Genomic DNA, 572,709 nt, shown 5'->3' with positions numbered 1-572,709 from the left:
GGGCGTAGTCTTCCTGGGCAATTTACAGTAGGCTGACAATGTTGAAGGAGGCTATTACATTAAGCACAAGAAACAATATAAAGCACCCTTAGTCCTGCTGTGGGTAATATTGCCACCTTGAGAAGGGTGGGCTTCCCTGCAATAAACGGAAACTAGAGCCTCCCTTAAATCCAGTTCTGGAAGGAGGAAGTGGTCTTATCAAGAGCCTTTGGAGCTTTGGAAGACTAGTTTAAATATTGAAGTCGTCAGGGGCTATAAAATTTATAAAATATATAGACTTCCTTTACAGACTTCAGTGACAATGTTGGAAAAGAGCATACCAAGACCTCTTTGGACAACTTCCAAATTCTTCTAGGTGTTTTAAGGTGTTACAGTGGGGTGGGCGGAGAAGACAATGGCACCTCACTCCAGTACTCTTGCCTGGAAAATCCCATGGACGGAGGAGCCTGGTAGGCTGTGGTCCATGGGGTCACACAGTCAGACAAGACTGAAGCGACTTAGCAGCAGCAGCAGCAGTGGGGTGGGGGGACTATGCAAGATGCAGAGTAAAACTCTGAGATCACCTTCTCTCACAGCAAACCAAAATCACAACTACCTTGATGCAGAACTATCATCAGTGAGTAAAGTATTATACTGGAAAATAAATAGATGATGTGGTAAAATAACTTTGGGAACTGTGGGCTCAGCAAGGTTAAAGAGATTTCTGTTTTGCAGAACATAGTGGAATTCTTAATATGAAAGTGTGCAATGCGAATTGTCCAAAAGGGAGATAGAATATTCATGTAAACAGGAATATAAGCCATGAAGGGATTGGTCCTTCAGAATCACCAACCTGACTCAGGTTTAGAGAAGAAGGGAGAGCCTTGGACTCTAACCCTGTGCTCAGGAGAGAAGAATGGGTCTATGGTTAGACCTGTGCTACAAATAGTACATAAATAAATGAAACTGTTGCCAATTCAATTCTATTTCCCATTGGTCTGCACAATCTCTTTTCTAAAGGACTTTCAAATTATAGTGGTTCCCAACACTTTGGCTTTCAGCTTGACTTCCAGCAGTGAATCACTTAACAAAAACATATACTTTATTGTTTTGGGTTCGAACTTATACACCGTTTTTGTGTTTCCTGTCTAGAGAATATCCTTTAGTATTTGTTGGAGAGCTGGTTTGGTGGTGCAGAATTCTCTCAGCTTTTGCTTGTCTGAAAAGCTTTTGATTTCTCCTTCATACTTGAATGAGATCCAGCAATCCCACTGCTGGGCATACACACTGAGGAAACCAGAAGGGAAAGAGACATGTGTACCCCAATGTTCATCGCAGCACTGTTTATAATAGCCAGGACATGGAAGCAACCTAGATGTCCATCAGCAGATGAATGGATAAGAAAGCCGTGGTACATATACACAGTGGAGTATTACTCAGCCATTAAAAAGAATTCATTTGAATCAGTTCTAATGAGGTGGATGAAACTGGAGCCTATTATACAGAGTGAAGTAAGCCAGAAGGAAAAACACCAATACAGTATACTAACGCATATATATGGAATTTAGAAAGATGATAACAATAACCCTGTGTACGAGACAGCAAAAGAGACACTGATGTATGGAACAGTCTTATGGACTCTGTGGGAGAGGGAGAGGATGGGAAGATTTGGGAGAATGGCATTGAAACATGTAAAATATCATGTTTGAAATGAGATGCCAGTCCAGGTTCGATGCACGGTACTGGATGCTTGGGGCTGGTGCACTGGGACGACCCAGAGGGATGGTATGGGGAGGGAGGAGGGAGGAGGGCTCAGGATGGGGAACACATGTATACCTGTGATGGATTCATTTTGATATTTGGCAAAACTAATACAATTATGTAAAGTTTAAAAATAAAATAAAATTAAAAAAAACCACTTTATAAAATTAAAAATCAAAAAAAAAAAAACATAAATGTATTTGGAAAAATAGACGTAAGAGGAATTTCTTTTAGTTCTTGAATCATTTGGTAAAATGAATAATCCTCTTTTTGACTTGTAAAGTAAATAACTCTCCTTAATTCATGTGGTTTGTATGTAAAATCATAAATCAGATTTTACAGGACTAACAATTACTCTGGTGCAATATTATAGAGAGGAAGAAAAACTGTCTATCACTATCAAATTTGCTCATTTACACATCCTACAAATTTGACCTATTCTTTAGGCTGGAGTCATCAATAAAGGTTGATGTTCTACTGTTATAAAACATAGTGTACTGAAGCTTCTGTAATTTAAAAAATAGATATCCCATGCTCCTAGATTGGAAGAATTAATACTGTTAAAATAGCCATACTACCCAAAGCAATCTACAGATTTAACGCAATCCCTATGAAATTATCCATGACATTTTTCACAGAATTAGAAAAAATAATCCTAAAATTTACATGCTATGCTATGCTATGCTAAGTCACTTCAGTCGTGTCCGACTCTGTGCGTCCCATAGACAGTAGCCCACCAGGCTCCCCCATCCCTGGGATTCTCCAGGCAAGAACACTGGAGTGGGTTGCCATTTCCTTCTCCAGTGCATGAAAGTGAAAAGTGAAAGTGAAGTTGCTCAGTCGTGTCCAACTCCTAGCGACCCCATGGACTGCAGCCTCCCAGGCTCCTCCGTCCATGGATTTTCCAGGCAAGAGTACTGGAGTGGGGTGCCATTGCCTTCTCCATAGAACCATTAAAAAAAAAAAAAAACAATTGCCAAAGCAATACTGAGAGAAAACAAACAAACAAAAAAAAAACAAAGTTGGAGGCATAACTGTCCCAGACTTTGGACAAAACTATGAAGGTACAGTAATCAATACAGCATGGTATTGGCAAAAAAAGCAGACATAGATGGATGGAACAGAATAACAGAATAGAGAGCCCAGAAATAAATCCACACACCTATCACCAATTAATCTTTGACGAAGGAGGCAACAATATATAATGGAAAAAAGACAATCTCTTCAGCAAGTGGTGTTGGGAAAGCTGGACAGCTGCATGTAAATCAAGGAAGTTAATGCAAAATGGCTTCAAGACTTAAATACAAGGCATGGCACCATAAAACTCCTAGGACAGATCATAGGCAAAACATTCTCTGACACGAATAATAAGTAATGTTTTCTTGGATCAGTCTCCCAAGGCGATAGAAATAAAATCAAAATGAACAAATGGAACCTAACCAAACTTACAAGTTTTGCACAGCAAAGGAAATCATAAACAAAATGAACAGACAACATATGGACTGGGAGAAAATATTTACAATGTGACCTACAGGGGCAAAATATATAGACAGTTCATAGAATACAATAACAACAACAACAGAAGGAAACAATCAAAAAACACTGCTATATTTAAAATGGATAACCGATGAGGACCTACCACATACCACATGGACCTCTGCTCAATGTTACATGGCAGCCTGGACGGGAGGGGAGTTTGGGGGAGAATGGACACATGTATATGTATGGCTGAGTCCCTTCATTGTCCACCTGAAACTATCACAGCATTGTTAATTGGCTATAACCCAATACCAAAAAAAAAAAAAAATGTTTTTAAAAATGGGTGGAAGACCTAAATAAACATTTCTCAAAATAGACCACACAGAGGGTCAATAAACATGAAAAAATGCAAAGCATCACTAATTATTAGATAAATGTCAATCAAAATTACCATGAGGTATCACCTCACACCAGTCAGAAGAGCCATTATCAAAAGGTCCACAAATAATAAGACCCAGATAACCACGATGGTGTGATCACTCACCTAGAGCCAGACATCTTGGAGTGCAAAGTCAAGTGGGTTTAGGAAGCATCAATACAAACAAAGCAGGTAGAGGTGATGGAATTCCAGCTGAGGTATTTCAAATCCTAAAAGATGATATTGTCAAAGTGCTGCACTCAATATGCCCGCAAGTTTGGAAAACTCAGCAGTGGCCACAGGACTAGAAAAGATCAGTTTTCTTCCAGTCCCAAAGAAGGGCAATGCCAAAGAATGTTCAAACTACCTCACAATTGCATTCATTTCATAGGCTAGCAAAGTAATGCTCAAAATTCTCCAAGCTAGGTTTCAATAGTACATGAACAGTAAACTTCCAGATGTTCAAGTTGGATTTAAAAAAGGCAGAGGAATCAGAGATCAAATTGCCAACATCTGCTGAATCACAGAAAAAGCTAGAGAATTCCAGAAGAACATCTATCTCTGCTTCATTGACTATGCTAAAGGCTTTCACTGTGTGGATCACAACAAATTGTGGAAAACTCTGAAAGAGATGGGGATACCAGATTACCTTACCTGCCTCCTGAGAAACCTGTATGCAGGTCAAGAAGCAACAGTTAGAAACAGACATGGAACAACAGACTGGTTCCAAATTGGGAAAGGAGTACGTCAAAGCTGTATATTGTCATCCTGCTTATTTATATGCAGAGTACATCATGTGAAATGCCAGGCTGGATGAAGCACAAGCTGGAATCAAGATCGCTGGAAGAAATATCAATAACTTCAGATATGCAGATGACACCATTCCTATGGCAGAAAGCGAAGAGGAACTGAAGAGTCTCTTGATGAGCATGAAAGAGGAGAATGAAAAAGCTGGCCTACACCTCAACATCTAAAAAACTCAGATCATGGCATTCAGTCCCATAACTTCATGGCAAATATATGGGGAAACAATGGAAAGTGTGAGAGACTTTATTTTCTTGAGCTCCAAAATCACTGCAGATGGTGACTCCAGCCATGAAATTAAAAGATGCTTGCTCCTTGGAAGACAAGTTATGATCAACATAGATTGTGTATTAAAAAGCAGAGACATTACTTTGCTAACAAAGGTCCATATAGTCCAAGCTATGGTTTTTTCAAGTAATCATGTTTGGATGTGAGAGTTGGACCATAAAGAAGGTTGAGCACTAAAGAATTGATGCTTCTGAACTGTGGTGTTGGAGAAGATTTCTTCAGAGTCCCTTGGACAGCAAGGAGATCAAACCAGTCAATCCTAAAGGGAATCAATCCTGAATATTGATTGGAAGGACTGATCCTGAAGCTGAATCTCCAATACTTTGGCCACCATGCAAAGAGCCAACTTATTAGAAAAGACCCTGATGCTGGGGAAAATTGAAGGCAAGAGGAGAGGGGGACAGCAGAGGACAAGATGGTTGGACGGCAACACTGAGTCAATGGACCTGAGTTTGAGCAAGCTCCAGGAGATGGTGAAGGACAGGGAAGCCTGGTGTGCTACAGTCCATGGGGTTGCAAAGAGTCGGAAATGACTGAGCCACTGAACAACCACAACAAATAATAAATGCTGGAGAAGATGTGGAGAACAGGAAAGCCTCCTACACTGTTCATGGAAATGTAAATTGGTACAGTTTCTGTGGATAACAGTACAGAAATTAGTTGAAAAACTTAAAAAAAAAAAAACTACCATATGACTCAGCAATCCCACTCCTGGGCATTATCTAGAGAAAACTCTATTCCAAAAAGATACATGGACCCCAATGTTCATAGCAGCAATATTTTACAATTGCCAAGAGAAGGAAACAACATACATTTCCACTGATAAATGGATGAAGATATGGTGTGTGTGTATGTATATGCATATACATATATGTACATATATATACACACATATACACATATACATACAATGAAATATTTTTCATCCATAAAAATTTTCAGCCATAACTGGTGTAATACCAATTGAAGCAAGATGGATGGACCTAAAGGTTAGCATATGAAGTGAAGTCAGAAATAGAAAGACAAATACCGTTTGATATCACTTACATGTGGAGTCTAAAATATAATGTCAATGAACTTATTTACAAAACAAAAAAATGACTCAAAGACATAGAAAACACACTTACAGTTACCAAAGGAGAAAGAAGGTAGGGGAGGGATAAATTAGGAGTTTGGCATTACCATATACACACTCAGTTCAGTTCAGTCGCTCAGTCATGTCCAACTCTTTGCAACCCCATGAATTGCAGCACGCCAGGCCTCCCTGTCCATCACCAACACCTGGAGTTCACCCAAACTCTTGTCCATCGAGTCAGTGATGCCATCCAGCCATCTCATCCTCTGTTGTCCCTTTGTCCTCCTGCCCCCAATCCCTCCCAGCATCAGGGTCTTTTCCAATGAGTCAACTCTTCACATGAGGTGGCCAAAGTGTTGGAGTTTCAGCTTTAGCATCAGTCCTTCCAAAGAACACCCAGGACTGATCTCCTTTAGAATGGACTGGTTGGATCTCCTTGCAGTCCAAAGGACTCTAAAGAGTCTTCTCCAACACCACAGTTCAAAAGCATCAATTCTGCGGCACTCAGCTTTCTTCACAGTCCAACTCTCACATCCATACATGACCACTGGATAAACCACAGCCTTGAATAGATGGACATTTGTTGGCAAAGTAATGTCTCTGCTTTTGAATATGTTATTTAGGTTGGTCATAACTTTCCTTCCAAGGAGCAAGCGTCTTTTAATTTCATGGCTGCAATCACCATCTGCAGTGATTTTGGAGCCTAAAAAAATAAAGTCTGACACTGTTTCCACTATTTCCCCATCTATTTCCCATGAAGTGATGGGACCAGATGCCATGATCTTCGTTTTCTGAATGTTGAGCTTTAAGCCAACTTTTTTACTCTCTTCTTTCACTTTCTTCAAGAGGCTTTTTAGTTGTTCTTCACTTTCTGCCATAAGGGTGGTGTCATCTGCATATCTGAGGTTATTGATATTTCTCCTAGTATATATAAAATAGACAAACAACAAGGTCTTACTGTATAGCATAGGGGACAATATTCAATATCTTGTAATAAATTGTAATGAAAAATAATATGGTGTTAGAAAGTGTTCTAGTTTCATTCTTTTACAAGTGGTTGACCAGTTTTCCCAGCACCACTTGTTAAAGAGATTGTCTTTAATCCATTGTATATTAATGTTCATCTCAGCACTGTTTATAATAGCCAGGACATGGAAGCAACCTAGATGTCCATCAGCAGAGGAATGGATCAGAAAGCTGTGGTACATATACACAATGGAGTATTACTCAGCCATTAAAAAGAATGCATTTGAATCAGTTCTAATGAGGTGGGTGAAACTGGAGCCTATTATACGGAGTGAAGTAAGCCAGAAAGGAAAACAGTATACTAACGCATATATATGGAATTTAGAAAGATGGTAACAATAACCCTGTATGTGAGACAGCAAAAGAGACACAGATGTATAGAACAGTCTTTTGAACTCTGTGGGAGAGGGAGAGGGTGGGATGACTTGGGAGAATGGCACTGAAACATGTATAATATCATATATGAAACAAATCGCCAGTCCAGGTTCGATGCATGATACTGGTTGCTTGGGGCTGGTGCACTGGGACGACCCAGAGGGATGGTACGGGGAGGGTGGAGGGAGGGGGGTTCGGGATAGGGAACACGTGTATACCTGTGGTGAATTCATGTTGATGCATGGCAAAACCAATACAATATTGTAAAGTAATTAACCTCCAATTAAAATAAATAAATTTATATTTAAAAAAAGAAAAAAAATAATATGAAAAATAAATAATTAAAGCCACCATCATTGCCAGTTGGCCAGTGTCTTCAAGCTTCATTTTATATAGTTCAAAGAAAGAATAATATTTGCAAAATAAATCACATGTCACCTGAAGATACTATTTTCTTTCTATTTTCCAGGCAAGAATACTGGAGTGGGTAGCCATTCCCTTCTCCAGGGCATCTTCCCGACTCAGAGATCAAACTCAGGTCTCCCACATTGAGGTGGGCTCCTTACCGTCTGAGCCACCAGGGAAACCCAGTTGTATTTATATAAAATAATGGCCTTAAACATAGTTTTTTTTTTTCTATTTTAACATGTATTCCCTAAAGAGGGACAGAGCTCCCCCTCTTTAAAATGGCCTTTACTTAATGTCTTATAACTGATAGGTAAAATGGAAACAAAAATTCAAAGGACATGGTGCTATTCACTGGCTACGGCCCTATCTCCATTTCATCAGACCTCAGCAATCTTTTGGGCTTCCTTGGTGGCTCAGTGATAAAGAATTAGCCTGCAGTGCAGGAAACATAGCAGATGTGGGTTCAATCCCTGGGTTGGGAAGATTACCTGCAAGAGGATGTGGCAACCCACTCCAGTATTCTTGCCTGGAGAATCCCATGAACAGAGGAGCCTGTCCAACTACAGTCCATAGATAACAGAGTCAGATACAGCTGAAGCCACTGAGCATGTATGCATACAGCAACCTTCTAATTCTTGTTGTTTAATAAAAGAGTTTGGTACAATGGTACACAGGGCTGGCATATCTGAAATTTTTGCTATTCTAAGCAAAAATATATATACATATATGAGCTTGGAGTTTAACAATTAGTTTAAGTAGTAACAAAGCAAAGCTGTTTTAGACAGAATTCTGAGAAAACATGGAAATCCTCTTATTGGAATTGTTTTCAGAAACTAATAAACAAAAACCCAGTTTGGGTTTTGCGTGTTGTTGAAAATATTTTTTAAATGTGCTTCCCACTTTCCTCACTGAAGAAATCAGGTTGAGAAACCACTGGAACATGTGAATAATGACTGGTTACCTAGCAGGGACTTGGGGCCATCAATCTATCAAAGCCTAGTATAAGGCTAAGAGAGTGAAAGAAAGGAATCACTTGTTTCTTGTTTCAGGGGTTACATACAGTACTTTATTTCATCAGATGTAGCTTACATAGTTTGTCTCATTGGATTCTCACTGCAACCCTATGAATTAGGAGAAATTAACAGACTTAGTAGAGCTAGACCCATTATGCAATCCCAGGAATATTTCATATTGGCTGAATGTACACTCATCCTAGAACATTCTCCACGAAGTTCTCTCTTTTTACAAAATCATAAATGTAAGTTTTTCTTCCAATCACTTATCTCCTTTCCTGCAAAGCAAAATGCAGTAGGGGAAAAAAAAACAAAAAAGAAAGAGAATGAATACCTGCTTAATTGAAGGCCTTTGTTACTTGAATTCTGTTTAAACAGATTTTACTGAAATTAAACTTTAAGGACCAAATGAAGCATAAACTCCAAATGAAATAACAAAATGCATACCTACAGTTGAAGAATGTATTACACAGAACTTTTTCTTTAATGATAAACATTTATTTAGACTCTAATATGTGCTGGGAACTATGCTAAGCACTTTGTATGTAGTATCTGTCAGGGTCTAAGTAGGAAACAGATGGCACACTCAAATGGGGTAATTAAGAGTTTAATGAAGAGACTATTTGCAAAAGGATGATCAAGGTTAAAGGATGATGAAGTGCTTTGGGGATAGCAGTAGCCACAAATCCTTTACCACCTTTGCTGAAGAGACACTGGGGAGAGGGCATTTTCTGGGATCCAAAAAATTACAGAACTATATCTGTAGCTCTAGGAGAGGACTCTCTGACAGGAGCTGTGACTTTAGGTGGAAGAACACAGCAACGGGCAACTCATGACAAATCATCAGAGAAGAAACTGGGGGAATAAATACCCATACTCTCCTCCTGAACTCTGACCTCCTGCGGGCTGAACCAACCCAGAAACTGGAAGGCAACACAGCCCATTGATGAAGTCACTGCAAGCCAGCCTTTCAGGACAGAAAGCTAGGAAGAACAGGAATTTGGAGGGGAAATGGAAGACCATTCAGCATAGTGTTTTGAATTTGTGCAACATTGGCACAAGGTGGGTCTATAATCCTCATTTAACAGATGAATAAATACTGAGGTTTAGTGAGATTAATTAGCCCAAGATCCCAGTGCCAGTAACTGGAGCCAAGACTCATACCACAGTCTGACTGAATCCAGACCTCTTAACCACCACCCGAACCGCACAACAGAATCACCCGTGGAGCACTGCAAAATTGCACAGCCCAAGGCCACATGAAGAAGATACTAAATCAAAATCTCCTGGGGAGCCCTGGAGTATTGCTTTTAAAGTTCCACAGATGACTCTTATGTACACCAGGGCTGAGAAAACACTAGCTTTTGTTATAAATTTCTTCAAAAGTGACTTTGAGTAAGTCCTTTAACCCCTTTGAGTCTGTTATATCACTGTAAACTATGGATAAAATACTAGCACTATAGATCTATTGTTATAGGTAAATAGGGGAATATATATAAAATATCTAACATAATTTCTGAAACATCAACAGTGCACAATAAAATGCCTATTCCCTTTTTTACCCCATGTCTTTCCCCTTGCCTTGAAGCCTGCCTTCAGAATAACTGGCCCCAAACCCAAAGATACTATGGTTTTACATTTAACATTTGCAAGTGCTAAATCTTTCAAAATCTTAATCTCTGGACCCCAAGAAAGTATAGTATAACCCTCAGCCAGAACTAACTAATCACAAATCACTGTCTTTATATTAAACCCAGAATAATGAAAATGCACAAAACACCTAATAAATAAACTAGAAATAAGTAAGAACATTAAAAACACCAGTGACTTTATAAATCATGTACAATTTTACAAAATAATATTGATGATTTTCTTTGCTCCATGGAAGTAACATCTTCAGCAATAAAACATGTCTTCAATCCCTCTTCCCTCCCTCAGTATCACCCTATGTGTATAACTGTAACTATCTCTTTTATGCTGGTGTTAACAAATCTATAAATTCAATCTTGAAATTCCTTCTGAGTCCCAGGATCATATATTCAAATGTCTACTAGACATATCTACTTAGATGTTACACAAACACCTCCTACATATGTCCACTGAACTGAAAAAAAAAATTGAAATCACAACCACAACTCCTCTACTCCCTTTCTTAGTTAATGGTAACAGAACCCACCCAAGCTAGAAATCTGATAGACATATCATCCATTCAAGTCATTACCCTGGTGGCTCAGCAGTAAAGAATCTGCCTGAAATACAGGAGACCTGGGTTTGATCCCTGAGTTGGGAAGAACCCCTGGAGGAGGGCAAGGCAACCCACTCCAGTACTCTTGCCTGGAGAATCCCATGAACTGAGGAGCCTTGCAGGCAACATGGGGACTCCAAGAGGCAGACAAGACTGAAGCAACTGAGCACACATGTACAATAATTCTATAATTTTATTTTTCCTCCTCTATTTAATGAATATTTAGATTTTCTCAATTTTTTGCTCACGTAATTTATACAACGGCACTCATTTCACATGCTAGCAAGGTAATGCTCAAAATCCTTCAAGCTAACCTCCAACAGTATGTGAACTGAGAACTTCTAGATGTACAAACTGGATTTTAAAAAGACATCCATTGAAAAAGACATCCATAGAAAAAGCAAGAGAGTTCAAAAAAAAACATCTACTTCTGCTTCATTGACTACACTAAAGCCTCTGACTGTGTGGATCACAACAAACTGTGGAAAATTATTAAAGAGATGGGAATACCAGACCACCTGACCTGCTTCCTGAGAAACCTGTATGCAGATCAAGAAGCAACAGTTAGAACAAGATATGGAACAACGGACTGGTTCCAAATTGGGAAAGGAGTATGTCAAAGCTATATATTGTCATCCTGCTTATTTAACTTACATGCAGAATACATCATGTGAAATGCTGGGCTGGATAAAGCACAAGCTGAAATCAAGATTGCCGGGAGAAATATCAATAACCTCAGATATGCAGATGATACAACTTTAATGGCCAAAAACAAAGAGGATCTAAAGAACATCTTGATGAGGGTGAAAGAGGAAGAGTGAAAAAGCTGGCTTAAAGCTCAACATTCTAAAAACTAAGATCATGGTATCTGGTCCACCACTTCATGGCTAATAGATGGGGAAAAAGTGGAAGCAGTGACAGATTTTTTTCTTGGGCTCCAAAATCACTGTAGATGGTGACTGCGGCTACAAAATTAAAAGATGCTTTCTCCTTGGAAGAAAAGCTATGGAAAACCTAGACAGTGTATTAAAAAGAGACATTACTTTGCCAACAAAGGTCTGTACAGTCAAAGCTATGGATTTTCCAGTAATCATGTACGGATGTGAGAGTTGGACCATAAATAAAGCTGAGTGCCAAAGAACTGATGCATTCAAACTGTGGTTCTGGAGAAGACTCTTGAGAGTCCCTTGGACAGCAGGGAGATCAAACCAGTCCATCCTAAAGGAGATCAACCCTGAATATTCATTGGAAGGACTGATGCTGAAGCTGAAGCTCCAATACTTTGGCCAACTAATGCAAAGAGCTGACTCATTGGAAAAGATCCTGATGCTGGGAAAGATTGAGTTCAGGAGGAGAAGGGGACAACAAAGGACAAGATGGTTGGATGGCATCACTGACTCAATGGACACAAGTTTGAGCAAACTGTGGGACATGGTGAAGGACAGGGGAGCCTGGCATGGGGTCACAAAGAGTCAGGCATGACTGAGCGATAGAACAACAAAAATAATACTGTACTAGATATTCTTTTAACATGTTTCTTTGCTTTTTTAAAAGTCATAAAATCAAGATCTTGTTTATTTAATTTAGTTTCTTGAATAAGCAAGATATTGACATGGCTCAAAATTCCTTCCCAGTCCATCCATCATCTACCCAAAACTACTTCACCCATATCCCAGATGACTACTCTTAGTACTTCTGTATCCTTCCAGAATTTTTTAATATATTTTAAAAGGAATGTGGATATTTATTATTACTTCTCCTTTTTATAGAAAAGATGGCATTCTTTTTAATGTTAAAATTAATATTTTAATCAAATAATATATTATTAAATGTTTATAGGCATCAAGCATGAGAAGCTGATTCTAGAGAATGGAAAATCTAGAGATGAGCAAAGAAAAATGAATAAAAGATAGATATGACTGAGTAGATTTCATTGGCTCTTGTTAAGTGAATTTAAATAGCTTCTATAATCCACATTGAAAGGCTTTACAGACCTTTTCAGGTGCAAACTAGTTAATGACCTTAACATTTGACAGGAAGATGTATGGATTTCTTTAATTAGATTAGTTGTCTGCAATTTATGATTGAAAAACTTACGAGTGGTGTAGGAGCACCTAAATCATTCTACATTAAGTTACATACTACTGCCATATGCACTGATTGGTAATATTTCTTAATTATGCTCATTAAAATGTTTTGTGGGAAAATGGTAGCCCAGGGAGATGGAGAACTAAAGACAACCTTTAATGCAGGAGTCACTTTGCTCATTAACTATGGAATATCCTATCTACAAAGGAAACAGCAAACTGCAATAACTTTTAGGGAAAGTCATTTGGTAAATGTTTCAAATGACTGGAAAATGATATGCCTAACTTTTACCCTAGTAAACTCATCCCTGAAGATATAAACCAAAATGAAAAAAAAAAGGTTAAAAATTATTATTTGATAAGGACATGATCTGGAAACAAATGTCTATGAATGAGGTAATACATTTTGATACATCTCTAGAATGAGTACTCTTCAGTCATTAAAAATACCATCTACAAAAATAAAGAACTCGTCAAACGATTTTAGCACATCGATAAAAGCAGATACTTGAGAGATTTGTGTTCTCACGGCTGATTCATGAAAGATGCTGGCAAATGCATGCATGCCAATGTTAACATTATGGGGAATTTTTATTTAAATCACTTATAGTCAGAGGTTACTCAAATTTTTATAAAAAAGCATGTATTATTTTACAATCATAATGGAGTTATTTCTAAGTACAAATCACACACTCCTAGGAGGAAGTATTTCACAATAGTCAAAAAAATAAAAGACTTCCACTTCTAGCTATCATGGACTAGTTTGTAGCACATCAATCTTTCATCTCAAAACAACTAGAAAACTTCCTTCTCTTCTGCATTTGGCAGTTTCAACCAACCACATGGTCCTTCATTGCCTTCTGTTCATTCTCTTGATTCTACTCAATTACTGCTCCTTCACTTTCTCCCTGGCTGTTTCCCTTTTCCAAGATTTGGATCATCTCTTTCTGTATTTTCTCTTTCTTGAAGAGTTTCCCCCAATCCCTTGGCTTACTTATAACTTCTATAATGATGAGTATCATGCTTATTTCTAAATCCAACTATTCCTCCAAGCTCTAAAATTATATATCTGCCTAATCTACTGGACAGCTCTACCTGGATTCTACAGAAACCTCAAACTAAACAAATTAAATTCACTGTATCTTCCATCAAACTAATGATTTCTTATTTCCATTGAGAGTACTATGTCACCTAGACTTAAAAGCTCAATGACTGTGGATTGTTCATGACTTTTCTCTCCCAACATCCAGTCAGTTGCCTCACCCTGTAAGTTTGCTATTTATGTCTAATTTTTTTTTTAAATTTTCTTCCTTGGCATTCTCAATGGCATTGCCATAGTTTAGGTTTCAAGCCTCTCTGGGCAGATTGTTTCAGACATCTAGTGAAACTGCCTCCAGAATCTTCTCCCTGGATCATCTAGAAAATGTCCACTTGTTTAATTGTACTATCAGATCATCAGATCAGATCAGTCACTCAGTCGTGTCCAACTCTTTACGACCCCATGAATCGCAGCATGCCAGGCCTCCCTGTCCATCACCAACTCCCGGAGTTCACTCAGACTCACGTCCATCGAGTCAGTGATGCCATCCAGCCATCTCATCCTCTGTCGTCCCCTTCTCCTCCTGCCCCCAATCCCTCCCAGCATCAGAGTCTTTTCCAATGAGTCAACTCTTCGCATGAGGTGGCCAAAGTACTATAACCTCATTCAAACTTTAATATCTCTCTACCAAGGACAAATTAAAACATAAACTACTTTACTTGGCTTTTAAGTTCCCTATAGGATAGCCTTGATTACCTTTTTTTTTCTTTTTTTAATTTAAATTTATTTATTTTAATTGGAGGCTAATTACTTTACAATATTCTATCGGTTTTGCCATACATCAACATGAATCCGCCACGGGTATACATGTGTTCCCCATCCTGAACCCCCCTCCCACCTCCCTCCCCATACCATCCCTGTGGGTCATCCCAATGCACCAGCCCCAAGCATCCTGTATCCTGCATCGAACCTGGACTGGTGATTCATTTCTTATATGATATTATACATATTTCAATACCATTCTCCCAAATCATCCCACCCTCTCCTTCTCCCACAGAGTCCAAAAGACTGTTCTATACATCTGTGTCTCTTTTGCTCTCTCACATACAGGGTTATCGTTACCATCTTTCTAGATTCCATATATATGCGTTAGTATACTGTATTGGTGTTTTTCTTTCTGGCTTACTTCACTCTGTATAATAGGCTCCAGTTTCATCCACCTCATTAGAACTGATTCAAATGTATTCTTTTTAACGGCTGAGTAATACTCCATTGTGTATATGTACCACTGCTTTCTTATCCATTCATCTGCTGATGGACATCTAGGTTGCTTCCTTGTCCTGCCTATTATAAACAGTGCTGCGATGAACATTGGGGTACACATGTCTCTTTCAATTCTGGTTTCCTCAGTGTGTATGCCCAGCAGTGGGATTGCTGGGTCATAAGGCAGTTCTATTTCCAGTTTTTTAAGGAATCTCCACACTGTTCTCCATAGTGGCTGTAATAGTGTGCATTCCCACCAACAGTGTAAGAGGGTTCCCTTTTCTCCACACCCTCTCCAGCATTTATTGCTTGTAGACTTTTGGATCGCAGCCATTCTGACTGGCGTGAAATGGTACCTCATTGTGGTTTTGATGTGCATTTCTCTGATAATGAGTGATGTTGAACATCTTTTCATGTGTTTGTTAGCCATCTGTATGTCTTCTTTGGAGAAATGTCTATTTAGTTCTTTGGCCCATTTTTTGATTGGGTCATTTATTTTTCCGGAATTGAGCTGCAGGAGTTGCTTGTATATTTTTGATACTAGTTGTTTGTCAGTTGCTTCATTTGCTATTATTTTCTCCCATTCTGAAGGCTGTCTTTTCACCTTGCTTATAGTTTTCTTTGTTGTGCAGAAGCTTTTAAGTTTAATCAGGTCCCATTTGTTTATTTTTGCTTTCTTTGATTACCTTTTTGTCTTATTTTCATTAATCCCCAATATGAACTATAAACTGTAATCAAAAATTCCTACTTACTATTTACCCCAATACCTTGTGCTTTCTTGTTTCTATGATTTTAATTACTGCATCCTCTCCTCCTAGGCTCTTCTTTCCATTTTACCAACTGAACTCTGGGGTCTATATCAAATAGAATATTTTCCTGATTACCCCTTACTGAAGAAGTCGGGCTTTCCTCCCTGACACCTCATTTATATTGCTCACATGGCATCTATCTTGCACTGCACTATTTTATATTTATACGTGGCGCTAGTGGTAAAGAATCCTCCTCCCAATGCAAGAGACATAGGAGATGCAGGTTTGATCCCTGGGTTGGGAAGATCCCTTGGATGAGGGCACAGCAACCCACTCCAGTATTCTTGCCTGGAGAATCCCATGGACAGAGGAGCCTGGTGGGCTATGGTCCATAGGGTCGTAAAGAGACACAAGTGAAGTGACTTAGCACATATGCATACCTGATATAGTCACAATAAGGTATAAGTTCTTTGAACTTATAATGACCTTACCAGTGTCTAGAATAGGGTAGGACTTTAAGACATATGTGTTAAATGGATGAGGTAATTTACTAAAAGCCAATAAGGTGGTTTTGATCTAGAAAATTCCCCTAGACAAGATACAACTTTTATGGGGAAATTTGTCTAGCCAAGTGAGCTACTTGTTCAATTTTTATCAGAGCACTAATTTAAAGCCAAATTAACTGACCTCCTAAAATTTTTAGGGAATTTGGCAATAATCCCATTTGATAATAGATTTGGAGGAGGTCTTTCTCAATATATGTATATTTTTGAGAGTTTTCCATAAAACACTATAATAATGCAATACTACTTTAAATGCTTACATGCTTCCAACTTCTATGGATATTTTATTAGTTTTCTCATAATTCACGTGGGGGCTAGCCTTGCTCAGGGCTATCTTGTTTTTAAGCAACACTCAGAGTAGGTTGATTCTTGCCAAAAAGACCTCTGTAGACTGGGGTGTATATACCAACTGTCGAAAACCATGGCAATCATTCTTGAGAGCTTTGTTCCTAGGCAGAACTAAACATTTCTAATGCCAGTTATCTGAGTACATTATTGTTACAAGTAACATTCTCATAGATTTCTGGGAAACCAGTACTAATTATTCTTCCAAAACGTTATTTACACATCAGATCAGATCAGATCAGTTGCTCAGTCGTGTCCGACTCTTTGAGACCCCATGAATTGCAGCACGCCAGGCCTCCCTGTCCATCACCAACTCCCGGAGTTCACTCAGACTCACGTCCATCGAGTCAGTGATGCCATCCAGCCATCTCATCCTCTGTCGTGCCCTTCTCCTCCTGCCCCCAATCCCTCCCAGCATCAGAGTCTTTTCCAATGAGTCAACTCTTCGCATGAGGTGGTCAAAGTACTGGAGTTTCAGCTTTAGCATCATTCCTTCCAAAGAAATCCCAGGGCTGATCTCCTTCAGAATGGACTGGATGGATCTCCTTGCAGTCCAAGGGACTCTCAAGAGTCTTCTCCAACACCACAGTTTAAAAGCATCAATTCTTCGGTGCTCAGCCTTCTTCACAGTCCAACTCTCACATCCATACATGACTACTGGAAAAACCATAGCCTTGACTAGACGAACCTTTGTTGGCAAAGTAATGTCTCTGCTTTTGAATATGCTATCTGGGTTGGTCATAACTTTCCTTCCAAGGAGTAAACGTCTTTTAATTGCATGGCTGCAGTCACCATCTGCAGTGATTCTGGAGCCCAGAAAAATAAAGTCTGACACTGTTTCCACTGTTTCCCCATCTATTTCTCATGAAGTGGTGGGACCAGATGCCATGATCTTTGTTTTCTGAATGTTGAGCTTTAAGCCAACTTTTTCACTCTCCTCTTTCACTTTCATCAAGAGGTTTTTGAGTTCCTCTTCACTTTCTGCCATAAGGGTGGTGTCATCTGCATATCTGAGGGTATTGATATTTCTCCCGGCAATCTTGATTCCAGCTTGTGTTTCTTCCAGTCCAGGGTTTCTCATGATGTACTCTGAATATAAGTTAAATAAACAGGGTGACAATATACAGCCTTGACGAACTCCTTTTCCTATTTGGAACCAGTCTGTTGTTCCATGTCCAGTTCTAACTGTTGCTTCCTGACCTGCATACAGATTTCTCAAGAGGCAGATCAGGTGGTCTGGTATTCCCATCTCGTTCAGAATTTTCCACAGTTTGTTGTGATCCACACAGTCAAAGGCTTTAGCATAGTCAATAAAGCAGAAATAGATGTTTTTCTGGAACTCTCTTGCTTTTTCTATCATCCAGCAGATGTTGGCAATTTGATCTCTGGTTCCTCTGCCTTTTCTAAAACCAGCTTGAACATCAGGAAGTTCATGGTTCACATATTGCTGAAGCCTGGCTTGGAGAATTTTGAGCATTACTTTACTAGCGTGTGAGATGAGTGCAATTGTGCAGCAGTTTGAGCATTCTTTGGCATTGCCTTTCTTTGGGATTGGAATGAAAACTGACCTTTTCCAGTCCTGTGGCCACTGCTGAGTTTTCCAAATTTGCTGGCATATTGAGTGCATCACTTTCACAGCATCATCTTTGAGGATTTGAAATAGCTCAACTGGAATTCCATCACCTCCTCTAGCTTTGTTCATAGTGGGCTTTCTAAGGCCCACTTGACTTCACATTCCAGGATGTCTGGCTCTAGGTGAGTGATCACACCATCGTGATTATCTGGGTTGTGAAGATCTTTTTTGTACAGTTCTTCTGTGTATTCTTGCAATCTCTTAATATCTTCTTCTTCTGTTAGGTTCATACCATTTCTGTCCTTTATCGAGCTCATCTTTGCATGAAATGTTCCTTTGGTATCTCTGATTTTCTTGAAGAGATCCCTAGTCTTTCCCATTCTGTTGTTTTCATAGAACCATTCAACTTCAGCTTCTTCAGCGTTACTGGTTGGGGCATAGACTTGGATTACTGTGATAGTGAATGGTTTGCCTTGGAAACGAACAGAGATCATTCTGTCTTTTGAGATTGCATCCAAGTACTGCATTTTGGACTCTTTTGTTGACCATGATGGCCACTCCATTTCTTCTGAGGGATTCCTGCCCGCAGTAGTAGATATAATGGTCATCCGAGTTAAATTCACCCATTCCAGTTCATTTCAGTTTGCTGATTCCTAGAATGTCGACATGCACTCTTGCCATCTCTTGTTTGACCACTTCTAATTTGCCTTGATTCATGGACCTGACATTCCAGGTTCCTATGCAATATTGCTCTTTACAGCATCGGACCTTGCTTCTATCACCTGTCACATCCACAGCTGGGTATTGTTTTTGCTTTGGCTCCAACCCTTCATTCTTTCTGGAGTTACTTCTCCACTGATCTCCAGTAGCATATTGGGCACCTACTGACCTGGGGAGTTCCTCTTTCAGTATCCTATCATTTTGCCTTTTCATACTGTTCATGGGGTTCTCAAGGCAAGAATACTGAAGTGGTTTGCCATTCCCTTCTCCAGTGGACCACATTCTGTCAAATCTCTCCACCATGACCCGCCCATCTTGGGTTGCCCCACGGGCATGGCTTAGTTTCATTGAGTTAGACAAGGCTGTGGTCCTAGTGTGATTATATTGACTAGTTTTCTGTGAGTATGGTTTCAGTGTGTTTGCCCTCTGATGCCCTCTTGCAACACCTACCGTCTTACTTGGGTTTCCTCTTACCTTGGGCGTGGGGTATCTCTTCACGGCTGCTCCAGCAAAGCGCAGCCATTTCTCCTTACCTTGGACGAGGGGTATCTCCTCACCACCGCCCTTCCTGACCTTCGATGTGGGGTAGCTCCTCTAGGCCCTCCTGTGCCCACGCAGCCATGGCTCCGGGTAACTCCTCTCGTCGCCACCCCTGGCCTCGGGCGTGGGGGCGTGGGGTAGCTCCTCCAGGCCGTTGCCCCTGACCTCGGACACTGGGTATCTCCTCTCGGCGCCTCCCCCCCCCGACCTCGGACTCCGGGTAGCTCCTCTCGGCCGTTCCTGCACTGTCGCAGTCTGGTACTCTCGGCCGCTGCCCCTGACCTGGGACATGGGGTAACTCCTCTTGGCCGCCGCTCTTCGGGCATGGGGTCCTTCCAGCTTCTGCCCCTGACCTCGGACGTGGGGTGGCTCCTCTCTGCCACGCTATGGCGTGCCATGTCGCAGCCACCTGCGCTATGGCGCACCCGTCGCAGCCGCCAACAACAAAAGTACAGAAGGTTAAAGTAACCTAGATGAATCTCAAATCATGAACTAGAAGTAGTATTGATGGTAGGAATTAGCAACACGTCAGAAGATCTGGTATTTAAATGTCAACCCCTGGCCCAGCACTATCCTTTACTTTCTCCTAAGGTAAAAATCAAGGGGTATTCCTCTGACCTGGAGGAAAATGAGATGAATGACTATTTCACAAATAATATTAGCACTAGATGACGAAAGTTTGGAAGTGAGAGTACCACTAAAATTAGAATACTACCAAATTGAAATTTATATGGAAGAAAAAAATCTTATCACTGCACTTAGAACCAGAATTTACTGTTTGTTTTATTTGTTTGGAAGCTTCCATAAGTAAGTGATACTAGACTTTAACATGAACTAGTATTGATAACTTTCAGATAAATCTTGCAACAACCGAAATGAAAAAGTTTCTATTTAAAAACTCATGGGGAGGGGGGATAATTTCCTAAACATAGTCAATGAACCACATATTGGTCTTATCTGCTCCAAAAACGCAACTATAATTATAGTAAACAGACTTTAAAAATAGATGAATACACAAGGACAAAGAGTAAAGAAACAGTGGACTAGAGATCTTAATAAAAATTTTGAAGATTTAAAGTAGATGGAGGTAAGGTAATTAATTTAGCAGAGTAGAGGATATTGGAATCTAATAACTATATAGGGAGATGATATTTCTTAGAGAAAAATCAGTTGACCCTGCAGAACAAAGAAAATGGCATGTCTTGGAGGCACCAGATAGCACAAAAGACAAGGATGATACACAGTACAGAAAACAGATTGATTCAGTCTCTCTACTGAGTAATTAGATGGATCTTTAAGTCCCAAGGCTTCCCTCCTAGCTCAGTTGGTAAAGAATCTGCCTGCAATTCAGGAGACCCCGGTTCGATTCCTGGGTTGGGAAGATCCGCTGGAGAAGGAATAGGCTATCCACTCCAGTATTCTTGGGCTTCCCTTGTGGCTCAGCTGGTAAAGATGCCTGCAGTGTGGGAGACCTGGGTTCGATCTCTGGGTTGGGAAGATCCCCTGGAGAAGGGAAAGGCTACCCACTCCAGTATTCTGGCCTGGAGAATTCCATGGACTGTATAGTCCATGGGGTAGCAAAGAGTTGGACACGACTGAGCAACTTTCACTTTTAGGTCCCAAACTTCTACCTTGAGCAACCAACTCACCATACTTCCTTCCAAAGGAAATAAGAAATTTACTCTTTAAAGGTATTAAACCTGAGAGACTTTGAATATGAGAATACCAGATATGATGGAAGATGGAGGTGAAGCATTAGACTAAAAACAGGGAAATGAAGTGAAATCCAACTTCCTACTGAATGGTGAAATCTGAGCACAGAAAATAGAAGGTGTCATTAATCCCCCATAAGGGCTGAGTAGCTCTCTAAGCAAAGATGCAATCAAGAAAGAATCTTATCATACCCAACAGCACTATCTCCTAATCAACTTCTCAATCTTTCATTGTTAATTGACCTCCACTTGCTCAATTAGGAACCTGGTAAGCTTTTCATTAGGCATCAATTTACACAGTTTTATTCTCTCAGTCATTATAAAAATGGTAAAGGCAGAATCATAAATTTCATGGGCTCTGGATTCAATTTAATCTATATTCTACTTCTGAATCTACCTTTCTCTAGTTGTATGACAGAGGGAAACTTAACCTGCCTAAGCATTAGTAGTTAGCAGTTTATTTCAAGATGATGTACTGATCTACAAATCAAATTTGCTGTGTACCTTGCTAATTTTTAGGCTTGCCCTTCAATTAGATACAAACTACAGTGGTTTTCTGGCCATAGTTCCCTTCTGAGAAGAATCACTCCCTTTGAATATCCCCAGATCATGTGATATTGTTCTCCTTTCACCATCACCACCACCTCAACCATGACTGATTGGATCAACTGGACTCCTGGCCCCAAATAAACCAATTCAGTGGCTTTCCTTAGACTAATTAGAGTTTTTCCTATGTCAGAAATTTGGACTGAGAGACACAAAAATGGTAGTTGGTAATGTGTACTGGTATGGACCTAACAGAAGCAGAAGATATTAAGAAGAGATGGCAAGAATACACAGAAGAACTGTACAACAAAGATCTTCACAACCCAGATAATCACGATGGTGTGATCACTCACCTAGAGCCAGACATCCTGGAATGTGAAGTCAAGTGGGCCTTAGAAAGCATCACTATGAACAAAACCTAGTGGAGGTGATGGAATTCCAGTTGAGCTGTTTCAAATCCTGAAAGATGATGCTGTGAAAGTGCTGCACTCAATATGCCAGCAAATTTGGAAAACTCAGCAGTGGCCACAGGAATGGAAAAGGTCAGTTTTCATTCCAATCCCAAAGAAAAGCAATGCCAAAGAATGCTCAAACTACCACACAATTGCACCCATCTCACATGCTAGTAAAGTAATGCTCAAAATTCTCCAAGTCAGGCTTCAGCAATACATGAACCATGAACTTCCTGATGTTCAAGCTGGTTTTAGAAAAGGCAGAGGAACCAGAGATCAAATTGCCAACATCCGCTGGATCATGGAAAAAGCAAGAGAGTTCCAGAAAAACATCTACTTCTGCTTTATTGACTATGCCAAGGCCTTTGACTGTGTGGATCACAATAAACTGTGGAAAATTCTGAACGAGATGGGAATACCAGACCACCTGATCTGCCTCTTGAGAAATCTGTATGCAGGTCAGGAAGCAACAGTTAGAACTGGACATGGAACAACAGACTGGTTCCAAATAGGAAAAGGAGTTCGTCAAGGCTGTATATTGTCACCCTGTTTATTTAACTTATATTCAGAGTACATCATGAAAAACCCTGGACTGGAAGAAACACAAGCTGGAATCAAGATTGCCGGGAGAAATATCAATACCCTCAGATATGCAGATGACACCACCCTTATGGCAGAAAGTGAAGAGGAACTCAAAAGCCTCTTGATGAAAGTGAAAGTGGAGAGTGAAAAAGTTGGCTTAAAGCTCAACATTCAGAAAACAAAGATCATGGCATCTGGTCCCACCACTTCATGAGAAATAGATGGGGAAACAGTGGAAACAGTGTCAGACTTTATTTTTGGGGGCTCCAAAATCACTGCAGATGGTGACTGCAGCCATGAAATTAAAAGACGCTTACTCCTTGGAAGGAAAGTTATGACCAACCTAGATAGCACGTTCAAAAGCAGAGACATTACTTTGCCAACAAAGGTTCGTCTAGTCTAGGCTATGGTTTTTCCTGTGGTCATGTATGGATGTGAGAGTTGGACTGTGAAGAAGGCTGAGCACCGAAGAATTGATGCTTTTAAACTGTGGTGTTGGAGAAGACTCTTGAGAGTCCCTTGGACTGCAAGGAGATCCAACCAGTCCATTCTGAAGGAGATCAACCCTGGGATTTCTTTGGAAGGAATGATGCTAAAGCTGAAACTCCAGTACTTTGCCCACCTCATGCAAAGAGTTGACTCATTGAAAAAGACTCCGATGCTGGGAGGGAGTGGGGGCAGGAGGAGAAGGGGACGACAGAGGATGAGATGGCTGGATGGCATCACTGACTCGATGGACGTGAGTCTGGGTGAACTCCGGGAGTTGTTGATGGACATGGAGGCCTGGTGTGCTGCGATTCATGGGGTCTCAAAGAGTCAGACACGACTGAGCGACTGAACTGAACTGAACTGAACTGGACTTGTGGGTTAGGCAGACAAAGGTCTGGCAGAGATACCGGGCAGTGCACAAGCTGGGGACTGGGAAGGAGAGGGAAGGGAGAAGCAGAAATGAAAGAGACAATTTAACCCTTGCTTCCATTATCTATTTGCCTCAATATTGCTATATAATAAATAACTAGAAAATATTGGCAGCATACAATAATAAACATCTATTTTGGCCCAAGAGTCTCTGTATTAGCTAGGCAGTTCTTTTGATTTGACCTGAGCTCTGTGGTATCACTCATACATCTGTGGCCAACTGTGCATTGGATAGGTATGTTTAGTTATATTAGCTGGAGTTTCTTACCTATTTAGAGCTTCAGCTGAGACAGTTGAGCTGACTTGATTCTATTTCATAATGTATATCAGTGTCCCATAAGCTAAGCTGGGCATGTTCTCATGGCAAATCCAGAGAAGACAGGAATTGTACGCACATTTTTCAAGCCCCTGCTTACATCAAGTATGCTCATATCCTATTGGCCAAAGTAAGACAAATGGCTGAGGTCCAGAGTCAGAGGAGAAGGGGACTTCAAAGTTACAGGGCACTGGATAAGGATATAGGAAGATATTAACTACAATTATAATGCAATCAGTCTTCCACAGTCCCTGAGAAAAAGAGAAGGGCTTTGGCTTATCACCTTCCCAACTCCTTTCCAGTCGTGACTGTGCTGTGCTTCCTAGGTCTGTGACATTGGTTATAGTTTTCTTACAACGTATCTTCCTGAAATGAACTTTCTTGACTGGATTTCTTTTCTTTGTGATCAAGAGATCCTTTATAGTAGAAAGAATTTAAGGGAAACCAAATATACGGCATGGTACTAAATGACAAGAAGTTGGACTGAAACAGAACCGTCTATCTACTTGGTCAACTAAATCAATTATTTGCATCATTAAGCACTGACAACAGTTGCTTTAAAATGCCTCTTTGTCTTTTAAATTTTGCTTTGCTTTTCTTTCCTCCTAATCTGCTGAATTTCAGAAGAATTCACTAATTTTATGGTAAATCACCAAGATGTAGCACATTTCACCAATTCCTGTGTAATTTTTAAAAATGTATGCTGCCCTACGCAGACAAACCCAATACTGCTGGTTATCTATTTCCAAGCTGCCTGTTTCAGCTTCAGGAGATATCTGGGAATATTTCACTCGCTTCAGAACTTCCATAAATATTCAATGAGACTGAGTGACCAGAATAGATCTGCACATTTCTTCTCTTTGCAGAACATGTAAAGAGTGGGGAGACACTGTGCTGATTTCCAGCTTTGATTCAGAAAAATTTTGGCTCTCAGAGCCCTGAGCATCTGTAGCTCCACACCCACCTGAGCTAATCTTGAATCGGCTGCTAAGACATGTCCAAGGCTTTGAACACTCACATAGACTCACTTAAAGCTCTTCACATGGAAAACTCTCACCATCAGCTCTTACTAATGTATCATTTAATAGAGACTGCTATAGGGCTTCTAAACACCCCCTACTGCTGTGAGTGATCTAAGTGTAATGAAGTGAACCTTCTAAGGCACCTAAATCCTGGGAAATTTCCCATGATTACCATTAATGAGACAATCTCAAGTAATTGATTTGAGTCATGCCCCTTCCCAAACCCAAGTTCTAAAGGGTATCATAATCCAACATGAAATTAGTCTGGCTGTAACATAGTATATTCCATCAAGTCTAGGATTTTCTTGCAAAAGAGTTCCAGATTTACTGATGACTTTAGCTCTACCACCTGAAACTCTTAAAGGATCACAGAGTGATGGAGATTCTTGCAATTTCTGCTTGGCAGGCATCCTGCTGATTTAGGATCAGTTACCCAGAGCCTCAGCAACATATTTCTATGGTGAAGAGGAAGCACAAACTGCGGAGTACTAGCCAGATTGTATGTTTCTTACAAACGATCTATTAACAATTATTTCAAGCCAATAAGAGAACACAATCCTTTCCTTTAGTTCACACACTATTTCAATAACTGATCAGGAAGAAAATAAATGAAATCTCTCTGCAGTAACAGTTACAAGACTTTGAAAGAAGTTTTAATAGTATTAATCAAGTCCATTTATCATATATGAAATCTTCTCTTTCCAAGATTAAAGAATGCAAGAGAGAAAAGGTGCAAAGATAGAGAAAATATTGGAATACTTATTATTATTATTTGCTTTTTTCTCATGAAGAGGAAAAATAATTCAAAGCAACCACTGTGAAAAGTCCTAGTATCCCAAAGGTCCCAGAGTTCTATAAAAATCTTTGTGGACAGCCTTTTTTCCCACAAATTTCATATGTTTTATTCATTTTTGCCTAATTAATGCAATAATTATCACATTAGTATTAAAGAATAATATCTAAGCATTTCATTTTCAGAAATAAAGAAGTAATTCTAGTACAATTTCATGAAATTATAAGAGATTAGATGAATGAGATGTAGATTTGTTAAACCCACCCAACATTGACACCTTGCAAGTCTTTTGATCAATTTCAGTGTACTTCCTTTGCAATAATAGTGGAAATGAATCCCAAATTCTTAGACATTCTAACTGACTTATAGCAAACATCTGTGTTAGGAGAACAACTAAAGCTAACCCTTCTGTTTAAAATAAGCAGTATTCCCAGGTGGCATAGTGGTAAAGAATCTACCTGCCAATGCAGGTCCCTGGATTGGTAATACCCCCTGGTAATATCCCCTGGAAAAGGAAATGGCTACCCACTCCAGTATTCTTGCCTGGAAAATCCCATGGATAGAGGAGCCTGGAAGGCTACAGTCCAGGGGGTCACAAAGAGTCAGACATGACTGCAAACACACACACACATACACACACACACACACTGAAGACAAATTGTGAATGATGTTGGCCCCACTTAAAAGTTTTTGTTGGCTGAAACAAAAGCTTTATTTTGAAATGTAAATTATTGTTATATCAGCAAATGGCACCAAGGATGCATCATAATTCCCCACATTAAAAAAAATCTTCAGTGGCTCCTAACCTACTTCAGGATGTAGTCCTTCTTACAACATATAAGGTCCTTCCAAATCTTGTTCCCTCACACTTTTATAGCCTCATATGCTGCCATTCCCCAAAACCTCACCAAAAATATTTCACTGCAAACACCTTGGAATTCTTTCCATCCTTCAGACATGCCAGGTACTTTCAGGTCTGTTCACCTTCATATCTGCTTCTTCCCCCATTATCCTCCTCTTCTCATCATTTAAGACCTAGCCTTGTGAAGCCATCCCAGCATCACCGGGTGGAGTCATTTTCTTGGCCTTGTTTGCCAACCTCTATAGAGATTCCAAGATATTCTAACACAGCATATGTCACAATCACTAGTGAGCATACCTGTGAGTTTATCATATGCATACACATGCACACATACACATATTTACACACATCCTTAGAACTAGAATCCATTTCATATACATTTTATACTTTCAAATATTCAGCAAAATGGCTGGCAAAAAGCAAAGAATCAGAAAAATGGTGGACTTTATGATGTTTGTGTGGGACATGGGTTTCAAATGGGTACACAGAATCTCATGCTTGGGCCTCCTGATAAGTGACTGATAACTTATGTTTGCCAGATGGTATGTCTATATTACAAATAGACAATGGACAAGACAAGAAAAAAATGGCTGACTGGTCCAGTTGCAAAAGAATAACTTTAGTCATGTACACAAACCACGTCAGTCCATGCCAAGGACAAACTTTTCCAATATGAGAATCTACTCAGATTCGAGCCAACTGTCATTATTCCCCACCCCAGGCTTCCTTGTTCTTGCAACACAAACCATGATTTTCATTAGTTTCCTTTTTTTAGATCTTTTTCTGAGCTTCTTAATCCATCGCCCATTTATAGAGTTATTTATGATGACTTGGCAGACACAAAGCTCTTTGCCATGACTCAATTGGCATTTGAAATTATTTTAATTTCAAAAGAGGCAGCAGCAACACAACCATTTTTAACCACTAACTACTTAGAAACTTTCCTACTTAGGCAAATCCATTCTCACAAGTAGAATGGAGTTTATGATGAATTGAGTCACCAACCCACACATCAAACCAAACAGACTTTCATTTCACCATATTGCGTTGATATTCAGAAAAGAATTCTCAGAGGGGCTTTGAAATATATACTACTACTGCTAAAGGGAAAAGAAACCTAAGTCAGTATTCAGCCCAAGGATGATAAAAAAAAAAAAATTTATAATGAACCTGTAGTTATGATGACTGGTTCTCTCTCGAAAGATAACCCTGTAACCACTGAACAGACCCTGAAGAGCAAAGGGTCCTGGGATTCCCAGAGTCTTGTTTAAAAGGTTCATTCATCCCCAGGGAAGCCAAAATACAACAGGAACTAACCATAAAACGCACTGGACTGTAAGATGATTGTTTATAGTGACTGTAACTGAAATAAAAACAACCCTCCCATTCCCGCCCCCACTCCATAAAGACTTAAGTTCATCAGTTGAATGTGTTTGGAAAATGCAGGTAAAACCATCTTTTAAAAAATTATTAGGTACAGATTCATATAAAATGCAAAAGTGCACACAGCTGCATACACACACACACACACACACACACACACACACACACACACACACATCACAGAAGGAAAAGGATTTCTCATTCCAGAAGCCTAAGTGCAGAATCCAAAAGCAAACATCATGATATGTTGAATTAAAAAGGATTGACTTCCTCCTTTCCCTATATGTGGAAATTCACAAAGAACATAACAGGAAATATAAACACTAGTTTAAAATGTTTGTAGAGGCCAGTGGGATTTAGAGAGGGACTGAAGGTGGGCTTTCAAACTTTATTGTATATTTCTGTAGTCTTTGATGATTTTTTATAAGTATCCATCCATATATTATTTGCACAATAAAAAATAAGAAAAATAATGAAGGGGAGAAAAACAATGTGGCCTAAGCTACTTATGGGGCTTCCCAGGTAGCTCAGTGGTAAAGAATCTGCCTGCAATACAGGAGACATGGGTTTGATCCCTGGGTCAGGAAGATTCCCTGGAGAATGCAGGCATGGCAACCCACTCCAGCATTCTTGCCTGGAGAATCTCATGGACAGAGGAGCCAGGCAGACTACAGTCCCTGGGGTTGCAAAGAGTCGCACACAACTTAATAACTAAACAGCAACAACAATATCTGCTCTCCTCACTCGCACTCACTAGAGACCTGGAAGTTCTAACCAATGCAATTAGGCAGTAATAAGAAGGATGAGCTATCTGATCCTTAGAGCTAGCTCAGTAACTATCAGTATAACCTACTGATATCTGTGGCACATATATCAGAGATAGATTGTCCCGATATTTCCACTTTTGTTCAAAATTTTCACACCTGTAACTCTGCTAGGACTCATTATTTGCTGTAAGAAATTTTCTTTATCCAGTCCATCAAATATCCACTAGCATGAATGGCTATGCAGCCACTCTCTTTAAATATATTCTAACACATATCTCTGCATGCACCTGCCTTCTCACCATCACCTTCAAACCCCTTATCAAAAAATCATCAGAGAGGACTTCCCCAGTGGCACAGTGGTTAAGGCTCCACACTACCAATGCGGGGTGGGTGGGGGGCGTGCAGGTTCAATCCTTGATCAGGGATGTAAAATCCCACTTGCTGTGTGGGACGGCCAAAATTTTTTAAAAAAGCATATTTTTTTTTATTTCCTCATGGGTGAGGAAACCCAGAATCTCATAAAAAACCAAGGCCATTGCTATAATGAACCAAACATCTGAGTTAGAATACAGTGAGTCAGCCAGTTAGAATGACTGAGTCTATATTTCAAAACCTATGTCTCACTGTTTTGTGTATTCTGTGGTTTTACATGTATGTGTTTTAATTCCTTTTTAAAACTGTTTTTGCTGCTTCTTTACAGATATGTTCTTTTTCTGCAGTGCATACAATGATTGATAGATCGATCTCACGTGCATACGTGCATACATAGATGTGAGAGAGAGAAACCTCTAAAAACCTTTTAACTTTGAGATCCTAGAAGTAATAAAAGTGTAAAACACAATTTTCATGCACAAATATTGGTCAAAGAAAGGATATGTCTTCAAAAGGCTTAGTTTGCTATTCCAGGAGTATTCAGATAGATGCATTTGATGTTACACAACCTACCATCTAGAGCAATGAAGCAGCAGGTTTCATATTTCTATCTTGGAAATTCTTATTTGCAACAACTCACACTGGGAAAACCATCCTGGGTTATAAAAACATAATTCCCTTCAAAGACTACCTGTTTCTTTCCCTGAATTACATTAAAAGAAACTTCCAATATAAGGGGAATTTCACAACATTCTTTGGGTAGGTGGTAAAGGATGATGGCAATACTACTGGGAAATATGCAGAGTGAAAGGGGATCTGGTGAGGCAGGTATGCTCTCATATATTTCAGCAAGGAGGCTTGAGAACTCTCTGAGATTTAATTTGGTCACTCCAACTGCAAATAACATTTATACACACACTTATGTGAATTGTTGGCATATTTACTGCACACTATATTCTTACATCTAGAGATGAGAAACGAGGGCTTCTCTGGTGGCTCAGTGGTAAAGAATCCTCCTGCCAATGCAGGAGATATGGGTTTTATCCCTGATCCAGGAAGATCCCACATGCTGCAGAACGACTAAGCCTCTGCACAACAACTATTGAGCCTGTGCTCTAGAGCCTGTGAGCCACAACTACTGAGCCCATGTGCTGCAACTACTGAAGCCTGAGTGCCCTAGAGCCCACGCTCTGCAGCAAGAGAGGCCCCCACAATGAGAAGCTCCCGTACCACAACTAGAGAGGAGAACGCACTTGCCTCAACTAGAGAAAAGCCTACGCAGCAATGAAGACCTAGCACAGCCAAGTAAGTAAAGAAATACAATTACAGAGATGAGTAAGGAGAGTAAATTACAACTGAAAACCAAGAAATAAAAGAATGAGTAATAAGATGAGGGAATCCGGTCAACAAATATTTACTGTTGGCTCATGGAAGGACTGGCAGTGGAAGGGAAAGTACAAAGGAGTTTGGGGATGAGCTCTGCTCTCAAGGAACTTCCATCTAGATCCAGACTAAAGATAAGTCTACATGAACCATGTAGATCAGTTAACTGCAGAAACTAATTTGGGCTCTTATAGAAATTCAGATTCCTGGGTCCAATTTGCAGAATCAACCTCTACTGGTATTGATCAGAAATCTGTATTTTTAACAACCTCTTCCAATAATTCTGATCACTGGCACATTTTCAGAACCACTGAAGGAGAGGCAACACAGAAAGGTACATAAAGAAGTGCTAGATAATTTTTTGATGGGGTAGAAGAGGGAGAATCAAAATGCTTTAAGAAATTGGGGAATAAAAGGATCTACAAGGCAGGAGTGATCAGGAAAGGCTTCCCAGAGAAGGTGAGACCAGAGCAGCACCATGAAAGATGGGTAAGATTTGAACTGGCAAAGAGGAAAAGGGATGGCATTTCAAGATGAATGATATAACAAAGATTGGATGTGAAAAGAACCAATTCAAAGTACAGGAACAGACCACTGGTTGCAGGGAAGCCACTGTTGAGAAATAAGAGTGAGGGAAGATTGGACCTAACTGAGGAGATTAGGATACTATAACTAGTACACCAAGGATGCTTACAGCAAAAATGGTTCCTCTGGGCATCATACTTGTGACTGTCTTTGCAACCAGACATTCCTTTGATTGCAGGAAAGACAATGAGATATGAGATAGGCAAGGAACCTGGGAGTAAATGGTAAATGCAGTGTCTTCTTTGGAGGCACAAGTTGTCCCAGACGCCACTCTAACTCTTCAAAACCATCAGGTGATGGTTCTGAACCAAATGTTTAAAACTTGTCAGTGGTTTCCCATTTTCCTTAGGGTAAAGTTCAAACTTTTGAATGTAGTTTTTTTAATATAAATTATTTATTTTAATTGGAGGCTAGTTTTAAAGGTGCTTTATGATCTCTTCCTTTTCTTATCTCTTCCATCATGTATGTCACCACTTCTCTCATTGCACTCTATGCCCGTTATATTAAACTGCTTTCTGTCTTTCTCCCCCAGCTACCTTTCATCTCCCTATCTCTTCTCTAGCCTACCATCTTCTTGGCAAATTATTACTTGCTTTCAAATTTCCTATTAAAATTGATCTCCTCCAGAAAGCCTTCCCTGAAACTTAGATTCTGTATTCTGTGTCCCTCTTATTTCCCAGAGCACTTTGTATTTCCCCCATTACAGTAGTCACCATAATCTATTATAAATGCCATCTATTTGTATGTTTCTTTTGCTACACAGGGTCCTGACATCAATTAGGTCACAATATTTCCTGTTCACTGTTGGCAGCTGTAGTACCTAGAAGAGTGGCAGGGATATTTTAGGTGCCCAGTAAACATCTCTTGAATGAATTAGTGGATTTTAAAATTAATTTATCAAATTAATTAATAGGTAAAAACAAATATTACTGAGACAAGGCAATTCACCTCCTACACAGCCCTTGGACTAGACCAAACAGACAAAATCAAACTTCCAGGCATTTTACAATTAGTAAAAGAAACCCATGCAAACATTCTGTGCATTGGCCCTTTTTCCAAAGCCTCAAGAGTGATTCAGAACTTTCATTTCCCCTGTTACAGTATCAGTGGTCAATGAAGAGATGGCTCAAACGAGAAAAAAATCTTCCATGAACATGTAGGCAATAAATGAAACCCAGTTCATGATTACCTGCTCTCCACCACATAACCCAACACACAACCTTGCTTCCTCAAATATTACCGATCGGTCAAGAGCTGTTGTCGCACCTACAGAAAAGACTCCAGCACCCATCCTTCTAATATAAGAGAAGCTAACACTCCTGCAAAACCCCATTATTTTATGCTCAGATGTTACAACACTCATCTGGTTCTGGTCATAAGGTTTCAATCTTTGGCTGATTTGAGCTCAGTTGCCTCTCATTTGGTAAACAGTATGACTGAGAAAAACCAGAAGTAATACTCCTTAGCAGTTTTAGTCTCCTGTTAAAGACTCAATGCCCTCTAACATCAAATAAGAAAATACTTGATATCACAGAGGTGCCCTGATTAAAGTTAAGGCCATACACAAATATTTCAATTCATTCCAGAGATCAATTTCAAAGTGAGTGGTCATTTGCTTCCACAAAAAAAGGTAAAAAAAAAAAAAAGAGAGAGAGAGAGACCTAAAAAAACTATTTTCATTGTTTTTTTGAACAGATTTACAGTGGGATACTCAGCTAGTGAGTGTCCCTAGGGCTTGGTAAACAGCGTTATATTTATGTTTGTCCTACGTAAATGTAAGTTCTTGGTAATCATACTGTTTGGGATGGTGGAAGGAGTATAGACTTTGAAGATGAGGCATTTCAGTCACTGCTCTTCCACTTTTGTGTGTGCAAGCCTGAGGTTCAAAAAGGTTAAATAAGATGGATCAGTGTCCTCCTATATAAAATGAGGATAATAGCAATGCCTACTTCATAGGGCTGCTGGGAGGATTCTATGAGACGAGGGGGAGATATTTTGTAAATGTGAGCCTATCTATGAGTTACACATTTTGTGACTGGCACCTTATAATAATTTTTATTTTATTCATTTGTTATTGCTTAATGATTTTGTCATCAGCCTGGTGGTATAGAGTACGTGGGCTTTGGCATCAGATAGCCCTGGAGTCAGATCCCATGTCTGCTACTAAATGTTTTACATTAGGCAAGTTATTCAACATCACTGAGTTTTCACTTTATGTACAAAATGGATTTAGTTGAAAAAAAATACCTACATTCTGAAGTTTGGGGGAAGAGTGAAAAAACATACAAAGTATCTACTGATCACAATGTGTGATACACTGAAAATCTTCAATAAACGGTGTGCCTGCTTAGTCACTCAGACGTGTCCGACTCTTGTGACCCTATGGACCTCAGCCAGCCAGGCTCCTCTGTCCATGGGGATTCTCCAGGCAAGAATACTGAAGTGGGTTGCCATGCCTCCTCCAGGGGACCTTCCCCACCCAGGGATCGAACCCGAATCTCCTGTGTCACCTGCATTGCAGGTGGATTCTTTACCTGCTGAACCATCTGGGAAGCCCACAATAAATGGTAGCCATTATTATATTTCTACATTATTATTTTTCTGTAATGAGATACACTATGCAATAAACAATAATGGTAGTTAGAAAAATTATAATGGCTACCGTTTATTGAAGTTTTTCAATGTATCAGGTACTGTGATCAATAGATACTTGACATGTTTTTTCACTCTTCCCTGAAACTTCCGGAGGTAGCTTTTTTATTTATTCCTTTATTTATTTTATTAAATCTATGTTGTGCTGAATTCCAAACACAGAGACCTCAGTGAGCAAAAAGGGGAAAAAAAAAAAAAAACTTTAGGGCTATTTCAACAGCTGGTTTGGGCCATCTGATTTTTATAAAAAGTCAATTTAGTAAAACCAGTATGAAAGAGAGCAAAACAAAGCTGTCCATTCAACTCAATGATATTTGAGCAGCACACACCAAAAAATAGTTGAAGAAATTATTACTATTTGGCTGATTGTGTTATCACAGTGTACACCTGGCCTAATGTTGACTCGCTCATTAACCTGAACTAATTATTTGATGCTATTCTATCTATAGCAAACAATTTGCATCATTTTAGGGCCGCGTGTTCTGATGAACAGAGAAGTTAGCAGGATATAGAGGAGAAAAACAACATAACCTCTGAATTCTCTTCAAATTGAGATTCTGTGAATCTCTAGAATCTCAGTTTGTGACCATGACCAAGCCACTTCATCTCTCTGGGTCTAGGATTCTCCATCTTTAAAATGAGGGAGTTGGCACTAAGATTCTGTGATTGTATTTTAAAATTATAGTCATTCTTCAATACCCACAAGGGCAGAAAAGCTGAGACTCTTGCAACTACTGCTTTTAGCAAAAGCAACTCCAAATAAAGTAATGAAAAAAGTTCTCTCCTTTACCTTTTTCATTGCTCTCCCTGTCTTCAGGACCCTAGTGATTTGTTATAACATCAGTGTAGAGCAATTACTAATAGGTTCACCAAAATTCAAAAAGGAATTAAAAACAAATCAGAAGCCTCAATAAATGACTTTTGTTCCAGAAAAAGAATTTAATTTAATAAAAATAAACTCTGTTTTCAAGGAGCCTATGCTGATACTGCAGATGAGAGAAGTTACCTGCAGAAACACTCTCGAATACCATACAATTCAACTTCTAATAATCCAGGCAGGAGAGAATCGGAGGCATGTTTCATAAGAATGGCTTGGTGGAGAAAAAAATATCTGTTGAAATTTCTACATTAAATATGAACTAAACACTTTGCAGGAGACAAGATGGGTACTAGATTTTTTTCAGTGCTTTTAGTGATACCCAGTGAAATATTTATTAACCAAGACTCTACAAATACAAATTTCGTATTTCCAGAATATTTCTTGCTACACTCTGCTCTAAAGAAAATACAGCCAGTTTTAGATTCTCTAATTAACCCTCAGACGGTGACAACAATTGATGATGGTGAATGTCTGGGCTCCAGAGCATTTACATGCCTTTCTAGGTTTCTTTAGCCAGGAAAGATAAGGCACAAATGATACTGCTATAGATAAGATTTATACCATTTACATAATATGTATATAATGTTTCTATTATAATATTTTCTAGATAATGTTTACTGAGCACTTTCTCTATGCCAGGCCCTGAGCTACGTGGGTTTTTTCATTTGTTTGTTTTTAATTTTTATTGGCATATAGTTGCTTTATTATTTGTTAGTTTCTGCTGTACAGCAAGGTGAATCGACTATATGTATACATATATCCCTCCTTTTTGGACTTCCTTCTCATTTAGGTCACCACAGAGCACTGAGTAGAGTTCCCTGTGCTGTAACAGTAGGTCCTCATGAGTTATCTATTTTATACATAGTAGTGTGTATATGTCAATCCCAAGAGTGAAGTCAGAGAAAAACAGGTATCACATATTAATGCATACATGTGGAATCGAGAAAACGGTACAGATTAACCTATTTGCAAAGCAAAGATGGAAGCACAGATGTAGACAACAAACATATAGACATCAGCAGGGGAAAGTGGGGGTGGTTTGAATTGGGAGATTGTACTAAGGGTTTATTAAGCATGATCTTATATAGAAGACTGGCAATTAGGGGCACTCATCAGAAACCAGCAAGAGAAACCCACAGGGCTTAGCCAGGAGAAACTGGGGTGGAGCCTTGAGGTGTAAGTGCTATGGCATAAAATATTACAGAATCTTAAAGAGGGCTATGACTACTCCTACAGCCTTAGACCTCTCCTGGCTGTTACTCAGACGGATTCCAGAGAATGCTACTATGACGCTTTAGGCTTAGCTCCTACAACTAACCCCACAGAGCCCCTGGACCCTCAGTCAGCCATGCAGACTTAAAAGTTTATACTTCCTGGACCTGCCCTGAGGCCTGGTTTGCCAGTATCTAACACCAGCCTGTCTTGCACTGAGCCCAAGAGGAAACTGTGAGGCTAAACGGGAGACTATTACAACAGTCCAGGTCAAAGAGGTTTAAGATAGGGCAGTGGCAGTGGAGTGGAATAGAAAAGAGTATATCTGAGCTATAATTTTGAGGATAGTAAAATTGGCGTGTCTTTGGGGTTTTGTGTTCACAGTGAATGCCTAATTGTTCCATCTGATTTGGCTGCTTTCTTTGTCAAACTGATGTATTTGTTTCAACACACCAACCAAAATAAATCCTGGTTTAGAGACTGGATTTCTTGCTTTTAAATCCTTTTGGTGATACGTGGATACAGCCTAAGACACCACAATTCTAAAAAAAAAGCGATGAAGAAGAGAGCATAAATATGAGCGATAATTCCATCCAAAAGTGCAGAAAGGCTATAGTGTGCCTTTACCTAAAATCTTGTTTCATAAAATATTAATAATCTCTAATGGAAATATTAACTATGATGCACACTGAGTGCCACTCAAATGGCAACTTGCCAAGAAGGGAAAGTTTTTAATACCAATACATTAAGCTCTCTGTAAAAAATTGTTTACTGCTAAAATTTGTGCACAAAAAATTAGAAATAGAACCAATGAAGCATATACCTCAGCATATCTTTTTAATGAGTCTCTTGCATGCATTAATTTAACTCCCATTGTTATACTTCCATCCTCGCTGGAATGGGTTTTACTGTGCCTTATTTGAGCTCCCAAAGCCAGACATTTAAAAGTAATCTGGATAACCAGAAGACGGCCTGGCCCATGCAGCCTACCAGTTATTTTGACACCTAAACTGTCTGTCCAAGGCAAGTGATATCCAGAAGATAAGTAGATGAGCCAAGCAATCTTTGAGGTATTTGAACATGGTGGTATCGAGAAGATTCGAATGCTTCTTTATTTTCCATCACCACTATTCTCAGATGTTTGCCCTTTGGGTCTGGCTTGATTCAATGTGCCTGTGGCCTGTTTGGAAATACTTACAGGTACTTGACACATCTCCAGGAGATTTCTGGCCAATGAATCAACAACAAATTCAAGATTTTTTCAGAGATAAATATCGTATACCTTGATAATTATGCATCAGACATTTATCAGGCAGTTATTAATTTAGAAGGCAACCCTTCTGTACTCCTTGACAGAACTCTTACCTGTTAGTTTAGTCAGGCAACTGTTTTAACACAATTTCTAACAAATTTCAGTTGTTTTGATGCCCATCCTGGAAAGAAGACCCCCTAGGTACAGGCTGCCACAATTATCATAACCAGTTGACATGGTTAGTCCTAAGGTCTGGCTTTCAGGGAGATTTCATTTCCAGATTTCATTAAACTAGCCGAAAGACACATCTTTTTCTGTTCTAATGTCCGCCTACAAGCCCGTAGTTATAGTAACCAGGAGCAAATGCTCAGCCTCAAAGGATTATCAGATTTGAAGTAGCGGACTAGATTTGGCAGCTTCTCTGCTGTCAAAGATGCTTAGGGACTTACACGCAAAATAGTCCGCTACTCTTTCTCTTCCTTACTTCGAAATGACAGTTGAAATGCCCACTTTCTGGGGAAAGCCAGTCTGTCTTCCATGGACCCCCAAAAGCAGGCAGCAAAGAGACAGAAGTAAAATGTCAGGTAAGAAGATGTACAGGGTTGATGGTTTCTATAGAAAAGAATATAAAGGGAAGACTCCTTGTAGAAGCCAGGCCTAGAGCTAAACTGTGGGGGATGAGTAGGATCTGACTTGGCAGAGAGGAACACATAGTGAAGTCAAGGTGTGAGCAGAGACCTGGAAGAGAGTAACAGTATCACATGACTAAGAGCCAGACCAGGTGAAGCAGATGATCCATATGGCTTTGAGCAACAAAAGGTGGTAGTAAAGATTTCTCCAGAAGGCCAAGATTCCAATTCCAGAACTTTACACAAGGATCTGACTTTCCATTTCCATTTGATTCAGTCCCGGGGATGTGAAATTTGATTGAGGCAGTACGGTAGGCTAAGTAATGGCCCCCAAAGCTTTCCAAGTCCTAATACCCAGTATGTAAGTGTGAGGATGTTATTCATATGTTAAAAGACACCTGAAATGAGGAAATTACTCTGAATGAGAGACTAGAGATCTCTTCAAGAAAATTCGAGATACCAAGGGAATATTTCATGCAAAGATGGGCTCAATAAAGGACAGAAATGGTATGGACCTATCAGAAGCAGAAGATATTAAGAAGAGGTGGCAAGAATACACAGAAGAACTGTACAAAAAAAGATCTTCATGACCAAGATAATCACGATGGTGTGATCACTCACACTCACCTACAGCCAGACATCCTGGAATGTGAAGTCAGGTGGGCCTTAGGAAGCATCTCTAGGAACAAAGCTAGTGAAGGTGATGGAATTCCAGTTGAGCTATTTCAAATCCTCAAAGATGATGCTGTGAAAGTGCTGCCCTTAATATGCCACCAAATTTGGAAAACTCAGCAGTGGCAACAGGAGTGGAAAAGGTCAGTTTTCATTCCAATCCCAAAGAAAGGCAATGCCAAAGAATGCTCAAACTACCACACAATTGCACCCATCTCACATGCTAGTAAAGTAATGCTCAAAATTCTCCTAGCCAGGCTTCAGCAATACGTGAACCATGAACTTCCAGATGTTCAAGCTGGTTTTAGAAAAGGCAGAGGAACCAGAGATCAAATTACCAACATCCATTGGATGATAGAAAATGCAAGAGAGTTCCAGAAAAACATCTATTTCTGCTTTATTGACTATGCCAAAGCCTTTGACTGTGTGGATCACAATAAACTCTGGGAAATTCTGAAGGAGATGGGAATACCAGACCACCTGACCTGCCCCATGAGAAACCTGTACACAGGTCAGGAAGCAACAGTTAGAACTGGACATGGAACAACAGACTGGTTCCAAATAGGAAAAGGAATACGTCAAGGCTGTATATTGTCACCCTGCTTATTTAACTTCTATGCAGAGTACGCCATGAGAAACACCAGGCTGGATGAAGCACAAGCTGGAATCAAGATTGCCAGGAGAAATATCAATAATCTCAGATATTCAGATGACACCATCCTTATGCCAGAAAGTGAAGAAGAACTTAAAGAGCCTCTTGATGAAAGTGAAAGAGGAGAGTGAAAAAGTTGGCTTAAAGCTCAACATTCAGAAAACGAAGATCATGGCATCTGGTCCCATCACTTCATGGCAAATAGATGAGGAAACAGTGGAAACAGTATCAAACTTTATTTTGGGGGGCTCCAAAATCACTGCCGATGGTGATTGCAGCCATGAAATTAAAAGACGCTTACTCTTTAGAAGGAAAGTTATGGCCAACCTGGACAGCATATTAAAAAGCAGAGACATTACTTTGTCAACAAAGGTCTGTCTAGTCAAGGCTATGGTTTTTCCACTAGTCATGTATGGATGTGAGAGTTGGACTATAAAGAAAGCTGAGCACCAAAGAATTGATGCTTTTGAACTGTGGTGTTGGAAAAGACTCTTGAGAGTCCCTTGGACTGCAAAGAGATCCAACCAGTCTATCCTAAAGGAGATCAGGCCTGGGTGTTCATTGGAGGGACTGATGTTGAAGCTGAAGCTCCAATATTTTGGCCACCTGATGCGAAGAGCTGACTCATTTGAAAAGACCCTGATGCTGGGAAAGATTGAGGGCAGGAGAAGGGGACGACAGAGGATGAGATGGTTGGATGGCATCACCGACTCAACGAACATGGGTTTGAGTGGACTCTGGGAGTTGGTGATGAACAGGGAGGCCTAGCGTGCTGCAGTTCATGGGGTCACAGAGTCGGACACGACTGAGTGACTGAACTGAACTGAACTGATTCTGAATTATCTGGATGGACTCAATGAAATCACAAGCATCCCCATAACTGAAAGATGGAGGTGGGAGACTCAGAGTCATAGTAGATGTGATGATGCCGGCAGAGGCTGCAGTAATGTGACTGCTGGCTTTGAAGACTAAAGGTGCTCCTGAGCCAAAAACTACAGGCAACCTCTGGAAACTGGCAAAGGCAAGGGAACTGGTGCTCCTGTAGAGCCTCTAGAGGGAATACAGCCTTGCTCACACTTGGATTTTAGCCCAATGAGACCCATTTTGAACTTATAACCTCCAGAACTCTAAGATAATAAATCTGTGCTGTTTAAAGCCATAAAGTTGGTGGTATTTGGTATAGCAACAATAGGAAACTAATGAAAGAGGTCTGATAAATAATATCCAAAAGGAAATAAATCAGGGCTTATGTGATCTGATATCCATCTCCTAGGCCACACGGGTGGGAAATGACAAGAATAGGCACCAAAGGTGACATCTGAGGACTGAACGATCAGTGTATTAGGAACCAAGACCCCATTAAGTGACTGAGAGTTAAAGTACAAATTTCAGTAGTACTGATAACAATTGGAATATCAAGTAAAGCACCTGCCAATTGTTCTACAGGTAATCCATGCCAGCATGTTATTTTAATCATCAAAACAAGACTATATAAAATCTGTTTTCATTATCCCTATTTTACCTAACTCTGTGTTGCAGATGAGAAAACTAAGTTCAAGGGAAGCGGTGGCTAGGACCAGGGAGAGAGTCAAGGGAGGAAAAGGAAAGTGTTAGGCGCTCAGTCATGTCTGACCCCATGGACTGTAGCCTGCCAGGATCCTCTGTTCATGGGATTTTCCAGGCAAGAAACTCCTCTAGGGGTTCTTCCTGACCTAGGAATAAAACCCAGGTCTCCTGCACTGTGGACAGATTCTTGACTGTGTAAGCCACCAGAAGGGGCCATGAAAGTAGACTGAAAACCAAGGTGAGGCTCCAGTAATAGCAAGAAACTGTAGTACTAAAGAGAAAACAAAGAGAAAAATCCAGGGGAGGGGCTTAAGAGGAAAGAAGGGCTGAGATTCCATAGACACTTGTATGCTCAGGACTCATGCCAAATGTGCTGGGTCCAAGGACTCAGGGCAGCATAAGTCAAACTAGGTCTTGCCTCTTTGTGGGTTGCAAGTTCAGTGGGGATGAATACAGCTGGTTGTAGGCAAAGGCTACTAATCTTGAGGCATTCCAGTCTATTGGGCTTGGAGGGGATGATCTCAAAACCAAACTCCGGCAAAAAAACTCAAGGTACACTGACACGTACTCCGACTTCCTTCAGCCTCATGTCTTGTCACATTTCCCAAAATGGATTCTGTGCTTCAGGCAAACCAATTCCTTTGCCTCCTTTAAGGATTTGCTGCCCCCACCCCACCCCAGCCCCCCCAGAAACAGGCAAAACATTATCTAGTGAGCAGAGGAGAAGTTCTGAAAGAAAATCTCTAGCAGGTAATGGATAATTGTTCTTATAGACCCCAAACCATTTCTACTGAGTTTTTGGTCCTCCCTAAGTTTTTTCTTCTTTTCATTCTCTTTAAGAACCAATCCTGGTCCTCAGGGTAAGGGGTATGTCAACTCATTTAAGAATTAAAACCAAAGACCCTCACCCCGCCAAAAAAAAAAAAAATCCCTCAAATTAAACCTTTTCCAAACCTGCCTCACCCACACGCAATCCTCTGAGTTCTAGCCTGAGGGCCATGATCTAATTCCAAGCTGATGGAGAGGGCTGCAGACACTGGTATCTCTGAACCCAAATGGATCTACCTTCCTGACTCCCTTCAGCATCAGCATCACCTCAGGGGCATTTCTGATGACCCATACAGTGGCTTCCTCCCTCACACTGGATGAAACTGGAGCCTATTATACAGAGTGAAGTAAGCCAGAAAGAAAAACACCAATACAGTATACTAACGCATATATATGGAATTCAGAAAGATGGTAACAATAACCCTGTATACGAGACAGCAAAAGAGACACTGATGTATAGAACAGTCTTTTGGACTCTTTGGTAGAGGGATAGGGTGGGATGATTTGGGAGAATGGCATTGAAACATGTATAATATCATATATGAAACGAGTCGCCAGTCCAGGTTCGATGCATGATACGGATTCTTGGGGCTGGTGCACTGGGACGACCTAGAGGGATGGTACGGGGAGGGAAGAGGGAGGAGGGTTCAGGATGGGGAACACGTGTATACCTGTGGCGGATTCATGTTGATATATGGCAAAACCAGTACAATATTGTAAAGTTAAAAAATAAAATTAAATTTAAAAAAAGAAAAAAATAATAAAAGTGTGCCCATAATAATTTGACAGTATAACAATTGTAGATCCATGGAATAACCAAACATGCATAGAAAGAGCTGCTTAGCTGCTAAGTTGTGTCCAACTCTTTTGCAAACCCATGGACTAGCCCACCAGGCTCCTCTGTCCATGGGATTTCTCAGGCAAGAATATTGGAGTGGGTTGCCATTTCCTTCTCCAGGGTATCTTCCCAACCCAAGAATCAAACTGGAGTCTCCTGCATTGGCAGGTGGATTCTTTACTGCTGGATTACCTGGGAAGCCCACATAGAATGCTGCTGCTGCTGCTGCTGCTGCTAAGTCGCTTCAGTCATGTCCGACTCTGTGCGACCCCATAGACGGCAGCCCACCAGGGTCCCCCATCCCTGGGATTCTCCAGGCAAGAACACTGGAGTGGGGTGCCATTTCCTTCTCCAATGCATGAAAGTGAAAAGTGAAGTCGCCCAGTCGTGTCCGACTCTTCGTGACCCCATGGACTGCAGCCCACCAGGCTCCTCCATCCATGGGATTTTCCAGGCAAGAGTACTGGAGTGGGTGCCATCGCCTTCTCCGCCACATAGAATAGTCAGCATTAATTCTAAGAAGACTTTCTTAACCCTTAAAAGCTGGGTCAACTGTCATTGGTGTTCAGTACACCCAGAAGGGCCTCAATTGAGATTATGTGTAGTTACAGAGCTATACTACAGGACTGGAGAAAACAAAATTCATGCAACTTTAAATAGTGTCTAATTACCAGACTACACTACCTGTAGTGTACTATGAAATAATAAACTTAGAAATTCTGTGTAATTATCTTATGAATAGCCTAATTATATTACACTGTATTCTCTGTGTATCTAAAAAGGATTCATTTGTTAAATTTAAATCAACATTTTAAATCCTGTTTTGGCATTTCCTCATCTTTTAAATACACAAGTTACCTCAAAACATAGGAGATGGGAGATGCTTATCTCTCTCTCAGCCTCTTAGAGACCCTAAATTATAATAGCAAGTCTACTTGCCTAACTGCCTCAACCCTGGTTGCCCTTTAAAGTCACTTGGAGACTCCTTGGGGTCAAATCCCAGAGCTACCACTGGTTAGCTGTGTAAGAAATCAACGCTGCATATTCATTGCAGGACTGATCCTGAAACTGAGGTTCCAATACTTTGGCCACCTGATGTGAAGAGCCAACTCATTGGAAAAGACTCTGATGCTGTGAAAGATTGAAGGCAGGGGGAGAAGGGGACAACAGAGGATAAGATGGTTGGATGGCATCACCAACCCAATGGACATGAGTTTGAGCAAACTCTGTGAGATGGTGAAGGACAGGGAAGCCTGGCATTCTGCAGTCCATAGGGTTGCAAAGAGTCAGACATGACTTAGCAACTGAAAACAACAAAACCATGGATAGGAGATACCTCCCTGTACCTCAGTTTTCTCATCTGCAAAGTTGGGCTACTAAAGGCTTGTGAAGATTATAAGTAAATATACATATGTACTTAGAACTGAAAAAAAAAAGTCACCTGGACAAGTTTTAAAACCACTGGTGACTGGGTCCCACATGCACCAATTGAAATAAAATTGCTGGGGAAAGGGACTGACATCTTACATATGAAATGTTTCCCAGGTGATATGACCCACAATGAGGGCCTGGATCCACTGGTATAGAACTAAGAACTTCTTTTAAGGATGGGCCAAATCTGCTCCATTCTTGGCTCTAACCTTTAAGCATTCAGCAAACATTTGCCCAAATGAGTAAACGGGCCTTCTCTCTATGCTTTCTTATTTCCTTGGGGGAGTCACCCCTCTGTCATTCACTGTCTCATCTTCCTCAAATCAGTGTTCCCCTAACTTGGTTGTGTTTCCAAATCAATTGGAAAGTTTGTTAAAAATCCTCATTCCCAGACTCCACTCCAGATCACTGAATCATAACCATTGAGGTAGAACCCAAGAGTTCATATTTCTTAAAACACTTCAAATGATTCTGACTTGCTGCTTCTTTTGGAAATCACTGCCATGCTGTATGTCAATATCACTCACAAAGGATACTTCCTCTCAGTAGAAAGCCTTTCTGAATTGATTCTACTCTGTTCCAATTCATTTTGTAACTATTTTTCTATAGGTGTTTGAATTTGTGTGAAGAAGGGGAAGAGAGAAAAGAATTTCCCCACATAAATTAAACCCTAACAATGGATGTGAAATGGGTTTTCTATTTCATTTGTATGAACTACCTGTCCAGCCCCATCACCCAGCCCAATATGAGCCCTTTGGAAATGTTAATGACAATTAGTCAGACCTGAAAAATCATAGATGGGAACATTCAAGCTTGTCCCCCAGCAGGGTCAGATCTTTTCCTTCTATCCAACTTGGGAAATTTGTGCCTTTATGCCTGACATTAAACTAGGCTCGCCAATTTTTTTTTTTTCTTAAATCTTTGGTCTATTTTTAAGCTACTCTTTCTTCTCTTTTGTGCTAAGATTAAATACCTCTGATAAATCTTAACTACCATTCAAACAGTGGCAATAGACTGCATACAATTTTCTTCTAACTCTCTACCAGAACTCCTTTGGTCTTCTCCATTATTTTCACAGGTTTGTTTGTTTCATCTCCTATCTAACTCCTTTACCCCTAAGGAAACAGGCTGTTTTTCGAGAAATATTCATTTGGTAGGCCCCCAGGGAGGCTGTCACATCACCAAGGCTAATGAGTACCCAATTTTTACACTTTTACATTTTTCCTAATTATCACAACAAACACATATTTAGGAAACCAAGAAAGGCCCAGACCTGTGATTAGATGGCTATTCAAGGAGTGGGATTTAGAGTCTCTTTTTAAGTAGAGTGTGGGACCAAGCTCCATCCCTTCCCCCATCCAATCAGTGCTACCTAAAATTATACCACTGTGGATTCATACTTCTGTCCTCATAGTATTTGTGGTTTTTTATCTTATGGGGAATAATTATGTGATCAATCATTTTCAACTTAGAGAATGAATTTGTCAACAATTGTGTTCTATAATCAAGAGGGTAAAATGAGATCAGGAGAATATGAGATATATAAAATTTAGGAGGACAGAGAACATGTGGGGTAAAGCAACATAAGTAGGAAGTTAAGTGTTCTAGAGACAAATCTACTACCTTCTTCATTTTGAGTAGGCCTGGACTCCAACAAAACTCCTAGGTTAACAGTAAAATCTAGTTCTGCCTTCAAATGCCAACCTGACCAGCCAAACCTCTAATCAGTTGTTGTACTGTCATCTTTCCCCACATTTTGGAGCACAGGAGTCCCACCCACTCCTGAGAACTCTTGTCTATAAGGACAGAAGGAATGTAAGCTAAATACTGAGGTTGCTTTTCTCTTCCTAAGTAAGCACTTCATCTCTGTTCCCCTTTCAAGGCCAGCAAGGCATGCAGTCACATAAGGTTCATGAAACAAAGAAAAGAGTAACAAAAGGGTATGCTGTCACTCCGCCTCCCACTCCTGTGTCCAAGACTTAAGAAATAATTAATTTGCCTCTCCTTCTCAAGAAAATATGTAGACTTCTTGTCATAGTCCATTAGAGACATCATTTTACAACTGCTTCAAAATATTGTACCAGGCTTCAAAGGAGCCCTTGACCAACAGGGAACTCTTCCCCTGCTGATAAGCTTTCCAGTTCCTACAGGTTAATCCATTCTACTGGCTGCACAGTCCTGTGTCTGCAACACTGCACACCCACACAGCTTTGTAGGCGAGCAGGGTAAGAAGGCTGTATTTCTTGGTACTAAGTATGTTATCCCAAATTTAAATCAAAAACTTCACAAATTTAGACCAATTCATGAGGACTCTTTAGAGAATTTATGAAAAGTCTTAAAATACAAAATCTGCCAAAGCTTAAAGGAGTCTTGGTGATCATCTACCCTACTGATTTTCAAACTTCAAACTCTATCAACTGATCAGTTGACATATATGCACATAAACATTTATGTCAGAGTAGTCTGAAAGACCTAGAGCCCACTAACTTAGCCCTCTTCTCATTCTCCTTTAGCAGCCCCTGAGACATCATCATATATAATTTTAAATTTTCTAGTAGCCACATTGAGATGTAAAAATAAAACAAAACAAAAGCAATTTTATTGTTTGGTTTTTGGTTTTTTTTGCATGATACTGGATGCTTGGGGCTGATGCACTGAGACGACCCAGAGGGATGGTATGGGGAGGGAGGTGGGAGGAGGGTTCAGGATGGGAAACACATGTATACCTGTGGCAGATTCATTTTGATATATGGCAAAACCAATACAATATTGTAAAGTTATGAATTATATAACATCACAACAAAGCTGTAAAAATGTTTTAATCTCTGCAATAAAGTGAAAAGTATTTACATAAAAAAATAAATAAAAATTAAATTAAATTAAAAATTTAAAAATTTAAAAAAACAAAAGCAGTTTTAAAAAAGAGGAAAGTAAATTTAATATTTTCCTCAATCCAATATGTCTAAAGTACTACCATTTAAACATTAAATCAATATAAATTAATGAAATATTTTGTATATCTTTTTGTACTGAATCTTCAAAATCTAGTACATACTTTACACTTATAGCACATCTCAGTTCTGACTTGGAGAAGGCAATGGCAACCCACTCCAGTACTCTTGCCTGGAAAATCCCATGGGCGGAGGAGCCTGGTAGGCTGCAGTCAGTCCATGGGGTCGCAAAGAGTCGGACACGATTGAGTGACTTCACTTTCACTTTTCACTTTCATGCACTGGAGAAGGAAATGGCAACCCACTCCAGTGTTCTTGCCTGGAGAATCCCAGGGACGGCGGAGCCTGGTGGGCTGCCGTCTATGGGGTCGCACAGAATCGGACACGACTGAAGTGACTTAGCAGCAGTAGCAGCAGTTCTGACTAGCCAACAAATGACTTTGGCCAATGTGGCTTGTGACTACCATTTTGGATAAGGCAGATTAATACTATATCTTTCCAAATTGCTGTACATATATTTATTTTTATATTTGTTGCTTCACATAATTGGAAACATACTATTCATATCTTCATAAATTATTCTCTTAACCATATAGACATACATCCACATAAGCATCTATAAATTACCCTAATAATTCTGTTGCTGTTGTTCAATCACTAAGTCATATCTGACTCTTTGTGACCCCATGAATTGCAGCACACCAGGCTTCCCTGTCCTTCACTATCTCCCGGAGTTTGCTCAAACGCATGTCCATTGAGTCAGTGATGCCATCCAACCATCTAATCTTCTGTCACCCCCGTATCCTCCTGCCTTCAATTTTTCCAGCATCAGGGTCTTTTCCAGTGAATCAGCTCTTCATATCAGGTAGCCAAAGTATTGAAGCTTCAACTTCAGCATCAGTCCTTCCATTGAATATTCATGGTTGATTTCCTTTAGGATTGATTGGTTTCATATCCTTGCTGTTCAATGGACTCTCATGAGTCTTTTCCAGCATCATAGTTTGAAAACATCCATTCTTCAGCACTCGGCCTTCTTTATGGTCCAACTCTCACATCCATACGTGACTACTGGAAAAACCATAGCTTTGACTAGACGGACCTTTGTCAGCAAAGTAATATCTCTGCTTTTTAATACACTAAGTTTGTCATAGCTCTTCTTCCAAGGAGCAAGCATCTTTTACTTTCATGGCTGTAGTCACTCTCCATAGTGACTTTGGAGCCCAAGAAATGAAGATCTGTCACTTTTCCCAATTTTTTGCCATCTATTTGCCATCAAATGATGGGACTAGATGCCATGATCTTAGTTTTTTGAATGTTGAGTTTTAAACTAGCTTTTTCATTGTCCTCTTTCACCCTCATTAAGAGGCTCTTTAGTTCCTCTTCACTTTCTGCCATTAGAGTGGTGTTATCTGAATATCTGAGGTTGTTGATATTTCTTCTGGTAGTCTTGATTCCAGCTTGTGATTCATCCATTCCCCTATTGTATGGTCTATTATTGATGAGACTGAATATCTTTTCCTATGATTACTGGCCTGAATTTCTTCTTTCCTTCTTTTGTTCATTTTTCCCTCTTTTTTTTTTTTCTAATGGAATTGATTTCTATCTCTTGTAACAGAAAGTGTTCTGCCTGACACAATTTGCAATCGTTATTTAACATATTAAGAATATTACCTTTTTGTCTCTCATAAATGTTGCAAATAGTTTCCCCAAGTTGTTTCTCTTTTGGCATTATTTTGTTGGCCTTTGATATAAAAAAACATGTATGAAACGAGAAGAGAGAGAGAATGTGTGTGTGTGTGCACGCACACGTGCTTCAATGATTCAAATAATTTCTTTCATTTTTCCCCAGCCTAGATTTCATGCACAGAAAATCTTTATCAATCTTCAAGATTATGTAAACATTCACTTACATTTTTTCTAATACCCTTATTTAAACATTTAATCCTCTTGGAATATTCTTTTTGTGAGCTGTTAATAGACACAAAATTTTTTCATATATTGCCATCTAATTGTCCCCAAATCCTTTACAGAATAATCTAGTCTTTTGCAACGCATTAACATATACTAGATCAGTATGTTATTAGATATTTATTAGTTTCTGGAATTTTTATTCACTTGTATTTGTATGCCTGGCTTTGCCTATGCCAGTTTCACTTTTTAATCACTTTATCTGGTAGGACAATTCTGTGCCACCACAATCAGGGGTCTTTTTTTATCAATTGTCTCAAACATACTATTTCCTTCATTTTTCAACATAAATTAGAATATAGATTTGTCAAATTTCCCAAAAATATTCAAAGTGTTTTATTTGAAATTCACCAGGAGTTATATGAAGATAATTGACATTTCCCCTTCATGGATCACAGCCTTGTCATGGTGAAGGGGCTTGTGTAACTCAATAAAGCTATGAGCCATGCTGTGCAGGGCCACCCATGACAGATGGGTCATGGTGAAGAGTTCTGACAAAATGTGTTCCACTGGAGGAGGAAATGTCAACCCCCTCTAGTTTTCTTACCACAAGAACACCATGAACAGCATGAAAAGGAAAAAATAGATGACACTGGAAGATGAGCCCCCTAGGCCAGAAAGTGTCCAATATGCTACTGGGGAAGAACAGAGGGCAGTTACTAATAGCTCCAGAAAGAATGAAGCGAGGGGGCCAAAATGGAAATGAAGCTCAGTCATGGATGTGTCTGGTTGTGAAAGTAAAGTCTGATGCTGTAAAAAACAATATTACATAGGAACCTGGAATATTAGGTCCATGAATCAAGGTAAATTGGATGTGGTCAAGCAGGAGATGGCAAGATCGAACACCAACATCTTAGGAATCAGTGAACTAAAATGGATGACAATGGGTGAATTTAATTCAGATGACCGTTATATCTACTAGTGTGGGCAAGAATCCCTTAGAAGAAATGGAGTAGCCATCATAGTCAACAAAAGAGCCTGAAATGCTGTACTTGAGTGGAATCTCAAAAACAACAAATGATCTCGGTTCGTTTCCAAGGCAAACTATTCAACATCACAATAATCCAAGTCTATGTCACAAACACTGATGCTGAAGAAGCTGAGATCCACTGATTCTACAAATAAGTACAAGACTTTCTACAACTAATGCCAAAAAAAGATGTCCTTTTCATCTTAGGGGACTGGAATGCAAAAGTAGGAAGTCAGGAGATACCCAGAATAACAGGCAAGTTTGGTCTTGGAATACAAAATAGACTTTTGTCAAGAGAACAATGCTGGTCATAGCAATCACTCTTTCCCAACAACATAAGAGATGACTCTACACATGGACATCACCAGATAGTCAATACCAAAATCAGCTTGATTATATTCTTTGCAGCAGGAGATGGAGAAGCTCTATACAGTCAGCAAAAACAAGACTATGGCTCAGATCAAGAGCTCCTTACTGCAAAATTCAGGCTTAACTTGAAGAAAGTAAGGGAAACCACTAGGCCATGCAGGTATGACCTAAATCATATCCCTTGTGATTATGCCAAATAAGTGACAAATAGATTCAAGGAATTAGATCTTGTAGACAGAGTATCTGAAAAACTATGGACAGAGGTTCATAACATTGTACAGAAGGCAGTGACCAAAACCATCCCCAAGGGGAAAAAAAGGCAAGAAGACAAAGAGATTGTATGAGGAGGCATTAAAAATAGCTGAGAAAAGAAGAGAAGAAAAAGGAAAGGGAGAATGAGAAAGATACACCCATCTGAATGCAGAGTTCCAGAGAATAGCAAGAAGAGAAAATAAAGCCTTCTTAACTGAACAATGCAAAGAAATAGAGGAAAACAATAGAATGGGAAAGACTAGAGTTCTCTTCAAGAAAACTGGAGATATCAAGGGAACATGTCATGCAAGGATTGACACAATAAAGGATAGAAATGGTAAGACCTAACAGAGGCAGAATAGATTAAGAAGAGGTGGCAAGAATACACAGAAGAACTATACAAAAAAAGTTCTTAATGGTCCATATAATCATGATGGTATGGTTGCTCACCTAGAGCCAGGCATCTTGGAGTTTAAAGTCAAATGGGCTTTAGGAAGCATTACTTACAAAGCTAGTGGAGGTGATAGAATTGCAGCTGAGCTATTTCAAATTCTAAAAGATGATGCTGTTAAAGTGCTGCACTCAATACGTCAGTAAATTTGGAAAACTCAGCAGTGGCTACAGGACTGGAAAAGGTCCGTTTTCATTCCAATTCCAAGGAAGGGCAATGCCAAAGAATGTTCAAACTACTGCACAATTGTACTCATTTCACATACTAGTAAGGTTATGCTCAAAATCCTTCAAGCTGGGCTTCAGCAGTACATGAACTGAGAACTTCCAGATGTACAAACTGGACTTAGAAAAGGCAGAAGAGCCAGAGATCAAATTGCCAACATTCGTTGGATCATTGAGAAAGCAAGGGAATTCCAGAAAAACATCTACTTCTGCTTCATTGACTACACTAAAGCCTTTAACTGTGTGGATCACAACAAATTATGGAAAATTCTTAAAGAGATGGCAATACCAGACAACTTCACCTGTCTCCTAGGAAACCTGTATGTGGGTCAAGAAGCAAAAGTTGGAACTGGACATGGAACAACTGACTGGTTCAACATTGGGAAAGGAGTACTTCAAGGCTGGTATATTGTCACCCTGCTTATTTAACTTATATGCAGAGTATATCACGCAAAATGCTGGGCTCTAGATGAATCCCAAGCTGGAATCAAGATTGTCTAGAGAAATATCAACAACCTCAGATATGCAGATTCAGATCAGATCAGATCAGTCCCTCAGTCGTGTCTGACTCTTTGCGACCCCATGAATCGCAGCACGCCAGGCCTCCCTGTCCATCACCAACGCCCGGAGTTCACTCAGACTCACGTCCATCGAATCAGTGATGCCATCCAGCCATCTCATCCTCTGTCATCCCCTTCTCTTGCCCCCAATCCCTCCCAGAATCAGTCTTTTCCAATGAGTCAACTCTTTGCATGAGGTGGCCAAAGTACTGGAGTTTCAGCTTTAGCATCATTCCTTCCAAAGAAATCCTAGGGCTGATCTCCTTCAGAAAGGACTGGTTGGATCTCCTTGCAGTCCAAGGGACTCTCAAGAGTCTTTTCCAACACCACAGTTCAAAAGCATCAATTCTTCAGCACTCAGCCTTCTTCACAGTCCAACTCTCACATCCATACATGACCACAGGAAAACCATAGCCTTGACTAGACGGACCTTTGTTGGCAAAGTAATGTCTCTGCTTTTGAATATGCTATCTAGGTTGGTCATAACTTTCCTTCCAAGGAGTAAACGTCTTTTAATTTCATGGCTGCCGTCACCATCTGCAGTGATTTTGGAGCCCAGAAAAATAAAGTCTGACGCTGTTTCCACTGTTTCCCCATTGATTTCCCATGAAGTGGTGGGACTGGATGCCATGATCTTCATTTTCTGAATGTTGAGCTTTAAGCCAACTTTTTCACTCTCCTCTTTCCCTTTCATCAAGAGGCTTTTTAGTTCCTCTTCACTTTCTGCCATAAGGGTGGTGTCATCTGCATATCTGAGGGTATTGATATTTCTCCCGGCAATCTTGATTCCAGCTTGTGCTTCTTCCAGTCCAGCGTTTCTCATGATGTACTCTGCATAGAAGTTAAATAAGCAGGGTGACAATATACAGCCTTGACGAACTCCTTTTCCTATTTGGAACCAGTCTGTTGTTCCATGTCCAGTTCTAACTGTTGCTTCCTGACCTGCATACAAATTTCTCAAGAGGCAGGTCAGGTGGTCTGGTATTCCCATCTCTTTCAGAATTTTCCACAGTTTGTTGTGATCCACACAGTCAAAGGCTTTGGCATAGTCAATAAAGCAGAAATAGATGTTTTTCCGGAACTCTCTTGCTTTTTTGATGATCCAGTGGATGTTGGCAATTTGACCTCTGGTTCCTCTGCCTTTTCTAAAACCAGCTTGAACATCAGGAAGTTCATGGTTCACATATTGCTGAAGCCTGGCTTGGAGAATTTTGAACATTACTTTACTAGCGTGTGAGATGAGTGAAATTGTGTGGTAGTTTGAGCATTCTTTCGCATTGCCTTTCTTTGGGATTGGAATGAAAACTGAGCTTTTCCAGTCCTGTGGCCACTGCTGAGTTTTCCAAACTTGCTGGCATATTGAGTGCAGCACTTTCACAGCATCATCTTTCAGGATTTGGAATAGCTCAACTGGAATTCCATCACCTCCACTAGCTTTGTTCGTAGTGATGCTTTCTAAGGCCCACTTGACTTTACATTCCAGGATGTCTGGCTCTAGGTCAGTGATCACACCATCGTGATTATCTGGGTCGTGAAGATCTTTTTTGTACAGTTCTTCTGTGTATTCTTGCAGTCTCTTAATATCTTCTGCTTCTGTTAGGTCCATACCTTTTCTGTCCTTTATCGAGCCCACCTTCGCATGAAATGTTCCCTTGGTATCTCTGATTTTCTTGAAGAGATCCTTAGTCTTTCCCATTCTGTTGTTTTCCTCTATTTCTTTGCATTGATCACTGAAGAAGGCTTTCTTATCTCTTCTTGCTATTCTTTGGAACTCTGCATTCAGATGTTTATATCTTTCCTTTTCTCCTTTGCTTTTCACTTCTCTTCTTTTCACAGCTATTTGTAAGGCCTCCCCGGACAGCCATTTTGCTTTTTTGCATTGACAGAAAGTAAAGAGGAACTAAAGAGCCTCTTGATGAAGATGAAAGAGGAAAATGAAAAAGCTGGCTTGAAACTCAGTATGAAAAAAACAAAGATCATGGCATCTAGTCCCATCACTTCATGGCAAACAGATGGAGAAAAGTAGAAGCAGTGACAGATTTTCTTTTCTTTAGCTCCAAAATCACTGTGGACAATGACTGTAGACATGAAATTAAAAGAAACTTGTTCTTTGGAAGGAAAGCTATGAAAAACCTAGACAGTATATTAAAAAGCAGAGAAATCAGTTTGCCAACAAGAGTTCGTATAGTCAAAACTATGATTTTTTCCCCAGTAGTCATGTGTACGGACGTGAGAGTTAGACCATAAAGAAGCCTGAGAGCCAAAGAATTGATGCTTTCCTATTATGGTGCTGGAGAAGACTGGAGAGTCCCTTGGACTTCAAGAGTTCAAACTAGTCAATCCTAAAGGAAATCAACCCTGAATATTCATTGGAAGGACTGATACTGAAGCTCCAATACTTTGGCCACCTAATGCATAGAGTTGACTCTAGGAAAGACCCTGATGCTGGGAAAGATTGAAGGCAAAAGGAGAAAAGGGCAGCAGAGGATGAGACTGTTAGATAGCATCACCAATTCAATGAACATGAATGTGAACAAACTCCAGGAGACAGTGGAGAACAGAGGAGCCTGGTGTGTTGCAGTCCATGGGGTCACAAAGAGTCAGACACACCTTAGCAACTGAACAATGAACAACTACAAATTGAGATTTTACAAATATTGAGTCTTTCCATTCAATTCCTCCCAAGGAATGTGAGCGTATCCCTTCATTTATTCTTTGTGACCTAGTATATATTAAATTGTAAATTATCTATGGCTAGTCTAAAATACTGTCTCTAGCAAAGTATATCTATATAAAACTGAGCTTATTAATAATGCTATTAAAATCTATTATTCTTTATTTTTTTTTTAACTTAACATCCAAGTTTCAAGTGAAAAGTTAAAGTTTCTTATTATAGGGCCTTCCCTGATGGTCTAGTGGTTAAGAGTCCACACTCCCAGTTCAGGGGACATGAGTTTGATCCCTGGTCAGGGAACTAAGACCCCCATGCCACACACTGTGGCCAAGAAAAAAAATTCTTATTATAATTGCATAGTTTTAATGTATTTCTATCTTTCTGAATTGATCAAGTATACTTTGTGCTTAAATACACCTATAGTTATTTAGAAATACCATATTATAGGTCTACTTTACTGATAAATTTTCTTATTTTTTAATGTAACATTTGTAAGTACAGAGAAATAAAAAGAAAACAAAACAATAAAAAGAAGCTCAGAATTTCCCCCACCTTAATAACTCATATGAATATTTCCAAAAAAAAAGTAATAAATGCTAAGTTTTGCAAATCAAATATTTTTAAAGGGCACAAAATGAAAATTGAAAGCTGCTCTCATCCAACTCTGCACCTGGTAACTACAATTTCTTGCGACTCCTTCAACAAAAAATCCTATATGCCCACATGTATATTTACACATACTTTATTAGATTATCACTAAGTCTTGCTTGCATTTTTAAATACTAATATATTTCACAACTCTTCTATATGTTCACTTCCAGAGCTCCTAGTTCTTTCAACAATACATAGAAATTTACTGTAGCAGTCAATAATAGCTTTTTTGTTATTATATGTGACCCAGATGCATAAGCACAAACACAGACATGCATACAAATGCTACAGTGAACATCTAGGCTAACATTTATAAGAACATTTCTTAAAATTTTGCTCAAAATCAATTTGTTGAATCAAAACCCATAAGGAGTTTGTTATAGATATTGTAAAGTATTTTCCATAAAGTTTGCATAAATGTACACTCCAATTGACAATGTATAAATTGTTCATTTTCCAACATCTTTACCAACACCAGGTTTTAACTAATATTTTAGATTTTGCTGATTTGGTAAAAGGAAATCTCATTGTTTGGATTTTGTTTATTTTTTGATATATATAATGTTGAGAATTATATATTTATTGGTCATTTTTATTTCTTTTCTTTGGTAAATTGCATGTTTATATCTTTTCATTTTTGTATTGAGTTGTTCAATTTCTTACCAATTCATGAATACTTTTTGGAAATTAGCCCTTTGTCTGTATTATATGATACAATTACATTTTCCCAGGTTTCAATCATTCTATTTTTACTTTAGTGCATTATTTCAGTCATATAGAAGTTTTGACTTTCATGTAACCAACAATATAAATCAATATAAACTTTTGTTTCATGTCTTCTGAGTTTTGCTTTTTATTTCAAGACACTCATTTTAACATGCATCTGTTTATCAATAGCATTTAAACATTACCTACTATCTCCTCACAAACTGATGAGTTTTTTAAAACCCATAATTTCTAACACTCTCTCTTCTGTTCTGTTTTGTCCCCGTTCCAATTTTATGGGGAGACTTGTTGGGTGGGTACTATCATTCAGTACTTTGGGTTTCAGCAGTGTTCTTTTTTCTATTTGTTGCTTTTGTTGAGTCATTTTGTTTATTTTATATTAGTTAAGGGGTTTTTAAAATTCTACTGCATCCAGTAAATATTTACTGATTGCTTACTTAATATCAAGCACTATAAGCTATAAAATTAGGATGAGAACGAAAATGTTGTCATGAATAAAACCAGTACTATCACTGTTCTCAGAGAAATGTATTTTAGAATACAGAAAAGGAGGTAGAGGAAAAGTAAGCAGAAAAGTAAAAATGGTTGCAAAAGGTAGTAAGTGCTAGGAAGAATATAAATAAGGTACTAGGATCAAGTTTAACAGAAGGTAGGTGGAAAACCAGAAAACGTAATTTTTATTCCCCAATTCGTTTTTGTCATGGCAGCTTGCTCTGATTTTATTGATGCAGTAACCTCTCAAATGTCATTAAGAAACTAGATTGTAATTTTCTCAAAGTTATTTCCTATTTCCTACATTAATTCTGTTTTAGTGGGGCCAAATGTGCTGATTGTTCAGCTTAATCACCCTCTATCAAACTGTGGATTCTATCCATATGTCTAGTGGTTTTTCATATTCTATTCATATTTATAAAGCAAGTCACAACTTGATCAATATCAAGAGCTGGTGTGGATTTTGCAATGATTGTATGAAGCGCTAATTACCCTAGGTAAATTCCCCTTATCTTGGAGCAGGGGACTCCAGAGGCCTACAGCCAACAGTAAATGCACTAACAGCTGCTCAGAGGACAGAATGTTGGTGGCATTTTTGAAAACCATTTATTTGTCTCCCCTGAGACTCCCTAACAACTGCTCCACCAGCTAAATCCTCTTTTGGCTTCTGCTGGTAGGACTTTACAGCTGTCTATAGTCTGCCAGTGTGGCAGTTGCCAATGGGGAGGAGGGAAGAATTTTCTGGAAAGATCTCCCCTGTTAGAGAAGAGACGAAGTATGCTCCATACACTAATTTGGGGCTGCAAAAGTATGGAGAGAAAATATACCAGATAGATGGGATCACATAGCAATGTCCACTCAAATTCCCTGGGCCCTGTTCAATACCAAGGGAAACCTGGAGGTCAGTGTGCTCAGAATCTGAAGTCAGACAACCTAGGTTCAGGACTTAGCTCTGCTTCTCTCTAGCTGTCTGATCTTGATCAAGTTACTTGATTTTTGAAATTCCTTTTTCTCATTTTAAAGAAATAATCATAATACGACTTGATTCATAAGCTTGGGTGGGTATATAGCATACCTGAAAAATATATGCAAGTACATTCCAATTCCCCAAGTCCTTTGATCCTCTTCCTTTGCTCAACGATCAATGTCATCATTCAAGTTGAATGCTTCACTGTATAGGGTGATTATCAGTAACGAAACACACCAACCCAGTCTTCACATATTGTTTAGTCTTGTTGGCCTTTTAAGGACTTCAAAAAGGTGATTTTGCCATGACAGTCTTTCTAGCTCAGGTTGAAAATGACATGTTTTCTCCTGAGTTACTACTTTCCTCAAAGGCATGTTATTTGGCCCTTTTCTCCCTTGAAAAGTCATTATAAATGTCAAATGTTCAGAGTTTCTATTTATTAAATCAGAATGTATGGCATTATCTTCACAGGAACTTTTACTGCATTCATTTTTTTTCTCTCAGATGAATCTAATTGTTGCTGTATTTAAAGTTATCTTGCTAGCCAGTACTCTCAGTTTATCATCTGGTTCAAGGAATAAAATATTTGATTTCTTCAACATTATTTTGAGTCAGTATTTAAAGTTTTAAATAGTCTTTTCATTTTCCTTATTTTAAAACCTTGTTGTGGGAATACAGAAAATGTAAACAAAACTCTTAAAAGAAAGAAGATAAAAGGAAGTAGAAAAGGAACTAGGAAGAGGAGAGTTCTTCCCTGCTCCTAATGTTTCCTTCCATATAGTAAGATTAGCATTATCAAAATAATTCTCAAAATAGAGCTTATTTTCAAGTAAAATGTCTCCCACCAAATTTTTACATAAGAATAACCTCCAAAATTAATTACAACAAAAAGAGAAAGAGTTAGGTAAAAGTTAAACATTTACTTAAAATGTTTAACTTTACATAAAAGAAAAAACACTTGGTGATTTTATGGGTATGTTATTTCACACATCCGAAGTGCAGATGACACCACCCTTATGGCAGAAAGTGAAGAGGAACTAAAGAGCCTCTTGATGAAAGTGAAAGAGGAGAGTGAAAAAGTTGGCTTAAAGCCCAACATTCAGAAAACTAAGATCATGTCATCTGGTCCCATCACTTCATGGCAAATAGATGGGGAAACGGTGGAAACAGTGGCTGACTTTATTTTTGGGGACTCCAAAATCACTGCAGATGGTGATTGCAGCCATGAAATTAAAAGACGCTTACTCCTTGGGAGGAAAGTTATAACCAACCTAGACAGCATATTAAAAAGGAGAGACATTACTTTGTCAACAAAGGTCTGTCTAGTCAAGGCTACAGTTTTTCCAGTGGTCATGTATGGATGTAATAGTTGGACTATAAAGAAAGCTGAGTGCCAAAGAATTGTTGCTTTTGAACTGTGGTGTTGGAGAAGACTCTTGAGAGTCCCTTGGACTGCAAGGAGATCCAACCAGTCCATCCTAAAGGAGATCAGTCTTGGGTGTTCATTGGAAGGAATTATGTTGAAGCTGAAACTCCAATACTTTGCCCACCTGATGCGAAGAACTGACTCATTTGAAAAGACCCTAATGCTGGGAAAGATTGAGGGCAGGAGGAGAAGGGGACGACAGAGAATGAGATGGTTGGATGGCATCACTGACTCAATGGACATGAGTTTGGGTGGACTCCGGGAGTTGCTGATGGACAGGGAGGCCTGGCGTGCTGTGGTTCATGGGGTCACAAAGAGTCGGACATGACTGAGCGACTGAACTGAACTGAAAGTGTAGATAAATTCCTATGTTATTTAAGTTACTACAGATCATTGACAAGGGCTATAAAAGGCTCTAACTCACTTTATAAACTGATAATAATCCCAACACTATGTGGTATTTTCATATACTCTTAACATATATGAGATGTCTGTGGCTTGAAAAGTTTAAAAAAACAAGAGCATGCCATGCTTAGCACTGTGATTGAAATAAAATAAACACTCATCGAATGACTGTCAAATGAAAGCACAAGACAAGAAAACTGATAGACCAAACTCATGTATCATTATAAATGTATAACTAGAGACTTCCCTGATGGTCCAGTGGTTAAGAATCTGCCTCCCAATGCAGGGAACTCAGGATAGATCCCTGGTCAGGGAAATAAGAGCCCACATGCCGCCAGGCAATAAAATCCACACACCAGCACAATAGAGAAGATCCTTCATGCCACAGGTAAGGTACAAGCAGTCAAAAACAAATAAATATTTAAAAAACATTAAATAAATAAAATAAATGCAAAACTACTAAGTACTATTTGAATTTAAAAGAATGCTAAAAAAGAGTTGCAATTATTACCAAGTTTGCCTTTCACCAATAATTCATCAACAATTTAAATCTACATACTTCATATCAATAATGTACCCTTTTACTGAAGTGTGATAAAAATGTATTTTATCCTATCTATAGATCAAAAAAGGCTTCCCTAGTGGGAAGGGCTCAGATGGTAAAGAATCTGCCTACAGTGCAGAGACCCAGTTTTGATCACTGGATCAGGAAAATCCCCTGGAGAAGGGAATGGCAACCCATTCCAGTATTCTTGCCTGGAAAAACCCATGGACAGAGAAGCTTGGCAGCTATAGTCCTTGGGGTCACAAAGAGTCGGACACGACTGAACAACTAACACTTTCACTAACACAGGTCAAAAAAATAGATAGAAATTCAACGTTCATTCCTTTAAATAAAAGCAACTCTTAGTAAATAAGGACTATGAATGTATTATCTTAACATGATAAAAAACAATATATTTGACTATAAAACTCTAGAGGTATTATGATAACAAAAAGGATGAAGGCAATACAAACAATATTACCACTACCACTTAGTGTTCTTTCCAGAAATTCTAGATATTGCAATAAGATAGAGAAAACTATTGGAAAATAAGAAATAAAAGCTTTAATTACTATAGAGATTACTGCTTACCTATAAAATCAACTGAAATTTTATTAGAACTAATAAAAAGATGGCAAGTTATAATGATTACTTAAAAATCTGCATTGTCCTTATATACAAACATAAAATGACCAGTTAGACACTATTAAGAAGATAATATATAAGAAACGAATTGCCAGTCCAGGTTCGATGCAGGATACAGGATGCTTGGGGCTGGTGCACTGGGATGACCCAGAGGGATGGTATGGGGAAGGAGGTGGTGGGTGGGGGGGGTTCAGGATGGGGAACACGTGTACACCCGTGGTGGATGCATGTTGGTGTATGGCAAAACCACTACAATATTGTAAAGTAATTAGCCTCCAATTAAAATAAATAAATTTAAATTTTAAAAAAAGAAGATATGATCAACAATAGCAATAAACTATAAAATTTGCAGAACAAATGTTTAAAATAAACTTTTAAAAACTGTTAAGGAACTTAAAAAGCTTTATTAAATGGAGACCCATACCATGTTCCTGAATCCTGAGTTGTGCATTGTGCATGAGTGCTCAGTTGTGTCCAACTCTGTGCAACCTTATGGACTGTAGCCTGCCGGCTCCTCTGTCCATGGGAGTATCCAGGTAAGAATAGTGGAGTGGGTTGCCATTTCCTTCTCCAAGGGATCTTCGCAACCCAGGGATTGAACGCCCATCTCCTGCATTGGCAGGCAGATACTATACCACTGGGAAGCCCATATTCCTGAATGGGAAGACTCAACAGTATATAGATGTTAATTCATTCTCAGATTAAGTTTATAAGCTGAAGAAAATTCCAATAGAAATTTTCAATAAAATTGTTTTTGGAACTTGTAACAGTATGATTATACTGTTTGTCTGAAAAAATTTAAGAGGAAAAATTAACCAATTTCTTTTTAAAAGAAGATCAGTGTTATCTACTTATTGATGAAATTTTGTGCACATCTTATGGGTTTATTGATCAATTAACACTCACAGCATTTTGGGGTATCTGTATATACTAGACACAGATTTTTCTATGCAGTAAGCATTGTTTATATATAAATTGTAAACTTATCCAACTAATTTGTTGAAATAATTCCAATGAAACTGTGAAGACTAAGGATACCCAAAATTTATAATTTCGAGTCCAAAGTAAAATAGATTTTCCTCTATTATATAGACAAGATTTCATCAATCTTATCTACAAGTGTTTATGTGGATATATTTCCTAAAACTGTATAAATGTTACATTTTTATTCTTTGGCAATATGATGTTACAAAGAAATTGCCTTTTTGTCTGTTACTGTTCAGTCTGTCATCTTCATATACGCTTAATCCTTACCAGTCTCTTACATTATTTCATTTTGCTCTGTTTTTTTTTTTTTCATTTTCCTTGGTATACCAACGTCTTAGTGTAGTGCAAATGAAATACCATATTTTATTGCTGTCAATTTACTGTGGCGTTTTGTATTTTGGTTGTGTATTAAAATATAATCATACTATGTTTCAAAAAAAAAAAAAGAGGATCAATGAGGTGTTTTATTAGATCCAAACCATTCATTTAATCTTCAGTGCAATACCACTCAGAGTAAAACAAGTAGAAATCCAGGACTTAGGTTAAAAAAGAAAATATGCTGGGATCCCCTGGTAGCTCAGTTGTAAAGACTCTGACTACCAGTGCAAGAGACATGGTTGGATCCCTGGTCCAGGAAGATCCCACATGCCTTGGAGCTACTAAGCCCATGCACCACAACTACTGAGCCTGTGCTCCAGAGCCCAGGAGCCTCAGCCACAAAGCCCACACACCCTAGAGCCCATTGCTCCATAGCAAGAGAAGCCACCACAGTGAGAAATCCGTAAACAGCAACTAGAGAGTAGCCCCTGCTTGTCACAACTAGAGGAAAGCCTGTGCAGCAACCAAGACCCAGCACAGCCCAAAATAACTAACTAAAATTAAAAAAAGTAAAAGGGAAGGGAGAGGAGGGAGAGGGTGGGATGAATGGAGAGAATAACATGGAAACATGTATTACCATGTGAAAAATAGATAGCCAATGGGAATTTGCTGTATGACTCAGGGAACTCAAACTGAGGCTCTGTAACAACCTAGAGGGGTGCATAGGGAGGGAGGTGGGAGGGAGGTTCAAGAGGGAGAGGGCATATATATATATCTATGGCTGATTCATGTGGATGTTTGGCAGAAACCAACACAATTCTATAAAGCAATTATCCTTCAATTAAAAAATAAACTTAAAAAAAGAAAATAAGCTCTTGCACATTATTTCAGTTGAAGAGGCGTTAGATCTGATACAGTTTTCCTTCCCTTCCTCTGTTTATCCCTGCTAAGTCATTTCAGTCGTGTCCGACTCTGTGCGACCCCATAGACAGAAGCCCATTAAGCTCCTCTGTCCCTGGGACTCTCCAGGCAAGAACACTGGAGTGGGTTGCCATTTTCTTCTCCAATGCATGCAAGTGAAAAGTGAAAGTGAAGTCGCTCAGTCGTGTCCGACTCTTCGCGACCCCATGGACTGCAGCCCACCAGGCTCCTCCGTCCATGGGATTTTCCAGGTAAGAGTACTGGAGTGGGGTGCCTGTTTATCCCTAGACTTGAATAAAAATCATTAATATTGGTCCCAATTTATAGATGAGAAAACTGAGGGTGAATGAAGTCATTTGCCTAAAGCTTATACAGCTATTAAAGGGCAAAATCCAGCTTTGAATTCAAGATCCCTGGCTCTGTTGTCTACACTCTTCATCCCTACATTATACTGCCTCCCAGGAAGAAGTTCTCTAGCAGAACGCGTGACCAGTCAGACCCCTCTGGCACACAACCTTGAGCATACTCATCAACAGGATTTGATCGTGTTAAATTCAATACTTCAGCCAAATGTAGAAAGTGTTTATTATGTACCAGAAACTCTGCCTGATATTGGCTTTTTAAAAAAGATGGTTAAAAAACAAATATGGTTAGCATGGGAACATATATATTACCATATATGCAAAACAGAGAGCCAGTGAGAATTTGCTGTGTGACACAGGGAGCTCCACCCAGTGCTGTGTGACAACCTAGCGGGGTGGGATGGGATGGAAGATGGAAGGGAGGTTCCAGAGGGAGGGGACATATATATACCTATGGCTGATTCATGGTGTTATTTGGCAAAAACCAGCACAATATTGTAAAGCAAATATCTTGTGATAAAAATTTTAAAAATATATATGGTTCCTTATCTCATGGAACTTAGTTTGCCAAGTGTCTAGGGAGGCATTAAACATATAAACAAACATACACATATAAAGATTTATTGTGATGAATACTTTGAAGGCAATAAATAGGGTGCTATGAGAAAGAAAATTGGGGGATGACACAAGAATTAAATTGGAATATCAAGGAAAGTCCCTCTGAGGGAAGAATGTATAAGCTAAACCCTGAGAATGAGTGAAGCTGAAGCAGGTGCTGAGGGAGAGTTACCTTCCATGTAATCAAATATATTAATCTATCCTGTTTCGAGTGTGCCTTTGCTATTTATTATTCCTTGACAACATTTCCTCACCTCAAGATGCTATAATGATTTGCCTGTATTTTTTTCTAGCAAAACAATATACAGCATTTATATGGTACTTACCATGTGCCAGACACTCTTCTAATTGCTTCACATGCATTAATTCATGTAATCCTCACAAATAACCCTACCAAGTAATACTTTTATTATACCCATATTATAGATGAGAGCCCCTTGGACTGCAAGGAGATCCAACCAGTCCATTCTGAAGGAGATCAGCCTTGGGATTTCTTTGGAAGAAATGATGCTAAAGCTGAAACTCCAGTACTTTGGCCACCTCATCCGAAGAGTTGACTCATTGGAAAAGACTCTGATGCTGGGAGGGATTGGGGGCAGGAGGAGAAGGGGATGACAGAGGATGAGATGGCTGGATGGCATCACTGACTCGATGGTCGTGAGTCTGAGTGAACTCCGGGAGTTGGTGATGGACAGGGAGGCCTGGCGTGCTGCGATTCATGGGGTCGCAAAGAGTCGGACATGACTGAGTGACTGATCTGATCTGATCTGATAGATGAGAAACCTAAGCCATGAAGAAATAAGGTGACTTGGACAAGGTCACAGAGATAGTATCTGATGGAGTCAGAGTCTGAACTCAAGCTATGCTGTCTTTAAAATGTTACTATTCAATGTTTACATTTAGATCTTTAATCCATCTGCAACTCCTTGGTGTGTGTTATGAAATTTTTTCCTAAGTCGTTAGTGAATTGTCCATTTGCTGAGTAAGAATTCTTACTGCAAGCTTTAAGCAATACCAAATTCTTACATAATCTTGAACTGCTTTCTTGGCTTATTATTCTCTTTGATCAATCTATCTCTGTACTGATACCACTCTGTCTTGAAATTACTATATCCTTTTTAAACAAAGCAAGATTTCAACTCAGATTTTTTTTGACTTCATCTAAAATATTCTCTTTTTCTTACATAGTCACTCACTTTTATGTTCACACAAAACAGCACTTCTATCCATGAGGGCTTGAAGCACAATTATTAGAATTCTGCTATTTACTACAAATTAAATGATGCTGCAGCATTAAACATATTTTAAATACCTACTCTGTTCTGGGTACTATACTAGGTGCTCGGAACACAAATGAATAAGATGCAGTCCCTGCCCTCAAAGGAGTTCATGTTCTAGAGAAGGAGACAGAGAAATAAGTCAGACGTGATGGTGCTACAGGCTAATAGGGATAAGTGCAGGGTGCATTTAAACCAGATGGAGAGAAAGTGTGCTATTAAGACTTGCACAGAATATAACCATCTGGTTCTCATTGCCTTACCCTGAAGGGGAAGAATGGGGCATGAAGAATCAATGTGGTTATTGCTGTATGTAATAACAATAGTCCTCCCTTGATACAGAAACCTCATGCCTGCTTTTACGACAAATTAAATAAATATGTGTATTAAAATTTATAAATAAGTTTAGGAGATTTTCACCAAAGATTATATGAGATAATATAACTATTACAAAGTATTTAACATGGTGCCTGTCACATGGTAGACACTAGTGCTTGTGTTAATTCCCTTCCCCCTTCATACTCACCTTCAGTGGCTTAAAGAAAGATGAAGATGAAACAAAATTTGAAGTCCTAAAAGAAAAAAAAAAAAGACTTGCACAGAGACAGTGTAGTTTGAGTTGTTTTAAATGGCACATGAGCATTAACAGGATGAAAAAGGTGAGAAAAGTTCATTCCAGGCAGCAGAAATAGCTCATGTGAAAGCCAGACATACTCAAAGAATTGTTAGTGATTTGGCCTGGCTAAAGCATGTAGTTTATTTTGGAAAAGCGCAAGATATACAGCTTGAGAAGTAAACAGAAGTCAGTTTAGGTAAGAGCTGTATACGTAAGAGTAAGATGCTTGAATTTTATTCCAAAAGTATGAAACTAAAGGGGTCTAAGTAAAGAAGTGGTATGATCGGCTTCTACTAGTCATACCAGTCCAATTAACTTATGGGGCTTCCCTGGTTGCTCAGACGGTAAAGCATCTGCCTGCAATGCAGGAGGCCCGAGTTCAATCCCTGGGTTGGGAAGATCCCCTGGAGAAGGAAATGGCAACCCACTCCAGTATTCTTGCCTAGAAAACTCCATGGACTTAGGAACCTGGTAGGCTACAATCCATGGGGTGGTCAAGAGTCAGACACAACTGAGTGACTTCACTTTCTTTCACTTTCCAAAAATAGTAACATTTGACACAAAAACATTGAAAATTAAAAATGAACAAAGACTAGAATTACCCAAGTCTGACTATAAAAGCTCACTAGCAGTGATCAGGCTCTGAGCTACACATCTCCCTGATCCTGGTACATATAAGCCATTGATCATTTCACCAATGGCCAGGATCTGAAATGGACCTCTGTTCATACAGCTTCTGTATAAAGAGAAGTAAAGGTCCTCTTCAGTACTTGGACACTGATGATGATTCATTGAAATGGTCTACAGCCTAGGTACAAAGATTAGGGAGAGAATGTGGTAGAGCTTAGCTGATAACTGCTGAATGACCCTCAACTCTTCCTGTGCAAAGGTCTGCTAAGTCACACAGAGACACAAATGAAATCACTGGAATTAAACACCAGGCTCCTAGGGATACTATTGAAGGGAGAGAAAGGATAACCTTCATAGACTCTTAAGACTTAGGTTCTGTACGAAGCATTTTTTCAAACAGTTTTCACTTAATTGTTACAGTCATAGCTTTAATAGGTTATATAACAATTAGGACTATCTTTATTTCAATGGACTAAAAAGCTAACTCAAACTTGTCTTTTTAAAAAAGAGAATTTGAGACTTCCTGGCGATCCAGTGATTAAGACTCCTCGCTTCCACTCTAGGGGGCCCAAGATCAAACTCTGGTGTGGAAACTAAGATTCTGCCTGCTCAAGGGTGAACCTTGCTAACTTCAGACAAAGCTTGGTGCAGGGACTCAAATGATGCCACCAGGACCTGATTTTCTGAGACTCTTGATTTCAGTCTAGTTTATTCTGAGACAATCTCTCCTTACCCATAAAGTGGCTGCAGCTGCTCCAGACTCCTAAAACCTCAGCTTCACATCCAGTGGAAAACAGTTTCTCTTCTAGGCTATGACTATCATTAATCTGATTATGTATCTATCCAAGAACCCATCCATGTGAATAGAGGTATAATTGGCTGAGACTATATGATTGGAAGTGAAAGTAGAGGGGAAGTGATTCCATCTATGGAAATTTAACTTTTTTTTTTTTTTTAATAGAAAATGGTGAACAGATGAGGAAATTAAGGCCCAGAGTGGTTAAGTGATTTTACCAAGGTTTCACAGCCAATGACTGGTAAAGGAATTAGAACCTAGTTTTGCTTAACAACAATGCCCATTTCCTTTTACCATACCACACTGTCTTAATAAATGCACCTTAATTAGACTTGTCAGAAAACCTCAAAACCAGCAAGGAATAGGTGACGGATATTAAGAGGTAATATCCAGTTGCAAACTCCCAGTTGCAAAATAAATGAGTTTAAAGGAATGAAATGTACAGTATGGAGAATACAGTCAATAACTATATAATACCTTTGTATGGTGACATGGTAACTAGACTTATAATGGTGATCAGTTTGAAACGTACAGAAGTAGCAAGTCACTATATTGTATAACAGGAACTAACATCGTGTTGTAGGTCAATTATATTTTACAAACAAAAAACCAAACTCACAGAAAAGGAGATCAGATTTGTGGTTACCAGAAGTGGGGGTTGGGGGGAGTAGAAATTGGATGAAGGTGGTCAAAAGATACAAACATATAGTTATGAGATAAATAAGTACTAGGGATATGATGTACAACATGATAAATATAATTAACACAGCTGTATGTTATATAGAAAAGTTCCTAAAAGCTAAGAGAAGAAATCCTAAGAATTCTCATCACAAGAAAAAAAAATATTTTTCTATTTCTTTAATTTTGTACCTGTATGAGATTTTTGGGTTGGTTTTTCTCCCTTGATTCTTGTCTTCTTGTAGCAAAGAATTGAAATGACAGCCCAAGACAGCTCAAGCTGGCAGGATTTATTAAGCAAGCAGCAAATGGTACACTCTTAAGACATGAGAGTGGACCAACACCCTGTGGGAGGGGTCCCATCCCATTTTAGGTTTCCCTTTTTATATCCTTTGCTCCCTCCCCTAAGTGGTCCCCAGAGCCTGATTGATTCTACCCCATGCAAAACGGGCTTGTACCCAAGACCAAGTAGACAAGGGAATGCAAATAGGGTCCATGCTCAAGGCAAATTAGGGAAGGGGACATGTTAAGTGTATTTTCCCACCAGAGGCCTTCACTCCAGCCCACGGTTTCCCTTTTCATGGGCTTTTTCTTTTCTTTGTTTGGCCTCCATGTGGTTCTCCTAGTTGCCACTTTCTCTAACTGCCATTTTTAACTCCTTTTTCCTATTCTAACTACCTAACAAGATGTTGGATGTTAACTAAATTTATTGTGATAATCATTTTGTGATATATATAAATCAAATCAGTATGCTATATACCTTAAACTTACACAGTGCTATATGTCAAATATATCTCAATAAAATTGGAAGAAGAAAAAAGAAACCTCAAACCTGAGCTATAAATGATATCATCTGTCACCCTAATGGAAAGGAGCACCAATCTAGATTGCCCAATCAGTGACAAATTCAGAAACCTTCTCTGTTTGCCTTTGGACTTTTCCTTTTTTAAGATCACTGTCAAAGCAGATGCACCTTCCTGTTAAAGGGAGTTCTTGGAGTCTGTACTGAATGAACAGGAAGGGAAAGAATCTTAGACTATTTATTGGATGACATTCAAGGATTTCAAACTAGATCTGTCCACGAGTATGTCCTTTACCATATATATATTAGTTGTGAATCTGAAAAAAACACACATATATGGATATTTTCTAAATCAATTCCATTAGCTTATAATGTATAGAGTACAATCCTTGAAGACAGAAACAAATTTGAATCAGTTATGGCAACACACTCCAGTACTCTTGCCTGGAAAATCCCATGGACAGAGGAGCCTGGTGGGCTGCCGTCCATGGGGTTGCAAAGAGTCGGACACAACTGAGCGACTTCACTTTCACTTTCACCATTTATTTGCTGTACAAAACTGAGCGAGCTTTGGCCTGTTTGTAAAGCTGGTTTACAACTCATAGAGCTGATGTGATATTTAGATGAGATAACATGCATAAGTGCCTGTAACATAGTAAGTACTCAAGAAATAGAAATGTAATGACTTGCTGTTTTACCAATGGTTTATACTCCAAGTTCAGAAACAAGATAACTCATGCAGGTTGATTTTCCACAGGCAATAATTCATACACTAACTTTCTCTTAGCTTGTGTCCACAGTAGTTGATACATAGGCAATACTCTGTCAATAAAAACTTACATGTCCTAAGAGGTGCTCCCCATTTTAAGAACCTTGTGGTAAGTCCCTTTGCAAAATGATAATTCCTCTTACAGAATAGTAATCAATCATTAATTTATATGATTTCTATGTTCATACGTTTCTATGTTTGGACAAGTTGTACTTTCTTTAAATCCTGTATAAAGGGTAATCCTGCATAACAAATTTACAGACACTTCTCTTTCAGAGATCTTTTGAACAGAAATGACTCCATTTTCTCAACCCTGTCATTTAAGGGAAATATTCTAAATGTATTCTTACCACCTCTTTAAACAAAAACACACTATATGAGGGGGTAAAGGCCATAGGTCTGATATTGGGTCAGTCACTAATGTACTAAAGCCACAGAGACAACCCAGAAAGGGCAAACAATTCAAGGAGGCAGAAACATTGGTAATTAGAACATCCCAACTTTATGGCATGAATAATACTTAAGGGACACTGAGATCTACACACACAACTCAGTAGTCTAGTTAAGGAAGAGAACAGCATTTACTCATGAGGTGGGAGACAAACAAGGTTCCCTAATACATTAGGATTATGATCACATAGCACAGAACCGAAATACATCTGAAAGTCATTTCTTTCCATTTCATTACAGTTTACAAAATCCATGCCTAATTTTAGACATTAGCACTCCAGGCTAGATGTATAATAGCCTCTATCTAATCCTATGAGCCATTACAACACAGTTTATAGTATCATCCACAAGAGCCTGGTGGAGCTACATTGTGGTTATGAAATACAGGGCTATAAAGCAGATGGGGGTCTGGGGAAGGCTGCCGACAGGCTAAGCTGAGAAAGCAGCACTGAAATATCACATTAATTGAAAGTCCATGACAGATAAGACACTAACTGATACAACTGAGACACTGTCATGACCTGTAAGAAGGAAGTCACTAAAAATAAGTTTAAGGGATTAAGGACCAAAAAAGGGATGGTGAAGTAATTTTTGTAACCCTTAGATCAAATAATAAAATATTACAAAGCAAATCTTGGAAAAAGAACAAAATATCTATAGTGCTAAAAGCTCTGGGATCCTTAACAGCTACATTTTTCTAACAAACATTTTTTTTTAATTGTGTCATTGTGTCTAGGGTTTTAAAATTCAGTAGTCCCTCCAAATAACTGAAGCATTAACAATAGAGGGAAACCAACCAGAAAAATATCAATTCAGTGACAACTAAAAAAAATAAATAAATAAAAAGTGATGAAATAAACTTGCTAATGTTGAAAATCACATTAATTGAAAGTCCATCTACTGTGATAAAAGCATTTACTTTTGCCTTGTGATAATGTGATTAAAAAAACATCTAGTTCTGTTTAATTGACTATGCTAAAGCCTTTGACTGTGTGGATCACAACAAACTGTGGAAAATTCTTCAAGAGATAGGAATACCAGAACACCTTACCTGTCTCTTGAGAAATCTATATGCAGGTCAAGAAGCAACAGTTAAAACCAGAAATGGAACAATGAACTGGTTCCAAATTGGGAAAGGAGTACGTCAAGGCTGTATATTGTCACCCTGCTTATTTAACTTATATGCAGAGTAATCATGCAAAATGCCAGGCTGGATGAAGCACAAGTTGGAATCAAGATTTCCAGGAGAAATATCAATAATCTCAGATACACAGATGACACTACCCCTACGGCAGAAAGCAAAGAGGAACTGAAGAGCCTCTTGATGAAAGTGAAAGAGGAGAGTGAAAAAACTGTCTTAAAACTCAACATTCAAAAAACTAAGATCATGGCATCTGGTCCCATTACTTTATGGCAAATAGATGAGAAACAATGGAAATAGTGACAGACTTTATTTTCTTGGGCTCCAAAATCACTGCAGATGGTGATTGCAGCCATGAAATTAAAAGACACTTGCTCCTTGGAAGAAAAGCTATGACCAACCTAGAGAGCATATTAAAAAGCAGAGACAGTACTTTGCTGACAAAGGTCCATCTAGTCAAAGCTATGGTTTTTCCAGTAGTCTTGCATGGATGTGAGAGTTGGACTTATAAAGAAAGCTGAGTGCCGAAGAATTGATGTTTTTGAACTGTGGTGTTGGAGAAGACTCTTGAGAGTCCCTTGGACTGCAAGGAGATACAACCAGCCAACCCTAAAGGAAATCAGTCCTGATTATTCATTGGAAGGATTGATGCTGGAGTTGAAACTCCAATACTTTGGCCACCTGATGGGAAGAACTGACACATTGGAAAAGACCCCGATGCTAGGAAAGATTGAAGGCAGAAGGAGAAGGGGATGACAAAGGACGAGTTGGTTGGATGGCATCACCAACTTGATGGACATGAGTTTGAACAGGCTCCAGGAGTTGGTGATGGACAGGAAAGCCTGGAGTGCTGCACTTCATGGGGTCACAAAGAGTCATACACGACTGAGCGACTGAACTGAACTGAATGCTGAAAAATCATCATTGATTTGGAATAAACTAACTTAGAATTCTAGAAAAGCTGGAGAGAAAGAAAGCCATATATTGATATTATACTAATATTTTTAAAATATTATAGATGCAATATTCCTCAACAAAATTCTAGCAAACAGAATCCAACACATTAAAAGGATTATACACCATGATCCAGCCAGGTTTATCCCTGGATACAAAGATTCTTCAATGTATGCAAATCAATCAGTGTAATATACCATAGTAACAAACTGAAAGATAAAAAGCATACAATAATCTTAATAGATCAGAAAAAGCTTTCAACAAAATTTAGCACTGATTTTTGATACTCTTCAAAAATGGGCATAAGGAGACAAAAGAGTTGTATACAGAAAACTATAAGACACTGATGAAAGAAACCGAAGATGACATAAACAGATGGAAAGATATTCCGTGTTCCTGGGTTGGAAGAATCAATATTGTGAAAATGACTATACTACCAAATGCAATCTACAGATTCAGTGCAATCCTTATCAAATTAACAATGACATTTTTCACAGAACTAGAATAATCTCACAATTTATATGGAAACACAAACCCTGAATACAGCAATCTTGAGAAAGAAGAATGGAAGCGGAAGAATCAACCTTCATGACTTCAGATTATACTACAAAGCTCCAGTCATCAAGACAGTATGGTACTGGCACAAAATATAGACATATAGTCCAATAGAACAAGATAGAAAGCCCAGAGATGAACCCACACACCTATGGGCACCTTATCTTTGACAAAGGAGGCAAGAATATAAAATGGAGAAAAAATAGTTTCCTCAATAGGTGGTGCTGGGAAAACTGGACAGCTATGTGTAAAAGAATGAAATTAGAACACTTCCTAATATCATACACAAAGATAAACTCAAAATGGATTAAAGACCTAAACGTAAGACCAGAAACAATAAAACTGTTACAGGAAAACATAGGCAGAACACTCTATGACTTAAATCACAGCAATATCCTCTATGATCCACCTCCTAGAATAATGGAAATAAAAACAAAAATAAACAAGTGGGACCTAATTAAATGTAAAAGCTTTTGTATAGCTAAGGAAACTATAAACACAGTGAAAAGACAACCCTCAGAATGGGAGAAAATAATAGCAAATGAAACAACTGACAAAGGATTAATTTCAAAAATATTCAAGCAGCTGATGCAACTCAATATCAGAAAAACAAAAAACCCAATCAAAAAGTGGGCAGAAGACCTAAACAGACATTTCTCCAAAGACACACAAATGGCTAATAAACACATGAAAAGATGCTCAATATTGCTCATTATTAGAGAAATGCAAATCGCCAGTCCAGGTTCAATGCACGATACTGGATGCTTGGGGCTGGTGCACTGGGACGACCCAGAGGGCTGGTATGGGGAGGGAGGAGGGAGGAGGGTTCAGGATGCGGAACACATGTATACCTGTGGAGGATTCATTCTGATATTTGGCAAAACCAATACAATATTGTAAAGTTTAAAAATAAAATAAAATTTAAAAATAATAATAAAAAACTACAATGAGATATCACTTGACACCAATCAGAATGGCCATGATCAAAAAAATCTTACAAACAATAAATGCTGGAGAGGGTGTACAGAAAAGGGAACCCTCCTGAACTGTTGGTGGGAATGTAAATTGATATAGTCACTATGGAGAACAGTATGGAGATTCCTTAAAAAACTATTAATGACCCAGCAATCCCACTACTAGACATACACCCTAGTTCAGTTCAGTCGCTCAGTCGTGTCCGACTCTTTGCGACCCCATGGATCACAACATGCCAGGCCTCCCTGTCCATCACCAACTCCCGGAGTTTACCCAAACTTATGTGCACCGAGTCGGTGATGCCATCCAACCATCTCATCCTCTGTCATCACCTTCTCCTCCCCCAATCCCTCCCAGTATCAGGGTCTTTTCCAATGAGTCAACTCTTCGCATGAGGTGGCCAAAGTACTGGAGTTTCACCTTCAGCATCACTCCTTCCAAGGAACACCCAGGACTGGTCTCCTTTAGGATGGACTGGTTGGACCTCCTTGCAGTCCAAGGGACTCTCAAGAGTCTTCTCCAACACCACAGTTCAAAAGCATCAATTCTTCAGTGCTCAGCTTTCTTCACAGTCCAACTGTCACATCCATACATGACCACTGGAAAAACCACAGCCTTGACTAGACAGGCCTTTGTTGGCAAAGTTATGTCTCTGCTTTTGAATATGCTATCTAGGTTGGGCATAACTTTCCTTCGAAGGAGTAAGCGTCTTTTAATTTCATGGCTGCAGTCACCATATGCAGTGATTTTGGAGCCCAAGAAAATAAAGTCTGACACTGTTTCCACTGTTTCCCCATCTATTCCCCATGAAGTGATGGGACCAGATGCCATGATCTTCGTTTTCTGAATGTTGAGCTTTAGGCCAACTTTTTCACTCTCCTCTTTCACTTTCATCAAGAGGCTTTTGAGTTCCTCTTCACTTTCTGCCTTAAGGGAGGTGTCATCTACATATCTGAGGTTATTGATATTTCTCCCGGCAAACTTGATTCCAGCTTGTGCTTCTTCCAGTCCAGCGTTTCTCATGATATACTCTGCATATAAGTTAAATAAGCAGGGTGACAATATACAGCCTTGATGTACTCCTTTTCCTCTTTGGAACCAGTCTGTTGTTCCATGTCCAGTTCTAACTGTTGCTTCCTGACCTGCATATAGGTTTCTCAAGAGGCAGGTCAGGTGGTCTGGTATTCCCATCTCTTAAAGAATTTTCCACAGTTTATTGTGATCCACACAGTCAAAGGCTGCTGCTGCTGCTAAGTTAATTCAGTTGTGCCCTACTCTATGGGACCCTAGAGACGGCAGCCCACCAGGCTCCCCCGTTCCTGGGATTCTCCAGGCAAGAACACTGGAGTGGGTTGCCATTGCCTTCTCCAATGCATGAAAGGGAAAAATGAAAGTGAAGTCGCTCAGTCATGTCCAATTCTTACCAACCCCATGGACTGCAGCCCACCAGGCTCCTCCGTCCATGGGATTTTCCAGACAAGAGTACTGGAGTGGGGTGCCATTGCCTTCTCCCAGTCAAAGGCTAGGAAACCATAATTGAAAAAGACACATGTACCCCAATGTCCATTGCAGCACATTTACAATAGCTAGCACATGGAAGCAGCCTCGATGTCCATTGACAGATGAATGGATAAAGAAGCTGTGGTGTGAAAGTGTGGAAGATGGCGGAGGAGTAGGACGGGGAGAACACTTTCTCCCCCACAAATTCATCAAAAGAACATTTAAACGCTGAGTAAATTCCACGAAACAACTTCTGAATGCCGGCAAAGGAAATCAGGCACCCAGAAAAGCAACTCAAGTCTTCGAAAGGAGAGAGAAGAAATACAGCTCCACCCACCAGAACACTGACACAAGCTTCCCTAACCAAGAAACCTTGACAAGCCCACACAGAGCAAGGAAACGCCACAATAAAGAGAACTCCACAAACTGCCAGAATACAGAAAGGACACCCCAAACTCAGCAATTTAAACAAGATGAAGAGACAGAGGAATACCCAGCAGACAAAGGAACAGGATAAATGCCCACCAAACCAAACAAAAGAGGAAGAGATAGGGAATCTACCTGATAAAGAATTCTGAATAATGATAGTGAAATTGATCCAAAATCTTGAAATCAAAATGGAATCACAGATAAATAGCTTGGAGACAAAGATTGAGAAGATGCAAGCAAGGTTTAACAAGGACCTAGAAGAAATAAAAGAGAGTCAATATATAATGAATAATGCAATAAATGAAATTAAAAACACTCTGGAGGCAACAAATAGTAGAATAACAGAGGCAGAAGATAGGATTAGTGAATTAGAAGATAGAATGGTAGAAATAAATGAATCAGAGAGGATAAAAGAAAAATGAATTAAAAGAAATGAGGACAGTCTCAGAGACCTCCAGGACAATATTAAATGCTACAACATTCGAATCATAGGGGTCCCAGAAGAAGAAGACAAAAAGAAAGACCATGAGAAAATACTTGAAGAGATAATAGTTGAAAACTTCCCTAAAATGGGGAAGGAAATAATCACCCAAGTAAAAGAAACCCAGAGAGTCCCAAACAGGATAAACCCAAGGTGAAACACCCCAAGACACATATTAATCAAATTAACAAAGATCAAACACAAAGAACAAATATTAAAAGCAGCAAGGGAAAAACAACAAATAACACACAAGGGAATTCCCATAAGGATAACAGCTGATCTTTCAATAGAAACTCTTCAAGCCAGGAGGGAATGGCAAGACATACTTAAAGTGATGAAAGAAAATAGCCTACAGCCCAGATTATTGTACCCACCAAGGATCTCACTCAAATATGAAGGAGAAATCAAAAGCTTCTCAGACAAGCAAAAGCTGAGAGAATTCAGCACCACCAAACCAGCTCTCCAACAAATACTAAAGGATATTCTCTAGACAGGAAACACAAAAAGGGTGTATAAATTTGAACCCAAAACAATAAAGTAAATGGCAACGGGATCATACTTATCAGTAATTACCTTAAACGTAAATGGGTTGAATGCCCCAACCAAAAGACAAAGACTGGCTGAATGGATACAAAAACAAGACCCCTACATATGTTGTCTACAAGAGACCCACCTCAAAACAGGGGACACATACAGACTGAAAGTGAAGGGCTGGAAAAAGGTTTTCCATGCAAATAGGGACCAAAAGAAAGCAGGAGTAGCAATACTCATATCAGATAAAATAGACTTTAAAACAAAGACTGTGAAAAGAGACAAAGATGGTCACTACATAATGATCAAAGGATCAATCCAAGAAGAAGATATAACAATTATAAATATATATGCACCCAACATGGGAGCACCGCAATATGTAAGACAAATGCTAATAAGTATGAAAGGAGAAATTAACAATAATACAATAATAGTGGGAGACTTTAATATCCCACTCACACCTATGGATAGATCAACTAAACAGAAAATTAATAAGGAAACACAAATGTTAAATGATACAATAGACCAGTTGGACCTAATTGATATCTATAGGATATTTCATCCCAAAACAATGAATTTCACCTTTTTCTCAAGCGCACATGGAACCTTCTCCAGGATAGATCACATCCTGGGCCATAAATCTAGCCTTGGTAAATTCAAAAAAATAGAAATCATTCCAAGCATCTTTTCTGACCACAATGCAGTAAGATTAGATCTCAATTACAGGAGAAAAACTATTAAACATTCCAACATATGGAGACTGAACAACACGCTGCTGAATAACCAACAAATCACAGAAGAAATCAAAAAAGAAATCAAAATTTGCATAGAAACTAATGAAAATGAAAACACAACAACCCAAAACCTGTGGGACACTGTAAAAGCAGTCCTAAGGGGAAAGTTCATAGCAATACAGGCATACCTCAAGAAACAAGAAAAAAGTCAAATAAATAACCTAACCTTACACCTAAAGCAACTAGAAAAGGAAGAAATGAAGAACCCCAGGGTTAGTAGAATGAAAGAAATCTTAAAAATTAGGGCAGAAATAAATGCAAAAGAAACAAAAGAGACCATAGCAAAAATCAACAAAGCTAAAAGCTGGTTCTTTGAGAGGATAAATAAAATTGACAAACCATTAGCCAGACTCATCAAGAAACAAAGGGAGAAAAATCAAATCAATAAAATTAGAAATGAAAATGGAGAGATCACAACAGACAACACAGAAATACAAAGGGTCATAAGAGACTACTATCAACAATTATATGCCAATAAAATGGACAACGAGGAAGAAATGGACAAATTCTTAGAAAAGTACAACTTTCCAAAACTCGACCAGGAAGAAATAGAAAATCTTAACAGACCCATCACAAGCAAGGAAATTGAAACTGTAATCAAAAATCTTCCAGCAAAAAAAAGCCCAGGTCCAGACGGCTTCACAGCTGAATTCTACCAAAAATTTAGAGAAGAGCTAACACCTATCCTGCTCAAACTCTTCCAGAAAATTGCAGAGGAAGGTAAACTTCCAAAGTCATTCTATGAGGCCACCATCACCCTAATACCAAAACCTGACAAAGATGCCACAAAAAAAAGAAAACTACAGGCCAATGTCACTGATGAACATAAATGCAAAAATCCTTAACAAAATTCTAGCAATCAGAATCCAACAACACATTAAAAAGATCATACACCATGACCAAGTGGGCTTTATCCCAGGGATGCAAGGATTCTTCAATATCCACAAATCAATCAATGTAATACACCACATTAACAAATTGAAAAATAAAAACCATATGATTATCTCAATAGATGCAGAGAAAGCCTTTGACAAAATTCAACATCCATTTATGATAAGAACTCTCCAGAAAGCAGGAATAGAAGGAACATACCTCAACATAATAAAAGCTATATATGACAAACCCATAGCAAACATTATCCTCAATGGTGAAAAATTGAAAGCATTTCCTCTAAAGTCAGGAACAAGACAAGGGTGCCCACTTTCACCATTACTATTCAACATAGTTTTGGAAGTTTTGACCACAGCAATCAGAGCAGAAAAAGAAATAAAAGGACTCCAAATTGGAAAAGAAGAAGTAAAACTCTCACTATTTGCAGATGACATGATCCTCTACATAGAAAACCCTAAAGACTCCACCAGAAAATTACTAGAACTAATCAATGATTATAGTAAAGTTGTAGGATATAAAATCAACACACAGAAATCCCTTGCATTCCTATACACTAATAATGAGAAAACTGAAAGAGAAATTAAGGAAACAATTCCATTCACCATTGCAACGGAAAGAATAAAATACTTAGGAATATATCTACCTAAAGAAACTAAAGACCTATACATAGAAAACTATAAAACACTGGTGAAAGAAATCAAAGAGGACACTAATAGATGGAGAAATATACCATGTTCATGGATTGGAAGAATCAATATAGTGAAAATGAGTATACTACCCAAAGCAATTTATACATTCAATGCAATCCCTATCAAGCTACCAACGGTATTCTTCACAGAGCTAGAACAAATAATTTCACAATTTGTATGGAAATACAAAAAACCTTGAATAACCAAAGCTATCTTGAGAAAGAAGAATGGAACTGGAGGAATCAACCTACCTGACTTCAGGCTCTATTACAAAACCACAGTTATCAAGACAGTATGGTACTGGCACAAAGACAGAAATATTGATCAATGGAACAAAATAGAAAGCCCAGAGATAAATCCACACACCTATGGACACCTTATCTTTGACAAAGGAGGCAAGAATATACAATGGATTAAAGACAATCTCTTTAACAAGTGGTGCTGGGAAAACTGGTCAACCATTTGTAAAAGAATGAAACTAGAACACTTTCTAACACCATACACAAAAATAAACTCAAAATTGATTAAAGATCTCAACATAAAGCCAGAAACTATAAAACTCCTAGAGGAGAACATAGGCAAAACACTCTCTGACATACATCACAGCAGGATCCTCTATGACCCACCTCCCAGAATATTGGAAATAAAAGCAAAAATAAACAAATGGGACCTAATTAAACTTAAAAGCTTCTGCACAACAAAGGAAACTATTAGCAAGGTGAAAAGGCAGCCTTCAGAATGGGAGAAAAAATAGCAAATGAAGCAACTGACAAACAACTAATCTCAAAAATATACAAGCAACTCCTACAGCTCAACTCCAGAAAAATAAATGACCCAATCAAAAAATGGGCCAAAGAACTAAACAGACATTTCTCCAAAGAAGACATACAGATGGCTAACAAACACATGAAAAGATGCTCAACATCACTCATTATCAGAGAAATTATCAAATCAAAACCACTATGAGGTACCATTTCACCCCAGTCAGAATGGCTGCGATCCAAAAGTCTACAAGCAATAAATGCTGGAAAGGGTGTGGAGAAAAGGGAACCCTCTTACACTGTTGGTGGGAATGCAAACTAGTACAGCCACTATGGAGAACAGTATGGAGATTCCTTAAAAAACTGGAAATAGAACTGCCTTATGATCCAGCAATCCCACTGCTGGGCATACACACTGAGGAAACCAGAAGGGAAAGAGACACGTGTACCCCAATGTTCATCACAGCACTGTTTATAATAGCCAGGACATGGAAGCAACCTATATGTCCATCAGCAGATGAATGGATAAGAAAGCTGTGGTACATATACACAATGGAGTATTACTCAGCCATTAAAAAGAATACATTTGAATCAGTTCTAATGAGATGGATGAAACTGGAGCCTATTATACAGAGTGAAGTAAGCCAGAAAGAAAAACACCAATACAGTATACTAACGCATATATATGGAATTTAGAAAGATGGTAACAATAACCCTGTGTACAAGACAGCAAAAGAGACACTGATGTATAGATCAGTCTTATGGACTCTGTGGGAGAGGGAGAGGGTGGGGAGATTTGGGAGAATGGCATTGAAACATGTATAATATCATGTATGAAACGATTCGCCAGTCCAGGTTCGATGCATGATACTGGATGCTTGGGGCTGGTGCACTGGGACGACCCAGAGGGAGGGTATGGGGAGGGAGGAGGGAGGAGGGTTCAGGATGGGGAACACAGGTATACCTGTGGCGGATTCTTTTCGATATTTGGCAAAACTAATACAATATTGTAAAGTTTAAAAATAAAATAAAATTAAAAAAAAAGAAGCTGTGGTGCATATATATACAATGAACTATTACTCAGCCATAAAAAGGAATGCATCTGAGCAGTTCTAACGAGGTAGATGAACCTAGAGCCTATTAGACAGAGTGAAATAAGTCAGAAAGAGAAAAACAAACATTTTATGTTAATGCATGTATCTAGAATCTGGAAAGATGATACTGGTGAACCTACTTATAGGACAGCAATGGAGACACAGACATACAGAAGAGACTTGTGGACACACAAGTGGGGAAGGAGAGGGTGGGATGAATGGAAAGAATAGCATGGAAACATATATATTACCATATATAAAATAGCCAGTGGGAATTTGCTCTAACCCATGCTCTGTGACAACCTAGAGAGGTGGGATGGAGTGGGAAGTAGGAGGAAAGTTCAAGAGGGAGGGGACCTATATTGATTCATGTTGATGTATGGCAGAAACCAACACTATTGTAAAGCAATTATCCTTCACTTAAAAATAAAAAAAAATAAAATAACATAAAAAATAAATAAAAAATAATAAAAAATAAAATATTAGTGACCTAATGCTCAAAATTCTTCAAGCCAAGCTTCAGCAATACATGAACCATGAACCTCCAGATGTTCAAGCTGTTTTAGAAAAGGCAGAGGAACCAGAGATCAAATTGCCAACATCTGCTGGATCATCGAAAAAGCAAGAGAGTTCCAGAAAAACATCTATTTCTGCTATATTGACTATGCCAAAGCCTTTGACTGTGTGGATCACAATAAACTGTGGAAAATTCTTTAAGAGATGGGAATACCAGACCACCTGACCTGCCTCTTGAGAAACCTATATGCAGGTCAGGAAGCAACAGTTAGAACTGGACATGGAACAACAGACTGGTTCCAAAGAGGAAAAGGAGTACATCAAGGCTGTATATTGTCACCCTGCTTATTTAACTTCTATGCAGAGTACATCATGAGAAACGCTGGACTGGAAGAAGCACAAGCTGGAATCAAGTTTGCCAGGAGAAATATCAATAACCTCAGATATGCAGATGACACCACCCTTATGGCAGAAAGTGAAGAGGAACTCAAAAGCCTCTTGATGAAAGTGAAAGAGGAGAGTGAAAAAGTTGGCTTAAAGCTCAACATTCAGAAAACGAAGATCATGGCATCTGGTCCCATCACTTCATGGGAAATAGATGGGGAAACAGTGGAAACAGTGTCAGACTTTATTTTCTTGGGCTCCAAAATCACTGCATATGGTGACTGCAGCCATGAAATTAAAAGACGCTTACTCCTTCGAAGGAAAGTTATGCCCAACCTAGATAGCATATTCAAAAGCAGAGACATTACTTTGCCAACAAAGGTCCATCTAGTCAAGGCTGTGGTTTTTCCAGTGGTCATGTATGGATGTGACAGTTGGACTGTGAAGAAAGCTGAGCACTGAAGAATTGATGCTTTTGAACTGTGGTGTTGGAGAAGACTCTTGAGAGTCCCTTGGACTGCAAGGAGATCCAACCAGTCCATTCTGAAGGAGATCAGCCCTGGGATTTCTTTGGAAGGAATGATGCTGAAGCTGAAACTCCAGTACTTTGGCCACCTCATGTGAAGAGTTGACTCATTGAAAAAGACTCTGATGCTGGGAGGGGTTGGGGGCAGGAGGAGAAGGGGATGACAGAGGATGAGATGGCTGGATGGCATCACTGACTCAATGGACGTGAGTCTGAGTGAACTCCGGGAGTTGGTGATGGACAAGGAGACCTAGCATGCTGCGATTCATGGGGTCGCAAAGAGTCAGACACGACTGAGCAGCTGAACTGAACAGAACTGAACTATAGAAGAAATAGAACAGAGTAGCATGTTGAATTGACTTATAAAAAGTATATACCATAGCAGCACTAACTGTAATCAAATAATTTGCATTCTAATTCCAAGTAATTCTTATATTTATTAAAGCAGACTTTGCAGGACTTCTGCTTGATGACATTGTAAACTTACTGTTTGTTCTTAAGAGTAACACAAGGACTTCCCTTGTAGTCCAGTGGCTAAGACTCTGCACTCCCAATGCAGGGGGCATGGGATGAATCCCTGGTCAGGGAACTAGATCCCACATGCTGCAACTAAAGATCCTGTATGCCACAAGGAAGACCCGAGAAGCCAAAACAGATAAGTACATATTAAATAAAAATGTAGTTTTCAATTCAAATTTCAAATCAAAATGTAGTTTTTAAATGTAGTTTTCAATTCACTTGAATGGCCTGGATAATTTTTCCTGACATATGAAGAAGCAGAACATGCAGATGATAGACAATACCATGAAAAACTGAGTGAAACAGATACACTAACATGTAAATAATGGGTAAGATTAGGTGATGAAATCACAGGTGACTTTTTTTCTTTGTGCTTCTCTTTATGTTTTTGAGTTTCTATAATGATCTTGCATTGCTGCTGTAACCAGAGGAAAGGGTTTTATTAGTTATTTCATATTGGCTTTGCCCTATCAGTCCAGTCTACACAAACTAGTAGTTTATTGTACCTGCAAAATCATGTCTCTCTCCGTTAAACAAATAAAACAAACAAACAAATGTTTTTAAAATCTTTAGTGCCATCTCAACACAGCTTATAGAATTAAATACAAATGCCTCAGCGTGGTGTGCAAATCCCTCCTCATATGAATCCAGATTCTCTTTCCAGTCTTACCTCCCACCACTCCCTACAGGAGCCCCGCATTACAGACAAACAGCCCCTGTGTGTTTCCATCTCAAGTGTCTGTTCTTAGCCCTTTTGCTTAGAGGAACTTCCGTGCATTTCTGCTTATTAAATCACACCTATTCTCCAAAGCCCATCTCACAACCTCCAAGAAACCTTTTCAGATGTTTCCAGTTACATGTGCTCTCTCTCTCCTTCAAATCACTATAGCATTTTGTTCATTTATCTGTTATAGCATTTCTCATATCCTGTCTTATTATAATTACTTGTATAATTATTCCCCCTCCCCTGCCAATACTGTAAGAACCCAAAGGAAAGGACTGGCTCTTACTCACTGTATTGCCCACAGGGCCAAGCAGAGTGCTTTTGTGAAATTAAGCAATATTGGTTGAATTAAATTAAATCCATTGCTGTTGCTACATATTATTAGGCTAAATTACAAGGAGCCTAAGCCAAATATCTTGGGCCAATAAGGCTAGGTAAGAACTGTAAAAAATAAGAAGCTAATCTAATATAAGCTCAGAGAGGTAAAATGATTTGTCACACCCCTGACTTTTAGTTATCCATAGGGCTCGGATAAAAAATTGCCACATACTTATCTGTTTTCAAGGTAAGCCTTTGAGCGTGAAAAACTGGGGGAAAATGCCAACAATATTCCAACCTAAGATTCTAGAACATAAGTTTTCACACACTTTGGGGAAGGAAGGGAGAAAGAGAGGGAAGGAAGAAGGAAGGGAGGGAGGAAAACAAAAAGCTCCTGTAGCCAATAAAATTAAATTTAGAAGAAAGGAAGAAGGGACAGTTGGTGCCTTAGCCTGTATTTGCTCTGAACTCCCAGTCCGGAGCACAAACCTGATCACATAAGTACTTAATTAACGTGTTGAACTAAGCTGAACTCCTACACTGACAAAAAAATAAAGCATATTAAGAGAAACAATTGTTCAAATACCCTTGTTGGAATGAGTGTTTACTATTCTTTGTATTTAGCATTTACTTAACATTTAGTTTCTGCCATTATTATTCATGTAGTTTCATCATTTTATAGATGGCTACCTGTTCATTTGTGTAAAACCAACCAAAACCCTTAAAACCCAAGGAATGAATCAGGCCTAAGGCTCCATCTCTCAATTAAATCTTCTCTGGGCAGGCTGTTCTCAAAGCCAGCAGTCTCGAAGCATGATTTCCTCCACGCATTTCTTCTTTAAGTAACAGGATTTTAATACTGACTCCGGAGTTGAAACAAATATCTGCAACCAAAGCCCAAAGGAGGACTCTCATTCCATACGCTTGCATATGTGTGTGAGGTTTTAAAGTGGGTTATAATTTTTAGTGAATTTTAGGATAATGAAAAGAAAAAGGTTAATTTTCTCTTTAATGAAAAGAGGAAAAATAATATTTTCTGTAGCAAGATATGAAATGACTCAATAGACCCAAAGTGACATGTAGAACCTGATCGGGTTACAAATCTCAGGAGATGAATTCACCTCTTTGAGCATAGGAAGCCAAATACTTCAGTCCAAAGTTCTTTCACATTTGTCTTCAGAGGTCAACATTTACAGTTCATCATAAAAAGTGCTCCCCATAAGTAACCAAGCTTGAAATCAGACAAATGGTATTACGGTTGATGTATCATATATGTAAAACAAATTAGCTTTCTTGAATTATCAGAGACAAAAAGTGATAGTTTTTGAAAATCAGACTCTGCTGGAAAATTGACCTTTAAGTCTACAAACATACCATTTAATTTACAAGAGAAGTAAACCCTTTTGAATTGCATTTACCCAGTTACTTTAATAAAGGTTAAACCTTTCAAAAACAATTGTAAATGTGGCATTTAGCATCTCATATTTTCCAATGCATTACATGAATCTTGAGATTGAAAAGAAACAACTAAGAAAATAACAATAAAGCAACATTGGGGTTCTCCCCAGAGTGAAACAAAATGTACAATCTCCAGATTAAAATCACAGATTTAAAATTTTACATGTCGAAGACTCACCAGCCTCACTGGGTTTCAGGAAATGTCATTAACATCTCCTTTGGGGAAAAGACGGCCGATATATTCATTAATTCATTCATAAAGCAAAGCTTATTACTAATACACACTGGTATTAGTTCCTGAAAGTTGATGATTATTAAAATGCAGAAGCACCATCGGGTAATGAAAAATACAGTAATTAAAATCCAGGAGGTGAAATCTTACACTAAAATTCAGAAAGGTGTTATTTTACTTATAGTTCTACACAAAAGAAGTCAAATGTGAACATTATTATTAAACCACTGTATTTTCAAGTATTCAGCTTTCCACTAATGCAACAAACATTTATCATGAATCTATTTCATGCATAGTACTCTCTTACAAAATGTATTACACTTTTATTGTCATTACATGGGATTTAAATTGTCTGCCTATAACAAAATCTGCTTAAGGATGCATCTCCTGACAGAAAATATGGACCTTTGAGACAGAAACACTTGAGTTCTAATCTTGGCTCTGTCATTTACTAGCTGTGTGACTTTAGACAAGTGACTTAACCTCTCTGAGCCTCAGTTGCCTTATTTCTAAAGTGAAGATAACAATTCATAGTCACCTAGGTTGCTGAGGCAATGATGGAGCTAAACAGTACAGTGCTCAACACTTTTAAATGCTAAATAAATATTAGGATTCTACTCTTCCTTCAAAACTTGTACAAAGTAAGTAATAAAGTCCAATCTGTGTGATTGAACTAAGTAAAATGAATTAAAACAGTTGAATTCAGTGGAAAAATAAAACCTGAGTATGTTATTTGGATTCTGTAATACATAAGTTTGTATCTCTATTCCCCCAGAAAACTTCTAAAATATACAGGAAATTTCAACGCCTGCCATTCCTTCAGAACCAGTGGCAAGATGCCATGACAACTGGATAATTTCCAAAAATTATGTTCTGGAATGCCTATTAGAAGCTCATTCAATGTCATTGCCCAAATTTGGTAAAACTTCATTTCTGGGAAAACATCAACACTAGCCAATTTATGTCTGCATATAAAGTTGTCCCAGGTCCATGTTGGAATAACTGTCTTATAGGGAAGATGAGTTATTTGAGAGCCAGATTCTTATTTTGGGTTGTGAGTGCTTGCTAAGTCATGTCAGTTGTGTCCAACTCTTTGCAACCCCATGGACTATCACGCTTCTCTGTCCATGGAATTCTCCAGGCAAGAATACTGGAGTAGGTTGCCATGCCCTTCTCCAAGGGATCTTTCTGACCCAGGGATCAAACTTGTGTCTCATGTCTCCTGCATTGGCAGGTGGGTTCTTTACCACTACCACCACCTAGGTTGTACATGGTCTCACCTAAAACACAGGGTAGGAAATCAGATGTGAAAAATACTTAATGGTCTCATTACCTCTGCCTTTGATCTCTAGACTTTTGACTACACAATCACCAGCAGAATCTGTGGATTCACAAATGCTTTGAGATAACACATACCATTTGTCTAAGGATTAACATATCCAACTTTTCACACTGTTAGATGCCCCCTAGACTGTGGACCTTGCCTACTGCCCCATGGCTTAGGTTAAGCCTTTCTGGACTTGGTCCCATTTCTGTATCGATTTATGGTATCTGCCAGACCCCACTATTTGGCTTTACTCAGCATTTACGTCTCTCCTGGCCAGTCCTAGTTCTAAATTCTGACTATTCTAGCCTGTGCTGTGCTTAGTCATTCATTCGTGTCTGGCTCTTTGCAACTCCATGGACTGTAGCCCACCAGGTTCCTCTGTCCATGGGGATTCTCCAGGCAAGAATACTCGAGTGGGTTGCCATGCCCTCCTCCAGGGGACCTTCCCAACCCAGGGATCAAACCCAGGTCTCCCACATTGCAGGCAGATTCTTTACCATCTGAGCCACCAGGGAAGCCCTATCCTAGCCTGGTTTCATCTATATTCATAGTCCTTAAATTACTATTACTCTAAAACAATACTGAGGGTTTTTAGAATACATTACACCCCACAAATATATTGTGGGGGTGGGGGTGGGTGGGTAGGCATATATTTGGTCACCAAAGAGAGCATATTAAAGAATGAAGTGGCAAATTTGGCCTAACAGAATAGAGAATTGGATGGCCCAATATATTACTGTCAAATTAATGCTAATTTTACAATGATTAACTAACATAAAGACAGCTTAGAAGAACAAACATTGCACAAAATTTTAAAGTAATACTAATACCTAACTCAAATTATATTCTCTACAAACTTATATAGATTTTAAAAATAATAGTCATTAAAATAGCTTAAGCTATCTCCTGCCTGATTAGCCCAATGCCACCCCAAATCTCTCCCATGTGAGAGTCAGTGAGAGAAGGATATATTGTTCATCAATAAACTCCCCACAAGACCAGCATAAATCAAGTAACTATAGACTGAACCCAGAGTAGTACCAGAATCCCCAGATAACCTGCCAGGCATCTTCCCTGAGAATTCTTTCCAGTGTCTTTCTTCAAATGAATAGTATGGACTCCTCCTCACCTTTCAGCTCTCAACAGTAGACACATCTTATCACATTTCTGCCACTCCTAAACTTGACCACTAATCACTCTCATGGTTATCAGTCATGCAGAATTCAACAGTCATGAAACGTAGGCCTGAGACAATGAAGCTGCCCTCAGACACGTTTGTCTGGCACAGTATAGTTCTAAATTGTTTTTGTGAATGCTCTTAGATATATGGGTGCCCTCTGGTTTGCACAGTTGCCACAACTTCCTGTTGAAGCCCCAGCCACATCCAACATTGCATGATCTATTAGTCCAGTATCTTATTTAACCAGGGCCTACTTTGTGGTTGGGGTCCTCTGCTTACAGGCTTTGTAATAGTATCATTCCTTCTATACATCTCAGGGCAATCATAGATCCTTCTAACTAAATCCCAGTAATTTCACTCCAAAGGGCTCCATTCTCCTATGGCCATTGATTTCCATTGCTAACTGCCTCTCTATAACTTAACACATAGTAAGCAGGAAAAAGGAATGAATGAAGCATATTTTCTAAGGAAACTAAAAAGTATATTAAGTATCCATACAGGCCAGAGTGAGTTGCATCCCAGATGTTATGCAATACCAGAAAGACTGGTATCTAAAAGCCAGGTTTAAGAGGGGAAGGTAAAGGTAGGAACCATAGAGGTTTGGGGCACTTGTTTCTCACAGCTACAGAAAGTGAGGTAAAGGGACTAAATCAAAAGTTTCGCTCATATTTGGTCCTCAGGGAAGATTCAGAGAAGGAATCTGCGCATAAGGAGAACTTTAATAAAAGGGGCACTGAGGTTTTGGTCTTGAATTATCTTCTTCATGTATGTGTATTATTTTCGGGCTTCCCTGGTGGTTCAGTGGTAAAGAACATGCCTGCCAGTACAGGAGATCTGGGTTTGGTCTCTGGGTCAGGAAGATCCCCTGGAGAAGGAAATAGCAACCCACTCCAGTATTCTTGCTTGTAGAATCCCATGGACAGAGGAACTGGTGGGCTACAGTCCATGGGATCGCAAAAAATTGCACACAACTGAGCAACTAAACAACAATAACAAATTATTTTCAGTTAATGAAAACCTTACATGGGACTTCCCTGGTGGTCCAGTGGTTAAGACTTCATGCTTCCACTGCAGGGGGCCCAAGTTCAATCCCTGGTCCGGGAACTAAGATTCCGCAATCTGCTCAGCACAGACAAAAACAACAATGACAAAAAAAGACCTCTGTACAAAACAATATCAGTGTATCTCCTTTCCTATTACATAATTGATTTAACATTTCAATGAAGACTCAATGCCTCCTAGAAGCCTCTCAGCACTTAGTTCAAACTTATCCAGCAGAGAAAGTTGCATTAGATATCTTCTTACCCCTCCAGAGCCACTATGCTTCTCCAGCCTTCTCTGCCATAGGAAGGCCTCCTTGCCCTCTGACTTTCATTTGAGGCTCAGCTAAAGAAGAACTCCAGTAGGAAATTGGAAGAGTAACAGGAGTAAGGGGGCAGCCTTAATTCCCCTGGCTCCCTCCCTCCAGGGCAATCTTGACCTGGTTATGTCCCTCAACAGAAGGTTACTGTTTCTCTAAGCACGGCTTCCTCTACTCCACACTCTCCTTGGGGTTCCAATATACACTTCTGCCCCCTCATCTTGCAGCAGCTCTACAGCTATTAAACCTTCATTTCTGACTAGCCCTTATGGTTCTATACACCTCATCCTTGTCTTTTTAGTGAGTCCCTTTGTAAATAAACCCTCCTCAAAATCCTAATATAGGTATGTTATCCCTTTTCTATGGGACCCAGACAAATACACGCATGCTCCAAAACTATTTATGAATTCATGAATGAATCCTTTGGGGACTAACATGCCTTCAGTATTCTCAAATGAATCCAGAAGTTCCTCAACATTTAACCACATCTCTCAGTGCTGGTTTATATCTGTCTTGAATGCCCCAATAGAACATAAACAGCTTGAAGACAAGGGATGGGTAAATTCAAGATCTGGTAACATATCTACATGTTGCTGCTGCTGCTGCTAAGTCGCTTCAGTTGTGTCCAACTCTGTGTGACCCCAGACACAGCAGCCCACCAGGCTCCCCCGTCCCTGGGATTCTCCAGGCAAGAACACTGGAGTGGGTTGCCATTTCCTTCTCCAATGCATGAAAGTGAAAAGTGAAAGTGAAGTCGCTCAGTCGTGTCCAACTCTTAGCGACCCCATGGACTGCAGCCCACCAGGCTCCTCAGTCCATGGGATTTTCCAGGCAAGAGTACTGGAGTGGGGTGCCATTGCCTTCTCCGATCTACATGCTAAGGTTGGGCAAATACTTCTGGTGCTGGAAATACATCTACACGTTATGGCTGTGCAGGTACTTCTGGTGCTGGTTATAGGAGGAAATCAATATGGCAGGCCAGAGCAGGATATCTAAAGGATGGGCAATAGGTAATGGGCAATAGTCTGGATAATCAGTTGGTATCAGAGAGTCCAGTACCAAATTGATAGCTGTCTTCTGATTTGGTTTTTCATTTCCTAATTCACTTATTCATTCATTATTTATTCAATTTCTCATCTATTGAATAAACTATACTTTGAAAGTTGAGATAAAGGACTTTCTTGGTGGTCCAGTGGTTAAGAATCTACCTTGCAATGCAGGGGGCAAGGGTTCAATCCCTAGTTGGGGAAATAAGATTCCACAGGCCATGGAGCAACTAAACCCATGTGCCACAAATAGAGAGTCCATTCACTGCAATGAAAGAGCCCACATGCTCCAGCAAAGACCCAATGCAGCCTGATAAATAAATACATATTTTAAAAAGAGAAAAGTTGTGATGAGTGAGACATAGTTCTTGTCCTCTGCTTTCCAACAGAAAAACCCAAGACAGGCTGATAATTAGATATTCCTTAAAGTTGGCTTTCTATTGACATGTTAGCAGCTAGCAGGACCAGAAACCCAACATGGAATTCAGGGAGTTATCACAAGGTGGTGGGAGGGGCAGTAGAGCTGACAAAATCAAGATCAGGGTCAGTCATGGGGGAATGAAGATGTTGGGCAGGCTACCAGATAAGGTCTCCAGCACAGGAAACAAGACACTAATCAGAGCCAAGACACAAAGTAAGGACTGGCTCTCACAATAAGACAGTTGGCCAATTATCAGGATGGAAGGGAAAGGTCAGGGCTAGTTTGGCAATGAAGACAGTCGAAGATGAGTATGAGAATGTTGCTCGGAAAATGCCGAAAGCTTCTGTCAGAGATGCATCCAAGTGTCAAAATGAACTGTTCCCCTGCTGCTGATGAAAGGGATGAAAAAAAAAAAAAAAAAAACAGAGAAGGAAAAAAGGATGCAAAAGCTTACCAATTAGCATCAGGTCCATGTGGATGGCTGACTAGTTGCCAAACTACCTCTCAGAGGGAGGTAAGAATAGATGAGATCGCTACAAAATGCCGTATTTCCTTAGAACACAGTCCTTTTTAAGAACAGAAATGCACCATCAACTCAATAAGGAGAAATCAAATAACATACATTCAGTCATAGCATGTGCGGAGTTAATGCTAGCTTCTAGCATTTATCACCACAAATGTCCTTGAAAACTAAATTTTTCTTCTGAAAATCAAATTGTTTTAAATCTACCATGGGGACTTACTATTTAAGTAAACCCTGAAGTTAAACCTTATGTAAAATTGAGACTCTCTTGTGTTATGCAAATAATTTTCCCCCTTGATTATGTTTGTATATTTGTGTATTAGGTCCCCTTAAAGTAGAAACCTTTCAAGATAAGGGTAATGTTGAACTGAGGCACCACTCATAGGGTTCAACATGACCCATACTGCTAGGTTCAGGATGTGACATTTGAAGGACAATGATTCAAGATTACTTCCATCGCTTCAAAGTCAAGCAAGATATATGGAATCTGTAAAAAAAAAAAGAGTAAAAATGAATGTATCTTCAAGACAGAAATAGAGTCATACATGTAGAAAACAAACTTACAGTTTCCAGAGGGTAAGGTGGAGAGGATAAATCGGGAGATTGGGATTGACATATACACATTACTATATATAAAGTAGATAATTAATAAGGACCTACTATATTTAAATTATATGCAGAGTACATCATGAGAAACGCTGGACTGGAAGAAGCACAAGCTGGAATCAAGATTGCCAGGAGAAATATCAATAACCTCAGATATGCAGATGACATCACCCTTATGGCAGAAAGTGAAGAGGAACTCAAAAGCCTCTTGATGAAAGTGAAAGTGGAGAGTGAAAAAGTTGGCTTAAAGCTCAACATTCAGAAAACGAAGATCATGGCATCCGGTCCCATCACTTCATGGGAAATAGATGGGAAACAGTGGAAACAGTGTCAGACTTTATTTTTGGGGGCTCCAAAATCACTGCAGATGGTGATTGCAGCCATGAAATTAAAAGACGCTTACTCCTTGGAAGGAAAGTTATGACCAACCTAGATAGCATGTTCAAAAGCAGAGACATTACTTTGCCAACAAAGGTTTGTCTAGTCAAGGCTATGGTTTTTCCTGTGGTCATGTATGGATGTGAGAGTTGGACTGTGAAGAAGGCTGAGTGCCGAAGAATTGATGCTTTTGAACTGTGGTGTTGGGGAAGACTCTTGAGAGTCCCTTGGACTGCAAGGAGATCCAACCAGTCCATTCTGAAGGAGATCAACCCTGGGATTTCTTTGGAAGGAATGATGCTAAAGCTGAAACTCCAATACTTTGGCCACCTCATGCGAAGAGTTGACACATTGGAAAAGACTCTGATGCTGGGAGGGATTGAGGGCAGGAGGAGAAGGGGATGACAGAGGATGAGATGGCTGGATGGCATCACTGACTCAATGGATGTGAGTCTCAGTGAACTCCGGGAGTTGGTGATGGACAGGGAGGCCTGGCGTGCCGCGATTCATGGGGTCACAAAGAGTCGGACACGACTGAGCGACTGATCTGATCTAATGTAGCACAGGGAACTTTACTCAATACTCTGTAATGGCCTGTATGGAAAAGAATCTTAAAATGAGTGGATATATGTATATGCATAACTGATTCACTTTGCTGTACACCTGAAACTAACACAACATTGTACATCTACAATATTCCAATAAAATTTCTTAAAACATTAAAAAGTCCTAGCAAAAGTGACACAACTTTGCAGCTAAATTCATAGATGTTCCAAAGCAAAACAAGGACTTTCAAACCCAAAGCAACACTGAGCAACAGAAAGACTGAGACCAGGGAGCATGGGGATTGGAGGAGATACCATCAGAGAAGTAGCTGTAATATCACATAGAGCATAAAGCAAAAATAAGTGACTCCAGGCGAGGCCAGGACTAGTGTTGAGAAGAGAAGTCACCTACATCAAGCTGGGTTAGTTATTGAATTGGAGCTAAGAAGTGGGTAACAAATTAGGAACGTACACAACAAAAGAGGTTTAGAGACAGGCAGAGCACCCTACTCAAGATTAATAAAAGACTGGAAAACTGGGGAAATGTAGGGTGACCAGCTGTTTCTTTTTGTGTGGCACTGAGGAGTTTTATGGAAGGTAGGACTTTTAGTGCCAAGAAAGGTAAAGCTGGATAGTTATTCACTCCAGGTGCATCTGGTCCTGGGTGGTAGTTATCAAACCAGGTGGAGTTAAAGATATGGACAGCACTTACCAGAGTCAACCCTAGAATCTCTAAATACTATTTATCACTACTCCTAATGCATTAGTTTTCACTTGCTGCAACAAAATACCACAACTCAGTGCCTTAAAACAGCACAAATTAACTTATAGCTCTGGAAGACAAAAGTCAGAAATGGGTATCACTTGATTGAAACCAAGGTGGCTGCAGGGCTATCCTCCCTTCCAAGATTCCAGGAAGAATCTGTTTCCTTGACTTTTCAGCTTCTAGAGCTTCATCCCTTACATCCCTTAGCTTGTGGCCCCATCTTCCAACTTCAAAGCCAGTGGTGCATCATCTTCAAGTCTCTATTTCTATCTTCATATTGCCTTCTGTCTACCCCTGGCTCCTCCTGCATCCCTCTCTTATAAAATCTTGGTGTTTACATTGGGCCTACCCAGATAATCTAGGATAATCTTCCCATCTTGAGATCCTTAATTTAATCAACTATGCCAAGCACCTACAAGATAACAGTCACAGGTTCCAGAGACTATGAACAAACTTGAGGGAGGTGGGGCAAAGAATCAGTTTGGGGGCTGAGATGGCAAGTTTGCCAGAGATATAGGATGGTAGTGAAAGCTGAGGGAGCATGGTTCAATTCTTCTTCACCGCTATCCAAACCTGCCCATACTCCCCAACACTGACAACTCTTAGGTATGAGAAAATAGAGAGAGAGACAGAAAAGGCAAGTGGGAAGATGCCCAGAACAGGAACACAGCAAACAACAGACCAAAAGAACAGATGGCAGGAACACTTCCCTCCTACTCTAAAGGCCTAATCACAAGGGCTTGGACTCCAGCAGTGGAAGTAAGAAATAGATTTAAGGGACTAGATCTGAGAGACAGAGTGTCTGATGAACTATGGACGGAGGTTCGTGACATTGTACAGGAGACAGGGAGCAAGACCATCCCCAAGAAAAAGAAATGCAAAATGGCTGTCTGAGGAGGCCTTACAAATACCTGTGAAAAGAAGAGAAGCCAAAAGCAAAGGAGAAAAGGAGAGATCTCCCCATTTGAATGCAGAGTTCCAAAGAATAGCAAGAAGAGATAAGAGAGCCTCCCTCAGTGATCACTGCAAAGAAATAGAGGAAAACAATAGAATGGGAAAGACTAGAGATCTCTTCAAGAAAATTAGAGACACCAAGGGAACATTTCATGCAAAGATGGGATCAATAAAAGACAGAAATGGTATGAACCTAAAAGAAGCAGAAGATATTTAAGAGGTGTCAAGAATACACAGAAGAACTACATAAAAAAGATCTTCATGAACCAGATAATCACGGTGGTGTGATCACTCAACCTAGAGTCAGACATCCTGGAATGTGAAGTCAAGTGGGCCTTAGGAAGCATCTCTAAGAACAAAGCTAGTGAAGGTGATGGAATTCCAGTTGAGTTATTTCAAATCCTAAAAGATGATGCTGTGAAAGTGCTGCACTCAATATGCCAGCAAATTTGGAAAACTCAGCAGTGGCCACAGGACTGGAAAGGATCAGTTTTCATTCCAATCCCAAAGAAAGGCAATGCTAAAGAATACTCAAACTACTGCACAATTGCACTCATCTCACATGCTAGTAAAGTAATGCTCAAAATTTTCCAAGCCAGGCTTCAACACACGTGAACTGTGAACTACCAGATGTTCAAGCTGGTTTTAGAAAAGGCAGAGGAACCAGAGATCAAATTGCCAACATCCGCTGGATCATTGAAAAAGCAAGAGAGTCCCAGAAATACATCTATTTCTTCTATATTGACTATGCCAAAGCCTTTGACTGTGTAGATCACAACAAACTGTGGAAAATTCTTCAAGAGATGGGAATACCAGACAACCTGACATGCTAATTGAGAAATCTGTACGCAAGTATGGAAGCAACAGTTAGACCTGGACATGGAACAACAGACTGGTTCCAAATAGGGAAAGGAGCACATCAAGGCTGTATATTGTCACCCTGCTTATTCAACTTCTATGCAGAGTACATCATGAGAAACACTGGGCTGGAAGAAGCACAAGCTGGAATCAAGATTGCCAGGAGAAATATCAATAACCTCAGATATGCAGATGACACCACCCCTATGGCAGAAAGCCTCTTGATGAAAGTGAAAGAGGAGAATGAAAAAGTTGGCTTAAAGCTCAACATTCAAAAAACTAAGATCATGGCATCTGGTCCCATCACTTCATGGCAAATAGATGAGAAAACAACTGAAACAGTGGCAGACTTTATTTTGGGGGGCTCCAAAATCACTGCAGATAGTGACTGCAGCCAAGAAATTAAAAGACGCTTGCTCCTTGGAAGGAAAGTTATGACCAACCTAGACAGCATATTAAAAAGCAAAGACACTACTTTGTCAACAAAGATGAACAAAGGTTCATCTAGTCAAGGCTATAGTTTTTCCACTAGTCATGTATAGATGAGAGAGTTGGACTATAAAGAAAGCTGAGTGACAAAGAATTGATGCTTTTGAACTATGGTGTTGGAGAAAATTCTTGAGAGTCCCTTGGACTGGAAGGAGATGCAACAAGTCAACCCTAAAGGAAATCAGTCCTGAATATTCATTGGAAAGACTGATGTTGAAGCTGAAACTCCAATACTTCGGCCACCTGATGCGAAGTATTGACTCATTTGAAAAGACCCTGATGCTGGCAAAGATTGAAGGCAGGAGGAGAAGGGGATGGCAGAGGATGAGATGGTTGGATGGCATCATTGACTCAATGGACATGAGTTTGAGTAAACTCCAGGAGTTGGTGATGGACAGGGAGGCCTGGGGTGCTGCAGTCCATGGCGTCAGAAAGAGTCGGACACAGTGGAGCAACTGAAGTGAACCGAACTGAACTCCAGCACTTAATCTGTTTATTCCTCACATTTGGAAGGCTAATAACATATTATTTAGCCTAAAGGTATAGCCAAGTATTAAAAAGCAGAGATATTTGTTTGCCAACAAAGGTCCATATAGTCAAATATATGGTTTGTCCAGTAGTCATGTATGGATATGAGAGTTGGACCATAAAGAAAGCTGAGCACTAAAGAACTTATGTTTTTGAACTGTGCTGTTGGAGAAGATTCTTGAGAATCCCCTGGACTGCAGGGAGATCAAACAGTCAATCCTAAAGGAAATCAACCCTGAATACTCACTGGAAAGACTGATATTGAAGCTCTAATATTTTGGCCACCTAATGCAAAGAGACAACTCATTGGGAAAGACCCTGATGCTGGGAAAGACTGAGGCAGGCGAAGGGGGTGACAGAGAATGAGATGGGTGGATGGCATGATCGACTCAATGGACAGGAGTTTGAGCAAACTCTGGGAGGAGGAAGGGAAGCCTGGTGTGCTGCAGTCCATGGGGTCACAAAGAGTTGCACAGGACTGAGCAACTGAACAACAACAAATAGGCAAGTATAGAAAACTGTCTTACGAAATATCAGTATTATACCAAATTCTCACTACCAAATTAGTCAACTTGCTTTTTGAGGGGCCATCAAACAGTATATATGCTCACAGCTCTTCCACAAAGCCAAAGAGGCTCTACTATGGAAAAAAAGGTAAGGGAGGATAAATGATGGCTCAAACGAGATCCACAGAGATATGAGGTACAGCTCCATGAAGTGAATGACAATCCAGTTGTGTTGAGGCTGAATCTGCACAAATTAGGAACATATCCCAAGGGACTGGTTTCTGTTAGCATCAAAAAAAATGGTTTTCACTGTTGTGTTCCAGTGAGGAACTAATTAACCTGGCAAACTTTTGTTGAGATCCTACTGTGTTCTAGGCATGGTAAGAAGCATTTTCTTTTTGGCCATGCAACATGTAGGATCTTAGTTCCCTGAGCAGGGATCAAACCCCACACCCTACAGTGTAAACATGGAGTCTTAACCACTGGACCACCAGAGAAGTCCCTATAATAAGCTTCCAATGTTAGCTCATTTAATCTTTCCAAAAGTTGCACAAGGCAAGTGTTAGTCCTATTTGGAAAATGAGGAGTAGATGGAGAAAGGTGAAATAGTTCACCTAAACTCACATGGTTAAGTGAGTTAAACTGAAGTTGTCTACTGAAAAGCCCTATGTGTTTGCTAGTACAGAAAGGAAATTAATCACAGTGCCTACTTCTGACACTACTAAGCTATCTCAGTTCAGTTCAGTTCATTCGCTCAGTCGTGTCCGACTCTTTGAGACCGCATGAATCGCAGCACGCCAGGCCTCGCTGTCCATCACCAAATCCGAGTTCACCCACTCATGTGCATTGAGTCGGTGATGCCATCCAGCCATCTCATCCTCTGTCATCCCCTTCTCTTCCTGCCCCCAATCCCTCCCAGCATCAGGGTCTTTTCCAATGAGTCAACTCTTCGCATGAGGTGGCCAAAGTATTGGAGTTTCAGCCTCAGCATCAGTCCTTCCAATGAACACCTAGGACTAATCTCCTTTAGGATGGACTGGTTGGATCTCCTTGCAGTCCAAGGGACTCTCAAGAGTCTTCTTCAACACCACAGTTCAAAAGCATCAATTCTTCGGAATTCAGCGTTCTTTTTGGTCCAACTTTCACATCCATACATCCATACCATCTCTTTGACTACATGGCCCTTTGTTGGCAAAGTAATGTCTCTGCTTTTTAATATGCTGTCTAGGTTGGTCATAACTTTCCTTCCAAGGAGTAAGCATCTTTTAATTTCAGTTCCCACCAATGTTACTGAAAAGGATGGAGTCTGCGTAAACATAAATTGCAATAAGGGCAAAATTTATTAGACTGCTTAAAGTGTAGGAGTTAAACTTCCTCATTCTCCCTTCAGTTCAGTCTCTCAGTTGTGTCCAATTCTTCACATCCCCATGGACTGCAGCACACCAGGTTTCCACGTCCATCACCAACTCCCAGAGCTTGCTCAAACTCATGTGCATCGAGTCGGTGATGCCATCTAACCATCTCATCCTCTGTGTCCCCTTCTACTCCTGCCTTGAAGCTTTCCCAACATCAGGGTCTTTTCCAATGAGTCGGTTCTTCACATCAGGTGGCCAAAGTATTGGAGTTTCAGCTTCAACATCAGTTCTTCCAATGAATATTCAGGTCTGGTTTCCTTTAGGATGGACTGGCTGGATCTCCTTGCAGTCCAAGGGACTCTCAAGAGTCTTCTCCAATACCACAGTTCAAAAGCATCAGTTCTTCAGAGCTCAGCTTTCTTTATAGTCCAACTCTCATATCCATACATGACTACCAGAAAAAACATAGCTTTGGCTAGATGGACCTTTGTGGCAATGTCTCTGCTTTTTATTATGCTGTCTAGGTTGGTCATAGTTTTTCTTCTAAGGAGCAAGCATCTTTTAATTTCATGGCTGCAATCACCATCTGCAGTGATTTTGGAGCCCAAGAAAATAAAGTCTGTCACTGTTTCCATTGTTTTCCCATCTATTTGCCATGAAGTGATGGGACCCAACTAGAGTCTTCACTCTAGACCCAACCTGGAAAAGAAACCCTTCTTACAGGTAGACAGCTGCATTACAGGCATAATGCTGATATCAAGACTAGGAAAGGATATATCTGGAAAAGTGTTGCTCATTGCCTTACACCTACTTTTAAAATTAATGCTTGTAAATATACTTATCAGAGTATGGACTGAAACAAGACCAAATACTTTGAGACATTAAGCTATCCTATCAATATCTGTAGCTCTTTGCTTCTTATTTCCTCAATGATTTCTTTATCCCCTTCTTTCCAAGTGAGAAACTTAACTGTCTTTATTCTAGCGGTGGGTAGAGTACTGAGGATTAAGAAGAAAAACTAGGATTCCCCATGGATTGGCAGGCCAGTCTGAATTTGATCCACATTGAATAATACCAAAGCTAATATATCCAGAATATTCCTTTCCACCTGTTATCATTCCCTCTATAGAGATCAACCAGGCTATGTTAGCTTGCAGAAAAGAACCCCCAAAGCCTCAGGAAAAATTCATGATTTGCCTGGAGAAGAAAAATTTGTAATGACACATTTTGTGGAGAAATATTAATAGGTAATGTCAAATAATTTGAAGGAGAAAGAAAGTCAAATTCAAGAAACAGAAATGGTCAAAGCAGTTGTCTCTCTGAACTCTTCACCCTACAGAAGGAAAAAAAAAAATAAAACCTTAGCCTGAATAAATGAGAACAAGTTAAAAATTGTTAAATGGTTGGGAAATCAAATGGATTCCTGTGATGGAATACAGAATGACTCGAATAAACAGCCAAGAACAGAATATTGTACAGGCTCCCTCTGTGGCTTCTCCCCAGACAAGGTGGGCCCTTGCCACTACTCCCTTTCATCTTGAATCAACCTTCTCATTCCAGCATTCCTTCTCTTGGGTTTCCAATGTCTACCAGCCCCCTGTGCCCTAGGCTGGAGCATTCAGTGGGGTTGAAACTGCCTCATGGGTCCAATCTCCTTGCTCCCAACACACTTGCCAATGGCAATGTTTTAGTGATTGGTACACAGAGAATATATTACCTACTAAGCTCTTCTCCTTCAGCCCAAAGGAATGCCACTAGTGGGGATATGGCAGACAATGAGATTGACTCAGAGTTGAGCTTCTAAGATGCAGTTTAAATAGTGATAACCACTAACTAACTCATTGAGAATCCCCCCCACACACATTTTAACATTAGATTGCTGACTAAAGGGATTTCCAAAGCTTCACCAAAGAAAAGAACAAAGGAAACATTTTAGCTAATAAAAGAGGTGAGAGTTTTCTCACACTGGCATCAGTTCGGGTATTAAGAGTATAAGACTTCAGACTTCAAGTCTTCTGGCAATGTCAGGCATTTGACTAGAGGGAAAGAGACTTGTACGTACCATCCCCAAAGCCCTAAGGCAGACTCGATTTAAGAAGACTTTGAAAAGAAAAAAAAAAAAAGAAATGACCAAAAAAACTCCCTGCAGGACATTCAAATCACCAGTCTGCCTTTATGAACTGAAGATCCCTATCCAATGGGGAGGAGAGGGTGGGATGGACTGGCAGATTGGGGTGACATATGTACACTACTACGTAGAAAATCCCTGGGTTGGGAAGATCCCCTGGAGAAGGAAATGGCAATCCACTCCAATATTCTTGCCTGCAGAATCCCATGGACAGAGGAGACTGACAGGTTACAGTCCATAGGGTCGCAAAGAGTCAAACATGACTGAAGCGACTTAGCATGCACTTATGTAGAAAATACATAACTAATGAGAGCCTATAGCTCAGGGAACTCTACTCAGTGTTCTGTGGTGACCTAAATGGGAAAGAAATTAAAAAAACAGGGGATATATATGTATATATATATAAACGTAGAGCTGATTCACTTTGCTGTACAGCAGAAACTAACACAACATTGTAAAGCAACTATACTCCAATTTTTTAAAAATGCCGAATACTTAAGAAAGGGATGGCATTGAGACACTCATGCTGCTGCTGCTGCTAAGTCGCTTCAGTCGTGTCCAACTCTGTGCGACCCCATAGACGGCGCCACCAGGCTTCCCGTCCCTGGGATTCTCCAGGCAAGAACACTGGAGTGGGTTGCCATTTCCTGCTCCAAGAGACACTCATAGACATTGCTAAAATATTATTTTAGACCTCAAATTAGACATCCCTAAGGGAAAAGGCCCAGCACCTAAACATCGTGATGAGGAAAGAGAGTCTCATTTACTTCCTGGGAAGAGTGCCCTGAGGTCCTTGGAATTCTGGACAAGGAGAGAGAGAGTTAGTTCTGGGAAGGGTAGATAAAGAAGGTAGAGAGGAAAAAAGAAAGAGTCACTGAAAGTGGAGGGGGCCTTCCAGAAAAGGGTCTTTGACTTCCCAGTCTTCCTGGATCTAGTCCAAGTGCCAGTGGAAGCAAGTAGTCTTGACAAACATCCCAAAGCCCTCTCTTTAGGCTTGAAGGCTCCCTCTACTAAACTATCAAGAAAAATGCTATTTCAGTCAAGACACCTGCTGCCTGTTTATAGGAAAAGTCAGTAATAAATCTTCAAACCAACCAAAAAAGGGCTTGTGCTATATATTAAACCAAGCTTCTGCCACGTCAAGTGTCAGTCGGAGAAAATGACAGCCACTGACCGAAGACTAGCAGTATGTAGCCGAGCAGGTATCTTATAAAACTTCCCTAAATCACCATCCCCACCCCAAATATCAGCTCCCAAATAAAAGATGTCCTGACTTTGCATAGAGAATGAAGAAAGTGGTACTTAATTTTCATAAACTTGGACAAAAAGGATCTGAACAAATCAACCAAATCTCAACAATATTCCCAGAATGAAGACCTAGCTGGCTTTCTGCTGACTTGTTCTTTAAGGATCTCAAGTTCTTTTAAAGCAAGATCTATCATTAACACAAGGTGGTATCTTGGTTTAGAAAACTGTCTCAGTTCAATGAGGAAAAAAACGTTTGGTAACAAAGGAAACATGACAATTGCTACCTTCATGTCCCATTATTGCAAGTCCCCATATTCTTAAATATGACCTGAAAAACTCAATACATTTGCCTCAATCCATTAAACCTATTTTTCTCTCCCTCCTTCCTCATAACTTGCCCCCTTTTGCTCTTTTCTCAAATCTTGCTTTTCTCAAATCTTCCTCCTCCTCCTCCTCTCTCTCTCTCTCCCCCACCGTCTCCCTTCTCTCTACCCCCACCCTCTCCTCTTTCTCTCTCCCTCCCTGCATCCACCCTGCTCACCGCATTCCCATCTGTCTCACTTACTTGAAGGAAGCTCAGATCTAGACTGACAGTATGACCTTGGGCAGTTTTTGCTTCACAGAGGTCTAGGCCTCAAAAAAGTGTGCTGCACTAGATTTGACATAAGTAGAAGAAATGAAATTGGAAAAAAAAAATAGAAAGGGAACACTGTTCTGACTAAGAGTAGAGTGGGATGACATCGAGGAATTGCAAAACCTAAAGAAAATATTTCCACTGTGCTAACAAAGGACAAATTCTACAAAGAAGGCTTTTTGAAAACCTGAATGTGTAAAATCAACGGCTAGCTAGAAGACAGTAGCACAAACTCTCTTTAATTTGGATTCAATAAAGTAGGGATGGAGAGTATTGAGGAAGTAGAAATATGATTTTTGCAGAGTAAATGTTTTAAAACTGTTTCTTCCATCGAAGACTTTCAAAGTCTTAGAGTCAAAGGGAGAGAGATATAGTCAGGGAAAGAGAGAGAGAGATCATAAATCTGTGATATTTTCAAACCAAGAGGAAAGAGTATACACTTTTGAGTCTTAGTCACCTCCTAGCCACGTGATTGGGGGTAAAGCCTCAGTATATCAATCAGGGCCCAATCAGGAAATCAAAACCCATTTTCAATATAGTCTTTGGAATAGAGGGTATTTAAGATAAGAAATGCATTATGCAGTGATTGAGGAGCTGAGAAGCCAAAAAGAGGAAAGGGAGATATTAGAAACAGCAGGAGGCCATGAGCAGTCTTAGGACTGGAGAGGCAAGGAGAACAGATGGTACTCCCAGAGTCCAGGGACCAAAGTTCCCCAGAAGATGCTGGAACCACAGTAGGGTCTACCTGATGGGAGCTGGAGCCACAGAGGAAAGGCAGCCACTTCTGAAGGCACTGCCCCAGGCTGGAGAGTGGAGAAGGGTGATAAATACCCTGGCCTCTTCCTTCTTCCTGCCCTTCAATCTTTTTCTAGCATCTCCCTTGCACTGAATGCACCCAGAAGCTAGTTATCACAGGAGCCTGAGAAATAGAGTCTGCAGGCGTTGGCAGGGTAAGGGAAAACCAAGGAATGGATCTGAGGGCATACAGGTCCAGAGCTGGCACACTCATTTCCCTTTCTCTGAAGTGTGCGTGCTCAGTCATTAAGTTGTATCTGACACTTTGCCATCCCATGGACTGCAGCACACAAGGCTTCCCTGTCCTTCTATAAAGTATGGGCAATAATACCAACCTCCCTGTGTTGTTGAAATAATTAGAGAGTTAATGTAATTAATTTCATTAGAGAGTATACATAAAGTGCTGGATGCAGCACCCAATACAAAGCAGCACTCCGTACATGTTCATTTCTTTTTTAGTTCCAAAGACTCAAGATATTCAATTTAAAATAAATGCCTGATTCTACCCAGAACTAAATGCTGTTTGTATATTAAGAGCTTTTTGTTTCTAAGATAAAACAAGGTGAAGTGACAATACTTTGTAATGGCCCATATGGGGAAGGAATCTTAAAAAATGGATATATGTATATGTACAACTGATTCACTTTGCTGTACATCCGAAACTAACACAACATTGTAAATCAACTCTAGTCCAATAAAAATGAAAAGAAAATAAATTTAAAAATTTGAAAACTAGGTGAAGCAGGAAAATGTTGCTTATATTTTCTTCTGTGCAAATGTTTAACATTCCCATTGAAAGGAATAAGAACTATTTCTCCCCATATGGTCATTTCAGGTTTTTCACTTTCAGACCAGACCTGTGTGCTACCTATTTTGCTGAATAAGCTATATTATTGCCTGATTTTTATGTCTTATATAGCCTAATAAATTGATTTCTCTTAAAATATCAGTCTGTGATAGCAATGCCCCAGATACAAAGGAGTTAATGAATTCTACTAGTGAATACTACAAGGGGGCTTTTGTGATGGAAGAAAGTCCCCCAACAAAAGGCTAACTGAAGATAAATATCCCTACTGTCAAACACCAGCTGGGTCCAAAGCCTCCTGTTTATGTTAGAGAAGCCTCTGTCTTATAAATGTGTCCTTCAGCCTAATAGACCAGGCATGAATATTTCAGCAAAGGAATTTTGGAAAACCTTTGCTAGCCTTTCCAGAAAATAAAAATGCAAAGATTGAGACAGAGGGAATATTTAAGCCTCATGCATTATTTGTCATGTGAGATGTTGATCATGAAAGGGAATTTGAGTCTCAATCGCTAATGCCGCCACTTAGGAAATTCTGTCCTAAGGGACTCAAAAATGGTGAGACTTTGAGCTGCCACTGACATTTAAGCTAGACATAGAGGAATGGGGACCACAGAAAGTATCAGTGAGGGAAATGCAATTTGCAGCAATAGAGAACCTTTTAAAACTATGTGTTCTTCCTCTCTGTGCCTCTCCTTCCAGCCTCCAGCTCTCCAGCTGAGGGATAAATTCCCCAAGTCAGGAAAGTTATACTAAGGACACAAAAGATCAACACTAATTGAAGGCATTTATTTTTAAAAGCTGAAGGTATTTTGTAAATAATAATCTCATGAATAATAATAAAGGTGGGGGGAATAGAGTTTCTACAAGGACTCCCAGATTTTTATAGAAAGAAGAAAAAAAAGACACTTACAGAATGTCAACATTGAATTGGAGATCATGGGGTTTTTAATTTAGCATTAACTAGCTAACTCATTGAATAACTTTGTGCAGGTCTCACCATTCCCCTTGGTTTCAGTTTTCAATCTGTGCTTAAGTAATGATGTTAGCCATGATTTCTCAAGTTTCTAATAATGCTAAGATTCTGCTGCTGCTGCTGCTGCTAAGTCACTTCAGTCGTGTCCGACTCTGTGCGACCCCATAGACAGCAGCCCGCCAGGCTCCCCCGTCCCTGGGATTCTCCAGGCAAGAACACTGGAGTGGGTTGCCATTTCCTTCTCCAATGCATGAAAGTGAAAAGTGAAAGTGAAGTCGCTCAGTCGTGTCCTTCGCGACCCCATGGACTGCAGCCCACCAGGCTCCTCAGTCCATGGGATTTTCCAGGCAAGAGTACTGGAGTGGGGTGCCATTGCCTTCTCCAGCTAGGACCTGTTGATAAAAGCTTTATTTTATAAATCTAATGTGTAATAAGGAAGTCAGCCTACAGGCGAAAGGAAGGGTAAGGGGAGAGGAGAAATCTGTTTGTACTCCTGCTGAGCTAGAATAAATAATGATCTTCTTTCTGTCAACAAAAGGCTTAAATCAGCAGCCTAGGTAGACAATGTCAGTAAGGACTTACAAAGATTTGTCCTTGGGGTTAGCCAAAAGTTGACTCTAGTAAATATAGTCATTATCCACATGGACTATTCAATTCCCAACCAGTTAGCCCAGTCATGCATCAGAATTGTCTTTGTGAAAACAGTAAAATAAGATACTAAATACAATGCGTACAATGAATCTAAGTGTTATAGTTACTTAGTATCCTTGGCATATTTGAACTCTGTCAGCACAAAACAGTAAGGTGTAACTAACTGATCTGGTCAGAGAAAATTCTGATGGAAGGGTAGGGAGTGACAACAACAGCAGGGAATAGTGGCTACATTCACAGATGGGCAGACAGGCGGTCAGGGCTTGATCACCTCTGCCACCTACTAGCAGTGTGAGTGAGGGTGTATGTGTGTGTGCCAAGATGAGTCAATCGTATCTGACTCTCTGTGACCGTATGGACTATAGCCCACGAGGCTCCTCTGTCCATGGGATTCTCTAGGCCAGAATACTGGAGTGTGTTGCCATGCCCTCCTCCAGGGCATCTTCCAGACCCAGGGATAGAACCTAACTCTTACTTCTCAGGCATTGGTAGGAGGATTCTTTACCACTAGCGCCACCTGGAAAACCCAGCGAGTGACAATGACAAGTAGCCTGGAGACCAACCATGTAAGATTTCAAAATCTACTAGTAGATGGTGATTTCTTTGTTGAGGTTGTACCTGCTACCCCTGCAGAAGTCTCTTATTGAAACAGTCCTGACTTCCCAGTATACCAGTTAGATAGATGATGTTCGATTCTTGCTTTGGAGTATGCTTTGCTTCTTTTAACCACCCATTAAAACTCCTCTGCTCTATATACCATTAACTCAGGTCCACACAAGATGAACGCTGGCTAATCTGATGAATCAATCAAGTGTGTTAGTGAGCATTTAAGGCCTAGTCGTAACCTGAAAATGTACTAAGACACAACACCTTGGTAGTTTAAAATGTGAGCTCTGGAGTAAAACAAATATGGTTTCTTATTGCACCTTTGCCACTTTTATAAGCTGTGCAAACTTGAACAAACCCTTTTACCCCTCTGTGCCTCAGTTTCCCCATCCTGAGAAACTGGATACTACTTACCCACAGGGTTTTGTGTTACAGGAGATATAGCATCAAATAACTACCTGGTACAGAGAAGGTACTCACTTTCTTGTCTCTATCCCTGTCTTCATCATCTCCACTTTTTTGCCAAAACAACTTACTTGTTCTAGCTCTCAGTGGTCTGCTGTTTTGTTTCCACCCATGCAATTAACCAGTTACCATGATAAAGGAACCAAAAGCCCGAACTGTTGGCACCAAATATGTCCTGGGAGGCTATTAACCAGACTGCAACATGGCTCCATCTCCTACTCCAGAGATTCTGCTGGCTTTTGATGCCTTCAGTTTATCCAGAGTAGGTGGTAATTCAACATTGCTTGGTTTGTGGAACACTTTCCCAAAGCCATGTAATATAGCTAATCAACATCTAAGGAACTGCAACAAGAAGGCACAGTAGAAGAAGAGTTCTGAGCTTAAAGTCATTCCAGGTCAAATTTTAGTGCTCGGGAAATATCTAGGCTGTCATCTTCAAAGTGCTAGCAAGCACATCTCCTGCTTGTTTCAAATACTGCAGGAAGATCTTTACCCTCTCAGAAGAGTTACTCCAGACACTTTCAAGCAAATTCCTCCAAATCTTTGGACACTAATACATCTAAAGATGAGGGAATGGAAAGGCTCAGACATTAAATTAGAAACACCTTTGTTCATTAGGTCATTACTAGGAGAGTTAGTTGAATCCTCCAGCGATTAATTCACGTAAAAGCAAATTGCAATTTTTCAACAGTAGCTGAGACTGTTGTGGCCATCACCTTTATTACTCCAGACAGTCAGGCCCTAACAATTGCCCTAAACCAGGGCATGGCCCTCAGGCCACCCCAGGGGGAGCCAATTCCAATGTGCAGCATGGTGGAAATGGACAAGGTTTTTGATGACTGCTTATTAAAGACATAACAGAATCAACCTAGGGCATAATGTTGACCTTTTGGTCTTTAGAGAATGACTTTGAAGATAAATCTGGTGCCTTGATACAATCCATGTGACATGATGCCTCTTCTGGGTGCCAAAGCTGTTAAGATACTAGAAGGTTAGGTGCCAAATACAGCCCTGTCAGGAACTCTCTTGATAATAAGGAAGGCCAGATGTATGGTAGGGCTAGCCCAATCTTACCCCACTAATACGAATAATATGGAGAAGACCACTATTCATTAGTGTAAGTCTAAATTCCACATTTATGAATCTATAAAGCTTTAGGATATTCAAACATATCCAATGACTCAGGAGTTTGTAAGCAAGGGATTCTTCCATGGGTTTTTAATACAGAAATAAATATTGTAAATGAATTACTAAGGACCAAATACTGGAGAAGGAAATGGCAACCCACTCCAGTATTCTTGCCTGGAAAATCCCACAGACAGAGAAGCCTGGTGGCTACAGCCCATGGGGACTAGACCAGCACCAAGGCTCAAATACACAGTGAAGCCAGTAATGGTCGTCCAATCCTGAAGCAGTTGAAACGGGCTTTATTGGAACAGTACGACTTGAGTTAGGTCACAGGGGAAGGGCAGGCCTTAGAAAAGTGAAGAGGAAAGGCGATGACTTTCCAAGTTTATCAAATAGTTCCTTTAAGTTGACTGAATAAAGGCTCAGGCAAGTTACGTCAGTGAGAGGTAACCAAACAGTGTAAGACTACTTGGGGAAGTAGGAAATATAGAAAATGGTCTCAGCAGCCCCACAGCCTGGTGTGAACCTAAAAGATCTTTCAGGATGTGCAGTTTTAGTAACTGAATAGCAAGTCAAAAAAAAAATTGTGAGTAACCAGAAAGTCATCTATTACGTTCAACTCTAATCATGACTTTACATCTTCAGCTATTTTCACTTTGTCTCTGTTTTCTGCTCTACTTGCATCTTTCTGTGTTCCTACTCTCCTAAAAATGACTTGATAGTCTCCCTGTCAACTATGTCCCTGTGTATTTATAGCTTCTGATTATTATCAATCCTGTTGATTAATCCTGATTATTAATCCTGTGTGTCTCTAGTTCCTTGCGCACTCTACCATCTACAGATACTCTGTGTTTTTCATACATGGGCCTCAACAGAGAATCTAAATGGGCTGGACTATCACTACTGAGTTTTAAGTACCACTTCTAGGAGAGCTCTTATGCTAGCCACCAGTAGGTCCCTGACCTCTCTGGATAAGTGAGTTTAGGTAAGGCCCAATCAGTAATGGCTGGGATGATAGGATGTTTTGGCATCAAACATGGTGGCGACCCATGGGGAAGGTCTCAGATGGAGCCATGTAAATGGTTTCTCACAGGGGAAAGTATATCTGATCCCACCTTTCATTGTCTGCCTACCAAGATGGAGATTGAAAGGTGGCAGTTTACACATGACTGAGAAATAACAAGCAGATGAGTGTATTGGTTTGTTTGAGTGACTCGGGGGCTTAAACAACAGATAGTTATTTTCTCACAGCTCTGGAGTCTGTAAGTCCAAGATCAAGGTGTCAGCCAGTTTGGTTTCTTCTGAACTCCTCTCCTTGGCTTACAGATAACTGCCTTCTCTCTGTGTCATCACACGGTCTTTCCTATGTGTGTGCACATCCCTGGTATTTCCCCCTATGTTGAAATTTCCTTCTCTTATAAGAACAGTCAGATTGGATAAGTACCCACCCTAATAGCCTCGTTTTAACTTAATTCCCTCTTTAAAGGCACTATCTGCAAAATATCTCTGTTCTGAGGTACTGGAGATGAGGGCTTCACCATATCAATATGGGGGAGGGGCACAGTTCAGCCCATTAACAGCATGACTAAAGACGAGGTGAAGGGTGGGGAAGAAAACACTATTTGTTAAGCACTTGCTATAGGAGGTACTATGCTAGGTGCTTCTGTAAAGGTTTTCTTGTTTAATTCTCAAAAGAACTCCCATGAGTGTAGCACTTATTATTTGAATTTTATAGAAGCAGAAACTGAAGACCAAATAGCTTAAGATTATACAGCAATTGAGCTGAAATTCAACCTCAGGTGTGAATTACTCCCAAGCCAGTATTCTTGCCACTCCACACTGCCACCTCTTAGATGCATTTGGAAATATAATAATTAACTATATATTAGCATTTATTGCATTATATATTACCAGATATTGAGATTCAGAGAAGGCTCTAAATGTCAGTGCAAGGAGTCTGATACAGAATCATTGAAGTATTTGAACTGCAAAGAGAAAATACTGGAAAGTGATGTTCTAGGGAACTAGGAAAAATTAAATTGTATGTAGTGCTTATTATGTGTCAGATATTGTACTAGTGCTTTACATTAATTAACTTATTCATTCCAAAAACCTTAGGAGAGATATTATTACTGTCTCTGTTTTACACAGGAAGAAATTGAGACAGAAAGGTTAAGTAACTTGCCCAATGGTCACACAATTTGTCAGTGGCAGACCTGGGATTTGAACACAAGCAGTCTGGCTCAGGGAGAAGGCAGTGGCACCCCACTCCAGTACTCTTGCCTGGAAAATCCCATGGATGGAGGAGCCTGGTAGGCTGCAGTCCATGGGGTCGCTGGGAGTTGGACACAACTGAGCGACTTCACTTTCCCTTTTCACTTTCATGCTTTGGAGAAGGAAATGGCAACCCACTCCAGTGTTCTTGCCTGGAGAATCCCAGGGACAGGGCAGCCTGGTGGGCTGCCGTCCCTAGGGTCGCACAGAGTCGGACACGACTGAAGTGACTTAGCATAGCATAGCATAGTCTGGCTCAGAAATTAATCTGATACATAATGAAGGATGAAATATAGGAAAGAGAGTCTTGACATAGGGAGACCAGTTTTGAGGTGATTGTAAAGTCTCAGTTCAAGACAATGAGAGGCTGGATAATTCTGCCTGTCAGAATTATCAAGGGGACATCTGCTGGGCAGGAGAAAGACCATGTCACTTGTCCACAGGTTCTCTCTAAAAGCTATCCCTAGTTCCCTGACCTATCCATCTATTGCTAAAATAGAAAGAAAAAAAAAAATGAGAGAGAGTCCAGCAGGTGTGTTTTTCTAAAGAAATAACTTAAACCCATATGACTTTTTCTTTCCAATCAAAAGGTAGTAATTTTCTAATCTCAAAGGAGAGGCAGTTGCCCCCACCAAACAAAAGTCTAACTACCATCCACTGTATTTACTGGTAATTTATACCAACAGTTTCCATAGCAACAAGGAACTAACAACTTGGTAGTTGGGAGTTAAAATGAAATTTCTAAGATTTAAGAAACTATATTCCAGAAATATGCAGTATCTCATACAGAATCATGTATTTTGTCTAGTATTTAAAAATAAAATCAAATGTACTTGAAAAGAGATATTGAATATGTTTTCTATGAACAACCCTTAGCCTAATCAAAGGGCATACATTTCACAAAATTAGGAGATTTCATTGAAAAAAGTTTAAAGACTAAGCTGTTCACTAACAATCTTCAAAACAGCTCAGTTTTTCATAGAAAAATGTACCCTTTTTTCCCCATATCATATTCATTATTTGAAAATGAACATGAAAGGGCAAGGCAACAAAGGTTTGGTGAGTACACCCTATCTAGGCCCTTCCACATACATGATCTCTTTTTAGTCTACAGATTGCTTTCAGAGCATACATTCAATCCAATCATTTTGTTTTCTGCCTCCAGGAAAGATATTTCCTAATGAATATATTTTACTTCAGTAGAAACTAGAGGTCAGGTGTAGCCAGTCCATTGGGTGACTGCATTTTGATTTGCATTCAAGGATGGATTCAGATTTGGCAGCAGTTGGGGCACTTAGGGTTCCAGTGACCTAATGGCCAAAATGGTCATTATGGCAAGGCAAAGTCACAGATGGCAAGAACATCAGAATAGCACCAAGGCAAACAGCTCTGTCAGGTCCTGGTGCCATGCTGACTCCCCGCTAAGATAGAATGGATAGAAAGCAATGAACTTATTATCATCTAAGGCCTCTGCTGGAAACTGGGAGTGGTGATTCAGAGATGGAATGACTATGCTACACAGCAACTGATTTCAAATGAGAATCTTCTTTGCCTGCAAATGTTGCATTTTTAAAATTAGTGATCCTATGTAGAAAGTCACACATAGGACACATTTTATCAAAATCGCCAATTCCAAATACTGGGAATCAGTACTTACCTGGATATTGAGGGAGGCCTGAAGACAATTGGTCTTCAGGCCTCTGATTATATATTTTCTTTATAAGAAAGCTATTAGCAGGCTAATTCACTGCAAATCACTATTACTTCAAGAGAAAAACTTGGCTTTTCCTTCACCAGCCCAAGTTCAGTAGGAATCACTGCCATCATCTTTAGTCCCTGTGAAGCCCCTTGAGCAAGATCATCCATCCAAAGCGACAAAGTGGCTCCTCTCACAACATCCTGAGTCCCGCAATGAAATTGTAACTGGTCCCTCAGCACTTCATTTAACTCTCCAGTCCTTCACAATACTTGTTTTCTCTTGCAAGGAAAATCATTGGTAGCAATAAATTTCAAAATGCTGCCATGTATTTAAGAAGCAATGTTTTGCCAAAATGAAATCAAATTCTTTGGAGTCAGGCAGTTTTGGATTTCATCCATTTTATTCAGTCCATGATCTTCAGTAATTTAATCTGACTTTCAGTTTCTTCACCTGCTGCTGCTGCTGCTGCTGCTAAGTTGCTTCAGTCGTGTCCGACTCTATGTGACCCCATGGACAGCAGCCCACCAGGCTCCCCCATCCCTGGGATTCTCCAGGCAAGAACACTGGAGTGGGTTGCCATTTCCTTCTCCAATGCATGAAAGTGAAAAGTGAAAGGGAAGTCGCTCAGTCATGTCTGACTCTTAGCGACCCCATGGACTGCAGCCTACCAGGCTCCTCCATCCATGGGATTTTCCAGGCAAGAGTACTGGAGTGGGGTGCCATTGCCTTCTCCGGTTTCTTCACCTATGAAATGGGAAAAAATCTATTACCATATAGGTTGTTGGACTACATAAAACAATGCACAATGTTAAGTATTCACCTAATGTTAGGTGTTAAATTCATAAATTTTGACTAAAGAAAATATTATATCTTCCTTTCTATTTTGCCCTTCATTATAACAAAACTAAAAAAACAATGAGAACCAATTACAGGTGTCCATATTTTTTCATGTTTCTCCAGCTCACAGCAAGGCAGTCCCTTTCTAGCACCTTGGAAAGTAAGTCAAAACTGATTTTCATTTGAATTTATATTTGTACATGAGTATAATGCATGGCTCTAGGCTTAACCATTCAGATGTATCAGGTTCAATCTAGGGCATTAATACAGAAATACTAGGTATAGCAAACATGGATTTTCCTGGTCAAAGGCTCAGGCATGCTTTAAAAGAAAGTATTCTCCTCTGAGCCACCATTCTGCCTGATGCAGAAAATGTAAGCCTGTTACATCCAGGTAAATTCAGTAATTTCTCAGCCAGTTCAAAGTGTACCTTCAGTTACAATCATGACTTGCCTCTCTGTTCACTCCTTCCTCAGGATCAGTGATCAGCTCTGGGAGGGGGTGAGGAGACAGCTAAAGGGAAGGCCACTGCATTGGCCTTACTTCCTTACTGCTCCAGGCTCATCGCATCTGTTCCTAGGTATATGCGCTGCATAATGTTCCCCTAAACTCTGTACCTGTTAACGATTGCTGCTTAACAAGCTACCTCAAAACTTAGTAGCTTTAAATGGCAGCCCTTTATTTAGCTCACAGCTCTGTGGGTAAGCAATCTGGGCTAGCCTCACCTGGACTCACCCATGCATCTACAGTCAACTGGCAGTCAAGGACCTCATACTCATGTCTGGAGATTGGCTGGCTGGCAGATGGGATGAGAGAATAACTGTACCACGTCTTTCATAATCCAACAACCTGATCACAGAGTGATCAGAAGTTCCAACAGAAGCCAAGAGAAGGCAAGCTGCAATATGTCCGCATTCCTTCAACTGTCTACTTGCTGTCACATTTTATGTTGTCCCACTGGTCAAGTCAAGTGACAAGGCCAAGCCTGGAGTCGATGTCAAGGGTGTTGTCAAAGAGTGTAGAAATAGGAAGTTATGACTAACTTAGAAGTCATTACTGCATCAGCACACCAGAAAAGGAAATTGCCTTTTTAAGGAATATTTAGTTCCCACTTAGCTCTCCTGTGCTGATAAGCCAGCGAGCATTATTACATATCCCAACCCATGGCAGAGACTGTTCAAATCATACACAGAATCCTTTCATCCTGGAGTAAAGCATCTTAGAAACACACTGTTCTCTTTCTCTCAGATAACTTCCCCCATTCAATTCAGGGAACCACAGGACCTTTTTATATCATCTTCTGTGTCCCTGGACAATTCAGAAAACAGGGGTTGCAGGTTGGCAGGTGGTCAGTGTAGTGGAAACTTATCTTTGACTTTTTCTTGCCAAGCCTGCCAAACAGTAGAGTTCTCATAGAAGACTGCTGCGTTGGATTGAAAAAATGTGGGATTGCTCAACCAGGCTTCCCAGCTTACTGGGACCTACCCAGGAGGTAAAGCTTAAATCCATCCTCCTTTGATTTCCTCAAGCTTTAAATGGGATTTCCATCATGTTTTATCATTCTTCAGATTTGACCCAACAGAAAGGTGGGCAGAATACAAGGACCTCCAAATACTTGTCTCATTCTCTTCCCACCTCTGCAAAATCCTCTGTCCATATCATTCCCTGCTTGAAAGATCTTTTTTTGTATGTCCACATGTCTTGTGCATGCAATGGGCATGAGGAGAGTATGAAAAGGCAGGAGAAACCCTGTTGAGGTTGATCTTGTGTTCGTCCTGACTTTTCTTTATACTTGTGTTCTTCCTGACTTTTCTTAATTATACTTACACCAGTAGCTTCTTTTTAGTTCAGGGGCTAAAAATTTACCACCATCCTTTTTGGAGCTTATCATAATAACTACCCCTATGAATTATAAATCTTTACATATGGGAGCTATTTATTCTGGATGCACAGAATCTGGTCAGAGACTTAGTTCCCCTCTGAACTCTGCCACAACCAAAGGCAGAGCCTCCACAGAGCTTGGATGAGTCTTATGATGGCCTTGTATAACTTGGTGAGTGTGGCGGGGGGTAGGGGGGAGGTGGGGGCTGATGGAAGTAAGCAGTGAGGAAAACACCTATGTAGAGGAGTCCAAATGCAATGATTTACTAGGGAGAAACATCTAGAGGCGTAATATCTGGAAGCATTAACGGATGGGTTTTCATTCTCTTTTTACCCCTCATTACCCCTCAACATTTCCCATTAAACTTAGACCTTAAGGCTGAGACATATTACCTCAGGCAAGTGCCCAATGCATAAAACAAACAGTCATATTTTTGGCGTTTACTTTGGAATTAGACCTCTGAAAACCTTGGCAGAGCCACTGTCTCAATAGATCAAGCTTTGAATTACAAAACCCAAGTTTTGTGAAAGAGCGAGAGAGAGGTTTTGAGTTTCAAAACTTTGAAGACTTCATGCAAAGACTTAGAGCACAAAGGTTATCTTACAAACAAGAGCACTGGAAAGATTTTATGATGAAATAAAAGCCTGTTTTCCACATCCAAGATGAAATTAAGTTGGATTAGCTGAGGAAGAGAAGAGGATTGAGACCAATTTCTGGGAAGAGAAGTGAAGCAAACCCCAGAAATATTGGGGGAGTATTAAGAGAAGAGACTTGGGTGATGGGAAGATATGCCAAAGTTATCTGCACTTTCAATAAGGCTACAAATGGCTGAGAGATGTGTAGCGGCCTTATAATTTTAACAAGGAAACAAGGAATTGCCAGTGAATTCCATGTCAATTGCGCAGTACGTAGGACTGGTAGAACTGTGAACATTAGGAAACACTACCGTATGGATAAAGACCAACAGCCCAAATATAACAGAAACTAAGTTCTCCTCAGATACCATAAGAAAGCAGAAAAGGATCACGGACAAAATACCCTGCCCTCCACTTTGGTAGTACTTAGATGCTAATCCATAGAATAAGAAGAAAGAAGAGGAAAACCTTGATTTCTACTAATTTTTTACTTCAAAAAAATTACTTCATGACAAATTTGACTAAGAGTACCTTAAATCATCAATGTTAAAATTTCTGAGACTGGGAGTTCCCTGGCCATCCAGTGGTTAGGGGGCCAAGCAGGAAGCCTGGGTTCGAGCCCTTGTCAGGGAACTAAGATCCACCCCCCACCACAAGCCATGTGGTACAGCCAAAAAAATTTTTTTCTGACACTGAACAGAATTGGGGAGAAGAATCACATCTTTACAACCTTGAATTAAACTATGAAACACATACCTATAGAGTGTATAGTTTTCTATTGTTGCTATATTAAATCACTACAAATTTCCGGACTTAACACAAATTTATCATCTTATAATTTTGGACATTAGAAGTTCTGAAATCAAGGTGTCAACAAGGTTGTTCCAGGAGAGAATATGCTTGCTTGGCTTTTCCAGTTTCAGTTCAGTTCAGTCACTCAGTTCTGTCCAACTCTTTGTGACTCCATGGACTGCAGCATGCCAGGTCTCCCTGTCCATCACCAACTCTTGAAGCCTACTCAAACTCATGCCCATCACATCGGTGATGCCATCCAACCATCTCATCCTCTGTAGTCCCCTTTTCCTCCCACCTTCAACCTTTCCCAACATCAGGGTCTTATCAAATGAGCCAGTGCTTTGCATCAGGTGGCCAAAGTATTGGAGTTTCAGCTTCAGCATCAGTCCTTCCAGTGAATATTCAGGACTGATTTCCTTTAGGATGGACTGGATGAATCTCCTTACAGTCCAAGGGACTCTCAAGAGTCTTCTCCAGCATCACAGTTCGAAAGCATCAATTCTTCGGCACTCAGCCTTCTTTATAGTCCAAATCTCACATCCATACATGACTACTGGAAAAACCATAGTTTTGATTAGATGGACATTTGTTGCAAAGTAACGTCTCTGCTTTGTAATATGCTGTCTAGGTTGGTCATAACTTTCCTTCCAAGGAGCAAGCGTCTTTTAATTTCATGGCTGCAGTCACCATCTGCAGTGATTTTGGAGCCCCAAAAAATAAAGTTTCTCACTGTTCCCATTGTTTCCCCATCTATTTGCCATGAAATGATGGGACCAGGTGCCATGATCTTAGTTTTCTGAATGTTGAGCTTTAAGCCAACTTTTTTACTCTCCTCTTTCACTTGCATCAAGAGGCTCTTTAATTCTTCTTCACTTTCTTCCATAAGGGTGGTATTATCTGCATATCTGCTGCCACTGATGCTAAGTCACTTCAGTCATATCTGACTATGTGCAGCCCCATAGATGGCAGCCCACCAGGCTCCTCCGTCCCTGGGATCAGAGGTTATTGGTATTTCTCCCAGCAATCTTGATTCCAGCTTGTGCTTCAGCCCAGCATTTCACATGATGTACTCTGCATATAAGTTAAATAAGCAGGGTGACAATATACAGCCTTGACGTACTCCTTTCCAATTTCAAAAGAACCAATTTTGGTCCTTAGTTCATAGGCCCTTCCTCCATCTTCCAGCATCAGAGCACTTTCAACTCTCCTCCTTCTCTCCTGCCCTTCCATCATCACATCTTTTTTTTGACTCAGACAATATGCCTCTCTCTTTGCCTTATTAGAATTCTTTTGTTTATATTGGGTCCACTCACATAATCCAGGATAATCTCAATTCAAGATCCTTAATTTAATCACATCTGTAAAGTCCCTTTTGCCATCTAGGATAACACTTAGAGATTTCAGGGAATAGGGTGTGGATAATCTTTAAAAGGGGCTTCCCAGGTACCACTAGTGGTAAAGAACCCACCCGCCAATGTGGGAGACCCAGATTCAATCCTTGGGTTGGGAAGATCCTCTGGAGAAGGGAATGGCAACCCACTCCAGTACTTTTGCCTGGAGAATCCCCCTAGACAGAGGAAGGCTACAGTCTATATGGTTGCAAACAGTCCAGCATGACTGAAGCACTTAGCACACACATGTCTTTAAAAGGCCATTATTCTGGCCTCACAGGATAATCTGAGCTATGACCCAACCCAGGAATTCTCACCCTTATATAGACCACCTGTAGAGCCCTAGTCTTCTCAACAAGGGTGATGGTCAAGTTTGGTCTTCAGCCATTATGTTCTGGTTTAGCCCTACAGTTGTTCACAGCCAGAATCTACAGTGATCAGTGGGTGCCTGTGCTTTAACATTGTTCAATATTTTGACTATCACCCCTGGTGACAATGACAAGTTGAGAAGTGCCACCCTTATGGTGTGAACAATCAGAGCAAATCCCTTGAGCAAAGCAGCCTACAGAGCTAAATGGGATGAGATTTATAGGATTAGCTGAGTGAAGGAAGTAAATAAAAATGATTATGTTTTCTATACACATGTCCTGGATACCACTCAAAATAGGCTAGTGTTTCCAGTGATCAAAAAGTATGTAGTACATATCTCTGTGCCCCCTTCTATGTAATTTCTAAAGAAGATATAAGGTGAAAAAATCCTCAGATGCCAAGGGGCACACTCATTCATTCAATCTTTCAACCATCTTTAGTAAGTGTTTGCTCAGTGTCAAGATTTATTCTAGGTGTTGGAGATATAGTGGAGAACAGCACCAGATAATTTTATACAGTGTTCTCAAACTTCAGTGTGCATCAGAAGTATTTAATAAAACATAGCCAGGGATGGAAGTAGGAGGGGGATTCCAGAGAGAGGGGACATAGATATACCTATGGTTGATTCATGTTGATGTTGGGCAGAAACCAACACAATACTGTAAAGAAATTATCCTTCAATTAAAAATAAATTTAAAAAATAAAACATAGCTTCCAGGGCTGTGCTAAAAAGAGAGATTCCTGAGCTGTCCCCCACCCACCCCAATGGAATCTTTTTAAGAGGGTTTGGGGCAACTCAAGAATTTGCATATTTTAAATTATTGACAGTTGGAAGTGGGAATATGCTGGTGAAAAGAGCTCACTTAGAGAAAAGAGCTCATCATAGTCGTAACGGCATAAAAGAATCTTCAAGGTTAATCACTTACCATCTGTTTTCATTTCTGCTGACCTATCCCAAGAGTTGGTTCATACAAAGATAGTAAGAGTCTATATAGATGCCTACCATCCCCACTTTGAATTGCCATGTGGTCATTTGCTTAATTTTGATCAACCCTGTAAATCTTGTATTGTTTTCTGCTTATTTATTTCAGTAACTCTTGAAGTGGTATAGATCAGAAAGTAATAAGTGACTAGTCTCTAGATTAGAAGATTTTCCTCATGGTTTTTCACTCAGAAGGCAGGCTGATCGTTTTGGCTTTCAACTATTATATAAAAGACAGACTGTGCATTATTGTGCTAGAGGTTTTATTTGTGTTGATGGCTAGGACACTCAAGGAGTTTGACATTTCTAGGTAAAACACGTTCCACTGACAGATTCTTCAAAGGGAAATTGGCCCCCACACAACCCTTGTTAAGTTGACAGTGAAATACATGATTTCACATTCCTAGCTACAGTTGCTTAGAGATGGACACCTAAACCAGGGAAGTTCAATCACAGACTTATAACTGACCTATGCATTGACTGGCATAAAGAGATCTGCCATAAAAGAGATGTATATGTATGGCTGAGTCCCTTTGCTGTCCACCTGAAACCATCACAACATTGTTCATCAGCTATACTCTAATATGGGCATCCCATTGCAGGGGGGTGAGGAGAATAGGGGGAAGACATAGTTTGGGATGGGCGTGTACACACTGCTGTCTTTAAAATGGATAACCAACAAGGTCCTACTGTATAGCACAGGGAACTCTGCTCGATGTTTCGTGGCAGCCTGGAGGGGAGGGGCATTTGGGGGAGAATGGATACATGTATATGCATGGCTGAGTCTCTTCACTGTTTGCCTGAAACTATCACAACATTGTTAATCTGCTATACCCCAATACAAAATTTAAAAGTTTTTTTTTTTTTTAAGGATTTTTTATGAAATTGCCTCTTCAGTCATGTATTAGAGCTCTTTACCAGGCCAAGAGTCTTCCAAACATATTTCATTGGGTGGGAAATTATGGATGGCTCATAGCAAATCCACCCTTTCTTGATAAATATTTTGAATATGTGAAGTTTGAGATACCTATTAGATTTAAAGATGGAGATTTCACAGTTAACAGTTAAAAATTTTGAATTTAGAGAAGTCAGGGTTGGAAATGCAAATTCGGAAGTCATTGGAGATATAGATTTGGGGGTCATTGGCATAAAGACAGTACTGAAAATCATGGGACTAGATAAAATCACTTAGAGAAAGCGAGTATAGAGAATAAAAGATGGGCCAGGACTGAGTCCTAGGGCATTTCTACATTTAGAAATAGGGCGGAGGAAAGGAGCCAGCAAAGCAGATTAAGAATGAACAGCCACTAGTTATGAAGGAAATATGATGTCCTAGAAACCAAAAAAAGAAGTAGTTTCAAGAATAAGGTAGTGGTCAATTATGTCAGATGTTTATAAGAGGTCTATTAAGATGAGGATTTAAAAAATGGCTACTGGATTTAGAAACAGAAAAGTTATTACAACATTAAAGTCAGAAGCTCAATAATGGTGGGCTGAAGACAGAACGGATCATGAGGAAGTAGAGACAACAATGAACAAACCTTTTAAAGAAAGTTTTGTAATGAAGGGGGATCAGAAAAATGGGGTGGTATCAAGAGGGAGACATGTGAAATCACAGGAAATACAGGAACATGTTTATATAGAAACAGGGACTATTCTATGATGAAAGGAGAATTAAGGACACAAAAGAGAGAAGAGATAGTGTCGGGTGAAAAGTCCTTGAGAAGTCAAGAGCAGATCGAACACAGAGCATAAGTGAATGGTTTGCCTTTTATAGAAACAAAGAATATACAACTTAGATAGATTTAATAGTAGAAAAGCAACAGAACTCCCATGTAACAATGTGTTTCTGATGGAGGTGGAGTGCTTCAGAAGTTTCAGCTGAAGAAAATGAATGAAATGACTGTTTCAAAGAGCAGAAAGGCAGGAACTTCCCTGGTGATCCAGTGGATAAGACTCTGTGCTTCCACTGCAGGGGGCATGGGTTCAATCCCTGGTCAGGTAACTGATTCCACATGCCACACAGCACAGCCAAAAATTTTTTTTTAATAATAAATTAAAAAATTGCTGGGACAAATAAAGCCAGAGCCATACAACAACAAACAAAAACAAAGAGCAGAAAGGCAAATGTGTGAAGACAGTATTAGTGCAATAGAATCCCCAGGCAGTTGTTAAGTTTCAAATTTGAGAACATGAATTTAAAATAAAACTCGTTAGCATGTGGATTAGTTTTCTATTGATGCTGGAACAAATTACGACAAACTTAATGGTTGAAAACAATGCAAATTCACCTCACAGTTCTGTAAGTCAGAAGTCTAGCACAGCTCTTTCTAGGGTAAAGGCAAGATATCAGCAGGCTGCCTTCTTTTCTGGACACTGTAGGAGAGAATCCATTTCCTTACCTTTTCCAGCATTCCTTGGGCCACCCACATTCCTTGGTTCATGGTCTCTTCAGTTCAGTTCAGTTCAGTCGCTCAGTCTTGTCCGACTCTTTGTGACCCCATGAATCACAGCACACCAGGCCTCCCTGTCCATCACCAACTCCCAGAGTTCACTCAAACTCATGTCCATCAAGTCAGTGATGCCATCCAGCCCTTCTCCTCCTGCCCCCAATCCCTCCCAGCATCAGGGTCTTTTCTAATGAGTCAACTCTTCACATCAGGTGGCCAAAGTACTGGAGTTTCACCTTCAGCATCAGTCCTTCCAATGAACACCCAGGACTGATCTCCTTTAGGATGGACTGGTTGGATCTCCTTGCAGTCCAAGGGACTCTCAAGAGTCTTCTCCAACACCACAGTTTAAAAGCATCAATTCTTCGGCACTCAGCTTTCTTCACAGTCCAACTCTCACATCCATACATGACCACTGGAAAAACCATAGCTTTGACAGATGGACCTTTGTTGGCAAAGTAATATCTCTGCTTTTCAATATGCTATCTAGGTTGGTCATAACTTTCCTTCCAAGGAGTAAGCATCTTTTAATTTCATGGCTGCAATCACCATCTGCAGTGATTTTGGAGCCCAAGAAAATAAAGTCTGACACTGTTTCCACTGTTTCCCCATCGATTTCCCATGAAGTGATGGGACCAGATGCCATGATCTTCGTTTTCTGAATGTTGAGCTTTAAGCCAACTTTTTCACTCTCCACTTTCACTTTCATCAAGAGGCTTTTGAGTTCCTCTTCACTTTCTGCCGTAAGGGTGGTGTCATCTGCATATCTGAGGTTATTGATATTTCTCCCAGCAATCTTGATTCCAGCTTATGCTTCTTCCAGCCCAGCGTTTCTCATGATGTACTCTGCATAGAATTTAAATAAACAGGGTGACAATATACAGCCTTGACATACTCCTTTTCCTATTTGGAACCAGTCTGTTGTTCCATGTCCAGTTCTAACTGTTGCTTCCTGACCTGCATACAAATTTCTCAAGAGGCAGGTCAGGTGGTCTGGTATTCCCATCTCTTTCAGAATTTTCCAGAGTTTATTGTGATCCACACAGTCAAAGGCTTTGTCATAGTCAATAAAGCAGAAATAGATATTTTTCTGGAACTCTCTTGCTTTTTCGATGATCCAGCAGATGTTGGCAATTTGATCTCTGGTTCCTCTGCCTTTTCTAAAACCAGCTTGAACATCTGGAAGTTCATGGTTCACGTATTGCTGAAGCCTGGCTTGGAGAATTTTGAGCATTACTTTACTAGCTTGTTCTAAGTCACTTTAGTCGTGTCCGACTCTGTGCGACCCCATAGATGGCAGCTCACCAGGCTCCCCTGTCCCTGGGATTCTCCAGGCAAGAACACTGGAGTGGGTTACCATTTCCTCCTCCAATGCATGAAAGGGAAAAGTGAAAGGGAAGTCGCTCAGTCGTGTCCAACTCTTCATGACCCAATGGACTGCAGCCTACCAGGCTCATCTGTCCATGGGATTTTCCAGGCAAGAGTACTGGAGTGGGGTGCCATCACCTTCTCCTACTAGAGTGTGAGAGGTGTGCAATTGTGTGGTAGTTTGAGAGTTCTTTGACATTGCCTTTCTTTGGATTGGAATGAAAACTGACCTTTTCCAGTCCTGTGGCCACTGCTGAGTTTTCCAAATTTGCTGGCATATTGAGTGCAGCACTTTCACAGCATCATCTTTCAGGATTTGAAATAGCTCAACTGGAATTCCATCACCTCCACTAGTTTTGTTCCTAAAGATGCTTCCTAAAGCCCACTTGACTTCACATTCCAGGATGTCTGGCTCTAGGTGAGTGATCACACCATCGTGCTTACCTTGGTCATGAAGCTCTTTTTGTACTCCATCTTATATAGAGCAGGAACCCCTTTTATGCTGTACCTCTCTACACTTCTTCCATGGTTGTATCTCTGCAACCACAGCTGAGAAACGTTCTCTGCTTTTAAGGACTCATGGAATTAGATTGAGCCCACCTGGATAATCCAGGTTCATTTCCCCACTCAGGATCTATAACTTTAATACCATCAGCAAAGCCCTTTTGCCATGTAATGTTCACAGGTTACTGAGATTAGGGACCATTAGATTATTGGGATTTAGGGCCATGCACAGAATGTGTACTTTTCCCAGTAGTGTCTGGCTGCTTGTGTGCAGTCTTGGAATAGGTAGACAGCAGGATATCAACTATTGAAAGTCCCTTGGACAACAAGGAGATCAAACCAGTAAATTCTAAAGGAAATCAATCCTGAATACTCATTGGAAGGACTGATGGTGAAGCTGAAGCTCCAATACTTTGGCCACCTGGTGGGAAGAGCTGATTCACTGGAAAAGACCCTGATGCTGGGAAAGATTGAAGGCAGGAGAAGGGGACGACAGAGGACGAGATGGTTGGGTGGAATCACCAATTCAATGGACAATACTTTGAGCAAACTCTGGGAGATAGTGAAGGACAGGGAAACCTGATGTGCTGCAGTCCATGGGATCACAAAGAGTCAGACACAACTTAGTGACCAAACAACAACGGGATATTAACAGCGTTTTGTGTTTTGCAAGCAAGGAACAGCTGAGTGATAAATGATCAAGAGTTGAAGAGGTGTGCAAGGAAATGACTCTAATGATAATTAAAATCAAGATTTTGCAGGTGGTTCAGTTTTTGTTAAGGGCAGGACATGACCCTGAGATTGGGTTGATCAGGCAAGATAAGAAAAAGATCATTGGTGATGAGAAGGTCAAGTAACTGAAGAGCCAGAGGATTGGATGAATCTTCCATGTGAATACTGAAGTCACCAAAAATGTTATTAGCATTAGAGAGGGAGAAGAAGAAAGTGGGCCAAGTACGATAATGTTTATTGGATGAAAAGAAGTGACTGGTTTGGAGAATAACAAGGAGGGTAGTAGTAGATTAGGATGGCATTATATGTAAAGAATCTGGGATGTCTAAAGGAAAAAGAAGAAATGATCCTAGAAACAAATGAGGACTTCCTACCATGCAAAGTGCAAAGTATGAGGTACTAGTCTACCACCGAAAACCTAGCATTTAGAATAGCTGGGATGAGACTCAAGAACCTAGATATTAGAATTGCAACACAGTCCAGCCTCAGTCTCAATATTCAGGCAAATCCTATTTGTTTAAGATGCAACCCCAGTCCTCACAGGGCAAATAGTCAACTATTTACTTCAACATTATATTTAGCATTCTTAAACTTGTGTAAGGTCATTAACCATGAGTCCATGAGGTTACCATCACCTCTACCTAGTACACCAATATCAGCAATAGAAACAAGGCACATCATTTGAATTTACTGTCAGTATCTGGGTATTTGGGCTTCCTTGGTGGCTCAGGCGGTAAAGAATCTGCCTGCAATACAGGAGACCCAAGTTTGATCCCTGATTGGGAAGATCCCATGGAGAAGGGAATGAATGGTAACCCACTCCACTATTCTTGCCTGGAGAATTCCATGGACAGAGAAGCCTGGCAGGGTACAGTCCATAGTGTCACAGAGTCAGATGCAACTTAGCAACCAAACAACAACAAATAGAACAGATAAACTTCTACTAGGTGACATTTCACCCTGACTCACCCATGAGGAGGTAGTATACTTTGGAGTGTCACATTCCTGGATACCAGGCCTTCTTCTGCCACAAATCAACCATGGCGGGGGGGGGGTTGATTTTTTTAAAGTCTTGCCAAATAAGTGAGCGTTCTTGATGAAACCTGAAGTAAAAACCTTTGTCTTTGTCTATATTGCTTTATTCATTGAAATTCTCATTAACCACTTGAAGTATAAATATATGTGTACTATTGTAATAACAAAATGTTACAATAGTGAAGATTGTGGAAACTACTCTTATTATATATGAAAGCAATTATGAAAGACTTCCAAATGGTTAGATCAACTGGTAAACAAATTGACAATTAATACAAATATTAAAAGAATGCCTTAGCCAGATAAATTTAGGAAGAGTACTGTATATTTTGGAGCCATCAATTTTTTATAAATATTTATAAAGACAAATAATGATATAATAATTATGAATCAGTATAAAACACTGAATAATGGATATTATATTTATTATAATTTTAATCTTTATAAAATTATTTGATACACTCGCTAAATGAAATACTTAAAAACCTCTATTTGATTTAGTTATTTAATTCCATTTAGTTTAAGAAAAAAGTCATAATTTAGGCATTATACATATCTATGAGAAGGAATTAAAAATATAATGTCAGTTTTGCCATATCAAAATTTCATGAGGAAAAAATCTCCAAAATCACATGCAAAGCTTCTATGATAAATCATTTTGATCCAGACAAAATAAAAAATACAGAGTAAGAATAAAGAAAGTATTGGAGAAAAATGTGTTACCCTACAACAATCTTGCTTTTTCATACACCTCAGTTTTAAATGATCATCCATTTAGGATCACCAGTGTGCAGGAGAATGACTCCAGGAGTAACACAGCATCAGACAGCACCAAGACATTATTCCTACACTACAATGTTCAACAATTTACTTGACTACCAAGTATACCCAAAAAATTATAAAAAATTAATTTGGGGGGAGAAATTTTACATTTATCCTTGTATATCACAAGTTCATTTTGGTGACACTTGGTTCTGGTTAAGTTTTATATTGATCTTTTACTATTGTTTACTTTTTTAAAACTGAGGTATAAATTCATGTGCCATACTATTCACCCTTTTAAAGTGTACAAATCAGTGCTTTATAGTGAATTCACAGACTTTTACAACCATCTAATTTCAGAACATTTTTATGACCCCCAAAAGAAAACCTGTTCCCCCTGGCATTTACTCTCCACTTCCCTATACCCTCAGCCCCTGGCAACCACTAATCCATTTCCTGTCTCTGTGGACTTGCCTATTCTGTACATTTTATATAAATGGAATTAATAAATATGCAGCATTTTGTGTCTGTCTCCTTTCACTTAGCATAATGTTTTTAAGGTTCATGTGTGTTATAGCATGTATCAGAATTTCATTCCTTTTTATTGCCAAGTAATATTCCATTTCAATAGATATACGATATTTTATTTCTGCATTTATCACTTGATGTACATTTGGGCTGGTCCCACCTTGGCTCAGGGAAGTTAAATGAATTGGGGGCTATTATAAATAATGCTGCTGTATGTAGTTAAGTGTTAGGTTTTGAGTGGACATACATTTTCATTTTTCTTGGATCTATACCTAAGAGTAGAATTGCTGGGTCATATGGTAACCCTTTGTTTAATATTTTGAGGAACTATCAAGCAGTTTTCCAAAGTAGATATCCACAAGAAATGTATGAGGGTTCCAATTTCCACTTCTCCTATCATGCCTTTTGGTATGGGTAGCTACTGAGACTAAATAGGATTTCATTATCTCTCCTGGAACATTCTACTTGGATTACTGGGCACCACTTTCTGGGTCAGGCCCAATAGGTTCATTGCCCACTAAGCTCAGTTCTTTTTCCAAGTTCTAGCTTACTACTGTTTACCTTCTGATGTCTTCTACCAAGACCCTCCCCATATGCTTCATGTTCCAACCTATATAATTATGACACATTTTAGATGGTTTCATTATTCAGGTAATAATTCCCTGTAATTACTTGAGAGTAATTCATCATCAGCATTATTTATTCTCAAGTAGCTCTTTAAAGTTCACAAGACACACAGTTTCATTTATTTCTTACAACATGATAATAAGTACCATTATTCTCATTTTAGCGATAAGGAAACTAAAGCTCAGAGAACTTGAATGACTTACCTAATGTCACAGAGAGCCAATGAGTGGTAAAACCAGAACCCAAACTTTAACGCCAAATCCTATCCCAGCCACTGACTACCTAATATAGTTTCTCTACCATAAAATCCTTTCTATAAATTATATTAAGAGGACATTTTCCCAAATTATTTTAGCAGGTTCCAAGTTCTCTAAAACCTTAAAAGATTTTTTCTAGCTTGTCTATGACATAGCATTGTTTGGCTTCCCAGGCTATCATCAACCTCATCAATTAATTGTTCTGAAAGAATCACTTTAGTCTATATGTGGCAACAGATAATGGGGCAAAAGCCTAAGAGCATTGATTTTTTTTTGGAATTTTATTTTAATTTTAATTTAAATGTATTTATTTTAATTGGAGGTTAATTACTTTACAATATTGTATTGGTTTTGCCATACATCAATAAAATCCAAATAATAATTGCTATAGATTTCTCCATAATATTCTAGTTCTTAATCAGTATTTTTGCTGCATTTACATCCTAATAGGTTCAAATTCAGCCTCCTCAAGTTTAGTATTTAAATCTTTATCAAATACTTTCATCTTTATCCTACTCTGGACCAAAATTTTTTAAAGATTTTTTTTTTAATGTGGACCATTTTAAAGTATTTATTAAATTTGTTACAATTTGTTTACTTTCTGGTCTTTTGGCCATGAGGCATGTGGGATCTTAAATCCCCAACCAGGGACTGAACCCATGCACTGGAAGGCAAAGTCCCAACCACTGGGCCACCAGGAAGTCCCTAAACCAAAATTTATTTGCCCATATGAGGAAATATCTTTCACTGTTACCCCCCTTATCTGTCATGTCTACAGTTTTGCTCATGTTATTCCCTCAAATTCTATTTCCCCCTCCCAACAGAATATCTACCTCCCTTTAATGCCTAACTCAAATCCCACCTTATCTATAGAGCTTTCCCCTACAATTTCAGACTTCAGTGACCTCTCTTTCCTTTGAATTCCAGTTATACCATGCTAGAAAATAAAGAAAACATCAATAGGATAGCAATCCATCAGTTAGAAAATGATGTATTCCTAAGGAGTCCAAGTTTCAGTCCTTATACTACTTCTGATACTCTTGATAACTTTAAATCATCAAGATAATCTCACTGTACCTCCTTATGATAAAACTGAAAGTAATATAATCATTTACAGTGAAAAATCTATTTGAAACCAAACTACCCAAAACCCTTAATTAAGTAGAATTCTTTTTTGCATAGAACGTTTAAGAAAATGAGGCAAAACAAACCAAAAAAGAAGCTCATTCCATTTTTAATTACCTTCCAGGGAGTGTCTTGGTCTTGGTAGATACTCAGCCTCATGCCCAACATCTGTTTCATCCATTCTTGGAGAGTGACCACTGTCTTGAGATGATAAGCCCGTCAATCTGTAAAAGTAAAGATGTTTACTAGATTCTACTTGCTAAGGCAAAAAAGTTGACCTGAACTAAAAAACCTCTGAGAACATGAGGCAAAACAAAATAAAATTTCATTTCACCAAGGCAATCAAGACAATTTAAAAGAAAGTGAAATGGTACAGATGAACCTATTTTCAGGATAGAAATAGAGACAGAGATGCAGACATAGAGAACTTACATGTGGACATGTGGGGAGGGATGGAAGGAGGGTGAAACTGGGAGAGCAGCATTGACATCCAAGTGTAAAAGAGATAGCTAGGGGAAGCTGCTGTATAACACAGGGAGCTCAGCTCAGCGCTCTGTGATGACCTAGAGGGGTGGGGTGGAGGGCAGGAAGGAGATCCAAGAGGGAGGGGTGTATGTATACATATGCTGATTCACTTTGTTGTATAGCAGAAACCAACACAGCATTGTTAAGCAATTATACTCCAATTTAAAACACAGAAAAAAAAAGTACAAGACAAGGACTGAGTCTTAATCTTCTTTGCCTACCTTGACATACAGCAGCGTCTCAGTGAAGTTTTTCAAATGGATTTGTTGTTGTTGGTTAGTCGCTCAGTCCTGTTTTGCAACCTCATGGACTGTAGCTCACCAGGCCTCTCTGTCCAGGCAAGAATACTGGTGTGGGTAGCCATTCCCTTCTCCAGGGGATCTTCCTGATCCAGGGATTGAACCCACATCTCCTGCATTGGCAGGTGGATTCTTTACCTCTGAGCCACCAGATTATTTCACTAAAAACCCCCTACCCAGAACTTTTCAGTAGATCAATTTGGACCCTTTATTTAAAATTTTCTCAAAGGCTGAACATGTCTGCTGTGAATATTCAATGTAACAGCTTCATTTATGTCTATATCAACTTTTTTTTGGTAGTTTCTTCCTCTTGTCCTCTCTTTCTCATTGGCAGCCTTTTGTTTTGTTTTCCAGAGGCCTATTGAGCATGGCACACTTTCAGTAATGTTCCATTTTTCTATTTGATTTTTACTCAACCATATGTGACCCCATTAAGCAGTTCTGACGATTCTGGTTTCTCTCTCTAACAGAAGATCTCTGTTATAAAGAGGAATAGAAACATACTCATAGATCCAAGGCTCTCCTAAGAATGGAGATCCTTTATGCTGGTATTTATTAGATGCAATATTGTAAAATGGAATAGTGTGCACCTTCTCCAAAATTTCACCAGGCAAAAGCCCCAGTTCAGAATGCCTTTACATTAATCAGCTTTCCCGGCAGCATAATGATGCTGGAAATTAGGAAAGCAATGGAGGATTCTTACCCGGATTTAATAGGCTCAGGCACTTTGCTAACACACTGCAGTGGATCAATTGAAGTTAATTATTATACAAGATTAAACCCCAAGTAACTACAGTACATCAAGCCAATGCAAAAAGCTCTGGCTGGGGAAGAAGGAAAAACAAACATGAATCCTAGAGCCGAGACTTTTCTACCCAGTGCTTAACTCACTGCATTTTGCATATAAACATAATAGATTAATACAAGATGAAATACAGCTTATTAAATCCTGAAAGTAAGATATAAACTTCACCTACTGTCTCTATGAGATACTTAACCTAGGAGCCTAAAGAAACAGCTGTAAATTTTCTTAACTTTTCTATTTATTTTTGGACAGTTGATTTGTCTTCTACTGCTTACTCAGATTTACATTTCCACCCACCAGGGACTCAACCTTTTATGACCATCGACCATTCCAAGAAAAATATCTTAAAAAGCCACAGAAGCAAATAAATGGGATTTCACATTTATTCACTGCCTGAGTGACTTCAAGGGAGCAGGGCTAAGCTCAGAACAGGTGAGGTGTTTAGTAGATAGTTCTTGTAAGTTGAAAGAGTTCTTTATGTTCTTTAGGGACCTAACTGAGAGAGACAAAGGAACATACTAGAGAGGAGAACACAATGACAAGGCACTTATATGCTAATTCATGGTCATTAAGTGGTAGCGATGTACCTCTGGGGCAGGGTATTTTTAAAATATCAACTGTTTCTTCTTGAGTTCCTTTTTCTCCTTGCCCTTTCCCTCACTGAGCAGCTGAACAGTTCGGTGCTCATTTGCTTTGGCAAACAGCAGACACAGCATAAAGCTGTGGGGAGCAAAAGACATCTCATCTCAGCATTTGGGTTTCAAAAGTCTAGCAAAGGACTCACAACATACACAAATAATTGTTGTGAGAAAGCAAAAATTAGCTCAACCATCCTCTACCTGACCAGGAAAAGACTTCCTAGGATGACAGAACCAAAAAAGGTAGATAGGAAGCAATTAGAGTATAGATGTCAAATGTTCTGAGAGGGGGCCAGAAATAAAAAAGTCACAAAGGTTTTTTTGTTTCCAAGAAATAGGGAATTCAGGCCCCATTTGGGAGACGATAAGATACACAGAGGCAAATGGCACTTACATGTGTCTAGGCAAAAGGGGACCTAGATAGCCTTACAGAGCTTTGCTGTTGTTTAGTGGCTCAGTCATGTCCAATTCTTTGCAACCCCATGGACTGTAGCCTGCCAGGGTCCTCTGTCCATGGGATTCTTCAGGCCAGAATACTGGAGTGAGTTGCCATTGCTTCTTCAGGGGATCTTCCTTACCCAGGGATTTAACCCACGTGTCCTGAACACCGCAGGCATTGGCAGCCAGATTCTTTACCATTGAGCCACCAGGGAGCATTACTACATGGCATTAAGGTGCAAGAAGAACTAAGTAATTTCTGTGAACACAACTGTGACATGGAAGTAGCAAGAGAAAAAAATAATTAACCCAACAGAGCCATGAAGTTAGGAGCAAGGATCATTTCTTCTGGTGCTGTCTATGGACATTTGATGTAGACTCAGATGGGGCCATGGGCATCCTGGCAGGTACCTACATGGGCATATGATATTGAAGACAAAATAGATCATCTCTCAATTTCTTGGCACTATTTGAGCTCTCCACCTACCCTTCGATAACTTAGACACAACTCAAAGGAAAGAAGTGTGAAGTGCTAAAACTAATTACAATTAATTTTCCAAATTCTGTTGGAATAAAGGTTTTGAATTTGAATTTATTAGAAAAGATAGTTTTATGTCTTGTACACATACGTTTATAGACTGAGATTCATGCCTGCATATCTGTAAGTATATGTATAACAAAGTTTGGGCCATAGGACTGTTCAAAATAGGAGTGGGCAAGTCATTTATTCCATAAACATTTACTCTTTGGTTACTATGGCTTTAATTAAGGGCTGGTAAGAAGAAAACATCCATCCAGTTGTGGATGTGGCTGGTGATGTAAGTAAAGTCTGATGCTGTAAAGAGGAATATTGCATAGGAACCTGGAATGTTAGATCCATTAATCAGGGCAAATTTGAAGTGGTCAAACAGGAGATGGCAAGAGTGAACATCAACATTTTAGGAATCAGCAAACTAAAATGGACTGGAATGGGTGAATTTAACTCAGATGAACATTATATCTACTACAGTGGGCAAGAATCCCTTACAAGAAATGGAGTAGCCATCACAGTCAATAGAAGAGTCTGAAATGCAGTATTTGGATGCAATCTCAAAAATGACAGAATGATCTCTGTTCATTTCCAAGGCAAAAGATTCAGCACCACAGTAATCCAAGTCTATGCCCCAAACAGCAATGCTGAAGAAGCTGAAGTTGAACGGTTCTATGAAGACCTACAAGACCTTCCAGAATTAACACCCAAAAAAGATGTCCTTTTCATTATAGGGAACTGGAATGCAAAAGTAGGAAGTCAAGAGATACCTGGAGTAATGGGCAAGTTTGGCCTTGGAGTACAAAGTGAAGCAGGTCAAAGACTAACAGAGTTTTGCCAGGAAAATCCACTGGTCATACCAAACACCCTCTGCCAACAACACAAGAGAAGACTACATACGGACATCACCAGATGGTCAATACCAATATCAGATTGATTATACTCTTTGTGGCTAAAGATGGAGAAGCTCTAGACAGTTAGCAAAAACAAGACAGGGAGCTGACTGTGGCTCAGATCAGGAACTTCTAATTGCCAAATTCAGACTTAAAATGAAGAAAGTAGGGGAAAACACTAGACCATTCAGGTATGACCTAAATCAAATCCCTTACAATTATACAGTGGAAGTGACAAATAGATTCAAGGAATTAGATCTGATAGAGTGCCTGAAGAACTATGGATGGAGGTTTGTGACACTGTATAGGAGGCAGTGATCAAGACCATCACCAAGAATAAGAATGCAAAAAAGCAAAATGGCTGTCTAAGGAGGCCTTACAAATAGCTGAGAAAAAAAAAAAAAAAAACTATGAAAGGCAAAGGAGAAAAGGAAAGATATACTCATTTGAATGCAAAGTTCCAAAGAATATCAAGGAGAGATAAGAAAGCCTTCCTCAGTGATCAGTGCCAAGAAATAGCGGAAAACAATAGAATGGGAAAGACTAGAGATCTCTTCAAGAAAATTAGAGACACCAAGGGAATATTTCATACAAAGATGGGCACAATAAAGGACAGAAATGGTATGGACCTAACAGAAGCAGAAGATATTAAGAAGAGGTGGCAAGAATACACACAAGAACTGTACAAAAAGATGTTCATGACCCAGATAACCACAATGGTGTGATCACTCACCTAGAGCCAGACATCCTGGAATGCGAAGTCAAGTGGGCCTTAGGAAGCATCACTACAAACAAAGCTAGTGGAGGTGATGGAATTCCAGTTGAGCTATTTCATATCCTATAAGATGATGCTTTTAAAGTGCTGCACTCAATATGCCAGCAAGTTTGGAAAACTCAGCAGTGGCCACAGAACTGGAAAAGGTCAGTTTTCATTCCAGTCCCAAAGAAAGGCAATGCCAAAGAACACTCAAACTACTGCACAATTGTACTCATCTCAAACGCTAGCAAACTAATGCTCAAAATTCTCCAAACTAGGCTTCAACAGTATGTGAACCATGAACTTCCAGATGTTCAAGCTGGTTTTAGAAAAGGCAGAGGAACCAGAGATCAAATTGCCAACATCTGTTGGATTATCAAAAAAGCAAAAGAGTTCCAGAAAAACATCGACTTCTGCTTTATTGACTATCCCAAGCCTTTGACTATGTGGATCACAACAAACTGTGGAAAATTCTAAAGAGATGGGAATCCCAGACAACCTGACCTGCCTCTTGAGAAATCTGTATGCAGGTCAAGAAGCAACAGTTAGAACTGGACATGGAACAATAGACTGGTTCCAAATAGGGAAAGAAGTATGTCAAAGCTGCATATTGTCACCTTGCTTATTTAACTTATATGCAGAGTACATCATGAGAAATGCTGGGCTGGATGAAGCACAAGTGGGAATCAAGATTGCCAGGAGAAGTATCAACAACCTCAGATATGCATATGACACCACCCTTATGGCAGAAAGCAAAGAGGCACTAAAGAGACTATTGATGGAAGAGGAGAGTGAAAAAGTTGGCTTAAAATTCAAAATTCAGAAAACTAAGATCATGGCATCTGGTCCCATCATTTCATGGCAAATATATGGGGAAACAGTAGAAACAGTGGCAGATTTTATTTTGGGGGGGCTTGAAAAATCACTGCAGATGGTGACTGCAGCTGTGAAATTAAAAGATGCTTGCTCCTTGGAAAAAAAGTTATGACCAACACTAAAAAGCAGAGACATTACTTTGCCAACAAAGGTCCATCTAGTCAAAGACTGCAAGGAGATCCAACAGTCCATCCTAAAGGAGATCAGTCCTGGGTGTTCATTGGAAGGACAGATGTTGAAGCTGAAACTCCAATACTTTGGCCACCTGAGGCAAAGAGCTGACTCATTTGAAAAGACCCTGATGCTGGGAAAGATTTAGGGCAGGAGGAGAAGGGGACGATAGAGGATGAGATGGTTGGATGGCATCACCAACTCGATGGACATGGGTTTGGGTGGACTCCAGGTGTTGGTGATGGACAGGGAGGCCTGGCATGCTGCGGTTCATGGTGTTGCAAAGAGCCGGATACAACTGAGCGACTGAACTGAACTGAACTGAGTCAAAGCCTATGGTTTTTCCAGTAGTCATGTATGGATGTGAGAGTTGGACTATAAAGAAAGGTGAGTGCCAAAGAATTGATGCTTTTGAATTGTGGTGTTGGAGAAGACTCTTGAGAGTCCCTTGGACTGAAAGGAGATCCAGCCAGTCCATTCTAAAGAAAATCAGTCCTGACTATTCATTGGAAGGACTGATGCTGAAGCTGAAACTCCAATACTTTAGCCACCTGATGCGAAGAGCTGACTCATTTGAGAAGACCCTGATGCTGGGAAAGATTGAGGGCAGGAGGAGAAGGGGACGACAGAGGATGAGATGGTTGGATGGCACCACCAACTCGATGGACATGAATTTGAGTAAGCTCTGGGAGTTGGTGATGGACAGCAAGTCCTGGCATGCTGCAGTCCATGGGGTTGCAAAGAGTCGGATATGACTGAGCGACTGAAATGAATTGACAAAGAACATAATAGCAGGGAGAGCTTATGGAAATTCACAGAGCCCCATTCAAAGGGTTGGAAGTTAAAGGGCAGGAAATTATAGACAAGCAGATAGGAAGGAAGCTCTGGCATAGGAAGAAAATAATCACCTAGTTACTTAACTTTGTGTTAAATACTGGTTCTCAAACTTTGGTGCAAATAAAGAGCAACTTCGATGGAACTTTTTCATTGCATGTACACCAAGGCCTCAGTACCAGGCTTTGATTCCATGAGAATAAAGCAAGGGTCGGCACAGCATACTTGTTCTACAAAGATCCAGATAGTAATTGTGTTAGGATTTCCTGGCCATATGGACTCTGTCACAACTACTCAATTCTTCCCTGTAGTGTGAAAATGGCCATAGACTATATATAAATTAAAGAGTGTATCCACTTTCTAATAAACTTTTATTTACAGAAACAGGTAGCAACTTAGATCTGATCCACAGGTCAGTTTGCTGATGAGCAAGGCCTGCACGCCTGTATTTTTTTTTTAAGTTCTACAAGTGATTCAAATGCAATGCAAAAAGATTCAGTATTACTGAATTAGAGCACCATTTCCCAGAAAGCTTCAGTTTGAATACAAATATGTTACTTATGAGAGGTTAGCATGTTAATACTTTATCAGTCTTTCCCAAAGTTTTATCTAATAATAAATTTTAAAAGCACAGGAAATTGGAGCAAAAGACACACGACTCTCATTTATGAATGGCTACAGAGAGGTTATTTAAAAACTCTAAATTAAATATTATGAGATAGAATCCTGTAGCATATTAAAAGAATAAACTATTATAACTAAGTGAGACTGATACCAGGAATAGAAGGACATTTTGTATTCTTTGATTTAATAACTTCATTTCTAGGAATGATACAGATATACACGAAGAGATTCAGGTAGAAAAAGTATTTATCATTGCAGCAATGTTGGTTATAGCAACAGATTGAAATCCATCTACAGGTCCTTTAATGGGAGACTGGTTGGTACAATATGCTCAAATATGCACAGAATGTCTCTGCAAGAATATACAAGAAACTAGCAACAGTGATTTCCACTAGGGAGAGGAAGTGGATGACTAAGAACCAGGGCTGGGAGGGAGACTTGCTGTATATAATTTGGGGCTTTAGGGTTTTATATAATGTGCAAATACATATTCAAATGACTATTATAAATTTTTAAAATTACATTTATCAATTGGTTTATTTAGAAAATGCTTATTGACCTCTTACCTGAAGGTAGGTAATAAACATGATATCTAGAAGAAACTATCCAGTAAACAATTTGGAAAATGGTAGCCCAAGTGCCTAGATTCTATCACCAAAATTTTTGATCCAGTTGTCCTAGGAGAGGGGAAAGAGGCAGATAGTACTTTTTTTTAATGTTCCGAGGTGATTCTAATGGGCTTCCCTAGTGGCTCAGACAGTAAAGTGTCTGCCTACAATGCAGGAGACCCGGGTTCAATCCCTGGGTCAGGAAGATCCCCTGGAGAAGGAAATGGCAACCCACTCCAGTACTCTTGCCTGGAAAAATCCCATGGATTGAGAAGCGTGATAGGCTACAGCCCATGGGGTTGCAAAGAGTCAGACATGACTGAGCCACTTCACTTTCTTCACTTTCCCATCCACCTGCCAATGCAAGAGACATGGGCTCTATTCCTGGGTCAGGAAGATCCCCTGGAGGAGGGAATGGCTACCCACTCCAGTATTCTTACCTGGGAAATCCCATAGACAGAAGAGCCTGATGGGTTACAGTGCATGGGACCGCATGGACATGACTGAGCAAATGAGTGTACACACATACAAGGTGATTCTAATACCTAGTCATGTCTGAGGACTACTTATCTTAAATAAGCATCGTTTGATGGTGAAAAAATCTACAGAGAGTCTTAATTGGATCAGAGAACACCAGGTCTCCAGAAGACATAACAAGTGCATGATGTCATTTTTCAGAATAAAGGAAGGGTCAAGGAGGAATTAAGTGGTTTTGAGGAATGTTCTTCCACTTTCCAGAGCAGTCTTATGAAGATAATTCATTTTGCTGATCTCAGGCATCCCTAGAGGGCAATAGCTGCATTGCTCCCATTTCATGCACTTTTTTTTCCTGGCCATGCCACACGGCTTGTAGGATCTTAGTTTCCTGACCAAGGACTGAATCCGGACCTTTGGCAGTGAGAGCGCAGAGTCCTAACCACTGGACCACCAGGGAATTCCTTCATGAACTTTTCTATCAATACTTGCACTGAAGGAAGGAAGACAGAACAGAAAGACCACATACACAAGCACACATACATACATCATAGTAAGGTTCCATTTCTTCTTTGACTTGCTAAGGGAATACTGGAATAAAAATCCTTACTCTATCATCCAACACCTTCCAATTCACTATTGCCAGAGAGACCCTTAACAACCTGAACTGCATGTGTACTGAATGAAGACATCCATAAGTATGTATTGAAAATTCACAATACAGCTAAGGAAATTCAGTAACATGAGAGAACAATCAATCTGAACAACTATAATGCATGACTGAAATTGGGACAGAACTAATTGTAAGGGAAAGAGGAAAAATTAAGATGAAAACAGCAAGAAGCCCTAAAGAGACACAGAAATGGGGAAACCAAAAAACATTTTTTCACCATTTAAAAATTCAGCAGTGAAAACGTCAAATAGAATGATCAATGCTAAAAACTAGAAGATAAAAGATATATTTGTAAACATAGAGGAAAATACATTGAAATGGGATTTATCAATGAAAAGATAAGGTATATTGAGAGCAGGTCCAGAAAACTAATCACTAAGCAATAGTTGTACAAGAAGAGAAAAAAAATAGGTGGAAATCAGTAATCAGAGAAACAATAAAATAAAACTTCTCTAAACTAGAAAAACTTTAGATTTCAGATTAAAAGTGATTCCAAATTTTAAGAACCGCTAATGAATAAAGAAGCACACCTAGAAAGCCTATTAAAACACCTAAGCAAAAAACAAAAAACAAAAAACCCTAGGCTACAAAAAAAGGAAAATTTTATAGATATCCAGATAGGATTTTTTAAAGGTTGTTTATAACATAGAATTGGGCTTCCCTGGTGGTTCAGATGGTAAAGAATCTTTCATAACAAAGACTGAGACTAGCACGAAATCTCTCTTCTTCAATCCTGAAAGAAATACATGTAGAAAAAAGGATTTAAAGTAATATTCATATGGGAGAGTAAGAAACACTTGTAAACATGAGTTCAGAAAGTACACCATTCATGTACTCTTTATAAGTAAATCATTCAAAGAAAGAATATTCCCAAATGAAAACTACAGCAAATCAAAAAACTCAAACTAAGGGAAGATGAAATGTATGCAAAAGAGTGGTGAGCAGTGCCTTTTAGAAGCCTATCTAAAAAGGTAACATTTGAACAAAGACTTAAAGCTGGCGTGGTGGTAAAAGATACTAAGAAGATATAGCCATCACAAATATTTATGCACCAAGCAATAAAACAGCAAAGTTTCCCAGAATTAGACAGAGAAAGCAGTATAACTACACATAGTGAAGAATGTTAATAGATGTCTTTTGGAAAATGACAAAGCAGAAAGGAAAAATGGAGAATGGGAGTTACTCAATCAAAATTTTCTGTCCCCTTCAAAGAAAGTATGTACTTTCTTCTTATGGCTATGGAATATTTATTAAAATCAGTGATGTCCTTCACACAAAGGAGCTTTAATATATTCATAAAGTTTTTTAAGACCCCATTACCTAACAATAGTACAAAAAATTAGAAATCAATAACAAAAATATAAGAATATCTTGGCCATCTGGAAAGTGATAAGTGCTTGGATAAAAGAAGAAATTAAAATGGAAATCATGACATACCCAAAATTTACCTCTGCAAAAAAGTACTTTTTAATTTGTATTAAAAGCTATGGGCAAACTAGGAATGGAAGGAAACTACCTCAACATAATAAAAGTCATATATAAAAAACTCATAGAAAACATTGTACTAAGTTGTGAAGGACAAAGTTTTTCCTCTAAGATCAGGATAAGGCAAGAATGCACACTTTCACCACCTCTATTCAACATGGTACTGGAAGTTCTAGACAGAGCAATTAAGCTATAAGAAATTACTAGGCTATTAGTCTAATTAGGTTATTTATTCTTATTAGAAAAAAATTAAAGGTATCCAAATTAGAAAGGAAAAATTAAAACTGCCTGTTTACAAATGATGTGATCCTAAATGTATAAAAACTTTACAGATTACACACAGACACAGAAGCTATTAGAACTATTAGATGAATTTAACAAAGTAGCTGCATACAAAATAGACACACAAAAATCAGTTGCTTATCTATACACTACAAGTAAACACTCTGAAAAGGAATTTTTTAAAAAAAATTCCACTTACAATAGCATCAAATAAAAATATTTAGAAATTAGCTTATCCAAGGAGGGAAAAGACTTGTATAATGAAAACTACAAAGCACTGTTGAAAGAAATTAGAAAGTGAAGTCACTCAGTTGTGTCCGACTCTTTGGGACCCCATGGACTGTAGCCTACCAGGCTCCTTCGTCCATGGGATTTTCCAGGCAAGAGTAATGAAGTGGGTTGCCATTTCCTCCTTCAGGGGATCTTCCCAACTCAGGGATTGAACCTGGGTCTCCCACATTGCAGGCAGATGATTTTACCATCTGAGCCAGCAGGGAAACCTGAAAAGAAATTAAAGAAGACATAAATAAATGGAAAGATAACCCATGTTCATGTATTAGAAGAATTAATATTGTGAAGATTTCAATACTACCCAAAGTGATCTACAGACTCAATGAAATCCCTATCAAAATCCCAATGATATTTTTTGCAAAAATAGAAAAATCCACCCTAAAGTTTACACAGCATCTCAAAATCCCTGAATAGTTAAAGCAATCTTGAACAAAGCTGGAAGATTTATATTTCATCATCGCAAAACCAACTACAAACCTATGGTAATCAAAACAATTTGTTGTTGTTCAGCTGCTCAGTCGTGTCCCCATGGAATGCAGCACGCCAGGCTTTCCTGTCCTTCACCATCTCCTGGAGCTTGCTCAAACTCATGTCCATTGAGTCAGTGATGCCATCCAAACATCTCATCCTCTGTCATCCCCTTCTCATCCTACCTTCACTCTTTCCCAGCATCAGGGTCTTTTCTAACGAGTCACCTCTTCACATCAGGTGGCCAAAGTATTGGAGTTTCAGCACATCCATACATGACTACTGGAAAAAGTATAGCTTTGACTATACAGACCTTTGTTGGCAAAGTAATGTCTCTGCTTTATAATATGCTGTCTAGGTTGGTCATAGCTTTTCTTCCAAGGAGCAAGCATCTTTTAATTTCATAGCAGCAGTCATCATCGGCAGTGATTTTGGAGCCGAAGAAAATAAAGTCTGTCACTGTATACATTGTTTCCCTATCTATTTGCCATCAAAACAATATGGTATTGGAATAAAGGGGCTTCCCTGGTGGCTCAGTTAGTAACGAATCCACTTGCAATACAGGAGACCTGGGTTCCATCCCTAGGTTGGGAAGATCCCCTGAAGGAGGGCATGGCAACCCACTCCAGTATTTCTGCCTGGAGAATCCCCATGGCTAGAGGAGCCTGGCAGGCTGCAGTCCATGGGGTCACAAAGAGTCGGACACAACTGAGCGACTAAGCACAGCACACAGCAAAATCAATAAGCACACGAAAAGATATGGCTTCTATCAAAAAGAAAAAAAAAAAGAACAGAAAATAACAAGTATTGGTGAGGATATGCAGAAACTGGAAATCTTCTGCACTACTGATAGGAACTTACAATAATATAGCCATTGTGGACAGAATTATGGTTGTTCCTCAAAAAATTAAAAATAGAATTACTATATGGTCCATCAAAACCACTTCTGGGTATACACCCCAAAATGACTGAAGGCAGGTTTTAAAGAACTATTTCTACAGCCACATTCATAGCAACGTCATTGACAATAGCCACAAAACTAGAAAGAAATGTCCATCAACAGACAAGTCAATAAGGAAAATAAAGTAAAAATATGCAATGAAATGTTATTTAGACTTAAAAAGGAAGGAAATTCCAACACGTGCTACAACACAAATGAATGTTGATGACATTATGCTGAAGTGAAGCAAGCCAAATATGAAGACAAAAATCCACTTTTATGAAATACATAGAGTAGTCAAATGCATACACCCAGAGAGTAGAAGAAGTTGCAGGAGGCTAGGCAAGATGAATGGAGAGTTATTGTTAAGTGGATATAGATTTTCAGTTTTGCAAGACAAAAAGAGTTCTAGAGATGGATTGTAGTGATGAGTGTACAATGGTACAGATGTACTTAATACCAATGAAGTGTACAGTTAAAAATGGTTAAAATGGTATTTTACCACAATAAAAAATTTTAAAGAACATTAAAAAACATAGGATATGTATAAAAGATGCAAAACTTTCCAATTTATTTTACAAAGGTTTTATAATGTAAATATAAAACATTATAAACATATAAAAAATAAAAAGCATTCACCATACAAATGTAAACACTCTAAATAAGACAACAAAAAATCCAGCAGTTTATGAAAGATGTTAGGAAATCTAACAATATAATTTGTATTAAAAAATTAAAGAGAAAATCCATACAATTGTGCCAACAAATAATAATTAATAGATATTGAATTCTGGAACCATTCCAGATAAAAACTCCAAAGAATAAAAGAATAGAGGTGATGTGGTATTTAAGAGCAAAAACTTTAGAGCCTTATTACCTGAGTTTGAATCTCAGATCCAGCAATGCCTAGCTGGAAGTTCTCTTTAAAGCTAAAATGATAATGATAGCTCCTTTATGAGTTAATATAATATAAGATATTTAGACCAGCACCTGCTCTTCAGAAAGGCACTATGGTATAGGAGCTACCTGGATTCAAATCCATTCTTACCACTGTGAGCTATGTGACTTGGGGGAAATTACTTAACCTCTCTGTACCTCTATTTTTCCTTTGTCTATAAAAAGTAGCATGTATGTGAAAGTTGGACCATCAAGAAGGCTGAGTGGTGAACTGATGCCTTCAAATTGTGGTGCTGGAGAAGACCCTTGAGAGTCCCTTGGACAGAAAGGAGATCAAACTAGTCAGTCCTAAAGGAAATCAACCCTGAATATTCATTGGAAAGACTGATGCTGAAGCTCCAATACTTTGGCCACTGGATGCAAAGAGCCAACTCCTTGGAAAAGACCCCAATGCTGGGAAAGATTGAGGGTAGGAGAAGGGGGCGACAGAAGATGAGATGGTTAGATGGCTTCACCCACTCAATGGACATGAGTTCAAGCAAACTCCGGGAGGACAGACAAGCCTGGTGTGCACTCCATGGGGTTGCAAAGAGTCAGACATGACTTAGGGACTAAACAACAATAAAAAGGGGAAATAATAAACACACATCAGTAAAATAGGGATAATACTAAACCTACTTCTAATTAGCCTTGTTCATAAGCTTATTGTAAAAATTAGATTAAAGTGAAAATCCACTGCCTGGTACATGCTAGGAATTATTATGACAACATGGTACCTTCTGGGGCTTCCTCTCCATGGCTCCAGTCTCTCTGGCAACCAGCTCACAAATTCCAACCACTTTAGCAGGCCCAAACTCTAATTCCTGCTTCTTCTGCCCAGAGAGACCACCAGTCTGAGCATGGATTCTGCCACCTTGGGAAATATACAGAGGGAAAACACCTAGGTAAATGCTGGGCTTGAATCAGATACTTCCTCTCTCTCTCAAGGATTGCCACCTTGCTTTGCTTGCTGTCAAATGCTTATAAATGGTTGTTTTAAGTATTTCTGTCCAGTTTTTGCAGTCATTCATGGCAGGAGAGTAGCCTGATACTACCTACTCTGTTATGATCAGAACTTGAAGTCATAGCAACAATTTTTTAGTTGATAACATACTGTGCTGTTGAGTTTGTGAGGGAAGTAAGTATTCTCCAATGTTGTGGGTAGAACTATAAATAAACTACAGTTTTTTTAAAACAATAATAACAACTTTTACTAAGTTCATTGTGTGTCCCAAAATTTCTAAGCTGTTCATACAATACAAATCTATCATTTAATCCTCACAACCAGCCACATGAGATAGGTACATCCTAATTACAGAAGAGGAAATGGAGGAAGGCAGAGGAGAGTAACTAACTTGTTCATGGTTATAAAGCTAGTAAATGGTGGAGTCAAGGTTTGAAACCTGACACTTTTATTCCACAGCTCCTGCTCTCAACCATCCTTTATATGGCCAACTGGAAATATTTATTAAAATTAAAATGTACATAGCTTTTGATCCAGCAATCTCACTTCTGAGAATTTATCCACCAGAAATAAAAGCACTACTAGTATAACAATATATATGTGTAAGTTTGTTTATTGCAGCATTTATAATACTTTTAAAAATTCTGGAGCCAATCTACATGTTCATTTGATAAGAAAATGGTTGAATAAATTATAGTACATTTGCACATACTATAGAATATTATATGACTATTCAATGAGATGAATATATATATATTGAGTGGAGGCTGTATAAGACATATTAAAGATGAAAAACAAATTACAGAATAATATGTATAGTGTGAGTCATAAATGACTCACCTAATTTATGTCTCCAGCATAGACCTTTCTGTTGAACTTCAGACTTCCCACTGAACACTCCCTTTCAAAGATTCAAAAGCACTGCAAATGCAATACCTCTACAATTGAACTGAGAGTTTTCTATCTCCAAACCCGATTGCTTCTAGTGTCCCCTTTACTAGTTAATGGCACCATCATACATCCAAATATATGAGTCAGAAGTCTAAGATTTACCTGACACCTCTTTCTCTCTCACACCACGCTAGACTCATATCCAACCGATTACCGTGTCCTATTGATTTTATAACCAAAATATATTTCCAAACTATCTATTTTCATTCCTCCATTACCATCACTCTCCTGGCAAATTACCAGCATCTCACTTAGATTGCTACAATATTCTCTAACCTGACTAGTTTCTCCAAATCAGTAAATTCTAGCCCACCTTAATTCATCCTCTACCCCACTTTGTGAAATCAAAAAGAGTTGCCAATTTGAAAAGCTTTGCCTTACAGAAAACAATGCAGTATTATCATAATCACGGCCTAAAGAATTCAATTGCTCTTTATTATTAAAAGTAACAATCACTTTAGTAATCTGGGAAACATTTTGATTTATAATTCCCCATCCCCTAATACAAGAGCAGAGGAAATGTAACGGGGAAATTCACTTTAAATTCTTCCTAAAGAGATATTCTTTAGTGGGTGGGGAGGTGTGGCTTGAAAGAGCTTTCTAGGGAGTACCTCTAGCAATCATGCCCCCATGTATTCTCTCTCCACTTTGGCTACCACTTCATAAGTATCACGGTAGAAAAAAAAATTCTTCTTCATTCTATTCAGCCTGTGTAAATTTATAACCTGAAAGACCTTAAGCACCCAAAGGTCTCCTTCAACTCACCTGGGCTTCAGACCTGTTTCCTACCTCTTAATTCTTGCAGGTTCTCCTGATTAGGGCTGCAATACTCCTGTTAGGCTCAGCTCCTGGCCATAGATCTTCATCCACTGGTTAGAATTCTGCTAAGAGTCGGACTCGACTAAGCGACTGAACTGAACTGAACCCAGACTCCCAAATGCATCAGACTGCTTGCTGAGACTGATACACAGCAAGTCCCTGTAGGCCTCCTGGACACAAAAGCCTTTCTGGGTCTCCCATCTCTTGATTACAGGAAATAGGCTTTATTCAGTCCCTCAGTTCCAACCGGAGGTTCAAACAGTTGCTAATTAGGGAAGGAGGAGTTGTGGAGACAAAAGGGGAAAGTCAAGAAATAATAGTGCAGCCTTGGGGCAGAGTCCTAGTTCCCACTCAGTTCAGTTCAGTCTCTCAGTCATGTCCGACTCTTTGCAATCCCTTGGACTGCAACACGCCAGACTTCCTGTCCATCACCAACTCCCAGAGTTTACTCAAACTCATGTCCATTGAGTCAGTGATGCCGTCCACCCCTCTCATCTTCTGTCATCCCCTTCTCCTGCCTTCAATCTTTCCCAGCCTCAGGGTCTTTTCAAATGAGTCAGGTGTCATTAGGTGGCCAAAGTATTGGAGTTTCAGCTTCAACAACAGTCCTTCCAATGTGTATTCAGGACTGATCTCCTTTAGGATGGACTGGCTGGATCTCCTTGCAGTCCAAGAGACTCTCAAGAGTCTTCTCCAACACCACAGTTTAAAAGCATCAATTCTTCAGTGCTCAGCTTTCTTTATAGTCCAAATTTCACATCCATACATGACTACTGGAAAAACCATAGCTTTGATTAGACGGACATTTGTTGCAAAGTAATGTCTCTGCTTTTTAATATGCTGTCTAGGTTGGTCATACCTTTTCTTCCAAGGAGCAAGCGTCTTTTAATTTCATGGCTGCAGTCACCATCTGCAGTGATTTTGGAGCCCCAAAAAATAAAGTTCCATTGTTTCCCCATCTATTTGCCATGAAGTGATGGGACCAGATGCCATGATCTTAGTTTTCTGAATGTTGAGTTTTAAGCCAACTTTTTCACTCTGCTCTTTCACTTTCATCAAGAGGCTTCTTAGTTCTTCTTCATTTTCTGCCATAAGGGTGGTGTCATCTGCATATCTGAGGGTATTGATATTTCTCCTGGCAATCTTGATTCCAGCTTGTGCTTTATCCAGCCCAGCGTTTCTCAGGATGTACTCCACATATGAGTTAAATAAGCAAGTTGACAATATACAACCTTGATGTACTCCTTTCCCTCTTTGGAACCAGTCTGTTGTTCCATGTCCAGTTCTAACTGTTGCTTCTTGACCTGCATACAGATTTCTCAAGAGGCATGTCAGGTTATCTGGTATTCCCATCTCTTTCAGAATTTTCCACAGTTTGTTGTGATCCACACAGTCAAAGGCTTTGGCATAGTCAATAAAGCAGAAGTAGATGTTTTTCTGGAGCTCTGTTGCTCTTTTGATGATCCAATGGATGTTGGCAATTTGATCTTTGGTTCCTCTGCCTTTTCTAAATCCAGCTTGAACATCTCGATGTTCACGGTTCACATACTGTAGAAGCCTGGCTTGGAGAATTTTGAACATTACTTTGCTAGTGTGTGAGATGAGTGCAATTGTGCAGTAGTTTGAACATTCTTTGGCATTGCCTTTCTTTGGGATTGGTTCCCCCTCAAGGAATATGGACTTCCCTGGTGGCTCAGACTGTAAAGCATCTGCCTGCAATGTGGGAGAACTGGGTTAGATCCCTGGGTTGGGAAGATCCCCTTGGAAAGGAAGGAAGGAAATGGCAACCCACTCCAGTACTCTTGCCTGGAAAATTCCATGGATGGAGGACGCTGGTAGGCTACAGTCCATGGGGTCACAAACAGTCAGACACGACTGAGCAACTTCACTTTACTGGTCAAGGAATATATGAAACAATGTCTTGAATGGTTTTGCAATTACTGAAACCTCCACCTGGTGGGAGAAGTAGACTGTATCCTGCCCACAAGTAGGTAGACACCAGACCACAAGGCTGATAATAGATAGTGACTCCTACTTACCTCACCACCAACCCGCAAGGAAAAAGTCCACAAACTGATCATGCCCTTTCAGAGTGAAAAGTGAAAGTGAAACTTGCTCAGTCAAGTCCAACTCTTGCTGACCCCGTGAGCTGTATATAGCCTGCCAGGCTCCTCTGTCCATGGAATTCTCCAGGCCAGAATACTGGAGTAGGTAGCCATTCCCTCCTCCAGGGGATCCTCCCAACCCGGGGATCGAACCCAGGTCTCCCGCATTGCAGGCAGATTCTTTACCATCTGAGCCACCAGGGAAGCCCTCTTTGAACCACTACTATAAAATTCCCCACTACCCATTCCTAGTCTGGACACACAGTTATGAGGGCCTTAGCCTGCTGTGGCCCCCTTTGCTTGTGTATGTCTGTGCTTAGTCGCTCAACCATGTCCAACTCTTTGCGACCCCATGGACTGTAGCCCACCAGGCTCCTCTGTCCGTGGGATTTTCCAGGTAAGAATACTGGAGTGGGTTGCCATTTCCTTGTCCAGGGGATCTTCCCAACCCAGGGATCGATGTGTTTCCTGCATTGGCAGGCGGATTCTTTACCACCGTGCCTTCTGGGAAGCCCAAGCAATCAAGCTATGCTTTTCTACTTTACACAAAACTATCTCCAAGATTTAATTCCATGCTGGGGTACAGAGACTGGATTTGGTGTCAAGACCTACCACCATGTGCTGCACCCTACCTTCCAAACACACTAATATAATGCCCTGGTTTTGACTGTTGCTTGAATCCTACTGAGATAGTTGTACCTCCAAACCAAGCCCAGCCTCTGAATCCTGGAAAGTTTCCTCAGTGACTGCCTTTTCCCAGTGGGTGGGTTTCATGGCCGGTCTCAGAACTAGACAATAGTTTCCAAATGGGCAACATTTCTCATGACTCTTTGAAATACTGGTAAGCTCTGGGGAAGTGGGCAGGAGACAAGATGGCAGCTACCACTTCTCAGGTGACTAGATCTAGCTCTATAAACCAGCCTCATTCAACCTCAAGGGAAACTGCTGATGAATTCATTAAAATATTAATGACAGTTCAATATGTATAATATTGTTTTTCATTTGTATGATTTTTCACTTCTTCCAAATGTTTTGACACTGTAATTCTTTATTGCACCTGCTATTTTACTGGAGCTCATAGGCATCTTAGAAGATCAGTAAAATAGTTATTAAAGTGAATTATAAACCTCTTAAGGGCAAGGAGTGCCTTTTATAATGTTCTTCCCTAATTTTATATAAAGTACTCAATATGTAACTATCAGTTTTACATTTTTTTTCCATTTTATAGATTCAGAAATGAAGGCTCAGAGATGTTAAGCAACACATTTAAGATCCTACAACCAGTTAGTTCCACTCCTCACTCCAGAACCAGTACCCATTCCATTATACCAATAGTTTCCAAACTGTATTCCATGGAAATCTTGAATAGTGCTGGGAGCATGAGGAGGAGACCAAGTAAAGAACACACAACTGCTCCAATCAGAGCATTTTCATATTCACCCATTTTACATAGTGAGGTTTTGTGTCAGATTTTACTTGAATCAGTTATTGTGTTACTATATTTTTTCTTAAGAATAAGCAATCATTTACTTTTGTTAAGTGACAATAAATAAATTAATGATTTTTTTTAATTCAGAAGGAAATAAAAACAAAAGAATAAGCATTTACCCATATTAACATATAATGTCCTTTATAGTGAAAAAACTAGATGGTTAGAACTGATGTGAAGGAGGGGAAAGGAAGTAGAAAATTACAATATTCAAATCAGAACTAGTAGTTATGAACTGAACCCATGCCCTCAGACCTTCAGGCAAGCACACCGCACAACCATGGGTTGCAGCATTCACATAGAATGTAGCAGCCCTGCCCTCAGGATAGAGACCCCATAGGCCTAGAAAATCACTCACAAAATATGTCTCTGTAGCCCTGACAGACACTCAGAATACACAATTTCGTTTAGACTATACACAGTTAATGAAAGCTATTGTTGAAGGTTTCAGGATGATTACTGCTACTATCTTGGAGTCCAACCACCTAGCATGTTTTGTTGCCTTAGTTACTATCAAGCATTTTAAGCTCAGAAGCAAAGAGAGAAAAGAAGTATGCTTATGAGTGGGGGCTGTGCAGGTGGAAAGTATTGACAGTGGTGTTAGTGTCACTCCAAAAACAACTGCAGAAGACACAAATATGCAACTCACAAAATAAGAATGGCCAGAAGCACATGAAAATGCTCGATCTCACCAGTAATCCATGGAAAATGCAAATAAAATCAATATGATTCTCTGATTGAAAAAATTAGCAAATATTTAAAAACAATAGATAATAGCCAGAATTGGTGAGATCCAGGGAAATGTACACTCTTGCACATTGCTGGTAGGAGCATAAATTAATAAAACTTTTCTGGAGATCAATTTAACTATAAATACCCACTCTGAACGTTTTGTGGCTTCCCTGGTGGCTCGGACAATAAAGAATCTGCCTGCAATGTGGGAGACCTGGGTTCAATCCCTGGGTCAGGAAGATGTCCTGGAGAAGGGAATGGCTACCCACTCCAGTATTCTTGCCTGGAGAATTCCATGGACAGAGGAGCCTGGTGGGCTACAGTTCATGGGGTTGCAGAGAGTTGGACATGACTGAGTGACTAACACTTTCACTTAACATTTTGCATGTCTTAGACCATATCTAAGAAGTTATCCTGTAGAAAGAATCACAAATAAGAATAAAGATACACGTTAATTGTGGGAATTTCCTGGCCCTCCAGGGGTTAGGACTCCATGCTTTTACTGACAAGAACGCAGCTTCAATCTCTGGTCAGGGAACTAAGATCCCACCAGCCTCGTGGTGTTAACTGGGCTTCACTGCAGCATAATTTGCCATAGCGAAATATTGGAAACAGCTTAAACACCCAATAATAAGGGATTGATTAAATCGTTATATAACTATATATGCAGCTATTAAAAAGCACATTATATGAGAAGACTTAATAGCATGGAAAAATGCTCAAATATGCTATTTTTTTTAAATATATTGAGCTAAAAAGTTGGTTGCAAAACAGTATGTAGAGTGATGTGAAATGCCGAGTGGAGCATTTAGGAGCCAGTGATCAAGTCACCACATGCCCCTTTTTCTGCCTTGAAAATCAGGGAAGAACATGTTGAAAGGGTCTTCTATCAGCCTCGTCTCTAGATAACTATGATGTACAGAGGCTCCCTACCCACATGTGTTGGATAAAAAAAAGATTTTATTGTATAAAGCCACTGAGATTTGGGGTCGCTTATTATCGCAACATAGCCTAACCCATTGTTGCTCATACTGTGTGTGTGGTGTGGAGGGGGAGAGAAAGAGGGGAAAGGCAGGGGAGGAGGGAGACTATACATGAAAATAATAATAAATGGCTGATTTTCATTTTCATATTTTTATGTCTCTTCCAATTTTTCAACACAATATAATCTGTCCCCTCATATTTGCAAGGAACTTACACCAGGACTTTCTCCTCCACCTCCCCCCATTGGATACCAAAATTCAAGAATGCTCATTTTATGTAAGTCCCTTATATAAACATCAGAGTATTGCATATAACCTATGCACATCTTCCTGTATGCTTTAAATCATCTTTAGATTACTTCTAACATCTAATATAATGTCAATACTAAGTAAATAGTTGTAAATAAATATAAATGTTATGAATAGTTGCTGACATTCAGAAAAATCAAGTTTTGCATTTTGGAACTTCCTAAAAATTTTTTCTGTAGAGTTTTGATTTAAGATTGGTTGAGTCTGCAGATCCAGAGCCCAAAGATACAGAGGACCGACTATATGTATAATTTTCATAAGAAATAAAACAATATTTTTTAATGTGTTTAAAATTACTTCTTAATTTTCCTATCTACTGTGTCCCTTCAAACACTTCTATACAATACTCTGGATCCCTTCAGAGAGAGGTTCCCTGTGTAGCCCTAGGGAAATCATGTACAGTCAGCCCTCCATATCCACAGACTCAACCAAGCACAGATGGAAAATATTTAAAGAAAAAAATTCCAGAAAATTTCAAAAAGCAAAACTGCAGTATGCTGTGCACTGGTAACTATTTACAAAGCATTGACATTGTATTTTAAACTATTTATATAGCATGTACATTGTATCAGGTATAATAGGTAATCTAGAGATGATTTCAAGTGTAAGGGAGGATGTACACACAATATATACAAATAAGGGATTTAAACATCCTCAGATTTTCTTATCTATGAGGAACTCGGGATGACTATAGCCTCTTTTGGTTTTCCTCTTATCTCAATGGTTTCTACTTCACAGTCTCCTTTGCAGACTCCTCTTCATCTCCCCAGTGTTTCAATGTTCTTGTTCTTTAGGATGTGGTACATGCTCATGTTCTTTAGGTAGGGCTCTCTTGTCTTCCCTCTCTACACTTTTTCCCTAACTGAGCTCATCCAGTCCTCTGGCTTTGAGTGTAATTTATACACAGCTGACCTCCAAATATGTATCTCTGGCCCAGACCTCTCCTCTGGCTTAGAGTCTCCTGTGTAATTACCTACTTGAGCATTCCACTTGGATATTTCACAAAAATCCCAGGGACAGGGGAGCCTGGTGGGCTGCCATCTCTGGGGTCGCATAGAGTCGGACACGACTGAAGTGACTTAGCAGCAGCAGCAAGCAGAGTTCTCAGAGCAATACTCCCACTTCTGCTAAAGCCTGCTCTTCACCTAGACTTTCTCATCTCAGCTAAAAAAGAGTACAAGGAAGAGGAAGAAGAGAAGGAGGTGGAGGAGGTAGTGGTGAAGAAGGTGGAGGATGAGGAGACTACCATCCACGCAGTCTCTGAAGTCAAAAGCCTAGGACATACCTTTGTTGCCCCTCCTGTTCTCTCCCTCCCTACATCTAAACCATCAGCTATGTCAGTTCTACCTATAAAATTTACCTGTCCACTTCTCTCCACCTACATTTTGCCATTTGGTCACTAAGTCATGTCTGACTCTTTGTGACCCCATGGACTGCAGTGTGCCAGGCTTCCCTGTCTTTCACTATGTCCTGAAATTTGCTCAGACTCATGTCCATTGAGTTGATGATTCCATCCAACCATCGCTTCCTCTGTCATCCCCTTCTCCTCCTGCTCTCAATCTTTCCCAGCATCAGGGTCTTTTCCAGTGAGTTGGCCACCTACATGCTGCTGCTGCTGCTAAGTCACTTCAGTTGTGTCTGAAGTGAGAGGGTTGTCATGGTCTCCTCCAGGCAATCTCCCAGACCCAGGGATCAAACCCACATCTCTTACGTCTCCTGCATTGGCTGGCAGGTTCTATACCACTAGCGCCACTTGGGAAGCCCTATACCATGCTGTACAAAGTAATTATTCCAGTCCCTGTCTTGCTCCCAAACTTTATTTCATGGAACTCTCCCCTCAATTGCTGTATTTTAGTCACACTGGTCCTCTTTCAGGTTCTCAAAGATGCCAAATTCTTTCAATCTTAGGTACTTTGCACAGGTTCTTCTCTCTGCCTAGAAAAACCTCTCTCTCCCACTTCATTTGACTGAATCCATCTCATCCTTCATGTCTCAGTAAACCTGTCAGCCCATCAAGTGGGCCTTTCCTGACCACCCTGAGGCAGAAAATACTGACTGTCCCCACAGCAACAACCTCCATCTACCTTCTTCTTTGCTAGTACAGTGGTTATTTTGTTCAAGGATACGACTATCATGTAGGCTTCCCATGTGGCGTAGTGGCAAAGAATCTGCTTGCCAATGCAGGAGACACAGGAGACGCAGTTTCAGTTCCTGGGTGGGGAAGATTCACTACAGTAGGAAATGGCAACCCATTCCAGTATTCTTGCCTGGGAAATCCCCTGGACAGAGGGAGCCTGCTGGGCTGCAGTCCATGCGGTCACAAAAAGTCAGGCAATGACTAAGCACTCCCATAATTATCATGTAGTCAGGGGAAGTTGGTCCCTTCCCACTTTCAAATGGTGGATAAGAATTGATCTTAATCATGATCATATCTTGCCCTTCTGTCAGGGATTGGTTTAGAGATGACCACATAACCCAGATCTGACCAATGTGACATAAAGGAAAGTCTGCTTTGGAAAGGTCCTTGATGAGAAAAAATAAAGCAAGAAACAGAGAGATGGAAAAACAAAACACCAATCTCCTTTAGTCATTGTGTATCTACATGTGATGCTTGTTACTGTGGAAGATATCTTATAAGCATCAGTGAAGCATTACCCATTTGCTAAGGACAGTAGAATAGAAAGGTGAAATGTGCCAGGGTCCCTAATAGTAATTACATTGTGTATCTGAACTGATTCTGAATCCCTCGACCTCCAGGCTTCTTAGTCAGTGGAATAACAAAGCCCATATTATTTGACATAATTCCAGTTTGGTTTTCTGTTACTAGAGGTCAAAATTTGGTCTTCACCTTTTATTCTCTATTGCAGCATCGTGTTGGTTCACCAGTTTCTGCTATATTATCTGGCACATAGTAGGTGCTCAAGAATTACTTGTTAAATGAATAACCAAATCTCACATCCTTGGGGAGAACCAACTAATTGGTTTAGATGGTGCTTGGTAGGGTAGAGGGTATATACAAGCACTAAGAAATAAATTATAATTGTCTTTTGAAAATGATTTCCCAAAGAATCCTGATGTGTAGTGTTTTAAATTTTATTTTCAAAGGGATGCAGATAGGGAAGATACTAAACTGGAGGGCTGAAAACTTTAGCTCTAAGAGCTCCTGTCCATCCTTCCTTCAATCTACATCTCATCCTCCCAAGAAAACAAAAGACAAAAGATAATCACTCCCAAATGTCTGCCACACTAAAGTGAGTTTATGTTCCTGCCTAGAACAGACCAGGCAGGCACATAACTTGGATTGTTTTATTTCTTTAGTATTTTATCAATTTTGTTATGAAAAGCATTTTTATTGCCTTTTCACTAACTCAAGTAAATCTAAGATGGTTAGCACAGTCCCATAGAGCATGTCATTTAGATGATGGCAGAGAGGTATTAAAGCTTATCCAACTCTGAAAGCCCTGTCCAAGGCAGGCCTATGTGGTATGAAGTCATATTGAGAGACTGTATCTTCCAACCAAAAAGAGTCATTTGGTAAGGTTCTTGAATTCCCACTATTATTACTGCTTCGCTGGACTAAACACTCTCCAGAAGTCCCCTATTTAAATATGAATATACTACCTAGAGAGGCTAATATGTTAATTTTTCAGCATTCATTTTTGAAGAGAGGGCAAAATCCTGAGGGAATGGAATGCTATGGAGAATAGTTAAGCTTTAGTGGATGTGAGGAAAGAAATAAAATTCTGGACATGAGAGAGAACATGGGAAATGGGAAACTAGAGAAAGAGAGATGTTAAAGGAGACATGGACAACACCAGGAGAAAGCTAGTGAAGACTCGAACCGCACAATTTGCCCCAGGATCCCAAAGGTCCATGGGACCTGACGGCTCACTTCTGATAGAAACCTAAAGGGAAAAAAATCTCCTTTGGCCTCTTATCTGTCTATTCATCTGTAAAATGGAGGCTGAAGAAAAACAGAATGACAGTAGGTGACAGCAGCTGTATAAACAGAAAGGCAGATAAGGAAAAGGACTAATGGAGGAAACAAACTAGAAAAATACACATTTCAGAGGTCTGATATCAATCAGTAGGGCTACTGTGGAAAACTAGCCTGGGTTAAGGTGTGATTGACCACTGTGACCAGGTTTCCTAGATTATACAGGTTGCCTGATGTTCCGGTTTAATTATTACTAGTGTCCCCTTCCACTCTCAAAATCGTCCTAGGTTGAACAGTAAATGATACGGTTGCCCCTCTGCAAGACTGCTGATGCTACCAAGAGATAGATTACCGGTGTGCTGAGTTACTAATTGCTTTCAGATCTCAAGGTCTGACATGGCCAGAGTCCCCTAATTTGTTGATTTCAGTTCCAAGGAGCTGTCAGTGTACCATGATGTAGAATTGTTGGGAAGTACATACCAAATGCAAGCAGCCCTGCCATTTTCAAAGAGAGCTTCCTAAGGGACAGGGTGGAGATGGGAATTTCAGAAAGCACAAGTCCAGTGGTGAGGATACAAAGGTGAAGTGGAAGTAAAATGAAGCAGGACCCTGTGGTCCTTGCCTACCCCACCCCATGTCTTCCACCTGACTTTTGTCTGTGGGGAAAAAAAAAAAAAAAAACACTTTAGCCAAAGAATAAGTTTAACCAGAGAAGTGAGAAAATGCAAAAGCAAACAAAGGAGACCAAATAATAATAGTTTAGTCACTAAGCAAAGTCAAGGATCTTTAGTTCCTTCTCAAGAGCTACAGATAATATTCTGAGCCATATCCTATGAGCTTCTTGCAGATACTGAAACACGCACCAGGTAGAAAAGAAGTTAACTACATGACAACCAAACTAGACTATAGCCATGACATAAGCTGCCACAGTTCCAAGAACTGGCCTCGAAGACGTGGGAACAAAATGACCCTGGAACTGAAGATGAACTGTACCTAAAACAATCAAGATGATGCTAATCAGACCACGGATGACTAATTTGAAGATGACTGTCAGAACTGACTGCTGTTTCTGCACGTAGCCCCCTCCCTCCCTCCATCTATAAAAGCTCTTGAGGAGGGGGGTGGAAATCAGCCTTTGAACAGGCATTTCCTCCCCCCACTCCCCCGGAGGGTTGCTCACATCCAAAATAAAGCAAACTTACCTTTCCACCAACCTTGCCTCTTTATTGGCTTTTGAGGGGTGAGCAGCCAGACCCAATTTTCAGTTAAAGGGTTAAAGAGGCACTCAAAACCCCTCAAATCAGAGGAAGCACTCCTTCACTGCCTAAGTATGGGGATGGACCTGATCTAAATAGTGGTCAAGGCTTCCACCCATAAAGGAAATAATACTTGCTCCAGACAGGATCACTCAGCCCTGGGCCAGGCTGACATTCATAGATGAGTCTCGCCATTCGCTTCAGCCTTCCACTTGTTAGAAACAGATCAGTACTTATGCAATGTCAAGTCCAGAACAGCAATTATAACAACTTCCCAACCCCAACAAAAATTAATAGCCATGCACAGAAAAAATACAATATGAAAAATTCTGCTCCATCTGATGTGGAAGAAAAGAATCATTTGATTATCAACATTGGATTTCAGTTCTCATCTCACAGCACCAGAGAGGAAATTGTTCCAAAATTGATAACTTGTGTTTTTCCTTCCCAAAGTTCGTGTTCTCATTCAAATTGCACTAAATCTTCAGAGACATTGCCTTCTGAGCCTAAAATCTATTTCCCCACCTAATTCTCATCTCTTGGTAAATACTTGTAATGTATCTAGGAAATCAAAGACATAATTTCTTTTTCAATATATGCAAAGACATTCGTCTCCTGTGGATGAGGCGATGAGTTAAACGCTACAGAGAAATCAGAGGAGAGCGGATGGGGGCTTGTGTGTGCTCCTTGCCCCTCTGGCACTAGTTTTATTACTCTGCAGCAGCACCGATGTGTGGAAAAAAAAATCCAAGTTTCTGGCCTCTTGCTGCTCCCCGGAAAAGTCAGCATTATCTCAATGTATACTGAGGAGCAGGTGAGGAGAGAAAAATAAAAAAGATAATCAAAGCTCTCCCGCAGCCCCCCTTGCCTCTAAACTCTTCAACAACAGCCCCAAACTTGGCTATTCTGTCTTCTGCTGTGTGCACAGAGAGCAGGTAATCAGCAAAGCTAATCAAAAATGCATTCATTAACGCACAGCAGCAGTGGGTGAGAGTGACTGCAGTTTTCATTTGGCAAGTGGTTTCTGGACTGGCACAATCCAATCTCCATAGCAAACCTTTTGCACCCCCCACCCTCCCCCTCACCCCTCCCACCGCCCCAGCCCTCTCTGCCATGCTCGACTTTGCTTCTCCATTAAAAGCAATCTGATTCATACGCTTGACAATGTTTTCCCCTCAATCACCACAATGCTGCTCTGTAAAAGCTATTTTCTGTCTAATAAGTCTTCTGAGTGTTTTCAAAAAGGTGTTTCTTCACTTTAAAAATACATTTTTTTCCCTTTGTTTTCAAAGCAGGAAGCCATTTCTTGCCAGGGTGAAACAAAACTCAAATGCTGAAAGATTCTGCAAATGTACAAACCTCCCCTGGTTTCTCTAACTTAGCAAAATGGACTCAATCAGATCCCCCCAAAAGAACCCAAAGAAGCTTAGAGGGAACTGTGCTAAAATATGCTGATGGGCTTGGAGCTAATAACAATAAGAGCTAACATTACTGAGCATTTATTACATTCCAGGCATCATTGTATGCACTTTAATTATCTCATTCAATCCTCACAATAGCCTTGTGGGGTATGGGGTGCTATTATCATCCCCTCATTGTCCTGATGAGGACAGTGAGACCCAAGGAAGTCAGATCACCCTAATACTAGTCATGGATGGAGGATTTTGAACTCAGAGAGCTCTATACATGCTTGAACCACTCCCAAAGGTTCTGATGGAAGAAGATTAGTAATCCACTATGCACATTACTATGAGAAATGCTGGCCTGGATGAAGCACAAGCTAGAATTAAGATTGCCAGGAGAAATATCAATACCCTCAGATATGCAGATGACACCAATCTTATGGCAGAAAGTGAAGAAGAACTAAAGAGTCTCTTGATGAAAGTGAAAGAGGAGAGTGAAAAAGTTGGCTTAAAGCTCAACATTCAGAAAACAAAAATCATGGCATCCGGTCCCATCTCTTCATGGCAAATAGATGGGGAAACAGTGGAAACAGTGGCTGACTTCATTTTTTGGGCTTCCAAAATCACTGTAGATGGTGACTGCAGCCATGAAATTAAAAGACGTTTACTCCTTGGAAGGAAAGTTATGACCAACCTAGACAGCATATTAAAAAGCAGAGACATTACTTTGCCAACAAAGGTCCATCTCGTCAAAGCTATAGTTTTTCCAGTAGTCATGTATGAATGTGAGAGTTGGACTATAAAGAAAGCTGAGTGCCGAAGAATTGATGCTTTCGAACTGTGATGCTGGAGAAGACTCTTGAGAGTCCCTTGGACTGCAAGGAGATCAAACCAGTCAATCCTAAAGGAAATCAATCCTGAATATTCATTGGAGGGACTAATGCTGAAGCTGAAGCTCCAATACTTTGGCCACCTGATGCAAAAGAACTGACTCATTTGAAAAAGCCCTGATGCTAGGAAAGATTGAGGGCAGAAGGAGAAGGAGACAACAGAAAATGAGATGGTTGAATAGCATCACTGACTAGATGGACATGAGTTTGAGCAAGCTTCGGGAGTTGGTGAAGGACAGGGAAGCCTGGTGTGTTGCAGTCCATGGGGTCGCAAAGAGTCGGACATGACTGAGCGACTGAACTGACTGATACCATTACCTCACCCCATCTCAGACTACAAAGTTAGCCCTGCCAGGGCACTTGATTGATCACCATGCCATAAATAACTATTTTTCAGGACATATAAACACTATTCCTTCCATCTTCTAACAAATCTCCTTAGCTAACCTGGAGAGGGAAAATTTTAAAAGCAAAGCAAAACTCTCTCCCAAGTCTTTGTCTACAATGCAGACTGAATGGTGATGGAGTTTACATAGCATCGAGGCAGCTAAATGTTCCCTGCCCTTTGAGAACATGCATACACACACATAGAGGCATAGAGTGTGACGCTGAGGTGGGGTGGAATAGAGGCTTACTAGATTCAATTTCACATCCAAGCCTTAGAGCTAGGTGACCGTGGGCAAGTCATCTAATTTCTTTGTATGTGTCCATTTCCTCTGCTGCAAAATTAAAATAATAATAGTACCTACTTCCTAAGGGACTATGAGAATTAAATGAGCTAACCTGGCTCATAGTAAGTACTTGGTAAATAATAAGCTCAGGTTACAACTCCTTTCCCATTGACATGAAGTTTATAGCTTATGCTTTACATCCAAGGTTTCAGTGAAGAGGTACACAGTGGTCATTTGAGTCAGGAAAGAGCAGTACTATCTACGTTTCATTAACAGTTTGACTTGGTCTCAGATAATCTGGCAAATTTTTGACCCTGCTTTAGAAGTATACTATGAAAAGATATCAGATTGGAATACTGGGGTTTTGAGAAAGCCAGCTATTTCCTGCTTTAAGCTTTGGCAACAGAGGTTTGAAAAATAAACAGCCCCAAAGTATGTATTTTTATCCAAAGGAGTCTGCCCTCTAAATTACAGAGGACTGTGGGTTTTTTAGTGCATGTAGGAAATCACAAAAATGACAAAATAGCCCTTTTTTTTTTTTTTGCTTGAAAAAACGATTTGCTTCAGGGTTCCTTTAAGTGGCAAGCACCTGTCCTGGATTTAAAATAGGATTCAATTTACCTAAATTCATTTTCCACAAAAAAATTTAGGTGCATGCCCACTGCAGAAAGCAAGATTTGCCCATATTGTAAGGTATAGCAGCCAATTGCTGATGTCCATTTCCACTTTGTCGGCATTTACCACCCAGCCTCTTATCATGCTGTGGCCAGCTACAGACATAGTCAGCCAATTTTCACGTTCTTAAGAAACAGGAAATGTTATACTGACTCAGACCTTCAATTCTTCTCAACTGTCATCTGTTCCTTAATGGTTAGACAAGGATTGCTTTCCACCAAGTATTTTGTGGAATGTACCAACCACTTATCTAACAGAATTCTGAAAAGAAGTTGAAAGACAGGTAAGTTTTGACCCTAAGGATGCAAGGATAGGTAAGTTTTGACCCTGTGGAGGCAAGAAGAGAAAGGTTATTTTCCTTTTCTCCCACCAGATCCACCCTTTGCTCTTCTCAGCTAAGCCCTGCACCTTAAGAAGCCTTGTCCTAAGCAAAACATATGTCCACCGTTCTAAAAGAGTTTGCCAAATCTAACCACCCAGACAAAAGGGCATTTGGTCTGCTCTTAAAAAGTCCATCCCAGAAATCCAATAGATTTCTCCCTTGTATTCCACCTGAGTCAATCATAACATTAAACAGAGGACCATTGGATCTTGCTTTTGGTTAATTCATGCATGCATTCATTCCTTTGACAAATACTGTGTGCTGTACTAAGTCGCTTCAGTTGAGTCTGACTCTGTGAGACCCTATGGACTGCTACCTGCCATGCTCCTCTGTCTATGGGATTCTCCAGGTGAGAATACTGAAGTGGGTTGCTATGCCCTCCTCCAGTGGATCTTACTAACCCAGGGATCGAGGATCTTCCCAACCTAGGGATCAAACCTGCATCTCTTACATCTCTTGCATTGGCAGGAGGGTTCTTTACCACTAGCGCCACCTGAGAAGCCCCTTGACAAATATTATTTAGCATCAATTACATTCCAGGCATTATTCTGTGTATTGGGATTATAGCAATAAACAAAACAGACCAAAAAAAAAAAAAATCCTTGTGCTCATAGACCTCATAATCCTAAACAAATGAAATCAGTAAAAATATCTAGAGTTAAAAGGTAGTGTTTCAGTGTATCCTAATATGAAAAACATAGTCGAAGCTATGGTTTTTCCAATAGTCAGTAAGGATGTGAGAGTTGGACCATAAATAAGGCTGAGCATCGAAGAATTGATGCTTCTGAATTGTGGTGCTGGAGAAGACTTTTGAGAGTCCCTTGGACTGCAAGGAGATCAAACCAGTCAATCCTAAAGGAAATCAACCCTGAGTATTCATTGAAAGGACTGATACTGAAGCTGAAGCTCCAATACTTTGGCCACCTGATGCAAAGAGCTGGCTCATTGGAAAAGACCCTGATGCTGGGAAAGATTGAGAGCAGGAGGAGAAGGGGATGACAGAGGATGAAATGGTTGGATGGCATCAGGGACTCAATGAACATGAGTTTGAACAAACTCTGGGAGTTAGTGAAGGACAGAGAAGCCAGGTGTGCTGCAGTCCATGGGGTCGCAAAAAGTTGGACATAATTGAGAGACTGAACAAAAACAACAAGGATATAAAGGAAGTTGGTTTCCTAAAGTTTAACTCTGGTTAGAAGGACAGTAAAATGTTTATAATTTTCAAAAATCAATGTTTGGAAATGTAAGCATTCCATTCTCTCAGGTACTTATTAATCACACTGTTCAATTCCAAAAAGAATTTGAAGTATTCTACAATGAAAGACATAGACTTTTATTGTTTTAATTTATTACCAATAAATCTAACAATATCAAAAGTCAAGTAATATACTAAGAAAGTGTAAGGCTCAGTATTCAAGACAACTCTGACTTTTTGCTTGGGCAATTTGTCTTCAGGGCTTCCCTGGTGGCTCAGTGGTAAACAATCTGCCCTCCAATGCAGGATATGCAGTTTCAATACCTGAGTCGGGAAGATCACCTGGAGGAGGGCATGAGTACCCACTCCAGTATTCTTGCCTGGGAAATCCCATGGACAGAGGAGCCTGGAGAGTTACAGTCCAGAGGGTCTCAAAGAGTCAGATATGATTTAGTGACTTAACAGCAACAATTTGTCTGCAATTATTGGAAGCAACCACAAGGTGGTGGTAATGATGCCTTAAAGTGAAGTGAAGTGGCCCAGTCGTGTCCGACTCTCTGCAACCCCATGGACTGTAGCCCACCAGGCTCCTCCATCCATGGGATTCTCCAGGCAAGAATACTGGAATGGGTTGCCAATTCCTTCTCCAGGGGATCTTCCCGACCCAGGGATCAAACCCAGGTCTCCCACATTGCAGGCAGACACTTTAACCTCTGAGCCACCAGGGAAGCCCAGACATGGTGCCTTAGTTTATAACCATATAAGAAGGGCAGGCTAATATTATAGGTATGATTTACCTGAAATGAAGGTAATGAAGATCCCTGGAGAAGGAACAGGCAGCCCACTCAAGTATTCTTGCCCAGGGAAATCCCATGGACAGAGGAGCCTGGCAGGCTATAGTCCATGGAGGTGCAAAGAGTTGGACATGACTGAGCAAGTAAACATACTTCTCCAACCACAAAGTTTTGTTTCTCAAAACTTCTGTGGCAGAATTCATAATTAAAGAACTTAGGACATTTTCATTAAATTCTTAAGAAGGCTGAGACCTTGAGTAAGCCCACAAAAGCTCTCATTTATTAATTCATTCAACATAACTTTATTGAGAAGCTTCTAGGTACTAAGCATTATGAAAAGCATTTAAAAATAAACTTTGTGTTCACAAAATACACAATAAAGGAAACATCCTAAAAAAAGGGGAAAGCAATGACAATTTTCACATTCTCACTTGTTCAGAATGAGAACTGTGCAATTACTTTCCATTTACCATCTCTTGCTTGACAGATGCTTCTCAGGGTCTCTTTCCTTTAAAGTTTGTATGAAATGTCTCTAATTTTGGTTTGCATTAAATATGGGAATAATAATAGTACTTATCTCAAAGAGTCACTCTCAGGATTCCCTAAGATAATATATTTAAATCATTTAGCAAAGTACCTCGCATGTGATAAGATATATATGTTTGCTATCATCGTTGTTGCTATCCTCATGATCATTATCTTCTTTATTGTCATCAACACCATCATCACCATAAGGATGAAATACCAAATTAATCTGCATATACCAAAATTTTGAGTAAAGGCAATTCAGAATTGGGAAGGAGTAACTGTTTTCCCTTTATTAGCAAAATATAACAATGTTCTAAACTCTTAACCAGAACTTTAAAGGGAAGGCGATGTTTCTTTGGTTTCACTTTGTTTTCTTTGAATTTAAAGCCGTTGCCCGACAAGGACTTTCCCAGTGTGCTGCCTCTGGATATAGAATGATCTTCCCCTAGGGAACTCAATTTGAGTTTAGATAGCAGGGTAGGTAAGATTGTAAGACCACTCTTTGGCTGGCCTCCTGCCAAGAAACAGTGAATTTAAGTGATTTTTCACTTCCTTTGTAACAGGGAACTTCTCTTGGGATTGGGACTCTGCACTGAGGGAGGCCAGGAGAAGCAGCTGAGGAACTGTCTGTGGCCTCCCTTGAGGAAGCCCTTCATTTCCTTTGGACCTGGAGGGCCCTTAGTGCTCAAGCTTTCTCCCTGAGACCCAGAGTCAAGAGCCCAGGGAACTGAGGAGAAAGGCTCTCCATACTGCCTGTTCCCCTCCAGAGCAGGCACTGCCCTCTGAGGAAGGCTTCATCAGCCTGAGAAGTGCAGATGCCCAGAGTCTTGCCAGCTGTGCTTGGCGTAACACTGTGCTGTCTCTGTCTTGAAATTCCTGATAATGCTTGAACAAGGGCCCAGAATTTTCATTTTGCCTTGGACCCCACAAGTTATCCAGCCAGTCTTCTCTGCCCTGAAGAGTTTCTAAATTAAACAATGGATGGCCTTTCTCCTTTGTTTCCCTCCTTCTGCTGCTGCTTAGCAGAGTCCACCTCACTCCCCATCCTTGAGTCAAACCAAGAGATGGCGGCTCAGTGGAAACTAGCTTTCTGCCCAACGCTGAACCCTGAAGATCACTACAAAGATATTTTTGTAACTGCTTCTTCCTCTCCTTTAACATTTCTCTAAACTTAAAAAAAGAGCAATAATAATAACAATAACATTCCTTGAACCACTGATGACTAGTAACAAGCACTGTAGGTGCTCACATATCAAAACACTGAAACGCAGAAAGTGTACTTTGGGCAGAGCTGCAATTAGAATCCAGGTTTTTAGACACCTGGTCCAATATTCACATTTCTAAAAAGGCATGTGTAAACCGTTTGTTTCTTTGTAAAAACTCGTATCTTATTTTTTTTTAAACATAGGAGTAGGGTTCTCAACAGTGGCACTATTGACTTCTGCAACTGGATAGTCTTTTGTTGTCAAGGGCTGTCCTGTGCATTCAAGGAGGTTTAGCAGCAACCTCGGCCTCTACCCACTAAGTGCCATAGCAACCACCACCCCTCCACCAGGTGTGACAATCAAAAACCTCTCCAGACACAGCCACTTGTCCCCAGGAGGGCAAAACCATATCCAGCTGATAATCACTGAACAAGAACAGTTCACTGTCTAAAGGAAACTTGCAGTGAATCCTTTAGCAAACTATAAAACTCTCTTCAAATGTCTATTTCCACATAAACTGGATTTTCTTAAACTTGGAGATACTTATTTTCAAAGGAGAAAAGCACTAATTTTGGTTGTGTGGGTCATCACCCAGAAAAATGTGGAATGGTTAATATGCTTTTCTTTTCCCTCAAAATATTATGATGTTCATGGAAATGACATCATAAAGATTCAACAGAATCTGCTCACAGCACACAAAACAGATTAAATTTTAGGAAACCTAGAAATTCCTTTTTAAAAATTAGCTACAATCAAGTATCCTAGAATTCAACTGTTTTCATTTATCTTTTCATTCCTCTAACTACTCTGAATTCATTTTTAAATCAGGAAATCCAGAATGTCCTGGATCCAAAAGAGTGGTAAAAAGACCTGATTCTTCAAGATGGCTAGAGTTAAAGCCCCAGTTGCCAGATTGTTGTTGCTGATTGGTTGACTCTTGACTCTTTTGCAACCCCATGGACAGTAACCCACCAGGCTCCTCTGTCCATGGGATTCTCCAGGCAAGAATACTGGAGTGCGTAGCCATTCCAACCCCAGGGGATCTTCCCAGCCCAGGGATGGCACCCACATCTCCTGCACTGGCAGGCAGGTTCTTTACCACTAGCACCACCAGGGAAACCCAGTTGACAGATTAGGAAACAGGAATTAAGAAGCAGAAGTTGGGACTTCCTTGGTAGCCCAGTGGTTGGGACTCTGCACTTCCACTGCCAGGTGCCTGAGTTCAAACCTTGGTTGGGGAACTAAAATCCCACAGGCTGTAGCATGTGCAAAAAGAAAAAAGAAAGAAAAAAAAGCAGAAGTGGCAAACAAGCAGATAGCAAGTCTTTCTCTGGCCCTTAGAGCAACCCCATAAGCCACACACTACCTCAGCTAGATGGATGAGAGTTTATCACCCAAGTTGGGATACTTTTGAGAGTGAAAGGGGAACTTAGGCTAGGACAATGGTCATAAAGTGAACTGTCCTGGGCAAACAGAATGCATGCACCCTAGACTTAGATCACTCATAGAAACACATCACTGCCAGATACCTGCTATATATGCTCCAAAATCTTAGTGGCTCAAAAGAACAAGCATTTATCATTTCTCACTCATCTGCACATTGTCTGTGGTTCAGCTGATCTAGTCTGAGCTCACCTGGGCAGCTCTGCTATAGACTAGAGTAGCTGAGATGGTTCTGCTCCTTATTACAGGTCTGTGAGTCAACTGGGGCAGTTCTGCTCCCCATGTCTTTCATTCTTCTTAGACTGCATACTAGCTGGTACATGTATTTCTCTTGGCACTGACAGAGGTGAAGACGGCAAGCAAAACTGCATGTGGTTTCTTAAGACACAACCTGAAAGACAGTCACTCCTACCCACATGCATGTGGTATGGCCAAATCCAAAGTCAAGGGGCAGAGAAAAAATTACTCACGGTGGGGCCTTGAGAAAGGTAGGGATGCAGGAAGGAGGGACTGATTGGAGCCCTCATTCAATCTAACACATGAGCTTTACGCATTCCAACCTCGTCACCACTACTTCCACACACATCTTAAAAATGAGGGAAAAAAGCTGTTTTGCCTTCATATGATATGGTATACTGCTGACTCAGTTCCTGACACAATTCTGTGAGTTTCAGAATCTGGAGTCACTTTCTAATTTTCATCAGTCAATTCAATTCAGTCACTCAATCCTGTCCAACTCTTTGCAACTCCATGGACTGCACCATGCCGGGCTTCTCTATCACCAACTCACAGAGCTTGCTCAAATTCATGTCCAGTGATGCCATCCAACCAACTCATCCTCTGTCATCCCCTTCTCCTCTCACCTTCAATCTTTCCCAGCATTAGGGTCTTTTCAAATGAGTCACTTCTTCGCATTACGTGGTCAAAATATTGGAGCTTCAGCTCCAATGAATATTCAGGGTGGATTTCCTTTAGGACTGACTGGTTTGATCTTCTTGCAGTCCAAGGGACTCTCAAGAGTCTTCTCCAACACCACAGTTCAAAAGAATCAATTCTTCGGCACTCAACTTTCTTTATGGTTCAACTCTCACATCCATACATGACTACTGGAAAAACCATAGCTTTGACTAGACGGACCTTTGTTAGCAAAGTAATGTCTCTGCTTTTTAATATGCTGTCTAAGTTGGTCATAACTTTTCTTCCAAGGAGCAAGGGTCTTTCAGTTTCATGGCTGCAGTCACCATCTGCAGTGATTTTGGAGCCCCCAGAACTAAAGTCTCTCACTGTTTCCATTGTTTCCCGATCTATTTGCCATGAAGTGATGGGACTGGATGCCATGATCTTAGTTTTTGAACGCTGAGTTTTAAGCCAACTTTTTCACTCTCCTCTTTCACTTTTATCAAGAGGCTCTTTAGTTTCTCTTTGTTTTCTGCCATAAGGGTGGTGTCATCTGCATATCTGAGGTTATTGATATTTCTCCCAGCAATCTTGATTCCAGCTTGTGCTTCCTCCAGCCCAGCGTTTCTCATGATGTACTCTGCATATAAGTTAAATAAGCAGGGTGACAATATACAGCCTTGATGTACTCCTTTTCTAATTTGGAACCAGTCCATTGTTCCATGTCTGGTTCTAACTGTTGCTTCTTGACCTACATACAGATTTCTCAGGAAGCAGGTAAGGTGGTCTGGTGGTCTAATTTTCGTAAGTACTCCAAAAGATGAAAACTTCCAGTTGAGTATAAAAGCATAACTCCTCAACCAATTGGCACCCAGAATTTCTCAATAAAAAAATCTCAAATCTGCTCAAATATGCAGCTCTTTTCCAACTACGACTGGGATGCAAAATCAGTTTTAGGTTGGGGGTTATTTCCACCGAACTTGGCTAGGCTATTTCACAGTGACGATTTCTAACCTTCCCAGAGGGTAAAAAAAAAACGTGTACATTAATAAAAATGTCAACAATATCATCTTTTGGACGTAACCTGGAATAATTCTCAATAAATTTACACTTCCCATCAGAGAGACATTGCCGCTTATAAGAATGTGACTTTGTGAGAAGCTGGAATCCTGAAGCCAAGTGATTTCCATCTGCAGTTTTCAAGCCCATTCAGAACCCACCAGGGGATAATTACTTGCTAAGATGTACCCATCCCAGTGGAATATATTCGTTATGATTCAATTCTCTCACAGCATGAAGGAGACTCTGGTCTGGTGGATAAAGCCCTAGAGGGCTAAGAAACTCCATTCCCCAACACTTGGCTGTGTGACCTTGGGCTGTTCACTAAACCTCTCTGATTCTTCAGTTTCACAGTCTGTGGAATATCACCCTAAACCTCTGCTTACTCTGAGAAGGACACAGAGACGAGTCAGTAGGTCACTATCTGAAAAGACCTGGAAGCCTATTTGCCTCTACCCTTAAGCAAAGAAATTATTTCTATAACAATTTCTTACCCTGGACACTCAATAGAACATGATTCTCTTAAGAGAAGAATTAAATAGCAGGCAGATGCATCATGAACTGAATTTAGGGAACTGAACTATCAAAATAACAGAAGGATCTCACCATTGAGCAGTCTATGTCTAATGGACCAAAGACAAGACCGTTTCAGCAAGTCATCAGGGCCCTGAAGACATTTCAAGTAAAATAATTACCACTCACAATTCTCAGAGAACTTTGGAAAATAGAGATTTTAGGGATTATTGTGGTTGTTTTCCAACCTCCATCTTTCCCTCCTCCTACTGTGTGTCAATCGTGTGGTATGGTGAGGGTTGGGGAGGAATGACTCTATTCCCTAATCTCAGCATTATGGATGGAGCATAATCCACCATGCCATGATGACTGGTTTATGTGGGTTAAGAATGACATTGCTAGGTCACAGGATTAGATCATGAATGGTCATGTGACTCATTTTGAACCAAGGATATAAAAAGCTGTGATGCAGATATGAAGACAAGAAATACTATAGACATTTTTGCCATCATGTGGGAAGCAGAAAGGAGAGAGGAAAAGAAATCAGGTCTTTGATAAAAATTTTGACCTACTGAGTCCAATCAAACCTCAAGCCAGGACTTCGCTGGTGGCACAGTGGATGGGAATCCACCTGCCAATGCAGGGGACAGAGGTTTGGTTCCTAGTCTGGGAAGGTTCCACATCCCATGGAGCAACTAAGCCTGTGTGCCACAACTAATGGGCCTGTATTCCACAACTACTGAAACCCTTGCACCTTAGACCCTTTGCCCCTCAACAAGAGAAGCCACTGCAGTAAGAAGCCCATGTATCAGACTGAAGAGTAACCCCCACTCACCACAACTAGAGAAGGCCTGTGCAAAGCAATGAAGACCCACTTCAGCCAAAAATTAAACAACAAAACAAAATTCAAGCCAGCCCTATGTCCCTTCCAGTTATGTGAGACAAGGCTCACGAAATGCAGCATTTGAGTGCAATCACAAAAACGACAGAATGATCTCGGTTTTTTCCAAGGCAAACCATTCAACATCACAGTAATCCAAGTCTATGCCCCAACCACTACTGCAGAAGAGTCTGAAGCTGACTGGCTCTATGGAAGACCTACAAGACCTTTTGGAAATAAAGCCAAAAACAGATGTCCTTTTCATCACAGGGGATTGGAATGCAAAAGTAGGAAGTCAAGAGATACCTGGAATAACAGACAAGTTTGGCCTTAGAGTACAAAATGAAGCAGGGCAAAAGCTAGGAGAGTTTTGCCAAGAGAATGCACTGGTCATATAAACACCCTCTTCCAGCAACACAAGAGACAACTCTACACATGAACATCACCAGATGATCAGTACAAAAGTCAGATTGATTATATTCTTTGCAGCTGAAGATGAAGAAGCTCTATACAGTCAGCAAAAACGAGACTGGGAGCTGACTGTGGTCAAATTATGAGCTCCTTATTGCAAGATTCAGGCTGAAACTGAATAAAGCAAGGAAAACCACTAGACCATTCAGGTATAAATGAAACCCCTTATGATTATACAGTGGAGGTGACAGATAAAAGGGATTAGATATGGTAGACTGCCTGAAGAACTATGGACAGAGGTTTGTAACATTGTACAGGAGGCAGTGCCAAAACCATCCCCCAAAGAAAAAGAAATGTAAGAAGGCAAAGCGGTTGCCTGAGGAGGCTATACAAATAGCTGAGAAAAGAAGAGAAGAAAAAGGCAAAGAAGAATGAGAAAAATATACCCAACTGAATGCAGAGTTCCGGAGAGTAGCAAGGAGAGATAAGAAAGCCTTCTTATGTGAACAATGTAAAAAATATACAAAAACAATAAAATGGGAGATATGAGTTCTCTTCAAGAAAATTGGAGATTTCAAGGGAACATTTCATGCAAGGATGGGCACAATAAATGACAGAAATGGTAAGGACCTAATAGAAGCAGAAGAGATTAAGAAGAAGTGGCAAGAATACACAGAAGAACTATACAAAAAAGGTCTTAATGACCCAGATAAACATGATGATGTGATCACTCACTTAGAGCCAGACATCCTGGAACGTGAAGTCAAGTTGGCTTTAGGAAGCATCACTATGAACAAAGCTAGTGGAGGTGATGGAATTCCACCTGAGCTATTTCAAATCCTAAAAGATGATGCTGTTAAAGTGCTACACTCAATATGTCAGCAAATTTGGAAACTCAGCAGTGGCCACAGGACTGGAAAAGGTCAGTTTTCATTCCAATCTCAAGAAGTGCAATGCCAAACAATATTCAAACTACCACACAATTGCGCTCATTTCACATGCTAGCAAGGTAATGCTCAAAATCCTTCAAGCTGGACTTCAGCAGTACATGAACGAGAACTTTCAGATGTTCAAGCTGGATTTAGAAAAGGCATGGGAACCAGAGATTGAATTGCCAACATCCACTGGGTCAGAAGAGAAAGCAAGAGAATTCCAGAAAAATAGCTACTTCTGCTTCATTGACTACGCTAAAGCCTTTGACTGTGTGGATCACAACAAATTGTGGAAAATTCTTAAAGAGATGGGAATACCAGACCACCTCACCTGCCTCCTGAGAAACCTGTGTGCAGGTCAGGAAGCAACAGAACCGGACATGGAACAACAGACTGGTTCAAAATTGAGAAAGGAGTATGACAAGGCTGTATATTGTCACCCTGCTTATGTAACTTCTATGCAGACTACATCATGTGAAATGCTGGGCTGTATAAATCCCAAGCTGGAATCAAAGTTGCCAGAGAAATATCAACAACCTCAGATACGTGGATGATACCACTGTAATGGTAGAAAGTGAAGAAGAACTAAAGAGCTTCTTGATGAGGGTGAAAGAGGAGAGTGAAAAAGCTGGCTTAAAACTCAACATTCAAAAAACTAAGACCATGGCACCTGGTCCCATCACTTCATGGTAAATAGAAGGGGAAAATTGGAAATAGCGACAGATCTTATTTTCTTGGGCTCCAAAATCATTGCGGATGGGGACTGCAGCCATGAAATTAAAAATCACTTGCTCCTTGGAAGGAAAAATATGACAAACCAAAAGAGCAAATTAAAAAGCAGAGATTATTTTGCCAACAAAGGTTCATCTAGTCAAAGCTATGGTTTTTCCAGTGGTCATGTATGGATGTGAGAGTTGAACTGTGAAGAAAGCTGAGTGCCGAAGAATTGATGCTTTTGAACTGTGGTGTTGGAGAAGACTCTTGAGAGTCCCTTGGACTACAAGGAGATCCAACCAGTCCATCCTAAAGGAAATCAGTCCTGACTATTCTTTGGACTGACGCTGAAGCTGAAACTCCAATACTTTGGCCAACTGCTGCAAAGAGCTGACTCATTTGAAAAGATCCTGATGCTGGGAAAGATTGAAGGCAGGGGGAGTAGGGGACAACAGAGGATGAGATGGTTGGATGGCATCACTGACTCAATGGACATGGATCTGAGTAAACTCCGGGAGTTGGTGATGGACAGGGAGGCCTGGCGTGCTGCAGTCCATGGGGTCGCAAAGAGTCGGACACGAATGAGTGACTGAACTGAATTGAAAGGAAATCAACCTTGAATATTCATTGGGAGGACTGATGCTGAAGCTCCAATACTTTGGCAACCTGATGGGAAGATCCCACTTATTGGAAAAGACCCTGATGCTGGGAAAGATTGAGGGCAGGAGGAGAAGGGGATGACAGAGGATGAGATGGTTGGATGGCATCAGGGACTCAATGAACATGAGTTTGAACAGACTCCGGGAGATCATGAAGGACAGGGAAGCCTGACATGCTGCTGTCCATGGGGTTGCAGAGTCAGACATGACTTAGCTACTGAACAAGGAACAACATAGAATCATAGGACCTTAGAAATCCTGTTGTTCTGTCTTCTCTTTTTAGAAGCATGGCATTGAATGTAGGACAAGGGAAGTATCAATACTTTGTTTCAGACATTTAAACACCTTCCTCTATACTTCCATGGGTAGCTGGTACTTACTGTTTTCACAGCACTTATCCTGTTAGATTGCCATTCCCAATGAATACATCTGCTCCTCTCTGAACCTGAAATTTACTGAAAGCAGAAACTGTCTTGCTTCCTTAAATTCCCGGTGCCTAGCAGAGCCTGTCATATAGCAGGTGGTCAAACGTTTGTTGAAGAAATCAAAGTTTCAAGTCAAACAGTGAGAAAATCATCTTTCTATTAGGCAAGGGATATAGCATCTTGGTTTCATTAACTTTATAAAGGGTAGAACAGTTTCCTTCTAAGGAATCAGAATGATTTTTGTCATTATTTTTCTTATTTGAAAAGTATCCAGTTAGTAAGTGTGAAGTTTAATGTGCAATATAGACTCCATCTCCAAATTCCACTGCTGACTTTTCTTTTTGCTTACCCAAGTGCCCCATCCCAATTTTGAAACAGAAATCGCAACAGTGAAGTATTATTTATTTTCACTTTTGCTTTTTGGGTTTTTTTTTGTTTGTTTGTTTGTTTTAGTTTAAATGTTCACCTGAAGCTTATTTTGGTTTTTCTAAATAGACATCCACATCTGTAAACAATCGGACTTTTGTTTCAGTCCCAGCCCCCAGTTCCTTATAACTTTTGTGTTCTCACATATTGGCTAAAACTGCCATTGTTCTTTGTTGTTGCTGAGTCACTAAGCTGTGTCTGACCCTTTTGGGACCCCATGGAATGTAGTAGCGGAGAAGGCAATGGCACCCCACTCCAGTACTCGTGCCTGGAAAACCCCATGGATGGAGGAGCCTGGTAGGCTGCAGTCCACGGGGTCGCTAAGAGTCGGACACGACTAAGCGACTTCACTTTCACTTTTCACTTTCATGCGTTGGAGAAGGAAATGGCAACCCGCTCCAGTGTTCTTGCCTGGAGAATGCCAGGGACGGGGGAGCCTGGTGGGCTGCCATCTATGGGGTCGCACAGAGTCGGACACGACTGAAGCGACTTAGCAGCAGCAGCAGCAGCAGGACTGTAGTAGCCTAGCAGACTCCTCTGTGTCTGGGATTTCCCAAGCAAGAATACTAGAGTGGGTTGCCATTTCCTTCTCCACTATTTTCACTTTTGTATTATAAATTTTAGAACTCCACATTTCATTTGCTGCCCCAACATCCCCAAAATCAGGCCATGAGCCCCTTGCCAGGTAACCAGGTGTGTCAGCGTGGTAAGGCTTGCTCTCCCTTGACTGTCACCTAATGTCCCTAAAATATCCCAGTGAAATAACCCTTTTGCTTATATATTTGTTGTTGTCCAGTCACTCAGTCGTGTCTGACTCTTTGCGACCCCACGGACTGCAGCATATTGGGCTGCTTGTGTATTCTGAACCCCAATAAATGTACTTTCCCCTGGGCCTCTGTTCTGGTCTCTATCTCATCTCCCCCACTTGCTTGGTTGAGCCCATTCCTTGGGTACCCCACAATGTGGTCCTCTGGTATGGCATATTGACAGTTTCTCTAGGACCTGTGAGGATAATAAATTTGTTTTCCTGTGCCTTTCCTATGTCCCCTCTTGTGACTGCACCTGACTAACCATGTCATGAAAGAATACAGAACAGCCTCTCAATAAGAACTGCAATGAATTATTTTCTTGCTGCTTAAACTGTATCATAGAGCTCATTTAAAAGTGCAGTCTTGGGTCCTGAGACTAGCAGGTCATCTTGAGTGGAGCTGGGATACCTCTTAAGCACAGAGGGAGAGCTGGTTTGGGGGCTTTGTTGGCAACTTTTGGTGGCTATGATGCTGCTAGTACAACCTCTAGCTCCTCATTGGAAAACCAGAGATGAAGTTCAAATAGGGTCTCACTGCTTTCTTGGATCAATTGCAAAAGAATCCGCACATATTAAGCAGGCTTTTCCACCAACAGCAATATGCCTCGTGCGCCACTGTGTCCCTGCTGGCTCAGATGGGACTAGTCCAATTCTGCCAACAGCTGCCACTGACGGTGCAAAGTTGAAAGAGTGGCAGCAGATGAAAGAGAGGGAAAAAGGTAGTGGAGAGGGGAGACTGAAAATGGAAGGGATGGGTGTCATTTACAGAGATGAATTCAATGGAGAATTTTCAAGTGCAGAGGCACTGAGATGCCTTTCTTCCTCTCATCTTTCCTTGCTGACCCATCCTATTACTCTTCCAGCCAAATGGCTAAAGATGGCCACAATTCTCTTCATCCACTGATGCTCAGTGTCAGCCAAGCAGGGCTGGGGACCTGGAGGCCTTCAGGAGTGAAGTGAGGTGTGCTGAAAGCTGCCCGCGACCCCGCCTCTGTCCAAAATATGTTGTCTATCCACCTGAAACCAACCTGAAACTCATCAGAGTTATTTCTTTGGCCAAAGCATTGAAGGCTCCTATTAAAATGCAACTATGTTATCTAAAAGGAGGAACATATAGTGCCTGGCACAGAGTAAAGGTTCTCTAAATGTGTCATTTTTAATATTAAATTGCCACTGCCTGCTATTAGAACCTTAGTACAGATGCATCTACCAGATTCTGTCCTGTCTCCTAGGGCTCTGGAGGAACTACAGCGGGAAGACTGATGTGGAACACTGGCAAAAATTGGGCAGCTGAGTCTGAGGTTTGGGGGATGGTAGAGAAAGAGCAGGCTGATTGCATGAGGTACTTTGGGGGAGAAAATGGCACTATCAGAAGATGAGAAAGAGGGAAGAGAGTTTGGAAATTAACATTTATTGATTTCTTTGAGTCAGGCACTGAATTAGATCCACTTAATCCACTATCTTATTCAATCTACAACCAGTCTATCAGGAAAGAAATATTTCTATTTCCATTTTGCAGATGAAAGTCTGAACTGGGGTTCAGATTAAGAAAGTCACTCAAGGTCACACAATGCCTCTATATGATGGAATATAGATTTGAACCTGAACCTGTCTCCTTAAGTCCATGTCCCTGAATCATGTTGTCTCTCGCTCCACATTTGTCAAGAGGTAGTCAACCTAGCCTCTGCTACCCTTTTGTCCTAATATCCCAACCACCTGCAAATTTAGGCTTCTATGAATCCTAGGTTTCTCCCTCACTCTTTGCATGGACCATCCAAATGGAGACAATAGATTTCCATGGGTGCTGGGGTAGGAAGATATTCTACATTATCAGAATGGGTAGACATTTGGGAAGAGCCTAGAACTATTTTTCTGATTGCTCAAGGGTTTAAAAACTTTCTGTTCTGGGCTCCAATATATGTCACATCAAACCCAAAGTTCTGGCATAATCAGTGTGTCAGTTGGGGCCCTGGGGCCCTGCCTTAGTATCCTCTACCCCATGCATACCACTTTGCTGCAGGCTGGCAGGAAGTTTCATTTTCCACGTACACCAGGAGAAGAGGATATGAAAAAAAAAAAAGAACAGCTGTTGTGGGGAGGGACAAAATCCAGCCCTTCCCCAGTAGCTGGGGTAGGTGTGAAAGACTCTGGAGATAAGGAGACTTCTTTTTTCTCACCATTGGAGAAAGGGGCTATGGAGAGGCGGCTACAGCCTAAGAGGTTTATTTGTCCAAGGGATGTTGTGGAGGGGACCACCCTCAATAGAGATCCAGACTGTATATTGTATATACAGGATCCAATCCCTGTTCTTTCTTCTCCTTAGACAAGAGGAGTGGGGGGAAATTGATGGCCTCTGGGGTCATCACTCAGGGGCCTAGGATACTATGCAGAAAGGCAAGACCGAGGGAGCAAGGCAGTTAGGGGCAGTTTCCTCCAACCTTAACTTCCAATCACTGTGTGTGTGTTAGTCACTCAGTCCTGTCCGACTCTGCGAACCCATAGACTGTAGCCAACCAGGCTCCTCCGGTCCATGGAGTGCTCCTAGCCACCATACCCCAACTCATTCCTGCACCTCTCTCCTCCTTCACTGTTGGGACTGAGAGTCCTTTTCATTAACCTTTTAGTCACCACCTCCACGCACAGACTTTTCTACGTCCTCCCAAGCAGTCAGCCCCGTGCTGCCCAGCACAGCCGTCTCCCCTCTCCCCCGTAGGCCCGGCTCTGCGCTTGGGTCCGGAGAGGTACTCGCCTCCCAGAGCTGTGGGGATTGGGGGTGGCTGGGGGGCTCTTCACTCCTTCTCGGATCTCCGCTGTAAAAACTGAGCGGCATGGCCCAGGCATGCGCAGCATCTTCGGGCGCATTGTGATGGGAACTGCTTCTCCGAGTCTCTACAGAGACTCCAGAGTAACCACTCACCGCCCCCCGCAAGACCCCTCTGCTTTAAGCCAGACGCACAAACGCACAAACAAAACAGCTTTTCTTTCTTCTTTTCTTTAAAAAACTGGCTGCAGCTTGAGAGGCTGGCCCACGTGAGGACTGGTGTATTTCTATCGATTCCATCTCCCATGTTGACAAACGCCAGCACCGAGGCTTTGCAGTCCGCGGCTGCAGTTTGCAGTGGAGCTAAGCGGTGTGCGGCTTTAATTCCACGTCAGATCAACTTTGATCAATATCCCCCTACCGGCCCAATTGGAAGAGCCCAATTCGCCACCGCTGAGCCTTTTCGCTCTTTCCTTCTTTTTATCCCTCTTTAGACCCACCATCTTCTAGGGGAGAAAAGTCTCAGATTTTAATTTCTCTCTCTCTCTCTCTCTTTCTCTCTTTTGTTTCTTTGGGGGATTTATTGGTTTGTTTTCTGGTGTTTTGTCTTTTTCATTTTTGTTTTCTGTTTTTATTCTCTCTCTCTCTGTCTGTCTTAGTGATAGGGAGGGAGATCGCTTTGGCGAACCGAGCTTGCAGCCAATGAACCCGCCTTCCAGATTGGTGTGAAGACAGAAGTGAGGTGGGGGGCGGGGAGGGGGTGTGAGAGAGCCTGGGAACGAGAGGGAGCGAGAGGGGGAGCGTGAGAGAGAGAGAGAAGAGAGGAGGTGGTGGAGGAGGAGGACTAGTGTGGGGTGGAAAGGAAGAGTGAGCGAGAGCAAGTTGAGGGGAGGGGGTAAAAGAGCCGGCGAATTCTTTTTCTTTTTCTATTATTATTTTGACGACTCCCGAGTTGCGCCCATGCTCTTGTCAGCTTCGTTCTAGGCGTAGCATGGCCAGGCAGAAGAAAATGGGGCAAAGCGTGCTCCGGGCGGTCTTCTTTTTAGTCCTGGGGCTTTTGGGTCATTCTCACGGAGGATTCCCCAACACCATCAGCATAGGTAAGCGCGAGCCAGCCTGCCGGTCGGCCCCGGCTCTCCGGCACCCGAGCCCGCTGCCCTGGCACGGCTACCGGGTCCCTGTCCTGCATGGCCTGGGAAGGGACTGGGGATGGGGATCGGGCAGGAATCTCACGGGTCTGAACCCCAGAGAGCTGGCTGATCTGGGGAGCATCGGGAAACGGAGAGGTGGTCTCCTGGGGCTGGGGGTGGGGGTAGGCTGCCGGGTTTTCTGAGCTGAGCGGAGCCGGGGACGCCTGCAAGAGGCTGGGAGGCTGCAACCCGGCGCAGAGTCGCGGCTTTTCGGCTCGCTGCCCCGGACTTTGCCATGGCGTGCGTGCCGCCGCTGCAAGTTGTCCCAGGGTGATGCCGCCTGTCTGGCTGCGCCAGGGCGCGTAACCCGGTCCAGGGCGCCCCGTCCCGCGTCTCCGAGTCCCGAGAGACCGGCCAGTGCTAGGGGAGGTGGAAACCCACTCTGCATCCCCGAGACCCGGGCAGCCACCGAGGTCGGTGGCGGAGGGGGTAGAGGCAGGGGTGAGACTAGGAGCTGAGCCAGCGAGCGGCGAAGTCACGCAGCCCACGAATTCATGAATTGCCGCTGTGTCTGTCTGGAGTCCGGCTCCCGGGCGCTGGGAGGGAGTTCTCTCGGCTTCTGCCTGTATTTACCAGTCAAGAAGTTCGAATTGTTGCCAATTACAGAACCCAGCCCCTGTATTGTCACGGGGTGGAGGGGGCTGTGGGGAACAGGATAGAGTAGCAGGGGGAAATGAAATTGTTTTTCTCTCCAACCTTTCCCTTTGCGCCAGTAAAGGATGAACCGGCTTGTGGAGATGGGAGGTATGAGGGAAGAGGGGACAGGAAGCTACCGCCTGAGAAAGAACCAAGTCCCACTCTTTATTCCATCGTCCGACCCCCAAAGCAGGCTCCTCGGCCCTCTTTCCCCATGCCGCCTTTTCCCCAGCGTCTCCTCTGACTCTCTGAAGGAAAACTAGGTTTCTCTTGGCCAAAATTTGAGTTCGCAAGAGTCATCAAAGACACACAGGTTGAAAATCAAAATCATCGTCGTGCACCCGGGTACCACTGAGAGGGTATCGTCCATCTGTAGTGCTCCCCAATTTCTAACTCCTCGGGGGGGAGGACACAAGCCAAATCTCAGTTCCCTTTGCTTCTAGGTGGACTTTTCATGAGAAATACGGTGCAGGAGCACAGTGCTTTCCGCTTTGCTGTGCAGTTATACAACACCAACCAGAACACCACCGAGAAGCCCTTCCATTTGAATTACCACGTAGATCACTTGGATTCTTCCAATAGTTTTTCTGTGACTAATGCTTGTAAGTAGATCTGCTTTTCCTCCTTGCGGGACCTGGGGACCTCATTCGCATTTCGCTTATGGGACTTGGGGTCTGCTCTCCGTGCTGGAGGGGGGCTGATTGCCCCAGTAGACATTCAAGAGGCTCGAGTCAATTCAGGTTTCACGCGACATAAATGAACGCCAGAGGATCCTGCTGAGGGAGGGACTTAAGGCTGTACACAAAACTCTGTCGTGAATAATGTTTGATGCAAAACTTTCATTTTCCTCCCTGCTAAACTGGCGCTCCCTCCCCTGCCACCCCCTCCCCTTTCTTTTCCTTTGGCTGGGGGAAAAAATAGCATAGCTGTTCATGGAAATTTTTTCTGATGGGATTAAAGAAAGAAGCCTCTTGATTGAGTCAATTCATTACTTGACTGTTAAAGCTAGCACCTGGCTGTAAGAAGGAGCTGAATTTGACAATCGCTATGTAGAAGCCAAATATGAGAAATTCTGCAAACAAGTGACCTTGAGGGACAGATTAGGCTGGGTTCCCTGGTTTCTTTCTGTCCTAGAATATCACCTTTCTTACCAAGAGAGCTCTGATAGGAACTGATAAGACTGCAAACTGATTAGGAGTGATGAACACCTGGCAAACTGACGGGAAGGGAGAAAGTGTTCAGAGGACTCTCTGGAAAAAGCTACCTCTGTTCTGTCTCCCCTAGTGGTGTTTGCTCCCTGCCCCCATGGTTAAGGACAACACAGTTCTTAACTTAGAGCAAAAGGTGGAAGGGGGAGGTTGCAGCAGGAAACTGGATATGAAAAGGGAGCAATTTCATCAGCCCCAAAGCAGCTTCTGAAACAGCTAGTTGTGCCCTGTGATTGTTCCCGTGGAAAGGGGACATTTTAAGAAGTAAAGCCACAGGAACCCAGATGACTAATAGCCTGTTGGACACAGGTTTTTCTGGAATGTTTTATGAGAAAGACTGATCATTCTTCATCTAAGCTTATTTCATGAAAAGTTTTCACACCAATGAAGGTGATGATGGCATAAATATGTTTTGCTGTTATGGCTGGTGTATTTGGGAATTTTTGACTTTTGATTTTCTTTCAGGGGAGAAATGATATTTATATTTGGTTGGGTAAAACTTTGTATATGACATTCTTCAAATGCTTCTGCCTCAAAGGATATGTGATTTCCAAAAACTGTTGACAGGGTCTCCAAGGCCATGGGTTCCTTGGATTTGAAGACTTAGGTCAAGGGGATGGAGGTAAAGTACTTTGCAAGAAATGGTGACAGTTATCAGCTTTAAGAAAATTTTCTCTGAAGGTACAGATCCTTATAAGAACATGTTCTGAGATACTCTGTATTTGACATTCTTTGGCTTTCTGACATTGACAAAAATAGGCGCTTATTAATTCCAGCTAAGTGTGAAAGTTACAAAATGTCTGTCTATACTTTGCATCTTATTTTGGTAATCCCAGCCTGTCTTCTATAGCACACTTACAACACACATCTGACTCTTAATCCTGCAGCACTGTGATCTTGTCTAGAGGCTGAATTTCAAACGCAGCTTCCTAAGTATCAATTAGAACAGATTCAAAACTAAATACATGAAACTACCCGGATTTATTACTATTAATAATGAATAACATTTATTTCAACTCACTTTAGTGCCTTTCCACTGATGAGGACTGAGATAAAGAGTGCTAGCTGACTCCTCAGGAATGACTGATTTCCAAGAATTTGGGTCTTGTTTTTTATGGGCAAATCAGATTGGCACTCGCCAGCCCAGGGCCATCAGAACCCTACTCAAGGAGCATTCAGGAAATAATCCTTGCCATGTGAAAAGCTCAGGTTTGAGAACAGGCAGTGAGTCATCCATATTGGGTGTCGAGTTGCCTTAATGCCTTATCTCTCAGAGCAATAAAGGAACAACCATGAAAGGAAAAGAAATTGATCAGAAGCCCCTACCCTAAGTCCACAGCACTTCAGTTTATAACCTTACAAGACTAGGTTATTGATGGGGGCTTGAAAGTGTGATATAAAGGGTGTGGCTCACTGGGCAACAGGAAAGACAAAACAGAAAGGTGACCTTGCCCTTCGTATGCCAAGTCCACACATATGCACACACTGACTCACACAGAAGACATTTCCAGAAACCAGTGATGTGTACCCAGCTGCCTGTTGCACACTCAGACTTTACAGCTCAGAAGACAGAGGAGGAAAACTCATCATCTCTGGTCCTCAAAACAGTCCTCTTTGAATGTCATAATCACTGAATGGGGGCCAAATCTCAAAGCTGTCTCCGACGGATAGTCTCTGAATGCAGAACACAATCATTTCACGGGGCCAGGGAAGTCCTGTAGGTGGATCTCATTTCTTGCCCTGGCCTTTTTCTCTTGGAATTGAAGATCACGTGACATAGATGTCCGCACACAATACTAGTTTGGCAATAGAGACTGGCAGGTGATCCTGGTTCCATTCTTACAATTGATTGCACTATGGAGCAGAGACAAAAAAAAAAAACAAAACCCTGGATCTTCTGGCCTGCCCTTCCCTGGAGATCTAGGGAGAATTTGAGAAAACCCCAGAAGAGTCCAAATCTGGTCACCCACCTCTCCTATCTGATTCAATATGGAATAGAATGGCAAAAATTAAAGACCTTTCCCTTCTTCCTATTCAGAATTCCTTGTTTCAGCTTCCCCTAACACTAGAATTGATTTATTTCCATGATCTTTCCTGTGCCCTCAATCTTAGGGCAGGCACACAATTTTGAGGACACAGGTATTATGCAGGTAAACAAATATGTCAAAAATAAACAAGTGGTAATGCCTCCTGTATATGTCCCTGCTCTCCCTTCGCATCCCCTCCTCCGATGTATTCAGAGAGTTTCCTTGCAATGAATCCCAGGCATCAGTTATTTAAAGACTCTTCTTCACCAGCAACCATTTTTTTTTTTTTTTTTGCACAACTTCCAAGAGGTTTGCTTAAGACAGACTCCAACTTCATTTCGCGTCTTAAGAGGGCAATAACAGCATGCTGGCTTTGAAAGGTGGTTCATTTGGGATCTCAGCTCAGAGGTGAATTGAAGTTTATCGAAGAGACTCATCTGATTTGGAGCACATGTTCTTATTTCACAGGGATTAACTGAGTTTGCTGCCTTCCTTTACAATTTGGCCAGGTAGCCCCAGAAAGAAGGATGGTGTGAATAGTATGATTCTAGGACACATGCCTTCAGGCACACACAGGTACCCCTACACACATAGTCAGTATTCATGCAAAGAGATGTACACACATGCTTTACATTGTATACACGTTTGCTCTTTAAAAACCAGATTTGATCATCATAAGGCTTTGGGGGAATGTGGCAGCACCCAGGGACCGCCAGGTCCCCTTGGGGTGGCTTGCTTGCCCTGGTTCCTCAGGAAATGCCTCCGATTCCCTTGAAGTCTCCTCCTGTGTCTTGCTGCTGTGCACTTGTAGTGTACTCCACACTACATCGCCCCAGCCTCTGCAGTGTCAGCTCATTAGCACACAGATCTCATATTCCCTCTCCGCACTGTCATTGCAAAAATTGCTGTTGTACACCTTTACAGCCAACAAATGTGTTCGTGGATTACGCACTGTTTGCAAGAGGCAAGGAAAAGGCAAATGTAACCTTAAAGGTTATTCACCACAAAATTGTGCTCTTAACGCACTTGGCTTAAATAAAAATCTGTTGATGGAGGCACAGTAGTGATGGTGGGACTGAGAGTGGGACTTAGGAGTGCAGGCTCTAATGGAGCCCCAGGAAAAATCCCTTTGGCTGGTGAAATGTACCTCATCAGCTGCAAATTTGTGTTCCATTAATTTTTTTCAAGCCATTTGAAATATACCTGCTAACTGAGAGCACACTCCTTTTTAACTGAGCGCATTTTGCTACCAAGTGTCCTTAGCTGAGACAGGTTTTTGTCTCTTGCCCACAGAGTCACAATCTAATTATCTCATTAAATTGCCAGGTTCTATTTAACTGTTTAAGTCCAGCTGGGAAAGAAATGTCTCTCATGATCCTATTCTCTGCTCTTGGGTGGGTCTTGTTTGGTTTGCATTTTACACATCATCTTTGGAAGCAGGGTGAAGACCCATCATATCCTGGCACCTGCCTTCAAACAGATCTTGGCACACTAACCAGTGTCAGTTGCTTCATCTCCACCTCCCACCCCCAATTCCCCCATCTTTGCACCTTAACAGCTCTCCCTCTGTCTGCTGGCTGGTCTTCCATAAGCTCACTGGAGCACGAAGAGGTCGCCGGTCAAAGATTTAAGTCACCTTCTCACAAGCTTTATTATGTTTTTTCTTTTTTCTTTAATCTGTTTTTCACGTGGTGAGGAGGGAGACAGGTGATGCTGTTCATTTGGGCCATAAAAACAGACGGCAATCAGCGGGCTGTAAAGCTGAGCATCCAGCAAAGTGTAGGACCGCCCCTAGAAGGCAACTTCTGGTTATCTACTAAGTGGAGCAGCGGCGACAGGAAGGGTCTGAGGGCAATGAAGAAACAAAACCTCTTTGTTCTCCATCTATGACCACTGCAAAAAGAGCCATGGTTTTTCTTCCTCTCAGCAATTTTAACTTTTTTTCCTTAAAATGAAACTAGTTTCTCACGTCCGCCACTTCTGCCTCTATCAGAGGTCTGTTTCCTTCATTCTGCCTTTTTCTCACTGCTCACCAAGACTCCATGAGAATAGTGAGGGCTGGCTGAGATTGTTATTGTATTTTTTCTAACTCCTGGTATTTCTAAAACATTTCATTATTATGGGTAGTCAGTGGTGATTGGCTGGTTTCAGTTTAACAGATGGAAAAATAAATGAAGCTTCTGAGGCACCATTATTAATCTTCCTTTGTGGATAAGAGATTTGTTATTTTTATATAATTGGCTAAAGGATTAAAAGACAGCATGCATTTTTAGAGAGGGCCAGCATTTAAGAAGGTAGAATTCATACCTTCACAGGGAGAAGGGGGGGGATACATATGCTAATTCTGATGATTCCACTTTGAACTTCTTAGACTGAGACCACAAACATATTTGAAAGACCTTTCAAAAAACTTTCCATCTGCTCTGAATGTCAGGAAAATTATTTGCATACTTTACCTGGCCCATTAAAAAAAAAGTCAAGTTTTGACTTTGTTCCTTTGGTGCTTTGACTTTGATGCTTTGGGTCCAATTAGATGACATGTCCACAGGAGGGTGTAAACCCAAGGTGGGGGCTCTGGGCACTTTCCAGCAGGAGTGTGGGAGTTGTGCAGACACAAAAGGAAGACCCTCCCAGCTTGGGAAATGTCTGAGAGCTGACAAATAGCCTCAGCCTGTCTGTGGGGTGAGCCTTGAGCCAGGGCAGCAGCCCCTGAAAGGGGTGGGTACTTGGCAGAAGTTCCACATGGACGGAATTTGTCCTCTTCTCACTTCTTCCTCTTCTCTTGCCGTTATTTTCTCCTCATGCTCCACCTGCCCAGCCAAGGCCCGTTCACTGGTATCCCACTGGCCCCTAAGTCAGAGATCTGACCCACCATACCAGGGATTGTTTCCTACTCTAGACTTTTCCAGTCCACATGCTCCTTCTCTAACCAGAAGATCTCTGTCCTTGGTCCATACTCCTACTTTGAGGGTGACAGCTTTCTATCTAATTTAAGAATCGAGCTGAGAGTGGCTGATACAGGGTTAATATACCTAACTGGGGAGTGTTTGCTCTAAAACCAGAGACAATGGGAAACCAGAATGCCTCAATTCCAAGGAAATCTACTCAAACAGGAGTGTTTCTGGACATGAGGTGCAGAGCAGCTGTTCAGTCTATCCAAACCAGAGATCAGCTGCCCCTGGTCAGGGAAGACCTCTACAGGCCAAAGTCGAATCCAAAACAGGGGATATGTGTGTATGTGTGGCTGATTCACTTAGCTGTACAGCAGAAACTAAAACAACATTATAAAACAACTATACTCCAATAAAAAATTATATATAAAAAATAGCTCCCTACATATGGTAGGTTTGGTGTAAGTTCACCCAAGGCATAGGGGAGGTGCACCTTCCCCATGTTGAACTTAAGTATCTTTGTGGTCATTTGGGAAGCAGCAAAAGGTCATAGGCACTCAGTTTCTGCCTAAAGAAGACTGTATGTGCGGTTTTTTGTATCTTAATCATGCCTCAGTAAAGTAGTTCTTAGAAAATGTCAACTTTTTAGATCTACTACCCAAAAAGAGGCTGCTGCAGAGTCTGAAGGTGCCTATGTGGGCCCTGGCAGGGGATGCACTGGCAGGGAAGGGAGGCCATAGGAGGGGAGAAAGGTGCTGAGGAAGCTGGTCTCAGACTGAAAGCGCTCTTTCCCTGGGGTGGCATGCATAATGTAGTGATTACGAGGCAGCATCTAACTCTAGAGGGACTTGGAAGCCTAGGTGAGCAGTGTCTCCTCCCCTCCCCCTCCATTTCTCCCTTCCTTTTTCTCAAGTGCACACTCTGGTTACCCTCAACACACACACACAATGGAAAGAAGCAGAATACTCTGTTCTGGATTTCAGGTTGAGCAATAGTCAGAGAAGTGCAGTAAGTCCCCTACATATGAATGAGCTCTGTTCTGAGAATACATTTGTAAGCCCAGTTTGTTCGTAAGTCCAACAAAGTTAGCCTAGGTACCCCACTCACACAACCAGCTATTCAGTACTATAGTGTAATAGGTTTATAATACTTTTCATACAAAGAATATGTACAAAACAAAAAATAAAGAAAACATTTTTAAACCTATAGTACAGTATCTTGAAAAGTACAGCAGTAGCAACTACATCACAGCTGCTTTTACACTTGCTTCCAGACATCCTGGGCTTGAAATAAGGATACTCTACTACTGTACTCTACACAGTACTGTAAAGTACACAAAAGCACAACCACTTGTGGAGTGTACACACGTGTGACAATGTACACCAGACACATGAACTAACTTATGTGATTGGCCATGCAAACATATGTTCACACCTTTGAACTTTCACAACGTGAAGGTTCATATGTAGATACTTTTCCATGTTTACTGCCCTCTGGACTTCCCTTCCCCTCAGTTGCTAACTGCCATTTACTTCTGTAGCACTTGTCATCAATGTGACCATCTGTACTTATTTAGAAGGGGTGTGGGGATAAGAAGGAGGAAAGGAGACACAGCTGGTCATGACCCTTAACTCTATAGGGTTAAGTCTAGAACAGCACTTCTCACCTTTCATGTGCATAGCAGACACCTGGGATCTTGTCAAAATGAAGATTCTGATTCAATAGATCTTCAGTGTCCAAGAATCTGCATTTCTAGCAAGCTCCCAGGTGATGCCAATACTGCTGGTACTCAAACCACATTTTGCAGGGAGACTGTGATCACCAAAGAAAAAGGCTCCCCCAGACAAGCTCTTACCCACATGACTTTCAAAGAAAACTTTATAAGAGACACATTTGGCTCATTCTGACTCACGGATGTCCCTATCATACTCTTAACCACCCTGTGTTCATTTCAGCCATGTCTGTAGGTGTCTGGTGAGAGCATCTACTTAAGAGTTGCTTTTCATAGGGCTTTGGAATGGAGACTGGAAGGCATGCTGAGGGGGGAGGTAGCTCATGAGCCAGGCTGACGGTAACTTGGCTTCTTGCCACACCCCAAAGTGTCCCTTTTAGAAACAACCTGCCCAAGAGAGCAAAGGTTGGCATGCAATTCCAACTGCCTCTCCACTTTGCTTCTTGGGGTCATGGCATGCCAGAAGCAGGCACGTAGCATCTGCTCCTCAGCTGTCTGACTTTCCTTCAACAGGGTTAGAAATATGAAGTACAACACAACCCAAGTTCTGTCTGCTTCCCTAAGAGCCTGAAAAATTGACTCCATTTTCAAGGCTGGTGCCAGGCACTCATTGTGAGCTAGAGGGGAGGGTGGGAAAGTGATGTCATTTTCTAAGACATGTGAGCTGATGAGTGCTCCAGGGAAGTCATTAAAAGCTTATCCAGTGTCATTTGAGGACTATCAAATAGCACCCTATCATCACCCAGTATTGCCCCCCAACAGTCTGCCATTAGTCTGAAATCCCAGCAATTCACTTATTTCTGTTACAGCACTGAAAACCTGTGCTAAAATGCAAGCATGCCATCTCTGGTAGGGAATGCATTAAATCCTTATCAGCCATTACTATTTCGACAGTAATTCTTTGATCAGATTACTACCTCTTACCTTGCAGGATCCTCAGAGGAGGTTTTCCAAGACAGGTAAGTGACCCCAGAACAAGGGACCTGCCCGAGAGAGTGGGGTGCCCAGTGCATGGTGGGCATTCAGGGGGCAGTGGGAGACTCTGAGAGATGAGCAGGAGTTACTCAAATACACTCCACCTAGTTTGCAACATGTGACCTTCTCCATAGATCAAAATCTGGTCCTTTATTAACTAAAATTTGAATTGTTTTTGACCCTCCAAATCACACCTTTCTGGTAGTACTGGTCTGCTGCTGCTTCCGTGCATGGTCATTTCTTGCAATACATGACCCCAATCTCTGGGATCCCCGTAATTACTGTGAGACATTTTCAGAAGGACAATCAGTTTGTGATGAGGGGTGGTGAGGATTTTTTGTTTAACGTGTAAAAAATGTTGCAATCAAAAATAGTCCCCTTTCAGTCGTCTATGATTGACTGATCTACCTTGTCAAGTACGCATTGCAATCAGGGCCCTCATCCTTGCTGCTGCCCAGAAAGGAATTGGCTACCAGTAACAGATGAGACCTGAAGAGATCAGGACCCAGTTCACAGAGGAATCATTGTGTGGATGTGGGTGTGGGTTTCTGTGTGGATGAACACTTTGGTAAATTTAAGGTAGAAAGGCCACTAACATCCACAGTTAGCCAGAACCTGTTATATATTCTCAAACATTCTTATATCTTATTGCTGTTTCCAAGACTACTTGTTGGCTAGTTTAAAACAGTATTTCTTGAATTGGCCCACTTGCAGCAGAATCACCAGAGATGCTTGTTAAACACATGAATTCCCAGGTCACACTTCAGACATATTGAATCACAAAATATAAAGATAGGCCTTCTTAACAAACTCTATGGGTAATTCTAATGCACACAAGATTTTGGAATCATTAGCCCTGTTAGTGTAAACAGAGATATGTGGATTCGTATTGAATACTTGTTGAGCATGCCCTAATCTCCAGGCATTGACCAGGTACTTTCTACACATGTTACTTTTGTAAGTGAGGTGCTGTTGGCCCATGCAAGCATTAGTGAGTTGGGCTCTGAGATTGGACAATCAAAACTTGAAAGAGCTAAGAGACTCACCTCAAGTCACAGTGTCTGAGGTAAACAAATCAAGCAAAAATGTTCTTTGAGATGGTAAGCAGGGACAAGAAAATGATCTGCCTTGACAGTGCTTCTTTCCTTCTTGGCTAATGATTGGTCTTTAGCCATGCTGTAAACTAGGTGGCTTGGCAATGCCAATCCATTTGTTAAAGTGATGCACTGCAACCAGTTTATATAGCATTCATTGTGCCATCCTTGCTATCAAAAAACTTAATACTAGTGTTGAAATAATAATCATAACTCCCATTCATTGAGCCCATGCCACATGGAAAACATTGCACTAAGCGTGGTACATGTCTTATCTCATGGACTCATCATAGCATTGCTAGAAAGGACCTACTCTCATCCCCAGTTTATAAAAGAGGACTCAGAGGTGGTTATATACATACATATGTGTATATATATATGTATATGCAACTAGCTCAAGGCCATGTGCATGCCCAGTTGCTCATTGTGTCCAGCTCCTTGCAACCCCATGTACTGTAGCCTGCCAGACTCCTCTGTCCATGGGATTATCCTGGCAGGAATACTGGAGTGGATTGCCATTTCCTCCTCTAGGGGATCTTTCCAATTCAGGGATCAAACCCTCATCTCTTGAGTCTCCTGGATTGGCTGGCACATTTTTTTTTTAACCACTGTGCCACCTGGGAAGCTCAAGGTCACACAGTTGGCTAATTAGTGGAGTCAGGCTTCTACCTGAGATCTTTCTGTCTCTAGAGGTGGGACTCGTGTCAACTGGGGTTGAGATCACAGATGATGATGGGCCAGGTGGATCACATAAACGTGGAACTTGGGCTTGGTATAGAGGGGTGGGTGGGGCCTGTGGCCATCTGGAGAGTTCATGTCACTTCCAGAATACATTCAAATCCAATATGAGACAAACAAAACATCTGTGACAGGACTTGGGGTGGGAAGAGGTGGAAGGTATGAGTTTCGGACCTCTGCACTACACTATCCACCTCCCTCTACCAACTGAGTTACTGGCTGAGGGAAGCTCTATTAACTGATAGTCATAATGAATGGGGGGAAAAAGAGACAAATCTCTTCTTAGTAAAAATCTCCTTGACTTTTTCTTCATTGTGTTTCATCAAGGTACCTCAATATGGCAGAACTTCCCTCCTTTGTCTTTTTGGCCGTACATCATACCATGCATACACTGTATATCCAGTAGCGGCTTTTCATGGTTGAGTGCCAGCTCAACTCTGACTAATCTTCTCCCAGGCAATGCTGAGGCCTGCAGCAAGGTCAGAACGCTGGCACAGTCATTAACAAGTGCTCAGCAGGCCAAAAGAGATACTTCCAGGCAGTGGCAACCCACTCCAGTACTCTTGCCTGGAAAATCCCAGGGACAGAGGAACCTGGTAGGCTGCAGTCCATGGGGTTGCGAAGAGTGGGACACGACTGAGCGACTTCACTTTCACTTTTCACTTTCATGCATTGGAGAAGGAAATGGCAACGCACTCCAGTGTTCTTGCCTGTAGAATCCCAGGGACGGGGGAGCCTGGTGGGCTGCCGTCTATGGGGTCGCAGAGTCGGCCACGACTGAAGCGACTTAGCGGCAGCAGTGCTATAGGGGAGACAGCTTAGACTCTGGTACATGCAAATTGTACAAATGGGAGGCTTCTGGGTCAAGAAAGGCTCTATCAACATTCACCTAGGGTAGGAGCTCCCCATACACCCCAAGACAGAAGCTCACCAACTTTAGACAGAAGTCCAAAATAGAGATATACAGTTAGTTGCTTGGAGTTGTAAACTGACCTAAAGCCAACTGGTCATTCACAATCCTTAGGTATATTTCACTGGATACCAGTAGCCAGTCATTGTTAGAGTGAGGGCTATAGGTCTTTTCCCCATAACCTCACTAGCAGGTATAAAAGTAAACCTCATCTAAAATTCTTTTTCTCATTAAATAATGTCAAGCAGGCACAGAAATGATTAGACAGCCTGTTCTGTCCTGTCGGCTCAGTCAAGTCCAACACCTTTTCCTTCTAGGTGCACCAACAACACCTCACACAAAGGTTCACTTGAGGCAGACAAAGCAATACCCTAGTGGCAGGATGAAGTAACCAAGAATCCTCATTGGTGGCTGCCCACACGACTATTTACAAAATTAAGCCTAGGGTACTATTCCAAGGGATAACACTATAGAGCTTGTTAGATGCTTACATCTTCTTTCTGCTACTTTGGGAATATCTCTACCATATTTCTAGCCAACCCACATGTGTTAAACACCACTGATTTCACCAATGAGAAATTTAATGCTAGTTAACAAAGCCCCTGGTGTTCATTAAAAATAAAGATACGTGAAGTGCTTGTGAAACCACTTCTTGGTTAGAATTATTATATGCTAGATAACCACTCCTGTAGTCTGTAATTCCCGATAAGGGTAACTGACCACCCCAAGGTTGTAGATTCAGACTAAATAACCCACATATACACTACACAATTTATGTTGAAGTCTTATAAAATAAATTACAGAAAATACAACATTTGAAATATCATGTTTCTTAGGGCCTTGGGAAGCAGTTAAAGTCGTGGGGGGTTGTGGGTAACAGTGGACTGCACAATGGAGCAAGGATTAGGAGGTCTGGGTTCCGGTCTCAACTCTGCCACCTACTGCCTGGATGACCTTGGACAAGCCACTTCCTTCTCTGGTTCTAGTTTTTATCATTTGTAAAATGGGAAGTTTCTTCTGGATGATCTCTGAGGAGGCTGCCATGTTTTACATCCCATCATTCTTGTCCAATTCCTACCAGCTCCATTTCTAGTAACAGTCTCACCTCATTGATTACTGAGGAAAGATCATCCAAAATGAAGCCCCCCAGATTCTACTACATCTAGAAATTTCTCTTCATATTCATCTATTCTCTGTCTTTATAAGACTATGATGAAAGTACTGAATCCTTGAAACCAATGGACAGTGTTTCCAGCCAGTTGTGCTTATCTTTGCTTGGGCCAAGTTACTTACCTTGATTGTGCCTGATTTCACAATAATAAAGTGGGGATAACAATAATCCTCACTTCATAGAGTTACTGAGAGTTTTAAATGAGATAATTCAGAAATCCACATAAGATACTTAGAAATGTGCTTGGCACATATTGGATATTATTATCATCAACATAATCATTAGTTTAAAACCCTTTGAGCTTTTTGTCCTAAAAAGAGAAACCTAGTTTTGAAAAGTTAAATCTCTTGTCATTTTAGGGATCAAATTTCCTTCCTAAGTAGCTGCCCTCTGAGGCTTTCTACAGTTCTCAGCTCTGCTCCAAACCCAAGATTATTTTTTTTCTGCCAAAAAACCCATCATGGCACCCCTTCAAATCACCAGCACCAAATCATAGCCCTCTACATCTCTCACCCATGCATCCAAATTTGCCCACCTAGTTTGTCTGTTGTGAGCTGCTCAGATATTCTGTGATCAAAAATTCAGAGGTCTATTTTTCTGCATAATTGAAGGACTATGGGTTTAAGAGAAGAATTAGTCTTTTTTCCCATGGGAAAGAAGAAACTATCTTCATCTCTAATTCCATCCACTTCCAATCACACAATCAATCATCCTTTCTGTTCTTTGGTGATATTCCATTATCCAAACAGCACACTAGTAGCCCCATGACTTCTAAAAGGCTCAGGAGGCATCCACAGGTCCTCAGATGGTTGATTTGGGAGAAAACACTTGGGCCAAGCACCCAGGGGACTGACTCTACAATAAGGCCCTGGAACTTCTCTTAGAAATGGGGTTGCCCATGGAGGGAAGAACAGCAAGGAAGTGCTCAGGGCCTTCTCAGAGGAAGTACTGTCATTTCCTTGGGCATTAGTGAGTGAGATTTCTCTGTGGTCCTGGAGTCAAGAGCCCAGGGAACTGAGGGCTGAGGCCCTCCATACCATCCATGCTTCTCTAAAGCAGACACTGTCCTGGCACATACACATGGCATACATCTTCCCCTAGACTGTCCTATTTCCTGGTGATACTTAGCATTTGACAATCATTTTAGTCTCTTGCCATCCAGATGATGACAACTCAATGGAAACCCACTTATGGTACATCTCTGAGTCAACCCTTTAACTAAATACCAAGCTCTTACCAGAGTTCAGTCCACCTTGTACAAGAGTTACTAAGAGTGTCCTTTGAGCTCCTGGTCTCTGTCAGTCCCAACTCTTACCATCCCCAATTCTTCCCTCTACTGCCTGTAGACGTATCTCTAGAATATGAGGACAGGTTGAGAACAATGAGGGAAGCTGAGCTCTCTCCTGGGTAAAGGGAACTGGAACTTCCCAGCTCTTTATACACTCACTCCTGACCCTTGGGTTTGGCACCTAACTCTGCAGCAAGGAGTTACCCTTGCCTAGTAGAAGGTTGTTTCTGCTACTTAGTTTGGGAGCAACCGAAGGCCCAGGGATGGCTCCTAAATTGGACTGCCTGCCTTTGAATCTTGGCTCTGTCTCTCAGTAGTTGTATGACTTTGGGCAAATGATTTAACCTCTCTAAGCTTCAGTTTCCTCATTTGTGAAATGAAGGTAATTATAATAGTAACTACCCAGGACCTACTTGGTAGTCCAGTGGTTAAAACTCTGCACTTCCAATGCAGGGGACATGGGTTCGATTCCTGGTTGGGGAACTAGGATCCCACATGCTAAGTGGCACAGCTAAATAAGTAAATAAGGGTTTGTGTGTGTGTTTTTTTTTTAATAGCTACCTTATAAAGTTGTTGTGAGGCTTAAATGAAATTATCTGTGTAAAATATTTATTGTGATGTCTGGCATATAGTAAGTGTTCAATAAGTAATAGTTATTATTAACACAGAGTACTGAGGTATTTGGTAAGTGAAAGAGAGGAATAGAATTAATCAGAACCAAACTATGCAACAGAATTTTCCCGTCTATGGCCATCCCTAAAGCCCTGCAAACTAATTTTTATACCCTCTGTGAATCTGTAGCTGGAACCAGGCCAGACAGGGTCATCTTTGAGTACTCACAGTGCTGCCACAGGCATAAAGGATTTGCTTTGGGGCAAAGTAAAGGAGAAAGGAAGAACTGACTAGATGCCCCCAAAAGCCAGGGAATACATGCCACTATGTTTCATCATGCCTTTGTTGACTGAAATTGTCTAGAAAGACATGATCTCTTCATTTTTTAAAAATCTGAACAAGATATGCTGGAGATAAAGCAACGTGGATATGCTAACCTTGGTACTTTCTGGCTTGGAGGGAAGCACAACCATTCTCCAAATATAAAATTCTATTTTCATGCAGTTGAAAGTGGGAGAGTGGAAAAGCAGAACCCAGAATCTTCACTTAGACAAGGAAAAATGTGGGCCAGTTGAGCTCTCCCAGCCATGATTTTTCTGAGTTCTTTTCATGAAGGATGGTGTATGGATGATAGTTTAGAGCATATCAGTTTGAGTGGATGGATTTTCTTCTTTTGAAGTTGCTTGCCTAAGTCAGGCCAAAAATAGCATAGGAAGAAAATAGGTAAAAGGTTAAAAGAGAAATTTTGCTAATGTGATTTTCCAGCATTTCAGTCTTCATTCTCTCCAGAGCAAAGGTTAACTAGCCCATTCCATAAACATGGACTCACTACCAAGGATCCTGCTGAGGACCACGAAGCAATGCAGACTTTTTCCTCCCCTCTTGTCTGTATTCTGGCCTGATCTACCAGCATGCTGTCTCCACAGGCCCAAACCTGGGTGGTAACCAAAGCATTTTTTCCCTTTATATCTCACACTGCCCTTGCTCCACCTGTATCACCTCCTCTTCTCATTTCCTATCCAAGCCCGCTGCTATGTTGCCTCATGGGATCACTGACTTTTTCCTCTCAGGTGAGGAAACTAAGAAACAGAGAGGCTAAATAACTTGACCAAGGTCACACAGCCAGTGATTGTAATGCAGGCCTTCTGACTCTTGGCCCCTCTCTGAGATGTCTTCCCAGCATAATCCTTCTTCTTTGAACTTTCACTGCTGCCTCATGATGTTACATACAAAAATAATGACCACCCTGTCTTTTTAAAATAGACAGCAGAGAGGAAGAGTCAAGTCCACAGTAAGTGAATCCGAAATGCAGTAAAGCGTGAGTTTCAGGGACCACGGTTAATGGTATCTTCCATTTAGTGCCTCCCATGTTAACGTGTCGTTTTCCCATCCTCTGATTTACAGTCAGGAATGAGCAAGACAAAGTCTTGAAATCCTGCTTTAGATCAGAGATGATTGGAGATAGATCAAGCAGTTCTAGTCCAACTGCTTCATTTGGTGGATGAAGAAAGTGAGGCCAAGAAAGGAGAAGAGATTTGCCAAAGGTGATGCGTCTCCCTGAAGGCAAAAGCAAGATGAGAATCTAGACTACCAGATTCCCAGAGCAGGGGCTTTCCCACCACGTTTTCTAACAGCAGAGTGTTGTACTGAAGCAACACCAGGCATTTGATATGTTACTGTTTACTGGTATCTTTTTTCCCTCTAATTGTTTCATGTATATAAGTCATTAGGTTTTTTAAATGTAGGACATTTTTATGATTAAAGAAATTAAAATATAAAATTCATTCATGCTTATTATAAAAAATTTGAAAACATAGATAAGAAAAATTGTCCAAGTGAAAAAAATCACCCCAACTTGGGTTTTACCATATTTGTACAGATTTGTATCCTGCCTTTTTACTTTATGTTATTCAGGGAACATCTTTCTGGACCTCTTAAATGTTCTTTGAAAATTTGATTTTTTAATGTCTATAAATTATTATATCACATAGTGTCATTTTATGACATATATATGCAATGATTTATATGAGCATCACCCAATTTTATGCATTTAGGTGGATCCCCCATTCACTGAGGTGTGTAATTATGCCTCAACTTCCTGTAATACCTACATCCTAGCACAGGTTTGAACATACAGTATTTAATAAATGCTGACTGATTCATTGCCTTGACATTTCTGGAATGACCATTATTCTTCCACTAGATAGGGCAACCAAAGTGACAACCTGACATTCCAATGTCTATGAGGTACATGTTATATAACTCAAAATAGGCAGTATAGCAATGGTGCTTAGGCTCAGAAGTCAGACTCTCTGGGCTCAAATCCTGGATCCATCACTTTGTATTTGAGGGTAAGAAGCTTAACCCCGCCAAGCTTCCATTTTTCTGTCTGATAAATGGGGGAAATGGTAGTGCCCGCTTCATCAGGTTGTGGTTAAAAATTAAATGATAAAATATGTGGAAAGTGCTTGGTATATAGTGAGCACTCAACAAACATTAGTTGCCATTATTAATATTATAGTTTATATCCCTTGTCACAGGAATAAAGCCCCAGACTAGGAGTGAGAATACGTGGCTTCTCATTCCCTCTCGGCTGTTTTCTGGCCCAGTGATCTTGCATGAATTCTTTTACTTGTCTAGGTCTCAGTTTGTTCATCTACAAAATGGGAATAATAATACCTGAGCTGGGTACCTTACAGGGATTCTATGAGAATCAAATGAGAGAATGAATGTGAAGGTGCTTTGAAAACGAGGAAGTCAAGTAGGATTGTTAGATCTGTAAAGTTAGATGTGATGTATGGTTGTTGTAGGTAGAATGAGAGATGCAGAAGATATAAGAGACCAGACTGAATATGCTGACCCTAGAAAGATGTTCCTAAACTCGAACCCCTGGTATGGGAAATAGTGATGGTTAGAGAGAAAAGAGACCTTACAGATCATCTAGCCCAACATTTTAATAAGAAAAGTGATTCAAAGAAGAGAGAGTTTGAGGTCACAGAGCCAGTTCCAGAAATGGGACTAGAACTTAGGTCTCCTTATTTCCTGGGCAGAATCCTAAAGCAGCCACTGTAGCCCTTTCTTTATTGACCTTTGTCTAAAAGGGATAAGGAAAAAATCCAGTTATTTGTAGAATTCGTGTAAGTAGGAACTGATTAATTGGGAGTTATTGTGAGGACAAATCCCATATAGCATTGTTTTTGTTTAGTCGCTAAGCCATGTCTGACTCTGTAACTCCATGAACTGTAGCCCATCAGGCTCCTCTGTCCATGGGATTCTCCAGGCAAGAATACTGGACTGGGCTGCCATTTCCTCCTCCAGGAGATGTTCCTTACCCAGGGATTGAACCAGAGTCTCCTGCATTGGCAGGTGGATTCTTTACCCCTGAGCCACCTTGCAGAGCCCTCAGAGATACTAGACAGCCACTAAGGATCTTTGGGGAGTTTAAATTAGCATTGTTGTTGTTTAACAAGTCGTGTCTGACTCTTTGCGATCCCATGGACTGTAGCCCACCAGGCTCCTCTGTCCGTGGGATTCTCCAGGCAAGAATACTGGAGTGGGTTGCCATGCCCTCCTCCAGGGGATCTTCCTGATCCAGGGATCGAACCTGGGTCTCTTGCATTCCAGGCAGATTCTTTACCAACTGAGCCACCAGGGCATAGCTCTACTCTATTTTTTTTTTTTTTTTTAGAAGTTTGAACTCAATTTTATTTTATTTTTAAACTTTACATAATTGTATTAGTTTTGCCAAATATCAAAATTAATCCGCCACAGGTATACATGTGTTCCCCATCCTGAACCCTCCTCCCTCCTCCCTCCCCATACCATCCCTCTGGGCCGTCCAGTGCACCAGCCCCAAGCATCCAGCATCGTGCATCGAACCTGGACTGGCAACTCGTTTCCTACATGATATTTTACATGTTTCAATGCCATTCTCCCAAATCTTCCCACCCTCTCCCTCTCCCACAGAGTCCATAAGACTGTTCTATACATCAGTGTCTCTTTTGCTGTCTCGTATACAGAGTTATTGTTACCATCTTTCTAAATTCCATATATATGCGTTAGTATACTGTATTTATGTTTTTCCTTCTGGCTTACTTCACTCTGTATAATAGGCTCCAGTTTCATCCACCTCATTAGAACTGATTCAAATGTATTCTTTTCAATGGCTGAGTAATACTCCATTGTGTATATGTACCACAGCTTTCTTATCCATTCATCTGCTGATGGGCATCTACGTTGCTTCCATGTCCTGGCTATTATAAACAGTGCTGCGATGAACATTGGGGTACACGTGTCTCTTTCCCTTCTGGTTTCCTCAGTGTGTATGCCTAGCAGTGGGATTGCTGGATCATAAGGCAGTTCTATTTCCAGTTTTTTAAGGAATCTCCACACTGTTCTCCATAGTGGCTGTACTAGGTTGCATTCCCACCAACAGTGTAAGAGGGTTCCCTTTTCTCCACACCCTCTCCAGCATTTATTATTTGTAGACTTTTGGATCGCAGCCATTCTGACTGGTGTGAAATGGTACCTCATAGTGGTTTTGATTTGCATTTCTCTGATAATGAGTGATGTTGAGCATCTTTTCATGTGTTTGTTAGCCATCTTCTACTCTATTTTTAGATGCCAACCTTATTGCAGATAAGGGAGAGGAAAGGGGCAAGAAGGTGATGGGCGGGGGGCATCTCAGCCAGGTAGGTGAGTGCACTCAAACTTGGCCAGGTTCCCCAGGGACTTCTGTTGTCCCCAGAATGACCGGAACAGCAGATGGCCTTTCTTTGTTAATATTTATCTTTGCAGTCAGTCCTCAGTTGTGTGTTTTTGGAAAACTTGGTAAAGCAGATGATATTGCCAGTTGCTTGAAAATACAATTGCCAATTGTTTGAATGAAGTAAATCGATTAGTGCCAGAGGACTATTTGTGTGAGGCTGCCACACACACAGACCATGTCAAGCAGGAGCTGCAGCGCTGATGGCAGCTGAGAGAGCGCCGCCTCCCTGAATTATGTCCCCCCAGGTCCTTGGTAAATATGTGTGTTGGATACTTTCATCTTTACACTATTTTAGTTGAGATGAGAGCACATAAACACTTCTATCTGACAACCTTTTCAAGTTCCACAACACAGAAGGTTATTTGAAAAACAAGAAAGGAGTTTTTCAATAGCAGGCTCCAAAGGTGACTAAAAATGCCATCCAACAAGGCAGCCCATTAAGACATGTAGTGTGAAATGTGTTAATACGATAAACCCAAATGAGGTCTCACTATTCTTAGCTGGAGAATTGTGGCCGCCTTTCCCAGCTGCCAGCATGGCCTGGACAGAGTCCATCAAGGTGCACCCCTTACCCCAGCCCTCAAGGGTCCCTTCAGCTGAAGGAGACCCTATCGCCAGAGGCAGCTGACCTTCTCATCCTCCACAGCTTTTGTGCAGAGGGCCTCCCTGCCTTGGCCAGGAAGCCCTGGGGGAAGGGAGGAGAAAATCGCTAAAAGTCCTTTTTCCTGCGGCAGAGACCACTAGCTGCTACACAGAAAATGTTCACCAGGTGAAGGCCAGCCAAAACCAGGTCTCTTCTGTCTGGAATAAGTGTCTAAAATCAACAAGATGGACTGGAAAGGTAAAACAACCTTGCTCATCAAGCCCTCTTAGGCTAGAACAAGGGGCTCCCCTCGGAAACTGGAAAGGAACAAATTTCAGGCGAGTCAAAGGAGGCCTACTTTACACAATGGAAAATCTACATAGGGAACCCCTTAGCCCAGAGTTAGTGGAAGCTGAAAATACAGTCAGAGAAGGTTCAATCCATTCCTGCTGTCTGGAGGACATCTTTAATCTCGGAGCTCAGAATCAGTCAGGACTACCAGATCCTCTGCCAGCCTTAGTGAATGAGTCCTGAAGATACGGCCTCAGAACTGTGCTTGTGCTTTCCAATTCAGCTTAAAAGAAAGGTGATACTTAGGATTGGTTGGCTCCGCATGAATTGCTTAGATCTCTGGTTTGTTTAGAGTTAGATTCTTCCACACATATAAGGGAGACAATGTGTTATGGAAGAAAAAACCTTGGCCCCGCCCTGTTACCACTAACTGGCTTTGTGATCCTCTCTCTCTGGGCCTCACCTTTTCCCATTTGTAAAATAAGAGTGTTAGGCGAGGTGGACCTCCCCCCTACCTCCCCCCCGCCCCGCAAAGGTCTCTTCCGGCTTCAGATACATTTAATTCAGATGACATAGAAGCGTTCCCTTGGGGAGTTTTGGAGGGGCTCAGCCCCTTGCCCTACCCTCCTCTGCTCAGGAGCTGGGGGGCTTCATGATGTTCTGAACATCCGCTAGACTCCACCAGCATGTCTTACTCAAGACTGGCATCTACAACTGAGGCCCATGCTCTGGGATTTATATCTCCCACTCCTCAACCCTCCAGCTGCCTTGTAAGAAGGTAGAAATGGTTCTATATGGGGGTTTGCTTTGGTTCAGTGCAGTAGGCAGGTTTGGGCTCCGAATATCAAAGGCAACATTGCACAAGCTTTAAAGCTCGGGCTGACTGGGGTTAAAATTCTGATTCTGCCACTTTCAGCTGTGTGACCTTCAGCGAGGTGCATAGGCACTCTGTACTTCTGTTGCCTCATCTGTGGACTGACAGTTACAATACTGCCTCCTTTCTAGAGTGCTTGCTGGGATTACATGAGAGAATTCACATCAAAGGCTCAGCACAAGGCCTGACACATAGCATGCTTCTCCATTCTGCATTAAATAGATGTCGAGCTAAAAATCAAAACTGGTAAATCAATCCATATTGAGCTAGTCATCAAGGCCGTAACGTTTAAGCACTGGCAAATTATTTAGCTTTTCAGAGGGAGCCCCCATGCTTTGGGCCCTATTTATTATTAAACAGGGGCATTCTATGGGCTTCCCTGGTGGCTCAGATGGTAGAGAATCCGCCTGCAATGTGGGAGACCTGGATTTGGTCCCTGGATTGGAAAGATCTCCCAGAGGAGGGCATGGCCACCCACTCCAGTATTCTTGCTTGGAGAATCCCAGTGGACAGAGGAGCCTGGCAGGCTACAGTCCATGGGGTCGCAAAGAGTTGGACACAACTGAGCAACTAAGCACAGGGGCATTCTGGAAACTTCACAGTCCAACAAGAGAGCTATTGCCGGTGGCATTTGGGTTACCCTCCAAATCACACTATTAGAATGGATGGTACTTTCACCTCCCTGTAGAGCCAGCCCAGCCCACAAAGATCCTGACAGAAAGGGAGGATCCACAGAAGGGAGGATCCTTGATGTGGCTCATTCAGTCACAGTGTGGAACAATCTGTCACCTTTCTGTTCAGGGTGCCAAGTGAAACTGTGAGGTGAGAACAAGGCCGCTAAAGTTGCCTCTATCTCTTCCCTCCTTGGGTTCTCACCGAGCGAGTGCCACGGAGGGAGAACAGAGAGAGGCTCTGCCTGGGTACGCACAGCTGGAAAATGGCAGGTTGAGACCAAACTCACCATAGAGACAGGAGGAGTTGCCCTTTTGAGATAAAATAACAAGATGAAGCTGAAGTGGGGCAGCATCAAAGATGATGAAATTACAAGAAAGGTTACAAAAGGACCATTCCTAAATTCCTCCATCCCTGACTTTTGCTATGCGGCTGTGTGTCTGGGGGATGAGGAGGAGATGGGCACAGAGACCATGGAGAATCAGCTTCTTTTCATACAGTTCCCCTCGACCACTGTCCAGAGGGTCAACTTTGACCTGAAGACCCCATAGCTCATCTCACACAGGCTACCTAAAGATAGTTTCTTTTCTTAGGCTCTTGTGAATGAGAAGTCCTCCATCTTTGTGGGAAAAGAACCCAAGTAATGAATTGGGATACATGTATGAATATAAATATGCCTTAATTGCTGAATGGACTGACTATGGAAGCAAAGAGATAAAGAGCATCCTTCAAGGTATACCAGGTGTGTGGGAGGGTGAGAGAAATGGTGACCTGTACTTTACCAGGAGGATGGCTTGTGGAAAACCCACTTCACAGTAAGATAGGAAGGTAGATATCATGACAATATCCCTTCCACAGTTAAAGACACTGAGGTTCAGAAAACTTAAAGCATTGTTCCCAGTCAGCGGTTGGGGCAAGACCCAAATCTGTCTCCTGATCTCCTGATCTTATGTTCTTTCCATCCACCATGCTGTCTTCATTAACTAACATTGCAAAGGTTCCATCTAAGCTATTTTTCCAGATAATTGAAGCACAGATTTTTCAGCAGTGCAAGTGCTATTTTTATTTTAACCGTTTTTGAAGAAAAACTCGACAATGCATCCCACACCTCCATGCCTTATTATGCAGAGGATACAGATTACTGTGCTTTTAATCCTCTATTTTCATTGCCTCCTATCTCTTCTGTCACTGTGAGGCTGACAACATTCAGTACTTTCCTGGGTTAGTGAAGATAACATATTAGAAATGGGGTGCTCCTGGAAACAGGCATGCCGCCATGTGACAGTTGACAGTGAAGGGACAATATATGGAATTACCAGCTCTACAGGTGCAGCTTCCTGGGGCTATTTAGCCTCACAGACAACACAGCCAGTGCCAGAGCTCCTGAGAAGGACCCAGAATTATCAATATAAAATGGAATTTCATCAATTCTATTGCACTGGGGTACCAAGGAGAAAGGATACAAGGCAAGATTCATCCCAGCTGGGAGGAGGACTTTTTTCACTAATACTGTTTAGAACTGCCTGTTCATGGTGATTATCAAAGGTACTTCCAGACAATGTAGTGCTGTCTTTAAATTCTTGGCACACAACACACCCTCTTACTGTGTGCAGACCACTTCTGCCACCCTCCCCTTGGTGTGCCACTGCTTTACTGGGTTGAAAAAGGCAGGGTGGGAGGTTTTCCATTTTAGAAAGATTTTCATCTCAAATGGCTCAAGAGTTGGTATGTGTAAAGGTGCAGATCTTCGCTGACCTGGAAAATGTATCCCATGTGAGATGCATGGCAAACGACTGTGCGTGTAGCCTGTCCCTTTCCTTTCCTTCCCCCGCCTGTAATCTCAAAGGGAAAAACATCCCTCAGAAGAAACCCACCACAGATTGTCATCCTATTGGACTGCTGCAATTACTTGGATCTTTTCAAGTTCCAATCAGAATGGGCTCTGCTCTGCCTTCTCCATCTCTGTCTCCTCTGACCCGGCAAAGTTTCCCATCTTTCATCCTGTCACTTAGTTAATGGTGTGTGTCCCTCCTGCATCCATTCCAGAGTCACTGGCTTCTTTTGCTAGTGGAGTCATCAGCGAGATGCTTGGCAGATGGCTCACTGGCTGCCGTTCTTGTCCCCTCACTGCAGCAATCTGTTGTTCTAAATCAAAATGTTAATGAAAAATAAAAGAACGCAGTGCCAATGTCTGTCTGATTTAAATTAATATAGAGTCATACCTTTTGAGGCAGATTTTACTGGCACAGGGTTCTCTGTACAGGCTACCCATGTTGAATTTTTTTTTCTTCTCTCTCTAATTAAAATTAAGCACTTTCATTTATCTGAGTCTCTCTTGGTACCCCCAACCTGTTCTCTTTAATAATAACAAAAGTCTAACAAATAGTCCATTTCAGCATTTCAGGGAATGGCATCTCACCTGGCAGAACATAATTTTGAGAGATATTATATGTGATGTCTAATTATAAACATGCTTTGATTAGATGCTGTTTTCAATACTGGAATGACATGTTTACTAAATGCTTCGAGTGCAGCTTTAAGTTAGGCATGTGGTGATTGAAATCTCTTTCAATCCATTTGTTTTAAAACTGCTGGCAAAATCATTGCTAATTTACTACTTTATTTACAAGGGCCCTTCACGTTCTCTGTACTCAGCATAGTATTCATTTCTGCTGCAGCAACACGACCATTCCTCTCTTTGGAGAAAATGTATGTTTCTGCAGGATCTGTGCAACCCAAATTTCAATTTCAGTTTAGAGAAAAAGAATCACAATGATGTTAAGACATCTGGTTGAGGGAAGAGCACCTCGGTATTTTAATTTGCCCCCAAATTCTAGAAACCCAAAGAACAGCAATCTCAAAGGACTGCAGAAGACCACACCTTCATTTGTTCTTCCTATGATTCCTTTGTTAGATGCTGCTAGGAAGAGTATTGGGAGCAGTAAGAGCTAACACAGTGCCTCCTTCATACCAGGCATCCTTCTTAGTGATGTCTGTTTATTCACTCTTTCAATCATCAAAAAAAACACTATGATTTAGGTCTGTTTCACAGGTAAGGAAGCTGAGGTGTAGAGAAGTAACTTGCTGAAGGCTATAGTGGTAAGTGACAGCTGGTGATAAACACAGTCAGCCGGGTCCCAGAGCCTTTGCTTCTAACCACAATACCATGCTTTACTGTGCTGGCAGAGCTGCAGATGCCAGTCTCCTTGGAAGTATTGTTTTCTTTCAGATCTGTTGGAGGTTTTCTTTGCTCCAGCTGCTGTGCAAGTTAGAATTAGGCTTTTACTTCCATGGGGCTTGCTCCTCACTAAATGCTATTTGCATTTAGTGCTATTTGCATGTGCCACTGCCATTAAGGCTAAGGTGAGTCAGGCCAAATCAAACCGAGGCTGCAGGCAGGCAGGCAGGAGGAAAGCCTGAGTTTTCAGGTGGGGTGCCAGTCATTAGATCCATCATCTCGGTGCTGTGCACTTGTCCGGCCAACAGTCCTGACAAGAAAATGCCAAATGTGTCTATGGCCCCCAAGCTCCCATCTGCACCAGCTGACCAGGTAGAGTCTCTGCTGACACACACCCTCTGGTCACCTGGCTTCTGTCTCTGCACTTCCGGCTACGTACAGGCAGAGCCAACACACAAACCAAAGGCCATTGAAACCTTTCTTCTGTTGCCCAAAAGCCATTTCAGCTGGTAACACAAACAATAAGAGTTGGTTCTAATTAAGTATATGCATTCCAGGCCTAGGGATTTACTGAGGTATCAAGTTGTTCAAAAGAAAAAGCCCCTAGTGGGAAAGGATTGAGTAGAGAGGCAGTTGTTTCCCTTGCTAAACCTCACTTCTGTAGTTGTATTTTCCTGGCCTTCCAGGGACTAAATGAAAATGTAAGTTTGGAAAAAGAGATTACTAAACATCAGGGTATGTTAAACAAAACTCTGGGCTGGGAGCCAGGAGTCCTGGGTTCCAGCTTCATCACTATGTCTAATCAACCATGACTCTCCAGGTCTTAGATCCTTTGTAAAATGAAAGAGTTAGAGTGAATAGGCTATGTATGGAGGCTTTTCTAACATTCAACACTGATTTTTACCCTGATTTTACCCTCCTCCCTTTTAATGACTGATTCTCCCTCGAGACAGAAGGGTACTCAGAGAATGATTTGACCAAATGAAACAGAGATTTGAACTCTTTGAGGGGTATTTCTGAGCATCCAACTCAGACCACTGGAGTCAAAAGGTAGATTCTGTGACTTCCCTGGGGGTCCAGTGGTTAAGACTCTGTGCTTCCAATGCAGGGAACGTTGAGTTCCATTCTGGTTGGGGAACTAAGATTCTACATGCCATGTGGCATAGCCAAAAGATTTTTTTAAAAAAGTAGATTCCCTTTTTAGCCTTATTTCTTTCAGTTGATATTGCTGGATAATTGCTCACCTCTCTGAGTCATCAAATCATAGGCTCATTACATTTCTAGGATGAAAAGGACCTAAAAGGTCAGCTTTTGCCATCTCCTTTCAGGGACAGGCTACCCTTTTGTCCAAATACAATCAGTCTAAGCATGGGAACAATGCCAGCTTTATACATAAGCAAAAGAGATGTTACTTCCCTGTCTGCATATCACAAGTGCTGGCATGGGTCATCGGACCCTCACCCCCAAATAGTTCTTGCTTCTGCTCAGTGATGCCAAAAGTCCCTTTAACAGAGGGTCTAGACTTTTATTCTACACTGAAAATCTATGACAGATACAAATCCCTTTAAAAGAGGTGACACTGTCTACATTCATATCATGATGCATGTGACTCACATAGATTCTATCATGAAAGCAGATTTCAACAGGAAAGAGAGGTCAAAGATAGAGAATTCTTGAAGACAGTGAAACAGACTTCAGCGATAGGGGTAAATCACATAGAACAGGAATGCAGAGAAGTGTGGAGAACCTAAAGTGGTGGCCTAATAGAATGCATAGAAACTTGGAGTCACATTTGGGCTTACATCTCAACTCTACCACTTACCTGCTATATCACCATGTGCAGGTTTGTTAATCTCCCCGAGTCTTAGTTTTCCAAGCTGTAGCATTGTAATAATATTGGGTCAGCCAAAAAGTTTGTTCTGGGCAACCCAATATTATCTACCTCACATAGCTACTGTTGAGAATTGACATAATCAGGCAAAGGCATAAGTGCAGCATCCTTGATTTAAAAATGCTTTCAGCCCTAAATCCACAGTATTATCGTAGATTGCTGTCCTCTGATGTGTCTGTCCTTGATTACACCTCTGCAGCTTTCAGGTATAAGTGTTGTTGCTGAACTCTGGTCTGTAGCCACTGGTAATACTGTCTTAGTCATTCATGGAGTGTACTGAATATCTGATCCAAGCACCGGCCAGAATCTCCACTGTTAAGCAACTGAAATGCTAACTTAACCCTGGTCAAGATTTACAACCACAAAGAGACAAGTTCTGTGCTAATATTAAATAATTTGAGGGGAGCCATAGACAACAGACTGGTTCAAAATTGGCAAAGAACGTCAAGGGTGTATATTGTCACCCTGCTTATTTAATTTATATGCAGAGTACATCATGTGACATGCTGGGCTGGATGAAACACAAGCTGGAATCAAGACTGCAGGGAGAAATATCAACAACCTCAGATATGCATATGACACCATCTTTATGGCAGAAAGCAAAGAGGAACTAAAGAACCTCTTGAAGGTGAAACAGGAGAGTGAAAAGGCTTGCTTAAAACTCAACATTCAAAAAACTAATATCACGGCAACCGGTCCCATCCCTTCATGTGATATAGATGGGGAAACAGTGGAAAGAATAAGAGACTTTATTTTGTTGGGCTCCAAAATCACTGCAGATGGTGACTGCAGCCATGAAATTAAAAGACGCTTGCTCCCTGGAAGAAAAGCTATGACAAACCTAGACAGTGCATTAAAAAGCAGAGACATCACTTTGCTGACAAAGGTCCATCTAGTCAAAGTTATGGTTTTTCCAGTAGTCACGTATGGACGTGACAGTTGGACCATAAAGAAGGCTCAGTGTGAAACAGTTGATGCTTTTGAACTGTGGTGTTGGAGAAGACTCTTGAGAGTTCTTGGACAGCAAGGAGATCAAACCAGTCCATCCTAAAGGAAATCAACCCTGAATATTCATCAGAAGGACTGATGCTGAAGCTGAAGCTCCAATACTTTGGCCCCCTGATGCGAAGAACTGACTCCTTGGAAAAAAAAACCCTGATGCTGGGAAAGATTGAAGACAGGAGGAGAAGGGAACAACAGAGGATGAAATGGTTGGATGGCATCACTGACTCACTGGACATGAGTTTGTGAAAGCTCCAGGAGATGGTGAAGGACAGGGAAGCCTGGTGTGCTGCAGTCCATGGGGTTGCAAAGTCAGACATGACCGAGTGATTGAACAACAATAGTCTTCAAGTTTTCCAACTTAGCCCAGTTAAAAGAAATTCAAAGTGGTTTCCTTAGTAATTAGCTCCAACCAGGAGTAACCACACTTAGTGGCTATCTTGGAAAATGTGCCCAATATATATTTCAACTTTACCATGAAAGAAGAAAGTCAACAAATGAAATGTTATGGTTTCAGTGTGAGTTTTACATGTAGGGGCAGGTGCATGCATGCTTAGTCGCTCAGTCATGTCCGACTCTTTGTAACCCCATGGACTGTAGCCCACCAGGCTCCTCTGTCCATGGGATTTTCCAGGAAGGAATACTGGAGTGGGTTCCTATTTCCTTCTCCAGGGGATCTTCCTGACTGAGGGATCAAACCTGCATCTCCTGCATTGACAGGCAGATTCTTTACCACTGAACCACCAGAAAAGGTCATAGGGGTAGGGACTGAGTCAAAACACTTATCAACGGTAATCTAACAGGAAGCTTGGGGGTTGGCCTGGGGTCATACTGCTGGATAATCTTGAAGTCTCCACTGCTTGATTTCTGGCCTATGCCCTTCTACATGACTAGCTTGAATGTTGTCAGGTTTGGGGTTGGGTCTTTCTGTCTTTTTTATTATTATTATTTGAGAAGTAGTGCTGGTGTAGAAGGGCTAATCACAATTTATTCTTTTCTATCATAGAACCATGATAAGATTGGGGCTCAGAGTTCCTTTTCTTCCTTTCATAGAGAGGCCAAAGCTATCTATACAAAACCACTCTTTCAAGCTGCTGTGTTTTTTTACCATCTCCCTCCTTTGGCTTCCTCACTTCTAATCTGTATTGCCTCCATTTTCTATCCCACTGTCTGCCTCTATTCTCACTCATCTCCCAACATTTCTCTTTTGAGTTCATCAGTGATCTCCTTCTTGCCAAATCCAAGGGCAGTTTTTTCAATTGTTCATCCTCAATATCTTTGCGATGATGCACTAAAGTTCTCTCTTTCTTTCACTTCTGCTGACATGGAAGTTTCTGGATTGTCCTCTGATTTTCTATCTGTTCTCTTCATGGCATTAGGCAAGTCACTTCTCCCTTCTGGGCTTTAATTTCTTCACCGGTAAAATGGCCTTTGATGTGTCAGTCCTTGATTAAACCCCTTTACACACAGGTTTAAACAGGATGATGTCTAAACTCCCTTCCATATCTAACATTCTGTGGCTCTGAGAGTCAATGAGATAAATCTGAGATCCTCTGACTTCAGCATGTTGTGTGCTTTTAATGTTGAAGATTTTATAGCTACTTCTGTCTACTTTAGGGTTCCATTAACTGATATAAGTGAACAGACTTCATAAACCCGGGCCTTGGCTGATTTATACATATTTAATCTGTGTCTGCTTGCCATCTTTATCCAAGAATATGTATGTTTGAAGTACCTGGATACTATAGTGTACATACCTTTCTTGAGAATAGATACAAGGTACGTTCTAGAACAATATCCTGTTGCTTATGCTTCATATTAGTCTTTGAAAAATGTGTGCATTTCAGAAATCATTCACCTTGTTCCATTTAATTTGGATATTTAGAAAATGAAGCAATAATTCTTTAAGCCAAGTGAAGGCATTATGACCAACCTTAAGAGCCTGAATTCACCAACGTCATCAACAAAGAGCTACAAATAATATGTGACAGTTTAATACAGAATTTATGTGTTATACACAAAGACTGTAGGGTGTAATGAACCCTGTGAGTGTCCACATAAAATCACTTGAAGACATTCAAGGGGACATAATATTACAATACAATGTCTACTGATATTTTTTCCTTCACACACATTTTAGGTGCTATACATGACACCTTCAAGTGAGTTGTCAGACAGCCCAAGGCAAAAGATGGGCAATCCATGCCTTCAAGACCATCTCCACAAATCCTCTGAATAGTTTCTCTTGTCCCAAATAAAAAGCAGTAACACAAGGCCTGAGCCCAATGGGAATACAGTAAACCTGCATTGGTAATGAAGGGTCCCAAAAAGGGCAACTTTAGGTGTACAAGGTAGAATATGCCTGTTCCTGCTAAGGAAGACAGTCAAGCATGGGGATAAGGGTCCTCAGGTTGCTCAAAAGCATCTGAGGTCCTGGTTTGTTTGTTTATCACCCAAAATATGTGAATTTGAAAGACCTTGCACACTTCTCTTGATCCATGGAACATAAACGTGTCAGCGTCTCAACGAGGCATGATATACTGTCACGGAAGAAATTCAGTGATATGCCCAAAGTCGTCAGAGCAGTGGCTGAGTTGACAGGACACCAAATCTCTGTCCAAAATTCAAAAGCCGTCAATTTACATGCATATTACAACACTGGCTGTCACTACCTGCCTTGCTCTGTTCCTCTTCTGTTCCCCTGCACTCCCTCTTCTCTCTCTCATAAACATACACCACAGACCACCATAGTGCTTCTCAATACCTGCTTAATGGGCTGATTTTTATGGTATCATATAGTTTTGTACAAGCATTATCAGGGGCCAGAACATTCAAATTAATAGGCTTGGGTGTTCAATTATAGGATATTACAGGATATAAGAATCTGGAAAACAATCTAGGTTTATGTATAACGTAATCTTTTTACTGTATACCTGAAACTAACACAACACTGTAAATCAACTATACCTCAATAAAAATATTGGGTTGACCAAAAAGTTCATTTGGGGCAGAAAAATGAACAAGATGGGGGCAGAAAAACCCGAACAAAGTTTTTGGCCAACACACTAAATGTTTAAAAATATTTTTTAAAATCAAATGACAAGCAAAAAATATAGACTTGAATATTTAAGTTACTAAAGAACTACTAAATATACTATGTAAGGTTGACCAACTTTTGAGTTACAAGAAAATAAAATTTACTCATGGCTACAAATACACAGCACAAAAAGTTATCTTTCACTGATGGTTCAGTTTTGTCCTGGAAGGACGTCAGGTCATTAAGTAAAAGGTACCATCTTTGGAATGGTTTTCGCAGGTAGCACAGTGTAAAGAATCCCCCTGCCAGTGCAGGAGATGTAAGAGATGTGGGTTCAATCCCTGGCTTGGGAAGATCCCCTGGAGTAGGAAATGGTAACCCACTCCAGTATTCTTGCCTGGGAAATCCCATGGACAGAGGAGCTTAGTGGGCTACAGTCCATGGGGTCGCAAAGAGTAGGACAGGACTGAGAGACTGAGCATGCAGGCACCATCTTTGAAATGACAGTACCCTGAAAGTCTGTTCTAAGTAAAAGAACTGATCCTGAGGTTTTCAGGGAAATGAACACCCTCGATTATTTTAAAAGTGAGTAAGCATTGCCAGAATTGTTATATAAAATGCAAACAGAAATCCTACCTTGAGATTACAAACCACCCTGTCTTTATTTTGAAGTAAGAAATCCCAATGTTCAGCTCTCAAAAGGAATCATGTGGTAACTCATTTCAAAACTCTGAATTTCTGCTTCTCTAGCAACATCTTCATCTTTGGGGCCTTGAAGGTATTACTTTTAGAGGTCATTTGTACTGTATTGCATTGTCACAACTTCAGGCTTAACGGAATTGGACAAAATGCCAATTTATGAAGAGTTCCAGGTGGTATGATGCCAGTGACAAAGAGTTTGCTGTTATGCGCCAAAAGTTATATTTAGATTTCTGGCACACATTAATTACTTATAACATTTAATAAAAATAAGAAATCATCCCACAGTCTTCCATCCGAAGCAACGCCACCATTTGTTTTATTAGTTTGGAGAGTTTTTGGAGCGTCAAGGAAAGAATGACTGGGTAGTAAGAATAGTCACTAACACTGACGTCTTATTCTGTACCATGTTGCTCGACACTTTTACACATATTAGGTTATTAAAAATCCATACAACAACAACAAAAAAAATCCATACAACAAACCTATGCAATTGTAAGCTCCGTTTTAAAAACAGGGAAATCAAAGCCTAGAAAAGTGGGAGTGTCTACAGGATCTTTTGCTCAGACAAATGACCTGGGTGCAGAAACCCATTTAGAATTGTATGAGTTGTTTCCTATGAAGGAGCATTAATATTTAGTGAGCATCTACCATGTGCTGGGAACTGGGCCAAGTGCTTTACATAAGTTGCCTATTTAACACTCCCATCAACCTTATGAGACTGATATTTTTAAAAACATCTTACAGATAAAAGGAGGAGAAGTCTCACAGAAGTTAAAATTTTTTCCCAAGGTCATGCTTCTAGCAAGAGCAGGGCTGGGATGTTCATTTGGATAGGTTCAATCCTGAAGGTGATGCTTTTTGTACTATGAAGTCAAAATCAAACCAGCAAAAGAGAGAAAATACCTTGACTTTAGTAATGAATTAATAGCCTACTTCCTTGGAACTAAAACCTTAGTCATGAAAGCCAATCCCAAAGTCATTCCCAAGAGTAATTCTATTTCTCCTGGTACACAGCACTTTGTATCCTATGGAACACAGGATTACAGCATTCCCATCACTTTTAGCTTTCAGAGCACTGAATGGGAACAGGTTGAAGCCATTCTCCAGAATTACTTCAGGCGAAATAAAGAAAAAAATAGGCACTAAAACTAAAATTATCTAAACTTATCCATATGCCACAGGACAGCTTCCTCTGAGATGATGAATTCACTCTTTCATGTCATTAGATCTACCCCTTAGTAACAAGAAACCAATCCCTACACTCTCAGTGCCCTCTCCAAAGAGAAACTCTCCATCAGCGTCTCTCAAAGAAATCTCTTGGAGCGATTGTTAAACATGCAGATTCCCCAAGTGCGACCCCTGAGAGCAGGACCTGAGATTGTGCGTGTTAACAAGTGCTGCGATCACTTGTGTATCCAGTAAAGTTTGAGAATCACGATGCAAAGTGATAAACTCTCCTCTCTCAGGCCTTACTAGTTCCAAATTTAGGATACTCAGACACAGATGAGCTGAATTTGTTTTCACTCTCTAGAAGATGAGGAAGGTTTCTTTGAGTTACTATTTACCAGCTACTTACTATAAGCTTAAGCATACCATCTTACGGAAAGCGAACTTTTTGGCCAACCCAATACTTTAGAAGCACTTATTGGCAAACAGAGGGTTAAAGTTAGTTTACTTCTTTTTATCCATTCATTACAATAGGACATAGAATCTGGAACATATCCGTGCAGAATATCTTAGCAGCCCTCCTTTAGCCTTTGAAGGGCCCCATGTAAAGTTCAATGTTTACTTAAGAACATTCTGTAACTCAGACTTTACCTAATTAAGGCTGATCTTAACTTCAGTTTAGCCCCAAGTCATGAAATTGAACTATATTTCTCTTCTTGCAATTCAGATCTGGTCTAAAGCGAGAATAAGAGACTCTGCAATGCTAAATAACAGTTGAGAGCATACAGTGCACCAGGCACTAGAACATATTAATAGTACTGGATTAAAAGTTCCATCATGATACAAATGAACTTACCTACAGAACAGAAACAGGCTCACAGACATAGGGAACAGATTTATAGTTGCCAAGGGGGTGGGGCAGGGATGGATTGGGAGTTTGGGCTTAGCAGATAAAAGCTATTATATATAGGATGGATCAAAACAAGGTCCTACTGCATAGCATAAGGAACTATATTCAATATCCTCACATAAACCATCACAAAAAAGGAAAAAAGCTTCCGTTATGAGATAATTTTGCCCAGTGTAACCTCCTCTTGAACATTCACAATGCCTATGAACCTATTAAATCCTCCAAGAAGGCCTTTAGGAAAGAAATCAATTTCTTTTTCCTGACTTAGAGTTACCAAAACCTATCTGGCCATATGCCCCCGTTTTGAGGAAAATCTCCTGATACACACTCGGAGAATGGGCTTCTATGCACCAGTGTTTCTCCAAGTGTTGTCACTGCTGTCAAAATGCAAATCACAGGCCCTACCTCAGACCTATAGAACCCACCTCTGTTGGAGGGGAGGGCAGGTGGTAGTAAGAAATCTGCATTCTAGGTGAATCGGAGATATAGTGCTCTAGACTATTCTAGAAGAATCAGTGGTTGCAGTTGAGGGACAGGTGACCATTGAGGGAAATCTTTATAGCTACATTAGAAAGGTTGACTGAAAGTTAAATAATGTGGTCAGAAGTTATAAACTATGCTCAGAACAAGCCCAACTAAATGTTGCCCCAAATTCCACTGCTACATCAGGGTATAATAGGAGAATGTAGGTAGGCAGACCTGTTCCACTTCCTGCAAAGCTGTCAGATGAGAGAAAAGTCACTTTACCTCCCTCTCAGTTTCCTCATTTGTAAAATAAGAGTGATTCTCCCAAACTTAGAGAGCCACTTAGAGAGAACTAAACCAGGCTACACACACACACACACACACATGCAGACTAAAAACTTTAAAAATGTTCGTTCCTTTCTCCCCTACTCTGCCTCCCCTCTTCCTCTGATGTCAGCTACACTAGTGTAGTGGGGTCAGGAAATTTGGCTGTTGGTTTTGGAGTAGCTACTTTCTTCCGAGGATAGTTTTCTTTAATAAGCCCCTATGCCAGGGAGACAAGCTCAAGTGCCAGGTATTGAAGTACCCACTCAGTTCAGTTAACTAGGAGTCAGCATGCATTGGGGAACACAGAGATGAAAAGACAAGTCCTGCCCTCAAGTGGCTCAGGGCAGAGTCATGAAAATACTTCGTGTGCCTACTGTGGCATAAAATGGGAACTCTTTGACTCGGGGCTAGAGAAAGGCATGCAGCTGGTCACAGATGCAAGCCAAACGAACACAAAATGTATAATGGCCAAGTTAAACCAGAGAACCCAAGGACACGCAGTGTCATCTTTATCTACCCAGAAGAGCCAAGCACTGACCTCACCCAGGGCTGCAGTTCCAAGGCTTGGCTCCAACAACCCACACAAACCCACTCACAGGCTGCTTTGCACTCTATGCCTGCCGCTGCAATTCGTATAGGACAAAGTCAGTAACAGAGAAGTGACCCCTGCCCTCTAGGAGGAAAAACACAGATGAAGGCAAACCTCTGGAGTGCACGAAAATAATTGAAAAGTTAGCACCGAGCAAACAGCTAAATACCACATTCACTCACATCATTCTCTTCTCAGATTCCTGTTCATTTTTCCCTAAGATAGAAAAGCTTAGATGAGACTGAAATAAAGTCAGCCTCAGATCCCCAGCCAGCCCTACCTCTGCCATCCATCAAGAGATTGGACACAGAGAGTTCAGCTTGGTGTTCTGTGACAACCTAGAGGGGTAGGATGTGGGAGGGAGGCGCAAAAGGAAGTGAATATATGTAACCTATAGCTGATTCACACTGTGGAACTAACACAACACTGTGAAGCAATTATCCTCCGATTAAAGTAGAAAAGAGTTGGAGATTCCTGCCGTGATTATTTTTTAAAACATTGATTTCACCAGAATTGCATGACAGGCCATGGTCAGGCTGATTGGAATATGGCTTTCCCAACATGGCTTCCTTCTTTTAGCAATTCTTTGTGCTTTTTTTTCTGTGAGAGAGAGAGGGGTGCTGTTTGGGGTGACGTTTTCAGCGATGCTTGCACGGAATATTTCCTTTCCTATCCATGCTCCTATCTGGGCCTTAAGCTTCTCTGGTCAGTAGGACAAACGACAGGCACTGTTGCAGGGGCCCTCTTCACCTGTATCTCTTCAGATAGCTGGTGGGGCTATCAAGACTGACAAGGTTGGCACTTCTCAGAGAGATGGTGTGGGGGGAGCGATGGCGAGTCAGGACTAGAGGAGGAAGGGCCTACTTGGCCAGTGGTCTCTTGCAACTTCCATTTAACCTTCTGCTCAGCCCGGCCCCCACCACTGAGAAGCCAGCATATCACAATTAAAGAAGGCTCTATGAATAGCACAGGTGTTGTTTCTAAATAGGAAATACGAGTGATGGGGGAAGGGATTATATTAAGCAAACTTTTTTTTCCCTTGATTTTCTTCCAGAAATGTGTGTGGAAAGAGACTACATGAAAGAGCCATATCTGAATAAATAGACTAAACTGTGTAAATCATCTCAAAGGAAAGCATAAGTGAGGTTTCAGTCACAGCTGGTCGGGTCTCAGCTGTTGAGCCTGAACCCACTGGACAGCTGCGCTCCATTCCTAACATCTAGCTTCTCAAATAGCCTTTCAGCACTGTCTGTCTGATGCTGCTAAAGGGCAAAAGGTACTGACAGGGACCATGGACATTTCTGCAATGCCTTTTTTCCCCCAGCAGAACAAATAGTGTTCAGATCTTGCCAAGCCAACAAAACCGCAGCACAGGTCAGCTGCAAACTCCCCCTCATCAGAGCCCTCCCTGCGCCAGCAAAGTCAAGGCCAGGCACTCGGGGCCCTCAGAAGGTCGCGAGAGAGGACAGTGAGTCTGCAGGATGAGTCAGGAGAATTAAGAAAGACCGGCCAGTCCCCAGAGCCAGGCCTCTCATAAGGCAGCCAAAGAAAAAGCTCTGAAAGAACCTGGAACACCCTGATAATGAAAGGGAGGGTGGAGGGGAGAAGCAACAGAAAGACAAAACTGCCTGTCCTCAAGCATCAGCAAAAGAAGGCAGTCGGCCAGCTTTATCTCTGACGTGGCCCCCAGTCCCACTTTCAATATCCTCTCCCTTCCCCAAGGGTCCCAGCCCCCATGCCAAGGCCAACCCACCAGGCGTTTCCCACCAGCCCCGGTCTCCCCTCCCCACACAGGCCCACCTTCCTCAGACGTTCCCCCCACCCCACCTCTCTTTTGTCACAGCAGTGTCTTGTGCCCACAGCACTTCTGCTTTGTCACTTCATGATAACTGCTCTGGGGTTCAACGCACTGAGGGCCATGCAGGAGTTTGTGTGGTCACCCCCCCAGGCTCACATATTGGCAGTTAAACAGCTGTCTCTTAGCAACAGGGAACCTTCACTCCAAAGAGCATGTGTAGGAAAGGGCTTCCAGTAAAGGTGGGGGAACCCCAGGCAGAGAGACCCTGGAGGGGCCCACCTTCAATTCCACGTGAAGGAATCATCACCTACCTCCTTGTCTAAGTACAAGCCAGCCCAACAGACAGCCACCTGGTCCCAAACCTCAACAAAATTAGGGCCAAGAACACCAGGATACCTCCATATGTGAGCCCCAAGATATAAGAACTTCATCTAAACTATTTCCTACAGATTGCAAACTGCTAATTTGTGCTATCGTTGCTTGCAGGGAAAGAAAGCAAATGCAGGAGTTAAGAGAACTGGCCCTATTAGCAAACTGTGAGGAAGAAAAGCATTTAAAGCAACTGACAGGATGATAAAAACTGCCCACTTAGAAGTTTTTGAAACTGTACACTGCGTCTTCTTTAATTTAGAAGGTCTAAATAAGAGAGTGTGGAACCAGGCAGGTCTGCCTACGGCAGCCACTTGTGTGTTGGCACCCAGCGTGAGGAGCAAGGGCTTTGCTGGGAGGAAGCAGGCGATGACTGGCAGTAGAGGCCTTTTCTAAGATGACTGAGCATGAGAGAAACACCTACATTTAGGGTACCCAGCTTATCAAAGGCTAGAGACTATTAAGAACTCCATTTGACTCGTGATGGGTGGGTCTGACTTCCTAGCATCCTGGGCTGAGTCACAGCTGAATTTTCAGAATAAAAGCCTCTAGTGAAGAATTCTGACTTCCAGGGTATCCAAGAAAGCATCCAGCGATGCTGATTCTAAATGAGCATTACTGTAAGGAGATTTTTCTGGACAAAGAATGTTGTGATCTCAGATTACTTGTTACAAGTGGACTTGCCTGACCAGTCCTAGCAAATGAACCAAGCTTGTGTTTGGTTTCCTTCTTTTTCAAAGGTCGCTTTTCCCATACTGCTGGGAACCACTTCTCCCTGGTGCTTAGGGCTCCCTATGACTCTACCCACTCCAGGCTTCTCATGATGAGAAGTTCACCACAGTCTCCAGTACTTTCTCTCCCTCCTGGCTCCCATCCCAAGGTCCTACCCTGAGTCTCTCCTCTGAGGACCCACTTGCCTACTTTCTGGGGGCTAATGAGCTACGATGTATTAAAGTGGTCATAGCTGATAACGAGTTGTACTCTTTTTAATTACAACAGGCTGGTTGACAAGGAACGAGTTTCCAATGATAACATTTCAGGCTTGTAGTAGGCTGGTGGAGATGGTACTTGGGGACAGGGGCACCATTGGATACACCTACTGCACACTGGAAATGACTTCTTACTTTGCCTAAGCGTAGGACAAAGCGGGTACCTTGGCTGGTTTAGGGGGTGGAAGTAAACAGCTTAATTCACTAATAACCTATTAATGATGCCAAGGATCAACTCACAGGCAGGTGTCCATCTATAATAGGTTATGTACTTTACACATGATTTTTGCTTTGTCTTTTGCACTTCTGCCTTTTTTTTTTTTTTTAAAGCTGAGTCTACCTGAGGCAAAGCAAGGATGCTAGATTGGTTTTGCATTTTCCTGGGTCATCTAAAATTTGTCCTCCTTACTAATGTTCTGAAATGAGTCTACTCCTCATCCCCATTGCTTACCTTCTTTTAAGGTTCTAGAAGTCAATCTCACTTTACCCAACAAATGCACTACTGAGAAGAGGTGTCTACAGGAAGGGCAATGCCAACAGGCACACCTCATTACATGCATCTGTGATGTAAAGAATTCCAAATGATCTGATCCATGCATTCACTGAAAAAGCACAAGACTGATTTTTGGCCAGATTGACCAGTAAGGCCCACCTGTTGTAAAATAGTAAATAACCCCCATGTGTGTGTGTGCTAAGTCAAGTCCAACTCTTTCTGATCCCATGGACTGTAGCCTGCCAGGCTCCTCTGTCCCTGGAATTCTCAAGGCAAGAATGCTGGAGTGGGTTGCCATTTCCTTCTCCATGGGGTCTTCCCAACCCAGGGATTGAACCTGTGTGTCTGTGCTCATGCATTTCAAGGAGATTCTTTACTGCTGAGCCAGTGGGAAATCCCAAATACCCCAAGAGTGGTTGGTAAATAGCCACTACCCCTTGCCTTGACTGCTTCAGACCCTACTCTGAGATTCCCCCAACTTCCACAAGATCCAACAACTACTAGGTAATACCTGGCTCAGCAATGGGTCTCCAGGTCCTTGCTCCAGGACTATAGCTGGAACCTATTCTGACCAGCTGTTTCCTGTGCCTTACCACGTGAATAGCATCTGCAATATCGAAGTTACTGTGGACCAGATACTAGGGTTGACCCTGAAGGTGGACCACAATCACTTTGCTTAAAGCTCTAGCAGTGACACTGAGGTTTGTCTCCGTCTTCTCTGCCACATGCATTCCCATGGAGCAGAATGTCCACGACCTTCAAAAGACGGACAATTTGAGCCATTTCCGAAATAGTACTTGGCAGGCAGCCTAGACTCGGCCGGGGACAGCGGACACAGACTGTAGGCATGATGGGCCAGCCCCCTGTCACATCACCTCAGGGGATCCTCGGCCCCATGGGACTCAACTAGAGAATCCTTTGCATTGGAAAAGCAGAAATTATCTAGTCCACCTGAGCGCCCCAGGAGCGGTCTGTATTCTTAGCCTCACGCTTCAAGTGCTGAGTTTAGAACAAAAGCTGTTCAAGGTCATAGGATGAGTCAGCTACTGAGTGGGGACTGAAACAAAAGGCAGAACAAACAACCCACAACAGGGTTAACTTGAACTACCTCAACCTATGAGAAAGGCCTGGCCAAAGCTTTCATATTCTTTATTTATAGATAGCTTGAGCAATCGCCTTGGAAGGGTGTTAATGCAACTGTAGGTAAGAAATAAGAATGATAAGGATAGGTCTGTCTTTAATCAGCTGTCCTGGAGACGCAGACTCGTGGTAGCCTTGTGATATAGGTGAATATACACGGAGCTTCTGCTTGCTGTCTTTATTTGTAACTCAAGAAAGATCTCATTCATTCTGCCAGAGATAAAAGCTCACTCTCCAAATGCACCTTGGCTACTGTTAGCCTTAAACTAATATAAATGATCAGCTTTCACTTAATTTTGATTGTTGTGCACTAACTAATGAGATTAGTGTGGTACATCATTACCACTGCAGGGAGCTGACTTGTGATAAAGGGAAGCAGAAAGAGCCCCAGGTCTGAATCCAGACAGTCTGAGTTCTAATGTTGACTCTGCTAGCTCCCTTGGTAACATTAAGAGGTGGGCACATGCTCTCATTTTATTTTTCTCATTTGTAAAATAGGGACAATACTACTACCTGCCTCCTGGGTTGGCATAGGAAGAAAATATTACAGATAAGAAAACCATGTGCACATTCCAAAACCCTTCCAACATGTAAGGAAATATGACTATCTTCAGAAATGCTCAGGGGTACGTGGAAACCAGCTTTATCAAATACCTATGTGCCCAGCACTTTCACATCCACTAATTTATCCTGACAACAGGATTCTCTGGTGACTCAGACAGTAGAGAATCTGCCTGCAATGCAAGAGACCGGGGTTCAATTCCTGGGTCAGGAAGATCCCCTGGAGGAGGGAATGGCCACCCACTCCAGTATTCTTGCCTGGGAAGTACCATGGACAGAGGAGCCTGATGGGCTATGGTCCATGAGGTTACAAAGAGTCAGACACGACTGAGTGACTAACACTTTCACAACATTGTCATCCTGACAACAGTCCTATGAAATAGATAATAGTTGTTGCATGTAAAATGATGAGGGATAAAAATGACAATAAAATACATTCCTTCCTTCCTTCCTTTAGTCGCTTCAGTTGTGTCTGACTCTATGCAACCCCATAGATGGAAGCCCACCAGGCTCCCCCATCCCTGGGATTCTCCAGGCAAGAACACTGGAGAGGGTTGCCATTTCCTTCTCCAATGCATGAAAGTGAAAAGTGAAAGGGAAGTCGCTCAGTCGTGTCCGACTCTTAGCAACCCCATGGACTGCAACCTACCAGGCTCTGCCGTCCATGGGATTTTCTAGGCAAGAGTACTGGAGTGGGGTGCCATTGCCTTCTCCATAAAATACATTAGTATGGTCAAATTCTAATTTTCTTTTAGAAGCAAGTAGCTTCGATCTTTAAAAGATTTCACACCTGCACAAAAGTTGAATCCAAAGAACAAATGACAATGATATAACAGGTCAGTTTAGTATCAACTGGCCTCTCTAAGATAAAATTGAAAGTGAATGTGTGGTACTTTCCATAATTTATATCACAGAAGTATAATATAGTTTGCAGAAACTGGGAACACATTTAGGGTAATGATTACCACCCTGGAAGGAATGTATAGGTGCTCAAAACGTAACCAGTGAGTCCAATTTTAACTACCTGTGTTAAAATAACATAGAATGTGGAAGTAGAAGTATTATTATCAACTTATATTGGGCTTACAGTAGCACCACGTGCCCTCCCAGGGAAGTATACAGATCTCCCTCCCTTGAGGGAAGCGCTATGGGAACCCAGGTGGTGATAAGACAGGGCAGGGGACAAACAAGAATTGATTTATAGAAACATGAACATACATGCACACAGGTGTGAGAATGTCCAGGACACTACATACCTGTAGTTCTTCCCTGACCAGTGACAGGCTACTGCTGTAGCTAAACCCTATTCCTTACAGCGAGCAAAGGAGGGATAAGACCCCTGAGAGTAGGGAGCAGAAAGATGGAGATCGTCAATATCTTTATCCTCATTTTAGGCAGACAGTGGGGCTCAGAAAGTTGTTTTCCCAGACATGCAGCTAATACTTGGGGAAACTGGGATCCAAACCAAAGTATATATGACCTTCCATACCCATGTCTTTTCTGAGAAAAGGCACCACTTCCCTGAATTACACACCCTCTCTCAGAAATGGTGCCAAAGTCTTGGATGACAGTGAGACACAGCTCCTGATCCTTTCTCACCTAAGCACCCCCCACAACACCTACCCCACTGGTGATATATATGACGAACTTCTGCCAGCATTCCTACAAGTAGTAAACATCACTGTTTCCCTGTTCAGAAGGAGTAGATAGAATGTGTGACCAAGAAACAGCACTGTTCTCCATTAACAAAGCCAATAACAAAGCCATGGGATCAAATTTACCCATGACTGTATCTTGTCTCCCTCTTCTTTGCTCGGCCCCCCAGGCACAGAGATGCTTAAAAGCCAAAACTCTATGTGTAGTATTCTATCCAAATAGAGCCTATAACATCCAGCACAGGATTTGACACATAGCAGACACTCCAGATACCCAATGGATGAATGTAAACCATGCTCTCACCAGGTGCAATGAGAAGAGTCTATCTTAAACATCTCAGTTTTATTTTAGAATCCTTGGGAAATTTTATCAGAGATGAATCACACAAAGAAAGATGAAACTAATGATTAGCTCTTACTTGGAAACCCCCCTCTTTCTTGATCATTAACCCCAAACACTTGTTCTAGTCTTAAATCTATCACCAATAGCCAGAGGAACTAGAAGAAACCATCTTTCCTCTTTAAGCCTCAGGTCGCTCATTTTTAAATGAACACTCCTGGGCTTGATCGGTGGTTCTCACTCATGACAACATACTAGAATCATCTGGGGGAACATTAGAATTACTGAGGCTAGATCCTCTCCCCAGGGTGTCTGATTTAATTGGTGTGAGGTGAGGCCTTAGCATTGGTATTTTTACAGAGCTCTCCAATGAATCTGATATGTTTCCAGGGTAGAGACCTACTGGGCTAGATGGCCACTAAAGCCTCTTCTTCCTGACTACAGCTGGGTCTCTCTTGATAGCAGGGCTGCCCTGCCTAGGGCACTTCCCTCTCTACCACCAAACACCACAAGTTCCATCCACTGAGTTGCTCAGCAGCCCACCATCTTGCTCCAACCCATTTACCTACTGACTTGAAACTTGATGTATACCCTTGAGACCCCCCCATCAATGCTGCTATTGAGATCTGCCTTTGAATGCTATATGGGTTATTTTGCCATCAAAGGAGCTCCCCTGGTCCCAGGATAAATCCGTAAAGCACTAGCCAGCCTGCCCTGCTTCCAGGCTGGGAAAACCCAAACAAGCAAATATGAGCAAGCGGGAGCACACTCGCCCATCTGGAAGAAATCCATAAGCACAATGCACAGCTTTCCACCTCACTGGAGTTTTTCGTGGCACTGAGCAGGCTTTAAATAATAAGCCAACAGTTACGCAGGAGTTTTGTAAGGTATCGATTTAACATACAAACCACATAATGGCCTTTGAATGCTACAGCAAGAACCATGCCTCATCAGCCAGGAAGACCAATATAGTGAAACCCTAGCATTTTCTTAACCTGTCAAAACATTCCTGAGCTTGCCGAAGAGCAGACATGCCAAGGATTTAGAAATGTCAAATTAAAATATGCTGGGCTATTTTCAGAAAGACATGATTCTTTTTAACCACTAGCATTCTATCAACAATGCTTTTTCAGAACATAGGGCTTCTAAAGGAAGGCTCTGTCTCAGATGAACAGGGTGAACACTATTCAGGGAACAGAGGGCCCCTCAAGGTCACAAGATAGCTTTATTCTAGAAGCTTTCCACTAGGAATGTTGGCCTGCTCTGTGTGCAGACAGAGGCTGGAAATGTGTCAGGATAAGGGTGGGAGGAAACACAGGGCAGGAATCAGAATTACAAACTTCCAAACGACTAAGATCCTAAAATACAGAGTTGAGGGACTTCCCTGGTGGTCCAGTGGCTAGGACTCCGTGCTCCCAACACAGGGGGCCTGGGTTCAATCCTTAGTCAGGGAACTAGATCCTATATGCCCCAACTAGAGATCCTTCTATATACAGCTTAGGGTAAGAAAGTGCCCTTTAAGGGTAAGAATGTGCAGAGGTGCTTTGTTATAGTCCCCTGATCAGACTGCCAAAAGTACATGAGATCATTTAAGACCATTCTTCCTTCGTTGCCAAATGCCTGGGAAGAGTAGTCATCTATTTACCTTGTCTTCTTCAGCTTCCATTCATTCCTCAAGTTTGAGTCCTATATTCATCACTCTGCTTAAACTGCTCTCATTGAGATATCAGTTATCTCCTACCAGCCAAATCCCATGGGCAGCTCTCAAGCCTCATTCAGATTGAGACCTCTATGTTATTTGACACTGTTGACCATACTTTGACCTTTGTGACACAATCTCCAGATTCTCCTCCTATTTCTCATCTATTATTTTTACTTGCCTTCTTGGGCTATTTTTTCCTGTTTCCACCCGTTAAGTGATGGACATTCTCCCTCCCCTTTTCTCTTTTCATTTTATAAATAACCCTATCGTATGACTTACCTGACTCTCAAATCTTTATCTCTTGTACCAATCATTCTTCCAAACTCCAAACCCATATAGCCAACTCTCTTTTGAGTGTCTTCACTGAGAATTCCAGTTGACATGCACCCCATTCCCAGTCTGCTCTTCCTTCTGTATCATTCCAGTTGTAACAGTAATTTTCTAATTGGTCTCCTCTGCTCCAGTCTCTTTCTTACCTCTAATCTATCCTCCGTGTCTCTAGACTTTTCTCTTAAAAACACACAGACATATCTGATATTGTCACTCTGTTTAAAAACTTTTAGGCTTCCCTCTACTTAGACAATAAATCTAATACCCCATCAAGTTCAAAGTATCCAATGATCTTGCTCTGTTTAATCTTTCAAGTTTTTCTCTGGCATTCCACACCACCCCCACCACCACCCCACCACCCCCCCCGCCCTCCAGCACATCAATCCCACCTATGCTCTGCTCTGCTGCTCCTTAGATATGCTTTGCTAGCTCACGTCTCTGTGTCTTGGTTCATACTACTTCCTCTAGCTGGAAGCATCTTCTCTTCTTCCCATTTACAACTCATATTTTAAAAATATCACCTTGTCCAACTGTAATATCATCTATGAAAAATCTCCAGGCAGAATTAACTGTGGTCTTCTCTGAATTCTAAACTTCCTACAGACCACTCTAGCTCTCATGCACGTTGTTTTACAATGAGGTGTGTGAAGGTTCTTAAAGGGCTGTGATTCTACCTCCAGCTTTCATGCATAATACCTCAGACTCTGAAATCATACACACCAGAATGTGAATATCAGCTCTACTACTTACTGTATAATTTGGACAAGTTGACCAATAACTCTAAGTTTCAGTGTTCTCATCTGTAAAACTGACGTAACCATAGTGTTTCAGGAAGAATATGTAACATAATGTATATAAAACACTTACAGTACCTGACATATAATAAACCTCAATGAATCTTGGCTACTACCGTGTTTTTTTTTTGTTTTTTTTTTTTTTGCTGTGCCTGGCACATGGTCTTGCAGAAAGCAAATACTCAATAAATGGTTACTGAATAAATTCATCCTATCATGGAAGACATAAGAACACTTGCTAAATGGACAATTGCTTGCTTTGTTGGATCTTGGGATTCCTGTCAGAGGCACAAAAGTTGAATTAGATAATGAATTTCTCTCTCTGTAGTTAGATCATTACAGTAGCGATTGTGGACACCAAAAGCTTTATGTATGCATAGTATCTTTTGAATCAGAATCTATTACATCTTTATTCCCACAAATACAAGTTTCGAAGTGTGTGTTTCAAAGTTCTTTACCCAGATAAATCCAAAGACTTCTTTTTCTACTTTAGCATTTGACAAATAGGATAGTTCAATTAATGTGATAATTATTTAGTACAGCAAGCAATAACTTTTAAGATGTAATGGTAATTGAGCTCAGCATGTTTAAAAATACCATTCTCCGAGTCAGGTTCAGCAAGATGTCTTAAAGTTGGTACCTTAGAGGTTTAATTCATCCCAAACTCCTCTACCAATAAAAATTCAAATTAATGGCATTTCTGATTCTTGCCCCCCTTCACCTATAATCCATCTTAATCTCTTGACCTCCGTTTTAGTCATGAAATCCTGAAAGATTACCTTTCATTTTCAACCCAGAATAATCTGTTTAATATCCCTTGATAAAGAATATCCTTTAAAAATTCCAAATTCTGGCATGCTTTCAATAGAATCCCTATTCTTTGGGGAAAGACAAACACTATGTATAGTTTTCCCCTTAGTCCTAGAAAAAGCCCAGAGGAAAACACTTATTTCAAATCTTTAGTCAATGAGTAATTCGAGTCCATTATTATTTTTATAAAGACAATATAAGAACAGTACAGGAATTTTGGAAAATGAGAGCAAGGGTTCATCCAAAACTTTACTATCCATATACAACTAGAACCACTTTTGTGTCTCTATATAAAGTCCATTCTTTTTCATTCTCCTGCATTTTTTTTCAAAGCTTGCCTCTTAAGCATCCCCAGTACACTAAGGAGATTTTAAGAGCTTCAGAAAACTATAATTCTAATTATATGTCTGCCTAGAAGATTTTCCCATGGCTTCAGTTTTTCAGAGAAAAATCACTCTGAGAGGACAGATGGCATAATGTCCCAAATCTACACACAAAATAATGTATCTCTGTATACACAAACTACCCATTCCAGTGAGCTGGTCTCTGGTGTCTCTCCAATGACTAACCATGCCTATTACTAACTTGGTCTAGCACTTTTTATTTCAATTTAGACTCTGAGAGATGAGATGAGAGGAGAAGGGGATTCTCTAATGACAATGACTTCAATCTTCATGAAATTAAGAAAAAAATTAAAAAGCAGAGACATTTTTTAAAAGTTCATTCTGATCCAAAAAGAAAAATAAAATATGCAAATAGGCATTCTTCTGTGCAGTCAATCATTGATTATTCATTATATTAGGAAAAAACTGTTGCTTCGGGATGTATTAAATGATATGTATCTGTAACTTTTAGCTTCCTGTTCCTCCCTTCCCCAACACATACATATATTTGTTTTAGATTACATTTTGTATGTTCATGAAAACCTGATTTTGGAATTAATGAATGTCCAGGTTTAGGGCCTTCTTACCTTTGTTTCTCAAAATGATCTTCTTCCTTCATTAAATCTTCCACATCTCCTAAAACCCACTCAGCTTCCCCCTCCCTCTAAACTCCTTTCCCCATTTAACTATCTGGACTACATGTTTCAATGCTGGATTTCTTATCTTATATTGTTCTTGAATCATTTAATGTGTGTAAGTCCTGCCTCCTTAATTAGATCATGAGTTATGTGACAGTTCCTACCTAGTACTTCCTTTCTATCTGCTGTGGTCTTTGTCATGCAGTTTGTAACCACGTGAGTCAGCAAGCATGCCTTGTTCACCTTTGTCTCCCCAGCAGTTGTTGCAGTAACTGATAGTGGATATACTCAACAAAGTAAACACTGAATGAGGAAGTAAATGAATGGATTAATGAAGGGAGAGATGAAAAGACAGCATCCAAAAGAAATATTCCCTAGTTGATTAATGGATCTCAGAGCACCTGCCAGCAAGAAGGATTGCCTGCAAGCGATAAGTCAGTCAGCAATTATTGAGTACCTCGAATCTGCCAGATACAGGTGCAGTGGGGGAACAAGAGAAAGTAAGGCTAGAATTGGAAATCAGGGGTATATAAGTCACAAAGTGGAACACAACTGCCCAGTTGCCTGACTTTGGGTCACTGTTGTCTGTGTGCAGCATGGTAAAAAAACTTTTCTCTACTACATCAGGTAAACTAATTTGAGAGGCAGAATATTTCTGTCTTCTGCATGATTCTCTTGGGTTGAATGGTTCAAGTATTGGAATGTGCAGTCGTTTCTATAATGTCTTCCTTGCTCTGTCATCATTCCTTTCTGTCAATGGGAACATAGAATTTGGAGAGACATATCTAGGTTCCAGTGAAGAGAGAAGCCAGCTGGCCAATGACTAATAGGTAAAGATGGAGGGTCTGCAGGCAGACTTTGCAGTCAAGGTATTTATACGTTTCCTGTTAAGCCTCTGTTTCCATTTTGAAGAATGGAGCCTTTTGGCTTCTCCTGCTGTCTCTCTGGCACCCCTTAGGAAAAATTTACTCTAATAACAATAACAAAGCACAAAAAAAGAAGAATGGAAATTAACATAATAGCATGGGCTTATTGCCCTAACATTGTTAGCCTTTCGGCAGTCAACCCCATAGAGCTGCCCTGTGTTTGTCAATGAGGGGATGAAAAGGATATGGAGGAGACAGTTTATGGGGCCATTTCAGCTGTTCATTTTAAATATACCCTCCATCAAATATAGTGAACTGGGACTTGGAGATCACAGACAGCTGGGTTACTTGAAAAGGGAAAGGACATTATAGTAAATTGTATTATTGTACATTTACTGAGTTCTAGAGTATCTGGGAGGGCCTCAAAGGGCCAAGGGAGCATTTCCAATCAGTGGCTTGAAACACCACTGGGTTGGGATTGAGCCCAAAGCTTTCTGATGGGTTCAATGATTTTGGTGATTGAGAATTTGTTTAGGGGCTAATATGGACAATTTTTTTAGAGTAGAACACTTGGCAGGTGAGCCAAAAATGAATATTTTTTACGAAGAGATTTAATAACACCATTGAGTTAACAGCCTGGCCTCACTGATGCCTTCTGGTATTAAGGATCCATTCAAAAGCAGATGTCTGAATCTGAGGTTTTATGACAATGCCTCACTATGTCCAACATCATTTACTTTCACTCCCACCCCTCCACACTTAGGCGAGCACATGTGAAATATATCCAGTCCAATCGCACACATCAGGCAGTTGTTCTAGCAGGGCTGGGGAAGGAGGGGAGCTCCTTTGGATGGCCAGAGACCCAGGAAAATCAGGATGCTGCTGATGTGGGGAAGTTAGGGTTGCCAGAAAAGGAGGACAGTTCAACACAGAGGTCAGCAAAGCAGCTGGTTTGATTACATAACATGTTATGAAATGGGGCACATGCTTTACTGAAGCCTGATCACCACAGGCAACATACTTGTTTAAACTGAAAGGAGGGGTATCTCACTGAGGGTGAGACGGTGGAAAATCTATGTTCAGGAAGTCAAGCCACTAGGACCTTGCCCATTTCCATGCTATGTGGGGAAAATTAGCAGTGAGAAAATCTGAGAGCTGAAAGATTCCTTAGAGATTCAAGACAGACCTCTCCCCTTTGCAGATGGAAAAACTGAGGCACAAGGTTACATCGCTAGGACTACACCTCAGGTCCTCAGATTCCCCAAAGGGAGGCACTTTGCAGCAGACCACCCTACCTCTTACTCTTTATTAATACATTCATTATGATGACCCTGAAATGGTAAAAGATTCTGAGGTACCTTCTGAGTTATTAGAGAAAAGCATCATCTGTCCCTTCAGTTGCTGGTGTGCAAAGGCACCCCACTCCAGTACTCCTGCCTGGAAAATCCCATGGACGAAGGAGCCTGGTAGGCTGCAGTCCATGGGGTCGCTGAGGGTCAGACACGACTGAGCAACTTCACTTTCAGTTTTCACTTTCACGCATTGGAGAAGGAAATGGCAACCCACTCCAGTGTTCTTGCCTGGAGAATCCCAGGGATGGCGGAGCCTGGTGGGCTGTCGTCTATGGGGTCACACAGAGTCGGACATGACTGAAGTGAATTAGCAGCAGCAGCAGCATAAATAAATATCATTGCGTTTACTTTTCTGCACTTTTGTATCTATAAGGACTCTCCATTAAACACAACTTTGAATCAATCTGAATAGCCTATTCCCTAACTCTGCCAGACTGCATATTGTGTCAGGAAATGAGATAGGCTCATTCCCTTGGTATCCATCTCCTGGCCTTCTTTCAGGGATCCATGTCTCTGTCCAAAAATCTGAGAAAGGAAACTAGGAGTAAAGGACAGAGGCCAGCTTTCAGAGGGAGGTGTGTGTCTGGGACTAAATGTTCTCCTCCTATTTCCTCCATGGCCCTTAACACAGTATGTGGCACACAGTAACTTCCGGAATTGCTGATTGGTTGATCACAGAGGTCCCCAGTCTATGATGCTGTACTTAAGATGAAAGAGAGGGCCATGGGAGTCATAAGTCATTATAGCTGAACAGAAAGATTGAGCATTTTGTACTTAGATGGACCTAACAGTTGAGAAAACATATGTAGGGGTCTAGCAGGGTGTCTGGCAAATGGTGAGTACTCATCAAATGGTATTCATTATTACTATTATTATAAGCAAAAAAAAAAAAAAAAAGTGTGTCATAAGGACTAAAGCTGCCCAGGGGGTCTAAATAAGTCATCAAATGCTGAGAGGGAAGTGGGGATGCTAAAATGTAGGCCTCTTTGCTAAATGCTTGAAGTCAGTGGGGGTTCGGGAGAAAACTAAAGAATTCCAGTTCTTAAACTCAAGGACAACTTGTCAGCATTTTTATTGGAGGTGCTCAAGCTCTCTCAAGACCAAATGCAAGGTGTCTCTCACCACTGTGGTGTTGTCTCAGATGGCTGGCAGCACCCGCTGGACTTTTTGGTATCACTCCTATCTGGGGGAGGCCAACGCCTTCAAGCTGAATGTTAGCTATTTGAGGGACACTTAACTCTGATGCTCCTAGCCTCCTGAAGAGTACTCCATGCTCTACAGTTTTCTTAATTCACCCCTAAGATTCTGTGTGTGAAAGTTGCTCAGTCATATCCAACTCTTTGCAACCCTATGGACTGTAGCCTGCCAGGTTCCTCTGTCCACGGAATTTCCCAGACCAGAATACTGAAGTGAGTAGCTGTTCCCTTCTCTAGGGTATCTTCCCAACCCAGGGATTGAACCCAGGTCTCCTGCATTGCAGGTGGATTCTTTACCATCTGAACCACCAGGGAAGCCCAAGAATACTGGAGTGGGTAGCCTATCCCTTCTCAAGCAGAACTTCTAGACCCAGGAATTAAACCATGGTGTCCTGCATTGCAGGCAGATTCTTTACCAGCTAAGCTACCAGGGAAGCCCTAATCAAAACTAATCCATCCTTGTCCTATGTTCCCAGGACCCTGGCATTAGCTAATACAAAAATGAATTCATTCTGAGGTGTTCCTGATCCCTAGAACTTCATTTATCCAAGGTGATCCAGATGTCATGCCATCATTTTAATGAACCCTTCATGCCAACCTAAAGCAACTTGGCAGAAATTTCTAGCACCTAAACAAGCTGGTACGGGCATATAGGACCACTTGTTTAGTCCTCAAACTCTACTATGTAGGCAGCTCTGCTTCAGATCATTCTGGAAAGTCAACTGGGTACAAATGACAAAAATAGCAAAAATATGGGAATTGCCTACTCAGCCTGTGTGTAGGGCCTCCCAGCTGTCACCTTATCCAATTCTGTACGCATTTTGAACACCTACTCTGAACTTGGCACTGTGCTGGCTGCTGTGGATACAAGGCTGGCTGTGACACATCTTGAAGTGCCTACTTCTGTGGTCCAGCTGGGGCCCCTAACAAAACTTAGAGCTGTTTATTTGATTGACAGAAGAAAGAAAACATCAGAAAAAGCTAGCAGCTGTTTACTTATAACCATTTACCATCAGAGATTTCCCTCCCTAGTTTAAACACTGCCTTTTGTTTCGAACATAAAGAAGATGAAGATCTCCATGTGAAAGCACCTAGTCTTAGAGGTAAAACTGAACAAAGAGCAGCTGATCAGAAAAGTGAAGTCTGGGGTGGGTAAATTGCTGGTCTTCCCAAACAAACCAATGTGGTCCCCACTTTGAGGCCTTTGAAGAGGAATCCACTAATTACACCTGCTTTTCCCATGACAATTCAAGTTAGCACACTGGCTGATGCTGCTGCTGCTAAGTCGCTTCAGTTGTGTCCGACTCTGTGTGACCCCATAGATGGCAGCCCACCAGGCTCCCCCATCCCTGGGATTCTCCAGGCAAGAACACTGGAGTGGGTTGCCATTTCCTTCTCCAATGCATGAAAGTGAAAAGTGAAAGTGAAGTCGCTCAGTCTTGTCCGACTCTGTGCGACCCCATGGACTGCAGCCTACCAGGCTCCTCCGTCCATGGGATTTTCCAGGCAAGTGTACTGGAGTGGGGTGCCATTGCCTTCTCCATAGTACACTGGAAATGCCTGGAAATGAGAGGCAGCAAACCCTAGGTAGTTTCACTGGAATATTTTCCCTTACTGGTAAGAATCAGAATCCTGACTTCCATGGAATGAGAAACTACTCAAGTTAGAAAGAACCTTAGAAATCGCTGAATCCTCACTTTTCAGGTGAGGTGACTTAAGGCTCAAAGTGAGGCTCAAAGTCATGATGTACCTGTGGCCACACATCCTGAGAATGGCAGGGCTGCGCCCAGAATCCAGAGCTCCTGAAAGCTACTTATTCCTTCATTGAGCCAGCTAGTCAGTCAATTTAAAGTTCTTGAACACCTACTATATGCTGGACATTATGCTAAGTTTGAGGGATTGGGAATTACACAAGGGGCCTCTGTCCCTGTCCTTGTAAAGCTTGGGGAGACAGACATTGAACATATGACTTATTAGTCATTCAAAAATACGATGCATGCTGTGAAGGATAAGTACAGGATGCTCTGAGAGTGATCCAGCCTTGTTAAGGGAGTAAGAGAAGTCTCTCTGAGGAAATCACAATTTAGGCTAAGAAATAGAAGATGGAAGCGAGTCCACTAGTGAGGTCAAAATTATCCATGTGGTTGGGGTAGAAATGTGAGGGAACAGAACATTCCAGATAGCATATGGAAAAGTATAGTTGGCTTAAGCTCCCCTAGCTCCCCCATGCTACCTCTCTCAGAATCTAGACATCCTGCCCTTTAAAAAAAAAAAAAAAAAAGCAGCAGGATCTCCACCCTATTTTCATTTCTTCAGAAGTATGGCAGTAGTGGCGAGAAAGACACCATAGACATCTGGACCTATTCAAATAATTATTAAATCACCTCTCTGATTAAACAGTTATTTTTACTCACCAATGCCACACACCAAGGCAGATAATCAGTGTTTCAAGCTTCTGAAAAGGTCACCTCCTCATCTTTTTGCATGGCACCTGAAAATAAAATAAACCTATATCCAAAGAGTAGATTTTAAGTTATGCTCACTGAAAACAAGTGCACGGTTTGAAGTAGAAATAAGGGATGGTGGTATTTTCACATACATACACAGAAAAAGATATACATAGCAATATATCAGCAGGCAGACACCAGGACCTTAACCCCTTCTAGCTCTTACCGGAACTGCCCTATCCACAAGGCAAGCAATTAAAACGTTGCAGGTGCTAAGCCCTGAAGGGGTTTGGAGTCCTACATCCCGAATGTGGAAAGACAAATCTGATGCTCTCAGAGGTTCCCAATGGTGCCATGTCACCTTGAATGTGCCTGCAGTCCAGCTCTGGTTAAAATTAACTGTTAATAAGAAAAGCTGCTCTTTGGGGCACTATATGTTTTATATGCATGATATCATATAATCCTCATTTGGTCTGGGCTCCATTCTTACCATTTTGCAGGTGAGCAAACCGAGCCTCTGAGAAGCTGAACAATTTGGCCAAGGTCATACAGATAATAAATCCCTCCCAACAAGAATATCAGTTCCACTGGGGCAGGGATTTGTGTCTGCCTTGCTCACTGCCAAATCCCTAGCGTTAAGAACAGTGATTGGCACAAAGCAAGTGCTCAGTAAATATTTGGTGAAGTTGGAATCCAACCAAAGCAGTCTTCTAGCTTCTGCTTATGCACTGGACACACCACCTCCAAGAACTCTGTCTTTCAGTCTTTATCCACTTGGGTGCTATTGACTGCATGCTAAATCACTTCAGTCATGTCTGACTCCTTGTGACCCCAGGGACTGTAGCCTGCCAGTCTCCTCTGTCATTGGGATTTCCCAGGCAAGACTACTGGAGTGGGTTGCCATTTCCTTCTCCAGAAGATCTTCCCAATTCAGGGACTGAACCCATGTTTACTGCTTGGCAGGTGGATTCTTTACCACTGAGCCACCTGGGAAGCCCTCTTTATCCACTTAAGTCCTTAAAATCTCTCATCTGGAAACCAGTGAGCTCCTAATTGCTTGTCTTCACTGCCATTCCCTGGCTTCCCAAGTTTTTCACTCTTCCTGCCTTAACACTTCAGCTTAGGGACACCCTTCATGAATAGCCTTTCAGATGAGTTAGGCTCTGCTTAGTCACTGTGATGGCATTTCAGATAACCCCATGTTCACATCCTAGCTTTGACATTTTCTACTGTGTGATATTGATCATGTTATGTTACTTCTCTGAGCCTCAGTTTGTTTATCTGTGGAATGGGGAATCGCTTGGAAAACTGCTTGCCTACTCAGGGCTTCAGTTTCTTGTTTTTCCCCCAGGTCTCTCCTAGCTCTCCAGCCTTCCTGTCTCATGCACTGGTACCCCAGATCTCCAGCTGTCCCACCCCTAATGCCTTCCCTTGTCTTGCCAATGTCCCACAAAATATTGGGTTGGCCCAAAAGTTTGTTCATATTTTCCATAGGATGGTATGGGAAAACGGAACGAACTTTTGAACCAACCCAGCAGGTCTCGTGCCTTGAGAATTTGCTGGACCTTCTTCAGTGACTAAGGAATCTACCTGCATTTACTAAATATGCAGAACTGAACGATGTCTTGCTTGTTTTGAAGAGCCATTCCTACTATTTCTGTCTTTATCCCTACCTAAGTCTTTTTATGCTTAAGATCTAGAAATGAAAGAATGAACAGAATGTCTTCTGCCAGGGAATTTGATGATCAGAGGTTGAAGCCATGAATAGTAAGTATTTGAAGAGAAGTATTAGCTATATAAAGCTGTTAGCTTGTTGATAGGAGCTAGGAGCACGCCTATGAATAATTCCTACGTACTTACCTTTTTTCATGTTTTTCTTTTCTGAAAGACTACACTAAAATTAGGAAAATAACAGCTCCTGTTTTATAGCCAAAACTATTCCACTCATTTTCTTCTCACTTCCTTCCATTTTCACGAGTAACACCATGGGGCCCTAGAAAAATGGTGCTATTCTCGTAGATGAAAATTTGACTGTGGGCTCAGGCTCTCCTTTGTATGAGCAGTCACCCTTATAGTGGCTACCACCTGGGGCTAGGGGTCTGCCCAGTGGTGGAAGCTTAACTGGTCCCCTTACAAACTGGCCCATGACTTTGGCCTCAGCAGGACAGGGAGTTTCCAGCCACTTCTTTCACTGTCTGAGTCCATTGATTTCACAAATAGCAACAGAGTCATCCCCATAACAAATGTTTTCCTAGTTCTCATGCTATTCCCAAAGGATGCGACACTGAAAGAGTTTGTATTTTCTCTCCTGGACTCCAATCCACAAATGTTTCTGACTCTGAAATACTAATGATAGGATTATAGCTGTGAAGTAGCAAAGTGATATGTAGAAGTGATAGCTATTGGCAGGACGGGCCAGGTCAGGGTGAGCTTCTTGGAGGAGATGACATACCAAGCAGGCAGTAGGCAGTGCCACCCCAGCTGCCTGCAGTTGACTGGGTGACAATCCAACGAAAACATGTATCTGCTCATTTCATTCATTGTGGCAACATACTGGAACTAAGAGACCCTTCAATTCAGGGCAGTGGAGTGTTCCCCTCGATGCTTCGTCACCCACTTTTCATGGGAGCTTAGAACATACATCAGGCAACGGCAACTAATAAAACAGTAACTCTGTTCATGAAGGGGTAAGATATTCACCAGCAAATGTGTTATGTCACAGCAATGGCATATCAGGAAATGAGGCAGGAGGGTGAAAACGGCAGAATCTCTTCTAAAGACACAGAACTAGGTTGTAAGCTCAAATAGCAAATATGCATTGAGGCCCAGGATAATTGGTCCTTTATCTTCTCCTTATAAAAACAAAGGTTTATTTGCCCTTTAAATGGGACAATAAAATGAAATTGGCACCCTGTGATGTGTGCTGAATACATAAACAGAAATTTGAAATTATTTTTTAAAAAGGGGAGGAAAAAGCCAAAGCAGAAAAGGCTAAAATTCTGAATGGTAAAGAAAAACAACCTAGGGAAATAAGGTAGATGCAAGTGGCAAGTCCTCATTGTGGAGCAGATCCCAGAGTGGCCACTTCTGCTCCTGAAAGCTGAAGGTCACCAGCTAGCTCCAGGGTTCCTCAAAAGCCGAGTCACCTTGGCATTGGGGTGGCCCCAGAGGAGGCGAAAGAAGGGCACGGTAGGGCCAGAAAGTAGGTGACTCTCCACCAAAGAGGAATTCACAAAACTTTGAAAGCAAAAGCAGGACTCCTGAAAAGGAATATTTCATGGTACTTGAAATGTCTTTTAAAGTCTATTCCTTATAATCTTTCCAAAGCTGCTCATGTTGAGATCTTCAGAGAGAAAGCACAACAAAAACCTCATCATACATAAGCATGCAGCAACCTAACGTTTAGAAAAGAGAGTCGGTGCCTGCTAACTGATGAACATGAAGCACAGTAAATTTAAAACAAAATAAAACAAAAAAACCATATTTCTCCTGATTTCTAATTTTGATGGCCAGACACATAAATATTTGTTTAATGAATGACAGCACATTGATAATACTTTTCTGTATTAGCTGGAGAGATGAAAGAGAATGGAAATCATGTTATCATTCAATTACTTTTTGCATGAAATATACTCGTAGGCTCTACTCAGAGAAATTCTTAATTATATACAAGAGAATTTTAACTTAGAAATCTTGAAACACTTTAGAGAAATGCATTGTGTAGAATGATTCAGGTGGTCAGATATATAATGAAAAAGATAGGGAGGCAGAATGAGTCCCAGAGAATACATCCTTTAAACCGCCTTACAATGGGAGGTTCTTAGCAAAGGTAGAACAATCAAGAGGTCAGCGCTCTGCCTCCAACCAAGAATACATACACACCTTCCTGAATAAATCAAGTACATTGGCTTTCTAGAGAAAAAGATTCTTCAGTTTTTCTAAGAACCTCTCTTAGTTTTTCTAAGCCTCTTCCAAAGCAAAAACCCTTTCACTGCTAAGGGAATACATGTTCTGTTTCCTCCAGATTTCTTCCAGGCACCTGTCAAAAGACTCTGCACTTGGGGTGCCCTCATATGCCACTGCTGCTTGGCCAACACAGATGTTCAGTAACCCCCACAATGCTCTGGAGTTGAAACTCCTTTTTTAATTTTTTTTTTTTTTTTTTGGCTGTGCTGGGTCTTCGTTGCTGCACAGGCTTTTCTCTAGTTGCAGCAAGGGGGGCTACTTTCTAGCTGCGGCGTGCAGGCTTCTCATTGTGGTGGCTTCTCTGGTCGTGGAGCATGGGCTCTAGAGCACACAGGCTTCAGTAGATGTGGCCTGTGGGCTCAGTAGTTGCTGCTCCCAGGCTTTAGAGTACAGGCACAGTAATTGTGGCATGCAGGCTTAGTTGCTCTGTGGCAAGTGAGATCTTCCCTGACCAGGCATTGAACCTATGTCCCCTGCACTGGCAGGCAGATTCTTTACCACTGAGCCATCAGGCAAGCCTAAGACTCCTTAGGGACAGATGCAAACCAACGTGGGAAGGAACATTGGCCACTAGGGTAAAGGAGAGCAAAACATAGTCCTCGTGTCACTGGATCTGTAGTGTTGGTTTGCAGGGCCCAGGTCACATGAAGACGGTTCTGTAACCAGCTTCATCAGAGGTTCCATTTAAAAGGCAAAAGAGGCAACTAGGCCCCAATTGTGCACAGAAATAAAAATCACAAGCAATAAAGTAAAATTAAATATTCATAATTGACTAATTGCTGGTACAGTTGGCTGCTTCCCCCACCCCGCCCCCCCCCCCGCCCCCGCCCCAGAGAAGGCATCTTCTATATGATTTCTGGAGCATTTAACCAAGTGCAGCTGTAATTATTATTATTCCTATAATAATAGGGTTCCACAGATCTTCATATTTTTACATGTTTTATCCTCATTATGGCTAATGCACAAAACATCTCTTTACGGTATATAAATACTGCCCTTGCCAATAGGCTGGAGAGAAGTGAGAGCTCAGAAAAAGGCAAAGGGAAAGTCACAGTTTGAGTCAGCAGTGACTTAGGAAGCAGAACTGGGAAATTCTGCTTTTCAACAATTATTCATAACTTCTTACCAATGTATGTCATCAGCTCATTCAGTTCAGTTCAGTCGCTCAGTCGTGTCCGACTCTTCACGACCCCATGAATCGCAGCACGCCAGGCCTCCCTGTCCATCACCAACTCCCAGAGTTCACTCAGACCTACATCCATCGAGTCGGTGATGCCATCCAGCCATCTCATCCTCTGTCGTCCCCTTCTCCTCCTGCCCCCAATCCCTCCCAGCATCAGAGTCTTTTCCAATGAGTCAACTCTTTGCATGAGGTGGCCAAAGTACCGGAGTTTCAGCTTTAGCATCATTCCTTCCAAAGAAATCCCAGGGCTGATCTCCTTCAGAATGAACTGGTTGGATCTTGCAGTCCAAGGGACTCTCAAGAGTCTTCTCCAACACCACAGTTCAAAAGCATCAATTCTTCAGCGCTCAGCTTTCTTCACAATCCAACTCTCACATCCATACATGACCACAGGAAAAACCATAGCCTTGACTAGATGGACCTTTGTTGGCAAAGTAATGTCTCTGCTTTTCAATATGCTATCTAGGTTGATCATAACTTTTCTTCCAAGGAGTAAGCGTCTTTTAATTTCATGGCTGCAGTCACCATCTGCAGTGATTTTGGAGCCCCCAAAAAATAAAGTCAGCTCATTAAGTATTTACAATATAAACCACATACCCCAAGCCTGACACAGATGAGTAGAATATGTATGTGTTTCCTGACGCTCTAAAGCTTCTCAGCCATTGGTAGGCACTCATATTCACATACATGAGCCAAACGGGCCAGAGTTTGGTGGAAGCACGCTGTGATCGAACACTAAAATGGGGATGTCAGCTCTGTGGAGGAGGGAGCATAGCTTCAGCAAGTTTTGAAAGGTGGGCAAGAATTGAAATGGTAGGGGCTTCCCTGCTGGTCCAGGGGTTAAGACTCTGTCTTCCAATGCAGGGGACACAGGTTCAATCCCTGGTCAGGGGACTAAGATCTCACATGTCTTGGGGCAACTAGAGAGAAGCCCATGCACTGCCACTAAAGAAGCCCACATGCTTAGCTAAAACCCAATGCAGCCAAATAAATAAATAAATATTTTTAAAAACTGTTTTAAAGAATGGAATGGTAGAGATTTGGGAAATGGCATCTCAGGATGTGGATGCAGCATGAAGAAGTGCTCAGCAGCAGGAATCAGAAAGAAGGATGTCAGGAATAGAAAGACCAACTGGACTGGGGCAGAAAGTTCCTACTGAAGAGTTGTGGGAGATTCTTTGAGGTAGATCATAAGGTCTAGTGATGGAGAAACATTGCATAGAAAACAAATATGCAGGATTTACTGAGCACCTACTATGTACAGCTCTGGGTACCATGTTTTTCTAATGTGAATTCCAGGCTGATGGGTTTGGACCATATCTGACAGTCAATAGGGAGTCAAGGGCCCAGTTCCTGGGTCCCAGTACCTAAAACGAGACAGAGAGTGTATTCAGTTACCTCACTCACATGTCCCTGGCCAACCCCTGAGTACTTATTGGAGCATCTTTGTGACTGAATATGCAGCTTCTCTCCAGCAATGCCATTGTCATCCACAAAAATGAAGCCTTTAATTTTGCATGGCATTGCACAAAGAGAATTACAGAGGCCTGAATTCCTCTTCCTCTTGGAGCAAACGGATCACTCTGCCATGGTCAGATGTACTCATTGGCAGCACATAGAAGTCACAAGTTTAATACATGACTGAACAGCAAAGCGCTAGAGGGGGCTGTGTACTCTGTCTCCAGTTGAAACTGCATTCTACAAGTTACATGTGTTTACTTAATTCTAGCTATTTCTAGCTATTTTTAGTCAGATTCTTCCCCATGGAGCAAGTTACACTTCGGGAGACACAGTCTTACTTTCAAACCGCTGAAGAAGCATCTGCAGGGGCTGTGAAGAGGACCCAGCTGTTCTGTATTCCTGCAAGAAGTTAGGGCTTTGAATGACACTCTGCACCAGCAGTTTCTCTTCTCAGCTGAGACATGGATTGAGTTCCAAACGGAGACATGTAATGTGGCCAGTATACAGGTAGCCTGGGTACGAGAGCTGTCCCATGAAGTACATAGGCTCTGGCATTGCCCACCGCCCTGTGTGCTCATGCTTCTCACCGTCTCAGCTCCAGAATTGAGTGCCACATGATCCCTAATCACTCCCATTGAGATTCCACCAACAGAGATTCCACCAACTCCATCCCCAGGTGGCCATTCAATGGCACTCCACCTGGATGGCAAGGGGTGGGTGAGTTCACATGGAGGCTTGGAGGGTCAGGAGAAGAGGGATGGATTGGGCAAATAGAAGAGGGAATAAGATGGGATTTTTTGCAGGAGGCAATAAGGAGTGAGGACATAAATGTAGATCAAACCAGTACTAGACTTGGAACAAAGCATGGAGCTGCAGGTGTGAGGTGGCAAAGAAATATATTTGAGAGACTTCCTTGGTATTCCAGTGGTTGGGACTCTGCCCTTCTACTGCCGGGGGCATGGGTTCAATCCCTGGTCAAGGAGCTAAGATCCTGCATGGCCAAAAAATAAAATAAAAACAACAACAACCCCCCCCAAAAAAAAAACCCTATCACTTAAAAAAATACATTTGACTTAAAGACCCACAACATACATGCATATATTTGATAACCAAAACAAATGTTTGATGAAACAATATTTACCCTGACTACCTGGATACATTTTGAAATTTTTATATTTTATTTCATTTATTTTTTTAAAGGCTAGATCATGACTCATTACACTGATTTCATAACCCACTAGTGGGTTGTGCCGTGCAATTTGCAAAGCACTGCTGTAGGGAAAGGAAAGGAAGATTAGTTTTCCGTTATCTTTCCTTTCTCCCTTATCAATTATATGTGCTGGCAGAGAACAAGTCAGAAGGGAGGTTGAAAAAAATGGGGACTGGGATAAGAGTGGTGAAGGTAACAGAGAGGAAGAAGTGGGGAAGAAAGGTGAGGTCTTGCTGTCACTGGGCCAGCTGTGAATGCCCTAGAAGGAGGTCCTATGAAAGGGAACTTGAGAGGAGAACTTCACAGCTCCAGCACCTAGCACAATACTTGATACTGTTCAATATAACGACAAAATACCTGCTGAATTGATACACATAAGTTAAAGGTTCTATGAACATTCAAGTCTGATCAAAACACAGTAAATATCCTGCTTTTATTTATGGTCTAATTAGTGGGTGTATTAGGAGTGATATTTTTTATCATTTTTTTTTTAGTTCAGTATAGTTGATTTATAATGTTGTGTTAGTTGAAGGGCACAGCAAAGTGATTCAGTTATACATACACATACATCTGCTCTTTTTTAGATTTTATTCCCATAGAGTATTGAATGGGTTTCCCTGGTGGCTCAGCCGGTAAAGAATCCACCTGCAATGTGGGAGACCTGGGTTCAATCCCTGAGTTGGGAAGATCCCTTGGAGGAGGGCGTGGCAACCCACTCCAATATTCTTGCCTGGAGAATCCCCATGGACAGAGGAGCCCGATGGGCTACAGTCCATGGGGTCACAAAGAGTCGGACACGATTGAGCCACTAAACACAGCACACACAGGGTATTGAATAGAGTTCCCTATGCTAATCAGTAGGTTCCCATTAGTTACCTAGTTATACACACACACACACACACACACATATATACTAAAACTGAACTGAACTAATATATATATATATATAGCAGTGATATTTAAACTTTAAACTGTCAAAATTGTTTTACATTTTGCCTAAAATAAATTATACCTCATGATTAATAAATAGGTTCTAACTCACTGGAAATACACACACAGTGTAGATCAGAACCTACCTTGGGCAAATAGCAATGTTGCCTGACTCTCAGTTTGAATTAATCTCATAAACCAATCCACATATGTACCCCTTCCAGACCACACTGGTTATTGAACAGGAAATTTCACCACCCTGGGCTTCCCTGGTGGTTCAGATGGTAAAGAATCTTCCTGCAATGCAAAAGACCCAGGTTCAATCCCTGGGTCGAGAAGATCCCCTGGAGAACAGGATGGCTACCCACTCCAGTATTCTTGCGTGGAGAATCCCATGGACAGAAGAGCCTGGTGGGCTACAGTCCATGGGGTCATAAAGAGTCGGACATGACTGAGCAGCTAGCACACACTGTTCACCATCCTATCCCAGATAGGTAGATGTTTCAAACTTGGCAGCAGGCAATGGATGGGACAATCGAAGGCAGGAAGACTTTCCAGGGACCTTCCAACCACACTACAAGGCAGCTACCTGCTCTGCCTACACATTGGCAACTTCCATGAAATGTTAAACAATGCCCCCACCCCACCATAAAAGTATGAAAGTTGCTAGTATGATGCCTAGAATAGAGTATTGAATAAATGCTAGTTAAATTAGAATCTAAAACACTGAATTGGGTAGATGCAGTAGGCAACTTTAATAGGACTCACTAGACCAGCACTGTGTTATCATGGAAATGTTCCATGTCACACTCACTGGCCAGTACGTGTAGCTGTGAAGCACTAGAAATATGGGTGGTTTAACTGAAAAGCAGAATCTTTAATTTCACTTCATTTAAATAATTTTAATTCAAATAATCACATGTGGCTAGTGAGTACCAGATCAGACAAGATAGGTCTGGACAGTCACTAAACATAGGAAACATATTTTGAGCAATTATCTGGCTCTCATTAGTGCCCTGGTTAAAAAGCTGGCTCTTTTTCTAAATTAGCCCTGAGTCCTAAAATTCCTTTTTTCCAAGAGATGTCCTTCTTTTTTTAGGACAAAGGAAAATGGGGGGACTTATGGGTGCAGGTATTGGAGGGTTTTGTTTTAGATTCAAGCTACAGTACCCATAGTTCCCAATCAAAGTGTCATTAAAATAGAGAGTAGTTGGATCCTGTAATGTCGTGCAAGGGCCGCTGATTCTTGCCTGCATGTCAGCCCTGTGCTTGACAGACAGCAGTGACTGGACTTCTCTGACACAACATTCCACGCAGATCTAGACTGTCTTCACAAACTAAGAGCAGAGAATTATTGTCCAAAATCCAAACAGTTGAATTCAGGTTAGAAAAAGTGCCTTTAATTTAAACTTGCTCTTTTTTCCTAGAGGAAAAATGGGTTCCTTGCTCTTCAGGCTATTGGCACATATTTGAGGGAACTAAGGCTGTACTGAAATTAAAAGACGCTTACTCCTTGGAAGGAAAGTTATGACCAACCTAGAAAGCATATTAAAAAGCAGAGACATTACTTTGCCAACAAAGGTCCATCTAGTCAAGGCTATGGTTTTTCCACTGGTCATGTATGGATGTGAGAGTTGGACTGTGAAGAAAGCTGAGCACTGAAGAATTGATGCTTTTGAACTGTGGTGTTGGAGAAGACTCTTGAGAGTCCCTTGGCCTGCAAGGAGATCCAACCAGTCCATCCTAAAGGAGATCAGTCCTGGATGTTTATTGGAAGGACTGATGCTGAAGCTGAAAGTCCAATACTTTGGCCACCTCATACGAAGAGTTGACTCATTTGAAAAGACTCTGATGCTGGGAGGGATTGTGGGCAGGAGGAGAAGGGGACGACAGAGGATGAGATGGCTGGATGGCATCACCGACTCAATGGACATGGGTTTGAATGAACTCCGGGAGTTGGTGATGGACAGGGAGGCCTGGCGTGCTGTGGTTCATGAGGTTGCAAAGAGTCAGACACAACTGAGTGACTGAACTGAACTGAAGGCTGTATTGATTTTTTATGCAGCAGTAAGGTGAACTGTTTTGTATAACTACCAATTCTGGGTATTGTGTAGATGGCTTTTCAAGAGTTGCTTCCCATCAGGATTGCATTTGGGAAATCCTATAAGGCTGTTTACAGTATAAAGTCAGCTAGGAGGCACAGATGCTAAGGACGGTAGACCCCAGGAACTGATCAGATATCAATGATTCTACTCATAAAATGGAAAAGCCATTTGCTTTCTGACAACAAAGGGCAATGGATCAGTTTTCTGACCTTAGGTAATGACACACTGCTTGAGTTGGAGGATAGAAAGGAGTAGTTACCCAATTATTCTGGCGCTTCATTCTTTACCAGAAAGTATTTCTCTGTCTATTCTTAGTTTCCTCTTTTTTTTTTTTCACTTCTGCCCCATAAAACTCAATAATAACTAGTAAAGATGCATGGTCAGAGATGATAATACCAGGAGAAGAGAAAATCATTCCAGTTATTTTTTTTTTCCTGAATTTCATACCTGTGAAGGGGTCTGAAGAACAAAGATCAGTAGTAAGAGTTATTTGTATTGCCTAAACTGTTAGAGTGTTAAAGATACTCCTGGAGCAAACTGAAGAATTCTACCCAGTGTACTCATCACCTAGTTGTTGTCATCCTGGAAACCATAGCGCTGAAGAATAAAGTAGCATGGCAATTGATTCTATCCTTGACCCTATGTTCTTCAGAATTTTCGCCAACAATTTGGATAATGCCACCCAAAGCAGGCTGATCGAAATTTGTAAATGACACATAACTGGAAGTGATAGCTAATAAGCTTGTTAACCAAATCAAGATTTAAAAGACTGGGTCAAGGAGACTCCCCTAGTGGTTCAGTAGTCAAGACTCTGTGCTTCCCCTGCAAGGAGCACGGGTTCAATTGCTGCTTGGGGAACTAAGATCCCTTATATTGTGCAGCATGGCCAAAAAAAATTTTTTTTTAATTTGAAAAAAAAAAAAGACTGGGTCAAAGCCATAAGGACATTTAAAAGGGGAAAATGTGTTTAAAAAAAATTAACAGCACATATCCAAGGTTAGGGGAAGCCTGGCTTTGCAGAAGTTCCTAAACAAAATACCTGGTATATAAATTCACAACATAAGAGGAGGTTCCATAGAATTCTACAGTGGATGGGTAAAAATAAAATCACTGCTATCCTAGGCAGGACTGATAAATACATGATGTCTAGTCCAAAATAGGCAGTGAGAAGGCATTAGTTCACTGTCTTCTGAATGGGTTCAACCTCACTGGCAGTATAGTGCTCAGTTCCAGACATCAGTCTCTTAAGGGTGACACTTAACAAACTGAAACACGTCAGGAGGAAGGTGGTCAGAGTGGTGAAGGCCTGGGATCTACGACACACATCTGAAGTGCCAGGAGTGATTAGCCTGAATAAGAGAAGGCACAGGCAGGTAGGAAATATATCTTCAGATATTTGAAGGCCTGCCATTAGAAGAGAGAGTAGATATTTCGGTAAGCCTCAGACAAAAAGGGAACCTTAGGTGGTGAAAGTTACAGAGAGGTAGATATATGCTCAATATAATAAGGAAATCTCTTATCACAAGAGCTACCTAAAAGTAGAATGCACTACTTTGGAAAAAGTGGTGAGCTCACCATCAGCAGCCATGTTCAGGATGAGATGGAATGCCCACCTGTCAATCAAACTATAGCTAGCTAGGTAACTAATCATCACTCTGTCGTGTTTGACTCTTTGCGACCCCATGGACTGTATAGTCCATGGAATTCTCTGGGCTAGAATACTGGAGTGGGTAGCCATTCCCTTCTCCAGGGGATCATCCTAGCCCAGGGATCGAATCCAGGTCTCCCACATTGCAGGCAGATTCTTTACCAGTTGAGCCACCAGGGAAGCCCAATCAAACTATAGAGGGGCTCTGCATTGTAAACACCTAGGGGGTGACCTCGGCCATTACCCTCCACATTGAGAATGTGGTGCTAAGGAATTCAAACAAAATGGCAAATAAAAGCTGGTCTTGCTGACTGACAGTGGACCTAAATGTTTTATTATGTATATATGGTTTGGGTTTTAATTATGAAGTATTCCAAGCATGCATAACAGATAACCATTAATCAACTTTTAAGAATAATTTTTGTTTAGGGGCCAAGCTCACTCTCCCCTCAGCCCAGCATAGGCTGCAAAATTAGACAGTGGAGCACCAGTGTTATGTGACACAATATTGAACTTGAGGCTCTTATCTGTCAATGACACATCTTAGGGTTGATTCAAATGCATCGTCGGAGTTCATCACTTTCCTGCCCTGCTTTAGAAATTGTTTCATTGACTGTGACTGGATCACTGGATCAATTAGTTTTTCAATTAAGAGTTGTGCTAAAATCCCATGTAAAATGAGTTGCAAGTCAAGACAGGCCCCTGACAACTTCAGATGATTGATGGAGACACGTAGGTGAATAGCAGAGATGGAGGCTAGGAAGAATGACGATTCTGTTGAGCTATTTGTTATGGAGATGATAAGTACTGGGAGTTGAGAACCAATAGCACTTACTCACTGACACTTAGATAGCAGCTTTTGTAATATTTCAAAGGAGAGTTTCAGCTATTATTTCCATTTTCAGCACATCCCTGTGAAGTGGGCAGGACAGGTGTTAGTTCTCCTGGCTGACAAATGACAGACCTGAAGCCCAGTGAGCTAACCTGCCCCAGACCACACAGCAAATTAAAAGACCGAGCCATATAAAGACACATCACAGAGGCTTGCCCCTGGCAGTCCAGTGGTTAAGACTCTGCACTTCCAATGCAGGGGCACGGGTTCAATCTCTAATTGGGGAACTAAGATCCCACATGCTGTGTGGCATGGCCCAAGACAAACAAACAAAACCCACTGCAGGGCAAACATACTGAGAGATAATTTCTAAAATGATATTAAGAGCAGATACTATTTATCAATTAAGCACAGATTTCTATGAGAGCCACATACTTTGCTCATCTTCATTTAATCCACACAACAATGCTATGGGGTAGGTATTATCAGTCTAATGGTTATAGATTTGGAAATGAGGTTTGGAGAATTTAAATAACCAGCCCAAATTCAGTCATTTGACCTCAGAAATAAACTCCAGCTTTTCCACATCCATTGCCACAATTCAAATCTAGAACACTCTTGTCTCTCATTTAGACTGTAGGAAAGTATCTCAAATGTTCTCCCTGCTTTCACTGACAACCCCCTTAAATTTACTTTCCATACACCAGCCAGATAAATCTTTTAAAAATATAAATCAGCTCACAGAATAACCATGAACAAAGTCCTTCCATGATCTCCCTGTGTTGTCCTTAGAATAAAATCAAAATTCCTTACCAGCATCCTTCAAGGTCCTTCACAGTTGGGTCCCTGCCTCTTACCAGATTCTTCATGTAGCTCCTCTTTACTGGCCACACTTCAGTCAGGGTAGTCGTCTTTCAGTGCCTTGAGTACATCAAGTGCTGTCCTCCATCTGGGCCTCAGAAAGTGCTATTTTCTCTGCATGGGATGCTCTTCTGCTCTCAGGTATCAGCTCACATGTCACATGGTCAGATATCTTTCCCCTTGACCTCATCTAAATTAAAGTCACCTTGTCACATAGCCTCACAGCACCCTAATACCTTTCCTTCTTAGTACTTAGAACATGGTAATCACAGATGGGTATGATTCTTTTATTACTGTTTGCTTCCAATACTAGATTGTAAGCACCATGAGGACAGAGGTCAAATCTGTTTTGCTCACTGCATGTAGAAAGTGTTTGTCACTCAAGAGGCACTCAACATTTCATTTGATGAATGAATAAACAAAAAATTTTAAACTCATGAGCTCCAGCTCTTAACCACATGTCTTGATATAAAAGGGCCTAAAAAGCATCTCCTTACTCCAACCCAACTCAGCACTTCTCCTGCCATTTCTGACATTGCTGGGGAAGGGTAGTTTGCACTTAAGAGTTGAAAAAAAGATGAATGTTCCAAAATACATGTGTTCATATGTTAATGTGTGCATTTGCAAGCGGCTATATTCAAGTAGGATCAAATGTTGATAATGAGTGTTTTCTTTGCCAGCGTTGAGATACATGCCATGTAATTGCAAAAATAACTAGTTAGACTGTCAGAAGGCAGGATACTCCTGAGAGCAGAACAAAATGTTCAAGAGAATTAACCCAAAGATGATAATTAAACCATGGAATCATCAGCTGGAGAATGTGTTGACACCTTGTTCTGACTTTTGAACCTATAAGCACCCAATGAACTCAAGACCAAAGGATGTTCAAGCAGACTGGAAGGCTGATCTGTATGAACCCAGAGAAAGGATGAGCTGGCTTCTACCCCACCCCAACCCTTCCATCCTTTACCTAATTCTTACTCTCTTACATCCCCAGGTTAAACACGAATAACCAGTTTTAGGGCAAGACCAGGGAAGTACCCACCTATATAGTGGACTTTGTAGAGTCTACACTTCCTAACTTTCATCATTAAAATAACTGATGGGATTACCTCAATATGCATGCCTTTTCACTAGGGTAAAGCCTTGTTCTCTGTGGAGAGGAAGTCATAACCAAATCCTGTGGATATCAAACAGAGAATGGAGGAGGCAGATTGAAACGGGGTTACAATGCCCCCAGGGGATATTTGCCACTATTTTCAGGCATTTATGGGCTTATCTTCAAGAAAATTAAAGATACCAAGGGAACATTTCATGCAAGGATGGGCTCGATAAAGGACAGAAATGGTATGGACCTAACAGAAGCAGAAGATATTAAAAAGAGATGGCAAGAATACACAGAAGAACTGTGCAACAAAGAGCTTCACGACCCAGATAATCACAATGGTGTGATCACTGACCTAGAGCCAGACATCCTGGAGGGTGAAGTCAAGTGGGCCTTAGCCCACTACGAACAAAGCTAGTGGAGGTGATGGAATTCCAGTTGAGCTACTTCAAATCCTGCAAGATGATGCTGTGAAAGTGCTGCACTCAATATGCCAGCAAATTTGGAAAACTCAGCAGTGGCCACAGGACTGGAAAAGGTCAGTTTTCATTCCAATCCCAAAGAAAGGCAATGCCAAAGAATGCTCAAACTACCGCACAACTGCACTCATCTCACACGCTAGTAAAGTAATGCTCAAAATTCTCCAAGCCAGGCTTCAGCAATATGTGAACTGTGAACTTCCTGATGTTCAAGCTGGTTTTAGAAAAGGCAGAGGAACCAGAGATCAAATTGCCAACATCTGCTGGATCATGGAAAAAGCAAGAGAGTTCCAGAAAAGCATCTATTTCTGCTTTATTGACTATGCCAAAGCCTTTGACTGTGTGGATCACAATAAACCGTGGAAAATTCTGAAAGAGATGGGAATACCAGACTACCTGATCTGCCTCTTGAGAACTTTGTATGCAGGTCAGGAAGCAACAGTTAGAACTGGACATGGAACAACAGACTTGTTCCAAATAGGAAAAGGAGTACGTCAAGGCTGTATATTGTCACCCTGCTTATTTAACTTACATGCAGAGTACATCATGAGAAACGCTGGACTGGAAGAAGCACAACCTGGAATCAAGATTGCCAGGAGAAATATCAATAACCTCAGATATGTAGATGACACCACCCTTAGGGCAGAAAGTGAAGAGGAACTAAAAAGCCTCTTGATGAAAGTGAAAGAGGAGAGTGAAAAAGTTGGCTTAAAGCTCAACATTCAGAAAACGAAGATCATGGCACGTGGTCCCATCACTTCATGGGAAATAGATGGGGAAACAGTGGAAACAGTGTCAGACTTTATTTTTGGGGGCTCCAAAATCAAGGCAGATGGTGACTGCAGCCATGAAATTAAAAGACGCTTACTCCTTGGAAGAAAAGTCATGACCAGCCTAGACAGCATATTGAAAAGCAGAGACATTACTTTGCCAACAAAGGTCCGTCTAGTCAAGGCTATGGTTTTTCCTGTGGTCATGTAATGGATGTGAGAGTTGGACTGTGAAGAAAGCTGAGCGCCAAAGAATTGATGCTTTTGAACTGTGGTGTTGGAGAAGACTCTTGGAAGTCCCTTGGACTGCAAGGAGATCCAACCAGTCCATTCTGGAAACTCCAGTACTTTGGCCACCTCATGCAAAGAGTTGACTCATTTGAAAAGACTCTGATGCTGGGAGGGATTGGGGGCAGGAGGAGAAGGGGACAACAGAGGATGAGATGGCTGGATGGCATCACTGACTCAATGGCCATGAGTCTGAGTGAACTCCAGGAGTTGGTGATGGACAGGGAGGCCTGGCATGCTGTGATTCATGGGGTCGCAAAGAGTCGGACATGACTGAGCGACTGAACTGAATTGAACTGAACTGAAAGCATCATGGGAGGTGGTTCCTGTGCTGAACTGGAAATTAGATTAGATTCTTAGTATCCAAACTTTTGGACTTTTTGGATCCATAAATGTTTTAAGGGGGGTTAAAAGGGTGAGTGGAGTATAGATTGATCTAGAGACTCAGCAATGTTTAACTTTTGCTGTGTTAAGTGTATTAATTTTCTATTTACTACTATAACAAATTACCACAAATTTAGTGGCTTCAAATAGCACAAGTTTATTATCTTCCAGCTCTGTAGGTCAGATCAAGGTGTTGGCATGGCAGCATTCCTGTCCAGAGGCTCTAAAAGGGAATTCATTTTCTCGCCTTTCCCAATTTCTAGAGACCACCTATGTACTTAACTCATAGCCCCCTCCATCTCTATTCATAGTTATGGCTGGTCAAGTCTTTTTCATATCACATTACTCTGATACTGACTGTTTTTTCAACTTCTGTCTTCCACATTTACATTGGGCCACCCAGATAATCCAGGATAATCTCACTATTTTAAAGTCAACTGATTAGCAACCTTAATTCTATTGGCAGCCTTAATTCCTCTCTACCATGTAACCTAATTCACAGATTTGGGGGATTAAGACATGGACATCTTTGGGGACACAATTATTTGGTCTGCTGCAAAGAGGGCATACATATCCATATAAGTTCATATATATACATACATATATGTGTATATATGTATGTATGCTGCTGCTGCTGCTGCTAAGTCACTTCAGTCGTGTCCGACTCTGCGCGACCCCATAGACGGCAGCCCACCAGGCTCCCCCGTCCCTGGGATTCTCCAGGCAAGAACACTGGAGTGGGTTGCCATTTCCTTCTCCAATGCACGAAAGTGAAAAGTGAAAGTGAAGTCGCTCAGTAATGTCCAACTCTTTGCAACCCCATGGACTGCAGCCTACCAGGCTCCTCTGTCCATGGGATTTTCCAGGCAAGAGTACTGGAGTGGGGTGCCATTGCCTTCTCCTATACATACATATAAATTCATATATATGTATATGTATATATATGAATTTATATATATATTTGAATTTATGTATATATGAGTGGTATCATAAACACCACCATTATTTCAGAAAAGAAAGGACTCTACATACAACACTCAGATAATATAAATGATACAGAGAAAAGGACTATTTTTTCCTAAAAAAAGAACAGTTGTCAACCTTACCCCAACACACACACACACACACGGATATTTCACCAGACTGGAAACTTCACCACGGACCAGCATCACAGCTTTAGAAAACACTGGTCTCCATGATCTTCCATCTCTAAGCTTCCTTGATCCCCTGGAATTCACTGTACTGTGTTATTACCTAGAGAACCTTCTTGTGGTATATCTCTACTGGTTCCTCCATAGCTGTGTTTTTCTTCTTCCTGCTTGTTTCAAATGTGATCATTAAGTCAGCAAGAGACTTCAGTTTCCTTTTTTCCCCCAATTCAAAAGGCTATGAAAAGTGTTCTGTAAATGATATGGAATATTGTTATTCTGATCTTTGGGATAATCAAGTTGTTTGACATTTTTGTAATGAGGCCTTTTGAAATATGGGTGGTGTAATTAGCTGCCACACTGCACATTCTCAATACCTGTCCCGACCCTACAGACTTGGGGACTATCAATAAAGTGTGACAGCTGGCTCCAGCCTTGCTTGTCACTCAGCATTGAGGGGAACACAGCCGGTGAGCTACACTAGAATCCCCAGGCATCCAGAATGTAGTCAGAAATGACTTTTTCAACTAAAAGAATTTGCTGTTTTGCTAGGAGGAAGAGATAGAGACAGGTATTCTTAGCAAGCAGACAATCGTGATATTTCACACTGGGAAGCCGTGGAGGCCCCGAGTGGAAACAGCATTTTATCTGTACAAGGGAATGATATAGGGAGGGGAAGAGTCAGAGGACAAAGTCAAATTAGCAGGGTTCTTCCTGAACCTATGACTACCCAGAAGTGACCCAGGAGTGAGAACAGGAAAGAATACTGAAGAAATGTCTAGGGAAGGTGAAAGAGAAGAAAAACTGGGCTTCCTGGACTTAGTGTGAAGTCAAGGGCAGTGGTTGCTGTAAGAGGTGTAACCTGATGGGGTGAACAGAATGCAAAGTAAAGAGTTGGGAAGAGAAAAGAAACACAGAATAAACTATTCAGTTGCCAATTACATGCTAAGCACCATGTATTTCCCATGTACCATTTCACTTACTCTTCTCTCCGTGACAATAACCAAGTCACATTTATAACTAAGACATACTTTACCTTTTACTTATCTCATTTCTTACTGTCTTTTCCCCTCACTAGTACACACATTTTGGGAGGACAGGATCAATTTTCTCTCCTGTATCTCCTACTACCTATAATGGTATCAGCACATAGTAGATGTTCTACAAATATTTGTTGCATGAATAAATAGCTAGCATTAAGCGAGTATCTCTTACATGCCAGGTACTGTTATAGATAGATGCTTCCCATGAATGGAGTCATTTTGACTTTCACAACCAATGCTGAGACGGGCACTATTATCTCATTTTTAAAGATGAAAAACCTGGGTCAGAAACAGAGATAGTAAGTAATTTGCCTAATGAGTGATGAATTCAGGATTTCAGCCTAAAGGATCCAACTCTAGAACCTGCCTTCATAATCTCTATCCTGTACTGAGGCTCAGAGAGTTTAAGTCGTGCAACCTAAGACTGGTAGAGCCATAACTAGAAGTGAAGTTCACCTCAAAAGCTTCTGCCCCTTCCTTTTATGCTTCACGGCTTCGTAAGACTGCCAAGACAACTATTTCTTCCATCATTATTTTACCAGGGACTAGTCTCCTGAGATGGAGAAGGCAATGGCACCCCACTCCAGTACTCTTGCCTGGGAAATCCCATGGATGGAGGAGCCTGGTAGGCTGCATCCATGGGGTCGTGAAGAGTCAGACACAACTGAGCAACTTCACTTTCACTTTTCACTTTCAAGCATTGGAGAAGGAAATGGCAACCCACTCCAGTGTTCTTGCCTGGAGAATCCCAGGGACAGGGGAGCCTGGTGGGCTGCCGCCGTCTATGGGGTCACACAGAGTTGGACATGACTGAAACGACTTAGCAGCAGCAGCAGCAGCAGTCTCCTGAGAAAAATAAATGGGTGTGGTTCATTAAGGAGTCAGATAAAGATAACACACATTGCGCCAAAGAATCACAAGTCCCCAAAGATCACCCACCAATCTGCCACCTGCTCTCACTGATATTTGAGGCTGGAGGGAACTGAGAGCAGCAGCTGGCAGATGAGTCACGGGAAACCCCTGGTGGATCCATCTATGCTGAGAGCTAGGTATTGTGGGTAAGTCACTTTCATGCCAGGCAAATCCTGACCCATGCTGCCCTAGATAGCACTGGAGTAGGGATGGCATGGAGATGCTGATAAAGCAGTTCTGAGAGACTGGTTCATAATTCATTGCATGACCTTGTGCAAGACACTTCGTCGCTTTTTGTCAGTTTCTTTAGGCTAGGGAGGCGTCAGTGGGACTCTGTGTTGAAGCAGAAGAGATATTCACTATATCTCTTATCTACTGGACCTTGCCACGTAAAATTTCATCTGGAGAAAGGATTCTACACTAAAAACAGTGCTTGAAAAGACAGTGAATGACAGAGTATTTACGTTTCTTCTATTTCAAACATTCTAAGGACTTAGAAACATAGACACTATCCCTTGGGTCAGCTCAGTGTACTATTCAGCCCTACTTTCTGCAGCCAAGAAGGGAATTTATGCCCCACTCACAGGTCCCTTATGCCCCAGCTTCCCTCAAAGGCTATTACCCCTGTCCTCGTGTGGCAATTGTCTTCCCCACTGGGCCTTCTGCTTATGTTACTTGCACATGTTGAGACAGAGCAAGTGTAACTATGCACAATAGTATTTGCAGGACAGCTGCACCTCTGTTTTATCCAAAAGGAAGATGAACCTATTTGCAGGCAGGAATAGAGACGCAGATGTAGAGAACAGACATATGGACACGGGGTAAGGGGGGAAGGGTGGTTCAAATTGGGACAGTAGCATTAGCATTTATATGCGACCATGTGTAAAATAAATAGCCAGTGGGAGCTGCTGTGTAGCGCAAGCTCAGCTCAGTGCTCTGTGATGACCTAGAGGGGATGATGGGAGGGTGGGCGGCTCCAGAGGGAGGGGATATATGTGTACATATAGCTGATTCACGCTGTTGTATAGCAGAAACTAACATGATATTGTAAAGCATTTATACTCTAAGGAAAAAAAAAAAGCAATAGAACACTTACTGATTTTTTCCTAACACACGTCTTGTTGATGTCCACTGCCGTGCGTCTGCCTGTTAGACCACAGCAGCTGAGCATTCTCTGAAAGGTGCCCCTGATCTACAATATAATACTCCTAGGTCTCTCACCTGAGCTGGGCCCAAAGCTGTAAGCTTAGTTTGGAATTTTTTAAATTGTCACTGGGCTCCCTCACACCTACTCACTCACCCATTTTTAGAAGATCTTCCTGAGTCTTATTCTACTTGTCATCATACATAAGCTTAAAGATTTCACTGGGTGCTCCTGCCTGGAGTCTGGGTTTCACATATAAACATGACTTTCTTCTTATCAAGTTTTAAAACAAGCGAAAATAGCATTATGTTGTTTAGGTGCATCTGTGTATTTTTTTTTTTTTTTAGAAAACCAAGCTAATGATAAATTTAAAAATTCAGTGTAGTAGTTACCTCAGGGGGAGGGAGAGAATCAAAACAGGAAGATAGAACAGAAGAAGAAGACATAGGTAAAACTAAGTTATTAGTAATATTATGATTCTTGGGTTGAGTGATGGTTCTATGAGTGTTCAATATATTTTAAATAAATAAATAATGAAATGTCCATGTATAAACTACTAATGACTAATTCTGCACCCACGAGGTTCAAAAACAATGATTACAAGAGCAATGCAAGGTTTTAAAAAAAAAACCAGAATCTATAACCTACTTTAATTTTCTGTTTCTTTCCAATACACCAGGGGCTTTTTGAAACTCTAAGAGGATCATAGCTATACGTTTGTCTCTCTCCAAGTATTTCTCCCTCAATTATTGTTCATAATTTTGCCTGTTTGGGATTTCCTTGTTGAAAAATATGTTGCATTGTATGCTAGTTGCTATAGATCTAAGAATTACTGGCTACCTCCTGAGTCATTTTGGATGAAAAGCCATGATTGCTTATTCCAGTCTTCCAGCCTCATGACTGTTAATAAGATTGGATTCTTTCTAGGGCTGCCAGATAAAACTCAGGATTTTCAATTAAATAAGAATTTCAAATAAACAAGTAATTTTTCAGTATATGTGTGAATTTGAGGCATATTTAAACTAAAAATAACTTCTTATTTATCTGAAATTCAAATTTAGTTGGACATCCTATTTATTTACTTTTTGTTATATAAATATATATTCAATATATTTTTATTTGCCAAATCTGGAAACTCTATTTCATTCAAGCCAATAAATCCTATCCAATGTCACTGTTTGTTTTGGGTCCCAGGGAGTGTGAGATTTGGAGTTGAACTCAGGTTCAAGTCCTGGCCCCTCCACTTAAGAGACAGAACATTTTTTGGTCTCAGAATTCTTATCTATTAAATAGAAATGATAGTAATACCTCAGGAGGTTGTTGGGAATATTAAGAGAGATAATATGTGTGCTTAGCACATGGGCTGGTACCTACTAAGAACTCAATAATTGCTATCATTATTGTTGTCAATGTTATATAGAACAGTATGTGTATTGGCCAAGATTTGACCTAGTACTGCAAAATTCTACATTGACAGGATGAATTTGGGAATGGGACTCTCCTTCATGTCTCCTTTGGTGACGATTAAGACAAAGTGCCATCTAGCCACTTCCTTTTTGTTTCGGAATACTTCTTTTGGCCCCATGTCATGAAATGCCCCAGGTTCATTCTCTAGTTGACTTTTCCTTTTAATATAAAGGCTTTTCTTGCATGTGTTTGAAGGTCACTTAGAATTCCTCAAGTTGGAAGCAATTGTCTTCCCCTAAGGAGGCCCTTGAGTGACTGATAATCACCTTTGAAATGCTACCTCAAGCCAATGAGCCATGAGTTTGGCTGATAAAAGGGAGCAAACCCTTTACATTCTCTTCTCTGACCCATCCATTCCCATCAAAACTGAATCTATCCATTTTCTTACTTGTGCCTGGAAAATCCCATGGACGGAGGAGCCTGGTGGGCTGCAGTCCATGGGGTCGCTAAGAGTTGGACATTACTGAGCAACTTCACTTTTACTTTTCACTTTCATGCACTGGAGAAGGAAACGGCAACCCACTCCAGTGTTCTTGCCTGGAGAATCCCAGGGACAGGGGAGCCTGGTGGGCTGCCGTCTATAGGGTTGTACAGAGTTGGACACGACTGAAGTGACTTAACAGCAGCAGCAGCCTGACATCTAATCAGACATGTTAAAGGCTAAAAAAAGATTGTAATTTGGGGGAGGGGGCTCCCAAGCCATAGGCTTTTTTTCATAACTCGAAACCTGAAAAAGTAAGCCTAACATTGGCTTCCTAGCTGATAAGGGTGACCAAGCAGGGGCCCTTAAATCACACCACATTATCAGCTGCCTGTTCTGCCTGCTTCTCATGAATGGAAGGGAGCAGTAGTGCAAATAATCTGAAGATCATTTCCACTTGGTTTGGGAATGCACCACATGGTGCTGTTGTAGCTGATTTGCTTTGCTAATTTTGTTCTACTTACGCTAATATTGAGATTGGTTCCCATTTTTTAAGCTCATCTGGGCCCAAAGAAGGAAGAGGTAGTGGCATGACCCATTTTGAGATGGAAGAAAACTCACCACAATCGTGAGGAGGATGTGAACATTCTGTGTGTGGGCTACCAGGTCTAGAAGATCAGATCAAAAGGATTAAGATAGAACTTTACCTATTATACAGGGGCAGAATCGGCCCACCTACCCCATGGGCACTGAAAAGCCAGTATTCCCAATGACTTGCCCAGAATCTGAAATTCTCCTCATTATTAGTCTACATAAGGGATGTTCATCATAACATAACTAGATAGGTAAAGCATTATGTAACCTAAGAAGGGGCTTCCCAAGTGGCTCAGTGGTAAAGAACTCGCCTGCCAATGCAAGAGACACAAGAGACGCGGGTTTGACCCCTGGGTCAGGAAGATCCCCTGGAGAAGGAAATGGCAATCCACTCCAATATTCTTGCCTGGGAAATGCCATGGACAGAGGAGCCTGGTGGGCTACAGTCCATGAGGTCACAAAGAGTCAAACACGACTTTGTGACTAAACAACAACAACCTAAGAGGAGTCACACATTTCCTAGAAGACACATTAGCAGTCCATCTGACTAAATCATCAGTCACTATTGTTACCTAGTAGAAAAGCACTGCAGGGGTGAGACACAAGATAATTCTATTGGGTTGGCCAAAAAGTTCATCTGGGCTTTCCCATAACACCTTCTGGAAAAACCTGAATGAACTCATTGAGTTCATACCTTGATGGGGCCTGGGTATCCTAAGAGGCCCCTGGGCAGCTACGGTGGAAGTGTGGGAGCACTTGGTGCCTTGGGGGTGCACTGGGAGGTTTACTGAAGGAGGGTAAGACAACCTTCACCTCTTTGCTTCCCACATTCCTCTTAGTTTCCTGCCCATGCTTAGTTTTCTGTCATAGAGAAGATGCAACTGCATCAGATAAATTCTTCCCTTTCTTATCCTTTGCCTGCTGGGCAACTGGATTTTCCAAGGGCTTCTAGAGACTTCAGCACCCACTGGTTTTCTGTCTGTCTTTTAGAGTCTAACTATGCACTCTATTTCCAACCCTGCAAGCTGCAGCAAAGGACCATGAAGTTACTGAAATGTCTTTCTCTTTTTCTCATTGCAGTCTGCTCCCAGTTCTCGAGAGGGGTGTATGCCATCTTTGGATTCTATGACCAGATGTCCATGAACACTCTGACCTCCTTCTGTGGAGCCCTGCACACGTCCTTTGTCACGCCCAGCTTCCCCACTGATGCAGATGTGCAGTTTGTCATCCAGATGCGCCCAGCCTTGAAGGGCGCCATCCTGAGTCTGCTGGGTCACTACAAGTGGGAGAAGTTTGTGTACCTTTATGACACAGAAAGAGGTAAGACTCATCTGCTCTTCTCTTTGAATATTCACGTAACAGTAGTCTTCAACCTTCCTCAACTCATGCTTGTCCCCTTCCCTTCCAGTAAATAAAATCTCATATGCCTTTAAAACTGTAATTATTATTCTAAATGAATTGAAGAGTAGGGCCAAAAAAAAAAAAAAAAAAGAATCAAAGCAATACTAATTTTAGAATCTAATTTTTCAAATTATACATGTCCTCCTATCCCAAACTTTGAAAAGGGGTTTCAGATTATCTTCCTGGTTGAATCACTGTTGCTGAAAAAGAACCCTCCCTCCTCCTCAAAATAATTGATCTGGTCTAAAATACACTAAGCAAAAGTGGTTTAGTCTAAAATAGAGAAAGGCCTGAGCTGGAAAGCTTTTGCAGAATTAATCCAGCCAGAGACCACAATTACCCCCATTTCATAGATGAGAAAACTGAAGCCCAAAAAGGAAAAATGCTTTTTCACACAGTAGCTTAACCCCAGATGTGGGACTGGTGGCAATGTCTCTGGCTTCCAGATCACATTAGGCTTTCAGATTGTAGGGCCTCAACAACTAGCTGATGGAAATAATGAAAGGAGACTGGCTAAACTGGGTTTGGGGGGTGGATAGATTTTCTAAGAGTTAGGCATATTTTATTGAATCTATTGATGACATATTATATGGAAAAAGTCTCAAAAATTAGGGGTCTGATCTTAAATAGTATCCAGTTAGGTATACACATCATAGTGCAGCTAAGCAGACTCCTCAAAAATCTAGTTATCTTTGAGGGCTTTCTTAGTAAAACCAGGGAATCCTATCACTATGAGATTCTAAAAGACAATGTTACTTTATCACTTGTTTGCCTATATAACCCTGGCTATACACAGGGAAGGGCTTGCCAAGTGGTGCTAGTGGTAAAGAATCTGCCTGCCGATGCAGGAGACACAGGAGACCGGAGTTCAATCCCTGGGTCAGGCAGATCCCCTGGAGAAGTGAATGGCTACCCACTCCAGTATTCATACCTGGGAAACCCCATGGACAGAGGAGCCTGGTGGGCTACAGTCCATGGGGTCACAAAGATTTGGACACTAAGTGTCTTAGGACACATGCAAGCAGGGAATGGCTGTCTCTGACTCAGGATTTTCTGATTCAGAGAAAGAAGGAGCAAATGGAAGACTTCTCTGAGGGATTACTGCAAGTGATGTCCTTATAGGTACCTTAACTTGAAGGGCCATTTTGTTTTTAGGAATCCAGAGTGCTCTTCACTTCACTTTTATTTTGATAGATCATCAAACTCTCTCAGGAAACACTAAGGCCTATATTTGCTTATGGTACTTATCTCCAAAATATTATCAAATTTCATGAATCTGAAACAGGAGAGCAGAGTTCTAGTCCATCCTCTGCCACTCACTAGCTCTTTGACCTTAACCACCTCACTGAGGCTTTCTTGGCCTTGATGTCCTAACCAAAGTTATGTCCCTTCTTAATGTAATATGCTATGACTTTTAATATTATACCAGACTTGGGATACTTTGAATCTTATTACTAATCCTAGCTTACATATTATCAGTTAGTCAACCAATCTATAAGGTGTTATCCACCCTCAATGGTTTATTCAAATCTTGTGATACATGCTTATATAATACAGTTCCAGTGGGGGTAGACAGAAAAAGGACATTAAGGAAACAATTCATGAACAACTTTCAGAACAAAGTATCAAACTCAGTAGCAAATTAAGTGGTACACTACAGATTCTGATTGTTGTAAGACTTATGAAAAAGTAGAACTCCAAGAAAGTAGAATTTTCAAAGGCTGGCTAGAGGAGCCAGGCCTTAAAGGATATGTAAGCTGTGGATTGGAAGAGAAGAGGGAGATAGAGTTTGGGAAAGAAAAAAAAGAACTTGAACAAAGGCAGAATCAGAAAGGAGTACCCTGTGTTCTTGCACATCTTTGCCTGACTAGAATACCAAGATAGTTTAAATGTTCTAATTCACAATTTGCTAAATTTTAATGCATTTCCTTTCTTTCAAACACTGAAGATGAGTTAGCCTATTTCCATGTATTATATACAGTAGAATCTGTATATAACACATGCATAAAAATCTCATTTTCAAAACTAAAATTTGTAAATTAGACAACTTCTCTCCTGAAACTTTTTAAAATTAAATATCGGTTCTGCTAATACTTTTTGAAAAGCAGGAGACACAAGTTCATGTATTCTCTCCTCATCTCTCATGACCCTCCTTTGCCCATTAGCTCTCTATTGGAGGAAAGGAAGCAAAAGTCCACCTCCCTTTCTTTCTTTTTTGGCTGCGCTGGGCCTTTGTTGCAGTGCATGGGCTCTAGAGCACATGGGCTCTCCAGATGTGGTGCGTGGGCTTAGTCACTCCTCAGCATGTGGGATCTTAGCTTCCCGACCAGGGATCAAACCTGCATCCCCTGCATTGGAAACACAGAGTCTTAACCACTGGGCTACTAAGAAAGTCCACGTCTCTAGTTTCTAATCCTGCATATTTTTCTCAAATCATCTCATTAAATAATTTGTTCAGTTCTGTGGTCTTAGAACCAAATGAAACCTTTCTGACTCATGTGGGTTCATATTTTTTCCTCTATAGCCATTTAGCTGGTGGAATTATTCTGCTCTGTTTAAGAAGTAATTTTCTATACAGTTTTATACTAATTTCCCCCTTATAAAGCCTTCTTAAAACATTGCACACCACAACCTGGGTTCAAATTTTTCAATGGTTTTTATTTGCCCACATTGAAAAATAAAAGCAGTCTACTCCTCAAGGCATAATTATGCCTCAACCAACTAACAAACCTGTTGTCTTTATGTTACCTGATGGGAAACATCCATTCCAGGCTACGCCCATTTTCCACTGTTGCCCAAACGTGTCAGAACCACGCTTGCCTCAGGAACTGCCCTTCTACTACTACCTGGAATTCTCTCCATCTTGATTATGGAAATTCTTCCTGCCTATTATTCTGTTTTTCAAAACCCACTTCAAACTCTACCTCCTCAAGGTAGCCTTTCCTGACCACTCCAGTGCACAATAATTCATTCACTCAATAGGTGTAGGGTTAAATTGCTGAACAGGATAGACATGTCTCCTGCCATTATAAAGCTTACATTCTAATAAAGGATATAGAGAAAAATAAGTAAGCAAAGAAATAAAAATAAGCAAAAATTTTATATTTAGGTCAGGTGCTATGAAGGAAACAAAGACAGATACTAATCTATAGGACATAATTGTCAAAGGATTCTCAGTGACAACCTCATGAAGAAGGACCATTTCAGTTGAGAACTAAAGAATTAGAAGGAAACAGTCATGTGAAGAATAGAGGGAACAAGTTTTTAGGCAACGAAAACAGCAAGTGCAAAGGCCCTGTGGCAGGGAGAGCTTAGTATGTTTGAGAAACTGAAAGAAGACAAGTATGGCTAAAGCGTTGTGAGGAAGTGGAGAGTGACCTAAGATGAAAATGAAAACAGAAGTCAGATCAAAGCCAAGGCATACACACAGGAGCCAGGATAAGGAATATGAATTTTATTGTAACTACAATGGGAAGTCATTGAAGGATTCTGAGTAGGGGAATCACGGGATCTCACTTAAGTTTCTATAGGTGAGAAATGATGGCAGCTTAGACTAGGCTGGGAATGGAGAAAAGTAGACAGGGTTGAAATATATTTTGTACCCAGAATCAACAGAACTTGGTGACAGACTGACTGTGGGATGTGAGGGAAAGGAAGGATTCGTGAATGACTGCTAATCTTTTGGCTTGAGAGACTGGATGATAAGGTGATGCTATTTAGTGAGGTACTGAGGGCAGGAGGAGAACCAGTTTTAAGGAGCAGAGATTTTGCACACCTCTGAAGGCCCCTAGAATGCTTTTGTCCATGTTATTCACTTGGCACTTATTTGCTTTCTGTTGTTAATTCACTGGGTCTGCTATTGACCTTCCCAAGTGCTTCTCTCCATTGTGATAGTAGATCATTGCTTAGTCCCCAGACTGAGACTTTGTGCTTACCCAGTTTCTAGCACAGGCCTGGGTAGATACTTACTGTTTTCCCAACTCCACTAGTGATTCATCCAGAAGAAGCCCATGACTGTTTTTTAAATGTTGGACTGAAAGAGTCAGAAAAACCAAGAAGGGAGGGAGGGTGGGAAGGGGGAAGGAAATAAAGAAAAGGAAAGAGGGAGGGAGGAAAGAAGAAAGAAAGAAAAAGGAAGAAACAGAAAACCCAATTTATAACTCAAACTCTGTTGTATGGTTTGCTAAAATATTCAATACTATGTCTATTCTATATTTTCTCTTTTTTCTACAATGATCATCTATTGCTTTAGTAATAAACATTATGGGGAAAATTACAACTGCAAAGTATAATTTTAGAATTTTTAAAATTACATGAGAGAAATGGAAGCTGGAGAGAGACAGAAGGGAGCACCTATAATTACAATCAAATAAGCTAAATATACAAATGATGTGACTCCACTGTATAAGGGCAGAGATGAGTGAGGAGCTGAGAAATGGGTTAAACATTTGAGGTCATTTTAAATATCTATGGCACAATCAGGGTAATTTTATCTCTGAAATTGTGAACCACTGAGTGGATTTCAAAGCTTTGTTAGGTATGCTTTGATTTCTGTCTGCAGACTAAGGTCTGGTTTTCTGTTTGCTGGTCATCACCTTGCTTAATTACTAAAATAACCACCTTGGTTTGTTAATGCAAAATTGAAATTGATGCTCTTGGAGCTATATACATCAAAAGTCAGTTCTTGGAAAAGTTATGAGCTTTACTAAGTGTGACATACACCCTCTTTGTAACCTCTTCTCTTTACTGACCCTTTTTTAAGGCTACACTGCATGGGGGATCGTAGCTTCCTGACCAGGGATCAAACCTGTGTCCCCTGAAGCAAAAGTGCAGAGTTTTAACCACTTGCACCCCATTTTTTCCTTTTTACTTATCCAGGACTCCTCACGATGGCACTTACTTACACCTGCCCTCCCTGGCTTGGCATCTCTGTCCTAACCAGTCCCTACACCTGCATAAAAGTGCTTCCGCTTTGCTATTAGACCTATATTTTGGGTGCAAGTGATCTATCTCTCTGTGGTGCTAACACTTCCCCCAGAACAGCAACACGTTTGAGAACTGCAGCCAGACTCTCTCGTGCATCTGACAACTCTCCTTGGCTTCAATGGGCACAACCCACAGAGATGAAAGAACCTAGCCCAGCCTGTGGCTCTCAGCTTAGATAATGAGATAATAGCTCCAAGTGCCCTTTGAGGCAACCAGTCCCTACCTTCTTGCCAGTGTTCAATAAACTCCTGCCGTTTCCCATTCTCCACCTGAAACTCCCTACTCAGTTCCCAGGTAACTCTCAGGAAGTCACCCGCCTTCTCTCAGACCTTTCTGTTTGTGCTAGAAGGTTGTGGCAAGAACATGGGCAGTGACAACAAGTAGCCCTTCAGTCAACAATTGCTGGGTGTTGCCTAGTGCTCAGCTACAGGCAGTATTTAAGCAGAATTCAGGTCCTGCCTTTGAGAATTTGAGATCCTGTTGCTGAAACAGTCATTTATCTCAGGGGCCTGGAAAAATTCATTTTTAACCCAACTTGCCCCCCCCCCCCGCCATCCACCAAGAAAATTTGCATTCATTAGAGCAGGCACCCTGTGAAAAGATTAAAGTATTGCCAAATAGCTAGGAAGGTGGGAAAATGTTAAAATATCCTGAAGGGCTTGAGAGGTAAAGAGATTCTCCAAGACAAGGAAAAGAGCCTTTCTCCAAGGATCATGAATGTTTTCAGATTGGCTAGATTTTAACTCTACAGAGAGGCAAGCAGAGCTTCAAACCCTCACATCTTCCTGTACATTATCATTTACTCCCTACTTACGTAACCCGGCTTCATCCTTGCCATCCAGTTCTTCTTTCCCAAATAAGGCACAGATCCTCTCACTGTGTGTGTGTGTGTCTCTCTCTGTCTCTCTCCCTTTCTATGCACACACACACACATGCACGCACACATGTGCATGCACACATACACATCCCAGTACCAATCTTTGGTACAAAACAGCAGATCCCAATTTTTGTCATCATTTTTATTATCTTAGTTTGATAAGAGCAGCTGCCATTTTTAAGCACTTATTACATACTAGGCCCTGAGTTTGTGAATGATCACGTTTAATCCTCATGGCATCCTTGCATCTTTACAACAGAAGGAAATCAAAGTATAAAAAGATGAAATGATGGCTCCTAGGGATCACACAGCTTAGCGTGCCAAAGTAATGAAACCCAGGATTTTGAGCAAAGCCTGCCACGTTCCACAGCCTGTGTGTGTTGTTCACTGGGCTGCCATATTGCATCCCACACTTTTAACATTGACATTATGAGGAGCTCGTCCCCTAGTATTCCCTTCAGCTATTCTTCAAAGAAACTATTACCTCGAACCTCCCTATCCTAGTCTTCCTGGGGATGCACTCTAGTTGTCCACTTCTTTCTTAAAGGCTGATGTCTACAAATGAACACAAGAGCCTTTGGTCCCAGAGTCCCAGGAATCCAGATAAGCAGGGGGGAAAATTCCAGGCTAAGGGGCAGGTGGGGAACAAAAGTAGTAAATGCAGCCAGATAGGTGGCTTTGCCCATGGTGCCCATTCGTAGAATGCTGTGGTGGGGACCTAACTCCGAGGTGAATCTGAACTCACAGATTCCTCTCTGGGGCCAAGGCCATTTCCAGAGTCCAGAAAACATCTGAACTTGCAAGTCATCATCACTAAGGGACTGTTTTTGATTGAAGAAAAAGAAAGCAAAGGAGAGACTGATACTGGGTTGGTCAAAATGTTCATCGCAGCACTGTTTATAATAGCCAGGACATGGAAGCAACCTAGATGTCCATCAGCAGATGAATGGATAAGAAAGCTGTGGTACATATACACAATGGAGTATTACTCAGCCATTAAAAAGAATACATTTGAATCAGTTCTAATGAGGTGGATGAAACTGGAGCCTATTATACAGAGTGAAGTAAGCCAGAAGGAAAAACATAAATACAGTATACTAACGCATATATATGGAATTTAGAAAGATGGTAACAATAACCCGGTGTATGAGACAGCAAAAGAGACACTGATGTATAGAACAGTCTTATGGACTCTGTGGGAGAGGGAGAGGGTGGGAAGATTTGGGAGAATGGCATTGAAACATGTAAAATATCATGTAAGAAACGAGTTGCCAGTCCAGGTTCGATGCACGATACTGGATGCTTGGGGCTAGCGCACTGGGACGACCCAGAGGGATGGTATGGGGAGGGAGGAGGGAGGAGGGTTCAGGATGGGGAACACATGTATACCTGTGGCGGATTCATTTTGATATTTGGCAAAACTAATACAATTATGTAAAGTTTAAAAATAAAATAAAATTAGAAAAATAAAAATAAAAATGCAAAAAAAAAAAAAAAAAAAGTTCACGCAGGTTTTTCCATAAGATGTTACAGGAAAACCTGAATGAACTTTTCAGCCAACCTAATAGATTCTACCATGGTTACTTGGCAGGACGTTTAAAGAAAGTAGCAGGAAATAAATTTTTTAAAAGACAGATTATCAAGAATGTTTTTCTCCTTCATTGTAAGAACTGATTAAAGGATGTGTGGAGGTAACAGATGGCTCCAATTCTAGTCATGTCCAGTTGCCTTCTGGGAACAATGAATCAAAAAGCGTTGTTATTGAAATTCAAGCTACTTTTTATATCTGAATAAATCGGGTACAGCCAGAGAGTACATTATCTGTTGAGAGACAGACACTAAATTCCCCTGTTTGAGCAACAATAATCAGGGTTGACAGTACCTGAGACATTTGGTAGTTTCTGCAGCCTGCCTAACCTATTGTGATGAGGCTTCAACTATAGGAGTATCTCAAGGGCCTGCACAATAATAATAGTGAATGACTATTTGGACTGGATTATGAATAAAAGACTGTACATATGTCTATAATGAGAATTTCATTGAAAATGAAAATACTAAAGCTGTCATATTTTTTAATACTTCGATTTGCACATCCTTGACTGCTTTGGGGCATAAAGAGAAAAAGTGCCGAGCAATTTGTTGTCAGCTCTTGAAATAAATTATCATTTAAACACTTCCTCTCCACAAAGGTTATTAGCTCAGTAGCTTGTTCCTGAGGTTGGACCATCAGTTGAGGGGAAAAAAAAATCACAAGACATTCAACTACCCTTTCAAAAGCAGAATATTAGTTACTGTGGAAATTGTTCTCCCGGTAGCTTAACATATTCCACTGTATCTCTCCAATGCTGCAGATTAGACTGCAGTGACTATTAATAAATACTGTCATATTTTACAGCTGTCATGCAAAGCTGAAAAAAGGCTTCGCTGTGATTAGATCCTGTTTACAGTAATATTTCCAGCTCAGACTCAGAAAGGCAGTTGTCCTATAAAGGTATTTTCCATAAGTAGAATATTTCTCCATCAAATGACACGACTAATTTGAATGTAGTGTTAACTCCTTGGTGGCAGTGAATTTGAGACTGAATTAACTTTGCAGCCAGAGATATATTCCTCTCCAGAGACACACTAAGCTGAAATGTCAAAATTTTTCTCTTGGGTTTTCCTTCGTCTTCAAAGCGGTGCTTGGAGTAGTCCGCTCCTCCACAGAACAACGCACCCGCACTGGTTGGTCTGCCTTCTTTTGCCCCGTCTCTGGTGACTGACTGCATTGTTTGCAAGACAGCTGGTCAGGATTTAGGGTAGGAACGACACTCCTGTGGGCTTGCTGGAAATTCTGCTTCTCGAGCTCAAATGACACCGTGAGTGAAAGAAATAGACGTGTAGTCCCCTAGCATGCCGGAGCTGTGTGGAAGGTTATTCACATCTGAGAAAGGGAGGTGACAGCTGGCAGGGTTGCTTTTGCTCTGACCTGCTGCTGCTTTTCATCAAGCTCCTTAAGGAATTAACCCTCACTAAGCTGAATAGCTAGTTTGCAATGAATGTGCGGTCCTTATACCATCAAGGGGTAGCAGACACGTCCCATTAATTCAGGGGAGAGCCTGAGAGGTCTTTGAGAGGCTCTTGTAAATGTCCCTTGGGGAAGAGACGGATTGTAGTGTAGATCTACAACTGTGACTTTTGAGGTTCATCTCCCAGAGCCCCCTGAGCAACCATTCAAGCCAGTGCAGGGCTGGCTATGGAAGTGAAACAAAAGAATGCCTGTCATGTCTTTAGCATCAAGCTGGACACTGTAACATGCTCAATCAGCTTTCCCTCTTATCATTTTAACAGTGATCCTCCATGCAGAGGGAGTGTGATTTACCCCCCTGTAGGGGACGTTTGGCAATATCTAGAGACATTTTTTGGAGAAGGCAATGGCACCCCACTCCAGTACTCTTGCCTGGAAAATCCCATGGACGGAGGAGCCTGGAAGGCTGCAGTCCATGGGGTCGCTGAGGGTCGGACACGACTGAGCAACTTCACTTTCACTTTTCACTTTCATGCATTGGAGACGGAAATGGCAACCAACTCCAGTACTCTTGCCTGGAGAATCCCAGGGATGGGGGAGCCTGGTGGGCTGCCATCTATGGGATAGCACAGAGTCAGACACGACTGAAGTGACTTAGCAGCAGCAGCAGCAGAGACATTTTTCATAGTAGGTAGAGAACAGGAGGGCTTCCCTGATAGCTCAGTTGGTAAAGAATCTGCCTGCAATGCAGGAACCCCAGTTCACTTCCTGGATCAGGAAGATCTGCTGGAGAAGAGATAGGCTAACCATTCCAGTAGTCATGGGCTTCCCTTGTGGCTCAGCTGGTAAAGAATCCACCTGCAATGCAGAAGACCTGGGTTCGATCCCTGGGAATGCTGCTAAACATCATGCAGTGCACAGGACAGCACCCCCACCCCCTCAAAATTATCTGGACCAATGGCTGTAAGAATTCCTCAAGGGGTTGGAATGAACCCATCTTATCTCTTACTGTGCCTAGATTGGTGTTAAGAGTTACATTCAGTGGGAGGTGGCACATTTAGCTTTGGAGAACTTACTTTATGGTCAGAGTGACAGGATAGGATCTATACACATGAAGCAAAGATAAATACAAAACAGCACAAACAAGAGTTTGATTGGATAGTATGCATTTGAAGTACTGTGAGAGTCCAAATAAGAAAAAAAAGTTCACAATAAGCAAGCTGGACCCGTCAGAGAAGCCTTCATGGAAGACCTTAAACCTCTTTCTGAGCCCACCACCCAACTGCCTTCCCTAGCAATAATACTGCTTTGATGGCTAAGGCTTAGTGGGTATCCAGACCCAAAACAACATGGCATTCTCATCAATGTTCCCAAACGTCAGAGCTTAGGGCAAGCAACACAATTAAAAGAAAAACCAAAAAACGGAACAGTGTTCCTTTTACGAAATGGAAAGCAATTACAGAGCTGTTGAAAATAGGCAGTAAACAAAAGGAGGGAGGGAAACGCTGGAAATATTCCATTTTCCTAACTAATCCTGTAGCAAAAGTGCAATTTGCCACAAAATCCACAGTGGTCTCTCCCTCTCCCTCGCAAACACATTGTTTGGCATCAAGACAGCTACACAGGATGTCTTAGCCATACCATGTACAGGAGCCAGGAAGACAGAATATGCTGGTGGGGAGGGGCAGAGGTTAAGGGGGAGCACCTCCCCCACAGTCTCTGTGGAGCACCCTCATTCAGGGCGAAAGAGGGGCGTGAATAGAGCCTACAACACTCCCAGTCTTCATGGATCCTTTCCAATCAATAAGTTGCCAGTGTCAACTGCTGTCCTGCTTTGTCGACTCCACAAACGATCTGATTAATTCTCTGGTGCTAACTGCCTCAGCAGGCTTTCTCGGCAGTAGAACAGAGGCTAATTAAGATCATGTCAGGCGAGGAGGCTGACAGGTTATGTTCCTGGGCCACGCTGAACTTGCACAGGGTGCTTCAACTTCACCGCAGGCAGGCAGGGCGCGGCCAGGCACGATTCCCTAGCAGGAGTCTCTCATTTATTTCCGCCGAGTCCTGCATCAACCGGCCTCTGTTTTGTCAAGGATTTACATCCTTCTCCTTGGGGTAATTAGCTGCCACTGTGTTCACTTTGAATTGCATTATTTCAGCTTCCTTTCATTTGAATTTTTAATACTCTTGTAAATAGAGATGACAATTAATAGTGGGGTCTTTTCCCTCCTAAATCACACGTGTGTGTGTGCGTGTGAGAGAGAGAGAGTGTGTGTGTGACAGAGACAAAGATAGAATGTGTGTGTGTGTGAGAGGGGAGAGAGACAGAGAATCAGTATGAAACAGAGACAGAGAAAGACTGTGCGTGTGTGTGAGAGAGTGTGTGTGTGTGCATGTGAGAGAGTGAGTGTGTGTGTGTGTGTCTTTCCAGCATATAGCCCATAGAGGTGAGTTTAGGACAGATAAAGGAAGCCTTACTTTTCACAGCAGGTAAAAAATGGAAGAAACATATGGAACTCATTACACCGAGTGGTGGATTAGACTGAAAATATAAATAGCTTCCCTCTCCCCCCAAATAAAGGCTTAGATGAATTCATGGATGACAGACCTATAATGAGTTATTACAGGAAAGAGATGTTTGGAGAGTTCTCTAAACTGAGGTTGACATACATTGCACTGCAGACTTAAGGGGCCACATTTGCCTTCTCATAGGCATATAGTCACACAGAGTACCAACATTCTCTGCCCCAAGTTTTTAAGGGTAACTTCAAGAGCTTATTTTGTACCTAGGAAGTCAGGAGGAATGCTGAGAAACAGAATGTTCTCCAGAAACATTCTGTCTCTTCTCATATACTCAGAGCCTCCAAGCACACATCAAGAACACCCTGTTGTGAGAGGTGATTGGCTCAGTCAAGGATGTTGCAAAAAACCATCACCAAACCGTATCCTCTGTTTCATGCTCTTCCATTAAGTAGCCATGTTATCCTGGGCAAGTCATATAGCCTTTCTGGTCCTCAGATTCCACATCTGCAAAAATGAGGAAGTGGACTCAATTGTTCTTCAACTCAGAAACTCCTGAGTGCAGGGTCTGTGTGTCAGAACATTACTGGGATTATGAAAGTGAAGAAGCAAAGTGTCTGCCCTTAATAAACTCACAGCTTAGCAGGGGACTGTAGACAAGATATTAAGTAAGTAGAATCTAGAGTGATCCTTTTAGGTTTTAAAATTTTGTGAGCTATTATAGCACTTCCATTGATAATGAAGCCAGAACTCTCTTTCAAATGACCACTCTTAGGAGGGGTGTGGAGACACAAATAATCACGCATATTTAGAAGTTAGCCAGAGACCCTCGGCACACTCTCATTTTTTCTTGCTCGCCCCTTAGTGCTCAGTCTTAATATTTCCAGGAAGAGTCCTGAGATAGAGGAGAAAAGGAAACAGTGCTTCGTTGGTAGACTAGGATATCCCAGGAGATCTGAAAACCCTTTCTGGCAGATCTCTAAGTTAGGCACTGCCACGACACACTCCTAACAAGGTTTGCTGGAATTCTCAAGGTGTCCTTCACTCCAATACCCCTCAAGTTCTGAAAATGGCAATCTCATTTGCAATCTCAAGGCTTCTGTAAAATGAATGGATTGTTTCTTACCAAAAATGATATGAATTTCTAGGACAATGGATAATGCAGTTTTGTTTCTTGAAATGTATCTACTTTTTCTAAAGATTCAAAAGGGTTCACTAGACACAACAGTTATAGGTTTATAACAGCTTTCCAGAGGCTGTCCCCAAGTCTAGATCCACATGTCTAGTTTTTCCCTAAAACCTTTTCCTTGATGCTCCACCAGTCTCTGAGACTCAACCTGAAGAACTCTCAACTTATCATCTTCCCAGAAAAACCATCTGCTCCACCTATATTCCCAGGTTCAATGAATGGCACTGCCCATTAGCCTGAAGTAGAAACCTTGTCCTTGAATCTTTCTTCATCATCCCTCATATCTCATCATCAAAGACCCTATTCTGGTACTTCCCCGGTGGCCCAGTGGTTAGGACTCGGCGATTCCACTGCAGGGGGCGCAGTTTCAACTCCTGGTCAGGGAACTAAGATCCCACGTGGGGTGCAGTATGGCCAAAAAAAAAAAAAAAAAAGACCCTCTTCTACATTCCAGCTACCGCTGACTCAAGTTCAGACTACCATCACCTCCTGCCTCATCTTCCTGATCCTGACGCCCACCACCGCCACCAATAGCAATCTTCCCATCACATCACGTCCCTGCCTAAAAGCTTTCAGCAGGGCCCCGTTACTCTTAGGATCATGTCCTAGTTTTTTAGCATGGCACAGAAGGCCTTTCATGATCCAATTAAACTCTGACCCATTTTCTTAGCCTCATCTCCTCCCAGTCCTTACCCACTAGTTCTCCATACTCTAGCCACATGGAAGCATGCCACTTTCAATAAGCAACATGCAGTATGCCCTTGTTGTTTTCTTTTTCTTTGCAGGCGTGACTCCATGGCTGTGTACCTACTGTCCCAACTTTCTGGCACTCAGTCCCCACACTCCACTGGCCCACTACCACCCACCCTGGCACACACACAAACGCGCTCCCTCCCTAACCGGTAAATGACATATTCTTCAAAACTCTGCTCAAATATTCTCTTTCCCATGTCTAGGTGTCCACCACTGGCTGCCCTGGGTCCTCAGGGTACTTTGCATATGCCTCTAGTATAGCGCTGATTATACCACAGTATCATTATTATTTGTTTATGTCTTTCTCTGCCTCACAAGACTGTGAACTTAAGGACAAGAATGTCATTTTACCTCTGTCAGCACTCTGAATATAATACAGTACCTGGATTATTATTATGTGTAAATTGAACACATGAATGAGTGATTGAATGACAGACCTTAACTAAAAACAAAATGGGAGATTGCAGGGAGCTTGAGGAACTGAAGGAGATGGATTTGGGTAAATTATGGCCTCAGATTATATATTAGATGCTCAACTTCGTCCTGTATCCTGTGCTAACCTTAATTTTGAGTTCTTCTGTGACCCAGCCTCTTTACCAAAGATATCACCTTCCTGATCCAACCAACTTGGAAGCAGAACAAGCATTTCAGTGCTAGGAAATTTAGCCAAAGGATAGACCTGCCGTGCGCTAGATGGTCCCTGAGTCTCAGCCAGTACAGGGTCATTGACATCTGAGGGCTTTCAAAATCTGGCTTCCCAGGTGGCTCAGTGGTAAAGAACCAGTCTGCCAAGCAGGAGACCTGGGTTTGAGACCTGGGTTAGATCCCTGGGTTGAGAAGATCCCCTGGAGGTGGAAATGGCAACTCATTCTGGTATTCTTATTTGGGAAATCCCATGGACAGAGGAGCCTGGAGGGCTACAGTCCATGGCGTCATAAAGAGTTGGACATGGAGGCTAAACCACCACCACCAGCCTCAAATGCTAGAGTATAGACATTGCCCTATTTCACACCTACCAGTGGTATTTAGAGATCCGCATGTGTTCTCTAAAGACCAAAGCAGCATGATATTTATTTCTACAGCTCCCAGTGAAAGGCAAATTATTTCAAATTGTGTAGGCAATGTGACAAGGATGAAAGGTGATGTGAGAGCTGGTGCAGTCAGTTCTCAGGTATCTGTACCAGATGAAGCGAGCCACACACCTATAATCCAAATGGCATTTCCGTAGGCTTTCCATAACATATTTTCTTTCTTTCTTCTATCCTACCTAGGCTTGGCTGAGCATGTACATAAAGGGAGTTGCCCCAGGGACACAGGGAAAGGGATCTTCAAAGGTGTCCCTTCAATTACGAAGTTCCAAAAGACAGGAATAACTAGCAGGAATATGATACAAAATAGTTGTATGGAGAAATAGAAGTGGCGGGGATGCAAAAGAAAAAAGTGGGACCCCGAATCCAGGGATAAAAAGGGTGGTGTCAAGGCCTTCAAAACAAACTTTTCTGACCTTACAATGACCAGCCCTGTTCCTGAAACCATAACTACTGACAGACATGAATCAGGAACAAAGATAATCAGCAATGAGCACCATAAACCTGGTAATTTTTGCAAAAGAGATTTGACGCTTTATATTTATAAGCTTTATATTGCTTAAATTTTTTCTTGCTTGAAACTAAAATGAATTGCGTCTGTGATGAAATTTCTAAGATCCAACAAGCCAACCACAGAATTACTACATAGAAGCATTTTATACCTCTGAGAGGCTGAGAGAAATCTTCTAAAGGTTAGTCAGGTCTTTTTCTCTCTTGGGAAGCTCTTGGCAGAGGTGTATTTCTCCTGAAAACACTGAAGAAAGAATAACTGGTTTCTCTTTGGTACAGTGTGGCAAGAAGGAGTACAATATTATTTATCAAAACTACACACTGTTTTCCATCTTTTGACTTTTTCCAACAGTGTAAGTGTGTTAAGTTTCATCAATAAGGTGGTAACTTTCAAGAGGAGAGACTAAGGCTTATCTAAGTGATGTTTTGATTCCACCACTTTTAACCACCTAGCACAGTGCTAGATAGTAGCATTGGAAAAAATCTTAGTCATGCCAAGCTGGAAAGGTCTTTAAAGTTCTTAAGTTTGAGGCTGCAGCTTCCAAAAAATGTAGTGCCCCCTATTTTGTTGAGTTTTCTGATCTGTAATTCTACTTAAAATGTGGGGTTCCCAAAATCCAAAGGCTAGCCACAGATTTCTCATATTAAGTCTTTTCTACTCTGTCTCAATTCTTTTATCAACATGATGGTAGTAATATACTTTGCACCCTATCTCTCAGGAATAAAGACAAACGCCATAATGACATAAACTAAAATCAAAGGCCAAATATGACTGAGCAATTGCCTATAGCTAAAAGAACTGCTCTGCGGATAAGTGGTTAACATGCAAGAAAACAGCCTCATCCTACTGTGCCCACAGAGTCCCAGTGCGTTCTGTCAGGCTTTACCCAACAGAACTGAAACAGTTTATGTACCTTTCCACTTTCCTTGGGTACTCATCTGCTTGGAGGATACAGCCAGTTCTGTCTATTCCTTTTTTTTTTTTTTTTTTTTGGTTTTGTTTTAATTGGAGGCTAATTACTTTACAGTATTGTAGTGGTTTTTGCCATACACTGACAGGAATCAGCCATGGGTGTACATGTGTTCCCCATGCTGAACCCTCCTCCTACCTCCCTCCCCATCCCATCCCTCAGGGTCATCCCAGTACACCAGCCCCGAGTGTCTTGTCTCATACATCAAACCTGGACTGGCAATCTATTTCACATATGGTAATATACATGTTTCAATGCTATTGTCTCAAATCATCCCACCCCTGCCTTCTCCCACAGAGTCCAAAAGTCTGTTGGACACAGAGACATATCTGTGTCTCTTTTGCTGTCTCCCATATAGAGTCATCATTACCATCTTTCTAAATTCCATATATATGTGTTAATATACTGTGTTGGTGTTTTTCTTTCTGACTTACTTCACTCTGTATAATAGGCTCCAGTTTCCTCTACCTCATTAGAACTGATTCAAATGCATTCTTTTTAATAGCTGAGTAATATTCCATTGTGTATATGTAACAAAGCTTTTATTTTTTTTGTCTAACTATGAACTTTATTTCAAACAAAAATTAAAAATAAAAAATTGAGGGCTATCTGGGTGTGGGGAAGGGATCAGGGCAAGGAATTCCGCAAGGCGAGGCCAGTACCCTCAGACGGGAGGGGCCATGATCATTCCCTTCCTCACTTCTGGGATGGGGGACCTCAGCAAGTGCAGTAACAAAGCTTTCTTATCCATCTGTTCCTTGCATGGATTAGCAAGTCAGCTCACTGCATTAAATGGTCCACAAATGCTAAGCAGACCCGTGACTCCTATGATATCCCCCCAGGCCATACCGTGGCCAGCAAGAGTGGGTTCTGGGTTGCCTGTCCATTTCTTCACCCTTAAATTGAGATAAAAAACTGTATTTAACTCATAAGATCACTGTGCAGATGACATCCATGGAAGGCACCTAGAACAGTTCCTGCCACCTACTTAGCATTCTGTAAGTGTTAGCCATTATTATTATGCACTTATGAGAGTCACAGGAAAGGAGTGACCACTGAGACATTGAATGGAGATCCATAGCTACCCTCTCTCATCTTGTCCGTGCCTTAGGGCACCCCCGTCATCTCTCCGATGTGCTGATTTTCACCTTCCTCTATCAGAATCAGAACCTGTTCTCAGGAAAGGAGCTGGGAATCTTATTACACAGAGGTAGAAATGGCTGACGCACAATCTCACTTAAGACATCTCTGTGTCTTCATCAAGAGCAGAAAGTGAAAGTCGCTCAGTCTTGTCCAACTGTTTGGGACCCCATGGACTATACAGTCCATGGAATTCTCCAGGCCAGAATACCGGAGTGGGTAGCCTTTCCCTTCTCCAGGGGATCTTCTGAACCCAGGGATCAAACCCAGGTCTCCCACATTGCAGGCAGATTCTTTACCATCTGAGCCACCAGGGAAGCCCAAGAACACTGGAGCAGGTAGCCTATCCCTTCTCCAGTGGATCTTCTCGACCCAGGAATCGAACCGGGGTCTCCTGCATTGCAGGCAGATTCTTTACCAGCTGAGCTACCACGGAAGCTCCCAAGAGCAGAAACCCTTGGGCCAAAAGAAGGAAGCCTTGCTTTTGGAATTGCAGTACTGGTGATGGGTACGATGGGGGGTGGGGGGCGGCAGTCATTAGTTTCCTGCAATCCTAACTTCATAGCCAGCTCTCTTTCTGCCTCATATGTTGCTAAGTCTATACCCATAACTGAAGAGAAGGGAGTGATTGGTAAAGCTAGAAGAGTGCATTTTTGCAGTCTTACTGGGCACATGTTGTGGAGAATAATAAAACAGAAAATGGCATTCTCTTTATTCACAAGCAAATACAAATGCCTAAAGGCAACTTAAGCTGAACAGACAAGCTCTACGGAAAATCTTGAAGCCAGTGGCTCCACCAAAAATACATCTATATTTTCATTTTTTAATAAGCTGACAGAAAGCAGAGCATATGTCTTTTCTGACACATTTTAGGCTCCCTTGGATTCGTAGTATACATATTGAATCCTAGAATTGTGAAGCAAAGCTCAGTTTATGGTCTTATTAATACATTTGTTTGGCTTAAGTTGGCAAATATTGGAAAAGGGGAGGAAGGACCATGTTTCTATTTGCAAGTTGCCTTCCAGCCTTTCGTTTCGTCTGAAAGCCCCTGCAGCCATTGCCATAGGACTGGGTGAATCATCATTTAAGTGCATCAACCACCGGGAGAGCAATGAAAAGAAAGCAGAGGACAACAGCTGGAGAGCATGGGAGATCGCTGGTCATTTTGTGAGAAATCATGGGAAGGATGGTCTTACAGATGAGATATAACAGCTGCCCTCACTGACAGTCTTCAGAAGTCCAAAGTCAGCATCCATTAAACTCTAGCTTCCCCATCACTTTATCTTTGGGGCCATCTCCACCAAGCAGATGTTGAAGATTCTCTGGTACAGTGGCCTATCTTCTGAGCATAGAAACAGGACATGTGGTCCGGCAATGTGTTTCCTTTTCTTTCTGATTTATTCCAAGACAGCCCTGAGGATTTCAATCCCTGCTCTGACGTCAATCTGCTGGGTGACCTTGGGCTAAAATCTGAGTGTCTGTAAAATGGCAATAGTTATAATATCTGTGTATATCATATATCATATAGTATCTACATATATCATAATTATACTGTTATGAAAACTAAATATGATATGGTGAAAGTGCTGAGCACAGTGTCTGATAAACAAACATACTCAATTCATGGTAGCTATTATTACTTATGGTAATGATTAACACGTTACAAAAACATCAGCATGAAACCACATTTAGTTCCAAACTTCAGGAATCACCTTTTGAGAAAAGAAAGAAGATACATGAAATTTGGACTGCTCCAGAAAATCCTGGATGTCTTATCACCATACCTAAAGGTACTTCTTCCCCTTCAGTTTAATAAGGCATCTTAGAAGAAGAGATGGAAATAAGACAAAAATAGGAGGCAAAAGCAACCTTCTCACTGACCCCGTAATTCCTTATAGCTGCTGCTAAGCTATTTAGAGCTCTGTGGATCTGACTTCTGCTTCCAGCCTCATCCTTTCTACTCTCTGAATGTTTCACCTTGAAATTACAGAAATATTTCCATGAACTATTTGCCTTCATGATCTTACCTAATACATCACTGAGATCTCAAAATTATTGCTTAACTGGAACCCTCTGAAATGAAGAGCAGTCAGTTATTCTAATGAATATTGTTCAAAAGAAAAACTACCATGTTACACTTCCAAGAAGTTTTCCCCTGTCTTTTATCATCATTCCTACCCGGGGAGGAGGGCGGTGCAAGGGTATCACTGCTAGATTATTAAGGAAAAGGGGAGGTGACTTATCCAAGGTCACGCAGTTCATGAGGAGTGAAAGCAGGACCCAAGTTTCCTAACACTGAATCTGGCAATCTTTCCAGCCCACCAGACTTTCACATGATTTTAGGTCAATGGATTATTTCTTTACTGACTATGAAAGGCTTCAGCTTTTCTGGGAGGTTTGGGGACTAATGAGTAATCAGTTCCTCAGACTAATATCCTCCCTTGACTGAGCACTCGCTAAGCCTTTTAATGCATCATCTCCTTTAATCCTTACAACAATTTTACAAGGGAGGACCTGTCACGATCCTCATTTTACAGATGAGGAAGTAGAGGCAAGGTTGAGTGATTTGCTCAACATCACACTCCCAGTAAGTCATGGAGCTGACTAGACACCCTGTTGCCTAACTCTCAGTAGAGTGTTCTGTCTCCTAGTCAACACAGACAGGAACTTCCAGCTTGCTTATTAACAAGGAAAGGATGTTATCTTTAAAGATGCTTTAGGGCAAAATGATAAGCCAGTTTTCTCTCAATTTCTCCAACTGATAAAGGAGAAAAGTATGGAAAGCAGGCAAATCAGGCCTAATCCTCAAAGCCATGACTGTGCAGGTGTGGAAGGACAGCTAGGGAATCAGCACAGAGAACTCAGAGGTGGGCGTGTATCTCCTTTCACCTGCTCACACCCTGGACTCAAGGTGCAACTGCTTCTCAGCCAAACAGAAGGGTGAGGTAGGAACCATCAGGCCGTAGCTCCCATCCTCCCATAGGAGCTTAGGGCGCTCTTGTGTTTCAGTCTATCCCACATCCTCATCAAAACTGCCCTGCTCCCTTTTCCCTAGAACTCTGCTCAACGCCCAGAGCCAAGTTCAAGTTCTCGTGGCTGGGGCGGACAGTGGTTATACAACCCAGTGTCATTTGCTTTTGACAGAAGTGTCTTGTCATCTTCCCCTTTGAGCATCTGAATTGGGGACCTCAGGACCAACGCTGCTCACTGCCCTCTCCCATTGGAATCCAGGGTGGGGATAGCCTGTGAAGAGGGGCTTGGGATCTTAGTTGCTATGGAGCACTCGCTCCCTGATCATTGTAACTAGACCATCCTCATTTTCTTGCCTCCCAAATCCTTCCTTGAGGATACAAATTAATGCAAATCACCCTGAAGACAGGAAAGGTGAAACTCCACGTGCACATTTAGACTGGGAAAGCAAAAAATCAGTTCATTATTTCAAGACCTCTTGTGATGCTGTAAATACCCAGTCAACACAGAACAAAGATCCCTTTTTCCCCCCTTACATTATTTATGTGCCATCTAAAAATTACATGCCCGTTCTCTTTCCAGCGCTGAGAGAGAGAAACATGCATATTCATGATCTGATAAATATTTAAGTGGGATTTATTTAAATGAGAGAGTCCATTTACAAACATTCCCTGGCTCTGAGATCTTATCCTGGGCACACAGAGGGAGGATAATTTCCTCTGGTAGATTCAAAACCTCCGCTGGCCACCTGCCCCCCTAAACTTGGAGCTCTTCCTTGAGAGCTGGTGAATGCCGCCCGCAGTATTTCAAGGCAGTCTTCCGTACCTCCTCCCTCTAGGCCTGTCTTCCTGCTCTGAGCTCATGCCATAGGATCAGTCGTTGGCAAAATGCTAGAGCCGGCAGCTTATTTGGGGGCAGGGGAGGGAGGCACAGCTTCCTTTGCCTGGGCTCTTTCTCCTTACCCCACAAGGCCACAGCAGCCACCACCACCCCATGATGCCTGGCCTTCCTCTGGTCTACCTCTCCCCTCCAGGAGGACAGCTTTGTGACACACTAGGTCATCAGGACTGTGCTGCCACATCCAGGAGGATATGTGTGTCAGAACCGCTAAAGCATCTTGCCCGGGCTTCTTTTCAAAGCGTGTACACCTACAGTGTTTCATGCACTCCTCCAATAATCCTATGAGACTTCAGAGGCGAGAATCACTTTTTAAGCCTTAGAGATAAAGAAAGAAAAGCGAGGACACCCTGCTCATCCAAACTAAGTCACACAGCTGCTGGTGGCAAAGTTAAGACTCAAATATCAGGTCTGACTCTTCACTCTGGGATCTTTTTGTTATGCAAGACTGTTGCTCATCTGAGGGATGTCAGAAGAGAATGCCGTGGCAACCCCAGGGGAAGCCTAATGGTGAGCTCCAGGCATTGTGGCTGTTACTGGGGGGACTATTTATGGATGCCCGTGACTAGACCCAACATCTTTTCAATCCTGTCATATAGGTGACTATCATATAGAGCATAAGGTTAACCTGGGTTCTCCATTCTGCTACCATTCTTGGGCACCACCCTGGCTCTAGCCCTAGTCCATCATCCTGTCTCTCCAACTAAATTCACGTGTTTGGGTCTCATTTTATGGAAACCTCATTGGATGATAACTGAATTCACCAATTGAACTGATCTGTGTATTAATGCTGGTTAATGGCTCAGTGTACCACCTCTCCTGGGTCATACATATGTTTTGACAGAATCTTCTCATGCCTTAACTCAGGAACACTGTATAGGCAAGAATTTCAAGCAATGAGCCAGGCCAATGAGGGTGATATCATGGAGCCAGTGGACTTCTTAGGTCTCTATCCTGTGCCTCCTAACTGACCATTTAGTCTAACTAATTCAGGGTTACCAGATAAAATACAGGATATCGAGTTAAGTTTTATTTTCAGATAAATAACCATTTTTTAGTATGTCCTAAATATTGCATGGGACATACTTATACTAACAATAATTCACTGTTTAGTTGAAATTCAAATTTGCTGGGTTTTCTGATTTTTCATTGGCTAAATCTGGCAAGGGGCTTTCCAGGTGGCTCAGTGGTAAAGACTCTGCCTGAAATGTAGGAGACCCAGGTTCAATCCCTGGGTCAGGAAGATCCCCTGGAGGAGGAAATGGCAACCCACGCCAGTATTCTTGCCTGGAGAATCCCATGGACAGAGAAGCCTGGCAGGCTACAGTCTGTGGGGTCGCAAAAGAGTCGGACACGACTGAGCAACTAAACAACAACAGCAAATCTGGCAACCCTGGATTAATTATAACACCTGACCCACTAAGAAGTAACATTGAAAAGTGCCTATTGGAGGACTTCCCTGGTGGTCCAGTGGTTAAGACTCAGTGTTTCCAATGCAGGGGGCACATGTTCAATTCCTGGTGGGGGAACTAAGATTCCACATGAGGTGTGATCCCCCAAAAATAAAACAGGGCATCTGCTTGCTTGTGGCACTTGGTTTTGATTGAGCCCATAGCACTGTAACACTGCATGGGAGGGGCGGGAGGTGATGAGGCAGAGGGAGAGAAGGCAGCTGTGACAGAAACACACCACCAAGCCCATCATGAGACTGGCCTGAGTCACTTGTATGGGATCTAAGAGTAGCGTTACTATGTCTTTTTAGAGAATATAACTAGTCCTATTTGCCTCTCATCACGAACTTCTCCCCCTGCACCCATCTGCTATGCTATTCTGCTCTATTCTATTCTGCTCTTTGATAAATGCAAAAGGAACAAGTTTTGGCAAATGCCAAGCCTTGTGTTCTCCGCGAATCATCCAGCCCGGAAGGCATATTGCGAGCAAAGAGCAAGGCGGGCTGGCGGGGCGTGGCCAGGCTGCTTCACAGCCTGCAGGGCTGCCCAAATGTAATTAAGCAGCAGGCGCAGACCCCAGGGGTAACCCTGAGAAGAGTTCCATGACCGAAAAATATCAGGGAACTGAAGTGGAGAATGTTTCCAGGCCTAATTAACAATTTGCACAACTCCAGAGTTACAATTTTTGCTAGTGTCAGGCGGCTTTGTGGACTGACACTCTGGAAGCTGAGCTGGACCCAGGGCTTGGAGTGGTGCTAGGCTCTTACTAACTGGTCAAGTTCAGTGGTTAAGGCACCTACTAAGATATTCATTCGAGAAAGTGACCCAATGAGAGCAGCAACAGTGGGCTGACTCGTTTCCAATAATAGACGCTAAGGAATGAAAACTCCAGAAATTAAGCATTTGAGTAGGAATAGTAATGATGATGATAACAATAGCAAACCTTTATTAAAGCACACATTTTCCCAAACACCCATTACTGAGTCCATTAAAGAAAGCTAGTCTAAGCCATCATTTTACAGATGAGTTAGCAAAGGCCCAGAGAGGGCAAGTCATTTGCCTGAAGTCACACAGCAGGTCAGTGGCTATATCTTGACTATGAATCCAGTGTTCCATTTACTGTCCAAGAATGCTCTTCTGGAGATTCTTGTTCTTTTTCTGATGCTTTTAGTTTTGTTTTATTTATTTATTTATTTATTTTTTTTTTTGTGGTAAGAACACTTAACATCTATGCTCTTAAAAAATGTAAGTGCACAAAATCATGTTGTTAACTACAGGCACAGCGCTATCCAGCAGACCTCTTATTTGTTTTGTATAACTATAATTTTATACCCTTGAACAGCAACTCCCCTCTCTCCAGCCCCTGGCAAACATGATTTTGTCTCTGTTTCTATGATTTCGACCCTTTTGGATACCTCATTATAAGTGGGATCAGGCATTATTTGTCCTTCTGAGACTGGCTTATTTTGCTTAGCATAATGTCCTCCATGTTCATCCATGCTGTCACATATGGCAGGATTTCCTTCTTTTTAAAGGCTGAATAATATTCCATTGTAAGTACATACCATATTTTGCTTACCATTCACCTGTCAATGGACATTTAGCTATGTCTTGTTGTTCAGTTGCTCAGTTGTGTCCAACTCTTTCTGACCCCATGGACTGCAACACACCAGGCTTCCCTGTCCTTCACCATCTCCTAGAGCTTGCTCAAACTCATATCCATTGAGTTGATGATACCATCCAACCACCTCATCCCCTGTCGCCCCCTTTTCCCCCTGCCCTCAATCTTTCCCAGCATCAGGGTCTTCTCTAATAAGTCGGCTCTTTGCATCAGGTGGCCAAAGTATGGGAGCTTCAGCTTCAGCATCAGTCCTTTCTTGGCTACTGTAAACAATGCTACAATGAACATGGGAGTACAGATACCTCTGCACAATCCTGCTTTCATTTGTGTTGGATATAAACCTGCAAATGGGATTGCTGGATTCTATTTTTAATTTTTTGAGGAACTTCCATACTGTTTTCCATAACATCTACACCATTTTAAAGTCTCATCATAGTGTCTGAGGGTTCCAACTTCTGTGGAGAAGGAAATGGCAACCCACTCCAGTATTCTTGTGTGCAGAATCCCATGGACAGAGTAGTGTGGCAGGCTACAGTCCATGGGATCGCAAAGAGTCGGACATGACTGAAGCAACTGAGCATGCATGCATGCATCACGAGCATATTCTGTTTTTTGTTGTCGTTGTTCTTGTTCTTGCTTTAATAATAGCCAGACTAAAGGTGTTAGGTGACAATCTCATTGTGGTGTAGATTTGCATTTCCCTGAGGATTAGTGATGCTGAACACCTTTTCATACACCTGTTGGGCATTTGTATCTATTCAAGTACTTTGTCCATTTTATAATCAGGTCATCAGCTTTTGTGCTGTTGAGCTGCAGGAATTCCTTATATATTTTGGAGATTAACCTCTTATCAGAAAAATGGTTTGCAAGTATTTTCTCTCATTCTGTAGGTTGTCTTTTCACTGTGTCTTTTCTTTGCTGTACAGAAACTTTTTTTGTTGTTTTGACGAAGTCCCACTTGTCTATTTTTGCTTTTATTGTTTGTGCTTTTCATGTCATATCTGAGACATTATTACCTAGGATTTACAGATTCCATAGAATCCATATCAATCCCTATTTTTACAGAAATATTTCAAAATTCTAACATTCATATGGAACTACAAAAGACTCCCAGTAGCCAAAGCCATCTTGAGAAAGAAAAACAAGGCTGGAGGCATCATACTTCCTGATTTTGAAATATATTAAATATAAAGCTGTAGTAATTAAAACCAGTATGGTACTGGCATAAAAACAGACATATAGACCAATGGAACAGAATAAAGAGCCCAGAAATAAACCCAAGCATATACAGTTAACTGATCTTTGACAAAGGTGACAAGAATTCACAATGGAGACAGTTTCTCCATCCATAGTTTCTTCAAGAAAAGATGTTGGGAAAACTGGATATCCACAGGCAAAAGAATGAAATTGAACCCTTATCTTATACCATACATGAAAATCAACTCAGAATGGATTAAAGATGTAAATATAAGGTCAGACACTGTAAAACTCCTTGAAGAAAATATGGAGGAAAAGCTTCATGACATTGATCTAGGCAATGACTTCTCCTCTATAGTCTTGCTCTCCAATACCTTTTTTTTTTTTTTTTTTTTACTCCCAGAACCTACTGGTTCCATGCTTTTGGAGTTCTTTTGGAAAACAGTCACTCTCCCACTACCTTGGGATCACGTTTCCATCCTCTCCATAAATTCCCACATCTGGATGCTGATTTCCTGAATATTATTTAATTGACAGAAACACAGCTGGATCCTGTACAACAGTCAAACAACACGGGGCCCCTCCCCCTTTCCTCTTTCACCATGAGCCATGAGCCATGAGCAGAAGAAAATTCTAGAATTTTACTGAGGTGCACCTACTATGTGCCAGGCACTCTACTAAAACAATGCATGAATTTTATCCTCACAGTAACTCTATCATCTATGCACTATTATTGGTCCCATTTTGCAGGTGGGGATCCTGTAGTTCAGAAAGCTGAAGTGCAGATCCCAAGGTTACACAGCTAGTAAGTGACACCACTAGAATTTGAATCCAGGCAGTCTAACTTTGGTGTCCATACTTTTAACTTTTGTAAGATTCCCCCTAGAATATCTGACACACTGCTGCCAGAGTACTTTTCTTAAACTACCGGCATTATGTCCCTGCCTACTGCCTCGAGGCATTTGCTGTTCAATACGGAAGTTACTAGACACATGTGGCTATTTAAGTACAACTTTAATTAAAATGAAATAAAATCTAAAACACAGTTCCTTAGTCCCATTAACCACATTTCAAGTGCTCAAAAGCCACATGCTGAAGGTGGCCGCCATATTGGCCAGCACAAATAGAGAACATTTGCAGCATTGCAGAAAGTTCGATGGAACAGCATGTAAATTTGAACACTAAAATTTGAACACGTCTGCTTGGCCCGTCACATGTTCTGCAATCTGATCTCTACAAACTTTTCAGCACAAAGGCAGAAAAAGATCAAAAACTGAGAGTGGAGGAAGGAGCAAGAGTCCTCTATGCCACCCCAAGGAAGTGAGGTCCCAGCCTGTAGGACATAGTGGACTTTTTCCCTAGGAATACAGAGAGCCAGTGCATATGGAGACCTGACTCAAACTTGTCTCTTTCAGGAAGTCTGACTACATAACCAGAGAGGTCAGAAAAGCATGTCACCCTGTTGACTGGGTGCTCCCCAGCAGTGACAGGAAGGGTTCCAATGCTTACAGAAAAGAGAGAGAGCTCACATTTGGAATGGAATAAGGGACCTATGCTCAAACCTAGGACTGCTACTTATGAGTATATAATACGGGCACTGCCACATCGTTGAGCTTCTGTTTGCCTCTCTGTAAAACAGAGCCAATAATACCTCCTCTCCAGATTTGTGTGACAGTGAAGATAGCAAGGACAGTGAGATGATGATCTGAAGAAGGATTTGGCCTTTAAACTCCTTCATGTGAATTTAGGGAGTGGCCAGGGTTGAAAGTCGTTGAACTTCATGATCATTGAGGTCCCTTGAAGCCTTGAACATTAATCCTGGACCCATAGGAAGAAAGGTCAGAAGTCAGTTTGGGCAAAACCCTTACCTAGGTCCTCACAGCAGGCTGCAGGCATCACGAGCAGTCAGTGTTGCAACCTTGAGAGTGAGCACAGATTTCTAAGTGACAGATGCTCCTGGAACCTGCAGCCTAGGACTCTACCACCATGCATTTTTATTGTCCTCAGAATGACTCCATGGATTTAGACTTTGGATGTTGGTTCAAAGGTTTCTCCTATCCCACAAAATTGCTTAATTTCAAGGAAATGGAAGGCAGATGGAAATAAGAGGCATACAAAGTGAAGACAGCTGAGAGGAGCTGGCAGAGGGAGAAAAAAAATGGAGGGGAATATTCTAGCTAATTCAGCTAGCATCCTGTTGCGCCCCAGTAGAATAGCACAGCAAAGGCTGATTCCCCAGCACTGTCGTTCTCCAAAGACCTCTCTGTTTGCCAGTCCTTCTGCACATCAACAACACACAGAGACCTGATGTTCCACCTCGTGGCTCAGGAATCCTTCAAGGCCTTGAAGTACTTACTTAGATACCAAAGAAAGATAAAATTATACTCCACCTGATGCAGCATTATTAATAATATTTTGCTTTGTATTCACTCCTTGAAAATCAGAAATTCCTAATGGGTAACTCGGGAAGCAATCTGTTAAACTAGAATATTTGATGAATCAAGGCACCCCATTCCCAACTGTATAAACCAAAATTGGCAGGATTGTAGGTGTTTGTAATTCTTATCTTACAACCAGAGGAAAAGAACCAAGTGGGGATCAGGAGCTCTCACTTCACAAACAAATGTCATAGCTCCAAAAGGGCTCCCAGGGCAAACCTATCATCACTGCCTGGATCATCATTCAAAGCCACACTCCTGTTGTTGTTGTTGTTGTTGTTGTTGTTTAGTCACTAAGCTGTGTCCGACTCTTGGCGACCCATAGACTGCAGCCCACCAGGCTCCTCTGTCCATGAGATTTCCCAGGCAAGAATACTGGAGTGGGAGTGGGTTGCCATTTCCTCCTCCAGGGGATCTTCCCGACCCAGGGATTGAACCCGCATTCCCTGCATTCAGGCAGATTCTTTTTTTCTTTTTTTTAATTTTATTTTATTTTTAAACTTTACAATATTGTATTAGTTTTGCCAAATATCTAAATGAATCCACCACAGGTATACATGTGTTCCCCATCCTGAACCCTCCTCCCTCCTCCCTCCCCATACCCTCCCTCTGGATCGTCCCAGTGCACAAGCCCCAAGCATCCAGTATCGTGCATCGAACCTGGACTGGCGACTCGTTTCATACATGATATTATACATGTTTCAATGCCATTCTCCCAATTCTCCCCACCCTCTCCCTCTCCCACAGAGTCCATAAGACTGATCTATACATCAGTGTCTCTTTTGCTGTCTCGTACACAGGGTTATTGTTACCATCTTTCTAAATTCCATATATATGCGTCAGTATACTGTATTGGTGTTTTTCTTTCTGGCTTACTTCACTCTGTATAATAGGTTCCAGTTTCATCCACCTCATTAGAACTGATTCAGGCAGATTCTTTACCACTGAGCCACCAGGGAAGCAGCCACACTCCTGAGTCAACCTCAAAAAGACACCCCAAGGTTTTGGACACCAAAAGCAAAACAAATCTTGCAGACCTTTCTCCTTTCTACTATATTCTCACCTTATTCCTTATTCAACTGTTGCTCCTAAACTGTACAGAAAACATTTCATCTTTGTGGTGCTTCAGGGTTTCGCTATCGAAGCAGTTCTATGGCAGAAAGCCAAATTAATACACTTACCTTTTTTTTTTATTAAAAATAAAGTGGCTGAGGATTAGTTAATCGAAATTCTCTGCGAATGGACTGTTCTAATTAATAGAATCTTCTGATGAAGTGTTTGGCTGAAATTAAAAGGATGTTGAAACAATCCATTTAGTTTGGTCTATTTTTGGCAAATTTTTATGAAATGCTCTGCTTTCATGTACCTGCCTTAAAGATATTATTGAATCTTTGTTTTGTATTTGGGGCTCTTGCAGGGCTTTGGGGTTATCATTTTGTACATCTGTTCTCAATGTCCAGGAGGAGAAATGAAAATAGATACAGCCACAACACAGACTGAGCTCAGAACAGAGCTCTGATGAAATTTCCAGTTTCAAAAGTTTATCATGTATTGCCTCTTTTTGAGTCAAGGGCATGGGATCAGGAAAATCCAGTTAATTTAAGGTTCTGGTTAAACAAAATTAATGTAATAATACTTTGACCCTTTCCATAGATTTTCACACCTGATCACATTTGCTGTCCATTACACTCTTGAGAAGCTGGTTCCTCATGCTATAAACTGAGACATAGAGAGGCTAAGATTAGTAGATCAAGCATCTGAAGTCTCATTCAAGTTCTCCTTTCAGTGTTTACATCACACTGTGATATCCACATTAATTATACTTTCACTATATTTGTATTGACTTCCTCCAAATCAGGCCACACAAGGCTCAACTAATCTCACCACAGTTGTAGAAATATCTGATTGTGTGCTCAGCTCCTGTAGCACTCCAAATAGCTTAGGTGAAAGTCATGGCTAAGATAATAGTTGCTATGATAATAGTGTCCTTAAGCATCCCAGTTGAGAGCTATTTATTTGGCATAATATGGTCTTGGCATACTAAACACCATTTGCATCCTTGTGTGGAGGACACTTTACTTGTCTATAGTATTGCTGTCTGTGGGGATACATTTTTGAAAAGGTTTTGGTGTCTCCAAAGATACACTGCTTGACTTCTGACTGGCCAAAGAATGTTAATATTTGAAAAGAAAGGGGAATGCATGATCTAAGATTCCTTGTATGTCCTTTAAGTAATAAATCATCTCCACTGATCTTTGTAGGAATCTTATGAAGTTGGTTGAGCAGATATCATGGTGCCATTTCACAGAGTAGGTCCTGAGGTTGAGCTAGGTCATCATGGTATCCTAATCCTGGTTGAACATACCTTTCTCCTATGGTGCTCACCAAAGCTCACTTAGCCTCAGGATGCCCTTGGAGTTTGTTACAAATACAGCTTTTCCAGCTCCATCCCAAACATACTAAATCAGAATTTCCAGGGATGAGACTCGATATGAAGATATATCAATCAACTGATTGATCAATTTGTAAAACTGTCTGCCCTATTATTACTGAAAATGAAGAATTTAAGACATGAGAGAATGGCAGATGCTAGAGCAACAGTTTCATAATCATAACTCTGAGATCGGCGCCACGCCTCTTGTTGGAGGTGGAGTGGGAATGGGGACACGCAACATGCCTAGGAGAGTTTATACGGTAGTTTGCTCCTAGGTCAATGGTTCTCGAACTCTAACAAGCAGCAGAATCATCTGATTGGCTTGTTCAAACACCAGTTACTGGTTCCCAGCCCGAGTTTCTGCTTCAATAGGTCTATACCGACCGAGAATCTGCATTTTTAACAAGTTCCCAGGTGACGCTGGATGGTTCTAAGTCCGAGGATTACACTTTGGGTACCCCTAGCCCCTTGGAGAAGGGGATGGCAACGCACCCCAGTATTCTTGCCTGAAGAATTCCACGGACAAAGGAGCCTGGTGGGCTACAGTGCATGGGATCTCAAAGAGTCGGACACAACTGAGCGACAAACACCCCTAGACCCAGCATCCTTTTAAACCTTATGGCTGCCTTAGGATTTAAAAGAGATATTTCAGAATAGATCCGTGAAAGAAAAATAGAACACAAGAAAACAAAATTCCCTGCGGTGTACTATAGCCTCCCTGGGGTCCTCCTCATGTGTTTCTTCACCTACCAACACAGGGCCACACATTTCACGCCCTTCAGTCATTGTGAGAAATCTCCCTGACCCTTGAAAAACAGCCCCATGTTCTTAACCACAAATGCACTGGCCAGCACCATTTTAAGTGGAAGCATTTGCTTCCTTCATGGCCTCTTTTCTGAAGAAATATTGGGTTGGCCAAAAATTTCTTTCAGGTTTTTCCATAAGATGTTACAGAAAAACCCAGATGAACTTTTTGACTAACCCAATAGAAACGCCCTCTGCTTTGGAGTCCGGAAGGAGGTGGCAAAGAGAATCATCTCTCCCCACTGGCTAAGACAGTGCTTCTCAAAGCCTGGTCCCCAAATTGACAGTGGCAGAATTGCCAGGGGTATTAAGGATAGAAATCACAGGACCCACTGCAGACCTATGAATCAGAATTTCTGGAAGTGAGACCTGGGGATGTGGAGTCTTAAAGCGCCCCAGGTTATTGGCATTTCTGATGCACACTAAAGTTGGAGAAGCCCTAGGAAAAGGATTTACCCAATATCAGGTTTGGGCAACCCACTCCAGTATTCTTGCCTGGAGAACCTCATGGACAAACGAGCCTGGCAGGCTACATTCCATAGAGTTGCAAAGAGTCGGACACTACTGAAGCGACTTAGCGCGCACGCACACACACACACACACGCACAGGTTTGAACAAGGACCCTTAGGAAAGTCTCATTTCCTTGAACTGAACATCTCTACCCCTTTCCTGTACCTACATGGCCCATAAGAAACCACTTGAGACACCAGCCCCGCCTTCCCTCGCCTTTCCACATGGCTAGCCCCTCCCCCACAAACCCATATGAATCTATTTGCCTGGGACATTTCTCAGGTAGCTAAAGCACACACACAAGTCTGCCAAATTCCACTGAGTGAGAAAAAGATTATTTTTTTTAAAGATGCATTTATTTGATGTTTTTACTTTCTCTCTCTTTAAATTTTTATCTCTCCTGCTTTTTTATGACACATTCTGGAGATGTTTCAAAGCCATTTATATTCCATAGTGACTTTAGTCTTGTTAATGTTCTGAGAAATGCCATAGCTTATATTGCAATGATGCAATAAGTTACGAGAGAAAAAGAGAGTGAGGGCGAGAGAGAGAGAGAAGAAAGTGGGGAGGAATATAACTGAGAGCAGCGTTGATTAGAAAGTCAGACACAGAGGTTGGAACTCTTCTCCGAAGCACTAAAAAAATACTGTCAGCCTCATTACTTGGCATGCGCCTCTTCCTATCTTTCTAGAACGGGGAAGACTTGGAAGTTTAGGGATGAAATGCAATCCTTTCATTTGCTTTGGCAGCTATAAGTCTGCCAGTGCTTTTGCTTTTTGGTTCATTTTCAAGTTAGAGGAAGTATATCTTTTGTGTCTCTCGGGCTAGTCACTGTATAACTTGTGTTTTTTTCATTATGGTTTTCTGAAGCTAGATCCACACACAGTAGATTAACTAATGAAGTTGGGAAAACACCCTGGGGGCATAGGTTGCTAGGACACAGAGACCACAGAACCAGACAAGTGAGTCCTTTGTATGGGAGGGGCACTGCCCATGTGCAGGTCATCAATGCTCATCTTTAACAAAGTTTCTAAATCCTGTTTCTCTTGCTCCCTCTCCTCAAGGGGCGTGTGTGTGTGTGTGTGTGTGTGTGTGTGTGTAAGAGAGAGTAAATGTTTGGGGGGAAATGTATGTGCTTTAGACATCATAATCATGTTCTCAATTTATTTAGCATAGTAACTTTACAATTCTGCAGAGAATCATATGCAGTGCTCTTTTTTGTATTACTTTTCAGAATCTTGCAAATGTTATTGACAACTAAAAATCTGTGAAAGAAAGAAAACGTCATCCCCACAATAGTTCAAAATGGAGTCAGGCCTTTTAAAAGTGACCGCTTCCAACATGGGGTCGATGGACACCCACAGTCTTTCTCTGGTCCCGAATGTGTCCTTTGACATCTCAGCCACAACTATCAAAACTCAGTTGTTGAAATGGAAGGAGTCACCCTTTGAGGCTAACACACTGGAGAACTATAAGTTAAAGGTTTAACACATAGACATTTATTTGATTCTCTCACTTCTCAAGGTGGTGGTTCAGTGGTAAAGAATTCACCTGCCAATTCAGGTGACCCGGGTTCAGTCCCTGGATTGGAAAGATCCCTTGGAGAAAGAAACGGCAAATTACTTCTGTATTCTTGCCTGGGAATTCTCATGGACAGAAGGAGCCATGGACTACAGTCCATGGGGTCACAAAGAGTCGAACATGACTTAGCAACTAAACAAAAACAATCACTTCTCGAGGCCCTGAGGAAATAGGACATGGAACAGGTTAAGCATTGGTTCTATTGGCGGTAGTGGCTAGAGGTTAGAAAAGGCCTGAAGCTGGCCACACTGGCATAGCAGGCTGACCTGGGCAAAGCGCCCTGGTGAGGCACACTGAATAGCCAGGAACTCACTTGAAGGTCCCAGAAGCCTGGTGGTAAGAACGTATATTTCTATTAGGATCATACTAGCTGCAGTCCATGGGGACTTGAAGAGTTGGACACGACTGAGCAACTTCACTTTCAGTTTTCACTTTCATGCATTGGAGAAGGAAATGGCAACCCACTCCAGTGTTCTTGCCTGGAGAATCCCAGGGACGGGGCAGGTTGGTGGGCTGCCGTCTATGGTGTCCCACAGAGTCGGACACGACTGATGCGACTTAGCAGCAGCAGCAGGCTCCAAGTAACAAAATTCGATCAGAGGTTTAAACAAATAGGGATTTAGAAAATATGTAACAGGAGCCTCCAAGTAGGTGGTTGTAGGTATCAGTTCTACTGCTCAAGAATGCCATCAAAGACCTAGGCCTTCTCTTCTGCTTCACCATCCTTAGCATTTTGCCTTTCACCTTCATGATTGTTACCTCGTGGTCACAAGATGGCTGTGATATCAGTGCTCCGAAGAGGCAGGAAGATGAGGAAAGAGCAGTACCACCACGTCCATCACCTTTTTATCAGGAAAACAAAATCTTTGCCAGAAACCCCCAATAAACTTCCATTTAAATCTTGTTGGCTAGAACTATGTTACGTGCCCCACCTACCCAACACCAGTTGTAAGGGAGACTGGGAAAGGGAGTCTTTAGCTGGGCATGTTGCCACCTTAAACAAAACCAGGATTATGCTAGCAAAGAAGAGAGAAATTGATCTTGGGTAGACAACAAACAGTGCCTGCCAAAGACCAAAGGAGAGCTTTGGCTACTCTCCTTCAGTTCAACCAATATTCACAGGGCACCTAGTAGGTGCCAGATACTGTGCCATGTGCTTTGACATCTGGCTTTTTCCCCAGGCTATCCAGAATTCAAAGAATGAAGCCTCTTCACAAGGGTAAATGACCAAAGTGAACATCTAGCTGTACGTCAAGTTTTATTTTGTTCCCAGCCACCACACTGCACTGAGCTTTGAGAGTGTAATTTCATCTAATCTTTCAGATACTTTGGGGCAGGGATTCGAACATCAGTTAACGCACTCCAGATAGGGACCTTCACAAAGAAAGGACTTTGAATTTTAGCTATCAGGGTCATTTTTTAAAGCTGTGCATCAGAGTTATTTTATGCATGCAAATCCCTTTCTGCTTTTTAATTGGATTTGTGCCTGGATGTACTGCAAATTGCTTTTGAAGATGGACTGCCGAATAGGTTCCAACTATGGACCGCAGTATGACACAGGCACCTTAGGTGCCAGCTCGCCTCCCTACATTTATCCACCCAGCCTTCAATTTCATCCTGCTTGCTGCTGACTGGTCAGTACAAAGGACTTCTTGTAACCTGAAAACGAGCTCTGAACACCTCTGCCTCTCAAAAAAAGGAAAGGCAAAATGATTAAGAGCTCTAGAATGATTTCAATTAAGGGTTTGTTCCTGGGGATTCTCTCCCTGAGGAAAGATGAATAAATGACTCTCAGGAAAGAAAGGATCTTTGCTGCTTTGATGTGGATGGAGCCAACCAGATAATCTGTATACTTTGAAACCCAAGCTCAGCAGCATTTGTTTTTAGAAAAGGCATTAAGGAAAAGGACTTTGGAGAAGTCTGGGAGTGGCCAGTAACATCACATTGCTAGACTCTACAAGGTCAACCTTCCTGCAGGTTGACAAAACTACCTACTGGATGTGATTTGAAAAGGAACTTCTTGCCCACAGATCTCATTTTCCATGGTCTATTTAGGTGAAAATCCCATTAATGTTGTTTCTTCAGAGCCTCCTGGTGGTGGGTGGGAAGGATATCATGTTACCTGGGATTAGTTTATCTGATTGGCCAATTGTCACATAGATGAGATCAGGGCTCCCAAGTTAAGGCACATAAAATGGGCACGTTTTTCTTTTGAGGAATAGCGAAGAAACGGTTTGTAATTTGGGGCCCAGGCAGAACTTACTGTAGTGTTAGAAGGAAGTCTAGGCAAGGAAGAAGAGGGGGCCACAGGGGAGAGGTGGTGCTGAGAGGGGAGCCAGGGAGTAACACGGCCCTGGAATGAGGAGACAGTCCTGACACTTGTCCTTGTGAAGTTTCTGTTTGAATCAGAACTGTATATCCATACTGGGTTCTTCAGGCCATTTCTTTCTTTGTTGAAGTATCATTGTTTATAATGTTCTGTTAGTTTCTGCTGTACAATGATGTGAATCAGGTATATGTATACATATATCCCCTCCCTCTTGAGCGTCCCTCCTATCTCCCCCCTGATCCCACCCCTCTAGGTCATCACAGAGTGCCAAGCTTAGCTCCCTGTGCTATACAGCAGCTTTCCACTAGCTATTTATTTTACACATGATAATGTATATATGCCAGTCCCAATCTCCCAGTTCATCACACCCTCCCCTTCAGCGCTGTGTCCTCACATCCATTCTCTATGTCTGCATCTCTTTTTCTGCCCTGCAAATGGGTTCATCTTAAGTGAAGCAGAGTATAACAAAGCTACCAGTGCAGTGTCTTATTTTACTTATAGAAAGTACCCAATAAATCCAAACCATGAAAGATTGCATGAAGGAGTTTGAGGGGGAGGATATGGCTGGTAGAAGGGCAGAAGCTCAGTGGAATAAATACAAGTATTCATTCCTAATCTGTGCGTCTCCTATGCTGTTGCTTGCCCAGACCTGGTATGAAGTCAACATAACATCTTTATGGATAGAGGGACTGGAATTGGTGGGTATAGAGGGTGATGGTAACTTGGGGAGTACGATAAATAGGATGGGCTTCCCTTGTAGCTCAGTTGATAAAGAATCTGCCTGCAATGCAGGAGATCCAGGTTCGATTCCTGAGTTGGCAAGATCCCCTGGAGAAGGGAATGCAACCTACTCCAGTATTCTTACCTGGAGAATCCCATGGACAGAGGAGCCTGGCAGGCTACAGTCCATGGGGTTGCAAGAGTCAGACACAACTTAGTGACTAAACTACCACCAGGGAAAGGACATAGGAAGGAGAAGAAAAGAAGCAGTTGAGGGTAGAAGCAAAAGACAGAAGGAATCTCCATAGGTAAAGGGAAGATACAGAAAGAAAAAACATTGGATATTAAAATAATAGTGACAATAAAGCTAATAATAGCTAACACCTATATAAGGTCTGCTGTGTACCAAGGTGCATTGGAAGCACCTCACATGCTGCTGCTGCTGCTGCTGCTGCAAAGTTGCTTCAGTCGTGTCCGACTCTGTGTGATCCCATAGATGGCAGCCCAACGGGCTCCTCTGTCCCTGGGATTCTCCAGGCAAGAACACTGGAGTGGGTTGCCATTTCCTTCTCCAATGCGTGAAAGTGAAGTTGCTCAGTCGTGTCCAACTCTTAGCGACCCCATGGACTGTAGCCTACCAGGCTCCTCCGTCCATGGGATTTTCCAGGCAAGAGTACTGGAGTGGGTTGCCATTGCCTTCTCCAACCTTACATGCATTAACTCCTTAAATTTTCTCAATGATCTTATGAAGCAGATTTATTATTATTATGACTGTCATCCCATTTTACAGACTAAGAAATGGAGGCACAGAGAGTTCAAGTCCCAATTTGATATTTTAAAGCAAAAGATAAGTGATAAAGAGACTGAGTCCTAATACCATTTGACCTCTAGATTTTGTGGTTACATACTTCCCTGGTGGTCCAAGGGTTAAGATCCTGCCTTTTGGTGCAGGTGGTGTGGGTTCAATCCCTGGTAAGGGAGCTAAGGTCCCACATGCCATGGGAAGTGACCAAAAATTTGGGCTTCCTAGACAGTGCTAGTGGTAAAGAACCCGCCTGCCAATGCAGGAGACACAGGTTCTATCCCTGGGTTGGGAAGATCCCCTGGAGGCGGGCATGGCAACCCACTCCAGTACTCTTGCCTAGAGAACCCATGGACAGAGGAGCCTGGCAGGCTACAGTCTATAAGGTTGCAAGAGTCAGACATGACTGGAGAGATTTAGCATGATTAGCAAGCCAATAATGCCCTTTTTTAAAGAGTAAGTTTAAGTCAGGTTTCTGTCCCTTGTAGCCAAAGATTCCTAATTTTAAAAAAAGAAAACCCAACATCTATTAGCTGTTTTTAATGGAGGAGAGACTGGCTTAAGTGCTTTATAGGCACTGTTTTATTTAATCCTGACAACCCAATGCATTAAGTACAGTTATCATTATCCCTATTTTAAAAATGAAGAAACTTAAGCACAGAGAGGTTAAATAACTTACCCAGAGTCATGTAGCTAACAGGTAGCAGAGCTGGGCAATAAACTTCTGCAGTCAGACTTCAGAGTCTTCTCATAACAACTACACCAATCTCTGGTAGACAGACAGTCAGACAGAAGAAGAGACTGTCACCAATCAGCAGTGAACAGCAGAAACTGAGGGTAGCTGAATTCCAAGTGCCCCTTTAATGAATAACCTGATAAAGTTATAGACACCCTTTCATACTTCCAAGAAATCAGCCACTACCCAGGTGAGCAAGTGCTTGGAGGCTCCTTAATCTTAGGAAACTGTAATTTCTGATGACTTGAAACCTTGACTCTCCAGTGAGAAGTCCCTGAGCACTAATAGGAGTTAGCTCTAGAATTTCCTATGCCCAAAGAGACTCCCTTTGAGAGAAGGAATAAGCCATGATGAAGGCATGCATATCTGTAGTTATGGCTTATAATATTTCCTGAAACAGGAGACCAGTAGCATCACATCCTGGGAAGCACCTTCCCAAGGTTCTGAGCCAGCATCCACTGAGCAAAGCCTATATCTGTTCTTGCATGCCTGCAGCTTCTCACTACAATGGAGTCTAGCATCATCCTTACGGCTTCTGGTCAATCCCTATGAGCATTCCTTCTTCTACAAGGATCTTATATACACTTAACTGCTGTAGCCTCACTGCAGAAGGAATTGTGTGTATGTTTTGGTGACTTTGTTGTTTTATTTTCAGTATACATGAAAGCTTGTCTTTTGGGAATAAATATCAGCCGAAGAATGATAGCCTATCCAATTGGGATTCAAACAGTTAAAGATTATAAATGCCTTTCATTGTTTTTATAACTATTAGGAGACTTGCTTGTTAATTTCCAGCTGATTTATATTTTGGTCTCTATTTCTGCATCGATACCATTAAATGCTATGTTAAATAATTTCATATTAAAAATAAAGCTGGAACTTAATCTTCACTTAAGAGGCAAACAATAATTTTTATCAGCCTTTGCAAATGGACCTTGCTTCCCATTCATTAAATGTCTATAAATGTTTGCTAGTTCTTAAAGGTTGAATGATTAAAGGGATAGGAGAGACATGAATTTTAAAAAATCAATCACTGTTTGTAGCTCTATTCCAAAATATATCCTTCACGGCACAGTAGATCTTTCTCCATGAGACTAGTTAATAACAAGCATTCTGCATATTTTATAATTATGTGCACTGCCAGCAGAGTGTAGTCGGATTTATTATACATTTGAGTCCCCAGAATCAGAGCCGTGCCTCCCAGCACCTAACATAACAAATGGCATGGAGGGGTGCTTTATATCGCAGGATGCTGAGTTGGATATTTAAATAGCATACCCAGGAAGTGTTCTGAGTTATAGTCACCCCGCAAGAGGAGCACCATCCAAAGGACATTATGATTTAAGTGTCATGCTCCAAAGCTGGAGCCAGATGCTCACTGAGTCAGAATCAGGATCTATAAGAAAGGGAACGAATAATTGTTCCCATAAAACCCTAGTTGGCTAAGGAGCAGACTGATCAGAAACATTTGTTAGTTCTGGTTGGGTTTTGGGCACACTCCAGTTTTTAGACGTAAGAGGCAATTCATGCCTCTTACGTAAGGCTCATGTTACTTTTTTTTTTTTTTTGAGATCAAGGACATAGTTGGTGGAAGCTTGGGAGAGGGCTCAATCTCTTAAACATCTTTTCTATCTCGATCCTTCAAAGTGTTGGAATGTGTAATTAAAATTAGCTATATGTGGGGAAAGACTCCTTCTCTAGCATAAAAGGATATTCTATAAGTGAAACAGTATTTCTCCCATTCCCACCTTGGAATAAAGAGAGAATGAGCCTTGGTTTTCCACCATATATGTACGTAGTTTGAAGTACAACTTTTGATGCAAATGGATGTGCAATAATTGCTTATATACCACCTTGACTTTTTATACCACTTCTGCCTGGCCATGGGTTATCCTCAAGTTCATTTGAGTTTTTCTGGAACATCTCACAGAAAAATCCAAATGAGCTTGTTGGTCAATCCAATAATATCTATGGATCTGATCACCAAGACTGCTATGATTAACTCTACTTGGTGGGCTTGGAGACATAGGCAACTTACCCAAGGTCTCACACTAGATCAATGTAGAAAGCAGACTAGATTGCAGGTCTCCTGACTTCCAGCCCAATGTTCTTACTACTGAACTATGTTCTCTATAGCCTGTGCTGCCCCTAGTTAATTTACTTTGTGAAAAGTATGTAAATAAATGTCTTGGCTGTTGTTTTCTTTCTCTGTGCTCATGAGTGGGTTCCTCTCCCCACTCCTGTTCCCAGCACCCTCCCATCTTCCAACCCACCTCTATACCATTTAAAAGTCTGTATTTCCTGCTATTATGCAAGAGGGTAAAACATCCAGGGACTTGAGATAAAACTGGGACTTTAGATAAAATTACACTGTGTTCCCTCCAAAATTACTTTGACTCAAAATTACTCCAATAATAAACAGTGGAAAATACAGTGTTAAATACAATCAGTGAATCTAGATGGTCTTCATTGGCATTACTAATTCTTGCATACAAATAAATAATTATACTACCTCCCTTCCAAATTTCAATTTGGACATGCAAAGTCCACTTAGTTCACTGGAGTAGAAAGCAGAAGCCTTTACCAAAGTTGACAATCCACATGGCAATATATAGCCTATGCCTTAAACTCATCTTTATATTGTCTACAATAACTATTTGTACAAAGCTTGGCATGTAGTCAGCTTTTTCATGAGGGCTTCTTAACTGAATGGCTATTCATGACCAGCTTCACATTTCCCTATTACTTTTTATTCCATGAGAATAAAATGCTTGATTTCACCTTATATTGTGATGTGTGAGTCTTTATATACCTCAGTTTATTAAATGGATTCAAGCACACCTCTACTAAAACATAGCAATTACAGAGAAGACCCTAAAGACACTGTGCCCTACAGACTTGCTATAAGTTTGATTCACAGACCAGAAGCCTCAGCACTATCTGGGAGCTTGTCAGAAATGTAGAGTCCACTACAGACCTATGAAATCAGAATCCACATTTACAAGATTCTGATGAGTCACCTGCACAAGAAAGCTTGGGGAACAGTTGTTGGGCCTGTCACCACACACCAAGAGTCACACTGCATATTCCAGTCCACAAACACCTCTTGAGCCGTTCTGGGCTTATTAGGCTCTATTGAGGATATAGAAGAAGGAAAAGACACAATCTTTTCTGAGGACAATATATAATCTAGTCCGAAACTGTGTGCTTTATGTTGCAATAATGCATAGGGAAGTTCAAGTGGGTTGGGTGATTTAGGGAAGCTTTTTGGAAATAGAGTTTTTCACAAGTTACCAGGCAATGTTTGGAGTGGTAAGGGAAACTGGTAACCAGAGCTAATGTTTATCAAGTGCTTCTCTTTGTCAGTCTTAGGTTTCACTTTTTAACATACTAGGTTGGAACTTTTTGGCCAACCCAATATTATCCCACTTATTCTTACATTAGGGCTTCCCAGGTGGCTCAGATGGTAAAGAATCCCCCTGCAATGCAGGAGACCCAGGTTTGATCGCTGGGTGGGGAAGATCCCCTGGAGGAAGAAATGGCAACCCACTCCAGTATCCTTGCCTGGGAAATCCCACAGACAGAGGAGCCTGGTGGGCTACAGTCCATGCAGTTGCAAAGAGTTGGACACAACTGAGCAACTGAGCACTCACACATGCATCCTTACATTAACTTAGTGAGTTAGGTATAGTGTAGTGCCTGAGTACCACGAGCTCTGAAATCAGACACTCTGGGTTTTAATCCTGCCTTTACTATTTACTAGCTGTATGATCACAGGCAGATGTTTAAACTGTGCCTTAATTTCCTTCCCTATAATATGGAGATAATGGTAGTGCCTACCTATGAGACTTCCGTGGTGGCTCAGACAGTAAAGCGTCTGTCTACAATGCGGGAGACCCGGGTTTGAGCCCTGGGTTGGGAAGATCCCCTGGAGAAGGAAATGGCAATCCACTCCAGTACTATTGCCTGGAAAATCCCATGGACAGAGGAGCCTGGTAGGCTACAGTCCATGGGGTTGCAAAGAGTCAGCCACAACTGAGCAACTTCACTTTCACTTTCACCTATGAGGAGGGCACGCATGCTAAATTGCTCTGTTGTGTCCAACTCTTTGTGACCCCATGGACTGTAGCCCACCAGGCTTCTCTGTCCATGGGATTCCCCAGGCAAGAATACTGGAATGGGTTGCCATGCCCTCCTCCAGGGGGCCTTCCCAATGCAGGCACTGGCAGGCAGGTTCTTTACAACTAGCGCCACCTGAGGAAGCGCCATGAAGAGTAAAGGAGTAGATATATATGAAACACTTAGAACAATAACTAGTACATAGTAACTATCCAATACATGTCAGATATTATTATTTCCATTTTATGGATGGGGAGACAGGGTCACAGAGAAACTAAATACCTTTTCCAAAGTCCCACAGCTTGTAAGTGGTAGAGCTAGAACTGGCACACTGCTTTGTATTTGTATTAGAAAGAGAACACTCTTTGTAAAGAATCCACCTTCATAACTGTTCAGTTCAGTTCAGTTCAGTCGCTCAGTTGTGTTTGACTCTTTGCAACCCCATGAATCACAGCATGCCAGGCCTCCCTGTCCATCACCATCTCCCAAAGTTTGCCCAAACTCATGTCCATCGAGTCAGTGATGCCATCCAGCCATCATCCTCTGTCGTCCCCTTCTTCTCCTGCCCCCAATCCCTCCCAGCATCAGAGTCTTTTCCAATGAGTTAACTCTTCGCATGAGGTGGCCAAAGTATTGGAGTTTCAACTTCAACATCAGTCCTTCCAATGAACATCCAGGACTGATCTCCTTTAGGATGGACTGGTTGGATCTCCTTGCAGTCCAAGGGACTCTCAAGAGTCTTCTCCAACACCACAGTTCAAAAGCATCAATTCTTCAGCGCTCAGCTTTCTTTATAGTCCAACTCGCATATCCATACATGACCACTGGAAAAAACATAGCCTTGACTAGAGGGACCTTTGTTGGCAAAGTAATGTCTCTGCTTTTTAATATGCTATCTAGTTGGTCATAACTTTCCTTCCAAGGAGTAAGCGTCTTTTAATTTCATGACTGCAATCACCATCTGCAGTGATTTTGGAGCCCAGAAAAATAAAGTCTGACACTGTTTCCATTGTTTCCCCATCTATTTGCCATGAAGTGGTGGGACTGGTTGCCATGATCTTAGTTTTCTGAATGTTGAGGTTTAAGCCAACTTTTTCACTCTCCTCTTTCACTTTCATCAAGAGAGAGGCTCTTTAGTTCTTCTTCACTTTCTGCCATAAGGGTGGTATCATCTGCATACCTGAGGTTATTGATATTTCTCCTGGCAATCTTGATTCCAGCTTGTGCTTCCTCCAGCCCAGCATTTCTCATGATGTACTCTCCATATAAGTTAAATAAGCAGGGTGACAATATACAGCCTTGACGTACTCCTTTTCCTATTTGGAATCAGTCTGTTGTTCCATGTCCAGTTCTAACTGTTGCTTCCTGATGTGCATACAGATTTCTCAAGAGGCAGGTCAGGTGGTCTGGTATTCCCATCTCCTGAAGAATCTTCCACAGTTTATTGTGATCCATACAGTCAAAGGCTTTGGCATAGTCAATAAAGCAGAAATAGATATTTTTCTGGAACTCTCTTGCTTTTTTGATGATCCAGTGGATGTTGGCAATTTGATCTCTGGTTCCTCTGCCTTTTCTAAAACCAGCTTGAACATCTGGAAGTTCACAGTTCATGTATTGCTGAAGTCTGGCTTGGAGAATTTTGAGAATTACTTTACTAGCATGTGAGATGAGTGCAATTGTGCAGGAGTTTGAGCATTCTTTGGCATTGCCTTTCTTTGGGATTGGAATGAAAACTTAGCTTTTCCAGTCCTGTGGCCACTGCTGAGTATTCCAAATTTGCTGGCATATTGAGTGCAGCACTTTCACAGCATCATCTTTCAGGATTTGAAATAGCTCAACTGGAATTCCATCACCTCCACTAGCTTTGTTCGTAGTGATACATACCTTTAAATGTCCCCCCAGAGTGAGAGGAAGAAAGCCATCCTAAACCCAAACTTCTGAAATGACCTGTGAACCAAATCCTGCTGTGGATGCTGGGCCTATGCAAGAATTAGACAGTTAGCTGGAAATGTTTGTTGTGATGTCTTCATATAAGTGTCAAGCAAATGTCACCATTGGAAACAAAGTTCATAAAAAACTTTCGGTTTTTAACAACTGGGTATGGCTTTACCCAACAATTCATACTCTTCTGCCTGGATAACTTTATAACCAGTGACAGGAGCTTCCTAGATAGCTGACAAGAGTCTGGGTACAGGCTGTCCCCAAGGCCCAGAATCAAGGGATTGGGCTCTGATGAGTGCATGTTGTGATTAACAGAGTTCCTATATAAACCACACCTTCAAAAGACAGATTGTAAGTGTTCAGGATGGTTTGGAATCATGTTTTAGTTATGGAATCAGATGTTACTAGACTAGAGAATAGATTTTGGTTCTTTTTTACCTAGGTTCTTGTTCAGAGAAGATGAATGTGGTGTTAAAATTGGGGTAAGCTCTCTTCCCTGCGACCTTGAGTCAGTCAGTAGCCTTCTTCGGACCCTGGCCTCCATATATGTGAAAGAAGACTAATTGGATGGTCTTTAAATTCTTTTCAACCACAATATATTCTTTACAGTTTTGAAAGCATCTTTCATCCACACCCATTTTCTCCTCCTCAGTCTCTAGTGAGGTAGAAAGAGCACAGGCTTTGAAACCAGTCCTGGGATTGCCTTCTTGCTCCCCCAACACTTAGAAGCTGGGTGATGTTGGCCAAAACATGTTCCTCTCTGGGGCCTTGATTTCTTCTTAGATATAATAATATTGCTAGCAACACCAGCAAAACATGTTCTAATACTGACATCTTTTCCTGTAAATCAGAAGTTTCCACTGAGGAGCTTTAATCTTTTGAAAAGGTCAGAGAAAGGCTAGTGGAGTAGCTATTTCAAAGGTAATGGCTTTCCCCTTGGCAATTCCATCCTCTGTCTAAACCTAAAAGGACAAATGTCCAATATTACACACCTGGGATTTCTCTCTGATGGCCTGGGTGCCCAGGGACTGTTTTCAATTCCACTTTTCAAGCATAAAATTTCTACAGCCAACCCTTCACTATTTTGTCACCTTTGAAGGGTCTCCTACTTTCAAGGACTGCTAGAGAATTCCTTTAAACTCCAATTAATCATTGGAGAAGAAAATGGCACCCCACTCCAGTACTCTTGCCTGGAAAATCCCATGGACAGAGGAGCCTGGTAGGCTGCAGTCCATGGGGTCGCTAAGAGTCAGACATAACTGAGTGACTTCGTTTTCACTTTTCACTTTCATGCATTGAAGAAGGAAATGGCAACCCACTCCAGTATTCTTGCCTGGAGAATCCCGGGGGTGGAGGAGCCTGGTGGGCTGCCATCTATGGGGTCACACAGAGTCGGACACAACTGAAGCGACTTAGCAGCAGCAGTAGCCTATTAATCACAGTTCATTGAGACTTTATTCAGATATACACTGTGGCACCTTGAAAGAAAGGGAGGCTGCGGGATCCAGCAAGGGTGGGTCCAGGCTCCTGACTAATCACACGGGAAGCACAGTTGCTCAGGAGTAACTGGCAGGACCCCGGTTTGTCACCTGACCAACCACACATCATCAAATCACTTACTTGTTTTCAGAGAAGCACTTTGGTCCAGGTAAGAGGGCTTCATTCTCCCTAGTCAGAGACTGTTCAGAGAAATAAAAGGACACTTCCAAGTAGTTTTTGTCATCATGGTTTGGGTGACAATGTGCTGTAATACGGGAAAAGATATTAAGTTGAATTAAATTGTATAATTCATCTGCTGGCACATCTGCTGGGAACAGTCTGTCATCATTTATGAGAGTCACATGCTTTACTATTGAAACGTGTATCTGGGAAGATGTTGTGGTTAAAGATCCATCTCTTTCCCTGAAATTCCATCCATGCTTAATGCTTTGCATGACTGATTTCAGGCAGGGTCCGTACTGATCTAGTGCCACTCTTTGCAATAAGGCCATAGCTCTTTGGACCCACAACCTTGACCACTCTACCCCAACTTCTAACTGCCAGGCCCCAGGAGCACTCTGACTTGCTTCTGGCACTTCCTCTGCAGGGAGACTCTCCCATAACCCCAGAGGCCTCAGTTTTAGTGCTAAGCCCAAGGAGAATCCAATGGATGCATACCATGTATCTGCCCTCATTTCAGGTTCCAAAATAACATCTAGCTCTCTTCTGATAGGAAAATCAGATCAGGGTCTGATGGGTCAGAATCTTCAAATAGCCAGAATTTCTGCCTAGAGTTTTTAGGAAAGAAATGAGTAATTTGAAAAAAAAAAAGAAAAGAAAAGAAGGGGGAGGGTATGGAATTAATTGGGAGTTTGCAATTGACATATATATACCAGTGATACTATGTATAAAATAGATAACTATTGAGAGCCTACTGTATAGCTCAGAGAATCCCACTCTCATTCTGTGACAACCTAAATGGGAAGGAAATCCAAAAAAGAGAAGGTATATGTATCCCTATAACTGACACATTTTGCTGTACGGTAGAAACTAACACAGCACTGTAAAGTAATTGTACTTCAATGAACATTTTTAAAAAACACTAGGTGATATTAGAGATTTAGTAAAAGTGACCATTTCCTTGGGCTGCTCCAGGGTCAGCACACATTTGGCAAACTGCTTCTAACTTTCAATTTCCCCATTCCTGGGGCAAGGAATATCTCTGTTCAGAATGATGACCTCAGATACTGCAAAATCTTTTGGCGCCAAGAAAGATTCTACAGTATTCACTTGGTTATATTTATTAAAGAAGAGTGGCTTTACAGGCATTCGAGACATTTCAGTAGCATTTCAATAACAGCAACAAGGACTTTCCATCAAGCACTTAGGTACCCAGAAAATTCCATACACATTACTGGAAGGCACTTTTCCCCTCCCCCTCTTCTACAGTTCTTCGAGCATGATGCCACATTCCCCTCCAGCCCTTAGTGTGTGCCTCTGTAAAATAAAAAGCTTAGATTAGATATCTAAAATTGCTTCGCATACTGATGCTCCGAGATTATGTCATCTCTGTGATCTTTTGCATGGCCTCGGCATTTTCGGCATTATGTGTAATTCTAGCAGGATCTACCTCCAAGGAAAATAGTTCCTCTGAGGGTCCCAGTCTCACTCACTGACTCTCAAGTACCAAAAGCAAAGGAGGCAGGCTGAGGACTCAGCCCAAGTTGACCAAGGGCAGAGGTTTTGCTGATCCCATCTGTGGAAGTCGGTCAGAGTCACTTTGATGGCTGATGAGGCCAACTACCATGTCAGAACAAAAATCCATCTGACAAGCACAGAAATATTAATGACAGAATTAAATCAAGGAAAATTTGGCAACTGCTTTCAAGACGGTATACTGGCCTAGAGCTAGTTTGAAATTAAGTTTGTATTATTAATTGAAAAGCAAGAAGAGACTCTTGGAATAAATCAGATAAAATAAATAAAGAGAAGATTTTACTTACTGTCAATAATGCCACAGGCAATCTCGGGATTTGGTGGCAGTCTTAACAAAAAATGCCTTATCTTCTTTAGATTTTCTCTGCCTACTCTCAGCAGGTTCAAAACGCATATCTGGTCCTCTCTTCCCTAAATGGTAATAATATAAAGCTTCAATGACAAAAAAAGAGAACCTTGAAAGTTCTAGAATATTAAATATTTCTGAGGACATAACTCAGTCCCCAAATAAATCTAGCACCTGGTACTTCCTCCCATAAGAAAAACTTGCTCTTAGAAGCTTGCCTACACCACAGTCAGCAAACTTGGGATTTAGGCTTCTTGGATTCAGGCTTCTTCTAAGAAAAACTCTGTTTCAAATGAAGTTTACACCTGATGACCTACTTGTGAACTCACACCCACCCAAACACAAAGTAAAACTCTGCTGCCAATTCTGACTACTGGAGAGTGACTTGTTCCAGTTACTGAAGAGTGTGATGCCAAGACTTGGAAACTAATAAAACAAAGCAAAAAATAAACAAGACCAAGAAATCAGAAAAAATGATTGCGTGAGTACCATATTGTCTGTATAAGATCTATATCCCAACATAAAGATTTTCTGCTGCTGCTGCTGCTGCTAAGTCACTTCATTCGTGTCCGACTCTGTGTGACCCCATAGACGGCAGCCCACCAGGCTCCACCGTCCCTGGGATTCTCCAGGCAAGAACACTGGAGTGGGTTGCCATTTCCTTCTCCAGTGCATGAAAGTGAAAAGTGAAAGTGAAGTTGCTCAGTTGTATCCAACTCTTCGTGACCCCATGGACTGCAGCCCACCAGGCTCTTATGCCCATGGGATTTTCCAGGCAAGAGTACTTGGAGTGGGTTGCCATTGCCTTCTCCTACACAGATCCAAAAGATACTTCTTATACCAAGAATAAACACTTTGATAGACTTGTCTCCTGTGTCACTCTTGTCCAATGAGAAGGGGTAGTTATCTACAATACCAATACTGCTTTGGAGTGTGACCATTAGCATCCATTTTTACTTAACTATTTTCCCCAAATCTCAAACATCTTCTATTTACTGTCCATTTATCTTTTAAACCTGATAGCCACCCCCTCTGCACTAGGGAAGACTTAGGAGAGGGCAATTCTGCATAGGTGAGTATCTTGCAAAGTCTGAGAGATGAGTGTGGAGAGAGTTGCGAGTACAAGGTGCACAATAAGTACTGGGCTGACCAAAAAGTCCATATGGAGTTTTCTGTAAGCTGTTAAACAAAAACCCAAATGAACTTTTTGGCCAACCCAATACTATAAGAAACTGGGATGGTTCCCATTTCCTTGAGCACCAAGTCTTTATATTTAAATTCATTCCCACCTCATGTAGACACATTCTACTACCAAGTATAAAAAAGATTCTAAAATTAAATACAAGTATTTTAAGAGTATTCACTATTCGATACTATTCACACCTTGGCTTCCCAGTCTCTACTGCAAATGATGGAGGAGAATAACTTTGAAGATCAGGTAGACTGGATGGCTGCAGATGGGAGGCCGAGGGAAGCAGGGCTGGGTAGACTAAAAGGCCTACTGAGACCTCCACTTTATCATTTTGTTAGGAGTCATTTATGTTAATGTTCTTGGACTATTCTGTCTGAATAAGGCACATTGTAATAGATCCACAGATTGATCATTCAACAACCTGAGGTCTATTTTGAAAGATGGAGTTTAAGTTCTTTTTTTATTCATCCCTTGGGTACACAGATATTTCAAAGGCAAGTGCTAGACATATCTGTTGGGCATGTCAGGCTAATTGGCCAGTTTGATCTGTAATATTATACAGTCACTACTCTCTGGCTTTATCTAAGGCTTTATGCTTCCCTTTGTCACCAGATCACAAACTGACCAGATATCATACATCAAATACAAGACTCAGAGAGCAGAACAAATGACATTCTTCCCTGTAGGAAGGAAGGGAGTAAACTAACATTGAATGAGACCTACTATGTGCTAGGCACTGTGCCAGGAATTTTTACATGCACCATCTAAAGCAAGTTCTATACTGGCAGCAGGATTGATCTATTTGAAGAATAGATGGTTCTTGGGAGAGGAGAAGAAAAGGAAGGTGTTGTATATGGGGATCAACAAACCCAACAGCAGTATATTGATCCAAGAAGGACCACCAGAGTATCAGAGGATTTACCTTCCTGAAAGACACCAACATTCTCAGCCAGCTAAATATAGGATATTAAGAGGCTTGGGGAAAGATGCGTAGCTTTGGAAATAACCACATTTCAAGTAAGCCACACTGAGCTTGCTTGGCCCTCCAGAGAAGAGGAACCTGGGGTTGAACCAACACACATGTACCTATCCAGCTCTGCCCACGTATCTACCACCTTCAGATAACCCTCTCTCAGGCCTGCGGGCACAAGCTTATCACACAACATTTCCTGAAAAGAATTCTTCTCTGGGGACTCTGGCAGAAGGCGAGGCAGGATGCTTTGTGTATCCTCGGGCCTTCAGGTGACAAGCTAATGCCCCAAGCTTGGAGCCAGGGGAAGCTTGTCTAAGTGTGTGACCTAGAAGGGTCATGGCTTCACTTCTTTTCTAATTAAGATAATTAACCTCCTCTGCTTGTTCATTCTGTTCCAATCCAAACAGCTCAAATTAAACTGGCACAGGGGACTGTTAGGCTCTAGGGACAGGAAACAGTTTACAAGGCTTTCATCTCCAAGCAGCCACCATCAAGGCAAAGTAAGGACAAAGACCTCACAGCATCTTCACTCCTGAAATAACCTTGGGATGCTTTGAGGACCACCTTCAAATTGAATCAACACAGATATCCCATCAGCTATAAGATTTTGCATAGCTCCATAGCACTTGCTGACTAAATTGGGGCTGGGGTTAGAGGGGGGATGCTGATAGCATTTCTCTTTTTATCTTCATGGTTTTATGGTTGGTTCCAGTATTCTTGCCTTGGAAATCCCATAGACAGAGGAGGCTGGCAGGCTGCAGTCCATGGGGTTGTAAGAGTCAGACATGACTGAGCAACTGAAGCAAAACCAAGGAAAACAAAAACTGAATAGCTCAAGTTGGTCAGATTTGATGTGGGAGATTTGTGGAATCTGTTGTTTCTCAATGACCACTGGAGGCAAAACTTGTGGAGTTTTTCAAAAACTGGAATTGAATAGCAGCATTTCACCTAGAATAGAGACACAACCGAGGGGTAACAATACTGCCCTGCTTCCTCTGGTGGCTTGAACTCCCCATTCCCTACCTCTGAGCAGGTTGGAGCATCCCATCATGAAAATATAACCTCAATGCTGTCTAGGCTGATAGGACTAGGCACAGTCCTCAAGATCTTTTGTTCCTCCTGACTGCAGGATTTAGTCTGAGGTCTATCCTACACGCAGCCCTTCACACCTGTATGGGAAAGCACAACGCTCTATATTTAGTCTCCTTTCCAAGAACTCTTTGGCTACAGCCCTTCTTATCAGGTGGCTCCAATACTTTGGCCACCTGATGCGAAAACCCAACTTATTGGAAAAGACCCTGATGCTGGAAAAGATTGAGGGCAGGGGGAGAAAGGGACAGCAGAGGGTGAGATGGTTGGATGGCATTATTGACTCAATGGACATGAGTTTGAGCAAACTCTAGGAGATAGTGAAGGACAGGGAAGCCTGGCATGCTGCAGTGCATGGGGTCGCAAAGAGTCAGACACAACTGAGCAACTAAACAACAACAAAAGCCCTGTGAGTCACCATGGCTGATGGGAAAGTGACAACAAGAGAGTCACAGATGAGATCAGGCTGCCCATTTGGACTAAGTACTAAAGAGCTCCTTCCAGCCCAGGAATGCTAGCATTTTCCCTGGGTCTGCCCAGTAGATGAGAACCCTGACTTGCTACTCAGTATGTCAGAGCCATCAGCATAAATTTCTCAGCGTGTTGTCAACAGGCTTGTCCTGGGCCTAGGCTGAGTAAGTGAGTCTATCTCCAACTTCTGTCAGTTCATACCCTTGTCCCCTCCTAGCCCTACACTGTTCACTTCCCATCCGTTACCTCCATTGAAACCTGGGCTTTCCCTCCTGAATCATCCAGCTGTGCTAACCATCCAATGTGTGGTTCTTGGTAGATAAGGACCAATAATAAGGACCAGACTAGTATGTCTTAAGTTGTGGTGTGATTACAAATCACCTGGGATCCTTGTTAAAATGCAGATTCTGATTCATTTAAGTCGAGTGTGGGACCCAAGATTCTGCATTTTTAACAAGCAGCCTTGGTAGTGCCTGGTGTTGCTATCCAAGGACCATACTTGAAGCAGCAAAGATGTCAGTGCAGCATCTTCAGGATCTTCTGTCATTGATATGCCGGACCAGGAGTCACACTTTAAATAGCAGGGACAGATACCATCTTCTGAATGAGCTACACACCTGTATGCTTGGAGGAGACTGCATCCTCTCTTTTCGGCAATTAATGATAGCATCCTTTTATATTGAGGCTAAAACAATCCTTTAGTGTAACCAGAGCTGTGCAGAGGGTGTGGCAAATGTGGACCTTGGCATAGACTATTTTTCTTGGGACCTGGGTTACTTGAATGAGCCTTCCTGGGCACCTGCCCTGTTTCCTGAAGTCAATCGTGCAGGCCAAACTCATTTGGGGTCCAGCCACTCCAGTCATCGCATCCACTTTCACAGTGGCTCTGGATGGCTGCTACTGCCATATCACTCATGCTGTGATCTGCATCAGTGGTTAAGACAACGGAAACAGCTACATCATCCAAGGCAAAATCCATTTATTTCATGCTGGAAAAAACAATCTTCTATCCAAGTGGGGCCAGTTAAGTTCTGGGCAGTTGCCATAGCTCTAAGGTTATAGGAAATCTGCCTTTTGTACTATCGAGCTCCCCAGTGGAGAGTAATGTACCCCCTTGAGGAGGCCCCAGGTATCATTAGCACATTAATGCCATGCTGGACAGAGCAAGTCCATTTCTCCTCAGAGGCATAGGGTGGCTAACTCCTGGGGTTGTTAAAATATAACTTTGCTGGAGAAGTTCCCTGCCTTGTTTCTCCCTCTCCCAAAGAAATTCCTGAATCCTTTCCTCCTCAGCATTGCTGCTGATTGTGTGCTTTGCTCAAAATAAACCTTAAAGACTATTTGCATTTGGTTTAGGGGATGGTCTGTTACACCAATATTTGCTGAGCTAAACACTGCAGATGGAAAGGTTCCCCTAAGAAGATTCCAGAGCATTGTGATTATGTGGTTTTGATCCAAAATATAAACATGTTTGATGGCCTAAGGGGGTTGTCAAACAGTGTTTTGAAACACACTGGCAAGTTTAAGATGGTTTTAAAAGCAAGCCTACTTGAGGATCCAGAAAGGACCCACACCTACACTCCCTGATAGTGGCATGGGCACGAGTCTAGCTGGACTGGCCCATTGCCGGCTCTGGTGGGGTCTTCAAGCCAAAGAAATGTTTATCATTAACTGTTTCCCTCTTGTCCACTGCCGCTGCCCTCTTAAGCTAGTTACTTACATCTCTTGGAGAGTTTAGTAAATACTTTCATCTGCACAGTACCCTACAACTCCATGTTTCTTTTAAAATGATACAGAAGACCTAGCACAGAAGCCAGTGGGATTAAATTTCCAGCCAAGAGGAACTCGCTCAGCCATTTTGATACATCTGTCACTGAGCACTTTGCCTAAATGAGCACAGAAGCTTTCTGCGCATGGTTGACTAGTCCCTCCACTAACCCAATCATTATGATGACTAGCTACATGGTTCCTAATTAGATTCATTTTATTCAAATACATTTTTAGCCAGTGCAGTTTCCCAACAGTTCATTAGTAGAGTCGGCATCTGAACTCTTACTCTCCCTCTATAAACCTCCCAGATTGTAGTTAGCTGAAGCACTCCTAAATTCAGTCATAGCCATATGTTTGTTCATCCTTTGCAACTAGTTACAGCAGTGGGGTATATATCCTGGCTAAATGAAGTCAAGGCCATGGCTTCGATGGCTGTTTGGACCAATTAGCTTTCTTCTAGTCCACAGACTCTTCCCTCCATCTTGGCCAGCCAACATTCTTAATAATCTCTACCTTTGGTGTCAAAGGAGAGTGGCTCTAATAGTGGGGCTGACTTTATTTTCATCTCTTTGTTACTCTCATAGCTGTAGCCAAAGGGTCAATTTTCAAGTGAAACACAAATTAGGGACCATGAGGGTATATGAGCAGAAATGTTTAGAAAGAAATTTTCTGTATCTGTTCCTCTTTGATCTTATCTTCCTTTTCTCTAAGTCTCAGCCTCCATTTGCCTATTATCAGAATAGAATGCTCTTGATCCATCCTCCAAACTATCTGACAATACCTATTTCTATGATCCTAAAGTGTTAGAAAGTATTAGTCGCTCAGTTGTGTCTGTGACTGTTTGCAATCACAGGGACTATAGCCCGCCAGGCTCCTCTGTCCATGAATTCTCCAGGCAAGAATACTGGAGTGGGTAGCCTTTCCCTTCTTCAGGGGACCTTCCCAACCCAGGGATTGAACCCAGGTCTCCTGCATTGCAGGCAGATTCTTTACCAGCTGAGCCTCAAGGGAAGCCCAAGAATACTGGAGTGGGTAGCCTTTCCCTTCTTCAGGGGATCTTCCCAACCCAGGGATTGAAGTCAGGTCTCCTGCATTGTAGGCAGATTCTTTACCATCTGAGCCACAAGGGTCCCCTCAAAATAGAATATTGAAGAAACTGAGTCTCAGAATGGGAAAGGAACAACCACGTGCTCATCCAATTGAATAAGCCTCTCAAGACTTTCTTAGAAGATAAATCCTAGATTTCAAGCAAGTTGAAACATTTATAATACCTCCTCTGACTTTATCCTATGGGCCAAGAAAAACTTTTGAAGGTTTTTGAGAGTGAGCATGGCTATGACATAATCAAAAGAGAGAAGGTTAAAGTGAGCAGTTTGGATGTAAGGGGAAGGATGGTTGCAGTTAGCCCGAGTAAATACGAAATAACTTTAAAATAACTGGTAGTAATGGGAATGTAAAGGGGAAGACACAGAAAGAATGAACTAATTTGACTTTATTTTTGCCCAGGGCAATGGAAGAGTCAAAGATAATGCTCAGATTTGATAACTAGAAAATAAGACAGAAATAGGGAAGTTAGGAAAAGCAAAAACAGCTGCTTTGGAGGCAGGGGGCACAAACAATGATAAAACCCACCCAGCCTAGTAACATCAGCTCAGCTCCCAAAGTGGTGATTAACTCATGAGAGATATGCCATTATCCAGAGTACTCTGCCTGTGTTTCTGTTGAGCATTCACTTACATTTTGACTGTCCAGTATGCATCCTAGTGGGCCTGAAATATCCTGGGGTGTCCTCAGGTAGTTAGTTGTACAAAAGTGTGTTCTAGAGTCCTCCTTGTCATGGAGAAACACTTAGAAAAAGGTATGATTTCGTCTTTCCTGGGCAACTGCACAGAGTAATTTCAGCCACTGCTGAGGAAAAAGAAGAGTATGAGCTTGGAAGCCAAACCTGAGTATAGATGCCAGCTCCAAAATTTACCAGTTATCTGCTTTTATTCATAAACATGTGCCTCTGTGAGACTCTATTTCCTAATCTGTTAACTGGGAATAACTACCTCTGCTTAGGGTTGTTGGGAGGATTAAATATAATAATGTGTATAAGTGCTTAGCACTGTGCCCAGCCCAAAGTAGTCATTCAATGAATGTTAGCTCATACTCCTGTCCCAAACTTGGCAGCAAAAGTAAAGGGGCCTTAATTTAAAATCTGAGAAATGGGAGTACAAAATTTATACATAACAGTAACCCCCAAAAATATATTATTCCAACGATGATTTAAAGATATCATACCATCATCTCTGAGAGATAGTGGTCACCTCCTATACCCTAAGTTTCTCAAGCCAATAGAGAATGGGTATGAGAGTTTGGAACCTTCATTTCCCTCCGTTTCAATCCGATGACCTGTTTGGTGAGATATGTTTTGAGCTAAGTTTTAATGAATGGTTAAGGTAAAGGGTGTATGGGATGGGGAGGAGGGTTTTCTAGGTGTCTAGAACAGCCAGAGTTCATCACTGAAAATTGAAGTTGCTAGAGAAGGCCATGCTCTGATGAGGATGAGTTAAGCCAGGGGTTTGAAGCCTGTGTAGATTACAGTGGGCCCCAGCAGAAAATGGGAATCCCAGCCACATTTGAGGGAGAAGATGTGCTCTAACATTCAACCTTTCTAGTAAAATCTTGGCTCTTCCATGCAAAAGTGTTCAGCGAAGGAGCAGAGCCCTTAAAAAGGTCACAGAAGTCTTGTAGGCAAATCTACAAGGGCTATTCATAAAGATTTTCTTGTTGGATTTTAGCTTTTACTCAATACCAAAATGAATCTTTGTTGAGAAAATGCAGCAGAAACATCATTTTACCTTAATACTGAAAGTTAAATCATGAAAAGGGTTATGGTTATGTTCAAGTTGGGATCTACCCCTGGGTAAACCATTTTCTCTCTCTGGACTTCAGCTTCTCTTTCGTACAATGCAGAGACTGGGACCATTGCTAAATTCTGGCTCTCATGTTTGAGAATTCTAAGAGACATCAGAGAATTCTGGAAACTTAAAGCCACCTAACTTCTCTGCAGCTTAGGCAACATTCAGTCACTCTTCCTGGAGCCCAAGTCCTGTAACCTCCTCCATACTTCTAAATCCACCCTCAGACCCCCATTGGAAAAGCTCAATTGAAGAAAACAGTCAAAATGAGTTGATCTTGGTGATATCTTTATAATGTGTGCTTCTTTTTTTTAGTATGGGAAGGCACATGAAAATGCTTATTTACCTTGTAAGTTTTGCACATCCCATTTTGAGTGTTTCCCAAACACTTTTTAGACTACAGTATTAAGTCAAAGGAAACTTTTTTCCTCAAGTGAAAAGCATGTTCTCCGTTGTCCTTCAGGACTGTATACATTCATCCTTCTGTATCGTCTAGGCAAAATCTTGCCCTTAATATTACCTTTGACAGCCTTCCAATTGTATCAGGATTAGCTACAGTCCTTTGCAATAAGACAGCCATTTTGCTTTTTTACATTTCTTTTTCTTGGGGATGGTCTTGATTCCTGTCTCCTGTACGATGTCACGAACCTCTGTCCATAGTTCATCAGGCACTCTGTCTATCAGATCTAGTCCCTTAAATCTATTTATCACTTCCACTGTATAGTCATAAGGGATTTGATTTAGGTCATACCAGAATGGTCTAGTGGTTTTCCCTACTTTCTTCAATTTCAGAATTTGGCCATAAGGAGTTCATGATCTCAGCCACAGTCAGCTCCCGGTCTTGTTTTTGCTGACTGTATAAAGCTTCTCCATCTTTGGCTGCAAAAAATATAATCAATCTGATTTTGGTGTTGACCATCTAGTGATGTCCATTTGTAGAGTCTTCTCTTGTGTTGTTGAAAGAGGGTGTTTGCTATGACCAGTGTGTTCTCTTGGCAGAACTCTATTAGCCTTTGCCCTGCTTCACTCTGTACTCCAAGGCCAAATTTGCATGTTACTCTAGGTGTTTCTTGACTCCCTACTTTTGCATTCCAGTCCCCTATAATTAAAAGGCCTTACAAATAGCTGTGAAAAGAAGGGAAGCAAAAAGCAAAGGAGAAAAGGAAAGATATAAGCATCTTAATGCAGAGTTCCAAAGAATAGCAAGGAGAGATAAGAAAGCCTTCCTCAGCGATCAATGCAAAGAAATAGAGGAAAACAATAGAATGCGAAAGAATAGAGATCTCTTCAAGAAAATTAGAGATACCAAGGGAACATTTTATGCAAAGATGGGATCAATAAAGTACAGAAATTGTAGGGACCTAACAGAAGCAGAAGATATTCAGAAGAGGTGGCAAGAATACACAGAAGAACTGTGCAAAAAAGAGCTTCACGACCCAGATAATCACGATGGTGTGATCACTCACCTAGAGCCAGACATCCTGGAATGTGAAGTCAAGTGGGCCTTAGAAAGCATCACTATGAACAAAGCTAGTGGAGGTGATGGAATTCCAGTTGAGCTCTTTCAAATCCTGGAAGATGATGCTGTGAAAGTGCTGCACTCAATATGCCAGCAAATTTGGAAAACTCAGCAGTGGCCACAGGACTGGAAAAGGTCAGTTTTCATTCCAACCCCAAAGAAAGGCAATGCCAAAGAATGCTCAAACTACCGCACAGTTGCACTCATCTCACACACTAGTAAAGTAATGCTTAAAATTCTCCAAGCCAGGCTTCAGCAATAGGTGAACCGTGAACTTCCAGATGTTCAAGCTGGTTTTAGAAAAGGCAGAGGAACCAAAGATCAAATTGCCAACATCCAGTGGATCATCAAAAAAGCAAGAGAGTTCCAGAAAAGTATCTATTTCTGCTTTATTGACTATGCCAAAACCTTTGACTGTGTGGATCACAATAAACTGTGGAAAATTCTTAAAGAGATGGGAATACCAGACCACCTGACCTGTCCCTTGAGAAACCTGTATGCAGATCAGAAAGCAACAGTTAGAACTGGACATGGAACAACAGACTGGTTCCAAATAGGAAAAGGAGTACATCAAGGCTTTATATTGTCACCCTGCTTATTTAACTTATATGGAGAGTACATCATGAGAAATGCTGGGCTGGAGGAAGCACAAGCCGGAATCAAGATTGCCAGGAGAAATATCAATAACCTCAGATATGCAGATGACACCACCCTTATGGCAGAAAATGAAGAAGAACTAAAGAGCCTCTTGATGAAAGTGAAAGAGCAGAGTGAAAAAGTTGGCTTAAAGTTCAACATTCAGAAAACTAAGATCATGGCATCCAGTCCCATCACTTCATGGCAAATAGATGGGGAAACAGTGGAAACAGTGTCGAACTTTATTTTTCTGGGCTCCAAAATCACTGCAGATGGTGACTGCAGCCATGAAATTAAAAGATGCTTACTCCTTGGAAGGAACGTTATGACCAACCTAGAAAGCATATTAAAAAGAAGAGACATTTCTTTGCCAACAAAGGTCCATCTAGTCAAGCCATCTAGTTTTTCCAGTGGTCATGTATGGATGTGAGAGTTGGACTGTGAAGAAAGCTGAGCGCCAAAGAATTGATGCTCTTGAACTGTGGTGTTGGAGAAGACTCTTGAGAGTCCCTTGGACTGCAAGGAGATCCAACCAGTCCATCCTAAAGGAGATCAGTCCTGGGTGTTCACTGGAAGGACTGATGTTGAAGCTGAAACTCCAATACTTTGGCCACCTGATGTGAAGAGCTGACTCATTGGAAAAGACCCTAATGCTGGGAAAGATTGAGGGCAGGAGGAGAAGGGGACAACAGAGGATGAGATGGTTAGATGGCATCACCGACTCAATGGACATGGGTCTGGGTGGACTCTGGGAGTTGGTGATGGACAGGGAGGCCTGGCATGCTGTGGTTCATGGGGTCGCAAAGAGTCAGACATGACTGAGCAACTGAACTGAACTGACATGAGCTTTGCAATCAAATCCAGACCCCTTTTGTCTTTTTTTCTTTTTACTTTTTATCTTATATTGCAGTATAGGTAATTAACTTTGTTGCATTATTTTCGGGTGTACAGCAAAATGATTCAGTTATACATGTACAAGTATCTACCCTTTTTCAAATTATTTTCCCGTTTGGACTGTTGCATAACATTGAGCAGAGTTTCCTGTGCTATAGAGCAGGTCTTTGTTGGTTATCCATTTTAAATATAGCAGTGTGTACATGTCCATGCCACACTCCCAGTCTATCTAATTCCCCCTTTCATTCTTGACCCAGACGTTCCATTTCCTTTCCTTCTCTCTGCTAGCCATCATCCATACCTCCCTCTCCCCAGTGCTGAGAGGTTTGGTTGGCCTTGCTTTCTCAAACTTGAGAATACTGAAGAATGTTTCCAGGCAAGTCACTTTCCTAATAGGAAGCCTTTTGCTTAATGGAAAGCAAGCACATATTTTCTGAACTCAAGTTCCAGCTGGGTCAATTCATTTCACAGGCCACAAATGTTAATTATTATGTACAAAGGGAAGCCCAGGATGTGAAAGCTCAATGCAAAATATACCCACTTCTGGGAACTGACTCAAAGCTCTCCCCTGCTGGAGGAGGGGCAGCAAGGTGAGGGGCCATCTTCATAATTGTGGCCACTTGGTGCTACTTGGAATAGATCAGACCTGGGAAGAAGGTAAAGTGTGGCTGACTGGTAGCATTTCTTCCCCAACCTATAAACGGAGCCCCTTTTTAGAAGGCTGCTGTGCTCACCACTGTACCACCAATGCTGCATGGCAGGGGACCTTTTTAACCAAATGCATAAAGCCTTCTCCCACAGCCACAAAACCAGAGCTGGCAAGTGCATTCTTTGGTTGAGATCTACAGTCAGTTCTCTCCTGCAGATGCCCATAAAGTACCTGCTAATACTCAAACTGCTCACCACTTGTTTGGCGGCCAGATTCCGTCATGTGATCAGTGCTGGAAATCATGGATTTCAAGGGGATTAAAAGCCAAGTGAGGAAATGTTATATAAGAAACCCTATTAATGGGCATGATCAATCATCCCATGACATCTATTAAGTGTGCAGCAGTGCACAGAGAAACTTTGAGATGACTCGTACCCTCTGTGAGTTTGCATTGCAGGCAGCCTATCCCAGGGCAATTATCTACCTATCAAATAGAAACATGAAGGATTTGTGCACAAGCACTGTAGCAGCCCCTTCCATCCACACTCAGTTGTTTTTATTCTTTAAAAAAAATTTATTGAAGCATTGTTGATTTACAATGGTATGTTAATTTCTGCAGTACAGTAAAGTGATTCAGCTATACATATATTCTTTTTTGGGCTCCCCTGATAGCTCAGCTGATAAAGAATCTGCCTGCAATGCAGGAGACTCTGGTTCAATTCCTGGATCAGGAAGTTCCCCTGGAGAAGGGAAAGATTACCCACTCCAGTATTCTTGGGCTTCCCTAGTGGCTCAGACAGTAAAGAATCGACCTGCAATGTGGGAGACCTGGGTCCAATCCCTGGGTTGGGAAGATCCCCTGAAGAAGGGAAAGGCTACCCACTCCAGTATTCTTGCCTGGAGAATCCCATGGACAGAGAAGCCTGGAGGGCTACAGTCCATGAGGTCGCAGAGTCAGACACAACTGAGCACAGTATTCTTTTTCATATTCTTTTCCATCTTGGTTTAATCACAGGATATTGAATATAGTTCCCTATGCTACACAGTAAGACCTTGTTGTTTATTTATTCTTTACTTTTTTTATATCAGACCTTGTGTGGTTGAGAATCAGAAGGCTTGCCTATTGTACTTTTCCCAGACCTTAAGCAAATCTACTCCAGATGGTCTTCTAAATTTCCTTTCAGCTGACAGTCCAAAACAGGTTTACTTTAACTCAGTGAAACTGACATAACTATTTGGACATACTTTCTCAGTTTATGGTGTGGAGAATGGGGCGACATAATTCACCAGCAGGAATAGAAAGTTCATAATGAAGAACTGGATGAAAAAGAAAAATGGAAAACGCAGGATTATATGCATTGCTAGTTTCAGGGCCAACTTTAAACTTGACAAGTAGTTGGAAATGGCCTCCTCTGTGGGATATTTGGGTATCAGGTATACCTCAAACAATACTCTCCCACCAAATTATTGTCTACAATTTCTTCTATAACGGTTGCCCTTTTGCTTTAGGGTTTTGATCCTAATTCAAAACATAACTTCTTGGGACTTCCCTGGTGGTCCAGAGCCTAAGACTCCAAGCTCCCAGTGCAGGGGACCTGGGTTTGATCCCTGGTAAGGGAACTAGATCCCACATGCCACAACTAAGAGTTTGCCTGCCACAACTAAAAAGATTCTGCAAGCCACAATGAACAAAAGATCCTGTGTGCTATAACTAAGATCCAGCACAGCCAAATAGATAAATATTTAAACAATAAAACATAGCTTCTTCATGGAGGGGCTCACAATTGAAGCTTTAAGCACTCATGAACAGTCTAGTCTGAGAAAAGGATAGGATTTAGAATGAAGGAGGAATTGTATTGGGGGAGAGGAAAAGGACACAGAACTGGGACACCAGGGGCACCTTCTGTTCACTGACTCTACAAATTAGCTAAGGTCCCATCCTAATAAGGCAGCTGAAGGAAGAGATGTGCTGAGGGTCAGTGCATAATGAAAAGGAAACTTAAGCAAACACAATTATGAGGAATGAAGACCTCAGGGAAATCTTAATTTGCCTTGGGTAAATTGGGCTGGGTGTCGGTGAATATTTGTTTCTTATCCCGTTCCATAAAACCCACAGACTGACATCCACATGCAAACACAGAGGGGTCCTTGATCTTCCCATCTCAAACTCCTCGCACACAGAAGAGTTTGTGCTCTAGCATCTCAAATTTAGACAATCACTATATTTTTGTGGAAATCAAATATGATTAAATCAGGTTAAAGCAAAAACAAAATAACAAAATGTGGGTTCAAATGCACTATGGGATGCATCTATAGCTAACTCACTTTGCTGTACATTAGAAACTAACACAACATTGTAAGGCAACTATACTCCAATAGAAATTAATTTTTAAAAAAGAATTTTATTTGGAAGGGAATTAGAATTTTGTTTTTATGCACTACACACTGGACCCAGGCCTTCTATTCTTGATTTAATAAAGGAGAAGAGCTTTGCTTGAGAATCAGGCCTCATTTCAAATCTAAAGGCATTTTTGATTACCTGATTTGCTTTGAAAAATAAGGGAAAGGCCTCTATCAATTTGTTCCTTATCTCTGTGACATGTTTTTAGTGAAAAGATTTTGCCTATTTTTGTCAAATGTATTACTTTGCTTTATGCTATTGTAAGTTTTAATGTTTACACTTATATTATCTGTTGGTACTATATAGAAATGCAATTAGATTTTTTTAATTAAAAAAAAACATGCTATTGGCATCTTTCCATGAATTCTTTTTAAAGAAAAGTACCCTTTGTACTGATAATAGGAATAGTCAGATCCTGAAGTATTGGATTTGAGTTCAGACTTTTAAATATCAAGTTTCTTAGATACGGCAAAACATAACATGAAATAACTGAATTGGGTTCATCATCTCTCTTTCCTCTGCCTCTTTTTCTGTTCTTCACTTGTATCTCAGCAATCACCTTCAGATTCCATATGTAGCTTCTCCCATTCACTTACTTTGCCACCATATACAAGAGAAAGTTGTCTGAAATTCCATGGAGACCAAAGAAGTTGTAAGAAATGGAGAGAATGGTTTGCATAATGCTTGGGTTCCAAGCCCAGGTGAGCACTCGAATAAGAGCAGGAGGATAAATTTTCGTTTGTCGCCTTTTATCTCACGTAATTTTTGGATGAATAAGAATATTAATTTCAAAAATGTCAAATTTCTGTTAATTAGAATATATCACAGACAGTATTAAATGTCAAATAAGCTGTATTAAAATATCTGTGACACATATTACAGACACAATGTCATGAATGTATAAAAGTCCTTATGATCAATAAGAAAAACTAATATCACAATAGAAATCTGAACAAAGCAAATAGATAGGAAATTCTCAAGATAAAGCATTAACATGGACACAAAAAGTGAAAAATCACTAACTTTGCTAACAATAAATGAAACGCTAGCAGAAAAGAACTTTCTTATATTCCCCTATCAAATGGGCAAATATATTATTCAATGCTAGGCAGCAGGCAGAGAGATAAGTACTCTCATATTCTGCTGATGGGAAAAGAAAACGATATGACCTTTCTGGAGGGCAAATAGGCAATATGTACCTAAAGCATTCAACGTGTTCACAAATGTTTGGCCTGACATCCCTTCCTCTAGACATTTCTCCTACAGAAATATTAATAATTAGAGATGCTGTATGAGTGTTTTCATCACAGCATTATTCACAATAGGTAGAGATTAGAAATAGCTGAAGTCTTCATGTTGGGGAATGGTTAAATAAATTACAGTATGTTTAATGGATGGAATATTGTATAGACATTAAAGTTATGATTTGAAACATTTAATAACATAAGAAAATACCCATGATATGTTACATTTTTTAAAAGATAGGACACAATTGTTCAATCCATTTTACTAAAATAAAAATTCTACAGAATATTTATATTTAAGCACATGGAAAGAAATACACCAATGCTAACAGTGGTTATCTCTGAGCTGTAGAGTCACCCATACTTTTATTTTTTTCATCTTTGTGTCTTCTCAAATGTCCAAATTAAGCATGTGTTAATTTTGTACTTAGAAAAACACAGATGCTACCTCAGAAGAAAAAAGACATTTGTAAAGTGCTTTGAGTCCATTAGAGTCTACTTCCCACACAATGACACAATGTTCCCAGGTTCCTCATCTACCACAAGAAAAAGCAATTTACAACCCTTCCCTCAGCCTCTGTGCCTTTGTCTGCTTAATTCTGGATTTTATATATATATGAGAAGGCAATGGCAACCCACTCCAGTACTCTTGCCTGGAAAATCCCATGGACGGAGGAGCCTGGTAGGCTGCAGTCCATGGGGTCGTGAAGAGTCGGACACGACTGAGCAACTTCCCTTTCACTTTTCATTTTCATGCCTTAATGGCAGCCCACTCCAGTGTTCTTGCCTGGAGAATCCCAGGGACAGAGGAGCCTGGTGGGCTGCCGTCTATGGGGTCACACAGAGTCGGACACGACTGAAGCGACTTAGCAGCATATATATACGGGCTTCTGGGGTGGCTCAGTGGTAAAGAATCCACCTGCAATGCAGGAGATGTGGGTTCAATCCCTGGGCCGGGAAGATCCCCTGGAGAAGAAAATGGCAACCCACTCCAGTATTTTTGCTTGGGAAATCCCATGGACAGAGGAGTCTGGAGGGCTATAGTCCATGGAGTCTCAAAAGAATGAGACATGACTTAGCAACTAAAATGATGATGATTAGCCCTTCTTGGATCATGCTTTTCTTAACAAGAACTTTATTGCCAGTCATGAAAGACACCTAAGAGTCCTGCTTCCATAAACCTCATTTGTATTGGGTAGCCATTACAACAGGTCAGTTGTTCTCAACTCCGGTTGTACATGAGAAGTACCCAAGAAGTTTAAAATAAAACAAAGCTGGAAATCACTTCCAGTGATTCTGATTTAATTCATCCAGAGTAAACCTTGGACATCAATATTTTAAAGTTTCCAAGGTGATTATAGGGGCTTCCTTGGTGGCTCAGACAGTTAAAAAAAAAAAAAAAAATCTGCCTGCAATGCAGGAGACCTGGGTTTGATCCCTGGGTCGGGAAGGTCCCCTGGAGAAGGAAATGGCAACCCACTGCAGTACTCTTGCTTGGAGAATTCCATGGACAGAGGAGCCTGGTGGGCGACAGTCCAGGGGGTCACAAAGAGTCAGACAAGACTGAGTAACTCACACTTTCGCTTTCAACGTGATGATAATGCATAACCAGAGTTGAGAAACCCAGAGGTAAGTGAAGACACAGAAAAATAAAGTAATGCTTTCTTAAGCTGAATCCAGTTGAGCAAGATAGGCAGGATTGAAACTGACCTTCAGAGGATCTTTTTACACTACTGGTCTCTGAGATACCCACAAGGTACCAGCTGTTCATTTGTTAAATTCCATAACCTAGAGATTACAGCTCCCACATCACCAACTTCCATATTTATTATCTGCATGACCCCAGGAGATGGGCAGATCCCAAAATAATGCTCAACATCCTCTTTTCCTTTGCTTCCAAACTCACCTCTGTTAAGGCCACTGCTAAAAGGCACCTGTGTTAGTTGGAAGGGTAACACATTACTCCATTAGCCATTTTTATGCTGGCACCTAGAAAAGGACAGAATGCTGAGGGACAGGGACATAGGACAAATGTGTTTTGTTATGGGGAAGGGGGAAAGAAAAGGCCAGGAGTGGTGGTAATAGGTCCAGTTTGGCTACTGGATAGACAGGGAACATCAGGATCTTGTGTGACATCAAGAAGATGGAAGGGCTCTGTCCACTTTATAACATTGCCAAGGGCATCCATAAACAAGACCTATCGAGTAGGCTTGGCAGCATAACGTACTTGAAAGAGCACTAAATTGGAAGTGAAGGCACTTGCTTCTAGGGCCAAGACTAGGGTGAGGCAAGCGAGAATACATTTGGACAACTCTAAGAAAGTGGCTTTTTAGGGGGTGGGGGAATGAGGAGATGTTGATCAGTTATGCAAGGTGAATAAGTTCTGGAGATCTAAGGTACATGGTGGTGTACCTTAACTACAGTTAATAATACTTCTGGTGACTACAGTAAGCAAGACTGTATTGTACACTTGGCATTTGCTGAGGGTAAATATTAAGTGATCTCACCACACACACAAAATAACTAAAATGGTAACTAAATCAGATGACAGATGTATTCATTAGCTTGACTGTGCTGATCACTCCACATCGTAAATGTATATCAAAACATCAAGCTTTATACCTTAAATATATATACTTTCTATGTGTGAATTATACCTCAAGACAATTGAAAAAAAAAGACAAACCAAAAATAAAAAGCCTTGTGCCCTAGCTGCTTCTCTGGCTTCACTCTACTACCGGCCCTGCTGACTTAGGTTCTAGTCTTGCTTCTGACTTTTTACTAGCTACGTGATCTTGGGCAAGTCACTTCTTTTCTCTAAACACCACCCCTCCAAACCAGAGCAGCTCCACTTCTATATGTCTTATAGGTTGGGCTTCCATAAAATTTTCATTTGGAAAAAGAATTCCAGAGCTTTAAATTTTTCCTATGACTTCTCTAAATCATCTGTAAGAGTCCTTCTAGCTTGTAATATGTGATTCTATGACTGGAAAATGCAAACCACAAGAATTTTCATGGGCCATTTTGAGTCTTTTTCAACCTGAAAAGGCAGTTTCCAGCACAGTCCAATGGGACAAATATTGAATCACCCTCTGGGAAAGATCAATTTTCCTCTCTAGATCCCTGGTGGCTCAGATGGTAAAGAATCTGCCTGCCATGCAGGAGAGCCAGGTTTGATCCCCGGGTCTGGAAAATCCCCTGGAGAAAGGAATGGCACCCACTGCAGTATTCTTGCCTGGAGAATTCCATGAACAGAGGAGCCTGGCCAGTTACAGTCTATGGGGTCACAAAGAGTCAGACACGACTGAGCAACTAACACACAGAACATTTCTAGGGGGTCAGCAGTCCCTTTGGGAGCATTATGGGAAGTCCCCGGAAAATCCTCACCAGGCACAGAATGCTAAAAATGCCAGCACTTGTGTGGAGCCCATTTGTCAATATTAGAGCCCCCCGGCCCCATCATCTGGGGACTGCTGGACACCATGTCAGAAGTACAGATGGTGTGGCTCAGAAAGACCTGGGACAGGTTCATGAGCAACAACAGGTGTTGCCAGCCCGTGTTGAAATATGTAAAGCAGAAAGGAGAAAATTATCCCCAGCTCTATTTCCTTGTGTGTCTTCATTACCAACATCCATATGTCAGTATCTTATTTTTTACTCTTTTGTGTTTTCAGATCAAATACTAAATTTATTCAGCATAGAGTAGCTTTTCATTTTGTACATTGAACAAAATCCTGCCCTTCACTCCCCTTGTGAAAATGATTTTGACAATTGTAGATTCGAAATCTTCTTTTTTTTTTTTTTTTGTATCTGCTGTCATTCCTGTCATGAGGTCAACCTAACAGTCACAGATTGAATTCCCTAGGAGCAGATTATGAGATGGAAATTTCCATGCAAAATTTTACTACAGAGTACTCTCATTAAAAACACTTGTGGGAACCAACAAAGACATACTATATAACACAGGGAACTCTACTCATTATTCTGTGATAACCTGTATGAGAAAAGAATCTAAAAAAGAATATATATATATATATGTGTGTGTGTGTGTGTGTAAATATATATATATATATATATATATATATATATATATTCACTGAATCACTTTGCTGTACACCTGACACTAACACAACATTGTAAATCAAATATACTCCAATAAAATCAAAATTAAAAAAAAAAACACTTGTGGGAGGAAAAGAAGGAAGCAGCTTTGAGCAGAAGAAGATAGGCTGTAGTCATAACAAGGCCTCAACCTATCCTTCACGTAGCCCTGAAGTTGGCATGGCCCATTAGAGTTATCCTATTTAGTGAAAATATCTACTGCTTCACTGACTACACCAAAGCGTTTGACTGTGTGGATCACAACAAACTGTGGAAAATTCTTAGATGGGAATACCATACCACCTTACCTGCCTCCTGAGAAACCTGTATGCAGGTCAAGAAGCAACAGTTAGAACTGGACATGGAATAATGCACTGGTTCAAAATTGGGAAAGGAATACGTCAAGGCTGTATATTGTCACCCTGCTTATTTAACTTATATGCAGAGTACATCATACAAAATGCTGGGTTAGATGAAGCTCAAGCTGGAATCAAGATTGCTGGGAGAAATATCAATAGCCTCAGATATGCAGATGACACCACCCTAATGGCAAAAAGCAAAGAGGAACTAAAGAGCCTCTTGATGAAAGTGAAAGAGGAGAGTGAAAAAGCTGGCTTAAAACTCAACATTCAAAGAACTAAGATCATGGCATCTGGTCCCATCACTTCATGGCAAATAGGGGAAAAAGTGGAAGCAGTGACAGATTTTACTTTCTTGGGCTGCAAAATCACTGTGGATGGTGACTGCAGACATGAAATTAAAAGACCCTTGCTCCATGGAAGGAAAGCTATGACAAACCTAGACAGTCTATCCAAAAGCAGAAACATCATTTGTTGACAAAGTCCATCTAGTCAAAGCTATGGTTTTTTCTAGTAGTCATGTATGGGTGTGAGAATTGGACCATAAAGAAGGCTGAGTGCCAAAGAATTGATGCTTTTAAACTGTGGTGTTGGAGAAGACCCTTGAGAGTCCCTTGGACTGTAAGAAGATCCAAACTGTCAATCCCAAAGGAAATCAGCCCTAATTATTCATTGGAAGGACTGATGCTGAAGCTGAAGCTCCAATCCTTTGGTCACCTGGTTTGAAGAGCTGACTCATTGGAAAAGACCCTGATGCTGGGAAAGATTGAGGGCAAAAACCAATGGGGCAGCAGAGGATGAGATGGTTGGATGGCATCACCGACTCGATGGACATGAGTTTGAGCAAGCTCTGGGAGTTAGTGGAGGACAAAGGAGCCTGGCATGCTGCAGTTAATGGGGTTGCAAAGAGTCAGACACAACTTAGTGACTGCAGCTGCTGCTGCTGCTGCTGCCAAGTCACTTCAGTTGTGTCCAACTCTGTACAACCCCATAGATGGCAGCCCACCAGGCTCCCCCTTCCCTGGGATTCTCCAGGCAAGAACACTGGAGTGGGTTGCCATTTCCTTCTCCAATGCATGAAAGCGAAAAGTGAAAGTGAAGTTGCTCAGTGTGTCCGACCCTCAGCGACCCCATGGACTGCAGCCTTCCAGGCTCCTCCATCCATGGGACTTTCCAGGCAAGAGTACTGGAGTAGGGTGCCACTGCCTTCTCCATCTTAGACTGAACAACAATTTGGAGTGAAAGGTTTATGCCTGGATTTCCCATAACAACCAGTCACTGGATGCAGGTTTCCCTGGGAAGGAAGTATTACTTGAAGCTAGGCAACTCTCTTCAGGAAACGACTTTCCCAGAGTCTGAAGGAGTAAGTCCTTTGGCTGAAGGGGGATCTGGATGGCAGAGCCTTTACCGAGACAACTCTCTTGTTTAGCAAGAGTAGCCCGACAACCGCTCCAGCAGGATTGGATTGGTCGTAGCTGTGGCCCAACTCTTCATCCACAATCACTTTGGCGCTCTATTGTCATGTTCCTGTGTTATCTTGAAAGTGTGAAAGTGTTAGCCACTCAGTTGTGCCCAACTCTTTGTGACCCCATGGACTGCAACCTGCCAGGCCCCTCTGTCCATGGAATTCTCCAGGCAAGAAAAGAATACTGGAGTGAGTTGCCATTTCCTTCTCCAGAGGATCTTTCCGACCCAGGGATCGAACCTGGGTCTCCTACACTACATTGCAGGCAGAGTCTTTACCAACTATGCTACCAGGGAAGCCTGTGTTATCTTGGTTGAATGCAAATGGCAAGCAGTCTATCATTCAGCCAGTTACCTATGTGGTAGCTCTCATTCTTTAAACCAAAGAAGAAACAGAAGTTGGACAGCAGCAGTGGTTTGGAATCAGGATGAGGGAATTTCCTGCTCAAATAAAAGTAGCTTTCAGTATTGCAAAGTTGAGCACATTAAAGCTCACACACAGTGGAGGACAATTCTGAAGCTGCTAAAACAGCAGACTTATTTTTATAAAGCCAAGGCTTTTGTTATATGCACCTCACCTCCTACAAGCACTGACGCCTGCTTCTGCCCTGCCTCCAGAGTCAAACTTTGCTTTTTTCTTTTTTTCCTCCCTCAAACTCACATTTACTGTCTTTGGTCAGCTGTAACAGGAAACAGTCAAACTATAACAAATTAGGTATGAAAACCAATGAAAGTGCTCTTTTTTGGTGGCTTGCTCACTGACATGTACTGCACTGAGATGACCATTTCCCCCAGAGTTGCTGAGTACACAGCCACACACGCTCGCGGACACAAAGAAACTCTGCGTGGTGAGAAGATACTACAGAGTTAAGCCACAGTTCTGACTTGCTCAGTAATGTGAGTGAGGCTCATAGCCCAGAAGGCCCCAGATCCAAGTTCATTGAGAAACCAGTATGCTTTTTCTATTTAATTTTCGAATAGGTGATGCATCCACATGGTTCAGAGAACAAAAGTATAAAAAGATCTATAAAATCAGTGTTTATTAAGTGCCTTTGCATTTGTGGCAGCAGGCAGCATATAGAGCAGCACTCATTTGTCATCCATGTCTTCCAGGAGCTTATGCTCTGAGCAGACAGCATGGGTTGTATTTTTAAATCTTTATTGTTTTCGTACTTATAGAAAATAATACCTGCTTCTTGTAAAAAAGTCAAACATTACATAAATAAATGACAGGGCAAGTAGAGAAGTTCTTGGTAGTTCTACACCTCCGAGATAATTACTGCCAATTCCTTCAAATTATTTTCTATACACTTCAGATTGTTTTTTAACAGAAATGGAACTACACTACAATGCTATTTTGCAGCTTTTTCCTATGGAATAGTATACTGCAGTAATTTTTCTTTTTGTTATATAGAGATTGAGCTATCTCTTTAACAGTAGCATAGTATTCCATGTTTATGTACTATGCTTTATTTATCCAGTTCTAGTTTGAATTTTTAAATGCCTGTTGTACAGTTCTTCAAATTGGTTTATCCACGGCTTGTAACTGATTTACCTTGATTTAAATGTACACATCTCAGGAGAATGTATAAGTACTCAGTAACAGAAGCTTCATGGAGAAAGAGAGTCAGCCACAAAGGTCTACAGGTAGGAGGAGATGCCAGGAAAAGGGACAGACTGGTGCAACTGCCTTGAGTAGGTAACAATGAGAGCACTGCATAAGTGGATAAGATCATCTTTCAGATTTGAGCAACTGTGAAAATAGGGGAGAAATGAGGATTTGGATAGGGTGAATTTTTTAAAAGGGAGATAAAAGTAGGTTGGAATGGAATGAGTCTTGATGCATGGATGGAGAGTTGTTATACAGCAAAGGTTTTATGAAGAGAATTGACATGCTTTAGTTGAATTCAAGCTTGAAATTAATTAACAAAATAATATGGCTATTTAGAAGTATTAGTGCCGAGGTCCAGCCCCAGCTGATCCAGGGTATTCGAAGGAGAGATGGCCTAGACGACTATTTATTTATTTATTCATCAAAGATATAAAGAATAATAGAATGAGGATAGCTCAGTAGGAAAATTCAGTGGAGAAAAGAAGCTGAGTAGCTTGGTTTATGCAGAAAATCAATATAACCCGTGACACCAGGTTAGCTCTGACCACGGAGGCCGCAGGCGCCCTCTCGAATAGCAGAAGGTGCCCCACCTTAGACACCTTCTCGAGTGGGTCTTAGAAGCCCAGGCAAATAAATGGTCACAGAGGATATCCATGCTCCAGATGGAGACTCAGCTGGAAGTTAAGAGGAAGAATGACATGGGGAGACCAAGCTTTGGTGAGCAAGGTCCTTAGCTTTATTTTCAACAGGGGCTTTTATACCCTAAGTTACACATAGAGGATAATAGGGAATGCAAAGTCAGCAGTCTTTGACCCTTATCAAAAACCAGGGTTTCTTTCCTGCAAATTTATCGTATACAAATGGTTTAGGTGATTTACATCATCTTCTGGCCAGAAGGCCTATTAACATTTTATGACTCTTGACAAGGACTTATCAACCGTAAGACTTATTTTCTCTAAGAATAATTATTTTAAGGTTTGGCGCTATCTTCCTAAGATAAAATTGCATTCCTATAGGGCGGATGTGTAATGGGTTTACAACAAAGGAAAGAATTTATTACCTTAAGGGTCTAAAGTTACTAACACCAAGGCCACTACTTATTTTTTATACATACCAACTATTAATTAATACATATTCAAGGATACAATTCAGGGGATGTGGAAACTTGGCAGCAAGCATTGGTTCATCAATGAAATCTTTTACTAGTTTTATTCTGACAGTTTCTAACTCTCTGAGAGGCTCTAAGCTATTTGAATATCTTAAGCTTCCCGTGCCTCTCGAGGCTGGGAGAATGTAAACAATCGTATGCATAGCTATAAGAGTCCGGGTAAACTTGTCAGGCGAGTTAGAGAGCCATCTGAGGGGTTTGGATTTAAACACTCCTAGTTGCCCAGGAACTTTATGAATTGGAGCTGTAAGTTAACTCTTTGACAGAGAGAGAGAGATGGTGGTGGGGGACAGCCCCCAGTAAAGTCAGAGGTGAGAGCACAAAGCAATAAAGTAGGCAGACTCTGGTTTTGGGGGGGTAGATGCTCGAGAATATCCGGGGGGACTCCTGAGGCTCGATCCCGCCTTTGCGTATGCTGAGCCTCCTTCCTCATGACCTTTGTCACGAGTAGAATGTCTCTCGCCGGCTCCCGGCATATTAGCAATGTGAGGGTGCTAAAATAACAGCCCATATCAAAGCAAGCAATAATCCACATTGGTCAAATCACATATGAATTATCAGGATCAATAAAATATTGACAAATGTCCGTAGGAGAGAGACAGAACAGTGAGGGAACCTATCATGAAACTGTTGAAGGATTGGGGCATTTTTAGCTTTAAAAAAAAAAAAGAAAGATAATGGGATATAGGCATATGCTGTTTTTAAAAATGTGAAGGACTATCACATGGAAAGGGGGTTCAATTTGTCTCTTTGGTTCCAAAATGGTAGAACAGGATGAGCAAGCAGAGATTACAAGAATGTAGGTTTTGACTCAACAGACAAAATACTTGTATTTTGCTAAAGGGTATATTTTTAAAGTTTAGTTTCAATATAGCAAGATGCCCTGTGTAATTTCATTACTAGTATTATTCAGTCAATACTTTCTTCATAAATAGTACAGAAGTAAAATTCAACCTTGTCCTTGCTGAATGTTCATAAAATTCTTAATTAGTGGGATTCAAAATAATGAGGCTTCATTGTACATTTCTCAATAAAGATTTTCCAACACTTTAATCTTTTCTTTCCTATGCTTATTTCTTAATCTCATGTCTTGGCCTAGCATGTGCCCTCAACTCCCACTAAAGCAGAGAGCACAACAAAAAGCCACACGAAAATGTCAATCTGAGCAATGAATACATGTGGTTAGTTTAAAAAGAGTAAGCATTAACATTTAAAGCAATGGTAATTTACTCCTATCTGTAATTTTGAGCTCCTGTGCTGAAATTGCTCATTTGGAAATTACCAAGTGCTTGGGTCTCATTTGTGATCTTCTTCCCGCATATACCCAGCACACACAAGAGTCATCATGACCGCCTGAGTCACTGCTGCCATCTCCCCGAAGCGCGCTCTCCAAACGTCAATACCATTTTCTCTGGTGCAATGAAGATGACCCCTGACAGTAACCTGCTTATACTACAGGGTGAGCCTGAGGTGGCACAGAACCTGGAATGCGTTCCAAGAGCAGCACCATTGTCCCCCATTCTCTCCTCCTCCTGTAGCCATTAGTCATTACCTTAATATAAATGGAAAACAATTTAATGGAGCAAAAGGAGCTGCTTTTGACCGTATCCCAATCAAATAATGTCTATGCCTGATGAAATTATACCCAGATTATGGATTCATGCAGAAGCAAAGATATAGATATGATACAATATGAAGAGATATGAATACTCTCAAAGACCAGTACATATGAAACCCTTGTGCTCCTCTGTGACTCATACAGACAGACTGTTCTTTCCAGCTTCTCAAACCCTGATTCTAAAAAGTTTACCCAAAACTCAAGCATTAAATCTTTTCTCTTTCCCATGCTGCATAGATCCAGAAAGTTAGTAGTTAATAGTTGTCTGATATAAATTAGCTTAAAAAAGAACTGAGAATCTTTGATCAATTGAATTGAGAAAGGGGAAGAACTCAGGAAGACTTAGTATGATTGAATGCTTTTGTAATGCTATGAACAAAGAAACAGTATGCTATCATTGTTATAGACTGTTTTTGTCATGTTTTCTGAGAGTTATATTGCTTGGGAGACATAATTTACTTTGTTGGAGAGTCATATCCATGTAAGGATCAGCCATATTATAATGAGGTTCTATCTCTACTAAAGTTATTTCTAATTCTGAAGATCGTTAATGTGGAAGATGAAGGAAAGGACAGATTGTGGCCAGAAATAAGAAAGAAGCTACTGGCATTCATTCTATAGATATTTTGATAAGCCTGTCAATAAAAATAATTAGGTACTATAATTCAGTGATTATAGTACTGATTGCTCAAGTACAGACTTGATAAGCACTTAGCCTGGCACCCCAAGTTGAACCTTCTTTCCTTTCAAACAGGATAGAGATATGCCAACTGTCCGAAAGGTTAAGACTGAGGTTATGAGTAAGCCTGCTGTCCACAAGGGATAAGGTTCAAGGGAACCCAATGGACTGTGACTAAAACCTCACTAGAACCTTTAATACCTACAGAAAGATTTTTAAAAGAAAAAATAATCAATATAGCTGTTTTCCCTTCTTTTAGGATTTTCCATCCTCCAAGCGATTATGGAAGCAGCAGTACAAAACAACTGGCAGGTGACAGCAAGGTCTGTGGGAAACATCAAGGACGTCCAAGAATTCAGGCGCATCATTGAAGAAATGGACAGGAGGCAGGAAAAACGATACTTGATTGACTGCGAGGTTGAAAGGATTAACACAATTTTGGAACAGGTAGGTTTGAGACTTATTCCACCCCAAGCCACCCTGTTAAATCATCAACCTGAGGCAGTTCCCATTTCTGCTAATAAATTAAGTAGCCAACAGACTAAACTTGCCAACAGTTTTGATAGTCTCTCTAACCCTTTTTTCCTCCCCAGTGGCAGAAAGAGAGAGAAATAAAAGAAAATCTAAGCTGTTGAAAAGTACATAGCATGATTAATCTGGTAGTCTCTGCAATTTAATGCTACTTATCAGATAAACACACCCTTCCATACCTCTGTTTCTTAGAGAGCTGAAAATTTCAGAGTAGTCCCCTTCCTTTCCACACCTTCCTCCCAGCAAGGAACAGTCAAGGGATTAGACAGGGAAGAAGAGTAGAGTTTTTGTTCCAGGGGCCTAGTTGCAAAATGTCAAAGCAGCATTCACTAGGTTTGAATCTGTGGATATTTTTCCAGAATATCCCTCTGGTTTGAGGCAGAGAACAAGAAAGAGAGAATGAATGAGAATATGTGTGTATATAATTGAAGACCATTTTAAAAGTAAGATGGCATATGAGAAAAAATGATAATGGTTTTTAAAATGTGAAGAAAATGAAAAAGCCTCAGACTGGGGAAAAAATACAATTTGATAGGCCAAAAGATATTCATTGTTAATCTTGGATATTTAAATAGAAAACTGAAAAATATGAGAAGAAACATTTCACCCTAAGCCAGATGGATATTCTGTTTGGAGTAAAGAGTCAAATAGAAATGTGGTGAAAGTTTATTATTTTCCTTAGCAGTCTCAATTTGCCAGTTAATAACAAAGTGCCCATGCTGCTATAAACAAAACTGTAAGGGAAACATTTCCATTCTAATTCGATCCCAGGGTACCTAGGGGCCAAAACAGCTTCAGAGATTGAAATTATAGTGAGCAGTCATTGCCTGGGAGAGCTGTTTTATAGCAAATTAAATATTAACAATTTGTCAGATATGCCCCCGTGAGAAGAGAATGTAAAAAAAAAAAAAAAGAAAGAAAGAAAGAAATTGGTAAGAAAAGAGAAGGAAAAGGAGGGAAGGGGTGAGAAGAGGAATGAGGAAGGAAGAAAGCAAGCACTGACGGTGCATCCCAGAGATAGAAAGCTGTCCCCTTCTTAGGAACACCATCATCTCTAGTGAATCAACTTCACAAAAAAATCTAGAGCACCAGCCTGGCTAAATCAAATTTTGCAACTAACATTCTCTTAAGCTACCCAAATGATCCACCCCTCCCTCCCAAAAGAAAAAAAAAAAAAACTGCCTTTGATTTTCTTAGATCTTGAAAGTGAAGAATCAGGTCAGTGATGTTGGTATATGTACTCCATGCCCTCTAAAATTTTATACCAAAATAGCCTTTTAGTGGGTGACCTACTTAACAGCCTAAAGCAGAGGCCTTGTCATACTTTGTTTTCCTTCTTTTGTACTAGTCACTTTGGTTTCTTGAATAGTTTACATTCCGATAAGTCTTTGGGGGTTTATAAGACCTTATACTAGAATCTGGGGTGTTTTTCAATATGGCATAGTAGAAAAAGCCGTGGGTAGAGCTGTGATTCCATATAGCTGTGGGATCTTGGGTATTTAATATATCTCTGCCTCAGTTGTCTCATCTACATAATGGGGAAAATAAAATATGCTCTTCCTCACCTGGTTGGTATAATTGCTTTGAAAGGCATAAAATGCTATAGAAAAAAAAATGACCATTACTAAAAATTTTCAGGAAAACTAAACTAACATTATTTGAAAGCCCTGTTCTTTCTTATAATGTCTCAATTGCTATCTGTCTTTCTTCTGGATGCACATTCACAGCATCCCTCATAATACTTTCTATACAACTTTTCAGAGAACATTATTCAAAGAAAAGTTTTAACAACATTCAAGTAAGGCCAGAGAGTTAATTTCACTTATTCTTTCCCCCTCTTTCAAAAAATTGTCACAAAATGATCTACTCATGATTGTTTTCTTTATCATCTAAGGAATTTCTACTAAGTCATTAAGTACTATGAGATAGGAGTCATGTTTGTCTTGTTTTCTGCTGTATATTCAGTGTCCAGCAGAGTACCTGGCATGTAGTGTTGGATGGAAAGATGGGTGGGTGGATGAATAGATAGATGGATGGGTGAATACTGAACAAGCATATTCTAGTAAGTTCTACTGTGACATTGCTATGCTTCCATCAAGAGGCAGAACAGTGCCTGCAGTCACATGATGTGATTATTAAAGTACACATTTTCTCAAAGATGTAAGATGGTAGCTCTCTGCTCGAGTTAGTTTTGATACCACAAATTTGCCAAAATTGATTTCTTTATATAAAAATAGATTTCTCACTAAACAAATTCTTTAAATTAAACGATAAACATGATATTTCTTTAGAGTAAACATTATTTTAAATTGACTACTAAGATACAGAGATATCACTTTTCTCATTAGTTCCTAACCATGCTGGACAAACTTATAATAATTCACTATACAGATTCTAGTTAGAAAGATAACATTTATAACTCCAGTAGTATCAAGTTCCCCCCCCAAATGCTCCCATTTTCCGAGAGTATTTTAAACTTTGAGGTTATTTTCATGGGAAGAAATTTCTATAGTCTCCCATAAAATGACTGTTCATGCCACTATTTGAGGTGAAAGAGCCTATTATTAATAAAACCACTACAACCGTATTCCCTATAAATTGAACTCTGGCATAAAGTTCACATTGTATTCTATATCCAATGGGTGTTAATGAAAAGACTTCAGTGTGGTACAATTTTTCAAATATTAGTGTATTTTCAATATATTTCTATCTAGTATAACCTCCCCATTTCATACTATAGGTTCTCATTTTTCTTATGAATGTTCAGTTATGGGGCAAATCAAAATTCTTCCAACATTTCCTCCAGAGCTCTTTTTTTTAAAAATCTCTTTCAATTGTTCAGACCACAGCATGAAAAAAAATATTCAATTAGGTGCACAACAACTGTGTTTAATATTTCGTCTTAACAATTAATCTATAAGGAAAGCATTCCAAACTTAGAGCTACAAAATTTAACATACAAAAGGACAAAGCTAGACAGTTGAAACCAGGATGGGTTGTCAGAACTCAAAGAGACTATTTAGCAACTGCAGATCCTGAATCTAAGAATTAAGAGCACTTTCCACAGGAAGAGTTAGATGCCCTAGGAAGAATGAACCATTGACCTGACCTTCTAGAGCATTCCTATTACTGCAGTGTGTTTATGAGTCCCTCCCCCACTGGTAGACACTGCCTTACTTCAATGACCAACCTAAACACTCGCTTTTGAAAAAGTTGCCTCTCATAGAATTATCTACACATGACTGAACAGATCCAGCATCCTAGGAGTGTCTACCTGTGGACTGCTTTTGAAGGGCAGGCCCCATAAAATGAATGGCTCTGTTGGATGCTTCATGCTTATTTGGAGAGGCAACATAGCATGGAGTTTCCAAGTATGGACCCTGGAACCAGTCTGCATGGATTCTGTCACTAGCAGTGTGGCCTGGAGCCAATTACTTAACTTTCTGTGTCTCAATTTCCTGGTTGTAAAATGGAAATGATAACTGTACCTTAATGAGTTAATACAGGCAAAGCATTCTGAAAAGTTCCTAACACATAGTGTTTGCATCGTTCTTTGATGCTAAACCAAGTGTTTTCACAGATTATCTCATTTGAGCCTCACTATGGGAAGCAGGCAGGGCAGATGTGTTTATCTCAGATTTACAGATGATAAATTGATGCTTAGAGATTAGATGATTTATCCAAATGTGGACAAATCACATTTGTCTTAGGACTCTGCACAGTCCTAGGAGGTGGCAGAGCAAGAATGAAACAAGTCTTCTGACTCCCAGTCCAGTGTTCTTACTGCTGCACTAAACCATTTAATTTCTAAGTTGTTTATTAAATATGTAGCCAACACCAACCCCTAGATTAGGCCCATGCATCAGGTTACATCTTAGAACAATTGCAATGCAATTGGAGAAGATCCAGAGAAGTGCAGCAAAACACGATTAAAGCAGGAGAAAATAGGACCTATGAGGAAAGACTTTTAAATGAGTTGGGGCTGTTTAGTCTGGTGAAAGAGAGCCAGGAAGCAGTTTAATCACCATTCTCAAGTGTAAAGAGTTATCATAAAGAAGGCACTGACCAACTATTCTGGAGGCCTAAGGATAGTACCAGAGCCAACAAGTTTAACTAGACTAGGGAGAAAGTCAGTCATAGAAACGACTCCTTACAAGGAGAGAGGAAACTGGAGGAGAGGAAAATCTCACCAGCTGGGGATATGAAGGTGAGGCTATTCTGAATTAGTGAAAAGTCAGATCTAGAATAGTTTTAAGATTGTTTTCAGGAACATACAAACATTCCAAGTTAATTCTCTGTGAGGATAAGTAAATATCCTTACAGAAAAGGAGTCCCCAACCCCTGGACCACAGATGGCTACCAGTCCATGGCCAGTTAGGAACTGGGCCATGCAGCAGGAGGCGAGCAGCAGGTGAGTGAGTGAAGCTTCATCTGTATTTACAGCCGCTCCCCACATTACCACCTGAGCGTCACCTCCTGTCAGATCAGTGGTGGTATTAGATTCTTATATGAACGCAAACCCTACTTTGAACTGCACATGTGAGGGATCTAGATTTCACGTTCCTTATGAAAATCATCCTGAAACCACTCCCCCACCCCACCCAGTCTGTGGAAAAATTGTCTTCCACAAAACTGGTCCCTGGTGCCAAAAAGGTTGGGGACTACTGTTATAGAAGACTTATTTTAATAAATAGGTAAGAATATTTCCTAATTGCCTATTCATTAGATATCAGAAAGGTTGTCTCCTTAAAGAGACCTAAACATCACCCCTCAGTCTTTTTTTTTTTTTTTTTTTTTTTTTTGCCACACCACACAGCACATGGGGTCTTAGTTCCCAGACCAGGCATTGAACCTGAGCCGCCTGCAATGGAAGTGCAGCGTGTTAACCACTGGACCGCCAGGGAAGTCCACCCCTTCAGTCTTTACTGTGTTTTTATTTTTTCCATAGATAATTCAAAGGTACATCTCAGCATAGCTCCTGCCTGAATTCTGCTGCGGCTACTGCTGCTAAGTCGCTTCAGTCGTGTCCGACTCTATGCAACCCCATAGATGGCAGCCCACCAGGCTCTCCCGTCCCTGGGATTCTCCAGGCAAGATCAGTGGAGTGGGTTGCCATTTCCTTCTCCAATGCATGAAAGAGAAAAGTGAAGGTGAAGTCGCTCAGTCGTGTCTGACTCCTAGCGACCCCATGGACTGCAGCCTACCAGGCTCCTCCATCCATGGATTTTTCCAGGACTGGAGTGGGGTGCCATTGCCTTCTCCGACTTGAATTCCAAAGTATGCAAATTTAGTAGAGTCCAAACCAATACATTTCAGACTGCTTTGCAGAAAAAATATAGAATGTCTGATTTCCCCTAGAAATAGTTCAAGCTAAAATCACCTCCTCATGGAAAGTAGTGCTACTTAACGATAGAATCCTCAAGCAGGTCAATCTCTTAGGTTCCTTTCATTTGATTCTGACAGTCACTTCAAAAACAGTCATTTTAAGAAATGAAACAACCAAGTTAGTAAGTCAGTATTCTAAAGATAACAGTTTAAACAAGATAAACAATACTAGGGGGCCTTGTCAAGTGTGAGGCTATAACACAAAGGATGCATTGCTCACCACAAAATATGTCTAGCAATTGGGGTTACTTACAGCACTGCCACCAGTGGCTAGACCCAGGTGGCGCTAGTGGTAAAGAACCTGCCTGCCAGTGCATATTAGACATAAGAGACTCAGGTTCGATCCCTGAGTCAGGAAGATTCCCTGGAAGAGAACACGGCAACCCACTCCAGTATTCTTGCCTGGAGAATCCCACAGACAGAGGAGCCTGGCGGACTGCAGTCCATAAAGTCTCATAGACTCAGACACAACTAAAGTGATTTAGCATGCACAGAGCACTGTCACCAATGGCTAGACCTCTCTCAAGTGAAGTAACAATGTTAAAGGCTTATGTCCTCTCCTGACTTGACCCCCGACTTAGCACAAAGTGGTTCTCTCCAGTTCCCCTCCCCCTTTGGCTCCCCCTTTGTCCCAGCCCTTCCTCTCAATGATCCCTGTACAACCTTGAGCCAACTTGCCAGTTCATATGAGAGTCTGAGGGTATCATCTCTTCTTCTTAGAATATTGTGTGGTATAGCTGAATAAACACTTGGGAAATGAACAGACATGACTTTAGGTCTTAACTCCCTCACCTTCCTGTTGCATGACATTGAAGAAAGTGACCGTTTTTTGAGGCTCCATTTTCTCATGTTAAAAGACTGTTCCACTACCTTCCTTCCATGGGATCCTCATATGTTGTGAGGATCAAAGTAACATGGAGAACACCTGACACCATAGCTATCTTCTCATGAGTGGTAGGTTCTGTGTGTGTGAAAATGAGTTGTTCAGGGACTGTTGCTCTAGAACAATATCTTCATGGATCTCCCAAGATATCTGTTGAATCTAAGGTCTTATCATGAGAGTAGAGTCTAAGACTCGAGCTATTCTTAGTTCTCACTAATATGTTTAGCATGTAAGACAACCTCTCTGTTTTTTCTCCAATGTAACATTGGATAACATACATTGATTGATAAGTGCAAGGACTATTTGAGAATTAACTAGATTTTTCATCATCACTTAAAATAATTAAAGGCACTCAAGCCTTGAGCTCCATATGACAGCTGGGCATTTTTAATAACAAATATGTTTTAAGTGCTTATAATGTTCCAGATACAATTTTAATCAATGTGGGTGGATATGTGCCCATTTCTATATCTCATGTGAGTTAATCTTCATATTAGCCCCATAAGGCAGATGGGAATAGTATCTCCATTTAACAGATGGAATAGCTGAGACTTAGAGGTTATAGAGCTAATAACTGGTGAAGCCAGATGTTGAACCCAAGGAGTCTGGCTCCAAATGCTGTTAATCATTGCAATAATCAGTCCTGAATCTGACTGAGGTTTTCAATCAGAGTATATTCAACCAGAGGTTAAAAGAGATAAGGACCCTGATGAAGCCTGGAGCAGCAGCTACGCTTACAACAAACCTTGTTAAACAATGAGCGTTTCACAAAGATTTTCTCCACTTGATGAGGATCCATATTCCATTAATGCATGGAAGTGACAATGTGCCCCTTAAACCTAGCCTTTGATGATGAATTCATTTATGATGAACAGGTTCATTTATTTGTGGCACCAAAGCAATCTAACTATGCAATGGGCTCCACAAGAGTAGAATAAATTGTGAGGGGTACATTCTCAGAGTGGTATATAAGTACACCTAGAATTTCCATCTGCAGGCATTCAGTCTCAGATAAAGAATCACAATCATCATTATTTTATCAACAACTGCCCTAGGGGTTGCCCATTTCCTTCTTCCTTGCGAGGGAATCATGTGAACGTAACTGGCAATGTCTGGAAAGTACAGCTCGCCTTCCTTCCATTAACTCCTGGAAACCCAAGCATAAACTAAGACTAGTTCTAGGAAAGCATAAACACGCACAGGATAAGTATCTGGGGTGGGTGCTCAGCCTTTCTGGGTCCCTAGACTTGAGCACCCAATATCATCCTTAAACTCAGATGAGAAGGACTACTGCCTTGAGCTCCATGCTTTAGAGGATTCCTCATATCATAAACTGGAGAAGGCAATGGCACCCCACTCCAGTCCTCTTGCCTGGAAAATCCCATGGGTGGAGGAGGCTGGTAGGCTGCAGTCCATGGGGTCGCTAAGAGTCGGACATGACTGAGCGACTTCACTTTCACTTTTCATTTTCCTGCATTGGAAAAGGAAATTGCAACCCACTCCAGTGTTCTTGCCTGGAGAATCCCAGGGATGGCGGAGCCTGGTGGTCTATGGGGTCGCACAGAGCCGGACACGACTGAAGCAACTTAGCAGCAGCAACATATCATAAACACAGAAATAGAAAGATATTTTTTTTCCTTTTTGTTCTTGAGAGTTTTTGAAAGGTTAATAGCTGGTTGAACATCATGAGGAAAAAGGAAAAGGATACATAAGGCAAACAGGGCTGTCCACATCAGAGCACAAAGGTATATGGGGTCAAGGGCAGGGGCAATGAAGGAGAAAACGGCAACTCATGATTTAGGAAACCAGAGAAAAATGGATAATTTTGTTTAAAAGTGGCCTCCCCAAGTCACTCTAAGTGAAGGGGTTTAGCAGATAGTTTTCCTGATATCCGTACTCTCTCACTGTATTCTACTTGAATGATGTCATTTTGGAAGACATGGAAAATTGTGCAGGAACCTCAAGTCACAAAAGTAAGCTTTTGTGGGGTGAGGAGCTTGCTCTCCTTGGCTTCTTCCACCTCATCCCAGTTTCAGGTAGATCCAGTCTCCACCCAGGAATTCTGAGCCCTGGGCTCAGCTTCCACCCCAGCTTACCCTACCCTGCCCCAACAGGGTATAGCAAATCCCCTACATATGAACAAGTTCCAACCTGAGAGCACATTCATAAGTCCAGTTTGTTCATGAGTCCAACAGGGTTAGCTTAGGTACCCAACTAACAATCAGCCTTATAGTACTGTACTGTAATAGGTTCATAATACTTTTCACACAAATAATATATAAAAAATAAACACAAAAAATAAAGAAAACATTTTTAACCTTATACTATAGTACCTTGGCTCAGATGGTAAAAAAAAAAAAAAAAAAAAAAGTCTGCCTGCAATGCAGGAGACACAGGTTCAACTCCCGGGTCTGGAAGATCCCCTGGAAGAGGGCATGGCAACCCATTCCAGTATACTTGCCTGGAGAATTCCACGGACATAGGAACCTGGTGGGCTACAGTCCATGGGGTCACAAAGAGTCGGACACGACTGAGCGACCTCCACTTTATTTTACCTTGAGAAGTACAGTAGTACCAGCTACATGACCACTGCTCTTATGCTTGCTTAGAATATCCTGGGCTTGAAATAAAGGTACTGTACTACTGTACTCTGTACAGTACTGTGCAGTAAAGTACACAAAAGCATAACCAGTTGTAGATACACGCACGTGACAATGTATGCCAGACACATGAACTAACTTATATGGTTGGTTGTGCGAACACACATTCAAATCTTTGAAAGTTCGTATGTAGGGGACATAGTGTATGTGAAATAGAGAATCTCATGTGTGTGCCCTCAGGGAAATGAAACTCAAGAACTGAGAGACTGATTTCCTATAAGCACCTAATTTACAGAACTCTGAGCCTTATCTCCCAACAGTGAATATCTGCCAAGAATCTCCTACCATCCACAAGCCAGTGAACTTAGAACTTGTGCTCTGGTTGGGTGTGGGCCCCCACTTTGTGTTGTTCCTTTCTCATAAATGCAGCCCACTCCAAACCTTCCATAGACTCCCCTGTAATTTGCATTGCTTGAACTGCAATTTCCCTGCTATCTCCAAATAAACTCAATTTCTGGTAGCTTGAGCTTATGTCCATTTATCTCTTTATTTAGGTGGACAGGTGGGTACACAGACCAAGCCAAGGCATATCTTGCTTTCCAACTTTGTAACATTTAGATGTGTGGTATACAGTCCTCCATTTGTACTCTTGCTATGTGCCCTCAAAAAATTAGGAATGAGCCTGTTCCTATTTCTCTCATGGCCTAAAAACATAAATCTGCCTGTCAAAATGCCCAGTTTACTCCTGGAGTTTAGGTTTTTCTGAATATACTAGGCTCATACACTGTGAATGCAGCTCTTCCAATCACCTATGGTGATATTTGCCTGGTGAGGCAGGGTTGAGGAGGGAGATTTTGCACACTAATAGAATCTCTTCCTGACTAGCTGAAACACTATGGAAAGTTAATCAAGTATCCAGTAGAACAGATACAGTGATGCTCCCATCATTCTTTTGGTAAGATTTTTATCCCACTGCTATCTATCAGAAGTGGATACAAGCTACTCCAGAGAATCTTCCCAATAATCTTGCATTTTTTGCTTTATCCCATAGATATTCCTTTTTACCCTATCCAAAGTAAAAAAAAAATTATAAGAAGAAGGTCAGAGGACATGGTTAGGATAAATTATAGGTGTGAAGGGGCAGAGATAGAGAAGTTACTCAAATGTTTCCTTCTCCTTTCCATGCCCACTGCCACAACTCACCCGACATCTGGTCTGATCCTTTTCAACACTGCTGCTGCTGCTGCTGAGTCGCTTCAGTCGTGTCTGACTCTGTGCAACCCTATAGACAGCAGCCCACCAGGCTCCCCCGTCCCTGGGATTCTCCAGGCAAGAACACTGGAGTGGGTTGCCATTACCTTCTCCAGTGCATGAAAGTGAAAAGCAAAAGTGAAGTCGCTCAGTTGTGTCTGACTCTTAGCAACCCCATGGACTGCAGCCTACCAGGCTCCTCCGTCCATGGGATTTTCCAGGCAAGAGTACTGGAGTGGGGTGCCATTGCCTTCTCCACTGCTGCTGCTGCTGCTAAGTCACTTCAGTCGTGTCTGACTCCATGTGACCCCATAGAGGGCAGCCCACCAGGCTCCCGTCCCTGGGATTCTCCAGGCAAGAACACTGGAGTGGGTTGCCATTTCCTTCTCCAATGCATGAAAGTGAAAAGTGAAACTGAAGTCACTCAGTCGTGTCTGACTCTTAGTGACGCCATGGGCTGCAGCCCACCAGGCTCCTCTGTCCATGGGATTTTCCAGGCAACAGTACTGGAGTGGGGTGCCATTGCCTTCTCCACTAGAGGTTGTCTAAGAAAGATTCTCTGTACTCAGCATTCCAAAGTACTTCAGGAGACCTGCTTTCAGAGGCATGGTTAGAAGCTGAGACAAACATTCTTCCACCACCACATAGTGATGGTTCTGAACTTCACATGCAGGTCTGTCTTCTCTATGACATTCACATTATATGCCTGGCTGAGTACCAGATAGGAGAGAAAACAGCTACACTGGAGACCCCTTGAACCAAAGCAAGATGCCATTTATTTGCCAGTATGTGTCTATAGGTGGAATGAATGAGAAGTCTTTCAGAATCTTCAAAAGACAAAAATAGAAAAGGGATTTGGCAGGTGTTACTTACCTGGATTTCAAAGGGCAATCTGAGGCCATACCTTCATGATAAACAAACAAGATACCACATAGAATAAGACCTCTTGGAGTGGACAAAATTGCTTAGCTACCTAAGAAATCACTGCATAATCAAGAGACAAATCACAAAAAAGAAGAAAGGCAAAGGTGTCAGACCGCTAGAATAGTTATTACAACTTACAAGGAAAATTTTTCAGACAAGGACCAGTCAACTGTTCTGAGATTAACATCACAAAAGGGCTTATATTCAGAGTAATATACTAGGCACTGTGGGCAGAAACAAAAGTTCTTTTTCATTCTTTCCTTTTTAAAATTTGTAATAGCCTCTAGCAATGTGAGTCAAGTTAGAGAGCAACATTTCAACAAAGATAAAATAATATAGTATATGCTAGGTACATATGGGCTGTAGAATGAAAGGAATTAGAGAAGCCTACAGATTATTTTTTTATATGAGTAAACTAATCATAAAATGTAATGTCAGGGACTTCAGTACTGAGGTCCAGCACCTAAGACTCGTGCTCCCAGTGCAGGGGGCCTGGGTTCAATCCCTGGTCAAGGAACTAGATCCCACATGCTGCAACCAAAGATCCCAAGTGTCACAACTAAGACCCAGTGAAGCCAAAATATATAAATCAAATAATTAATATAATTTAATAAAATATAAAGTCAAAGAAATGCTGGGCTGGATGAATCACAAGCTAGAATCAAGACTGCATGAAAAATATCAACAGCCTCAGATATGCAGATGATACCACTCTAATGGCAGAAAGCGAAGAGAAATTAAAGAGCCTCTTGATGAGGGCTGAAGAGGAGAGTGAAACACCTGGCTTAAAACTCAACATTTTCCCTTCTGGTTTCCTCAGTGTGTATGCCCAGCAGTGGGATTGCTGGATCATATGGCAGTTCTATTTCCAGTTTTTTAAGGAATCTCCACACTGTTCTCCATAGTGGCTGTACTAGAGGGATGGTATGGGGAGGGAGGAGGGAGGAGGGTTCAGGATGGGGAACACATGTATACCTGTGGCGGATTCATTTTGATATTTGGCAAAACTAATACAATTATGTAAAATTTAAAAATAAAATCAGAAAAGAAAAAAAAACTCAACATTCAGAAAACTAAGATCATGGCATCTGGCTCTATCAGTTAATGGCTAATAGATGGGGAAAAAGCAGAAACAGTGGCATATTTTATTTTCTTGGGCTCCAAAATCCCTGCTCACAGTGACTACAGCCACAAAATTAAAAGACGCTTACTCCTTGGAAGAAAGGCTATGACAAACCTAGATGGTGTATTAAAAAGCAGAGACATCACTTTGCCGACAAAGGTCTGTCTAGTCAAAGATATGGTTTTTCCAGTAGTCATGTGAGAGTTGGACCAAGGCTGAGCACCAAAGAATTGAAGCTTTTGAATTGTGGTCCTGGGAAGACTGTTGAGAGTCCCTTGGACAGCAAGGAGATCAAACCAGTCAATCCTAAAGGAAATCAATCCTGAATATTCACTGGAAGGGCTGATGCTGAAGCTCCAATGCTTTGACCACCTGATGCAAAGAGCTGCCTCACTGGAAAAGACCCTGATGCTGGAAAAGATTGAAGGCAACAGAGGATGAGATAGTTGGCCTACATCACTGACTCAATGGACGTGAGTTTGAGCCAACTCTGGGAGATAGTGAAGGACAGGGAAGCCTAGCGTGCTGCAGTCCATGGGGTCGCAGAGTCAGACATGACTTAGCAACTGAACCACAACAACAAAAGGTCAAAGTGTATATAAGACCCGCGCCTGTCCATCTTCTTCTCCCAGGCACATCTTAAGGCCCATATGTGAAAAAAGACTTCCCGTTCCTCTTTGCTTTCCCTGCTCCCCAATCTCCTAATGGGCACGCGTCCAGACATAGATGAGTACGTAGCCAAGCACACCCACTGGCTTTCCTTCATCTCTTAGTAGATGAACCCTTTCCTTCCCCACCTCCAACCATTCCAGGTTTCTCACTGAAAACTGGCTGCCTCATTCATCCTCTTCAGGGACGCTTTTTATTACCTCACCAATCATGGTGTCCAGTCGTCTCTGTTTCTTACCCTAATGATGTGGTAATTTAATGCTGTTATTTAACATATCCTAGACTACCCTAATACATATTTCGAAGCAAAAATACACCCCATGATCCAGTAGCTAAGACTCTGTGCTCCTAATGCAGGGAGCCTAGGTTCAAAGCCTGATCAGGGAACTAGATCCCACATGTCCCCACTAAAGATTCTGCATGCCTAAGGATGCACTAAGACCCACTGCAGCCAAATAAATAAATACTTCAAAAATGCATCCCAAAATTGCAGAACAGTGTCCCAAAAGCAAAGCCTCTGGTTGGATTTCTTAAAGATTCTCACTGCCCATGTTGTTTCTCTGAAGTCCAGACTTCTGTTTTCCAGGCCCTAAGTGAGTCGAATTCTGTACTTGCAGTAAAAAAACCTTCGCCATATTAGGTGATTTTAACACTCACTGGCAGCCTTAAATAAACTTGTTCCCCAAAATGCAAAGATAGTTATCCTAAGAGTTAGTAGCAGATCTCAGTAGTCTATATTTAGAGATTTAAATCTTTGGCTTATTATAAAAGATGATCTGATTCTCTGGTCATACTTCACATCAGACTGGCTAGACTGGCTTCATGAATATTTAGAAGCAAATTCCCTCTGGGAAAATAAAGAGGAAAAACTCATTCAAGATCATTACTTCAAAACAGCAAGAATCTTGTTTATTTCAGATGATAGAAGCTTTGGTCTCACAAAGGAAATGCCTGTGTTCAACCAACAGTTCCCTCCCCCTCCCCCATTTTTAAACATTGTGATACCTCATTATTTACTTGATTCTTTCCTATGAAGCTTGGAGGTTTTACTTTAAAAAAAATAATCACCAATTCAAATTAATTTTCATTAAGGAACGTCATGAGAGTCCTTGGGATGACTGGAAACATTCTGGAGTATTCTAAAGCAGAGTACAAAAGCCTTGAGGCAGGAGACCTAGCTTTATGATTTCAAAAAGTCACCTTGTTGCTCTGTGCCTCCATTTCCTAAACTGGAAAATGAGTGTATTGAATACGATGGTCCCTTCCCGTTCCAAAAGGCTGTGATTCCCAGCACTGTGAAAAACCAGGTAGGAAATTCAATTCAAGAACTGTTGATTGAGTCTGACCCCTTTGACCCACACAGTGCTAGATATGTTGGGAGGGGAAAGGACATGTCTTCCTGCTTTCTCAGATTTCCAGGCTAGTGACCATCACTGAGAGTTTCTTTGCTGACTGAGAATCTTGCGAGCCTCAATATCAGTGAGCTTTGCTTAGACTTGGAGACACAGATGAAAGGAGAGATAGAGATGATACGTTCCAAGGTCAGGACACAGCCTGGAAGCTTATCATTTACCTCTGTCCTTAGAATTCAGAACAACAAATGTCCCCATTAATAAGTTTCGGGTTGATCAAAGTTTTTCCACATCCATATATATAAATATCTCATCAGTCCTTATTGTATCTGGAAAATGCCTGGGGAAAACTCCTATTAATTAAGAATTTCTGGCAGTTGGATTTTGATTAACTGAGGTCTGTCTGTTTATCACAAGCCTATTATATCCCTCTCTACAGTTACTGCTGCTCAGATGCCCTTTGCCCAAAGAAAAGTACGATAGGTTGCAGTAAAGACTTATTACATCAAAAGACTTTCTCTTCTACCCATTATCACCAGCATTTTAGGATCAAGGCTGGTATCTTATTCTAAAATTATAAAAATATGAACCAGTTCAAATGGGAAAATAAAATACAAATAGTCTCCTTTGAGTTAACTACATCACTTAAATCAAGTGAGACCTCAGATCCATCCTTTTAAAAAATAGAAAAAAGGAAACATTAACCACAGATAACTATTTTATCCCTCTATAGGCATTGAATATGTTTTCAGTTGGCACGGGAGGAAAGCACCCTGACACCTGTTCCTTTGTACGGCTGATGCTGTGAATGTCCCAGCTAAGCCTTTGCGGACACTGAGGGGCTGACAAGCTCCTAGGGGATTACAATTACTGGCTTGTAAACATTAATTAATTTTTTTAGAATCATTATCCAGATTTATTAGGAAAATTTCCCAAATTAAAAGCAACCAAAATATAGCAATTAGAAGGTTCATCACACAGCTTCATGATCACAGGAGTCTTGTCCTAGATTTCAACAGACATTGTAACAAACAGGTTCATAAGGGCTGCAAGAACCACAGTTTACAACAGCAACACAAAAGCTACTTATTGTTATACATTAGGTGCAGAGAGATACTGTCTGATTCCACTTGTAGGAGATACCTAGAATCATCAAATTCATAGAGTCAGAAAGCACATTGGTAGATGCCAGGGGTGGGGGGTAGGGGTAGGGAAAGGGAATGGGGAGTTAGCATTTAATGTGGACGGAGTTTTGGTTTAAGAAGGTGGAAATTTGGAGAGATGGATAATGGTGAGAGTTGCACAGCAGTGCAAATGTACTTAGTGCAAATGCACTGTGCAAAGATGATGAAGATAGTATGTTTTACATTATGTGACTTTTACCACAATAAAAAAACATTTTAAAAATATTACTTATGGTTCATACTCACATTGCCACAGGACCTTTGTATTTTAAATAATTTAGACCCCAAGACTCCCTTATAAGAGAGACACAAAGCCAATGCAAAATAAGTAACTGTAAATAAAATGTACAGACTCAAGTTCTTCACTGCACTGACACCGAAGGGCAAAGGCCATTGACTGATCCATGCCAAGGTCTGGACTTCAGTGAGACTGAGTGTGGGAAGGAGCTGTGATCAGTCTGATGCCACTGTTGGCAACCACCCACCTGGCCCTCTCAGTCAATTCCATCCCACTCCTGTTGGGGCAGCTTGCCTTCTATCCAGATTCGACAGGGTCGAATTTGTCTCTATCCAAAAGTTATAACAAACTGACAAGTAAGGGGCATGACTCAATGGGCCCAGGCCAGAGCTCGGGGATACTGGTGACAATTAGGGTCATGTCACTACAGAGGCTTCCCACGTGGCACTAATGGTAAAGAATCCACTTGCCAATGCAGGAGACATAAGAACCGTGGGTTTGATCCCTGGGTTGTGAAGATTCCCCTGGAGAAAGGAATGGCTACCCACTCCAGTATTCTTGCCTGGAGAATTCCATGGATGCAGGAGCCTGATAGGCTACAGTCCATAGGGTGGCAAAGAGTTGGACACGACTGAAGTGACTTAGCATGCAGACAAGCACTAGAGGCAGAGCCAAAGTGGAAGAGATTAGTAGCCAGACACCACTATTCTCTCTCCAACCTTTTAAAAGTATAACTACCAAGCAGCTTCCCAGATATACATGTAGCACCAACACCCTACTCTGAAAAAGAATAGCAATTAACAAATATCTTCTGAAGTCATCTAGCACTATAGATAAAAGACCAGAAACCTGGCTGAGTTCTGTCTCAAGATCCCCAGGTGACCTTACACAGTCACCTCACCTTTCATCTACTTAGCTATAAAATAGAAAACTCCTCCCCTACCTTACCAGAATGATGTTAAGATGAATCAGACAATTTCTCTAAGGTATTCTAAGATTCCCCAGCGAGGGCAAGTCCACAAGCATTATAGAGTCACTGCACCTCATTTCAAAGAGGAGGGGAAAATGAATAAAGAAAGGAACATGTGGTCACTGAGTCCAAGAACTCAAAGAGCATTAAGCTCCTTGTATAATCTGAGGCAGGTCCCAAGAGAGGGAGACTGGTATGGTGAAGTCACACAAGAGTTTGGTGGTTAGGACATGGTCCCCAGATATTCAGTCTTTGTATTTGTCTTTGATGCTGTGCTGTTACTTTATTACAATCATCTTAAAGATTTGGATATGTGAGCACTACCAAGAGAGTGGCAAGTACTTTGATTATGGTTTTTTGGTCCTACCATAGTGGGGTTAACTGGTCATCAACAAGAGTTCTGAGTTCAAATTTATGTGCTTTAACTTATTTCCATGCTGTCAGTTGTTCCAACAGAGGAAATTTTGGCTCTCCCTATAACTGGATCATTATTGAGGACAGGGCAGGAAGGGTACTGTCTCTTTCAGAGCTCAGCATTGGCAGGAAGTGTGCCCACCAATGTTAAGAATGGGGACACAGGGGACTTCCCCAGTGGTTCAGTGGTTAAGACTTCACCTTCCAATGCAGGGCATGCGAGTTCAATTCCTGGTCGGGGAGCTAAGATCCCACACACTTCCTGGGCAAAAACCCAAAACATATAACAGCAGCAATGTGGTAACAAATTCAATAAAGACTTTTAAAATGGTCCACATCAAAAAAAAAAGAATGGGGACATCTAAAATAGAAGACTGGGTGAACTTATTTGAAAAAATGTTTTCTAAAAGATACACACACACACACTTGTAGAGGTAAATAGGAGGGCAGAATCAGATGCAGTGAAATCTCAGTAATGTTGGGTCTTAGATTAAGAAATGAGGATCCAGAGACCCTGAAGCAAGGGACTAGGCCCTCTAAGAAGATACTATAGAAAGCTTCTTAATGGCCATTCTTAAGTACCTTTTCATCATTACTATCTCTTCAACAGCTCTGAGAGCCCTTTCAATTCTCTTGACCTTATTTAAAACTACTGCCTGTGCTTAACTGGAGAACCTCCTACTCAATAAATTGCTTCTCCTCCCTCTTCCCTGGCCAATATAAAATCAATTGTTGTTTGACAGACTGCTTTGTTGCCATTTTCTCAAAGTTGTGAAAGAAAGAAATGCACCTTATTTGTACACACATTAACTTAATTTCAGTCTCACCCACTCAAGCACAGCACAATCCTTCAAACTCTGACCCTAGCCTGTTTGCTACTTGGTGTCCATGGCAACCACCACCAAGCTGCTCAGAGAGAGCTTCAAGGAGTGGCAGTAAAGTGCATCTCCCAACAGAGCCGTTAGCTCTTAACAGGGGGCTGCAGACCCATCTCCGAAGCCTCAGGCATTGGCTTTCATTAGGGGAGAGCAGTGTTGTCCAGGGCTCCTCCCCAGAAGAGTTACGGGCTGCTTCTCACACTCAACCTGTTGAAGACAGAGCACTAATTGTGAAATATTGAAACTAAGTGAAAGCGATAGTTGCTCAGTCGTGACTCTTTGTGACCACATGGATGGTAGCCCATCAGGCTCCTTTGTCCATGGAATTCTCCAGGCCAGAATACTGGAGTAGGTAGCCATTCCCTTCTCTGGGAGATCTTCCCAACCCAAGGATTGAACCCAGGTCTCCTGCATTTCAGGCAGATTCTTTACCATCTGAGCCACCAGGGAAGCCCAGGACTAAGTGGGAAGGCAGATTATGCCCAAGACAACTTCCCCACTAGTATTCTTCGCCCATGATTCCGTCCACTGCAGCTCCCACCACACCCCTTGTTTAACTAACTACAGTCACAGATCTCAACACCCCAAGAGACAATACACATGAATGCCTAGCCACTTTCTAGTGGTCACTTGGTGAACTACAACTCATTCTCCTCACTTTCTTAACTCATATCAAGAATGCATGCATGATAATCTTGCCATCAAACTCTTTTTTAAAGAAAAAGAGCCATGTTCATAATGGTCCAGGAACTGGAGGATTTATGAGCCAAGAGAAAATGGTATTGTTTCTCCAAATATAGTGAAAGCTGTTCAGTCTTCAAACTGTTTTCATGAGTTCCATATTATTGGCTTTGCTCAGGGAGCTTAGCTGAAAAGTTGTCAGATGGAGATGAATTTCCCTTTACTGTACTCCAGAGGAAGATGGGGATGGTTTCGTTTGTGATCTCACTGCAACAGAACCCAACACATCGAACAAAGTTGTGGGGTTTTTTTTTGTTTTGTTTTTTGTTTTGCATACAGAAGACTAGTTCAGACTTGGTTCTTTGTGGAAACTGGAAAGAACCCATTATTCAAGTGTTCTCTTCATAGAATCTACATAAATAAGAATAATATTTGAAGTGGCAGAAACAAGTGAATAGTTTTATCTTCTTAGCTGCATGAGAAAAGGAAACAGAAGGCTCTTATGCACAATCCTTTCCAGTAGAACTGCTGAAATGTAAAGATATGGTTTCAAGCTGTCCTTGAAAGCAAGACATTCCGATGTGTGCTGCCTGGGTCTGTCGTCCCAGATAAAAACTAGTAGCAAGTTTAAAGAAAAGGTAAAAAACAAAGAAGACGTGGTTCTAGTCTCCAAGGAGCTCATGAGTTCATAGAGAAGCAGTCAGGTAGACAGATGATCATGGTCTAACTGCAGTGACAGAAAGGAACAAGATCCTAATGGGAATGCACAAGAAACATGCCTGACTTAGAGACCCGGACAGCTTGTTTCTGATGACTTGTTGAACTGAGTCTTCAGGGGCCAATAGTTCACCTGGTTTGGTGAAAGGGGGTGGAAATTTGTATTTGCATAGATATGACAAGCTCCCTTGTCAGAGTGAATGCTAATAAGCAGTGCCAATTAGGAAACGGAGAGTAACTCAGATGTTGTAAAGCAGAATGGTTGAAACTTGATACCAATAAGAACACAGACTATATTGGCCAGAACACAATTCTATCTTTCATCTCAACTTTTTGATCCTCAAGAAACAGAATTTTTCCACTAGGAAATATAGTAGCATGATATCTGAAATGAGAAGGTTCTGCTTAGGGATTAAACTACCCCATCATTTTATGATGAAGAAACTGAGGTGCTAAGAGAGAGACTAATACATATAGCAGCCACACAAGCAGTGAGTGAAAGAGAAAAGATTTAAACCCAGATCTGATTCCACTGTCCAGCTTCCTTGCACCACACCACCCAAGACTACACCAATACAGGGACCAAACAGATATCTACATACGGACTCCCTTGAAAAGGCCACCTGCCTTCTCACCCCCATCCCACTTCCCACCCAACTACCTGGCATTATTAGTGTTTAGGTTGAGTCCATTCGTAAGAAAACATACTATACCAGAAAGATGACATTTGAAGTCAATGTAAAGTCTCATCCTTTTTCCCTTGTATTTGGAGTCCTCTTTTTTCTCATCATTCAAAAACATTGAACACCGCATACAGGGCACTGTGCTGAATGATATACACACTAATTAGTTTAAACTGGGGCCCTGCCCTCAAGTTCTTTAAGTCTAATTGGGACGAAAGGACACGTGCCTAGTTTGGGTAAATAATCAGTAGTCTGAGGAAAGGATGAGAGGTAGAAACCGTGTAGAAATTTACAAGTGGGAGTGATCACCAGACAAGCAAAGCAGAATACAGGCTTCCTGAGGGCAGGGTGCTTTGTGTTGTTCATTACCATATCCCCAGCACCTAAAACAGATTGGAACCTAGTAAGTGCTCAATAAATATTTGTTGAGTTAAATAAATAGCTTCTTGACATTTTTCGGGGTGAGGGGAGGGTAGTCCTGGCATTTATCACTTGGAGAAGAATTCCCAGTCCTCGGTGCACTGCGTCCTGTGGCTTTTGCTTAGAGTACACCACACCAACTCCCCAGGGAGATGTGTAGCAATGAATGCACAGCCTATGGCTTAAACCTTTACAAAATCCTTGCAAAGCTGTTCTCTCTGCCACTCCATACCATGGATGCATGTTTCCCAGGGGTGAAGGCTAATGTGGAGCCAGGGCTTTTTGTTTATTTGTTCCTTATGACCTCAAGCTCTTTTCAGCAAAAGGCACAGCCCTTTGATAGCAATGCAGTTCTGGGAGACACAACTCCATTATGTGCTGGCTCATCTAACAAGACAGAATGCAGATTCTGATTTAAAAGCAGGCTCCTTTAATGAGTTTTGGTTAGGCTTAAAGGATAAATAGTTGTGATTACTGTCAGTTGGCATAGGTTGTAAATCTCTGTCTTAGATGCTTATATTCCATTAAGGGGGACTCAAATGGGCATCACAGTACAATTCCCTTTAAAAAGTGGAATCTGGACCAAAAAAGCAGCTTCAAAAACAGTCATTTGTGCATCCCCAAATGGTCAAGTTCTTGGTCTTCCAGGGTTTTGTACTGGGTTATGAGTTTTTCACGTATTTTTATCATTGTACAAATTCTTATTACTGTTGGCTGCCAGAGCTTGGGAAGAGATAGGTAATTAGAACATATCAGAACAGTGAAGGGAAACCAAGTATTCACATAAAAAATGAGAAGATAAAGCCATCCCACTGTCACTGTGGCTTACACTAACCTCGTGGTACCGCAGTGCTGTGCCAGCACGTAATTTCAAGTCAAAGATTTATATTAACACGAGTGAAGACGGATCTGATTTTGTAGTGCAAAATGCTAACTGTGTGCACTCTGATTTCTTCCCAAAGCTCACAAAGCCGAAATCCCTTTCAGCTCTGCAGGCACACCTCCTAAGAAATTAGAACATCACGTACCATCACACAGATATGATGCTGAACATCCTGCCAACTGTCATCCTCTCACCTCTCAAGGGGTGTAGTTCAGAAGGTACTTGGTTTACAGCAGAGTAGAAGGAAAACATAAAAAGAGGAACACGCCTAGCATACCCATATACTCTAAAACCACAACTCTGATTAGGAAACTTTCCTGGATTAAAGCAAGAATAAATACTGCCTTGTAGAGCTTTACGTATTTTTTTTAAAGCAATTTTGCACAGCATCTTCTTCGATCCTCTGAGTTTGGTAGCGTTCATAGTGTTTTCTCCATTACATAGATGAGAAACAGACATAAGAAGGTTAAATAACTCGCCTGAGATCACATAGGTAAGAGCACTGAATTCTTCTTGTTTCTAAAAGAGCTATGCCCACTCTATGTCTAGAAGGACACATTTGGACAGCAGCCATGGAAGTCTTGCTATACCATCTTAACTATGTCCTGCCCCAGTCAGCTCCCCTGCTTTTGGAAAGATATGGCAAATAACCTTTACTTTGCTGCTGCTGCTAAGTCACTTCAGTCATGTCCGACTCTTGGCAACCCCATGGACTGCAGCCTACCAGGCTCCTCCGCCCATGGGATTTTCCAGGCAGGAGTACTGGAGTGGGGTGCCATTGCCTCCTCCAAACCTTTACTTTAGGCTTGGGCGTTTCTCTTTCCGCCTTCATCACTCTGTTTCCTGAAAGAACAATTAAGATCCATCTGGGACTAATTATAGCGATTCTTGAATTTGAACCTGCAGCCATTACCCAATTGAGGTCACTTATTTTAAATTAACTTGCCTGGTCAGAACACAGGTTTGGTTATCTTCAGAGCCCAGTGCAGATAGGCACCAGCTCACTCAGACTTTTAATTAACCAGCTAAATAACCTGCGCTGTGACAAACTGCCTATGATGGGATGGAGTCGTTCATTTGCATTCAGACAAGGATCAAAATGCATTGTCAGAGCTTCAGGGACTGAGTCCTAGAAACCTTCACACAGTCTCTTGTTCAAGGCTGTGAGCCTCTTGCCTTTGGTTCCTTCTAATTAGTTTTCCTGTGCTTTTGTTCAGATTATCCAACATTCATCACAAGTGCAGCCTGTGATTAAACAATGACAACTCGTGTCATATGCTGATAGGGAATCGAAAATTGGAGTCGTAATCGTACGAACCAAGCCCATGGCTTTAAGAAATAATTAGGGGAAACCAAAGGAAAATTCCCAGGGTGCCCCACAATAAAGGAAAATTTCCAAAGATTCAGGCTAAAACTGCTCCGCACTTAGGTAATAATCATAATAACAGGAGGTGCTCAGTCTTTATTGAATTGAATCCATAGTGGGAGCTGATCATTCCACAGAAACCATGATAGCTCTTATGATTAGTAATTATTATTATGGCTGCTCACACTTAGTGACTGGGCTTGGAGTCAGACACATCTGATTTCTACTCCAGGCTTCACCATTTTCTGCCTGTGAGGCCTCAGGCAAATCAGCCAACAGTTCTTTGTGCTTCAGTTTCCTAACATGGAAGATGAAATTAATAAATAGTGCCTAACTTGCAAGGTTGTGGTGGGGATTTGATGAAATAAAACATGTTAAAAAAATCACTTTCCACAGTGCCTTGTACAGAGTAAGTGCTCAATAAATGTTAGTTTATGTTTGTCTTCTGACCTATCATGGTGACCTATCATGGTGACCTTGTCCAGGGCATCTTCCCACCTGGGATCCTCCTTCCCTTCTCTCTGCCAAAAACAATTCCCCGAATCATTCAACATTTAGTCTAAAAGATATCTTCCTCCCCAGGGGGAAAGTCTTCCAGCATCTGGACTTGGTCAATGCCCATCCCCTTTACTTTTCTAGATTTTGTATTATTTTAAATGGCACCTTCGATCAACTGCTTCATGAGCAATGTGGACTTTTCTCCAGGGTGCACTTAAGCCTTCCACGTTAGAAACATTAAGTACCACATTGGTGCCATACAATGGGGGTACAAATTGAGTAAAGAGAGAGGGGTGGAGGCTTTCTGGTGACCCAGTGGTCAAAACTCCATGCTTCCAATGCAGGGGGCCTGGATTTGATCCCTGTCCTGTCTGGGAAGTAAGATCCCACATGCTACACAGTGTGGCCAAAAAATAAATTAAATTACTTTACAAAAAAACAGAGACGGAGGCATAAAGGGAAGTAATATTGCTTTAGCCCCCTTATATCTCGAGCTCTCTGCTTGGAATTCTGCATTTATGCCTTACAATAACCATAATGCAATAGGTGTCATTATGAGCCCTAGTTTACGTATGTGGGAAGTGAGGCTCAGTGAGGGAAATGACTTGTCCAAGGTCACTCAGCTACAATGAGGAGAAACTGGTGTTCTAGGTCAGTCTGACTCCATAGGCCATTCCCACAACCATCACACTTTACTACCTACCTCATTCTTTTTATCAATTGCAGTGATGCAAATCAAAGCAATATGTAGATAACAGAATGCAGCATATGTGACATAAGGTCACTGCAGTTACAGCAGATACTGCCGGTGCCCCCCCTTGTTGGGCACTTGCCTTTTTCATACATGCCAACAGCACCTATTGTCAGCATGTGCCATTCTCACTTGAAGTCAGATAAATCAGACTTGTAGGGGAGGAATTAATCCTTCTGACAGAAGCTACCAGTCGGTGGTGAATGGGAACTGAAAGACACAGCAGACCCAGAGGTGCTTAGACCCCCCCCGTTCATCCGTGCACCTTTGCTGGCTTCTTTCCCTTTGCTATGTCCCCACTCCCCTACCAGCGCGTCCTGGAATCACTCCCCAGTGAAACCACTGGTCCTCTAATCTCTGTCTCAGGGTGTATCCAGAAATTCCCCCTTTGGCACCTTTCCCAGGCGTCTGCGCAGGTGTCCTCAGGCTGGCCCCTACCTGCCCAGAGCTTCCCAGGGCAGTTCTCCAAGGGTGCACCCCATAAGTTCAATATCTCCCTTCCTACTCCTTTCCATGAGACTCAGTCATGGACGATCCTGCTTTTAGTTTTTCAAAGTGCATTTATTATCATACGGATAGCTAGTTCTTTAAGTTCGGTGCACATCACAGTCAACTGTGTGTTAAAACGAGACTCCAGGGTCCTAAACCAGACTCTGTGAATTAGACTCTCTGAAGAGTGGTGCCCAGGTACTTGCATCTTCACAGACACCCCAGGTGATCCATCCCGCCCCAAGGTTGAGCCTCCAAGGAAGGTGGATCATGTTCCTTAGTGTTCTCTCTACCGCCACAGCCTCTGTGGATTCAAGTGAGAAAGCCTGGAACAGCCATGCCTCCTTGCTCCTGAAATGAAGCGTAGATTGGCCAAGTCCAGTTGTTACTGTCAGAGTGGGGCAATCCAAGACCCCTGAGTAATGGTGTAGACATCCATCTTACTGACTGTGCCAAATTTCTGCTCTCACCCCTCTCATTGTCCCCCCACCCCCATTCTCTTCTGTGGCAGAAACACTGTGACACCTACACATGAAAAATTAGGTGATGGCCTGCACTTCTTTGTCTGTGGGCAGAACCATCCCCTGCCTCCCCACACACATCTTCTTCCGAGACACACTTTCTATGTAGTTTGAATTCATGGTCCTGATCAATGTTGGAGGCAGGACAGTGGCAGGTGGCAGTGCGAATTACTTTGCTGTTGGTTTACCCCCAGTTCAATTCACCCCTCTGCTCTAAGTGCAAACCTCAGCTCCTTCCCTGTACCTCCAACCCAGAGCTATCCAGATCAGTGCCCTCGATACCCCTCCACACCAAGTTCTGATGTCTCTCCAAATCCCTCACCCCATAGCAGCAGGAAACTACATCTCTCCATTTTAAGAATGAGGACATAAAATCAGGGAAGGCTTCATGGACGAGGCTGCATATGAGATGTGCCTTGAAGAATAGATGTGATTGCTACAGAGAAGGATAGATAGGGGAAACATCGCAGTAGCAATAAGGAAGGGGAAATGTAACTAAGATAGGTAGGATAAGCGTTGGGCGCTGTGTTAGGAGCTGTAGACATTGATACAGCATTTCATTTATTCCTCACTGAGATTCTGTGAGGTAGGTACTAATGATAGACCCATTTTACAGACAAGTTCACTGAGTCAGAGAGTTTAAGTTAACTGCCCAAAGTCACATAGCTATTAAAGGGCAAAGTAGGGACCTAAACCCAGGTAGTCTAGCCTATACTCTTGACCACCCTACTTCACTGCCTCTCAACTATTATGTTCCCTGTTTTACAGCTTGAAAACTGAAACTGAGAGGTCAGGTAATTTGCCTAATGTTTCACAACTTGGACTTGGCAAAGCTAGGATGCACTGCCCTTAGCAGATCACCTTTTCTTTACTATATAACCACTTATACCCCTTCTAACTTAGCTTTTCCACTGAACCATATCAGTCACAATTTCTTATGGAGCCAGCCCTGGCTTACCATTACAACAAATCCCTATAGTTGGTCCAAATAAAAATCTCCCCTCTAGTGTGTAAGCACTGTAAAACAGCAAGACTGTCCTGAAATCAAGAGAAATCGCCCTCTGAAATAGATATCTCTTTGTTTTCAAAATAGCATTCTCTTTAAGTCACCTGTTTGTCAGGCTCCCAATTATAAAAACCACAGGAAAAAAATTCTTTAGTTGGAGACAAAGTCCTTTCTATCTCTAGCAGGTTATGAGTTAATCATTCTCAGTATGCTGTACATATTTCTGTTCTCACACTTCTCCTGATGGGTTATAGCTGTCTCTTAACTTGGCAATCTTTCCTACTCTAATGGTGAGATCCTCCAGGCTAGGCACCAGGTTCTGGTGACCTCTGCCTCCCCAGTGTCTGGGCCCAGGATCGGTACAGAGCAGGCCTTCAACAAATGTTCACTGAAAGAAGGAATGAATGAAATGTGGTTAAGAGAAGCAGCCGTTCCATCCACTGGGTACTTCTGAGTCCAGTGGTATGCAGGTAAACTGACTTTCAAGGTGAGGCTGGGGGGAGTTCTAATTTGTAGTGTTGGCTAATTTCTGTGATGTATTAGATTACCCCAAAATATTCATTTGGGCTTTTGCATACCATCTTACAAAAACTCAAACTAACTTTTTGGCCAGACCAATAAATACTTCCACTATGGCTGACTTCAAGCTACCAATAGTTTATTGTATCAGCATGATCACAAAAGTGCATGAGCTATCAGATGAGGAAGAGAATGGAAATTCAAATAGCGAAAGTGAAAGACCAAACCACACATTTGCAAATTAGGAGAATTCTATATTTTACAGCCCAGAAACTAAGTTTCTATCATTTGTCATCCATTTGCAAATTGAGATAAACTTAAACGACACGGCTCCCAGAAGAGAGAGAAACTTGCCAAATAAGGAACTATCCTGAAAACCAAAAGCCCAGGAAGCACACTGGGTTTCTGAGATATATTTTCTTTTATTTGAAAATGAAGACATGTTTACTTGCTTCCTTCAGCAATCAGAAAATTTCCCAGAGTAGGGTGTCAAATGTTGGAAGCGTTGCATAGACAGAAAATGCATTCACAGAGGCAAAATCAAGGAGTTCGAAGGAGAACATCTCATTTTCCACACCCCATGTTTCTTCCTCTCCCCTCCCAGCTTAAAGGCCTCTACATCCTGGGATGAACCTGGGTGTCTAAAACTCTACCCGACCGTCCATGGCTCGGCTTTGCACAGTGTAATGGAGCTAATAAGTAAATGGTAGGATTTGAATCCAGAACCACCTGACTCTAAGGTTCACAGCTCTTTCTAGAATAGCATCTTTAACAAATACTTCTTGTAAGCTTTCAGGGTGATTCATATCACATCTATGAAGAGTTTTAGACTCTTACAAGTTTCAACTCTATCATTTCAGGTGAGATACTAGAATTCTTGATCCTGATAAATATCTACAGATGGGAAAGTGTGGGTCCTGGGCCAGTGAAGGAAGTCTTGCAATATCCCGCCCATATCCAAGTGGTTGTGGCTGGGAAAAAACACATGTTGGAATGACTACTCAGCCTTATGCCAGATGATGCCTTTCCTTTTCCTTTAATCCAAGTAACGAATCCAGTGGCACTGCCAAGCCTTCTACTCACCACTTGTACAGTCCTTCAAGTAGGTCTTGACATTCAAGATTATAGGGCTTTGGGTCCAATTTTACAACATCTACAGAGAAAAGAAAAAAGATACAACTTGATATAGCATAAAGTTGATATGCATAAAGATACAACTTGATATAGCATAAAGTTGTAAATATTAAAACAAAAGTTGTAAGTGTGAACATAAAAGTTGACAGTAATTTCATAAAAGAATGCATAAAGGACACTGCTATTTAAAATATATTGTTTAAAATAAGTTATCAGTGATTTAGGGAGATAGCTGATACAAAATGCAGAGACTACAAAAGTCAGACATACGGCTATGTTGGAGAGAAATTAATATTCTTTCTTGCTGTATTACTCTGGGTTGAATAGTGGTTTAAATCACCCATACCTCGCCTCTTGGGAAAAAACCTAGAGTATTGCAAATAGAAATAGGGTGGTGTGAAAGGTCTTCTAGATGAGATACTTTAAGAAAAGACACAGTGTTTGGAAATGCATCATTTTACCGGAAGTTAGGCTGATGGAAAAGTCCAGATATTTTAAGTATTTATTATTTGCCCTATGACCAAGAACTCTAGCCGATCAAAGCTGCTGGGCTTCCTAGGTGGGGCAGTACAAGTAAATTGCCTTAGGAAAGCCTTTGTAAGTTTCCACATTTGTCATTTGTACGCAGCCTTGGGCATTATCTGCTACCTCCCAAACTGCCCATCATCTTGCTCCCTTACAAGACTCATGACCCTTTGAAAGTAGATGGAGATACTCTTAAGATTTGAACCATAAGGCAAATAAAACTTGTTTTGTCCGGACAGGAAGGCATGGTCTGTATTCTCTTCCCTAAAGACACAGCTGCATTAAGGCAATATTCGCCACTACTCCTGACGGTACACCAGAGGATTTGCAGTGACATCTGGATGAATAGATTTTGTTTTCACACAGTTGTATTTATTTTCTTGTATGTAGTTTCATGGATATTATTGCTTTGGACACTGCTAAATTTAAGTAAACAAGCAGCTATAGAGATAAATATCAAGAAAATGATAGTGTGGTATGTGGATAGATACAAATTATTAAGGAAATTTCTGAGGATATGAAATTTGAGAAATAATGTTTTAGGGTTAATACAATGAGGCATTCTCACCAAGATCAACATGTGTTGAAATGGTCTTTTAGTCCTCCAGGCAAGAATGATGTTGCTCCTGTAACTTAGTTGTGGCCATTTATTGCCTCTTATTTGTATGTTCTCTTTGCCTCTCCTGCTATTTAAATCTTCTGCATATTCTATTCAGTCACAGTGAATGTAATATTGAAATCTGGAAAGTGAAACTTCCCAAAGACATGTTCTTGGGTGAAATCTTTGTCCTCTAATCCTCACATCCTAGCATTTTATTGGATGCCCTATTCAATTGCTTTCTCTCTGCATAAGCTTTCCCTGTAGACTGTATACACGCTGATGAAATTTCTCGGTTATCCTCCCATTTTCCTTCTTTGTGAAAAGCTTCAGCCTTTCTTTTTCCATCTGCACCCTCCCCATCGCCATTGGACTGACTCTGGTATGGGTGACTGACTCTTTTCTGCTTCACTAATCCAGCACATGTATTCAAGTCAGATGCCTGCAATATGAATTCCTGACATTCAGTGTGTGCAGATTGAGATTATTAGAAAAATAATTCTAAAGAAATTGACTTCTGATATATGTTTACTAAGACTAAAGCAATTTAGTAGCTTGGGGTTTTCATTCAAGAAAATGAACGGCTTTTATCTTATCTGATGGAAGGTTTCTTCTGGGAAGTCTGGCATATTCTGAGGCTGATTTCTGCTACATATATCAGAAGTTAATTCCTTTAGAATTATTTTTCTAATCTCAGTCTGCTGAAATTAGATAGGTTGCCACAGGATAGCAGTATCTTCTTGTAACTGAGGAAGCAGGAAAGGGAAAGCAGTTGAAAAAAATGTCTTCTCTTTGAACACACACACACACACACACACACACACACGTGGTCTAATAGTTTTTTCTTAAAGAGAAAATATCTATACAATGGGTAAATCTGGTTAATTAACATCAGAAACCTGCTTCATCTCACTCCCCAGCCCTCCAAACATTCTCAGGATACCTAAATCAAAGAGAAACAGATTAAGGTGAACAGCAAGGCATGTTCTGTACTCAAAGTAAGATCAATCTTTATACATAGATCCTTTTTTGGCACTGATGTAGAAAACCCAAACATGGAGATACTTAGGTCTGCAAATAACTTAATCTGCATACCAGATGGATCTAAGGGGAAAAAACATAGACACTTTTCCACACATACTTTTTTTTTTAATGTGAGCATAGAAAAACAGATGCTTTTGCTCCCAAAGGGTCTGTGGGCCTCTCTCAAGTAGTCTTATGGAGCAATTTAACTTCAAATTTCTAAAATTATGCAGATTAAGCATTAAATCGGAAAAGAAAGGGCCTCTAGAAAAGCAACTCAACATTTTCTGAATTATTTTTAGCTGCTCAATAATACCCAGCCCCCAATTTCACAGAGAAGTGGATGGGGGTGTCAACAAGGGCACGTCTCCCCCCAGTGGGTCGACTATGATTCACTGACTTCTGTAACAAATAATTTAATGCTCTGCTACATGCATGGTTCAGTGAGTTCATATATAAGAGCCCTTTCTTCTGTGAATAAAACTATTGTCTAAGTCTCACTGAAGGAGGATTGTGGCACTTTTTTCTTTCAGGTCCTATTTGTGGGCACAAAAATAAATCTCCTTAAAACAATGAATTTTATCTACATTTCACACTTGTTCCCTTCTTGCATTGATCATATCTGCCATCACATCAAGCCATCCATCTTCTTCAACAAATCTTAGACAGGCACAGCGAATACACAACATGGATTTGGGAATTGGGTATTTCCTCCTGAAATGTCACAGTAGACTGTAAAATAGCTTTTATACTTGAAGTTCTGAAACTAATTCAGGAAGAGCGATTATAATTGCTATAAAAGCAAAGTTGAATATTCTCTTGGTTACCAGAGTCATTAAAGAACTGAGGGTACAATTTATGCCTTGTTCATTTGTAACAGATTGAAAGAAGAAAATTTAAGACTAACTGAACAAGAACCACTGTCATTAACTAGTTCATTTGTGCACAGTATTACACACACGCCTTCCATCCCACCCTTCTTCCCACAAGCCCTGCACCAAAAATTCAAAAAAAGGAAAGACCAAGAGCAAAACATGACACTTTTGGCAGTGAGGCCTCACTTAGCTCACATCCATAGGATTGTTGCCGTCCTACGTAAGTAAGATCTTGAGATAATTGAAATGTATTATCTTAGGTATTGGGAATTTGAGCATTTCTGATGGAAACCTTCCCTAAAATGTATTCTAATTTCCCCAGGTTTTTCAGCAGAAATTACTGAACACAACAAGCCATACCCTGATGACTCAGGCACTCAGGATGAACATCCATGATTATACTGTAGTACAATGTCATCTATTTTTTTTCCCCGGACTCCTCCTTCCTCTTTAAGTCAGTCCATCACTTCCTCTGCTGCCAATGTACCTCATTCTAACATCACTCCCCTCTCTCCATAGACACCTCCTTCAATCTGTAGCTTTTCATTTACTGTGAACTGGAAAACCAAGATTGGTAGGAACTGTAAGTTAACTAAGAGTGAAGAAGGCACTGAAAGGAAAGATGAAGAAATAATTACAGCCTTTAACTCTCTGTGACACCTAAAGGTTCCTATCTTTAGATAACTTTCCCATCTCTTCCAGTGTAAGCTTAATTTCAAAAGGGCAGTACTGTGAGAGAACTAATTCAAATAAGTGAGTTTATTTGACACAGACCATCTGGGCATGAGTTAAAGTGGGTATTCTAATAGCTTCAAGTTTTTCTGAAACAGAAACGATATCTTAGTAAATGACCCCTCTCCACAGTTATTTAACCCCACATCATTACATGATGCACATCCCAAATCCTTTTACAAATGTTATTCAGTTTGATCCTGACAACACTGCTGAGATAGGAAAGGCCAGGCTCATGGTCCAAGATTACAGATAAGGTGATGGAGGCTGGAGAAAGTGGTTTGCCTCTAATCAAGCTGAGTACGTGACAAGGTTGGGCACCTGGGTTCTCTTTGAGGGGGCTCATCTAACAATACTTATGTTTTCTCTGACTCCCTCTTGCCTTCCTGATTCTCCAAAGGAGACTAAAGCCTGCGTCTGGCAAGACAGACTTACTCTGTTTCCTTTGGGCTCACTTCTTTATTTCTCCCCAAGCTCTCCCAGATGTCTCAGGAATCTGACTCGTTTTTCTAACAGAACTCAAACCCCCCTGATTTTATTGTGTTGAGGGTTGTCAGGGAATTAAAAATTCAACAAATGTATGGTCCCAACTTGCCATCAAAAGTTAACAGATGTCACCAAGAAGGATGTTTTTTGCCAGCGGACACTGAAGAATACATCCCAGCAGATACCTAACAGCTCATTTTATGTCATGGCGGTGTGAGAAATCACCTCCTCAAGACAATCATTAACCTTTCATTCCCTCCATAAGTAATCAGTTAGATATGTGGCTTATATTTTAAATTAATTGAAATCAGCTCTCTCCCTCTCTGGACTTGAAATGACTGAAAATAAGCATGCTATTTACATACGTGTTTCCATTCCTCTATCCCTCCCAGCAGACTGTGGATGTCTCTTCGTCCTCTTCTCCAAGAACATAAAGTCATTATTGACATTTGACATTTAGCACATATTAAGAAACCATGTAATGTACTGCCAAGAGTGGGTTCTGGAGGTACACAGACCTATGTTCTAAGTCCAGCTTTAGTATTTCTTAGCTATATGGCCTTGGGTAAATTACAAAAATTCTCTTTGGTTGAGATTCCTCATCTCAGAATGAAACCAGTGGTACTTAAGCTGTTAAATTGTTCCAGGGAATACAGCACCTAGCATAGTGCTTACATATACTAGGCATTCAGTTAAGGGTAGCTGGTTTTAATATTATCATAGCGGCCCTTTATATGTAGTTCTGGTCTGAGATGTACACAATGTTGTTTTCTCCAACTGTTCTTAGACCCTTGACAGCTGTGTCCATAGAGGAATGTATGATGAAGTTTAATGGCCCTTTATTTGCACAAGTTCCAAATACGATATTCATACTTTTGTGTTATTTTTCTAGAAGAGGGCTCGTAAAGTGAAATTAGCTTCAAGCTTCTGTAAAACCTGGTTCTGCCTCTGGAAGTGTCTTTAACCTCTATTTTATCCCCCGCCCTGTTCCCATTCCCATATACTACTCTGCACATAGTCAGTCCTCAATAAAATGACATTTTATAAAATCCTTAATTAACCAGGATTTTTCCTGTACTTAACTGTAAGGAAATAAGCTTATGTCAGGTATTTTGTCAAAAACTTCCAACTTCCAACCGATACCTTTAGTTGGAAAGTATTCAATCCACCTATATGTTTTCAGATAATAAAAATGCACTGTGTGAACTGTAAAACTTGGTGCTGATACAGTGTTTCTCATGAAAATTAGGCTAACAGTGATGACCTTAAGGCATGGCTTCTCAGCCTCAGCACTACTGACACTTCGTGAAGTCGTGTCCGACTCTTCGTGACCCCATGGACTGTAGCCCACCAGGCCCCTCCATCCATGGAATTTTCTAGGCAAGAGTACTGGAGTGGGTTGCCATTTCCTTCTCCAGGGGATCTTCCTGACCCAGGGATCGAACCCGGGTCTCCCTCATTGCAGGCAGACACTTTACCATCTGAGCCACCAGGGAATCGCTACTGGCTGGATAATTCTTTGCTGTAGGGCTGCCCTGTGCACTGTCACCCCTCCCAGATAGGACAACCAAAATGTCTCCAGGCATCACCGGATGTCCCCTAGGGGAAAAGTCCCCTCCCCCACAGCCTAGGGTGTCACAGTCAGCACCAAAAGAGGTACAGATGTTCACAAGTCTTTCATATTAAGGTGGGAAAAGGCAGGCGTGCATTTTAGGAAAGTTTTTTTTTCCCCTCAAATCACTTCTGCTAGAAAAGTTTTCAATAAGCCAAAGCAATCTCGATTAACCTGAAAATCCCATTAACCCCATTCCTTGTGTGTTCTATTCCCTAAGCATTCCAGATAAAGAAAGGAAAATGTACCATACATTCTATTTTCTAATTTGTATGCAAAGTTCAGCCCATTTTCTGGCTCAGCAGCTAAGTACAGAAATCCAGTTCACGGGTGAGGGCTCATCAGCTTCATCGCTTTTGCCATCTATTTTAAGTGACACTGATGCTACTGACCTGGAAGTTTAGAGAGCTTCTTTTGCCCCTGTTGTTGACATTTTTAACTTTCATATTAGCAGTTCGTCCTGTTATCCTCTGCCTGAAAGGAAAATGCAACAAAAAGCAATCTGGCCCAAGTCACTATGATTTACTGTGGATAAAAGACCTAACACTTTGTCGATTATTTAAAAGTAATTTGCTGTAGCCATCCTAATGACTGTGCAATTGAAAAATGTCCTTGAGTAAACGATATTTATTATCTTTTATTTCTGCAGGTTGTGATCCTGGGGAAACATTCAAGAGGTTACCACTACATGCTTGCTAACCTGGTAAGAACAACAGAGTTCAAGTTTTCCAGGGCATTATATCCTGTTTAGTTTGTGTCCCCTGTAATTATCTCAAAAAGAAATATGAGAGAAGCCTAATGTGTTTTTTAGACACTTGGAGAAATGAGTCCATAAATACAAAAACCTGAATGCAATAGCCTGTTCTCAATTATGCTGTCTCTGTTTTAGCTGTGAAGCTTATATTCTCTCCTCATTTACAAAAATAATAATTTGATATGATTCTTCACTGATTATTCTTAGATTTAACTTGGATTTGAAATGTCAACCATTTTAATCAGGTTTGAAATGTAAAACAAGGAACACAGGATACAAGAATCAGACTCTTTCCCCCAATTAATCCAAGCGTATGTGTACATTTGTACTGGATTTGTCTTTCTAGAAACAGTCCACTACCAAATCTTTTCAAACCAGATGTGAAAAAGTAGGCTTGAACAAGGAACACTCGGTGATCTTGTCAAAGGGTATAGCCAACTTTCTAAGTATAGTAAAATCCAACTTGAATCTTTAACTTCAAAGTCCCCATGCCTTTAAACTTTGTGACATTCTAGAAATTAGTATTTCATTAAGGTTGGTTTATAGCTCTTCTTTCTCTGAAAGGACAATTGGTTTAGGAATTATAAAATGGGTTCTAAATCGGTAATATCTGTTTGGCAGTGCTTCTGAATAATACTATCTCCCTGAAATGAAAGGGGAATGCTAAATTATCACTGATACTAAGAATCTATTAAATTATTACATAATATGAGTTCTAGCCCCAAATTTATTTCATTAGCACAAGAGAATCATTACAGAGCTCTTAAACCAAAAGAACAGAAACAAAGGTGAGAAATTATTGTAATTATATTCTTAGATTTCTTAAAGAAAAATATCTTATTTTGTTTTAATAATGACTTTTTTTAATGGGTAAGAAAATGTTACTTAAACCTTCTTCTTAAGAAGTATGTGCACTCAAACACTTTGTAAGATGACGATTAGAGCTACTGCTTTGAAATGTTGTATGCATCTTCTCCAATAAATTGCTCAAAGTGGAGCACTTCAGTCCATTGTAGGGATAAACGGATTGATTCTTTTGGGAGGAGAAATGTTGATTCTTAATTTACATCTGAGTACATCCAATTTGTTTTTAGGTAACTGATAAGTAAAGGATGTTTGTTGACTCACTGAGGGTTAGACCAGGGCTTGGCAGGAAACATGGAAGTTACAGGAAGGTACCTGAGGCACTTACTGATGGATTTTACCATTGCTTCCCCACCCATAAGTATTTTGATTTCTCTCCTTCCTTCCTTCCTCTCTTTCTTTCTTCTTCCCTCCCCCTTTCTCCTCTCTTCTGCCTAGGGTTCACTCATCACTGATGGTACATGAGATGACTTTAGATATTGCACACACAAACTTTTTTTATTATAATGGTAAATGTGTTTATTTACTATGCGTTAGAAAACCATAAAACTAGCACATCAAAATCCAAATTTTATGGATGGTGTTACTTCGTACAGGGTTAGAGAGTTAACAACAAAGGAAATAAATTTTTATCTGTCAAATGTATCAAGTAAACAATAGCATGTTGCTATAAACACATACAGCAAAATCTGTTGAGGGTGTATGCAGTTGTGGCGCTACATGGATGACTGAAGTTTGGGGAAGAGCACTTGGCTACTAGCTAGCTATGGGACCTTAAGTAGGTCACTTCACCTTTGACGACCTCGGTTTCCATGCTATAAAACTCAGATGGGAGTGGGGAGTTCACTGATGTATTGGTTGGGTCCTTTGGAAGCAGATACCAACATATAAGTGGAGGTACAAGACAATTTATTGGGAATAATACATGTGAAAAATAAAAGAGAAGAACACAACACAGGTCTGATACCAGTGAAGGAAGGAAGTTTCATAAAAAAAATCTTCAGACCATGGGATAGCACAACAGGGAGCTCCCCCATGCTGCCCCTAAATGGCAAGCCATCGTACCCCAACCTTGCTCAGCCATTGGCTGGCAGATGTCTGGGAAGCACACACCTCTTGCTTGAGAACTGAGGAAAATCCTGAAGGCACCTGAAGCTGGAGGCTGTTGGCCAACTCAAGGCCTGGAGGCAGTTTCTGTGTTAAAAGATCTGAGCCTGAACCAAGCACATCAATGACTGTCTCAGTTGGCAGAAGGTGACCAGATGATCTCTAAAGACCTTGCCCATCCTGGATTTCTAACTGGGCCTCCCTAATCCTACTGACAATCCTTGAGCACTTTGGTTTCCATTTGGAGAACCAGACCTGATGGAAGGGAAAGAGTATGGAGTGACAGAACAGCAAGAGAGAATCATTAGGACAAGGCTGGGGAGAAGAATGGTCAGCTGGGTGCCTACCACAGATCTCAAAATTGTGCAACCATGGAAGGATGCCTACTATAGGAATACGCAAAGTCCATTTCCTCAGAAAGAATGGAATATATAGTGTCATGTCAGTCTGGATGATGAAAACGTGAATTTGTTTGCTATACTTTCAGCAGCCACTCCTTCTCTTCCTCTAGTGACCTTCTTTCCATTTACACCGAGCCATGTGTTTCCATAAGCTCCTGTTCTCTATATCAAATTTCATATGGTCAATACAGATAGGAATTGTTACTCATCTCTGATAAAATATGAGATGCATTATCTCTTCTGTGGTTACCAGATTTTTTAAGCAGATAAAAATACCCCAAAGACACATATACATATAAACACACAGCAAACCATAGCAATTTAGACATCATTTAGATAATCAAAAACGGGTAAGTGGAGCTAAGAAGGTGTTTCCTTTCAAGATGAGCCAGCTGAACAAAAGTTGAGGACACACACAAGGGAACAGGTTCTTGTCTGAATCTTGGAGCAACAACTATTCAGAAGCACTGCCTTCTTCTACAAATGCAAAGTCAAAAACACTCACACTGCCTGCCTAAGCTTTCTGGAACCACCTGCTCCAGAGCTCCAAACATCCCCTTTGCTACCGGGTCCTATCTATCTGGCAAAGACTTCCATGTGCTTTTACATGGACCTTTCCTGGTAGCAATCCTAAAATGAGAAGACTTGGATATTCTGTGATTGCTTCAAGTCAAGGTCAAGGTCACAGGTCAAGGTGTACATTTCAGAATGAACAACAGGATGCAAAAACTAACTTGTTGAAATCCTTGGAAGAAACAAAAGATTTCGGAGCATTGGCCAGAGACGTGATCTGGTCAGGGCAGAAGTGGACATGCCAATAACAAACGAGTAAGTCTCTTACAAATTCTGTATCAGTTGGTGGTATCATTTCTTTTTTTAAAAAAATTTTAATGGAGTATGGTTGCTCTACAATGTTGTGTTAGTTTCTGCTATACAGCAAAGTGAATCAATTATACATAAACATGTATCTCCTCTTTTTTTAATTTCCTTCCAATTTAGGTCACCTCAGAGCATAGAGTTCCCTGTGGTATACAGTAGGTTCTCCTTAGTGGTCTATTTTATACATGAATGTGAAAGTGTTAGTCACACAGTCACATCTGACTCATTGCAACCCCATGGACTGTTATCTGCCAGGCTCCTCTGTCCATGGAATTCTCCAGGCAAGAATACTGGCTCCCTTCTCCAGGGGATCTTCCTGACCTAAGGATTGAACCTGGGTTTCCCGCATTACAGGCAGATTCTTTACCATCTGAGCCACCAGGGGAGCCCCTATTTTATACATGAAAGTAGAATTGAAAGTGTTAGTCACTCAGTCATGCCTGATGCTTTGCGATTCCATGGACTGCAGCCCGCCAGGCTTCTCTGTCCATGGGATTTTCCAGACAAAGATACTGGAGTGGTTTGCCATTTCCTTCTCCAGGGGATCTTCCCGACCCAGGGGTCGAACCTGGGTCTCCTGCACTGCAGGCAGATTCTTTACCATCTGAGCCACCAGGGAAGCCCAATTTTATACATAGTAGTGTATATATGTCAATCTCAATCTTCCAATTCATCCTGCCCTCCCTTCCCCTCTTGGTGTCCACATGTTTGTTCTCTATATCTATGTCTCTATTTCTGCTTTGCAAGTAAGTTCATCTGATTGTTATTTCCTCTTCCAGAACTCTTCTTATGGTGGAAATGTTTCTCTACTTTAGTACCAGAGGTAACCAGCATGTATACAATTTGTCAGTCAAGCAACGTCTCTTTCTTTCATGGCAAGGTCCTGGATCAGGATCCTTTCCACTGCATTCCCAGGCATGTTGAGTATTGTGATTTGTTTCATATATATCAATAATAGTATGCAGAACCCTAGACTAACCTAGGCATAATGGGGGTGGGGCGGAAAGCACTAGACCAGGAGCTCGGAGGAAGGTTTGAGTCCCAAGAACTGATCTGACTAGCCTGTGACAATGAAACCTCTTTGAACCTGGTTCATCTATAAAATGAACAAATAGACCACATCAAGGTTCTCCAAAGTATATTTGTACATGCGACGATTTTAGGTAGTATATAGCAAACGTCTTAGACTGATTGGTTTTGCATCTATATTAAGTGTGTATTAGAAAAAGATTCAGTCTCCTGTCAATTGTGTGAAGCTAAATTAGGTATTTAGGTTAAAAAACTTAGTCAACATAAGGAAAATATATGAGGTAAATAATAGTTCAGATGATCCACTTATATGGGAAAAAACTGTAAAGGTGATATGGTGGTTTAGTCGCTAAGTCATGTCTGATTCTTTGCGACCCCCTGGACTGTAGCCCACCAGGCTTCTTTGTCCATGGGATTTCACAAGCAAGATTACTTGGGTGAGTTCCCATTTCCTTCTCCAGAGGATCTTCCTGACCCAGGGATTGAACCCAGGTCTTCTGCATTGCAGGCAGATTCTTTACCAACTGAGCCACCAGGGAAGCCCCCAAAGGTGGTATATTAGAGACTAAAATTTGAAAAACATGCCAAGGTGACTTCCAGCTCCTCATTTCTTCCCTCCTAAAGGGTCTGTTTGGACCAGGGAAAGCCAGGAGTTTAGGCACAGCAGCTGGGTAGACCCTGATAGTGTAAGTGGGGGAGCACAACCAGTACATCATTAGCCTTGGAATATCAAGTCACCAGGCAGACTTCAAGTCAGTCCAAGTGGGCAAAAGCCAAAAGAGGTGTTGAGTGCCCTTAGCTACAATCTAAACAGAGCTGCAGCTCTGAAGGATCCATCAAAGCTGTCTAACAGTTCACACACACACACACACACACACACACACACACACACACCACACAAACTGGATCTGGGTTGAGATGGTCCAACAACAGATATTCAATACCCAGCCCCCAAAATAAAACAAAAATCTCCAAGCATCTGAGGTGCCCCTGTGAGACTGAGCCATAGTAGGACTCATTGAGTCCTGCACCAGTTAACTCAACCTTAGAAGACACGACAGTTTCCTTGCCTAGGCTGAGACTGATCTCAGGGTTGGGGACAGTTGGGGGCCATACAGGAGCAAGTAATGCAGTGTCAGTTGCAAGTGGTAAGGGGCCGTGGGAGCCGGAGATCAAGTTAGCCATTGTGCCAGGGGAGAAAGGGGAAAGGAAACTATCTGAGATGCCACCCTGCTGTGCTACCTGTTTTATGTAGACTTTCTCTTTAATCTCTCCAGTGAGAACAGCCTTCTTACCTACTCACGTCCCCAAGCTTTTCAGAGACTGGGAAATGGCCTCTGAAAAGACACATGATTTGTCCAGAGTCTCCCAGCAAATCCATTACCAAGCTAGATTTCCAATCCACATTGGTCAGACTCTTTACCAAGAGCACCTTGCTCTTCTCATTTTACCCATTCAAGCATCTCAGTGAGACAGAAGGACAGCCTCACGAAGGTCACAAAAGAACATTTGCAAAGACATACATGTATATGAATGATGTATAAACTATAAATTTATGAGGGTGAAGTAATCAGAAAGAAAAAGGCTGAAAAAAAACAAGGACAGCATCTCTATCAGTGCCCCCTGACACATTCATTTCTTATTCATTCTCCCTCTCCCTCCCTCCCCTCCTCTGCCCTCTTCTCTTTCCCTCTCTCTCTCACACACACACAGTCCTCTCCCCTGCTTTCTCATCCCCCTCCTTTCTCTTGCTCTCTCTTCTCTCTTTCCTTCCCCATCTGCCCCATTCATATGATTAGTCTGCCAGGAAATAATGATGGGGATTACTAGACTGTATCTAATTTGTCTAAAATTTTACTAAGGCATAAGCATTATTCAAAAAATTGAACCCCAAAGAGGAATCCAGGAGTAACCTAAGCTCAAACAAGTGAACTCTGCAGCTTACCAGATCTTGGGATGTAGCTGAAACAGAGAGGGGCCCACTTGGTTTAAAGGGAAAACAATTTTGAATGAGACTGAGTCATGCTGTTTTGCTTGCCAGTAACAACTGTTCCCTTCTGCTCCCTTCCCCTCCCAGGCCTTCTTGTTCTGTTCTCTACTCTTTCCCTTCTTTTGTTCTTCCATTTTTAATGTTCTAAATAAAAAATTCAAATATTCAAAGTCACGTGTTGTGATCACTGACACCTCAGCAGATGGCATGTAAACACAGAGCTCACTCGGCTGGAGCCTGGCCTTGCAGGCAAGGGAGGTGGGCTTGAGCTCCCTCCGGTCCTCAGTGCCAGGAGCCCGGTCACCTACCCTGGGTACACAAGTGCTCTGGTGGTGCAGGATTGATGTTCTTCTCCAAATGGAGACAGGACGCAGCAGAGTATCAAGGGAATGAGGAACCAGGACTGGGCAGGGGTCCAATGTCCTACTGTGCGTTTAGAAAGGCACAGGCAGTTGTCAGCTTGAAGTAGCCAACTTTGAAACTCTCATTTCCCCTGTCCAAAAACACCTCCATTATAGTCATCCCTTCCTCCCCCTGAAATTAACAAGGAAAGATCACTTCCTACTCAATGTTCTAGCAAGATACATTGAAAGAATTCTATTTTCTCCCCCAGGCCCCCCACATCATATCCTCTAAAACAGTATTTCTCAAACTATCCATAAAGAAAGGCCAGATTTCCCCCCAAATACTCACACAATAAAAGCACAACAAAAATAAATGGCTAAAAAACATAAAATAAACAAGACATGTAAAATAATGCACAATTATTTAGTATTAGATTCAACAGCCATATTACCCTGGCAAATTGTTATAAAGGCTTACACTCAATTTCTTTCCTTCTATCATCGCAGACTGGTAACAAACATCAGACCAGCACCAGTCTACACATACTTGCAGAAGAAAAAAAAACCAAGTGAACATTTTGGATAACCCTATTTAAAAAGAGAGAGAGAGATCAGTGGCTATTTTTCCCACTAATTGCACTTATGTCAACTCATAATTATTTGTATACAAATAACTCCCACTGGACTAAAGCGTTGTGAGGATAGGGACTAATTTTGATATGGCTCACCATTGTACCAACAGATAGCACTTAGATTTCAAAGTATGTTTGTTGATTGGATTAGAGAATAAAACAGGGAGTGAACAATACAAGCAACCTGTAATCAAGTGCTAATTTATGTGGTGTAATCTTTAACTCCATACATTACACCCTCTCAGGAGGATGTGTCTGCTTCTAGAAAAAGACTTGTGTCTCTCATTAGCAATCTGATAACTTGAATCACCACAAGTATTCATTTCCCTATCAAAGCATCACCCAGATGAACAATTCAGATGGCACTAAAGGCACAGCCAGCCTTCATCCAAATTGTGAGATAGATGCTTGTCCTTGGCAGCCTTCCACCCTTCATTCTACTGCTTTTATCTTTCCTATAGGCAAGCCACCTTTCTCATTTCTCACCCATAATCTACCATCAACTCAATGAAAGTCACCCAATTTATCTTGTCTCTGTTTTCCTCTCTGCACAAAATGTGCCCTAACAATAACATTGCATAAAGGAAATCTTCACGTAATATCTTAAAATGAGGTACTCTAAAAGTAAGCCTTGAATATATATATTTCCAAATCCTAATTATCTACACTACCAGAAGGAAAGTGAGTTGCAGTATTACATGAATAAATCAAGGGAGACAGGATAATACCAGAGTCATTTGAATCTTTGGAAGACTGAGTTGTCTGGCTATTCTCAAATCAGGGACACTCTGTGTTTGGATATCAGTTGTGGAAGTAATGTCTTTGTAAAAGATGACCTTGGAGAATTAATCAAACATACCAATAGTTTCTACTGCTGCTGCTGCTGCTGCTAAGTCACTTCAGTCATGTCTGACTCTGTGAAACCCCATAGACGGCAGCCCACCAGGCTCCACCATCCCAGGGATTCTCCAGGCAAGAACACTGGAGTGGGTTGCCATTTCCTTCTCCAATGCATGAAAGTGAAAAGCGAAAGTGAAGTCGCTCAGTCCTATCTGACTCTGTGTGACCCCATGGACTGCAGCCCACCAGGCTCCTCCGTCCATGGGATTCTCCAGACAAGAGCACTGGAGTGGGGTGCCATTGCCTTCTCTGTACCAATAGCTTACAAGCCCTGAATTAGGCACAGAGGTCATGGTTGGTTTTATACTGTTGGATTCAGGTGTGGGCAACAGTGCACTGGCTCATAAAGACGTGATGTGATTGAGAAGCAATGCAACTGATGAAATACAGCAAAACCTACAAATCTAACTTCTGAAGATGATATTCATATTTCCAACAAACCTTGCCTTTGTTGCACAGAGGCAAATAGTCAAGTGTACAGTTACTTATAACATAGGAAGTGAGAAAGTCGAGTTTCAACTTGCCCTACCCGCGAGCAGGATTGCCTCCAACCATTCTTTACCTTCTCTCATCTCCTTTCATCTCTCCCTCTGCACATAATTTACTGGAACAACCAAAGGAAAGGAGACCACCATGGCAGTGAGCAAAAAACAAGAAAAGAAAATACAATTTCAACCAAACAGAATTGGTAAAATTCAAGGAGCACTAGAATTTGATATCTAGTCTAGACACAGAAAGATCTTTGAGTATCTGATCATCACATCTAGTCATTAAAATCCCTATGAAATAATAAAATGGGCTCAACAGAAATTCCTCTTAGTACAGCAAGGGATTTGGAATCTTGCAGTCACTTAGCAATAAGATTGTGGAGTTTATACATAAATGTATTACATGGAAAGCCCAGGAAGACATGCAACAGTGAAGGGAGGACAAGAGCCCATAAGCAGTTAGGATGTGCAAGAGCCTATGGAATACTAGCAAAAGAGGGGCACAACTGGCCTCACTAACTGGTAGCGAATACAGAGGCAACTTTAAGATGTTTCTTCATCATTATTTACTAACTGAAATGGTGCTTGACGAGTGAAACTTCAATAGATACCCAGAGCTCTAAAGGATGAAGTGAGGGCCTTTGTAGACAAAGGAAACAAAAATAAAAAGGCTTAGAAGGGTGTGATGTGGCTTGACTGTGAGAGCATGAGGCCTATTGAAGGAAAAGGTGTGGATAAGGCCAAGAGAACTAAAGATAACAGCTAATGGAAATCCCTGAAGGTCAAGTCAGGATATTCAGCTGTTAATATGTCTGTAGAAAGTAGGGAGTCATTGCAGTGATTTGGGGAAAGGACTATTATGCTCCAATGGGTGTTTTAGGAAGATAAATTTATTTAGGAAGATAAACTGGGAAAGTAAAGAACTGGAGCACCAGCTAGGAAGCCAAGACAATGATCTAGGCCAGTGGCTCTTAAGCTCACTTGTGCTTCATTCATCTGTTGAGTTTATTTAAAAAAAAAAAAAAAACCAGGTGGTTGGGCCCCATACCCAGTGACCCAATTGGCCTAAAGTGCCACTAATTGAAAGAAAGGATACAGGAAGAGGAAGAGATTTTAAGGGAAGATAACAATTTTTATTCGGGGCACATTCTTTTTAAGATGCACTTGGAGTAAGGAAGTTAATTTAGTGGGTAGACAGAAAAAGGGGTTCTACGTTCTACAGTTCTAAGAAAGGTTCTAGTTGGAAATTCATTGATATCTCATTCAGCATGAATTTGACTTGAACATTCTAAAAGAAAAAAAAATGAGTTATCCTTTTCCACAAAAATATCAAAGAAATCTATTGGAATACATTTTGTCTTTGGTAAAAATATATTATTTTAAGATATATAGTGTTTAATAGCAGGTAAAGTTCAGTGAGGAAAAGAGAATTCAGGGTATAGAAATTGCATTTGAAGTCAGAAGCCTGGCATGCTACAGTCCATGGGGTCACAAAGAGTCAGACACAACTGAGCAACTGAACTGAACTGACATTTAAATGCATGTATTAAATAAGAAAATACACATTTTCTGCCCTTTTATAAGCAGTTGCTATTGGAAGACATACTTGGGACAAGCACTTAAAGCCTGAAACAAATGTGAAAACAAACTAAAAAGGCTTAAAGAACTTTAAATGTTAATTTTGTTCTGAACTAAAGGTATGAGTTAAAAAGTAAAAACTTGTAAACTTACTTATCACGTATTTAGATTGGTAATCAAACACTTTTTCTAAAGACACGGATTTTGTGAGAATAAAAAAACTCCACCTGTATTTACATGTATTGCTATCTGGTCACTGCATTACTTCTGCTCACAGCAGGACTCAGGGGACAGGGTCGGAAATGCAGGATAAACAGGAAGCTGGGCCTGTGGTGCTGGAAGAAGCCTGAGTAGCGGTAGTTAGCATGTATGGGGAGGCCTCATGAAACTGCTCAGACATGGCTGACTGAGAAAACTGTCTTACCCATTGGTGTTTCTGTCAGGGAGGAGTGAGGATGGAACTTTCTGGAAAAGGTCACATGATAAAGATCAATGAATAAGAAGCTCAGGAGTGGAGTCTTAGGTAGCTGGCTGTAAGAATAATTTGACAGCTAGTAGGATGCATACTTTACTTTATTACTCCCTAACCCTTGCAATCCCGTCTTTTTCCTCTTTTACTTTTTGGGTTTGAGTGTTGAAAGCCTAACTCCTTCATTTGATTTTTACAGAAGCATCAGGCAACTAGGGATTCTAATTTCCCAACATAGCTGATTATGGGTGACCATCCCCAAATACTGGATGTGGGGTATTAGGAGGCATAAAACATCTCCTTTTAGCCTGAAGCGCTCTCCTAAAATATCTGTCTCTACATATTACCCCTGTTTCTTCTTTTTTTTTCCATTTTTACCTAACGGCTTCTGGGTGATAAAATCTGTGTGCAATTTGACGAAAGCTTCAGGGAGGCCAGACAGAGACTTCAATTCTTAAAAGAACAAACAGAATGTCAAAGTCCCTCTTGTAGATCACAAAGTGAGAGAAAAAAAACTGGCCAGGAAACTAATCATTCAGCCAGAGGTGCCCATTCAATATCCATTTTCACACTCCTTACTCCCACAATGCAGGAAACAGAGATTCAACTCCTGGGTCTGGAAGATCCCCTGGAGGAGGGCATGGCAACCCACTCCAGTATTCTTGCCTGGAAAATCCCATGGACAGAGGAGCCTGGTGGGCTACAGTCCATGGGGTCACAAAGAGCTGGACACGACTGAGCAACAAAGCAACTGTTAGAGATTGGTGCTGGATGGCTAAACCTGTTACAATCAGTTTTTTAATAAGGTTTCAAGAGGAGAAGGCAATGGCACCCCACTCCAGTACTCTTGCCTGGAAAATCCCATGGATGGAGGAGCCTGGTAGGCTGCAGTCCATGGGGTCCCTAAGAGTCGGGCATGACTGAGCGACTTCACTTTCACTTTTCACTTTCGTGCATGGGAGAAGGAAATGGCAACCCACTCCAGTGTTCTTGCCTGGAGAATCCCAGGGACGGGGGAGCCTGGTGGGCTGCCGTCTATGGGGTCGCACAGAGTCATACACAACTGAAATGACTTAGCAGCAGCAGCAGCATGGAGGTCAGGAAATGAAAATTCCCCAAAGTATAGAGTTTGGGTGAAAAACATCAACTGAAGATCACCAAAAGGTAAAAAAAAAAAAAAAAAAGACCAGGAAGCACTGACTTCTAATACCACCCATCCTATCACTCTCTCCCCTTTATCGTTTTTTCCCCTTCTACTGAATATATGGCAGTCAGACTAGTTTCTGCCCCCCACCCCCACTTTGGCAGAATCTAATCTATGAGGAAATTTTTTTTAATTGGAGGATGTTGTGTTGGTTTCTGCTGTATGTCAACGTAAATCAGCCATAAGTATACATATATTCCCTCCCTCTTGAGTCTCCCACCACCCACACCCCACCCCTCTAGGTCATCACAGAGCACCGGCTGAGCTCCCTGTGATATACGGCAACTTCCCACTGTCTATCTTACACGTGGTAGTGTATATATGTCAAAGCTGCTGCTGCTGCTGCTGCTAAGTTGCTTCAGTCGTGTCCAATTCTGTGTGACTCCATAGACGGCAGCCCACCAGGCTCCCCCATCCCTGGGATTCTCCAGGCAAGAACACTGGAGTGGGTTGCCATTTCCTTCTCCAATGCATGAAAGTGAAAAGTGAAAGTGAAGTTGCTCAGTAAGTGTCCGACCCTCAGCGACCCCATGGACTGCAGCCCACCAGGCTCCTCCGTCCATGGGATTTTCCGGGCAAGTGTACTGGAGTGGGGTGCCATTGCCTTCTCCGATGTCAAAGCTACTCTCTCAATTTGTCTCACCCTGTCCTTACCCTCTGTTTCCACATGTCCATTCTCTACTTCTGCATCTTTATTCCTGCCCTGCAAATAGGTTCATCAGTGTGGTCAGACCATTTCTAACTTCCACCATCCTGCCACTATGTCCCCCTCTATCACCATCATTTTATTGCCCTTCTCAGACACTCTGGCTATTGTTTGGCCTTTTGTCTGTGTTATTGCCTTTAGGTTGGTTTCAAGGATTCACAACTTTAACTTTACCACTTTGACTGCTGTGGGTGTCTTGCAAAATGAAAATTATTACAAAAAGAGTTCCTGGAACCAGACACCTCCAGCCATGGATCTAGATCCTCGGTCCTAAAATAACTGTGATTCTCAGTTTATGCCTTTTACACCATTTTAACAGATATTCTCATGCTCGCTAAATGTTTTGTTGTCGCCTCTCCCCCATCCGTGTCATTGATGAGCCTATCAGGAAAATCAGGCCTCTGTTTACAATCCTCATAGACTGGACTCTCACAACAATAGAATGTACTAGAGGACAGACTTGTGGTTGCTGGCTGATAGGGGGAAGGGATGAATTGGGAGTATGGGAACAGCAGATGCAAACTATTATATATAGAATGGATAAAAAACAAGGTCCTACCTTTTAGCACAGGGAACTATGTTCACTATCTTATGCTAAACTATAATGGAAAAGAATAGGAAAAAGTATGTGTATATATATATATATATATATGAAAGTGAAAGTGAAGTCACTCAGTTGTGTCCAACTCTTTGCAACCCCATGGACTGTAGCCTTCCAGGCTCCTCCACCCATGGAATATTCCAGGCAAGAGTAGTGGAGTGGGGTGCCATTGCTTTCTCCAATATATATACACATACATAGGTGAGTCACTTTGCTGTACAGAAGAAATTAACACAACACTGTAAATTAAGTATACTTCAATTAAAATTTTTAAATAATCATAAAAAAATAGACTATAGCAATTTGTGAAGGAAACAGTATCTGCATTAACAAATTGAATACAGATGGAAGGACATGACTGAGCAACTGAGCACAGGAAGGCGGTCCTTCCATGGAAACCTAGCACATAGCTAGAACATGAACCTCAACTTGAAATTTCTGGAACTGCCTTTCATCTTTTATTTTCCCCTTTATCATCCAGATGGTTGAAGGTCATTTCTGTTGCATTACGGTCTGCTTAGAGTTTTAGACAGACATAGTCCCATCTCATGGTCTCTATGTATGGATGAATAAGATGTCTTAAAATAATCACAAAGGTCAAGAAAGTGAATCAGGAGCCAGCCAGCTACTCCCCTGAATCAGAACATTTCTCCTAACTTCCCCTATCATACCAGAATACTCCTTGCCACCATCATTTTTTTCCCCTGTTTTATATACCCTGCATGGTTTGTTTTCGTTTTGTTTCAGTGTCTTTACATGGCTTTCAGGGATACACAGCCTCAGTATAAACACCATGAGGGGTTATGACCAGCTCAACAACTAAAATCTAGCTACATATTCTAGGAAAATGCAGTGTCTTAAATTCAGATAGCAGAGAAAACCAGTAGCCTGGCACCTCTTACTTTTTAGCCAGAATCCATCTTTTATTAACACACTATCGGTTCCCACCACTCCTCTTTCTTTTTTCCTGCCTCCTTAATGTATGTTTGCTGGTCACTTTTGTTGCATTAGTTATTTCACTGAAGCTGTGGGTAGCCTTAAGCCCCAGTTCTCAACTATGGTTTTACATGACAATAGACTCTAGAAACTTTTTCGAGAAATAAGCAATAGGATAGATATTGGAGGTGGATCAGGAACCAGCAAAATCTCCCTTCTTAGCCATCTCCTCTCTCCTAACTTCCATCTTTCTTCCACTTTTTTTCTTTACCATCCATGTTTGTTGATCATTTATTTTGTGTTAATGTCTTTTGAGAGGTTTTAAGAGAGTCAGTCTCAACTTTCCCACCTTGAAGACTGTGATTCACCAGCCTAAGGAGGAGATCTAACCAGAGGTAATGAATGGGTGAAATGCTTTAAAATAATGGGATAATCTCTTGAATCCAAATGTTATTATTATAATCTTTCCATTTCTGTGTCTTTGGTTTCTATTTGCTTTGCCAATAATTGAGAAAGATATGTTAAATCTCCAGTTTGATTTTTAAAACTAAATTTAGTATTATTGGTTTCAGTCATGTCTGAGTCTTTGCAACCCCATGGACTATACAGTCCATGGAATTCTCCAGGCCAGAATACTGGAGTGGGTAGCCTTTCCCTTCTCCAGGGGATCTTTCCCAACCCAGGAATCGAACCCAGGTCTCCCACATTGCAGGCAGATTCTTTAGCAACTGAGCTACAAGGGAAGCCCAAGAATACTGGAGTGGGTAGCCTATCCTTCTCCAGTGGATCTTCCTGACCTAGGGTCTCCTGCATTGCAGGTGGATTCTTTACCAACTGAGCTATCAGGTAAGACCCTGGTTTTAAATATAATAATAATAATAATGGGATAGGAAAATTAGGAGCAGGAGAGCTAGCCCCTGCCCCTCAGTCTGTACTTCTCTCCTAACATCCATCTTCATACACTTACCCCCACTCTTTCATTGATTCCATTTTCCTTTCTGGATGTTGTATCATCACCTCTGCTGTGTGTCTTTACATTGGTTTGGGGGGATCCTCAGCCTGCCTTTAGCGTTACAAGTGTCATAACCATAAAAATCCAAAGATTATTATAGGATGCTGCAATGCCTTCAAATAGGAGGAGGAGATAGACCAGAATCCAACCAAAACTGCCCTTTAAACAGACCCTCTCTCTGAATTGCCATCCGCCTTTTCTCTCTTTCCTCCTTTCCCCTCCTATGTGTTAGATGTCAGCTCTGTTGCATTAGTGTATGTCTGAAGAGGCTATAGAAAGAATCAAGCTTCAATTTTTACAATCCTGTGGACTGTCAGTGGCATTTGAATCATGGAATTTAACAATAGTTGATATCAAAAGAAAATTCTTTAAAAAAAAAAAAAAGTGTTAGAAATAGAAGGACGAGCAACTCCTGCCTTTAGCCAGAGCAGCTTTCTTTACATCCCCTTCTCTACCATTTGCCTGATTTCTCTTTTTCCCTTTTATGTCCTTGATAATTGTTGGTTAGCTCTGCTGCATTCGTGTTTTTTTCAGAGGGATTAGGGAAAATCCAGCCTTGATTATCTCCACCTTGAGAACTGTGACTCACTGCATCTAAATGCTGGGCACCGGGGCAACATTCAAGCTGTAGAATCTGATAAGAGATCGCAAACAAACGGAACACAAATAGGACAGAGGCAGAGTTAGGCCCAGGAGCCAGCCTACTTTTGCCCTTTAGCAGCAAGATCTCTCCTTTCATCTTCCTAAATTCTATTACCTCCTTTTTTTGTTTGTTTTTTGTATTGTTTTGTTTTGTTTTTGGCCGCACTGTGCGGCTTGCAGGATCTTAGTTCCTCGACCAGGGATAAAACCCGTGCCCCCTTGCAGTGGAAACACAGAGTATTAACCACTGGACCACCAGGGGAAGTCCCTCTGCTTTTTCTACCACACTTCTCTCTCCATTTTGTCCATGGGGCTGTGTTAGGCTTTCTGCCCATGTGGATGGGTTTAAGCCCTCAGGGCAGTTGGCAAGAGCTAATGTTGTGGAGGTCTTGCCAGACGAACAAGCCATTTGAGGTGACCTTCCCCTGGGTTGATTTGTGCTGCTAAGGATGCATTCCAGGCTATTCCAGTCTGAGAAGTGCCAGAACGTAATCCCAGCTATGTGTGTCATAAAACATGGGCTGACTGAGAAACTTCTAGGTCCTTAGTGATATGGTTGCTATGAGGTAGAAACATGAGTGCAGAGTGTTCTTCTGGAGATACTTCCAAATTACAGTATGTTTAACAGGCAGGAAGACAGCCAAGCGGGAATATATGGGGCCTGTGTGGCAGAGCCAAAGCCTTATGGAAGTAAGTGGAGGTGACTGGTGAGGTAAATTTGAATTGGACCCCTCCTTTTAGTGTCTCTGCTGAGAAAAAGATAGTGAGGTAAAATGTTTCTGGGGGGTGCTGTGGTGAGTAACAAGACTGAAGTGCTGGCTCTTATGCCTTAAGGCAGATGTGAGATTTCTGGGATCCTTTCTCTCGCCCTCCCTGTTGTTAATCCTGTGTTGCCATTTGAACATGCTATAGTATGAAGGAAATGGGAGTGTGAGGCTTATCCAAAGTATAAACGGTACAGGAAATACTATTTCCTAGAGCAGACTATGACCATTGACCCTGGGGACCAAGATGGTGGCAGAAGCTTTCTTAACTCTTTTCTTTCAAAGAAAGGGGCTCCCTCTTTCAGGCCAACACCAGAGAGCCCCCACCAGCAGACAGATGGACAGTTGCTCAATGCTCTTGTGTAATACTTTTTAACTTGCAAACATGGTTTGGTACAGCAAATGACTTAAAGCCATTTGTTGAAGTTTTATCCTCGGCTTTCTATTTGTATGTATGTTTAGGGGGTGAGAGTTGGGAGTTGGATAATAGTTAGGCTTAAGCCGCATCTGGAGCCTCTTCATGCCTTTACACACAAGCAAGCCTTTCTGCTCATTGTTGTGCAAAGGGGAACACATGGGAGAAATCATTGAGTCTTTGTTTATTTCAGGAAGGAGACCTTTGGGAGAAAACTCATCCTAACAAGTTAATATTCATTTTAAAAACATCTTGTGATCATTGGAAAGAAGGAATAGTTCTCAGTGATGCAAACTCTTTGGCTCATATCCCACATATGAAAGGAAGAGGAATGGGGTGAGGAGTAATAACTGAAAACGCTGCTTCACTAAAGTATTTTCTACGACTGCCTTGTTGCCCATATTAAAGAAACAGAGAATTAAAAGAAGCAGGCATCAGAATGGTAACTAGAGAGGCATACAAGAGCGGGACTTCTGGGTATTGGTTACATTCATGCGTTCAGTTTGTGAAAATTCATCAGCCTATACTTAAAGATGTGTGCACTTTTCTATATGATTATTATACTTCAATGAAAACTTAGAATGCAAAAAAAGAAAACTTTTGAGAACTAGTAGGGATTTAAGTAATATAGTGTATGCATTTATAAACCCACTGAGTGGTATATTTAAGACTTGTGCATTTTATTGGATGTAAATTTTATCAAAAGAGAGAAAGAAATGGGGGTTTCCATGGTAGTTCAGTGGTTAAGACTTTGCCTTCCAATACAGGGGATGTGGGTTCAGTCCTGATTGGGGAACTAAGATTTCACATGCGTTGAGCCCAAAAAACCAAAATGTAAAAAATGAAAGCAATATTGTAACAAATTCAATAAAGACTTTAAAAAGAAAGCCTTTAAAAAAAAGAAGCAGCAGCAGAAGAAGGAAGGAAAGGAAGGATGAAAACTTCAAGCACTGAACTCTACTTAATGACCTATATGCTGAAGTCTTTGGTATGAAGTATTCTAACATTTGCAACTTTCTTTGGAAAAGCATCCAAAAAATGAAATGGATTGATGGATGGATAGAAAAATGTTAATTGTGAAATCTGAAGTGACTACTTCATTTTCACTGTATAATTCTTTCAACTTTATTTTTGAAACAATTTTATATGTAAATATTGGGGAGGAAAATCTAAAGGCAGGGGAAAGAATTCTTTAAATTTATTTATGAGTATAAATATTGGCTCCAACCCACTGAGGACCTAAGGGGATCAAAAGCAACTAGCAAGAGCCAATTATCCAGCAGAAATAGCAGAACTCCTGGGAGAGGTATCTCAGAAAATAGCAATGCCCAGTGGAACTGGTGATACCCAGGTGAAGATGGCATGATATGAACATGAAGAGATTCCTTCAGGAGGCTTAGGTGGCAGAGACAACAGACAGAAACCAGAACAAAAGAAGAAAATGGTGGATGCTATGAAGTAGCTGTCAAAACTCATTCATGGACTCATGTGAGACATACCCTGGGGTTTGTACCATCACATACAACCAAGCTGTCAGTTTCACTCTTTGGCATTTTTGTAAATTACAAATGTTGAAATTACTCATCATTCAAATCTGAAAAGCAATCTGCTGTATTTGGCATGTTAGCTAGGGCCCACTTTTTGAACAGTTTCCAGTTATATGAATCATTGTATTTGTATTCATTGAAGAAAGATTTAAAAATATATAGGTAAATGAAAGAAATAAAAACATTCACTTAAAATTGACTCTGATGTTTGTCCTTTCAGTCACTAACTAAATAAAAACATGGGCACTAAAATGGAAGGATGTATATTTTCTCCATCATGCCTGTAGTTTCAGAGTGCCCTAAGAATTTGTCTGTATCAGGAGTTGTTTGTTTGTTGTGATTTTGGTTTTTGTTGAGATATAATTGACATATAACCATCTGTCCAGAGTTTTTTTGATTGCTAAAGAAGGATCTTGGGAAAGGAACTTTCATTTCTTCCTTAGCATTGTAACAGATACAATGAGTAAGAATGCATGACCTCTCACAATCACAAGTCTCTCTCAATCTCTTTCTAGGGTTTTACCGATATTTTGCTAGAAAGAGTCATGCATGGGGGAGCCAACATTACAGGATTCCAGATTGTCAACAATGAAAACCCTATGGTTCAGCAGTTCATTCAGCGCTGGGTGAGGCTGGATGAAAGGGAATTTCCTGAAGCCAAGAACGCACCACTAAAGGTAATGTTCCACAGCAGGTAGAAACCTTAGGCCAGCTTTCCAGAGCGTCTTAGTATGGCCTTTATATATTTATGGCCATCCGGTGATCAAGTGGTTGTCCCTCAGAAGTGTTTCAAGGATGCTAAAACACAACTGCAGGTGATGCTCCTGCATTTGAAAACTAAATTCGCAAATAAAGAAGCTATTAGAAGGAGGTCTTTTAAACCCAGTGTTTGGAAATGGTAACTTAATTTGTTAATGAATTTTATTTTTAATATGCTTATAACTTACAATTTTACAAGAACCTAAATTGGACAAAGGGTGAGGGCAGTGGGAATAGGTAAGGAAAATTGATAGTCTGAAATGGAAAATTAGATTTTACATTATTGATGTGATTGCTTTGTGTTAATAAGTTTCATGAATCTCAGAACACCCAAGTGAATTAGGTTCTAATACAGAGTATGTGTTGCCTATGTATATATTGAATGGAAATGTTTTCCTGCCTACAAAAGTGTCTTTAAATAATTAGATTACCTAAGTTGCTTGTTTTCACGAAATCAAGATAAGAACATTAAAAGCAGAAAGTTATGCTTAAAGTGCACATTTTTCATTCGTGTTCCCCTATGGCTAGAAATCCTATTATTTTAAAATCAGCAATTAAAACAGATAAATGGGGGAAAGTTATTCATGTTACACAAAGGATCTTTCCAATGAATTTTAAGTAACCCATTCCCTTAGTGCATTGATTTAAGTATGAAACAGACTTTAAATTCTTCCTTCCTGATACAGTGAACGCATGTATGTACCATGAATATGGGATCCTTGTGATCTAGATGAGGAATCAAAGTAGAGCCAAGGTTCAAGGCCCTTCCCTAAAAAAGGAAAGGGGAGGGGACATTTCCTTTCTTATGGTCTGGAGGTGCTCATACTCACATCTTTCCTCCCTGGGAAGAATACAATCAAGAGGAACAATAGGCACATAGACAGAAAAGAGAGACATTCTGAATCATCCATGCAGGATCACCCTGTATAGGTCACATCAACATAAGACAAGTGCGACCTTACCTTGTGCAATTGATATATTCTAGAAAAGTTGTAAGTTATAAGTTAAACACCTTTTAAAAAAATAATCTAAGCCATGCAGTAGTTAAGTGGTCCTCTGTGATTGTAGCGATTACTTCATATGTGCCAGATTTTTCCAGTGGCCTCATATGTTTCAGTAAATATGGCCACAATTCCTATGATAAATCGTTTGTAGTCAAATCTCTTTTTTAAGATGATGATTTTATTTTTTTATTGAGGTACGCCTGACATGTGACATTGTATTAGTTTTAAGTACACAACATAATGATTTGATATATGTATATATTGCAAAATGATCACCACAATAAGTTAACGTGACCACCACAGTTACAGTTTTTTCTCATGATGAGAACTTTTAAAATCTATTCTCTTCGCAACTTTCAAAAATATTTACAAGGCAATATTATTAACTATAGTCACCATGATATACGTTACAGTCCCAGAACTTATCAATCTTATAACTGGAAGTTTATACCTTTTGACCACCTTCATTCATTTTTCCCTGTTCCCCAGCCCTCACCTCTGTTCTCTGTTTCTAATGAGTTCATTTTGAGGGAGGATCCACATATAAGTGAGATCATATAGTATTTGTCTTTCTCTATCTGACATATTTCACTTAGCATAATGGCATCTGCCTATCAAAAATTGTAGGATTTCTTGCTTTTGATGGATTATTGAGTATGCTGCATTGTGTTCTGTGCGTGCATGTATATTTTTACTGAAATATAGTTGACGTATGAGTATATATGTGCATGATATGTATCACTTTCTTTCCTTATCCATTCACCATTTGATGATTTGATGGACACAGGTTTGTTCCGTGTGCTCACTATTGTAAATACTGCTGCAGTGAACATGGGGGATGTGATATTTCTTTGAGACAGTGATTTTATTTCCTTCAGATATATGCCCAAGAGTGGAATTGCTAGATCATATGGCAGTTCTATTTTGAATTTTTTGAGGAACCTCCATATTGTTTTTCACAGTGACTAAGCCAATTTACATTCCTGTCAGCAGTGCATGAGCGTTCCCTTTTCTTCCATCCTCACCAGTGCTTACTGTTGTCTTTTTGACAACAGCCATTTTCATAGGTCTGAGGTAATATCTCCCAATGGTTTGATTTGCACTTCTTTAATGAATCAAGTCTTTTTATGGGCTAAATCTGCCCATACATCTGGGTGAGCTTATACAAACATATTTCCATATAACTGCCAATCCACTGTTTTGCCATCCTTAGATTTAGCAGGCAATAGGTAGAAGGAAACAATTCATTTAGTCAATATTTTAGGGGTATCTACAGTGTGTCAGACACTATGTTAGGCACACAAAAAAATGGACAAGAGTAAAAGTCTGAAAAGGGTACTAAAGAGTCATTTATGCCTGTTTAGAAGCTGTAGAAGTTGTACAAAAGAGAAAGAAGACAATCTCAGCTCTGGATTATCCATTGATAACTCATAGTATGTATGATGCAAAATTCTCAGAATTTACTGAGAAGAACTGTTCAGGCTTATAAGCAAACCCTTCAAATAACTTAGAAAAATGGAATATTTCAATAGATGGTTACAACTTTCAGATTACTTTGACTTGCAGTACCCATTATGGGACCTTGCTCTATATCAGTCAGACAAAAAGTCTGCTTTAGAAAATGACGGACAATATTTTTGATCAGGAAATAAAGTTGTGTAGAAATTAAAATTCTGATGCTTAATTTAGTCTATATTTTATGAACATTTCTTTTGGGGGCTTTTTTTAGATACTCACACATTAGTAAGTAGAAGCTAAAAAAGTAGAAAATTAAATAGCTATTTTGGCATGGCTGGGAGAGGACTATAGAAAGATTGCTGACAATTTATGCAGTCAGCTGGAAAAAAATCACTGCCATGTTGGCTGTATGTAGTTTGCAGATTGTTTTTTTCATGAAAGAACATATGTCCCTTGTTACTGTCATAATTGATATAAGAAAAGTAACTTGAGAAAAGTCAGAAAAGTAAGTTGATAGTTCTAAGGACGACAATGTATTCACTCACAATTGTATAGGGACATACTATATAGAGAGACAATTCCCTCTAGGGCATTTTTAGTTTCATTTTTTAAAAAAATCAAGAGTTCTATATTCTACCAGTATTTGTCACCCCTGCAAAACAGGGGCCAGCTTATTTTAATCATACTTTGTTGATTCAGTTAATGAAAAGGCATCCACCATGTCAACTGCAGATAATCAAATCCCTTGTGTTAAATGACTGGCCTCATCCTTAGTAGAGCATATCAGTACAGTTTATCCAAGGAATAGACAGTAACTGTTCTTGAAACTGTTCTTGCCTGGAAAAGGTAGCATCATGAAGCATTGCCTATGAATTGTCAACATTATCAGATTTAAAACTCAATAACAATTGTAATTTTATACCATCGAAAACCAGCTTTAGATTTCGCTACCCTCCCCCTCACCGCCTTCCCCAGGAAACAAAAACTGATTTATTGCTGGCCAGAAGTCCCAGTTCACCAGAAACATGGTCCAGACAGAAATGATTAATGTTTCCCTCCAAATTAATTTCAAGCTGTCTAACTTAGCTATTTCCATTTTCCCCTAAGTAAACACCAGATCTGAATTTTCTATTAGAAACAGCAATAACCCAACCTTGCTTTAGGATATGCTATTTCCTCTCCAATCTACATATGCCATCCTTTAACTTCCCACATATTTCACTCTCTATAAAGGACCTGGCCTTTTTAGTAGTCACTCACTCAATACAAAACACAGCATTGAGAACCAGAGAGCGATTCCCTTGAGCAATTTGATCTTAATAATCTTAACCTGTGTGCACATGAGGTAAGCTGCATCATTCTAGAATGGATCAAAGTCAGGCTTGCCCAGAGAGATCCATTGATTCAAATAATTAAGAGGGTGAGTTCATAGAACAAGAGTTGGAAATGAATGAAAATAAGGAATGAGGCGAGTTTGGAGAGCCTCATTTGTCATGATGTCTTGTTTTCCATACGTCCATTTCAGTACACTTCTGCACTGACGCACGACGCAATACTGGTCATAGCAGAAGCTTTCCGCTACCTGAGGAGGCAGCGAGTGGACGTGTCCCGGAGAGGCAGTGCTGGAGACTGCTTAGCAAACCCTGCTGTGCCCTGGAGTCAAGGAATTGATATTGAGAGAGCTCTGAAAATGGTAATGCCCACAATGGGTAATTGGGGTGGGAGTACCTTAAGTGAAAGTGAAAGTCGTTGAGTTGTGTCCAACTCTTTGCCACCCTATGGACTATAGCTCACCAGGCTCCTCTTCCTTGGAATTCTCCAGGCCAGACTACTGGAGTGGGTCGCCAGTCCATTCTCCAGGGGATCTTCCCAACCCAGGGATTGAACCCATGTCTCCTGCATTGCAGGTGGATTCTTTACCATCTGGGCCACCAGGGAAGCTGGGGGTACCTTGTAAAGACCCAAAAGGCCATCAATCCTGAGAAAAGACACCCTAAAAGGAAGAGGATCAGAGTCTATAGACTGTTCAAAGTGTACAGAAAGATAAGCATCTATATTTATTCATCAAAATCTAGGCATCTAAAACTAAAAGGTTCTTCCTTGAAGCTTAAGAAATGGTATCAGTAAATTTAAGGCAAATGAATATTTCATTCTTACTATGGCGTGGAGAGTAAATCAAGCTCAATATCCTTGAAAGTTGCAGATTAAACATGAAAATGGCTTTCCAAAAATTCAGGCTTTCCAGAAAATGACATTACTTAGGGGGACTAGGGTATTCTCTAGGAAGCTCGTATCTTCAAGGTAGACCTTACTGGCATCCTGACTTATCAGCCAATTATTATCCTGGATGGACTGTGGAATAGAGCCAGGGTGATAGTGTTTCTATTGTCAAAAAGAACCTGTAATACTATATTCTACAAGGTGAGAGGCAGGAATACGATCCCTTTTTACACCTACTTAAGAGGCTTTTCCCCAATGCCTTAGAGAAAAATCCTAAAGAAAAATACAAGGAATCAATGGCTAGACAGTCAAATAGGTCATTTGTTTTTAGTAGTTACTGGGTGGGAGAGCATTTCAGGCTTTGAGCAGTATCCTTTGAACAGATTCCATTATTCACACTAGAAGGAGCATCACCCATTCAGTGCAGCTTTCCAAGCAAAAGATCTTTCCTGAATATTTTGTGTTATGCTACATACGCCTGCTTGCATTAAAATGAGCCTTCAGCAGTACAAGACTCTCTTATTTCTCCTTTAATTATCCTGATGTTTGGAATATCCAAATCAACAAAGAGATCAACAATGATAAAAGAATTCTGTGCACAACCCAGCAACGAAGAGCCTGTAATGGCCTCATAACATACATCATTTTGTGTAGTTGGCTCTCTTACTGCTGCCTTCAATTTGCCAAGTTGGAAGCATTCAATCAAAAAGGGTTAGTAGCCCCTGTGTGTCTCTCCAAGAAAGAGATATGACTCATTCTCCCATCATGCAGATTTTTATGTCATTATGTCAGTTCTCTAACAAATGCCCTGAGTGTAGTTTTATGGAGGTAGCACTGCACAATTTTTGAAGAGCAGTTAATTAAATTCAACCTTCATAGCTGTTACAAGATTTGTATTGTCAGGTGAAACATAATGATGAGTGAAATATAAAACTCCCTCGGAGTGAATCAAAAGGAGTTTTCATCAACAAAAACCTCAAGGGGCAAGTGCCAGCATCTCCAGTTGACTCCCCATTCATGACACAAATGACTCTCTACTCCCAATACAAAACTAGCTACCAGAGCGAAGGATGAAAAATGAATTTGGCAAGACAAAAATTAGATTAATCATATTATGGCACAAATTGTTTCTGAATGTCTGACTCACTGATAAAGCTCAAGCTGTAAGCCAGGTAGGTAACCTTCCTCCCCAGGCCCTCATGATCAGACACTCAGCAGGAAGGATGTTTTTCCTCTTTCCGTAGGCCAGCCTATGGCTTCAGAGGGGCTGGACAGTATCAGCTTCTTCCCAAAGTACCTGTTACCTTGTGACAAATGATTGGTTTTCAGAGGACTGCTAGAGAGGATGGCCTAAAGCACTAAAGACTTGACCATATTAAAAGAAATTCCATTTTATTTAAGTTAATTAAAAGTGAGAATGCATGATGTAAAAGCATTCCTCATTGTGACTAGCACATAGTTGTTGCTCAATCAATCATTTTCTTCCTTCAAAGAAATCTGGCAAACAAAATCATTGCCTGATAGAGGCTCCGAAAGGGCCTGTTTTAATGAATAAATAATCACACCATTCATTTAACAAATATTTACTGAGTACCAACGACTATGTATCAGGCTCCAAGTTAATATGCAAACATGAAATAATATGAGGGAACTCATATTTAAATTGCTAATATGTAAAGAAGTGCTTTTGAAAACCTTACAGCCACTTGCAGATCGGGTAACGATTATCCTTACAATCTACCAACAGTGCAAAGATTAGCCTTAGCATGGTCTACTGAAATATGTCACAATTCTAAGTCATTGAAAATTGTCCACTGGTTCAATAAGCATTTATTGAACCCTGCTTTATCCCAGGCTCTGGATTCGTTGCCAAGAACACAGAAAAAGAATGCCTTTCCATCTTTAGATGCTCCCAGTCTAGCAGGGGAGGCGGAAATACATAGATGATTTAAATGTTATGGTGAAGTTCCACATGGAGTGCTATGGGAACCCAGAGGAGAAGCACCTAATATAGCCTGAGGTGCAGGGTGGAGAGGATTGGGAAACTGTCACTGACATTCATATCCTTAAAAATAGACTTCTCTCGGAGTGGTAGTCCAATTCGACTTGTGCTCACCAAAAGCTCTGATCAGTCTAGGCTGTTGTCCAGTTTGCAGATCATGCTCAGATAGGCTGAATCTTTAGAAATATACAATTCTTAATGAGACTGGAAGCCTTTGCTATTTACAGCAATGAAGGATTTCCTTAATATGTTCCTCTGCCAGTGTCTCTACCCTACCTATCTCCTCTCCCAGAGTTCAATGCTCAAAATAGAGTGTAAAGAACCCTTCATGCATCACAGACCCATCCCTCATGCATACATCAGAACCATCCCTCAACAAAGAATCTTTTCTTTAGCCAGAAGCATGATGTCACCTTCTCTGCAAGCCTAAGCTGACAGTAGTGCTTAGGTTTGTTGGGTCAGTAGGACAATCGTCTTGTCTTCAGGAAGTCACATGGGGGCATTTCTCCTTCAACAGATATTCCATGGTCTCCTATAGGTGGTGAACAAGGGCCCTCCCTTTAAAAGGATGCTCACTACTATTTGCCATCAATTTTCTCTTCTGCTGCACAAGCCTATTACCACTTCTGACCTGCTTAACAAACAGCTTGTCATTTTTCTATAAGTGATGAAAAAGTATTCCATCCTTTCATCATGGGAGAATAAGACAGATTCTTTTTCTCTGAAGCAAATTCCTTGACCCATACTCACCAGATGAGTAATTCAAGTGGGTAACAATAATGCCATATCTAGAGAAGGTCTTTCATCCAGTGTCCTTGAACTGTCAAAAATAGGTAAGGAAATCTCTCCACCCATTAGAGGCAGCCTCTTATTAGTTAATAATATGGGACCCAGACCAAGGAAAAATCATGCTATCCACGCCTCTGTATTTGGCATCCCAACCAGACATTCAGGCTATTCCAGCACCTCTGTTTTTTGTAGCATTCAGTACTCCTGATTCCCTCAACTTAACAAATTTCATCAGTCTACAGATTATCCCTCCATGACCTAGCTCTCCATACCTGTCTGTAGCTAGGAATAGGTTAAATAAGAGGAAAAACTCAGTCCTGTTACTATGGTAGTTGGTAAATGTGCAAACCCCTCAAGAATTAGAAACAAAACTCACTTTGATTAATAATTATTATTATTATTAATAGAGCTAACATGTATTGCAATGCTCAGCACATGCCAGACACTGATCTAAACATGACATATGGATAGCTCATTTAATCCTCCCAACAACTCAGTGGGATAGGTAGGCTTTCCCATTTTACAGATTAGTACACTGAAGTTCAAAAGCATTAAGGAACATCCCCAAGGTCATACAGTTAGTAAGTGATGAAGTTATGGTATGAATCCAGGAGCTTCAGAGCCCGTGTGACTGAAATCAGCTTATGTTTGGACACTGAGAATACTAAGATAAGACAGTCACAGTCCCCAAGGAACTCACAGTCCAGAGGAACACATTGTCCTAGTTAAGAATACTCCTTGGGATACTCTTTTCAGAAAAGACTGATGGTAGACATTTCAAGTCCTTGAAAAAGTAGTAGCAGAGCCCTTACTGTATCATATAAGAAACTGCTTGTCAAAAGAAAAAAATCAGTATCATATATTAACACATATATGTGGAATCAAGAAAAATGATTTGGATGATCTTATTTGTGAAGCAGAAATAAAAACACAGATGTAGGGACAAATATATGGAGACCAAGGGGGAAAGAGGTGATGGTGGGGTGAATTAGGAGATTGGGATTGACATATATATACTATTGATACTATGTATAAAATAGATACCAAATGAGAACCTACTGTATGGCACAGGGACCTCTACTCAACGATCTGTGGTGAGCTATATGGGAAGGAAATGCAAAAAGAGGGGATATAAATAGATAACTGACTCACTTCGCTGTACAGCAGAAACTTACACAACATTGTAAGGCAACTATACTCTAATAAAAAAGAAATTGCCTGTTACACCACTAAGAGCTTCATTAAAAGCCATATTTACAAAATACTGGGGAGAAAATGAAGATCTGTGCAGACCTGATCTGGTGGCTATAGCTCATTGGCTCAAGATAAATGTTCTCTAATATTCCAAGATCTGTCCATAGACCTCATTGCAAAGAACTTAGAAGGCAATATTGTGGTGCTATTTAAAAATTTTACATTTTCCCCTTTCTACCAGGTGCAAGTACAAGGAATGACTGGAAACATACAATTTGACACTTATGGACGGAGGACAAATTATACCATCGATGTGTATGAAATGAAAGTCACTGGCTCTCGGAAGGTAAGTAACCCAAACAGATATCCCAGTGAAAAATCACTCAAAAAGTGATAGCCTTCAGATGCAGGAAAATACATGTTAGGAAACACACCCAGAGCAAATTCCCACACATCCTGTTTGCCTTTCCATTCAGTGAATAGTGTAGCTACAATGCAGAGCTGTCTTGTAATCAAAGTGTTCCATCTACACATTGTAAAAGGACTATTTCCCTCTGAGGCTGGTTCTTTAAAAGCGATAGACTCAAGAGTTATTCACAGCTTCCTACAATACAGGAAGGAATTACAAATTTTTTAGCATGTTATTTAAACCAGGGGTCCCCAACCTCCAGGATCTCATGTCTGATGATCTGAGGGGGAGCTGATGTAATAATAATAGAAATAAAGTGCAGAATAAATGTAATGCACTCGAATCATCCCTAAACCATCCCCTCTCCCCCGGCTCCATGGAAAAATTGTCTTTCATGAAACCAGTCTCTGGTACCAAAAAGGTTGGGGACCGCTACCTTAAACAGAAGCTGCCAAGATACACATGCTTTTAGCAAAAGAATTAGAAAGTAGGTAATCTCTCCATTTTGCCAACTCACCTACCAAAAGGACTCTGGACAAAGTACCTTTCTCTACAGCTAAATTTCATAATAACCACTTTGCTTCTGTCATACTAATAGTCACGAGGTGGGAATTTAGTAGTCACTTGATAAAACCTTAGAATATAAAATATCTGGTACCACTTCTACAGGATACTCCACTGGTGGTTTCTCACCCCACCCTATCCCCCACACTCCAGATTCCCTACAGTCCTAAGGAAAGGATTCTTCTGCTATCTGAGTTTAAAGAATCAAAAAGCCTGATCATTCTACAGTAGGCTAACTCATTTTACCAAATATCAGTAAAAGCAAAGCAGGGATGGGAAGCCCCAGGATGAAGGAACTAGCAGCACACTTGTGTGTGTGTCAGTGTTGTGGTCCTGGTAGGGGTGGCAAGACAAAGGGAGAGAGGACCTCAATCCTTGGAAAGCTCGAGCAACTGAAAAAAACTTTCATTCCACAAGAGCACTTGAATTTCAGGCAGCACTTTTTGAGTGAAAAATAGGCAACCAGGTCAAATGTCTGCTCTTTCCAGGCTGGCTACTGGAATGAGTACGAAAGGTTTGTGCCTTTCTCGGATCAGCAGATCAGCAATGACAGTGCATCTGCAGAGAACCGGACCATAGTCGTCACTACCATTCTGGTAAGTATAGAGGACTAGGTGGGCTTTCTGTTGAAAAGCAATATTCAGCCAGGAGGAAAGACCTCAAGTTCAAATAGTCAAAGTTTCAAATAGAAACTTTCAACATGTCAACTGAGGAACCTTTTGAAATATCTTGCCATGATGATGAAAGAATGTCATTTTTAAAAAAAGAATAGGGAATTTGCAACAGTCTTAGATGTCATTATCCTCTTAAACAAGGGCTTCCTAGGTGGCTCAGTGGTAAAGAATCTGCCTGCCAATGCAGGGCACTCGAGTTTGATTCCTGGGTTGGGGAAATCCCCTGGAGAAGGAAATGGCAACCCACTCCAGTATTCTTTCCTGGGAAATCCTATGGACAGAGGAACCTGGTGGGCTACAGTCCATAGAGTTACAAAGAGTCAGATATGACTTAGCAACTGAACAATAATAATCCTCTTAAACACCCTATACCATGGACTGATGCTTCATCTAGACCTGAAATGGAATACTTCATTGTAGGGGAGACAAAAGGAAAGAGTAGGTCAGAGCTCTAATATTAGGCTTGTCACTAACCTGAGTTTAACAGTACAAATAGCAACTTCTCTGAGCCTCAAGTTGTATTATTTTTTAACTTGTGGAATAGGCATAACAATAGTCTCCTACTCATGTCATAAGATGTTTCAAGGCAATATTCACCATGTAAAGCTTTTCTGAAAAATCTAAAGCACTATTGAGATATGAAATAATATTTTCATTTATTTTGAAATGTTTTTCTAAAAATGTTTCATTTCTGAATGAAGTCCAAACCCAGGTTAAAAATGACTGTTCCACTAGGTCTGAAATTGTGATTAACTGAATGGAGATTCAGTTAAAGTTTACCTTTCGTTTAAATATACAAATCAAATACTCACTTTGGGCTAGGTACTATACTAGGCCCTGAGGATATAAAAATGAACAAGCTACAGACCCTGACCTCACAAAGATCACAGTGCTTCCCTAGGGCTTGCCAGGGCTGGCTGCAGTTCTGACATGGTAAATCCCAAGAAATCAAAGGCAGTTCACCTTCATGTAACTGTGGGGAATACCTCTGTCCAATTTGACTAAATCAAAGACTCTCTAGGTGGAAACTGATTTTTCTCTCAAACCCTCAAAAAGGATTTAAATCCTTTCTACTTCTTTAAATCATTGATTAAGGACTCCAAGGAATATGTGCCCCCATGAACAGTCGATCGAGGCTCTTCTGCTTACTAAGCAAACATTTTTAAAAGCTCTCTTAACACGCCAAACCTCAATAGCCACAGGGAAACAAGACTTCATTATTACATTTATTATCTCTTAGAAAAATGTATAGGAGTAACCCATTGATCTTTCTTCTGGTCCCAAAGGAATCACCATATGTAATGTATAAGAAGAACCATGAGCAACTGGAAGGAAATGAGCGATATGAAGGCTATTGTGTAGATTTAGCCTATGAAATAGCCAAACATGTAAGGATCAAATACAAATTGTCCATTGTCGGTGATGGGAAATATGGTGCAAGGGATCCGGAGACTAAGATATGGAATGGCATGGTTGGGGAACTCGTCTATGGGGTAAGTTTTTTCCACTTTGGTTTCATTTACTTCTATGCCTTCCAACTAACCAAGATAGATGAAATTTAATTTTTAAGTACAATGCTTATCCAATTGTATCATCTTCATATGGCCTGTACACAAAACATTTCATTCTACAGTTGAATTCTGTAAAGGTAGCTTGTCAATAGCATCCTTTGGGCGACAGGTTTATTTTACTAAAAGGAAAGAGGAATTGGGGAACTTTATTTTGCAATATTAAGTACAGCCTTCCCTCTACTGAAAATCTGTTCCTTGTGTGTTTCCTGTATTAGGCAGCAGACGCACCACCCACTTAGTTGCCTAAACAAGCAGATCATCTTTCCTCATTACTCCCCTCATATCCAGCCAGTCACCATGTCCTTTCTTTTCTACTCGTCTGGCTCTCAAATCCAGATACACTTCCCAGTCCCATCATCATCATCTTACTAATGGTTCTTACGATTTGACAGTCTTTACTTGGCTTGCCTGCCTCTGCTCTTACCCTGGCCAATCAAATCTGCATTATTGTGACTTCTCACTTTAGAAATCAGGAGAAAATTCAAATTCCTTAGCATAGCAAAGAAGGCACTTTGTCTTCTGGCCCCCACCTACCTCTCTGGCTTCATCTGGGCCTCTTCCTCCTTCACACTCAGCTATAGCAAACTATGCATTGTTCCCTGAAGGCAGGCCTGGGAGTACCTTCACCTCTCCTCAGCTGGCTACTGCCACCTCCAGTTCTTCAGAATTCAGAGATGTCAACTCTTTCAGGAAGCCTTCCCTAATCCCACTTACCCATCTGCAGTATGGTTAGCTGCCCCTGCTTTTTGCTTCTTTATAGTACTGGGCTTCGCAGGTGACGCTAGTGGTTTTACCAGCCTGCTAATGCAGGAGACAGTAGAGACAGGAGTTTGAGTCCTGGGTTGGGAAGATCCCCTGGAGGAGGGCACGGCAACCCACTCCAGTATTCTTGTCTGGAGAATCCCATAGATGGAGGAGCCTGGCAGGCTATACAGTCCGTAGGGTCGCAAAGAGTCAGACACAACCGAAGCAACTTAGAACACGTAGAACTTTTGAATCTGTATTATGAGTTCAGCTGTCCCAACTAGACTATGAACTCCTTGAAGACAGAAGCCGTATCTGGTTCATTTCAATATCCCATGGCCTGACACATAATGGAAATCCAATGAATATGTTATGAATGAATTCATGAATGAACAAAATGGCTCTGGCAAGGGCTTGCCCATGGGTGAAGTACAGAAGAATTATACTGTTAGGGCTTTTTAAAGGAGGTGCAGTAGTATTTTCAGAGTTTCTCAGGGGCTTAACTTGAAAAGGTCTCTGATTGGGAATGACAGATCTTGGGCCATGCAGTGAAGCATATGGAAACAAGTGAAACTGGGCATAAGAACCACCCACTGGATGACCTAGTCACTAGAAAACTAAGCCAAGTGCTGCCAGAGGTTTAGTTCTAATAGACAATTATTACTTGCAATGACCAGTCCCTGTCTAGACAACAGGTTAGGGGAAGCAGAGGAATTTAGGGGGTAGACATTTGAGAAGAATCTGGCAAGAAGCAAATGTCCAAGTGAGCTATTGAACTGAGGTTTAGGATAAGGACTCCAACACTAGAGACAGAAATCAGCAACAATAATAAGGTGTAGCTCTCCAATTGGAAGATAGTACTGGGGTCACTAAATAAGTTTTTGGAACTGGTCCTCAGGAACAAGCACAAAGGCGGAAGCTCGTTTCTAAAAATAAGGGCCCGAAAAGGGAATTAAGGCTTAAAATGAGATTGGACCTCAAGCAACAAAACTAGGGCACCATCCTCAAGTCAGACTAGCTGCAAGGCAATTTGAACCTTAGCCCCCCCACCCAAGCTGGGAGGACTGGAGCCAATTGTCTCTGGTCTTGGATCCAGGCTGTTCCTGGGAACTGGGGCAGGGCCGAACTGCAGATAAGATGCAAGTGAATCCAATTATGAGAAAGAAGAACTTCTAAGGCCTACGAGGAAGCACAGAGCACTCATTAGGCTTCCTGAAGACCCTGAGAAGGAAGCCCTGAACCATCTCTTCTTACTTTACAAGTTGGTGATCAAGTCTTCTGTTTCTCATCTGCCCTCATCTGCCCAACACTCAGGCTTCAAGAGGACCTGTCTTGCTCACACCTCTCCCCTGCTACTTAGCATATTACCTGGTACATAGAGATGCTCAGTTTTTGCTTTAATGAATCACTGCCTGGCATGTAATAATGCCCAGTCAATATTCACTAAATGGAGTCCATGGTGAGAGGTAAACCTATAACAGTTTTCTTATTATTATCAGCTACCATTTGTTGCATATTTACTGACCACCAAACATTGTGCCAAATGCTTTACAAGCATTATGTAACTTAACCCTCAAAATATTATTGACATCATTCTACAGATGAAACAAATTGAAGCCAAGACCAAACAGCTTGTACTGACACAGTGATTTGAACCAAGTTCTCTGACTATGAAGTTTGTGTTAAGCATCACCCTCTACTGCCTAACAGTCAACATGTTGCAGACTCATCCCATCCTAAAACATAGTTGAAAGGTATTGCAAAGGCCCTTGATTCCTTAGCCAGTCTCAGTGGGGAGAGTGTTTGGCCACAGAAGCCTGGCAAGGAATTTACAGTCTGTTTCTACTAGGGCAGAGTAACTGGCATGGACTCTACCAGCCCATCAGGGCTCCATTGCCAGAGCTCTCTACTGTCTCAATAGAAAGCCTGTCCAGCATTGTAAATAGCTCAGTGCCCTCCTGGCATTGTCCAGGACGTTTAACACAGCGATGTGGAGCAAGGCTGATTTCCTGACATTGTTCAAAGACCAGTTTTTTCTGTGCATTTTGGTTTCTCCTCAGACATGTACTCTCTACTGTACCCATTTAATCTCCACATTCTCTTCCTCTTTCCAATTTGTGTATGTGTGAGTGAGGAAGCTTGAGAATTAGTGAGTCCCTTATTGGTTTAGTAATTCAGGAACGAGCTCTCGACTGCTGACTAGGTAAAAATTCTCCTGGAGGAGCCTACCCATTTTTTTTTTTTTTTTCATCTAGTGCTCTCTACTCAAGATAAAAGCAAGAGCCAGGGAAGGCTCTTAAGAAATGTCTTCCTCCATCCCCTAACCTAGAACAAGTGTCTGGTACTTCCTGGGATTATAACACAAGGTGATTCCCAGGAACTGACTGCACACCAACCTATATATGAGTGGACTGCCAAGTTCCACTTTCCTCGAAGGCGTGTGGCTGTGAAAAATGGATGTAGTTCTCGTGCGTAGAGTGAGAGCTGTCAGTGAGAGAGGGTGACCTAAGCTGAGTATGTCTTCCCCTTCATTTAGAAGTTTTCATCTTTCAGCCTTGAGAAGTTTACAGCTTCTTGATCAATGATAGAAATGGAGAAAAGTGAAAACACGCACTCATTTCTGGCAGGCCTTGTCTCTTACAGTTTGTAAGTTGCTTAAGAAAAAGAATGACAGAAACATACATACCCCTCCTCGGTGACTTCCCTAAGTGCTTAATAAGCAAAAGGATGGAGGACATGAAAGTATTCCTTGAAATAACACAAAACTACACAGATAGACACTGCTTTATCTTTAGGGCATTTTCTCTTAGACTTTTAGTATGTACAAACAGATCAGAGTAGGAAAAAAATGAAGAAAGGCGAAATGAAAAAAAAGCTTTGTAAAGGAGATTTCAGTATCTGCCACGAAGCCTCAAGAAAGAGTCAAAATGAATTAAACTTGTTAAAGAAGAAAGAGGCCAATCAGCCTCTTTTGGATCTTTTCAGATGAGTCTTAAATGGTTTTTTTCCCACTTTAAAGAAAATCAAGTCAAGGTTGATGTTTGGGCCACCCTGTATCGCTAAGAAGGCTATTTTTGAAACAAGCGTCAGTAGGACACAATGTGCCCCCATTATATAAGCTCTTCAGAACATTATGGACTTGAAACTCTCCTCCTGCTTTTAGAAGTTTTGATTTTGAGCTGGATGTCTGTAACATCGCCACATGGCAATTGTCCCCAGCTCAATTGTGGCCTATAGACTGCAAGTTTGCAGGGCTCCCAAATATCATGTGTTGCTATCAGGGCTCTTAGATATCCTTTAGCCTTCTTTCTCATTCATTTTACACAGAAATGTGAACACCAGCCAGGACTGAACATGAGAACTGCCCATTGGATAAACCAGGAAACCAAGGCCTGATATAGGACAGGAATGAAAGTAATAGTAGGGATTGTGATAAGGTCACAAAACCACACAGCATGGCAGAGCTTAGACTATAACTCAGCTTTCATGACTTGTGGTCCAGTGCTCTGTCCACTGAGTCATATTGGCTCAGTTTACTAAGGGTGTCTGCTTACAGCAAGATAATCCTACCTGCCTTCAAGGGGCTTACAATCTAGTTGGATTATGAGCTTTTCCATCTGAGATACTCATCCTGTTTATCTGTAGCCACCAAGATAATGTAATACACACCTCTACTTATCACTTGAAATATTTGAAAATCCAGGTAGGCAGCTGAGGGTTTCTGCCCTTTGAGAGGAGACATGCTCTAATACAAAAAGAGGTCCTAACTGACAAAATGACACATCCCAATGGGCAGCTGCCATGTTCCTTATGTTCCCAGCATTTAAAAACTAAGGAAAGGAAAGGCCAGACAAAATATTGCTCATATTGGCACCTCTGGTTTACAAGACAGCAGAGAGAGCTTGGGGATGGAGATGGAGTGGAGGACAGGTGATTCCAGGTCACTTCCCCCTGAATATCATCAGACTCCTTCACCCTCCCAGGACGAATGGCAATTTTATAGATGCTGTTCACACTGACATTTCTCTCCCTAGGAGAAATTATCTCTGAGGTTGTCACTATCCTAAGATAGATTCATTTTCCATTAAGAAAGACAGAAAGTCGATCTGTCCTTCCAGCTAAAAGGCAGAGAAGCAAGGGTGAAGTAACAGATGCCAAATATTCTCTTCTGTTCTTCAGGTGATTACACCAGGCTTTGGCAGGAGGGCTGATGGTTTGATCAAAGCACCCCTCTCCTTCAAATGAGGCCTGTGAACTCGAGGAAGGAGCACTAATGATACATGGAAGTCTGCCATTCTGCGCAGGCAGGGTGGGGAAATATTTCCAACCAAATTCAGCCTCACGTGGCCTTTACCCAGCTCCAGGGACACTCCTTTATCTTCACTTTGTTTTTAACCCTCTGAGCTCCCCAAGGACAAGGAGCCCTAACCAAGAGATCCAGACTGGGACATCTGTTCTGGATAAAGAAACGAGGAGATCCTGTTGTGACCCTGCTTGTTGCTGCAGAGATTTAAATAGACCTCATCCTTTTCTCCAGATCCCAACAACTGCAGACAGTAAATATCCCATAGAGTACAGTCAATAAAGCCGTTTCAGTCCTGGCCCCCAACAGGGAGCAATTATATTCCTATTGTCTAGCTTGATTCTGTCCCCCTCCTTTCTCTGACACATTTAAACTTTCCAAACAACCTGTCTGCCAAAGGCTACTAGAACCCTACGGCTGATACAGGGATGAGGGGCCAGGTCACGTCTGCCTCTTCTCTCAGTGATGTATAATATCTTATACACTACACGCCAATGCATTGCCTACCCTCCACCTCTCATCTCACTCCCCTCCTTGCTTTCAGCAAATGCTTTAAAAGCTGACAAGCTCCTGCTTATGCGTAGTCTCCAGGTGTGTCACAAGTTTTGTATCAGATCTTCGGATGATTAAGCTATAACATAAGCCTTTCAGCTCAAAAAAAAAAAAAATGTTTTAAATGACATTTAAACCAAGTGTCATTTCTGTCTTCAACCTGTTAGACTCTTAAATGCATCACCTGCCATATGCATATGAGTTTGTTGGGTTTTAAGTTTTATGAAATTTATAACTTTGGTAACCCACCTATGAAAAGGATTATAAATCCCCTCAAGCTAAATCCCCTCCAATAATGCAGTTGCTCTGGGTTTGCCACTGGTGAGTAAAAAAAAAAATCAAACCTAATTTGGTGTGTTTACTGAGCCCACACAGCTACTCTTAAGCTGCTTGATTAAAATCCTTTAAGTAGCCAAGACACAAGCAAACTCTTACTCTGAGCCCTTTCCATTGGCTGGTTTTTGTCCATCAGCCGGAACTCTCTCGCACCACCTACTTACCCACCTAGGTTTCTGAAAATGGCCTGCTGACTGCCGTTACTAGCACAGGCAGAGGTTTGAGGACAAAAGGATGCTGGACTGATTCAGGACACCCCAAGTGAGGTATTGGGGTGGACAAAAAGTCTGTACTTTCGTAAGTTCTTACGGGAAACCTGAACTTTTTTGGCCAACTCAATACTTCACTACTGCGTCCAAATTTCATGGGCTCCTAGCCCCATGGAGAATTCTTAACGCTCTCCCAGTCACAGCTGGCTTTCCTAAGGAACAGAGACCAGGAAAGGAATGCTATTCAGAGAGTTGCCTTTTTCACTTTTTCATTCATGCTGCTGCTGCTGCTGCTGCTGCTGCTGCGTCACTTTAGTCATGTCTGACTCTGTGTGACCCCAGAGACGGCAGCCCACCAGGCTCCTCTGTCCCTGGGATTCTCCAGGCAAGAACACTGGAGTGGGTTGCCATTTCCTTCTCCAATGCATGAAAGTGAAAAGCGAAAGTGAAGTCGCTCAGTCGTGTCCAACTCTTAGCGACCCCATGGACTGCAGCCTACCAGGCTCCTCTGTCCATGGGATTTTCCAGGCAAGAGTACTGGAGTGGGGTGCCACTGCCTTCTCCGATAGCCTCCTAAATCTTTAAGTTGCCTTGAAAATGGCCTTGCCACTCATGTGCATGTCCCAGGAGAGCTGAATGGGTCTTTTCTGACACTAGTTGGTTACCTGCTTCTCCCCATTTCCTGTAATCAGCATGTTGATTGCTCCACAGTCATGCCAAGCAGGCCTGGAGCTCTGAAACAAACAGCCATCACAAGAGTCTCTTCATATGGAGTAAGGGAGACAGGGGTCAAGGGCTTCTGCAGGGCTGGCCATGAGTTGATGTGATGGTCCTGCTGCTGAGTTGTTCTCACCAAGCATACAAGACATGGGAGGGTTTGCTGGGTCTCCCGCCAAGTAGGTTGTCCTGAGGCTTGATCAGCAGCTCCCTTCTCCTCTACTGGTTAAGCTTTCTTCCACATACTTTGCTTGCCCTTTGTCTATTACTATTTCTGCCTGTAAAGGTCTTTTCCTTTAATATTTCTTTACTTTTTTGGCTGTGTTGAGTCTTAGTTGTGGCATGCAGGATCTTCACTGTGGTGCATGGGCTTCTCCCCAGAGCATGAGGCCTCAGTAGTCACATCACATGGGCTTAGCTGCCCCTTCACGTGTGAGATCTTACTTCCCCAACCAGAAATCAAACCCACATCCCCTGCATTAGAAGGCCGATTCTTAACCACTGGACCACTACGGAAGTCCCTGTATAGGTCTTTTTTAAGGTTCAGCATGGTTAATCCTCATTTTGAAGCCACGTTGTCCACATCAGTGAGACTTAACTGAGCACAGATTTAATACTGTTCTTTGTTGAAGAAGCATCCTCAAAAAGCAAACAAACAAACTCTGCTACCTCTGAAAAGGCTCCTTAGAAAGAAACAATTCAGTAAAGGTAGAAAAGCCAGGCTGAAGAAAAAAGGCAAGTGCCTGAGGGATGCAGTTTCTTCCTGTGGTCTCATGTGACTTCAAAAGTGTGTGTGTGTTTCCTCAGTCATGTCTGGCTCTTTGAGACCACATGGACTATAGTGAGCCAGGCTCCTCTCTCTGTCCATGAGATTTCCCAGGCAAGAATACTGGAGTGGGTTGCCATATCTTTCTCCAGGGGATCTTCCCCACCAAGGGATCGAACCCACATCAACTTCAAAAGTACTTCAAACAAAAAATTACTTTCTTTAGGAATCTGTTCTCTCTGATGCATGTTCCTGGGAGCCAGACAAGAAGCCCCACTTTCTCTAGCCTCATCTTGTTGGCATTTAGCTGTGCTTATCATCTAGTGGGTGTTTCAGTTACTGAGTTAGGTTTTTTTCTCTTAAAGGGTGACAAGATTCTCAAAATCCTTTCTTGACCTGCTTGAAAAACAACGCAATTCCTCTACTTTCAATCCAGAGTGATTTTCTCACAAAAATGTCCCTTAGTTCTTCCTTCCAAAACAAATGAAAAAAAAAAGGCCATTTCTCTTAGAACTACCCAGGATTTTGACTTTAAAGATCAAAAACTAGTTAAATGAAGTAATTAAGTCAAATGAGACCAAATAGGATATGATACTAGTGGGGCATTTGCATGTTCTTAGCAGGAGGTAGAAATACATTGGCAGGAATAGAAGGTGGTTTTAGCTGTAAATTCTCTTGGCATGAGAAAGCTCTTTTCAGGCCAAAAATTCCCACTAGCTTTCTGGCCAATACTATCCTCTTCAGTTGCTTTTGTTTCTATGACTAGTTTGGCCCCAGGCAGAAAGAGTGAAATAGACAAAAATCTGTGTTTGGCTCTCCTCCAGTTAGAAATGTGGAACTGGTGATTCAGGAGTTAGCTGCAATGAGGGATGAGTTGAAGCCATGGGCAATTATACTGAAGGAAGAAAGGGAAGAAGAGAATGTTAAAAGAGTCTGCTTATTCCACAAACCTTCATTAATTATCTCCCAAACCAGCGCCTATGATAGACTCTGGGGGTACAAAGGTACACCTTGACTGAGAGCAGAACTAGGAAGAAAAGACAGAAAATGAATTTTCAGAAAGGTAGGAGGAGAACTCATAGTCTTCAGTATCAGAGTCAAGAGGGTCAACAGTGCCGAAGGCCAGTGGTGTCATATGAATCATTTGCAGAAAGGTCTTTGAGTTTGATTATCAAGTATATAGTTCAGGAGGCAATTTCACTAAATTGGAGGGCTGGGGGGCAGTAGAAGTTCAAGCACAGGTGTTTAATACAGGAAACTGTGTTAAAATCAAGAGATAGTAAAGGTGACTTTTTCAAGAAGTTTGGTGGCAATAGGGAGTGATGTCATATGGTTAAAAGGGAAATAGGATCAAAATAAGTGGGTTTTATTTCCTTTTATTTTTGGTCATTAAACAGAATTACTTGAGTATGAGGTAATCATTAAGTGAATAGGATCTGTCAATGATTGTCAAATTACGGCAAGCGTTAGGATCACCTGGAGGGCCACCTGAGGCCCCACCCAGGTCTCTTGTGTCATAAACATGGGGTGGGGCCTGAGAATTGTATATCTACCAAGTTTCCAGGTAACTCAGATGCACCTAGTCAGGGAATCAAACATTGAAAACCACTGGAATAGATTGAGAAGGAAAAAATAGTAAAAGAATAAACAGAGCTGAGTTTTAAGAGAGAGAAAAGTATAAGATGCAAGGAAGAAGTTGATTAAATCTTAGAAAGAAAGTTTATTTCTTGTGTGATGGGGACAACAGAAGGGATGGAAAAAGATACAACAAGAGGTCCAGGAGGAGAAGAAAGACACTGAGATGATAGAACTTATATCAGATGGCTTCCATCTTCTCCGTAAAGGAAGAGGCAAGATCATCTACAGAGAGGGCAGCACTGGTAAGGATTAGGGACTGGGAAATGTGTGGAAGAAGCATCATTCACAGACTTAAAGAATCACCATTACAGTGATAGATGATGGATTTAAGTTTAGAAATGTTGAGTTTGAGGTGGTACGCAGCCGTCAAGATTAGTTTGGTCAGCAGGCTATTGGCTTTAGTGAATGCATACATTCTGCAGCAGGTTTTGTCTGTCTTGCTTACTGCTTCACCCCTAGCGCCAGGAATAGTGTTTGGTACAGAATAGGCACTCAGATGCACTGGAATGAACCCAAGAGTCATTGGCTGAGGTTGATTATTGTATGTAAGTTAACATATAATACAAATCTGCAAGTATCTCTGAAATTAGAATATTGTGGTGGTTAAAAGAGTGAGTTGTGGCATCTGAAGACCAGAGTTCAATCCCAGCTTCTGAATGCCTCACTTCCTCCTTCTCTAACATGGGAAGGATCTTGTACCAACCTCAAGGCTGCTACGAGAATTAAATATGGATAAGGGGCTTAGCACAGTGCCTCACACAGAGTAAACACTGAACCCATGTTAGCTGGCTGTTTATTACTGACTTTCCCCTTCAATTAATTAAGGAGAGTTTCTTAATCAGTTTGAGTCACCATGTGTACATCACAGCAGTAAAACATCATTTTTTAAAAGATACACCCTGTCTCAGATTTCATCCTTCATCCCCTAAAGGTAGGGATATTAAGGCATAACTATTTAACATAGAAAAAATTATCATCAAAATTGGTATTTTCACTTTATACCTGATATACCAGTCAAAGCCTTTTCTTAGTTAGAAGCATTTTTCTACCTATGCATTTTAAGGCCTGGCTCCAGACTAAAACAGAGAAGGCAGTGGCACCCCACTCCAGTACTCTTGCCTGGAAAATCCCATGGATGGAGGAACCTGGTAGGCTGCAGTCCATGGGGTTGCTAAGAGTTGGACACGACTGAGCGACTTCCCTTTCACTTTTCATTTTAATTCTTTGGAGAAGGAAATGGCAAGCCACTCCAGTGTTCTTGCCTGGAGAATCCCGTGGATGGAGGAGCCTGGTGGGCTGCAGTCCATGGGGTCACTAAGAGTCGGACACGACTGAGCGACTTCCCTTTCACTTTTCACTTTCATGCATTGGAGAAGGAAATGGCAGCCCACTCCAGTGTTCTTACCTGGAGAATCCCAGGGACGGGGGAGCCTGGTGGGCTGCCATCTATGGTGTCACACAGAGTCGGACACGACTGAAGCGACTTAGCAGCAGCAGCAGCCAGACTAAAACCTACTACTGACGTAAAGGAACTATGGTGGAAGACAAATAAGTGTAAAAGTTCTTAGTGCCTGTTTTCATGGGACTAATATAAAACCTTTGTCTGCCTTTGCCTGAGCTAACTATGCGGTGTGCTCCTGACACATGTATTTTATTGCTCCAGTACATGTGAGTACTACACTGATATTTATCACTAGAAATGATGACTTACTCTATAAATTAATATGTATTCTAATAACTGCTCTGCCCATGCAGAATTCTTTCGTGTTTGCATATTTCATAGTCAATAATCAACAGCTTATTTTTTATGCATCTACAATTTCTTTAGGATGTTTTGCAGTGATGAATACAAAAATAGGAGATTGAATTCCTGCCTTTAAAGGACAATGTTTTTATAGATATACTCTCAAACCAATAAGAATAATGGCAAACACTCAAGTATTAAACTGAGTACTATGGTCCTGTGTGGCACCCCATGGTGAGGAGGGAGGCACATATAAAAAGTATAGACTATTATGCTTTTCCCACAAGAATTTCCAGTCAGGTGAGGGAGATTAAGACATAAGAACATGAACATTAAAATAAGAATATAAAAATGAAACAGTGATATAGAACAGGGGAGTACAAGTTGAAGTGAAAAGTAGCAAAAAAAAATTTAGGAACAAAATGGAATCAGTTGTCCTAAGTCAATATGCTTCAGAGGACAAAGTGTCCTTTCTGTCAAGTATTTTAGGACCCACTGAATGCTGCTGCTGCTGCTGCTAAGTCGCTTCAGTAGTGTCCGACTCTGTGCGACCCCAGAGACGACAGCCCACAGGCTCCCCCGTCCCTGGGATTCTCCAGGCAAGAACACTGGAGTGGGTTGCCATTTCCTTCTCCACACTGAATGCTACTACTTGTCTAACCAAAGGATTGACAAATCAGTTGGTTGTGGTGACTTAATACTTTATATTTTTACCAAAGAGGTATATTAAGTGGCAAATGACTAATGGAAATATTGTCTCTAATAGTAAAAAAAAAAAAAAATAGTGTATTGTTTTGTTTTTTGTTTTTTTTTTCCAGAGGGCTGATATAGCTGTTGCTCCACTCACTATAACGCTGGTCCGTGAAGAAGTCATAGATTTCTCAAAGCCATTTATGAGCCTGGGTATCTCCATCATGATAAAGAAGCCTCAGAAATCCAAGCCAGGCGTATTCTCATTTCTGGATCCCCTGGCTTATGAAATCTGGATGTGCATTGTCTTTGCTTACATTGGAGTCAGCGTGGTTCTTTTCCTCGTCAGCAGATTCAGCCCTTATGAATGGCACTTGGAAGACAACAATGAGGAACCTCGTGACCCACAAAGCCCTCCTGATCCTCCAAATGAATTTGGAATATTTAACAGTCTTTGGTTTTCCTTGGGTGCCTTTATGCAGCAAGGATGTGATATTTCTCCAAGGTTTGTTTCCATGCCATACCCAATGCCTCCTTGCATATTATGGCCATGATCCATTCATGTACATCTGGTATTCATTCATCTCAAGTCCAGATTTCTTTAACATTCCATCTGATGACAAATTATCATCAAGCCATTTTGTTTGCTTTCACCCATGAAGTGTGTTATCACTGTCGCTTTGAATGTCTTTCATGCATTTCTATGGCATCATCTATTCATACATATTATAGCAAACATTTGAACTGTGGATAAAGGCAACATTGCCAGCTAAATTGATATTATTCAGATAAAGCTAACTCTAAATCTTGATCAGATCAAACATGCATGGTTTCCTAATTGAGCTAAAACATTTTCTCACTTGTCCAGAGATTGAATCTAGAAAAAATTTAAAAGAAGACAGAACTCTTCTTTAAAACTCTACCTTCCCCTTTCAAGGTCCTCCATTTTTCATTTTTCTCTCTGACTGCCTAGAACTATTTCACTGTAGTACCTTATCCAAGTTTAATCACTAAAACTATAAAACTTCTGAAAGAAAACACAAGAGGAAGTCCGTGTGACCCTGGATTGGACAAAGAATTTTCAGAACACAAAAAGCACAATCCACTGTAAGAACTGATAAACTGGACTTCATCAAAATTCAAAACGTTTTGTAATTCAAAAAACATCATTAAGAAAATGAAAAGACAAGCCACAGTAGGACAAAATGTTAGGAAATCACACATGTGATAAGATAAAGGACTTTTATCCAAAATATAGAAAGATCTCTTGCAATTCAATGAAAAGAAGATAAGCAACCTGAATCTAAAAATGGATGAAAGATTTGAATAGACATTTTCCCAAAGAAGGCATACAAGTGGTTAATAATCTCATGAAAAGATGTTCACCATCATTAGTCAAAGGGGAAATGCAAATTAAAATTGCAGTGAGACACCTCTATATAGCCTCTGCTGCTGCTAAGTCACCCCCATATGTATAATCATTTTAATACCATTTATGGGGCTCTGCTGCTGCTAAGTCGCTTCAGTCATGTCCGACTCTGTGCGACCCCATAGACGGCAGCCTACCAAGCTCCCCCATCACTGGGATTCTCCAGGCAACAACACTGGAGTGGGTTGCCATTTCCTTCTCCAATGCATGAAAGGGAAAAGTGAAAGTGAAGTCGCTCAGTCGTGTCCAACCCTTAGCGACCCCATGGACTGCAGCCTACCAGGCTCCTCCATCCACGGGATTTTCCAGGCAAGAGTACTGGAGTGGGGTGCCATTGCCTTCTCCAATATAGCCTCTAGAATGGCTATAATCAAAAAGACAGACAATACTAAGTGGTAACGAGGATGTGGAATGACTATAGCTCTCATCCATTAGTAGTGTGAATGCAAAATGCTACAGCCAGACTGGAAAACGGTTTGGCAGTCTCTTATAATTAGACATACTTAAAATGACACAGAAATTCCACTCTTATTTACCTAAAAGAAAACATATATCCACACAAAGACTTACACACAAATGTTCATAGGAACTTGATTTATTATAGCCAAAAGGTGGAAACCCGAATGTCCATCAACAAATGAATGGATAATCAAAATGGTATATCCATGCCACATTTGGAATGGGAAACTATTGAGCAACTAAAAAAAAAAAGAAGAAGAAGACTGATATATGCTAATACATGAACTTAGAAAACATGATGCTAAATGAAAGAAGCCAGATGCAAAATGCCACATACCATATGATTCCATGTCTTAAATTCCATTTATTGACTATCCCGTATTATATTATTTCATTTGTCCAGAATAGGCAAATCAATAGAGACAGGAATCACGTTAATGATTTGTGAGGCCTTGGAGAGAGCAGAGAGGGATTAGAATGGGGGTCAGAATTAGGGTGAGGCAAGTGAGGCTGAGTACAGCAAGCACAAGGGTCAGATCCAGTCTTTATTTTAAAATTTGCTATTTTTTCATCATGAACTTTTGCATTAATTTTGATTTTTAAAAAATATTGCAGTAAAATGCTATTTATCTTGATTAATGAGATTTGGGCACTTCCTTCAATAATGTGTGAGGGGCAAATGCCTCACTTGCCTCACCCTAGTCCCATCCCTATGGAGATTAACCACAAATGGGCTCAAGGGAAATTTTCAGAGTAATGGAAATGGTCCCAAACTGGATTGTGGCAATGGTTGCACAACTCTAAATGTACTAAATTTATTCATTGCACACTTACATTGGTGGATTTTGTGGTATGCATATTTATTTCAGTGATGCTATTGAAGATATTGAATGTTAATGTCCTAGACTTCACCCACTTAAAGTGTTGACTCACCTAAACAAATGTCGTGGTGGATTCATAATCAGAAAATATTATAAGCAAATGTAACATCTATATAATCATAAAAAATGAGTTATTTCCTAAATAAAAAGTTTTAGCTTTGGTAAAATTGAACATGAATCCAAATACTGACCAGAGTCAATTATACAAACATATCAGTTTGGTTCAGTTCAGTTGCTCAGTCGTGTCTGACTCTGCAACCCCATGGACTGAAGCATGCCAGACCTCCCTGTCCATCACCAACTCCTGGAGTTTACTCAAACTCATGTCCATCAGTCGGTGATGTCATACAACCATCTCATCCTCTGTCGTCCCCTTGTTCTCCTGCACTCAATCTTTCCCAGCATCAGGGTTTTTTCAAATGAGTCAGCTCTTCGCATGAGATGGCCAAAGTATTGGAGTTTCAGCTTCAGCATGAATATTTCAGCTTCCAATAAATATTCAGGACTGATTTTCTTTAGGATGGACTGGTTGGATCTCCTTGCAGTCCAAGGGACTCTCAAGAGTCTTCTCCAATAGCACAGTTCAAAAGCATCAGTTCTTCAGTGCTCAGCTTTCTTTATAGTCCAACTCTCACATTCATACATGACCACTGGAAAAACCATAGCCTTGACTAGATGGACCTTTGTTGGCAATAGGGATCTTTATTTAAACTAGGACTCAAGAGGTCACCTACCATGTTTTTATAGAGTACATCATTTTGAGATTACCTACTTGGAACACAAATGGATTATCCACTTGTTTTTAAGTATTTATGCATATTGCCTTCATTTAAATGAGTTTAACAGTATAAATCACTGGTGACCATCTTCAGCAGCTTTTTAATATAACATGTGTGGGTCAAGCCTCATTTGTCTAAGTCATTCTTTTTTGTCACCCTCCATCTGCTTGGTCAGGTTTTCCAAATTATTTCACTCCCTGTTCCTTTTGTGCTTAGAATGTGTGTCATTTTGTGATACCATCTGGGAGTTCATTCTTCTTGTCTGATTTCTTTTTAATGTTCACTTCAAGAGACAAGGGTTTCTGGATGATCCTGTAATTGAATGATTTTAACATGACTGGTAACCTGTGTTGAGGCAATGCTAAAGACTTATTGAGGTTGGAGATTGTATTGGTTTCTGTAAGTGAATTTTCAAAACTAAAATTGTGGTTGCCCCACTGGAGTGCTGCATACTACTGTGCATACTCAAGCTGCACCCTTAAAAGGTCATTTGTTTTTAGAAGTATTTCTGCATGTTGCCTCATTAAGTAACAACTTAAAATGATGGCCTAAAAATGACAAGCTGGAAAGATTCTTTATTTTCATTTTTTTGTAGCAGAATTTTAGCTGTGGCTCTTCTGTGGCACTGAAATATCTCAGGTACTTTTTTCAAGGTACAGATTTTATTATTCTGCACTAGACACTTCCTATAGACCTTTCAAAGGTTTTGAGCATGGCCTTTGGTCAGAAATAAATTTTCCAACACAACTCAGTGCACATATGTGTACATAACACAAGTTTCACCAGACGTTACCCTTACAGTGTGCCATGCATTCTGATATTCACGATTCTGTTCCATTTTTTTTTTCCTGAATGCTGGTTTCAACTCAACCTGGCAAAGTAACAAGTATTATCCTTACTGTGCTTCTGAGTAATAAATTATTACCTTTACAAACTAAATTTTCTACCATATGAGTACTCTCTCCTTCAATACTGTCTTTTATGTCCTTCAAAAGACATTATATCTTTAAATCTCTTGATAATATGTTATACTTGTTAGTATACTTATTACATACAAGTAAGGAGGGAACATGTTTCTCCTTGTCTTGAGAATGCTACTGGTTATATATTTGTGCTCAACTATATAGCAGCAAACCCCACTGTAAGGTACTCTTCTATTAACTGATTTAGAAATTCCCAATAATCACATAGTTGCACTCTAATATTCGTGGTTGCCTTCAGCTGTGAATGCCAGCATGATACTTTATTTCTGTTCAGTGGCCATACCTGGAATGCAAACTTTCCAGCAAGCCCAGAATGTGAGCATGCATTGTACACTCTGGTTTTTATCAAAATTGAAACAATTGAAGGCATTATAAGAGACCACATTTTAAAGTAGAATTATCAAATATCATAGCATGAGGAAATCTCAGAGATAAATTAATCCAACTGCTTCTGTTTACTGAGGGCCCAGGAACAACAACCTTCTCTGAGTTCCCTCTGCATCTGGGCACTTTACCTGTATTTTAATGTGAATTCTAATCCTCAAAACACTACCACGAGGTGGGCATTATACTTATTTTTCAGGTGCAGTTGATGCTCAGGTGAAACAATTTGCCTAGCCCTGCAAATAATGACAAAGCTAGTATTCAAACTCTAGTTCTAAAATCCATGCTCTTTCCACTTCATACTGATTTTCTCACATCATGACAAAGGAATAGTGCCTGGAGAGATAATGTCATGGAAGCCAAGGTCGTGGGGTTTCTAAGAGCCAGCAAGCAGTACAATTATTTCCACTACCACACACTGCCTCCCACTATCGACCTAATGGTACACTGTGTGTTCCATTCTTTCCCTCATGCTCAGCCCCAAGAGCTGTTTTCCAGGGGAAAAAAAACAGCTGGCTGTTAAAGAAAGTAGGCAGTGAGCATTTAAGAATGCTACTGAACATGTGTTCACTCAAAGTAAAAGACGGGGAGATCAGCAATGAGACATCACTAGGAAAACTGAGCATGATTCCATTGTCATCAAATTAAGCTATGAATGGAAACCTAGAGGCTTAAAGAGTCTATGTCAATTAGCTTTGATATTTTCAACTACCCCAGTTGTTCAGAGTGACCAAGTCAGGTGAGACCGAATCACCTATAGAGAGAGTAATCAATGTAATAAGCTGAGGTTGTATTCATACACGAATGAATTTCTAGGGGGAGTCAGGAGAGAAAGTATGAGGAGATTGCTTGCCTTTAACCTTCTTCCCCCTTGATTGGGGCATGGGGATATAGCCAGTGGGTGTAGCCAGATGGAGGGAGCATAGTGATTAGGTGTGTGGGTGTTGGAGTTTGTCTCACCAGATTCACAATCTGCCTAGTTGTTGTGTAACGTAGGACAAGTAACTAAATCTTGCTAAGGCTCAGTTCCTCATCTATAAAATGTAAAGCACAGTGCCTGACCTATAGTAAGTTCTCAATACATAGTAGCGATTATCATTTTTAAACTGGCTGCTCTTAACCATGCTGGCTTCACAAATACCAATAGTTCATATTGCATTTGCATTTTAGTTCCTAATCCTCTTTAGGAATCCAATTGAAATTGTAGTCAGTGCCAGATAGCTGATTTCTGATGAGAAGTAACTGACAACATCCCTTTTTGAACCCCTAATGGGCTTTCCTTAAGGATTACACCACTTGCAAATATTTTGGTTGTATTATTCCGCAATGTCTTGCTAATATTGACAGGTGGTTGTAATTTTTTTTTTTTAATCTGAAATGTATTTCCTTTGTAAAACGTTGATAGTACTGCTAAGCAGTCCAGAGTCTAAGTCCTCCCAGACAAATGCTCCCCCTGCTGACTTTCTCTAGAGCTGCAGGGACATCTGAGGGCCTGCCAAGTTCAAGATACAAGGTTCCAGGGAATGAGAACAGAGAAAATGGAAAGAACATGCTAACTTGAACCTGGTCGCTGTGTACACATTATTCCATGAGTATTATTGTCCTGTTAAGATTTGAAGATATCAATCCTTTGGACAAGAGGGCAGGGGATCCATTCCAGGTTAGGTGATATACAGATCCTCCTTTAAAATAGAAAGTATATGCAGAAGAATAAAATATACAAAGGGTAAAAAATGAATGGGATCAAACATAACAGGAGCTCGGGGGCTCCATTTAAAGTAATAACCTTTCCTTTACTGATGTAGGAGCAGGGTCTTAATCCTACTGTAAATTCACTTCAAAGCAGTAGTGGAGGGATAATAAATTAATTGTAATAGCAGGATTTTTTATTACAACTATTTCATGTCTTTTCTGCCTGAAAGCCCTAGTCTTAAGTTTTGGGGAGATGGTTAGTTATGCCCATCAGAGAAGACTAGAAGAGCAGAAGATGGATTCTGCACATTTAAAAAATAATCTGTCATAGACACAACATTGAGTGGAGTGTAGGGATGATGCATACTTTGGAAGAAAGAAGGAAGCAAAGGAATGATGAAGAGTTTGTGCAAAGGAGAAGCAGTTTGCAGTTCTAGCTCTTCATCTTCTGAAGCTAGTAAAGTGCAGATTTCAAAATTTACTTACAGGATGAAGGTTACAGCACATTGCTCACTTTTATTATCATTTTAGAGGCCATAAAATACACTTTATTATTAACTCAGAAACTCTAGTTTCTTCTGATTACAGATAACAGGAGCATTGTGTATTATTTTGCAATGTTTTTATGTCTGTTTTTCTCTTGTTGCTAATTTCCTTTCATTAACTTCATGCCTCCACTTACATTCCTTCAAAAGGTATGATATGTTCCTTTAACACATTTATATAAATACTAAATGTGCAGCATTTTACAGTCATTTCATTATGCTAACCTCCAAATCTGTCTTGTGCAACAAAACTACTTGAAATGAATGTTAAGCATTTCGAAGCTGCATTAATGGAAGGAAAGATACTGAGAAATGACAGGTCTTTCTAACTCAACTATAAAGTCTTGTCTTGTTTTAATGGATCCTTTTAAAAATGTGATAGGGCTGACCCATCAGTCACTTTTTATATAGCCTCCATGTGAAATGTGGGTTTAAATGGCTATAGTTTCACTAATGAGAAAAGGGAAATGTGAAGATTTTTATAGAGCTTCTTCCCAGTTAGTTCCGCTGCACACATTCTCCGTAAAACAATTTAGGCATCACTGTCACACAAGGGAAGAAAGTGGTAGAAATTCCAAGACTCTTGTCAAAGCCACTACTGTCTTAAGGGGAGAATGCTGAGTGCATTCAATGCTGATTCCCAGGAAGCTCCTTTTTCCATCTATGCTGATGCTTGTAGATACTATTTTACCATTTCTATGTGGATATTCACCAAAATTCTCTATGATCGTAGGTCTATTGTGGTATTAACTACATAGCTGCCAAAATCAATAACCATATAGACAAGAGGTCACAAAAAAGACCAGTTAGCTTTTTATTTTCGGTCATGTCAACAGACAATTTCAGCTAAGTCATATGGATTAACCACATGATTATCTGAGTCAGCTATTAAGGTGGCCAAAATAACCAGGTTATGATATGCAGGCTTGATTTTAGATCACACAGATACAGTCAGAGTCTATTAGCTGCAATAGCATGACACCAATGTAATTTTCATAAATTACTGTGTTGTTCTCCACATTTCAAATAGATAATACATAAACTACCATTAGTATTCACGGCAGCAGAATACACCGCTTTCCATACCAAACCATGATTCTGGAAATACTCCAAAATCAGTTTTCCCCTTGATCTCCATAAAACCCTATCATCCCAAATAAGGATGGCATTCACAGCTCCATTCCAAATGAACAACAGATAATAAACAATAATTACCCAAACATGTTTGGTTTTCCTGCAACAGTATTTCTCAGAGTTTGTAGGAAAATTGCTCCTTCTATAATCTACCCACCATTCTGGATTTTCTTATACAAAATGTGAATATTTTATACTATAAAAATATGGGCATGTCTTTCCTCTCGTGTACATCTAGATGATTTATTTCCTATTTCTCATCTCTTTGCCTCAGTTATTTATCTGTAGAATGCCTCCATTTTCTTATCTGTAAAATATGACTTAAGCACAGGGATGGAGGATTAAAAGAGTTGACACATGTAAACAATTAAAACAGAGTCTGGCACATAGGAAGTGCTTCTTAAGTGTTAGCTATTATTTTTTTTTTAATTACTACAAATGCCACTTTAAACATTCATCTTTTATATAGAAAAAGTATTTCCAGAGTCAGATCAGCCCAGAATAAGTGAAATGTATATGTCAACAATGAAGAAAGACTATGAAAGTTACAAATTCATAATTGAAATATTCCATATACTTTTAGCATTTGGAAGTGTGATATTCTTTCTGACTCATCCAGATGTTTTTACCTCTTCTTATTAAAAGGGAGATGTTCCCAGGTGAAATACTCAGAGAGTATAACTATTAGTTAGAAAAAATCTGTTGCAAAGCAGATTTGCACAGCCAAAAAACTAAAAGTGACTACACTCAGAAATAAATATGGGTTGTTTGAAGCATCCAGGGACCAACAGATATTACAGGCTTTAAAAAAAACCAAGTAGTTTTTTTTTACAGTTAATCAATAAAGAATACTATTTATCAAAACATGTGCCAAAATGATTTGATCATAGTGTAAAATCTAAAACAACTGGATTTTCCAGAGGCTCAAAAAAGGTTATCTTGGGACACAGGAATTTAACTTTGCTTCCAAGTGGTAGAATGCATGTACAGACAGAGAAGAGCTTGACTTGCCAGCTTTCAGCCCAGAGCTGCCCTCTTCCCACAGAGCCTGGAGAGGTGCCAGGCTCCTACGCCTATTCTTGACTCTATGACAGAGCGGGTTCTTTTCCTGTGAGCTTTTCTGGGCATGAGAGAACACAGCCTAACCAGGATGGAGCTATGCCTCAGAGAAGAACTATCCTCAGAATAATGTGGCAATGTTTTATGAAACCTAGCGACCACATTTCGTTTCTGCACACAGAGCCAGCCTTCAGCAGCATTGCAAAGGAGGTGATGTTTCCTCAGGACAAGCCTGTATCCATCTTTAAGCATTCGGGGTTCTTACACTGCCCCCTAACTTCCCACAGACCCTATCCCCAGGTACTCTCATGATGTAGGACCGTGGCTCTAATCCTGGATGCGCCCAAGGAGCTTTATGAACATGCTGCTGCTGGGGCTTCCCTGGCGGCTCAGTGGTAAAAACTCATCCTGACAATGCAGGAGGCGCAGGTTCAATCGCTGGTCCAGGAAGATCCCACATGTCACGGAGCAACTAAGCCCATGCACCGCAACTACTGAGCCTGTGCTCTACAGCCAGGGAGCTGCAATGAATGAGTCTGTGTGCTGCAACTACTGAAGCCCACGCGCCCGAGAGCCCCTGATCCACAATGAGAGAAGCCACCACCAGGAGAAATCCACACACCGCAACTAGAGAGTAGCCCCCACTCGCCACAACTAGAGAAATGCCCGAGTGGCAAGGAAGACACAGCACAGCCAAAAATAAATAAATAAAAACTTTTCAAATGTTGCTGCTTAGGCCCAACCCCCGGAGATTCTGATTTCATTGATCCGGGGTGGAGTCTGCTGCTGCTGCTAAGTTGCTTCAGTCGTGTCCGACTCTGTGCGACCCCACAGACAGCAGCCCACCAGGCTCCGCTGTCCCTGGGATTCTCCAGGCAAGAACACTGGAGTGGGTTGCCATTTTATTTTTTTTTTTGGTCATTGTGTTTTGTTTTGTTTTCTTTTGTTTTGTCTCAAGCTCCCCTGATGACTTTGATATGCAGGCAGAGTTGAGAATCACTGATGGAGAAGAACAGTATTTCTCAATTTGATCAGCAAACCACTGCCATCACCAGTGATGCTTAAAAAGTCCAGATTTTTGAGCACTCGGATATTCGGAATCTGCATTTTAACAAACACCCCAAGTAATGCCTATGCATAGTTACATTCAAGAACAAGACGTTCCCTGATTAAAACTTATGCATCATCTGTCCCATTCTCCACTAACTGGATATACTAATCCATAATGATATGAAAATAGGTGCTGTTGAAGTAAAGTGTGACATTTTGACCAAGCCTCCTGAAGAAACCTTGGAAGATAATCCCAATAGTAAGAATGTCTAGAGCAGACCAGTGAGGATGGTTTTATCTGTTTTGGTTATTTTGGTGAGGGAGCGTACAGACAAACGTTTTAGTGCCTCTCAAATCCTATTACACAACTAGTTTCCAACTTCACTTGAGCCAGCCTGTCCCATGTGCTTAGTCTCAGTTTTTCAAAGGGAAGAGTTTCAATCCCTGGATCAAAACTCCTGAGCCCCACTAGCCATTTATATGAAGATAATAATAAATATTATTTCATGGCCCATTGCCTTGTGGTTAACCAACTTCACTAGAATGGCAACGTCTGTAGTAAATGTGTTAAACTCACAGTGAATAGTGCTCATTTACTAGCATCTACTCATTTCTCCTCAAATACATAAAGGTTTTTGATTCTGTGTCTCCCATGACATCACCTTACATCAGTGTTTGTCAACCTTGACTGCACATTGTAATCACCTGGCGAGATTTTTAAAAATACATACATCTGGGTTGCACCTCTCGGGTTCTGATTTCTTTGTTGGCTGAGTCTCATGCTGAGCATGAGAGGTTTAAGATCCCAGGTGATTCTGATGTACAGGCAAGGCTGGGAACCACCTGCCATAAAGGAAACAGAACAGTCTTCCCCAGGTGCGCCCAGCAAGGCTCACAGGAAGAGAATCAGGTAAGTACAATGATTACATCTAAGCAGGAGCTGGCACAAAGAAGGTATTTATTTCTGTGATTAAATAAATAATCCTGCTTTGAAACCCGTAGGGGCCTGAAGAGCATTATGCATGTACCATCATCCCATGCCATCATGCCATGCAGTGTTGCTGTCAACGTGTCATTCTGTTTGATGTGTTCATCCCCTGATATCATTGACTTCTCGATTTCATCAGCTCCACTGAAATCATTCCTCTTTCCAAAAATAAAGATAAGGATTTCGTAAACTGAAACCTGGCCCCTCTGGGTCCGGATGGGTCTCTGTTTTGTTTTGTAGATCACTCTCCGGGCGCATTGTTGGAGGGGTTTGGTGGTTCTTCACCCTGATCATTATTTCTTCCTATACTGCCAATCTCGCTGCTTTCTTGACTGTGGAGAGGATGGTTTCTCCCATAGAGAGTGCTGAAGACTTAGCTAAGCAGACTGAAATTGCATATGGGACCTTGGACTCCGGCTCAACAAAAGAGTTTTTCAGAGTAAGTGCTTTTCAGTTAATTGGGTCTGCTGGCTTTTATTTTACCACCTGCTCACAAAGGCAGATTCATGGTATTTTAAAGGAGGGTTGGGGAAGGGTGGAAATATTATCAAGGCAGAGCATCTTAAAGATAGAACTACTTGCTTGATGACCTACTTCATTGTCCTTTAGATCCAAGACTCGTGTGTGACCTCACAAGTGGCATGGCAAGAGCACTGAGTTTGAACTCGCAGGTTGGAATCCCAACCTGCCACCAAGTGACTATTTATCCTTGGGCAGGTCATTTAACTTCTGTCAGCCTTGGTCCCCTTACTTGAATACTGAAGTCATTGAACTAAATATCTGTTCTCCTTTTTAGCTTTTACAAAAGCAGTGATTTTATGTCTCAGCAGTTCACTGACGTTAGGTGGTTGACTAAGAATCTGAGGAATCATGGACTATAAAATGACATTCTATTTTATACTTTGGTTTCCTATTGAAATATATTTCAGTTGTTTCAAGCATTTCTGTACATGCAGATAATTCAATTTTCAGGGAAACTGATAACTGTTTTAATTTCTTAAGTAGATTTGTTGACCCCTTTCTGACCCAACATAGGCCCAGTCTTAATAGGGGAAGCAAGTTGTTCACTAGTAAAAGTTAGTAAAGCATCAGCACTGTGGAGGAGAAAGAAGAAAGGAGATAGAACATTATACAAGGATAATACAATGGACAAACCACTTTTACATAAAACATCAAGATCTTTGTTGTGTAGTAACTGGTCTTTATTTTTTTTTTAAACTTTACAAATTGTATTAGTTTTACCAAATATCAAAATGAATCCGCCACAGGTATACCTGTGTTCCCCATCCTGAATCCTCCTCCCTCCTCCCTCCCCATACCATCCCTCTGGGTCGTCCCAGTGCACTAGCCCCAAGCATCCAGTATCGTGCATCGAACCTGGACTGGCAACTCGTTTCATACATGATATTATACATGTTTCAATGCCATTCTCCCAAATCTTCCCACCCTCTCCCTCTGCAACAGAGTCCATAAGACTGTTCTGTACATCAGTGTCTCTTTTGCTGTCTCGTACACAGGGTTATTGTTAGCATCTTTCTAAATGCCATATATATGCGTTAGTATACTGTATTGGTGTTTTTCTTTCTGGCTTACTTCACTCTGTATAATGGGCTCCAGTTTCATCCACCTCATTAGAACTGATTCGAATGTATTCTTTTTAATGGTTGAGTAATACTCCATTGTGTATATGTACCACAGGATTCTTATCCATTCATCTGCTGATGGACATCTAGGTTGCTTCCATGTCCTGGCTATTATAAACAGTGCTGCGATGAACACTGGGGTACATGTGTCTTTAAAAAAGGCTATTGATGGAATGTTTAAGAACTCTTGCATTTATTCAGTTGCTCCAACCAGAGAGACATGGTGGCTTCACTGAGAAAACTGACCCATTCTATACATATGACTGCCTGCTAACTGTTACCTGTTATAACCCAGGTAACTGGTTATAACAATGATCCAGAAGCCACTTGTGTAGTTGGTAGAAAAGAAAAGTTGAGTCATTCTCTCCAACCAAAAATCGAGTTATCGGATGGCAGGTATAATTAGTGACTTTTCCTCAAAGATCCACAGTAAACAAATGTTGGTTCTAAGCCAGCTTGTTTTAAGAAATCAGTAAGAAATGTATTTATATGTGTATTATCATGGGATGTATCCAGTTGTTTCACAGGAAACCAGCAGGAGTATGTTTCTTGAAATTATAGCGATTAACTAAAAACTGTTTTCATTCCCTGAAGCAGAAAGAGTGAGTTCTGATACCCTTTCAAGAATTCTCTTGGAAGGGGTTGTAGGTGGAAAAGTAGAGGGGCACTTGATTTTAAAAAAAAAAAGAGGAAGAAGAAGTTTTATTGACTTAGGATATCCCTCTCTCACCTCTACCACTTTTTATTGAGCAGCTCATAATCCCTAACCAGGGTGAGGGACTCGGTACTATTGGGGTTGGCCAAAAAGTTTGTTTGGGTTTTTCCACATGATAGTACAGAAGAACCCAAACAAACTTTTTGGGTATTCCAATAGCAGTATCAAAATCTTCTTGGACTAACCTGGCCTTGACCCTCACCTCGATGGCTGTTCCAGAAGCTTATCTGGGAATAATCCCCTGCCCTCATGAAATCACTCACACATTTCAGGGCAGGAAGCCAGGGATTTCCATCTGCTGAATAGTCAGCACAAAATCAGCTCCATGGAAATTTGGTTTGGTGTCCAGCTTTAGCAGAGCCTATGTTCACCCTCCCAACAGGCATCAAATTGCTACAAGAAGTAATTGACCACTTAAGCTATCAAGACACCAGCCTTGGACCCTCCAATCAGGGATCCTTGTTCTGGGAAGCATTTTTCCTTCAAGGATTAGAAATTAAGAAAGTGTGCTTTAAATGGTATTCGCTAGGTGGCATCAATTCCCATTAAGTTTTCAAAGGCCATTCATCTATATTGCAGGCAAAGGAGGCTCTTTAGGAAGATTTATTAGCACAAAGACTTGAAAGAGCGACCAAACAGTCATTGCCCCCATGCCCAGACCGCACCCCAACACATGTGTCTTTCTCAAAAACTAGGAAAGCATCTACTAATCCATGTAATGATGGTTTCATTAAAGAACATCTTATTACTAGAGCCAATTTGAATCAACATTCAATTCTGAGCAAAGCTATTGCCACATTCTAATTGGTTTTCAGTTTCTAATGTTCACCAATTCCTAGTGACCTTTACAGCCAATAAGCAATTCGTATGAAAATGGAACTGTTTTGAAAATCTGATTAGAAAAGGTGCTGGATATTTCTAGGTGTAAAGAAGTGCAAATCATTTTCTAATTCCCACTAGCCACTTTTCTTTTCCCTCAATTGGTTACTAGTGACAGCAGTAAGGACTCTGTGGGGAAGTTCTTTAGGACAGCTCACAAAAGTTGATGATCTAAGAGTAGAATGAGCAGTATAGGACAAGTCAACTCTTAGCGTGATTGTACTGAAAATGTTATGTAAACCCAACAAAGGGAATGCTTGGTATTCACATAATACTGAGGGGCCCAACCAATTGGTCTCCAAGCCATTTGTCCTCTTACTATCCTCTACTCAGGACTTTCCCAATGGTCCAAGGGTTAAGACTCTGCCTTCCAATGCCAGGAGTGTGGGTTCCATCCCAGGTAGGAGAGCTAAGGTCCCACGTGCCATGGGGTGTTGCCAAATTTTTTTTTTAAAAATTAATATCCTCTATTCTTCCCCTCCTTGAACCCCATAAATCAGAGAAAGCAACCAGCAGGAACATATCATCTCTTACTTGGGGACTTCACTGCCACAGCATGTCACTTTCCCCTCAGTCCTCCATGATCTCAAGGCAATTTTAAGAACAGCAACTCCTCTACCAAAAAAAAAAAAAAAATCATTGAGGACCTCTGATGGCAAGCCTTCTCAACATTGTAGGCTAAAACAAGACCACATGCAACATTTACAAACATAACATGAGCTCATTTCTACCCATTCTCACTCCATATTAAAACCACAGGGGCTAAATAGTAATACCATAAAACAGCCCGGGGCCAGCCCTCTAGTCCTTCCACTAAGAGAAAAATAAAAGAAAATTCCTTTCTAATCGCCCTGCAGACATTTTTCCTTGTCCTGAGTAAGGCTGCCATTAAAATGATGATATCTTTAAGTGATTCTTCTGTTTCTCTCATTTTCTGAACTATCCTTAGCTGTTATCTTACAGTCACAGAAAGTCACTGGCACAGAGAGGAAGGCAGGGAGGGGCTGAGCCAAATGCATGCAGCTGGAAGAGACATCTGAAATATTACCATCAGCCCTCATGACTTGAAAACTGATTTCCTTAGACAGCAGCTCCAAAACTAAATGTCCCAATTGGAGTTGGAAGCACCCATGCTAAAAAAAGACAAGTCGACAGCTTCATTGCCATTGCCCAAAGAAATGCCACTATGATTTGGAAAACTGCACCAAAATGATCATTCTCCACCAGGTTTTGAACGTTTAACCTGATACCAGAGTCATGTTAAAAAGTAGCACCAAGAGGAAAAGCAATCCCGAAATTCTCTCTGCCTTCAGACCCCTAGAAATATTAGAAGACAACTACAAATGTTTGATTTCTTTTCCAGAATACTGGAGTAGTAGCCTTTCCCTTCTCCAGGGGATCTTCCCAACCCAGGGATCAAACCCAGGTCTCCCATATTGTAGGCAGATTCTTTACCAGCTGAGCCATACAGGAAGCCCTCTTTTCCAGATTCTTGGCCATATTCCCACTGAAGATAGTTCAGGGGATAAGAGGATAACATTTTAAATGAAATGTTAATGCTTATTTAAACCCCTTTAAAAAATAAATATGAATGGAAAGGAGTAGGGAAAGACATGACTTGCTCCAGTGCCCCAGAAAGTGAAAAGTGAAAGTGAAGTTGCTCAGTCGTGTCCGACTCTTGCGACCCCATGGACTGTAGCCTACCAGGCTTCTCCATCCATGGGATTTTCCAGGCAAGAGTACTGGAGTGGGTTGCCATTTCCTTCTCCAGGAGATCTTCCCAACCCAGAGATTGAACCTGGGTCTCCCACATTGTAGGCAGATGCTTTACCGTCTGAGCCATCAGGGAAGTCCTCCAGTGCCCCAGGCAGGACAGAAAAATTGAAATGTATCTACAGACTCCCCACCCTGCCCCTGCCCCAGGAACTGCCCTGTCTTCTGAGTGGCCAACATTGTAAGCCCCATGAAGCACAGTTGAATTACTCATGAAGAACATTTTGTCTCAACACAAGACTCTGTTACTATTATCATCAGTAACTTTTCTTTTAATGCAGGCAGCAAAAAGAAGTGCCCTCTCAACTTGATTTGGGAAGTAGTCCCTCCAAGAGGATTTAGATTCTGCTTACACATCCTGAATCTCTCTCATACACACACATGCACACGCATGCATTTTCAGAGTTCAGATTTCAGATCTGGATTTCAGTCCAGATGTTGTATAACATTTGCTGATTATTTATTATAAGGTTTTTGAACTTTATGAGGAAAGAAGAACAATCTCTTCACAAATGTCCCCGTGTTAAGTATTGGATTGGCCAAAAAGTTTGTTCAGGCTTTGGCCACTCCAGTATGTTGACATTTGGACATGATTAAGAAAACTAACCATTAATCTTCAAGTTTTACTACAACAGACTTTCCTCATCCCTTAGCCCGTCCCCTTGCCTTAGGAAACACATCAAAATATAGAAATTCTTTTGTAAAAAATGTTCTCACAAGTACCATGATGAATTTGAGATCTTGACACTGTATCCAGACAACAGCAACCACATTTAATTAGTTTGAAGACATATATGATGTGACTAAATGTTTGATGATATGGTGAAATGACACGCTAGGGAGCATATAATAACAACAATAGGAGATGAGCTGACACCAAGGAATGGTAGGTCAGACACATTTATTGTATATATTCCTTGACAATTTAAAAAAGAAATGATTTTGTAATTTTGACATGGCCATTCTCATACCACCTTATCCCCCCCCCAAATATTCTTTTCCTATGTCATATAATACATTACACAGCAAGACTCATAGAACTTATAGGTTAAGACTAGAGGCAGAGCAGCAGGTACAAAGTGAGGCTGCTGACCTGAGGCCTGGCCAAATGGGACTCTGAAAAAGGGAATGATACATTCAGACAGCTGCACACCAATACCTGTCTCCAAGACAAAGGAGGAAATGTGGCAAGACAGGCTAGTAATAATGCCCTCAATTCTATTACTTGTTCATCACTCTTTCAATAACTTTTTTGGGCAACTACTATATACCAAACTCAAAGCTAAGCACGGAAGAGCCATCTCCATGAATGAAATTAAATTTCTGCCTTTTGTGAAATCACATGAAAATACTTAGGTTTTTTTCACCATTCTTGGAGGTTATTTGGGGAAACAGATTGACTTAAAACATAGGTATCTCGGAGAACTAGATGATCATCCCTCCAGGGCAGTCGATGGTGTTTATTTCGATGGATTGACTTCCTAGCACATGCCAATCTCTGGATATCCCTTGTGGTGAATAAGAGTAGGGTTCATGATTCTCTATAACTCCAGCAGGAAGGTCATCAAAGTGATGAATAAAACAGAAATGGCCTCTACCCCCCAAGAGCTCACAATCTAGTGGGCTGACAATTTTCAGCACATGTGTGTGCTCAGTCATTTCACTCATGCCCAACTCTTTGCAGCCTGCCAGGCTTCTCTGTCCCTGGGATTCTCCAGGCAAGAATACTGGAGTGGGTTGCCATGCCCTCCTCCAGGGGATCTTCCCAACCCAGGAACCAAACCCACATCTCTTTTGTCTCCTGCATTGGCAGGCAGGTTCTTTACCACTAGGGCCACCTGAGAAGCCCCTTTCAACACATATCCACTTATCTCACCACACTTTATTCACATGACAATCCTGCTAGGCAACCAGAACAGGTGTTATTACACTTCCTTCAGGGAGGAAACATTGAAGCAAGATGACACTGTGACTTGAAATCTGCTCAGCTCAGTGGGGACAAACTAGAATTCTGAGTCTAGACAGGGTCCTCTTTCCATTCCATCTCAATGCCTTTCTGGTACGAGTGTTCATAGAAACATGGGGTACTATGCATGAACCAAGCCTATAGGGTAGAGCATGTTAAGGCATCTCTATCATCTCCTGGTTGATCTTTGTTTTTATTCCCTCTGATGGATCAATTACAAAAGGAAGCCTATACACACTTTTAAATTACATTTTGCCATGTCCCCCAAATCTCAAAGGGATCCAAGATAAGAAGGCAAAGAAAAGGAAAACATCCATAAAACTAAAGCAAATGCCACAAATGTAGTAGACTGCTATTATTCACGGCTTGTTATAGCTTCTGATATGACAAGGGTTATGTCATGATGTAGATAAAACTGGAAAGAATAAGAAGATGAAAATGATTTCTAGTTCCACGTCCACTGATGACTTTCTTGTTTTTCTTTGGGTAAGGGTCATTTGGTCTCAGTTTCCTCATCTATCAAGGGAAATATTCCCTGCTCTACCTTCTGTATGGGGTTGGTTAGAAGATAATATCAGAAAAAGCTCTTGAATGATATGAAGTGTTCTACAAATCCCAAGAGATTTAAAGGACCCACCAGTAGAGCAACTGAAGTATAGAGACTGTCCAAATAAGGCTCTGAGGAGACGTGAGAGAAGGGTATTTCTCAAAAAGAAAAGAACCTCTGCTTGCTCAATGGAAGAGAGTTGGGGGGTGGCATTTCCAGCTGTGGGAGGAGAGAGAAAACTCATTTATATCCTTCCCCCATCCTCCTGATCCCATTCCTACCTGTTATAAAATATGACCTCATCTCTTAGTCCATCTCTAGCCATTCCTTTGTGGTCTGCAGATTCAATAACTTCACCATGCACAGCTTAAAGCTGCCCTTGAAGACCACCTAGAAACTTCAGGTGCTTCCAAGGTGGCATGCAGGCCATCTGTCCAAAATGACCAACCATATGGATTTCATTAGCCTGTCTCCGTTAGTCCTCCCAGGTAACCTACTTGCTTATGAGAGCATGTCACAGCTCAGGAAGCCTTAGGGGGTTAAGTCTTTGTTATCTTTGAGGCTGCCAACTCTCTCAGACCACACCAGGATAATTAACATCACACAGGACTCCCAGATCTTTGTGAGAATTCTGAAACTCTCTTCCCTAGAGGAACTCACCACAGGACCTTTCTCTTTCCTTGTCTAACAAAGTCAAAATACATAATAGCCTTCCAGTTAGAGGATGGGGACCCATCTGTTCAATTAGACTTTCCTTGAATTCACCTGGCAAGCCTGCACAGGTTGATTATTTACGATTCCTTTCTATCACCATAAGAAGCCTAAATAGTTGATCAACTATTATTGATCAACAACAATCAACTAAAATTTCAACTGACTGAAACTCAACTCACAAAAACATGCAATTAACTAGAATGCTTGGTAGCACTCCACTTTGGAAAGGAAGAGGAAACTCACACAAATAAAACCTTGATGTGAATTTTTCTTTCAAAAAGGCTACAAGGTGAGGCCCTGTGGTCAAGTTCGTTCCAATCTTCAACATCTTCCACTTTTTAAACCAGTGAGTAAAGCTATATTGAGTGTCTACTGTATCAAGTTAGGTACCAGGGATACAGTAGGGGAAACATGACAGAATTTGCCTGCCAACACAGGAGACACAGGAGACATGGGTTTGATCCCTGGGTCTGGAAGATCCCTAGAGAAGGAAATGGCAACCCATTCCAGTATTCTTGCCTGGGAAATTCCATGGACATAGGAGGCTGGTGGGCCACACAGTTCATGGGGTCACAAACAGTCAACATGACTGAGCATGCACGCATGTTTTGTTGGAAGGAGAGAAACAGTAAACATATAAATAAGTAGGTGCATAAAATAATTTCAGGCCCCAATAAGCACTCTGTGTATTATGATAGAGAATGACTTAGAGAGGACTGTTTTAACTGGGAGCTTGGGATGGAAGGGGTTTGGGGAAAGCCTCTTTAAGGAGGTAACATTTAATTAACGGCCTGAATGATAAGAGTTAGCCATGTGAAAATATGATGGAAGAGTATTCCAAACAGCAGGAATACAAAGTGCAAAGGTCTTGGGGCAGGAAAAATCCTGGCATGTTTAAGGGACAGGAAGACGACCTTGGTAACTGAAGAATGGATTTATATGCTAGAGTTATAGCAATGGAGAGTATGTAAAGTGGTCAGGTTTGGGATATATTTTGGGGAGAGTCTCAGAATTTGCTGATGCATTGGATAACATTTATGAACAAGGTGGAAGAGCTCATATTTTTGACCTTCCTTTTCAGTGGTCACTAATGAAATCTCTAAGTCCTACATTCATCAAATGATCCAAGGATACTTGTAGTAACTATGAACTATAGCAACAAACAAAGGGCTTCCCAGGTGGCGCTAGTGGTGAGGAACCCACCTATCAATACAGGAGACTTAAGAGATGCAAGTTCGATTCCTGGGTCAGGAAAGTCCCCTGGAGAAGGAAATGGCAACACACTCCAGTATTCTTGCCTGGAGAATCCCATGGAGAGAAGAGCCTGGAAGACTATGGTCCATAGGACTGCAAAGAGCTGGACACGACTGAAGCAACTTAGCACACATAGCAATAAAGCAAACTGTAGGAACAAGGGCTGAGAAGGTACACTTACACTAGGACTGGTTAGGAAATTTTTCCAAGTGGGAAAATAAGTCTTAAGGTTAATCATCAAAAAAATTTTAGAAGTCCAGAAGCCCCTAATGATTCATGCCTTTACTGTATCTTATTTGGTCTTCTTAGAAGGTGGTTTTATGGCAGAGGTATATTTTCACAGACAACTAACTCCATTTTGCAGAAAAACATTTCTTTACATTCCTGTTCCTGCTACCTCACTTTTGCCACCTGGCAGAAAAAAATACACCCAGATAAATTCAGGCAAACAGTGATTTCCCAGTCATTTCAGGATTTTTCTCTCTTCCCTGGAATAATATCCAAGTTCCAGGGAGTGTACATGGTGTCATGGCATCAGGGCAGCCATCTAACACCAGAGCATCAGGATCACTTCCAGCATCCACTGAGCTGTACCACCCAGCTTGGATGTCAAGTAGTCTTTCTCCTCCACACAGACATTTGCCAGGCCGCAAGACCTCTGCAGACCTACATAACCCTGCACCTATTGCCAGGCTGTCTCCTTTTTTTCTCTCTTTCTCTCTCTCTCTCCTCTTGCACAGTTGTAGGGCTACTGGAATAGTCTCTTTCTCTCCTTCCACCTCTCTGGGACAGCTCCTTTCTCCTCCAGGCCTCATGTAGCCATTGCTATTTTATGACACCAGCACCAAGCTAGACATAGGCTATTCTCTTCAATTTATCACCCCTATGCTACACCCTAGGAAGTGAGACCCCATTACTTCTGCCCTGGGAGTGCCATCCTCTCTCCTCCTTTTGGAGAGCTGGGATGAGGTGGGGAGCAGGGCACAGAGACCCTTCTGTGATGCACAGCCCACTCTGACTTCTCTTGTACTCCTCTCTGCCTCAGCTCTTATCTGGCCTCCAAGGGTAGTTAGTCTGGCTCATTATCGATCTGTTTTCCAATTTATTGAGTATGACATAAACTTCATATTTCCCTTTTGGTCTTAGAATTTGGAAACTCAAAAACCTCTCTTTTTTATCAGAAAGTTTGGTTCTTACTAATTGAAAACTTGGCCTTCAAGGTACTGTTGCCTCTGCCTTTTAAAACAATTTAATGAAGATACAATTCACCCATTTAAAATGTACAGTTCAAAGAATTTTGGTATATTACATTATTAGTGTTTAAAAATTATAATAAAATATATATAACATAAAATTTGCTGTTTTAACCATGTTTAAGTATGCCATTCAGTGGTATTACATTTACAATGTTGTATAACCATCACCACTATTTCTGAAACATTTTTATCACCTCAAACAGAAACTCTATAACCATTAATCAAGAACTTCCCATTCCCCTACTCTCCCAGCCCCTAGTAACCACTGTTCTACTTTCCATTTATATGAATCTGTATGGAATCATACAATATTTGTCTTTTTGTGTGTGACTTACTTTGCTTAGCACACTGTCTGCATGGTTCACGCATCCATATTATAGCATGTTTCAGACCTTCATTCCTTTTTAGGATGAATTTATCTATTGTCATCTATAGCACATCTTGCTTATCCATTCATCTTTTAACAGACACTTGGGTGGTTCACACCTTTTGGCTATTGTAAATAATGCTACAATGAACACTGATGTACAAACATCTGTTCAAACCCTTGTTTTCAATTCCTTTTGCTATATACCTAGGAATGGAATTTCTGGATCATATGCCAGTTCTATCTTTTCTACTGTAACTTTTTGAAAGTCTATTTTGAAACAAAAGATGAGGGCATTTTCTGTTCTGTTTTCTTCCTAATCTTCTCTTAAGCCACTGATGCCTCCATCCCACTAGGAAGATCTGGTACCTGGTATTGGGGGCAGAACTTTAGTTAACATCACAGAGAATTATCTTGATACACGACTTGAAGTTGAAAGGGAGTCGAAGTTGAAGGGAAGATATGCTATGTACATAAGTGTTGAAAAATACCTAAATTCCTGTTGATTCCACACATCACACATATATACAGAGGGCCCTGGATATTTTAGCTAGTGATTTCATCTTGTAGCAACATCTTAGGGGAGCATCCTTCTTTTTTCTATATTTGGGCTGCAACTCTGATGCCCCAACAAGATGGCAGTAGAATGCAGGTGATGAATGGTAGAATGAAACCCATTGCTCTCCTGTTCTCAATGGTTTAGAATGTTACCTGTCGCTATCTGTACACTCCCTGGTGCCCTAAATGAAGAAGCTCCTGAAAGCAGTCAGCTGCTATGCCTAGAGGAACCTGCATTCTGGAACTTATTCTTAATTCCCAGTGGTATCAAAATTCTTATGTGGGCACAGCCTGATTTAGTTCACTCTCAATTTTATTTCCTTTGTCCCTGTAGACTGGATTACAGACTATTTCTTGTATCATTCAGTAACATTGATTTTCAGATTCACTGGGTGAAGAACTCTGTCCTAGACAGTCTGGGAAAGAATAGGAGGTGCCATTCAGAACCCTGAGTTCAGTATGAAGACAATAAAGGGGTCAGGTGACAATCGGGAAAGGTCTCTGGAAAAGGGGGCATCTTGAAATATTTGGAGAGAAAAGAGAATTCAAAATGAGGGCAAAGGGTATCTATTTGTGACCAAAACAACAAGAAGACAGGCCATAATTTTATGTCAAGTTAGACTGTGGCCTCTATTGACTGAAGAACTGTTAGTTTTGTCTAGCGTTCACACTAAGATTTGTTTGCTCAAAATAGTGTACGTAGATGTGTTTGGGGTGGGGAGGAGTTTAGGGTGAAAAAAGTTTCCAAGAAAAAAGTATCACAGTAGAAACAATAGTGTCATAGTAGAAATCAGTGCTCTGAGCTCTTACTTCTAGTTTTGTAACTCACATCTTGCACGTGAAGATGAGGTTCATAAATCCAAAGAATACCTTGCTTTCTCCAGAGAATATTTTGCTTCTTTTGCATGAGTTTGAGGAACCAGTCTTGAAAATCAAACTCCATCTATGCTTTGGCAAATAATACCAAATTGAAATGAAAGAAAGGGCAGCCACCTAACCCCAGATCATCGTGAAAGAGCCCTTCATATTTAAAAACAACCCCACTATATTAGACCTTATTTCACCTAAAATAAACAGCCCCTTTCCTGGTGTGACAATATTAATAGAGTAATCATGAAGAAAAACATATTAAATCCCCTTTACACAGAATTCTAATGTTTAATTTCAAAATATTTGTATCTTGCCCCTTTCCTGCAGCCTCTCTCTCTCTCTCTCTCTCTCTCACACACACACACACACACACACACGTGCAAGAGCACACATGCACATATCCCACAACTTGGATAATTGTGATTAGCAAATAATTAAAGTTTATTATATATAAAATCACCAGGAAGTAAACTGCTCCACTGACTATATCCTGAAGAACGCTTTTCCTTTATTTTCTTGGCCTGGGATTTCAGCCAGTTGTACAAACAAGAAGGTTGAGAATAGCATGGTCAATGATTGAGGAGAAATAGAAATTAGTTCAAGGAGGCTTGGATACATGTGTACAATATGGATCCAGAGAAAGCTGTTAAAGGTAAGGGACACCTCCAGATCTTCAGAGCTGACATCAGGAGACAATCATGGCTTCTCATAGTTCTCTATTGGTCTTGTCTTAAAACATTTCTATCTGGAATTGCCCAAAGAGCTGACCTACAGGGACTGGCCTGCAATTTTTTTTTTTTACTAGATTGTTTCCCATGTCACAAGAATTGAGACTATTTAGCCTGAAGAAAATATGCAGAAGTAGAATATATTAGGATTCTCTTCAACTATTTGAAGGGTAGATATTTTGAAGATGAGTTGTACTGCTTCTGTGGGCGCTAAGGGACATAACCAAAATCAAAGTGTGGATATTACAGGGATAGAGACTTTAGCTCACTGTAAAAAGAACCTTCTAATAAAGGAATCCAAAATTATATTGACTGTCTGCATAGATAATGAGCTGTTCCTCTTTGAAGGGCTATCGGCCAGGAATAGGCTAATGGCCACTTGTCAGAGATGGTGAATAGAGGACCCAATTGCCGGAGCCAGCCGGCAACGTCTATCAGGTCCTGAGAACGTGCACGGCGGGGCTAAGAAAGAAACTAAAGCAAGAGACTACCAAGATGGGGTCGAGAGGTTCAGACACGTCACCACGAAGGGATGCAGTCTGACACCGACTTTATTCAACATCTCATATTTATACAGAAAAGCGTGAGAAAGACAAGACAGTTGACATTTTTTCTTGGTTGGCCTATACATCTTACAAACAGTCACAAGAAATCTTGAGAGCATGGGAATGGCTCCCTGTTATTATTTCTTACACCAGATAACATTTCTCTGTGCGTGAGAACTCCAGGTGCCTGCAGTAAATAAGCACCTAATCTCTGGGGTGGCGGGACAGAGAGCTATGTTTGCAAGCAAACCCTCAAGGACTGAGGCAGCTCCCAGAGCTGTGTCCTTCGGACAAAGGACCCCGTTCTCACGGGCAGCTCCCCGCACCCAATAGTCTGATGAATGACTACACTAGACCAGTGGTTTCTACCAGAGGATTTCTGCTTCAACGATTTGGATTTGCTTTTTTTTTCCCCTACTAATCCTATGTGAAAGATTCAGGGGAGAGGCTGGAGTCTGGGCCTGTGGGACAGAGAGAAATCTGAGCAGAAGACGTTTCTTGAGAGTGGTCAGAGCTGCCGGCTGAATTGTAACCTCCTCCTCTTAGTGTTCCTGTCAGAGTGGAACAGAGAAGAAAAAGTTACCTCATTAACAGAGGCCAATGGGAGATGACCATTTTGGGGCCTGGAATCTGAGGTTGGGCTGGCACTAAGAGTGAGGTGCCCCAAGTGCAGCGAAGCTCAAGCAATGGTATCAGACTGGAGATTAGGGTCAATAAAAGTCCATGAAAACTAAAAGTGAGAGGGAAATGAGACTGCAAGGGAATGATACCCAGAAGCCTGGAAATGGTTACAGTTTTGACCTAAATTTTTTTCCTCTGATCCATATGACACCCTTCCTTTTCCATTGCTCATTTACTGGATGGAGCCTGGGTGGCCAGGACTGTTGTGTTAATGTCTTTATGGAGAAGCCCCATGATTCAAATGTCCTATCCTAGAGGACTGGAGGTGGCCAGATCAAAGTATGGGTTATCAGTGGAGATTTTCAATCAGGATGACCTAGGTTACAGGTAAGAAGGATTTCTCAAGGGAAAAAGAATGGGACAGAAGTTGTAGACTAGGAGCTGGGAACTCCTACCCTGTAGAGAGGAGCTCTCTCCTAATTTTCTTTAACCACCCTCACCTCCCTTTTTCTTTTGTTTTTTCACCTACTGGGTCTTGGGGGTCAGGGCTACTGTATTAATGCAGAGAACCTCTTACCTCAAATGTCTCAATTTAGGTGAGCATCCCTAGGTGTTAGTCAACATGGGAAAAAAAAAACACAGTAGAACCTGGAAAGAAGTAGGGGCACAAAAAATTTCATAAGGAGAAAGGACAAAAGTCAGGGATTGCTCAGGAGCTTGAATCTCCTGTCAACGTGACAGAGGCTGTCCTCCCAGCCCTTCCCCTAACTTTTGCACATTTAACCAGCAGGGTCTCAGGTAGCCAGGACTGCAGTTGCAATGTTTTTCTAGGAACCCCAAGATTTAAAATTCCCCAGTCTAGAGGACAGTAGGTGAACAAACAGAAGGGCTGGGCTTAGCATGGGGACGTTCAGGTATTAAAGCACGGTAGGCATTTACAGTAGCAAAGACAGAGAAGCAACCTAAATGCCTATCAACAGAGGAATGTATAAAGAAGACGTGGTACATATATACTAAGGGATATTACTCAGCCATTAAAAAGAATGAAATTAGGCCATTTGCAGCAACACAGATGGACCTAGAGATTATCATGTTAAGTGAAGTAAGTTAGAAAGACAAATATCACATGATTATCAGTTATATCAAAAACAAGACCAGAAGCTGACTGTGGCTCAGATCATGAACTCCTTATTGCCAAATCCAGACTGAAATTGAAGAAAGTAGGGAAAACCACTAGACCATTCAGGTATGACCTAAATGAAATCCCTTATGATTATACAGCGGAAGTGAGAAATAGATTTAAGGGATTAGATCTGATAGATAGAGTACCTGATGAACTATGGACGGAGGTTCATGACATTGGACAGGAGACAGGGATCAAGACCATCCCCATGGAAAAGAAATGCAAAAAAGCAAAATGGCTGTCTGGGGAGGCCTTACAAATAGCTGTGAAAAGAAGAGACGCAAAAAGCAAAGGAGAAAAGGAAAGATATAAGCATCTGAATGCAGAGTTCCAAAGAATAGCAAGGAGAGATAAGAAAGCCTTCCTCAGAGATCAATGCAAAGAAATAGAGGAAAACAACAGAATGGGAAAGACTAGAGATCTCTTCAAGAAAATTAGAGATACCAAGGGAATATTTCATGCAAAGATGGGCTCAATAAAGGACAGAAATTGTAGGGATCTAACAGAAGCAGAAGATGTTAAGAAGAGGTGGCAAGAATACACAGAACTGTACAAAAAAGATCTTCACAATCCAGATAATCATGATGGTGTGATCACTCACCTAGAGCCAGATATCCTGGAATGTGAAGTCAAGTGGGCCTTAGAAAGTATCACTACAAACAAAGCTAGTAGAGGTGATGGAATTCTAGTTGAACTATTTCAAACCCTGGAAGATGATGCTGTGAAAGTGCTACACTCAATATGCCAGCAAATTTGGAAAACTCAGCAGTGGCCACAGGACTGAAAAAGGTCAGTTTTCATTCCAATCCCAAAGAAAGGCAATGCCAAAGAATGCTCAAACTACCACACAATTGCACTCATCTCACACACTAGTAAAGTAATGCTCAAAATTCTCCAAGCCAGGCTTCAGCAATACATGAATCATGAACTTCCAGATGTTCAAGCTGGTTTTAGAAAAGGCAGGGGAACCAGAGATCAAATTGCCAACATCCACTCAATCATCAAAAAAGCAAGAGAGTTCCAGAAAAACATCTATTTCTGCTTTATTGACTATGCCAAAGCCTTTGACTGTGTGGATCACAATAAACTGTGGAAGATTCTTCAAGAGATGGGAATACCAGACCACCTGACCTGCCTCTTGAGAAACCTATATGCAGGTCAGGATGCAACAGTTAGAACTGGACATGGAACAACAGACTGCTTCCAAATAGGAAAAGCAGTACATCAGGGCTGTATATTGTCACCCTGCTTATTTAACTTATATGCCGAATACAACATGAGAAATGCTGGGCTGGAGGAAGCACAAGCTGGAATCAAGATTGCCGGGAGAAATATCAATAACTTCAGATATGCAGATGACACCATTCTTATGGCAGAAAGTAAAGAGGAACTGAAAAGCCTCTTGATGAAAGTGAAAGAGGAGAGTGAAAAAGTTGGCTTAAAGCTCAACATTCAGAAGATGAAGATCATGGCCTCTGGTCCCATCACTTCATGGGAAATAGATGGGGAAACAGTGGAAATGGTGCCAGACTTTATTTTTTGGGCTCCAAACTCACTGCTGATGGTGACTGCAGCCATGAAATAAAAAGACGCTTACTCCTTGGAAGGAAAGTTATAACCAATCTAGACAGCATATTGAAAAGCAGAGACATTACTTTGCCAACAAAGGTCCGTCTAGTCAAGGCTATGGTTTTTCCAGTGGTCATGTATGGATGTGAGAATTGGACTGTGAAGAAAGCTGAGCGCTGAAGAATTGATGCTTTTGAACTGTAGTGTTGGAGAAGACTCTTGAGAGTCCCTTGGACTGCAAGGAGATCCAACCAGTCCATTCTAAAGGAAATCAGTCCTGGGTGTTCATTGGAAGGACTGATGCTTAAGCTGAAACTCCAGTACTTTGGCCACCTCATGCGAAGAGTTGACTCATTGGAAAAGACTCTGATGCTGCGAGGGATTGGGGGCAGGAAGAGAAGGGGACGACAGAGGATGAGATGGCTGGATGGCATCACCTACTCGATGGACATGAGTTTGAGTAAACTCCGTGAGTTGGTGATGGACAGGGAGGCCTGGCGTGCTGTGATTCATGGGGTCGCAAAGAGTCGGACATGACTGAGCGAGTGAACTGATCAGTTATATGTGGAATGTAAAAAAAAAAAAAGATACAAATGAACTAATTTACAAAACAGAAACAGACTCACAAACATGGAAAACAAACTTAAGATTACCAAAGGGGAAAAAGGAGGAGGGATAAATTAAGGGTTTGGGATTAACAGATACACACTACCATATATAAATTAGAGAAACAACAAGGACCTACTCTGTAGCACAGGTGTCTATAGCACACTCCTTATCTTGTAAATACATATTATCTTGTATATTGGACACAACTGAAGTGACTTAGCAAGCATGCACCTATGCATGTATATGTGAAAGTGAAAATGTTAGTTGCTCAGTCGTGTCCAACTCTTTGCAATTCCGTGGACTGCAGCCTGCCAGGTTCCTCTGTCCATGGGATTTACCTGACAAGAATACTGGAGTGGGTTGCCATTCCCTTCTCCAGGGGATCTTCCTGACCCAGGGAGTGAAACCAGGTCTCCTCTGTGTGTGTATATATACATATATATATCAGATCAGATCAGATCAGTCGCATATATATATATATATGATTCAGATATATAGATATGAATCATGGTGCTGTATACCTGAAATTCACAGACTGTCAATCAATTGTACTTCATATATATATATATATATATATATATATATATATACACATACAGTTGGGAGATATGGACAAGAGAAATGTCCTTTAAAGTGAGAAGGGGCAGAATGAGAAATTGCGACAAGAGATTTGAGCTCTTGGCCATTAGCCAAAGCTCTCTCTTATTATCACAGTCCTCCTCACCTCCCTCCCTTTTGGTCCTTTTCCATGCCTTTTATTATGAGGTAGCACTATTGTGTTACTGCTTCAGGGAGCCTCATGCCTCAAAGCTCCCAACTTTGAGGACCTTAGCTGGGTAGACCTGAACCCCATCACCAAGAAGGGCTCAAAATGAGGACCATACATGCTATCAGGAAGAGGAATGTATTTTAAAACTGCTTCAGAGGGAAAAGCCAAACCATGAGTTGGGAAATTCCTACCCTTCAGCAGGAAGCACTTTTCTAACATACTCCTCCCTTTTCCTTACCCCATTCTCTTTCCCCACTTCACCTGCTGGTACTGGGCAATGGGCAACCAATGCAATTGCATTCGTTTCTTACAGAGACATTAGGGAGACCAGGGTTCAACGTTCCACACGTAGGAGAGTCATTGAGGGGCCAGCCCCAAGTATCCGTACGGCAGGGTGACACCTCCTGTGAGTAACTGGAGGTGATAGGTGAGGGGAATATCTACCAAGAAGAGTTGATGAGAGCTTATCTTTCTAGAAAAGAACAGGTACAGTAAGTGTTTATAACCAGACTGAGTGCTGGCTCTTTGGCCTTAAAGAAAGAAGTGAGATGGCTGTGATCTTTTCTCACACCTTCCTTTATGAATTCTACAGTGCCACTTCTGTTTTTATATGCCATGGTTATTAGGTAAACAGAAGTGTGATGCACCAGGCTGGTAGTAGGACCATTCTGATTCCCAAGCAGGAGAGAAATGCTTTCCAGCCCAAAAGCCAGATTGCCCAGCCTTCCTGCCCACCATCGGCTATGGGGGCAGTTATCAATTTTCTAACCAGTGCAAGCTCTGTGCATTGATACGACTCATATAGGGTTAAGCTGCTGTGGGCAACTGCAGAATTTTCCCACCACAGATTTTTTGCAGAGCTAACAAATATTTGGGTTTTTCTGTAAGATCTTATGGAAAAACCTGAACAAGCTTTTTTGGTCAACCCAATACTTAAGAGGAACCATTCCTTCTTTCTAACTTCCTTTGGGGTGCCATCATCTGCAAAACAGAAGTATGGGTCTTGATTAGTCTAGAAAAGAGAATTCTAGCCTCCTTGCTTGCTGAAGACTAATTTTTCTCTCTTTTATCAAGACCAGATCAGTTTCGGTAAGGCTAGTATATGATCTTTTCCATTCTGTTCCACTAGGACCCTCGCTGTTGCCATGGATACCTCTTCCAGTGGCACTTGTGAGATACAGCATATTATGCATTATTTCAGGACCTCCCACCTTGAATCACTTTGTACTGGCTTTTTTGTCTTCCCAGGCAATTATTGGGCTTGCCCTTCTGCCAGTACAGAGATTAACAAGGACTAGTTAATACCATTTGTAAGACTTCTCTTTTATTCCAAAATGTTTGGCTTCACAACACAGCTGGACCCTACCCTTAAGTAATCCATATACCAGAAAATTCACAACTGGTAAAAGCAATAAATAGTAATTACTCACATCAGAAACATATTCTTCCCTGGAAAACAGAGATCCCCCTAGTGTATTTTGGTGTTTACAGATCATTAACTGCTTGTCAGAGAAACCTAAGAGGAGGGCTTTCAGAAATAAACATAAAGCAGCCCATGCATTTGTAGAGAAATAAAATTTGATTTTCAGAAATGAATCTAATTCATAGCACAGCTTTTCCTAGGAATTTATCTGTTACATGATGGAAGGCATGCTTTTAGTTAGGCAAAGCAACACAAACCAGGGAAAGGAAAGTTCATAGGTGTTGGAAAACTTACTTATTGAGGTTGAGCCAATCTACATAGGAATGATTATAGCATTCCAGAAGTCTGGTACTTAATCTTCGAGTCCCCCTTACCTACATCAGTCATTTTTCAATACTGTGAGTCCATGTCTTCCTAACACTGTACTATATATTCAGCATGTCCCATGTTGCCAATACAGAAATGATGAGAAACTTTAAAAGTTCTGCATTCCCTGATTTTGTATTTAAATTTGTAATCTTAATGTTGCATTAATGGCCTACTTTGCATATCTGTTTGATTGTACCATCTTAAAGATTCATTTAAACCTGGGGAGGACAGCATGACTCCTACCTGCTTCTCATTAATAACATACTTTTCTGTGAGTGGATAATGAATGACCTGGATAGAAATCAGTAGAAATGCAGATTGCCATCAGATGGAAAAGGGGGAGGAAATCTACTTTGTCTACCACACCGACAAGCAATTTCAAGGCAGAAGGTTAAAAAAGCACTCCTTAAAGAGAGATGACAGTCTAGGAGGGCTCTCAATGAAATATTCCCATCTTTATATGTAGGACTCAGAAAAGTCCTTCTGATGGAAATTAAAGTTTGCAAATGACTTTTAAAATCTTGGGTAATAGAAAAAAAAAGCCATTTAATTATGAAGAAGAAAACCAGATAACTCTCAGCCACAGACTACCCTAAGGAGCTCTGGAAAACATACAGATCTGTATAAGCATTCTTAATTTGTTAACTGCTGTTTGTGGCACCTTGGTGAGGATGGAGGTGAGGGAGGTAATGGGCTGTAAGCATTCAAGCTGATTAAGGTCAGCCGCTGGTTGATCAGAGTTGGAATAGAAGGTAAACTGGAAGGGACTTCCCTGGTAGTACAGTGGTTAAGACTCCAGGTGTAGGTTCAATCCCTGGTCTGGGAACTAAGATCCCACATCCCCACAGCCACACACTCAAGAAAGGCAAGCTGGAGAGTATTACAGGAATATAATATTTTTTAACCTGAAAATATTTTTCATTTATTTTTTAAAATTGTAGTTAATTTACAATATTATGTTAGTTTCAGATGTACAGCACAATGACTCAGTATTTTTACAGATTATACTCTACTAAAAGTTATTACAAGATAATGGCTGAGTCCAGTGCTGCACAATATACCCTTGTTGCTTATCTATTTGTGTCTCTTAATCCTATATCTTCATCTTGCCCATCCACCCTTCCGTCTCATCACTGATAAACACTAGTTTGCTGTCTATATCTGTGAATCTTTCTGTTTTACATATGCATTCGTTTGTATTATTTTTTAGATTCCACATACAAGTGATATTATACAGAATTAGTCTTTCTCTATCTGACTTATTTCACTAAGCATAATATTCTCTAGGCCCATCCACATTGCTGCAAATGGCAGCAGTTCATTCTTTCTTAAGGTTGACTAATAACCCATTGTGTGTGTACATAAATATAATATCTTCCTTATCCATTCATCTGTCTATGGACATTCAGGTTGCTTCACGTCTTGGCTGTTGTAAATAGTGCTTCTATGAACATCTGGTGTGCATATCTTTTTGAATTTGTGTTTTCATTTTTTAAGGAAAATACATAACTTCAAAAATATTGGCCTATTGACTTTTCTGAAACAGCAACAAATAACAACAGTTTTGCTTGAGATATAGAAGGGCTGTTTTTAAGTTACATTATTTCTTTGGTAATAAGGTCCTGGCACAGAAATGGGGACTTTAGAGAAAAGCATTTCAAACTAACAACTATTCATAAATGATCCCACAGACCACAGATTTCACAGGTTCCAGAAAATATATGAAATTCAGAAATACAAACTAGGCTTTCCATCTCCCTTTACTCTTCTAAATCCTTTAGGATTAAACATGGCTGCCTTCAAGTCTATCAGAAATTCAAGTCAAATGAAATAATTGTTTAAAGAGTTTTCTTATTTTGGTTTTGTTTCTGTTCAGTAGTCACAGTAAATACACAGTAAATAGAAAAACTATGTTTTAGCCTAATTTTATAGATGATTTAAAACAACATTGCTGCAACTCATTATTCTGTTTCCCTTCTAAAAAAAATTTCTAATGGAGTTTGATTTACAAATAGGCAATTCAGCAGCATTGGTTTCAGTGTGGGACTTTTTGTACACTTTGGTTCAAGCCACTGGTCACTGTATGACAGTAACCAAGCTGAATGATTCCCCCAGTCTTAACTCTGTACCAAATGCCAGTCCCATCTTTCCTTTGGTGACTCAGAAAAGGCAAATTTATATCTGTGACCTTAATGTAACTATAATACAGTTTGAAAATGCTAGGCAAAGGCATTTGGAATGAGTACTTGACAAAGTTATTTGGAAGTTTTAGAGGAAAGCATCTCTGGAGATTCTGCCTCTTTCAGTTTTGATTATATTCAATCCTTCAACGCATCTACCAGAGTTGATACAGAGAAGTACTATTTTTCAAAACCCAAGGGAAATTGTAAATATCACCTGAAGGCTCACTGCTGTTGGAATTCTTTCCTTAGAAAGGGGAATCAGAGGGTGGGGGAGTTCCAAACAACTTAATGTAGCAACTCACAGAACCAGAAAGAGAAAAATCAAGCTGGGTGGAAATTTAAGGAGCATACTCTGTTTTTTTTTTTTTTTTGCACAAATATTTCCTTGTATAGTGATCTGTTCTTTTGAACAAAAGTATAGTTCTCAGACAGCAATAATGAGAATGTTCTTTCATGGCATACCTAGACCCAGGAGTTCATTTATATTCAATTTTGAACAAATAGGATAAATTTAAAGGAAACAGTTCCTATGTGTTCTCAAGGGATTTTTGCCCACATGAGCAATCAGTTCAGTTCACTTCAGTTGCTCAGTCGTGTCCAACTCTTTGCAACCCCATGAATCGCAGCACGACAGGCCTCCCTGTCCATCATCAACTCCCGGAGTTCACCCAGACTCACATCCATCGAGTCAGTGATGCCATCCAGCCATCTCATCCTCTGTCATCCCCTTGTCCTCCGGCCCCAATCCCTCCCAGCATCAGAGTCTTTTCCAATCAACACTTCGCATGAGGTGGCCAAAGTACTGGAGTTTCAGCTTTAACATCATTACTTCCAAAGAAATCCCAGGGCTGATCTCCTTCAGAATGGACTGGTTGGATCTCCTTGCAGTCCAAGGGACTCTCAGGAGTCTTCTCCAACACTACAGTTCAAAAGCATCAATTCTTCAGCGCTCAGCTTTCTTCACAGTCCAATTCTCACATCCATACATGACCACTGGAAAAACCATAGCCTTGACTAGACGGACCTTTGTTGGCAAAGTAATGTCTCTGCTATTCAATATGCTATCTAGATTGGTCATAACTTTCCTTCCAAGGAGTAAGCGTCTTTTAATTTCATGGCTGCAGTCACCATCAGCAATGATTTTGGAGCCCAAAAAATAAAGTCTGACACTGTTTCCACTGTTTCCCCATCTATTTCCCATGAAGTGATGGGACAAGATGCCATGATCTTCGTCTTCTGAATGTTGAGCTTTAAGCCAACTCTTTCACTCTCCTCTTTCACTTTCATCAAGAGGCTTTTCAGTTCCTCTTCACTTTCTGCCATAAGGGTGGTGTCATCTGCATATCTGAGCTTATTGATATTTCTCCCGGCAATCTTGATTCCAGCTTGTGCTTCTTCCAGCCCAGCGTTTCTCATGATATACTGTGCATAGAAGATAAATAAGCAGGGTGACAATATACAGCCTTGACATACTCCTTTTCATATTTGGAACCAGTCTGTTGTTCCATGTCCAGTTCTAACTGTTGCTTCCTGACCTGCATTTAGGTTTCTCAAGAGGCAGGTCAGGTGGTCTGGTATTCCCATCTCTTGAAGAATTTTCTACAGTTTATTGTGGTCCACACAGTCAAAGGCTTTCATAGTCAATAAAGCAGAAATAGATGTTTTTCTGGAACTCTCTTTCTTTTTGGATGATCCATCAGATGTTGGCAATTTGATCTCTGGTTCCTCTGCCTTTTCTAAAACCAGCTTGAACATCTGGAAGTTCATGGTTCACGTATTGCTGAAGCCTGGCTTGGAAAATTTTGAGCATTACTTTACTAGCGTGTGAGATGAGTGCAATTGTGTGGTAGTTTGAGCATTCTTTGGCATTGCCTTTCTTTGGGATTGGAATGAAAACTGACCTTTTTCAGTCCTGTGGCCACTGCTGAGTTTTCCAAATTTGCTGGCATATTGAGTGCAGCACTTTCACAGCATCATCTTTCAGGATTTGAAATAGCTCAACTGGAATTCCATCACCTCCACTAGCTTTGTTTGTAGTGATGCTTTCTAAGGCCCACTTGGCTTCACATTCCAGGATGTCTGGCTCTAGGTAAGTGATCACACCATCATGATTATCTGGGTCATGAATATCTTTTTTGTACAGTTCTTCTGGGTATTCTTGCCATCTCTTCTTGATATCTTCTGCTTCTGTTAGGTCCATGCCATTTCTGTCCTTTATTGAGCCCATCTTTGCATGAAATGTTCCCTTGGTATCTCTAATCTTCTTGAAGAGATCTCTAGTCTTTCCCATTCTGTTGTTTTCCTCTATTTCTTTGCATTGATCACTGAGGAAGGCTTTCTTATCGCTCCTTGCTATTCTTTGGAACTCTGCATTCAGATGCTTATATCTTTCCTTTTCTCCTTTGCTTTTCACTTCTCTTCTTTTCACAGCCATTTGTAAGGCCTTCCCTGATGGCCATTTTGCTTTTTTGCATTTCTTTTCCATGGGGATGGTCTTGATCCCTGTCTCCTGTCCAATGTCACAAACCTCCGTCCATAGTTCATCAGGCACTCTATCTATCAGATCTAGTCCCTTAAATCTATTTCTCACTTCCACTGTATAATCATAAGGGATTTCACTTAGGTCATACCTGAATGGTCTAGTCGTTTTCCCTACTTACCTTTTTTCTAGAGAGGCCTTCCATAAACCCAGGCTAGGTAAACTATCCCAGAGCTACAGATTAACCCTGAGTAGGGCAGGAGTTATTCCTGCCTCTCCCCTGCCTCTCGACCTAGGCTATAGCCAACCCCTCCCACTGCATCAGGCAGGACTTCCATTTAATTCAGCCATCACTTCAATCATCAGAGAAATAAGAAAAATATTGTGAAGCAGATAAAATAGTTCTTGGTGTCATTTCCCTACCTTTTGGTACTTCTCTGCCTTTTTTAAATAAGCTGTAGATCTGCACTTTCCAACATGATATTCACCACCCACATGTGACTATTTAAAGTAATTAAAATTAAATTTAGCATTCTGTTGCTTGGTGGCACTAGCGACTTTCCAAGTGTTCAACTGACAAGTGTGGCTAGAAGCTACCATATTGGATGGCACATAGACTATTTTAGAAAGTGCTATTGGCTGGAGTTCTACCTGTTCATTCCCTTAGCTTCTTGAGCATAAGGACCATGTCTTCCAGTATCTTCATCCCTTCCAGCAGTCTTCCACAGTGCCTGTACACAGCTATTAAATGGGGGAGAAACTTAGCTAAGTTTCCAACTTGACTAGGTTTCTTAACTCAGTGCTCACTATGTTATCAAGAGCTATGCTAAATTCATTATAAGCACGCTCTCATTTCATCATTGTGAGAACACCATGTTGTTGTTCGGTCGCTCAGTCCTGTCCGACCTCTGGCTACCCCACAGACTGCAGTGAACCGGGCTCCTCTGTCTTCCACTATCTCCCAGAGTTTGTTCAAACACTATGAGGTGGGTCCGATAACCATCCTCGTTTATCAGATGAGGAAACTGAGGCTCGATGAGGTTTAATTCTTTGCCCAAAGTCATACAGCTAATAAGTACCAAAGCTGGGTCTTTATAACTTCAGAACCTATGCTGTTAACCACTGCTCTATACACCAAAAGGAAGTACATCCCTGAAAATTTCACCGTGAACTACAAGCCTCTTGCAGAACAAATGGTGACTGGGTGGTTTCTCCACTGTGCTCAAGCAGAATAAAGACCACTTGGGATCAAGGAAGGCCTGAGCGTGAAGAATGTGAGTGTAAAGTAGTCTGTTGATTTGTATTTGAGTGTGGGTATCAAATTAAGTGGCTATCTGACTACTTCTCTAAATTGAGAACAGTAAATTAGTAGTTTTATCTGTCATTTTGCATGTGGGAACCATTGCCTTGGTCCCCAGCGTGAAGATTAGTGAAACTGAATCATTTTGTGAAGTCACCTCCACATGCCACACTTACCAGAAGTTTCTATAACTTGACTTTCCATATCACAGTTTGTGCCAAGACATGCAATGCCAGAAAATCAATTTTCCTGCAGTTTTCACAGTCAGTGTGTTTGCCAGACAAAACTCCAGCCAGCCACATTTTTTAATCAGCACAGCACCTTTAGAAATAATGCTTACCAGGAGACTCCTTACATAGTGAGAAGGAAAAGACTTAAATCTTAAACTCAACTGTTCAAAATTGACAGCCACAGGAGAAGATGAAACGTGATTATATTGAAACTGAATATTTGACTAGCCCCTTTTGACCTTATTCTCTGCTAAGTACCTAGCGAATTAGCTTTGATTCTAGTCTATATCTCAGTCCCACTTGACAGCATAGAACCTGGCACCATCCTTCTGCCCATCCACCTTTGCCCATGCCCTCATCTTCCCCCTGATGTATCAGGGTGCCACCTCATCTTGCCTGCCCTCCCCAAGAACTATATTTTTAAAACTTTATTTATGTTATTGTTTTTATTGGAGCATAATTGCTTTACACTGTTGTGGTGGTTTCTGCTGTATAACAATGTGAATCAGCTATAAATATACATGTATGTCCTCCTTCTTGAGCCTCCTTCCAACACTCCCATTCCTCCCCTTTAGGTCATCACAGAGCACCAGGCTGGGCTCCCTGTGTTATACAGTAGCTTGTCACCAGCTAACTATTTCACACATGGTAGTGTATATATACATCAATGCTACTCTTTCAATTCATCGCACCTTCTCCTGCCCAAGAACTATCTTGATTCTGCTTCCCTCCAGTATTCCTCTGGCACAAATTCTCTAACAAACCAAGTCATCAAAGGTGGTGATAATGAATGGGTCATGTGACCCTTCCATTTGCCATGATAGTGTAATCTAATTTATTGAGGATTTACTACATGCCAGAAACTGTCCTGAGTGCTTTATATAAATCACCTCATTTAATATTCTATCCCCATTTCAGAGATCATTATTAGAGTCTTAGAGAAATTTAAGTACTTTGTGCAAGTCAAACAAGACATGTTCTCTAGTGTTAGGATTTAGGGCCTTGTGACAGGCTAGAGGAGTATTATATGGGTGCATTTTTACCTCATAGCATATTGCACAGGCCTCAGAGTTGAACCGAAGAAGATTAAGGCTATAAAATCATGTCAAAATGACAGGTCAAAGAAGAAAACTTCAATCAATTCACTGGCCTTTTGGTTAATTCACTTAGCCATTTCTCCACTGGAAGGCAGTATGGAGTCATAGAAAAAAAACAGTCTTTGGAAGCCAGCGCACCTAGATGTGAGTACTAGTTCTGCTACTTTGTAACTAGAAAGGGAAGTGGAAGCACCTAGATGTGAGTACTAGTTCTGCTACTTTGTAACTAGAAAGGGAAGTGGAAGCCAACGCACCTAGATGTGAGTACTAGTTCTGCTACTTTGTAACTAGAAAGGGAAGTGGAAGCCAACGCACCTAGATGTGAGTACTAGTTCTGCTATTTTGTAACTAGAAAGTGAAGTGGAAGCCAGCGCACCTAGATGTGAGTACTAGTTCTGCTACTTTGTAACTAGAAAGGGAAGTGGAAGCCAACACACCTAGATGTGAGTACTAGTTCTGCTACTTTGTAACTAGAAAGTGAAGTGGAAGCCAGCGCACCTAGATGTGAGTACTAGTTCTGCTACTTTGTAACTAGAAAGTGAAGTGGAAGCCAGCGCACCTAGATGTGAGTACTAGTTCTGCTACTTTGTAACTAGAAAGGTACTTTGTAACTAGAAAGTACTAGTTCTGCTACTTTGTAACTGGAAAATGAAGTCATTCAGTCCTGTCTGACTCTTTGCAACCGGGTGGACTGTAGCCTACCAGGCTCCTCCATCCATAGGATTTTCCAGGCAAAAAATACTGGAATGGGTTGCCATTTCCTTCTCCAGGAGATCTTCCCGACCCAGGGATTGAACCCAGGTCTCCCGCATTATAGGCAGACGCTTTACTGTCTGAGCCACCAGGGAAGTCCCTATGCAACCTCCAAATTACCACTTTTCTTCTCTAAGCTGTGAAAGGGGTTGGGGGTGGAGGGAGATCAATGATGGCAATGTGATTAAGAATATAGACTTTGGGGTTAAATGATGTGGGTTTAAATCTCAGCTACTCCAGTTAATATTTTCAGATAATTTATTCATTCAGTTAATATTTGTTAAGTATATTCTATATGACAGGCTTCCCGTAGCTCAGCTGGTAAAGAATCCGCCTGCCATGTAGGAGGCCTGGGTTCGATCCCTGGGTTGGGAAGATCCCCTGGAGAAAGGAAAGGCTACCCACTCCAGTATTCTGGCCTAGAGAATTCCATGGACTGTATAGTCCGTGGGGTCTCCAGAGAGTTGGACATGACTGAGCCACTTTCACTTTCACTTTTCATTCTGTGTGACAGCCCTTGTTCTAAGTGCTCAAACAAAACAAAGTCCATGCACTCATGGAAGTGGATGAGATCCAAAACAACAAATACGTAAATAACATGTTTCAGTTGGTGTTAAGTACAGTGAAAAAAAAAAGAGTAGGTAAGAAGACAAAATGTTGAGAGTGTTATTTCGTCTCTACTGATGGAGGAAGGGCTCTCTGTTGAAGTGACATTTGACCAGACACCTGAATGAAGTGAGGACTTGAACACACAAACATGAGGTAGAGTGGGGTGGAGAGAAGTGCATTCAGGAAGTCACAGCATAAGCAAAAGCCCTGACATGGGGATGTGCTTGGTAGGTTTGAGGCTAAAGGCCCAGGTGGCAGGAGTGACGTGCGAGAGGGAAACAGTGGGAAAAGATGAGGGTGGCAAAGACCACCCAGAGCCTGTTGTGTTGGGGTTTTAAACCCTGGTAAGGACTTCGGATTTTATTCTGTTTGATAGGAAGTCATTTCAAGGGCTGGGAGCAGAGGAATGGTATGATCTGATTTATGTGCAAAAAAGGATCCTATAGATTGCTAGGTAAGGGTGACCACTTCAGAAATGAGTGCAAGATTTCAGGTGAAAAATGACTGGTTTGGACTAAGATGAAGGAAGAAGAGGTTGGATTTTGAATATATTCTGAAGATGGCACTGACAGGCTGTAGAATGTGCAGCCAAAAAGTCAGGGATGATGGCAGATTTTGGCCTACACAATGGAACGACTGGACAGTAGTGCCGTTTTCTGTAATGGAGACCCTGGAGGAGGAGCAAGCGGGGGTGGGGAAGACTCCAGAGCTGCATTTTGACCACATTAAGCTAGAGATGCCTATGAGGCAGCCACGTGGGGATGTCAGTTAGACAGGTGGATAAATGAGCTCGGAGTTTAAGGCTAGAAATGTTACCAGCTGTATCATTCAGAACCAGTAAATTAACTTCTATAAGCATCAGTTACATCATCAGTAAAACGGGGATAATATTTGTTTCACAAGGTCATTTTAAGGAGGATTCTCTATAATGTATGTAAAGTGTGAAGTATTGTTCACACGTAAGGGCTCCATAAATGGTAGCCTTCTCACTGTCAGTATTCACTGCAGATAACTGGCAGCTAGCTGTTTCTACTGCAGAATCTTTGTTGGTTGGTTGTTCTAAACCCAGATCAAATAGTCCAGTCACCTAGGAAGATGTTTTTGCAATGTTGGCCCCACTTCAGGCCAGTTAAATCAGAATCACAGGAACAGTGATCAGTAGCTTCCCAGGTATGTATTACCTACAGGTAGAGCACAGATGAGCTGGCTTTAAGAGAACTCTTCAGATTACTTCCAGCTCACCCTTAGGAAACTAACTCTTTCCCTCAACCTCCCAAAAAACACTAAGTGGAAATTTTGGACTCATCTTGATATCCCTGAGCAAAACTGTTTCCTTTTTTCCAGTGTTTTCCCCCTTAGTATGAAAATAATTCTCACTCTAAGGACCTGGAAGAAACAGCCACTGTGGAAACTCAAAATATTACAATTCCAGGATAGATTTCTCTCTCTCTCTCTCTCTCTCTCTCTCTCTCTCTCTCTCTCTCTCTTTTGTCTTTGGCCTTTGTTTGTTTTTTAATTTTTTAATGGAGTATAGTTGCTTTACAGTGTTGTGTTAGAGAGTTTTCTTCTTAATTGAAGAGTATCTATTCCTCTCATTTCCTAGGCTCTGCATTGTCAGCTTTGGCCTCTGCATTACGGTTGATTGATTCAAGAATAATAAGAGTATTGAACTTCTCTTTTAAATAACTTAAGGGTAGAAAATAAAAACACAGTTAGGAAGTGAAATCCAGTTGGTCAAGGGTGATAGGCTGTCTGTAGATTGCTGAAGATGAAGTTTCATTGACAAAACTCTTTCAAACTGAGAGAAATGACCCTGGAGTGTTCAACAGTGATCCCAACCCTAGAGTCAATCCACTGCTTGGGTGTAGTGGAATTTGAGGCTTTTCTCTCATCAGTACTGGGGGGTATAGCAGGCACACATTCTCTGTACCCACAGATCCTGCAGTCTTAAAGGTGAGGGGTTGTATTGGGTTGCCCAAAAAGTTCATTCAGGTTTATCCATACAGTCTTACAGAAAACTCGAATGAACTTTTCAACCAACCCAACAGTTAGCATAGTCAATTTTTTCAACATACGAGGCACACACTTTTCCCTTAACCAGTTGATACATCCACCATTTAGGCCATCATTCTTTTAGCTACGCTTTGCTTTTTGCTGAAATGCAAGTTCTCCTGCAATGGGAATCACACTTTTGGTTGTTTTCCATCATTTACTCCTCAGTGGAAATGTTTCCAATCCTTTTCTGTGAGTAGGGTAAGGGAGCGAGAGGGCATACTTGTACCCAGTAAGGTAGATGAGGAAGAGGTAGGGCTGCCTGGGTGGGGAAGTGAAAGATGAAGTGTATCAGAAACAATAAAGGCTGATTCAGTCTTGCTCGATAACAGCCCTAGTAGTCCATATTTATATATTCTCATTGTTCAAATAGAGAGAAAAAGTAATTTGTTGAAGTCTTTTAAAAAGTGAGGTTTCTGGGACTTCCCTGATGGTCCAGTGGCTAAGACTCCATGCTCCCAATGCAGGGGGCCCGGATTCAATCCCTGGTTGGTGAACTAGATCCCACATGTTGTAACTAAGAGCTGGTGCAGCCAAATATGTGTGTGTGTGTGTGTGTGTGTGTGTGTGTGTGTGTGGTTTCATGTAGGTTAAGGGCAAGACATCCTGTGTCTCCTATCTCACATTTCAGGGAGGTATTAATAGAAATACCATGCACCTTGAAGTTATACTAAAATATATACTATTTCAAACAGAATTTATGTGAATTTGGCCCAGCCCTAGTGTACGGTTGACAACTACCACCTACATCGCTCACCTGGAAACAGTGTAGTGTTTGCAAGCACAGATTCTGGAGTCTACATGAGTGAGTTCCCAGCTCCTCTCCCTACTAGCTGTACGGCCTTGGGCAAGTTTCTTAATTTGTTTGTGCCTCTGTTTCTGCACTTTGAAAATGGGATAATAATATAATCTATTTCATGGAGTTGTCATGAGTATTAGATGGGTTGACACATGTAAAACACCTAAAACAGAGCCTGGAACAAAGGATGGGCTCAATTAAATGTTAATTATTATTGTTTTTTCCACTTAACATTAGCTCCATTGACACCCATAAGGCAGGGTTTCTCAGTCATAGCAATACTGACATTTAGAGCTTTGTTCACTGATCACTGATGGTTGTTGGTTGTGGGTGTGTCTTGTGTATTACAGGATGTTTGACAGCATCCCGGGCTTCTATCCACTAGATAATAGCAGCACCTCCTCTCCTCAAGTTATGACAGTTTAAAAAAAATGTCTTCAGATATTGCCAAATGTCTCCTGGGAGGCAACATCATTGCTGATAGCCACAGGGGTAGAAGATACTATATCCTTTCCTCTATTCCCTGAGAATAGAGCAATAGGACCTAAGAACCATTTTCCCCAAGAGTTTGTTGACTCTGGCTTTCAAAGTCATATAGCCTGATGCTACTTTCAAACCCGGTGGACTATTCTTAGCCTGACCTGACTAGAGAAGCAGAAAGACAAGTCAGAATAGTAATCTGACCTTGCATGCCAGGGAGGGACACTCAGAAGGTGACCAGTAACTGATCTGGGTTTTCACTTGCACTTTTGGAAAGGAGACGTCTGAAATAATATTCCTTGAGGTGGAAGGAAACCTGTCACTGGTCTTTAGAGCACAGCGTGAAAATATCAGGCAAAGGCACTTGGAATGGCTATTTGACGTTTGTAAGCAAAACTCAATGTCTAGGTGAAAGGTGACCTTGCCCACACTAAAGTTATCTAAAAGCCCAGCCCCCAAAATAACTCAGCCAGGATCGTGACACACCGAGAGGGAGACAAAAGACAGAAACCAGTATTCCATCCCCTTCCGCCCCCTGCTTTCACCAAAACACAGGCACCACGCAGCCACTGCTTGTCTGAGCCAAAAGGAAATTGACAAGCTGTCTGAACGTTTAGAAAGGTGCGACCTGAAGTGAAGGAAAGAAGGAAAACTAAATTGGGGTTTCGGTCATGCTTTACAAATGAAATCATTTCCTGTGTGCCTTGCTCCAAATAAACATGGAAAGCACTTCCTGTGCTTCAGGGGAAAATTGTGTAACGTTCAGTGATTCCTTTTCCCAAATACACTTCATCAGAGCCACTGCTTTCTGTAAAACATGTGTCAAATGCCTTTGGCATTCCTATTCTGTCCCAAATCACTCTGATCTCTTCATGTGGTGAAGTGTGGACGCCAGGGCCCTGTAGCCAGGTTACAGTACTTCAGTAGGTAGAGACTGCAGTAAATGTACAAGTTGCCCCGACTTCTTAAAAAAATGAACAAGAAATAAGAAATGTTTCTGCAGTTGCTCTCTTTCACCAGACAGGATATAGTCCGTGTTAGAGCTTAAGAGGCTGGGTTTGTAGGGGAAATGTCTTTAATTCAGCAGACTTGGGTGGGGTCTTAGCTTTGCTCCACATTAACTGTGTGACCTGGGCAAAATTATTGAGCCAGTGGCAATCTCTGAATTTCTATATAGAAGGCCTTCAGGGTGGCATTCTGGTTGGGATCTGTCTGAAAACTATATGTGCACAGTGAGCACACAGTTTTTCCCAGACTGGCTTGCTAATTTTGAGGTGGATTGATGGAAATGAGCTGGTAGGCTAAAAGCCCTTTGTGGGCCCTCTTGACATGGCCAGTACATACAATACAAACTAGGCTCTGCAGACTGACTCAGAGCCACTTTTTAAAAAAATCTGCACCACCTGATAATGCCATGTGAACCTTTATTAAAAGCAGAAATGTCAGAGGGGGCTAAATAATTCAGAAGATAAAGGACATTATAATTTTTAATGATATTCTCTTAATTATCAGTATCATCTAGGGAAGAAATTGACAACATTGTTAAGCAATAAATAGCCCACAATAAAGTTAGAGAAGGCAAAAATGAGTCAGGGAAGGCATTTTTGTTGGAAACTCTCACCATTTTCCACTTCCTTTGTGTCCTGTTCATGGGGCTAGTCTTCTCCAGCCCCACCAGGCACTTTATACAATACCAGGAAACCCACTCTCCTTTTGGGGATGTGAATCCCCTATTCAAATACAAATTATCCCTTTCTCAAGGGTAACAGAAGCCCTTGTAATATCAGTGAATGCCTCCATGACTACTAATACCACAAAGGGAGCAGACAAGGAATGAAGACAGTGAAATCAGGGGAAACAAGCTGAGACTCCAAAGCCAAGTCTAGCTTCTCTTTAACATGTCCATCCAAGTCTTATACATACAGTGTGGAAACGGACAATATAGGCTTGACAGCCACAATGGCCATGAAAGTTAATAAATACATGACGGTGGTGGTTTAGTCACTAAGTCATGCCCGACTCTTGCAACCCCGTGGACTGTAGCCTGCCAGGCTCCTCTGTCCTTGGGATTCTCCAGGCAAGAACCCTGGAGTAGGTAGCCATTTCCTTCTACAGGGGATCTTCCCAACCCAGGGATCGAACCCAGGTCTCCTGCATTGCAGGTAGACTCTTTACCAACTGAGCTACAAGGGAAGCCCTAATAAATACATAAAGTTAGACCATTCCCCTATGAGAAACAATGGGGCACGAAGTACCTAAAACCATCTTCCCCTTACCTTTCATTCTGCCTGCTCAAATTATTCACACAGAACACACTGTAGACATTTGGAGCATGTCACAAACACCAGTACTATCTTCACAAATTATGTAATACTTTGCCTGCAAGCTGACAGTAAATTAATACCATAAAGTGAATTAGCAGATTATGCCTCTGTTGACAATTATGTTTTCAATTTATTGGTCTGTTTTGTGAATACAGTTAATTCTCAACTATCAATCTAACTAAATATGCTTGTTGAATCCTGTCAAAGTGAAAAATGATGCTCATGTCCAGATCATAAGGAGAAATGGTCTCACTGTCCTTTGTGTTAGTCCCACTCTATCAAGCCTATTGTGGTCAATTCTGGGGGCCACGTTTTAGGAGGGACTTTGAAATATTAAAAAATATATATCTGGGAGATGGTGACCAGAAGGGGAAGGGGATGACTGGAATTCACATCATCCAAGTAACAGATGAAGCCCCTTAAAATATTTAGCTTACAAAAGAGACAACTAAAAAGTGACAAGATGGTGATAGTCTTCAATCTGTACAGCCTGAGAAAAAGAGAGCATATTTATTCAGTATCACTTTAGAGGGCAGAATTAGGACCAGTGGGTAGAACTATAATTGTAACATTCATTTATTCCACAGATAAGTAGCGAGAGTTTCCTACATGCCAGGCATAATGCTAGACACTGGGGATACAGAAACAAAAAAAGATGTCATCCTGACTCTGAAGAAGCTCAGAGTCCACTGGGGATGACCGTTACAAAGCCGTAAAAACCATTGCTACATGCAACAGAGAAATGGAAGCAGACAGAAGAGACTGCCCAATTCCAGCAACAGACAGAAGTAGGACTGGAGGGAAGACAGGTTCTCATGAGAGAAGTCAGCCCAACAAAAAGAATTTTCTATCAATTTGAACTCTCCCACCACTTGAGTGAACTACTTTCTGAGCCTTGTGAGACCTAGGGAGTACCTGCCTGCTAGAGGCATCTGAGCAGAGAAGCCATTGCTACACTGGGTGAGAGGCTGAAACAGACGGTTTTTAGGGTCTCTTCTCTAAGAGTTCAGAGAAGGCAATGGCAGCCCACTCCAGTACTCTTGCCTGGAAAATCCCATGGACAGAGGAGCCTGATAGGCTGCAGTCCGTGGGGTCTCGAAGAGTCAGACACAACTGAGTGACTTCACTTTCACTTTTCACTTTCATTCATTGGAGAAGGCAATGGCACCCCAAGCCAGTACTCTTGCCTGGAAAATCCCATGGGCAGAGGAGCCTGGTGGGTTGCAGTCTATGGGGTCACACAGAGTTGGACATGACTGAAGCAATTTAGCAGCAGCAGCAGCAGCTCTAAGAATTGTTACTCTACTGACTCCAACTGAATGTCCTATTAACCAAGTGAATATTCTAATTTAACTCTCTGGGAAGCAGAAAGTTTCATTCACCAGGTGTCCCCAATAGTAGTGTTCTGGTTAAAAAGGATTTTAATGTATGAACCTCAATTAAACCACAAAACATAAATTTAAAAGGAAATCTGCCATCCTGCCCATTTTTCCTCCACCAACAAAATTTTTTAAATCCAAATCAAATGATAATGATTCTTGTTGATGGCAGACCATGGGCATTTACCAGGAGTATGTTTAGAGATCCAAACGTGAATAATACTTGAGCATATAATTTCCTCTATAAAATGAAGTCATGATTCTGTAAATATGGGACTGAGTAATATTAAATTCTGCCACTGAAACAAATGATGCTTTCTGTACTATAAAACTAAGTCATTTTTTTAATCACTTCCTGTGTGTCCGGCACTGTTCTAAGTGAGATGCATGTTATTAACTCATGTTATTTCTCCCAATAAACTTTGAAGTGTGCATTTTTAAAAAATCATCCCATTTTACAGAAGAGAAAGTTGAGACACATAGGGATCAAATCATTTATCCACTGCTGCTGCTGCTGCTAAGTCGCTTCAGTCATGTCCAACTCTATGCGACCCCATAGACGGCAGCCCACCAGGCTCCCCCGTCCCTGGGATTCTCCAGGCAAGAACACTCACTGGAGTGGGTTGCCATTTCCTTCTCCAATCCATGAAAGTGAAAAGTGAAAGTAAAGTCATTCAGCTGTGTCCGACTCTTAGTGACCCCATGGACTGCAGCCTACCAGGCTCCTCTGTCCATGGGATTTTCCAGGCAAGAGTACTGGAGTGGGGTGCCATCGCCTTCTCCACATTTATCCACTAGGTGAATGGAATTCTGACACAAGCAGTGTGACTCCATACTCTCAACCACTGCACTATACAGTTACCTTGTATTCACCTGGGTCTACAAGAGGGACACTTATATGCACAGAGGCAAGGAGCAACCAACACCATTGCAAAGAGCCAAGGGCTGCTTGGTGGACTGAGCACCCTCAGTAATCACTTCCACACACCTGCCTCATGGGGCCCCTTTACATTCTCACCTCAGCAAAAGAGCAAATGTCTCCATATCACTGACCTTCATGATCTGTCACAAACAGCTGGAACAGTGACTATGGAATCCATGATTTCTACAGCATTACTTTATCTACTGTTCTGGATTAATCCGTTTCTCCCTCATTCATGTATTTCTCCATTTGAATTTCATTTGCTAATTATCTAGCAGTTCTAAGAGAATTTCTTTTCTTTACAAAACCATTGTTTATTCCTACTTAAGCTCAAAATGGTGCTCTGTGGTTATAAAAATGAATTGTGGCATGCTGGAGGAAAAAAAATGAACTTGCTGTTATACATCCGGCCCGTCATTTTAAAAATTTCTCCCAGATGATTGAGCTCAGATCCAATCCCTTCTATTGTTTTCAATATTTCAGCCAAAATAAGACAGATTACCAAAAACAGCTAGTGATTTCTTTTTTCTTTTTGTTCTCACTGTTGTACTGTCACATAATACTATGTTAGGAAAAGAAACATTTCAGCTTAAGTTTTCTCACTGATAGCCATTTCTTTCCCACCTTTCCAACCTTAAGAATTACGTCATCAACCAGGACCCAATCATTCCTGCCACTAACTTTTCATTTACTGCATTCATTAATATCCATTGCATGTACACCACACATGTTTAAAGTACCCACTTCAAGCACTGCCGTTTATTCCCCTAAAAATGCCTCATTACAAAGAGAATACACCTTTTAACCTATATCAACAATCAAAGAGCTCGAGTAAATGATGAAGTAAATGAGTCCAAGTTAGAGTACACTCAGATCAAAATTCATGGACCCCTTTGCCCTTGGCTTAAACATTTATCTTGGGAAATGATGGACTATTTGCAAATTGTGTAAGGAGATTGGGATTGACACATATATACTATTGAAACTATGCATAAAATAGATAACTAATGAGAGCCTACTATACAAGCTCAGGAAACTCTACTCAGTGCTCTGTGGTGACCTAAATGGGAAAGAAATCCAAAAAAGAGGAGATATATGTATGCATGCATGCTTAGCTGCTCGGTCATGTCTGACTGTGACCCCATGGACTGTAGCCCACCAGGTTCCTCTGTCCATGGTATTATCCAGGCAAGAATACTGGAGTAGGTTGCCATTTCCTTCTCCAGAGGGTCTTCCCCACACAGGGATTGAACCCACGTCTGTTGCATCTCTTGCACTGGCAGGCAGATTCTATACCACTATATATGCATATATGTGTAGCTGATTGACTTTGCTGTACAGCAGAAACTAACAGATCATTGTAAAGCAACTATACTCCAATAAAAATAAAAGAGACTAATTGTTCTAACCCCTCTCCCTTTTATTCAGATTTGATTGGGCCAATACAAAATACTTCTTTGTAAGTGAACAAAGATACATACCCACCACAGTGTTGTCTGGAATAGCAAAAAACTGGAACTGGCTTAAGAGTCCTTCAGTAGGGGATTAGGTAAATAAAGCATGACGTATTCATAGATTAAAACACTATGCAGCCATTACAAAGGAGAAAAAGTATAAAGAGATGCAAGAGAATGATAAAGACAAGATTCAATATAGAGGTTATTTTGGCCTGTGCAGTTAGGGAGGGATACATAGGCAGATTTCAACTAACTTCATAATATTTTACTTCTTAAGTTTTGTGTCAGGTACACAGGTGTTCTTACAGAATTTTTTATATCTTTCTGTGTATCTGAATTATTTACTACTTTTAAAAAGTGTTTGGGCAATTGTCTAGGAAATTCCCACTGAAATAAAATAAAGCCATTGAGAATATTTCATTATGATGCTTAGAAATTGTTTCATATGTACAATGAGGATAATGTGATGTGAAATGAGCATAAATGTCAATGGATGGGATTTCAATTTTAGAAGGTCTCAATTATTAGGAGGAAAGTTCTTGGTGTGGACATCAAAGGCAAGCTAAGGGACAAAAAAACAAATGACAAACTGCAGATTATAAAACATATATCCTGAATGGTTTGGTTGAGAAAGATCCAAAGATCTTTAGAGTAACTTCAGCTCTAGAGTTCTACAGTGCTGTAAAATTAGTGTTGGTAGTCATATTCACCAACATTCTGGCATCTTTGACCAAGAATCTGGTTTTCACTCTGATCAGGCCTAAGGTTCAGTTGTTAAATATATCTTGAGTGCCTACCATGCATCAGACATTGTGCTGGCCTCCAACAGGGCTCGGAGAAGGCAATGGCACCCCACTCTAGTACTCTTGCCTGGAAAATCCCACGGGCAGAGGAGCTTGGTAGGCTGCAGTCCATGGGGTCGCTAAGAGTCAGACACGACTGAGCGACTTCACTTTCACTTTTCACTCTCATGCATTGGAGAAGGAAATGGCAACCCACTCCAGTGTTCTTGCCTGGAGAATCCCAGGGACGGGGGAGCCTGGTGGGCTGCCGTCTATGGGGTTGCACAGAGTCAGACATGACTGAAGCGACTTAGCAGCAGTAGCAGCCAACAGGGCTACCAAAATGAACCAGACATGGACTTGTCATCAACATCACCCAGCAACACGGGGAAGACAGACCATAGCCAATTCACCTTAATGCAATTTAGTAAAAGCTCTATAGCAAACATATGAGCCTAGCCTCATCCAAGTCACAACTATCCCTCCTCTGGATCATTAGAATGGGAAAACAGCTGAGGAATCACTTCTGTGGGAACAGAGGAGAGTCAAGAACAATTTCACAGAAGATATGCTATTCAGTCTGTATCTTGTAGGATGAATAGAGCTAATCAGGCAGAAGCCAAAGCATAACCAGAGGCAGAAGATATGCAAATGTGTGGCATATTTCAGTGAAGAGTGAGAAGTCCATTGTGACCAGCTCCTAGGAGAGTAGTCAAGATCATAAAAACTCTTGAATATCATACGTTAGAGTTTGGATTTTGGCCTCAGGTATTAGGGAACTATCGGAGACTTTTAAAGAATGAAGTAACTTGATCAGATTTATATTTTGGAAGGATCACTGGAGGATAAATGGAAGAGAAGATGAGACTTGGGAGACCAGTTAGGAGGCCATGTAGTCTAGACCAAAAACTGAGGAGAGCTTGCCCCAGAGCAAAGCTAATGAGAAGGAAAAGGAGACAGAAGGACAGATCCTACAGGCATTTCTGTTAGAATAAACATGGCATAATGAGAGGCTGACAAAGGAATAAAAACCAAACCTTCTAGCTTGGATGTTAAGAAGTTTGCTGATGAATTTAGGAAAGCCAGGCTGTACAAGGAAGACTAGGTGCAGTTTGGAAATATTTAATCTGAAAGTGTCTCTAGGCCCGTCAGGTGAAGATGTTCCTCAGCAAGCCTTGTTTGCTGTCTTTCCAAACATGTCTACCTCCACTGTTCCCGGCCTTGTCCAAGTCACAACTATCCCTCCACTGGATCATTAGAAAAGCCTCCTAATTTATCTCCTTGCTTCCATTCTGGTCCAGCTCATAGTCTAGTCTCCATACAGCAGCCAGAGTACTGCTTTAACATTTTAAATCTGATCTTATCACATCCCTCCTCAGAATCCTCCAATAGTATCCTATCACATGTAGAACAAATCCAAACTTTTTACCATGACCCACAGGGCTCTCTACAAGATCTGACTTCTGATTATCCTTCTAAGCTCTTTTCCTACCATTCTGCCTTTTGTTCATCCCACTTCAGCCACATTGAGTATTTTTCCTATTCTTTATGCAAAGCAAGCATATTTCATCTCAATGAATAGTTTCAGTGACTCAGTGAGGGCCTCAATGAAGATCTGATTGCCATAAACACAATGCTTTATTCCATGGTGATAGTTCTGGGAGTTCAAATAATTTTGGAATTCTTTGAGCAGATCCAAGCAAGCCTCAGGAAAGATACAGTGCAACTGGCCAAAGTCCAAAGAGGAGAAGCTAAATAAGCAATCCAAAAAGCTGAGGTAGGGGCCAGAAAACCCCATAAAAGCACACTTGAAAACATGGCATATGTTTATAGTTTCTACCATGTTATCTCACTTCTGGTCAAAGATTCTTTTGAATGTTTCTCTAAGTGTTTTCATGTCTCAGGATCTAGCTCCCAACTCAATTGTAAGTCATGGGGTCACTGAGACCATGCTTCCTTTATATTCTCCAGAATGCTTAATGTAGAGCTGTAAGTAGTTAGTCCATGTTCTAAGGACCACCTGAATTAAGATGAAATTTTAATGGAATTAATTTCAAAAAGCTAAAGATGAGGGAAACTTGGCATGGTAGAAAGAACTAACAGTTTGGGGAAGGGGTTGACCTCAACCTGGGTTGAGGGAGGGATTCTCAAATTCTTCACAGCCCCAGTAGAGTGCTTTGTATACAGCAGGTCCCCAATGAGTGTTTGTTGAAAGGATGGATGAAGGACTAAATAAAATTTTTTAAAGCTCAAATGGTGTTGATAGAAAATAATGCTTCAATGACAGGAAGCAGTTTTTCTCTTCACTCTGTCCTTGTCATATATATTTGATTTCTAGACATTCCAACTCACTAGCTAGAATCCAATGGGAGAAAGATCAAAATTGTGAGGGTTCTGGGAACAATATTAGATATCAGTGGAGTTTAACTGATGCAGAGGGGCCATAATAACAACCTTGCACTATCTGAAGGACCATCATGTAGAAGAAGGAACAGAATTGCTTTGCATAGCTCTAGAGGATAGTAGTCAAGGGTGGGAGTCTTAGAGAAACAAATTGCAGCTCAGAATAAGGAAGTACTTTCTTACAATACTTAATGCCCCATGCTGGAGTAGGCTAACAAAAATGATTGTACACTCCCTTCCAATGGCCTCTTTTTTTCAAGCAGGTAAAGGGTAATTACCTAGCAGTATACTGTAGGGTGATTTCTGAATTGAGATGAAGATGGGACTAAGAGAGTGTTTTTCCAAGTAGATTGCAAGCCATTATTGGAGCCATAAAATCTATTTAGTGGGCCCTGACCAACATTTTTCTAAGTGAATTCAAACAGAATAGAAAATATCAGACAGCAGCACACACAGCAAAGATGAGCGTGATTTTGGAAAAACCTATTCTGGAACCATGTTTATATATGTATGAATGTACTTACTGGGTTGCAGCATAACCTGCTTATCTTTCCATAGATGGCCATCAAAACATTTTGGCAAACCACTGCACTGAGGCCTCTTCCAGTTTTAAGATCTGGTAGTTCTAAGAATTCTTATCTCTGTTGCAGAGATCCAAAATTGCTGTCTATGAAAAAATGTGGTCTTACATGAAATCAGCAGAGCCATCTGTGTTCACCAAAACAACAGCAGACGGGGTGGCCCGAGTGCGGAAGTCCAAGGGAAAGTTCGCCTTCCTGCTGGAGTCAACCATGAATGAGTACATTGAGCAGAGAAAACCGTGTGATACGATGAAAGTTGGTGGAAATCTGGATTCCAAAGGCTATGGTGTGGCAACCCCTAAAGGCTCAGCATTAAGGTGGGTGGAATAATATAACAATGTCCGTGCTGTTATAGTATTCCACCTACCCTGATGCATTTTGTTGTCGTTTTCTTTCTTGTGGATTTTGAGGTAACTTTTAAAAGTTTAAAACCTACACTATTCCATGGAGTTAAATAAGACGGTAAATTATGGTTTCATCTATTTAATGCATCCATTTCTTTTTAATGTTCTCTCTCTGTGTGGTCCTCTCTGACTGTTTGTTGCTGTTTTAATTTTACAGTTCAACGGCTTTTTCAATTTAAATGGTAAAAGCCAAGTTATGGTGCCATATGTGACGAATGTTAATTGCATGGATGTGGTGTTCTTGTTACTTTTTTTCTCAAAGACAATTTCCCCATCCCGCACACTTCAGTTTTTGAGCAAATGTTATCCTCCATATGCCACCTTCCAATATTTAACCCTGTATTTGCTGTACAGACATTTTTATAGCTCCACGTTCTGTGAAATTTAGCCAATTTGTCCTCTTGTGCTCCTTTTTATACGTTAACGATTTCCTAAGCATTTGTGCATTTTCTTACAAGTTATTGTTTTATCGTTTCAAGAAATGCTGTTAACCTGGCAGTATTAAAACTGAATGAGCAAGGCCTCTTGGACAAATTGAAAAACAAATGGTGGTACGACAAAGGAGAGTGCGGCAGCGGGGGCGGTGACTCCAAGGTCAGCCTCAATGTCACCACAACCGGGTACCCTTAGTGACGAGTAATCGGCAAGACTGTTAGCTTCTTATTGAGGAAAGAGCACAAGACTCACACAGAAAGTGGAATGACCAGGTTATTCCCCTGCCTGGCAGCTTTGGAAACTAGAAAGACTTCAGGGCACCGCCCGCACTTTTGATCTAACTTGGGTCCCTTCTTAAACTCCCAGACAGAGGCTCCCCGTCCACACCCTGCCCGTCCCCTCACAGGCCAGACCGCCTGCCTTTAGAAGGCCAGTGTGCAGGTCTCAACACCCTAGGCTTTCACAAGCCTGAGGCTTTCCTTAAGACTGTCCCCACCCGCCTCAGATGAATGCTGTGAGAAATCAAATCTATCTACTGAAAAGTCAGGTAACAGCCTTTTTTTCCCCCCTCAGGCGTGACGGTTGCTCAGTGGTTGATTGCCTGATTAGAGTTGGCTTCTTCAATCATGTGTATGAGTGGTGAGATGTTCTCAATATGTGATAGCCGATTTAAGCTGGCCCCACTCAACTTGAAAGCCAAAGAACAAGTTCGGTTTCAAGTTAAATGGGGTCTTTCTTCAATAGGCCACCACATATATAGACTTTGCCAGTGTATTCGGTATATTTAAACAAGCGCGTCGCCTGACTGATACTCTTTTGTGTATAAATCCCTGATTTGGCTTCTCCTTAGCCGTGTTCTTGGTTCAGGTAGGTCTAATTGTTATCCAGGCTGCCGTCGTGAGAAAATCCATCTTACTTGGCATTCCTTTGGCTCCTTAATGTTCTTTGGTCTAGAACAAATGAATAGCCTTCAACCAAGCAACAAGAAATAGGGGCAAGCTCAGAAGCCACAATACAATGGTGGAAGACATGTTGGGTAAGTACAGGAGAGGACCTGAAAACAGAATCCTCCATGGCCTAAAGGGCCTGAGAATGATATTGAAGCATATAAGATCGACTCTTGTACAACCAAGATACCATGGGCATCTTAAGGTGAAGAATAGTGTTTCCTAGTCACAGACCGACAGGGGAGCCAAAACATTTCTCCTTCAGAGACAATGGTTACACCTCTGCTCCTCTCTTTCTCTCTCCACTCCTCAGGATGCTGACGGAAAAGTTAGTTTGCCAGTCTGCAGTATAATACGGGGTTTGGAAACACAGAGCACTTTCCAAGAAATAAATTTAAAAACAACTTTCTTCAGGAAATAATCTTACCAAGCATGGGCAAGGTAAAACCTTGATTAACCAGAACTCACCTAACCAGTACCCCAGCTCACTGAATTGTCCCCCCTCACAGTTCCACATTGAGGAGAAAGCAGCAATAGTACCAAAAAAGAAGACTGCAAGGAATTGATTTTTTTTTAATCACTTGCCAAGAGATGACCTGTGGTTGGGTCACGCTCAGCTCAGTCTCCTATATCTTCTCTCCATCTGGATTGACCCTCAAACATTAGAGGCTGCTTGCCTGAGGCGAGAAAGTGGATACAAGCACTTTGAGGGGGAAAAAAAGTACTATTAGCCAAGAATGAAACAAAATGAGTATTCTTATTGAAAATTCCATTCATCCCTTATGGATTCCAATTAATCAAGGTTTTACTATGTATCAAAAAGCGCTAACTTCCTTTCCTACCATTGTGAACTAACGCCATTGACTTGGCTCATTTGAGTTTGGCAATGGCTCACCTGATGCCTAGAGTACTTAGCACTTTCTTCCTGGTCTTTTTTCTCATATTATTATCAGGCCACGGAGAACGTAATTATACCGTTCAAGTGAGTTGCAGAGTGAAAATTGAGCTGGATTGGATACATGGCTGTCACGAATTCATCCTTCATACTCAGCATGGTTACAAAGGCGCCATGGACTGTATCAAGATGACTCTAAACATCCACATGATGCCAAGTGCCCAGAAGTTTTCAAATAACCAGATGTTTGATGTTACATAAACAAAAAGATCTGCACGCATCTGGCTGAATTTTTACTTTTCACCCAGATATTGCCTCAGCTGATACTGCTGCAAAATTATCAAGTAACTTTGTTGCCAAGCCCCACAATTTCCAGATTATCTGATTTTTGGCGTGCAAATAGAAAAATATTTCAGTAGATGCTAAATGTTGCCAACTTCTTTGACCATAGTGCTACCAGCCACTCATCTTTCAAATCACTTCCTTTGCTCATTCCTCCAGACAACTTTTTGAAATAAGTCAACCCTTTCTCAACTATGGATAATAGTGTGATCAGTGCTGCGTATCCAATGATTGCTTATTCCATTTCTGGATGACCAAGGAGCTTGCCTTTAACTTCTTTCTTCTTGCTACCTGCTGTTTTCTGAGAGTGAGCAAGAGAAGGGGCAAGAGATGAACTTGAATCAGTGCTACCACTATTTAGTGGTGATGCCAAAAACAAATCAATGGAGAAGAAGGTAGAAAAGGCAGTGAAACCTCATTAATTTGGAGCCCTCTAATATATAATTTGTGATAAATTGGACAGACACCAGTCTACAGGGACCAATCTACGGTCTAACTTTATCAGGGATGAGGCCAAGAGAGGTTTGTTAAGCAAATGAAGAAAAATTTCAAAAAAAATTTTCAAAAAAAAATTCAATTGTCAGTTGAATTTTTCCTTATGAGAACAAACCTTTTTCAAATGTTGGAAGCATTTTTTGAGATATAATCATATTCATTACAAATTTATCTGCTAAAGTAGTTCTCACGAGGACCTTCACTATAGCAATGTTTTATAGAGAGTTTGAATTACAAAATAGATTTTAAGAAATGAAACTGTCATTCTTCAAACCTATTGTGTAATTCAGGACTTTCTCCTTCAGACAATCCTTCTCCTCTGTTCAAATCAGTGAGTTTTAACTGTATTAGTAAAATGGCTTGAGAATTACATTTCTTTATTGTATTCCATCCCCAGTTAACATGACAATTGACAAATACACCATCATTTCATAGAGAAAGTGAGACCCAGAGATGGTGGTGACTTTGAGAAGGTCACACAGCTAATGCTGTCACAAATCTCTGCTGACTTTCAGGGTCACCTCTTGTGATAATATTGCAGACAGCAATTTATCACATCTACCCATCCAATGAGCAATGCAAATATGATTACATATGATCTATTTCCATAAAAATCAAGTTCATTCTCAACTACCTTTGTTACAAGGCAAATAGCATATTTAAGCCATTCCAGCCCTCAGTACTGATTATTAAAAATGACAATAATCACAAAGCCTGACATTTATAAGTGCTTTTACTTTTTCAAAAACACTTTTACAACTATTATCTCTGAAACCAGGAGAGGGAAAAAAAAACATATATTATCTCTCTCCCACAACGTTAAATAATGATAAATGGGCAATTATGTTAAATTCTTGACTTTTCCCCTCTGATATGAGACATAACACATTCTAAGCCTATTCTCTAAAAGTTACTATTTATGGAATAAAGAAGCAGTGATCAGGCTGTTTTAAATGTACACACAGTTAGGCTGATGAAATAGATTTTTTTTAATTCCCTAAATACAAGAAATTAAAATAAGGTCAGTCACCAGTTAGCCTCTGCACCAGATCTACAGGTTAGAACTAAAATACTGCTTGGGTTTACCAGTTTCCTAAACCTGGGCTAATAGTGTGGAAACAAATCAGACTCAATCCTTTCTTGATGAACTATAAATGTACAGGCAAGGATCATGGAAATTAGAACTGTGGTTTGGGAATTTTTAACCTGCAAATCACCCTTTTGTGTTAGCGCTTTATTACATTGTGTGTGCAAATGCAGTAATTAGGAGCCAGTGGGTTGTTTCAGCGATAAACCCCCATCACCAGGGGTTTGTGACACAGCCACTGAAAGTCTATTGCTATAAATCACAGCAGAATGGGGATTTTAGCTGCTGAATTACCACATCAACCTCCCTCCTCAGCTGGTTGTCCCTGCAAACTTTCAAATTCTTCTGATGCCTGCACCCACGCTGTTTCATTCCCTTAATCTTGGGTGAAGGGCACTCAGCCTAGCTTTCCCACATAACCTTATTTTACTAGATGCGGTCTGGTCAATGAAACAATCTATATGTGATCTTGACGAGGCATTATAAACTGTACCCCACTTCACCCTAGAAGTGTCCTGGTTTTAGTTCTATCCAGGGATTTAAATCAACTTCCAATGTCCATATTTTCCAAGACAAAAATCAGCATATTTTGTGTGCTTTGGGGAACACTGGAACAGAATGTTTAAATGAAACCATTCATTTAGAATGGTTTAGAATGCAGTTGACTGCAGTGAGAGTTGCCTTAACTTGTAAGGCATATAGGCAAGTAAGGATGAAGATGGGATATGAACTTAAACTTCCATTAAGTCACAACAAAGAGTTGGACACAACTGAGCAACCAAGCATTATGTGACCCCATGAACTGTAGCCCACCAGGCTCCTCTGTCCTTAGAATTTTCCAGGCAAAAATACTCGAGCAGATTGCCATTTCCTCTCCAGAGCATCTTTCTAACCTGATCATTATGATTTATAGAGTATTAATAGAGAAATGCAGTTTATTTTCTTCACAAATATATCGGGACTAGAATAAACTAACCAATGGGATGCTAGTAAAGAAGTTAGAGAACTTGTTTTAATAAATTCCAAAAATGACTTGCAATTAAAATTAGTTATATCTCCTTTCACATGGGTGCTTTTTAAAGTACTTAAAAAGAGTTTGTTCTCTTAAGAAATTCAAAGATATTCCTCCTATCACAATCTTTTTTTTTTTTTTTTTGTCTCATAACCATGTATTTGCTTAGCAAGTCTCCTATTCAGAGATAGTAAAAAGTTGTACTTTAGGACAGTAGATTTCCCAATGCCCTCGGCTTCTCTTTAGTAGTACATGATAAGTGAGGTGATACTGTGTTTCCTATATGCATAAATGAGATCCTCAGCTTTGTGTGTATTTCTTCTTCCATGTTTGTCTACAATTCTCCTCTCCTATGCCACCATCTCTTAACCACTTCTCTTCCACACCCAGAATTGTTTGACATTCTTGGGCCTTGGGTCATGGATGTGAATCTGCCTCTGCCTTTTACCTGCAATAAGATGGACGTTTGATTGGCAGGAGCCATCCCTAAAGGGAGACATTTTGGATATCCAGGGTTAAGCTGGAACCCCAGTGACTCTCTATTGACACTGTTATGTGTGTAGTCAAGAATCATTACAGATGGATGGCACTTCCTGAGTCTTAGAAGAAGTTCCTGTGAGTCACCAAGACTGGTTTGGGATCAAGGCGTAGGGTGAGTATATTACACTCTTCGTTGGTTTGCATGTCTCTATGCTGGTGCTGCCGCCTGGAAGTATGAAGAAACTGACAGTTTTCTTTCCTGATAGTGACTAAGGTTGCTCCTTGAACTTACTCAGGTCTTCCCAAGAGCAAACCCTCACTTTCTTTCAAGTGGCTGCTGCAAACAAGGGACCTTTTTGCCTTAAGAACTGAACCAATCCAGTGACTACCAAAACCATTGATTTTACCAGATGGTGTTAAAGAATAAGTTCTACCACCGGAAAAAAAAAATTGTAATCCAGAAAGAAAATATTTTTTTAAATTAACCCATTTTAATGATTTTTTTTTTTTTTTTTGAAATTGACTACGTGGCCTTAACACAGTTTCTATGATTAGGATGTGGTTATTTGCCTTTGGTGTTATCCTGATAACATGAATGTGTTTCTTATTGACAAATAATGACCAAATGTCCAACACCAGAGCTACAGAAAGAGCAACAGGAATGAAAAGCCAGAAGGTAAGAATGCTGCTATACAGTTGCCAAGAAGAAAGACGCCGCTGCAGTGGCAGAGTTAAACGGTATATGTCTGCTCTTTCTGCCCCACTAAGAGCAAATCATTTGGTTTCCTTTCATTTGGAGAGAAGATTATAGGACTACACTCTCTGAAAGGTAGGACAGCCATGGAAAAGAAATGCGAAAGATTTGAAATGATTGGAAAAGAAACACAAAAGATATGAAATGATTAAAACACATTCGATGAGGGTGGGAATTGAGGTTGGTGGAACAGGGTGGGGGCAGATTTCTTTTACAGAGAACAATTGAAATCTATTCTCTTTTGACTTTCTAGAGAGCGGTAAAACATTTGGCCCTTGGCACATGAGGCAAATCCCTATTGGTCAGAGGTGGCAAAGGGTGGTCCAAGTGCTAGATTCACCTTAAAGCTCAATTTCATCTGGCTTTGAAGCAAATATTTCTCAAAATACAGATCTAAGACAATAGCATCCATTACATTTTTTTTAAAAAAATGAGAGGGAGAGACTGACTCTGCTAGCATGTGCTGTCTAGCACTGCTGCTGGAAATGCAGAGAAGTGGATGAAAGCTGAAAAGAGTGGCGTGTACCCTGGAATGGCAACCAGAATTTAGCTTTCAAATCTGATAGGTAGACCCTATTTGCTGCAATCTATTGGCATGTAAGCTAAGACTGATTATTTTTCTATGGGTCATGGTCAATGGAGGGCTACTGGGAGAAAAGTAGAATGCTGGCACCCATTGGATTAAACTCTCAATGAATATTTTGCCTAGAATCAGGAAAATGAACTAGATGTCTTTCTTCAGAAACACTTGTTATGTGAGTTTCTGGTAAAGATCTGTTTTGGTCTGTCTTCTCAGTCTATGCCTCTCTTTCTCAGTATCATGGGGATGAACTAAAGAAAAGACACTTGTATGTAGTGAAACACAACCAAACGTGATAGTTTGAATGTTTAACGGATCTCAAAACAGGGTTTTCAAGGGACTCATATCAATTACGTACCTGGGACATTATCTGTGGCCACGTTTTAAACAAAACTAGCTTCTCCAGAAGCTTCACATCTTTCCTTCATGCCCTTCTCCCTGTCAGGGACAAATTGAGTAAGAAGTCTTCCCAGACCAATTGGGTTATGTCAGATTGTCCACGACCAATGAATTGTTCAGGTTTCTAGTTCTAGAGGGAGAGATTGGACCAAGGCCCAGTTTGGCAAGAATTCATTAGTGAAATTCACAACTTGTAATCAAGGGGTCTATCACTTTGCATTTGAGAGGTTATCATTTGGAAATGACCTGGCTTTATCCAAATATCTCCAAGTGACTTTGGGGGCTGCTTCTCTAGCACAGAAGCCCATCAATAGGTTTCAATCACTAGCATTGTTGGGTCCTTAGTAAAATGGCTCGCAGCTTTCACCTCCTAATGTTATAGGCATGCATTATTGAATTTGCTCTTTGCACTTACATTAAGTTATGATCTCATTAGCAAGGAGTTAAATAGGTTTAAGCTACATTTGTGAACTACATGATATAAATACTGTCTCAGAGTGAGAGTCTAGCAGCTAAGCACTGTCTAACTCTGCAAATCATTGTAGCTGCCCCTGTGCAATGAGGGTCACTTGGGTGGCCAGGATCCAGTATTGCCAGCAGTCATGTGTGCCTGCTCTCAGGCTTTCTCCAAGGGTAGAAAGATTAAAATAACTTAAGTCTTCATTCTCTTAGAATCCTGCATCCAGAAACCCCTGTGAAAATAAATAAATCGAGCTTCTTTAAAGGGGCTCCAGAATACTAATGTAGTCTAGGGCATAGCCTCCAACAACATGCCCAGGTAACCTATGGAAAAGAATATCAAGGACTCTGACTATATCCTTTTATCCAATGATGAATCTTCTCTTGGTTGGTCATCAATTAACTTCAACTTAATAGATCAAGTCCTGCCTGGGCAGAGATGTCTGTAACTGCCTTCCTGCCTGTGATTTCCTGAATGATACTAGGAGTTCTCCAGAAAAGGCTAGGGAAACAAGTGAGCAATTTGAAAAGGTGAACTGTCACCATGAAAACCTGAAATATCTTCAGTAGAAAAGCCAGTGATAGATGGCTTTTCTCCCTCCACTGGACTGAAGATAATTTTTAGAAGTTGTTCCAAAAAATCACTAGGTACCAAGAAGCAAATGCAGTAACTTGGAGTGAGCTTTGGATAAATCATAGCATAAGGGGAGGGCTTCCAGCTTAGGCTGTGATAAGTTTCTGTTATCATCATTCAGACATTGTGTTCTTAGAGCAAGTTTGTAATAAATGTTGCAAATACACCATCCTTACTCATATATTTCTTTTACTTCTCCGTCATCTCCTTGTCTTTCCCTCCATGACCTACGTATTTACACATATATCTGTCCTTCCTAAGGGCACCATCTCTTGGTATAATTAATTAAACAGACATTTGCTCTTTAGGTGTCCCTGCTCAGAAAGGAGAAAAGAAGCCACTTAAACTAGAATATATTGCACAGTCTCTCAAATAGATAAACCTTACAACACCCTCGATTCCTATATGTTTCAGGCCTAGAACTATATCCATAGTACAAACCTTGTCTCTCAACCCTTCTAGGAACACCATATGGAGGAATCAACTTGGTCACTAACTCACGAGGCCATTTTTTCTTCTTTTCACTATGGGAAAACAGCACCCTCACATCACTTTCTCCACATTTCTTTCTTTATAAAAAAAGAATCTAACATGGCTCAAATCTACGTAGTTTAGGTATTTCCTGAAATCAAAATTAAAAAATAAATTGGACAGTTCCTTTGAAATCAAAATTTTTAAGTACTTAAAAAAAAATAAGCAGTTTCTACTTTCACAGGAGAAAAAATTTGTTCCTCTTATCCTAAAACTGTCTGCATATGTAACACTGGCCGGCACTAAGATGACATTGAACTTTGCAATGGCTGGCTCATAGCTCCCAGAAATGAGCTGGGAACCTAGACAACCGCCACCTGGGGCTGGATGCCCTGGATTAATGAGCACAGAGCTTTGTTGTTGATTGTTGCCAGGTGGGGATGGCAGAGATAAGCAGAAATTTGTATCAGCCAGTAATGTTTTCTTCAAAAATAGAACTCATTTTCAAGGCATTATGAATTACATTACTACCCCAATTTCAAAAAAAAAACTGATGCTACTTCATGACTGCTCCCCACACTCAGGAACCATCATTCTGTCTCAGGTCAGTGCTCCCTCCACATACTATTAACTGACTATCTAGGTGACACTTACTATTATCCCCTCCATCTGGTCCATAATCCACATACATTTTTATGCTATAGGTGCAATTTACAGCCTTTCCATAGGAGGAATTTACACCCTTTCCTCCACCCAACCCCCCAGACCATTATTTAAACCAAACAGAACAAAGAGTTGGAGTTTATAAACAGTTACACTCCGCTTCCTTTCCCATTTCTCATGAAGCTTTGTATTTTAATAAGGAAGTTTCCTCCGTCTTAAAGATGTGAAATTCCCTTGATGGAATGTCATGTACCAGTGAGGAAAATATTTGTGGGGGGTGTTCCCAGACCCCCTGAAATTACAAAGCACTCCTGTCCTCTCCCAAGCTCTACGACCTGTGTTTTTGTTTTGTTCTGTTTTGGTTTTGCCTTAAGAGGACTCCACTCAGGAAATACTCACAGCAAGCCCTTCAGAGGGGAGAATGGCTAACTAATTTCCATGATACGAATCTGACCTACTTTGTTTAATTCTTTCCATTCTCTATTGAAGCAAGGACAGTAAATATTTCTGACTTCTAATTCTCTTAGGTACCCGTTAAGGGCCTGCAGTCATAGCTCTGAAACATAGCCCTGGAGACATACCACCGCACCACAGCGGTGAAAGGCCCCAGCTGCTGGACCTACCCTTGCTAGGCTGAGAGTTATTTGGAAACTGACGGTCCCTAAAGAAAAAATTCATTATGAACATCCAAGTTCTAAGAACAAAAACAATGCGGGCTTGCCACCCCTTTTTTTGTGTTCCATTGGTGAAGGTACAGTGCAGAGTTGCATGGATATCAATTTGCCTTCTGGCCTGCCCAATAATTTGCTGTGCAGGCTAGAGCAGATTACTTACCCTTTCTGTGCCTCGATTGCTTTACTTACAGAGGCCATGAATCTACCTTCTTAAAGTGATTATTAAACTTGACCAATAATAATAATTTTATTATGTGTCAAGTGCCAGGCTGGAAAACAAAATGCTAAAAGAGCTTTCTATTAAAATATTTCTTGAGAGAACTATTCTAAGTGGGGAATACAAATATATAAGCTATGGTCTTTCCACTTGAGCAACATAGTCTAGGGGGAAACACAAGGCCTGGGCACAAATAATAAGGCAAGATAGAAGAGGAAGAGGGGGAGAGAAAATATTAGGGTGAGGAGCAAAAATGGCATCAAGAGGAAAGTGACATTTAAAGTGACCAATTGCTCACCTAATTCTACTTTCTTTAAAATACCAAATTGTATGTGTCTGTGTGTATGTGTGTGTGTGTGTGTTTTGGGAGGGGAAAGTCAATACATTTGGTTGATTTGAATTGAGTTTGGCAATACATCCAGTAAGGTACAGTAACAGAGAAAATTATGTGGATAGAAGCAGTTTTTCTCTGCCATCTTGGGAATTTATTCTACCCTGCAGCAACATACAATTGTAGGAGATTTGGCCTTTAAAGTACTTTCTTTTCTTGGCAGCTATCCTAACCTTGTTAAGTGGTATTATCTGTGATTTCTGATTACAGCTTTTATGCTGCTTGGCTGTGCTGCTGCTTAAAATGTTTGTTTCTCTTCTTCATTTTTATTTAGAAGTTCCCAAATGCACATTGGTTCCCTGCCAGATTTCATAAACCCTATGATTTTTTTTTTCCAATCAAAGACTAAACTTCTAAGGATATATCATTTGTCAGATTTCCCTGAAGTTCTGGGGCATCAGATGAGGTTTGGATTGTCTAAGGCAGGGTTTCCCAGCCACAGCACTATTGACATCTGGGGCCTTGTGGTGGGGGCGGTCCTGCACACAGTGGGGTGTTTAACAGCATCACTGGCCTCTACCTACTAGATGCCTATATCGCCCCCCTCCCCAGTTGTGACAATGAAAGATCACTCAACATTGCCCAGTGTTTCCTGAAGGGCAAAACAACCCCTAATAGAGAACCATTGCTCTAAGGCAACCTCCACTGTACAGACTATGGTAGTAGAGAGCGGTTACCAACCATTCTGAGGGAGCCACTCCACGGCCTAAGGCAAGGGTAGGCCACTTGTCAGAAAAGCAGGATGCTAGATTGCTGACCTGGATGCTAAATGCTCAGCCTGGATGTTGACAAGAGTGGAGGGTGGCAGCCCAGAATAGGCCCAGCAGAGGAAAAGCCTTCCCTCCTTTAAAACCAGTACTTATTTGTCCCAGGACCCCTTTACACAGTTCAAAGTTATAGGGAACCCCCAAAGATTTTGTTCATATGTATTATGTCTATTAATGCTTACCATATCAGAAATTAAAATGGAACAATTTTTAAATCATGTATTAATAACATTTAAAAATAATAAACCCAATGTATATTCACATAAATAGCATGCTTTTTAAAAAATCAGTGAGGAGTGGCATTGTCCTATTTTTGCAAATATCTTTAATATCTGGCTTAATATAAGAGAATAGGATTCTCATATCTACTTCTTCATTCAATGTGTTGTGATATCACATGCCATGTTACCTCCAGGAAACTCCACTGTACATCATGAGATAATAAGAGTGAGAAAGGCAAAGAACACCTTAGTATTAATACCAAAATAGTTTTGACCTCACAGACCCTCTGATGAAAAGATTTCAGGGATCCTCCAGGGGTCTCTGGACCAGTTTGAGAACCACTGCTCTAAACTAACATGCCCCACTTTTATCAACCCTAGCTTACTTAAGTGTTGATAATTATTTTTAAACCTAGGATCTCTAGGGAGAGATCTCTATTTGGACCTTAGTGTGAGTGCCTTTAATCAGACTGCTCTGTTCCTGAGATCTAGTAAGAGCAGCCATAACTAAAGAAATTGAAGTCATTTGAAGAATACAGTAGCTTGAAGGAGGTCAGGGCCTGGTAAGGGCTTAGTCAGAGAGCAGCATGAAGACACTGGGCCCTTTGCAGTAAGAAAAGAGGAAGCATGAAAAGGAAGAAAAAAATGCATTATACTTTTTCCTATGGTCCTGAAGGAATCAGTGACGTATCTGTTATTGAAAAACATCTCCCCTGCAATCTGAGCCAAGTGTTATAATCCTGAGCCTGGATGCCAAAATGTAGTTTAAGGCATAGCACTGAGGGAGAGGTGGTGGTGATAGAGGAAAAGATTATAGGAGAAAGGAGAGAGGAGGAGACTAGACAGTGGAGACCAGGGGAGAAGGCAATTCCAACACTCATCTCATGGCCATAGACGGCCTGTCTGTTCTTTAAGAAAAAAAGTCTAAGATGACTGTCACAGCTAATAATATCCTAAAGAGGCTCGCATTTTTATTTAAATAACTTTTGTTTCTTTGCGTTCCAAGCAACTCTGGCCAGCACTTGAGAAGCCTAAGCTTCTGAGCATTGATTGAAGGAACTTGTTTCAAATATAAAAGGACCTCAATTTCCTGGTGATATACAAAAGATAGATATTCTGGCTGCCAAGTTCAGTACTAACCAAGAAAGTGTCACCTCCCTGACACTAAAGGTTTATAGTTTTACAAATCCTAAGTACTCTGAAATTGCCTATTATTCTTACATGATGATCTGTTTCTCAGAATATCTCGAGATGGACCTTCTGCTCTCAACAGCAAAGAGGAAAAGAAAGGAAACAGGCTTTGGGGATGGTCTGATAGAGAACAGATCTCTGTGACAACAGAAGTCTTGTCAACGATTGGGATATGTTGATGGGTCCATGTTACCCAAAATAAACTCAGAAATTCTATGGAATGTTCATAGTTACACAAATATACCTGTTTCCTCCTTGAAAATTGGTAGCATTCAGAAAAACAAGTACTAGTACTGGCAATATTGTTCACATGAGTCTGAACACACAGTAGTTCATAGCCTCATAATACAAATATGCCACCCCCTCTCTATAATGCATTTTAAATCTAAAGTTATTAGAGATCCTTTAAGATTCATTAGGTCTAGAAAGAAAACTGTAGAAGTCATTATTCCCATTTTACAGCTGAAGAAATTTCCGAAAGAAAAAATCATTACCCTAGGACCAGTAGGGTTTCCTGCATTTACGCAGTGGCTCTCAAGTTTCATTTGACTGTAACAGCTTATCTAAACTTCCTCTACAGCACTGCCATAGAGGCGGAGTCAGTTTGCCATTTCAGGTCATGCCATATTAATAATCCATTTTAAAACAATCTAGTTCACCTTCTGGTGACCTGAGTTGGCCATAGACATACAACCATATCAGAGAGACAGCCGATCAGTAATTCAAAAACAATCCCTAGACCAGATCTCACACTGTTGAAAGTATTCTTATCCAGAACTCAGAAGTCCACATTATACTGTTAATATTAAGACCAGTATGGCATAAGAATTCAGTCTGGGGAGACATGTATGTAGTACAGTTTGTTGGAAGATCATTTTCAGCTGGACAGCAGATTTGTGTAATAAAGGACAACTAATCAGAAGGCGTGCTAGTCACATAGAATCTATCTTCTATTCTGCTGGAATTCATCCTTTTGTCTCCACATATGGAAATGCCTCCCCTTCTGGCCCCGTTCCCTTCCCCACTCCACCATAAAACTTGCTTTCTGTCTGGAAGTACAACAAGACACCCGGTTAGATCAAACCTAACACACCTCCATCACAAAGCTACTGCAAGCTGCCGCCGACGATTGTCACTGAGGGGAAACCCTCCTCACCCCACACCGCCTATCTGAGGAGTGCCTTTTTTCTATCCTCATTATTTAACAGTGTGTGCCGATTACTCAAAGCGATATGGGCAGGCCCTGGTAAATATAGCGTTGCTGTAGTGTTAATTTTTATAAGGTAATGCTCAGGTTGCCTGCAGTGTCTAAAATTACTCTGTGGCCAGGGCCCCCTGCTTTATCGCTTTCTATAGTTTTAAAGTAGTTTGAAGCTTGAATAACATAAAATAACATAATATAATGTTATTTATGTTATTTCCCACGTGAAGAACGCCTGTAAACCTTGCAGTATTGAAACTCAGTGAACAAGGCATCTTAGACAAGCTGAAAAACAAATGGTGGTACGATAAGGGGGAGTGTGGAGCCAAGGACTCCGGGAGTAAGGTCAGTCGCTGAAGGTCTTTTTGTACTGATTAGCAATCACATTTTGAACCACTGTTTATTTTCTACCCTAAAACGGCTTTCCTTCCCAACACACACTCCCTGACACAGTGGGACCCCTTTATAACACCAGCGCTGAAAGTTTAAGGCAAACACCAGCCTTAGAGGCCTGCCACGTGACATCACTCATGGACTCCCGGCAAGCTATTGTGATCAGGGAATTCAATCTGGCCCAACACATTCCCAAAGAAGTACAATCATGAGCTGTGTTATAAGGGGGTTTTACTGTATTTCACATTTCGAGAGTTCGAAGAGAAAAACAGAACAACAACCAAAAAAAAAAAAATTCATCCAGTTGTGACAGTACTTTTTCTTAACCTCTTTACAGTTTCAGAGACTTTGTAGTTGCTAATGCCTTTGATTATGACTATATTATCTTGAGCCCACCTGAAAACAGTCAAAGAATTAAATAACAAAGACTGGCTTCTGTAAGCACAATGAGTAGCCTCCTCTCAGCTGCTGTCGTATTGAGTTCAGCATCTATTTGGATCTCGAATTTCATTAAGTCTGTCACACTTCTCTCTTCCAAAGGTGTTATTTGAATCTCTGTACGTAATACTTCTAAAATTCAGTCGCATGCTCCTTAAGGGTATACATTCTCAGGATAACATCACATTGATAAGCATGAAACACTCTTCCCCGCCTCCTTCCTGCCCCCCTAAGAAAATTCTTTTTGAGTTTCAATTTTTGCCTTTCCTTTTTTCAAACTAATATTGTGGTATCAGTTAATTCATTTCATGAAATGCCACTCATTTTCCTTGTGCAGTGAACCATTTTGCTACTGGTTTTCTACATCCCACAACAGGGAATTTTATGAAACTTAAACTGGAGGAACTTGAAACTTTGTTGCTACAACTTACATAAGTCATGCAAAGGACACTTTTCCCCCATCAAAAATCACATACATATACAAATCTAATGGGAGAGGGCAAGTTACCAGAAATTGATCCATTTCCTAATGGACTGTGGAATATCCCTGCAGATGGTTTCACCAGCCTCCTTAAGGAGGCGATCCATCATTTCATAAGTCACAGAGATTCTTATCACTTGTCTAGCTGTCATTCATCTTAGAAGAGAGACTCTTTGCAAGGTTGTTATAGAGATGAGGCATGTCCATACCCCTCTTCCCAAAAATGCGATTCAATTTCAATTGGCCTTTTTGTTGAAGTAAACAAGTACAGGACTGGCGCTTATGAAAATCGAATCAGAACATGGCCAAATTATCTTTATATTTAATTCTTTACATGATACTAGGACCAGCTGAGCTCCAGTGTTGAGTGTCAGCCATAGCCATCATCTGCTAACTGTGCTATCATTTGAATGAGATACTCTATTCACTGGCTTAACAATGTGGGTATTCCCTTTTATTGTATTCAGCAGCAAAATGGTTACATTCCCTCTAAAAAGACTACAAAATGCTATTTTATTTTATTTTTGTCAAAGAAAGGCTCCTGGCCCTTGCTGTGTCCTACCTCAAGGTAGGGCTCGAGGCACCAACTTTTTTCTTTCCATTGTTCAGCAGTTCAGTATCTGCTTTTTCATACAGGCAGATAGCTTAGTCAGATTTGCATAGTTTGACCTGAAAGTCACTGACCGGCTTCCTTGATTTCCCCCCACCCCCCTTTCCATTTTAAATAGAGATCAGATAAGTGTAGGGGTTTTTTTGTTTTTGTTTTTCTTTTTGTTTTTTTCTGTTTATTCTCTACATTCCCTGGAGTAAAAGCTAAAAATGAGCTGGATTTTTTTTCAATCATCAGACTCCTGGAAAAGTTTTCTGATTTGTATGGAGCCAATTCAGGACCCATTGGGTCCTCCTGAGGGTTTCCTTAAACTCCCAGGAAGCGGGAACAGAGTCAATTCATTGTGCTGTGCCCTTGTCTCCACAGCACAGAGATTTGCTCCCCTGAGGATGAGACCTTAGCAACCAGCCCCCACAGGGAGCAATTTCTTTCTCAACCACTGGGTGAAAAGAGCGAGCTAATCCTTTTTAAACAAACCCTTGTGAAGTAATTCCCCCCAATATGAATATCAGGAACCGCTAACATACTCACCTGCTATCTTAAAAACTAGTTGTTGACACAGGAAGAACAAGGGAGAAAGGGGTGTTGCGGGGCAGAGAGGGGAAAGAGTGCTTCAAGTTCCCAAATGAAAAGAGTGTTACATTAATAGAGATTATGTCACTGCTCAACTCTGGCAAACGGTGTTTATGCAAGCTGGCAGAGGACTAAATTGTGCTTGTGTTTACACTTCTGCTCCCATGGCCGAATGTTGTTTTATTTAGTTGTTGACACCATCTTGAGGTACTAAAGGATTTAAGGAGTCCAAATAAAAGAATATTTAGGTGAGGATCACAGCTGTCAACAGAAGCACAGTCTGCTGTCTTACTGGCCATTGTGAAACATCCACCAGTTGCCAGAGCTGAGTCATAACATTTACATCAATGTCTAGTTATTTTACGACTTAGAACTATTGTATACTGTTGCAATGTATTATAATGTTCCATTGTCTTTGTTTTCCTCAAGAACTAATCGCCTTGTTCATTTCTCTTAGGACAAGACCAGCGCTCTGAGCCTGAGCAATGTGGCAGGCGTTTTCTATATACTTGTCGGAGGTCTGGGGCTGGCCATGATGGTGGCTTTGATAGAATTCTGTTACAAATCGCGGGCAGAGTCCAAACGCATGAAACTCACAAAGAACACCCAAAACTTTAAGCCTGCTCCTGCCACCAACACTCAAAATTACGCTACATACAGAGAAGGCTACAACGTGTATGGAACAGAGAGTGTTAAGATCTAGGGGTACGGTTAAGGTCTAGTACACTAATCAGCTTACGTCACTGTACGTTAATCTCTTTTATTTTTCTCTTTGTTTTTTGGTCTGGTTTATTGTTTCAAGAATTGTCTATTCTTTGCAACCATTTAATTCTTTGAAAACAACAGTTGTGCTTTCTTGTCAGACAGTAGAGCTTTTCTAATAGCATCCTTGTAATTAAATTGTGGTCTGCAACCTAAGAGGAAAAAAAGTTCTCTAGAGCAGCACTGTTCAATGGGAATATTTACAAGCCACATTTGTGAACCAGATGTGTAATTTAAGTGCTCTGGTAGCTATTTTCAAAAGTAACACAAGTAATGGTAGACATATGGTATTTTGCATTTGTCAAAACCTATAGAATATACAACATCGAGAGTTAACCCTTAATGTAAACTATGGACCCTGGGGGATAATGATGTGTCAATATAAGTTCATTAATTGTGACAAATGTACCACTTTAATATTGATAATGGAAGACAACAAGTGGAAACAGAGACTATGCGAACTCTCTGTACTTTCCACTTAATTTTACTGTGAACCTAAAGCTATTCTAAAAAATAAATTTTATTAAGTAAAAAAAAAATTTTTAAGTAACACAAGCAAAATTAATGATATATTTTTTAACTCAGTATATCTGAAATATTAGCATTTCAACTTGTTACCAATGTAAAAAATGAATGAGGTATTTTACATTCTTTTTTCATACTAAGTCTTAGAAATCAGGGGTGTGTTTCACATAGATACTTATGGCACGTCTCAACTCTCACATTAGCCACATATCAAGTGTTCAGTAGTAACCTGTGGCTGGTGACTGCCACGTTGGACAGTGCAGCTATAGAGAAAGCAGCTCTCTGGAACTGATGTTAAAATGAAAATGGAAATGGGGAGCTGCCCCCTTGAGAAAGGCAGTGCTTCTATAGGGGTGTGGTGATTCACTTAAGTGTAAACCTAAGACAATTGCTTTAATCTGTGAGTTCCTTTGTTGTCCCTTTCTTGGAACTGATGTTCATTCAGGTAAGTGTCTCCCAGAGGACAGTCTAGGACCCCTGCTCCTGGCTGTTCCCAAACTCATACGTTAATGAGCCTGATTGATGCCACCTTGACTCTGGCAGCTACAGCCAAAACTCACTAATAACTCAGACATGTTCAAAGGCAAGCTTGAGTTAGGATAACATCTCCATCTCAGAAGTGTTTACAAGAATATGTTTAGTTACCTTCAAGTGCATCTGTCATCAATAACATACCTATCGAAAGTGGAAATGAACAATTAGCAACTTCATAGCTCTTATTGTAGGTGGGAGAATTTTTACTTCATGAGTTAATGTCTATGAGCTTCAATTTCTAAATGCATTTGTGCTTTTGACCTCCACATATTTCATGGTGTGGATCTCAATTTAGCCAAGGTTTAAATATTTCCTCCACATAAATCACTTGTCCTCACCACAGATGGCATTCTTTTGTTTGACGAAGTTGCTAGTTGTTCTTTCCTGCTGCAGACCTCCTGTCACAACATATTCAGTATACGACTAACCCACTAACAAAGTGCTCCCATTGCATTGCTGAATGGATCAAAGATGGATTCATCTGGAATTAGCATTGTTTGCATGCAAGCATTTCATGTTCCAGTGTGCTTAAAATATTTTACTCTTGAGTAGGTTAAATAGGCCCATTAGAACTGGGGGCATGTTATTTGCTTCCTCATAGGATAGTACCCAAGTGATTTCAACCTAGGTGAATTATCCCAAATTCAAAGATACTGGCATCCAAAGAAAAGAATACACCTGAAATCTGCATATCAGTTTTCCAAGTGCTCTCACTCTATTGCCACAGTTGTGGTAATGGGGCAGAAAACACTGGCTTGGCCAACGTTCGGAGTTTTTCCATAAAACCTGAACAAACTTTTTGGTCAAGCCAATATTTTCTCTTTTAGGAAACTAAGCACTGGCCCTATCAAATGACTTGCTAAAGGCAAGACAACTGAGTACTGGCAGTTCTCAGACTAGAACCCAGCTCTTTGTCCTCTTATAACTGTATCCTTCACTAAACCATGTGACCACCCTCCACTCATGGCCTGGTGGTCTCCAGAAATCTTGAAACCCCAATGGGATCCTATCACATGAAGAGCAGATCCTAAGTCTATGTCTTACTTCTTTACAAAAGTGTCTTCAGGGACTTCACCTAGCCTCCACTAGCCCTCCTTCTGATGTACTTGACACAAGGGTATATGTTCAATCATTCCTACTTCCGCAAAAGGAAGCTTTCAGGAGCAGGGCTTAGGATCACACAGCCTCCAGATCCTCTTTTTTATCAGCCATTCTATCTGAGTCTCTTGTTTAAGTCCCAGAGCAGTGCTTACCGACTGACAGTGTGCAGCAGGTCTGGGGTGGGGCCTGAGGTTCTACCCTGCTCACAAGCTCACAGGTCATATTGATGCTGCTGGTCCAGGGAGTAGTAAGGTTCTAGAGAAAGTTGTCTCAGAGCCTATCACTTAAGGAAGGAAGCGGGGATGGTGAGTGAGAAAGAGAGAGAGAAAGTGGGATCAGCAAACCTTTGGGCAGGGTGCTGCAGTCTTCCAGTGGAGGCCCAGAACACTCAACCCAGGGGGTGGGGAGAGCACAAGAAATGAACTTCCCGCAACTTCTGGTGCAGTGGCTTTCCTTTAGTCATCTTTGCTGACCCATTTTGTGAAGCAAGATTCAGGATAACTGAGGCAAAAATCACATTTGAATAGACAATGATACCAACACAGTTACAGCCCAGTTAGCTGGCACTGTGGCAGTCATCCCTAGGATGAAAAGAAAACCTGGGGAGAGACTCTGCAAACAAATGTGTCCTCCAAGTCTGTGAAGTCCCTAGACAAAAAGGAAAAGCCCCAGAGGATACCAGGGAAAAAACCTGACATGTGTCAGTCAAGACACAAAGGAGGCTGGACAGGAAATAGAAACCTCTCAGCTGTCCTCAGCCCGTTTGGTGATGTGACATCATGGGGATGTCGGTCTTCATTCATTCATCTTTTATTTCCCAAGAAGTTCTGGAATATCTCACAGGGACTTCTAATTTCTTACCTAGTTATTATGGTTTCCAGTTCTTAGAGTTGGCCTAGATCTGTCAGGGTCTATTCAGGGTCACAGAGATGGAGAAGCACCCTGAGATTTTACTTATATTGCTGATTATCAGAGCCAGCCTTGGGAGTTTATGGTACCAGTCAAATGACTCAAGAGCAAATCAACTGCAAGAATATGATCCAGGTGAAATCTGGTTAGTAAAAAGGCATCCTTGAAAGAGGAGGGACTCATCTCTCATTTGCTATGGCTGAAAGTAGAGTTGGGGTTATTGGACTCATTGTGGGAACCCATGCCTCAGACCCAGCCCTGGATCAGGAGCAGATGACCCCTTGACGACCTACTGTCTGGGTTACTGATCACCCACTGGAAGAGGGGCCTGAAGCATGCCTGAGCAGGTGAACAGCCATGAAGCATTCCAGACTCACTGCACCCTACGGGTGACTCTGCTCACTATTTTAAGAATTCTTTCCAATTTCTTCATTGCTGCTCAGAATTACTTCTGGCTTCTTTGGTTTCTTCAATATATTTGAAATCCTTCTCATTTTCAAGAGCTCAAAATGCCTGGGGATGAGGAAAAAGATTTCTTTTTTCCTCTAATACAGTTCTATTTAGTCTTCCTAGAGAATAACAACTTTGTTCATGCTGCCCATTTTGAAGGAATCTGTTTTCCTTCTGCAGCTATAGACATTCTTGCTGGGGAAGCGTTCCTGCCTTAGAGAGCTCATCTTATGTTAAGTGGTGATGTTCTTTGTCCCCAGAGGACTTTTCCTTCTGTGATAATATTGGGTTGGCCAAAAAGTTTATTCAGGTTTTTCCATTAACATCATACAGAAAAACCCGAACGACCTTTTTGGCCAACCCAATATTTCATCTACCTCTGTTTAAAAACAGGAAACAGAGGCACTGAGAGATTATGTGACTTTCCCAAAGTTATGCACCTGGGAAGTGACATCCCATGGCCAATAGGAAGGTCAGAAGGGACATTGACCTTTATGCCATAGATATAAACTTTCTCCAAATGTCTGAAATAGATATGATTCTGGACCATAGGGATTCCAAGGAAGTGGTTTACCTGCTTTCATGTTAGTCTTATTCTGCTTCTTTGGGTATTTTGGCCTTCAGGTGCATCTTTGACTTTATTTTTACAGATAATTTTATTCTAGGGCCAGTGGTAGACAGTGATCATGTCATTCTTTTGGGATAAAATTCAGAGTTACACCAGGAGAAAAAAAAGGACCCCATTAGTATGGACAGAAAGGATAGAGAAGATGGGTATGAACTTGAAGAGGAGGCAGGAATGTGGCCTTAAGTTTCCAGGGTTGGGGGCAAATGAAGCCCCTGCATTTTTGGAGGCATTTTAGTTAATGCCTCCAAAAAAGAGGGCAGCAACAGCATCTCCATCAGCCCCATGATATCAGGGCAAAGACTCCATGGAGGCAAGCTCCTTTGTGGATATCACTAGGGTTCTGCCTTCTTCCTGGAATGTGCTATCTCTTCAAAGTCCATGTGCTATTTTCTGACTTCAGTAACTAAGGTTGTAGATATCAAGAGAAAGAAGCTGTCACCTTTCTGGCAATGAGCAGCAAATTTTCTTCTCATGATCAAATGGATTTCAATTGAGCCAGCCATAGAAGACTACTCACAGTCTGTCCTAGGCAAACAGTCCCCTGTCACAGGTTCTGCGATCAGAATTCACTCTGCAATGTCATTGTCCTGACACTGTCATTGTCCTATACTGAAATGCCACTAAGGCCTTCTAGTATACCCACATCCTAAGTGATGAACGTTTTGAATTAGACTTCATGCAATGCCCATGTATTCCTTAGTACAATGCATAGTAAAAAAAAAAAAAAAAAAAATGAACCTAATTTTAACCTATTGCAAAGTACTTGCTTCCAGGGAAAGAATTGAAACAAACCTGTTGCCTAAAGGCAGTCAAACAAGGTGCAGCCTCAGAGATGCCAGTTTGAAAAAACAGCTGTGGTTTTGGTCCAAGATAGACTGAGCTATAGCACACTTAGATTGCCAATAGAAAGCCCATTCAAACTGACATTCCCCCCTTTACTTTTCAGATCCCTTCCCACTGGAGGCAAGTGATGAGAGGAATCACCGAAAACGTGGCTGCTTCAAGGATCCTGAGCCAGATTCCACTCTCCTTGGTGTCGGGCATGACACGAATATTGCTGATGGTGCAATGACCTTTCAATAGGAAAAACTGATTTTTTTTTCCTTCAGTGCCTTATGGAATACTCTGAGACTCGCGACAATGCAAACCATCATTGAAATCTTTTCGCTTTGCTTGAAAAAAATTAAAATAAAACCAACAAAAAAATGGACATGCAAGATTCCAGTATGCGAAAACAAATGTTATTTTACAAAGTGTCAATTCAACAAAAGCCATTCTTTGATACCACTGCACAGTATACAAACACCATGTTCTTTAACACACATACACACAGACAAATTTCAAATTCCAATTCTGCGAACAGGCCCATCTCAGCTAAAATAATTAATTCGTCCTGGTTTAAAGAAAAAAAAAATCTGACCTCCCTGTCTGGGAGGAGACTGGCATTTCTTCTAGGATCTGCTGACAAGATGTTTTTGGTATTTCCTGTTGGTGATGATGTTCTGTGCATCCTATTTCCTTTCAACATTGCTGAAATGTGTATATCTTTAGAATGTAAATGCAACACTTCAGAAAATTCAAACACTTTGGAAAAGGGACTAAATGGTGACTTCTGTGTTTTGAAATGGTTTTGTGAAAATGCGCTGCCAATTTCCCACTCGGTTAAGGGATGAACAGAACTTTCTGAAACTGACTTGTGTGTAGCAAGGGACGGGCACTCTTAGGCATACCTCTCGGTGCTTTCCTACAAACGGATCCCGGGGCTTTCCGAGAAGCCTGGAATTTCAGCTCACAGATGTGTTTTTCTTGCTTCCGTGTGCATCTAAAGTCAAGATAGCTGAGTATTTAGCTTTGAGGTGAGGGAAATGCGGCCTACACTCCCAAATGTGTTTAGAATATCTTTCTCAGAAACAACACTGTGTTTAGCTCCGCTTTCTCTGCTAAGTATGCCTTTCAAACGTACACCATGGAGACAGGACCGCGTTGCAAGGCGGGCCAGTGGGTTCAGACCACAGTTCTCATCTGACTTTCACTCTTGCTAGGTCTGTCTTACCAGCTGTTGCCTGTGATTGCCTGTGGCTCTCCGTCAGACTGCATGTGTCCTTTCCTAGTTCGCCAAGACTAAGATGCATTCCCAACCTACTGCTAAATCAAGGGCCTCAGTGTCACTCCCAGGTCCTTGCTTGGAGCAGTCTCTCTACTGACTCCGAAGATCGCACCACTGCTACACGGGCTATCAAGTAACTAACTGCGTACCTGCCATCGGCATCATCAGAACAGTCAGAGAAAATAGTCTCCACTCACTAATTACCTCCTATATAACAATGTAGGCTTTCTGTAGTTCAGTAGTCTGCTCTCATCAGCGACGTGCACTGGGAAGTTTCCAGGCTGTAAAAACTGGGAGCTCGAATTCATCTCCCCAAGTGTGACCCTTAGATGCTTTAGTTGACTCGCTGCACATTTGCTCTTGTCTTCAGAAAAGAAAGGTACAAGTCTGGTTTCCAATGAAACATTTCCGGAAAAGTGTAATATAAACTTTCATTCCAAAAACTGTGTCAGAAATGAATGACTCACCTGTCAAATTTTCAATGGTATTGAACAAAACACACAGGAAAAAAAAAAAAAATACAAGAAAGCTGTTGTGTTTTTGTTTTCACAAAACTGTGATTTTTTTTTCCAACTTCTGAATGCTATGATGTCCCAGCGCGGGAAGCTAATGCTGTGCCAATATACGAGGTTGTATAAAACCAACCAACCTACACACAAACTTCTCATAGGCACTGGATAAAGAGAAGTGGATGTTTGTTGACTCAAATCAGTTTTTCAGAGAGGAAATTTCACTGGGAATGAAGAGGCGGGTAAATTGGTTTGTTATTTTTTAAAAACGTGCATGTTTAAAAAAAAAAACGTTGATTGCTTCAAATTTCTGCTACTAACTTCAAGCTACAGGAGTTTGGCGGTAGTCACTTGAAGATTTTTTTCCAATTATTTTCTTTTTGTTGTTAAAGCTGTACTTCAGTGAACAGAAACATTGCCAAGCAAACTAATGGCTGTAAAAGCGTAAATTGCATGTGTGGGAATAAATTACGGAGCCTCACTGCCATGAGGTATTGTACAAAGTTTTAATACATTTTGTAAATAAAATTGTAAAGAAAGAATTCTGTTTCTGGGCTTTGACTGTTCAGATTTTATTGGGATGCAGGTGCCAAGAGGTTATTATTCACCAATTGACTTCTCACCAGAAGTTTCACCAATGATGTTTGGTCACCTTACTGGTGATCTTCACCAACTATTATGCCTCTCCCCACCCCAACTGCAACTGCAGTCAGGTTCCAACTCCTAATCTAAATGGAATGGGCCATGAAGACCCTTGATTAGGTCTGCCAGGATCACCACCAGTGAGGTGGCATCAACAAACAGCAAGAAGCAGGACTTCAGTTCATATGTTAAGGAGGAAAAGTTTGACTTCAAGACCTTCGTTCCTACTCATCATCTCCTCCACCCTCAGGGACCCTCTCCTCAGACATCTGCCTTGACCCTAACCCCAATCCTCCATCCTCTCATTGCCAGATCTGGCCTCCCAAGGAAGGGCCCAAACTCAGGATTGATGATCTTAAAAAAAAAAAAAAACAACCTCCAATTGCTTTCCCATGTCATCACACGTATGTGTTGTCGTCCTCTTAGTTAATTGGCTCTACTTTTTGCTTCTTTCATTACTGATAATAACTTAATGTTCCAGTGGAAAATCTTTATTCCACACAGGGCCACTGATCTAGAGTGGGGGATTAAATAATAAATCTAGGACTATACTGATCTTAGAATGTTTCCGAGAGAGAACCAAAAGGCTAATGATCTAGTTTGAATTGTATATAGTGAAAATGGAATATAGTTTTATCCAACGAATAGAGCACATGTTTAAATATAGATCAGTTTCAGATGATGATCACCAAAGAAAATAGGGGGTGATGGTAGGAGAAAGGGGATAATTTGCAACTAAGACAGAAAGGAACAGTGCAATTGAGATGCTAGAGAAATAAAGATATCTGGGGTTAGAGAGCTAGGGAACAAGGAATACAATGCCTCAGAGAGAGAAAGGTGGGAGCAGGAAAAGAAAACTCTCAGAAGTCTATGAAGTGTAGGATGATATGAACACCATGTGGTCAATCTGACCCACAGGCTTCAGCATATTACTATCATTTTCACTGTCCTCTGAAATGCCATTTACTTGGTAAAACACCTTTTCTAACTCAACTGCTTTCCTTTTCTTCGATTAGGACACCTGGACTTGACTCAGCAACTAACCAACAACAACAGCCCCTGCCCCCCAGAAGAGAATGATTCTTTAGGGAGCAGATTCAGTGACTAGATTATAGTGACGATCCCCTTGGTGGCTGATGAAATCAGTTCAAGTGCCAAATGTTGTCCCCAAAGCTTCCAAAATAATAGATTTCAATTTTACCGGGAACTCCAATTCCTTACCTCAGAGAAGTTCACCTCAGGTGCTGTGGTAGGTGATGGTAGAGGGCAACTTGGGTTTACCTAGGAATTGAGTGTTTTCCTCCTGGGAGGAAGGGAGGAGGTGTTTTTAGTCTTTCTCAAGTTAGTCCCTAGGTAGCTGTATGTCTGAGAAGGCAATGGCACCCCACTCCAGTACTCTTGCCTGGAAAATCCCATGGATGCAGGAGCCTGGTAGGCTGCAGTCCATGGGGTCGCTAAGAGTCAGACACGACTGAGCGACTTCACTTTCACTTTTCACTTTCATGCATTAGAGAAGGAAATGGCAACCCAGTCCAGTGTTCTTGCCTGGAGAATCTCAGGGATTGTGGAGTCTATGGGGTCACACAGAGTCGGACACGACTGAAGCGACTTAGCAGCAGCAGCAGCTATATGTCTTACTGATACACAGGATCAGAGTCACCAAACAGGTCTGCAAAAAAATCTTTGATCTTCCAATGTCACACTCTCACTGTGCACAAGAGGAAACTGCTTCTGGCTCTCTGTGTTGGTTTTCTTGCCCTATTAACATCCACATCTGACCACACTTTGTCTATAGGACAGTCTTCAAAACAGGAAGGACAAGTGTATTTAAGGAAACCTTGGTAGAATTCTGGAAGAAACGGTCCTGCAAATCACCTTCCTGGTACTGGGTGAGGAGAAAGGATGGACTGTGACTTGGGGGAGATGAACATAGACTAGGAGGAGAACAAATGAAGAAGCAAGAAGCAAAGCCATTATTCCTCAGAGTCCAGACTCAGTGAAGCAGAAAGATGCACTGGCACACTGTCTCATAAGGGTCATAAACCACCAAAGTCTATTATCAGTTGGAGAGTTACTTTCAAAACTGAGCCAGCTATTTGGCTACTCTCAGCCATACCCCTCCTCTTTTAGCCTTACCCTGTTGGACTGGGTTTCCTAGGCACCCATTTATTATCAGATCACTTGGAAGATATGAAACTCAGCAACAATATATCTGCATTCAGTTGTGGGAGCACACAGAACTGAGAGTCCCATCAGGAAATCTCTTTTGAATCTGGGGTTACTGGTAGGACTTACAGTTTCACCCCTATCATTCTAGACTAAAGAAAAGACAAGATCTGGGCACTGAGAATTAATGAAACTTGCCTCTAGAACTGAAAGTGAAAGAATGAAGTTGCCTCCCCTACATCTAAGATTGAGAGTCATGGACCAGTCATTTATAGTCTGTGAAGATGGTGCAATTGGACTCTCTCAAAATGTTCCCTGGGAGGGCACTGTTGTTAGGAGAGGATGGAGGGAGGTATTGGGAGGGTCAGTCATTGTCCCAAACCTACTGCACTTTCTTTGCATCCTCAACACTGAGAGTTCACAAACCCATTTGAATAGGCAGGATACCCAAGTTCTTTGATCACCACCGTTGTCCTTGTAACAAAACAGCACCTGGACAAGACAGCTGGGGAAGGGCCTGCACTCCTTTCCTCTCCTCTCCAGGCTGAAGGGAAAGCAGTCTTGGTGGCAAGGCAGATGATGCCTACAAAGAGTCTCCATCCATCCATGCCCCGTGTTATGCTCAGGGAAAGAACTAGAAAGAGCCCCAAAAGAAGACTTCAGCTCTGCTCCTTCACTTGGGTTTGTGCTTCCTAATGTAATCAGGTGGAACCTAACTGTATTTCTCTCTGTGCCTCAGAAACTGTGGACCTTTTGAACTAAGGAATCACACTGGCCCCTGTAAGCCTCTAGTTGTTGAAAACCTCAGAATGACCACTTCCATGCCAAACTGCCTACTCTTTGAGCTCGAGGTATTTGCTTAGATATTGACTCATGATGCCCTAGTTACAAAAGTGTAAAAGAACCTGCAACGACAGCCTACATAATAATCCTCTCCTCGTGACAGCAGCTTTGGTAAAATTACCCCTACAGTGGTTTCACTGAGCCTCAGTCCTGTAGCAAAATGGTTGATTTCAATTTTTCCTAATAAATATCCATTAAGCCTGAACGAGTCAATTAAAGTTCTGGCAGCAACTCTCAAGAAGCTTGAATGCAAGGCTGACAGGATGATAGAATGTTACAAATATTTCTAAACATTTCAGTCTTTCCCCATGTGAGAGCTAGTTTTCTTGAAAGACAGGAAACCCTCTCTAAACCTGGTAAAGCCCTCTAGGCCTGCATTTTCCCCCATTTACAGTATAGCTTCAGAAAAGCTTGCTACACCCCATCACCTCTTCCTTAATGATAATTCTATGGCTTCTGCCCCACCACTGTATAGGAACTGCTCTGGCCAAGGTCATCAATAAACTGTAATCCTACTTTATTGTAAGGGATGTCAAACTGTGACTCTTAGGCCAAATCTGGCCCACCACTTTTTTTGTGAATAAAGTTTTATTGAAACATAGCCATATCCATTAACTTACTACCTGTGACTGCTTTTACCCTCAAATAGCACAGCTGAGTAGTTACAACAGTATTGCCCACAATGTCTAAAATATTTACTTACTCGCTCTTTGTAGAAAAGCCTTGCCTACTCCTACTTTATCCAACTTGTTAGTCATTATACTATTTGATCTCTTTCTAGAATTTGGTGCTATTAACCTCTCCCATCTTGGTAGTCTCTATTCGTTTGACTTCTGTGACCTCACTTTTTCCTGGTTTTCCTCCTGCCTGGCTGCTAATTTTGCTTCTGCTTCATGCTTCCCTCTCCTCTCAATGTCACTGTTCTCCTGAGTTCTACCCTGTTCCTTCCTCTGTACTCTGTACACTCTGCCTGGGTACTGTCCCATGGTTTCCATCTCCACCTACATTGTGTCTCTCAAGTCTTCATTTCCAGCTCAGAATGCTCTCTTGAGTTCCAAATAAGTATATTCAAATGTCTAGTGCACCTCCTTATTTGGATTTATCCCATAAGCACAAACTCAACATTTCCAACACAGAAACCATTGTCTCTGCTCTTACCCTCACCCCACTGCTAAACAAGACATCCCTCTGGGAGCTCTGTGCTGTGTGCTGTGCTTAGTCGCTCAGTTGTGTCTGACTCTTTATGACCCCTTGGACTGTAGCCCACCAGGTTCCTTTGTCTATGGGGATTCTCCAGGCAAGAATACTGGAGTGGGTTGCCATGCCCTCCTCTATGGGATCTTCCCAACCCAGGGATCAATCTCAGGTCTCCCACATTGCAGGTGGATCCTTTACTGTCTGAGCCACCAGGGAAGCCAAAGAATACTGAGAGCTCTATCTTGATTTAAAACCACATTGATGTAGAGTGAAACAGCATATAAGAGTAGATCTCTTAAATCTTAAAATTCGTATATGTGACCACCTGAGAAAAAAGTAGGCTTGCACTCAAAAATAGAACCCACCATACAATGACAATGAAAAAACACACGGGTCAGTTTAACATCAGTTTGTTAGATGCTACATCTTATGTAGTGAAAAGTGTATGATTCTTCTCATTTTTTTGGGTCCCAGAGTCATAATGTGGTTTGCACTCATGCGGAAGAAAACCAGCTCGTATTATCACCAAAGAAGAAATAGGCAGACTTGGAACCAGCTACCCAAACAACTCCCTGAAACACAATATGAGATGGTCCTGATCACCCTGAGGGAGATACTAGGTGGAACCTGGATGGAATTAGAGAAAGAACAAGCAAAGAGGTGGTGGGGGGGCGGGGGGGTAGGGGGCAGGTGTTGGTTTACAGAAAATCAAACCTGTGTATTTGTGTAAGCAGACCATTCTTTTGATTTCTCTCCTTTACCCTTGCCATCACCACAGAGGGTCGGGCTATACAGAGAAGACAATAAGACAAGGGGTCAGTCACCCCACCCAGAAACCTGGTAATCAACCTTGTCTGCTCCCTCCATCATCCTTTCCCTCAGTCAAGTCCTGATGATTCTACACCCCCATCTGGCTGAAATCGATCTATTTCTATGAATCTCTACCTTAGTTTGAGCTTGAAACATTCTAGATGGTGTAATGCAAGAGCCTTTCAGTTTTTCCTGCTCTCTTTAGTTTGTTTTGTTGTTTATTTTTTTAATATAAATTTATTTATTTTAATTTGAGGCTAATTACTTTGTATTGTATTGGTTTTGCCATACATCAACATGAATCTGCCACGGGTGTACATGTGTTCCCCATCCTGAACCCCCCTCCCACCTCACTCCCCATACTATCCCTCTGGGTCATCCCAGTGCACCAGCCCTGAGCATCCTGTATCATACATTGAACCTGGACTGGCGATTCATTTCACATATGATATTATACATGTTTCAATGCCATTCTCCCAAATCATCCCACCCTCGTCCTCTCCCACAGAGTCCAAAAGACTGTTCTATACATCAGTGTCTCTTTTGCTGTCTCGCATACAGGGTTAACACTACCATCTTTCTAAATTCCATATATATACTGTATTGGTGTTTTACTTTCTGGCTTACTTCACTCTGTATAATAGGCTCCAGTTTCATCCACCTCATTAGAACTGATTCAAATATATTCTTTTTAATGGCTGAGTAATACTTCATCGTGTATATGTATCACAGCTTTCTTATCCATTCATCTGCCGATGGACATCTAGGTTGCTTCCATGTCCTGGCTATTACAAACAGTGCTGCAATGAACATTGGGGTACATGTGTCTCTTTCAATTCTGGTTTCCTTAGTGTGTATGCCCAGCAGTGGGATTGCTGGGTCGTATGGCAGTTCTATTTCCAGTTTTTTAAGGAATCTCCACACTGTTCTCCATAGTGGCTGTACCAGTTTGCATTCCCACCAACAGTGTCAGAGGGTTCCCTTTTCTCCACAACCTCTCCAGCATTTATTGCTTGTAGACTTTTGGATCGCAGCCATTCTGACTGGCGTGAAATAGTACCTCATTGTGGTTTTGATTTGCATTTCTCTGATAATGAGTGATGTTGAGCATCTTTTCATGTGTTTTTTAGGCATCTGTATGTCTTCTTTGGAGAAATGTCTGTTTAGTTCTTTGGCCCATTTTTTGATTGGGTCATTTATTTTTCTGGAATTGAGCTGCAGGAGTTGCTTGTATATTTTTGACATTAATTCTTTGTCAGTTGCTTCATTTGCTATTATTTTCTCCCATTCTGAAGATTGTCTTTTCACCTTGCTTATAGTTTTCTTTGTTGTGCAGAAGCTTTTAATTTTAACTAGGTCCCATTTGTTTATTTTTCCTTTTATTTCCAATATTCTGGGAGGCGGGTCATAGAGGATCCTGCTATGATTTATGTCAGAGAGTGTTTTGCCTATGTTCTCCTCTAAGAGTTTTATAGTTTCTGGTCTTATGTTTAGATCTTTAATCCATTTTGAGTTTATTTTTGTGTATGGTGTTAGAAAGCATTCTAGATTCGTTCTTTTACAAGTGGTTAACCAGTTTTCCCAGCACCACTTGTTAAAGAGATTGTCTTTTCTCAATTGTATACTCTTGCCTCCTTTGTCAAAGATAAGGTGTCCATAGGTGCGTGGATTTATCTCTGGGCTTTCTATTTTGTTCCGTTGATCTATATTTCTGTCTTTGTGCCAGTACCATACTGTGTTCATGACTATGGCTTTGCAGTAGAGCCTGAAGCCAGGCAGATTGATTCCTCCAGTTCCATTCTTCTTTCTCAAGATTGCTTTGGCTATTTGAGGTTTTTTTGTATTTCCATACAAATTGTGAAATTATTTGTTCTAGCTCTGTGAAAAATACCGTTGGTAGCTTGATAGGGATTGCATTGAATCTATAGATTGTTTTGTGTAGTATACTCATTTCACTATATTAATTCTTCTGATCCATGAACATGGTATATTTCTCCATCTATTATTGTCCTCTTTGATTTCTTTCACCAGTGTTTTATAGTTTTCTATACATAGGCCTTTTGTTTCTTTAGGTAGATATATTCCTAAGTATTTTATTCTTTTCATTGCAATGGTCAATGGAATTGTTTCCTTAATTTCTCTATTTCCTCATTATTAGTGTATAGGAATGCAAGGGATTTCTGTGTGTTGAATTTATATCCTGCAACTTTACTATATTCACTGATCAGTTCTAGAAATTTTCTGGTGGAGTCTTTAGGGTTTTCTGTGTAGAGGATCATGTCATCTGCAAACATGTGAGAGTTCTACTTCTTCTTTTCCAATTTGGATTCCTTTTCTTTCTTTTTCTGCTCTGATTGCTGTGGCCAAAACTTCCAAAACTATGTTGAATAGTAGTGGTGAAAGTGGGCACCCTTGTCGTGTTCCTGGCTTTAGGGGAAATGCTTTCAATTTTTCACCATTGAGGATAATGTTTGCTGTGGGTTTGTCATATATAGCTTTTATTATGTTGAGGTATGTTCCTTCTATTCCTGCTTTCTGGAGAGTTTTTATCATAAATGGATGTTGACTTTTGTCAAAGGCTTTCTCTGCATCTATTGAGATAATCATATGTCTTTTATTTTTCAATTTGTTACTGTGGTGTATTACATTGATTGATTTGCAGATATTGAAGAATCTCTGCATCCCTGGGATAAAGCCCACTTGGTCATGATGTATGATCTTTTTAATGTGTTGTTGGATTCTGATTGCTAGAATTTTGTTAAGGATTTTTGCATCTATGTTCATCAGTGATATTGGAGTGTGGTTTCTTTTTTTGTGGCATCTTTGTCAGGTTTTGGTATTAGGGTGATGGTGGCCTCATAGAATGAGTTTGGAAGTTTACCTTCCTCTGCAATTTTCTGGAAGAGTTTGAGTAGGATAGGTGTTAGCTCTTCTCTAAATTTTTGGTAGAATTCAGCTGTGAAGCCATCTGGAGCCACCGGGCTTTTGTTTGCTGGAAGATTTCTGATTACAGTTTCAATTTCCATGCTTGTGATGGATCTGTTAAGATTTTCTATTTCTTCCTGGTTCAGTCTTGGAAAGTTGTACTTTTCTAAGAATTTGCCCATTTCTTCCAAGTTGTCCATTTTATTGGCATATAATTGCTGATAATAGTCTCTTATGATCCTTTGTATTTCTGTGTTGTCTGTTGTGATCTCTCTATTTTCATTTATAATTTTATTGATTTGATTTTTCTCCCTTTGTTTCTTGATGAGTCTGGCTAATGGTTTGTCAATTTTATTTATCCTCTCAAAGAACCAGCTTTTGGCTTTGTTGATTTTTGCTATGGTCTTTTTTGTTTCTTTTGCATTGATTTCTGCCATAATTTTTTAAGATTTCTTTCCTTCTACTAACCCTGGGGTTCTTCATTTCTTCCTTTTCTAGTTGCTTTAGGTGTAGAGTTAGGTTATTATTTGACTTTTTTCTTGTTTCTTGAAGTATGCCTGTATTGCTATAAACCTTCCCCTTAGCATTGCTTTTACAGTATCCCACAGGTTTGGGGTTGTTGTGTTTTCATTTTCATTCGTTTCTATGCATATTTTGATTTCTTCTGCGATTTGCTGGTTATTGAGCAGTGTGTTGTCCAGCTTCCATACGTTGCAATTTTTACTAGTTTTTCTCCTGTAATTGAGATCTAATCTTACTGCATTGTGGTCAGAAAAGATGCTTGGAATGATTTCAATTTTTTTGAATTTACCAAGGCTAGACTTATGGCCCAGGATGTGATCTATCTTGGAAAAGGTTCCATGTGCGCTTGAGAAAGAGGTGAAATTAATTGTTTTGGGGTGAAATGTCCTATAGATATCAATTAAGTCTAACTGGTCTATTGTATCATTTAAAGTTTGTGTTTCCTTGTTAAGTTTAGTTGATCTATCCATAGGTGTGAGTGGGGTATTAAAGTCTCCCACTATTATTGTGTTATTGTTAATTTCCCCTTTCATACTTGTTAGCATTTTTCTTACATATTGCAGTGCTCCTATGTTGGGTGCATATATATTTATAATTGTTATATCTTCTTCTTGGAGTGATCTTTTGATCATTATGTAGTGTCCTTCTTTGTCTCTTTTCACAGCCTTTGTTTTAAAGTCTTTTTTATCTGATATGAGTATTGCTACTCCTGCTTTCTTTCGGTCTCTATTTGCGTGGAATATCTTTTTTCCAGCCCTTCACTTTCAGTCTGTATGTGTCCCTTGTTTTGAAGTGGGTCTCTTGTAGACAACATTTATAGGGGTCTTGTTTTTGTATCCATTCAGCCAGTCTTTGTCTCTTGATTGCGCATTCAACCCATTTATGTTTAAGGTAATTATTGATAAGTATGATCCCGTTGCCATTTACTTTATTGTTTTGGGTTTGAGTTTATACTCCCTTTTTGTGTTTCCTGTCTAGAGAAGATCCTTTAGCATTTGTTGGAGAGCTGGTTTGGTGGTGCTGAATTCTCTCAGCTTTTCCTTGTCTGTAAAGCTTTTGAATTCTCCTTCATATTTGAATGAGATCCTTGCTGGGTACAGTAATCTGGGCTGTAGGTTATTTTCTTTCATCACTTTAAGTATGTCTTGCCATTCCCTTCTGGCCTGAAGAGTTTCTATTGAAAGATCAGCTGTTATCCTTATAGGAATCCCCCTGTATGTTATTTGTTGTTTTCCCCTTGCTGCTTTTAATATTTGTTCTTTGTGTTTGATCTTTGTTAATTTGATTAATATGTGTCTTGGGGTTTTTTGCCTTGGGTTTATCCTGTTTGGGACTCTCTGGGTTTCTTGGACTTGGGTGATTATTTCCTTCCTCATTTTAGGGAAGTTTTCAAGTATCATCTCTTCAAGTATTTTCTCATGGTCTTTCTTTTTGTCTTCTTCTTCTGGAACTCCTATGATTCGAATGCTAGGGCATTTAACATTGTCCCAGAGGTCTCTGAGATTGTCCTTATTTCTTTTTTCTTTGTTGTTTTTCTTTTTTCCTCTCTGACTCATTTATTTCTACCATTCTATCTTCTACCTCACTAATCCTATCTTCTGCCTCCATTATTCTACTATTTGTTCCCTCCAGAGTATTTTTGATCTCATTTATTGCATTACTCATTATATATTGACTCTTTTTTATTTCTTCTAGGTCCTTGTTAAACCTTTCTTGCATCTTCTCAATCCTTGTCTCCAGGCTATTTATCTGTGATTCCATTTTGTTTAAGATTTTGGATCATTTTCACTATCATTATAATGAAATTTCTTATACTGGAATTCTTTATCAGGTAGACTCCCTGTCTCTTCCTCTTTTGTTTGGTTTGGCGGGCATTTATCCTGGTCCTTTACCTGCTGGGTATTCCTCTGTTTCTTCATCTTGTTTATATTGCTCTGTTTGTTTCTGTATTCTGGCAGTTTATGGAGTTCTCTTTATTGTGGAGTTTCCTCACTGGGGGTGAGGTTGTACGAGTGGCTTGTCAAGGTTTCCTGGTTAAGGAAGCTTGTGTCGGTGTTCTGGTGGGTGGAGCTGGATTTCTTCTCTCTGCAGTGCAACAAAGTGTCCAGTAATGAGTTATGAGATGTCAGTGGATTTGGAGTGACTTTGGGCAGCCTGTATATTGAAGCTCAGGGCTATGTTCCTGTGTTTCTGGAGAATTTGCGTGGTATGTCTTGCTCTGGAACTTGTTGGCCCTTGGGTGGTGCTTGGTTTCAGTGTAAGTATGGAAGCATTTGATGAGCTCCTGTCAATTAATGTTTCCTGGAGTCAGGAGTTCTCTGGTGTTCTCAGGATTTGGACTTAAGCCTCCTGCTTTTGGTTTTCAGTCTTATTTTTACAGTAGCCTCAAGACTTCTCCATCTATACAGCACCGTGATAAAACACCTTGGTTAAAGATGAAAAGTTTCTCCACAGTGAGGGACACCCAGAGAGGTTCACAGAGTTACATGGAGAAGAGGGAGGAGGGATATAGGGACCAGGATGAGATGAGGTGAAATCAAAAGAGGAGAGAGCAAGTTAGCCAGTAATCACTTTCTTATGTGCGCTCCACAGTCTGGACCACTCAGAGATGTTCATGGCATTACACACAAAAGAGAATAGGGAGGAAGGAGACAGAGGTGACCAGGAGGATAAAGCAGGGAATCAAAAGGAGAGAGACAGATTCAGCCAGTAAGCAGTTCCCTAAGTGTTCTCTGCCGTCTGGAACACACAAAGAGATTCACAGAGTTGGGTAGAGAAGAGAAGGGGGAGGGAGAAGATAGAGGCGACCTGGTGCAGAAAAAGGAGAGTCCAAATGGAGAGAGAGCAGTCAAGCCAGTAATCTCGCTCCCAAGTAAAAATAGGTACTGAAAATTGGGTTCTTAAAGGTACAAAATTGATAACAAATACCAAAAAGCAAAGATTAAAAATCTAGATTAGAGGTTGGATTTTCAAAAATACAATATTAAAGAAAAAAAAAGTCACAAAAATTATAATATATATATATATATATATATGAAGTTTGCTTTAAAAATAGGGTCTCTTTTTTTTTTTCAAAGTAATAGTAGGTTATAAAAATGAAAATTAAAGGAGTAATAGAGGACCTAAAAATTTTTTTAAATTTTTTTATTTTTTTATTAATTTTTTTTTTTATTCTTCCATTTTTATTTTATTTTTAAACTTTACATAATTGTATTAGTTTTGCCAAATATCAAAATGAATCCGCCACAGGTATACATGTGTTCCCCATCCCGAACCCTCCTCCCTCCTCCCTCCCCATACCATCCCTCTGGGCCGTCCCAGTGCACCAGCCCCAAGCATCCAGCATCATGCATCGAACCTGGACTGGCAACTCATTTCCTACATGATATTTTACATGTTTCATTGCCATTCTCCCAAGTCTTCCCACCCTCTCCCTCTCCCACAGAGTCCATAAGACTGTTCTATACATCAGTGTCTCTTTAAATAAAGAATGATTATAAAAATAGTAAAAATATATCTAGGACTTTCTCTGGTGGTGTTGTGGGCAGTGTGGGGACAGTTCACCTTCGGATAGTTCCTTGGTCTGGCTTATATTTCTCAAGATCTATAGGCCCCTTCCTATGTAGTCAGTACTAACTACAGGGTTTTAATCTACTGCATCTGTCACTTTCAAGGAGGGTCCCTCTGTTTTAGCTTCTTCTGTTCGCTGGTCTCTGCAGTGTCTAATTTCCACCCTGACACGGGGCAGTGGTGGACACTTTTTTAGGCTCACTTGTTCAGTCGTGCTGTTAGGAGGGAGGGACACTGCAAACAAATAACACTGGTGTGTGCTCACAGTGTCTCGGCCACAATGGGTTTGCCCCCACTCACGGCATGTGTGCTTTCCCTGTCTACACTGCTTAGGCTCTAGGTTGCTCTGCCGGGAACGGTCTGAGGGCGGCCCTGAGTTGTATGCACTTCCCAGGTCTAAGCTGCTCAGGTTCAGGTACTTGGGTAGTCCTCAGACGTGCAGACTTGGTTGGGCCTGCGTTTTGTGCCCTTCCCAGGTCCAAGCAGCTCAGGTGACCAGGTGTTTGGCGAGCATGGTCGCTGCAACTTATCACCTCCCCCATCCCTGCTGCTCAGTTTTCTGGGTGTACAACCAGCGCACCTTCTCAAGTGGATGTTGACCATCCAGAATCCCAAGAAGTCTTAGTTAGCAATGAAGCCTGCTTGCAGTTTGGTAGATAATGCCTCTCTGGGGCCGCGATTGCGCCCTTCCGGCTCTAGCTGCCCTCACCTGCCTGTCACTGGAGCAGGGGGATGGGCCGGCCTGCAGCCGCTAGCTCTGCTCAGTCCTTTGTTCTGTGAGCAGGCCTGACAGTGTCTTGAAAGTGAAAGTGAAGTTGCTCAGTCAAGTCCAACTCTTTGCAACGCCACGGACTGTAGCCTACCAGGCTCCTCCGTCCATGGGATTTTCCAGGTAAAAGTACTGGAGTGGGTTGCTATTTCCTTCTCCAGGGGATCTTCCTGACCCAGGGATTGAACCCAGATCTCCCACATTGTAAGCGGATGCTTTACCATCTGAGCCACTTAGGTTAGGGCTTTTCGCGTAGCTCTAGTCAGTCCTTTGTTCTGTGAGCGGGCTTGGCAGTGTCTTAGGTTAGGGCTTTTCCCGTGGTAGCTATCCCACAGTCTGGTTTGCTATCTCAAGTTAGTTCCCTCAGATTGCCCTAGGGGCATTCAGGCCCGGTCCTTACTCTAAGCAATGCAGCCCGTGCCTCCCTGCCCAGCCCCCACTTGCTAGTGGTGGGTGCAGGCATCTGAGCTGCTTCTCCGCTGGGGGAGTTACCGTTGGGCACGTAATCTGAGGGGTTAAATTATTTATTTATTCTTCCTCCTGGTTATGTTGCCCTCTGTGGTTCCAAGGCTCGCCACAGACTCAGCAATGAGAGTGTTTCCTGGTGTTTGGAAACTTCTCTCTTTTTTATGACTCCCTTACTGGGACGGAGCTCTGTCCCTACCTCTTTTATCTCTCTTTTTGTCTTTTATATTTTTTCCTACCTCCTTTTGAAGACAATGGGCTGCTTTTCTGGGTGCCTGATGTCCTCTGCCAGCATTCAGAAGTTGTTTTGTGGAATTTACTCAGCGTTCAAATGTTCTTTTGATGAATTTTGGGGGGACAAAGTGGTCTCCCCATCCTATTCCTCTGCCATCTTAGGACCACCTCCTCTCTTTAGTTTTTAATTCCTATAATTCACCCTCTGCACTGTGGCCATAATGATTTTTCTAATCTCATCAGTCCTCAGCCTCAAGGTCCCCTTTACCCTTTGGCATAAGGATCTGCCTTCCAATGCAAGGGATGTGGGTTTGATCCCTAGTCAGGGAACTAAGATCCCACAGGCCATGGGGCAACTAAGCCCACATGCCACAATTACTAAGCCCATATGTCACAACTAAACAGAAGCCCACATGTCACAACAAAAGATCCCACATAATGCAACTAAGACCAGATGCAGCCAAAATAAATTATTTGTTTTAAAAAAGAGGAGTATATCACCATGGTTTATCCTTTTAAAAGTCTTTCATGATCTGTCTCCTGCCCATTTCTTCAGTCTTCCTGTTTACCATCCCTTCACTCTAGTCTCCACTTCGTCATAAATATCCACTAAGACCCAATCATATTCAACTACTTAAAATTTCTGCATTTGAAATGTCTTTTCATGTGTCTATGATTTTGAACATGCTTTCCATCTGCCTGCAATTTGCTTCCCCTCACTTTTGTGCTTGACTAACTCATTCTCTGTCCTTAAGACTAAAGTGGCATCATTTCCTCTGGGAAGCATTCTCTGACTGCTCTCACCCCTCAGGATTGGGTTAGAGACTCCACCTCTGTTTTCCCATCTCAGTAGTGCTTACCTCTTTCACTATAGTGATATATATATATAATCTTCCCTAATAGACCATGGGCAGATTCTCTCTTAATCATTTCCATAACTGAAATACAGTTGTGTCTATTGAACAAATGAACGAAAAAATGAATGAAATGTGGGAGTGGAAAAAAAAATTCCAGAGGCATAACAGGAAGTAGTGGTGAGGACAGAGAAGAGGTGCCACATTACACTGTACAAAATGAAAATAGTCACAAATTTTCTATCCAAAGAGGTCCACCCTCCACATAATCAGTTAGCCAAGGCAGTTTTCCACAGCCTGCTGTCTTTTAAATATTTCTCTTCTCCTAAAATAAGCCTTACCTCATCTCCTACCACACAGGCAGCCAAGCCCTCAGCTTCCTTTGAATGCGGAATATCTCCTGCACTACTGAAGCTCCAATACTTTGGCCACCTGATGCAAAGAACAGACTCGCTAGAAAAGACCCTGATGCTGGGAAAGATTGGAGGCAGGAGAAGGGGACGACAGAGGATGATATGGTTGGATCGCATCACCAACTCTATGGACATGAGTTTGAGTAAGCTCTGGAAGATGGTGAAGGACAGAGAAGCCTGGCATGTTGCAGTCCATGGGGCTGCAAAGAGTCAGACACAACTAAATGACTAACACTTTCATTTTAGGATTTATCTACTAAGTAATCTTTGTTCCAGAAAGCCCTACCCCTTGGGCCAGCAGAGGCTCTATCAGGTTAACATCACAGTCTGATGACTCCCCCTGCTTCTTCTTCCCTATTCCTTCATGGGCATTATTCCCTCATGTTGGACTGCACCCCACAGGTCTGCAAGGTTTGTGGTTGCCCAGCCTGAGACCGAAGACAGAGCCTGGACAGAGGCAGAGAAATCAATGGCTTGTTGGACAGGGGATCTCACCTGGCCGAAGCAAAAAGTCCTGGAGTGACACCTGCACCGTGTGCAGTAGACTGGGCATGGCAGCCATCTTGGCTACTGGAGGACAGGGGGGACAGAGGCTCCCTTTTATAGGGGGAAGTGATGTCAGGTAGGCTCATCAGTTACCCGGGAAACCAGCAGCTCAGTCATGTCCCTCACAGCTGCTCAGGTTAATAACCATCACAAGGGCAGGTGTTTCCCTTTAATAAACTAGCAGGTAGAGTCATTTTGGCTTAACGATAGAACAATCACTCGCTGGGGCAAGGAACAAGCACATTCATGTGAGTAGGGTGTAAGTGAAATGGGGACTGGTTGAGCAGGGTATGTACAGAGAGCAAGAGAACAGCCATCTTGAGTGGCCTGACCACACACCTAGCAAGCCTTTTGCACACCTAACTCCATCTCAACACCTGCTTCTCTGATAGTCCAACCTGTGACATTTTTTGAAGGATTGCTATCAATTATTTATTATTATTATTTATTTATTTATGTACCTTTTTTGGCTGTGTCAGGTCTTAGTTGCAGCATGCAGGAGCTTGGTTGCGGCACTCAGGCTTCTCTCTAGTTGTGGAGCTCGGGCTCTAGAGCACATGGGCTCAGTAGCTGTGGCACATGGTCTTAGTGACACAGCAGCATGTTTGATCTTAATTCCCTGCTGCTGCTGTTAAGTCACTTCCGTCGTGTCCGACTCTGTGCGACCCCATAGACGGCAGCCCACCAGACTCCCCCATCCCTGGGATTCTCCAGGCAAGAACACTGGAGTGGGTTGCCATTTCCTTCTCCAATGCATGAAAGTGAAAGGTGAAAGTGAAGTCACTCAGTCGTGTCCGACTCTTCGAGACCCCATGGACTGCAGCCCACCAGGCTCCTCCGTCCATGGGATTTTCCAAGCAAGAGTACTGGAGTGGGGTGCCATTGCCTTCTCCGCTTAATTCCCTGACTAAGGATCAAACCTACATCCCCTGCATCAGAAGGCATATTCTTAACCACTGGACCACCAGGGAAGACCCCCAACCCATTACATGATCATGATAACAGAACTGGTTCAAGAAAACAGGCTGACAGAGGTTGGAGACCAGATCCCTCACCACTTGACTGGCAGTGAGGACCCTCTTCCTGCTAAGAGGTGACTGTACTAAGCTTTCACCTGTGGTGTTTTGTCTTCCCTGGTGGCTAAGACGGTAAAGCATCTGCCTGCGACGCAGGAGACCTTGGTTTGATCCCTGGGTTGGGAAGATCCCCTGGAGAAGGCAATGGCACCCCACTCCAGTACTCTTGCCTGGAAAATTCCATGGACCAAGGAGCCTGGTGGGCTGCAGTCCACGGGGTCGCAAAGAGTCAGACACGACTGAGCGAAGAAGCATGTGGCCGTGGAGCAGAAGCACTAGCTGGGAATGATCAGGCATTTGAAATGTATGGAAGAATTACAAATAAAACAGAATCTGGTGCTTATTATTAAATGACTTTGATGCCCTAAAAAGCAGACAATAGAAAGCGAATAACAATTCAAACCTGTACACAAGAACCCAACAGTCTCTAGCTTACAAGGAAGCTCCCATTTCAAGAAATGGGGAGTGTTTAAAAAGGTAAAGATCTAACCCAGGATTAGGTCAAGGTGACTGAATTTCAAGGATCATTGAAAGCTCAGCTAAGACAGGAATGTTCTGTCAACATCAAGGTCCTAGTTGAGAAGACTCAGCACCCCAGACACATGGGATGGGGATGGCTAAGTGGATGCTCCTGAAGGTGTAGACTCTGCAGTCTTCTCTCAAATTTCTGAGCCTGAAGAAGTGGCCCCCTCTTGCCTAACAACAGCTGGTACTTCTCTGTATGAGAGACAACACAGAAGTCTCTCACAAAGTCATAGGCCTATAAGTAGCATTATCCTTCCAAGAAGAAGCTGGACCTAATAGGGAAGGAAAGGGACTATACCCTGAAGGCATTGGAAGACTTAGGCAGCACCTGCTGGCAGGAGTCAGGGGAGTCCCCACAGGACTGGATCCTGAAGGTGCTTCGTCTAGAGGTGCTTTATCTCAAGACCAGACAAGGGAGAGTTTGTTGGTTTGGAGCCACTTTCTTCGAATATGGGACTGAACACCCTGGCAGGGCCCCCAGAAGTTGGTGTAAACTCATAATTAAGGTAGTAGCTCATTTATTCTTACTCTTTTTATTTTATTCTCTCCATGAAGCAATAGTCTGTGTATCTATTTTGTGTCTAGGGATGCTGTGTTTTATTTTTATTTTTCAGAGATGCTGTGTGTTATTAGCCAACTCTAGCTCTCTACTGATCAGGCCCACTTGATTGCCACTTTAATCTTGGCTCAGTTCAGTTCAGTCACTCAGTCATGTCTGACTCTTTGCAGCCCCATGGACTGCAGCATACCAGGCTTCCCTGTCCATCACCAAGGGTTAATCTTGCCTGTTGTTATAATAATTACAAACCACTGGCTGCTGGTGGGTAAGCTCTATCACTTAGACTCATTGCTGGGAAGTGGAGAGGGTTGGCTATCATTTTTCTATTTCTTTCAACAAATCATGGACAGCCTCCCCTGTCATCTCTCCTAGCCTGTACAGCAGAGGACCATTCCCCAAAGAGAACAATGAGCCACTTTTTAGCCATTAGCAAGTTTACCACATCCATCTTGGAAGGGCCAGCAGTTCACTCTCATAGGATAGATATCTATTTGAGGGGTGTGGCCTTACCTTTCCTATCTGCAGGAACCTTGGCCAGGACCACTATCCAGGGGCTTATGGAATGCTTGATGTGCAAGTATGAAATTCCACACAATATGGCATCCAACATCTCACCCCACCACAGAGGAGGTATGGGAGTGGGCCCGTGACCTTGGGAGTCACTGGTAATATCGCATGCCACACCATCCAGAAGCAGCTGGCCTCACAGAAAACTCGAAAGCAAGAAGGATGGATTGTCAGGAAGCAAACAGTGAGATTTAGTGGGAACACTCCAGTACTCTTGCCTGGAAAATCCCATGGACGGAGGAGCCTGGTGGGCTGCAGTCCAGGGGGTCGCGAAGAGTCGGACATGACTGAGCGACTTCACTTTCACTTTTCACTTTCATGCATTGGAGAAGGAAATGGCAACCCAGTCCAGTGTTCTTGCCTGGAGAATCCCAGAGACAGAGGAGCCTGTAGGAGGCCATCTATGGGGTCGGTCGCACAGAGCCGGACACGACTGAAGCGACTTAGCAGCAGCAGTAGCAGCAGCAGACATCTGTAAAGGAAGAGAGAGGAAACAGAATTGAAGTAGGGCTAGCCATCAGACTCAATGCAGATTTGAGAAAATTTCTGCCAGCCCCACAGGGAAATTATGGAGCAAAGATTCCAGAAGAATCTGAGGAGTCCTACTTTGGGCAGACGTGCTTATGCTCTTGTGTCACTGCCTTGCTCAGTCATTGGCCAGAGGCTGCACAAGAAGAGCATGACCTCAGCTCAAAAGCTGAGACCAACCCAACTCATAGTTGGGCAGTGAGTCCTTCTAAAAGAGGGATGAGTAATGCATCTGTAGGTCGGCCACAGTCCAGCCTTCTTGTCACACTGATCCACATCTCCATACATGTTCAGAGAGAAGCCTATCCTAGGCTCTTGCAGGCCTAAGAAGAGGGAGACTGGTGGCATAAGCTACAGCCTCCCCACCCCCACTTCAGTTGGTCTTGGATGGCAACTAGTATTCAATGCCTCCCTCTTCCGCTATTCATTCTGAATTCCCCTCATCCTCAGCTTTTATCTTGGCAGGTATCAGTGGCTTATCTAGTAGTTTAACCCAAACGCTCATCCCTAAACAATCAGGATTCCTAATAAGTCATACCCTTCTCAGACTGAGGTTATGCACATGTTCATTCGTAATTATGATGGACTGGGGAATAGTTGGGCAGAGGGACCCAGGTGGGCATCTGAGTGCCACACATATTCTTCTCTGTTCTCATTAGGGAACATTATCCCTCTGTCTTCTTGCACATTGAGGTCAATTACGCCTGATAGGATAGTGAGTTTTCTTGGCTGCTTGTCATTGAACACAAGGAACCCAAGAGGACTAAGTGTCAGTTATAGCTTGTAGGTCGATGGGATTCTTGTTATAACCCCTTTGGGGACCAGGGTCTCTAACATTGTGAAGCTTAGTTGCAGGGACAGGAAACAAAAAATCCTCCAGTAGGTCACTGGAAGTGATGGTTAGTGAGACCTTTCCTGATGCTACCTCTTGCTCCCTGTCTCTGAAATGATGCCTTTAGGAGTGAGATTGGACAATATGATAAATTAATCATGCCTTGACTTGATGGGAAAGGCATATTTATTTACACATCTATTCATCACAAGCCGGTGATGTAGGTAATCTTATTCTCTCCATTTTATACAGATGAGGAAACTGAGGCACATACAGGTTAAGAAACATGCTAAGCACCAGTTGTAAGTGGCAGAATATTTTAATTGGGCCATCCTGTGGGGGTGATACTACAAACTAAAGGGATGGTTGGCTTAGTAAAATTTCAAGCCTGATGATAGGTTAATTTCTATAGGCAATGAAGCTAACAAGACCCCACACAACCTTTTTTTTAAACTGCTTTTTTAAAGATTCATTTGTTTATTGGCTGCACTGGGTCTTCACTGCTGCACTTGGGCTCTCGCTAGTTGTAGAGAGTGGGAGCTACTCTCTAGTCGAGGTGCCCAGGCTTCTCACTGCAGTGGCTTCTCTTGTTGTGGGGCGTGGGCTCTGGGGTGCATTGGCTCAATAATCATGGTACATGGGCTTAGTTGCCCTGTGGCAAGTGGAATCTTCCTGGAACAGAGATGGAACCCATGTCTCCTGCATTGCAAGGCAGACTCTCAACCACTAGACCACCAGGGAAGCCCCCACCCAACCTTTTAGAACACTGCTCCCAAAAGGAATTGCCATTCCAGTATCTTCCAAAGTCTTGATTGGAATCTCTAGTCTTAATAAATATCCTGATGAAATACAAGGCCCTTCTGAAATGGTTTAAGCGATAAATGCCATGCCATGAGCCTTCCCTCACTCATCACTCCTTGCCATACCCAACCCTCCTTTAAGGACCATGTCTTAATGCTGATCATTTCATTGTGGAAACAAAAAGACCTAAAACCATCTGAGAGAAACAGTTGGCAAGTTTTAATGTGACTTTCTCCTCCTCTATTTTCTCGGATAGAATTTACTTACTGGCATAAATATGAAAAATACATATCACATATGATTTAACATTATTAAAATTAAATAAGAGAAAATCTTTGGCATTCACATTCATTTTCCTATTCGGAAGAGACATCCCATTCTACTGATTGCAATATAAATAAGTTTGGAATAATGATTGTGATATTCTACTAACCTAATGGATTCAATTTCATAAGTCATTTTTATGGATAAAATTTAAAATACTGTATTAATTCCAAACAGAATACATTTGCAGTTTGTTCCAGGAAAACAGATTACTGTACATGTAATGTCAACAGTCATTACTTCCTGGTGTTATTTACCTGATCTCAATTTCCTAGCTAATACCACCGTATGTGTAATGAATAATGCACTGCGTGAAATGTGCACTCTGCAAAAACACATCATATATAGCACAGTTATTGGTAGTACATCACCTAATAGAGAATTTGTACTTCTTCCCTTCCTCCCACTCCCTTCCCACTATATTTTAAACTAACATATATTTAGAAGAAACATTTTGGAGGAGAGGGTAGAAGATGTCCAAAGTGAGCAACTTTTATGATTATTTACTTATTATTAAGATAAAAATGAGCATACAAGTAATCATAACCCAGATAAAGATATGGAAAGTTTTCAGTAACCCCAGGAAGCTCCCCTATGTCCACTTCCAAGAAGTAACCACTATTCTGATTTGTATTACCATAGATTCAGTTCAAAGTGAACACACTTCTTAAAAATGTAAATTCAGTACTTAAAAATCTCCTACAGTGAAGATGGAAGTTATCTGTCTGAGGCAGCTCAGACAGAAGTCTCGCACCTTTAGCTATGAAGCTTAACAATAACTCCCAGTCTTTTCAGGAAAACTGAGTAGGTAATTCAAAATTATCCAAACCTCTGACCTTGCTTATTCCTTTAGAGTTTTAAAAGCCATTCCTTTGCTTGTTTATATCCCTACACATTCTCATTCCTCATTCTGCCTCCCTCCTCTCCACCCCCAACCCCTGAACGGAGTGGTGTGCTGCAGGGTCTGCTTGCAGGGGCTTTAGGGAGTTGATTGCACACATCTCTTCCCATCTCCACATTCAGTGATGTTCAATGAGTAAGTTTGGAATTGACCATGGTGGAAGTATTTACACCATAGCAATTGGTGAATGCTGCAAATCAGGGTCCACCAGACCCCTGTGATCATTGCTAAACATTTATTGTCACTGACCACTACACCACACATCCAATACATTCAAATCATGTCAAATGGCTTCAAAGAGCTCTGGAGATTAAAAATGCTACCTGGTCAAAGAAAACCTAGTAGAAACAAGTTTTACCTCAGCCAGTGTTTTCAAATTCACAACAGCCTGCCACTGGTTGTGGACTGGTTTTACAACAATCATGATTTTGTGAACTACCCCTCCCCCTAAACTGAAATGCATGACAAGCTTTTAACTGAGGTCAGTTGTCACTAACATGGGTTGAAGATATTTACTATAGTCTTAGAGATGCAATAGCACATTGTGGAAATAGTTGAAAATTCACCCTCTGGAGCAAGGTTTTAGTAACTCAAGTCTGTACTATAATCTCCATTGGTTTTATAAGGCTTCATGCCTATAATGTTTTGTCACCAAACCAGAGGGAAAGTTCATAGAGGTTGTGAATAGTGTCTTCTTTATAGAAATTCATCACAGTGCCTACCACAGTGTTAAGTTTTGAGCAGATGCCAGGCAATAGTGTATTAACTCCACTGTTCCCTCCCCTATTTCCATCTCCATCCCACCCCTCTATTGAGTTACCCTATACTTTCTCAGAGCTACTCCCTAGCCCACCCAGTCACACAAAACAAACTGGGCCATTATTCACAATAGCCAAGATTATGGAAACAAGCCAAATGTCCATTGATAGATGAATGGATAAAGAAAATGTGTTGTGTGTGTGTGTGTGTGTGTGTGTGTGTGACGGAAGGTTATTCAGTCTTAAATAAAGAAGGAGATATTACCATCTGTGACAACATGGATGAACCTTGAGGACATTACGCAAAGTGAAATAAGCCAGTCTCAGGAGGATAGATACTGGTAGTCAAAGTCATGGAAGAAAAGATTAGAAAGATTAGAGTGGTGATTGCTAGGTGGAAGGAGGAAAGAGGAGTGATTGTTCAATGGGTATAAAGTTTCAGTTATGCAAAATGAAGAGGTTCAGGAGATCTGCTGTACAACATTGTACCTATAGTTAACAACCCAGCACTGTGCACTTAAAACTTTGCTAGGAAGGTATATCTTGTGTTAAGTGTTCTCATCACACACACACACACACACACACACACAAGGAAACCGCTGGAAGTAATAGATATTACCTTGATTGTAGTGTTAGTGTCACAGGTATATGCATATGTCCAAACTCATCAGTAGTGCGCACTGAACACGTGCAGGCTTTTGTCCATCAATTATACCTCAACACAGCTGTCCTTTTAAAAACCCACAACAAAAATTAAGTTTTATAATTATGCTGTGTTTCAGGAATGGTGTACATTCATTTAACAAATATTTAAGCACTAACATGATGTAGCAGAGAAGGCAATGGCACCCCACTCCAGTACTCTTGCCTGGAAAACCCCATGGACAGAGGAGCCTGGTAGGCTGCAGTCCATGGGGTCGCTAAGAGTCAGGCACGACTGAGCGACTTCACTTTCACTTTTCACTTTCATGCACTGGAGAAGGAAATGGCAACCCACTCCAGTGTTCTTCCTGGAGAATCCCAGGGATGGCGGAGCCTGATGGGCTGCCATCTATGGGGTCGCATAGAGTGGGACACGACTGACGTGACTTAGCAGCAACATGATGTAGAGCACTGTTCTAAATATTACAGATGCATACCAAGGTGATTTAGACATAAGCACTATGGGAATACCAGACCACCTCACCTGCCTCTTGAGAAATCTGTATGCAGGTCAGGAAGCAACAGTTAGAACCGGACATGGAACAACAGACTGGTTCCAAATAGGGAAAGGAGTACGTCAAGGCTGTATATTGTCACCCTGCTTATTTAACTTCTATGCAGAGTACATCATGAGAAACGCTGGGCTGGAGGAAGCACAAGCTAGAATCAAGATTGCTGGGAGAAATATCAATAACCTCAGATATGCAGATGACACCACCCTTATGGCAGAAAGTGAAGAAGAACTAAAAAGCCTCTTGATGAATGTGAAAGAAGAGAGTGAAAAAGTTGGCTTAAAGCTCAACAGTCACAAAACTAAGATCATGGCATCTGGTCCCATCACTTCATGGCAAATAGAAGGGGAAACAGTGGAAACAGTGGCTGAATTTATTTTGGGGGGCTCCAAAATCACTGCAGATGGTGACTGCAGCCATGAAATTAAAAGACTCTTACTCCTTGGAAGGAAAGTTATGACCAACCTAGATAGCATATTAAAAAGCAGAGACATTACCAACAAAGGTCCGTCTAGTTAAGGCTATGGTTTTTCTGGTAGTCATGTATGGATGCGAGAGTTGGACTATAAAGAAAACTGAGTGCTGAAGAATTGATGCTTTTGAACTATAGTGTTGGAGAAGACTCTTGGAAGTCCCTTGGACTGCAAGGAGATCCAACCAGTCCATCCTAAAGGAAATCAATCCTGGGTGTTCATTGGAAGGACTGAGGCTGAAGCTGAAACTCCAGTACTTTGGCCCCCTGATGCGAAGAACTGACTCATTTGAAAAGACCCTGATGCTGGGAAAGATTGAAGGTGGGAGGAGAAGGGGACGACAGAGGATGAGATGGTTGGATGGCATCACCGACTCAATGGGCATGAGTTTGAGTAAACTCCGGGAGTTGGTGATGGACAGGGAGGCCTGGTGTGCTAGTCAGACACAACTGAGCAACTGAACTGAACTGACACAAAGGAGATTCCAGGCAAACAGAGTACATAAGATACACATATAAGAAAGTCTGATACAACTAGGAAGGTGATCCATATATTTTGCTTCTGGAAGTCTAAGGAGGGAGAGGCTGGTTTGGGACATGCTGAGTTGGAAACAGTGCTGGAAGAGCAAATAACTGAGGCAAGAAAACAGAAGAGCGTATACCAGGAACAAGACTTTGTCTGGAGCATACGATGTGGGGAGAGAAATAGTTTAAAATGAGGTTGGAAGGTAAAGTCAGATTATAAACACTACCAATATTGTGCTAAGAAGTTTGAGCTTGACCTCAGTCTTTGTATGACTCAAAGCGTGCCAGATTCTGTGGCAGTAAGAACTCCAAAGTCAGTGACTTAAAACAACAGGTTGATTTCTTACTCATACTACATATCTATTGAGGGCAGTCCTAGGGGCCCTTCACTCGTAGACTCAGACCAACAGAGCAGCCACCACCTGGAACCAAAGGGACAGAGAATAGGGCAAGGTGTACGCTGGCTCTTAAAGTTTCTGCCCCAAGATGCCATACATCACTTCTGCCCACATTTTATTGACTAAAGCAAGTCACGTCCACACTTAACTTCAAAAGGGTGGTGAAGTATGATCTCATGTGCCTAGAAGTAGGGAGAACCAGATATATTTAATAGACAGCTCTAATGGTCACCACAGTTTGTTCAAAGAAGGAAGATAGGGTTGTATTCAGAAGTCAGAAAAATCACTTTAGCACAGTGATCCCTGAGTTGAGAAGATCCACTAGAGAAGGAAATGGCAACCCACTCCAGTATTCTTGCCTGGGAAATCCCATGGACAGAGGAGCCTGGTGAGCTACAGTCCATGGGGTCACAAAAGAGTCGGATATGACTGAGCAACTAAACAACAACAATATGGGTTGGATTGGAGGGAAGGCTAACCTGGAGGCAGGGGGCCTAGTCAGGAGGCCAGTGCAGTGATGCAGGCAAAAGACAGTGGTGGTCTGATCCACAGCAAGGAGGGAGAATTAGAGAGAAAGGGAATGATCATGAGATATGTAATGAGGTATTAAGGAGAAACAACGGGACTAAGCCAAAGTGCTGTGACAGAGGGAGTCAGAGTAAATAGGACTGCGGCTGGTAGACATAGCTGGTGGGCAGAAATTGCAGTGGTGGCCAGGGCTATTGGGGTATGGCTGGTGGTGGAGTGGAGTTCATGGACAGATCTATTAGGCATGGCTTAATGGGCGTGGTTAGGGCTAATAAGTGCAGTTGGTGGTTGTTGATTATTGATGGTGAGCTATGGATGAGTGTGGGTAGTGATAGCCAACATGAGAAAGAGAGTATCAGGAATTTAGGCTGGATGGAAAGGTAGCAAAGAGCCAAATAGAAATAGGAAAGGCCTTGACCACCATGGCAAGAGATGTAAGTTTAATTCATGAAGACAATAGGAACCACTCAATTATTTTAAATATATCTGCCTGCTGCTGCTGCTGCTGCTAAGTCACTTCAGTCGTGTCCAACTCTGTGTGATACCATAGACGGCAGCCCACCAGGCTCCCCTGTCCCTGGGATTCTCCAGGCAAGAACACTGGACTGGGTTGCCATTTCCTTCTCCAAAGCATGAAAGTGAAAAGTGAAAGTGACGTCGCTCAGTCGTGTCCGACTCTTAGCGACCCCATGGACTGCAGCCTACCAGGCTCCTCCATCCATGGGATTTTCCAGGCAAGAGTACTGGAGTGGGGTGCCATTGCCTTCTCCTATATCTGCCTGAAGATGCTTCAAATACACGGACAAATATAAAATGAGACAAGTACATGTAGAGTAAAGCCAAGGGCACTGAACCAACCAATATGTATTTGACAGAGCACAAGAGCAGAGGCTGGGCTTCCCAGGTGGCACTAGTGGTAAAGAACGCACCTCCTAATGCTGGAGATATAAGAGATGTGGGTTCAATCCCTTGGTCATGAAGATTCCCTGGAGGAGGGCATGGCAAGCCACTCCAGTATTTTTTCCTGGGGAATTCTTAAGGACAGAGGAGGCTGACGGGCTATAGTCCATGGGGTTGCAAAAGAGTCAGACATGACTGAAGAGACTTAGCGTGCACACACACACATGAGCAGAGGTGTGGGTTATCTAAAGCAGACTGTGTTGTTGTAACTCATATCAGACATTTGACTAGACAAAGGTGACTTGGAATGCTTCCTGGTTCCTCAAAGAGGATTTCTGCCCCCCACCCCATTTTTTCATTTCATTCTCACCTTTCCAAATCATTTCCTACCACTCACTGGCATTATTCAACTGTTGAGCATGCCCATGGTAGCACCAAGTTTAGAGAAGGCTCTTCAAGCCAAAAACAGCCTTTGTGGATGGACCTCAAAATCTGGCCTTGGGACTTCCCTAGCAGTGCAGTGGATAAGAATCTGCCTGCCAATGCAGGGGACTAGAGGAGAACATAGGCAAAACACTCTCTGACATACATCACAGCAGGATCCTCTATGACCCACTTCCCAAAATATTGGAAATAAAAGCAAAAATAAACAAATGGGACCTAATTAACCTTAAAAGCTTCTGCACATCAAAGGAAACTATTAGCAAGGTGAAAAGACAGCCTTCAGAATGGGAGAAAATAATAGCAAATGAAGCAACTGACAAACAACTAATCTCAAAAATATACAAGCAACTCCTGCAGCTCAATTCCAGAAAAATAAACGACCCAATCAAAAAAATGGGCCAAAGAACTAAACAGACATTTCTCCAAAGAAGACATACAGATGGCTAACAAACACATGAAAAGATGCTCAACATCACTCATTATCAGAGAAATGCAAATCAAAACCACTATGAAGTACCATTTCACACCAGTCAGAATGGCTGTGATCCAAAAGTCTACAAGCAATAAATGCTGGAGAGGGTGTGGAGAAAAGGGAACCCTCTTACACTGTTGGTGGGAATGCAAACTAGTACAGCCACTATGGAGAACAGTGTGGAGATTCCTTAAAAAACTGGAAATAGAACTGCCTTATGATCCAGCAATCCCACTGCTGGGCATACACACTGAGGAAACCAGAAGGGAAAGAGACACGTGTACCCCAATGTTCATCGCAGCACTGTTTATAATAGCCAGGACATGGAAGCAACCTAGATGTCCATCAGCAGATGAATGGATAAGAAAGCAGTGGTACATACACACAACGGAGTATTACTCAGCCATTAAAAAGAAAACATTTGAATCAGTTCTAATGAGGTGGATGAAACTGGAGCCTATTATACAGAGTGAAGTAAGCCAGAAAGAAAAACACCAATACAATATAATAACGCATATATATGGAATATAGAAAGATGGTAACAATAACCCTGTGTACGAGACAGCAAAAGATACACTGATGTATAGAACAGTCTTTGGGACTCTGTGGGAGAGGGAGAGGGTGGGAAGATTTGGGAGAATGGCATTGAAACAAGTAAAATATCATATGTGAAACGAGATGCCAGTCCAGGTTCGATGCACGATACTGGATGCTTGGGGCTAGTGCACTGGGACGACCCAGAGGGATGGTATGGGGAGGGAGGAGGGAGGAGGGTTCAGGATGGGGAACACATGTATACCTGTGGCGGATTCATTTTGATATTTGGCAAAACTAATACAATTATGTAAAGTTTAAAAATAAAATAAAATTAAAAAAAAAAAAAAAGAATCTGCCTGCCAATGCAGGGGATGCAGGTTTGATCCCTGGTCTGGGAAGATTCCACATACCACTGAGCAGCTAAGCCCATACACCACAACTACCAAGCCCACATGCCACAGCTACTGAAGCCCGCATGCCTAGAACCTGTAGTCCACGACAAGAGAAGCCAGCACAATGAGAAGCCCGAGCACTACAGTGAAGAGTAGCCCCTGCTCACCGCAACTAGAGAAAGCCCACACAAAGGAACAAAGGCCCGATATAGCCAAAAATCTAATTTTTAAAAAATCTGGCTGTAGTAGGGACTTCTTTGGTGCTTCCATGGCCAAGACTCCAGACTCCCAATGCAGGGGGCTTGGGTTCGATCTCTGGTCAGGGAACTAGATCTCACATGCCTCAACTAAATGTTCATATACTGCAACTAAAAAGATGCCACATAAAGCAGCAAAGACCTAACACAACTAAATAATAAATTTAAAAAATAAATATTGAAAGGAATCTGGCCTTGGTGGAAAAACCATCTGAGTTCAGAGAAACAGGAGACCATCTGATGACTGCTACAAGGAAATCTGAGAAGTTAGCCAAGGTTGGAGGAATGAAAGTCTCAGATCTGAAGCTGTTTTCACGAAGAAATTTAAATGCTACTGTCATCCCCAGGATTTATGTTAATGCAAACTACATCACACTTTAGAGCTCAGAAATTTGAGCAACAAGATGCAAAAAAAAAAAAAAAAACATAGTAATGAAATGAAAATTGGTCACTGGGATACTCATATTTAGTAGAGTTCAACAACTAAGTTGCAAGCAAGTGGTAATTCATATGTTTTAGCCATCGAAGCAAAATGAAATACGTTAGAAGCTGCTGATATGCTACATTTACATTTTTAGAACACTTTATAAGAAAAAAGTTTTAAAATCTACTTCTGTCAGCTACTTTGAAATAAATCAGAAAATAGTCTTTATGGAGCTCTTAGTGTAGTCTAAGAGAGGATAGGGAGGAAAAAGAAAAATGTTCTAGTTTGTAAAGAGCTATTTAACAGAGGTAAGGTAAATACATTTAAAGTGAATATTATAAATATGCATTTATACCCACAAATACACATGGCACCACCCCTTTTTTAGTGTTCTTGATGTGCCAGGCACCATAGTATGCAATTTGTACATAATATCTCATTAATCATTTCAACTTCCTTTGAGGTAGGTGCCTATGTCAGATGTTGTCTGTGGATATTTAAGTCCACATCCAAGTTTTTATATGGGCTTCTCCGGGTGGCTTAGATGGTGAAGAATCTGCCTGTAATGCAAAAGACCTGAGTTTTATCTCTGGGTTGGGAAGATCCCCTGGAGAAGGAAGTGGCAACCCACTCCAGTATTCTTGACTGGAAAATCCCATGGATAGAGGAGCCTCAGTTTCTATAATCTTCCCTGTACTATGAAAACCAGAAAACCTACATTTCCAAGAGTCTCCTGCCAGCTACGTTCCAGTTAGCTTTTGCCGATGGAAGACCCTTCCATGAGATAATGAAGCCGTTCTGCATTCGGATTCACCTTTCTCTCCTACTTCACTGCATAAACGCCAGGTATGAGCAGCAAAATAACTGCTCAGCCAAAACCACTAATGAATAGAATTGTGAGCAAGTACAGTGATCATGACTCTAAGCCACTAAGTTTTGGAGTGACTGGTTATGAAGCCAAGCAAACTGAAAAATCACCTACCTGTGAACAGACAGCACTGCTTCTTCAGGCTTCAAAGATGTGAAGTTCATAGCGTGCAAATGTTGGTTACTCCACGCCTGAGAGAATAGCATTCACTGTCAGGAAAAATACAAACAAACATTCCCCAACTAGTTCAAAATACATTCTGCCTAGTTGAAAAACTTCAATCAACTACTTAATACCACCTGGTGCTAAACAGGTGGTAGATGTTTTTCCCCCCTTGAGAGAGATGAAAAGTTATTTTCAAAGACTTTTTTCAAAGAAATTTTTATGATTTATTGCTTCAATCGCCTTTAGAGGGCAAATAAATATTTAATTCTAACGTGGCCTTAATTCTTTGTGTGGTTTCATCTCCTATTCCCCAATTATAAAGAGGAGTGAATCTTACTTGTTAAAAAATTACGTTTCTAAGATTGCCCTTTAAAATTCCAGCTAAAATAATTCACACTCTACTTCTTTCATGTTTAAAGAGTGTGCATTGCCCAGTGTCTTGAAGGAGATGACACAGCTGATGCTTCTTAAATCCCCAGTTCAGCTTTCATGAAATCAAAAAAGGCCTTCTGTGGCTTCCTAGGAAGACAAAAGATTCCATTTCCAGCCAAAGAAAGGATAACTGTTCTGTACTGTAAAGATTCAGGATATCTTGTATCAAGAGTCTTTGAAAATCTGAAGCTCTAATAAGACATTCAAGTGAAATCTCTCACAGAATACAATCTTTAGCAACCATAGAATCAAGTTAGAATGAAAAATGGGACTTTTCCATGTCTAGGATCCTTTTTATCAGAATTGTAAAGGTTTTGTTTCACTATTTTTCAAGGAAACAACTTACCATACTCTTGGGCTTTTTTTCTCCTGGGATTATTAACTCAGTTGATTTGTGCTTATTGTTAATGAAGCCAAGGTCTTGATGAATTATCTCAGTGTCAGCCATTTGGGCTTTCCATAGGCAGACTACATCCTTAACTCCAACTTCAATCTAACCCCTGATCTTGGCCAATCATTTTCCACTCCAAAAGGACAAATGATATTATGGTTGCCTCTGTACAATCATTCCCACCATGGAAACAATCTCTGTTTACCATGTAATAATGCTTGTCTTTACCTGGGGAAGGTTTAACTGCAGCAAAAAGTACTAACTTGAATTTGGGGCCCTGGGATGAGTCCATATAAAGCATATTTACAATGTTTGAGGGGAAAATGATGAGCTGCTGTAACAACCATCACTAACAATATAGTGATTTTTTTAAAAAGGTGATCTCTCTCTCTCTTGTAATATTTGGAATATAAGCACACAGGATCATCAAAAAAGCAAGAGAGTTCCAGAAAATATCTACTTCTGCTTTATTGACTATGCCAAAGCCTTTGACTGTGTGGACCACAACAAACTCAGGAAAATTCTTAAAAAATGGGAAAACCAGACCACCTGATCTGCCTCTTGAGAAATCTGTATGCAGGTCAGGAAGCAACAGTTAGAACTGGACATGGAACAACAGACTGGTTCCAAATAGGGAAAGGAGTATGTCAAAACTGTATATTGTCACCCTGTTTATTTAACTTCTATGCAGAGTACATCATAAGAAATGCTGAGCTGGATGAAGCACAAGCTGGAATCAAGATTGCTGGGATAAATATCAATAACCTCAGATATGCAGATGATACCACCCTTATGGCAGAAAGTGAAGAGGAACTAAAAAGCCTCTTGATGAAAGTGAAAGAGGAGAGTGAAAAAGTTGGCTTAAAACTCAACACTCAGAAAACTAAGATCATGGCATCCAATCCCATCACTTCATGGCAAATAGATGGGGAAACAGTGGCAACAGTGACAGACTTTATTTTGGGGGGCTCCAAAATCACTGCAGATGGTGACTGCAGCCATGAAATTAAAAGACGCTTGCTCCTTGGAAGAAAAGTTATGACCAACCTAGAGAGCATATTAAAAAGCAGAGACATTACTTTACCAACAAGTCTGTCTAGTCAAAGCTATGGTTTTTCCAGTAGTCATGTACAGATGTGAGAGTTGGACTATAAAGAAAGCTGAGCGCCAAAGAATTGATGCTTTCGAACTGTGGTGTTGGAGAAGACTCTTGAGAGTCCCTTGGACTGCAAGGAGATACAACTAGTCCATCCTAAAGGAAATCAGTCCTGAATATTCATTGGAAGGACTGATGCTGAAGCTGAAACTCCAATACTTTGGCCACCTGATGCAAAGAACTGACTCATTTGAAAAGACCCTGATGCTGGGAAAGATTGAAGGTGGGAGGAGAAATGGATGACAGAGGATGAGATGGTTGGATGGCATCACCAATTCAATGGGCATAAGTTTGAGTAAACTCCGGGAGTTGGTGATGGACAGGGAGGCCTGGCATGCTGCAGTCCATGGGGTTACAAAGAGTCAGACACGACTGAGTGACTAAACTGAACTGAACTGAGTCCAGGTAAGCAAGGTGCCTCTGACCCAATAATCATCAGCAAATCTTTTGACTCTACTTTGAGATACATCTGGAATCTGACCAGATGGTAGCAGTAGAGGTGACGAAAAGAGATCAGATTCCAGATGTGGTCAGATTCTGGATGTATTTCGAGGTAGAGTCAAAGGATTTGCTGATGAATGAAGGCTGAAAAAGACAGAGCAGGGTTGAAGACATTCATAAGAGTCGTGGCCTGATAACATAGAACAGGTCACTGAGGGAGTAGCAGACAGGACAGAGTGGGGATGGTTCAGATAGGAAACAGCATGATCTGGGGAATAGATAAAGGAGTATCCAAGGAAGGGAACAATGGGACTCCTCACTATTTTTCTCTTTTCCCCTGTAGATAAAAAAATGACTGAGTAAACTGATGGGCTAAAGAGAAGGGGGTCTGTAGAGGTAGCCACTCAGTCTGTGTACACTTGTGGGGGATGACTTTACACAGAGTTGCATTTGGTCTGAGGCACTCAGATATCAAGACAGTCAAGTAGGACAGGCCTATGTAAATAAGACAAATCAGCTTTCCTACAAAGAACATGGAACTGAGAGACATGTGGGCAGGTCTACCGTAATCCATAGATTAGCAGTTCCCCATGGGCAGCATTTATTTTGCCCCATCAGTCTTGACACTAATTCACACACCCCTGAAAGAAAAGCTACTGACAAAGCATTGAAACTCAGGGTGAAAATTTCCCAGGGAAGATAGAGGAAACACTTACATCACACACAACTACATCAACCCCCTCTTGACATATCTCTTTGTCTCAGCCTCTTTCCAACCATCCCACCAATGGGATATTTTTTCCTTCATCCCTTAGAGCTGCTTTGTTTCATTAATCTTACCTACTCCTGGACCTCTCATTCCTGCCTCTAACCCATCTCCATATTCTTCAAATTTGTAACTCAACCCGTTTTTTTTTTGGCGGGGTGGGGGGGAGGAAAAGAAGGATTTTCTAGTTACCATAATCTACTTCTTGGGTGAGTAGGGATGGAGGAGAGCTGGGAGGAATCACAAAAACTCTTTTTGCAGTAAGTGCTGAAGACTGTAACAAAAGACGTGTTCCCTAGCCTCTGGCATCCAAGCAACATGGCAGTGGATCACTGTAACCCAAGGTCATAATTGTTAGGACAGAAGTAAGCACAAGTACTATGGCATCATTAAGGAGAAGGACCTAATCCAGACTGAAGGGGTAGTAGTTAGGGATGTCCTTCCAACTTTTCTGAGCACCTACTATGTGCCAGACCCCATACCACACACTAGGGATATGAGATGAATCCTACACAGCCTCTGCCTCCAGAAGGACATCACTAGTTGGTGCCCTTGCTTTGCTGGTGCCCCAAGTAGGTGCTCAGGTCTGCCTATTGGGTGACACCTTTGTGCCTCCTGAGGCTATCCTTCACGACTGAGCTCAGTTTCCCCATCTGTCCACAGAAGGAATCTCACCAGGGCTGGGCAGAACCAGGACCACAACCTGAGGCTTTTGGTTCTTACTACATGAGACTTAGGAAGTCTTAGAGTCGTTGAGTGGCGACTCAAACACTTTGCTCTCATTGCTCATTTATCAGCCCAAATGTATTGTTAGTAGAAATAGGAGGCTGTAGGCATTGCACCAGCCTCTAGAGAATTCTAGGACCAATTTGCCTATTCATTTTTCCTGCCCCCACCTTCACAGTCATTACTGGGACCAAAGAAGCCGGATCTTCACTGCATTTCCTTGGAGCCACAGTGACATTCAGTGGCCACTGGAGGTTGATAAACAAGTGTCAGAGAAAGCACTTATCCTTGTGCTCCAGGATGGAGTAAGGCAAGTTTCCTAGCAATTTTTCCACTTCAGGCAGCAGAATCTGATTGGCTCCTAGTGTCACTTATGGAAATTTAGCATCAGGCTAATAGGCTGGACTCAGCCCAAGATCACTGCCTCACACAAGCTATTTATCCTCATTCAGTTGCCTTCACAGAAGAAAGAACATACCAAAAGTTTACATTATATTGCCAATTTTTAATTTTCTTCCTAGATAATGCTTCCTTAGTGCAAAAAAAAAAAAAAAAAGGAATAAAAACTTGAGAAACACAAACTGTTAAAATCATCCAGAACCTCACCACCCAAAAATAACCCTCATTAACATTTTAATTCATTCCCTTCCTGTCTTTCTATGAATCATTCATTGTTATCACTCAGTACACACATATTCGTTGCCTGCTTTCTGCACTTACTGATACACTGTGGACGTTTTTTCCTGTCATTCTTCTATACCATTATTTGTAATGGCCAAATAGTAATCCAATATATGTCTGTATTGTGATTCATGGATGTATCATTATTAGTTAACCAATTCCATCTTGTTAAAGCATTCAGATGGTTTCTAAGTTTGTAACATTAAAAAACAATTATTATAGGAGTTTTCTTACAAATAACCTGATTGTTTCCTTAGCATTGATTCCTGCAAGTGTAACAACTTAAAGAGCATTCACATGTAATACTTTGGAAACATATTGCCAAATCACCATTCAGAAAGATTAAACCAATTTGTTCTCCCATCAGCTGTATTTGAAAGTGCTTATTTCCTCATACCCAGGTCAACCCTGGGTATTATTCCTTTTCTTCTTTGACAGTGTCAAATGATAGGCAAAAAAATGGACAAATTTTTAAATGGCATGGCATTTTTGTTTACTTTTCAATTTTTATTATAAATGAATTTGAACTTTTACTTTTTCATTGGCTATTTGTACTTGTCCCCTTGGCAAGTGACCTTCCTTGTCTTTTGTCCTTTTTTTCCTATTAGAATATTTATCTTCTTTATTGATTTGTAAACACTCTTTAGTGTTAACCGTTTGTCGTACCATACAAATTTTTCTCAGCATGCCATTGTCTTTCTGCTTCTTTGGCATATAAAAGTTTGACTTTTATACATTGAAATCTATTTATCTTTTCCTTTATGTTTTCTGCCTTTGGTGCCATGTTTGAAAAGGTCTTCCTTTCTCCTAAATTATATATATTTTGGTTTTATCCTCTGCATCTCTTGTTAGTTTCATTTAACTATTTAATCCATCTGGAATTTATTTTGTTGCAGTGTGAGCTCAGGCTATATAACTTTATTGAATAGTGGTGCCACAGTTGTTAACTGGGAGTAAGAATAATTTCTCCTTAACGTTTTTTTTGCCACCTTCAACTATCTAGGTGAGAATTGGGAATAGGTAAAGGACAGACACAAAATAGCAAAAATGTTTTATTAGAATTAGCAACATCTTTGGAACCAGTCTCCTGTTCCATGTCCAGTTCTAACTGTTATTTCCTGACCTGCATATAGGTTTCTCAAGAGGCAGGTCAGGTGGTCTGGTATTCCCATCTCTTTCAGAATTGTCCACAGTTTATTGTGATCCACACAGTCAAAGGCTTTGGCATAGTCAATAAAGCAAAAATGGATATTTTTCTGGAATTCTCTTGCTTTTTCCATGATCAAGCAGATGTTGGCAATTTGATCTCTGGTTCCTCTGCCTTTTCTAAAACCAGCTTGAACATCTGGAAGTTCATGGTTCACATATTGCTGAAGCCTGATCTGGAGAATTTTGAGCATTACTTTACTAATGTGTGACATGAGTGCAACTGTGCGGTAGTTTGAGCATTCTTTGGCATTGCCTTTCTTTGGGGTTGGAATGAAAACTGACCTTTTCCAGTCCTGTGGCCACTGCTGAGTTTTCCAAATTTGCTGGCATATTGAATGCAGCACTTTCACAGCATCTCTTTTCAGAATTTGAAATAGCTCAACTGGAATTCCATCACCTCCACTAGCTTTGTTCGTAGTGATGCTTTCTAAGGGCCACTTGACTTCATATTCCAGGATGTCTGGCTCTAGGTAAGTGATCACACCATCATGATTATCTGGATCATGAAGATTTTTTTGTACAGTTCTTCTGTGTATTCTTGCCACCTCTTCTTAACATCTTCTACTTCTGTTAGGTCCCTACAATTTCTGTCCTTTATTGAGCCCATCTTTGCATGAAATGTTCCCTTGGTATCTCTAAATTTCTTGAAGAGATCTCTAGTCTTTCCCATTCTGTTGTTTTCCTCTATTTCCTTGCATTGGTTCCAAATAGGAAAAGGAGTACGTCAAGGCTGTATATTGTCACCCTGCTTATTTAACTTATATGCAGAGTACATCATGAGAAACACTGGGCTGGAAGAAGCACAAGCTGGAATCAAGATTGCTGGGAACAATATCAATAACCTCGGATATGGAGATGACACCACCCTTATGGCAGAAAGTGAAGAAGAACTAAAAAGCCTCTTGATGAAAGTGAAAGAGGAGAGTGAAAAAGTTGGCTTAAAGCTCAACATGCAGAAAACTAAGATCATGGCATCCAGTCCTATCACTTCATGGGAAATGGATGAGGAAACAGTGGAAACAGTGTCAGATTTTGTTTTGGGGGGCTCCAAAATCACTGCAGATGGTGATTGCAGCCATGAAATTAAAAGACACTTACTCCTTGGAAGGAAAGTTATGACCAACCTAAATAGCATATTCAAAAGCAGAGATATTACTTTGCCAACAAAGGTCCATCTAGTCAAGGCTATGGTTTTTCCAGTAGTCATGTATGGATGTAAGAGTTGGACTGTGAAGAAGGCTGAGCTCCAAAGAATTGATGCTTTTGAACTGTGATGTTGGAGAAGACTCTTGAGAGTCCCTTGAACTGCAAGGAGATCCACCCAGTCCATCCTAAAGAAGATCCATCCTGGGTGTTCATTGGAAGGACTGATGCTAAAGCTGAAACTCCAATACTTTGTCCACCTCATGCCTTTGTTGACTCATTGGAAAAGACCCTGACGCTGGGAGCGATTGGGGGCAGGAGGAGAAGGGGATGACAGAGGATGAGATGGCTGGATGGCATCACCAACTCTATGGACATGAGTTTGGGTAAACTCTGGTAATTGGTGATGGACAGGGAGGCCTGGTGTGCTGCAATTCATGGGGTCACAAAGAGTCGGACACAACTGAGCAACTGAACTGAACTGAACTGATAGTTGGGATTTTAGATGGGACCGGGAGGCAGGCCCAGTACAGGGAGATCCTGACCATTTAATTGCTTAATATGGTAGACAGTGTTGTAGATATTTGGTATTGGCCCACGCATCCTTTAATACCATTTCCTCCTAATGAGCCTTCTGTGTTGCAGAAAGTGGAAATCTGAAAACCACATTTCACAGTCTCTTTTACAGCTTGAGTTCTGGGTTTAAAATACCTTCCCCAAAATACGTGCATTCATGTGAGATCTAAAGGGCAGAAATGAAGCCAACACCACCTTCCCTGCCCCTATGGGCTGCTTTATGCTGGAATGCAGATCATGCAGACTCAAGGATGTTCTGCAACAGTGTACTGGTATCCAGTCTCCAGCTTTCTGGGTGTCAAGAGGGTGGATTTCCTGAATCCAGCTTCTGTTTCCTGGGCCATTCTTGAGCTCAAGCATTCCAGTGGTGGTGTCACAGGTAGTAGCCAACTGGTAGATGGGTTCTATAAGATTCTGGGAGCCATTCCTTTAGGTCCAGCTTAGATACCACTCTTCCAACCCTTCCAAGGCTTTTCTTTCTTTTTTTTTAACCGAGGTTGAGAGAAATTAAATAACTTGCCCAAGGTCATATAGCCAGTAAGGAATGTGTGTGCATGTTCAATCGTGTCCAACTCTTTGTGATCCCATGGACTGTAGTCTTCCAGGCTCCTCTGTCCATTGAATTTTCCAGGCAAATTTCCACTGGAGTAGGTTGCCATTTCATACTCCCCTTCCAAGGCTTTAAAAAAAATCTAATTTCCTTATTGAACTCAGTGGGAGAACTAGAGGGTGGGATGATTTGAGAGAATAGCATGTGTGCTAAGTCACTTCAGTCATGTCTGACTCCTTGCAAACCTATGGACTGTAGTGCACCAGGCTCCTCTATCCATGGGATTCTCCAGGCAAGAACACTAGAGTGGCTTGCCATTTCCTCCTCAAGGGGATCTTCCTGACCCAGAGATCGAACCCGTGTCTCTTCTGTCTCCTGAACTGGCAGGTGGTTTCTTTACCACTAGTGTCACCTGGGAAGCCATTGAAACATATACATTACCATATGTAAAATAGATGACCAGTAGAAGTTTGATGTATGATGCAGGGCAACCAAAGCCCATGCTCTGTGACAACGTGGAGGGATGGGGTGGGAAGGGATGTGTAAGGGGGATTCAGGAGGGAGGGGACACATATATGCCTATGGCCCATTCATGTTGATGTATAGCAAAAACCATCCCAATATTATAAAATAATTATCCTCCAATTAAAATAAATTTAAAAATCTGATTTCCTTATTAAATCTCTTTCTACTGAAAATACCTATCATGGTTTCTGTTTCCTATACTGAATCCTGACAAACACAATCAACCATGGGTTAATGGCAGGGGCCCTTAAGTGGCAGCTGGCTAATATACAGGGGAAAACTTTATCCATTAGTGTCCTGAGTCACAGATACCGGTATTCTGCCCTTGGTTGAAGCCAGCACTAGGTATAAATACATAAGCAGTGAAGGAGCAAAGAGGAAGGGACCCAGGAAGATAACACAAAGTATCTTTGTGTCAAGTACCAAACTAGACCAGTTCACATGTTCTCACTTAATTCTCCCAACACTCTGGAAGGTAAGTACAATTGTCCCCAGTTAACCCAACCCTGCCCATACACGTTTCTGAATATAGTATGTTCATTCCCTCAGGTTTAGATAACTGTTAAAATACAACATCTAACAGAGTATGGGGACTCGGGTGGTGAATGGGTCTAGATTCTCAGCCACTCTGAGGACCTCAGTTCCAGAAGTACATGACCTTGTGTCAAGTGCTCTGCAATTAACATGACTTGGTTCCAGTCTCTGTGTCTACCTCCTTCTGCTCTCCTACCAACTGGTAAATTTCCTTTGTGTCATGAACTGAACTACCTGAGGCAATTATCTGGCCCCGTTCATCTTAAGCTTGGGCCACACAAAAGTCAGCTGCCAGCCTAGGGACAGCCAGCAGCCCTCAAAGGAAAGCATCTACTTCTGCTCCAGTCAGCTGTGACTCTGAGGAAGGGGTCCCAGGGCCTGCTGGCTACTCAGTAGGAAGATGAATAGGGAAGATCAGATTTTGGCACCTGTTGAAAAATCAAGATATTAGGAAAACTGAGCCCACATTTCTACCAGCAACAAGGAAAGGAGCCCCACTCCTTTATATTGCAGTTTGCTGCATGTCACTAATTTATATTAACTGCCTGGTCCTTGCAGACGTTTGAGTTTGAGAAATCCTAAATTCCCTCCAGATCTAACAAACCTTCATTCTGAGATTCTATACTCCTCTGAATTCCTGTATATTGCAAACAGTGCAGATTGACATGGGTCTCATTGAACAGTTAATTTGGAAACAAGCTGGGAATGCATTTCATTTATCCACCAATTTGATTTTTAAAGAGGGACTCTGCATTTCCACACTATAAAGCCATTACTCCCCTCTATTGGAGTTCCTGTAATTCTCAACATGCCATGTATTATCATCCTCCTGTCAAAATGAAACTCTTACAGAGAGCCTGCGAGGGCCTTATCAAATCAAGTGGAAGTGATTAAGGACAGTAGAAAAAATTAGAACAATTATATATTCACTATTAAATAATGCAATGGATGAGAATCCAAACTAGTCTTCAAATTTTCCAAAGATTTGCAATTTACTATTTTGTTGACTCAATAGCAAATTATCAATTCATTACATGATTAAATCATTAATCAAAACTGTGAATGACAAAGCAATCAGAGGCTGGGATAATCAGACTCCGAGCCTGTTCTTCGTGTAGAATTCAAATGCACCCAGCACAATACAATTTTGTACTTAACGTCACTCATCTAATCAACCTATTTCTGCTCCAATGTGAGATCTTTGTTTGAACACGAGATGCAACAGATATGGAAGCCACAAAAATCTCATTTATATAATCATAACAAGCATGTTATCATGGTTGTCAAAATTAATTAAACCTAATTTGCTCTATTTTCTAAGCTGAAAATTGACACAAAATATTCTCGTGAAAGGCAAAAATGCTAAAGGATCACAGAAATAGGTATAAAAGTAAATATTTTTGAATGCTTGTATTTTGTTTTAGATAATACTGATTTTGACAGATTAGATTCTTCCAAACGTTTGAAACAATCAGTTGAAGATGAACTCTATGAAAATCTAAACCTTTGACTTCTTCTGAGCAATAATGAGTCCCACTGGGGCAATTACAATAAATGTACATTTAGAAAACCTCTAGTAACATGCAACTTCTCAGGAAGACATTCTTTTGTAAGGCAAGGGACATCTTTATTTCAGATTACATTGTCATCTTTTTTTTTTCTTTTTTTTAAATTAATTTTTTTATTGAAGGGTAATTGCTTTACAGAATTTTCACATTGTCATCTTGATCATCCTCTATTTCAAGCCAAGGCTCTGCTTATACCAGTGCTTCTCAAACTCTGGTTTATGTCAAAAACACTCAGCAAGTCTGTCAACCATGCAGATTCCAGGGTACCATGCTGGTCTTGATTCAAAAGGTCTTGCTGCTGCTAAGTTGCTTCAGTCGTGTCCGACTCTGTGCGACTCCATAGACGGCAGCCAACCAGGCTCTGCCGTCCTGAGATTCTCCAGGCAAGAACACTGGAATGGGTTGCCATTTCCTTCTCCAATGCAGGAAAGTGAAAAGTAAAAGTGAAGTTGCTCAGTTGTGTCCAACTCTTTGCAACCCCTTGGACTGTAGCCTACCAGGCTCCTCCATCCATGGGATTCTCCAGGCAAGAGTACTGGAGTGGGTTGCCATTGTCTTCTCCACAAAAGGTCTTGGGAGAGCCTAAAAAATCAGTATTTTCACAAATAACCCCAGAGAGTTCTTTTGTAAATGTTCCAAGGACAACACTGTGAGAAACGCTGACCCACACAATGTTTTCCTTCTCCCCTTGTATTGCATTGTTTTGAATACTTGCATTATAAATCCTTTCAGTATCTCTCTTGAGTACTTTCCTCATGCCCTGATCAAACTCCACTAATATTACCTGGGCCCTATCTCATCTCATTAGCCTGAACTGGAAGAAGTTACATTTACTACATTTTCCTTCTCCAGATTCATACCTCTCTGGCCTTCACACAAGTGCAGCCTCCTTTGAAAGCACCAATTAGTGGGACCGTTCTAGAAATTTCTAGTCTTCCCTAAGCCAATCAGAATCCTATGTGCTTTGTAACAGGATCTCTTCAAGTAACACATAAGCTCTGTTTCTTGCAAACCTCCGTATTACCCAGGAAAGGTTTATTTAAGCCTTTCAGTTCAGTTCAGTCGCTCAGTCGTGTCCGACTCTTTGTGACCCCATGAATCGCAGCACGCCAGGCCTCCCTGTCTATCACCAACTCCCGGAGTTCACTCAAACTCATATCCATCGAGTCAGTGATGCCACCCAACCATCTCATCCTCTGTCGTCCCCTTCTCCTCCTGCCCCTAATCCCTCCCAGCATCAGAGTATTTTCCAATGAATCAACTCTTTGCATGATGTGGCCAAAGTATTGGAGTTTCAGCTTTAGCATTAATCCTTCCAATGAACATCCAGGACTGACTGTGTGGATCACAATAAACTGTGGAAAATTCTGAAAGAGATGGGAATACCAGAACACCTGACCTGCCTCTTGAGAAACTTATATGCAAGTCAGGAAGCAACAGTTAGAAGTGGACATGGAACAACAGACTGCTTCCAAATAGGGAAAGGAGTACGTCAAGGTTGTATATTGTCACCCAGCTTATTTAACTTATATGCAGAGTACATCATGAGAAATGCTGGGCTGGAAGAAGCACAAGCTGGAATCAAGATTGCCAGGAGAAATATCAATGACCTCAGATATGCAGATGACACCACCCTTATGGCAGAAAGTGAAGAGGAACTAAAAAGCCTCTTGATGAAAGTGAAAGAGGAGAGTGAAAAAGTTGGCTTAAAGCTCAACATTCAGAAAACTAAGATCATGGCATCTGGTCCCATTACTTCATGGCAAATAGATGGGGAAACGGTGTCAGACTTTATTTTTGGGGGCTCCAAAATCACTGCAGATGGTGACTGCAGCCATGAAATTAAAAGACGCTTACTCCTTGGAAGGAAAGTTATGACCAACCTAGATAGCATATTCAAAAGCAGAGACATTATTTTGCCAACAAAGGTCCGTCTAGTCAAGTCTATGGTTTTTCCAGTGGTCATGTATGGATGTGAGAATTGGACTGTGAAGAAAGCTGAGCGCCGAAGAACTGATGCTTTCGAACTGTGGTGTTGGAGAAGATTCTTGAGAGTCCCTTGGACTGCAAGGAGATCTAAGCCTTTAGTGTCCTCAATACTACTCCACAGAGTGGATGAGATAAAACAAAGGAGGAGGACCTTAACATCTGTTTAGCAGCTCAAGAAAAGAAAAGTTGTCATTGAAGAGCTAGAATCATATTTTCTTGAAAATTCACAATTGTCTGTTGATATGAATTACCCGGGTTATCACTGAACCCTCACATCACAGGTAGAGGATTGATAGCAAGCCATCAACTGGAAACTTACTTGGGGAGCTCTTCATATAGATCAATATCTGGGCTGCCCTACACCAGATCTTCTCAACTTTGTCCTGAGGGTCTGTCCTTGGTTCCCAAAACTTAAAATATTTCCTCTGTAGACCTTTTCATGAAAAGTTTGATGACCCCCCACAGTAACTGAATTAGCTACTTGCTCTTTGAGTTTTCAAGGGAGCCAAACTAGGGAGGAGGGGCAGAAGTGAGATGGTAAACTTCTATTTCTGGTTTTAAACCAAATAAACGAAGTTGAAGAAACAAAAGACATCACAATGCACTGAAAGACAAAACATCATTTCTTCCTCTAAATTAAATTTCTTTTTGAAAAAAAACATTCTATGTTCATTACACTGGCAAGACCTTTTAAACCCCTTGTCTTGGAAATTAAAATGCTTCACATTTGTTCATGCTTGCTGGAATTCTGTTTTCCTGGAGGTCATCCAAAGCTCTGAGCTTTACTTCTTCTCTCTTAGCCACTACAGAACCATCTCCTAGAAAAAAGAACCTGTTAGTAGCTGGTTTTCCTAATCCCATCTCAGTGTTCCTGATTTAGAAGGTTGTACCTGCTACATGGGAACATAGGCTGGGAATAATGAGTGTCATAGCAAGGTTGTACAGGACTGAGTAAAGCAACTGTTTGCTTATATTGAAACAATTACAGATGCAATGATGTGATGTCTGGGAGTGGCTTCCAAACAATGGGGGAGAGTAGGTGGAGGTATATATGAAACAAGAGTGACGATCGCTAATAATTGCTGAAGCTGAACCATAGGTACTATGTGTTCATTACACTGTTTCCTCTATATTTGACAATATTTGAGAATCTCAATAATAAACTTTTTAGTAAAAGGAAAATCTATTTGAAGAGTAGTTAATAGTCCAATAAAAAATTGTTTATGCATGCATTTGCTTGCCAATTTTCCAAAGAAAATTTTTTCTTGTTTTTAAAGATTGGGTTCACTGATTGGCATTCAATTTTGTCTTTGTTTAATAAGTCACAACCATAATGCCAAAAAAAGAAAAGAGAAAAATCTGCTTCAAGTGCCAGATTAAGCCCAAAATGCTCCCAAACAGGAAAGATCCTCAGCTTTCTTCAAAAGCAGAACTTTTAATGTTGTGCTTTGATGGAACTTGGGCTATGACAGTTCCCCCAAATTCTCGAGCCCTAACTCTTAGCAAAATATCTAGCATGATGTAGGTGTAAAATAAATATTCATTGAATTAGTAAACAAACTCAGGTCCTTTATGCTGCAAGATCCTCCAAGAGAGTGAGAACAACCATGATAACAGCACTAAGTAACAATTGTTGAGGCTTTATTATATGCCAGGTTCTATACCACATATCAGGAATACATCCTTATTTCCTTTAATCTTCATTACAACCTTATAAGCTTCATAAAGGGATAAATTTTTATTTTTCACTGGTTATTCACTGGTATGTCCCCAGGGCCTAAAACATGATTGACTCAATAAATGTTTATTTAATGAATAAATCTAAAGTAGGTACTATTATCATAACCCTTTATGCAGATGAAGAATATGAGGCTTAAAAAACTTAAGTGACCTGCCCAGCTAGTGAATGGTGGAGTTGGATTAAAATTCAAATAATAAAACTCAAAAAAAAAAAAAAAAACCAAAACTCTCCTTCAACCACTAGCTATACTGATGCTAACTCATACATTAAAAGTCTTATCTATTATTATAATTGTGCCAGCCAATGACCTTCAAATGTCCTTAAAAAGACAATGTATGATGAAAATATTTTGATATCAACTTAAACTGAACAGACTTAAGAGTATGGGGTACTGCTCGGAACAGGAATAAAAGGGAACTTAAGGGTCACACAGAGTCGGACACGACTGACATGACTTAGCAGCAGCAGCAAACATGAAAGTAGGTCTCTAGCTCCATAAAAGATCATTGTGAAAGGTTAGAAGAATTCCCATCAAAGTTAGAATGAAGGCAAGGATAACCGTGCTAAGTATAACCTGTCACTACTCTTATTTCTCATTGTCTTAGAGGCCATAGACAAAGCAATAAGACAATTCTGTTAGAATTGAAAAGAAACAATATCATCATTGTTTTTAAACAAAATAACCTATTAGAAAATCTACAAAAAACTAAAACTACTAAAACTAAGAGAGTTTACAAGATTGCTATATACGATATATTTTTTTATTTTATTAGTAGCAACCAATTTAAAATTTTTTTAAATTGTTCACCATAAATTTCAAAACTCCATGGTATCTAGGAGTGAATAGAGTAAAAGTTATATAAGATCTTCATGAAGATAATACATAGGATATGAAAGACCTAGATAAATGATAAATCTAGATAAATCTAGTCCTGTTCATATGTGAAAATTATATATAGATGTCAGTTCTCCTCAAACTGACATTTATTCATTGAAATTCCAATCAAAACTCCAACTGGAATTAATAATAAAGGGTTAAGAATAGAAAAAAATTATCTTAGACAAAACCAGGGAATCTGGCCCTAGTAGATGTTAAGACTTAAAAGGAATAGTATATTATATTTTACATGTGGTATAGGTATAGCAATAAACAAGCAGACAACCAGAACAGATTAGAATGTCAATAAACAGTCTATGTACATATAGGAACTTGACATATGAAAGAGGGGGGATTATAATTCAGTGGTGAAAAACACGGATTATTTAAAACATTGTACTTTCCAGGTTGAAAATGAGACCGTTAGAAACTACACCTGACTCACTGACACAAAATAAATTTCAACGATTTAAAGACCTAAAGGAGATGTTGTAAAACTTTTAAGAAACAAATATAAGAGACTCTAGGAGACATAAGAAAGGATTTATTAAATTCAACACGAAAGGCACAAACCATGGAGGTCAAAATTGATGTTTGATTAATATTTAAATTTAAAACTTCTATATGAAAAAGGCCATCATTAAAAGGTCACAATATCAGCCACAGACTAGGAAAACATATTTGTATTATAAAATACATTTATATGATAGTATTTATTGTTTTAATATATCAGTATCTAGAATATACAAAGTGAAAGTGAAAGTGTTAGTCACTCCGTCCTGTCTGACTCTTTGCACCCTATGGACACCTCTGTCCGTGGAATTCTCCAGGCCAGAATAACTGGAGTGGGTAGCCTTTCCCTTCTCCAGGGGATCTTCCCAACCCAGGGATCAAACTCAGGTGTCCCACATTGCAGGTGGATTCTTTACCATCTGAGCCACCAGGGAAGTCCCAAATATACAAAGAGCTCACTAAAACTCAAAGAAAAAGACAACACCATAGAAAAATAGATGGAGAGAGAGGAAACCAAATTGGCCAATAGATAATATAAAAAAATATGTGCAACCTCACTCAAAATCAGAGAAATACAAAGATACCCAGTTCCTAATCCCTGGCAATCTGCAACTATCACCCTATATGACAAAAAGGACTTTGCTGATGTGATTAAGTTAAATATCTTGAGATACAGAGATTATCCTGGATCATCTGTGATTGTAATGACATCCCTAAATGTAATTACAATTGTCCTTATAACTAGGAGGCTATAAGAAGTATGACTCCATTTTCTGATGTTTGACTGCTGACAGCCTTTAAGCTTGATCCCTTTCTCTTCTACTTTCTGCCTCATATCTGAGCAAGCTGATAAGAAAACCTGAGTGCTTCCTCCTTTGGCAGTGATGGGAAGAGTCAAACCACATAAGCCCCTACCTGTGCACAGGACCTCTCACCCTAGCTCCACTCCCTAACCATCACCACAATAAAAAAATCATTCATCCACTCATTTGTTTATTTGTTTGGTTGTTTAAAAAGGAAGAAAAAGAGGGAGCTTCCCTGGCAGTCCAGTGGTTAAAACTCCACGCTTCCAAGGCAGTGGGCATGGGTTTCATTCCTGGTCAGGAGCTTCCCTAGTGGCTCAGTGGTAAAGAATCTGCCTGCAATGCAGGAGACTGGGGCTTGATCCCTGGGTCAGGAAGATCCCTCAGAGGAAGGCATGGGAACCCACTCCAGTGTTCTTGCCTGGAGAATACCATGGACAGAGGAGCCTGGAAGGCTGCAGTCCATAGAGTCACAAAGAGTCGGACACGACTGAAGCAACTAAACAGCAACAGCAGCAGGGAACTAAGATCCCACATATTGCATGGCCAAAAAAAAAAAAACTAAAAAAAAAGAAAGAAAGAAAGTCAAGCCAGCCTCCTCTCCTTGCTCTCTCAAGTCATTTTCGGACTTGCTTGAGACATTTGCCCTGCTCTGTCCAGTTCAGTTCAGTTCAGTTGTTCAGTCATGTCCAACTCTTTGCAACCCCCTGGACTGCAGCACGCCACGCCTCCCTGTCCATCACTAACTCCTGGAGTCTACTCAAACTCATGTCCATTGAGTCGGTGATGCCATCCAACAGCCTCATCCTCTGTCGTCCCCTTCTCCTCCCGCTGCTAATCTTTCCCAGCATCAGGGTCTTTTCAAATGAGTCCGTTCTTCACATCAGGTGGCCAAAGTATTGGAGTTTTAGTTTCAACATCAGTCCTTCCAATGAACACCCAGGACTGATTTCCTTTAGAATGGACTGGTTGGATCTCCTTGCAGTCCAAGGGACTCTCAAGAGTCTTCTCCAACACCACAGTTCAAAAGCATCAATTCTTCAGCACTCAGCTTTCTTCACAGTCCAACTCTCACATCCATACATGACCACTGGAAAAAACATAGCCTTTACGAGATGGACCTTTGTTGGTAAAGTAATGTCTTTTAATATGCTGTCTACGTTGGTCATAATTTTTCTTCCAAGGAGTAAGTGTCTTTTAATTTCATAGCTACAGTCACTATCTGCAGTGATTTTGGAGCCCCAAAAAATAAAGTCTCTCACTGTTTCCACTGTTTCCCCATCAATTTCCCATGAAGTGATGGGACCGATGCCATGATCCTAGTTTTCTGAATGTTGAGCTTTAAGCCAGCTTTTTCACTCTCCTTTTTCACTTTCATCAAGAGGCTCTTTAGTTCTTCTTTACTTTCTGCCATAACGGTGGTGTTATCGGCATATCTGAAGTTATAGATATTTCTCCTGGCAATCCTGATTCCAGCCTGTACTTTATCCAGCCCAGCGTTTCTCATGATGTACTCTGCATCAAATTTAAATCAGCAGGGTGACAATATACAGCCTTGATGTATTCCTTTTCCTATTTGGAACCAGTCTGTTGTTCCATGTCCAGTTCTAACTGTTGCTTCCTGGCATGCATACAGATTTCTCAAGAGGCAGGGCAGGTGGTCTGGCATTCCCATCTCTTGAAGAATTTTCCACAGTTTGTGGTGATCTACACAGTCAAAAGGCTTTGACATAGTCACTAAAGCAGAAATAGATACTTTTCTGGAACTCTCTTGCTTTTTCGATGACCCAACGGATGTTTTCAATTTGATCTCTGGTTCTTCTGCCTTTTCTAAAACCAGTTTGAACATCTGGAAGTTCATGGTTCACATATTGTTAAAGCCTGGCTTGGAGAATTTTAAGCATTACTTTACTAGCGTGTGAGATGAGTGCAATTGTGTGGTAGTTTGAGCATTCTTTGGCATTGTCTTTCTTTGGGATTGGAATGAAAACTGACCTTTTCCAGTCCTGTGGCCACTGCTGCATTTTCCAAATTTGCTGGCATATTGAGTGCAGCACTTTCACAGCATCATCTTTTAGGATTTGAAATACCTCAACTGGAATTCCATCACCTCCACTAGCTTTGTTCGTAGTGATGCTTCCTAAGGCCCACTTGACCTCACATTCCAGGATGTCTGGCTCTACGTGAATGATCACACTATTGTGATTATCTGAAAAGGCTCAATCGTGTAAGTAATAAAGCTTTTCATTACCCTTTGGTGTCTGCACAGAATCATCAGTCTTGACATCCAAACCCATTTAGGAGTCGGAGGGTCCCCTCTTGTGTCTTTAGGATGGTCACAACAGAGACAGGAGATTTGCACAGAAGAACAAAGCAACGTGACAAAAGCAAGATGCTACACTGCTGGCTTTGAAGGTGAAGGAAGACATGACGAACCAAGGGATGAAGGAATGCAGGTCTAGAAGCTGGAAAAAGCAAAGCATCAGACTCTAGAGTGTGGAGGAGTGCAACCCAGTCAGCAACTTCATTTAGCCCAGTGAATTTGATTTCAGACATCTGACCTCCCAAACAGCAAGAGAATCAATGTGTATTGTTTTAAATCACCAAAGTCATAGTAACTTCTTACAGCAGTCCTAGGAAATCAGGAAATGACATCAAATGTCGCTCAGATGATAAAGAATCCACCTGCAATGAAGGCAGACCTGGGTTTGATTGCTGGGTCGGGAAGAACCCCTGGAGAAGGGCATGGCAACCCACTCCAGTATTTTTGCCTAGAGAAGCCCATGGACAGAAGAGCCTTGCAGGCTCCAATCCATAGGGTCATAAAGAGTAGGACACGACTGAGAGACTAACACACACAGAGGTACTAATATAGTCACTCTGTTCACCAGCACCATAGACAGCTGTTTGTTTGTTTTTCTTTAATGTCAGTTGCCTTTAAGAGTGTCTTTGATGGAAGAGTGAAAATTACTTTTTTGAATTTTTAAATTGTATTTATTTCTATTTTTGGCTTCACTGGGTCTTTGCTGCTGTACATGGACTTTCTCCAGTTGTGGCGAGCAGGGGCTACTCTGTAGTTGCAGTGTGTGGGCTTCTCATTGTGGTGGCTTCTCTTGCGGAGCACAAGCTCTAGGCTTGCAGGCTTTACTAGTTATGGCACACGGGCTTAGTTGCTCCATGGCGTGTGGTATCTTCCCAGACCTGGGATCAAACCTGTGTCCCCTTCATTGGCAGGCAGATTCTTAGCCACTGGACCACCAGGGAAGCTCCCAGTGAAAATCATTCATGTAACAAACACTGACCCTTGAGTACCTGGGTTTTTAATATTTTGTATGACAAAATGAGAAGTATGCATAAAACATTTCCACTGCATCCTGAATTATAAGAACTGCCTCAAAGACAAACTCTTGTACAATTTAAAAGCCACTTTTTTCATCAAACACCATTTGTACATAAAAGGATTACTGAGAGTTAAACTTTAGTTATTCAGACTTGGGTTCTTGGCAGACATTTTCTCTAAAATTAACAAAGTGAGCCTGTCATTTCAAGGAAAAACAACTGACAGCATTTTTGCCAATTATAAAATTCAAGTTTTCAAGTAAAAATTAGAATTTTAGAAAACTTGTATCTGCCACCATGAGCTTGATAGCTTTCCCAAACATACTTTCCTGATGAGATCAATGGTTATAGTAACAAATGTAATATTTTTACATTGTATCATGAAATGTGTCAATATTTGGAAGATCTACATGATATTTTTCAAATGATCAATGTACAATATTACAAAATCACACATAGGAAAAAAATCTATTCAAAGTGAGGATATACTGATGGGTTTTTCATGTATGAAAACACAAAAAATTCACTGATATGGTTTCAGATTGCATATTGGAACTAACTTCTAAGAAACTTCCATCTGTCAAATGTTGGTATATTATCAGAGAATATCCACAATTACCTGAATTGGCTAATAAAATATTCCTGGCTTTTCCAGCTACATATATGTGTGAAGAAGGATTTTCTTCCTATTTTTCACCCAGAACAAGCAGAACAGCAGCGTGAATGCAGAAGAACTATGAAAATTCAGCTCTCTTCTATTACAAGACATTAAAGAGATTTGGGAAAGTGTAAAGCAAAGCTACTTCTTTCACTAAGTATCTTGTTCTTTTGAAAAATATAGCTCTTTTCACAAAATAATTTTTCTAACATAATATTCATTTTTAAAGATTTCATAATTAAAGATCTTTAAATTTCTCACTTTTAATTTCTAATACAATGAATACTAATAGACATAAATCACATAAACAAAAGTTTTCCGGGGTCCTCAGTAATTTTTGAGAGTAAAACTGAAAAGTTTGAGAACTGCTGCCCTAGAGAAATGCTTAGAAAAATGGTCAAGAAAATATGTCTATTGCAGCTTTATTTCAAACAGTGAAAAATGGAGTGATTTTAAATATCCATGAAGAGGTGAATCAAGACATAAATTGTGGGACTTCCTTGGTGGTCCAGTGGTTAAGAATCCACCTGCCAATGCAGGGGACACAGGTTCGATCCCTGGCCCAGGAATTCTTCACATGCCACAGGGCAACTAAGCCCATGTGCCACAAATGAAGCTTATGCTCCCTAGAGCCTGTGCTCTGCAACAAGAGAAGCCAAGGGTTCCCAGGTGGCACCAGTGGTAATGCAGGAGGCATAAGAGATGTGGGTTCGATCCCTGGGCCAGGAAGAAACCCCAGAGAAGGAAATGGCAACCTGCTCCAATATTCTTGCCTGGAGAATCCCATGGACAGAGGAGCCCAGCGGGCTGCAGTCCATAGGGCTGCAAAGAGTCAGACACAACTGAAGCAACTTAGCACACACACACACACACACACACCCCACAAACAGACAATAGCCCCTCTCTCTATAACTAGAGAAAGTCCCCTTGTAGCAACAAAGACTCAGTGTAGCCAAGAATAAAAAAATAATAAATAAATATTTTTAAAAGAGATAAATTGTATAAATTCATACAATGTAATCATATATCACTGTTAAAATGAAAAAAGGAGTTGCAACTGCTAACATGGGTGAATATCAAAAACATAATGGTAGGGGAGTTGTCAATTACATGTACAGGATGATAGATTTGTATATATTTTGAAAACACATATAAGGTTAAAATATATAACAATGCTAGCTTTTGTTAAGTATATGTGCATATAATAAATTTACATACATGAAAATGGATAAGAAGAATGCCTGCCAACCTCTGGAAATAAAGGGAATTAGGAAAAGGTACAAAGGGACTTGGACTTAATCCACAATGTTTTCTCTCTTTAATAATATTTTAAAATCTAAAGCAGATAGGATGAAATGCCAACACGTGCTAATTCTGGGTGATAGGCAAATGGATATGTCTGTTATGAAAGCCTCCTCAAAGGCACTGGGCCAGTGTTGCCCTCTCCCAGTTCATGTATCATAGTCATGAGGGCTCCAGAGAGGAGGGAGAGTTCCACAAGGTGGAAGAATACTCAATGGCATTCTCGGTTCTTGATTCGCTTTCAGAATATTACAGTAAATTGTTGTTCATCTCTGACTCATCAAGAGCATTTTCACTAATAGTATCTAGTTTTAAATAACCCATCCTTAAAACATGGACAAGTGGCTTGAATAGATTCTTGCAAAGAACCTAAATGAAAATAGCTCTATAAATAATTGCCAATTGAAAATAAATCTAATAATGATCTGAGCACAAGCGGTAATAAAAGAGTGGCAGAGCTGACATTTTCCCTGCTGTGAGAGCAAGCTCTTCATAGATCACAATGAGTAATCTAGTCACATCAGACACTGTCAGCCCCCCAAACTGTAGTGATCAAGAAGAATACCTAAAAATATTTGTAAATCTATATCATACATTATTAATGATGAACATCTTCCCAAGCCTGTTATGTCCTTGAGATAATAACTTATGATCTTATGAATTCATAAGATATTTTTAAAGATTAATTCTTCTTTATATCATTCTCTTTAATTTATGTTTTGTATGTTTATAATAATATTTAAGCTAATAGTTAAAGATATAACATTGTGGGGGGAGAGAGAGAGAGATACACACTGCTTGTTCAAAATCTTTTTACTGATGGGGTGTGCAATAAGAAAAACTAAAATCCACTGGTCTATACCAGGGGTGGATCCAGGCTTATGGGGCCTGAAGCTCATAACAATTGGTGGGCGTGGTCTCTTTAATTAATAGAATACAAAAGTAGACAGAGGTGAAACTTAGGCTGAGAAATCACAACAAATTATAAAACTGCAAACACTCACAAGTACCATTAGCATCACAAAATCCAGAAAAACAATGTAGTGTTTTATAGTTAACTCCATGACACCTCTATCAACTGCCAAAATTCTACAGGCAGGGAATGGGCTAATAAGAGTCGTCAGCTGCAGACACATGGCACTCCCTGTGAAAAAGAATGATTCAGAGAGTCAAGCTGCAGGCCAAGTGGATACAGCCATGGGCCCAGAAGGGAAAACGTCAAACCACAGAGGTTTATTCCCAGGCCTTGAAACCTAATGTTTGCCTAGCTAGACTTGTAAACTGCTTAGTATTGGTGACTCTTGCCTTTCATTTTCTTCTATTTTGAACAGTAATGTACATAACTGGTATCCTCTGTTCATCCCACCATTGTATTTTCAAAGCAGATACCTTGTTTTCTACTTTCACAAGTCCACGAATGAACAGAAATTTTGCCACAGAATGGATCATACTTAGAGCCTCATTCTACCTAATTTTGATGATTTCTGTGATATTTGGGACTTCTGAACTGATGAGACTTGGATGAGATTTTGGACTTGAAGTTGTAAATGTGATGAAACATTGGAGGACCTTGGGATGGAGGGAAAGTATTTTGCATATGAGATGGACATGACTCTTTAGGGGCCAAAGGGCAGACTGTGATAGACAGAATAATGCTCCCCAAAGATATCCAGAGCCTTATTTCCAGAGTCTGTGAATCTGTTAATTTACATGGCAAGAATTTTGCAGATGTGATTAAGTGAAGGATCTAAATATGGGGAGATCATCTTAGATAATCTCAGTCAACCTAATGTAATCACAAAGGTCCTTATAAAAGAGAGGCAGGAGGGTCAGAGTCTTCGGAAGAAGATGTGACGTTCAAAGCGGGGGTCATAGAAATTTTTTGAAGATGTGATACTGTGGACTTTGAAGATGGAGGAAGGGGCCATGAGCTAAGGAATGCAAGTAGGCCGTGCTGCTGCTGCTGCTGCTGCTAACTCGCTTCAGTCGTGTCTGACTCTGTGCGACCCCATAGACGGCAGCCCACCAGGCTCCCCTGTCCCTGCGATTCTCCAGGCAAGAACACTGGAGTGGGTTGCCATTTCCTTCTCCAATGCATGAAAGTGAAAAGTGAAAGTGAAGTCTCTCAGTCGTGTCTGACTTTTCGCGACCCCATGGACTGCAGCCTACCAGGCTCCTCCACCCATGGGATTTTCCAGGCAAGAGTACTGGAGTGGGGTGCCATTGCCTTCTCCGAAGTAGGCCCTAGAAGCTGGAAAAGAAAAAGACTGAATTCTTCCCTAGAGCTAGAAGCCTGCCAACACCTTGAATTTAGTAAAACTGATTTCAGACTTCTGATCTCGAGAATAGTAATATCTTGTGTTGTTTAAAGCCACCAAATTCTGTGGTAATTTTTAATAACAGCTGTAGGAAACAAGTACAGTACCCCCAGAAATACGGCTGTATCAGGATTCAGAATTTCTCACTTGTTTTACTGAGATATTTCAAAATTCCTTTCCATATGGCATTAAAGCTTTATCAATAGTTTGAATAGTCTTTGTAACTCACTTGGGTTTTCCTTCTGATATTCACAAATATATTTTAGAGGTCTTAAAATGTCATTATACCCATGTTGCAAGGGTTGATGAGCCTTATAATGAGCAAGTTATCTTATGACACTCAGACTCTTAAAAGAAGAATCCAAATTGGCATGTGTATTTAAACTATTAACACTACAGGGACTTCCCTGACAGTCCAGTGGCTAAAACTTCGCACTCCCAATGCAAAGGGCCCGGGTTCAATCCCTGGTCAGGGAACTAGATCCTGCATGCCACATAGATGGCATGCTTAAGATGCTTAAGATCAAAGATCCTGCGTGCCAAAACTAAGACCTGGTGCAGCCAAATGAAGATATTTTTTAAGTTAAAAAAATAAATTAGTACATCTATGAGATAAGCCTAAAAACAAAACATAATTATGACAATATACCAAAGAAGAAAAAACTTCAAGTATTATGGAGGCAGCTTTGTCTTCAATTATTAAGAAAAGGAGCTGTGCATTCTGCATACCAATTCTAATGTCTTGAAAGAGTACTTGAAAGTAAATCTTTTGTTCTAACCTTTCTTAACAGCTACACTGCCCTATTGACTGCAAATATTGTTCAGTGGCAGTTTATAACCACCCAAGGTCTTGTTTCAAAGTGTTGAATAAAATCACTGATAGAATTGACATATATGCACTATTGGTACGATGCATAAAATAGATAATTAACAAGAACCTGCTGTACAGCTCAGGGAACTCTACTCAGTTCTCTGTGGTGAGCTAACTGTGAAGGAAATCCAAAAAAGAGGGGATATATGTCCATGTATAACTGATGCACTTTGCTGTACAGCAGAAACTAACACAACACTGGAAAACAACTGGACTCCAGTAAAAATTAATTTTAAAAAATCACTGATAGATGGCTATCAGTTAGTAAAAACCATTTACATTACATGAGGGCCCAATAATCGCCAATTAATTGGTGTTTGTCACATCTAACGTAGAATCTACAATAATGGGGTAGTATTTGGTGTCTGGTTTATTAACTTAATTTCCCACTTTATTTTCTCATTGACTCTATTAATTCTTATAAACCAGTTTAGATAAGCAACTCCAATTTTCCATTTTTGATATTTTTCCCAGTGCTTGTATGATAACTGATCACATTTATAAATTTTGTAAAAGATTACCATGAAATCTGTGTTCTGAAGAATGCCACCCTCCTTTCTAACCTCTGAAGAGAAAACCTCTTTCACTTAAAAATTTAATAGCTTTCTGGCTTACTTCAGTCTGTATAATAGGCTCCAGTTTCATCTACCTCATTAGAACTGATTCAAATGTATTCTTTTTAATGGCTGAGTAATACTCCATTGTGTATATGTACCACTGCTTTCTTATCCATTCATCTGCTGATGGACATCTAGGTTGCTTCCATGTCCTGGCTATTATAAACAGTGCTGTGATGAACATTGGGGTACACGTGTCTCTTTCCCTTCTGGTTTCCTCAGTGTGTGTGCCCAGCAGTGGGATTGCTGGATCATAAGGCAGTTCTATTTCCAGTTTTTTAAGGAATCTCCAGACCATTCTCCATAGTGGCTGTACTAGTTTGCATTCCCACCAACAGTGTAAGAGGGTTCCCTTTTCTCCACACCCTCTCCAGCATTTATTGCTTATAGACTTTTGGATCACAGCCATTCTGACTGGCGTGAAATGGTACCTCATAGTGGTTTTGATTTGCATTTCTCTGATAATGAGTGATGCTGAGCATCTTTTCATGTGTTTGTTAGCCATCTGTATGTCTTCTCTGGAGAAATGTCTATTTAGTTCTTTGGCCCATTTTTTGATTGGGTCATTTATTTTTCTGGAATTGAGCTGTAGTGGCATTGAAACATGTATAAATATCATATATGAAACAAGTCGCCAGTCCAGGTTCGATGCACGATACTGGATGCTTGGGGCTGGTGCGCTGGGACGACCCAGAGGGATGGTACGGGGAGGGAGGAGGGAGGAGGGTTCAGGATGGGGAACATGTGTAATACCTGTGGCAGATTCATGTTGATATATGGCAAAACCAATACAATATTGTAAAGTTTAAATAAATAAATAAAACAGTAAAATTTTTTTTAAAAATAAATGTTAAAAAAAATTTAATAGCTATAACTATCCTCTTCTTTTTTAAGCAATTCAAAAGAATACTTTTCCTATCCTTCAAGACATTGATTTAGTTCATTTTCCTTTGACTTTCAGGTATTCTCAAATAAACATAGCCTGCTGGTGCCTTGTGGAGTCTTCATGAATTAATATATCCATCCAGTCTGTTTTGCTGAGAAGAGTTTATAAACAAATAAAAGATTTTATAATATCCATTTTAAATTATGTTTGATTCTCTGTAAATACTATTGAGATAATGACTTGGGGGAAATCTGTCTTTTCCTAAACAATATTAAATAAAATTATTGTTCATCATAAAGACCACAAGGAAAACTCTTAGTTTTTATTGGTGTTAATGAATTCTAACATTCATATATGCTCTGTTGATTCTACAAATTGTGTTTTACTTTATTATCCACTTTTTCACTTCCTCTCAATGTGTGTCTAATGCTTATAATCTTCTTTCCTTTCTTTTTTCATCATTTCATTATCTATATTTTCTTGGTTATAGTGGTTCCTTTCTTTAATTTGTGACTTTTGATCTTCAGAGTGTTTGGTTTCTGTTGGATATAATGGACTTTTTAATATGTTGAAGTTCCTGCCAGTCTTCTTTTCTTCAGTTGTTGGTTTGGGCTGGCACTAGGATAGTTCCTTCCTGTCACATCCAAATTTTGGTTGGTCAATTAAATATTGAAGGAACATACACAAAATTAGGATAAAATTAAGGCATTTACAAGAGGATTTCTTATGCTACTGAATTATACTGAGCTACATAATCATTCGTTTTATATCAAATTACTCTTATGTTCTATACAATGATAGCTACATGTAGGCATTTTGTCACTGGAACACATTTCTTCAAGCCATTTTGTTGCATTAGTGGTGATTTTACATGCTATCCCATGCAAAACTTCCAGACTCCATCCAGACAACATGGATCATATATACTAAAATACAGTCCAATACATTGGGATGCATAAAACATGAGAATTCATACACATATGTATTGCTGGTAATGTTGCCATAGGTTTGAGCTTGCAAACACAGGAATTCTGATAAATTCTCTTTAGTTAGATTTCCACCAAAAAAAAAAAAAAATAGAGAGAAAAATGTTTATGGTACATTTGTAATCATTCATCAGCATTATTGATTTTATTTCTGTCAGGCAAGAATTTATGTTTCGATTAGGCACTGATAAGAACCAAATGCTTCACATAAAATTTTTCATGTCTGGTAACTAGAATAACTTTCCACAGACTTTCCATAGTTTCTGGCTCTGCACATTTCAAATTCTACTTCTCTTCCACTAGCCACACTCTCTCTGTGCCAGATGACAAAGCTACTTTTCTTATTGCAGCCCAACCTCTGACCTTGCTGATTGGGCAAAAGGAGTATTCCTGAAAAACATTCCTATATTATCAGTAATTAACTATATACATAAATTATTTTGACTCTCATAAATAATATCTTACTAAACCCAAACTCAATGCATTTCCATCAACTGTTCAGTAGCCAGATCCCCAAAATTCTCACAGCCAGTTAAAGGCCAACAATCAACAACAGGGAAAATCTGATAGAAGGGAAGGTGGAATGGAAAGAGATGGAAGCCATAATTGGTTGCTATTAAAATATCTTCTGCAAATGTTTTTTAATTTGTTTTTAATTAATTAATTAATTAGGCTTGCTGGATCTTAGTCACGGCACACGGGATCTTTAGTTACAACATGCAAACCCTTAGTTGAAGCATGTGGGATCTAGTTTCCTGACCAGGCATCAAACCAGGGCACCCTGCACTGGAAGCATGGATTCTTAGCCACTGGATCACCAGGAAAGTCCCTGTAAACACTTTTTAAAAATGATAATACCATTTGATATATGTATACCATATTTCTGGTATGATATTGGTATATCACACCACTGTTTTTCCTTTCTGAAAAGAATTAGCAAAGAAACACTCCTTTTTATATTGAGATATAATTTACATGGAGCATTGTTGAAGTTTAAAGTATATGTGTTGATTTGATACATTTATATAATGCAATATGATGACAATGAAGCTTTAGCCAACACCTCTGTCATGTCACATAATTATAATTTCTTTTTTTATGGTTAGAACATTTCAAATCTAGTCTCTCAGCAATTTTGAAGTATAAAAGCATTATTGACTATAATCATTATACTCCGCATTAGACATGTAAAACTTATTATCTTCTAATTGTAAGTTTGCATCCTTTAACCACATCTCCCCAATTCCTTACCCTTTGGCCACTGGGCACTAATTATGTGAAAAATCTGAAGAATTATTGAATACATTCATTTTCCTTTTTTTCTCCCTTTTAAGAATTGAAGGGGACATATGTATACATATGGCTGATTCACGTTGATATATGGCAAAAACCAACACAATACTGGAAAGCAATTATCCTCCAATTAAAAATGAATAAAATTTTTAAAAAGAAATAAAAGAACTGAATCCTTAAAAAACTAAAAATATCAACAGAGCTACCATATAACCTAGCAATCTGGGAATTCCTGGGCATATACCCAGAGAAAACCATAATTCAAAGAGATATATGCAGTCCAATGTTCATGGCAGCACCATTTACAATAGCCAGGATATAAAGGCAACCTAAATGCCCAGCAACAGAGGAATGGATAACGAAGACATGGTATGCCGGGGACCAGCCCCGGCTGATCCAGGGTATTCGAAGGAGAGACGGCGTAGGCGAGGATCAGGATACAATAGCTTCAATTAGATATTAATTAAAGATATAAAGAGTAATAGAATAAGGATAGCTCAGTAGGAAAATTCAGTGGAGAAAAGAGGCTGAGTAGCTTGGTTTACGCGGGAGACCAATAAAACTTCAAGACAAGAAGTTAGCACCACTTATGTAGGCCGCAGGCGTCCTTCTGTTCTCCCGAAGGAGAGGAGACACTGAGGCCTCCCCGGTCGGATCTTAGAAGCCCAGGCATAATTAGTAAGCATGGTGGGTTCCGCGCTCCAGATGGAGACTCAGCCAGAGTGAGAGAGAGCGCGACATGGGGAGACCAGTATTTCGAGAAACTGATCCCAATTCTTTATTTTCCAGAGTCTGTTTTTATACACTAAGATGTTATACAAAAGTCACGTGGGGACAGCAGTCCTGACTTTTATCAAAGTCAGGTGCTTCATACAAATGTATACAGAGGTCTTAGGGGTGTTACATCATCTTCTGGCCAGGGGGGCCTGCTGACAATTTACGACCCTCTCCTTGTGACAGCGGTCAGTCAATCAGGACACTTATTTCTCCAGGGCTGATTATTCTCAAAACAGACGCCACCCAAATAAAGTTACATTCCTACAGGGTGAGGGTGTAGTGGATTTTAGTTAAGGAAAGAATTTACTTAGCCTAAGGTCTAACGTGATTAATATCAAAGGTTAATACTTATTTCTTCTACATATTCATTAATGTGTGTAAGGGCAGGGGATGTGGAGACTTAGCAACAAACATTGGCTCAACAAATGAAAAACCCTTCACCAACACAATTTCTAATTAGCCCATTATACTTATACTAATAGTTTTCTAACTTTTCTAAGGAACCTGTTTTTAGAAGGTTTAAAGCATCTCGTGCCTCTCACGGTTGGGAGGCTGTGAGCAATCACATGTGGCCGGACGAGCCTGTCAGGCAGGCTAGAGAACCTTCAGAGGAGTTTGTAGGTTAAAACACTCTTGTCACACCCAAGAGTTTTTATTGACTGGAGCTCTAGGTTAACTCCTTCTCCGAAAGAGGTGGTGGGGGACAGCCCCCCGTAAAGTCAGAGGTGTAGGTAAGAGCACAAAGTAGTAAAGTAGGCAGGCTCTGGTTATGGGGGTAGACGCTCGGGGATTTCCAGGGGGACTCCTGAGGCTCGATCCCGCCTTTGCGTATGTCGAGCCTCCTTCCTCATGACCTTTGCCATGGGCGGAGTACCTCACTCTGGCCCCCAACAATGGTACATGTATATAATAGAGTATTACTCAGCCATAAAAAAGAACAAAATAATGCCATTTGCAGTACCAGAGATGGACCTAGGGGGACTTCCCTGATAGCTCAGTTGGTAAAGAATCCGCCTGCAATGCAGGATGCCCCAGTTCAATTCCTGGGTCGGGAAGATCCTCTGGAGAAGGGAAAGGCTACCCACTGCAGTATTCTGGCCTGGAGAATTCCATGGACTGTATAGTCCATGGGGTTGCAAAGAGCTAAGCACAACTGAGTGACTTTCACTTTCTTTCTTTCAGATGGGCATAGAGATTGTCATACTGAGTGAAGTAAGTTAGACACAGAAAGACAAATATCATATGATATCACTCATAGGTGGAATCTAAAAAAAGAGAGGTATAAATGAACTTATGTACAAAACGGCAGTAGAGTCACGGATACAGAAGACAAACTTAGGGTTACCAGGGGATGGTAGGGGCAGGGATAAATTAGGAGACTGGGCCTGACATACACACTCTACCATACATAAAATAGATAACTAATAAGAATTTGCTATATAGTATAGGGAATTCCACTCAATACTCTGTAATGGCCTATATGAGAAAAGAATCTAAAAAAATGGATATATGTCTATGTATAACTGAATCACTTAGCTGTACACCTGAAACTAACACAACATCGTAAATCAACTATATTCCAATAAAATTTTTAAAAAATACAACTGAGGAAATACTATCAGATCAGATCAGATCAGATCAGTTGCTCAGTCGTGTCCGACTCTTTGCAACTCCATGAATCACAGCACGCCAGGCCTCCCTGTCCATCACCAACTCCCGGAGTTCACTGAGCCTCACGTCCATCGAGTCGGTGATGCCATCCAGCCATCTCATCCTCTGTCGTCCCCTTCTCCTCCTGCCCCCAATCCCTCCCAGCATCAGAGTCTTTTCCAATGAGTCAACTCTTCGCATGAGGTGGCCAAAGTACTGGAGTTTCAGCTTCAGCATCATTCCTTCCAAAGAAATCCCGGGGCTGATCTCCTTCAGAATGGACTGGTTGGATCTCCTTGCAGTCCAAGGGACTCTCAAGAGTCTTCTCCAACACCACAGTTCAAAAGCATCAATTCTTCAGCACTCAGCCTTCTTCACAGTCCAACTCTCACATCCATACATGACCACTGGAAAAACCATAGCCTTGACTAGACAAACCTTTGTTGGCAAAGTAATGTCTCTGCTTTTGAATATGCTATCTAGGTTGGTCATAACTTTCCTTCCAAGGAGTAAGCGTCTTTTAATTTCATGGCTGCAGTCACCATCTGCAGTGATTTTGGAGCCCAGAAAAATAAAGTCTGACACTGCACTGTTTCCCCATCTATTTCCCATGAAGTGGTGGGACCGGATGCCATGATCTTCGTTTTCTGAATGTTGAGCTTTAAGCCAACTTTCTCACTCTCCACTATCACTTTCATCAAGAGGCTTTTGAGTTCCTCTTCACTTTCTGCCATAGGGCAGTGTCATCTGCATATCTGAGGTTATTGATATTTCTCCCGGCAATCTTGATTCCAGTTTGTGTTTCTTCCATTCCAGCGTTTCTCATGATGTACTCTGCATATAAGTTAAATAAGCAGGGTGACAATATACAGCCTTGACGAACTCCTTTTCCTATTTGGAACCAGTCTGTTGTTCCATGTCCAGTTCTAACTGTTGCTTCCTGACCTGCATACAAATTTCTCAAGAGGCAAATCAGGTGGTCTGGTATTCCCATCTCTTGAAGAATTTTCCACCGTTTATTGTGATCCACACAGTCAAAGGCTTTCGCATAGTCAATAAAGCAGAAATAGATGTTTTTCTGGAACTCTCTTGCTTTTTCTATGATCCAGCAGATGTTGGCAATTTGATCTCTGGTTCCTCTGCCTTTTCTAAAACCAGCTTGAACATCAGGAAGTTCACGGTTCACATATTGCTGAAGCCTGGCTTGGAGAATTTTTAGCATTACTTTACTAGCGTGTGAGATGAGTGCAACTGTGTGGTAGTTTGAGCATTCTTTAGCATTGCCTTTCTTTGGGATTGGAATGAAAACTGACCTTTTTCAGTCCTGTGGCCACTGCTGAGTTTTCCAAATTTGCTGGCATATTGAGTGCAGCACTTTCACAGCATCATCTTTCAGGATTTGGAATAGCTCAACTGGAATTCCATCACCTCCACTAGCTTTGTTCATAGTGATGCTTTCTAAGGCCCACTTGACTTCACATTCCAGGATGTCTGGCTCTAGGTCAGTGATCACACCATCATGATTATCTGGGTCGTGAAGGTCTTTTTTGTACAGTTCTTCTGTGTATTCTTGCCATCTCTTCTTAATATCTTCTGCTTCTGTTAGGTCCATACCATTTCTGTCCTTTATCGAGCTCATCTTTGCATGAAATGTTCCTTTGGTATCTCTGATTTTCTTGAAGAGATCCCTAGTCTTTCCCATTCTGTTGTTCTCCTCCATTTCTTTGCATTGATCGCTGAAGAAGGCTTTCTTATCTCTTCTTGCTATTCATTGGAACTCTGCATTCAGATGTTTATATCTTTCCTTTTCTCCTTTGCTTTTCACTTCTCTTCTTTTCACAGCTCTTTGTAAGGCCTCCCCAGTCAGCCATTTTGCTTTTTTGCATTTCTTTTCTATGGGAATGATCTTGATCCCTGTCTCCTGTACAATGTCACGAATCTCATTCCATAGTTCATCAGGCACTCTATCAGATCTAGGCCCTTAAATCTATTTCTCACTTCCACTGTATAATCATAAGGGATTTCATTTAGGTCATACCTGAATGGTCTAGTGGTTTTCCCTACTTTCTTCAATTTCAGTCTGAATTTGGCAATAAGGAGTTCATGATCTGAGCCACAGTCAGCTCCTAGTCTTGTTTTTGCTGACTGTATAGAGCTTCTCCATCTTTGGCTGCAAAGAATATAATCAATCTGATTTCAGTGTTGACCATCTGGTGATGTCCATGTGTAGAGTCTTCTCTTATATTGTTGGAAGAGGGTGTTTGTTATGACCAGTGCATTTTCTTGGCAAAACTCTATTAGTCATTGCCCTGCTTCATTCTGTATTCCAAGGCCAAATTTGCCTGTTACTCCAGGTGTTTCTTGACTTCCTACTTTTGCCTTCCAGTCCCCTATAATGAAAAGGACATCTTTTTTGGGTGTTAGTTCTAAAACCCAAATACTGTAGATGTACATAAATAAGCCAATTTAAAATGTTAAGGGGGAAAAAAAAAAACCCTTTTGGTGCTGATATTTAACCTCTAGTTCAAATCACATATCGACTGGATAAGTGCTACAGAAAACAGCACATAACAACATAGAGAGGGAAAACTCTTTGACTATAAACTTCAACTTGGACAAAGTCTAGCTTGTCCAAGAGTGTAATATGATTCTTCCTCTATATGAATGTGAAGGATTTTCCAGGAAAATAATTTAGAACACTTCTTCCTATCTCCAGAGAGAATTAATAAATTTGATAATAAAGACATTCTGTTCTTCTTAACTTGCTGAGACTAACAAGTGCTTTTATAAACCTAAAAGAAAAGAACTCAAGAATTCCCACAGAAGAAACTGGACTCTTGATGCTTTAAATGTACTGACCTTTAAGAAAACTCTTCACACATAAAAACTTCCAATTCAGAAACTGACAGGCTTAGGTAGTCAAATGCTTGGATTCTAGGTTACAACGAAAGATTTTGGAATCTTAGTTGCAAACCATTAGTTGTAAAGGGTTGTAAAAAGACAGAAATGAAAATAGATATCAAGCTAGCACCAGTAATCATACACAAAAATATCTGTGAAGTATTTTTAACATTTTAAAATAACTATAAAAGAATTAATATATAATTCTATTTATCTAATATTCCTAATCAAGATGAATCCTCACACAAATCAGAGTGATTCAATAAATTTGGTTTTAAAAAAGCTAAATCTCAACTATATTTCAATTAAAAAAATGTTTAACTTATTTCATATTCAGAATCCCCTTCAAAACAAAGCTAAGTGTCTTCTTCCTGATTTTAGCAACATTGCATTATATGAAGTGAAAGTGAAAGTCACTCAGTCGTGTCCGACTCTTTGAGACCCCATGGACTATACAGTCCATGGAATTCTCCAGGCCAGAATACTGCAGTGGGTAGCCTTTCCCTTCTCCAGGGGATCTTCCCAACCCAGGAATCAAACCCAGGTCTCCCACATGCTTTACCAGCGGATTCTTTACCAGCTGAGCCACTGGGAAGCCCAATAATACTGGAGTAGATAACCTATCCCTTCTCCAGCAGATCTTCCCGACCCAGGAATGGAACCTGGGTCTCCTGCATTGCAGGCAGATTCTTCATTGCATTATATAAATGCAACAATTTTTAAAGAAGTTAAAATGAAGAGATCCAGGGACTACCCTGATGGCCCAGTAGTTTAGAATCTGCCTTCCAATGCAAGGGATGTGGGTTCAGTCCCTGGTGGGAGAACTATGATCCCACATGCTGTGGGGCAACCAAGCCCACATGCCACAGCTACTGTGCCCGTGTACCCCAACTACTGAGCCTGCGGAGTGGAGAGCCAGTGTTCCACAACAAGAGAAGCCTGCCCAGCACAATTAGGGAAGCCCCTGTGCGCCACAACTAAAGAAAGCCTGCAGCACCACAATGAAAAGCCCACTCACCACAAGGAAGATGCAGCGCAGCCAAAGGTTTTAAAATAAAATAGACTGAAGTGATCCAGAAAAAGTTAAAATGCTTGGTAACCATAAAAGTTTATTTTTAATTGACTATAACATATAAATGTATTTATTCTTCATAATGCTTAGATTATGGAGATAGATTAAACAAAAATCCAGGCAATGAAATGTCTTATAAGATTAACTTGAAAACTAATGTTTAAAGCTTTAGTGTGGTCATCTTTCATTATTTAATGTATGTGCATGCATCCAGATGTGTACATACTGAAATCCATTAAAACTATTTGATTTTAAACATAGAAACTTTGTGTAGTAGAGGACTGGGAACTCAGAAAGAAAAGTGGTCTTTGAGGATATGATTTGTTCTCAAACATGAGGGTATAAAATGTTATTTACTTTCTGCATGTTCTACCCAGATGGCAAAAGTTTGTTTGTTTTTCTCACCCTACCCAAATACAATCACTCAAAAGGGACTGTTAACTTTCTTGTTTTCATGCTGATTTTGCATACTTCAAAACTGTAAATGATTGTAATTAAACAGAACAATAAGGACTTTCACAGTTGTAAAGTGGCCAAAATTATTATTAATCTTCTTCATGTTACTTTAGTTACTATATTTTTTCCTGGCTAGTAACGCAGACAAGGCTGGGGCCACTTCTTTTTGGGGACATCTGTGTTATTAACTGGAAACTCTTGTTAAGGTTGCCCTTCTCTGAGATGGGCCACAAACACAAAGATTCGAAGTAATAAAATCATCAAGGTGTTCTTTTATACCCAAATTATAATCGGAACTTCCTAGATGACCACTAGGTAGCACCAAAGGCCTGCTCCTCCGCTTTGTAACCTGTTGCAAATCACTCACAAAAAAGATGTCAGAAATACTTAGGTATATTTGATATCCTTTAAATTGTTCAGTCACTATTTCTTCAAATATTTTTTCTATCCTTTTTTTTCTTCTCCCCATCTGGGACATCAATTACACATTCGTTGGACTGCTTAATATTCTCCCGCATTTCTCTTCATTTTTCTTGTCTTCTTGTTTTTCAAATTGATTCTTGAAACTGAGTCCATAAATTCTTTCTTCTGCCATCTCCTGTATGCTATTGAGCCCATCTAGCAAATTTATTTCAGTCATTATATTTTTCAGCTCTAGAATCTTTGTTTTTTGTTGTAGTTTCTATATCTCAACTGCAATGTTCTCATTCATTGATACATATTCTCCTTTAATTCTTTGAAAATTTTCCTTTAATTCTTTGAACACACCTACAATAGACATTTTTTTTTAATTATCCTTCAATTAAAAACAAATTTTTTTTTTCAATTTTAATTTAAAAAAATTATACATGTGTTCCCCATCCTGAACCCTCCTCCCTCCTCCCTCCCCATACCATCCCTCTGGGTCGTCCCAGTGCACCAGCCCCAAGCATCCAGCATCGTGCATTGAACCTGGACTGGCATCTCGTTTCATACATGACATTTCACATGTTTCAATGCCATTCTCCCAAATCTTCCCACTCTCTCCCTCTCCCACAGAGTCCATAAGCCTGTTCTATACATCAGTGTCTCTTTTGCTGTCTCGTATACAGGGTTATCGTTACCATCTTTCTAAATTCCATATATATGCATTAGTATACCTCAATGGTGAAAAATTGAAAGCATTTCCTCTAAAGTCAGGAACAAGACAAGGGTGCCCACTTTCACCATTACTATTCAACATAGTTTTGGAAGTTTTGGCCACAGCAATCAGAGCAGAAAAAGAAATAAAAGGAATCCAAATTGGAAAAGAAGAAGTAAAACTCTCACTATTTGCAGATGACATGATCCTCTACAATAGACGTCTTTAAGTCTTTGTCTGCTAAATCTTATATTTGGGCCCACTCAGAGTCAGTCTTTATTGACTGCTTTTCCTCTATCTCTGGGTCTTGCTTTTCTGTTTCCTCTCAATGGTTAGTATTTTGGGTTGAAAATCAGACATTATAGAAAATATGGTGATTCTGAAATCTGATACGTTCTGATTACTGAGTTTTGATTATAGTAGACAGTTAAGTTACTTGAACCGAAACTGCAAACTTTGCGTTGCTAGTGGTATGCAGCAACTTATATATCTACTTTGTTTTTATGGCTATCCACTTGTATTTTTAGCCTGACCCCCTGTGGAGTCTCCCATGTGTCTGCATAATTTGACAGTCTACTAAGAATTTGGACATAGGTGAAGCTCCACCTTTCCTTGCCTCTAAGGTTTCACGCCTAACTACCAGCTGTCCTGCTGGCATTGAGCTCTATCTATTGGCACTTCAAGTCCCTGGGCTTCAGTTTTCTGCTGCTTCATCTAAGCACAGATGGGAATACATTCAGTTAAAAAAGAAAAAAGCACTGCTAAGTATATATCCAAAAGAACTGAAAGAGGTGCTCAAATCAGTACACGTGCATGCATGTTCATAGCAGTACTGTTCACGATAGCACGAAGGTTGAGACAGCCCAAATGTCCATCAGTGGATGAATGGGTAAACAAATAGTATACACAGGCAAAGCAATATAATTTGGCCACTAGAAAAGAAATGAAGTACTGGTATCTGTTGCAACATGGATGACTGTGAAACCATTGGTTGTTGTTTCAGGAGCTCTGAAGAGCTCCAGTATCATAGTCCTTTATGTCTCAGTGCAGAAAGAATTCAGCAAGAGGCAAAGTGATAGATAACAAGTGATTTATTAGAATAGGAAGCTTATGAGGTTTACAAGAAGGTTGGTGAGAAATGTCATGCCCCAAGAATTTACCGAGCTACAGTTTTATAATCAAAGGAAAAGTGGGGAGGGGGAAAAGAACTTCTTTGTCTTTCTTGAGTAGATGTCATGCTTCCATCATCAGTTCCTCCTCCAGGTTGGGCAGAGGAGTTTTCTTGTCCCTCCATGGTCAAGCTAGGTCCACAAATTATTGTTTTTGTGTGTGCAGAGAGCATGGCCTAGGGCTCATTAACTAACTGAGCTCACTGGGCAGGATGTGGGGCTCATGTCGCCATTGTTTTATTGTTTGGGGGCATGTCACAAGTTTCTGCTGCATGGTTTTGTTGCTAAACAAGCCTGTTTGGTTTTGTGGTTAAGCAAACCTGCTCTCTTGACTAATTATTAACTTACAGAGGTCTCCTATATTTTTTTCTACCTGTAATCCCCTAGTGGGATTAATTATTTAATGATCTACTCTGTCCCTTTATTACTTTGTCCCTATCAACTGTAAGTGAAATATTATGCTAAGTGAAAGAAGCCAGACAAAAAGGCCACATATTACATGAATCCATTTATATGAAATAACTGGAATACATAAATCCATAGAAGTAGAATATAGATTGGTGGTTGCCAGGGGCTGGGGGAAGGGGAGGGTAGACTGAGTAGAAACTGCTTAGTGAGTAAGAAGTTTTACTTTGGAGAGACGGAAATGTTTTGGAATTAGATAGAGGTGGTTCACAACATTGTATACATATTAAATGCCACATTCAAATGGTTAGTTTATATTGTATGAATTTCTCTTCAATTATTTTTTAAATTATTTTTCAACATCACTAGCCATTAAGAAATGCAAATTAAGACCACAATGATATATAAATACATACCTATTAGAACAGCTAAAAGAAGATAACAACAATATCAAATGCTGGCAAGGATATGGAACAACTGGATCTCTCATACATTACTAGTAGGCATATTGAATGGAAGATCATAGTTTGGCAGTTTCTTATAAAATTGAATATCCAACTACCATATAACATGCAATCATATACCTGGGCATTCATTCCAGGGAAGGGAAATTTTACATCTACACAAAAATCTGTACACAAATCTTCACAGGAGTTTTATTTGTAATAGTCCCAAACTGCAAACAACCAAAATGACCCTCAGTAGGTGAATGGTTAAATAATCTGTGGCACATCCATTCTATGGGATACTAATCTGAAATAAAAAGGCATGAAATATTGAAAACACACAGATCTCAGGGGTATTATGCTAAGTGGGGAAAAAAGCCAATTTCATAGGGTCAAAAAATCCACATGCTGTATGAATACATTATTTACATTCTAAATGTGATAAAATTGTAGTGATGGAAAAAAGATTTTGGTTATCAGAGGTTAGGAATGGTGAGGAGGGAAGGGTGACTATGATTATAAAAGGGTAGCATAAGGGAGATCTTGTGGTAACAGGATCGCTATTCATCTTGATTGTGATGGAAGTTACCAAAATCTACACGTGACAAAATGACATAGAACTATGCATGCATAGTCTATTGATGTCAATTTCCTGGTTTTGATACTATTTTACAATTATGTAAGATATAACCATTGGGGAAAACTGGGACTCATTGCAACCCCATGAACTGCAGCACGCCAGTCTTCCCTGTCCATCACCACATCTCGGAGTTTACTCAAACTCATGTCCATCAAGTCAGTGATGCCATCCAACCATCTCATCCTCTATCGTCTCCTTCTCCTCCCACCCTCAATCTTTCTCAGCATCAGGGTCCTTTCCAGTGAGTCAGTTCTCTGCATCAGGTGGCCAAAGTATTGGAGTTTCAGCTTCAGCATCATTCCTTCCAATGAATATTTAGGACTGATTTCTGTTAGGATTGACTGGTTGTATCTCCTTGCAGTCCAAGGGACTCTCAAGAGTCTTCTCCAACACCACAGTTCAAAAGCATCAATTCTTTGGTGCTCAGCTTTTTTTTTTAAATTTATTTTAATTGGAGGCTAATTACTTTACTTGGAGGCTAATACTTTACTAATGAATTTAATTTAATTAGTATTTAAAGTAAATACTAATTTAGTTTTTAAATACTAATAGTAATACTAATTTACTAAATTAACTATTTTGCTATTTACTTTACTATTATTTATTTACTTTCCTTTATTTACTATTATTTATTTTACTATTTCAGAGAAGGTGATGGCACCGCACTCCAGTACTCTTGCCTGGAAAACCCCATGGACGGAGGAGCCTGGTAGGCTCTTTCCATGGAGTTGGAAAAAGTCGGACACGACTGAGAGACTTCACTTTCACTTTCCACTTTCATGCATTGGAGAAGGAAGTGGCAAGCCACTCCAGTGTTCTTGCCTGGAGAATCCCAGGGATGGGGGAGCCTGGTGGGCTGCCGTCTATGGGGTCGCACAGAGTCGGACACGACTGAAGCGACTTAGCAGCAGCAGCAGCATTTACTATTTATTTTACTATTTACTACTAATTTACTATTTACTAAATAGTAAATACTAATTTAATTAGTATTTAAAGTAAATACTAATTAATTTACTTTACTTTAGTAATTAATTACTTTAATTGGAGGCTAATTATTTTAATTGGAGGCTAACATTGTGGGTTTTGCCATATTCACATGAATCAGCCATGGGTGTTTATGTGTTCCCCATCCTGACCCTCCCTCCCCATCCCATCTCTCAGGGTCATCCCACTGCACCAGCCCTGAGCACCTTGTCTCAGGCATCAAACCTGGACTGGCGATCTATTTCACATATGATAATATAGAGGTTTCAATGCTCTTCTCTCAATTCATCCCACCCTCGCCTTCTCCCAGAGAGTCCAAAAGACTGCTCTATGCATCTGTGTCTCTTTTGCTGTCTTGCATATAGGGTCATCATTACTATCTTTCTAAATTCCATATATATGCATTAATATACTGTATTGGTGTTTTTCTTTCTGACTTACTTCACTCTGTATAATAGGCTCCTGTTTCATCCACCTCATTAGAACTGATTCAAATGCATTCTTTTCAATAGCTGAGTAATATTCCATTGTGTATATGTACCACAGCTTTCTTATCCATTCGTCTGCTGATGGACATCTAGGTTGCTTCCATGTCCTGGCTATTATAAACAGTGCTGAGATGAACATTGGGGTACACGTGTCTCTTTCCCTTCTGGTTTCCTCAGTGTGTATGCCCAGCAGTGGGATTGCTGGATCATAAGGCAGTTCTATTTCCAGTTTCTTAAGGAATCTCCACACTGTTCTCCATGGTGGCTGTACTAGTTTGCATTCCCACCAAGAGTGTAAGAGGGTTCCTTTTTCTCTATACCCTCTCCAGCATTTATTGTTTGTACATTTTTTGATAGCAGCCATTCTGACCAGCGTGAGATGGTACCTCATTGTGGTTTTGATTTGCATTTCTCTGATAATGAGCGATGTTGAGCATCTTTTCATGGGTTTGTTAGCCATCTGTATGTCTTTGGAGAAATGTCTGTTTAGTTCTTTGGCCCATTCTTTGATTGGGTCATTTATTTTTCTGGAATTGAGCTTCAGGAGTTGCTTGTATATTTTTGAGATTAATTCTTTGTCAGTTGTTTCATTTGCTATTATTTTCTCCCATTCTGAAGGCTGTCTTTTCACCTTGCTTATAGTTTCCTTCATTGTGCAAAAGCTTTTAAGTTTAATTAGGTCCCATTTGTTTATTTTTGCTTTTATTTCCATTACTCTGGGATGTGGGTCATAGAGGATCCTGCTGTGATTTATGTTGGAGAGTGTTTTGCCTATGTTCTCCTCTAGGAGTTTTATAGTTTCTGGTCTTACATTTAGATCTTTAATCCATTTTGAGTTTATTTTTGTGTATGGTGTTAGAAAGCATTCTAGATTTGTTCTTTTACAAGTGGTTGACCAGTTTTCCCAGCACCACTTCTTAAAGAGATTGTCTTTTCTCCATTGTATATTCTTGCCTCCTTTGTCAAAGATAAGGTGTCCATATGTGCGTGGATTTATCTCTGGGCTTTCTATTTTGTTCCATTGATCTATATTTCTGTCTTTGTGCCAACACCATACAATTTGATGACTGTAGCTATGTAGTATAGCCTGAAATTAGGCAGGTTGATTCCTCCAGTTCCATTCTTCTCCCTCAAGATTGCTTTGGCTATTTGAGGTTTTTTGTATTTCCATACAAATTGTGAAATTATTTGTTCTAGCTCTGTGAAAAATACCGTTGGTAGTTTGATAGGGATTGCATTGAATCTATAGGTTGCTTTGGGTAGTATACTCATTTTCAAAATATTGATTCTTCTGATCCATTAACATGGTATATTTCTCCATCTATCTGTGTCCTTTTTGATTTCTTTCACCAGTGTTTTAAAGCTTTCTATATATAGGTCTTTTGTTCTTTTAGGTAGATTTATTCCTAAGTATTTTATTCTTTTCACTGCAATGGTGAATGGAATTGTTTCCTTAATTTTTCTTTCTGTTTTCTCATTGTTAGTGTATAAGAATGCAAGGGATTTCTGTGTGTTAATTTATATCCTTCAACTTTACTATATTCATTGATTAGCTCTAGTAATTTTCTGGTGGAGTCTTTAGGGTTTTCTACGTAGAGGATCATGTCATCTGCAAACAGTGAGAGTTCTACTTTATCTGGATTCCTTTTATTTCTTTTTCTGCTCCAATTGCTGTGGCTAAAACTTCCAAAACTATGTTGAATAGTAGTGGTGAGAGTGCACACCCTAGTCTTGTTCCTGACTTTAGCGGAAATGGTTTCAATTTTTCACTATTGAGGATAATGCCTGTTGTGTGTTTATCATATATGGCTTTTATTATATTGAGGTATGTTCCTTCTATGCCTGCTTTCTGGAGACTTTTTTATCATAAATGGATACTGAATTTTGTCAAAGGCTTTCATTGCATTTATTGAGATAATCATATGGCTTTTATCTTTCAATTTGTTAATGTGATGTATCACATTGATTGATTTGTGCATATTGAAGAATCCTTGCATCCCTGGGATAAAGCCCACTTGGTCATGATGTATGATCTTTTGGTGCTCAGCTTTCTTTATAGTCTAACTCTCACATCCATACATGACTACTGGAGAAACCATAGCTTGACTAGATGGACCTTTGTTGGCAAAGTACTGTCTCTGCTTTTTAATGTGCTGTCTAGGTTGGTCATAACTTTTCTTCCAAGAAGTAAGCGTCTTTTAATTTCATGGCTGCAGTCACCATCTGCAGTGATTTTGGAGCCCCCAGAAATAAAGTCTCTCACTGTTTCCACTGTTTCCCCATCTATTTGCCATGAAGTGATGGGATTAGATGCCATGATCTTAGTTTTCTGAGTGCTGAGTTTTAAGCCAACTGTTTCACTCTCCTTTTTCAGTTTCATCAAGAGGCTCTTTAGTTCTTCTTTGCTTTCTGCCATAAGGGTGGTGTTATCTGCATATCTGAGGTTATTGATATTTCTCCCAGCAGTTTTGATTCCAGCTTGTGCTTCATCCAGCCTGGCATTTCGCATGATGTACTCTGCATAGAAGTTAAGTAAGCAGGGTGACAATATACAGCCTTGACGTACTCCTTTTCCTATTTGGAACCAGTCTGTTGTTCCGTGTCCAGTTCTAACTGATGCTTCTTGACCTGCATACAGATATCTCAGGAGGCAGTTAAGGTGGTCTGGTATTCCCATCTCTTTAAGAATTTTCCACATAGATAAAAGCATTATCAAGATCATATGTACTGTCCAAAAAAACTGACCTTTGGTGGGGGGGTTAATAGCTGTATTAAAATATAATTCACATAATACACAATGTGGACTACTAACCACTACATGATCATGGCCATATACCACATATTTCACACATGTAAATTGTACTGTTCAGTGTTTTAGTGTATATACAGAGTTATGCAATCATTACAATAATCAATTTTAGAACATTTTCATCGCCCTCAAGAAGTAGGCTCTATATCCTTTATCTATGACCGTTTTACCTCCTAGTCCCCACAGACCTATACAACCACTAATTCACTGCCTACTTTGGACATTTTTTATCATTGAATCATAATACATGGTCTTTCAAGACTAGGTTCTTTTACTGAGCATAATGTTTTCAAAGTTCATTCATACTGTAACTCCATTCCTTTTTTATGGCTAAATATTATTTCATAGTATGGATATGCCATATTTTGTTCATTCATAATTTTTAATTGCATTGTATCTTTTTTATTATTGAACTATAAATTTGTTTATGTCATCCAGATACAAGTCCTTTATCAGATATATGATTCACAAATATTTTATTCCATTCTTATGAGTTGTCTTTTCACTTTGATAGTATCCTTTGAACCATAAAAGTTTTTACTTTTTATCAAATCCAAATTATGTATTTTTTTCCTTTTTTTGCTAATGCACATGGTGTGATATCTAAGAAACCACTGACAAATTTAAGATCATGAAGATTTACTTTTTTTCTTCTACAAGTTTTATAGCTTTAGCTGTTACATTTAGGTCTTTGATCCATTTCAAATTAATTCTTGTATATCAGATGAGGCAGGGGTCTGACTTCATCCTTTCACATGTCAATATTCAGTTGTCTCAGGACTACTTGCTGAAGAGACAGTTTTTCCTTCGTTGAACTGTTTTGGAAATCTCGTTGAAAATTAATGGACTGTAAACGTGAGGGTTTATTTCTAGGTTCTCAATTCCATTCCATTTATCTATGTTTATCCTTAAACCTGTGCCTCACTGTCTTGATTATTTTTGCATTGTCAACACTTTTGAAATCAGAAAATGTGAGGCCTCCAACTTTGTTCTTCCTCTTCAACATTATTTTAGTCATTCTGGGTCCCCTGAACTTCCATAAGAGTTTTACAACTACCTTGTCAATTTCTACAAAGAAGCTAGCTGGAATTCTGATACAGACTGGGTTGAACCTATAGATCAGTTGGGGAAGTGCTGCCATCTTAATGACAGTAAATCTTCTGATACATGACTATTGAATGTCTTTCTATTTATTTATACCTTATTTAATTTCTTTCAATAATGTTTTATAGTCTTAAGAATATAGTTTGCATCCTTGTTATATTTATTCCTATTTTAATCTTTTCCATTCTATTATAAATGAAATTGTTTTCCTAACTTCCAGCTTGTTCATTGCTGTTGTAGAGAAATGCAATTGATTTTTGTACATTAATTCTGTATCCTCCAACTTTGCCAAACTTGTTTACTAGTTCTAACAGTTTTTAGTGTACTAAATCATGTCATCTGCAAATGAGATAGTTTTACTCCTTCCCTTACAATTTAAATGCCTTTAATTTCATTGTCTTGTCTATTTGTCCCAGCAAATAGTGAAATGTTAAATAGAAGCAGTAAGAATGAACAGTCTTGTCTTGTTCCTCATTGCAGGGGGAAATCACAGTGGCATACACCCTTTACTTTTTGTTCATGTTACATGTAAGCCATGGGCTATTGGAGGGTCATTGCAACTATGCTCATTTCTTTTAAGCTTTACTCTGTAGACATAGATATCTTCTCATTCTAGGACCCAGCCTGACGTCTTACCTGAGCTATACTATTCTCTTGGCACAGGACAAAAACAAGAGGCCAAGCCAAACCACATAGTCACCTTAAACTGCTACTTGGATATGCCATGTGCCAAAGCCTATCAGTGGAGCTCAAAGTCAAATCTATACTCCTCCCACAAGAGGCATGGCAAGCCATCTGGCAATGGGTAAGGATCACAATCATCTTACAGGAATGGCGGAGAGTAAACAACTGTGAACAATGATATCATCTCCTCTATTGAGTCTATATTTAATTTCCATCATCTCTAAGAATTACAGAAAATGATTAAGCAATAAGTTCAGTTAATATCTTGACACAAAACACAATGAGTCCAGCTATTTTTTTATGACCTAGACCACTCTTTAGAAATTGTCCAATGTCACAGAGAAGACTAAGAAAAGTGATCTAAAACTTCAAAATAAGGAAAAATGATTGCATGACCTGTTGAATATCATGGCAGTACATTTTCTAATAAGCCTTTTGGTCACCTGACTCTCTCAAGGTTTATAACTTAAACTATCCACAGCGGATCAGAGTCCAGAAAATAATGTACTACAGTTCCCTGAAAGAACAGAATCTCCTTCTGTGTTCAAACACCTCTTATTAAATATCTGACAGTTTTAGAATCTGTTGACAAATGAAGATCAGAAGTGAAAATGTGAGTCAATGAGAAAATTATTTAATTTATGCATGTGTGCACTCTAGAACACTTTATAGGAGCGTATTTATTGTGTAAAGTGAACCAGGAGTACCCAGGATAATGAACAAGTTAAACTTATAGGCTAATAGCTCTCTTGCCTCTAAAGGTCTTTGGATATAAAAAGAAAAAAAGGGGGGAGGGAATGAGTGTGCTCTTTTTATGCTTCGTTTTAGCACCTCTAATGTTTGCCATCTTACTTCACTTTCTCCCTGATCAAGCACATCCTCCCCACCCCAAAACAAAGTATCCTTCCATCCTCAAAAGAGGACATATTGCTAATAATGCTAACATTTAACTAAGCTACATTAATCAGAATTTTAATGGAAATTTATCACTTTAATTTTAGCATGTGTCTCAGTTAAGCCATTGAGTATGTTCTCCAAATTCAGTAGGTAAGTGTAAGTTTTGTTAACTGAACTGTGGTTTTAAAATGTCCTAAGGAAGCTTTCTGATGAAACATAAACCAAATCACTTATTTCATACCTCAGCAACTTTCATGCTTCACCAAGGCAGAGAATGCATGTTGGATATATATTTCTCACTTTGAGAAAGAGTTTAAACTCTGTTTGGACTGGTAGACAGTCAGAATTTCCCTGGACATATCCCACAGGGAACACTAAGATGTGGCTCCTGAAATATTCCTAATGACTTCATCTTTAAACATACTAGCTCTAAAATGATTGGGAGTGTGACTGCATGAAAAGTCCCTCTGGCTTAAATCTTCTATTACCCATAATGTTCTTTCTTCAAAGGTTAACCTATTCTTGTTCCTAGGACATTAGACATCTACCTTTTATGTCTGCCAAAAGAACTGAACAATTAAAAGAGACCCTGGGAAAATGTGCCATGTAAATTACCTCAGTGAGTGTTATTTAAATTAGAAAGAGAAAAAGAAGTGTTAGAAAAAATTTAAACTCCAATATATTTTTTTTAATTTTATTTTATTTTTAAACTTTACATAATTGTATTAGTTTTGCCAAATATCAAAATGAATCCGCCACAGGTATACATGTGTTCCCCATCCTGAACCCTCCTCCCTCCTCCCTCCCCATACCATCCCTCTGGGTCGTCCCAGTGCACTAGCCCCAAGCATCCAGTATCGTGCATCGAACCTGGACTGGCAACTCATTTCTTACATGATATTTTACATGTTTCAATGTCATTCTCCCAAATCTTCCCACCCTCTCCCTCTCCCACAGAGTCCATAATACTGTTCTATACATCAGTGTCTCTTTTGCTGTCTCGTACACCGGGTTATTATTTTTAAGTTGCTTTAAACTCATATCAATCTCAAATTAATGGCCATTTCCCTGGTGGCTCAGACAGTAAAGAATCTGCCTGCAATTCAGGAGATCTGAGTTCAACCCCTGGATCAGGAAGATCCTCTGGAGAAGGAAATGACAACCCACTCCAGTATTCTTGTCTAAAGAATCCTATAGACAGAGGTTACAGTCCTTGGGGTTGCAAAGAGTCGGACACAACTGAGCAACTAACACACAACTCCATCAAAATAAAAATAACCAGAAAGATAATTTTCTTTAGCAAACTCATCATCTGTCAAAAATAATAACATCAACCTTGAAAAGAAAAACCTCTATTTTTTATTAAAAAATATAGAAAAGGAGTGGCACCCATTGTTATATAGAGACCATTCTGGAAATTCATTTACTCAGGCTCCCTGGTGAAAACAAGCATGGCTGAATTAGCCTACCAGTCAGCTCTAATTTATCAACGGGTTGTGTCCCAAAATTTATCTGTAAGTCAACTGTTTGAAACTCACAACATATTTTCCCATGAGAACAAAGGGTAGTTAGGGTCTTAGACCAGCTCACAAAAGCTTATAGACTGGAAATCTATGTCAACTCTGGAACTTCTAATACCAGTCTGCAGGCTGGATCCTGATAAAAGTGCAGGAGGGAAAAGGAAAATGATTTCTTTTTCCCTTCCTGTTGTAAAGCAATTTAAAGAAGACTCCTCCAAAAGGCCAAACTTAGGTATAATGCTATCTGTTCCCCTAATAATCCTCTTCCAATGTCTTAAATCGTTTAAGGCTAACACAACCCCTAGTTTTATATTTGGTTGACATAGAAGAGAACAGGCTAAGCAGCAGGTATTTAGGGACTTGGCTATGATTTCTTGTATATGACATATAGACACCAACTCTAGATAAACTGGAATACAGAAAAAAGACCCTGTTTATGAATCTTGGGTGCATAGGTAGGGCCAGCCACAGGGGCAAGAGAAAAGTCCTGTTACCAAACCTGTACTCGGAGTTGGAGCAGAACCAGTAACAAAGCTAATGCTTGAGTTGTTGAAACACTTGTCTAGCGCTTTTCATACTCCTGTAGCTCAGGGTAGGTTTGGGTCCAGAGACCATGTCTGGGATTCAGTTTAGAGGTGGTTAATGGTCCAAGTGAGATGAGCTGAAGAACAGTGAGGACAGGGAGTCAAGCAGGTGATAATGACTTGTTGATTTGATTCAAAAGTTTCTATTCATTTGGAAGAAATTACAAACAGGTCAAATATTTATTGTGTACCCACACCGTGCCATGCACTGTGTTCAGTTGAGTTCAGTCGCTCAGTTGTGTCCGACTCTGCGACCTCATGAACTGCAGCACACCAGGCCTTCCTGTCCGTCACCAACTCCCAGAGTCCACCCAAACCCATGTCTATTGTGTTGGTGATGCCATCCAACCGCCTCATCCTCCATCATCCCTTCTCCTTCTACCCTCAATCTTTCCCAACATCAGGGTCTTTTCAAATGAGTCAGCTCTCCGAATCAGGTGGCCAAAGTACTGGAGTTTCAGCTTCAACATCAGTCCCTCCAAATAAACACCCAGGACTGATCTCCTTTAGGACGGATTAGTTGGATTTCCTTACAGTCCAAGGGACTCTCAAGAGTCTTCTCCAATACCACAGTTCAAAAGCATCAATTCTTTGGCAGTCAGCTTTCTTTACAGTCCAACTCTCACATCCATACATGACTACTGGAAAAACCATAGCCTTGACTAGATGGACCTTTGCTGGCAAAGTAATGTCTCTGCTCTTTAATATGCTGTCTAGGTTGGTCATAGCTTTTCTTCCAGGGAGTTAGTGTGTTTTAATGTCATGGCTGCAGTCACCATCTACAGTGATTTTGGAGCCCAGAAAAATAAAGTCAGCCACTGTTTCCACTGTTTCCCCATCTATTTGCCATGAAGTTAGGTGCTGGTATTAAATAGTCCCTACTTGTGGTGCTCATATTCCACAACAGTGTTGAAGAGTTCACAGGAACCAAACAAATCCTCATTTAAGAGGGAAAAGCACAATTGTCTCCAACCCACTATGACTTAGACTTCCAAAGTAGTGGCCTTATGTTTTGGAGGTGAGTGAACTGTTCCCTTGTGGCTCAGACAGTAAAGCATCTGCCTGCCAATGCAAGAGATCCAGGTTCAATCCCTCGGTAGGAAAGATCTCCTGAAGAAGGAAATGGCAACGCACTCCAGTATTCTTGCCTGGAGAATTCCATAGGCAGAGGACCCTGGTTGGCTGCAGTCCATGGGGTCACAAAGAGTCGGACATGACTGAGCATGCACAGATGATGAGAGATGAACTGTAAAAATATGACCAAGTTAACTATTGCAAGAATCAAACAATATCAACTGTGTCATATTCCTACAGTGAAACTGAAGGAAACAAACAAGTACAAAACCCAGAAGCTTAACTCCACAAATATGCCCAAGGCAAAACCACCAAGTGAGCTAGGTCCTTTTTGGCACCTTTCCTACATGTCCTTTTACCTTCAAGTAGCCATTATGCTGTGGCACTCTCCCAGGATCAGGCCATGTCCCTTTCTCTGACTTTCGCCCAGGTAAAATCTCTCAGTGCTTTCCTAGGTAACATGAGAGTATGAGGTACTATCATCAGAAACCATTTGTGCTTCAGTGCTAGTGAGAAAACTGACTGCCCTCTCCCACAATGCCTTAGTTTAATGAATAGGCACAACTCCAGAAGTGCTTGTAAAGTGCTTAATTGTGAGAATTTCACACACCACAGCTATCTGGTAGGGGTGATATTTTGGAATCAGGGCCTTTCAGTGCCCACTTAAACTTACCCATAGACAACTAACCACTTCACCTACGTATGTACAAAACAGATCTAGAATTAAAAACCTCTGGAGAGTTGATATCCCTTGGAAATCTCCATCCTCAGATTGTTAAAACAACCATTTGTGGAGCTCTGCATAAATATGGGGCAAGCACTACTGTATGAATGAACTCACTTAATCCTTAGGATGACCTTACGAAATGGTTCTCATTATTAGCCTCACTTTACCAATGAGGAAAAAGAGGCACAATTCATCTAAAAAAAAAGGCAGAGGAAAAGTAAAAAAAATGAGACAACAGGACAAATAGAAAACAAATAGCATGAAGTCAGATTTTAGCTTAACTATTCAATAATGACATTAAATGTACTGTCTAAACACTTGAATTAAAAGGCAGAGACTGTCATTGGATTGAATTAAAAAGCAAGAAAACCCATTTCAAATATAAAGGTAAAGGATGGAAAAAATATACCATGCAAATGCAATCAAGGGTATTGGCAGTCCAGTGGGTAAGACTTCATGCTCCCACTGCGGGGAGCATGGGTCTGATCCCTGGTAGGGGAACTAAGATCCCACAGACTGCACGGTGTGGCCAAAAGAAAAGAAACCTTCCGAAACTGTATTAATTTTAAAGTTGGTTTTAGAATGAGGAGTATTACCAGGGGGTATAGAAGAATACTTCATTTTGATAAAGAGGTCAATTCACCAAGAATATATAATCCAAAGTGTGCATGCACCTAATCGTAACGGTTCAAAATACAGGAACCAAAAAATGACAAAACTAAAAGAAGAAATAATTGTCACAATTATATTTGTAAATTTCAAAACACCTCTCTCAGTAATTGACAGGCAAGGCAGACAGAAAATCAGCAAGGGTACAGAAGATCTGGAATGCCACCAACCAACTTGACCTCATTGGCATTTATAGAACACTGCATCCAGCTAAAGCAGAATGCACCATCTTTTTAAGTGCATGCGGAATAGTCTCCATGATAGGCCATAAATCAAGTCTCAGTAAATTTAAGAGGATTTAAATAAAGCAAAGGAAGTGCTTTGACCACAGTGCAACTAAACTATATATCAATAACAGAAGGATGTCTGGAAAATCTGCAAATATTTGGAAATGAAGCAACAAACTTCTAAATAACACATGGGTCAAAGAATAAATCCCGAGAGAAAAAATATTAATATTGTTATTAGTGGTAATATTTTGAGCTGTAGGAAAATGAAAATACCACACATCAACCTTGTGAGATGCAGCTAGATCAATGCTTAAAGAGAAAGTTATAGCATGGAATTAGTAAATGTTTATATAACCGCCTCACTAACCAACATCAGAATATGATGCAAGGAAAAGTAAAGAACAGAGTACAAAACCCAGGCCCAAATGCAACTCCAATCATAAAAAAATGAACCACTACAGATAAGAGCTAAAGAAGGTATAAGCGAAACCAAAAGTAGGTCTGAATTCCAAACTGCTTACCTTAGTAGTAGATGTTTGTTGATGATTCATGTCTAGGCTAACAAGAGGTTAGATCCAGGAAGGTAAGTGAAGGTAGGCTGGGGAAGGCAAGAGTGTTAGAGTGAACAAGAGCAGCATGTACTGGCTGAACCCAGGACAGAGGCTGTTACTCTTGACTTTAAAATATGTCTTGCTAATGATGGGTTTTCCCTGGGGCCTAATACACTTCTCTCCCCAAGCAACAGCCTCTGGATTGGTTCTGTCCCTAACTGAAGTAAGAACACAGGTGCTTGGGATTGTAGGCTAGTTAAACTGTTAATTCCCAAATATCATCTCCACATTATAATCACCTGAGGAACTGCCTTTAACACTCCTCCAGGCCTGCACTCCAAGAGACTTTGATTTAGTATATTTGGAGTGCAGGGTGCCTCCAAATATTTTTGATAAATTCTGACTCTGATGACCCCCCTGGTATAAATATTACCACTAATAACAGCTGCCATCAGTTACCGAGGACCTGCTATGTACTAGGTCCTCTTTACGTGCTTTTACATGCATTGTGAGATTTAACTCATGGGCAAAAAGGGCATTGTGAAGAGCAAGTGAGGAAGTTTAAGTGGAACTCATCCTCACTCAGAGAGGAGGAAAATCATCTTGACACAGAGGCAATAACTTTTCAATGATCTGTAATATACAAAAAATATGATTAAAACTTATTACGGTGATAAAAAGATTGGTGACATGAGGGTTAGTCATGAAAAAAGACTGAAAAAGTCTTTAGGAAGTGTGAAACAGTATATAAAGAGGTAAAGAGGTACGATCCAATCCCATGCTAGTATTGATAACAGGCTGGTGTGAGGGATTCTGCTGCTGCTAAGTCGCTTCAGTTGTGTCCAACTCTGTGCGACCCCATAGATGGCAGCCCACCAGGCTCCCCCATCCCTGGGATTCTCCAGGCAAGAACACTGGAGTGGGTTGCCATTTCCTTCTCCAATGCATGAAAGTGAAAAGTGAAAGTGAAGTCACTCAGTCGTGTCCGACTCGTAGCAACCCCATGGACTGCAGCCTACCAGGCTCCTCCGCCCATGGGATTTTCCAGGCAAGAGTACTGGAGTGGGCTGCCATTGCCTCTGGAGGGATTCTGCACTTTACCGAAATGGGCCTGAATTCTCGATCTCTTCTAGAGACACTCTCTCCTCCAGTGCCAACTTAGGGTGGAACCAGATCCCAAAAGACCTACACCCTCTAGGTCTGAACTGAAATAGGTTGGCTTCCTGAATATCTAAATCCTTCACGAAGTCTTCCCAGATCAACCTTTTGAGAAAAAGACTTCCCAAATCACACATAGTCTAAGGTCATTCTCACCCTGAGTACTCACCATCAGTTCAAAATGTAATTGGACCTCAGATAACATGTGATATGTATATCTTACTCATTTTACATTTCCTGCTGTATATCCCATAAGCACAACCTTTTGTCTGTATTAGTGACGCCTTGGATGAATTATCCTGGAAAGCACAAAAGGTGCCTGCATAGTAGTACCTAGCAGTGGTATATCTAATTACAATTTACAAATGTTTTTTAATAATGATGAAATGTAACTAGAAGGTAAGTACCACTACACACTGCACTGAAATAAAGATCATAAAAGCCTTGAATATAGTACAATATATCATTCTGGTTAAAGTTTCATGAGGACAGGGGTAATAGCTCTTTATCAGTCTGATACTCAAGTCCAAGGACATCTGTCATCTGACAAAAATCCGAGGTCATCTAAGTTAAAGTAACAGGTCATTTTCTAGCTCCTATCCCTGAAAAGAAGGCTATTTCTCATTTGCAAGGATGATTTCTCACGTTTATGTGCTCTGTACTCAGTCAAAATCTCCTCTTTCCTTTCTCCATTAAATACCTCCAGGACTCCCTGATGGTACAGTGGATAAGAATCCGCCTACCAATGCAGGAGACATGGGTTTGATGCCTGGTCCAGATTCCACATGCCGTGGAGCAACTAAGCCTGTGCGCCACAACTACTGAAGCCCGTGTGCCCAGAGCCTGCGCTCCACAAGAGAAGCCACGGGAATGAGAAGCCTATTTACCACAAGGAAGAATAGCCCCCGCTCACCGCCACAACTAGAGAAAACCCAGGCGGAGCAACAAAGGCCCAGCGCAACTGAAAACAAACCAACAGAAAACTCCATTGAACAACACATCAAAGGAATTAAACTTTTGTTAGCCTGACCCATGCAGAAATGGTCATTATAGTCAATATTCCCACTATCCTCCAATATCCTCCTATTGTTATTCTCAATTACCATGTCAATTTGTGTTTATAACCCCAACAAAATCTGTATCCAATTAGCATGAATTAGCATCTTTTAAAGAAATCCTTCTTTTATTCTCAGCTCTAGAACAAATAAAGTCTCTTTGCCCCTGACAGGACCTCTAGAAATGTTATTAAAATTTTCAATTAAAAAAATTAAACATTTAAACTTGTTTCTGATAAGCAGTAAGATAGAATATTAAATGGCTGTAATATTAAAAGCTTCATTCTACCCAAGAGGCAGTCTTTAGAGATCAGCATCCACAAAAATGTAAACAAAACAAAGGCCAGGCACAGCTTGTAAACTAATGAGATCTTATGCTACTTGGATCATGAGAATCAAACAAGGATCACATGAGTTTTCGGATTTTTACAAACATGCTTATAAAAAGTAAGGCCACCATAAATCCCAGTTTAAGAACCTGGTCTCAAATATTCAACTGATTTCCTGGACTAAACCAAAGCATCAGAGACCTAGGTGCCTGAGATACGTATTTTGGTGTCATTGTAGAAATAGCCTTCATTTGAATGAACTGAGCTGTTGCCCATCAGCTAACATTCAGGGCTATTACAAGATACAATCCCTTCATCTCATTTACTGAAAAGACAAGGCTGTTTCTTTATGAGAATACAAAAGAGAAGCTCCTTTAGGTTTAACTGCCAGAAAATGTTATTCTCCACCATGACTCGCTTTTTATATGATGGACACTGCAATTTCTCTAATTGACCACATTAAATTCTCTGTGTGGCCTGCCAGGTTTTTCAGAGCCAATTCATGAATAAAGTGTACACAACATTTTGGAGTGTTGGCTTCACTTGGGGTATTATTTTCACCCCAAATTTGATGAGAAATCAAATTTTCTTATTTACTTTTAAAATATTGTACTGTATGCTTTTTTTCATAAATCCTTCTTGAAACATGGTAGAGTAGAAATAAAACCAAATCCAGGTTCGGTTAGAATAAGATCGAACCCAGGTCTCCCGCATTGCAGGTGGATTCTTTACCAGCTGAGCCGCAAGGGAAGCCCAAGAATACTGGAGTGGGTAGTCTATCCCTTTTCCAGGGGATCTTCCCAAACCAGGAATCTAACTGGGGTCTCCTGCATTGCATGTGGATTCTTTACCAACTGAGCTATCAGGGAAACCTGAGAAATAAAACAATTCCAACAATTACTGAAAAAAAATAAGCATGCTGGGATTTCCACTCATACTTGGTTAAAGCGTCTCCTTGAAATAGAAAATGGCTCTATTCCACTGACAAGTGACTTTCCAACAATAAACTGCAGATAGCCTCCAGATAATTTGACAAGGCAAGATGTTTTAACTTTTGCCACTACCACTTAAAACAATACAGATGAATGGATGACCATCTTCCAAGTTATGATCAACTTAAGATGGATTCAGGATTGATTGGGTATAGAGGCTTTTTAGAGTTCTTTAGAAGACCCTGAAAAACAAACCTGCCATCTTGAATCCATCTTTTAGAGACTCTGGGGCAAGTTACCAACCCAAGAAAATGCACATACCACAAATTGCATTCAATTTCTGGAGAGCCCATAGATATCCTTCGATTCCATTTATGAACCTAAAGTTAACAACCACTAGAGCTTACAGCCTAGGTCCTGAGAAATCCTGCATACATGATTCTCATGTAAAAGGTTCAAAGATAGATGAGAGATTAGGGATAGCTCCTGCTCACATTATGTAGTAATAAAAGTCATACTGCAATAACCACCTCAAAATATCCTGCTTTGTACGTCTTCATTCCACCTGATCACTGTTATGTAGAGTAAGTCCTGCCCCATCCAATCTCCTTACCTGGTTCCCCCACCTCCAGTGTTTGTTGTTTGCCTCCACTTTGCATTGTTGAACTTTGCTGTTCGATATTGGGATACATTCTTAAATAATTGTGGTCATGTTATACATTTCAACGCATATTTCTTGCTTTATGTTTTTCACTAATGACATTACTTGCTGTGTATTTTACATTTATTTTAGACTAGGGAAATGATGTTAGACAAAGAGCAAATCCGAGTGAATTTTCTTATTCGAATTCAAAACAGGTCATAAAGCAGAGAAGACAATTCGTAACATCAAGAAGGCATTTGGCCCACGAACTGCTAATGAACATACAGTGCAGTGGTAGTTCAAAAGTTTTGCAAAGGAGACAAGAGTCTTAAAGATGAGGAGCATAGTGGCTGGCCATCAGAAGTTGCCAACAGTTGAGTGCCATCATCAAAAATGATCCTCTTACAACTACACGAGAAGTTACCCAATAACCTCAATGTCAACCATTCTACAGTTGTTCAGCATTTGAAGCAAACCGGGAAGGGTGAAAAAGCTTGATAAGTGGGTGCCTCATGAGCTGATGACAAATCAAAAAAATCATCATTTTGGAGTGTCTTCTCTTATTCTACACAACAGTGAACCATTTCTTGGATTGTGATGTGCGACAAAAAGGATTTTATATGACAACCAGTGATGAGCAGCTCAGTGATTAGACAAAGAAATTCTAAAGCACTTCCCAAAGCCAAACTTGCACCAAAAAAAAGTCATGGTCACTTTTTGGTGGTCTGCTGCCAGTCTGACCCACTACAGCTTTTTGAACCCCAGTGAAACCATTACAAATGAGAAGCATGCTCAGCAAATCGATGAGATGCACTGAAAACTGCAATGCCTGCAGCTGGCACTGGTCAACAGAATGCAGGGCACACAACCAGTGGTTCAAAAATTGGATGTATTGGGCTAAGAAGTTTTGTCCCATCTGCCATATTTACCTGACCTCTTGCCAACCAACTACCACTTCTTCAAGTAACTCGACAACTTTTTGCAGGGAAAACACTTCCACAACCAGCAGGAGGCAGAAAATAGCTGTTGACTCCTGGAGCATGGATTTGTATGCTATAGGAATAAACAAACTTATTTCCCATTGACAAAAATGTGATTGTAATGGTTCCTATTTTGACTAATAAAGATGTGTTTGAGCCTAGTTATAATGATTTAAAATTCAGGGTCCAAAACCGCAATTACTTTTTCACCAACCTAATAGAATAGGAAGTTCCATGAAGGCAGAAACTGTTTTTCTCAAGGCTGTACCTCTGGTGCATAAGAGGTACTCAAATATTTTTTTGAATAAATCTTCCATAGGATTCTCTGGAGCAGGTTTTTGGAAATAAAATTTTACTGGAACTCCATCATGCTCATTTATTTACATACATCCTATGGCTGCTTTCATAGTATAATGCTGAGCTGAGGAGTTCCAAATGGGTTAATATAAACCCACAAAGTCTCTAGTTCCTTACAGAAAGGTTGCTGACCCCTAACAGCACTCAACTGGCCTTTATCTCTCAAGCTAGAATTGGAAGCACTGTAGATATAGGAGTTAGGTCTTAATACTTCTTTGCCTGTAGAACAGAGGTGCCTTAAAATAGCTATCAAATACAGATTTTCTTCTTGAAACATAAATTTCTGCACAATTAAGTTCAAAGTTAGTACTTTTCATCCTCAATGCATTTCTAGCAAGGCCAAAAGCAAAAAAGCAAAGGTTACCTATGTCCAGTAAATTGGAGAACACAGCGAAGAGATTCTGATGCTAAGTTCTGGCAAATTTTCACAATCATGAAATCTTTAAAATACCAATGCAACATACCTACTGGAAAGCTTTTCCCTGGTATGTTTCAAACAAATGATTTTGAGGTGAACCATAGTTATTTTCTCACTGGCATAATCATTCGAACAATGTATCGTTTTTGTTTTTTTTTAAATGCCAGGCACATCATAGGTGCTCAACAGCCACTGAGTGGATCACTCTACAATAATCACTGTGCTCATCAATTTGCGAATTATAATTACCTGAAAGGGGGCATTGAGATTTATATTCCTTTGCCAATTCTAAAATATACTCAGCATGTCTCAATCCTTTTAAAAATCAAACCCTTTACTGTCATTCTCTACAAAAAAATTTATTTGTATAGGTATCATTGGGGTTCAAGAAACTGAA

At 41.0% G+C, this 572,709-nt stretch overlaps 1 protein-coding gene and 2 long non-coding RNA genes across 16 annotated transcripts; 1 reads left to right on the top strand and 2 right to left on the bottom strand.

Moving 5' to 3' along the window:
• Positions 1-138,140: 138,140 nt before the first annotated feature.
• Positions 138,141-144,200, bottom strand: LOC147341491 (uncharacterized). Its single transcript, XR_015158219.1, has 3 exons — positions 143,780-144,200; positions 141,837-141,973; positions 138,141-138,964 (listed from the first exon to the last, which is right to left on the bottom strand). It is a non-coding gene; the product is annotated as an uncharacterized LOC147341491 (long non-coding RNA).
• A 30,454-nt stretch (positions 144,201-174,654) lies between these two features.
• Positions 174,655-484,711, top strand: GRIA3 (glutamate ionotropic receptor AMPA type subunit 3). 9 transcript variants are annotated; one of them, XR_015159097.1, is made up of 18 exons: positions 174,737-175,057; positions 175,289-175,415; positions 176,585-176,743; positions 254,138-254,377; positions 328,593-328,780; positions 362,904-362,957; positions 382,032-382,193; positions 386,263-386,430; positions 391,184-391,288; positions 392,404-392,511; positions 393,876-394,082; positions 405,988-406,364; positions 417,483-417,681; positions 459,500-459,747; positions 460,314-460,428; positions 474,380-474,494; positions 477,102-477,349; positions 482,500-484,711. XR_015159097.1 is itself a non-coding variant. In XM_086388204.1 (17 exons), exons 2-16 carry the CDS (start codon positions 175,307-175,309, stop codon positions 477,345-477,347), a joined length of 2,685 nt encoding a protein of 894 aa, XP_086244330.1. In that variant the 5' UTR covers positions 174,655-175,052; positions 175,289-175,306; the 3' UTR covers positions 477,348-477,349; positions 482,500-484,711. The 9 variants fall into 9 exon arrangements, 7 of the variants coding, with proteins under 7 accessions (XP_086244330.1, XP_086244329.1, XP_086244327.1 ...); XM_086388204.1 differs by lacking the exon at positions 460,314-460,428 and having other exon boundaries at positions 174,655-175,052; XM_086388203.1 differs by lacking the exon at positions 460,314-460,428 and having other exon boundaries at positions 174,738-175,057.
• LOC147341489 (uncharacterized) lies at positions 300,805-569,100 on the bottom strand. Of its 6 annotated transcripts, none has more exons than XR_015159102.1 (6): positions 566,411-569,100; positions 514,542-514,618; positions 421,014-421,094; positions 356,353-356,422; positions 301,533-301,656; positions 300,805-301,026 (listed from the first exon to the last, which is right to left on the bottom strand). It is a non-coding gene; the product is annotated as an uncharacterized LOC147341489 (long non-coding RNA). The 6 variants fall into 6 exon arrangements; XR_015159099.1 differs by having other exon boundaries at positions 514,542-514,636; positions 566,411-569,098; XR_015159103.1 differs by lacking the exon at positions 421,014-421,094 and having other exon boundaries at positions 566,411-568,000.
• Positions 569,101-572,709: the final 3,609 nt, after the last annotated feature.

The sequence above is a fragment of the Bos grunniens genome, chromosome X (assembly GCF_055505025.1).
Source record: "Bos grunniens cultivar Pamir isolate PY7600 chromosome X, Bosgru_T2T1.0, whole genome shotgun sequence".
NCBI lineage: Eukaryota > Metazoa > Chordata > Mammalia > Artiodactyla > Bovidae > Bos > Bos grunniens.
Note: the sequence above shows the minus strand (reverse complement) of the source record. Positions and strands in the feature narration are given on the sequence as shown.

Coding starts and splice junctions, on each gene's coding strand:
- GRIA3 (XM_086388204.1), top strand. CDS start 175,307: ATGGCCAGGCAGAAGAAAATGGGGCAAAGCGTGCTCCGGGCGGTCTTC. Junction 175,416..176,584: donor CCCCAACACCATCAGCATAG/GTAAGCGCGAGC, acceptor CTTTGCTTCTAG/GTGGACTTTTCATGAGAAAT. Junction 474,495..477,101: donor CCAAGGACTCCGGGAGTAAG/GTCAGTCGCTGA, acceptor CATTTCTCTTAG/GACAAGACCAGCGCTCTGAG.